This window comes from Erithacus rubecula, assembly GCF_903797595.1.
Source record: "Erithacus rubecula genome assembly, chromosome: 4".
In the NCBI taxonomy this organism is placed as follows: Eukaryota; Metazoa; Chordata; class Aves; order Passeriformes; family Muscicapidae; genus Erithacus; species Erithacus rubecula.
This window is the reverse complement of record NC_136686.1, coordinates 55,351,617-55,928,332: the sequence shown is the minus strand read 5'-3', so window position 1 is coordinate 55,928,332 and position 576,716 is coordinate 55,351,617. Positions and strand designations below refer to the sequence as shown.

General features: G+C 39.5%; 12 protein-coding genes and 1 long non-coding RNA gene across 22 annotated transcripts; 10 read left to right on the top strand and 3 right to left on the bottom strand.

Annotated features, from left to right (window-relative positions):
• Window positions 1–79,986: 79,986 nt before the first annotated feature.
• CCDC71L (coiled-coil domain containing 71 like) lies at window positions 79,987–81,234 on the bottom strand. The gene has a single exon (XM_079304739.1). It carries the CDS (start codon window positions 81,197–81,199, stop codon window positions 80,339–80,341), a length of 861 nt encoding a protein of 286 aa, XP_079160865.1. The 5' UTR covers window positions 81,200–81,234; the 3' UTR covers window positions 79,987–80,338.
• A 23,690-nt stretch (window positions 81,235–104,924) lies between these two features.
• Window positions 104,925–137,991, top strand: PIK3CG (phosphatidylinositol-4,5-bisphosphate 3-kinase catalytic subunit gamma). Of its 2 annotated transcripts, none has more exons than XM_079304192.1 (11): window positions 104,925–105,327; window positions 111,055–113,070; window positions 116,948–117,013; window positions 117,137–117,362; window positions 120,973–121,076; window positions 123,332–123,478; window positions 124,632–124,722; window positions 127,792–127,922; window positions 128,548–128,659; window positions 130,474–130,631; window positions 135,987–137,991. In XM_079304192.1, exons 1-11 carry the CDS (start codon window positions 104,926–104,928, stop codon window positions 136,266–136,268), a joined length of 3,735 nt encoding a protein of 1,244 aa, XP_079160318.1. In that variant the 5' UTR covers window position 104,925; the 3' UTR covers window positions 136,269–137,991. The 2 variants fall into 2 exon arrangements, with proteins under 2 accessions (XP_079160318.1, XP_079160319.1); XM_079304193.1 differs by lacking the exon at window positions 104,925–105,327 and adding an exon at window positions 109,259–109,965.
• A 23,133-nt stretch (window positions 137,992–161,124) lies between these two features.
• PRKAR2B (protein kinase cAMP-dependent type II regulatory subunit beta) lies at window positions 161,125–235,762 on the top strand. The gene is made up of 11 exons (XM_079305142.1): window positions 161,125–161,656; window positions 188,870–188,905; window positions 216,259–216,311; window positions 217,403–217,486; window positions 227,568–227,674; window positions 228,937–229,090; window positions 230,295–230,396; window positions 230,981–231,055; window positions 231,794–231,859; window positions 231,991–232,129; window positions 233,557–235,762. Exons 1-11 carry the CDS (start codon window positions 161,329–161,331, stop codon window positions 233,688–233,690), a joined length of 1,278 nt encoding a protein of 425 aa, XP_079161268.1. The 5' UTR covers window positions 161,125–161,328; the 3' UTR covers window positions 233,691–235,762.
• Window positions 235,763–242,447: 6,685 nt separating this feature from the next.
• Window positions 242,448–260,176, top strand: HBP1 (HMG-box transcription factor 1). 4 transcript variants are annotated; one of them, XM_079304320.1, is made up of 11 exons: window positions 242,448–242,752; window positions 246,651–246,843; window positions 247,931–248,165; window positions 249,034–249,166; window positions 249,930–250,041; window positions 250,153–250,265; window positions 250,646–250,802; window positions 251,373–251,517; window positions 253,803–254,132; window positions 257,385–257,526; window positions 259,085–260,176. In XM_079304320.1, exons 1-11 carry the CDS (start codon window positions 242,738–242,740, stop codon window positions 259,100–259,102), a joined length of 1,593 nt encoding a protein of 530 aa, XP_079160446.1. In that variant the 5' UTR covers window positions 242,448–242,737; the 3' UTR covers window positions 259,103–260,176. The 4 variants fall into 4 exon arrangements, with proteins under 4 accessions (XP_079160446.1, XP_079160447.1, XP_079160449.1 ...); XM_079304321.1 differs by having other exon boundaries at window positions 242,618–242,752; window positions 246,655–246,843; XM_079304323.1 differs by lacking the exon at window positions 242,448–242,752 and adding an exon at window positions 243,354–243,622.
• Window positions 260,177–260,328: 152 nt separating this feature from the next.
• Window positions 260,329–437,466, bottom strand: COG5 (component of oligomeric golgi complex 5). Its single transcript, XM_079304319.1, has 22 exons — window positions 437,323–437,466; window positions 436,365–436,504; window positions 434,689–434,746; window positions 431,804–431,858; window positions 431,637–431,706; window positions 426,488–426,608; window positions 361,180–361,310; window positions 320,524–320,689; window positions 319,350–319,462; window positions 319,178–319,255; window positions 306,721–306,802; window positions 304,261–304,465; window positions 303,402–303,563; window positions 301,216–301,315; window positions 283,566–283,676; window positions 282,183–282,245; window positions 281,297–281,400; window positions 279,695–279,932; window positions 271,476–271,552; window positions 270,863–270,989; window positions 270,254–270,333; window positions 260,329–261,029 (listed from the first exon to the last, which is right to left on the bottom strand). The coding sequence occupies exons 1-22, from the start codon at window positions 437,375–437,377 to the stop codon at window positions 260,915–260,917; spliced, it is 2,451 nt and encodes an 816-aa protein (XP_079160445.1). The 5' UTR covers window positions 437,378–437,466; the 3' UTR covers window positions 260,329–260,914.
• On the top strand, window positions 397,328–405,176 carry GPR22 (G protein-coupled receptor 22). 2 transcript variants are annotated; one of them, XM_079304324.1, is made up of 3 exons: window positions 397,328–398,579; window positions 399,599–400,654; window positions 403,240–404,887. In XM_079304324.1, exon 3 carries the CDS (start codon window positions 403,265–403,267, stop codon window positions 404,564–404,566), a length of 1,302 nt encoding a protein of 433 aa, XP_079160450.1. In that variant the 5' UTR covers window positions 397,328–398,579; window positions 399,599–400,654; window positions 403,240–403,264; the 3' UTR covers window positions 404,567–404,887. The 2 variants fall into 2 exon arrangements, with proteins under 2 accessions (XP_079160450.1, XP_079160451.1); XM_079304325.1 differs by lacking the exon at window positions 399,599–400,654 and having other exon boundaries at window positions 403,240–405,176.
• Window positions 437,401–449,685, top strand: DUS4L (dihydrouridine synthase 4 like). Of its 3 annotated transcripts, none has more exons than XM_079304326.1 (7): window positions 437,401–437,469; window positions 437,883–438,017; window positions 438,848–438,969; window positions 442,378–442,495; window positions 443,914–444,036; window positions 445,339–445,565; window positions 446,969–448,371. In XM_079304326.1, the coding sequence occupies exons 2-7, from the start codon at window positions 437,908–437,910 to the stop codon at window positions 447,217–447,219; spliced, it is 951 nt and encodes a 316-aa protein (XP_079160452.1). In that variant the 5' UTR covers window positions 437,401–437,469; window positions 437,883–437,907; the 3' UTR covers window positions 447,220–448,371. The 3 variants fall into 3 exon arrangements, with proteins under 3 accessions (XP_079160452.1, XP_079160453.1, XP_079160454.1); XM_079304327.1 differs by having other exon boundaries at window positions 437,456–437,559; window positions 446,969–449,562; XM_079304328.1 differs by lacking the exon at window positions 443,914–444,036 and having other exon boundaries at window positions 437,462–437,559; window positions 446,969–449,685.
• A 2,110-nt stretch (window positions 449,686–451,795) lies between these two features.
• Window positions 451,796–475,955, top strand: BCAP29 (B cell receptor associated protein 29). The gene is made up of 8 exons (XM_079304329.1): window positions 451,796–452,079; window positions 452,288–452,391; window positions 455,652–455,752; window positions 457,796–457,946; window positions 460,237–460,372; window positions 462,926–463,037; window positions 470,248–470,348; window positions 475,000–475,955. Exons 2-8 carry the CDS (start codon window positions 452,300–452,302, stop codon window positions 475,036–475,038), a joined length of 732 nt encoding a protein of 243 aa, XP_079160455.1. The 5' UTR covers window positions 451,796–452,079; window positions 452,288–452,299; the 3' UTR covers window positions 475,039–475,955.
• Window positions 475,956–481,716: 5,761 nt separating this feature from the next.
• Window positions 481,717–502,623, top strand: SLC26A4 (solute carrier family 26 member 4). Of its 2 annotated transcripts, XM_079304190.1 has the most exons (20): window positions 481,717–482,180; window positions 482,487–482,626; window positions 484,740–484,850; window positions 486,484–486,674; window positions 487,103–487,267; window positions 489,835–489,987; window positions 490,098–490,180; window positions 491,142–491,289; window positions 493,463–493,576; window positions 494,314–494,391; window positions 494,587–494,682; window positions 496,104–496,210; window positions 497,546–497,615; window positions 497,935–498,027; window positions 498,130–498,225; window positions 499,058–499,288; window positions 500,253–500,307; window positions 500,628–500,773; window positions 501,922–502,005; window positions 502,508–502,623. In XM_079304190.1, the coding sequence occupies exons 1-20, from the start codon at window positions 481,867–481,869 to the stop codon at window positions 502,529–502,531; spliced, it is 2,499 nt and encodes an 832-aa protein (XP_079160316.1). In that variant the 5' UTR covers window positions 481,717–481,866; the 3' UTR covers window positions 502,532–502,623. The 2 variants fall into 2 exon arrangements, with proteins under 2 accessions (XP_079160316.1, XP_079160317.1); XM_079304191.1 differs by lacking the exon at window positions 484,740–484,850.
• A 3,576-nt stretch (window positions 502,624–506,199) lies between these two features.
• Window positions 506,200–514,021, top strand: CBLL1 (Cbl proto-oncogene like 1). Of its 2 annotated transcripts, none has more exons than XM_079303712.1 (6): window positions 506,200–506,329; window positions 508,864–509,031; window positions 509,377–509,474; window positions 509,725–509,808; window positions 510,587–510,660; window positions 511,184–514,021. In XM_079303712.1, exons 1-6 carry the CDS (start codon window positions 506,317–506,319, stop codon window positions 512,220–512,222), a joined length of 1,476 nt encoding a protein of 491 aa, XP_079159838.1. In that variant the 5' UTR covers window positions 506,200–506,316; the 3' UTR covers window positions 512,223–514,021. The 2 variants fall into 2 exon arrangements, with proteins under 2 accessions (XP_079159838.1, XP_079159837.1); XM_079303711.1 differs by having other exon boundaries at window positions 509,374–509,474.
• A 7,651-nt stretch (window positions 514,022–521,672) lies between these two features.
• On the bottom strand, window positions 521,673–537,108 carry SLC26A3 (solute carrier family 26 member 3). Its single transcript, XM_079304334.1, has 19 exons — window positions 537,042–537,108; window positions 533,856–534,054; window positions 532,913–533,052; window positions 532,692–532,802; window positions 532,443–532,600; window positions 531,559–531,723; window positions 530,719–530,871; window positions 529,882–529,964; window positions 528,926–529,073; window positions 528,681–528,794; window positions 528,502–528,579; window positions 527,981–528,076; window positions 526,953–527,059; window positions 526,625–526,694; window positions 526,444–526,536; window positions 524,991–525,086; window positions 524,154–524,387; window positions 522,531–522,585; window positions 521,673–522,029 (listed from the first exon to the last, which is right to left on the bottom strand). Exons 2-19 carry the CDS (start codon window positions 533,984–533,986, stop codon window positions 521,734–521,736), a joined length of 2,328 nt encoding a protein of 775 aa, XP_079160460.1. The 5' UTR covers window positions 533,987–534,054; window positions 537,042–537,108; the 3' UTR covers window positions 521,673–521,733.
• A 7,427-nt stretch (window positions 537,109–544,535) lies between these two features.
• Window positions 544,536–548,979, top strand: LOC306801487. Its single transcript, XR_013774102.1, has 3 exons — window positions 544,536–544,583; window positions 548,375–548,500; window positions 548,589–548,979. It is a non-coding gene; the product is annotated as an uncharacterized lncRNA (long non-coding RNA).
• A 10,382-nt stretch (window positions 548,980–559,361) lies between these two features.
• Window positions 559,362–573,826, top strand: DLD (dihydrolipoamide dehydrogenase). The gene is made up of 14 exons (XM_079304600.1): window positions 559,362–559,477; window positions 560,394–560,469; window positions 561,171–561,250; window positions 564,233–564,301; window positions 566,116–566,185; window positions 566,554–566,654; window positions 566,977–567,120; window positions 567,285–567,386; window positions 568,465–568,655; window positions 570,012–570,182; window positions 570,563–570,752; window positions 571,127–571,264; window positions 572,639–572,728; window positions 572,831–573,826. The coding sequence occupies exons 1-14, from the start codon at window positions 559,439–559,441 to the stop codon at window positions 572,894–572,896; spliced, it is 1,527 nt and encodes a 508-aa protein (XP_079160726.1). The 5' UTR covers window positions 559,362–559,438; the 3' UTR covers window positions 572,897–573,826.
• The last annotated feature ends 2,890 nt before the right edge of the window (window positions 573,827–576,716 follow it).

The window sequence follows — 576,716 nt, the reverse complement described above, 5'->3', positions numbered from 1 at the left end:
AGCTTTATCCTCCCTGCCTTGCAGACCTCCAAACCAAGGATCCCATGGCCTAGGGTTCACAAAATCCCAGGTTGCATCCAGTGACTCTAGGGTTCTCTCACTGGCAGCCATTCTGGCTGGACTACCTGGTGGTGTGGCCAGCCACAGCCACCACAGCCATTCCTTGTTTTCTCCTACATCCCATAGCACAGCAGCTTCCACTAAAGCTGAAGGCAAAAACAGACTCCTAGCATTCCACATGGCCCAGCAAAGAGGCCCCTATCCTCCAGCCACATCCTGGTGGCCTCCCCAGCTTGTAAGACCAGACCCCTGGCATTGGTCTTGCATGTTCAAAGCACGTTCAACTATTCTTTGATAAACTGAGTGGTGTTTGCTTAAAGGTGAATGTCATTGTTTAACCCAAACTGGCAATTGATCCCCACACAGTCACTCGCTCTCTCAGGTAGAATGGGGAGAGAATTGGAAGAGTAAAACTGAAGAAACTCATGGGTTGAGATACAGTTAATAGGTAAAGCAAAGACCCTGTGCTCTCAAACAAAACAAAGCAACAAATTATTTGACCACTTCCCATGGGCAGGCAAATGTTCACCCATCCCCATCATGCATTATAGTAACTGGGGAAGACAAACACCATCACTTAATATGCCCCTTTCCTGCTTCTTCCCTCAGCTTTATGTGCTGAGCATGATGCCATGTAGTCTGGAACATCCCTTGGATCTACTGGGGTCAGCTGTCCTGGCAACATCCCATCACAACCTCTTGTGCACCCCCAGCCTCCTGGCTGGAGTGAGGGGCAGAACAGGCCTTGACTCTGTGTAAGCACTGCTCAGCAATAACAAAAACATCCTTGAATTATCAACACTGCTTCCAGCACAAATCCAAAATGTAATATCATACCAGCTGCTCTGAAGAAAATTAACTCTACCCCAGCCAAAACCAGCACAGTAAGGCTCCAGCTATTTGCCAAAGAACTAGCTGCAAAAGTGTTGTGAGAAGGTGGAGTCAGAGGGGAGAGTAATAGAAAACAACCCTCTACATATTGTTATGATGCCAAGGAGAATGTTTCCTAACCCCCTGCCTTTACTCTGCTTTTAAGAAGTCTTTGGTGCTCAAATAATACTTCTGTGATCTGTACTAGTGTGTGAAAGCACCTTGAAGTTCTCTCTTTGGAGACTTCACGCATTTAACTGGAGTTAAACTGGAGAGTCCAGGGCAGCTTCCAGGCAGAGGGTGTGGATGCTCTTTGAAGGCATCCCTTAGGACTGAGTGTCCCTGGGTCTGCTCTGACTCTGCAAATCCTCCAGGCCCAAAATAGAAATACAGAGCCACAGTCCAGAGCAAAAGCAATCAAATTCTGTATAAGCTGCCAAAAAAAATCATCAGCCTGGGTTGTTCCAATGAGCAGGCTGGTGAGGGAGCCCAGGCAGGCAGTAGTGCTGCAAAAGTCTCAGGAAGAGTCATTCACTTGTGATTTTTCTGATGGGTAATGTCTCTTTGAAATAGAACTCATTTCTTAAACAAACTGTCTTCCCTGGGGCTTGGTAAGGAGGATGAGGTGACCAGCTAAATCCTTCATCTGCACTGCACAGCACTGCACAGACGCCCACAGAAATGGTGGAACAGGGTGCCATGGTGCTTGCCTGAAAGGTCTAATGAGGGCACTGGTGATGGCAGACCAGAGCCTCTGCAGGCTCATGCTAGGAGTCAAGCTAAGGGCTGTCATGAAGAGACTGTCCACAGTGTCCAGGCAAGGTCTTGGCATGGGCATCCCTGGAGCAGGGAAGCTCTGATGTTGTCTGGGCATTTGATGGGGCTGTGCAGCCCCAGGAAAGCCCCTTCTGCCCAATTTTTCCAACAAATTGCAGTGGATAAGACAGGGCTGTCAGCCCACCACTGCCTGCTCAGTGCCACACAGATCAACCCAAGCTGCCAACATTGCAGCCTGGCTGGGAAAGTTTGTCCTTTACTCTGCTGCCCTCAGAAAAATGTGACGGAGGGCATTTGGCCAAGAACTCTTCACCCCAATAATCCTTCTGCTTTTTTGTCTGTTCTAAGAGGTGGCTTTGCTGGACATAATGCTTGGGGTAAAACCCAATTTTACCAGCCCTGCCATGAATGGGAGTGACCTGGGCCACCAGCAGAAGCAGCCCCTTGTGCTTTCCCAGGAGGAGCTCAGCTGCTTCCCTCCTGTGCTGCTGCCCCTGTCACAACCCAGCCCAGCTCCTGCACCCGGTGTTTTGTGGAAGAAACTATCTCCTTTGATCTGCTGATCTTTGATCATCTAATATAACTAAAGATCATGAATTAATGCTGCTGCTGTCTCACAGGGAGCCCAAGTTCCAGATATTCTGTTTGGTGTACTGTCAAATCTCTGACAGCAGCATTTTTGTGACTGGTTAAATAGCAACTGTATGTGGAGAGCAGGGTTGATGGGAAGGTGACTGTAGTCCCTATTGCAAGGATTTGGCTAATTATAGAGCAGCAGCTCCTCTGCTGATGTGAATTTGTCACAGCCCTGCTGGAAAGAACAAGCCATGAAAATTCAGATCAGCTGAAGACACTTCCCATCAGCCAAGAATTTGTTTCAGCTTTGTCTCTCTAACATAAATATTTATGTGCTCCATCTTGCAATTTGACAGTCTATAAAACACCTACAGGTTCAGGCCCCCTCCTCACTTCTCTGCCTCATTATAACTCTTATAGATAGTATTACAAAAAAAACTATTGCCTGACAGTAGGATTTTTTTTTTTTTTTAAATCTTGATTCCTCAACAGGCAGATCATATTACTATTGGGAAGTTAACATGCTTCTGAATTGCCTTTGTCATCCTTGTGGATATAAGATGAACAGATTCATTCTGAAGCATCAAGAGATCCACAAAAGAATGCACATTTCAAGTTGAAAATTCCCTATGTCTTGCTTATTGTCCTTAACAGAGCACACAAATCAAGCTGTTGTTTTCAGGGCACTGGCTGCTAAGCCTAGAGACCATGGTGGATATTTAAAGAAAGAAATGAATCACTATTTTCCCAGACATTTTCTGTGGAAGTGCTTGTGAGCATGGGTGGGACAGTAGAGACATGGTATCACAAACCAAGTCAGCTGGAGGAATACCTCTGCTCAATACCTGGCTGAGGCATACAAATTTTGGGGTTTACATTTTTTGAGGCCTCCAGCTGCACCCCTAAGCAAGGTTAGGGCTGGCCCAGGCTGTCAGAAGGAGCTTCTCAGTGCCCATGTCACAGAAAAGATGCAGACATTGCTCCAGCCTGGGCTGGCTCTATCCAGTACTCCCACAACACATTTAGACTGTACCAAAAGCATCATGTCTCATTAAATGCAGAAATGCTGAACACCAACCTCTTTCACCTAAGGCAAACACAGTAAATTGAATTCCCTTGTGTCCCAAAAGAGGATTTGAAAGTATATCTTCCAGGAGCCATTTGCTGGCAGCTTGTGGAAGGCAGCTTGTTGGCAGCCTTGTGCTGAAGCTGTCTAATAGCATAAAAATGGGTATCAGACATCCCAGGAATGTCAGAGAAACAAGAACACAAGTAGCTAGCACTGGTCTGGTGGTCACTGTGCTCCCCCAGACAGAGATTCCAAATTCCTTTTCCATATTGCCCAGTCTGTCCCTCCATGGTACCCAAGTCTTGGAATAAAGGAGTAAGCATGGGGAGAATGTCTCAATCCCCTTCTCCCTCCTGGGCAGGCATTAGGACTGGGTCTGGCCAGGATGGAGTCAGCTTTTCCCACAGCTGCCTGTACAGTGCTGTGTTTTGATCTGTGGTTAAGCCACAGTGTTGACAGCACACCAGGTTTGCAGCTATTGCTAAACATGCTTGCACAGCACCTAGGCTTTCTCATTTCTTCACTCTGCTTTCCCCCAGTGAGTAGGCTGGCAGTGGGCAAGGAGCTGGGAGGGAACACTGCTGGGACAGCTGGTCTGGACTGGTCAGAGGGATATTCCATGCTGTGTAACATCATGTCAACAATAAAACTGAGGGGAGGAAGAAGGGCGTGTTTCAGGTTTCTAAAGGTGCTGTTGCTCAGGGAGTGGCTTGACATTGGCCTGCTTGTGGAAGATGGTGAGGATTTACTTTGCATTACTGGTGGGGATCTTTATCTTGTTCCTTTATCTTATTAAATTACCTGGGTTTCAATCCACAAGTTTTCTTGCTTTTGTTTTCCATATTGGAAAGGAGCACATTTTTATGCTGGGATCTCCATGGAGTAATGAGAAATATTTTCAGGTGCAGGAAAAAACACTTCAAAAGAACAGAAAAATTAAGAAAATGAAAACCAAGGTCTATGGAAATATGATGTGTTGCATTCAAAGGAGCATCTAAATTTTCTGCAAAGAGAAATGACAATGGTGTGCATTAAATAAAAGTTAGTGTAAAGGATGAGAAAAAACAGTGTACAATAGTTCAATTTACTGAAAAAAAGCATGAAGGCTCAATTTTTGTTCTCTATTTCAATGTAATTGTAGAAAGAGAAAACTTATTTTCCCATGAGAAAGAAAACCACATTAATGATTCTTTTTTCTCAAAAGCAAGCAGGAGAATGCAATGTGACAGGCATAAATGTGTGTAATGTCTAAGAACTCCAGCTTGAAAGATTTCAAAGCAGTGACAACTCAAAACTCACGGTGCAGTAAAATCACATTCCTAAGATGTTGAGAATAATTAGATTAATATTCAGATTTCAATTAAATTATGACACCCGAGAAACCACTCAGTCAAGAAACCATTCAGTCAAGAATATGAGTACTTGCCAAGGACAACAACTTATTTGTCTCATGTGAGCATTATCATTCCACCTTAATGGGGGCAGGGATGATCTGGTGCAAAAGGTGCTAGTGTGAAATCTAGGTTCAATTCTTCATAGCTGTCCTCTGTGCAGAATCCTCCGTGTCCAGACAAGCACTTATGCTGCAGAACCCGAAAAGCATTTTCTTACCTAACTCCCACCAGACCTGCAGTGAGACACAGGCATGAGTTGAGTGCTCCTCACTGGGCACTGCCTGTCCTCACTCCTCAGTGTTTATGCCTTGGCTAAGCTGCTGGGAAGGCCAGTGCCATGAAAACCAAGAGTACTCTGGACAACTGTGAGTTAATTTGAGAGGCTCCTGCTGCTGACAGACGCCCAGCAGCTACAAGAGCCAAACCATCAGCCCTTGGTTAGACAGCAAGGCTGGTATCCCAAGGCACTGGTAGCCTCCAGGGCGTTCCAGCAGTGATGGCTCTGGAAGAGGACTGGAGCAACCACAACATGAGATGACAGGTGACAAACAGCTGAGTCTCCTCAGTACAATCCCAGCCAGAAAACAGGGTGTCAGAATTTTTTTAGTCATTCAGATAAAATCAGGTAAGACTGGAGCAGATGTCAGGAAATCAGCTGATCCAACCTCCTGCCCAGTTGCTCTTATAGCACTTCTGAAGAAAAGCTAGCGAACACTTTCTTAAATAACTTCCAGGGATGACGGTGTTTTTGTAGGAAGCTCAGTGCAGGCAAGATGTTTAAAGTATTGCAGACAGCAAGGGATTAGGGGTGTGGCTAACTCATGCCCAAGGTGAAGGGGACATCAACCATTTCAGCCCCAGGGATGTCCCAGTTGCTGACCCACAGCGACACATGACATGACAGAAATTCAGCAGTGCAGAGGCAAGCTGTGGAGGCATAATACAAAGTCAGGGAACCTGCCACACAAGGGCATTATACAAAAAGGAAAAAAAAAAAAAAAGCAAGACTGGGTCCTAGTTGCAGTCCTGCCAGTTATTTCCTGTAATCCTGAGCAGCTCACCCCTGTGCTTCAGTTTCCACATCTGCAAACCAAGGCAAATAGCATCTGTCTACTTCAACATGAACATTTGCCATCATACTGCAAAGAGCTAAGGGTAATTTTATGTCATTAATGTTGTCAAATTCTGTGTTATCTTCAATAACAATGGATGTGGCAAGATGAGCTCACAGCCAAAAAAACTTTTATATACTAAATGGCCCTATATAATGGGACCAGGTGAAACAGCAGCATCTGCTTAACTCACCCTCAACCTTCAGAGAGTTTAAACTGAGCTTTCCTTGTGCAGCATGAAGTTGTATTGCAGTATTGACCACCAGTCCCTCAGGGAGCAAATACAGTTCCTGCCTCATCTTGTTAATGAATGTTGGAGCATAGAAACAGCTTCACATGGCTTAACCTCCTTCTGTTCCTCAGCCACCAATAAAAATACCTGCCTGACTTTACTGGTAAAACATTTTCTACCATTGCTGGCAGCCACAAAAGGCTTTTCTCACTGAATTATAATTGTGCCATATTATGCAAGCAGTTAAGCAATGGAGAAAGAGCTAGAAACCTGCAAGAAACCAAATAGAGCCCCACAGAGAATACACATGACTTTGCCCATTTTTTTCTTCAAAATTATAAAAGAACTGTCCTAGACAGTTGGGTTAGACAAATTTTAAATCCCTGTGATATTAAATAACACAACCATGACACAATTGTTTCCATAATGTAAGTCATTTTCCAAATGTAAGTCATAGCTATTTTTATTTCATGGCTAAACCCTAACTCCATAGGAAGGCTATTCCACCAAAATACTGGATGTTTCACAGACAAACACATCTGGGAGGCTGTGGACTATTTTATATTTATGGGCCCAGATATTTTCCCCAACAGATGTGGGATTTCCCTGTGACAATTTTAAGCCTTCTGATAATAGGCTTCACATTTTTTTGGCTACTTACCTTGTACCAATGGGATTTAATGGGCTGCAGATTGAAAGCTACTGATTTAAATATCAATCAAATTAATTCTGCAGAAGGATTTGTCATACTGTGAGAGAAAAAGCTCAACCCCTGCAAATGCAGGGAGAAGAGGAGTGGAGGATTAACTTGCATAGTTATGGTGTGGTTATGGGAGGTTTCTTAGCAGGATTTCTTGTTTCAGAGATCTGGGATGCAAGGCTGAGGGAACATAGGACCCCAAGAGTATCAAGTCTGAACTGCCCCAGCCCCACAACAAACACCCTGTGTTAAGCCTTCCTCTGTCCAAGGATTACACCTGAGCTCTGTGGCCACAGGTAAAATTCCCACATCCCCTTTAGACCAGCGTCATTCTGGCCATGACTGGATATCTCTGCACCTCTCTTGTGGTATGTCCTTCTCAATTGCCCTCTTCCCACCTCTGGGGAAGTCCTGAGCACATTTTCCCCTGACAAGGAAAGTGCAAGGGGCTAAGTGCAAGGGGACTAAGCCCCAATCTGCAGTGATAGCTTGTGGGCTTTGACACCAGGGTGAAGCATGTGAGCAAATTCAAGAGAGACCTGCCCTGGGCTGCAGGTCAAAACCACATATTTCGGGTTAACAGCTTGAGGGGAGGCCATAGGATTTGTCTGTTCTTCTCTCTGTGTCTGTTTCTGCAACTTTTTCTTGCATGGTATAGTTCTCAGAGTCCTACATTGCATGCCACAAAAATTTGGGACTGCACACAGTTAACAGTCTGCAAGTGGGAATTGTATCCTAAAAAAATTTGCCTATGGACCCATGTCCTACAGACCATAAGACAGCTTAGGAAGCACCAGCCTGCAATATTCGGTTGTTGCACAAATTCCAGGAAAGCGTTACATGAACTAGATACCTTTGGGATTAGCCTATTACAAGTCCTTTCATTGAGGCATGTGATATAAAGCCTGATTTTAGGGTCAGAAGCTTTCAGTCTAAGCTGTACATGCAGTGTTGTGCAAGAGGATGTACAAGGCAAAGAAGCAAACTTCATTGTCAGACACTGACAAGTCTTTTGCCGTCTCTTAAATCTAAAAGGTTTGACTTCTTGGAGCTGTTGCTCAGATCATCTCACAGACTTTACTAATTTTATTTGAGCTTGGTCAATCTGTTTGATGTGCCTGTTGCTACTCAAGGGTCTGAGTACTTCGAACCTTTACCTAAATAATGCAGTGTGACTTATGTTTGGGAGGAGCCACTGAGAATCTTTCAGCTCCTGCATGATACGAATCACAAGCGAAACCAGAAAATGTGTGGCTGGAATTAGTTGTATAACAGCAGAGCTGCATTACACAAGTGCCCAATCCTCTGCTGAAGTCAAACAGGGACTTGTAAATCAGTAGACACAACTAGCAATGAGGAGATGGTCAGCAGGTTGTTGTCAGACCTTGCTTACTCATTGACTAAAGAGAATTGCCAAACTGGTGCTTTGCCCTTCCCCTCACCTCAGTCCCTGACTCGGTTGTGGTACAAAGACAAGGACAGGGTTCCAGGTTGTTTTGTTCCATCGTTGGCCAAGGGCAGTGGCAGGCTGTAGAACAGGGCAGCACTCAGCCATGGCTCCTCAGGGGAGTGCCATTGAATCACATCCAACATAATCCTTCGCCGCTGCTGCAAACTCTTTTTGGAGGCACTGTCAGGTCAGGCTTTAACGTCCAGGAGAGGCTGCTTCTCCTGAGGCAGCCCAAGGCAGTGCTCCCTGCTGTTGGCTGTGTCAGGCTCTGGGATCCCATCTGGGGGGCAGCCTGTGCACCAAGGCATCCTCACCATCTCACTGCACACCAGGGCTGGGTAGTGGCACTGAGCCCTGCTGAAGGGCGCAGGGACAGGTCAGCCCATACCAGCTGTGCTCTGGGCAAATGTCAGGGCTGGAGGCAGAAGCTCTGAGCACAGTAGCGGAAGCACTTGAGACTCCCTGCTCCCACACGAGAGCCCCACTCAGGCTGCAAGCACCACAGCCAAAGGTTTCACCTGGCAGCTATGAGGGACAGTATTTGCTTTCAGGTCACACCAGCACAGATTTCTATGACTCTTGAGCACCTCCTTCTACCCTGTGCCATGTGCCAGGGCAGGAGCCCACCTAGCAGCATCTGCAAGATATGTGGATACAGCTCCTTGCTGCTGGGGTTGAGCATATCCTCTGCTGTGTTTCCCTTGGAACGAAGTGCTTGGAGGCTTTCGTCTGTCCCTTGTCACCTCCTGCTGCTGTATGATGCTCAGAGTTTCTATTTTAAGCAGAAACAGTCCAAATGAATATGTCAGAGTTAAGGTGACTCACGCCTCAAGAACACATTCCTCCAGATTTATAATCTGATTTTTGAAGCCTGAGCAGCTTCACTTCAGGCATGCCTGAGTAACTTGTAAGAACCCTCTATAGAGGTTAAGGCAACTTTGTTCAAAGGTATTTTTTTCAGAGTGAGAAAAATAAAATCACCTTGGCTATACAGACATAAGAACACTGATCAAGGAGAGACAATGTGGCTTTCTGCAAGTAAAGATATTCAGAGCACTGAGCTGGGGCCGTATTTTGCAAGTGCCAGCCCATCAAGCACAGTGCCCCAGGGTGGTTCTGGCAGCCCCTGCTGCCTACAGCCACCACCCTCCACCCCCACTGGGGGTCCCCATGAAGTTCTCAATGTCTCCTTCCACACTGCCACCTTATACCAAACTTGCACTGAAAGTACAAGAAAAACTCTTCAGCATGCATCAGGTGCTCAGGGAGGTAATTGCCTTAGCCCTGACATGTTTCTACCACAGTCTGTTGTCAGTGCTGAAATATTGGTCATCAGCAGATGGGCTCAGCCTGTGCACACCCTGTGCCTGCTTGCACCAGTTCATCCTGAGCAGGAGGGCTGCTCTTCTAGTTTGGCAGCCTCTTCTACTTCCTTAGCAGAGGCCTGAGCAATGACAGAGTTGGGTGGGGTGACAGGGGGCCCTATTTTCCTACAATAGCTGCAGAATAATAAAAATACCAGCATGAATCAGCTGTCACACAAAAACACCCAGGTCATTTGTGTCAATGAAGTGTAACTCTGTTTAAAGAATATCTGCCTAGTGACAACGTGCAGGAGTTTGACAACATTGCATTGAGGTTCAGTTTTCACCTGCTAAAGGGCTTTTAAAGGTGTCTTAAACCTTCCTAGCAATGTTTGCTGAAAGATGTGCTGAAAAGACAGTGATGTCACAACAAGAGGCAGTGGATTAAACTGTATGCTGGCAGTCTGGCGTGTGCCTGTGGGATAACTGGCACATAATATCAGGGCATGGAGCAGGTCTGCAGCCCTGGGAGCTGCTGAAGGTGCCCCTCAGGAGCCTCCCACATGCAGCACTGCCAGCTGGGACAGCTTGTGTAAGAGATCAGGGTGCAGGGGAGCATCCTTGCAGAAACCCTGACTGGGGAAGCACTGAGCTCAGAAGACCTTGTGACCTGTGGTGCACTTAGCCTGTGTGTGCATGGGGTACCCTGCAGCCTCAGGACACATTTCACATCAGTTGTAATGCAGGAGTCTGCAGGCATCTCCCACTTGGCACCAGCAATTACATCACCAGCACGGCCCTGCCTTTGTCCAAAAGTGCAGCAATAAGTTGTGATGTGAACATCCCCACTGTTAGACACAGTAGAAATGAGGAGCAGAGTTGCTATCTTGTAAGAAAATCCTGTAACAGTTCAAATCACCCAACTGGTGTAATCCTCTGTGTGAAGGGGTCTGCACGTTATGCTGCATGTGGGTGCACAGCTTAGGGCTCCTGCTGTCTGAAGGGATGTAAGATTTTTAGAGTGTTTTCTCCATGTTAGGATTTAACCCCAGATGGAAACTAAGGTACCATGCAGCTGCTTGCTCCATTTCCCCCTTTGTCCCCCCTTCATAGTGGTGGAATGGCAGGAGAATCAGAAAAAAGTAAAGCCAGTGAGATAAGAACAGGTCAATAATTAAAATAAAATATAATTATAATTTATTACCTGGACATGATGTTCTGTTATACAGAATATCCCTTTGGCCAGTTCAGGTCCCCAATCCTGGCCACAATCCCTCCCAGCCTCTGGTGCCCCTGCTCATTGGCAGACCAAGAGATACTAAAAAGTCCTTGCCGTAGCAAGGACACTACTGAGCAACATAAAATATCAGTGTTATTAACAACATTCTCATACTAAATCTGAAACACAACACTGTACCATATACTAGGAGGAAAACCATATTGCAGTTGAAACCAATGCACTCTAATAAACAGGATTTTAAATTATATTCCATGGAGTTTGACTGCCCTTCTTGTGGGGTGTGCCATGGACCAGCCCTTACTGGCGCAGGACGTCAGGAACTGGGTGTCAGATTGCTTCCATTAATGGGGTTTCCTGGAGTGGCCAGGGGAGCAGACAGGCTTTTCCACAGACATTTAGCATAGAATCAGAATCAGTCCTAGAAAGGTCATTTTTTTCAAGCTGGTGTAGCACTTCCGGTAATAACAGTAGTGTCTGGAATGTGCTTGAGCACCAAGTTCTATAGAAATAGGCAATAAAAGTGTCTTTTCTGATTTTCAGCATGGATGATTGTTCCAGGTTTTTAAAAATGGAAAGATGTTATGAGAGGTGATCAGTAAAGAAACTCCACTTGGCAAACTACCTCTCCCATAAAGATTCCAGTGTCCATGCTCTCTACCTGCATGCTGGCCAGTTTATTGCTGGATTGATCCCTGTGATGTTGAATCATTTTCATGCAGAGGTGTTTTATTACTCCACTGCCTACAAAACTCAAAATATGATAAAGCTGATAAATAATTGATGAGATCTTTAGCTGCCACTGGTGATCAGTCTCTCTAGAAGCCAGGAAAGCACTTACCAGAGTGCCTTTGATTTGCAGCACATAAAAGATTTGGCTTCAAGGACCTTAAACCAAAATCAGAACAGCAACTGTAATAAATACACTCTATGGTTGCTACTTTTGCTATCAACTTCAGCTGCTAGAATGAAAGTATTATTATTATTATTATTATTATTATTATTAATAATAATAATAATAATAATAATAAACAAAAAATTAATGAATACCCCTTGAAATTTTTTTGACAAATCTAGTCATTGCACTGAGATGGTATAAATGGATTCAAAAAGACACTTCTCTCTGTGACTTAAGGAGCTTTGTTCCTGACCCTCTAACTAGGCCATACTACTCATTGTGCTGTTCATGTTTATAATAGGCTGTCACCATATCATCACAGTAGGAAAACAAGGCTTTCTAAAGGAATAATATCCCCAAGTGGAAAAATGTTTTTACTCCTGTCACTTCATGCATGTGCAGTTACAGAACAATTGCTCAGAAGTCTTTCCCTCATTCACCTTGAGTATTGGTACAGTGTCAGGACTTAAAGACTGTTTCCATTTTTTGTCTCTCTGTGTAGTCAGGGAGTCTACAAGTTTTTCTGGTATCTGCCCAGTCCTTCTATCTATGATAAAGGAAACTGAAAATACAGGACAGTGCGTGCACCACATTTTGGCAGAGGAACTCAGGACCAGTCAGAGGATCTGGAACTGACTTTCCTCCTTTTTCTCCTTATTGTTGCCCTTTCTTGCATATTGCAAATTGAATCCCCTACATTTTACAGTAAAATTTTGCATCACATGTACTAATAGATGTGTGGGAACTGAGAAAGGGCAAAACCTCATTTGGTTGTCCATAGTCTCCAAGCCAGAAGAGATGTGTAGGTTTCTGTCCAGGTTTCAAACATACATTGGTGCAGCCTTTATTAAAATACTGTTGAGTAATTTCTTAGAACAAATTTATACTAGAGGTAAGTTAACTGGTTCTATGTTAGCCAGTAGTTACAGCTAAAAAGAGCTGAAAATTTTCTAACAGAATGGTGTGCATGGGCACACATAGCTGTGTTGAAACCCAAATACCCTAGGAAATAGGATGATTTCAGTGACATTAAATAGAAAAACAATGCAAACACCATTTTAGGTAAGGTTAAAAGTTCTGTTTGGGCACACCAGAACAGAATATTTTTACTTCATAGTTTAATTAAGATATTTCAATGTTAAAAGCACTCACATTCCAAACATTTTAGCATTCAACATGCAAAATTATAATGTATCAAAGTATTTTTCAATTTTGATCTCATTTTGCTTCTTTAAATTAGGGTCCTTCCTATCCATGAGACCTGAATATTCTTGCTCTGTGTGCTGTGAGTGATTTGTACCACATAGCCCAACACAATGCCTGGAAAGCTAAGCTGACCCTGTAGTGAGGGTAACATGCACTAAAAGCTTTGAGTTGGAAACTAAACACATGATCATGAGCTGCTTTTTAAAAACTTAGCACTGGCTGAGGAACTTCATTCTTTTCCCACAGTCCTAGGCAACAATACTGCAATATCAAAGTGCAAACCCTGGATCAGCCTATACTTTGCAAAGCTTTACCAGGTAGCTGTTATGGCTGAGAGTGCTGGAGTGTAGTTATCTCAGTCAACACTTGAGAATATTTTTAGGAATAAAACGTTGTTTTAGTTGCAGAAAAAATAAGATTCCTGCTGACAGAGTGCTGTAGGTATGTCCTTATTGTTGACCTGGCCTGAGGGCAGACAACAGGGCCCCTCCCTACCTGTGCCTTACATCACTGAGGCTGGATCAGGACACCAGTTTTTGATAAGGAAATAAGCATTTTCCTGAAGTGAGGCCCAAATGATATTTTTCCAAGGAGCCTGAGTGGAACAGTGGTGAGCTCAGCTACAGCTCTTGGAAAAACTGGTATTGCAATAGCAGCATAAAAGCCCTCTGCTCATACCTGCTGGAGTTTTGGAAGCCCAGTTCATATAGCCAAGACCCTGCAGAACAGGTCAGATGGGATATAGCCACAGCCCAGATGGGAGGTTCTGGTCAATCCTTTGTAGTATCTTTCCTTATGATCATCTCTCCTTATGGGACCCCTCTTCTAGCCCACTTTGTGTTTCTCCAACTTCACTGAATAGCAACCAGAGAGTGGCCTCTCTTGCTGTCTAAACTCTGCTGAAATGTGACACTACTGAGAACTGATTAAGCTCACCATGAGATGAAAAATGTCAAAAATTTGAAGGCAGCAGTCCAGGCAACCTAAGGCCACAGTGCTACAGAGCTGTGGACATGAATATTCTCCAAGCAAGAGAGACTGTCCCCAGTTCTGGAAGACCAGCCAGGCTGCAGGAAAACAAAGGCTGAGCTTCTGAGAGGTGGAACTGTTTTCCTCAAGAAGCCCCCTTGGCATGCCTTATCCCATCTTGTTGTGTATGGGCAAGAGAGTGCAGAGCTCCTGCCTGAAACCTGCATGAGCAGGGACAGAGTCAGTCACTGTCAGTGAATATTTCTCTGGTTACTTTGAGGCTGCTACAGAAAGGCAAATGACCTCCATGACCTTTCTGCTGAACAGCAAAGGCCCCAGGAATCTGGGTTCATTCTAAAGTAAATGGTGAACACTTCTGATTTCTCAGGCATCTGTGAAAGTGAAACCATCTCCATTTGGGTGTTCCTTATGGGGATTTCTTCTCCAAAATCTGTTCCTGCTACAAGAGGGTCTATGTCTGTGTGGCTACATCATGCAGCATCAGCATGTCAAAATCAAATGCAGTTAAGACTAAATCCTTGCTTGTGCTTTAATTTACATGAACTTAAATGCTAAGGAAGGCCATGCTCATTATCTGACAGGGTCAGAGCAGTAGCTGGGTCCTGGGGAAGCACTTGTTGTGAAATAAAAGTGAAATAAGCCAAAGCACTCTGCAGAAGGGAGGGAGAGGACAACATGCCTGAACTAAGCAGGAGACAACAATTGTTGGAGACAGGCAGTTTGGTCTCCTTTAGCACCATCTGTCTTCACATTAAATCAAATGCTATCTCAACCTTTTAATGCATCTTACTGCTAATCAAATAGCATAGTATAGGTCCATCACTGCTCCCACACAACAGAGCTATTTAGTTTGAACAGCAGAAAGATATAGATCCCTGATGCCCAATTGTTACAGCTTGAATCCTTAGACAAAAGGAGAAAAAAACAGTCAGAAATTACTAAATAACTTGTTTGTTTGGGGTTTGGTTTAATTTTTTTTAAAGTGGCTGAATTGCCTTCATCCATTTGCTCAGTTCTACAGATTCTTCTGAACTGCAGAGCCAAAAGCCAGCCACACCGGCCCACACATCACAGGAACAAGAGAGCCACCAAGAGGGTTGTTTTGACTGCAAATGCTGAAACTACATAAGCAAACACATTAGTTTGCTTTGAAAAGCCCTTAGTGATGTTTATGCTGAAAAATCAAATGTAGTCAAAACAGCAAGTCTTTCTTAGAACCCCTAAATTGTTCCTTCAGTTATAAATCCACTCAAGACTTGAAGCAGCATAAGCATGGATGTCTTAATGGTCCTTGATAGTTGTGTAGGCTGCAGATGGAGAGCATCCAGGCAATACTACCCAAATATTGGATGGGGCAGACAAATGAATGCAGACCATTTCCAGAGCTCATGACGTGTCCCTGTAATTCATAACCAGACTAGGGACTGGCTTCTCTTTACAAGGGATGGAGTGGGAATGTGTCCCTGCCCTGATGTTTCCAACCTACAGCTTTCATGGGTGATTGGCAGTGGTTGTACAAAGGATGCCAGTGCAGAACTAAGGTGCCTCTTTTTCTTTCAAAACACTTCTCTGCCTCTCTCTTCCTAGAGACCAGGACTATTACTAGGTAGAACATTTATCTTCCCATGTATAGCCATGGCCATTTACGCTTCCATATTTTTTGTAGAAGTACCCTTTATTTTTCATATATTTTAGCATACCATTCAATTGATTCATTCACTAAGTTTTCTGTTCCAAATTGAAACATTCCTGCAAGCAGGATAGCTGGTAGAAAACATCATTCTGTGCCATGATCAATCAATCCAGAGGACTCGGATTCAGAGGGTTATTTCCAACTGGTGTGTGACAACAATGCTCTGGTAGAATTGAAGAGACCTCTGTGGCATTACTTGCAAAAATCACTGGAGGAACATATCAAAAGCTTATTGTAGAAGATGCTATTACCTATTGAAACAAAAATGGTTTTTTGGCCCATCACTACAAATAAGTACCCTCAATTAGTCATCTGGTTTTGCATGGGATCTTTGTTGGAGTTTGTTCAACTTGAACATTAAAAACAAAAACACACCAGAGGAAAAGAACAGAAGAAAATTACCAAATGGTTCACTACAAGGCAGAGACGACAGAGTTGGATAACAGCTCTAATACTGCAATAGTATAGAGTGATGGTGGCTATTCAGTGACCTTTAAAAATGTATCTGGCCATAGAAAAAAGGCCTAGTCGGTGAATGTCTGTGTAAAATAACACTTTGTCTAAAGCTGAAAAGCCAGCAGGAGGTAGCTGGTGACTGCTAAGAAGGCTCAGACATGGCGTGCCAGGGGGTGGGTGGCTACATCCCTCCTGGTTTGTGCTGCAGCAGGTACCTGTGGAGAGCCGCCAGCTAAAATAGTGTGTCCCACAGCCTCCAAGTGTCTTATTTCCTTTTAAAAATAAACAAAACCAAGAAAAAACAAATAAAACCCACCAAAGAAAATATTAAGAAAAAAGTCTCCCCAAGGAACAAACAAATAAAATGTAAAGAAACCACAACTGAACAAAACCCCACAACACACCACACACACAGCTATGTCAGAATGCAGCCACTAGAACAAGCCGGCCCTTGTGCCTCGGCGGTGGAGCCGGCGCGGCCCCTCAGGGCCTCAGAGGAGCCTGTCCCGCCTGTCCTCCCTGTGTTCCCTGTCCTCCCTGTCCTCCCTGTCCTGTCTCCTGTGTCGGTGCTTCGTTTCTGCCGCACCTCACATGCCACCTAGCGGCTTTCCCAAGTGGAAAATTCCTCATTAGACGCGATTTGCGGACCCGCCTGCTCCGCACGCGTCAGGCCGGCTGTGGAGGAGCCGCGGCCGCTCCGCAAAGCGGCCCGGCCTGGGCCCGCCGCTCGCCGCCCCTCAGGCTGCCGAGCCATTCCCCCTCCCTGTTCACGGCTCTCTCCTGCGCTCGCTCCTGTCCAAAGCCTTCATCCGTTTGGCTGCTCACCCCTCTGCCCCAGGACCTAAACCAAATGTCTGGCAGAGAGGAGGTTGTACATTTTACTTCTAAGGACTCAGTGATGGCGGATGCTCACCACAAAGTTCATGTTAAAATCCTAGTTTTCCAAGGAAAAAAAAAAAATTCAGAAATGTTTAAAGTGGTCTTCCTCTTCACCCCTCCCAAATTTCTTACAAGGGTCAGGGAGGATTTTATTATTCAGCTCCAGAGCTGCCATTTGAGTGCCCTACAGCCATTTTCCTTCAGTCAAAAGGTGTTCTACCATAGCCTTTCAGTTAGGCCATTTTTCCCAGAAAAGGGAAGTTTTGGTTAAGAGCAATGTTTTCCCTCCAAAAGAGATAATTTGATCAGTCTTGCCAGTCAGAGGACACAAAACATGTATTTGCTTTGTGAAAGGAAGAATTTTTTTGTCATTAAATCACGGCAATGGCTGTCCAAGTTACTCTGGGCAAAGTAAGGAGCTGAACCTGACCCATGTTATCTCCAGCACTTTCATTAGGTAGAAAGTGTTAATTAAAAAAAAAATAAATAAAAAAGAAGCCACTTTCCCTTGATATTCATCTATTAGTTTTCATTTCAAATGCTTGAAAACAGAATAGTTGATTTTGAAAGTACTTTAAAGTTTTCTCTGCAAGAAATTATTTGATTTTTCTAGGAAAAAAAACAAACCAAAACACTCAAAGCAACTCTTCCAACATTTCTGAAATTATGTACCTTCTTTTCTTTCAGACTACTGGAGAAATTACTTTCTTTTCTGAAAGACCAGTGCTAGGCTTTACCACAGGCAAAAATCTTTGAACTATGCTGACACCCCTAAAATTATTTCTTCTCTCATCAGTGTGGTCCTTATCTTATACATGGCTTAAACTCAGGTGCTAACCTTGGGTGCTACACATCAGCAGACCCTGAGGGGGCTGTGAGACATTGTTCTGCTGCTCAAGGATGGGCTCCTCACCATGGCAAAGGCAATGCAGGTGAAATTGTGCCACAAGGACAAGGCAGGACAAGGATCATCAGAGCTCCAGAAGCAGGATGGGAGGGAGCAAAACTGACTTTCTGTCCTGGCTGCTCTAGGAAAGTCAAGGAAGTGGGAACGAAGGTGTACTCAGCAGCTAGAGGGCAGGCTCATTTTTCCTTTAAAACTTGGAAATCACTTCCTCACAGCTGCAGTGACTGCCAGAGTATCCAAGAGAAGTGGCTAAGACATAAGTCAGTCAGGCTGACTGGAGAAGTTTTCCGTGCATTAACTAGGAGGAGGGAGGACCAAACTAAAAAAAATCAAAAGCACAAATGTACAAACTTGTTAGTTGTTTCAAAATGCTTAGCTTCAGCCAGGCAGGCTGATTTCTGACAGAGCAGGGGGAGAGAAATCATTGACAAGACAGGAATATTCCACAGATGTGGCCATGTCTGATTGCAAATACCCCACAAAAAGGACACACTGGCCTTCTAGGCTTCCATAACAGGAAAAAATAATTGAAGGTGTTTACAAATGGCATTCATCAAAGCATTCCAGACAAATTACTTCCTTTTTTTTTTTTTTTCCTATTCAGAAAAGGAATTCAGAAAAGGAAGCAAGCTAAGAAGTCTCTGCAGAGTATGGTCTCAGGTAAGTTATGTACTCCCTAACACAGAATTTTCCATTGCTTTCTGTGAACTTAAGATTTGGGAGCTCAGCTATTTGCAGGGAATGCAGCTGGACCAGCCGTCCTGGCACACACCCAGGGCTGCTGGTGTGATGCTGCCACTGCTGTGCACCCACTCAGATGGGCAATTTTATATCTTCAGAGGCAAATTCTCCTTCTCTTCGTTGCTTTGTAAAAGAGCCTTTGAAAAACCATCTGTTATGGTATTATTGTTTGCATTGGAAACTTCCTTGCTGAAGCTTAAGGGGAGACTCTTACTTCCTCCTGTTCATACAATTTAGGGCTAGGCTAACCAATACTTCAAGTAATGCCTGAATAGTAACATAATTGTGGGGGTTCTGCCTATGCAGTTCACACTGGTGAGATGCCAGGCAGTGCCAGCCTGATGTGGATGGGGGAGGTAACGCTGTGTTGGACAGGAGGAGGATTTGAAAGCTCCTGGGGTATACCAGCTACTCACCAGTTTAGGAAGCAGAAGCTTAAAAAGCAAATATATCTGGAGGTACTGCAGTTTTACCCTCATCTTGCAGCAGTAGTTGCACCTCCCAGTTGCACCTCATGGGCACCTTGATGGGCAGCAACATGGGAGAAGCCTGCTAAAGAAACAAGGCTTGGTCTGGACCTGAGCATTTCTGTCAGCTGAGCAGCAGCCAGAAATCAGGAAAGTCCACAGAGGTGGAATCCACTAAAAAATACACCACCTTGTGTGTTTTGGTGCCATGGATGGCACACTGCACTGGTCTGAAATGTGAGAGCATGGCTTTACACAAACACAACCCTCAGCAGAGTATGTTACTGAGAAAATGGTTCCTTTCACTGTGCTTCCCCCTGACTATCTGCAAATGCCAAATCCTCATGGCTATAACATGGACATCTGGTGCATCATTTCAATAGAGAAAGGCTTGAAAGATATTTGGACAATGAAGGTCCCATTAAAGGTCTGAAGAGCCTCCATCTTTGTGAACAGAGAAAGCCATGAAAAGTGCTTTGGCTGTTCACCAGTCAAAGGCAGAAGTTTCTCTGAAAAAGCACTATTGGAACACAAGAGGAGAGAGAGATGCTTACACACAGCTGTGAAAATGCAGGAGATTGGGCAGGCAGATGTGGAGCTGTCAGGAGACAGCCTAGTGGGAGGGCTGCCCACTGCCCTCCTCTGCTTCCTTTCTCTTCACATTGCGATCATGGCTGCGTTACAAGTGACACAATAAAAACCGACCCCCAGTGGCAGCAGCCCCAGCAGCACCTGATACCTTGGCAGGGCCACACTGCTGGAAAGCTGCATCAGGAGTTGTCCTGTGGCTCAGTCCTCTCTTAAGATGACACTTTATCTTTCTGGCAGCTTTCACATCTAGGTTGGTATGGCTCAAACTTGCTTTTCCATTTTTTCTTTTTCTTTTTTTTTTTTTTTTAAGAGAGTAGAAAACACTTCACACATGTGTAAGGTCACATCTAATGAAGAGAAAGCAAGCACTATTACCTAGCATAAGTACTTTTCTTCTTTAACCAGGGTGTAAAACTAAGCCATGAAAAGAGCAGAACATTTCATCCTGAACTGAATGTGAGAAAGAGATGCAAAAGCACAAGTAGGATTAGAGGGCAGACCTTTTTCCAGCCATCATAGCCAGCACAATGTCAGATTTAACACTGTCATTATAAATAGCCCTTGTTGTGAGACTGCCATGCAGAAACACAGGAATATTGAGCTAAGCCGGTGCTCAGTAAACAAATTCTCCCTACTCCCAGAATTATTAACCAAATTACAAGCAGTATTTTTTTAAAGGGAAGGGGGTGTAGTGGAGGAAACCAGACAAAGAAGTATGAGGGGGTACCCCGGTGGGAGCACCTGCTTCTGTTCCCACCTGGGCTCTCCCAGTGCCAGCACCTCTGCTCATATTGCCTCTGGGACCCACACAGAGTTAAACTGCCTTGAGAGCTGAGCTGCCTCTTGCTCAAGAGAGGAAATGTTGCATCAACTGCTTCCTTTTCACACATTTACCAAAATCTCCCTTGCCTTGAATACCCTGCTCCTTTATTTGCAGCCTCTCTTACACAAAGAAGCCCTTGCACAACCATTCACATCAGAGACACTGAAACAAAGTTCATGGCTGAACCTTCTGCTATACATTCTCCATTTAATGATGCAACTCCATGCTACCAGAAATACCTCTAGCATAGCAGAACACCAGTGCACCTGCCTGTTGGTTCCTCTCTTCTGCCTCACTAGATCTCCATGAATCACCCTGCTTGATGTGGGTCCCACCCCAGGACAGGTCATGGGGAACAATGGCTGCTGCCCCTTAGGCACAGTGGGGAAGATAGGAAGCAGCACTGGCAGCAGTAGAAATTATTAACCCAAAGGGACTGCAAAACTACAGCAGAAAATTCACTTGCTCTGAATGTACAAGTCCAGGAGCAGAAGCTGTGTGTGATGAAATCTGCTGTTTAAAGGCTGGAGAGATACAAGGGGAAAAGGAATGTGTGTTGTCAAAATGCTTCAAAGGAGCTCCCAAAAAGCCAACTCCTACATGCAAGTTTATTTGTGGCTCTGCAACCCAATCTGTCCTTCACTCTGCCAGAAGCAGCACCAGAAGTACCCAGCTCTTGGGCCCTAGAAATTGCTGCTTGGGACATGCTATTTAAAATGGTCTTCTTTTCTTAACAAAGAGCAAATATGGAATAGGTATTTGGAGTGTAAAGTCCCATGCAAAGACAAGGTCCTGGTTGCAATCTGCTGTAGGTCACATCAGCAAGATAAACACCATCACCTCTCACTACTCCTTCTCACTTTCCTCAGCCTGAGCTGAAGGAAATACCCTTCCTGTACCCTTTGCAACATCAGAAGGCCTGTATACAAAATAACTCCTCTAGACAGCAAAGCCATGCTTGGGACTGATTCTCACAGTCTCCCCCTATGAGCCAAGCTGCTGACAAATATTTGTTAGGATTAACCAATTAACCAGGGCAGATTCAGACCACTATTAAAGGAGACATGAGCCCTCCTTGTGCCTCCTGATTTGATCCCACTGCATGTCATCCCCAACCTCTCAGCATCCCTCAAAAATACATGTAAAATTGCAACAGTAAGACACTCATTTTTAGCAAACTTGTCATTGATTATAACAAAACAATCTTTTAGCCCAAAGCCCTTGGTGGGATTATACATATAGATCCACACAAGAGGCATGAGAAAGGTGACAGAGCAAATGTCTTTATAATTGTCTCCCAGATGACTTAGATGCTGGATGGTTTAGCAACTCACTGCACAGAATTCCTTATAATAAAGAAGAGGGACTGATGTCTCCCACAGAGAGGCAGGGGAGGGCCCAGTGGCAGACACTGGAGTAGACCTGTGCTCTCAGCAGCACATTTGTGACCCAGCCTGGCAGGACACCACATGAAAGGAGCCACATCTTTGTAGTTGGGCTCCTGGTAACAAGAAGCTTCAGAGGCAAAGAGCAAGAAGCTAAGTCCAATTGAAGTACAGTGAGCTGAGGCTGTTTATGGTTTGTTTAAACCACAGATCCTTTTAATAAATCTCAGCTATGTCCTTGCTGGAGGCAGATCTCCCTGTGCACACACACAGGTGCAGCACCCAATGAACCCAGTGCTGTGGAGACTGCTGGGGACATGGCCCGTCTTTGGCTGGGACAGCTGCTCTCACTGCTCATTTCCAGCCATCCTTCACACACACACAGATTTCCTCTGTGGTGGGGAGCACTGCTGGGAAGATAGATCAATCATACCCCTGTCTGCCAGGTTGTTAAAGCAGGAAGGCTTTCATTAAGTCAATAAGGGTGTTAATTTATAGCGCATTTGCTACTTCTCTCCAAATACTCTTCCAGATGAGAGCTTGCTCCCTCATGCTTGCTGCATGCTGAGGGCAAAGATTAACAAGCATTTTGTTTACCTGAGTGCTTGATGCAGTCCTTCACCCCTCTCACCCTCCACTGTGGGCTGCTGGCCTCTGCTTTGGGTTGAGCTGCTGCTCAAGCTGCAGCAGAAAATTTGTCTGGTTGAAATAAAAAATAAATGTGGGGGTTTGACCTAAGAATTTCTGTTTATGGATGTAATGTTGCACGTGACTTCAACCAATACAAATGCAAAGCCAAATTTTTCAAAAACTCCTGTCTGGACAAGGTACAAATTATTGCATACCAATAACTAATCATTAGTGGAGTCTGAATCTACCAAAGCAGAACTACTTCTCCACTTACAAACACTGAATTTGGTCAGCTTTTTGATACCAAAAAAAAATTCTTAGAGTTGAATAACTAAAGGTTTATTATTGGATTAAAGACAAACTAGCCAATGCAATGAAAAATATATGTATAAAGAATTAACACTTGTTTTTTGGAAATTACAACTATTTATATTATGTATTTCATAGAAAATTTCAATTAATTGCATTTGAGACACAAGATCATTAGCTTCTAACAAAGTATACTGTAGTGTAAACTTAACACATTACAAGCCATGCTGCATTTTCATATTTGCAGCAAGGACCGTGAAAAATATCCAATAAAAGGCATCATTTCATCATAACTACTTGGCCTATACTAATTCAAGTTGGTGTACTTTTATACTGTGCTATCTCTTCATTGCTACAGAACCTTAAAGAAAAGATTATACCATTCAGGTCTGAGAGGAATCTGGAGTCTCTTGTACCACAAGAGTCAAAGTGCTGCAAGACAGTGGGGATGGCAGACATAAACTTGCTTCTGCAGAAAGAATGCATTTCTACAGACATCTCCCATTCTCTCCTGTTCCCATCAGCCTGGGCCTAGCAACAGAGGATGTACTGAAGAGCCATTGAGAGAAGCTCATGAACCTTTGGGTATTTATTTAGCAAGGTTGTGTGTGCTCCCCTCCAGCTGCACAGAAGATCCTCTCTGACAGTCTCAAACACTGTCTCAGCCTGTGTTAACTGAGAGCTTACACATCTGACATATGCAGGAAGCTGCCCAGATCTCACTGTTGGGCTCTTACGTGGAAAAGCACCACACTTTCAGAGTATGTCTGTGTTAGGGAGCCTGGGACACTCTCCCTGGACAGACAATTGCTCTTTGAGATGCTGAAGGTAAAGAGAAACCTAAGAAGGAGTAATAACCAAAGTTACAGTCAAGAGTAAGCTCTGAGGTTCCTGTAACAGCTCACCAAGCTGCCCATGGGCGTTTTACCTTGTGCTGACATGCACCAGAGTGAGGAAGCTGCTGTGCTGCCATGGAAGGTAGCATTCTGTAGCATCACTCACACAACTGCAGGGCTTCTTTGGCTTTGCTCTTTGCAAACACCTTGAGATGAAAATATGTCCTCTCATGAAGGGAAGTGTGAGAAGCAGCATCTGTAACAAGAGAAGCAGCACTGTCTCTTGAGAAAAAACATTTATGTCCTCTGCAGTGGAGAATATGCAGCAGAAGGCTGCTCTTAGAAAGCCCTCTCTGCTGTTTCTTTTGAAGAAGAGCAGAGAGCATGTCTTTCTAGCAGATAGCTCAGAAAAAGCCTGGGCATCAAACAAAAAATCCCTGGATTATGGAAGAGATGCTGCCGCTCCTGCTGGGCCATAAATTGGGTGCAGAGATTGGGAAATTCAGAATTGCGGTGCCTGACTGGCCTGTAAGGTCAGTGGCTATGAGCAGTGATATTGGACAACATAATCAAAATGTGAACAGGCTACTGGAGGTTTGCTCAGATAAACATCACCTCAGGTGTTCAGAGAAGTGTTCCAAACTGTAGTAGGACCAGTCTGAATGGAGGGAGGAAAATACAGACCATTCTCATGAGAAAAATCCCTGGAAAGGACCAAGAGATGTTCCAACACGGAGAAGAAACAAAGGTTTGGCGCCTTTGTTTGGAGCAGAAGTCAGATGTTGACACATGCATATTTTGGAATTTCAAAGACCTATTGAAAGTTTTTTATGTAGTGAAAAAAAAAAAAAAAAAAAAAAAGGTAGAAATTTCTGAATATCATTAAAGCCAACTCAGATTTCCAAATTAATTCTTTGTATCCCTAACCTTTTCCTTAGAGACAGTCCTCTTACAAACCCTTTAAAACAAGAAAAGATGCAATGTACTACTTTCAACTTTTCAACAGGGAAGCTTGGCCAGGGACTTAATCTCTGAAAGTCTTGAGCCTGGCTAACATTGCATCCAGTGGTGGAATTCTATGATATTATTACAACAAGGCTTGACTTAGCTAGGACTTTAGAGAGCTGAGATGTCTGTGGTATGAAGACTGCATGCCTGAACTGTGCTTTTCTAGTGAAAGAAAGTAGGGAAAAAAATAAGAGTTTTCAGACAGAGTATTTTCTCTTAAAAAATCAACACAACTGGAAGACCACTGGCTCCTTATGAAGTTCCTTCCATCATAAATCATGCTGGAGCTTGCTGGAAACAGAAGGTATTGCATCCCTATTCATTCTCATTAGGCAACAGGGAACCACTTAATTCCTTTATGGAATTAACTATCTGGAACAATAGGATCCACCATCCAAAAGGCAGGCACATGACACAGAGCTTCTGAGGGAGCCGAGCCGCGCCGGCAAAGCGCTTTGCTGGGTGTAGCCGGGTAGTACAGACTGCAGGCAGCACTCACTGGAAAAGAGCTTGGAGCTGCAAACAAAGTGTTTCCTCATGTTAAGCAAAGACAGCAGTGCCTGTTCTTTGTAAATAAACAGCTAGGTTTTGAAACAATCCAAACTTTGGCTAACTACTAGGGTCAAAAAAGGCTAATAAATCCTCTTTTTCCTGTTAGCAAACCCCATAATTTTATTTTCTATAGCTTTCAAAAAATAAAAATGACATAATGACTAATACTGGAAATTCCTAAATATTACTTCATTTGCCTTGCAGGAGCATCCTGTCCTCTCTCTCTCCCCCTTGCAGCAGGGACAGTCTCCCTGGAGATTTGGTACAACTCTGTTTGACATGATTTCAAACACGTGGCAGAGTAGAAAGTACAAAAAAAAGAGTATGGCTTTTCTGGATGGTGTAGGATGCAGATAGGAAATGTGAAGGATGATGGATCCAAGTGAAGAAATCTGAAGGATACTGTGAGTCTTTGGAGAGGTGAAAGCTAAGAAAAGGTAGAGATGCAAGCAGGAGAGGGAAGCCAGAGCAGAGAAGTGCAAGATGAAGTGAGCAGGGAAATCAAAAATTTACGAAGTACAAAGTTATCAGTAGAGAGTACCAGAAGCATGTGATGAAGTCCTCAGGAAGATCTTAAGAGAGAGAATGACCAGCCCAAATAATGGCAAATACAATTCAGTATAGGCAGGTGTAAAGCCATGAATGAATTTAAGGAGAAGCAGCTTCAGCTTCACATATAAATGTTTTCCATTCTTACTGCTGCTACTCAGGAGGGAAGCCTTGTTTGAACTACTGTAGACACTTTCTTGAAAATATAAAATGACTGCTCTACAACAGTCAAAGAACAAATAAATGTTTGGGATTACTACAAAAGGAAAAGCCAATGAAGTAGAAAGATAACTGTGCTGCTATATGAATCCATCTTGTATCTGCACCTTGAATGCTCAGTGCAGTTCTGGGCCCTTGAAAAGAATAGAGTAGAGAAGGAAAAAATTCAGGAAGAGTAACAGGGTGAGCAAAGGTGTGACACAACTTCTGTACAAGGAACAGTGCAGGAGAATAGGACTTCTAAAGCTGGAAAAGGTATGAGATGTGGGACACAGTACAAGGAAAGCAGAGATATCATTAATGATACAGAGAGAGTGGATAGGGATGGACTGTTGGTTGTGTCTCCAGGACAATGAGGGACCAGCTCACGAAGCTGGTAGGAACCAAATTCCAAGCAAACAGAAGGAAGGGGCTTGTCATGCAGCAGACAGTGGACCTGCTGAGGAGGTCCTTTCCAAAGTACCCTGAGGATGCAAGGAACTTTCATGCTCAGTCAAGTGTTTGGAGGGGTCCATGCCACAGGCAAACCACAGCCCGTTCAGGAAATCCTCTGAGCTGAAAATAGCAGGAAACTGCAGTAGCTGATTTATACAAATCTGCTTATGGGTCCTATTGAAGGCAGAGTAGATTATGGGTTAAATGATCCAAACCAGCACAGCCGCTCCTATCTGGAGTGAAAATAGGTAAGATAGACTCAAGTAAATACGGGAATCCCAAAGGGAGCTAAGGAAGCAGCATACAGCACAGCAGGAGGTGAGGTCAGGGCTTTGGGTGAAACTGGCTGTCTTGGTTTGAAAGACAAGTGTCTGCTAAGAAAAGCATTAGCCTCTCTTGAAATGGAAAATGTAAATCCACTCCCTCCAAAATTACTATAATTTTGAAATTAAGGGACTCTCAGGCAAAGATATGGGAATAGGAATAACAGTTTTTTGCTAGAAAAAATTAAACTAAAAGTACAGTAATACAAAAGGAAAAAAAAATAGAACTGAAACACTGACTGAGTCAGAATACAACCTGACACTTTGTTGGTCGGGATGTTGGTAGCAGTCCAATTATATAGTGGCTGCAGTCCTCCTGGAGTGACAGATGGGATTCAGTTGAAGCAGTGGTCTTGTAGAAGGGTGCAGTTTTCCTCTGAAGGTCCAGCAATGATGTAGAAAGGTCTGATTTTCCTCTGGAATCCAGTAGAAAAAGGCTGCCTTGGTGTTCCAAATCTCAGTTTTTATCTAGGTAGGAAAGGCTTGGCACCTCCCCCTCTTCATGGGGGAAGGATGGGTTGTGGAAAAGATAAAGAACATTGCCACATCTGTTTTTTGACAGCTGGCCCATTAGCAGAGAATATCTCTCACAGAGATAAGGGTCACTGCCCCACCTTGTTTTGACAGATGGTGATAGAATACATACTTTTGGTCACATCCTGTATTGGAACCAAGACATTATCCATCCTTTGTTCTATTATCATCATATCCAAATCAATACTCTCTTTAGACTCTACAGTGAAACTTTACACACAGTTCTTACTTAAGATTAGGTTTTCATGTGGTACACAACAGGTTTCTCCATCTTTCTGCATTGCCCACCAAGAGTAACCAGATCCTTGAGCAAAGACAATCCCAAAGACAATGTCTTTGCCTGAGGTCAGACTAATCCAAACAGTCTCCCAAGACACTAGCACAGGTAAGCTGCAATATAATGGTGTAGATGAGAAGGCAGTAGAAAAGCTGCAGTTTCAACTCCATCAATGCTTGGGCTAAGCCCAGACATGCCCCAGTATAATCAGGAGCAAAGCTTCCACCGACTCCAGCAGACCAAGCCCTCAAGACATAAAGACAAGCAGTTAAGTGAGGAGTTTCAGGTCAAATATCTCCAAGATAACAGGAGACGTGGCATGGGTGAGTCTGTACAGGCAGAATTTGCAATTTATCTGTGTTAGTTATCTATCAGCAAGATCCAAATTATTTCAGTCCTGATTGGATCCAAGAAAATGGTGATTTCAGAGATATTCTTTTGCAGACTCTCCATGATATCCTAAATAACTACAATGTAGGTATTGCCCACAGCACAGTTATTTTTTTCAATCTTTTTAATAAGCACTTTGAAATAAGCAGATTTGCCTCCACTTCAAATGTGATATAATCTAGCAGTGAGGTGTTACAGAGTCATAGCCCCAAGGTGCAAAGCCCCCCAAAAGGCCAAGAGTTTTGATTTTCTTTAAGGGTATGTGGATTTAAGAAATATCCAAGTGGAAAGAACCATTATTCATTGGCTATTCAAAGCACTATTCCATCAGCAATAATCTGCAAAATAAATATGTTTCTTCACAGAACTGAAGAATGCTTCACATTCTAGGGCATATTCCTAAATACAGACAACATTTATTTTTGGTAATGATCTTGAAATAAACCTTTCCTGTTCTGAGGTTGTGTTTTCCTGAAGGACTGCTCTTGATTTGTTTGGTTTACAACTCCTACATGAAGTTTCTCAATAAGTGCACATATTATGGTCAGTATTTTGAGAGAAGAGTCTTTTATTCTTTCAACTGAAGTAACTGCCTTTCCTGGAGTGCAGAAAAAAAAAAATTAAGAAGCTGATCTGATTAACTGAGTTAAACTACAAATGTGCCAAATTGCTCTGCAGACATGGCATAGCTGCTGACCTGCACTGAGACTGGAAATCGTTCCAGGCTGTGATGTGCCATGTCTGCTCATGTCAGCTGTGCACTGGGAAATGCATGAGCAAGCAGCTTCCTGAAAACGTTCTTCAGCTCAGGGCTCAAAAAAGATTCATATAAAACATGTTGCTTGTGAGGAAACCAGCCTCTCAGATCCAGGAACTTTTTGCACAATTTGTTAGTATTTATCAGTTTTCTTCCAGTGTATCTCGAACAGTATGCACAGATGGACACACAGCACAGATGGACACACAGCCCTTCATGAAGAGCTGTTCTTCAGCCTGATGCCTCTAGCCCTCAGCAATTCAAGTTGTTTCTTCATTGTGCTATTGCTATTAAAAAAAACAAAACAAAACAAACAAACTTGCAGCAGTTTGTTTCTGACACTGCAGTTTGACATCTCTGTGTGAACCTTTATATTATATTTGCTCCCCTGCATGCTGCTCAGAGACCCAGTTTGCAAAGCTGGGCCTCTCCACACAGAGCTGTCCTTGATCCCCACTGTTCAAGGATGCATTTTGGCAGCAGGAGGTTACATCTGTGGGTGTCAAACACCTTTTCAAAATCCATCCCCCTGTTTGTCTTCCTTATCACATCTGCTTCTCTTGCTCATATTCAATGGGGAGGGAAAGCTGGCATGTGAAGACAGATGTTGGAAGAAGAGCAGACCTTCCCCAGTGCAAAGCCTCAGGATTGCTGAAGACATTGCCTAACAGAGCTTTTGTTAACTGTTGGGAAGGAGGAGCCTCAGAGGTCATTCATGCTGCATCTGGTGAGCATTGTTGAAAGAGTGTCTCATGTCTGTGCTTTCAGTCTATTCTTGTGCTGTTTTCATATCATGCCATCACAAGTCAACATGCAGCTGTACCATGAACTGGCCCAGGGAACTGATCTGGCTGAAAACTCACACAGCTAAAAGGAGGGGAAAAAATAATATTCTGTAGCCAGCTCAGATCTCTGATCTCATTTACCACACAGCAGCAATAACTGTTGTACCACCACCAGGGAGGTAACCTCTTACCACAGCTGTGGTGGCTGCTGCCAACTCTTCCTCAGGCAGCAACCTAAGCCTTTGCCCTATGGACCTGCTCCTTAGGAATTGAGTTTTCTCATTTTATTCCCACTACTAAGGCAATTCTAGCTTGTGTAGACAGGCAGTAACACATGGGTGCCCAACATGGGATTTGAAGAGGTCTGCTTAGAAAGCCCACATGGGAAAGGATCTGCAAGGGTTCTCTCCTTGTAAATATAAAGGCAGTAAGAGAAAAGTTTATCTGAGTATTTCTTGCTTCACTTTGTGCTCTCCTATCCCCTTGGGGAATTTAGGTAAATAGTTTATATAGGCAAAATCTTTGGTAGCCTCCCCTTCTCCTTCCTGTTCCTGTTAATCAGTGGATGGAACCAGCATTCGCTGTCTTGAGACCTCTGGTCCCAGAGAAATTATTTAACACTACAGTACTTCCTTTCTAGCATGAATTAGAGTGGAAACAAGAAGCTGGTAACATATGACCCATTTGCCACACACTACAGCTCTGTCTGTTAATAGATGTGTCCTTTGTGACTAATACAGCACTGGGAGGGTGCATTAAATCCCTCCCTCCAGCACAGTTGTCATCCTCATCATCTTATCACCCATCCAAGTGAGGAAGATGCAGTTTCAAAGTCTGCCAATTTCTGCAAGACACACAAAATGCTGAACTGAGTCCAGAAATCAGCCACAGGATAGGCAATTAGTGCCAGGAGGTGACAGCAGAGGTCAGGCCAGTGCTGGACTGTCCTCATGCCTGGGACTAGGATCCCACAGGGGTGACAGCCCCCCAGAGCCCTGACTGTGCATTCAACCTCCACGTGTGACAGGCATCCCATGGCTGCATGACACAGGGCTGGCAGCTGTAATTGCACCATCCCAACACTCTGCAGACCCTCTTCCTGCCCTCTGCCCTCTGCTGCAGATAACCAGCCCTGGGCTCCAGCACAGACAGGATGGCTCCCTATCTGCAGTGTGTGTCAGGGTGCCAAGGACCTTGCAACATCTGAAGTGGCAATTCCCAGTGAAAAAAGCTTGTTACAATCCATTGAAACCACTCTGCTGATGGACCTGAGGACAGGAAATGTTCTCCCTCAGGTCTCTGTCCTGGGTGATTCTGATGCAAACCTTCCTGTGGAACACCACAGGCCCTTTACACCTCTTGCCCCCAAAAAACCCACAAGCAACCCACCAAACATTCTCACCCATAACATCCCACACCAACACTCCACTCTCCAGTCTCCCTCCCTGGGTCTCTTGCCTCTTCCCCAAAGGTGTTCTGCCCTTATCATGCTCCAAGTCACACTCTTCCTTGTGCCCAGCCCCAGCCCCCATCCTTGCCCCATGTGCTTTCTCCACTCATTCCCAGAGCTTCTCCCTGTTCATCCTCCCCACCCTTTGTGGAGCCACTGTATCCTTGGGACAGTACATACCTTGACATGGGAAGAGAGGGGCCATCTCCCCAAACTCAGCTCCATTTCCAGCTCTCCACACCCTCGTGATGATGTGCTGAGCTCAGCTGTCTGGTGGTGGCTACCCTTTAGAGCATTTGCTGTGGCCATGGGCCAGCATCAGGCTGAGGATGCACCACAGAGCCCACTGAAAGGAATGGCCCAGTGATCCCTAAAGATGGAAGAAAAATTTGCAATCATACAGGTATGGAAATATCAGCAGACAAGGAAATCTTTTATCTTGGGTATCAAAGTACATGGTCAATTAATGTTTGCATCTCCATCAGGAAAACTTGCAGGAAATTAGCAGGCTGTAAATAGTGAATTTGGAGCATGTTCTGGGAACTGAATGTGCAACTGGCAGAGGATACACAAACCTGCAGAAGGAAATAGGGAGACAGAGCTGTACCCTTAGCCCTGAACTTCCAGATAATGCTAGCAAGACAAACTTGGAGATAGAAGGAAATATCCCTGCAGGAGTGGTGTGCAGTGACTGCTTCCTGCTGCAGCATCTGGGCCACTGGCCACAGCAGCACAGGGGCAACACAGGGCTTAGGGCTACTGCCAACAGCAGTAATGTTGTGGTGGGGATGGACCCCTACGACCCTCACAGTAAAATCTGCCAGTCATCCTGCTTGCCAGTCATCCTCCTGCATTTCACTCACAGTTAATTCACTGCCCTTTTTGACTTATAGCTGTTTTACTGTTGATTTCCTCATTCTTTATTCATCATTGCTGGCATTGTCCTCTTGGGATATCTGTCATGTAATTAGAATGAAAAATCAATGGAAAACTGTAGGTGGAAGGCATAAAAACCATATAGTTGCCAGACTCAAAAAGTTAAAACATATTTATAAAAATTTGAGAAATAAAGATTTTGTCTTAGGATCAGCTTTGTTTTGCTTTCCCTTGTGCATGAGAGGGGCATTAGTTTTCCAGAGTTACTGTCTTTTGTTCTGCAGATGCAGCACCCCAGGGTTACCTCTGTGTGTGTGCTGTGGGCTCAGCTGGGCTCTCTCCATACTCAACCTGTGCCAGTGCTTCTGCTCTGCTAGCACAGCCTTAGAGCAAACCTGTTCAGACAGTTGATCTGGCTGAAAAATACCTACTGGGATTTAAAAAAACCAAAAAAACCAAACACCAAAACCCATCCTTTTGCTGAGTTACATCCTCTCATCTGATTCAGCACATGGAGAGCAGCTGCAGGAGCAGCAAAGAGAGATAGAGAAGTGCTGGCAGTGGCCACACCACTGTTTTCTTCATTGTTGCTGGTGAAGTTCACCTTCACCACAGGATGGCTCTGGCCCTTGCCAATTGCCTGAGAGTGCAATCCAGCCCCTCTCCAAAACATGGTGGCTTTGTCCTTCTCCTTCCATGCAAGCTCTCTTGTCCTACAAGTAATTATGAACCAACATGACCTACATAAATGTTCCTCCCTCATGTGCCTTGCAGCACTGCTGGGATCCTGCTCCCCCCCCTGCCCCCAGCAGCCTGGGACAGAGGGGCTCCCCCACTTTGCCAATCAGACATGGGCTGATGGTTGAGATTGCCCTCTGCTCCCACACCTGGGCTGAAAGAAGTGGTGGGGCAAGCTGACACACCCTGGCTTTGCAGATGGGAAAGGCAGAGGTGTGAGTTGCTCTCTGCCCCTGTCCCTCTCCATCTGCTTCTGGGGTCCCACTTTGGGCAGCACCCCTGAACTCATCCCAAGGGATGGAAAGCTGACAGGCAGGAGCAGGGTTTTTCCCTCAGGCTGCCTTTGCAAGAGATGCGACGCTGTCTTGAGAATTAGCCAGAGGAAGCTGTACTTCACTGGAAACATGACTAAGACCTTCAGTCATCTCTGAACTTTGTTCACCTCTGAACTTCATCCATCTCCATTTCTAAAGAAAATCTCAGGTTCTTGAGTACCACAGGAATTGTGCTGCTGCCTTCAGTGAGGGTTTATTTCAGCCTTGCTTTGGTCTCTCTGCAAAACAAGTTTGTGCCACTGAGGCATCACCACCACTTCAGGAGTATTAATAAACACCACTGCTTTCGGTCACAAATCTACAAACTCCATCTGGAAATGCAATTTTTAGTCTAAAATTAAGACTTCATCTCCTTTTCTCCAAATCATAGCTTTTTGGTTAACAATTAAAAACTCCAGGGGATAGAAAGTCAGGTCCCAAAAGTTTTCTTGAACCACAAACCCACATTTGCCTCATGGAACAAATGTCTTATGCTCTGGCAGTGCAAAGACCTCAGTTCCCTCCTCCTGCCATTGTGCTGTCTGAGCTGTGCAGTGCTGAGAGAGCCACAGTGCCTCTCTCACAGCAGGAGCTGGGCAAGGCTGGGGGCTCAGCCTGACAAATCAGGGGCTCCACGGGTTGGTTGCTACCTGGAAGGCTTAAGGGAAAGATTATATGGCTCAGCCTAGAGCAGGAGTTGAACCAAAGGATGAGTAAAGAGTGCCACTACTGTTAATGTTAGTGTTTCATTCACTACATTGGACTGTAGTCCCATGGAGAAGTATCATGCAGTTCTCTTCATCCCAAAATAAATACAGCCATGGTTCAAAATAAACTTTTGGTGGGGGGGGGGTATGCATTGACTGCCAGGAATAAACTTGATAAATGAGCTATTAAAATATTTATTGTATGCAAAGGTCTTTGCCATCTTTGAGCCTTCAGGATAATTTTTGAGATTATTTTAAATGCTAGACATGAACAAAAATTTCTGGTTAGAGTAGTCTCTTTTTATTATCTTCAGCAGGCTACATGGGAGCATGATAAAACTTCATGCTGTCCTTGATGCTGGGCTCCTCCTTTTAGTGCCAGCAGTAGTTCTCATTATTTGAACACACTGGAATGTTTTTTTGTGGCATACTCAAGGCCAAGGATTAGCTGGGGGAAATGATCTTGAAATGTTGAATTCTTTTACTATCCAAAATCTTAAGAGTGAGGTCATAGAAAGAGATTTTGCTGGCATTTTCATTTTTTTACTGCAAGCCCAAATAGCATTAATTGAGGAATATATCTGTCAGAAATGTAATTTTTATGAAATGCAATTTGTTTCTATAACTCCATATTTAAATACACACATATATTTCAGAGTCTATTTTTTGGCAGTCTTCAAACAGATACATTGGAGGGTCCCATATTGCACATGTGACTAGTGTGAGCTACTTAAAAGCTCCTGAAACAATGTTCCTACATGGGGGATGCTCAGATCCCAGATCTGACCAGGGTCATTCCAGGATCAATGTTAGGACCAAACCATGCTGCATCACTTCTCCATATTTCCCACTGTTGCTGCTGGACCAGCAGCCATATGTTCACCATCTTCTAATTCAGGGTATAAGGGAACTCTGGTGTGACAGGAGTGACACACTTAGCAAGATGTGTCTAGTCAATGGCTCAGCATATCTGGGGGTGTCTGTGGTGTCAGGGGTGTGACATTACACAGATTGGATGAAATTGAGAGACAGGTCTCTTCCAAACACCTATCCTGAAAGAAGAGAAAAACAGGATCTCTGCTGAGGGGCATGGGGGCAGGATACCAGGAGCAGCTGCACCCACCCTTCTCTCAGTCTTCATGGCAGTCAAAAATCCAAGAGCTGGGACAGCATTTTTGCTCTTGATAGTAGTTTAATAGTAGTTTAAAAATGTAAGGAAATTATGTCAAAACTCTGATGACTGTGTAAGCTTTCATTCTTGAGATGGGTGGCTGGGAGTGCTTTGGGTTCACATGGGGCTGGTCCTGCTCTAACCCACATATGGAGGAGCTGGTGCTATGCAGTCTCCTTCCCACCTCCCAGCTGCTCTGCCAGAACTACAAAAAGTGATGCCCACAGCTTATTCAGCATGTTTTGGAGTTCTCAGAGGTAGGAATTGCTGAGAGATGAGCCTGTGGGCACAGCTGGCATTTGAGGCAGCCAACCAGCTTTTGCAGTTTGCCATTCATGTTAAGGAACATCCCACAGGAGTGTACAGGGTGTCTCACACTTGAATCTACACTGTCTGTGCAAGCACGCTTTCACCAGCTATCCAGACTTATCACAGCTTCACAGAATTTGCTGTTTCCCTTAAATCTAGTTCACAGTACCACGTGGTGAATATAAACTTCATATAAACATTCCCTGTTTGACGTAACAAAGCTATAACAACTCACAGCCCCAGCAGTTCTAAAAGATTAACAATATCTTGGAAGATATTTTCAGTGCTCATCAGTTGTGACAGATAATTATGGATTGGAATAGATTTGCAATTTGTTTATAAGTACAACTTCAAAAACTTTCTACTGAGATGTCTTCAGCAAACTGCTCAGCTTCATTGTTGATTAAGAAATCACATTTACACATGCATTGTAAAGTGTCAAGAAACTACAAGAGCACTGCCGCTTCCACTTTAATGTTAAATTTTATAATCTGGCTGGGGAAAAAAGAGGAACCTCAAGGGCTCAGCAAACAGAAACAGCATATATACTATCACACTGAGTGTGTTTCATCTCATTCTTTTGAAATTCCTGCCACAAATTTGTTGTTAGATGTATTTCTGACTGAGTGGGTCCGAGGACTGGTTTGCTAATCCTAACTGTATGTCAACCTTCTACCTTAAAATATATAGCCCAATATTAGTTGATTTAAGTTTTAGATATTGTAGTCTGACCAACATATCATCTGATTAGAGAACCTAACAGAGTATATGTGGAGGACATCCAATTTACACCTTCTCTTTCTTCATTCTTTTTTAAGTAGAACAGGCTTTTCAAGATGTTCATGTGGTGTTTCAGCATACATCTGGTAAGAAAGATCTCCAAACCCAGTCTGCCAGAAGAACATTCCTCACCCAGCACCAACTCTATCCCTGTGTGTTCAGGACAGATATTTAATTTTGAGGGGTCCCCTTCCCAGGCAGAGAGCTGCTCAAGTGGGTCAGTATCCTGGGAAGCTGCAGGGTAAGTCCTTTCAGGGGCTTCCTATAAAAGGGTGCCATTGGTTTGTCACCATTATACCAGAGTCTGCTACATTTATGCTGTATCAGGAATACATTCAGGCTCACTAGGAAATGACTGATGCTGCTTCCCTTATCAAAATCCACATTTTGCACTGCAGGGTGAATTCCTTCCTTCCTTCCTTCCTTCCTTCCTTCCTTCCTTCCTTCCTTCCTTCCTTCCTTCCTTCCTTCCTTCCTTCCTTCCTTCCTTCCTTCCTTCCTTCCTTCCTTCCTTCCTTCCTTCCTTCCTTCCTTCCTTCCTTCCTTCCTTCCTTCCTTCCTTCCTTCCTTCCTTCCTTCCTTCCTTCCTTCCTTCCTTCCTTCCTTCCTTCCTTCCTTCCTTCCTTCCTTCCTTCCTTCCTTCCTTCCTTCCTTCCTTCCTTCCTTCCTTCCTTCCTTCCTTCCTTCCTTCCTTCCTTCCTTCCTTCCTTCCTTCCTTCCTTCCTTCCTTCCTTCCTTCCTTCCTTCCTTCCTTCCTTCCTTCCTTCCTTCCTTCCTTCCTTCCTTCCTTCCTTCCTTCCTTCCTTCCTTCCTTCCTTCCTTCCTTCCTTCCTTCCTTCCTTCCTTCCTTCCTTCCTTCCTTCCTTCCTTCCTTCCTTCCTTCCTTCCTTCCTTCCTTCCTTCCTTCCTTCCTTTCCTTCCTTCCTTCCTTCCTTCCTTCCTTCCTTCCTTCCTTCCTTCCTTCCTTCCTTCCTTCCTTCCTTCCTTCCTTCCTTCCTTCCTTCCTTCCTTCCTTCCTTCCTTCCTTCCTCCTTCCTTCCTTCCTTCCTTCCTTCCTTCCTTCCTTCCTTCCTTCCTTCCTTCCTTCCTTCCTTCCTTCCTTCCTTCCTTCCTTCCTTCCTTCCTTCCTTCCTTCCTTCCTTCCTTCCTTCCTTCCTTCCTTCCTTCCTTCCTTCCTTCCTTCCTTCCTTCCTTCCTTCCTTCCTTCCTTCCTTCCTTCCTTCCTTCCTTCCTTCCTTCCTTCCTTCCTTCCTTCCTTCCTTCCTTCCTTCCTCCTTCCTTCCTTCCTTCCTTCCTTCCTTCCTTCCTTCCTTCCTTCCTTCCTTCCTTCCTTCCTTCTCCTTCCTTCCTTCCGTCATGCCCTTCCTTCCTTACCTTCCTCCTTCCTTCCTTCCTTCCTTCCTTCCTTCCTTCCTTCCTTCCTTCCTTCCTTCCTTCCTTCCTTCCTTCCTTCCTTCCTTCCTCTTTAATGATTCATGTTTATCATAGAATGTTGGAGTTTATATAAACCAGAATACTTAAAATAAGAAAAGAACAGGGACCTAGATAAAGGGAAATATATGATTAAACCTATTCTGTTTAAATACCCTTATTATGAATTTTGTATATTGAATATTGTATACCAGTTTGTAAAAGAAAAAAAAAGAGGTTTTCCACAGCCTGAAAGGGTTTTTTTGCAGAATCAGATTTCCTGCTTTTGTGTAATCAATTACAACCTGAAAGAGTTTGCAGAATCAGATATCCTGTCTTTGTGTAATCAATCACAAACTAAAGATCAGACTTCCTACTTCTCCTGCTTTTTATCTACCAGGACCAGATGGCTGCATGACCAATTGTCCTAAGAGCTGTCCCACAGAAGTTTGGAAGTTTTCATTGAGCACCACTGCTTACCTTGCAGAATTACTACAACAAAACAATAACAATTATTGATTACTACAAGGAAAACCATCCTATAAAAAGGGAGCTGCAAACCGAGTTTGGTGGAAGCATGGAGTGGGCAGTGACCCCTCTCGTTTTCCCCAGCATGCTGCTTGCTCTGTCTATATAAAATAAACCCATCTAAATTTTGCTATTGAGACTTTGTTTCTCATTTATAACACTTCCTTCCTCCCTCCCTTCCTCCCTTCCTTCCTTCCCCTCTTTCTTCCCTTCCTCCCTTCCTTCCCTTCCTCCCTTCCTTCCCTTCCTTCCCTTCCTTCCCTTCCTTCCTCGTTCTCTGACTTTCAAGGTCAGCCTTGTGCAGAGACATGAGCTGCACCTTTCCATATGTGCAAAAATGCAGATCCACAATCACTCCCATAACAGCTCCATTCCAAATCTGTGCAGATGATATTGCACCCAGCAGCCTCACAGTAACATGGCTTATGAGAGATCCCCCTGGGCAGCAGTCCCCTTGTGTGTTGGCAAAAGGAGCCTAACTTTAAGGATGTTCAGCTGGAGTACTCTGAAAAGAGTAACTATTCAAATCCATGAACACACTGTGCCTACCTGTTTTGGAAAGCTGGGAAGACCCTTTCTATGTATGCTGGAGCTGGAAACAGGGATGAACCCAGAGCTGCACACCACAGTTTCCAACTCCAACAATTATTTTTTTCTCTCTTGCGTATACATGCTTTTATCCAAGCCCATCTTTCTTCTTCCTTAATTCAAAGAACTTGTGTATTCAACCCTGTCCATGACCATGATTGAATACTCAGTTCTCGACCATGCAGCCTGATTTGAGTTACTTTTAAGTTCAAGTGTATGTGAATTTGGAAATCTAGTTAAGATCGATATTTGATTAGAAATACTCCTCACATTAATAGATAGTAAAAAATACATCAGTTCCTCTGTGATAAGTAAATAATTATTCTGTGGGCAGATGGTAGTTTCCAGCTATTATGCCCCAATCACCCTGAAGAATCGTCCAGAGACCACCTCAAATAACACACAACTCCCTAACAGGAAGAAAACTCCAGTAAATGAGGTAGAGTGAGCAATCAAAACCCCCACCTGGACCCCACCAACCTGCAGCACCCTTAGGGCAGTGCATGGGCACCCTGAGAGCAGCATGTGCAGCCTTAGCTGTAACACACTGCTCCTTGGCACAGTTCACATCCCACAGACAGAGAACAAAGTTATAAAGCTCGAACAAATGCAAGGGAGAAACTTAGATGTTGTTCTGTAAGGGCAAATTTATGGCTTAACATATAAAATAGGGCACTAAAGAGAGCAGCTCAGACTGCTGGGTGCTGACCTTGCTGACCTTCTCCTTTGCTTCATGGTATTGCTCCACCCAGTTGATAAGAATCATATTACTCTCAATTAAGCAATACGCTTTTTTTTTTTTTTTTTTTTTTTTCAGTTCTAGGGCCAAAGTCCTGGACACCAGCAAAAGAAACTACTTGAGGTTTTAGGAAGAATTTGTGTCTGTATCTAACAGAACAATTTAATGCTCAATGGCTATGAGGCCACCCAGCCCTGAAAGCTCTGTAAATTCAGCAGATAGTTTTCTTACCTGCCCGCCCTGTTAAACTCAGCAGAGTGCCACAGCCCATAATTACAGGGGGCAGGTGTCTGGAGGCCAAACAATGGAGAAAGCCCACACCCAGCACAGCAGATCTTGGGCTACTGGTGGTTAAAGGCCACTCGACAGAGGACATGCACAGAGAGCACAGATGTGCTTTTTTCTGGCACTTCCAGACTCTGAAGAGTTTAACATCTCAACTTTAATAACTTGCTGGCTCCGCAGCTTTTAACCTGTGGGTTTGTTCCTAAGTTTTAAAAGAAAAAAACTCATTCAAAAGTAAATATCATCATGCAGTTGGTATCAGGGTGTCAGGGACAGCATCCATAGGCAATGTTTGCAGTCCACATCAGCCATCTGAATCCTTTAAAGGTTATGTGGCTTTGTTGGGATTGTTTTTCTCATTCAGCATTTCAGGGGTACAAATATTCTGACTTATTTTCAACAAGCTTTCACTTCAGATTTGGCTCTCCTCTCCTCTCCTCTCCTCTCCTCTCCTCTCCTCTCCTCTCCTCTCCTCTCCTCTCCTCTCCTCTCCTCTCCTCTCCTCTCCTCTCCTCTCCTCTCCTCTCCTCTCCTCTCCTCTCCTCTCCTCCTCCTCTCCTCTCCTCTCCTCTCCTCTCCTCTCCTCTCCTCTCCTCTCCTCTCCTCTCCTCTCCTCTCCTCTCCTCTCCTCTCCTCTCCTCTCCTCTCCTCTCCTCTCCTCTCCTCTCCTCTCCTCTCCTCTCCTCTCCTCTCCTCTCCTCTCCTCTCCTCCCTCTCCTCTCCTCTCCTCTCCTCTCCTCTCCTCTCCTCTCCTCTCCTCTCCTCTCCTCTCCTCTCCTCTCCTCTCCTCTCCTCTCCTCTCCTCTCTCCCTTCCACACCCAATTTGCTCCTCATCTAGGCAATTCTATGTGTTTAAAATAAATCTCCAGGACAAACCTAGGGCTTTACCTGGACCAAATGTTTTAAAATAGACATTTGTCTGACTGTTTTGATTAAGTGCTGTGTATTGGTATATGATAAAAAATGATACTTACCCAACTGTAGCTAAGTTATATTGGATTTGCTCCAGTTTAATAATCCATATTATTGTTTGCTCCTTTACTTTTAGTTTTGCAAGGTAATGCTATCTCAGGGAACAAATGAAACCACATGTGGCCTTGGAAGGCTGTTATCTCCCAGCCTTGAACTTGGACATTTTGTATTTGGCATCTGTCCACAATCACAAATTACATCCTAGTCCAATTTTCTCACTCTCCACACCCGTTCAGCTTATAAAATGTTTTAATAACACCCCAGTTATAAACCAAATTCAAAGTGGCTGGTATTGAGTCTGCTTTATATGAGAAGGTACAAACCAAAGTCAATGTGTGTCCTTATGAGAAAATTTTGTTGATGTATGCAATCAATTTATAAACTCAGCTGGTGTAGTGGATTGCATTTCTGTAGAGCTGTCCTCACACTGGAGAGGAAGAAAAGTCAGGTTTTGGGGAAGGATAAGCTGCTGGTCAGACCCATTCTTGCAATTGCAAGCAATCCCCGGCTGTGTCTCCATGCTCCAGCCTGGCTGGCAGCTGCTGAGGGGCTTCACCCTCCAATTTCTTCATGGCAAGGTCACACACGTGTCTGCTGAGCCATGACTCGGCTGAAGCCACCTAAAACCCACATCAGGGAAGCAGCACATCCCTGGCTAAATTGGGCAGGCTGTTCTGGTGTCAGCTTCAGTGGCTGCCAGCCCTTCCATGGGGCTTGCACCTTGCTGTTGTGGCCCATTGGCAAAGAACACAGCAGAGCAAACCACTGTGCTTGAAGAATTCTGGTCCTCCATGGCAGGAAGGGACCATTTCAGAGTCCCAGCTGCACTGCCCTACACCAGGGCTTGTGTCTTGCTCCTGCTAGTCCTGGTGCTTAAGAGCAGGGTGCCATAGGCTTGAAGAAAATCCATGGGCAGCCTGTAGAAGCACATTGCTGCTTCCCATCAGAGCTGCTTCATAGATTCACCACCCATCTGCATGTTAAGATTTTGGCTAGTTTTGCTTGTTTCCCCCTGTGAAATGTCATCACTTTGTTTAATTGCAAAAGTAAACCACTATATTCAAGAGATGAATTATCCTACTGCTGCAAGAAAGTTTGACATTTAATAGCTTGGAAGATATTTATTACCAAAGTAGTTGTTACTCTGAAATAAAACATTATTTGTAGAAATTCCCCACTGGGGAAAGAATAATCAATGACACATAGAAGGTGCTAAAGCCCCAGCAAAAAAACATCTTAACTGTTCCTTAAAATGGTGACTTGTGCACAAATGATGAAAAACAACTCAGAAACTTAACCAGTTTAGTCCTGAAGCAATGTAAGACTTTAAAGATGGATTTACAGTGCACTGAAAATCTGATTATGTAAACTATCATTAATGGATTCAGTGTGTTAGAGGCCAACACTAAATCTTCATCTGTTTACTAGGAAAAAAAGGCAGTAGGGAGCTATACATTAAAATGAAGATTGATTTCAGAAAGCGTAGCACAAATGAAATATGCTGACATAATGAGTAAGCAGAAAGAAAGAAAGCATAAAATTAACAATCATCAGCTCTTGCTCCAGGATTAGAACTATAAACTAGAGAATGACATTTATTGTAATGCTAGTCCTTGAGATGAACTGCAAAAGTTTTGATAGAGCATGTCAAAACTTTCCAGGTACCTGGTTCAAAATCTGTGCTGCAATTATGCCTGGTCATTAAAACTAATGGAGACATTCCTGAAAAATTCTATGCACAAGCTGCTGCCCTTCCTGTCAGGATGCAGCCCTGGAGGGTATAATTTCAGATGTCATAAATAAAGGTCTGGGAGCCTTCTTCACCACTGTGATACCTGACACCTTGGTGTTTTTCACTCACACCTCAGCCAGCCAAAGTACTTTGTCAGCCTTATCACACTGTAAAACATTATTTTGATGCTATTGAACAGTGCATCATTAGCAGGCAGGGCTGCAGCTCTTCCAACGTGCAGTGGAGCAGGAACAGGGAGGGAAACCCTAAGTTTTCATCCCCTCTGGCTCAAAACCAGCATGGCCATAAGTTGGTGGTGTGGCATGTTTCAGAAGTGGAGGCCACTGAGTCTGAGTCTGGCTGTTCCCAGCACAGCAGCATCCACTGGGGTTCACCACACTCAGGTACTTTGTTTCAGAATTCACATCACATGAAGGGTTTTTGGGTGTTCCTCAGTTAATACACCTACTGTTTGGTTTGGTCCAAGGTTTCAGAGCAAAGTTACTGTGCATGCTGTGAGACTTTTAATCTCTTTTTTACCTACTTATCTACCTAAAGGTTGCACTTTTATAATGGTATTTAAATTGCCACAATACTTCTTTAAACTTATTTTCACTGAAATTGATTATAATCCTGAAAGGACTTATGTGTGATTTTATAAATGTTTTTGGTAAAAGTGTTGTGGCTTTTTATTTGTTGCTAGACTCTTCTTTTTCTCTCTCTGCTTCCCAAAAGGGTTGCTCAGCAATAGCACTTTATAATACAATTGTATTTTAAAAGTAGCCAGTGGCATTAGAATTGGGATTAGACACCATCCATTTACTGGATATATACATCAAAATAAAAATGAAAAAAACCCCAGGGAAACCATCCAATGGAGCACTTCAGATCCTGAAAAGAACATCTTCTGGAACTAGGTCTCTAGAGCTTGGCAAAATAACAATTATTTTTTTGAAAGACCAAATGTGCTAAGGGGCACCCAGGTGCACTGCCTGCAGTGCTGGGCTGCTGCACCAGAGTGGAAATCCCAGCAAATCAAAAGGTCAAATCAGTCTCCAGTCGGTTTACAGGACAGTTTCTGAAGGTTTTCTGACACCTGCCTGTGCTACCTCCTGCCACTGCAGGGGCCAGCAGACCCTGCCATCTGCAGAAGGGGGTTCCATTCCCTGGGGGAGCACCAGGCCTTTCTGTCCTTGGCTCTCCTGGGATTTTCCCATTGCACTCTGTAATGGGAACAGGCTCTGCACAGCTGTATCATTCCAGAGAACCTTTCCAAAGTGACTTGAGACTGAAGTGTGTCCAGCTTATTCTGATACATGTACAATTATTTGATTGTATATTACTTCAGACTAGAAGCCTGCTAATTCGAGGGTGGGGCAGAAGGAAAGTCTGCCTAGGGCATTTTATCTCAACAGATGAGGTGTTCTTTTATGTGGGCATAAAAAAACTTCATTTTGTCCTCTATTTGTCATGCCAACTAATCCAGTGGATCTACCCAAATGTTATCCGTGCAACGAAAATATAATAAAAGAAAGAGCTATAAGTCATGTAGAGATGGTGGGAGACCATGTCTGGATAACAGAACAAGTTATCTTATCAGATCTTAAAATGCACATTTCTGACTCACCTGGAGCAGGATGCATCACCCATCACTTTTCTGTTTTCTACCATCAATGCTAGAGCAAGTCTTGCAGGCTGTCTTGGGACTCAGCAAGGGAACCCACACATTTACAGGAGGAGTCACCTCATGCTAATGCTGGTATTTAATCTAGTGAAGGTGAATCAGATGTGAATTCCCTACAGGGACTAAGGGGAAGCCCAGAGCAGCCAGCTCTGACACTGATGGGTGTGCATTGGCATCTGCAGTGAGGTGAGATCCTCAGACTGAGCCACTTCATTTGCCTTAAAATGTAATCATGGTATTGATTGCCCCAGGTTTTCCTGAGCAAAATTCAAAGAGGAAGGAAACAAGGAGAAACTAGTGTGAAGAAGCTGATGTGACCTGGTACCCCAGAGATGAGTCACTCTGATCTCTCTCCAACAGCCAGGAGACAGGCAGATGGATAACTCACATCACTGTCAGCACACAGGCACATCCATTACCTGAAGTGACAAAGTCATGAAACCTCCATTTCTGCTGTAGGTGTGTAATTAAAGTACAAGAAAAATCTGAGTCACGAGTGTAATTCAGCCTCCCTTGAGGTATGGGATGAGTAAGGTGTTTGTTAATCAGTTGAAGGAGTGGAAAACATTGATCACCATTCAGCACTGGTGAATCAGAGAAGGAAGTTTCTTGGACATGGCATATAGAGAATATGTGGTTTGAAAAGTGTGAGGGGCAACATATTAGTGCTGGAAGACAAGTGTGTCTCTTATTACATCCCTACACTTTTGATTCTTCCAGGAAATGTCTGGAGTTGTAGGTTTTCTTCTTTTAAATGTATATTGAAATATCTCAGGCTATGGAAGAACACATATACAATACCTGCACAACCTTTCCCAGTTGTATAATTACTTAGTGAACAAATAGAGTGCAGTTGTAATAGAGGAACTCTATTCACATAAATCCAGTTTAGAATTATACTGCTACTTAAAGATACTTTAGGAAGGGTATTAAATTTTCTTTCTTACTCCATTGTAATTAGTGGAAAGGCACAGGGTTGTTAATGGAAAGAAGAAGGATTGTTTGGACACTTCATTTAAATATTTCTGTCTCCTCATACTGTGTTGTGATTTGGCTGAAACACTTTTGGTGTTTGTTGCAGTTGTGTAACAACTGATACTCTGCCAGTCATGAGCCAGGAGCAGTAAAATGATCCTTCATTTGGGAAAGTCTCATCAGAAAAGGCTGCTGCTGAAGCACAGATTAGTCAGCGCCAGGTAGAATTTGCACCATCAAGCCACCTCATTTCCTAGGGCTGCAGTGAGGAGCACCCAAGCACTGAAGCTGGTGACATCATCTTTGCATCTTTAGCAAATGCTGGAAAACACCCATAGCCCAAAGCAAGAAAAGCCACAGTCACAGGCAGGGCTGGATCAAAACACAGAAAGAAATTAAATTGTTTCAGCGCGCCTTACTCTTGGCCAACCCTTGTGGGCTGCTACTTTGTATCTGAGATTTTTCTCCCCATCACAGTCCAACAGGTAATTTCTAATTCCGTCTCTTAATGACTTTGATCTGACCCATACCAGGTCTTTTTAATGTTTACCTCTTTTCCAATCTTCTGCAGCTTCACAACCCTGCAAGATATCACCAGCTCCAACTGGAGCCTCAGGATGCTGGGATGGTCTGGGTGATGGATACAAGGAGCCATGCAGGTCTGGGAGAACACACAACAGATGGTCCAAGGCTTTTGGCCAACTTAGCTTGGATCCACTTAGACCTAGGAGGAACTCATGTTAGGTATGGCTTGTTAGATGGACCTAACAAGTTTGAAATTACCCAAATTACCTCCTTCAGGCTGTGCCTAAGCCTGTGATGAATTGTGATGATCCTCCAGGAGCTCAGCAGGGAATATTATATAGGTACAGGTACATAGGCAGCTCACATCCAGATGGGTTTTCAGAGAGAAAACTTTAGCTTTGCCCTGAATGGAAGTAGTTGGACTATTTCCAGACCCAACCTGACTCTGGAATATGCAACATTTTATGCATGTGGTGCTAGTGCTAATGAGCCATGTCAGACACTAGCTAGCTCTCTGTGGTACAGATAATCTACAAACTGAGTAATTCAACCACAGATGTCTGAGAGCTGGTTTTAGCTGCAAACACCTTCACAATTGCTTTAGCCATGTCCCTAAATACTGTGGAGTCATTTTCATTAGACTCAGTCAAGCTGAAAAAATCTAATTGTAGGAGCATTTCCTAATCTCTCCCTTCTCTTCTAGTTTCAGTTCTTCCCCTTTCAACAGTGATGTTAATTGTATTAAACATTTGATAGCTGTTAATCTCTTTAGTGAAGGTGGATGCAGAAAAAAAGTGCATTAAGTAACCTGAGAGATCATGGAAGTTCTGATAGAATAGGTTCTTGCTTTCAAAGGAGTGGTTGCATTGGTCAGACCTACAAGTCTTACACAGGCAAAAGAAACTAATGTTTGCCCTGAAAACCTCCTGGCTTCTGAATGATTCCTTCTTGGAAAGAGGGAGCTTAAACACAGCTTTGCCAAAATAGTTCAGGAGCATGGGACTATCTGCACAAACCATCACTGAGCTCTGAGAAGGAAGGAGGGTGCAAAGCAAGCAAGCAATGGAACAGCTGTGAAAGTCTGAGCTCACTATCTCCTCAGATTTTGCTTTCACCCACAGGTGGAGCAGAAAGCAAAAGCAGCAGGCATTAGAAAGAGAGAGCAACTATAAATGCAATACAAGCCCAATATTTGGTACCTTCCCTGCCTCCTATTCTCTGTCTCTTGTGTCCTGCCTGCTGGTCTTCAGCCCGTTCAGCTGACAGCACAACAGTTTACAGGACTCTGTTTTGAACTGGATTAGGAACCCGATACATTTTTTTAAAATCCTGCCCAGAAATGTCAGTTGTGTGATGGAAATGAGTGATTGTGAGAATAGCTGAAATGAGCATTGCCCCTGAACATGTGGTGTTAAGAAATCACAGCCCAGCTCCAAGGCTAGCCTGCTCCACATTGTTCATATTTACAAAAGGAACTGCCATTAGAAGCTGGGAGTCATCTTTCCTGGGATTTGGGTTTTTAACACTTGTTTTGTTTTAAATAACTAAGTACTAATGTCTTCTATCACAACAAATATTGTGGCTATTTATTCAGTGTTTATGTTTGCCATCTATTGTCATGAAAATGAAATTCAAAGATGGAAAAGATCTGAGAGGTGGAAGTACATACATATCAGCAGTTGCAGAGTGTAGAAAACAATAAGGAAGCAAATTACAGCAAAACAAAGCTTTATAAACCAAACAAAGTCATAGGGAAAGCTATACTAAAAATAAAAAAAGGCTGCTAAGCTGGTCTTTGAGAAACACAAAGCTGTACTCCACAGGAGGTGAGTGTCCACCCATGCTTATGGGCTGTGACTCCTGCCAGCAAGGCATTCGGGGCAAAGTACACATCTTACATGTCCTCATGCTCCCAACCAGGAATAGAAAAGGGTGACATTACTCCTACTCTTTGTGAGATTTTTCTTTTTGTCCACAGCACTGGTTGAAATTCTCAGGCTACCTCTATATCAACACATTTAACAGTATCAGGAACATCTTTCAGCACTCCCTATCCTCCACACCACAAATTTTTAGAACAGATCTTGACACATTTTGACCAGTGCCAGGTAGCTCTATGCCAACCAGCCTGGGTAGAGTTCAGTACCATCATGGGCCAGGGGCTGCTCCCAGAACCAGTTTCCATGTGGCCACTCTGTTTTGTTTAATGTTATGGATGCAGGCAGCTCCTTGCCAGCTGGCCTCAGTGCCAGCGAATGGACCCAGGAACATTTAATTTGCCACTATAGGCACAGCTTCAATTTCTTTGTGCTGTGGTTCCTCTCTCATTCACTTGTGTTTTAAAACCTTTTTGGTAACATTTTACTTGTCAGGTATTTTACTTGATAGGTGTTTCAGACAGCAATTTAAGGACTTAGCATAATTCCTTGTTTTATTTTCCTAGAATGAGTCCACAGTAAATCTTCAGGTATCCTGAGGCTTTACAGTCACCTCCTGCAGAGCTGGAATAGCTGCTAGCAACGGGCACTCATGCTGAGTATTTTGGCGATGGAAGAGACAAATCCTCTGTATTTTTTTGGCTTGCAAGTGCTTGCAAATACCCTTTCTTTTCTTGCACTATAAGTCCAGAGATTTACCTGAGCTGGTACTTTGAGGAAGAAACCAAGGATTTCTTGGCAGCCCAAAGCACAGTGGCAAACCATATTTTTAATTTGCTAGTACTGTTCTGCTTTAAGGAGTTGTTATTATGAAATTGTCATCTGGAGAGAAGCAAGAATCAGCCCCTAGTGTCCTGCAATTTCTGTGTTCATGGGCTGTGCCTGCATTTTGCCCTCGATGTGTGTACAGCACAGTCAGACCCGCCGTATGTTGGAGAGCCAGACAAATCCTAGTGCCCAATTTAACATGCAGCTCATGTGCCTTTAAATAGCAGCGAGAGCCGAGCCAAGCCATCCACTGCAGCAATTTCTGGACATATGTGCAGAGCCCCCCTCCTCCCCTGAGCCCTCCCAGCCTGGAGCTGGAGCTGCACAGAGGGGCTGGGGATTGGTGCTGCTGCCTGTCACTTCACAGTCACCCCACTGACGTCTCCTCCACGCTGTTGACTTGATCCCGTTTCTAGCCAATATAATTATAACATGGAGAATCAACAACAGTTAGCAATTTGGGTTAAATGTAATTTAATGCCCCGAGATTGCTGCACTTAGATGAGATTTTGCTTCTCTTGAGCCATGCAGAGAATGTGAAGAGCCTGCATAGTTCTGCTAAAGCAATTCTGGACAAAGGAAAGATTGACACTTCCTTCTTCACACTCTATTAAATGCTTGAGCGACTTTGGCATGAGTTTCTAATCTGTCATTGCTCTTGGAATTCCACACGCAAGAATGGGACCTGTCTGAGAGCAGAGGTTCCAAATCCATCCTTCTTTGGGGGAGGGTGTCCATACATAGGGATATATTCTCATTTAAGGAGTACAGCTCAAAATCTCTAAGGGTTTGCTTCACCCCTTGAAGAGCGTACGCCTAATATTTCACTTGCAGTGCCATTGTATCCATAAACCATGGAAGATAGTGTGAAATATTGCTGTTACAAGGTCTGAAAAATAGTCACACGAGCCTAGAAACTCAAAGAGCCCATCACAGAATGCTCTTGTGCTACTGGGATGGCTGCCAAGCAAGGCATGCAGATTGCTGTCGCTGAGCTTTTGAATGATGAGAAAATGACTGGGACTGCTCAGCACAGCAGACGCTCCCTGGAGCACCCAGAGAGGTCAGTCAGCATGGCTGCTACCTCTGGGAGTTTCTCAGTTTCTAGGTGGATTGTGCTAGATCCTGGTCCCAAAAGTCAGGGCCAGGTCCAAACACACATTTTAATACAGGTTTCCAGCACTGTATATCAATCCAAGAGAAGGCTTTCTGGCCAGGGATTATAGCTCTAGAGCTCATTTGCCTTCTCTGCAGATTTAGAACATCATTCTTCCAACCTTCCAAGCCTCCTCTGCCTGACTAGGAAGGCAAATATTTTTAAGTGAAATTGCCAGCTATCCTCTAATTCCTAAGACACTCAGCAAAAATAGCCTCAGCAACCTTTTGTGATTTGGTGACAATGAGCCTTTTGTTAATCTTTTGTACTGAAAGAAAAAGGTTATCATCTGACACGCTCATGTATTTTGATTAAGTTATTTATGAGCTTGACTTTGTCAGGATCTATTAACTCGTACCTCTGTGCTCCTGAGCAGCTGCTTTGATGGCAGCACTTGTATTTACTGGCAGAAGCTTGTCACCCTGTTGGTTCACAGCACATAACAAGCAGAGAAGCTTTCACATTCTGTGTCTTAGTGTCAAAAAGTCAATGCTTACCATGGTCACAGTGAATTCTATCCAAGGCTCAGGAGTAGTTGCATAATGTTTGTAAAACACTTGTCCCTTGGGTGGCAGGGGACAACTGATTTCCAGGAGCCTGTTGCAAGGGCAGCATCTCCCCACTATGCTCTCCAGGAGGGCATTTTTATTTGCACCATCTGGGATCATTACAGAAATTTTCTTTATGGTCTCCTAACAGGAATCTCAATCCTTGCATGGGGGTTTTAAGCAAAGGACAGATGCCAACCTAAGAATCAGCACCTGCAGCTGACAATCATAAAAAAAGGGTTCTGGGTATAAGTCATGAACTAATCTCACAAAGAAGAAAGACATCATTATTCTGTGACTTGAGATAAAGATCAGTTTACATGGAGTGCTTTATAGCATATGCAAGTTTTTCATTGTTTAGCATTTATAGTTTTCCAAAAGTGCCCACAGAAATTTCTCCAGCACTGTCAGTATTTTTCAAAGCTCATAGAGTTCAATACCTATTTACACTGATCAGCTGGGTTGTAGGGTCGTAATGTTGGTAAAACCAGAAATGAACATTCAACAATTGGTGACTTACAAATGTCTATCACATAGATACCTCCTGTTTTATTCACAAATTTATAAAATTTCATAAACTATTTTTCTTGAATGAAGATCCTGTGTTAATATTTTATGTGTAAAACAGACAGGTACTTCTGATGGTAGTTCACAAGCAAGAAGGAAAGAAAGCAAGAAAAAAAATTACCTTTGAACAAGAGCCTTCTATGTGGCTCTCTGGAAGAATGAGAGTAGAAGCATTTTATACAATTGGAGCATTTCCTATTTATATCCACCAGTCTACTCTTGACTGCAGGATTTGTAGTGTAGTGACAGATTCATTGATGTGGCTGCACAGGCTATGGAAATGAGAGCTTTTCTGGATAGAAGTGGCCACCCAGAGTCGATGGCTCAGCCATGCAATAGGAAGCATCACAACACTGCTCCCAACTCCTTTTCTTCAGATGAATTTTCTGTCTGGAAGGACTTGGAATCCATTTTCAGTCACATGGGCTAGACCTAGAGACCCATGAGAAGCACATTCAGGGATATAGCTGAGGATGTGACGGGACTTTCCAAAGAAAGGAAGCAGTGGTGAATCACTGCAAGCACAAAAACACATAGGCCATATAGGTTATTCCAATATGGATCATGGACTATTTCTATTGTACACCAAATAGACCCCCAGCCAACACAAAACTGAACCTGGCAATAGAGGGAAGAGAAGTAATTATTATCCATAGATAATCACATGGATTACATAGGGTGAACTGGAAGCTTGCAGCAGCCAGCTGCTGTTATAAAGACTGTCAGCAAGGATAGGAAGGGTACATCCACTCAAAGTGATATAAAGAATGAAACTACATTGGGGAACTTGGTCTAAAATTCATCTCAAAGGAAAGGAGGAAATCCACCATGACAGAAATGCATAAGCAAACAACTGGAGATAAATAATGCTCCCACCCATTATGGAGCTTTGTACAATTATTCTGAACACAAGCCACCAAGTAGTGCTGGCTGGTTTCCTTCCCAGTTCTTTGTTCATTGACCATACCTTTACACTATATAAATACTAATGAACAAAAAATTAGTAGCAAGTAGTGCTCTTACATGCAGTGTTTGTAGGAAGGCATTTGACACCAATACTGTTGTAGCAAGACACTGAAAATACACGGATTTCTTTGCAAAATTGTTTATATTTTCCAAAACCTTTCTCAGTACACAGGTAAGTGAATCATTACTTTGATGTTACTGCCAGCATAGGCAAAGGGACATCATCTCCCTGCAATATCTTGTAGTGCTGTGCAACAAATATCTGCACAGAGACTGGAGTCCCAGGGATGTTTGGTTTGCTGAGAATTTCTATTCATCACCAGATGAGATACAACAAAAGACAAACAGCTTAGTCAGAAGAGCAAAACAAAAAGGTCTTATAATCAACAGGTCAGAAAACAAAGGCTATGAAAATAAATATGACCTTACGTGGCAGTGCTGCTACAGAAGGAGTAACTGCAAGCATTGTTGTCCCATTTATTTACCCAGGCAATGTATCTCGGAGCCCCTGTGACTGTCTGTGGTGCAGGGCTCAGATGGGCAAGGGAAGGAGTCCTGGTGAGAATACAGTCTCACATAAATAATGTTTTCACTAAACTGGAGATGAGGGAGAAGGTTCTTCAAGCACTGTTTGAAAAAATTCCGGTTGGAGATGCGTATCAGATGTCCATAATAAAAGCATGAGATAAAGAACAATGACAATCTGAGGTGTTTACAATCACCAGTAGATGATAAAAGTAGAGGCAAAGGTAGAATCTGTTGGCTGTAACCTGACCATATTGAACAACAGACTTAGTGATTTGAGGGCCAGAGGAGATGATGCTGACTTCAGGAATGCTTGCAGGGTGAGAAAGACTGGAGAAGTGACCTTGAAGATTAGCAGATGGATAAAATTAAAAGTATTGGTCTATAATAGGATTACTTAGGGGCAACTGACATCTGTGAGGGTGTGATTGCTTTGGATCATCCTCTGGTACACTGAAGTTTTTTTCATAGAGAGACCAAACATAATGGTCTTCCCAAACTGCCAAGAGAATGGCTATTTTCACAGTGTCTACTGCAAGCAGCCTGGAGTTTGCTGTCATGACCAGTTTTTCCTACTTTACACACTACAAGCCTGTAAACCTGCCAATGGTTGCTTTGGATATCTCATTTCCAGCACAACCATGTGTGCTGGTGGGCTGACCCTGGCTGGATGGCAGGTGCCCACCAAGCCAATCAGTTACTCTCCTCCTCAGTTGGGCAGGGGAGAAAAAACATTATGAAAGGTTTGTGGGTCAAGATAAGGAGAGGGAGAAATCAATCACCAGTTACTGTCATAGTCCAAACAAACTCAATTTGGGAAATTATTACCAGTCAAATCCGAGTAGAGGAGAAATAAAACCAGATCTTAAAACACCTTTCCTCTCAATCCCTTCCTGCTTCCTGGGCTGAACTTCTTTCTCAATTTCTCAACCTCCTCCTCCCCCCAGCAGTTCAGGGTCAGGGAAATGTGGACTGTAGTCAGTACATCACACATTCTCTCTTTTGTGGTCCTCCCCTGCTCCAGGGTGGAGTCTGTCACATGAGACAATGAGACACAGTCCTCCAGCACAGGTCTTTCCATTGGCTGCAGCTCTTCACGTAGTGCTCCAGCACTGCATCCCATATGGGTCCCTGGTATGGGATGCAGTCCTTCAGAAGCAGAACAAACTGCTCCAGCAATTTATGTTCTAGCAACATTAAAAATTTATTCCTCAAACATTTCAAGGAACTCAGGTCTCTTAGTACTGTAACCCAATAGAACCTATTTCCAGCAAACAAGAAAGCTTTTTCTTAAGTCACCAAATGTTTACATTGAACTATGTTAAAAGAGTATTCATCATACAGGAATACAGTCATAGGACAGTAATAATTATACCAAGAAGTATTGCAAGTTCCAGCATGGCTGTTTACATACCTATTTTTAAAAACAAATACCTACTGAAGGTGTGTACATGCTCAGGTATTTATTCCTTCATCTCCTAAGGAATATTAATGTATGCTTTTCTAGACCATAGGCAATTTCTGGGGAACACATCACTCAAATCTCTTCCCCAACTCAAAAGATACATACACAAAGAAAAGTCAAAAGGAAGGAAGAAGGAATAGATGGATTCAGGGAGACAGAGGAGAGAAATTTTCACTTGTTCTATCTTGAATCTAAAAGGTCATCCCCCACTGAAAGTTTTTAAAACCAATGGAGAAAAAGTGTATCTTGGGCAAAGAACAAAGACAACTTAATTGCCTTAGTACTCAAGTTTGGGCCAGCCAATTTTTTAAATCCCTCCCATAAAACTTAGAACAATTAGGAATTCTTTTCTCCTTGTGATCACTTTTGATTCTGAGAAATTAATACTTCTCCCAACAGGAGAGAGAGTGAGAGGGTTTTGTTATCAGTGGCTCACCCCAAAGGCAGTGCTGAGGGGGCCTGGGGGCAATTTCAGAGGAAAGCCAGCTTGTTTGAAGCCAGATGAGTTCCCAGAGGCAATTTATTGCCTGGGCACATAAAGTGTGTGTGTGTGTGGGTTTGCAAATGGGAGGATGGGTGGCACATGTGTAGGGGCCAGGGAAAGCAGGACTTGTCTCCAGCAGGATGTGAAATTTCTCATGGATGCGACCATGAAACAAGAGCCTAAGTTGCTGTTAAGGCAATGGAGTCATTGTAATTAAAGGTTTATTTTAATTGCAGATCTGGTTTGTCACAGGACTTCAGCACACAGAAACAATTATTTAGATGTCCCATACAACTCAGTTCCAGTGGTAAATCATGGATCTGGGCCAAAGGGCAATGTACCAAATTTTGTCAGCCAGAGTTCAGTGTGTGTCTGCACTTCACTTTTCAGATAGCTATTTCTTCCACTTCCCCAAGAGGAAACATTGTCATTTACCTCCCCTTCTACAGCATTTTGGGTCTCTTCTGTTCACTCTGAACTATGAAAGCAGCCAAATTTTATGATAGCAGAACTTGCCCAGAAGGGATACTCTGGTCCTGAAGCTCTGATGGATGTGGCCCCTTAGGTTTAACACCTTCCTTTTTCCTTCATCATGTGTCTGGAAACCTACTGGCATGGGCTGGCCTATAATAGAGTAGCTACTCTGTTTCTTCAACTGGTCTCCTTTTTGCACTCATATAGGAATTCAGCAACAGCTTTGTACACTTCCTTTTGTAGGACTACAGCCCCATCCTCATTTACTTTTAAAGACTTCTGCATTGCAATTTGCATATATAATGCACAGTTAATTACTGTTCAAATTAAGCACACAAAAATCAAGATGTGATGATCTGTATTATCAAATCAGGTATAAGATTAACAGCTATTACAAAATAAATAGAATATGTGGATAACTCTTACCATTTCAGTGGCTTATTTATAGAACTATTGATTCTCTGGGATGCAATGAACATACTAATGGAGAACAAGTTGCTCATACTAAAAATTCAGTCCCATCCTTTGTCTTCTTTTCCATCAGTCTAAATACACCAGAAATTTCCCATGGCTTATGACAATCTGGTATTTCATGCCTTAATTTTTGTCATTTCTTTTGCTTAACTAAATACAATTTTTAGTAACAGTCATTGCTAGAGAAAATAAAAGGACAGATCATACAAAAATTTTAATGTTATTAACAATTTATATATTGCTATAGTGTCTGTATCTCTTTTCTATCCCTGAAGCAAAATAACAGTAGAATTAATAAGGTTGATGTCATATCCCATCCCCAGCAGGGCCACAAAATCTGTGGTCAACCCTTTTACACAAATACTCCTTGGGCTGTCTCTCAGACCCCTCTCTGGGGAAGCAGGGTTTAGGTCCCACTTGAAGAAATGAGGATTACATGTAAGACTTCTACTGCCTAGGTAATACTGACCATAGATAGTTGCTTAAATTGTGGATGTCTTCTCTCCAATAAAGAGCCAAAACTACTTGGTACAACTTTCTCATATATACAAATAGTTTGTGAATAATTAAAACAAGATTTAGACAGAAATTCACTATTTGCAGTGAAAAAAGAAAAATTGCAGTTTATGAGCTGCAGCTGTGTCTTGTGTTTTGTATGCCATGCATAGTGAGGCATCTGAGAGGAAGTGAAAATGTCTTCTAAGAACAAAGTTAATTATTCAGTAGCAGTTCTTAAAGCTATCAAAAAGAAAGGTGTAAGAGACTTTCAGATTTTTTAATACAAAAGAGCTGTTCTTTGAAGTATTGATCAAAGTAAAAAGAAAAACAAATCAATTAGGGATTGGTTTCAGTACTATGCATAGGCTTTTGCTGAGACAGAATGGAATATTTTCCCAAGCAACAGCAGTGCCCACCAAGACAAATTATTTTATGAAAAACAACCACCACATTACTTGTTTTAGTATTCAGTATTTTTAACTTTGGTAAAATCCCTAAGTGAATTACTGATTTTTATCTTTGGAAAGACAAAAACCAAGCAGTATCTGAGGTGCTCTTTTATTTAAATGAAATAAGCATAGCTGTAGGAGCGAAGCAAAAAATAAGCAAAGAAATAAACCAAGAAAAGAAAGACAGAAAGAAAAAAAGTAATGAAAGACTTTTAGTAGTACTAATATTATGTGTTTGCTTTGTGTCCATGTTGAAGAGCACCAGCCATGAAGCAATATCCCATTTTATGAGGCACTGTGCAATCACAAAAGAAAAGGACAGGGTGTGCTCCAAGTTTACTGTTTAAATATAGCAATGCAGATGACAGAAGAGTATTGAGTAATGGAGGAGGACAAGGACAAGCAGCCCTGCACACCTCAGGCCTGAGCTGGCTGTACCAGAGGATGCTCCAGAGAGACTGGTACTAGTGGTTTTGGGGAGCTCCCCGTGGCAGTGCTGGCCATGAGCTCACACTCTAAAGCTTTTGCTGGAAGATGTGACAAAAGGATGGTGGATGGTGAGCATCTTCCAGCCCAGAGGGGAGATGATAAGAAGAGCTGGTTTTGAGGAAGGACTTGTGAGTGAAGATAAGGTTTACAAAACAGAAAAGAAGGAGGCAATGGAGAGGTCCCAGAAACATGGCTGTGAGAGCTGGAAACTATTTCTTTTCTCCTGGATGATAAATGGAGGACTCTCCCAGTTCAGATATAACTTCCTCAGGTGAATGAATATCCATTTTCTTGGGGACATCAAACAACGAGCTTGACATGAAGTTGAAAGTTTATTGAAAGGCAGCAAATGGCACGAGAACAGCCTTGGATTTTGTTTTCTTGACAACATATTTGGCATTTTTCATTCAGGGTAAAGCCTGACATTTCCAATTACCATTCTGTATATGAGCCCATTACACATACAAAGATAAAAATAAAACCAAAATATGGGGCTAATATTGTGCTGCTCCATTTTCCATCCAAACAGAAGGTGTTTCCAGCATGAGCTGGCCTCTGGAGCAGTGTGGGGTGGCCCCCATTTGGGACCCCACTCATACCCCACACTGCTCACAGGTGCAGGAGAGAGCTCACATGCAAGGGCAATAGGTTGTCCTTAGAGGATTGCTAAAATGATCACCTCAGGGCTGAAGCCAGGACCTGAGCTGCAGGCTGATTCAGAAGTCTTATTTGTGGTGTCTTTCCTCATTAGATTCAGAAGCTATTTTGAAAAATTATCTTTACTCTTGTTTACATTTACGGAAATGCAGAGGGCAAAAATTTTGGTAATGTGCCCATGTCTATATGAGAATTGCTGGGAAAGCTGATAAATACTCAGTGCTGCCTTACACCCAGGCTCATCTCTAGAAAATGTCCACAGCTGGACAAGAGCATTCCAAGAGCAGGAATTGGCTGAGCAGCTCTGCCCTGTCTTATCTTCAAGTTAGATTTAGATTAACATGGTCATGCCAAAAGAAATTGGTGTCTTTGAAGGCATTCTTTCAAAGGAATATGAAGGAAATGCCTTGTACATAAAAAAGGCCTAACTAAATAAAATCATTCAACTGTTTATGTCTGCTTATCTCCCTTCAGCTGTGATGGAAAGAAGACCTCAGCTGGTAAGTGTTAAGAGTCCAAGAGAAGATAAAAGGAGTAGAGGAAAAGTTTAACTCCAGGAAGGGTCTTTCTATTACCTGTGCTGATATTCCTCATGGTTATGCTGGGCTTTGTCAGGTGTAGTCTGTCTCCTCTCTCCTCACATCTGAGGTGATCTGCTCCTTTGCAGTTCAGGTGGTGCAGCCACCCCATGTCTCACCTTGTTGGCTCCGCCTGAGACTGCTGAGGTTTGGAAAGGAAGCATTTGCAGGGCATTAGCATCTCACAAGCAAGTCAACACAAGTGATCAATCCCCTACTGGTTTAACAGAAAAGGGGTTGCTTCATCTCTCCAGTGCTGGTGTGCAGGAAAACACCTGTTCTCTGGTTAAACTGAGCCCAGGGAAGCAGGCAGGCAGGAAGGAAGGAAGGAATGAACAGGATACAAATGTGTTTGCAGCCACCAGGTGGGCTGACTTTAGCTTACATTCATTTTGAGTTCTTTTTAGTTGCATATGCATTCCTGGGTCAGGGGTTCCTAAAACAGCTTCACTCAGTAAGAAGAAACCCAAATGGTGAGATGCATCAGAGCCCAGTGTCTTCTGCTATTTTAGTTCCCTCTCAGCCTCTCTCTCTATCCCCAGCCCTCTAAACCCACAACAAAAGACATTTCTGAGGCTCCTCTTCCATACTGCAATTTTTCCATGGACAAGGTGGCCTTGGTTTATGGCTGTGTGTTCATGTTTCTTCACACACTGTTCACATGGCATTAACAACCTGGATTTATCATGCACTGATAAGCAAAGGTTGAGCCAAGAGCTTCCCTTGGCTCTAGCACCCCTCTGGGTTTGATGCCTGCAGTGATTCTGCATTGCTTTTAAGGTTATCAGAAAATCTCTGGGCTTTTTTCTGCTGTGATTCTTTTGAAGGCTGACAATGTTTCCAAGTTTCAGTTGTACAAAAGCCACCTCCCAAGCCAAGGCTGTTGTGAGGAGGTCACATAGCATGTGGAGTGGGCAAAGGAAAGTCTAAAGCAGCATATCCAAGAGCTAATTAAAGGGGATGTTTCCATTAACAAGATTGTTGTCAAAACAGCAGTACATTTATTTGTACTTTTATGAAGAATCACCTGTTTAAATTGTCTCATTATAAGTGATTATGTATTCCTGTTTAGATAGCAATATTTTTTTCTTAAGAAGGCTGTCTGCCTTTGAGCAAACAGATAAAACTCTTCTTTGACTAATCATGAATCACCCTTCCACCATCCTTCTTTCTCCTATTACAGAGATCCTAACCCTGTCCTCTTTGTTATTAATAGATTTTTGCTGAATACTCTCAATGCCACAGAAATCATAAAGATGTAAAATCAACTGTAAATTACAAAGTCTCTCCCTCAGCCATAAATGGACAATAATCTATTCATGGTAACATCTGTGTAAAGTGGCTTTCAGGAGATTTTTTTTTCCTGATTCCTCTTAATATTTACACATTGAGTGCAGACAAGTATTAAACAGACCTTGCCTCAGCAGTGAGAGCATGCTGTGCTCTGAGCCAGTGCCAGCTGAGCTCCACTGTGGGCAGGCTCAGTGTCAGCCAAGGCAGTGGGAGAGGTGACCCTGAGCTCCACTGAACAGGGATGGTGCTGAGAGCCAGGGAGCTAAAACCTCCACACCAATAAATGGAGGAACTGCCCAAGAGCTTCTCCCTCTCCAGCCTCCCTGGGTGTGGAGTTTGCAGCTGGGATAAGGGAAGCCTGCAACAGACTCAGCAAAAGGTGGGAAAGCTTCAGCACTGGCAGCATGCACTTTACCCAGGCCAGAGAGGAGCAGCAAAAACCAAGGTCTCACACATGGTGAGGTGCTTGGCAGGACTACAGAACCCTGCACAAAGCAACCATGGAATGCACCATGTTTGAAGGGCAATAGCTGTGTTGAAGAACAAGGCTGGATCTTAGAGGGATGGTACGAGATCCCTGGTACTGGCCAGAGGGACTCCTCACCAAGCTGGTGTGCTCCTCAGGGACTGGAGCCCAGCACCTCTGTGCTACTGGGAGCCAGCAGCCATGGAGAGGAATGGATCCTGTTTCCCTGCCCACTAACTTTCCCAAAGGCTTTCACAGTCTCAGTGCAGAGAGGGAGGCTTAGCACAGAGCAAGATCTAGGATGTCCCTTAATTTCTTCTTGTCTGAGGATCACATTTATACTCAAGCATGTATGTTTGCTGCCACAAAAGCACCATGAACTCAGCAAATTGTAGATTCAAATAAGTGTTTAGGTTGGAAAAGGTCTCTGGGATCATTCCCAGTCCAACAGTTGACCCAGCACCACTAAGTCCACCTCTAAACCATGTCCCTAAGTGCCATATCCATGTGTTTAATAGCTCCAACAATGGTGAATCAACCACTTTTCTGGGCAGTCAGAGCTTGACAACCCTTTTGGCGAAGAAACTTCTTCCTAATATCCAATCTAAACCTCTTCTGGCACAACTTAAGGTGATGTCCTCTCGTCTTGTCACTTGTTACCTGGGAGAAGAGACCAATACCTACCTTGGTACAACCTCCTTTCTGGTGGTTGTAGAGAGTGATAAGGTCTCCCCAGAGCCTCCTATTCTCCATGCTGAACACCCCCATCTCCCTGAGCTGCTTCTCATCAGACTTGTGCTTTAGAACAAATGAACCAGTCCTTGCTAGTAAGAACATCTCAGAAGGAGACCCCAAGCCCCACCAACCAAGTGCTCCCTTAGGCAGTTTAATCTCCTCCAAACATTGCTAGCTGCATACTCCAGTCACCTTCCAGCATCCACTAGACTCAGTGTGAAAGCTGTGAGAGAGTCCTGTGCCTCTCTCACAGGGGCTACTTATGTTTGATCATCCCAAATAATAATGCTTCCTTAAAAAAGATCAGCCCATCTAAAACAAATGTCATGTGTTTCCCTGGTCTTCAAACTTTACTCCAGTCTCAGACCACAAAGCCATTCACTTTCTCTCTTTATGCCCCAGCAACTCTTCTGTGGGCCACCTTTGGCTACCAGCAGGGAGGGCAGATAACCCCTCAACACCACCCTGCAGCCCAGAACAGCCCAGGCAGGTGACACACACCAGTCCCAGCTGGTGACACTTTGTGCCTTGTACAAAGTGTGATAGGCAAAGGACTCATCAGCCCAGCCCTTAGGGAGTCACCAGAGAGAGGTGGAGTCAAATTCCTGTTGGCAGGAGTGAAATGCAGCTTCTTGGAGTGTGGTCTGTGCTCTCCCAGGGGGAACAGTGAGGCTGCAGCTCCTGCAGTAGCAGCAGCAGAAAATATTTGCTACTGGGTTCCTTGGGCATTCCTTATGAAGACCTGAAATTAGATATTTTTCTTCATGTCGGACGCAGAGATTTTTGTTTCTGCTCTTATTTGTTCACCATCAAAAGGAAAACAAAAATTAAAAAAAGAAAGGAAATAGGAAAATATAATCTTTGTTTGGGATCACATTGCTTGGGTTTTTTAGGGATTTTTTAAAATTTTGGCCACTGACCCATAAATCGATTTTCCCTATAGGCTCTATATGCTCCTGAGGGCTATGCATCAGCACCCACCCATCACCTGAATAATGAGATCAACTGCTTAATTTAATCAAATTGACAGAAACATGTTCAGACATAATGGGAAGAGGCTGTGTATGAGGATGCATCCCCAGCCTCTTTCCTGCTTCGTTCCCGCTGCAATCCACTGCTCTAGTCGTAATTCTGTAGCTCGTCCCCACACCCACCTTGCACTTCCTCTCAGCTTCTCACCAGCCATTTTTTCCTGGGTTTCCTTCCCTCTCCCTGGGAGCCTGCCCAGCTCCACCTCCTTTTCTGCTTGCTGCTTGCTTTCCCTCCTCCCCCTCATCTCCAGGCTTCTCAAAAGCTCAAGGCTTCTGCTTCCAGTATTTTGATTTCCTTTTCTTCCTCTTACCAGCTTCTCTCTCCATTGGACATTAAAGCAGCCCCTCCGCCTCTTTTTTTAAGAGCAAGAGTTGCTTTTTCATTTTTCCCTACTTCTCCCTCACCTTCAACAGCCAATTGTATCCTTTGCTCAATGAGATTTTCTTCCTGTTTTTTTCCTTTGTCTTCTTCTTATCTTTGGTGGAGGTGCTACCCTGCTTCCCTTTTATTTCTGCTTATTTACATTCTTTTCTCCAGTTAAAATTATCACATTTGCACAAAATTTGAAATATGTGATTTTCCTTGCTCTCTTCTTCTGCAAGGTCCACTGATATCTCAAAAATTAATTAATACTTTTTCTCCTTCCCCTTTTCTTCGTGTCTGTTAAAATTACTCTAAAATTTTTGTCATTGCCACTTTTATTTCTGGCTCCTCCACCACCTCGTCTGTGCTCAAACAAAGGCCCTTCCATGATTGCAGTAATACTTCTGTAAATTCCTGGTAATTATCCTGTTTACTCATCCTTGCTGCTCAGGCAGTGTTTCCTTCTTGCTCAGAATAATTGTATATGTACATCTTCCTCCCCAGTTGCTCATCTCCTGTCTCTGACCACAGCTCTCCCCACTCAAAATCCTGCCCTGGATTTGCCTTTCATGCCATGATCTTAGCTGCTGTCCTTGTCTGCAGAGCAGCCTCCACTGCTCTGTGCTGCAGCTCCTGCCAAAGCCTCAGCCCTGGCACAGAGCTGTGCTCAGGGGTCCAAGGATCCCTTTTTGGTATTACAGTGCACTTGCAGACAGCCTAGCATAAACACAGGGAAAACTGTGTTTACATTTTCAGAGAGGGATGTATAGTGAAATCTCTCTTTTATCATACCACCTTCTCTTCCATATGTAAATTCAGATAAAAGCAGTTTACAGGTTCTTAATTAACACTGAGGTTGAATTTTTTGTAGTTTTCTCTTTAGGAATTCAGCTGGAAGATAAATCTTCAGATATCAGAAAGGGAGTGTTAGTTTATATCTCACATCCTTTTATAAACATGGGTTTCACACTGCTTCCTCCAGCTTTCCCAGAGCAGGATACAACACACAGGCTCTGTAACACCAGCAGCCTTAAAGGAGAGCATGGTTGTTTTTAACCTTGTACAGAGTCAGACAGGCTGCACAGGAGGCAGGGATGGGCAGCAGCTCCTCCACTGCTTCAGGGAGGGCTCATTCCCTCCCTGTGGAGGTGCCTTGGCCTTGTCCTGCATCCTTTGGGACCACAGGCTGAGGAGTAAAGGAAGAACTGGTCTTGTACAGCCACAGCATCTGGACCATTCAAGGAGACTGAGTTGGCAAATCCACAGCCCAGGCTCCCCAAGGGCTCTGGGGAAAACTGGGGACAAAACCTCCTTAGCTGCCATACAGTCTTGTGAAGAGAAGGAAAAACTAGGAATTATCTAAATTGGAAATACCAAAGCAGAGAGAATTTTTTTATCTTCCACTAGTGTAGATGCACCCAAAAATAATGCTTCAAGAAGCTAGCTGCCACCTCTGAGAGCCTTGGAAATACTAGTAGTAATTAAAAATGTATTTCAACTGTGTCTGCAATTTATAGCTGAATAGTTTCTGAGATGTGGAATGAACAACAATAAATGCAGGTTTCCCTGCAGGGAAAAGGTCTCTTCATCAAGGGATGATGAGCACATTGGATGTTTCATATTCCTTCGTTTAAAATGCCCAGCTGGGAAATTTGCCCAAATTGCTTTGTAAAACCAAAATAGTTCATCCACTTCAGGTAGAATTAATCTAAAAAAGTACTTGAGTATGAGAATAAAATCTAATTTGGAACAAATATATCTCTCTAACCTTTACAGTAATTATAAAGAATGAAAATAGATGGTAATTAATCTTAGTAGTTCAGCCTGCAAAAACAGAATAATTACATATCAGAATTTTCAAATACGCATTTTGGAAGCTTATGCATGTGCTTACAAAAGTACCACTATCCTTGAGACACTGACTATCCCCTCCTCCCCTAGAGCTGCCCAAATACTCTGTGTGTCTGGCACCCACTTAACCAGGGTGCAGTGCTTTTATCTGGACTGGAACAATGGATCAGTGCTCCTCCAGGGACCTCTTACAAGACTGAGGTCTTGATAACTCCCATAATTCTCAATTTCTCAGCCTCTCTTTATGCTATATTTCTACCACTTCAGCATAGAAAATGAAGCCTGCTGACATCCTGTGTGAAGGAAACACACTGCTGATCAACACATCAAGAAAGACAAGAGCTACACAGGTGCTTGAGGCAGCCTCTTGGGGTTTCAGTTATGTTGTATCACTGGAAATTAAAAAAAAAAATTAAAAAAACAAAAATAATAAAAAATTTTACAAGTTTAATCTCAAGTGAAATGCAAACCAGTTTTAGATTTTTTGCATTTAAATTAGGAGGAGGCATCCCACTCCCCTACAATGAATCTTGCATTTGAAAGAATTGCTGGAGCACCTGCCTTGTGGCACAGGCACCAGAGCCCACAAACACTGCTGACACCCAACAGCAAACACACACTGGAGCTGTAAAACCAAAAGCCACAGCCCTAATGAGCCAGAGGAAGTGAGCACAAAGAAGAAAGGCATCACCAGCATCCCAGGCTCCTGCAATGCTGAACAATGCTGTCTTTGTTAGGAGAGGCTGCTTTATCCCTCCTTCCACTGAATTCAGAGGGATTCTCAGCAGGACTACAGAGTTCTGTGCAGAGCAGAACCAAAATCATCCTCCTCCTTGCCCAGAGACCACTGCTGTGCTGTGGTTAAGATAACAATTAGAACCTGAAGACAATGAAATACCTGCAAAATGTGCTCAAATCTAGCTCTTGTCTCCAGAAGCAGACAATTTGCTTATGCAGGAAAAGTACAGTAGAGAAGGTGAAAAAAAAAATTCAAACAAACCCAGATCCTGAAAATCTTGTGCTTGATTTAAAGCATATTAAAACTGGAATTGTCTTTTATTTTAAGAAGTTGGAAATCGCATGGTTCTAAGGGTTAGGCAAGCACTTATCCCTCTCCCTTTTTCAATGAAAATTGAGTCTATAATGATAGAACTCTTAATGCTAAAGTGTGAAAAAAAAATATTTTGAGGTGCAAGGTGGTATTATCAGAAGTAGCAACACGACAATCATCCACACAGACCTGCTCACTGAAGTTGTTATGTGGATCACCAAAAATGCTGAATATCATCATTTCCTTGGATAACCAGAGTTCCTTGTGAAACTTCAAGGAAAGTATTCCCTTGTTCACCAGTCCCTTGCCACGATGTGGAGTATATCACAATTTCAGTTTTGAGTTTCTGTGCTGAGCCAATATTAAAAAAAAATAGCCCTCTATTTTTAGTGAAATGAGTAAGAATTTTGCCTGGAATGAAATGCAGTCCCTATTTCCAAGAACTGCACTCTTTTCCAGAAAGAGGAAAAGGCTGATAAGGACTTGCTCTGAGGAGTCACCCTTTGCACATCCAATGAAAGGATAAAATACTGAAAATACTTCATATTGGAGCCAAAATTTGTGGGAGGTATTTGTTGCCAAGAATTCTCAGACTGAGTGCATCCCTTTTATTGTTCTTGGCACAAAGGTCACTTCCATTCTATTGCTGTTGTTATTTGAGCAGTCTGAAACAAGACATAAAATAATAGCAGGTCTATCTCTATGTTAATTTCCCAGCAATGCTGTTGCCATAGCAAGGTTATACATGGATTTCAGTGGGCACACACAAATTGAAACCTATTGGCTTTTGAAGTCAGTTCAGCATGTTTACAAGGGCTGTGTCTGCTTTCTGGATTCCTTGCAATTTTCAGGAGTTTCACAATCTCATTTTTCTGTATAATCAATGTTTTTCTGATTGCATAAAAAACCAAGATATTAATTCACTACTTACTTTCTAAGAAAGAAACAAGAATGAAAATGACAATGCCTAACATCTTGTCAAATGTGTAAAAAAATCCCAAACCTGAATTTTTTACCCATTTGTAGCATTGATTTCTTAAAACAGTAAGTTATTTTCAGAGACTAGGTACACCATGACTTGTAATTAAGACATTTGATTAAGGAGGTGCTACAGTCACCACAAATCAAATCTGTCTTAATACACACACACACATACCTCTATTGCTATTCATCACCAACTATTTGAGTCAAAACATTTCACATATTACAAGGATTCTACAACGTGTTTTGTTTGTGTGCTGGTATGTGAAGTATACACTGAAGTTTTTTAGGCTTTCATTATATGAAATGCTATATTTTGAAATTCAAACATTTTTAGAGAGGCCTATTATCCAACTTGTAATGCTTCATAATTAAAAGCTGAAAATATCAAAATAGCAAATGGAAGAATATACATGGTTAGATTTTAGATGATTGTATACTCAAAAAATGAAATCTTGATAAGCTCCTAAAATACTTTTAGGCAATATGGAGTACTGCTGTTTCAACCACAGTAGACTGTAAAAATCTAAATGAAAAAATATTTACTAAAAGGTGTTGGGGTTTGTACTCTCTATTTCATAAAACAAGAAATTCATTCTTGTTCAATGTTGTGTCCATGCCTCCCACTGCATAATGATCCATTTTTTTTGAAGTTAAGAAAACAGAAGAATTCTCTCATGAACAAAACCAAACATAAATTCTGAAGATAAATCCTATTTCTTTGGAACTTAAGTCTGCAGAGAAAGAACACTATCAATTAGAGGTGAGTGGGAGAGCAATGGCTGGTCCCTTCTCCAAGGTTTATGGAGGATATAAACACGGACATGCCATAAATTGAACAAAGTGTGTTTTCACTCCCAGTTTCTGTCATTTTTTCCTTTTAGATTGGGAATCCTTTTTTTGTCTTGCTAAGGGATTCCTGAAATGCAGATCACACCATTGTCTGAGTGCCAAATACAATACTGTCTCATAGGATTATCATCACTGGAGCCTGCCTTTCACCACCCTGAGCACTGGCACATACTGTACAGTTGTGCTTGTTTTCCCCTGGGTTGTTTTACCTTATTCCAAGTTATTGCATCCAAAACTATACTCTTGAAGAGCAGATTTGGCTTTGTCATATCTAGTAATGACTTCCCAGTAAGGCAGTTGCACAGAGGGCCAGTGACCAAGGACACCTTTTCCCCAGTGCTGAGGAATTTGGCCTTGAGGAGAGGGAGATGATGTGCAGCAGCAGTGGGGATCAGACCACAGAGATGGACAAGGACTTGAATCCAAACAGAAGAGAATTGTGTTCTTTGATACCCCCATTGCATAAATCCATCATGTCTCTGTTTTGTTTAATCTGTCTGAGAAGTGTAGTCAAGTGTTTGGGTGACAAATTACGGCGAGCACTTCTGTAGCCATGAACTGTTCCTCACCCCCTCCTCACCACACCCCCAAACCTCAGAGCTTGTGCAGTGACCACAGTGGCTTCCCCATGTTTAGCTCAGAGACATAATGAGCACTCAATCAGGTGAACTTCTCAAGCCTCTTTCCTGAGCCACTGCCACCCCTGGGTGTCACACTGTCACTTGTGTGCAGACAGAAGCCAATGCAACTCTCTGAGAGCCCCTAAACTCATTGCAAGTGTGGGAAGGGAAAAGGCACATACAGCACAGTATAAACAGTAAGAAACTGGGCAACAGACTGACAACCAAGGAGGAGGCAAGAGCAATGAATCATTCAGTGATGCATCCTTTGAAGAACAGTCTTTAGGGGTGTGGCAGCACCCAAAAAACCTCCTGAACAAGTGTTGCCTCGGCTGGAAGGACTCTGGCAACTGAAGAAGAACTCTGGAGACACAGGGACACAAGTGTCAAACCTTGTGGAAACAGACCCACAGGCTACATTTGATTTTCTCTTTCAGAATCTTTGGAAAGACAGCTCACCAAAACTGCAGTTATACAGAATGAAATTGAAAATGCCAAAATGTGTGTATAGTACTGAACAGGATTTTAGGAAAAAAGGAATAGACTGTGGGATGTGCTCTCTGTATTGCATTATGCATCCTACCCCATTGTCCAGATGGGGGGCAGACTAGAGGAAAATATATATTCCAACAGATGTTACTAAAATCCCAGACAATGTAACAGCCTGGAAAAAAGTCTGGGATAGGAAGAAAGCTGTTTTTCTGGGAATGCTTTGTCACCCCAGTATAAACGTTGGTTTGGGAAAATAAGCAAGGGAATAGATTTAAAGTGAAACCAAAACTGGAATTGGCAGTTTAAACCAGGAGGGGCTTTGGAATGGCCATCACCACCCGTGGAGCAGACAGGGATGCTGAGCAACAGCCCAACCTTAATACAAATTCTTTATGCAAATTTGCTCTGTACAAGACAAGCAGAGCAATGACTGAACTGGAGCCTCCAGCTAAGAAGGATCCCAAGAGAGAGACACTAAATCACCAAAAATGTCCCTTGTTGTTAAGGGTTTGGGATTTAGAGTCGCATTTACTGAATAATTTTGCTTCCAGTCTTGAAGCTAAATGCCATGACTTAGCTGATGCTAGAAGTGAGGTCAGCAAAGATTCAAAACATCTAAGCCTGCTCTGGTAAGAAGCAATTTATCCTGTGAAGCTGAGCATCCGTGTCATGAGGTGCATCATGATTGCTTGTCAAGACTGGGGTGGGAGCACATTTGGTCAAGTTCAGAGGGGAAAATCCTTCAGGAATTCTACACCCAGAACACTTCTTGATATGAGCAGACAGCAGAGGCACATGGCAATGGAGAGCTGGGCAAATCTCTGAGCACCTCACCAGGTTGCCTGAGTCCTCACAGGATTTTCATGGCAAGTGCAAGTTTTGAACCTTCTGTGCAAAACTGAAATGAGCAAAAGTTCATATCCAGCGTATGGATATGTATGGATATTTTATGTATGAGTGCAAAATTTTGACAACTAAACTGAATATATCCAGAGCTCCCAGTAGCTAACTTTGTAGGTTGAAATGGAAATTATGTCATTGCTATGTTTCTAAGACCTGCTTTAGCTAAAGTTCTCCAGCAGAGCTCAGAAACCCAACAGTGAATTCCAACAGCTGTCTTTAAAATGTCCAGTTTATTACAAACTATACCTAAGCAACAGGGCTTCAGTTTTCTTGTAGGAGGTATTATGGGAGGCAAGAACTAAAAAGTCTTTGGGAAGCCACACATGAGCATATGATCTGCTCATAACACAGTCTTTCAGCTGTTCTCACATCACATTAGATGGTGGGTTTTGGTCTTTCTGGTCTGTGAACTATAAATGAGTTAAAGCTTTCTCACAAGATGCTCTACACCCAGTGATTTATGGATCCAAGCCCAGAGGGGTATGAGTCCTGACAAAACACTTGCCTACTCTGACAGAGTCAGAAAAACAACAAAAAAAAGATGGACTGGAAAAGCAAAAATTGTTGGTCTTTGTTTCTGATAGTTATATCCACAGACCATCTAGGTATATTCAAAGGTATTTGATTTAACATGGAATTGTACTCCTTTGGTTATTTGTTCTGCTGCTCAGTGCTTTTCTCTCGAGAACATCTCTCTAGAATCTGTCCCTAGAAAACAGAGAGCTATTTTTATCTCTGAGCTAGACAAAATCATTCTGCTGGGGGAAAATGAGGATGGTTGAGAGGCCACTTAACAGAAGGCAGGAGAGATGGGGCTCAAATTGCATATTTGGACAGGCTGTGAGCTCTGCTGTGTTTACAGGTACCAGAATGGGTAAATCTGGGTTATGGCAGGTGTCTTAAAAACCCTCAGCACCAGAGGCTGCCAGGGGGATAATTCACTGGCTGTGCTGTGGTTTGCAAAGGCAGCAAAGGGGAGACTGACCTGTGAAGGAATGTAAAGAACACTGGGGCTTCCCAAGCAAACAAGAAATGCAATTTTTTTCCCTTCCCATTCTTTGAAAGCACAGAAATTAGACTAGCAGAAAATGGTTGCCACTAGTAACAAGGTGTTTTAACATGCTGGTGGTTTCAATAGTAGTGAGAGCTGTTGAGCACAGTTTTATGGAGACATGTATTCAGTCTGGAATAGAGCCAACAGCCCTAGCATCAGCTCTGTGGGATTTGGAAAGACAAAAGGAAAGCCCATGCCTTTAGTCATTCTGTGAGACAATTTACATTTATCACCTCCCCCCTCACCCCATTGTGAGCTCCATCTCACCAGGAAGGGGAAGTTTGAAGGAAGGAAGAGGAGGCTGAAACAGCAAGGGGTGGATGGTGAAGGAATGGTGCTGTAGTCACTCACAGAGGTCCAGCACCAGAGCTGATCACCAGCACACACCTGGGGCTAGAAACTGGTCCACTAATGTTGTTCTCCTGATTCCAGCTGGGCTGGGGAAGAGGACCCAAGACATGTCTCTTGATATGTCCTTGCATGGCTCTTCAGTGAAGATCAGGGGCCCCAAAGGAGTGACAGAAGAAGTGTGCCCATCCAAACTCTCCAGGTGCTAAACAGACAGGAGGCTTTGCTCTCACCAAAGTTTGGTTTGAGCTGTCTGCATGGGAGACACTGGAGCCATGCCAGCCCCAGGAATTTGTCTGGATCTTCAAGAGCAAGGCCATAACCTTCCCAGTTTAATGAGGCACCATTCAGCAGCTGGAAGCCTCCTGGTACTGCCACAAGGTTATGTTGCTTCTGGCTTCTGACAGTCCTCTTGAAGCACAGCTGATGGCTTGCATCAGTTTCTCAGTTGCAAACCCTGGTCCTCTGGGATGCTGATATCCTCAGAAGAGAACAGTAGGAAAGGGAAAAAAATACAGAACAGCAAAGGCTGGGGAAAGCAGAAGTCAGGGTTTTCATGAAAGAAGATTAGGTAGGTGATTGAGAAGGAACAAAATAGTCACAGAGAACTGAGGTCCGGCAGTTGCAAGGAAATCTGAAAATGCAGCAGGTCCCTTGTACAGCAGGAGATACATTTGGGATGTTGCAGTATTAATAACCACATGCTGAAGTAGGTCACTACATCAACAGCAGTTATTGCCTTTGGGCCCAGCTTTGCTATTTGCACCAGTGAGTAAGAGAGTGCAGCACACTGTCAAACCTCTCACACCCTCAGATGCTGTCCTCATCTCCAAGTCCAGCCAGCCCTTTCTCTGGCCATGCCTGCACTGTTCATCAGTTCTGGGTCTGAGTTTGTGCCCAGCATTCTCTACCACCCGTGCTGCTTTGTGAATGCTGAACTCCAGGCCTGCCTGGAGTGGTGAAAGCTTAAATACTTGTCTTATGCTATCACATGCTTCCAAATTTTCCTTTACATAGTCTAGACAGACTGACATCGGCTGGATTAAATTAAAGTGGTCCACCATGAGATGTCCTGAAACTTGGTCTTCCTAAGCACAGCCCAGACAATTTATGTCTAAACTGCAACTACCAAGATGAAAAGAAAATGGATGGGTAATATGATTGAAACTCTTTAACATGTCCTCAAATTCATGTTACAGCTAGCCCCAAAATAATCACTAGTGTGTGTGATGGAATTTCTGTGCACAAGAAGCCTAGAGCCAGAAATGAGATGCAGTCTGGGCTCTGCAAACCCATACACTTCAGAATGAATTTTAATAAGCATTCCCAACTTTCATGGGAGTAGTAGAAGACTGCTTTGTTACCAAAGATCATCTGCACTTCCCCACAGGTTCTAACATCTGAGGAATCCTGATCTGACCTCATTGCAATTGTTCAAAACTATGCATAGAAAAAGGCAAATTGTGTCTCCCTGGATTGTTCCTGTACCCTCTTTCTTTCCTATGGCCTTGCTCCTCATCAAAAAAAAAAACCAAAGCAACCAAACCACACACCCATTCTCAAGCCCTATAACCATGTCAATGAATCCTCTAATATAGATGTTTTTATACATGCAGCAACTCCCTTCTGCTCATATAATTCTATTCTGGGAAGCTGCCTAGCTTTCATCTTCGTGGGCAGGGTTTGCCAGTTGCAGCTCTAACAGGAACCCCCTTTGAGTGGAAACAACTCTGAGGTTCAGCTCCCAGAGCAGCAAAAAGCTGCTTCCCTGCATGACTCTCTCATCTCCTGGGGTGCCTGCTGCCCAGACAGATTCCAGACAGCTGTCTCCAGCCTGCTGCTCCTGTTCACAGGCAAGGTCTGGCTCTCTCCCAAGCCTTGTCTTCTCTGACCCACGACTGCCAACTCTGAGATTTTATTGCCAGGATCATGGTATTTGTTGTTTTTCTTACTGTCCCCATTCCTAGACTGAGAAAACTTATTTGTCATTCAAAATTGAGATTCTGTTCTTCCTGAAGGCTAAGAAAATCTTGAAAAGCATGATATTTTGTGACTTGCAAAAGTTGCAGGTATATATATATTTAATTTTTAAATATTTTGACTTTTTGTAAGCCTACCTTGTGATGCTGAAAAGTGAGCAAAGTAATTTGCACAATAATTAGCAACACTGCTGACATGAAATACTATTTCCTTGTCTGGCACTCCAGATATTCTGTAGCATTTTGGCAAGGCATGAGCTGCAATTCTGATGTGGTGGTATTTTACATTCTGTGCCAAATAAAAAGTTCTACACAATGTAGGAGGGGAACAGCCTTGCAGACCTGGGTTTCAGCCACCTTCTCTCAGGAAAGGAGTGCCTTGAGAGAGGGGAATGCTAAGCATCAGCAGGGAGGACAGCATTCCTAATGTCCTATCCTGTGTGCCAGAGCTGTGCCCAACACAAAGACCCTCCTGCCCAGGCAGTGCCCAGCTGACCTGTTCATGTTTCATGATCTCTTTAGGTAGGTACTTACACAGCCCTGCACTAGACACTGCTAACAAGAAAACCATGCAGATAATAATTAAAAATAAATTATTTCCAGTGGTCATTGATATATTGTTCTGCATTTTAAAAAACCTAGATACTCAAATAATGAAGAAAAAGGTCTAAGTGGCTTTCACCTCCACTATCTTTTCTATACTTGCCAAAAATGGAAGCTTTCAAACATTTAGTTTAATGGAAGACTGTTTACAAAAATAAAAGACACTTTTATAAAAATGTCAGCAAAATAAATCATGGAGAAAACAACAGGCTGCTTTGTGCTTTTCTTTTAAATGGGAAATTTTTCAAAATTCCATGAGGTTTTGTTTCATTCAATTTGTTTTTAGTCCATGATCCTGGCAATTATGATCTTTTTTTTTTTTAATAGGAAAGGGATTTTTACATACAGTGGTAATATGGAAGAGGAAAATGGATGTGAGTAAACAGACTATATAGGTGTTAAACGAAATCAGAAGGATACAAACACCAGGGGATTATTAAGTCACCTGGACAATGAAGTGAAATTTATGTGCAGACAGAGGTAATATATGCACATTTGTTACACAGAGGATCATTATTTATGGCTAATAAATGAGCACATTAGATGTATCTAGTCAGTATTCAAATACTTAATATGTTTTAAGAGCACCTAGGGTATAGTCTTGGTAGCACAACTCACTGCACTCAGGAATTCTGTCAAATTACATGGAGCTGCAGTGAAAGGCTGGATCATAAAACAAAGACAGTAGTAAAGTAGATGGAACAATCTCAAAAAATTAAAATTGACAAAAATTTCTGCCAGTTTCTCCTCTACATCTTATCACTTGTCCAGAAATAAGTATTGGGGTGTTTCTGTTCAGCATCATTAATTTTGTCATACAAGATGAGAGGATAAAAAGCTCCAAATTACATTATGGTCACGATGTACAGATTGTACATTATCAAAGATTAGCACCTTCTTTTTTCATTTTGGATTTCATAGAGGTATTGAATTGTTTGGGTTGGAATGGACCTTAAAAATCATCTAGTTCCAATCCCTTTGCCATGGACAGGAACACCTTTCACTAGACAAGGTAGCTCAGAGCTCCATCCAACCTGTCATTGACCACAGCTCTGGGCTGCATCCATCTGGCCAATTCCTTATTCACCAACAACCCACCCCTTCAAATTCACATCCCTCCGACTGACAGACAAGTCATGTGTTGAAAGCATTACAGAATTCCAGGCAGATGGCATTGGTTGCTCTTCCCTTGACCATTGCAGTCACCAGATTATCAGGTGTGACTTGCCCTCAGTGATCTCTTCAGATCACCTCTCTGTCTTGCATGTGCCTTAAACTGCTTCCACAAGGATCTGCTCTGTGTCCTTTCCAGGCACAGAGAAAAGGCTCACCTGCCCACAGTTCCCTGAGTCTTCCTTTCTTCCCTTTTTAAAAATAGGAGTAATATTTCCTTTTTTCCCAGTCTCCAAGAACTAAGCCTGACTGCCATGACTTTTCAAATATGACAGAGAGTGGCTTGGCAATGGCATCAGCCAGTGACATCCCTCAGGACCCTGGGATACATTTCAAAGCAGGGAAATTTGCCCCAGTATTGTTTCTAATTGATTTTCTCCCTATGCCTTCTCTCTTTATGAGTACTTAGGATGTCTTTAAAGGACCACTTTTCAAAACATCTTTTATCTGCGCTTGCTCATGGAGGATGTTGCTTGACAAGGTTAAACTCTGTAAGTCCCTTGCAACCTGAGTTATTTTGTGTTCCACAGGCACAACTTCCTGAGCAACTGATGATATCTTTGAGAAAAAAAAAAAAAACAGTGTGGGCAGCTCTTAAAAGATTTGAGTTTCTTGAAAGATCTAGGAATGAAAAGCTGACTATTCCTTAGTATATTCTAAGCCACAAAGTACTGAGAATTGCTATGAAAAACCACACCTGACATTTACAACCACATTAAAGCCCACTCATAATCAGCACTGAAGTGTTTCTGTACACTCACAGGATAGGGTACTCTGTGTTTTTTCCTGGGAGAAGTACTTAACTGGAAGGCATTTTGTGACTGAGCTGTGTGACCCTTCCTGCTGAAGGTCACTCAACAGCAGGAGGAACTGCACTTCAGTATTTCTCCTAAAAAAAATATTTAAGATTTTCTGCCTCTGGTTGCTTCCTCTCTCAAACTGTCACTGTAAAAGAATAATCAGATATCCATTTTTCTGGAAGAGCTAAATTCCCCTCATAACATCCCAAGACTGCAAGTACTAAGTGGAGATTATATCATAATTTTTAATATTAGTGGATTTACCATGAGGCAGAAGTCTACAGAAACCTTACTGGAAAGGGGTTTCTGGATGGGATAACCATTAGGAAGTACACAAGGTAGATTCTGGGAGGGATTTTTAGAATGCATGTGGGACATTTTCAGAATGTATGTTCCAATGGCATTGGACAAATAAGAAGCCTCTTTAGGAGAACTGCTCTGGGGTCTAAATGCACATGTGCATGAGTACATACACACACTATTATTAACTGCAAACTTCCATAATTATATATACCACCTGTAAAATTTAGCCTTGGCTATACATATTTTCATACTTAGGAAATCATTGCTATTTGGAACCTTACACAGGTGCTTGGGAAGAACAAAGGGTAAGCACAGGACAGGGGGGGACCATGCCCTAACCCACACTTTCTGCACTATTTCAAGAAAACTTGCATCACTAGTCACAAACTGTGGCACCAATTCCCTTTAGCTGAGTAGACACCCTGAGAGGAGGGAAATGTGTTGTGTCAGCTTCCTATATAATCTGCCATGCACAATTAATTCATAAGTATATGTTCTTTTTTTCACCATTTATCTTACAGAGAAATGGGTAAGTTCAGTTATAAATGCCTTCAACAGCTCTGGGATGTATAAAGTGGATAGTTGTTATTTTGTTATATAAAGTGGATAGTTGTTATTTCAACCGTTGAACTGGAAGGGGAAAAATAACATAATATCTTCATTTTAGAATTTTTAGGAATCCATGAGGAGATGGAAAGAAACTTCTTTTTCAAAAATGCTTTGAAAGGGAATCTTGAATCACACAGACTCAAACACAAAAAACTGACACATTGGGTTCTTTCAGTCTGGTTTCTTACCTCTCCTCCAGGAAATACCACCCATTTGGAAACAGCATCTGATATTTTGAGTACAATCCACTGCTGCCAAAATGTGAGGTCAGGATAACACTTGTTATGTGTACATATGAACATGTCCTCTTCATCTTGAGAGATCATCCCATAGTGAGGTGGTTTGGCATGGGCAACATGAGCTGATGAACAGGCTGCTCAGTTGCACAAGTAACAGGTAAATAGAGATGGCCAATGGCACAGCAAAGGCAAAGAGCCTCTGAGGAGATGGAACACAGCAGCCAGCTACAAACAAGCCACACATACAAAAACAATACGAAAAACCAACCAACCAACCAAAAACCCACCTAAACAACAAAAAACCCACCTGTCTTTCAGAGGAAGAATTTCACCTCCTACCTATTCTAGAGTAATCAATTCTGTCTCCTCAAAATCAGCCTGGGAAGGGAGGATGGGAGCAAGGGCAGGATGTCTGCATACTTGAAGCAGTAATGGGGAGAGAAACCCAGAATAATGAGAACAGTTCAAGAGACTGGGATTTCCTTTGACACTATCATCTCTGAACTTCAACACTATCAATACTAATCTTCTATAGTCTCAAATAAGGAGGCTGAAAGAAAACCAAAATGGAAGCTTTCTTGAAGCTTATCAGAAAGTACAAGGAGCCACAGATTTCTCTGTTTGGCTGCACACTTGTTTGAGCAAAAATGCATAAATGAAGGCCCACTTCTTCCATCTCCTTAGCAGTTTCATGAGGAGTTTTAAAGTAAATAAATGGATAAATAAGACTCTATTATTGAAATAAACAATTTTCAGGTCTCTTTACATTAAAAAAAAAAAAAAAAGGTCAAGATTACCACCAATGTGTGTGTGTACACATATATATATATGCTTTATTTTTACAGTAAGGAAAAATGGCTTTGCCTTAATTAGGGATAAGTTATGTTCCAAAATTCTCCTACATAGTCCTACTACTACATATACTGGATGCCTCATTATAGTTTGGGAATACACCATGTGGAGCACTCCAACATTTGGAGCCACCACTTGAGCAGATTACCTATCACAGAATACTGTGGGATGGGTGTGCCTCAGTCTTTCTGGTTAAGGCAGTCATGCTCATCTAAAAGAAATAGTGGATGAAAAAGCAAGGTGTTCCCTAAAAACTATGATATTCAGGAATCTTTTCTCACTTAGGGAGTATTTATTGTACAAAGTTAAATGGTTCAAACTCTTACAAATGGTCATCCGTAATACAGAACTTCAAAGTTCACCCTTACAAGTGTGACAGAGGGGGCACTGAAATTTGTGTCTTTGGGGGATTTCTAGGATCCACCTTCTTTCTTGATATGAATTGCCTCACTTCCAGGAAGTATTTCCATTCACTCTTGTCAATCTAGCCCTTTGTTTCCAGATTTCCTGTGTTTATGGACACAAGCAAAACCTGAGCATTTCAAGTGAAAAAAAAAAGCTTCTGTTCAACCCTAATCATTGGTTTTGATTCATACATACAAATCAAAATTTTTGTGTTGGACCCTTGGGCCAAAAGGAAATAGAGGTGCTTTAGTGTGTTACTGGCTTCACGTGCATGTAAACTTTGGGCTTGAAGTACTGAGCATCAAGGCAACATACATTACCACAAGTCAACTTTAAACAGCATGAAGAGCCCAGGACTCTGCCTTGCTGAAGAAGCAGTAAGTGAAAAATTATTTGGGATCAATGCTGAAATCTTCAAACCAGATTCACTCTGCCTTTTGCTTCTGATAGGCAAGGAAATAGACATACACAAAACATTCCCCACCCTTTTGATGCAAAATCCAAGTACTAGAATTGCCTTCTGCAAATACAATGATGCTCTGCATGAGGTTTGGGTGTATTAAAACTTTTTGTTGTTTAAAGACCAGCAACAGAGGGTTTCAGGGACCAGTTGTGCACTTTGATCCTTCTGATGCAAAAACTTTTATGTAACAATAGAGTCCAGGAGAACTCTTGCAAGGCACTGCATTCTCCTTTTATTAGCTTAGTCCTGAATAATGTATTTGTGCAATGACTCAGTGGAAGGCACTGCCTCTTGACTGTTAACACTACACCAGGCAACATGTTAGACCAATGGCACCTCAACTGACATCCAGAGCCATTGTCCAACTCTTTTTGGCACAGTGACATTTTGAAGTTCAGTAACCTTTGAGTGACTGGTTGAAAATTCAGATCTGGTAATGGAAATAGCCTATATTCTATTCTATAAAGGGAGCTCAAAAGGGAGAGAACCAGCAAGAGGCTATCACAAAATTCCTGCTCAATATGAGACCATCTGTGCTGACCAAAGCAGACTGGGCATTGTACACTGGATTTATTCTGGGCCTGCATTTTGTCAGTCTCAGAATCAGCCCCATGTGACAGGATGCTGAAACCACTGAGTTAAATCAAGCAAATCACACCTCTCACACTGCTCAGTGTGGGCACAGGAACAGCCACATGGAGTCAGACCAGTGGTTTGTCTAATCCATTACACTATTTCCAACACCACACATACAGGTAGAGTACAAAAAACAGTATTGGCCCTTTTCTTCTAATAAATCTACTGTTATCATGTTGAAAATTATCTAACACAATATTGTGGCAATACTACACACCCCTTTCCAACCTTTCTCAGATCAGGTCTACAGCTAGAAGGCTGAACAAAAGCCAAACCTGAAGTTGGAAGAATTTTCTGCTTGCTTAGTTTCCTCAGATGACCACAGAGAGGTAGGTGGGAATAGCACATCTGAGAAGGAAAAAGATGGGGGAAATTGGACCACAGACAATCCTGTCCTGATTACCACAAACTGCATGAATATGAGCATGATATAAGCTGGTTTCGTTTCCCTGTGATCTGTTGGCTTTCACAGCCCATCCTGTACTCAGAACTTTGGTGAGCTATTTCAGCTCATTACATCGCCAGAAAATCTGACTAAAGATTTCCCATTCTTAATTGACTTCACAAATTGAAATAGCTGAGTTAAGAATCCGTAAATGCAGTTGTCAGAGGAGCTCAGACTGCAGTGAAACTCCAACCCAACCTGCTAACAGGGTATCAGCAAAACACACTATACCCCCAATAAATCTCCCACTTCTAAACTAAGAAGTCAAAGCACAACCAAGAGAAAAAATAAGTAAGTCTTACACATAGAGCCCTCAGAGCAAGAGCCACTCAACAGAGTTACAAGTTACTTCACTATATTTTGTTCTTACACAGAACATTTCAGGACATGCCTCCAAACAAGGCAGCACAAATTTAATACAGTGTCTCCCATATTGTACCCCTGGCAGCCTTAACTCTCACCCTTGAAATCTGACCTAGCCTGTCCTGTGCCTCTTTAGGAGTTAAGAATCCACACAAGCCAAATCCTTATTTCTATCATATCTTTCTACAGAGCTGAAAATAATACTAAAAAGCCCCTCAACCTAACAGTAGGAGCACTGAAATCACCTATACACTTCATGAACTGGTAACAATACTCTTGTGTTTCTGAAGTAGAATTCCAAAATCAAAATACCTGAAGCCTTGGCATCTGGTAACTCTGCAGCTTGCCTTACTGGGTTTTAAATCAACCCAATTTTGCTTTTACAGTCAAGCAGGTATTTTACCCAGAGGAACAGGACAACAATATGCACCCTTGAACCTTCATTTAATTCACTTCTGAAATGCAACGTGGCACTACTGCAGCCATCAGCAGACGGTCTAACGTTATATAAACAATTTCAAAAGCCAAATGGATGTAGAATAGATTAAGCATTAGTTTGGAAGGAGTCTGCAGAGAAAAAAAACTACAAAATATACATGTTTTCAGAAGAAGTTGGCTGCTTTACATTAACACTAGCAAGTTTTTACAAGCAGCCTCTATACCATCAAGATGTCTTACTGCCTTTGTTGAAGGCAGGCAACAAGGAGTCAAGAGACAGAAATTTTAAATCACCAAATGATTCTATAAGCAAGTTGTGAGATTTTTCATTCCAACATGAAAACTGGTTAGTCCCATCTGCCAGGATAGTTGGAACATAAACTGTGTTTTACCCAGCATTTCTTTACCCTCTTGCAATCATAAAAAAATTAATGTGAAAGTAGAATAATCAACCACTTTCTCCCTCACACACATCTGTGTTCCTCACACACTAATTGCAAAGCTAAAAAAAAACCCTTTAATAAATCAATTTGAAGAGAGACTGCCTATCACATAGAAAGACTATGTGTTATTTTTCAGTCAAAATAATCAAGTTACATCATGAATTCTTCACCAGTCAACCATGGAACCCGTGAAAGGTTTATAAAAATAATTATGTGCAAGTAATTATATTAAACATGATTATCCATCATTAACCATCTCACAACCACAGGACAACAAGTACTAGGTTGTTATCGAGATCAAGTGTTGCTCTTTTTGCAGACAGAGGCACTTCAGTGTGCTATGTGTGTCATGCAAGCTACTGACTTGTGGCTGTCAGCACCAGTGCTGGATCATAGCTCATCTCCAGACACCTATACATTGTTTGATAAGCAGGTACATTCTTCTCAAAGCCAGAGCTCAGACAGAGCGCCTCAGGGGTGATGCACTTCACCAGGAACCCATCCCTGTGCAGTGTCATTGAACTGAAACACCATTTGTTCTTTGACTTTTATTAAGTTCACTTAGGTTGACCAAATGAGCTTCCCTAAAGTAAACAGGGTTATAAAATATCAGGATGACTCTATCTTTAGGTGCTCCATAGAAACAAATACTTAGTTCAACTAGAAAACTTTAAAAATGACTTTAGATACAAAAGTGTAACAACTATACTGCGCGATACATCTTTATATATCACTAAGCTCATGAAATCAAAATTTAAAAAGTTTTTGCACCATCAAGAACAGCCACAAGTTCTGAACCTCCATTCTTTACGCATCCTTTATCAGAGTAAACTGAAACTTGGGAATGCTTGGGATTCAAAATACCCTGAGCACATACTAGTGCAACACCACAAAGCATACATAATCCATCGGAAGAGGGGAAGGGGAGAAAAAAAGAAAAAAAAAAAAAAAAAAAGCAAGAATCAGATGGTGCTTTATTATACAAGCATGAAAGTAAGTTCCTTTGGAAAATAACTTCTTGGGTGGACTTCTGGACCAGTGAGGTAGTCCAATGGGAGAGAAAAAAAAGTGGAAGTGGAACTTGGTCCCCACGCGTGATACCTGCCAGGCGGTCCCAGCCCGGGGCGAGGCCGGGGCCCGGCAGGCCGCCCCCCGTGCGGAGGGGGGCCCGGCGCCGCCCGAGCGGGCCATAAAGTGCAGCAGCAGAACACGATCCAGACAAAAGCAATGTAAACAGGTGACTGATACCGGTCTCTTTGTCCGCACCGCGGCCAAGGTGAGGCGCGGGGAGCAGAACCCCGCGGGCTCAGGACGGTGCCACGGGGAAGCGGCGCACCCGCACCACGGGGCACAGGTCCACGCCGAGGATGCGCTGCGCCCGCCGCCGCGCCGCCGCCAGGCTCCGCGGGCTCCACACGCTGCCCCGCACACGGATGGTGGGGAACGTGGTGAGGCGGGGGGTGGCCGCCTTCCAGATCTCCTCCAGCGACTTGCCGCCGAACGGCTCCCAGGCGGCCGCCGCCGCCGGGCTGCCCTGCCCGCTGTCCGCCTGTTCGCCCGACGGCGCCGGCGCCGGCGCCGCCTCCTCCTCCTCCCGGGCGCGGGGGCCACCGGCCGCGGGCCGCTGCCGGCCCCGCTCCCTCCTGCGGCGCCGCCGCCGCCGCCGCCGCTTGGCGCTGCCGCCCGCCGCCCCGGCCCGGCGCTTGGCGTCGGCGGCCGGGAGGCGCCGCTTGCCGGCGCGGCGGCGGGGCCGCTCCGAGGGCGGCGGCGGGTCGGGAACGACGGCGCGGCAGGAGGAGTATCCGTAGACGTCCTTGCTGCGGAGGATGACCGGGGAGAACTCGTGCTTGAGGCTGCAGAGGAAGTTCCACAGCTCTGAGTCGGAGCTCATGAACTCCGTGGACTTAGGCATGAAGAGCTTGAGGGCGTCGCCCAGCGCCTTGGTGCCGGCAAAGGAGACCTGCGAGCGAGAGTACACAACTTTCTCCGCCTCCCCCTCCAGCCCCCAAGCGGCGGCCGCCGGTTCGCCGCCCGCCGCCCCTGCTGCTGCTGCTGCCGCCGCCGTCGCCGCCCGGGCTCCCGCGGCCGCCGCCGCGGCGCTGCCCGCCTCTGTGCTCATCTTCCCGGCTCCTCTCTCCAGCGCCGCCTGCTTCCTACTGCGGGTCATGGAGGCAGCGGGACGGGGTGGCGGGGCAGCCGCCGAGAAGGAGAGCGAAGGCAGCGCCGAAGGCAGAGCGAAGGTAGAGCGGACGCAGCGCCGAAGGCAGGCTCCAGCCGCCGCCGGGCGCCGCCGGGTGTGAGCCGCGATCGACGTCCTGCGCCCAGCACAAAATGGCGCTTTAAAGTGCCGGGCGGGGCCTGCGCGCGCCCGCCCCGCGCGCCGCCCGTTGGCCCGTTCGAAACGCGTCGGGCGGGCCCGGCCCCGCCCCGCCGGGAGCGGCCGCGGGAGGGCGGGGGCGGCAGGCCCTGCCCGCAGCGGGGTCCGGCGGCTCCGGCGGGCTCCGGCCGGGTCCGGCCCCGGCGCGACACCGAGCGCGACCCCCGCGCTCCAGCCGTGCCCCCTTCCCGCAGGGCGGGGTGAGCGCGTGCCCGGCCCGCGCCCCGCTGAGCGGATCCTCGCAGGGCGGCGGACGGAGGGGGTGCTGTGTGAAATGTGTTGGGGTAAGGATTTGGTTGGATGAGCAGACTCCCCGAAGGAGTAGCCGTGAGGGAACTGAGTCAAACAACAAAAATGGGCCGACAGACATGATACGGTGAAGTGCTTTACGTGATGTTAAATGCATCTATCCTGTTTTAGAGGGGTCTTTTAGCATGAGCCTCTAGGTTGATCAGTCAACAACATCGTAAGTTGTCGTAGAATCGCAGAACAGCTGGAGTTGGAAGAAACCTCTGGAGATATCTGGTCCAACCTCAGTGCTCAATCATAGCCACCTAAACCAGGACTGTATCTGCATGGATTTTGAATATCTCCAAGGATGGACACTCCTGGCTCTGCTGACCACTGATAGGACATGACAAATCCGAATGAAACTGCATGAGGGGAAGTTCAGATGCGATTCTAGGAAAAAGTTCTCTGAGAGGGTGGTCAGACACTGAACAGGCTCCCCACTGACATAGTCACAGCACCACCCCTGTCAGAGTTCAATGAGCATCTTGATGACATCCATTGTTATATGGTTTAATTTTAGACATTCCTGTAAGGAGCACAGTTAGAGTTGATGATCTTTATGGGTGCTTCCAACCTCTCTGGGCAGTCTGTGCCAGTTCAGTATGAACTGAAAAAGAATGAAAAAGCATTTCCTTGTGTTTGGAGGAGCTTCCTGTGTTTCAGTTTGTGCCCATTGTCTCTGACTCTGTCAGTGGGCACTACTGAGAAGAGGCTGGCTCCATCCTCTCTGCACCCTCCCTTCAGGTATCTGTATCTTGATGAGAGCCCCCTGAACCTTCACTTCTCCAGGTTAAACAGTCCAAGCTCATACAGCCCTTCCTTACAGCAGAGGAGCTCCAACCTCCTCATCATCTTTGCAGCCCTTTGTTGGACTCTTTCCAGTGTATCCATGTCGAGGAACCCGAAACTGGACAGTGCTCCAAGTGTGTCCTCAAAAGCACTGAATAGAGTGGGAGGGTCTCTCTCAAACTGCAGGCAACACTTTGCCTAGTGCAGCCCAGGATCATATTCACCTTCCTTGTGGCAAGGACACGTTGCTGGCTCAGGTTCAGTCTGGTATCCAACAAGACCAAAAATCCTTTTCTCCCAAGCTGTTTTCTGCCAATACTGAGATACTGCATCATCGAGATTGACTTGACATCCCAACAAAGCATGTCCCAAATGAAACAATAAACACTTGGGTTGGTTGAACCTTTGTGAGAGTCACCACATTGCTGAATCCACAGCAAGGCTTTTCTTGCATGGCACTGCTACACTTGCAGCTTTTGGAGCACAATTTTGTCAGCTGTTGGGAAGTCCCGTGTCCCTCTAGATCATGCTTTCCAATATTTCAGATTGCTGTCACTGGCAGAGTGTCTTGTAAGGTTCCTGGATTACTGCAATTAAACCAGAGCTCTTTCCAGCACCCAGAACAGCAAGGTGCCAGCAAGGGCAGAGGTGGTTTAACCTACTGTACAAATCCTATTTGAAGTTTGATTAGACCCCTATCTAATTACTTTCTCTCAGCATGGGTGAAGGGAGCAGAATAACATTTTTCTTCATAGACAGTCTTTGTTCTGTAATTAATCTTTCAGATTAGAATAGGCAAATCTTCTATTCTCAACTCATCAAGAACCTAAATTGGAATGTCTAGAAATCCAGTCAAGTAAGAAGCAGAAATTCTGCATAAGAAATTATTCCTTGCTGCCAGTGGAATTAATTCATTTTCTTCACAGGATAATTCAACTTGTCTTCATGGGAAACTCAAGAATATTAATCCAAATAGCCATTTAAAGTGGATATTAACAAAACTATTTTAAATCTTCATGGGAACAGTCTTGAGGTACAGCCATATTCTAAACCAACTTTGAAAATTACCCCGTTTCAAAAAGAAGCCTTTCCCAAAATGATGGTGTTAGAGCCATTTTTAATAGGATCCATTTCACAGTGTACTTTAGAATGCACTCATGTAGCCAGATTTAACTGAGGGAGGTGTCCTATAAATCCGAGGACAAGTGCCTGGTGCTGGAAGCACCAGGGATAGGCATCTCCAGATCCAGCTGTGCTGCTGTTCATCACACTCTGGCTGTTGGGTCACCATGACTTAGCAGAGGCTCATCACCTGCTGAAACACACAAGCTGCACTGGGCTCACACTCTTGGTGGAGGCAGCTATAATTCAGAAGCTCAGATGACAAATGGGCCCTCATTAATCTGCAGAAACCCAGTTGCCATTGCCCATAACATTTTCCCAAAATTACAAATGTTTCTGGCATATGACTCAAAAGTTATTGAGGCAGAGTGGGGGAAGCATCTCAAGCAAGAAGTAAATGAATCACTACAACTGCAAGTGAAAAGACAGATCAGCACATTTTATCACGTTGTATTTATTCATTATTTTTGCTTTTTAGATTAATGGGTGGGCAATACCCTTTTAAGGCACAGGATGTTATCTCACTTTTACAACTTCATTATGGGTTTTCTGCAGTGTAACACTCTTTTTTTAATACTCCACAAAGTAATCTCAAAAAAGTCTATGGTAATTCTCTATCTTTTAGTAATTTCCAATAGCTCAGTACAGTAATAACAATGATAATAAAATTAATAATCCTTTGAAAGTGCATAGCTCTTCATTTCAATCATATTAGTTCTTGTAAGCATTAATTATCACTCACAATACTCCTGAGTTATGTAAGTAAATATTGCCTTTCCTTAATAGATGAATAAAATGAAGAAGTGGATCAAAATGGCTTGACTATGATGTATAGACTCAATTTTCCATATATCTTCTAATAATAATTATTCCAAAAATACAGGAAATGTCCACATTGGAACAGAGAAGATTTTTTTTTTTAATTTAATCTTGGTTTCCAATTATTTGTTATATTTTCTTTTCTGTATTTTATTCTTGAGAAGGAAAAGTACCAATTGAGAAAGTGGTATACTAATTGCTGCTCAATAGATATTTTATTTTCTTTAATGTTTCCTGCCTTGTACAATAAAAAACAAAACAAAACAAACAAACAAACAAAAACAAAAACAAAAAAACCACTGGTAACTGCTAATTCTTTTAAATGCTAACAATCTTATCTGTAAAACTGATCACACAGTTTTTGAATCTCGCTGATGAGCCCGTAAATCCTGGATATTAAGTCCCATCACTTCTGCTGACAGGACTTCTCCTTCAACATGCTCTACCCAGGTTAGCAAGAGCAGTCTTACTTCCAATGACTTCAAAGATAAATACTCCTTCCAGACACTTCTTTACTTTTGCTTCTGAGATGTTGCATTAACTGGCAGCCTGCTTCAGTTAATTTGGTTCCCAAATGCCTTTAGAATATTTTCAGGAAAGTTTGTGTGGCAATCCAAGCATGACTCCACATCCATTCACAACTAAACTTCAGATGTTACCCAATAGTCATCAAGTTCCTAGGCCTGAAAAGTGCCCAGACAAGTATTGGCAAAATTCCTTTTTGAAAATACTTTCAAAGAGAGACAAAAGCAAATAATTTACAAGAATTCTTTCTCAATCAGTTACAAGAGAGAAAAAAAAATTGAATCTGTCTGTAGAATTCACAGCTGCAGTAAAAAAGGAAAATAGGGTGTTAAGAGTCATTATAGAAGAGATAGAAAGAAAAACAGAAGACAGCATTCTGCTAAGAGTGAGTCCATTGTGCCTTCACAAATCTTGAATGCTATGCATTTCTAGTCTTACCATCTCTAAAAGAAAATAGCAATGATACAAAGAAGGACAACCAGCAGGAGCAGAAATATGGAACAGCTTCTTTATGAAAAGAAATTAAATAGGCTAAGACTCTTCAGCTTGAAAAAACAGATGGCTGGAGAAGAATATGATAAAGGATTATAAAACTGTGATAGTACAAAGAAAGCAGATAAGAAATTATTATGTCTTTTTATATTCATAATCCAAGAATGACAGGAAAGCACATGAAGCTATAAAGCAGAAAACTTCAAATTACCAAAAAGATATGCGTTACTTTTGTTGTTTTGTTTTTGTTTTTGTTTCCCCCAGATGACTCATAATTAGTTTGTGGATCTCATTTTCAGCAAAGTTGTGGATCCCAAAATGGAAAAATATACTCCAGTACATTTGTAGTCATTACAGAGCACACTTTTAAAAAATATTAGACATGACTGGAAGGAAAAAATCCATCAGTAGCTCTTGTACATAAAAACCGTGGTCTCAGAAAGGCTTTAAGCCAAAGGCTGGGAAAGGAAGAAAGAATATAACTGGGGAAGTGACTATCAGTGTTTGCATCATTCTCACACTCTTTCCCTAACCCTCCTCATCCTCCCTCTAACACACAGGGGCTCTGGACCGGGCGGACCCCGGAGCTGGGTTCTGCCCTACGGACAGAAGGCATTCCGTCCATTCAATGGAGCATTTCTTTCCCAGAGCTTTACTGTTGCAACAACCACAAGAACATATTCTAGCGCTTAATGGCAACAAAGCTAACAGAGAAAGAAACGCAGAGGTTACAGTGTCCATCACAGCTACGAGCCGCGCTCGGGAGAAGCGCAGCGAGGATGGAGCCTGGGGTGACTCATTTTCTCCTTTGTTCATTGGCTCAACACACTCTTTCAAAATGGTGACTGACTGCATGCAGAGGGGAGGAAAGGATTTTTTTAAAAAATCAGCTTTTATTTTAATAGAGTTCATTTACAATGTTTGAGAGAGGAAAACATCTCTAATTTAAGAAGAAGACTGATACATTCACAAAAGCTCTATAGCAATTGTAAAAGTGAAAGAACACAAAGGATCATGCTTTGTGACACAGATAGCACTCCTGGAAGATACCTTAGCAGAGGCTATTTTTTCCACATTCTGGGAAATAATCTGTATGTGAATCACATAACCGTGCAAACTGTACAACACTTATGTAGTCTTTGCCCTGCTATCAATAAATACTGACAATAGCCTAGCTGGTTGTTTACTACAGTCATGATGGTCTCTTGGTCTATAACATTAACAGATCCTTGCCTTTCGTATCAAAAGTTAAAACTCTTCTTGCTGATCCTGTTTTTATATTATTTTATTTTTCTCTTATTCCTTTCAGTCCACCTAAGCCATCTGTTTAACCATTTCTGTTTACTTTGACTATTTAATACTCCCAAATCTTCAGTCTTTGCTATCCCCGAAGTAATTCACCGGAGTTTAACTTTACTGTAGACAAAGTAACAGTACTCGAACCACTGTGTCATCTTCGGAAAGCAGCGGAGAGGGAGAGAACCACACTGTATCGTCTCCACCGATTCATCTGCCAAGGCGAATAGTCAAATGGTGGGACAGAGTGTAGATAGATGATGCAGGGCTAGACCGGAGGGAAAAAATCTCCAACATCCATATTATAGAGTAAATGCTTCCACAAATCAGATTATTTCAGAATACCTACCCCAATTTCTTTTCTGTTCTTGCGTATTTTATTCTAACACAACTTTCAAACGCAGGTTCAGAAGGAGGGTGGAGCTGTGCAGAGCTCAGGCTTAGGGAATGCCTGGAGCCTTTCCAGAGGCGAGGCAGCGGGAGGTGGGAGCCTGCAGGAGATGCGACGTTGTTGAGAAACTGTCACCCTGAGAAGATGTCACCAGGCTGCGCAGCAACGTAAGAAAAAAATGTTTATAAGGACGATTGTACATTCGAGTGGCTTGCACAAAGGTCGTAAAGTCTCCAATCTCAGATATGTTCAGAAACCTACTGTACACAGTCCTGAGCAGCCTTCTGTAGCTGCCCCTGCTTTGAACAGTGTGGTCGGACTGGAGGATTTCAGAGATCCCTGCCAATCTCCACAACTCTGTGAATCTATTATTCCACTGATTGCAAAAAGGCAATTCTTTTTTTTTTTTTTTTTTTTTTTTTTTTTTTTTTTTTTTTTTTTTTTTCTAATTATCTTTCCTGCTGGTATAATTTCTGCTGGAATATTCTCCTTCTATTCCTCCAGTCACATTCAATCTAAATTATGTTTCATACTGTACATCCTTCAAATTATAATCTTCATTTATAAACCAGAAGTAGATTATGTGCTGCTTTCCTATACACGACCAACTGATAGGTTTTCAGTATTATCAAAGGTGTAAAATGAGTCAATAATGATTTTTGAATTTAATTCCAGTATGAGAAATATGTTATTCAAGAACGTGGTTCTCACATATCACAGATCATGTCATCTTGTAGGACTGGTCACATTGTTTCCTGAGACACCCTTTTTAAAGTATCATCACTGTTGAAACAAGCGTGAATTTCACTCACTTGTCTCAAATCACACAATTTTTAAAGCCTACTATCAATTATTTTAAAACCTTATTAATTAAACCTTATTTCTTGATACCATGTGTCTGAGCACGTCGATTCATGAATTCTTTTTGTGATACCCTCCAGCCTGTGCTGCCATTTTCCTTCCTACCAGATTTGTGCATTACCATATCAGCTGACAGGACAAATTCACTCCAGAACAGAGAGAATCACAATTGATTTGGTTTTTTCGTTGTTGTTGTTGAACTTGCCACAGGATACAATGCAATGTTTATATTGGATTTATGTTTCATGCTGGCCTAGGGAGGACACAATATATCCAGCATAAAGTCCATGAAGAAAAGTTACCTTCCAAAATGCTTTGAAATAATTAGAGCAAGGGGGTTGATACTAGTTCAACTTTGTATATCATATGGATGTGGCTTTATTAAACAGATAGTTACACCAGCTTTACTGTGTCATTGGATCACGTTTTAGTCAGGCTCGTTCTTATTTGTTCTCTTTGTCCGAATGAAAATTTCTAAACCTACTGCCGGCTGAGTTTGTTTTAATGGAAAGAACCCGGGTTTGGGGTTTTTTTTCCATGTCGTCTTTGGCACCTTCAGAAGGCAAAGGAGAGAGAGCTTTATGCACTTTAGGTGGAAAAGGTCTTGATCTCTCTGTTTCAGTGAAAGTCGCAAGCAGCCAATTATTATGTAGATTTAGCTGTTAGCACTAGCACCTCCTTTTGAATCTCCCTTTTGTTCTCCGAGTTAGGCACGGGCTTCAGAAGCCTGGCAGGCCTGTCCCCGCCCAGCTCCTCGCCCTGGCCAGGGCTCTGTGTCCCCGCTCAGGGGCTGGGATGCAGCGCTGGGACTCACAGACCTGGCGCGGGGAGCCGGGGCTGGGGCCGCCGCCTTGGCTCACATCACATAGCTGAATATCCTTACTGCACCGAGACCTTACATCTGCTAGCAGTCTGCCATATTACTTCTAGCGCTATCATTTTCTTTTCCTTGAAAGTATTTTTTATGTTATTCAATGTAGATTCGAAACTCCTCAAGTGTGATTTATATCAACTTCTCCAAATATTATAATAATTTATAGTTCCGTAGCACTTGGTTGACAGTATTTCTTACAATAATTTTTAAAATCTTGTGAATTCGTGCCAGCACACAATAAATATCAAAACCGGATAATTTGAACACATTAATTATTTTGACCATTTTCGATAACATTGATACAAAGAAAGAATAAAAATAGCTTGAGAATACCTTGAGAACGGGGCTTTTAGATTGCACGTTTTAAAATCAAAGGTTCTCTGTAGCTATAGATACCCTCCATTTTAATACAGGCACAACGACAGATACTAGCTGAGGTTCTGACCCTGCACATGATCTGCATTATTATAAAGGCTCTCCACAAAAGAGGAGAATCATTCATCCTCGGTGAACCTGCAATGGCTCCAGGTGGATGAGTAGAATTTTAAGATTATATTTCAAAAAATGCAGTGAATTTTTAGCACGTTTGTTGTCGCAGAGACATATGCAAACATTATCAACCAGTAATTGAATTCAATGTTTTCCAAAATATACAAGTGACCCAAATTTTCATTGTAAAGTCAAAAAGTAGTCAAAGTTAACAAATCATCTATATTTGATCCCCAATCCCCTCAGCTATCTTTGGAAGGCTCTTCCAAATAAGAAATGGTAGTGGTTTAATCTTTTACTGACAATTAAACCCACGGTAAGCCGCAGTGTGTCACTTACTCCAGTTTGTTTGGTTTAGTTTTAACAGGCTACTATTCAGTTTAAGCTCAGTGAGCTATTGTTGCTCACATTGAAGAATACCCACATATGGGTTACTATCGGATTAATTAAAGCCATATAATTGAGACAGATTTTTCACTGTCTATTAGTATTCTCTTGCACCTGCATTTTGAGGCCTAAGATTTCAACACTGGGAACTCAAAGTTAAAGTCCCAATGCATTGTCTGGAGGGAGCTGCTTAGTGCTCTGCATTTGCAATTCATGGTCTGAGCCATTCATTTTTCCCTTGCAGGCAGTAAGAACTGCAAATGGCCCATCGCTTTGGAAAAAGTGATCATTATTTAGAAGTGTAAATGAAGATGCCAGAGGCTACCCTCAGGTTTTGTCTGAAACAAAGACTGGTGTCTCTGGTCTGTAGCAATGGATTGGACATGTCATAACAGAGAAATACCACATTTATCCTCAACACTACATGATAAATGCACCAGAATCTTCTTCCTTTTCATATTCTTCATATTCTCCATTCCTTTTCTAGCTTCTTCCTGATCCAGATTCTTCCTGCTTGTCCCTCCCTGACTTGAAAGCTGAATCACTGAGATTCCTGCCCATTTGCTTCCTGCCGAAATAGTATTTCCAAAAGCACCATTTCCTCCCACTGACTAATATAGTACAATATCCTACAATACAGGTTTGCTTTGCTTGCTGTGCGCTCTGGTTTATCCCACAATGTTTGTAGAATCAAACAATTTAGTTACAAAGTGGATAAGATGTAGATCTTGATATGTACAGGCCACATACAATAGCAAAGGAAAAATAAATTAGGAGAAAACGACAGAGAAAACTGGAAAGCTGAGACTCCAGGACGGATGTAACCATAACTGATAAGGAGCCATTGCTGAAAACGGTTTCCAGACATAATCTCTATTTGCATATAATTTGAACCAGCACCAAAACAAAAGCGAAAACAACAATAAAGTCCAGCTCACTAAGGCAAAGATTGTAGAACGACTTTCCTCTGTGGCAGGCATTTCCTAACAGACTGTCCTTGTGCCAGAAGAGGTTTAAACATGTGAAGATTGAGAGTTTTCCAGTTACACAGAAGTGGAACGATTAGAAAAGGATTAAAATATTAACAGAGGAAGACAAGTGGATTGCAAGAAAATGCCTCGCCTGATGGCAAACTGAATCACACACATTTTAAATCACTAATGTAGCCTTACTGTCAGCATAGATATGGGCATTTCTTTCATTTATCTCCACTGATTTCAGAAAATTGTCATGCTTAGTTTAGATAAGAATCCTCTTGGAATCCTGAATACAGTGAAATTAAATCTATCACAGTTGTAGATATATTTTCAGTCAAAAATTATAATTTCCTTACACCAATCTCTTCTTGAAATTAACCTACGGTTATGTGACCTCCAGAGCAGAAGGGGAGAGATGTGACAAAACAAATTGGTCATTGTTAACACAGTTCATAACTGACTATGCAGCCTCCTCTCCCTCCTTATGTGCTATCTTCCAGTACATTAGCTTTCCTATAAGTTACTAAACACTTCATATTTGGGATCAAATCCCTAGTTACTTCCACTTCAAACAGCAGCTCCTGTTCCTGTTCCAGAGATACACCATTTAGTTACTGCTGATAAAAGGTATTCTTTTCAGCAGTACATCTTGTGCTGATATTACAGATGAACAAAGCTAGTGAATCTAGGTTAAAGAGTTTTCACTGGGAAACCATCTGGATACATAGCTACTGGTTATTTGGCTCTTCCGTGTTTGGCTTTAACTCTCTCTCTAGCACTCAACTCATTTGTCTCAAACTATGGCTAACGTAGTGTAGGATTCCCTTAGTATAACTCAATAACACTACTGCTTTTTGTAGAGTTGACTAATCAAGCACTGGTAGAAAAACATGAGCCATAGTCTCCCAAAAGTGTTGTAAGCCCTGAGCTGTTGCTTGCTTTAAATTTTTCACCAAAATAAATATTCTGAAAATTCTGATATCTATGGCAGGACAAAGTGGTTTGGACTTTTGAAAATATCTACAGGACAAGACCCCTCTTTCCTGTCCGAGCTTAGTTGACATGGAGATATATTTTACCAAGCCCAACAACTTCTGCATTTGAAATGCAGAGCTCTGAAAAGTGACAGGAACAATACTGGGGGCAGTAGAGGAAAGGCACAGACAACAGGATGGAGGGTGACAGCAGGCAGGAGCACTGCCTCACTCATGGGTGTCAGGAAGTCGTGTTGGTGAGTCCAGGCTGGAGGTCTGGAGGCAGTGATCAGAGTCACTGATCAGCCAGGAGGTCTGTCATGATGAATCTGAGGCCAAGCCAGGAAGTCAAGTCAAACCAGGGTGGCAAGATCCAGGTCAGAAGAAGGTTTGAGTGGAAGTGCAGACTCAGCTGCAGGCAAAAAAGCTTTAACTTGAAAGCAGCTCTTAAGGGAGGGAGAGGCAGGCCAGCTCTCTTCCTTTTCTTTGCAATAGCAAAGACCAGCAAAGAAGATGAGCTGGACTCAGACAGCCAAACTTTTTTCAGCTGGGAGATCACTGAATAGACTAAATAGACTGAAGGTCCATCTGTGATAGTGGCCAGCTGTAGAATTGGCTTCATGCTCTTGGTTTTGCCCTGTAGGCTGGTATTCTGAGTGAACAAGAAGTTGTGCTCCTAGCTGTCTTCTGTATATTCTTCTCCTCTCCCACTCAGGTAAAGAACGACAGAAAAAAGCACCAGGACCATAATGGCTGCAGCACTCAGATTCCATCCCTCTCCCCATCAGGTGTGAGAATTGAGATCACCAACTTCTGAAGTTTCACCTTATTATTTTTGTTTTGGTGTACCTACTGGTGCACCCAACATCTTAGTACAGCTACCCCCACAAATCATCAGAATATGATGAATAGCTCCCACCATTCCCAAATTTTCCTCTCCATTCCCAAGGGTTGTTGAGGTCACCCTTATTTCATTACATATATCAGTACCCTTTTCGGCTTTGTCTGTCAAGCTAATGCCTTATTTTTAAATGCAAACAACCCCCACTCATCTTTCATTTCCTCTCCCTAAACTGTTCCTCTGGCATGCAGTTCCTTCTGCTCTCAATCCATTTTCATTTTCTTCTTTGTCCACTTTTTCATTTTTCATTCACCTGCCACCAAATCATGTCATTTCTTTCCACCTAGACCTAGAAAAGTTGTGAGTATGAAATTTAACATAGTAAAGAAGCAATTGGATGAGTTCTGTACAAGGATTGAGTGCTTAGACTTCTAGTCTGTGGAAAACAGGCTTACAGGAAAGAAAACTGGGGAATGGTTGTCTTCTGTTTCTTGTAATACAAGATCTAGAAGGCAAAAAATCAAATTCTCAGGTGGCAAACAAGAGACACCCTTCTATGCAGTGCATAATTGAGCTGTGGAAGTAATTACAAGATGCCATGGGTTTCAAAAGCTTACATGGTCCAAAGAATAACTGGACAAATTAATGATTAAAAATAATTTAACAAGTACTATTAAAAGAAATCCTACCACAGGATCAGGCTTTAGCCTGGATGTGCTAGTGAGAAGCTTGGTTGTCTCCCAAGGATTAAACCCAGAGGATAGCCTGGAGATGCCAATCCTTCTGCAGGTACATAAGTGGCAGTTGCTGTACTGGCAATGATGAAAATAATAATTAACATTACAGAGCTAGACAAAATTATAGTTCTGAAGCAGCAAGGTGGCCTAGTTTGAGGATGGGAAGCATGGTGGAAACAGAGTTCCCCTTATAGTTTTGTGTGCGAAAACTAAACCCTATAAAGAAACTTGTGATTTTTGTTTATAAACTTTGCATTTATTAATTTTAAAAAGAATAAACACTAATAAAAGAACACCCGTCATCACTAATGTAACCCATTAGCAGGCCTCAAAGAGTATAATTAGAAAGAGGGGAAAAAAGAAGAAAATTAGATTCTTACCATAACCAGTTTTAACTGGGAATATGTTAATATAAGGTGGTACCTGCTGAACAAAGTAGCTCACCATGAGAAAACAGAAGCCTATAAAGCTGAGAAAAATATCCAACTTGTCCTATCCTCATGCAACAAGTGAACTGCACGTACTTATCTTAGGCATAAGTGCAATGCTGAAATGCCCATAGAAACACATGAATTTTCAGTTAAAGAAAAAAGTGGCAATCTGGTTTCAGATGCTCTGAATTTGTGTTTTAAATACACTCAAGCTGATAGTGTGCATGCTTCAGTATTGTATTCCTGGATCTCTCCAGGCATTGATGTGCTCCTCCGTTTTCTAAGCATCAGGTGTATTGAGGTGACACAAAGAAATTCTTCTCTATCCACTATAAGCAGAAAAAATATTAAATACCACTAATGAGAGTCATCACACTTCACCCAAGACAAATGGAGATCACTATCAATATAAAACAAAGAGAGAACAAGAGACCTACCATTTTGAAGAGATAGATGTCTGTCACTTTCCTAAAGATTTCTTGACAAAATGTGGACCAACCATGGGCTGTACAGATGTTCAGTCTGGCTACCTGTGGGAAACACAGAAATATCCTGGAATCAGGCATCCTGTGTGCCAGGACAGGCAGATGTGCTCCAGACCATCCATCTGTGCACAGTAAACCTCTCCACACTGAGTGTTGCTCACAAAATAAGGCCACCCTTAGGGAAACTGCTTCAGTTAATGCCAAACAGCTGCAATCTAGTTTTGAGTTCAGTGTACATATTTGTAGATAGCTGCTAGCAGCTGGCTAGATGTCTGCCTGCAAAGGCTCCAGTAATGTCAAGGTTATTTTATTAACACTGAATAACTTAATGAATGGATTTGGTTATGTGACATGTGGCTGTATGAGCACATGCAAGACAAGACATTAAATTCAAACTGCAAACAAGTTACCTGTCATAAAACAAACATCAGACAAACAGTAATAACACAACTGACTGAGAAGGGATGGGAACATGCCCTCTTCATTGCACAGATCTATTCTTTCACCATAGTCTAAAATATTCTTACTGTATTCTTACTATTTTTCACCACAGGGCTGTGAGCACAAGACACTCTGTTATATCCCTCCCTAGTTCCTATGAATCAGCTATTTCCTAGATGCCTGTTCAACATCACTGATGCCTTAATCTCAGCTCTGTGTATAAAATTCCTCCTTCTCCTGATAGCTACTTTGGAGGTCACTGCAAGCAACAGCAACAGAGAAGTCATTGGCTTCACTACTGTAGCAGTAGTAGTAGGCAGAACCCTCCAGCCTTTGGGCCAGCTCTGTGGTGTCCCAGCACTGCAGGGTGGCTGAATACATGTCCCCCACATGGGACAGCTCATGTGCCCTTGCTGTCACTGTGCCTAGCAAGAACAGACTGAAGGCAGGAGAATGCCCTTGTGGAAAGTCTTTGGCTGAACATTTCAGCAAGTCACACCCATACCAACCAAATCAAGCCAAATGGCAGACGTTTTCTTTCTCAAGGGAAACAACCAGCTTCTCTAGTTTCCTCTCTCTTTCTTTTCCCTAGGAGAAAACAAACTTTACAGCAGGCTTTTCTTCATCGCAAGTCCACCAAGTGGGTGCTGTAGAAACATTTCTCAACAGTTCTTTGCACTGAGGCTCCCTGTGAGTTCTAGCTCTCCCTGATAGAAATAAGTTATTGTGCCCTCAGTGGTATTTGGGATTTCTTCATAACCAATGAAGGGCCAAGAGTGTCTGCAACTTAGCAAATACAGGCAATCTCCCAAGGCCAGTGACTGAGGAGGAGGCAGGGTGGGCTGTGCCACCCCCAGCTTCAAAGGTGAACAGCTCATCCTTCTACCTACCCATACAGATTTTCTGTAAGTCTTTTAATCAAAGAAGGCTTTTTGGGGGGTTGGTATTATTCTAAATATATTTTAAACCTATTAATAGAGGACAAATATTTTAAAATTTTATCTTTCAACTTAGAGATAAATGTTTCTTTAAAAATTCCATTTGCCCCAGAAAAGCCTAGTATTGAAGGTAATTAGTACTGCTGACTGCATCCATTTAATTTCATACTGTTATTCAGAAACTGTGGGTTCCCCTTTTTAAAATATCATTTCCCATAAGTCAGCATGCAGTTGTACTGGTATGCTTTTAATTCTTTTCTTTGAATACAGTATAACTTGATCATCTTCTCATGTTACTAGAAAAGTATTTATAATGGTTTCATAACCATTTGACTTCTTTTACTGATCTTAATAATATTTGCAGTATACCTTTTGCTAATATCTTGACTAGGAACTTTACATCTGAATTTAATAATTTGTCCTGGACTCTGCTTTCCTCTGACAATAAATCCAAGGATAATTATTATCTTATGAGCTTGAATAGAATCTATCCCACCAGCAATCCACTGGTGCTCTGAGGGTGCTGAATTTACCATGCTACATGGTGATATTTTGGCAGATAATATTCTGTCATAGATATCCCATTGTGTCTAATAACTGAAGTGACAGTATATTCCATTTAAGAGTTTTCAAAGACTTTTACCTGAGAAGCTGTGAAGAGAAGGTGGCTGCACAAAAGCAGATAGTTTGAAGAAAAAGGCTAGGCTTGCATCTGATACCCAGCACCACACGTGGCTGGCTCAGTATTCCTGATATCACTCACGCAGAGCTTTGTGCTGTGATGGCTGTCTGCTGCACACAGCGGGAGAAATAAAGTTGTTACCTTCCTCAAATGTAGCCATTTGAGCTGAGACAGGTATATTGCAAAGCCTGAGCTCAGTACCTGGTGAGCAGCTGAAGCAGCTCTGGCACAGCACCTTGAGCTCTCCCATAGAGCCTGTGCTCAGCAAGAGAAGTCATCCCTTTCCTGTCTTACTCCCCTCTGCCAAGAATTGGATGTTCAGAACTGGATTTAGATGCTTACATGACACAATTTACATGGTGAGTTGGTGGGATGTGTAAGTTCTACTAATGCTTGTTTTGGATGACACACATAGTTGGCACACAGATAAGTCACAATCATTGTCACCAACTCTCTTCTAAAAACACAAAATACTTCATATTTCCATACTCTAAGGATCTTCAGTTACTTAGATATTAATTGCTGAAAACAGAACTAACTATGGGTTAGGTTAACTATGGGTTAACACTGGTGGCTGACATTTGGGTGTCTCTGGCGAGGGACATTATTCTCCACAAGCCTTGGGTGAATCAGGGGCAGGCGGAGGGAATCCAGAGCCCTTCCCCGCCGTCTCACGGGCGGGACAAAGCCCCGGTGATGTTCCTGCCGGCCCAGCAGGTGTCACCACAGCACCAGGGTCCCTCTGTCCCTGCGCATGACGCAATCCCGCCGCTGCTCCGGTGGGCGGTGACGTCACACCCGCGGGCGATGACGCAACCATGGCGAGGGGACGGATGGCACGAGTGGCTCCGGAGAGCGAGAGTTTGTAGGAGCCACTTGGCTTTGTGCCCTTTGTCCCGGCCACTGTCGCCGTAATTTGTGGCACCGCAGCAGGGCAGTGGCGGCTGGGGAGGGTCGGGCACAAGGAAAGGTCACTCGCTTAATTGCCACGAAACTGGCACAAAACTGGGGCAAGGGGCATGTCCTGGGTGGGATGGCAGGTCAGAGAGGTTAGGTGACAAAGCTCGGCCACAGGGATGTCACAGAGGGTTTGTGGCCAGCTGAAAGGTTCATGCCAGCCAGTGTACTCCTCATAGATGTACTCCTCACCCCAAAGGCTGGACTAAATCCTCCTCCATGGGCTGCATCTGGACTTGTGTTCAATTTCCTAGCAAGTTTCACTGCCAAAATTTGCACACATATTTCTTCAAGCACATCAAATGCATGATCTTCCCTTCTCCCTGGCTGCAGGACCTATGATAGATTTGCTTATCTCAAACTCCACAGTGTTTCAACACACATAATTTGTCAAATGAGATTATCAGACTAACTCAAACAGCTGTTTTTTTCCTAATCACTAGCAAAAAGAATCCTTGCTTTTTGTACTCTTCCTTTCATGGAATTAAGGCTTGAAAACAGGGTAATACCAAGTTCCTTTGAAATTACTGCCAATACAAGCACTGCACATGCACCCTCTGTGCACAAAATCAGATCCTTTCTCGACCTTCAGTGTTCTTGGCTCCACACTTTTTATCCCTTAACTACATGGAACCCTAAAATATATTTATTCCTGTGGCACCTCTTGATGGACTATGCATCACCTAAAGGATTCTTTTGTTAAGAATGCCTTGTATTGTCATTGGCCTTCACATATTTCATCTACCATGAGTTTCAGTGAAGTTAATTCATGGTACTCATCTCACTGACCAGAGCATCTCACAAGCTAAATCTGGGATTCCAGATCAATCAGCTTTTGATGTGACTTCACTCTTAGCAGATGGAAAGTGCTCTGAATATCTTGCTGTTTATCCTGGTGAAACTGATTTAACTCGGCCAACACTGCTCTTTCCTGAGATTTTTACATGCCCAAGTCAAGCCATGGTCTCCTGGGTTGCTCCCCCTCATTGGCAATGTCCTGGGTGCAAACACTTAACTCCTAAACTCCCAGCAACACCTTTTCAAATGTCCCTTTCATCTACAGCCATTGTGATGCCAATTACTTGAAACAGAGTAAAAAATAATGAAAAGTAAGAATCCAAGTGTGGTTGCCACCTCCAGTGCTCAACCTTACAAGATGAAGGAGTCACTAAACTCTTCTGGGCTTCACTTTTTCACAGAAGTCTAAGAAGCTCCATTCACAGGGGTAGGAGCCCAAGAGACCATGTAATCCTGTGCCAGCAGGTCACCCTTCCCCAGGGAAGCCCTAAGGACCAGCTTCCCACGACATCTGCAGCCACTCCTCTGAGGCAGGCTCTGCAGTGTCTGATATCCCAATATCAGCAACTTCTGTGCCTAAAACCAGCTCCACTATGTAACATCTTGTAGTCACACTTCTGGAGGGATTTTCAAAATGCAGTCTTCAGAGTCACTCATTCACTTATTTGTATCATTCACCTGTAGTTTGTTACACATCTCTAATATCAATGATTCCTCTATGGTGTGGTCTTGTCCTCTTCCTCTGGATATAGCAGGATCTTCTACACATTTCTTTTATTTCCTTCTCTTTAATGGAATCCAGGAAGGATCTAAAGCAAATCTGGAGTATTCTAAATCATCTGAGATCAGAAAAAAAATACTAAAGTAGGATCTTCCCATGCGTCTCTCATCTCTATACATTTATTCATGACTACCTACCACACACTTTTAGGGTAACGTTGTACTTTGGAAAGATTGCAGCATCTGTTCTATCCAGGTCTAGGTTACTCTCTTCAAGAAAAAAAATCACACCATCTCAACTAAAACATTTTGTTATTGGAGACAAAAGAGAAAAATACTGGGAAAGAACATCAGCTTCCCAGAGAAGAACAATTGCTTCCTGCTGGGATGAAACACAAGGCTCCTGCATGTCTGCCTCATTATGTGAATTTAGCAAGACTTCCCATAGCTTCTGAAATGCAACAAAGAAATTCTGAATGTCCTTCATGAAATTATTATTATGGGCTATGTCTGTTCAGTAGCTGACAGACAGCTAGATGAACAATTATAAAGAGATCCAGCTCAACCCCCTGCCAGTTTTCAGCCACATAGGTGCTGTAGGAAAGCTGGTCTAACTTGACCAACATACTTGGGATTTGTGTTCTACATGCCCTGGAAAACATTATCTGGTCAACTGACATATTTTTAACTGCAGAAATAGGAGACATTAAAGGTTTCTATCACATCTAAGTACTGTAGCAGGTATCCAGATGATACATGAGGTAGTGTGACTCTGAGTCATGGTGCAGAGAACTGACATTGCTGCACTCCCTTTGAGCTTTGGGGGACAGAACTGCAACCCAGAGTGTAGATCAAGGGAGAATAAGGCATATCTTATTCTGTGGAGAGTGTGAAGAGCAGGTTTTGACCAGCACTTTGCAGCAGTTCCTGCTTTCCACATATGACTGGGATATATCCCACCCAAACTGGGCTTAGTTACAATGTCCATTCCTGTTGAATGGCTCAGTCTTCAAGCTGTGAAATCCTAAAGATGCTTTGTAAAACTTTGCTGGAGACAACTGGCTTTCCACTGCTAGCAGGAAAGCATACATTTTATAGATAATGCAATATTTGTGATGGCAACTCAGGGAATACTAAAATACATGGGATGTCTGGCAATACCATCTGTTTTTTCTGGGCTGTGTTTCCATGTCTGTCTTTAACCACCCCTGGCTGACATAGAAAATGGGCAGCCACCTATACAGACCAGACTGACACATGATGAAGCATTATCCACAGCATAATGCTGTCTTCATTGTTTGTGCAAGGGTTGACACCTCCCATGTGGAAGTTTGGTTTACAGCTTTTCTCAGCTTTCATTCCTAGGAAGCAAATATATAAAGTTCCAGGACTGAAAGTGGCTTTTACTCATCATGGTTGTGCTGGCTGGCAAGGTTTTGATTTTTCTGTAAAGACAGAAGCTCTATATTCCAATCTGAGGACAGGTGTTTATTTAGCAGAGCTACTACTATGATGAGGCACCATCTCCAGTGCATGGAGTGTTGTCACAGATGACAACGCAGCATCCCAGCAGGATTCCCAATCTCCTCCTGAAACAGACCTGCCCACAGGCTTCCTGTTCAAGGGGTTCAGCATTTTGGAATGAAATCCTGTTACTCAGTCCCCAAAACTCCCTCAGATGTGGTGATCTGGACACTCTGCTAAAGACACCTGTTAAAGTTTAAAGCTCTTGAAGATTATGTTTTCAGAAAAGACCAGGCTGGGAAGGAGCTTTCTTTGTAGCAAATTTTGTATTCAACTAAACTCTGTGGAACAAATAGATCTCCTTAAATATCTTCTCAGTATTCCTGAGTATTATTACAGCAGATAATCTGTGGAGTGCCTGAAATTCTGGTAAACAGAACACTTTTATATCTAAAGGATATATTGCTTTAATATACAGAGAGAGGCAATGAGGTCATTTAAAGGGAAAGAATTTTACATTACTCATTTACGAGAACAAAAATACAGAAATCCTCTGATAAAAGTCTAGCCTTACATAACTTCTATGTAATGCAAATATATTTACCTCCTCACAGACTGAAGCTTGCCCCAACAAATGAATAAACAGCTAAAGAAATTTACAAAGATTAACAGCAATAAATATCAGGACAGGAAGATAGCATGGCAACACAGTTCAGAGAGCTTGTCTAGAGAAACTTCATAATTAGCAACTTAGACTCATTATTTTCTGTGTCAGAAATTTTCAGACACTGAGGAATGCATGTCTGTACCTTATACTAAAGAACACTCAATATAATGCTATTAGACTAGAGGCCTTGTTGGTATTGGGAACTCCTTTTCTTTATTTTTCTATTTCTGACCTCTTTCATTTCCTCTGTCATGCCCCAACACCACAAGATGATGCAATATTGCATCACCACCTAAAACTGAGACTTCCCTCTGTCAGCAGCCATAAAAACTTGTGAGTTTCTCCACCCCTTAAGAATAACAAGTGATCTTAAAGATCTGTTTACACACACTCTGCTACCACAACGATGACATCTCTCTCTGACACACCCATACATGTGTGAACAGCCAAAAAAAGGCATTCAAGCCAGTAAGAGGTATTATGTGAGTTTTGCATCTCAGCTGATGTGTGTATGAATGTGGTACAGTGGAAACAGCTTGCACTCCCACCCCTGTGCTTTAAATACCTATTCTGAAGTATAAGAGCCCAAATCAGAAAAATGGGAGACAAAGTCTTCAGCAGATGTATCTCAGAAGGCTTCTGAACACCTGCTGTTTCCTGTTTGGAAGCTTAAGGTGTTTGAAACAAGGGATTTTGTGCAAAATCTCAATCACCAGGAGCACCAGTCTATTAGGAGGAAAGAGTGGGTATTTCTTGGAGGAGAAGGGAAAGAGATAGGTAAGACTTGTCTTTTCCTTCTTAGAGATTTCCTGACTCTGCTCTGCCTACAGAGGCTCACTGCAATCATTTCTGGATCAGGCCACAAGGCTTCCTTCATGCCCAGGAGATCTTAAAAGGTTCCCCTGGACCAAGATTCTAGCTGGGAACCAAGCTCACGTAGGAGACATCTCAGAGAGGACTTAACTGCCTACGATGGGATGCACAGAGAGTCCACCCTTGATTTGCTCTTCTGGGTGCCCCTATTTCCCCAAAGCATTCTCCTGCTTCCCCAAGCAACCAGCATCAGTAGAGCTGCCTTTCCCATGACATAAAGCTGTGAATGGAGGACAGATCTGCAGGCAACACTTATCTGTCACTTACATCCCTTTCACAAGCAGCTACCATACCTAGAACATTATGCAAAAGCCAAACTAAAATTTAGCTCACTCCTCCTCTGCTTGTTGGCAAGTTGTAGCGAGAAGAAAAGCGTATATTTGATACCAAAGTTACCATATGATCATACATATGGACAAATCAATGACAATGGTGTTGATGCAACTGATCACATGTTTACATGATCAGTTTTCACAGCAGAGTTTTAAGATAAAGGCAGTCTGTCAATTTATTTTAAATTCTCCTCTGAATGCATCATAAAGAGTTGACAATCCAATTATAAAGTTCCAACTTATAAATTCTCCAAGAAAGGAGAAGGCTACCTATTGTTCCATCAGGATGGACAATGTATTGTACAATGGGGTTTTTCCACTTTCTTTACATAGAGAAGCAATTACAAAACTGAATGTAGCTTTTGCTGGATTTAGGCAAGCAGGCTTTGACTTTGTTACAAGGCCTTCAAAGCTTCTTCATTTAATTTCTTTTTCTCTGCTGGCAATATGGAAAATAAAAACCAATCCAAAGTATTCTATGCTATTTCCAAAATTGCAATGAACCCAGTTTGCCAATGATAACAGAACATTTACATCCAACATATGTTAGTATATAAAGTTGTTGCTGAGCATTTAAGATGGTTGTTATTCTTTATCGCAGTTCCTCCACTAAATGACATAAAAACTGATGTTTAACTGTGCAGAGGATACAAAAGATACCATCTTACAGTTTTTCAACCTTCAAAACTCCCATTTAAGATCATGACAGGAATTTCTTGTCATATTTTTATTACAGCTGGTAGATAAAGGAAATAATTGCATTTTGACTGCACCCTGCAAGATTATATTAGCAAAGTGATTGCTTCTTTGCATGACTAATTTTGATTAAATCAGCTTCATTTAAATATCAAATTGTGTTCTTCACCTTTCTTCATTAAGCTATGGTATTTTTGACTGTTTAAAAGTTCTATTTTTGATATGGTAAACTATGCATTTCAATTTATTGTGCAGGCTGTTCTTGACTGAAAAAAACATACCAACAAACCAAATTATAATTTATGGGAAAGGGTTTAAGTCACATTTGAAAATGAACAGGAATAAAATAATGTTCATATGTGTATTTTTAAAGAATATACAACCTATAAGGAGAGCATCCTTGCCTACAGAAAAGTTTGTATTACTTGATTTTTCAGGAAAAGCAATAAAGAAAATGAGCTGTATATAGATGAGCTGAAGATTAACTGCAAAAATGTAATATTTTATTAACATGCTAAATCCTGAAGAGAGCAAGATTTTCAGTTTACCAACCTTGCTCAAATATAATATGTAGACAATTTATTCTTTCATTGCAAATAGCACTACATTGACTTATAGCTATTTTAAAAATGTTACACAATTCTGGCTGAAATCAACGCAAAATGTGTCATTTGTTCTGGCTGTAAATTATCCCCTCTATAATTGTCTTTTGACAAATGACACTCTTTTTATTCAGCTGCTCAAATCTCCATATGCTTGTGCATCCCCAAATAAAGTCCACGGCTTTTACCAGGATTAGTTGCCAAACTGGCTACACTTGTGTTCCTGGAGTGATCCATCTGGGGATCCAGCCAAAACCAACAAAAATGACTTCCTATTTTGATAAGGCTTTTAGATGTCTTTTAAAGCATCCAGTAATGCTGTGCAAAACTGAACTTCTTTGACAGGTACTACTCATTGTATCAGGCAAAACCAAGCATGAAGTGTCTTCACTGTGTTTCCCCTATGCTGCACACACATCACATGGAAGTTTTTGAAGGTTTTTGCTCTGCTTTCATGTAAAAGGGAACTTGAGGCTAGTAAAGTTATTATAATTCCTTACAGATGCAGCTCATTGTAATGTATATTCATTTTGAAACAGAAGTTTCTCTTTTCTGCTTCAGGCTGGTATGATTCTTAACACCATGCAATTAATTTTTCAGTCAAAAGGATCCGTCCATGCTATAACAACAATTATCCAACCTTTGATAATAGCATCTGTACATGTAACATTCTAGTTATTTCCTTCTGTCCTTTTCTTTCTATGGAAGTTAAGAATGTGTACCTAGAAAAATATTAAGAAATTTTAAAGACTTTGTGGCAACTTATGGTCTTGTAGATTATTCCCTGAAGGTGTAACCTTATGTCAACACAGCTTTCAGAGCAAGTGTGTGTACTCTGTGCCATACAGAGTTCACCTGGGAATCTCATTACAAGATCTGGGTCAAAAAAAATGTCTCAAATAATCATTTATTTATAAAGAGTTCTGCTGTTCACTCTGAACAAGAGCTGTGGAGACAGAAACACTCAGCTCAATTCAGAGCCAAACAGACAGCAGCCTGGATGGGGAAAGAGTGGTGAGGGGGAGTTGTTTGTTTGTTTGAATTGAATGTGAATGGTTATGCCTGAGCTGCATTTGGAGTCTGGCACCGTAAGGCTGATGAATTAATCCTCCTGCTGTGGGCAGCCTTGGCAAGGCCTTAGCTGGAATACTACTATGTCCAGTTTTGAGCAGTGCTTTCCAAAAACAATGTGGCCCAATTGGCAAGATCCCGGAGGCGAGCTACAGGAATCACAGGAGGTCCAAGCAACATGACCTAAAAAGGGAGATCCAGGACTGACCCGTCTGGAGGTGGAAAAATAGTAGAAAAAGTTAACACGGCAAATTCAAGCAAGAAACTACCTGGAGGGAGGAAGAAAACCCCCAAACTGAATAAGAGGAATAAGACAAGCAAGATGGTCAGTTTGTAAGAGAAGATAATTAATCAGACAACATGAAAAATTTTCCTAAGCAGAAGACCACCACGCTGCAGTAGGTTGCCATCTCCAGAGGCTTTTAAGGGCAGTTTAGACAAACTAATTTGCCCCTGCCCTGAGGTGTGGGGCTGAGGGGTCAGGCTGGAGTGCCATGGGTGAGCCGGCTGCGGGGCGCCGGGCGAGGAGCACCGCAGGAAGCTGCGCCCAGGGAGGTTTTGCTGCCTGCGCTGATACCAGGACACGTCCTGCGTGCCTTGTGCTGGCGACTGAGCCTCGCCGCGGCTGTGGCGCTTCCAGCCCAGCCCAGGGTCCGGGCCGATGCGGCCGGGCCGGGGCCGGGGCCGGGTGCCCGGGGCCGCGGCGGGGCCGGGCGGGGCGGGGAGGCCCCGCAGCCGGTTCCCTTTTTGCCCGGCGTGTGATTGGCGGCGGCTTCGGAGCTGCGTCTGCCGCCGGCTATGGAGCCTGCCCGCCGGCCCCCGGCCCGCGCCGCTTCCTGCTGAGGGAAACACCTGTCCGGAGCCAGGGCCGGGGCCGGGGCCGCGCCGCCGCTGCGGTGAGTAGCTCCGTGCCGGGGGCAGCGGGGGTCGCGGCGGATCCCAGCCCGGGCCGGCGCTGCCCGGGGCCCGCGCTCGCAGGTTGTGGCGCGGCTCCGCTCCCCGTGCCGGCCGCGGGCGGACCCGCCCTGGCCCCTCGCTCGCCACAGGACGCCCCCGGCCCCGCAGCCCCGGCCCTGCCGGTGAGGCTCGCCCTCCCGCGGGCGGCGCCGGCCGCCATCTCCGGGCCCGGGCTGTGGGCCGGGGGCGGGAGGGAAGGAGAGAGGGAGGCAGCCCCGGCCGCGGCCCCGACCCCGACCCCGGGCCCGGCCGCTGGTCCCGCCGCCTCCCGGGCGCGGAGCTCCTTCCCTCCGGGCTGTGCGGATGGCCGGGGGCGCCCTGCGGTCCCCGCCGCAGCCGGCACTGCTGAGCCCCCCGGTCTGCCCGGTCCCTCCCGGCCTTGGTCCCGCCTCACGTTGTAGCCCGAACAGGAGTTAACGAGTTTGATGCCAAACCCACTGAGGAAGTTGTTGGAACGTGGAATGAAACAATGCGAAGTGAGGGATTACAGCAGACAGTTCTCCCGAGTTTAAGATCAGTGAGTCAGCTCTGCTACAACACGGCTTTTAAACAATAAGTAACTGTTTCCTCATGCAACAAATTTCTTGTGTCTCTCTGACACGTGTAGACCATGAAACCTTTCCACACCACAATCCCTCTGAAATAGTAGCTGAGGGCACTCGGGAGCTGGTTGCTGGTGTAGAGAAGATCACGCAGTTTTCGATTAGTGTTGGAAAACCGGGCACAAGTTGACAGGACAGGCGGTGTCTATACAGTGAGTGTGTCCCGGCAGCAACAATAGCGGCGATCTCTGGGTTTTAAAACTCTGGAGAGTGTTGGTTCCAAGGTGGATTACTTCGAGATTACCACTAGATCACTTGTGTAACCTCAGTTTACTAGAATTTTGCCGAAATCCTTACCTAAATTTTCAGAACCAGCTAGAAGTTATTGTTTGTTCCAGGAGACCCAAATAGATAACTGATACAGAAACTAAAGGTGGTGAAGGCAGGACATCCTGAAAATGCTACAGCTGTAATAGAAGTCTGACTCTCCAGCCTCCCGACCAAGCTGTACCTGCTCTTCGTATACTTTTGATGAGGAATGTGACTGCATTACCTGTGAAGTTTACTTGCTAATGGGACCATTCACTTTACTTCCCATGAGAGCTGGTAGTTGCTAGAGAATCTGACAAAGAAGCCAAGTGATATTTTGTTGTTGTGTTTGCACTTGAAATGTTAGTGCTGTGTTTTTCCTGTGAAGTTCAGCACGGGATCACTGCAGGTGTAGGGAAGATGTACTCCTGTCCAGCAAGTGCAAAGTTATCTCCTGCTGCACAACAGTGTGGGCAATTAGATGTAGTATGCTGATTGGAAAACTTTGATCTTGTAATTGTAGTTTTGGGGTTTTAAAAATTTATCTTTCAAATGAACTTTGTCCAAAACTGAATGTAAACTTTAGTGTTGTATTTACATAATGCATACCCAAGGTAATTCTTACTCTGGTAGAGAGTGCTTATTTTCTTGAAAGTTTAGTTGGCTGAGAAGGAGTTCACACTAAAGTGAAAAGAATAATTTTAAAATAAGGTTTTCACATGAAGGATTAAAACAGAAGCAGGAGCTAATTTACAATAAGCATGATAGTAACTGGTAAAATTCTAACATAATCTTTACAGAACAGTCAAGATCAACAGCTATCCTAAATTTTTTGTAGCCAGATAAGTAATACATCATAATCATAATAATAATTTTTAAAGCACCTTTCAGCCGGTTTATTCAAATAATTTAATGACTTTATTCCTTAGTGTGTCTCCTACTGTGAATCATGTTTCAGTCTCAGTTATGCTTAACTATGCTAGCTCCATTCCCTTTCCTTCTCTTCCCTCACTGCCCAACCACTCCTGCAAATGTTGAGTTAGATAAAGGAACTGATCCAGCTGAAAATTAACCAAATTTTTTGCTGGTTTTGTTATGATCAGATTGGTGACCTGAGTGATGAGATAGGAACACAACTGGAGACAAAGGCAAGAGTGGTTGCTTGTCTTAGTTACCTTTTACCAACCCATCTTTTCCTTCTCCATTGGACCCCATCAGGATTTTTGGATCAGTGTAAGGTGGTTCTTGTAATACAGGGATATTCAGGGTTGATGAGGCTCATTAAAATTATAAATAAAACAGGGTGATTTTTTTCCCTTTTTTGGTGGTATTGTTGCAGTAGAGTTATTGAAATGTCAATACTGTAAGTAAAGCTTAGGCATGCTAAAGGTTTTAGGAACTTAATGTGGAATGATTTTTCATTATAAACATCAAAGTTTTATGATTCCTGTGCATGAGGAAATACGGTTTTGCCAATACATGGATTAGTAGGAAATGGATACAATTTGGTGTCACCATAAGAATGGGTCATTGCAGAGACAGATGAGAAACAACTGTTGCTCCAAGATCTGCTTTCTGAAGCTGAGGAAAAGGGGCTGGAGCAGAACTGGAGATGGAGATGGAATCAGGCTGGACTAAACATGATAGGTGACAGCCCAAATGAATCCAGGAGAAAAGACAGCCTTGTATGGTCAAGGCAGCTACAGAAGTACCACACATTTTGTGTTGTGTCTGATGCAGTTTGTGGGGGGAATATCTGAACCCATGGAAGTGGTGCTCTACCTGCCTTTGTAAGTGGATGAGAGTGTGAAGCAATTGCATTTGCTGAGAAGTATCCAGCCTAGTTCTCTGCTGCATGAGGGAGACATGCTGCCTTTGCTTGTCTTAATGGTCTTGATCTATGCAGTAGTGGTAGAAGAACTATTTGTATGTACATGTGTTTGAAGAATCAATCCTTAGGTGCATGGCTCATTAGGAGCAGGCTGAGGACATTTTAAATCGGGAAGCTTTCCTAGATCTGCAGAACCCAATGAAACTGAAATGAGTCCAGGTTTACTTAATGGGACAGCACAATGACTTATACAGGAAGGACTCTTTGCAAAAAATCTATATAGCCTGTTGGCATGTAAAAAACCTTAATGCTAGTTGTTTATGTCTAAATGAAGAGAAATACGCGACTGCATTGTATTTTAGAACTGAGATTGGAGAGGAATGCAGTGTGTAGTGCTGAGATGCCACAAAGACTGTGGCTGGTGAATGCTGACAGGCTGCATGTAGAGGATGCAGTTTTGGGAGGTGCAGAGTAGAGGATGAGTTTTGGGGGTGTCTTGGCCAAGATGAGTAGATTTCATGTCAGCAACAAAATGTTCGGAGTAACTTCACTGCTACCTTGAGAAAATTCAAATACTGACTTTAAAACAGAGGGATCTGAGACAGAGTGTGTTTCCCTCAAACTGACTTCCTGTGAAAAATAACCTCTAAAAAGAAAAGATCTTAGCTGACAGGCAGAGTAATGCTCAGAGAGAGGAGAGCTGTGTCAGTGGTGGAGGGTATTTTCTGCTTTTTAACCTTGTCAGAGTGTTAATCAACCTGGGCATGTTAGAGGCAGGTAAGAGACCATCAGATTTTTTTGCCAATACAGAGAGGGGAGTTATTTTTCACATTTTTATTAAAAATGTATCTTACAAATAGGAAATATGCATATGTTTAAAATAAAGGGCACTTCAGTGTTGGTAGACAACCTTTCAGTTGTTTCATACTTTTTTCCTCCTTTTCAAGTGTCATCATTTTTGCATTATATTTAGTACTGCAGGATGTGTACTGCTTGTTGCTTTTCAAAAGATCAATATTTCGCTAAAAAATCATAAGGGAAAAGGATGAAATTGGAGGGTTTTCTGTCTTTTCTTTCTGTTTTGTACATGTTTTCCCTAATGTGGTTTTTTTTTTTTTCTGTGGTAATAATTTTTTTAGTAGAAGTGCAGCACCTCAGATTCTAGTTAACAACAAGAATTAGGGTAAAAAGTCTATGGTTCAATTTCTTCCTGAATCTAAAGTTGCCGTTTCTAGTGGATTTCACAGTGTGTTTTAAATCATAAATGAATGAGTTAAAGATATGTGGGGCAAGGCTACCCAGTTGTTCCACTGCTGAGGTTGCCATGCAAGATCCTCAGCATATACAGTCTCTATGAGATGCCTGTATGGAGACTGGCTTAAAAATCTCTAGTGAATTTAAGCTGGGAGTCCTCAAATGGCTATCACTATGCAAATCAAAATAATTAAACATTGCATATTTAGTTGTCTTTAATCTACTATTTGTATTTAATCCTTTTGTGAGGTAATCTCTCAAAAATATTTTAGGTTTAAATACCTTATTTGAATTCATTAAATTTATTGCCCAGATTATTCTTTGCTATTTTTAAAAAGCTCTGAATGTATCTTCTGTGTGTGTGTTTTAAATTGATGTACTGTTACTGTGTTTTTACTGTTGTAACAGGAAAAGCATTCTGACTTCTTTTAAAATCACATATATAATCAACTTGGTTAAAACTTCCTTCCTGGTAAGTGCAGGACTTCCTTTGCATCTGGATACGAGAGTGAGCAAGAAAAGCAGAACAGCTTAAACAAAGACATTTTTTTGTGTGAAAGATCTTCCTTTAAAAAAATAGGAACTACAAAAATTAAACAAATGAATCATCTTCAGCAATTCAACCTTTGTTTTACAATCAGGTAATATTTCCTTGTGCTTTGCTAGGTATAGTGCTGATATGTCCACAGTTACTGCTTTCTGGAACTCAAAAGAATTTTATTTAGCGTGCTATGTTGTTTGAATTTAATCTTTAATATTTTAATCTGCTTCTTTCGTTATCTGCTAAGGCATCATGACACACACTGGCTTTACTTTTCTCCAGCAGTTAAAGATTTTGTGTGTAGAACTGTTGCTTGGAAAATAAGTTCAGTATGTTGCTGTAACTTGGCATCTGCAAGTGAACTCAGTCAGCACTGAATAATTTCCAGTTTAATACTGGTGAATGGAGATTAACTGAGCAACAATATTTTTTATTTACTGAATGCTGATAGGTAGGCTACTTATCCTTAGTATTGTTTTACTGGTGTTTTAGGTGTGATTTGATGTATGGGGTAATAGATCAGCATCAGCTTGGGAGATTTTTCTTCTGTAACAAATGAGTAATTAATATTAGCTGTGTTTAATTTGAAAATGGATAGATACTATCTGTCTGGTGAATTGATCCTAAGGGCTTTTTTTGGGTTGAAGTCTTGATTCCTCATCCCTAGAAAGAGAGGTAGAGGAAACTGGGAATAGGCTCATGTCTGTCCAGACTGCAAATAAATGTCTTGTTTTGTTACTTTCTGCCATTCCTGGAGCTCAGTGGGACTGCATTCTATTCATATACAGTAGTGTGTCTTTTGATTTCTATGAAAATCCATTTGTGTTAACATCAGCATCATCAAAACAGATGAGGCAGTAGAAGAATCAGTGCTTGATCAAATAGAAGCAAGAACTAATCAGTATGGAGGTTGCACATTTGAACTGCTTATCCTCAGTAAAATCTGGTCAGGATGTTTTAAACCTCTATTTTAATTACTAAATCACTGGAGAGTTGGTTGGAGGTTTTTCCATTTATATTTGGTGTTGAATTGAATAGATTACATCTGACATGGTTTATGTAAATCAAGTATTTAGGACCAGAAATTAAGGGGAAGTGGAAATATAAAAAACGTATATGAAAAGTTAAAAAGTGAGAGTGAAGATAAATGTAAATGAGAAAGTAATCAAGTAATTATATGTTTTGCTAGATTTCTTCTGGCATGGAGTTGAGGGATCATGAACAGCCCGTTGTTATGAGAGAGGAAAATAAACGAAGGAGAAGAAGAATGAAACCTCATTGTACATCAAGTAGTTTTTCTTCAATGGAGCTGATACCCATTGAGTTCATTTTACCTACAAGCAATAAACATACTAAAGCACCAGAAATTCTGTTACTCGAAATAGCTGGCAACTGCACAGTTGAGCAAATGAAGGCACAGATTTGGATGCGTGCAATCGAGATGAGTCAAACCACGGACTTCTACCATGCATTCACCCCAGATCTGTTTATTCTGCAGTATCAGAAGAAAGGGCAATGGTATGAAATTTATGATAAACATCAAGTATTACAGACATTGGACTGCATACTCTACTGGAAGGTGTTACAGAAAAAGGTAGGCAAGATCTATGTTGTCCAGAAACAAAAACCCTCAGAAGAAGTCCAGGAATTTCAGCAGCAGCTTAATGATTTAATTGGTTATGATGTCACTGATGTAAGCAATGTTCATGATGATGAACTAGAATTTACTCGGCGCAGATTAGTCACTCCACGAATGATAGAGGTAGCTTGCAGAGATCCTAAATTATATGCAATGCACCCATGGACTACATCTAAGCCACTCCCAGAATATTTATTTAAAAAGATCACTAATAATAACATTTTCATAATCATACATAGGGGAACGACTAGTCAGAAAATTAAAGTGTCAATAGATGACACTCCAGATATGATTCTCCACAGCTTTTTCACAAAAATGGCAAAGAAAAAGTCCTTGATGGACATTCCTGAAGATCACAGTGAACTGGATTTTGTTCTCAGGATTTGTGGCAGAGATGAGTACATTACTGGAGAGACACCAATCAAAGATTTTCACTGGATAAGACAGTGCCTTAAGAATGGGGAAGAAATCCACCTTGTCCTTGACAATCCCCCAGACCCGAATGAAGATGAGGTTCAGAAGGAAGAATGGCCCTTGGTGGATGACTGTACAGGAGTTACAGGGTATCACGAACAATTGACAATAGATGGAAAAGATCATGAGAGAGTCTTCACTATATCTTTGTGGGATTGTAATAGGAAATTTAGAGTGAAAATAATTGGCATTGATATCCCAGTTTTACCAAGAAATGCTGATCTTACTGTGTTTGTGGAGGCTAACATTCAACATGGGCAGCAGCTCCTTTCACAGAGAAGAACTTCATCAAAGCCTTTTACTGAGGAGGTTCTGTGGAATATTTGGTTGGAGTTTGATATCAAAATCAAGGATTTGCCTAAAGGAGCACTTCTGAATCTTCAGATCTACTGTGGCAAAGCACAGGGACCATCTGCAAAGACAAACCTTCAGTCACATGAATCCTCCAACTCTGATGCAAAATGCAAAACCCAGCTTCTCTATTATGTAAATCTTTTGTTGATAGATCACCGTTTCTTGCTACGAACTGGGGACTATGTGCTCCACATGTGGAAAATTCCAGGGAAGGGGGAAGAACAAGGAAGTATAAATGCAGACAAACTCACATCAGCAACTAACCCTGACAAAGAAAACTCAATGGCTATCTCTATTGTGCTGGACAAATATTGTCACCCAATTGCCTTGCCCAAGCACAGGATATCATCAGACCCCCAGGGCGACCGGACCCGAGCTGAAATGCCCAACCAGCTTCGCAAGCAACTTGAGGAGATCATAGCAACTGACCCACTTAATCCACTTTCTCCTGAGGACAAAGAACTGTTGTGGCACTTTAGATACGAGAGCATAAAGCACCCCAAGGCATATCCTAAGCTGCTTAGCTCTGTGAAATGGGGACAACAAGAAATAGTGGCCAAAACATACCAGTTGCTAGCTAAAAAAGAGGCTTGGGATCAGAGCACTTTAGATGTTGGACTCACAATGCAACTTCTGGACTGTAACTTTTCAGATGAAAATGTCCGAGCAATGGCAGTTCAAAAACTGGAAAGCTTAGAAGATGATGATGTTCTTCATTATCTTTTACAGCTTGTGCAGGTAAGGTGAATTTACATTCCTGAACTCTGCCTTCCAGGAATATATTTGCAAACCCTATCATATTGGGTTTGAATCATACAGCACTGAAGAGTTATTGACTGACTTTATTGATAGGTTAGAAAGACTGTAGATAGAAAGAAGGCAAATACAAGTGTTGACATGGGCAAGCCTGAAGAAAAATTGGAGATTGGGTTTTAGGTCAAGAACACCAGTGTAATTAATTACAGTATGTTGCAGCAACTTCAGTCTTGTGCTGTTAAGAGGAGCAAATTTATCTAGAAACACCCCCCAGCCCCCCATCCAAATTTTGAAAGTAGCTAAAGAGTTCATAAGACTACATACTAAGATTAAGTTTGTCTGGGAACTTGGATGCAAAATTGTGGTTCTAATGGCAAGGGCTCACTGCTGGATCAATAGGAAGCATATCAAAGTATGCAAGTCTGCCAGATCAAGCATTCAGAAGGTTTATATCAGTTATACAAGAAACTTGGTTTGGTTGCTTTTCACTAAACATGATGCCATCTGTTGGCAGTGGCAAAGTCTTCTCTGGTGTCTGTTGTAACCTTGTGTTCTTCCTGGTAAGCACAGGTGGGTCTGCAGGCCTCCTACACCTACCAGGGCTCAGTTTTGTGTGGAAAGGCTGTTGTCCCTCAGAGCAGGCAATAGTTTTTTCAAAGCATCAGAGGACAACATTAAAAATGTTTTTTAAAAAATTAAAAATGAAACTACTGCAGCTGGGGAAGACGTTTTTTATTTTTGCAGGTTCGGAGAGAGCCTAGGAAAATGATGTTAGTAATTCATATTTTGCTGCACATTGCTAGTGCTTTAAACAAAGCCTTTCTAGCCTTGTCTTTGCTTGTCTGAAGATTAGGCAGAATTTATGCACTCCTGTGTTAACCAAAGGAGTCGCTACGGTTACCTCATTGGGCCTCCCACGTAGCTGCTGCTATATATATGCTTGGCTTGGGAGCTTTTGCTGTCTACATGTGGCTCAGCAATTTTATTCACTTTTTTTTTCCATATCTAAATTGGGAGTTTGAAGTGTTGATTGGTTGTTATCAAAATGCCTGAGAAAATAGGGGAAATAGTGGACTTGTTTCCATTTTGTTTGAAATTCTTTGTTTTCAGGAATTACAAATCTGGTGAGTTTTAAAAAGAATAAACCTTTTTAACAGTTAAATAAAATATTGTGCCATAAAATCATACTGTCTTAACTTCACTGTCATTTTTAGTAAGAGATGTAAGAAATAATGAGCTTACCATCCTTAAAAATGGAAAGCATGCTAGATTTCAACCTTTACCACTTTGCTGCTTTTCTTGTCTTTATTTCTTAGCTAACTATGGAACATAGGCGGTCAAAATTCTGCAGCGAAGTTTTGGTATGACAGTGTATTTAAAATCTACATTTTTCAGAGAATGGATGTCAGCCATTCCTCTGCTCCAGTGGACACATCTCTTTTGCAAATGGCTGTCATTTTCAAATGCACACCTTTATGAAAGCTCTATGGCTTATTTCCCCATTTATCCTCTGTAGAGTTAGAAATCAAACGTTTTATTTCCCCACAGGTTTATTTCAAGTAGAAGGAGCCACACCATAAATCAACATATTGAGCTTCCTATGATATCTGTTCTTCTCTGTACAGTTGATAAGGCATGGATATAGGAGAGTTAAAATGCAGCAAAATTCTTTGTAAGAGAAACACCAATGGCTGTGCTGCATGTATGTGGCAGTGAGTAAAGGCCTTCTGCTGAATTGACAAGGAAAATGTACACACAGGGACCTGGTGAGGTGCCAGCAGACATTTTTTAATGGCCAGCTTTTATTGTTGCTGTGCAAAAGCTGATACTTGGCTTTGTGAAGAAAAAAGGGCTGGACTTTTAAAAATAATTATCTAAAACATCAGCTCAATAAAGGTGGTCATAATAAATTTTTTAATATTGTTTTATGTTAAAATATATTTACAAGTTCAATGAGGAGGTTCAGTTTTGAAGTAATGGCCGTTTGTTTGGCTCTATTTCAGTTTTAACTTGTTTTTCAAGGTTATGTGAACATTAAACATAGTATATACCAGAATGAGGTTTATAATAGGCTTTCTTGGAACTGTAAGAAAATCCATTTGAATTTATGTCATGATTATTGCTTTTGGGCACCTTACTACAGTGAAAATGAATTTTTATTAAAAACTATTCATGCCTCATAATCTCATACACAAAGTAAAATGATCTATATATTATTATTTTTGTGAATAGTCATTGTCTTTCGTAAATAAGATGTTGTTTGGGGATATAAAGCAGTACTGCAGAGACAGTCAAAACAGTTCTTGCAGAATTATGATACAGGAGAAGGGCAGGTCTGGTGCTTGGCTTTTTTTGTCTGGTGCTTGGCTTTCTTGTCTGTCTCTTAGCCAGCAGCTAGAAAGAACGTGTCCTTGTGACATTTTTATAAGTTGCTTCTTTCAGGAAGGTTGACTTGATTTTTTTTTCTTTTGATTAAACCCACAGGACCATATACATTTCAGAAATCGCATTGATATTTTAATAATAAAAATGCAACTGTGTGCCACAGTACTTGTAAGAGTTTATAAAAGTATGATTTGTTTAATGAATTTAGCAGACCTTTGCTGATGGCTTGGTTGCTTCTTTGCAAGCTGCAGACTGCAGTGATCTTGAAAGAGCCATTGTATTCTGTTGAATAACTATTGCTAGAGGTTTGCATACTTTGTTGCTTCTGAAAGCTGAGCATACTGCATGCACCCAGCTCTCTGCGCATCCCTTTGTTTTCCCTTAATCTCCCTACAGGCTGCTTCCTGGCACTCTTATTTCCAGAACCTGAAGCCATTCACCAACCCCCTCAGTCCATGACAGGGATTTTGTGATTCTGATTCATAGATTGTATGCTTCTTATTGCTCTTTTGTTGCCATGGGATATAAGTGCATACTTTTTTACACCATTAATCTGAATACAAACCTTCTATAAGCTTGAATTTCTCAAGCAGCATGAAAGAAGCTGCTGGAAAAATGAGTTGAAGTGGAGAAGTTCCCTGGTGCTACCCAGAATCTGGAAGTGTGATGGTTTTCTGGTACACCAATTCACTTGGTTATTGGGATGGAGGAGAGAATTACAGGAAAAAAAATCCAATGCTGGCACTTGAAAATAGTTGTTGCCTTTTCCTCTCCCACCTGCTTTTTTGGCAGTAGCTTGGAAATGTCTGTGGGCTTTGATGGAGGGGAGCAGCTTTTAAAAGAGAAAAAATACATCTGTTTTCACAGTCAGTAAAAAAGAAAAGCTCTGGTGAAGTCTTCCTCTTAATTGTACTTCATTATTGTAGGATGTGTATCAGAGCTTTTATTCTGTCATTCATTTATGGAATAAGGCCAGATAAGTGCTCTGAAATCTGCTCTTGTATCCTGTTTTTTCTGGGGAGCCCAGCACTGAATCCTGGCGCCCTAGTCTGGAAGTAGTGGATGTTCACCCAAACTAATATTTTATTATTGAAATGTTTTATTAGAGAGCTATTACAAATACATTCCATCTGACAATAATGATTTCAAGCATTCTCAGTGTCAGTCATATTGCAGACTGGTTTCTGATCTAGCAAGAATGGGTTTGCCAAGAATGACATTGCTTTGTGCATATGCTCAGGTTGGACTCTGGTTAGGAATTCCATGCCTTGTGTTGTCACATTAATAATAAACCTGAAAAGAACCTGTTGCAAATAAAATGTGCTTCTTGAATCTGACAGAGAAGCCTCAAAAAGACCTGCTTTGCTTCATGTTTTTTGCTCCTGCAGCAGTGTGTTCTCTAAATGTCATTGGTTAAGTGTAAGCAGTGGGATCTTAAATGTGTTAACACATCTTCTATGTTTGTATTACTCAGGCTGTGAAGTTTGAGCCATATCATGACAGCGCATTAGCCAGATTTTTGCTGAAACGTGGTTTGAGAGTAAGTACTTCAAAATACAGTCAACTTATGCAGAAGTTGCTGACATATATATGTCATATGCTGACATATTATTTATTTGTGAGGAAATGAATGCTAATTTGTAGTGTTTTTCTTTACCTGCAGAACAAAAGAATTGGTCACTTCTTGTTTTGGTTCTTAAGAAGCGAAATTGCCCAGTCCATGCACTACCAGCAGAGGTTTGCAGTCATCCTGGAAGCCTACCTTAGGGGCTGTGGAAAAGCAATGCTGCACGATTTCATGAAGCAGGTTCAAGTAATTGAATTGCTGCATAAAGTCACAATGGAGATTAAATCAGTTTCTGCAGAAAAGTATGATGTTACTTCTCAAGGTATTTGCTAACAGGTGTTTCTTTGTTGTTAATATTGTTTTTTTGTCTTTGAGTATGAAAAACTAGGCAGCAAATTGTACTGTCCATTAAGAAAATTTGTGGATAAGTTGCTGTCAAAGGGCATAATTTTTCTTCTGCTAAAATGTGAGCATAATTTCATAATGATTGAACCAGTAATAGGTTTGTTGGCTCATTTCACTCCAAAAGGGGAAGAGTATCAATGTTCTAGACACCCAGTACTTTCCCAATCTTTGGTTTATTTTCTTGAACCTCATGCCGTGAAAGCTCTGGAAACTAGGAAACAAATAAGTTCTTGTACATTAGCTGAATGCCAGTGCTGAAGAAAGACACAAATATCAACTGGAGATCAAAAATGACACTTACCAATAAATACAACCTTCCTCTAAACTCTCACTAGAAGATTTTTGGTGGGAAGATCAGGGAGGAGTCCAGTGCAGCCTCTGCTATCCATGGAAGTAGCTGGTGGATCAGGAGTGAATATACAGGGCATGTCTTTAAGGAGTCCTTTGAGACAGATGTGGTATTGTTATTTCCAGTTCTTGCAAGCACTGCTTTGGAAGTCTCAGTAGGGTTATACAATGCCTCTTTACCTCTAGGTTTTGCCTGGCTTTTTTCCCCTTCCTCCCAACTTTCTTAAAAGCATGTTTATCCTCATTCCTGTTACTTGCTTGGTGTTGGGAGTAAGTGCGAGAAGACATGACAATATTAAAATTCTAAAAGCTATGGAGAGACCATCTCTTCCTGCATATTCAGCCTGGTATGCTCCAGGCCAGGAAGTCCTTGGATTGGAAAGCTTTTCCACTCTGGCTATGCAGAAGTGACTGTGATTATGTTTCAAAAGAGATTTAAAGGAAATATGCATTTATTCTTCAATATATAGTGTAAAATCTGTTATGTTACCACATAGTGTGGTTTAAGGTACTTACTGAAACTCCATATAAAACACTGTTTCTACACAAGTTCCTGAATTTTTCTTAAAATATTCTATAACCTAAATTTATTTAGTCAGAATCTGGTATTTTGGAAAGAACTGTACAACATTGCAGATGTACATGTCTGTAAGAGCAGTGGATCCCATAATACATTATCTTTGAAGGATATGTGGGCAAAGAAGAAAAGCTTCAAGAGAAAGCAATCATATTAACACCCACCAGGTTTTGAAGTTAAAGAATCTTTGGATGTAATGTACAGCAGAACACTGAAAGATGACTTATATAATTGACATTTTCACTGAATAAGGCTTCCTGAAACTGTGGAGTGTCCTAATAATGCTATATCTAATATAATTTATTATCAGATTATTAAGGACATGATTTTTTCTACAGGCACCCTCTACTTCTTATATTTTAAAAAATGCATATCCTAAAATTTATTCCAAAGGTTATTGTTTCTTTTTTTGTCGTGACATTTCTAAGTTCATCATTGTTCATATTTTCAGTCTGAGTGTTTTGTCCTGTTTCATTTAATTCTGTCATCTTATTCTTGTATATATGTTTCTCCAGTGTTTGTGGATTTTCTGTAAAGAATAAATTCCTTCCTGTTAGGTCCATACTATTGCAGTAGCAAAGATGCTGTCAAACTCTTTCTATCACTTTTTGCTCTAATCTCTTTTCTTGTATTTGAAGATAACAAGTAATATTAAATAAATAAATTCCTAAGATCATAATATTACATCTTGCATGGGATTATCTTTCATCACCCTCTGAGTTAGATGCTCTGTCTCCCTAGAATGTGTCTATGCAGCTATTTTGTTGTTAAAGTGCATAGCACCATGTTCTTGAGCCAGATCAACTTGAAAATTGTTTTAGCAATGCCTTTACTTCTGTTTTAAAGTCAGCTATTCCTCATCTTTTGTAGCTTCAGTTGGTTTGCTTACAGTTTTCAAATTACATTACAATGAGGACACTTACTGAACTAACAGTAAACCATAACAGTAAACTGTAAAAAGTAACTTTCCTAGATATTTGTCTAGGAAATCTATAGTTACATAATAGAAAGCTGTTTCATTATCCAAGTTACTACAATTTAGGTGCTTTTCGGAAGCAGGGGGGAGTTGTTAGAGTTTTTTTTTTGTTGTTTATTTGTTTGTTTGCTTGGTTGGTTTGTTTTTGTGTTATTGTTTGTTTGGGTTGGAGATTTTTGAAGTGTTTATTTGAAAAGTGTCTTATTTTAAAGTTCATGTGTTAGCTCCTGTATGTCACTGACAGATTTATTTTTCACCAGAAGAGATACCATGTTAGTTATCAGGCACTGCTACTAGTTATTTTCTAAAACTCTCTAGGGCAGATGTAATATTTGTGTTCTGTGAGTTGTCAGCCATTTCTTTTGGCTTAACTTTCTTAATTCGATAGCAGCAGTTGAACTGTCCTGATTTTTTGTCTAATGTGCACTAAGAGCCCAAAAAGTCCAAGTGTCCTGGGCTGCATAAAAAGTAGCATAGGTAGCAGGTCAAGGGAGATGAGTCTGCCCTTCTGCATGGCCCCTGTGACACTCCATGTGGAATACTGCATCCACAGTATACTGAGCCACTCAGAACAGTAAAGACATGGATCTGCTGGAGTGAGTCCAGAGGAGAGTCACAAAAACAATGGCAGGGCTGGAGCACCTCTCCTGTGTGGCCAGGCTGAGAGTGCTGTTCAGCCTGGAGAGGGCTCAGGAGACCTAACATCAGCCTTCTGGTGCTTACAGGGAGTTTGTAAAAAAGATGGGAGACAAACTTTTTAGTGAGGCTTGTAGTGATAGGACAAGGGTTAATGGTTTTAAACTAAAGGGTGACAGATTCTGACTATGGAAGGCAAGGCATTATTTTATGATGAGGGTGCTGGCACACTGGAAACATGTTTCTTTTAGAACTCTGCTCAGTCTTTGCCCTAATGCAGGGTAATAGCCAGTGTATTGCTTATGCTGCTGACACTCACTAGCTGAGGTGAACAAAATGCATTGTATAATCTGTACTATTCTGAGTAGAAGATTCAGAAGCTTGAGGTTTTCTTAATTAAAAGATTGCATTTAGGTTTGAACATTAAAATTGTTGTTCATATAAATATACAGCAAATTTTCTTCTTACAGGAATGTGGGATTGAGAAGGCTGCACTATGAAACCAGTTTTAGAAGGATAGGAAATTCAGTGTCTCTGTAGTTTGTTTCCTTATAGTTACAGAGTAATTGATTCCAGGAAGGCAAAATCCATGAATCTGTCTGCATTTCTTGTCAGTTATGAGGGAAAATACTTTTTGGTGTGTTTTACTGTGTTTTGTTTTTTAAATGAAAGCTGGCATTTTAATTTAAACTCTTACTGTGCAGTGTTTCTAATATTGCAGAGAAGGCACTTGATTTCTGAGGTGTTTATCCTTAGGTCTCTTTTATCTTCTGAGGACTTTATCTTTAGGTATCTGAAACAGCCTGACCATTAATAGTGTAAGTTAAAGAATTTTCCTTCATTCCTTGAATCAGGAGATCCAGGAGGAAAGCAATTAAAAATGTCAGCAAAATAAAACTTTTTAGTATAATGTTCAGCAAGTTTGATTACCTTAAACCTTTTTGCCTTCCAATGTTTGATTTCATTGTGTTTTCTTTCTTGTAATTGCAGTTATTGCACAGCTGAGACAAAAGCTTGAAAAATTACAGGGCAGCAAACTTCCAGAAAGTTTTAGAGTTCCATATGATCCTGGACTAAGAGCAGGAGCACTAGTGGTAAGCATATTCTGACTTTCTACAAATATTTTTTAAAAAAGAAATTTATTTGCAAGTATGTGCCACTAGGTAAGAAGTTTTGCTAATATGTCAAAAGGTCTTATTACTGTGTGGATATAATGACATTGCATGCACTCTGTAGGTTTTTGTTCCCAGAGCTGTTATTACTTTTCTAAATGTAATGACATGCCACCATGTGCTAAAAAAATTGCAACAACCCATGAAATTCTAATAATTAAATGGCAATTATAGCTTTTCCATTAGTTAAATACAAGATTTAACCAGGTGGCTGATTTTTTAAAATATTTTTTAAAAAAATTAGATAACAGCATAAAACTTTTATCTGATTCAGGGGATTTGGGATATTCAGTTTCCATTCTTCCAGTTACTTTCTCTTACCCTCATTCATATCTGTCACTAAGGTTTGGGTCCAGACCTTCATCATACTGACAAAAATGTCTACCTCAGCTATTTCTGATTTTTCAGTATTTCTATGTTTGTTTTGTTAGAAAATACATTCTGATTTTGTTAGAAATACATTAAGAAACACTTGGGTTTTTCTATATTGCTGCCTTCAGTTTTGTGGTGAGATTGCAATTGTGTATGTTGACTCAGAGTTAAAAAAAGATTCATAGATCAGCAGATGTGTAGTGAGAGGAAATTGGATCATGCATATAAAATGCAATGTGAGGTCTGGGTAAAGAAGCACAGTCAAGATCCTTGGACCCCTTGATGTGCAGCAAGGATCCTACAAGGAAAGAACCCCTTAATTTTCTTCTAGCTAAGGACAGACAAATCATCCAATTTAAGGAATTGCCAAATGTTCAGGCATTGTCTAGATATGGGTATGTTTCTGTTAAATAAACCTGTGCCTTGGGAGACAGGCCATAAGCTAGTCTGTCTTCAGGCTGAGAGAATTAAACACCTCTCAGGTGAGCACTGTCAGCACAGAAGCCAGTTCAGACATTTCTTACTCAGAAGTAATTTATGACTTCTTAAATACTATTTTCTTCTTTGTATTTTGTATCTTCTCTTTAGTCATCTTCTTTTTATTTTTTATTTTTTAATACAGAAATCATCAACAGCTTGACAGAAAGTAGATCTGAAAATAAAATATTTCTCTAGATTTTCTGGTTTTTCTTCACTTAGGAAGTATTCAGTCCTACCAGGACCTTCCTGGTTGAATGAAACAATATACTTACAAAGGAAAGTAGCTACATCCAAAAATTGATGGGTTAGCTTTTCCCAAACTACATGAATAAAAATATGTGGTAAAACAAACTGAGCTTTCATTTCATGTTGGTTCTAACGAGTGCTATTTGTCCATAATCTTCAAAACCTAAAATTTTAGAAGTCTAAATGAAATACTAGAAACAAAATCAGAGTTTCTAATAAGTTCAAAAACTTCTTTACTTTTTGAAAGTAAGGATGGTAAGAACTATTTTGTTTTAGACTACAGGCTCAGAATTTCAGTAGATGAAGCATGAATATACTAAAAATACTCCTATATTGTGAATTCTATCTGCTCTCAAACACTGATGTGCACTTGCTTTTTTTTTTTAATTTTAGATGGCTTTATTATACATAGTAATGTTCAACAATGAATCAGGAATTCCAGAATAGAAAGTAAGACCTATTAAAGTTGTATTAGCCATAATAACTGGAGAAAACATTTGAAATACTGCAGTTTCAGTACTGAATTTATCTGTATTGAAAGTGTAATAAAACTAAATAGGGAATCTATTTTATCTTATGAATTATTATATTAAATTAGTTTCAAAAGTGCCATTTCCCCATGAATTTGAACAATTTACTAGAGGAATTGAATCAAGCAATCTGGAATGTTGCTAGAAGTCAGAAGGGTGGATGATGTGGTAAATTGCATCAGACAATGATTATGTTCTGGTTTTGCAAAGCACCTGTCAAAGTGCTGTTGTGAAGGACTGTATTTTTCAGTTCTGTCAGAATCTCTGTTCCTATTTTAAATATCTCTGAAGCTGATTTGCAAGCTAAATCCAGTTTTGGAGAGTCAAGATACATATTTTCCTTTATCATGAACGATGGTTAAAAGTTGTGCAGGCTCAGGGAGGCTTTGTGTGGCCACTGAACTCCATCCATTACATGTGCTTTCAGTGTGTTGCTTGTGGTATAGCTGAGTGGAAGTTGGTAAACTTTTCTGTAGCTGCTGTTAAAAAGGTTTCTTGGGTTGATGTTGGCATACAATGGCTAGCAAGCATTAAACATGTCTTTTACAGATAGAAAAATGTAAAGTCATGGCATCTAAGAAGAAGCCTCTCTGGCTTGAATTTAAATGTGCAGATCCAACAGCTCTGTCAAATGAAACCATAGGCATCATCTTCAAACATGGAGATGACCTCCGTCAGGACATGCTAATTTTACAGGTATGATAGCTAAAGCTCCTAAAGATTAACATGAATATTTTAAAATAATTATACTTTTCCAAAGTGTGTATACCTTGTCTTTACTGTTCATATGAAATATAAGGTTGTCTTTTGTATTTAAAACTTGGTATGGCAAGGCTGATATCAACACTGGATCATCTTTGTTGTACTGCAGTTTTTCATGTTACTGTGTTATGGATTAACCCTGGTGGGATGGGAAAAGAGGAAAGGAAGACTAAGAGCAAGAAAATTTATGAGTTGAGCTAAAGGTGGTTTAATAAAAAAGGAGAAGTGGAAGAACAAAGGAAGAAAACAAAACAAGTGGTGCTAAGGCAGTCAGTCACCACATCCCATGAGTGGACCAGTTCCCAGCCAGTCCCTGCACAGAAGATGGTTAACCTGCATAACCCCTTCCTCCCTGTTTTATTGCTGAGCATGACATTGTTCAGCATGGAGTATTTCTTTGGTTGGCTTCAATTATCTGCCTGGTTGTGTCCCCTCCCAATCTCTTGTGCACTCCAATCTAGTCACAGTGATGCAGGGTGAGAAACAGGCAGCCTTGGCACTCAGGAGACACTGTTCAGCTGGGACACTGGGACAACAGTGAATGCCATAGCACTGCTTTGGTCACCCCCTAAACCACAGCACAGTACAACCTGCTCTGAAGAAAATGAGCTTCATCACCATCAGACACAGTGCATACCGTTACCCTGGCTTTTCTTGCCATATGCCATACATATTTCACATTTTGGTGTTCTGGAAACAGAATCTTACTGGCAAGATGACCTGTTTCTCTGATGAAGTGCTTTTATAATTTATTTATGCAATGGATAAAGTTAACAAATGAAAAATCAGTAGCTAGCATTACTCTAGTTAGAGCATTCAATCTCACCTTATGTAGAAATCATACAATATATTTATTAATACTTTATAGAAGAGTAGATATTTCCTGGTCACAGAACAGATGAAGAAATATAAACCCTGGTTCTATAACTGATCATCTTGAATGGCTGCACACTTTCTGCATTTATCTCTTAAACAACAAAGTAAGTTTAGCCCCATCTTAGAAGTCTGGGTAATGTTATTTGGATGAGTAATCCGTAATGTTCAAATAATTTGAAATAACTTGCCACATACATTTGTTTTTTACTAGATTCTTCGAATTATGGAATCTATTTGGGAAGCAGAATCCTTGGACCTCTGTTTATTGCCATATGGCTGCATTTCTACAGGGAACAAAATAGGTATGTGGTCACACTTGCTGTGATTAGAAATTCAAAATATCATATTTACAGAGGATGTGTATGGGAGAACTATTCTAACATGTACTGCAGTCCTGAGGTAAATAGCATTTATTACACTTTCTACGAGCAGCCTTCAGTTGAATCTTGGCAGTGGCTTCTGCCCTTCCTTGAGCTGCAGTACCAGCTTTACTGGCTGTGATTCCTGTGCAATGGCTTGGCTTGTGCTGCAAGGTTCTCTTTAATGACAATATTTAGTACAAAACAGCAGGGAAAGTGAGCGACTTATTCAAGATGTATTTTAATGTGTTGATAGGAATAAAATAAAGAGCAAAAGCTTCGTATTTTTTTCCTGACCTAAAGCTTCATACCCTATACCACTTAGAAGCAACAACATTACTTAACAGGATACTCAGGCAATGCTTCTCACAGGGCATTGGTTTCTGCAACAGAGATGATAAATTTTTCAGAACTTGTGGTGAAAGAAATCAGGTAACAAATCCCAATGAAAATAAGACTCTTTATGATTCTTTAATATACTTTTAAAATGTACTTCCTCTCTAAAATCCATTGCTACATAAATTTTTTTTAACATCCTTTTGATTTCAGATATCTCAGTAATGCAGGAAACCCGACTCACTGATAAAATACCTGGTAGCATGACATAAGAGAGATTATTTTCTTCTCATAGAAGTGTTTTAAAATTGAATTATATTTATTGATAGAATTTTAATCATAAAGGAAATAGCATTTGGATGTACAATTTTCTAAGTAACTGTAAATATAAGGAAAGTCATGGTTTTTTCTCTCCTTTAGAGGTGTTAAACCTAAATTTTAGATAGCTATTTAGGATCTGATTTAATTTTGTTTAAAGTTATCTCAAGACAATTGAAAAAATGAAGGAAGGAGGAGGAATTCTGCCAGTGATTCTAGTGTTTTCATACTTGAGCAACAGATTTGTTATTCTTTCATGAATTCTAAATTGATTCCCCATTCTTCCATCTCAAGGAAGTTGCATTTGAATTTCCTATAGGCATGGGAGAGATGCAAGAATTTAGCATCCTTTTAGCACCACAGTAGGGGTATGGTTGATCACATTAACACCCCTGTTTGTCTTGCTGAGAATACCTGCAGCCTAAATTAGTAATGCCAATGTGGCACACTTTGATGTAGAGCTTATGCTTGTTTGGAACAGAACCAAAGAGCAGTGGCATGCAAATGGTCTTTCACAGTTTTCACATGTGGTCTTCGTCCAGGCTGCTTCTTCCCTCCCTCTTCATACTTCCATGGAACTTGGGCAGTTTCTGTTAGTTGACACAAGGACAGTACACTGAGCACAAGGAAATAGGTGTCTTACATCTGGGGCTGACTGCATAGAGCATTCTCATTCTGTTAAAGACATTGCATCCAGTGCAGTTTGTAATTTTGGAAGCATCTGTCCTCTTCATTGCTGCTGCCAAGCAGATCTCTGTAGGATGAGCTTTCTCTTCTCTATCACTGGTAAAAGGTGATACCCTGCTCTCTCTCCCTTTGAAGTGTCCATATGTTCCTGGCTCTGTGAGGCAATTATCACTACTTACTGTGCAGCATGACTGCTGAAATTAAGAAGTTCAAGCTGGCTCTTAGAAGAGTTACCTGCCTTGGTACCACAGAGACACAATGCATGGTGCATTTCCTGCTGCACTCCCTCCCAGCTGAATGCAGCCCAGCTGAGTCCTGCTATCCTCTGCACCTCCTGAGCCAGCTCAGCTCCCCAACCTTTAAGGAGCTGTTGGCCAGTAGAGGGAGATTTGTCAGCTCAGGCAGGGAAAGACTTTTTACTGCTGGAATGGGAGCTGGAGCTCACACCCAGGGGAAAAACAGCAGCATGACATGCACAGACCAAAATGCAAAGCTTTTTAATTTGGTGGTCTTGGTGGTGGGTTTTGGAGGTCATATTTCCACAACAGTGTTATGGCAAACATATCCAGGCCACTGTAAGACAGAAGAACATACCTCCAGGGGATATTCAGCCATGCAGAGAGGGCAGGAAGAGATTGATGTGCTGTTACTCTGTTGCACAAAATTTGCGTGTAATTCAGTAATTGCAAAAGAGTGGGATTAGGAATAGAAAGAAATGTATCTGTTTCAGAGAGAGTTAAATTGAAAACAACTCAGAAAGTGCTTTGAATTGCTTTGGAGGAAAAGGGGTATTTTTATTTGCTTGCTTATCTCTTAACTGGAGCTGAAGCTAGAAGACTCTGTTGAACTTGAACCAGAGAAAGAAAATAAGATATTTTCAATTACCAAATAAATCTAATTAAAATGTGACTTTCTCCCATACAGTCATGCCCAGTCTGGACTGCATTTGCTAATCTTGGCTACAGGGCAGAGTTGTGTTGCAGCCTCTGTTTCTGCATTTCCCTCTATCTTCCCCTCCCCACATGCTGTGCTGGCACGAACAGGACAAGGCTCTGTTTGTGCACCATATTGCTGTGGTGTGCCAGTGTGCCTTGGCAAGGGCCTGTTCAGTTTGGGGACAGGCCCCATGGCCCTGGCAACCAGAGCCTTCCACCTGCAATCCCACTGCTGTGCCTTGCTGTGCACTGGTGTTCTGTGCTTTCTGTGTATATGCACACTTAAGCTTAAATTAGATTTACTGCAGAAGAGCCAACTCTATTCCTCTGCCACAGCCCTGGCAACACTTACATCCCTAGACTGCAGCAAAACAAAAGCTTTTCTTCAGCTATATTTGTGAAGTTGGAGAGAAGCTGGGGAAAATGTGAAGTGGAATCAGGACAGGGATATTTCCTCTCCTTGGGAAAAGCCTTTATGCAGTGGGTCCCCACTCATCATGTGGTACATCCATTTTAAAGGGGAGGAGATTTGATGCCAGGCTCTTTATGAACTCTGGCTGGTTTCAGCTGGGAGTGAACAGGAACCATTGCTCCTTGTCAAATAAATTTCTGCTCACAACCTATGAAGATCTGCAGTTTATTTTTAAACACAGTTTAAAATTTAATTTTGAATATTTTTAAGATGCTTTGATAAAAATTTAATAACTTCTTCTAATCTTTTTGTTATTTTTTTTAGGAATGATTGAAATTGTGAAAGATGCTACGACAATTGCCAAAATTCAACAGAGTACAGTTGGGAACACTGGTGCATTTAAGGATGAAATATTAAACCAGTGGCTGAAGGAAAGATGCATGATTGAAGAGAAGGTGAGTTCTTTGAATTTTTAGGTAGGATTTTTAATTGCACCCTACTAATTTAGGAGCATAGAGCCCATATGGACTGTGCCCACTGGTTTGTATTTGTTACTCACAGGAGTTTGAAAAATCCATTCATTTTCCCTGCACTCAGCTGCAGGTGTCTGTGAATGAGCCTTTAGCTTCCAGCTGGCAGCCAAACTCCTGAGAGACAAGATGCTTCTAAAATCACTCCTTTATCAGTGGAAGTTAGAAGTGATACATCAGGAGCAGGTTGAGAGGACATCTGAGAACACTGAAAATCAATGTGGTTTTAGAGGATTTAGGTGCAGGTTTGGGTGCTCACAACTCCTTTGCTTGTGTACGTCCACTGACCTACTACAGCTTTCTGCCACTTTTTTTTCCTCAGAATGTGTGAGCTGCTCTATGCTGCTTTTCTGTGCTGATGGGTAGAACCAGCACAGGGAGTGCAGTGCAGGGCTGTGATCTTGATCTCTGCTCTGCAGTGGTGCATTTTATAAGACAGTTTGCCTTACTGTTAATAGAAACATTTCAACAGAAAGATATATAACTTTGAGAATTATTGCATTTAGCACCTAGAACTGAAGCATTTAACATCCCTAAGATTTATTTGCAGTTTCAGGAAGCTGTGGAAAGATTTGTTTATTCTTGTGCTGGATACTGTGTGGCAACCTTTGTACTTGGAATAGGAGACAGGCACAATGACAACATCATGATTACAGAAACAGGTGGGTTGTTTTTTGAGAATTTCATAGATGTGCAGACTGTCTGTACTTCACTAGATTTATGGTTCATTTTAATAAATAATGTATTTAACAATGAATGAAGAGACACAAACCAGTTCTGTCAGTGGTGCTTACAAGGTCAAGTCCTCCTGTAACACTGAAATGTATTTTCACCCCTGTTTGTCTTCATACAGGTTGGAGATATGTATCATTAATAATGCCTTTATTTTCCAAGGAGCAGTTTGATAGGAACTAAGTCATTAGAAATGCAAATCAAAATATTTTCACTGTCTACATCTAAGGTCTGAACTAAAAAAAAACTTTATAAAGCAGATAGCTGTTCATTGATCTGATGTGTGGATGTGGTTCTGACAGTGTTCAGTGGAACTGAATTCTGTCAGAATTGAGAATTCAGATATTGCTGGACTGTTTTCACTTCTTAGGCATGTAATTGCTTTGTGTACTGTTGTAAAAAAATTTAGGAAATAAGTGTACATGGAGTGTATTTGTTTTCCAACTAAAATCTGTGAGATGAAGAAACTCACAGTTTTTTTGTACTATAAACTTTGGAAGTTACTTCCATAGCTGCACATTGTTTCATCCTTAATTTTACTTACCTTTGGAAAGAACCCCAGAACAATCAGTTCATACAGAGTAGTTTTATTTAGTCTAAGGAATTCATTTTTTATTTCATGATCCTCTCACTTCATAATTAGTCTCGGATAAGAGATGGAAAAAAGATAGAAGGCTGGATATTTGATATTGATTATATTAAAATTTTATCAGTTGAAGGCTAGAGTTGAAGATAGAAGTTAGCTAATTGAAGACTACAGTAAAAAAAGTTCATCAGAAGCCCTTGAGGAAAAACAATAAATGCTTTGATTTTGACATGATATATAATGTAGTGTGGTGTGAGTTCCCACTGGCAGAACATGAGGCACAGATCGGTAGACAGGGAAACAGAGAAAGAATTGTTGTTCTCTTTGGTCATGAGCAGGTTTGCCTCAGAGTCTTTAACAGGATCTGTCTTGAGCCTCAGGAGCCAGAAGGATCTCAGTCTGAGAGGTCAGATTTGGTAGGCTGGGGGAACTTGAAAGCTGGCTTAAAATATGGAACACCTACAGATCACTGTGAAGTATCATCTTACATATTCGATGTTTTGTCTTTTTTTATGAATATACCACTGCTACAAATCTATGTTTTAAGTAAACATACTCTTGTGTCCTGGCTGCCAGTGAAAGTAATAAAGTGATGAAGAGAGTGGCAGCACACTCCTGTAGGTGTAATCACTCTTAAAAAGAGAGGTTTTAATCACTTTTGTGGGAGCTGATGCCCTACTATTCCAAAGGGTGACAATGCAGACTTCGAACACACAGAGTGGTTTAGAAATCACTAATGGAGGTCTGTGAGGATAAAGCATGTTCTAGGCAATGACATTTGCCAGGGAGATGGGTAGTGCCAGAATCCCATGGCTATTTGAAACATAACCCTCGAGCCTTTTCCGTGTAGTGATGCTCTGATTGTTACGGGTATAAGGCACAAGCTTTCCTTGGTTGATTTTTGAAAAGCTGTGAATATATGTTTAGATAATACAGTAGTTCTGCCAGACTTTTAACAACTGCCAAAGAAGTAATTTTGCTAAGAGGACAGAATTGTGTATTTCCCAAAAAAAAGAAAGAAAATAGTCTTTTCTGCTGACCTTAAGAGAGATTCATATACACAAAAAAAAAAAAGGGGTTGGAAGTACTGTGAAAACATGTAAGTGTTCTTAGCAGTTTATTGTACTTGTCTAAATGTAACTTCTTCTCTTTATGAAGGTAACCTTTTCCATATTGACTTTGGCCATATTCTTGGGAACTATAAAAGCTTTCTTGGAATTAATAAGGAGAGAGTTCCTTTTGTACTGACTCCAGATTTTCTGTATGTCATGGGAACTTCCGGAAAGAAGACAAGTCTCCATTTCCATAAATTTCAGGTATCTAACAATGGGTATCTATCTGCAAATCAATTAAGCAATGTGTTTTTACCCTCTGAAATGAGCATTAAGTGTCTTAGTTTTCAAAGATCTAGGCTCCTGGGTATTATCTTAATAAAATGTACTGAATCATAATATAATTCTGGGATATTTTAGGTCTAACTAAGAGAAAAAATTATCTGTACAATTATGGGAACTAGAATTCAAACATTTGCAAAGGCATATTGAAAAGCTTGTTAGCAGCAGACCAGATAAGCAGTTCTTTCTTCATTCTTGTCTTGACTGAAAGTACTTTGCAGACACCTTCAGTGTTTGTGCAATTAGAAGAAACTCAGGGCTCTAAAGCAGAGCCTCTGTGGAGTATGAGCAGGTGGGAGGCATTTGTCAGCTGGCTTTGCCAGTTATTCCCTCCTGATTCTCCCCTCGAGTTCTGAGGCTTGGACTGCTGCTTCTGAGTAAAAGTCTGTAGTGAACCAAAGCTCTCTTAGATGCTGGTTTGGGAAGTGAATGGATAGATTTAACTCTGAAAGAAACTAATGGTGTTAAAAATCTGTTCTATTACTTCTATTTGAAATTGATCTCCTTCAAACCAGTTATGATTATTTGAGCTAGTGTAGGACCTGGTCAAAGAAGGTGTTCAGTATGCAGTTCCTATGTTTAGTGAAGTGATTGAGAATGTGGTTGATCAGAAGTACATATATGTCTGAGGTGTTATTATTCCAGTGGTCTTCTTTAGAGACTTTGAGTAAAGTGTCTGATTTAGAAAGCAGATTCCTTATAATAGCAACAGAAAATTTCTTCTGCTGAGTGAATCAAAGCTAAAGCCTAACTTTCATGTTCTGGATTCCTTGTGGGTGAACCAGTCCCAGTATGGAGTCTGGTTTTCTAACCTGAGCACTTAATTAAGGTTCTTCCTGGTGGATGGTGACTATGTCCCTTTGAACATACACACTGTTGTATAGCAAATCTGTGTCCAACACATCCACACACCCACACATGTACACCCATCTCCCTTGGAATTGTCTGTGATGAGCAGTGAGAGTTATCCTAAGATGATAACACCAGATGGGTCCCCAGTGCAGTTGCTTCAGCATTTTGTCTCCATTTGTGGCCGCATCTCAGTGCTTTTACTCACTCATCCAAAACTGAATGTTCTTCATCTTCAGGCTGGACACATCCTGCAGGCCTCCCTGCCAGGGATGGAGATCCACTTAGATCCTGTTGCAATTCCCTCCTTTTGGTGTTCTTATGTTAGGACAAACCACACTGTCTACCAGAGACAATCCAAAGGCAGAGGGCATGTGAGGAGAGGACCCACATAAAAAAGAACCAACCATCTTTGGTTAAAGTCAGTGCCCAAACTTCTGAAAATAATTGAAGAACCATGTGCAATCTTTGAATCTTCTTTTTTGTGCTTATCACAGTGGAAAAGCTATGAAGGGGACTTGTAGATCAAAAGATGTTGGGGTGGGGTTTTCCATGGGAAGGGAATGCTGAATCCATGCTCTCAGGGAAGCCTGTGATCTGTGCTGGGTACAGCAGTGATGCTGCTGCTGCAGCTGTAGGTCATGTGGGACTGAAACACCAATCTGGGGTATGTAATTTCAAAAAAGACCTCTGTTCTGGAAGCAGGAAATAGTTAAAAGTCTTAAAGTGTGCTAATGGAGAATTGAAAGATGTCTGCAATGAGGTAAAGTTGTTTCCATATATATGGATCATCCAGCTCTTTAGAGAGTATCTGACCTTTACTTCAGCAGCCCAAATACAAAAATCAATTAGAAATAAGTTTGGTCATAGCTTCTCTTCAATACATCATGCCTCCATCATGGAGTCCTGAGTTTGGCTAAATAAGCTTTTTGTTACTCTGATACTAATTTCTAAGTACTGCTACCATCCCACTAATGCTGATGGTTTAGGAAAGCTGTGATAGCACCAATGTCATTTCCATTAGTGTCCTTAGCCAGATAAAATGTGTTCACTGTTGTGAGCTGTGATGGTCATAAGAGACCTGGGCATTTTAAGTGACATGATTTAGGCACACACAACAATAAACTGACCAAAAAATGTAAGTTCATGTATAGATCTGCTGCATATACTGCTATACAAATAAAAGAGTAACACAGAGCAAGATTTGCATCACATATTTTGCTGTGAAAAATGTATGTTTTACATGGCCAGAGTTTAAAAAAAACCAAAATTATAGTTTAATTTTTCAATTTACTTGTTTCATCGTGTTTCCTAATACTGAGGGATTCATTCAATCTGCCTGCTGACTCATTCATGTATTAATGGAAAAGTCTGAGCATTTATCCTTCATTAACTTTTAAAAGCATCTCTCATTATTTTATACTTGACTACATTAAAACAGTTTGTACTTCAGAAGACTCCTTTGTTTTTTACAGTTTTTGATAACTTAAAAACCTACTTTTATAAAATTGTATTTCTTAGTTATCCACTGGACATAGTCCATAGTCCAGTGCTCATATTGCAAATGCTGGAGAAGGTTAAAATGGCAAATAACTTTGACCAAAGTTCACTGCAGAAGAGTATAGTTCATTATTAGTGGACTTCTGAGGCTGTTGGTGGCCTGAACTTTTCTGAACTAGCAATGAAGTTCCTTTCTATTAGTTCCTAATCTAATTTTGTTTTCCTTTTTGTTTGCATTTTTAATAATGGTTTAATGAAAATTAGAGTCCAGAGGTTATTAATGACGTTACAGAAATGCTTAGAAGGAAGCAATATTTGATGGGCTTTTTCCTCATCACAGACATGTATTTAAGCATAACTTAACCTGAGAAGACAAGTATTTTTTTGTTCCATCTATGATTTTTTCAGCTGCCCTAGTCCTGCTCAGATTTCTCTTACTGTGTTTTTCCTTTCCAGCCTTTGGCTGAAACCCACCAATATTCTTTCTTCTATGTACACACAACTTTGTCACTTCTTACTTGTAGAAACCTTTGAGTAAGCCTCATCTTAGATTTTGATGGTCCTTTTTGAGCTTTGTCCACCTACTTACTACAGATTTGCCTGAAATTGTCAATTTGTCTTTGATAGTTTGTGCATTAAATTAACTCATTTTTATGCATAAGGTTTAATTTAATTAATTAGTTATTTTTTCATTACTCTGCTGACTTGATCATACAGAGATCTTCAGTGCTAATCAATTTTTTCCATACCATTTCTTTACAAAATCTCATGTATTTGATTGTCAAAGGTTACAGAAAATGGAAGATACATAATTCATCACTAAGAAATACTTACTTGCAGTATACTGTACAGGGAAGGGATGGCTTATGTAACAGAATTTGGACACTTTATATTGTAAAAATGCCTGGATTTTAGGATAATAATAATTAGGACAGTTTCAAGCTTTCAAAATTATTATTAATTTTTTTTTCCTATTAGGCAATAGGATTTTGGTTTCTCCTCACTTCTCTCCTTTTGATGGCTTTTGATGAGTTAGGGGCTTTCTTAATCCCCCAGTGAGCATGTACATACCTTCACACATACCTATCATCTGGGTTATTTTTGATTCTCACTGCCTCTTTCAAAAGTGCAAAAATTCCTTTTTTTTTAAAGATACTAATGCAAAACCACATTCAGTTCCTGCCTGAATAAATAACTGTAAGAGGTAGATGCAGATTTTTCAAATGTTTTGAGTTTCTGGAAGGACTGCCTTTGAGATGCAGTGAGACAGGTTTTTCTTGACTGCGTAATTGTTTTTCTGTCTCAGACATCCAAAGGAGTAAGATACATCATCCATACAGAAATGTAAAACCTTCTTTGATATAACTGTAAAGACCTTTCATCTCTTTCAAGGGTAACAAAACACAGACTAACTTTTGTGACAAGATTTCACTGTTTGAAGTTGATAATACAGAAGTAAAATTTCTTTTTTCATTTTTTTATCCTGCTATAATGGAGAGAAACTATTCTCTGTGATAAGGTGATAGTGATTCCTATTGTAAATCATGCTTTGACCATTGCATTTAATCCTTTGCTGTGCTAGAACTAAACTAACACTGGAGTTCATAAGTATGACCTTATTTCAAGGCAGGATTTATTTGGGAACACAGTAAAAGATTTAACTTCCCAGGCAATACTAAAAAAAGAAATTGTACAGACACAACTTCAATACATCATCTTTCTTCCTTAGTTTTTTTTCTAACCTGTCTGACTGGGTGTCCTGGTGTTGCTGATGTAAACAGTGATAGATGTTAAGATTATTTATACACTTCTTCCTATTTCAGAGGAAGAAAAAAAGCATGTGTCTTGTAAAAAATGTCCTGTTGGAAGTTGACCTTAAAATATTTGGATTTCCCAAGTATTATTCAAAAACTTAATATACAGTTGTTGAAAGGTTAAATTGAATATTTAATTGGATAAAAATTAGCATTGCTTCAGCTGTGGTTTGAATAATAACAACCTTCTTGGAAATATTTTTCATATTTTTACATTACTGCATTGCAGACCTAATTGCTAGATGATTGATGATTGATGTCTTCATTGCATTGTTCTTATTTCTGTTAGTAAATGAGTTATACATTTAATATAACTGAAATATAATTGAAAAAAATGAATTATAATGAATAATTTCAGTTTATATATTAGTCGGTTAGGAGGAAATATTTTTAAAGCGTGCATGTTTTTCCAAGCTGCAGAAATGTCATTTTTTTAAAAGTTCTGCTGTTAAGCACAGATTATTTATACATGGAAATGAAAAGGCTATAAAAAACACCTATGGAATCCAGAATGACAGTACATAGTGATAGAAATCCTCCAGCAGGCAGAGTGCCTGAAGACTGGAGCTGTCAGCTAGCAAAATTCCTTAGAACACCGAGCCTGAAAATCTTCTCTGTTAAATAATCCGTCACCACTGTGAAGTTAATAGACATCTATAGAAAATGCAGAACAATCCCCTGGAGGTGCTGCTTTGTTCACTGTCACTTGCCAGCCACAGTCTTTAAATGGGAGCATCCCAACAGGAAAGGAAGACAGTGAATTATTGCTGTCTCTCTTAACAGCCACAGAAGGAGCTTATATGGTAGCCAAATTATTTTGAAATTTTGGTGAGGCTAAGGCTTTATGCTTTAGTAATTAATGCAGTATTAAGAGCTGCTAGTTGTACACCCAAACAGTTCTTGTTGCCCAAGCTGTGGTGAATGAAGTTACACTGAGCAGCAGGTGCAGAAATTTGTGTCACGTTTCGACTCCGTTGAACAGCTCTGTTGGCTCTCCTGTCTCTGACATACTGGTGTGATTGAATGGCATTGCTTAATGAGAGTCCTGTGAAATTCCTACACCATCCCTCTCACTCCATCTCCTCAGCTAACAAAAACCTCTTCTCTCTCACAGGACGTATGTGTGAAGGCTTATTTAGCTCTCCGACACCACACAAACCTGCTGATCATCCTGTTCTCCATGATGCTAATGACTGGAATGCCCCAATTAACCAGCAAAGAAGATATTGAATATATCAGGGATGCACTGACAGTAGGGAAAAGTGAAGAAGATGCCAAAAAGCATTTTCTTGATCAGATAGAGGTTTGCAGAGATAAGGGCTGGACGGTGCAGTTTAACTGGTTTTTGCATCTTGTGCTTGGAATCAAACAAGGAGTAGAAAAGCATTCTGCTTAATTTTTTATGTAAATTAACTGTGGGTGTGAATAGGAGGTTAGTGAACCTACATGTTATTTATGAATTCTGAATCAATGAGCAGTCAAAATTGCCTTTACTCTTCTGGCAGCTTAAATGGATCTTGTAAAAAGGCAGGACATTACTCTGCCCCTCCAGAAGATCTTCCTGCAGATAAGATTTTTTTTTTTTTTTTTTTTTAATTTCTAGTGACACTTCAAGTTGCCGGATTTTTTTAAGTAGTTGCTTTGCTGATGTGGCTTTGATTATTTTTTCTTTCTTTAGCAATAATTTCAGATAAATATAAGGAGGAGGTTGAGTAAGATGGTAACCTACAAACCTCCTATGACCTTACCTTAATTGTTTATGAGGGTCAAGTCCTTCAAAACCAGAAGAATTTATATAAAATCTGTGATTATAGTGAAATCTATGTAGACAATCCATATCTTTCTCAGGATGGTTTACACACAAGTGTTCTTCGTCCACATCCTTCTCTTTTGTCCCTTCCTCAGTGTTTGTCCTTTCTGGATTTTTAACATGTTGTCAGTAGAACAGAGCTTTGGCTCTGCCATTGGAGGAAATTGCCTTACTGTTACTGTAACCTCCTGACAAAGAAACCAATCTTGACCAGGAGAAACTCATAGTTCTGGAAGTTCCTCAGATTTGAACATTAAATTCTGAAGGTTTAATTTTGAAAGACTTTTTACTGTACTTTTCAGTGGGGAACGTCCATATTATATTACAGTTTATATTCTTAGTGTAAAGTTATTAAAATTCCACCTGTATAGAAAAAAGCTTTGCAGAAAAAGCAGTGGTACTTCCTTATCCCTCAGAGAAAACTCCTTGTGTAAGAAGTAATTGACATTTTACCAAATATCTGAGAAACCCAAAGTTATTTATTCCTTGGTGATATATTTTCAGGATATACCTAGAAGGAATTAAATGTAATCTTTGAAGTTCTGTATATTTTGCTATTTATTTTAAAATTCCTGAAGAAGCAATACTACTGAAAAGCTATTTATGGAAGAAAAAACCCCACTTTATCTGTAATTTCAATATTTAAACTTAAAAGAGGAAAAAATGGACAGTGTTAAGTAGAATTTTGACTCTCGACTGTAGATTGCCTGCAAATCAAGTCTGCCTGTGGTAGAAAAGGAAAAAAACATCCAGCCTGAATTAACCTTTGACTTGAATTATTATTGTATACTTCTTGCTAATTGATTTTTACCAAAGAAAGAAGATGGCTTACAATATTGCTTTTTTGCACTTGTGCCCATGTAATTTCTTCCTTCATTATAGTGTTACATGGGTTTTACATTACATATAAATGATTAACTGAATTTTAAAATTCTGTTATCATTTGCTTTGATCATTTCACAGAACTGTTATGATTTTAACTACTGTTACTACTGAGTGCATTCTTGAAGGATTTTTAATAAATGTACTGTAATTGGTGTCTCAGTTATGAGATGTAGCCAATCTATTATTGAAATGTAGATGTTTAATTGGTTACTGTGCACAAGTATTTTTGATGTAAATGGTAGACTTCAGTTAAGGAAATCTTTAAGGTTAAAATGTAGACTATTTTGTTATTCTGTTACATTATTATTCTGTGCAAGATAGGCTTTAGATCCTACTAAAATATAAACTGGATGGTGAATATTGTCTGTAAAATGGTATTTTTAGATTTGTATTTTGTAGATCTGAAATAAATTGTTATGTTCTATTCATTTGATTATTATTCATGAGCAAGCATCTTAGCCCAAAATACATATAAATATTCTTTATCCAGTTTCTTAAAGACTACCTGATCTCAATAAGAAATCATATTCAAAGTCCCACTCAGAGGAATTGTTTTAGTTCCATATTAATAATTCTGTATGATGTCAGATATCTTACATTTTAATAGTCTAAAGTATTGGAATTGCAATTATTGTAATTGTAAAATGTGAATAGAATATTGCCACTTTGAAGAACACTTTATTCATTCCTGGTCTGTTCTATGAAGAAAAATCTGAAAGATTTTAGTAAGTTCCTAGTTTTAAAAAATAGATCTAGTGCTAGATATAAAAATATCTAAAATTCTATATTTTATCTATATAATATCTATAAAAATAATAAGTGCTATAAGAGAAATAAGTGTTAATCACAACTTCAAGGGAAATGGCACTCTTGAAGCAGCCTCCGTTTGCAGGAAAAGGTCTCCAAGAGATCAGTACACAGAGAAAAGTAGTTTAGACATGCACTACACTTAGACTGATGATTTTTATCAGCAGCTTACAATGTGCTATATTGAATTGTATTGCAGACACCTGAAACACCTCAGTGCTGAACAAATTACTTTTCATTGCTTTCCTTGCCCATGCAGCCTGTGGTTGGGCTGCCTGGGCTCTGCTAGGCTGCCTTCTGTCTCCTGAGAGATCAAACATAGCTGCCAAATCTCCTCTTTACCTATGGAGCAATCTGTGAGCACCAACATCTCCTTATGAATGGCTGCACGATCATGGGGTTGAGTATCAGCTGGATTTTGTGTTCCTCTGGAAACCTCCACCCACCACTGACCTTGTTTTGTGGCAAGCCCTGGCACAAGGAGGAGCAATGAGAGCTGTGGTTTGAGGCAGTGCAGCCTCACTGGGGAGAGGAGCTGCTTTCAGGTAAGGAGGTGGCACAAGAACACATCTGCACATTCCAGAGCACAGCTGTCCTGTGCTGCAGTTCTTGGCATTCCCAAGGCCTGGAGACCTGGAGCTTTAGCACAGATACCACTGCTGGAGCAGGAAGCTGAACCACAATTTCCTGAGTCTCCCAGTGCATAAACTCACTGACCTTTCAGAATAACTTAATAGCTGGTTTTTAAGGCTTATAAACCAGGGCATGTAAATTAGTCACTAACCACTAACCTTTTTCAGAAGCTCTAAAAGAGCATGCAGAAAAAGAAAATTACTACATTTTCTGTGTAGGTCTCAATTATCATCATTGTCTTCTATTACCCTTAAGATTACTTTTTGAAAATTATTTTAAGGGCTACTTTGTCTTTGAGATCTGTCATATTTTCTTGGTATTCTCATTCACATTAAGGCTGCACCTAACAATGGAAATTTGAATCTATTTTTAGAGTCAGTGCCTCAGACTCAGTTGTGACTTGACAGCTGCTTTGTCCCCAGCGAGGTCATTGAGATGTTGGTTAGTGAGTGTGTCCCCAATGCTCCATCCTAATTTTATTCCAGGACAGGAAGAGAAGTTCAAATACAGCTCAGGTGTACAATATGATTATATTTAGATCTTCATTGAATGCACTGGTTGCACTTGTTAGAAGTGCTTAATCTATCATTAGCAGAGTATTGAGACTTAACATGTTTAGCAGATTTTTTTTCTAAAATGTGACCAGTGACTTTAGAAAAGTATCAGTGGCAATTATGATTCTTGTATTTTTATTATAAATCTTTTTCCTGACTACCAGCAGCATTCTGCAATTTCATATGAATCCCAAGGATTATATAGATTTCAGACTCTGTGCTAATGGCTTTATAATGTAATTTGTGCAAAATAGTCTTGAAAATAAAAAAGTATTAAAATTAAAGTCTGAGATACCATATACAGGGTCTGATGGGCTCTTTGAGCATCCCAGCAATACTGAAGTTTCTGAAAAACACTCATATGCTTTCATGAATCTTCTCATTGCAACTTACATAATATATGTTAAAGTCAACAGACCAGAAATAATGAATTCCTGTAGAGAGAGGTCAACAGGGGGAGATTCCTGCTGTGCTCACCCCACTCGGCATTTGGAAGCCAGAATTGGGCCAAAAAGGTACTAATAGATTTGAAATGTTGTGACACACTGACAGAAAGTAAGATTCATGCTGGAGAAAACAGAAAGATGAACTGTTTGTCTGCAGTTACACAGTTAATTACAAGGTCTGGCCAAACACCATGGTCACACCCAGGTGAGGTGTGCACATCATTATGTCTGTAGAGAAAAGGGGCACTGGTGACATGTTCTAGTCTGCTGGCACAAGGCCATGGCTTCTGGCTTTTTGTGCATCATTGGGTCTCATACCCAACAAAAGAGAGGTTGATGACCTTTCAGTTTATAATAAACAATTGGACACTGGACAGGATAAATTCCTTCCTACCCCTGGCATGGGGGTTTGTTGTTTCAGAGGGTGCCCAGCAGCCCTTGACATGGCCAGAGCCCTCCACAGGCTGGGGAAGGCAGGGAGGCAGCGTGTGCCTTTACTCAGGTGTTCTCCTGGGAGTGCAAAAGAAGAAGCTGTCACTTTGGAAACAGCAGCAGCACTGCCAGGAACACGTGCCAGTTAATTTTAGCTAACAAAAGATTCCTGTGCATGGCAGAAGTGCTGTATCCTGTAAGTGTGAGCACATCCCACACCTGGATGCAGTCACTCAGTGTTCAGCATTAGGAATCACCATGTGCCTGTGCTGGTCATGCTCTCAAAGCTGTCTTTGGTCTAGTGCCTATGGTCAGCTTACCACTGGTCCAATTATTAAGTGCATGAAGAAAAAAAAGGGAAATAATACACTGTAGATAACAGCATTTCTTTGTAAGATAAACAATGAGTAGATACACAAGAAGAGTAAAATCTAATGTAATGAAGCATACCCAGAAAAGATCCCTGAAAGGAGAAATTGAAAGAAAATAGAAATGTTAATGACCCATAGTACAAAGTAGTATTAAGACTACAGCTCAGAGTTTGTACCAGATGCTTCTTTGCCTTTGAATATATCTTTATCAAAACTAATTTTCCTACAAAAGGCTAAGAGGGCCATGATTGTTTAATAACGTAAGAAATACACTGCCACAATGCAGTTTGTGATAAAGAGTTCATTAGCAATTCAAGATATAGCCAGAACTGAATCTTGCTCAAAGTGTTTACTCTTAAGCAACCTGAGATTAAAAACAAAAATAAAAAAAGAGAAAGAAAAGAAAAAAAAATCAGTCTAGTATCTGGGACTGGCAGTAAACTCATCACACAAGGAAGTTAGTTATTTTTCTCTGAAGTATTTGGAGCTGGTCCCTGTCAGGGACAGGATACTGGCCTGGACAGGCTCTGTCTCTGATGCAGGATGGCAGATCCTCTGCTCAGCTGTCAAATACGTGCATGAAAAATCTTGGTGAAATAAATAGGTCTCCTCAGGAAATGCTTTCTCTCCAGCCAAAGTTATTCTTCATTTTGATGATGTTCATGACAGCATCTCTGTTTTATGAACCTGTTTCCTTTCAACAGAATATGATGTGTTTTCCAAATCTTGTAAAACTAGTTCTGCCTTCCTGGAGAGAAGAATACCCAGAGATCTCAGTAACTTTTAAGTAGTCTGAAACCAAAATACTCCAGGCAGGGACCTTTCAATTCAAGGTTCATGCAAAGGCAGGCAATTACAGGAAGATGCTAGCTACACATTAATAGTTCAGAGCACAGTCTTTGGGATTCTGTCATTGCAGCAGCACACCAAAGTCTGGGTAAAGAGCAGCCTCTAACAAGACCAGAGACTTGAAGATCCTGTGGAGATTGATACCAGTTTTGTAGGGAAGAGGTGGCCACTGCAGCTCCCAGGAGAACAGGGACTCAGCAGTGGCAGCAGCTCAGGGAAAAATGGGTGTAGAGTCAGGGTTTTAGTGCCAGGATGAACTGTGTGCTCTGCAGGGTTTAGGACTCAGCAGACAGAGTGTGTTACTGAAAGGCCCTTCCATGACATTCATGTCACATAAGTAGTGGTGTTATCAGGACTATTCTGTGAGAATAAATAGTTTATTAAACATTAAGTTTACTCTTTTTTTTTAAGTTGGTCGGTAAAGCCATAATATGAATGACTTTTCTGCTGCTGCTTCAGTTGCTGCTCAGAATCTTCACCCTAATTCCTCATTTCTCTTCTCTTGTTGCTGTTCTTTGGACCTCAAAATCTAAAACCAAAATAAACTGTCTGCATCTTAGAGCCAGGAAATGCACAGCTGAATGTCAGCAAAAGAACCACATGTCAAAAGTACTACTAGCTGGAGATGCTGTCAACACCTACACTGGGAGAAAGATGCTAAAAATTCTCTGACAAGGAAACAAACAGCAAAAGAAATGAGGAAAAGCTGTGTGTATATGCTTCAAGGTGCAAAGCACTGGAAGATTAAACTTTCCCCGATTTAATGCTCTGTATTAACCCTCCTAACTACTATCATCAATGAGCTCAAGGTAGAAAAGGAACTTTATAGTGAATACACATTTGACTGGAAAAGTGGATAAACCTTAATTAAGTGTAATAATAAGGGAAATAAAGCCTTTTTTCAGAATGTCCAAGACTCAAAAAAAGCAATAATGTGGAGCCACCACAGTCTAATTGTCCCACCTGCTGTCCAACACTGTGATCAATTTAACTAGTGGCTAAAACAACAACTGCATATCCTGAGAAGCAAGTTACTTGCTTTCAGTACTACCTGTAAAGCACTGCTTCATAGAGCACCCTTTGGAATACCATCTTCACAAGGTATAGGCCCATAAAAATATATATGGAAAAGTCTTTATCATAATTGCAATATCCTGATTTAAAACAGCATCAAATACAAACTACAATAAATATTTATTAGTGTTATTTACAAGGTCAAGAGATTATAACCTGAAACTGTATCACAGAAAAACAATTAAATTACCATTTTGTCAAAAAGGCTTGGAAACCACAGCATAGCTCTTAACAGCTTGTGAGAATTTGTTGAATACAGCAGATGTCACATAGTTCACAGAACCTCTGAAAAAGGACACCACAACTCTTGAAACACAATTTAAACATCATTAGATGTGGACAGCTTGCTGGTACTCTTAGAGGGAGAAGCTCCATGAGTGCAGATGAGGGAACAAGCACCATGTAGCAACATTCCCATTTAAATAGGGAAAATAAATATTTGTAGATGTCAGAAACGTCACAAATCCACAAAGGGAGTGATTTAAAAGACATAAAAGAATGGCATGAGACCACAGAATCCCATAGGAAAAAAATACCATGATAAAGAGCTGAAAAAACACACAACATTTGGAGAAACTGTTAATTCCCCCAAATTGCTCAGTGCTTACTAGAAGATAAAATGAGATCAATGAGATGCTGAATCTGTTAGAACAATTCTGGTTAATTTGTGGAACAACAAAGTATTCCTGGCTACCAGAGAGCTGTGGAAGGCAGAAACAGAGGGAGCTGTGCAGTATGGACTGCAGAAACAGCACCTGGTCATTACAACCAACACCCTCAGTTGTGCAGAGAAAGATACTCAGGAGACCTCTCAGAAGGTGCACACAGGGAGAGTGGGCTGTGCATTTCCCCAGCAAGAATGGTCAAAAATAGCCAGAGTTTGCTTCCTTTGTTCAAAACCACAGAACCAGAACCCAAGCAGCTTGGCAGCAGAGCCCAGCACACCCAGCAGAGCACAGCAGGAGTTGTGCTGCTCTTTCTATACTCAGAGGAAACCATCACCTGTGACAGCTGATTACTATGGTAATTTCTCAAACTCAATCAAACAACCTGGGAGCTGACAATACAGCAAATCAGGCTGTGACAGAGCCCCACAAAGCTTGCAGGCTGGGAGGGGAGAGGTGTACAGTGAAGAAACATCAACCTTCAGTGCATTTTCATCTCTATGTATGCCAGTGAGACTCTACAAATTGCCAGGAGTTATATGTTTCTTGTTAATTTACCATGTAGTTTTTCCTAAAATCTATGGTTTACAAAGCCTCATGCCAAGCTAAAAGGAGGAGTGTGTATTGCCCTCCAACAAATAGTTTGTGTCTTGCACTTGTCTTAATGTTACTTTATTCATGGAGAAAGGGCTCCATTGGAAGATGCAAACAAATACCTTCCTGCTAGATAAATAGACTAGAGAGAGTTTATGACCTGAAGAAGGTTCATAGCTGTGAGTTACCACATGGCAGTGTTTGCTACATAAGGGACCTGCACTGAATTTATTAGAGTAATAGCCAACAACAAACATCTGAGGGATTTAACAGGTCTGTACAGGATGGATGTCCCAGTCATGCACAATCTGCTCTCCAGATTTTTCTTGGCCCAATGGATGGAAAGATGAGAAATATATAAAAATAGTCAATCATCTACTAAATTCAACAAATCAGGGTTGTCAAGACCTTCTCCTAGTTTAGCAAACTACTGAAAATAAGCAAAAGCTGTGATTTGTTTGTAATGCCAAGAATTATTAATCAACATTTGTTCACTGGGAGATAAACTAGAAATGGTACTAGGATAAGAGGTGTCAAATCACTTAAAACTTCTACAAGAATGGTCAGTATAGTGGTAAGACTCCTAAGGAGTTTATCTATCCTCACAGTAATTAAATCAGTAGAACAACCTAATTTTTATGCACACAGAAGGGATACACAGGGAAAGAGGATATCACTGTACTCTTCATTATGCAATATCCTGCCAGCAGTACCAAAACTGCAAATGAAGAGAAAACGTGTACAATATTAGTATTACCTCCTGCTTAGCATATAGAAGAGAAAATATACAGCCAACCTAAGCACAGATGATTTTTCATGTGTTTGCTATAGCTACAACAGCCAAAAGAAACACTTGCTTTAGATGGAAAAGAAGATTTAAATGCCTAAGCAAAGGATTAAGGTACATTTTGAGAATATTTTTAAGACTAACTCCAAAATTCCTTTGCTTATGAGAATGTGTGTCAAGACACAAGTAAATAGTCATATGGATTTCTAAAGGAAGGGATATGAAATTAGAGAATTAGAGTCGCCCTTAATCGTTTTTTCACGTGTCTTGAGCTGTGAGCACAGCATGTATTTTGAACATTTTGTTAATAAAAAGCCTATTTAGTTTAACTTTTCCCCCATGAATTTCCATTCTTTCACACAGCCTAAATAAAAGCAATGAAATCATGTTTAAATTGGGATATTTGCCTTTTTTTTCCTAAAGAGGTAATTTCTTTTACCCTCTTTCTAGCACTGCTATGTACGCAAAGCCCAAGTATAGAGTAAATTACCAGTTGAAAATGTAACTTCAACTTAATATAAACAGTAGATAACTGAGACCTTCTCATAAGCATGGCCTTCCAGGAAAAGGATCTTCAGATGCTCTTGCTGAACAGTGAATGTCCCTGTGGCAAATTTGAGCTGGAAATGAGATAAATAAAATTAATAAGAAATAAGATAACCCCATGATGTTGTTCCACTTCTTTGGGAGGTTCCTGATGTTGCTGTTTCACAAGAGAAAGGAACAGAGGAGATGAAATTCTGGCAGTGAGCATCAGGGCCCATATTGCCTTTGGTGCCATGAGCTTTTTGAATTGTAGATAAGCCACATGCCCAGTGCAGATGAGAGGCAAAGAGGGTTCTGTTGGGAACAGCTGCTGCTGCTCTGGATCTCTGCCCTCAGCACATCTGGACCACGTGTCCTTTAGGCAGCCAGGACAGCATGTGCCACCAGGGCAGCAGGAGCAGTGACAGCTACAGCCAGGGTTCAGCAGAACAAGGACAGCAGGATTTTGGGTACCAGGCTGTATATCAGAAAAACCATCTTTGTAGGAGTTCCACCAATGCCAAGTCAGAGTAAATGAGCTTGGTTCAAGCTGCAACACCACAGGCCTGGGCTTGGGAGCAGGAGGTACAGTACCCAGAGAAAATAGGAGCAGCAAGATTCAAAGCTGGAAATTCAAAACTCACTCCAACCGTGTCTTCTTCAGCTCTTGGAAAACAGCCTCGGTACATCTCTACTCACATCATCATGACAATTTTCCCAGCTTGTTGGCTAAACAGTACCAGTACTAAATATAGGCCTCTTTGGCATGCCAGCAGGAGCTTGCCAAACATGAAGGAGAGTAATTTGTCCTTCCTGAGAAGACACATGCCTCCCTCAGGCATATGGTACTGAGCCAGAAACAATTCCCCCCAGAATGGCAAACAGCCCACTACTGGCTTTGGCCTGATGTGTTCCCACACTGCCAGAGTCATTCTGGGCACTGTGGCATGGAGCAGAGCTGGGACACTCCAGGGCACTATTTTTCCTGTTGTAAGTGAGTTGTAGGACAACTCACTGAAGTACAAAGTTAAAAAGTAATGCCATCATTAAAAAACCCCACAAAAGCAGAGAGTAATCTGATGAATCTTCACACAATGTTTTAAGGTCCTAAACCCACCTGTGAGACTGCTTCACCTTTGGCTACTTTTAATATATAAATTGGTATGTACCAATAGCTCTGTGACAAACAGATTGTCAAACTGTCAGAGTGAGTCAGAGAGAAATCAACTCCATTTGAGAGGAAATTGGCTTATCCTTTAAAGAGCAGGCCTGCAAACCAACAATGGTGGGACATATATTTAATGTAATACTTTGATCAGAAAATTAGCTAAGCCAGACAAAAAAAAAAAAAAAAAAAAAAAAAAAAAAAAGAAAAAGAAAAAGAAAAGCTCTACTTATTTGTGGATCTCTTCTGATGGATTATATTCTCATAAAGTCAGCCAGACCAGTTCAGTTTTTAGTAGCTTAGATACCAACAAGGTCGAAGAACAGCCTTTAAACTGACACAGAAATATGACATTTCCATTTCTTTGTGACCTCTGATCTTTCCCCCAGAAAGAAACTAATCAGTTCCAGATTTACACTGGAAATGGACTATTTATAAAAATACTTCTGAGCAATAAAATGTTAGACTTTCATCCAACAGTGAAAGCTGGCCAAGCACAAAGGTCCATAGGCACACAACTGCTTACAAGATAATGACCAAGAACAGAGAAAACACTGAGACCTGGAGAAAGTGATTGCTCTGTTCTTCCAAATGCAACAACCAAAATAAGGAAGGAAATCAGCATGAATTAAAAGTAGACCTGCCCATACACAGAATGAAAGACTCTCTCCAGAGCTTCCTATGTAAGAGGCTATAGCAGAGCTGTTCAAAGAATCATGTTTTTTTCCAGTTGAAAAGGTGGATAAGAAGAATAAAGTGCACTGAAACAACAGAAAGGCAGATGTATTTCCCATTACCGTCTCCATGGGAGAGCCATCAAGATGTGGAAAGTAAAGAGCTTTGCACTGGAGAAGTTTTTTAATTTCCAACCTACAGCTGGGGAGTGTCTGCCACACCCAGCAGCGAATAAGCAAGTTAGGAAGTTGGTTAATTACTCATCATCTCTCAGAGAGAAAATCAGAAATGTCTTTAAAGGAGCAAAGGGCAATGGGACCAGCAATTGAAAAGCTTAGATTCCTGTTTGCAGGCTGAGAACTACTAGCTTAAATTACATTAGCTGAGGTGTTTTGAAGAAGCAAGAATCATGAACCTTCCACTGTGGGAAATGCCTTTTGCTGCAAATGGCTTTGAAACTGTCCAGGTGTGGCAGAGATCTCCTGCAGGGTCTGGTCTCACCAACTGGACTGTCCCCGAATCCTGGAAGTGGGCTGCTGCCATTTCTGTCAAATTTCAGTTGAAGATCAGCATAGAGGTGATCAGAATCAGAGAAGGTGGTGGTTCAGGTAGAAATGAGCTACAGAATAGAAGATCTATAGATTTGGGGATTTTTTTCCCCTTTACTTGTTCCAGTGAAGGAAGAGATAGAGTTCTGTGGCCTATTTAATGTCCTTTAACTACTCTTGAACTTGAGCAATGTTCCCCTTTAAAACCTTCTTGATGTGTTTGTGTACCCTGGTTGTTAACTGAGAGCTCTTTGTTTGGAAAACAGCCATTAGATACTCACCCTTATCTCAAGAGTCACACCATCAGTATTGTGGTGTCCTGATGTGTTCATTGTCTTTAGGTTTTATCTGAACGAGCTGTATTCCTCAGAATAAAAGTGGCTTTTCTGTCCTGCTGTGTCAGGAAATAAAGACATTTCTGACATATAACACTATTTTTCTAAGTATAAGGTCATCTTACTGTGCCAAGGACACTCTTTTTAAGGCCATAGAATGAAGTAACTCCAAAAATGCACTGGTTTTTATTTATGTAAACAAATAGTTTCAAGCTTTCTGTCTGGCCCAAGGCATTATTAATATTGACATGAATGCATAGTTGGCTTCTCTACGTTCAATACAAAAACCCTAAAAAAATCCCAATTGTTGAAACATCACTGCAGTCTAACAGCTTAGCAGGACATTCTCATGTGTTTTCAAAACAGATTTCCAGTGGGTTTCAGCCCTAATTGGTTCTTTAAAACTCACAGATTTGTACAGTCAGGCTCCTTCTGTTTCATCAGAGAGTGAATAATCTTTTCCATGTTAGAGTTATTACCATTTTAGAGCAGAGCTCAGCCTCATTTTGTAATTTCTGCTGGGTGAGTAATTCCTCCTCACCCAAGTAGTGCCATCGAGTTTCCATGTGAGCAAGAACTTGCAAGATCAGGACCTTTCACCCTCAGCATTGCCCCTTTTTTAGAGAGAAACTATTTTTATTCTCCAGCTTCCAGGCATAAAATGTTGACATCTAAACTGAGGAATGCCAGTGGTTGAGACACAGAAAGAAAATAAAAGCCATCAATTAAATTATTTAGAATGTTTACAAGACATTGCACTATTAAGCAAGGATCTGTTTACACAATGGAGTTATTTTAAAATATCTGCATGCTTTAAAAGTCCAAGTCTTAAAATGCTGCACATATTAAAAATAAAATAATGTTTCATGCTTTACTGAGTAGTAGATATTTTAAAACAATAAACATTTCAAAATAAATTCTAATGCTTATTAGCCTGTCTCCAATGAAGTGCATCCTTCCATAAACCTTTAGAAGAACTTTTCTGACATCTTTGTATATTGATTAGAAGGAATTAAACTCTTCTAGGCAGAAAATTTTTGCATGTTCCCTTAACTTGGCTACTGACACCAGTGACATCCCCAGGGGTCAGCCTGTGTTAGGGTGCAGCTGTGCTGATGGCCTGGGTGGTGGGACAGGAGCCTCAGCAGCTTTGCAGCAGATGCACACCAGGGAGAAGTGTCTGACACAGCAGATGGCTGTGCTGCCATTCAGCAGCACCTTGGCAGGACAAAGGCTCCCAGCTGTGCTGGGCATGCACATAGCACCCTGAGTCCAGTCAAGGGCCAGAGCATTGGCTAAGGGCTTGTAACATCTGGTGCACAAGGACAGGCTCAGGGAGCTGGGACTGCCCACCCTGGAGTCAGAGCCAGACTGCTCAGAGGTGCACAGGGACAGGGCAAGAGGCAACAGGCAACAGGCAGGATCTGAAATACACAATCATCAGAGATCCCTGCCAGTCCCAGCTGCTCCACAATTCTATGGCATTCTCTGTATTTTAAAGACCATGAGACATTGCTCTTTTCTCTTTCTCACCTGTCATTAACTTACCACCTCACAAGAGAAAATTATTCAAATTCAGAAGGACCCAACCACAATATTATCTGTAGTGGTCAGCAGTTCTCTAGCATCCTCAGTGAGCTCTGTACTGGTTCTGTACATGATGCACTGAAACACTGGCAGGACATGAAAGGTTTTCACTGCTTGTAAAATGTAGGCATAATCAAAGCCTACTGTTTTCTGTGAATGCAAATCAGTTTTTGATAAAGTCAAGACTGGTCCACACTGTCCTCTGCCATTTAGAGGTGTTGTGCCACTTCCATGGCACAAAGGAGAGGGCCCATCTCTGTACCAAAGCTTCCCCTCACAGAGGGAGTAATGAGGTGGCTGAAGGCTGGCTTGCCAGCTTTCACTGAGAGCATCTCCATGGCAGAAAGTTCACTGCCCTTTGGCTATTAAACACAAAATATCTCAGTTGCTAAGAAACCCAAATTTGCTTTGCATCTGGGCACATTAGAGCCCAGCACAGGATTCATTGCAGTTCTCCAGGATGGCCCCTATTGGGATATGATGTCTTTTTGTCTCAGGAGAGGCTCTGGCTGTGTCAGAGCAGCCAGAGCTGCTGTCTGCTCGCCCTCCTCTGCCCTCCCTCCCTATTCTATCCTCCTGACCTGCTGTCCTGCTGGGCCAGTGTCAAGCAGGGAACATCTGCTGCTGACACCAGATATGTGACACACAGAGGTGCAGGCAAAGAAAAGGTCTGCAAGGAGTCAGCCCTTCCTCCTGGTATCTTATGGTGCTCCATTCTCTCTGCATCTGTGTCGAAAGAGCAAGAAATTGTGGAGATTCACAAATACCTGCTTCATTTCTGTAAGCACACACCAGATTTGCAGATATGCCTGATCTAGGCATTCCCAGGACAGGTAAAGAGACCAGTGCAACCCCAGATTTGTTCCTTACCTGCCACCCCAGCTGCAGTGATGGCTGGGCTTCTTCATGTATCTTAATCCATGTGGAATTGATTGCATGGAGAGGACCATAAAACTAAGCTTGCACTTTATGGATTTAGTAAAAGATCTCAGCCTGATGATATCACACTAGAAACCAGCCAGGGAAGTGATCTGGCACTGATCACACTCTGAGAATCTCTCTGTGTTACCCATAATCATTATCCTATTTTAAAATAAGGATAAGATCAGCTGGACCTTGCTGCCAGCTCCCACAGGACAATCTGGCTGTGTAATGTGAGTAAGAGAGGCTATCTGCTGTCTGCATCTTCATCTTCTATTTCTGTTCAGGGAGTCTGTGAAGCATCCATATTGCAGTCTTTCCAGACACATTTTGAGAAGGATAAAAAGCTGAGGACTTTGAAAGATGACTGGTCTTGTCAGAAAAAATTATTGGTCAAGGGGAATTTTCTCACTCAAAGATCCCCACACTTCTGTGTCTGTATTCCTGATACATTACTTCATCATTACCCTCAGAAAAAGAATATCAAAGAGTACTACAGATATCCAAAGGGATGCTTTATGAGTGGGTCTTTCTTTCAGAGTGATAGTTATGGGGCAAATTACACTTCCCTTTTTTTTCTGTGGAAAAGGCAGATTTGCTGTTTTGAAGTTCTGCTAGTGTTTCTACCCTAGTGGCCCATTTTAGGAATATTTTGAATGTTTACAGTGAGACTACCAGAGAAATGTGAGTTTTAAACACCCATGCTCATGAGAAGGGAACTCAGGAAAATGAGCAGGTGTGATTTTGAGAAGTATGCAGATCCATATGGACTTTGTAAGCTGTCCTGTCTGCACAGACCCACTTGAGCCCAGGGGTCCTAGGATGCCTTAGCCAGTTGCTCATCACAGTCTACACAAATTGTGAGAAAAAATACTTGTTTTATTCAGAGAATCCAAAACTCAGAAGTATCTGATATGCTATAGGAAGAAGCTTACAGCCCTTGCAGCTCTTGATTGTACTGACTTATTTTCCTTTTGTTTTTGCCTTGGGAGGAAGGAAGCATTCTGTAATTTATGTCTAATGTAGATTTATCTTGTTATCAATTGATTTGGTAGATAATCTTGGAAAACAGTTATTTTGAAGGCTTATTGGAAGGGCAGCAGTGTCCCTGTCTTTAGTGGGAGTCCATGGCCTTTCAGGGAAAAATGCTTTTTTCACCATGAAGTCTGTGGAAGCACCCAGGCTGGGAGGCTTCTTTTGACACTGCCAGTTTGAGAGGCTCTTCCTCTGTGCCATTTCATGGAAATTTGGCTCCCCAAAGGAGCCCAGTTCAAAATATTTGTCTCTCCTTCATGAGTTATAGGGCTGTGGAAGGCTGTGAGGTTGTCAGACCTTGAGAAGTCTACTTTTTGCCTGTTGCCATTGCCAATTAAGAGGCCTAGGCAATGGAAACATTGGAGGAGACTTGCTAAGGAAAATGTGTAACATTTGCAGCCTTTCTCCCTGACTCCTTGTCACAGCAATTGACCACAGTTTCAAGATGTAGCCACGAGCTCAGCCCCTGGAGAACCCTCTCACCTTCCTGCATCTCGATATCCATGTACCAGCTGCTACCAAACCCAACTGCTTCTTGTCCAAGTCCCAGTAGGACAAAACTGTGCCATCATCTAGATGGCAGGAGGATGGTGGAGAAATCCACAGGACAAGGAAAACACCCTGATCCTGGGTCCTTGCTATGTGTATTACAAGGGGTTACCAACCCTCTCTGCAAGCACTCAGGCCAAAGCTCCAGGAACAAACTCACATTTGAGCTACCAGGTATAAATTGAGGCAGATACAGCAGAAGTAGGAAGGATTACTGACCTCAATGTCTGGCCTCAAGGCCACATTTCTTCCTTTTCTGTTTGTTTGAAGTCTATATTGGAGGATGGTGTGAGGTAAGAATATATAATTTATGCAGATGTTATGGTGCAGGTCTGTGATATTGTGTTGCAGATGAGTCAGGGTGGAGTATGTATTAAAATGCCTTTTAAACAGCACTGCAAAGAAGTTTTGGAGAGGTTTTCTTCAGTGGTTCCCTATTTACATGTAGATGTGTCTGTGACACTTTATAGAGGACTGTCCTACAACTGTGTCTGAACATGAGAGTCCTGGACTATGTCTTATAGCAATGATCTAATGGTTTGTAGGGATGTAAGGACATGGTCAAGTGATTTTAACACAAAAATGAGTAAATGATAGAAAAAACTCTATCAAGTGAAAGTGATGCTAGGATAGAAAATTATGCTGACTTGGTAAACACCATGCAAATTTTAGTAGACAAATTGACTAAGGACCATGTCCTTGTGGAGGCAAATTGTCCTTTTGGGACAGGTTCCACAACCAAATCTGTTCTCTTGCACATCATCAACTTGAACTTCTCTGTTGCTCCTTAGGCAATGGTTGTGCTGTAAATCAGTCTGAAGCTGGACGCATTCTGGCTAGCCCCAGCTCCTAGATGCTCCCTCAGGATTAACCTGCTGTGGATTTGGGCAGCTTCCAAATTGTCCTGCCAGTTGGGCCCAAGGAGAGGGATTTCAGCAGCCATCACCATCCCCCTGACAACTGCTGGGCTCTGATACACCAGCAGAATCTGAACAAAGAAAGGATTCTGCCCCCAGCTCCCTGCATGCAGTCCTCAGGTGGAGTGAACATGAAGAATGGAAGACCCCAAATTAGGAAGGAGAACCAACTGTTAAGGCCAGTGGGGGAGGCTCCTGCTGGTTTTTGTGGCTGCCAGCCCCACACAGGTAACCACTGTCCTCTCCAAATGGGCTCAGTATGAGCAGGGAGTACTTACATGACAAAACATGAAAATGCTCTGTTGCAAAAGCTCTTGAATCCAACAAAAGCATACTTTGAAATAATAAGGGGCATTGGGAAATTACATTCTGGCAAATGCACAAAAAGTGTGTACATTTCCCATAGAACCGAATAAAAATAGATTGTGTCGAAAACAACGATAAAAAACTCATGGGAATGCACGTCTGGCACAGCTTATGTTCCACTCCTGGGGCTAAAGTTGGAATATTGAAAGTGTGGTGAAATTATGAATTTTACTTTAAAAATGTAAATATTGCTGTTTCTTATAAAAGTATGAAAAATAATTACATACTTTCTTCAATAATCCATAAGTCTACACTAAATAGCCAGTCTTAATTCACTGCAAATCAACTGAGTTAAGATACTTAGACTGCATTCGTAGACAGATTAGTATTATGGGTCTTTAGATTATTCCAAAACAGAAACAGTAATGTCATATAGAGACAAATGCATGTGTTTATTTACACATGCACACACATACACTTAGAGAGAGATAAAAATACAATCTTTCTCTTCCAGAATCTTTCAAGTTTTGATTACATTTTGATTATTTTTTAATCAAATGCACATCCAGAAGTTTGTATAAACAAACTCTCCTGAGATAAAGTGGAGTTTGACAGTCCAGTGCACAGTTCTGTCACATTCACCTCTGTCCTTTAAGTTCTGCTAGTTTGAATAAAGGTTCTTCTCTCAAGTGTAGCCCTTCCAACTACAGGCACATCTTCCCTTACAGATTAGGCAATACCTGAATCTGCCTTTGGGATACTGAAGTGTCTGTCATTCAGTCCAGCAGTACCTACCCAAGCCCAGCAATGTGTAGGTGTGCAGAGACACCCAAACTGAGAAACACCTTAGGGTCAGAGTGGTGGTTTTACTCATTAATGCTCTTTTCTGTTTACACCAGGACAAAAGTCTGCAGGAACATTATCACTACATTAGGGTTCAAACCAAAGAAAATATTTCAGCTGGTGCCCTCTTTAACCAATACGGCTGATGCTTTATTCTTCTTGCCAAGAATAACTAATAATTTCCTCAAGAATATAATGACTAACAATTAAATCAATCAGGGAAGAAAACAAACCAAAACAAAACAACGAAACAGACAAACCGGAACAACCCCACACAATAAAATCCAAACACACAAAACCACAAAATAACCCAAACCAAAAGCCCAGCAGTTAATGTTCACTGAAAAAGTTGCCTCCTCCTCAGAAGATATCACTTAGAGCTACAGACTTCAGAGCTCTGACTCCCTCTTTCAGGATATTAGCTCCCAAGAAACTGAAGTAATTCTCTTAAGAACTTTTTTTAGGAACACTGACAGCTAATGAGAAATGCAAGTCATGGAATTGTAGCTTTGCTCTCCATCCAGCAGCTATTTCTACTTATTTTCTCCCAGTTTTTGCCACAAGTAGATGATCTGAAGATTTCAGATCTAAGCTCAGGACTAATAGAAGAAGATTTGCAGGGAGAAAGTTAATTTTTCAAAAATTATTGGATTCCCCAGCTCCCTCAAGGAAAATGAAGCAAAACTATCCATTCACTATCACTCCTTTTCATTAAAATAAAACCCAAGCATCCACAGCAGTGTCTGTAGGTTTTTAAAAGTATATATGTATTATGACTTTTTCACTAGTGCTTCATATTTCAGAAGATCTAAGAACTACTGCATCTTTGGGGATATTTGTGTGCTCCTCTAGTGACATGAAAGAATTTGATTTTCCAAGAGAAGATGTTGAGTCTCTCTGATAAGCAAGAATGATTCTATTCTTCGGCATAAGGTGCTACTAGTGTATACAGACTGGTACCCTTCATCACTTCTATCATATAAGCCTTTTCTTTTGAGCATGGTAACAAGTGCTTAGATAAAGGTTGAGAATTCTCCCAGTCTTTTCACCTCAAGACATTTCCTTCAACTTATGAATAATTTCTGTATCTCTTTTCTGCATGTCTCCATTTCTCCATATTCTTTTGAATATATGAACACTAAATCTCTTCCTTTTTGTTACTGATCTCAGGAATGCTTTAAAGAGGGAAGATCTCCCAGTCCTATTTTTCACCTCCCTCTTGAAACAAGCAAAAATCTCATTAGCCCCTTTGTCCACAGAATTACACCAGAAATTGGAGTAAAATTGTTTTTCCATTCTGATCACCAAACTCTTCTAGAGGCACTGCCTTCCAGGATAAAGTCCTTGCATTCTGTAGAAACATTTTGCACTCTTTCTTCTGGAGTCAATGACTCAATAAGGAGCTTGTAAAGTAAGATTTTCTTTAAATTTCTCTTTTCTTCAAATTTTCTTCTTGCCTCCTGAGTTCAGTGACATCACTGTTCAACTGGGTTGTGTGGAAGTTATATATCAACAACATTTATACTTGCTCCCATGTGATTGCAGAAGATGTTGAGCAGAAGTACCTATTGTCAGTTCCTGGGGGGCTTCTCCATCTGATGATGATTTTCTGTTGTTAACTATTTGGAGAGATATCTCTGTTAGCCATTATACAGGTTGTCTTGACAGTGTATAATGCCATTTTTATAAAAAGTGTATGGCATCTAATGAAATAAGATCCTCAAAATAGATGGAGTCTACTATATCTACACTGTCATTTTATTTCATTGCTTTTAAAATGAGAAGGTTTACTTTTAATGACAAATTCAGCACTCACTGTATTGACTTTAGAAACTCTAGTCACATTTTTCTGAAATTACAGGTGATTATGAGAGCCCAAATTGAGGCACATAAAAATGAGCACTTTTCTAAGAGACAGTATCCTGTAGTTTCTGAATATCAAGAATGACAAACAACAGATTTCAATGGAAATCAACAGCTGTTCATTTACTGAATAGTAACACTTGTAAACAGAGTTTGTAATAAGTCACAAAGCTCATACTGAAAAATACAGTTTGGGGTTGAAAAGGACTAGGGTGAGTGAAAAAGCAAGGGACTTGAGGTTAGAATATGATACTCTGCATTTCTTTTTAACATATTATCTCAGTAGGTGAGGTGGATGGAACACTTGGATTCAGGACCAATGTGAGCCAACTAGAATTTGAATTGCTGATAATCTGATACTCCTCCTCCCGAGCCACGACTTCTGCTCTCTTCTCCCTGACAGCAAGATGATTCATCTCAGCTCTAATCAGCCTTTTAATTTCACTGACTACATAGCACTACAAGTGCCTAAAGGGTGGTACAAGGGAGAGGAAATGAACACTTGCACCTGGGTTAGCAGATGCCATATTGTGTGAGGAAACTCCTCAAAGTGTGTATCTGGTTAAACTGATTGTGAATTGCTACTGAAAGTGGCAGGGGCTGTTTCATTTACACTGCTTTTGCTGCTATTCTGGTTCTTCAGGTGGATTCCTTCCATCCAAGTTTTGAACTTGGCCTTTGTGTTTGCTCAGGGAAAACCCTCATTGGCATAAATATCAATTTTATTTGAGTATGTAAATGGCTGCTTGGTTCTTGCCATTCTAGATTTACAGTAGGCAGGGGAGGAATTAAGTAGGTTGAATCTACAGAACAATAAGCACAGGCAGAGTAAAGGGTATGAGATGGAGGAAATTCAATTGAAGGAAGAATCATGAGGAATGTGTTCGAATTTGATTCATGAGTTACAGGCACTAGTTTCTTTTATTGTCTACAGAACTGAACATTTTTCTGATAAATATATCTGGATTTGGTAATGGATTTTGCAATATGATAATGGTGGCATATCATTCTAATGAGAACAGAAAAGTGTGAAATTATGGATCTACACAACTGCAAGTTTTTGTTTTGCTGGAAAATTCTGAGTAATTGCCATTAAAAACAGTTTAAAAATTTCTGTGAGCAAGATTTGCCTAGTAAGCCAGAAGGACCTGAGAAGGAAAATAAGAAAGTCAATATATGTAACATTTAAAAGGTGTTTTAGAAGGTCAGAAATTGCTACATGATTATTCTTATGAACTGTGGTTATCCTAAACTTACAAACCAGCTATTGCTCAGTCCAGAGTCAGCTAGAAAAAACATTATATAGCTGAAGAAATTTTGAAGTAAATATAAAACATGTTGGGATTTGAAGATGCCTTCTGAGCAGGAGCTTTTGAGTTGTGCAGTATGCAAAGTGCATCTTTACTTAAAATTTCAAAAGCCTGGACAAAAGATTTAAGATAACACGAATCAAAGATCTTTTGAACACAGGAAATAGAAGGAGTAACATCTCCCAAACACAAACGTGACTCTTCCTACTATGATGCACTAGGCAGAGAGCCAGGCTTTGCCCTGTTTCTCCAGCACAATATGAACTTTTTCCATGGAGAGTCACTGTGGGAATTACTAGGTTGCCAAATTGAGACAGTCTATTACAGATGATGAAATCAGGATCTCTTCTTTCTGGGCTAGCTGTGCAGCCAGTCCAAGGACACAGCAATAACAGCCCTCTTGCCTGACACGAGGCAACAAAGGGCAGGATTTAAAAACCTGTACTCCACTAGTGTGCTTGCTAAAGTTACTTTCCCCAGGGGAGAAAGGGCTTTACCCTGGCTGACACCCTTGATGTTAAGTGCACATTTCTGCCCCTCTGTACTCCACCTATGGCACTGCAGGCTTAGCTGGGTCCATCAGGAGATGGTGGTTCAAGAGCATGTCTTTGGAAGTACTGGAGAAAAATATTCCTGTCAGGCAAAATATTGAAAGCTAGCAGAAAAAGAAAAAGCTAGCAGCCTTGTAGTTGGATGTTGGATGGACTTTGTTAGGTCAAGTTTACTAAATTTACTAAATTTGCATTGACCTGGTTAAGACAAAGCTTGAAAGTCTGACACTCCTCTGTTCTGCAATCCGTTCATTGTCCTCCACGTGATCAGAAAACATCTCATTCTCTGAGCTCTGACAAAGTATTCCCAACCACTGTCTGAAGCATGCTGTCTGGAATTGTCCTGTGGGAGATACAGTGCTTGCTATTTCTCACCTGCTAGCTCTAATCTAGTTTTTCACTGCTGCAAACCAGATGAAGGGACAAGAACAACATGCATAGCAGGCAAGCAGTGTGTTATGAAAAGTGCATCTGTTGGCTAGGAGGAAAGGAGATAACAAAGTCTTCAGGTTATTTCCTTGGCAATTGTGAGGGAAATATTCTATCTAATCCTTTTTCAGCACAGAAGGATTTCTGTAGGTTGTATATTCTCTTTCTTTTAAAGAAGATATTTACAGAACTAGAATGGCATGCAAAAATTAGTAGCAGCTAATAAAACTCATTGGAGAGGTGTGAATCAATACTCTCACTATCTAACTGTTCACTTTGCTAGACATAACACATATTTTCGACAGCTGTCCTCCTTATGAGGATTTAAAAGCAATTTAAATATCAATACAAGGTCTTTGGAACAGAAAGCATCTAAGGAAGCCAGATGACACAAACTTGAACTACAAAGTTTGCTGCCATCCTTTGAGATACACCAAACTCAAGGTAAGTTTCACTGCACACAAACGTTTTGGGATGTTTTGAAACATTTTTTTTAAGAAAGAAGCATTCTTTGCAGTTCTGCCACTTAGGAATCTCTTATTCAAATTATCCCAGTTTTGCATACAAACATCAAAGGCTGACTCTTGAGGATGTCCTCAGAGAAGTGATCTCATTTTAAGTCTGGGAGGATGGGAGTCTCTGACAAAGTAGGGGAGCCCTTGATTAGATGGCAAAGCACTATGCTGCTGGTAAATTCCTAGAAAAAAAGACTGCCTTGTCTGGCTAAGAGAAAACCTCAGAGATGACACTTCTTCTAATTCTGGAAGACTCCATTAAATTGAATATTATATTCTCACAGAACACCTAGTGCCTGGAAGGCACTAATTACTAAACTTCCCTTCCTGGGGGCTTCCTCAAAGCTTAGGTATGTCTCAATCTGGTCACAAACAGATCAACCCACTCAGTGGTGTGAGAAGGTTTTTAATCTCCCAAACTTGTGGATAAGCCAATCTGGCATTTCTAGCTAACCCACCCTCCAGAGTGACCAGGCTATGCACCTGTCCATGATGTAGAGGTGTCAGCTCTCCTGCTGCGCTTGATTCTCAGCCACTTTAATGTTTGTGGCTACATGCTGCTCCAGCAGTGCTTCCAGCAGGCAGCTGTGGCCAGGGCATGCCAGCACTGGGGCATGGCATGAAGTGGGGTGTGCTGGCAGGGCTGGGAGCCCCCTGGACACTGCAGCAGTTCCTAGAGCCTGATGACAGAGCAATCTTCTGCAGTCCAGAGAGATGTCATGGTCTGCCCCTAGATGATTTTGTTTGACTTTGAAGAGGTTCCTCAAGCAGTGCAAATCAACAGTGAATTTAACTTCAAATAAGTACTTCATAATGGCCTGCAGAGTAAAATGAAGCCACAAGATGTTGCTTGAAGGTATTCCACAGCTCCACGAGCAGAGGTGTCTCCTGCCTGCTGCAGGGCAGCAACATCACCCGTGCAGGCATGGTTTACTCACTTCACTAATTGACCTGGTCTATAACACTTTGAAGATTCAACTTGTGAATCAAGCTGCATTTGAAAATACATACACAATCAGAACTGGATTCCATCTGGAAAGGGATTCAATTTAAAACTGGCTTTGAGATCTGTACCTGTGTGAAAAGTGTCATAGTGATTGCTGTATTTTGCTGTCACATTATTTTTTTTTTTTTGAGGTCAGGTCTTCCAGTATCTTGCTACTACAAACTCACATTTGACTGCTTATCTTACTCTAAGGGCTTATGATGGCCACTGCAAGGCCATTTGAGTAATGCTGAATGTTTAATGAAATCAGTTATCAAACAGCCATGTTGTGGCAGCCTTAGACGTTTTAGCAGTAAATGTTCTTGATGAATAAAAATAAGACTACAACAGATTTTTCTGGAACTCCAAAATATTGGCCAGTGTTCAGAGGTGATAACGAACTGGGGAGATGCCGTTTTCATGCATTCCACGGACCACACTTTCAGGAAGCATTTAGTGAAGCACTGAAAACATGGCACCCATAATTGCTACTTACTCTACTTAAAACATTTGAGCTTCCTGGTGATGACAAGCAGCACCCACTTACCACTGTGCTAAGTAGTCTCTGCAGCATGGTTTGGGAGTGTCTATGCTGAGCGCTGGCATTCAGCAGTGTTTAAATCGAACTTCTTCCCCCATTTTTAAACAATAGTTTCTTTCTCCTGCTAAATTTTTCCTGGACCTTTACAACCAGGTGAAAAACAGGACGTTCTTGCTAGCACATCACCCCTCCCATCCTAAATTATATGGATGAATGTAAATCGACAGCACTTCTATGCGTGCGAATGATGTGGAGAAGAGCTTTAAGGCGGTGCATGACCGTGAAAAAGCACAGCAGCAATCAGCTATGAAATGCTACATGCACTGCGGTGCTTCCCTGAGCGGGGACATGTCCGCTCATCGGGAATCCCCGCCGGTCGCCAGCGCGGACGCCTGGACGCCCCCGCAGGGAGAAGGCGCTCAAGGCTCGGGTCCCCGGGAGCCCGGGGGTGGCGGGGCCCGTGCGGGGGCAGCGATGCGATGCGATGCGGTGCGGTGCGATGCGATGCGATGCGATGCGATGCGATGCGATGCGATGCGATGCGATGCGATGCGATGCGATGCGATGCGATGCGATGCCCTGCCCGCCGTCCCCTCCGCGGGGCGGGCGGGCGCGGCGGCCGCAGTCCCCGGCGGGAGGTTGTCATGGTTTCCCGGGTCACATGTGCGGAGGTTCCCCCGGCGCGGGGGGAGGAGGCGCCGCCGCCGAGGCTGCCAGAGCCGCTGCCCCCCGCGGGCCCGCCCCCCGCCCGCTCCCACCTGCGCCGCGCCCGCCCCTTCCCGCTGCCCACGGGCGATCCGCCGGGCGCGCCTCGTCCCCCGGGCCGCCGACCCCCGGCCCCGGGCTCTCCCCCCCTCTCCTCCTCCTCCTCCTTCTCCTCCTTCTCCTCTCCCCTTCCCCTCTCCCTCCCCCTTCTTGGCCGGGCTGCGCCCCCCCGGCCGGCCCCGGCATGAGCATCTCCATCCCGGCGGGGCTGACGGAGCTGCTGCAGGGCTTCACGGTAGAGGTGCTGCGGAGCCAGCCCGGGGACCTGCTGGAGTTCGCCCTCCAGTACTTCGGGCGCCTCAAGGAGGAGGCGACGACGGCCAAGGCGGCGGCGGAGAAGGAGCCGAGCGGCCGCAAATCGGGCACCGGCCATGACAGGGGCACCCAGCCGCCGCGCCGGGGCACCCCCGACGCCCGCGGGGTCAACTTCGCCGAGGAGCCCATGCAGACCGACTCCGAGAGCGGCGAGGACGAGCAGCCGCCGCCGCCGCCGCCGCCGCAGCAGTTCCCGGGTAAGGCTCCCCCGCCTCGCCGGGCCCGGGCGTGGGGGCGCGGGGGGGCTCCCCGGCCGGTGGGGATGGGGGTCCGGACTGGCGGGGATGGGGATCCTGGCTGGCAGGGATGGAGATCCCGGCTGGAGGAATGGTGGTCCTGGCCGCAGGGATGGAGATCCTGGCTGGCATGGATGGGGATCGCGGCTGGCGGGGATAGGGGTCCTGGCAGCAGGGATGGAGATCCTGGCTGGCAGGGATGGGGGTCCCGACAGGCGGGGATCGGGGTCCTGACTGGCAGGGTTGGATCCCGGCCCGTGGGGATAGGGATCCCGGCTGGAGGGATGGGGCTCCTGGCCGCAGGGATGGGGGCCCGGCCCGGGTTCCCCGCGGGGGTCGCGGGGGCGCGGACACGGCAGCGTTGGCACGGCGGGCACCCACCGCCCGCGCTGACGCCCAACAGCGGAGCCCGCGGGAGGGTTCCCGTATCCCGCGGCAAACTTCAGCCTCCCGGGCTTTCCTGTTCCGCGGTGTTTGGCGTACAGGTATCGCCAGCTACATCGCTTGTAGCGTGTGAGCCTGTAATAGTCCAGCAAAGATCTGTCTTTATGTTTCCCCTTTATAAGAGCAAATCTTCATTCTGTAATTAGTGCAGGGGTATGTCTACCTTGAAAACACCTCTCATGGGCATTGTGCTGTATTCAGGCACTAGGTTAAGCATTTTACGTACTTACATGTGTTTTAAAAAGTAGAGCACAATTTAAAACATGATTTCTTCCTGGAAGCCAGAGTGAATTTTTCTGCATTTAGAAGGGCTTGTGGAACAAGTGTTACTGTGACAGCAAAGAACATTTGCGGTATCCTTGTGTTTGAAGGTAACACCGATCTACACGCAGCTAATGACACCTTATCTTTGTGTGGCTGACAGGCTTTATTTAGAGACTGTGTCAATCCATCTGCTGCTGTGGTTATGGGATGGGTAGGAGCTGTCTCTGACGGGTGCACAGTGCTTTGTGTCATGAGCGGTCTGACCGAAGGGTCAGTCAAATACGGTTAGATGGAGAAGAGGAAAGCATCTGAGTATCTTTATCTTATTTTTTCTGAGGATAGCTTGAAGTGTATCTCATCAGATCATCAAAGCAGCTATCCCTCTGAGTCGTGCTGGAGGTAGATTTAGCAGAGTACAGAAGGCAGTTGTTTGCTGGTTGAATTTCAGTGTGGATTTCGAAATGATGCGTTATGTGCGTTTCATGAGGAAATGTAGATAAACAAGTAGGCGTTTAACAAGTGGGTAAGTTTTCAAAATGCTTCAAGTTACCCCATAAGAAAGTCACTGTTCTTTTCATGTGTTCCTTGCAGCTATACCCACATGTATTTAATGAGAAATTGAATCTGTCAATCAGGTTCTGCAGATTTATGTGACAATTTTAAACTCTAATGCTGGTTATGTGACATTTGTAGAAATTTGAAAATTTGCTGTCTTTGAAAACTGAAATAGTCATAATATGAAAGAAAAAAAAATTATTATCTTAATTTGCTAATGCTAGATGTGGTTTTTCAAACATTAATTATTCTATCACCAATCAACCTCATTGGTAACTGGAGAACTGGAATGTTGTATGGAGGGAAGTGCAGAAAAGTAGTTTTATTTATTAGTATGTATGTGTTACATACCTGTAACTTTACATACCTGTAACTTTAAGCTTTCTAAGTTTTTATAATGAATACCAGTAATCAAGATTCTTTTGACAGTCTTTTTGTTGTGATTGTGAAGAGGAAAAGCCATTATTGTAAATATTCTCATTAAGGGACATGCTAGAATCTCTTTTGATGAATCCATTTACTTGTTTGACAAGAACCCTTTAAAATGCTACATTTTAAAGCCTAATATATTTTGAACACTTAGTTGTATTATGGTTTGTAAATTCTGTTGATTCAAATAATTATTAATTAAAAGAAACAAAAAATGAAAATGTTTGTGATGCCATGTGAAAGTTAATAAGAAGTAACTCATGGTAAATGATTACTAATATTGTGTTTATGTATGTGTGCATTGTGCAGGAGTGTTTATTTTAAATTCAAATTTTATGTCTGCCCTGAATATATTCTTCTAAGGTAACATAACAATGCATTCACTCAGCCTTTTGTTAATAACTGGAGGCATAAAGACTTCTACTCAAATATTTGTTTAATGAGTTTAAATACCAATTTAAAAGCATATTTTTTCTATGCTTTTGCTTTCTGTTTCTGGAAGTAGCAATTCTTAAGAGCTGAAGTTTGGGGGGAATTTTTTTTTTTTCCTTTTGGCTTTATGAATTATTAAACTTCTTCTGTATAGCAGATGTGTCCTGTTGGCATCTTTAGGAGAGGACAATAAATTTGTAAAGTTGATAAGCAAATGTAAAATGAAAACCTCTGTGGAGGAAGTCAGACCTGGTGGGGGTATCTTTCCTGTGGTAAAGCTGTACATTTGAAATGTCAAACTGAAAGTATTCTATAATTCAAACAGGGCATTGTTGAGCTCTCACTGTAAATGCTCCAAAACTGTTTTTTTCCCTACTAAATGTTTCTAAATACCTACAAGCACTGCAGTTGAACTCTTTGTCAGTATTAGTTTTGTCCTTGAAATGTATTTTGGAAGGTATATGAGCATTATCCTGTTTCAGAAATAATGAGCTGAGGCATAAGCTGTGTTAAAAAGAAATAAACCCTGTACTTGGGATTAAGAGTTATATGTGAACCTTGAATTAAACTCTGCTGTGTCCATTACCTCAGCTGCAGAAATCACATAAAGATAAAAGCAGGTACCATGTCTGGAGGGAGAACTTTGTTGTATTGGTGTTACAGTTTTGAATTGGCACCTGGAGTTAAGGTGACCTCAGAAATGACATTCATTTTGTTCAGAGCATTTAGATTATCCCCTTTGGAACACACAGTTTAATTTGGGAGTGTTTTTCTGGTTTTCTAGTTGATTTTTTCTAGTTGGTTTTAAAAAAAAAATTAATTGTCTACATGGGTGTGTTAGCATTAATCAGTTACACTAATTCCTACTAAGGCTAATAGCAGTCACTAAATTGAATAGGAAATAGACATAAAATGAGCCCTATTTTAGAAAATTTGTCTAACTTTTAGCAGGTCTGAAGTGCATATTAATATTTATTATACTGTGTCTACAAAATTTGAATATGCTCAGTAAATTATTTGTTCTTTTTACAGTGACTACTTTTGACATTGCCACTTGCATGTTGATTTGCAACTTATTTTGATGGCCAACAACACATGTAATTTGTAACAGTTATTTTAAAATACTTGCCCTAGGTAAAAATTCGTATTTCATCTAGCTTTAATATGAATCTGTAGAGAAGTTTTTTGAGGTAATGTTGCTGTTCTTTAAACTCAAAAATTGCAGTGCTGTATGTATCATTTGGCACCACATAGCCTCTGTTTACTTGATTTTTCTTTTGTTTTGTTTTACTTCAGTTTGTTTTGGTGTCTTTCTCAGATAGTGGTGTATTTTAACAGGAAAGTACTACAGCTGTCCCTCTCCTCCCCCGTGTGCTTCTGTTGGTGTGTTGGTTGCTTTGAGTTTCTCCTTTGAAAACTTGAGCTAGAAAATGCAAGTCTGTATCTCACTTAACCCACTGATTGTGCCTAAATAATATGAGATCACAGTTTAGGTAAAACATATGTATTCTACCTTACAATGCTAATTTTAAAGGCATGTCTTTATTTTAATGGATTTATTCAGTCTGAAGTGCTTTGCAGATGTACTGTTACTGGAATTTTGAAATAATCGGTAAATTATAGAAACCAGAAAAAACTTTGCACACAACTACATTTGTGTCATGTGTAGATAATGGGTAGATTAGAGCAGTGGAAAGGGTCAGTAAGGACAGGGGAGCAATATAAAAATATACACAAATTGTTGTAGGATATCCTTAAATCAAGGGCTACATAGAAAAGCATTTGAATTTCTTACAAATGTGTATATTCAAACTAAAATCTGCAGTATGATGGATAGTGGCTGAAATCACCATCATGTACTTAGCCAACCTTAGAAATTAAGTTTTAATGATTTCTACCATCATTCCTTTGATATACAGAAAAGAAATTAAGTTTTAATGATTTCTACCATCATTCCTTTGATATACAGAAAGAAATGAAGCATTGTTGATATGGTTAGAAGGACAAACCTGATCAGACCCAGGCTGGAGCAGCCTTGCTGTGGATGCAATTTAGAAGTTTCCAGCCACAGACCCTTGTGAGCAGGGAACACTCCTTGGCAAGGCTTTGGGCCACATCTCCTTGCAGTTTTCTAGACTATGGCTGCTGTCATTCAAAGAATAATGTATGTAAATTAAGTGGATGTTTGGGAGGAAGATTCTGTGAGGAAAAAGAATTCCAGCTGCATCAGTTCAGTGCCTTGCTGGTCCAGTGGGCCTTGGTCAGGGCTTGGCTACTGCCTGCTCTTCTCTGCTTGTGTACACAGTAACAAAACCACAGAGCTTTCTATCCTTCCTGTAAATCTTCAAAATAATGCAGATTTTTGAAATAATGGTTTTCAGTATTTTTTGACAGGAGAAAGCTCAAATATTTTCTTTCTGCTAACAGTTACTCTAGAGAGTAAACCCAAGCAAGTTGGCAGTTGTTTGTGGTTTGCTTGTTTGTTTTTTTATTCCTTAATTTCTTAGGTTGAGAGATTTGTCATCAAAAAAACTTAGTCTGACAAAATTATAAGCAAGTAGAATTGTGAAGCTGTAATATGTACCATTTAGTAACTTTTGTAGTAAGGACTATGGTTCCCTCCCAGACATGTATCTATTTGTGATTGTAGATGAAAGGAATACTTTTGACACAACCATTGTTTTTGGCACAACTTATTAAAAAAAAAAAAAAAGTATGTTTATATTAATAATTTAGTTGAAATGATAGCAGCCTCCACTTAAAAGTGTTTGTGCATCCCTGCTCAAAATTAAGCATGCATGAGTGGAGGTGTCTCTGCTGGCTAACATTTTGTGTATTGAAGAGAAGCAGGAGAAAATGAAAAGACCTATGGACAGAAAAGTAGTAGAACTATGAATAGTAGTAGAACTATACCAAAAATATTAGAATTTGTCTTCAGTTTCTTTTTCAATAAAGAAACAATGTAGAGATGATTTTGGCTGACTGTTCAGCTTGGAAAGAGAGCAGCATTAATTCAGTATGTATAGGAAGACATAAAATTTTGCTGGCATGGGTTGGTAGTGATAGCATTATGAATTATAAGCTATAAGCCAAGTCAGTACTAACATTTGCACAGCAACACTCAGTTTCTTGCTTGTATCATGTCTGTTTCAAAGGAAAACCTGCTTCCTCAGGAACTCTCTAGGAATATTGCTTCACTTGCTGACTTCATTTCAGTTTCCCAAAGAAACCTTATCTGTTTTGTTCCCTGTGTTTACTCCTGTTTATGCATTTAAGTGAATGGGAAAAAAACCTATTTATTTCCCTGCTTGGTGAAGAGAATAAATATTAAACTCTTGATATTGAGAGGGTGTGCTTTTAGAATGTACTCCTACAGTATAGTGACCTAATGCTTGTAACCTGCCCAGAGGTGCTTCCTGCATCTGTCAGGAAGTTAAGCTTGGTTTAATACATGTACATCCCATGGTTTATCCCAAGTCTGTTATGCAAAAGTATTGCATTATATTCTCTAGTCCTGTCCAGCTCCCTCAGTCTGTGTGAAATGTACCTAAACAGTCAAATCTCTGCAGGCTTGTTGGCCTTAGCTGCTCCTGTAAATCTGGAACATATGGTGTGGAAATCACACATTTAGGTCACAAGGTACAGATTAATCAAGGTACAGGCTGCTGCTGCACTTCTGGTTTTCAAATATCAAAGATGACCTCTAGATTGGGAAATTTCATTTGTTGGGACAGTGATGAAAGAAACAAGAAGGCAATGTGGAAGGCAGGACATGGAGGAAGAAAAGGAGTCAGTGTGTGGTAAGGAAAATACAAAGGTGGAAACAAGAGGAAGGAGGAGATAGAGAACTGAACTAGGGGGAGAAAGATAAAAGAATAGACAGCACATGTGAGAGTACAATAAATTCTCCACTCTTATTTTTCTACCTAGCTATAGCCCTACTCTCCCAAATTTATGTCCTGAATTTTCTGTTGAAATTGTCTTTGGCTTATAAATTATTTCAGAAGAGCATAAATGTGAACTTAACTAAAATCAGTGGTCAATGCATTGCATGGATGTGAATTTGGTCATCTTATGCTGAGACATCTGTTAAATGTTTTGCCATGGTCATCTCTCATATTACCATGTCTGTAGCCTTGTAATGCTTGCATTTTAATGAATGTTTCAACTCAAGCTTTTTTATGGAGGATTCAGATTGGTTTTAAACAATAATTGTAGTTGTCATCCTGAGGAAAGTCAACAGGCACATGGGTACAGCTGCCCTCTTCCTGGCTGAGAGAGCCAAGATGGTGCTGATGGAGAAATGAAATATTGGACAGCACATTACAGAGATGGTGAAATGTCCCTACTTTTAATGCTAAATGCAAGTCACAGTGGTTATTTCCCCAACTATTATTTTAATGGAAATGCCTTAAAGTCATGCTGATGACTTTTACCCACCCCAGGTTTGAGCTCCTATTATAGCTTCAAGTGAGTGCAATTATACAGAAATTCTATGCTTTAAAAAGGTGAGCAATTTTTAAAAAGTGAATGAAGGAGGGAGAAGAGTTTGAGAAAAAAGCCATTTAAAATAGCTCAGTGTTCTCTGCTGCTGGAATAGGTCTTGGCATACATAAATTAGAAGAAGAATAGATGATTTTACATAGTCTGTTTGATATTGTTGGTTGTTTTATGTATGTGGATGCATAAAAGATGAACTCCATGTATACATGAATTACTACATGCTAGATAAACATGTCAAAAGAAATAAACTTGTCTATAAGTAGATATTACCATAAACATCCACCAATTATGGTATTGCTTGTAAGTATTCTTATAAAAATTCTAAAGGAGATATTAGCTTTTTTTTTTTCCTTTTTCTTTGGGACATTGCATGATGATACTGGTAAGTCTAAATAGCTTTATATAGGGATTTTGTACTGAAACCTCTTATCCTTTCAAGGAACCCTTTTAGGCTGACCCTTCCACATGCTGAGTAGGAATGATAAACCATTTACTGCATGCAACTGAACAGGATGTTTGATCATGACAAGTAATTACAAACTTGGGGGTTTATTTTATCTTTTTCTTTATTAAATATATTTCTTGGTCTGTAGATCAGATTTCACTCATAGTACTAAAAAAGGCTTTGTTGAAAAAGGTTGAAATTTGGCTTTGAGTGTGCTTTGTTTTCTCTTCATTTTTTACTTTTCTAGCTGACTGGCATTATTACACTTTTCCTTGCAGAAAAGCACCATATTTGTCAATTTGGTTTTTCATTTAAAAATTCGAGGAGCTCTGTTTTAATTTTTTGTGCACTTTGTGATAAAAATAGCAGAAGCACTCACACAGAATTTCTATTTGCAGTTTCTAGGCAGTGTAATACACGAATCCAGATTTAAATTGATACAGCAAGTAATCCAGAAGACACAGTTTTGGGGTTACATCAAAAAGATGATGATAATCAAATGTCCAGTGCCTCATTCAGCATTTCCAATGACATCATGTCATACAAAAATATGGGAGGTCTGAAATGAAGGGGGATGCAGACAGGCAAGGGTGTCTGAAGTGCATAGGAGTAAAATGCAGATTGTAGGTACAGGAGATCTTCAGAATGAAATGTACAACAGCCTTATGGAAGTTTTCCAGCCTTCCCATAAACAGCATCCTTTTAGCTTTGCTGCTCAGAAAAGTAATTTGTGGAGCACAGATAAAATAAGGAAATTATAAAGAATACAACATTTTTTTAAAAATCCAAATTTTAATTTAATCTGCCTTGCCTTATTGTACTATAATGCTGTGGAAAATGGAAGGTAGAGTTGTAAAAAGCATGCTGTAACAGCAGAAAGTGTTTTTCACTTACGTGTTTGATTCTTAAATTGCTTAATGAGATTAAGAAAAAAATCATCAGGGCAAGAGCTTGAAGCTGAGAGCTTGAAGCAGGTAAGGGCTGATAATGAGAATAGCTATTTTACACATACAGTTTCAGTTATATGACCAGAGTGGTTTCTGTAAAGCTGGGCTAAAAGGGACAATTGGTAAATATTATGATGACTTCCTGAATCTCCATTCAGGAAGGTCTAGAAAATTGTTGTATAAAATAGATTTTGAAAGGAAAAGTAACATGATCTTTCCTGCTCAGTCATTCCAGATACCATCCTGCTTGTATAAAGATCTTTACGACAACACCAATCCTTTCTGAATCCCTGTGATGCAGATGTCAAACATGTTTTTATAAATAGTGGTAGTGTTTTCATATTATACCTTTTTAGCAGACATTTCTGTTGTAAAGCATACCAGATAGGAAGAAAAGAAATTCTTGCTTAACACTGAAAAGAAAACATTCCTTGCAAAGCCTCAGTATAGACTATAAATAAAAGATGAACTGAATTCTTGGTGTTGGGATGAATACAAGCTGGAACCAAGCACAAGCATTCAGACTTGCCTGCCTGAGCACACAGCTGAAATTCTTGGTGTTTTATCTCATTCTGATTTTAATGATAGTATGTAATGCTATTGTGAAAAAATTCAATGCTATGAGTTATAAGGCATTTGTAAGTGTTGCAGGATGTGGGTTATCTTGAACTCAAGCTGTCCAGGACAGCTTTGCTGTGGCCTTTTTGGATGACCTTGCATGTGAATATATATTGTCACCGCACTGATCTGGTTCTTCTAATTTGTTTCCCATTATTTTTACCACTGAAATAATTTCCTTTTAGATCCTCTCTCTGAAGCTGTCACACTTTTCATTGATGCTGAAGAACTCCATCTTTGGGCCAGTAATTGCCTTTGCTAAAAAATGCAGACTAATACCCCAAGTCCTTGAAATAAGCGTTGATCAAGAATTTTTGCTATTTAATGTCTTGGAAATGAATTCCTAAAAGCAAGTAAATATGTTTAAATATTCCTCCTGTTTTAATAATGGTTAATATGACAAAAAATTTGTCTAATAGAGGGTTGGAATTGTCCTGAGATTTCTTCTTCTCTTCCTAAACAATGTTTGTGATACTCATCACTTGCAGTCAGAAACAATGACAATATGTGCTATGGACATCTATCAAAATTTTACTAAGACTTCAAACAAATGTTTTCTACCATTGCAAGAAACCTATTTTTTCATCATGAGCGAGTTTTGAAAATTGTATATTCTTAATAATTGATGATATTAAACATTAGAGAGAGAGGTTTAATTTTTGTCCCCAGTTATGCCTAATTTCTACTGAAATTGAGAAGTTAGGATCCGGTAGCTTTATCGATCTGTTTCTTCATGAGTCTCTTTTGTACTAGACCCAGTCGTCATTTTATCTTTGGTTCTATTTTTGGGGTTTTTATTTTTCAGTTCTGAATGCACAGTGCTTTTTCTTCCAGCCATTTTGTTCAACAACTTTGAATAACATTCAGGCATCTTTCTCTAAAACCCATCTTTTAGCTGATAATTTACCTCTCTCTACTGGTTTTTAATAGGTAGTCTAAATGTGAGAAACATTGATCTAGCCTTCACCACTACAACATTTAAGCATCTGTGAGGTAATTTAAATGCAAAGTTAACAGCCTACTTTCCTTCCTGTTGCTTCAGCCTACAGGAAATATTGTTAAATGCCTAATGGACATATAAAAAACTGGTTTGAAAGAAGATAGATGGTTATTTATTCTTAGATACTACTAACTTCAATTCTTGTTAAAAATTTTTCTGCAGTATTTTTCTGCATGTCTCCCTTGCTAATCTGTCAGTTTTCCCCTTCTATTGAAATATAGCTGCTGCTGGCAGTTGAAGTGGGAGTAGATGTAGATTAATTTCCATTATCCACCTTGCAAAAAGAAGTAATTTGTTCTTCTGGTTTGCCTTCTTAGTATCAGGAATAAAGTGGAGTCACAAGCACTCTAGCTTGCTGTCTTTCTGAAATATACTGTCATATGAATATGGCTCATCTGTAATTGCTTCAGTTTATGGCCTCAAAAAAATGCAAGAAGAAGAGGAACAATGTCATACTTTCTTCAAGTCCATCCTTCAAATTATTTCATTAATCACAGACTCAGGGTTTGGGAGGTATAGGGAGCCTGGGGAGACTTGGGATCTTGGGAAATCCAATCAAAGAATAGCTTGAGCTTGTAAGAGAAAGCTGTGCTTTCCATGCAAATGTGTAGGTGTTTGTCCTCTTCTCTGACTCCCTAATAAAGCAGACCATTTATTGCCTCTTCTAGCTTGATGGTGACAGGACCAAGGTCCCTTTTTTTGGACCCATTCCTCAGGAGGGATCTGTCCCAACAAGCACTGCTAGAGACCCTGCTGGCATGGGCCCAAGCAGGGCATCATTCCTCTGCCATGGGGAAATTGAACCATTAAGCAGAGCTACTTTTGTTCTATTATGAGCCTGGAGTTTGCTGTGCTTGCTAAGAAGTGTTTAGCTTCTAAGAAAGCAGTTGTGATTTGTGGTTGTGGTCAGTATGTCTCACCTTTGACATCTATTGCAATGTCCTTTTCAGCGAGATTCTTTCTTTTATTTTTCTTAAAGTTTTGATGTTTAATTTGCTGAAGTTATTATACAGTTGCTTGTGAAAAAGTTGTAAAACTGACTACACAGCTCTGAACATACAAATTGGCACATGCCTTCTTTGTTTCTTTAAATCAGAGTGTGAATTTGTTCCAGCACTGGTTGGTTGGTATGGGTTCAGTTCAGCTGGGGTGAAAATGATCCAGCTTGATGGTCTGAAAGAGGCAGTGGGTTTATGGCACACAGTGTGTATTGTACCCTTGCAATGCTGAGTCTGATTCAGGAAGCAAAGGATTCCTCAAGGTGCACTACAGTGCTCAGGTGGAAGAAGAAGCTGTCTGGTTCAGAACCATTTAGTACTGATATTGAGAATGTCCAGTACTGATCAGCTGACAGGCCAAGACTGAGTTTATGTGACCTGTCCTTCATGGTGGGTACTAGTTTGCTATCAACTTCTATTTTTCACATATTACTAGAAACTTCTTTGCTTTGAGGCTTTTCTCATTGTTAAATTCAATTGAAAATTGTAGAGCAAGTTCACTTTTTTCTTTTGTTAAGGAATTTGTGTGTCACTTGCAAAATGAAACTGCCCTTGCTTGTTTCCAGTGTTTGAATGGCTTCTGCTGAAACCATTTAAAAATTGACAGGTGAGGTTTTCTGGAACCACACTCTTTTTTTCTAAATATCAAGAATAGAAATGTAATTGCTGTGACACTTGGAGCAATTATCTGACTGTGACTGATGCTCAGAAATTAACAGGAGCCTGGTTATTGCTGAAAATACTTAGGTGTATTACTTAGATATTTTATGTTTTGTTTTCATTTGGGAAATGTACAAAGGTTAGAATATAAACACATGTGCTGCTTTAAAAATGTAAAGGCAAGCCAATAAGATGCTCTTTTATTCTGGAATAGATGTCCACTTTTATTCCATAAACACTGCTTTATATTTACTTCTGGCTAGGAACTGACATTGTTTAACTTGTGCTCTGCATTCCAGGACAAAAACAGTTTATAGAGCTATAGAACTACTTTTATTTTCAGATGGAGCGAAGAATTTACCTTTCCTTTTAGCCAGAGCCTTTAATGCAGTATTTTAGGTATAATTTTTTCCCCCCTAAAACTGGCCTCATGCCTTTCTTGCACAAATTGTGTTTTAGAGACTGAACAGTTGCAATGTTTTCTGAGGATAACTTCTCCCAGTGTAGTTATTGTTTAACATGGAGTTCTGTGTTACTAGAATGAGGATCAGATGCATGTAACTGATTGTGCTTAAGGAAGTGGAAAGAAGATTGAAGTTTTTTAGTCTGTAGTTGGAAATTACACGAATTCCAGTGAGAATGTAAAATGAAACTTGGCACTGGGTACAAAACTGTCACCCTTTTCCTGTTTGTATCAAAAGAAATTTTAATCATAGTTCTCAGTTTTAAAAAAGTACTTTTGGTGATCAGTAGTTTTGATATCCAAGATAATATGTATTACTCTTATTTGACTGTTTTCTATTGGTCAGATCCAATATATTTTATGGAAGTGGTTTGATTTCTAAGTAACTTCTTGTTACTTGTCAAAAGCAAAAAGGAGAGCTTTGAACTGGAGGTGTGAAACAAATGAAAGAGGCATGTTTATCAGAATTACTGGCGTGTCTGTAAAACTGGATAGTGGTAATCTATAATACTTACAGAAATTTTCAGGTCATGATACAGGAATACCTACTGTGTCTATGAAACTATATGCTTTAGAAAATACATGCATGTCTTCAGTGGACTGGCATGATGAAAATCCTGTAGTCCATCAAATTAGTGATAAAAACATTTTTAAATTATTATATACTGTGCAGTATGGTAACTGATGATAACTTCCCATATCCTACCAGTCATAAGAGATACTTAAAAATTGTGGGAAAAAATTTATTTTAATACTCTATGGGTCTGGATAAAATCCACAAGACAATGGAATTTGGACTGAAGGTTAAGATTTGGTCTATTCTAATCTCATCCCTTGATAACTATCCTTTAAGGAAAAGAATGATCTACAAATTAAAAATAGGGCTCTGAGAGTTAAGAAAAATTAGGTTAAATCTTCATGTGTGTTACAGTCTTGCTGTGAGCCTTTGAGTAGTTTGCACTAGTGCCTGCAGCTTGGTGAAATGGAAAATTTACAATTCCCAACTTGCTGGGATCCTGTAACTGGATGTATTTGAAGGATTGTGAAGGGCTCATGTGTCATTGTTTGCCTACAATAATTGAAAAAATTTCCATTGTCTTAGAGTCCAGGGCCTAACTGATGCTAGAATTTGAGAAATTTTAATCTGATGCATCTTTTTATTTTGGCCAAATACAGAAAATTACTCAGGAACACCTGAGCAATCAGCAAATCCCTTGTAAGCAGAGGAGACCTCTATGGTTTGTTTAGGATGCAAAGACTGCCCTTAAAAGTGTAATAAACCTGAGATTGCATTACTTGATATTCCTAACTCACACTGTTATTTACCAAATTGTTTATACAAAAGGTGTTTGTGGCTGTTACTATGGGCTCCTGCCATGTAACTCTTACAGAATTCTACATTCAGCCATGTGCTCTTCAGGTCACCTTTAACATAAAGGTCGTGCATCAGCTCAGCCTATAAAACCTGAATAAATTTTTAGTCTCAAGTCACTGTCTTTCCTCAAAAAAAATAGCAGTCCATTTTTGTAACTTTATATTTTGTTTTTTTTTTTTAAGTCCACCATTAGGACAAAAAGTGTTCATCTGTTTTTTTCTTGCCAAAAATAATTTTAGTCTCCTCATCTTCTCTTGTAGTAAATTAATGTAGATGCTGGGAATATGAGTGAAAAGCAATACTTATCCTGGTGTATTAATTGAGTGTCCTTTAATTTCAGAAACTTCCTAAAACAATATGTGTGGGTTTGGGTTTTTTTTTCTTTTTTTGAGAAAGCAAGGAGGAAATGTTAGAAAATTCCAATTTAATTTACAAAAACGGATTGGTTTTTTTTTTTCTGCTAAAAGTTTAATGTAAAGCATGCATCTTCCAGTAAGTTGAAGAGGAAACTCTAGGCTATCTTTGTGGACACTTAAATATCCAGATCACTAGGCCAGTCTGCTTTTTAGCATGCTTGTTTGCACCTTGTCTTGGCTTCAGGAGAAGAATTTTTAGTGCTTGCCCTTGGGATATGGCATAGCCTGGAAAGTAGGACATTTTTTTTTTCAGAGGTGTGGGTTGCTAGTCTGCCATGTACCCAGTCAGGCAGGCTCATCCCTTAGGTTTTTGCTTTCCTTTTTAAATGTAGTCTGGACATTTTCTGTTTATCTGCTCTAAAAGAACTAGAATTTGTTGAAAGGCAGAGTAGGTTGGGGAAGACTGTCAGGACAAGTAGCACTTTGTCAGACATGGATTGAAGCCTTTCTGCCTTTTCCCAAAGCAGAGAGTCTGAGCAAGATTCCAGATGACCTGCATCTGCTCTGTATATTCCTGTTCAGTACCCAAACCTTGAATCATGTTCCCAGGTAGGTAAGTGTAAATAGACAATGTGAAAATGGATGTTGGACTTCTTAAATGGATCTACAGGGAAGGAGTCTTTGGCTCATGACCCATGACATTTGCTATGGCTGGTTTTAGCTGTATTTCAGGTAATGGTGTCATTAGCACATGTGATTTTGCTGTGGAATCTGAAGTGGAAGCATAGTAGGTTTTGTTTGGTTTCGGTTTGTTTTTTATTTGTTTCTTTTTAAAGCTCTCTGTTGGAAGACCATTATTTTATGCCAAGAATTATTTTGTTGCCTGATGACTAATCAGCCTGTTGGAGAGTTTTCCTATCAAGAGTCATGGAAAGTTGGACACTGGTAGGAATCTCACAGATAGTTACTGAAGGAAGTCAGGACAGTGTTCTCAAGCATCCCTAGCCAGGGAAAGAACAAAATGGGTGTGAAACTGACTGTGATGCCAAAGTTTACTTACAACAGATGCAACTTTTCAAGTGCTGCCTAAATTATTGAGCAAAATGGAGAAGTACTGAAAAATGCACTACTTGTCATTACTAGTCGTTTCTGAATGTGATACACAAGTAATGGAGCTGAAAGACATAATGGGATTTAGTTTTACATTGTGGAGTGCTTTTAATGCTACTGCAGTATCTAGAAATTATAGAAGGTAGATCTTTGTATCTGTACTTTGACTATCCCTTTTCTCAGGGAATGTTGTTCAGGTACTGCCAGTAATCTCTGTTTCACACTGGCACAACAGAAGGTACTGAAATAAATTGGTGTTTGCAGCTTCTTTTGCCACTCCTCAGCTCACTTGCATGTGCTGATGTGTTCAGGACAGAAAAGACATGTCCTATTAAGCTGTCCATAAGGTCTGTTCAGCTGTGGGATCTCTTTGACCTCTCCATTCTCTTGAAAAAATGAATTATTTGTCCTCAAAGATTCCATAATGGAAGCACAAGTAGGAAGCACTTTGAGAATGAAGACTAGATAACTAAAAGGGCTCAAATGGCAATATTTAGCATTATTATGCACAATTTACACCTTTGGGACACAGAAATCTCCTCACCAAATTGTGGTATAGTTTTTAGGACTCACTTAGGTATCACTGTCACCAGGGATTTTTTGGTGGATGTCTCTGTGCCCTTCCATGGCTCATACAGACATTCATTAAGGTCAACCTGAATCACACCTGGGCTCTCTATAATTAGGGCATCATCAGTGATCTTGTGGATGAGGATAGTGGTTCTGACTGTTGGAAAGGGTGGTATTGCTTGTATTATTCAAGCTGGATGTGTTTCTCACCTTCTCCCTGGATTCATGTTGTCCCACACGTGTGCAAGAGCAGACAAGAGCAGGCACTGCCGTGGTGTCCAGGGGCTGTGTTGGAGTGAGTGCTGCTGCCAGCACCAGCTGTGCTTCATTCACTCAGCCCTGAGAGCTGGAAAGGCCACATCACAAAAGGTGCTTTGGCCAGCAGCTTCACTGCAGTCCCCAAGAGCTGCTTCCAGTAATTTAGCACTGCACATATATGGGAAGGGAACAGGGAAATATTTTGGATTTTGTCTTTTCTCTCACCTCTCTTCTACCTTTGACTCAAACTCTCAGATCTCTACACTAGTTTTTTGTAGCCCAGGCTTTTATTGCTGGTGTTGCCCAGGTCTGTAGCCTAAGAGTACAGGCATTAACTGGAAACAGAAAACCAAAACCCAGAATTATCCCAAAGCTGTTGTCAGAAGCCAGTCAGACCTGAGCTTGGGGAAGGTGTCAGCCACCAAGTGACTTCAGTAGGTGTGTTCCTGGCTGGTGTGAGGATACTGGGACTTCATTTTGTTGTTATCTCACTAACTGGTTTTATTGGCTCCAGACATGGGACAGTTTGTCTAATGTGGGAGTTGTTTGTAGTTTAACCAGTGGGACATCTGAGTAGGAAATGGGTGGTAGGCTCTGCCTGTGGACTATTAGGTGTTTTGTTAGTCAGCATTCTGGGTTCAAGGAAGCACTATCCTGCCATCAGTATCACCCACAAGCTTCTTTATGTGGTAGGAGTGAGGACAGAATAATTCTTAAGATCTTCTCTTTTTGGCCATGGTTTTTCTAGGTAGATGCTTGTATTTATTTTGTTTGGTTAGGTTTTTAAAAATTCTCTTTTTCTGAAACAGCCATTCTTCCCATTATATTCAAACAATAACACTTGGGGTTTGGGCTTCTAAATTTTTTTTTCTTTACAGTTGCTTTCTGATGAGATACATCTCTCAGCTTGTCTCTAAAACCAACTGTGGAAAATTTGTTTTACCTCATTATCTGAAATCTAACAAAATTGTCTATTTTAGATCTGAGTAGCTGAGAATGAATTGTCCTGTATGCAAGAGAAACTCCCTTTAAATACATAATGTTCTAAAAATATGCAAATTTAAAAATATGCATTAAATCTAAAATCTTAGATTTCACCAGGAAGTGAAAAGGCAGGCAATGCAGATTGCAAATTATACATATTCATGTACTTCTTCATCAAGGTATTTTGTGCCACACATTTCTGCCAAGGCAGTCCTAGGAACCAAGCAGAGTCTTTGTATAAAATCTTTGCTTTGGAAAGTTTTAATGGTGCTTGCTCATGTAGGATTTGTTGTAATAACCTAATAGCAAAGTGACAAAAACATGAAAAATAGAAGGAAAACTTGAGTCTCAAAAGCTTTGAGGCTTTAGATTAAACATGGGTAGTATGAATGTGTATGGGAGAAAGCAGTTATGTTCACCATTGTCAAATGATATAAAATAGATAAGATAATTATAAACTCTGCAGAAAGGTGCACTCCTTCAGAGAAGAGTACTGACATCTTCTTCAGCCCACTTCCATCAGTGAAATTGCAATGTTATTCCTTTGTAATAAATATATCTTGCAGGTAGTGTCAAAAGGCAAAAGACATAGGCCAAAGTTTTGTAAAAAAACAAACCAATTGAACAAACCACCTCCCCTCCCCCCAAAAGGACCTAAAGCACTGTTATGTGATGGCTAAGGGAAGACACCAGGAGAACAAGTCATTCATCTAAAATGTTCAATACTCTAGTTTTCAGTTTGACAGAAATATTGTTTCAAAGACAGGTACAGATTTATTTTATTTTATGAGATGGTGAACCTGAAGCAGTTATGTCAATTTGATCATTTACAGGATCCCAGCTGATTTGGGCATTGCTGGTAGAGCTTTGGCAGAATGACCAGTTTTTCATGTGTTCTGATAGGGAACATGCATACATTAGTATATATGCTCCAGGCAGCAAAATTAGAAAGCAAAAAAGAACATGAGATGGATCTAAATGCCTATGCAGCAGTTTTAGAAAGCAAATAACCACAATATTTTTAAAATAGCTTGTGGAATTTCAAGTGAAAGGAAGCCATTTAGAGTTTTAGAGAGTTTTGTGTCAGATTGTTTGGTAGCAATTGTAAGCTATGCTCTGGCTATAGCAGAATATCCCTTGGAGATGGTAAGAAATTAACAAAGAAGGATGTTACTGCAAATGATACTGAGTGTAGTGATCATGTTAAAAAAAAAACTTAACAAACAAAAAAACCCCAACCCACTCTGCTAGGGCAGAAATGGGCAGCAAATTGTGCAAAACAGAATCTGTAGGTGGTGACCAGCTGAAGCAGGGCTGCAGGTCCTGGGTCTGTGGAAGGATTGGGTCTTTGTAGCCCAGGACATGGCCTAGGAAGGCTGAACTCCCTCATACATTTATTCCATTAGTATTTTTAGGCTCAGTTTTCCTATTAAGGGTGTTGTCTCTGGTGGGTAGAATTCTTCTTTCATACACACCACTTTGCATTATATATCCTGAGTAATCTGGGGTTGAGGACAGCACGTGCTCCAAACCAGGATTTCCAGACATCTTCAGCTTGTACATAGAGAAATTCTAACACAAATTAACCTTTTTACCCTGTGGTATTAAAGAAAATTAGAAATATTGCTCTAAATTATATATTTTTTCCTGTTATCTAGATCACTGATTACTTTTAATCAGATAATGACCAAGTCACAAGCAATAACCAGGATGAATTTCTAAGGGCAAATATGCTAAGTAACAGGATGCATATTTAAGACAAAAAACCTCATAAATATCTTCCCTTTGTTCTTTAATATGGGACATTAATCAGAAAGAACAGATGTAAAAATTAAAAAAAAAACAACAAAAAACCACCTAAAATCGTAATCAAGCTCTTGGATGGGAAAAGATCAGCATTTGATTCCTGATAATGAGCTGTGACAGCCCATTTCACTGTGTTGGTCATTGGTATAACCTATCAGTCAGGCATTTAAGATTTTTATTTTCAGTGTTTGTACAGCATCAATTATTCATAAGAGCTGAAATCTCTTTAACTGATATAAGTAGGAGAGACTTATTTACATCAGTTTCAAGGTTCTGACAGGTTAAATAAACAGCTTGCAGAGTAACTGCAGCCAGAGTTGGTTTCAGTGGGGACCCTTCCCTGTGCATGGGGGATGAACAGGAGCAGGCAGAGACCTGCACACGCTGCAGGACTGTGATCTCTGTCCTGGGATGGCTGCTGTGACAGCAGGGTTGGAATGGAAGGACAGGCAGGAGAGAGGAGGGGAGGTGTCACCCTCTGTGCCAGTGACAGCTGGAGTGCACAGAGCAAAGTCTGGGGGAAGAGGAGCAGCCAGAGCCTGGGTCAGGATTAAAGGGAGGCAGGAGAGGTGACATTGTGGGGGGTCTGCACAGCTGCCAGGCCAGGAGCACAGGGCTCCTCTGTGGGTGTTCTCACATTCAGCAGTCCTGGTGCTCATGGGGGGCTCCAGCCACCCCAGTATCTGTTGGAAGGACAACACAACAGAGCAGAAACAATCCAGGAGATCCCTGGAATGCATTGATTAACCCCTCCAAGAGACAGGGCAGCCTGCAAGGAGAGGTTCTTTGCTGGACCTTGTTCTCACCCACAGTAGGATCTGGTGGGGAATGTGAATCTCCAGGGCAGCCTGGGCTGCAGTGACCATGGAGTGGAGGAGTTTGAGACCCTCAGGGTGGTGATTAGGGTGCACAGCAAGATCAATACCCTGGGCTTCAACAGAGCAGATTTTGGCCTAATCAGGGATCTGCTCTATACAGTGCCATGGGAGAAGGTCCTGGAGGGAAGAGAAGCCTGATTAATATTCAAGAATTATCTCCTCCAAGCTGAGGAGTGATGCATCCTAGCAAAGAGGAAATTGGGTAAAAATGCTAGGAGGTGTCTATGGATGTAGAAAGAGCTTCTGGACAAACTCAGACACAAAAAAAGAAGCCTATAGCAGGTGGAAGCAAGGACAGGTAACCTGAAAAGAATACAGAGAGATTGTGTGAGCAGCCAGGAGTCAAGTTAGGAAAGCTAAAGCTCTGAAAGAATTAATTCTGGTTAGGGATGTCAAGGGCAGCAAGGAAAGCTTCTACAGATATGTTTACAATAAAACAAAGAGCAGGGAAAATGGGAGTCTTCTGCAGAAGGAAATGGGAGGCTTGATTGTCAGTATGTGAAGAAGGACAAGATACATAATATATTTACTTCAATCTTTGCTGGCAAATGCTCCAGCCACAGCACCCAAGCTGCAGAAGACTTCAAGTCCCAGAAGGGACTGGGAGAATGAAGAACCACTTACTGTAGGAGGCCAGGTTCAATACACTCTGAGGAACCTGAATGTGCACAAGTTAGTGGATGAGATGCATCCATGGACTCCAAGGAAGTGGCTGGGCCACTATCCATCACATTTGAGAAGCCAGGGCAGTTAAGTTTCCACTGTCTGGAAAAGGAAGAACATAAGCCCTTTTTCTAAAAATGGAAGATAGAAGGAAGATCTGGGGAGCTACAGGCTAGTCAGCTGCACCTCAGTGCCTGGCAAAATCGTGGAGCAGATCCTCCTGCAACTGTGCAAAGGAACAAGGAAGGTAAGGAGATGATTGGTGACAGCCACATGGCTTCACTAAGGGCAAATCATTCCTGACAAACTTGGTTCCCTTCTACAACTGGGTTATGGCATGGTGGATATGGAAAGAGCAGCTGATGTCATCTGCCTTGGTTTGTACAAAGCATTTGACACTGTCCCATGCAATATCCTGGTCTTTAAACTAGAGGGCCATGAATTTGCCAGCCGTGGCTCAGGAACTGGCTGGCTGGATGCACCCAGAGCTGTGGCAGCAGCTGGGGGTCCCAGAGCAGAGCAGGGGGGCTGGGGCTGCTCCTCCCTGGCTCAGGGACAGCCCCGAGCTGTGTGGGGCTGCACTCTGCAGGGAGGGAGCCACAGCAGCCTGGGCACAGCTGCTCTGGGAGACACAACCTCCTGAAGCTCAGCACAGCTGGGGACAGGGTGCTGCTCTGAGAAACACAGCCTCAAGGCCAGCTGGAGCACAAATATGGCTGGGGGAAGAAAGGATTGAGAGGAGAACTGAGGAGAAAGACTTGGGATTGTTGGTGGATGAGAAACTCAACGTGACCCTACTTTATGTGCTAGCAGCCCAAAAAGCTAACTGGATTTTAGGACTACAACCTCATGTAGATTTTATTTTGCATATTTAAAAAATGGGGATAGCAAGATATTCTGGTTACTGTATATTTTAATCCTTTTATAGATGTATTGATGTCTGCAAAGACAGCAATAATTATGTATGTATTTATTTTGGTACAGATGGTTTTAAAATCTATAGACATTATTTTTAATTAAAAAATAAATAAATTTTAGGGCATACCATTAGATGAAGCAATGTTTTTCATACCAACATCTACTTTTCTTGCAACAGCCAAATTATTCTCCCTCTCTTTTTCTCTCAGTAGCACATAAATTCTACCACTATGGTGTTGTTTCTCCCTCATCTTTGGCTTCTAAGTCAGTCCACAGGATTCACTGTGTTGCCTTCATGCCTCACTGCCTGCACTCTGCTCTGTTGGTGAATGCATGTGCCCATGTGCACTCTGTCTCCTTGGCTATAGAGCAGCCTCAGCTCCTTAGGGAGCCCTTTCTTCCTCCGTGTGCTCACAATACCTTCCAGGATTACACTTTCTGTGGATGGAGCCTGATCCCTCTGTGTGCAGATCCTACCCTTTTAGGAACTGTGGGTATTCTTCACCGAGGTTAATCAGTTTTGGACTGGGCTTCAGATATTCTTGAGATGTTAAGATTTGTTTATTGGGAAACTTGGTGGCAGTGTTGCTGTCTAACCTGTCATGTTCTTTGTCGGGCTGGTACATACAGGAAGCTCCTGTGGCTGTCATTTACCTTTTCTCTTTGTGAAAAGGCCAAGCCTATGTGCTGCTGGTCTTCAATTCTATTTTGAATAAAAAGATTCATCTTCTGAGACTGGTGTATTTGGTAAGGGAAATAATAAAACACACCTCATATTTCATCACTAAAATATTATCATTCCTGTTAATTTTCTAGAAATTGAAATATAAGTATTTTGAAAGTTATGCTCTAACTACTGTATTGCCCAGGCTGTTTGCTTGTCTTCCAAAAAACAGCTGTGTATTTGCTGTGCTCATCCCTTTTTCTCATTCCTCACACTTGTCATAGCCTTTCAAAGAGAAAAGACAAGAACTATTCTCCATAGACCTGACAATTCCCTTCTTTGTCAGAGTCATTCCTTCAAACTGTCAATGAGTTTGTCATACTTTCCTTGAGGTTTTGTGAGGTCTTAACAGTGTGAATATGCATTAACATAACTCTATTATCTTGTGTTGGTCTCAGCCTCTGAAAAAGTCATTCTACCTGGATTAATCCTGAACTAAAGTAAAAGTTTCCTGTGATAGAGGGAAATTAGAGAGGCTCCAAATTACTGTTATTATCTGTGGTGTCCCAGCCTATCATTGTAATGGGTAATTAACTCTATTTCCTCCATTTGGGACATAAAAACATGGATCTCACTAAAGTACATATTTTAGAGAGACATTAATTCAGATTTGATTTTGCTCTTGTTCTGCTTAGGTCATTCTAATTAATAATCTGTTTGTGAAAGAAGAAAAGTGAATATTACTTAGAGTAATACAGGAATATGATTGCAATAAGCATAATTCAAAATTTTTTGAAAGTTGAGATCTTGAGAAATAGGTAAGCTTGGAACTAAAAAGGTGGAACATATACTGCCCATGATCCTCATCAGTGAAAATTTAGCCTGGGATTTTGAGATATATGATGAAAAGACCATAGGTAAATCAGGAATAACTCTACTGAGAGCACTAGAGTTAAATGGAATAAAATGAGACAGTGTGTTGAGAGTAGGTTCTCAGTCTATTGTTCAAATTTGGACTAGGTTTGACCCACTAACCTCAGTGAGGTCATTGAGAGTTTTAACTGAGTTTTGCCCTCAACAGGACAGAAAAAAAAAATGTATGATTTGGATATGATATTTGCTTCCTAAGCTCACCTGGGGCATTTGCACTTTCCACACAAGGAAGACACAGTGTAGTGTGGATGTTTCTCTTTGGCTATCCATTAAGCTACATAAGCAGAATTTCTGCTTGGAAAATAAGGATGGATTTTGGGAGGCTGTGGGCTGCTAAATTGGAAGGTTTTAAACATATATTAGCTTAATTTAAATTTTGAGGGGTTTTTGATTTATTTGTTATTTTTAAAGGAGATTTAGTCCTTTTAGAAGAAATTGCAGTGGCTAATTGAAAGCAAGGCTTGTGAAAAGTGTTTTAATTTTTACTAACACTGAAGATTGATCACTAATCCCCTGCCAGCCCTTGTCACTTGTGTGTTTTTCTCTAAAGGAGCATTGTCTTGAGTTGCTGTAAGTGTGTCAGGAGGGTGAGCAGTCTCCTGTTGGCCTCTGTCCCCCAGAGCAGCAGCAGGGAGTGGGGTGTGCTCACCCTGGGGTTCCATGCACTCTGCAGCACACCTAGGCATGTGTCTGCTGTGCTTTGCAGACCTGCAGGGAGCACCAGTTTACAGAGCTGGTTGTCAGAATGTCCTGAATCCCAGCCTTGCAGTCCCTGAGTTCTTAGGAAGGCTGCATGTCTGATGTCTGTGATGTGCTTAGCTTCTTATTCCAGGTGACATTAATGGCACAGGAAACTCTGGCAGCTTCTGAAGCAAAAACATTTAAATTGTGAGTTTGCAAAAAGAGACAGCTCAGGCTATCAGAACAGGTTAACCATCTACAGGATGCCCAGGCAGGGATCCTTTCTTGGCATTATCATCTTAGTCTTGCTGCTCTACAAACCACCCCACAGACTCCCATTTCCTCCTCTGCTTACAAAGTTATGCTACTCTTGATTATTTTCCAATTATTTATATTTAATATATGCTTGATCTGTATTGCCAAAATATTTTAGAAGCTGTACTTCCATACAGTTCTCTGAGCAAGGATTTTCAAACATGAATTTCAGTTGCTAACAAGTGACAAATTGTGGAATTCTCTCTTATGTAGTGCTAAGAATCAAAGTACTGAAATATGTCATGTCAGTTTTTGCACTTTCAAATGGTAATTTAATCAAAAGTTCATCAGGATACATGCCTCTGTATTGTCTCTATTGCACACCCACCCCACCCCCTGTGACATTTGTAATAGATTTTGGTTGAAACAAAGTAGAACATGAAGTTATATTCAATATTGGAGTGATACAGTGCTTTTAAACAAGACTGCACAGCTGTACATTATTTGTTGTGATGCAATTTGTTGTGATACTAAAAAAATATTAAATGTCACTGGACATGTTCTGAATTTATCTGTATGTTGTTTATGCCTTTAAGTGGGAAAAATCCTTGACTTTTGCAATGGTGAGGTTTTGCAATCCATGAGTTTTGTTCCTTCTGTATTTTACACAGGTTAGTGGGAATGTGTGGCACTCTTATTGTGATTTTTTTTTTCCAGCAAGTTGCTTGAATTGAATCATTTTCAGCAACCAGCCCTCGGCACAATGTCACTATAACCTGTAAGATTAAGTATTTTTTTGCTGTAGAGTTAACTTGAATGGCCACCTGGGTATTGCCTCACGCCCATTCCCTTCCCATGTTTATCCTGCTGGAAAACTGGAGCTGTTGAACTGGTGTGTGTCTGCAGTGCTGCATCTGAATGTTCCTGGGGATGGGCAGCCCTGCCAGAGGCTGCCTGGGTTTCACACTGTGGGAGCAGCCCCTGGCAGCCTGCAGAGCTCAGAGCAGCTGCAGGCAGGCACTGAACCTGCTCCAGGCACGGCTGACAGGAGAGAGGGGAGCAGTGCTGGGAAGCAGCTGAAGCAGCAGCAGGCTGGGAATCACAATAATCACAATGCCTAAGCACCACTCCTACCTGTGTGCAGCTTGGGGCTTGAACCTGTGAGTTCATTGTACAGGTTACAAATTGTGTTAGGTATAGAGTACAAGTACGATATTCCTGTGTCCTGTGAGGGGATTTCAAAGCTGTTCTCATTATTCAATTGTCTCTTGGCATCCCCTGTCTCTCTGGGTACCACTTCCACTGGAGCTGTGTGAATCAGGACAGTTATCTCAGTTCAAACCTAAGAGTCAGCCTAACTCAGATCTCAGGAAGGATGGTGGCTAAAAACAGATATCCAGGGAAGGTGGCAATCACAGAATAAGTAGTTCTTCTTCCCTGGGAATATCTCTGCTGCTCTTGATGCTGTGTGGCTCCAGGAGGAACATTTAATATCCCTCATTGAATATTTCTATTGATTTGTCCATTTGTTTTTGAGCCAAGACTTTCCTCTCCTGGCATGTTTGAAAGATAATTTAGTATTTGTTTTATGCCTCAGGCAAAGTGCATCTTGGACTTTCTTTTGCCCATCTTACTGTATTTATCCTGCCAGACATTGTAATGACCTGGTTGACCACTCATCTACTTTGTAGTGAGAACACCTAAACAGCTAAATTCCTGTAGGGCTGATTATTGTCTGGGACCTTCTTGTATGCTAATGCTTCCACCTTCCTGGACAGCAGAAGTATATTGTGATTTGCTGTCAGAAAAATAGAGAGTATTTCAACTTGCTTCATAACAAAGAACTGTGGGTTCTGCTTTTAAATCTCCCAGTAACACATTTGGATGACCTCCATGAAATCCCAGTCTGGGCAGGAAGGCTTTGTCTGGTTGCTGCTGAAACCCTGATTATTCACATAAGCTCAAAAATAATTACTGATCAAGATTCTGACATTCTTGCTACTTTTTTTTCTAACAGTAAATAATTTGTAAAATCTGCTGCACAATAATCTAAACCTCTTGTAGCCAAATAAAAGAGTGAATTTAGAATTATGTAGCTGAAAAATAACTTTTTTCTTTGACAATCCCAGTAACTTATTTCAAATTATGTTCGTTTTGTGCTACATGTTCCATTTTTTCCTTTTTTAAATGTGCTGAGGTAGCTGTGTATAGAAGTTAAATTTTCATATCTACAGATTATATACAGAATTGACAGCCAACCCCCCCCCCCCCCAAAGGGTTTGGGAAAGCGTCTGAATGGGAGCAAAATATTATTTTATGCTTTCCTGTTAGGAATATGTCAGATTCCATTTTTTTTTTTCTTCATATGAGCACATCTGCTGAGACCTGCTGCAAATTTACTTGCTTGAGGAAACAACTCAGCCATCAGATGGTGACAGTCATGACTGATGTCCTGAAATGTCCTGAAATTTGGCCCATAACAGTAGTGACAAAATAAACAGTTTTGAGGAATGAGACAGCCCCCATGTTACAAAACAGCAGTTGCATAAAATACGCTGTTTTGATAAAAATGTGTCTACATTTTTTGTGTATTTATTTGAAGAAAATTTTTTTGGGGGAATTAGAATTCATATTTCAAAATAACTTTGCTGGTTATTTTACTTTTGTGCTCATCTATATATATGTTGGGGGTTTGTAACAGCTTATTGACCAGAGGTTTCCTTCCTCATGACTAGCAGTCCAAACCTCTGTAGCTGGGTTTCCCAGTGCATTTTTTTGCCACTTGGACCTGTCACTCCTGTATGTGCTTGCACAAACCATCTGTGACTGTGGTTCAGAAATTGTAGCTTTGCTCTGGTTTTTAGTCCCCAAAAGAACAAGAAGTCAGTTTGCATCTCAGGCTGTTGTTACTGTCTATTCTGTTTTCTTGGCAATTCTTTTCTCTTGGCTTAGGTGTTCAAGACATGATGCATAACTCCCATGTAAAATTTAGTGGGATAAAATTAAAAAGGTTAATATTTTTCATTTTTCAGTTCTGTGTAAACATGAAGAGCAGATTTTAAGGTTGAATATTAATAAGCACTGTAAGGGCATACATTTTTAATGTGGCTGCTGCCCACTTTTGAAATTAGGTCATTCAGATTTTCTTCTTGCTGTTTATTCCAGCAGTTAATACATCACATGAAAGTAGAGTTCAAGACCAGTGGTTTTTACTAATTAGAAGGCTGAAGATTGTATTTGGAAGGCAAAACATAAAGCTGTTTATCTATTTTATCTCTAGTAACTCTTGAAGAAGCTGGTAAACCTAGAAATAGAGGCAAAGCCATGTGTTTTAAGTTGTATTTTGCAGTCTCTCCCAGTTGGAAACAAGACAGGAGTCTGATTACAAATGTTTGCAGCATGCAGTTGGAGATGTGCCAGGATGGCACTATAAAACATTTGCACTGGGGTTTTGGTGGGGGCTGGCATTGTTATTGACTTACCCAAGGAGTTTTAAAGGTTAGTCCAAGCAAAAGTTGATCTTTTAATGTGATTACAAATTAGTCTTTTTCTTTATAGGAGTATCTTCAGTGCCAGATTTTCAATAGGTATATTTTGTAAAAATGAAGTAATTTTTTAATATACTTTTTAAATCCCTGATTGCATTATTGTTTGCAAGATGCCAATTTCTGTGCACTCAATAAATAATGGAGATGCAGATCTAAATGTTTCACATACAGTCATGAACAGCAGTAAGCAACTCTTATAAAGCTGAAAATGTTCTGGAAAGCTCTTTAGTTACTATGTACTATCTCCTGCAAAGCTACTTAAAAGTTAAAGTGTATATGAATGGGTTCCTATAAAGATACAAAAATAATGCTTGTCTGGTGTTTGTATTGTCACACTTCAAATGAAGTATAAAACTGTTATGCTTAAAGCAAGTTAAACTGCTACAAAAATAATCAAAATGTTGTCTTTTCTTTCAGCTCCAGCAGTAAACAGATTCACCAGACGAGCATCAGGTAAGCTAAATGAAGTTACATTTGTCTACATAATAGCTGAAATGTTATTGCTGACAGTGACTGTCTTGTAAAATTTAATATGACATTAGTTTGAGTTATTTAAGGATTGGGCTAACCTGTAATTTGTTACCTGCTTTACTGAAAAATGTGGCCAAGGTTTCAGGTCATGGAACTTGCATGCACCCTTCTTGTTGCTGTGGAATTTATTAAAAAACTAAACATCCTCCCTTCCCCCCTTTTAAAAAAATAATTTCAATTCTAGCACACCTGAAGGTTGAAAGCAAGAACTGAATGTTATCTGCATGTAAGCAGGGTTACCTTGCTTACTTCACAGGCAACCTGAAACTGCAATTTTGTGATCAGCTATGCATGAGGAAATGCACAACTGTGTTGGAGCTTTCCAAGCCCAGGCTGGTTTGTGTGCATGGTGTGATGCTGTGCAGTGCAGAGCTGGCAGATGGGGTCTGGAAGCACCATTTCCATGGTGCTGTGTTCTTGTGTTGGGTGTGCACCTGCCTTACCTAGTGCTGGTTTGTGTATTCTTCAACTTGGTTCTTGCTGGCTCAGAGGACTCCTTATTTATATTACATGCAACAGATCCCTCCAAATTATGTATCAAGAGTTAATATTCTTGGCCTTCCCTTGTTATCTGCTGTGTCATGTCCTTTAGGCTTGATTTTTGAAGTTTTTTTTCTTCTGAATTGTGGGGCCCAGAATTTGAATCTTATTTGTTTGAAGTACTAAGAATATGAAAATGTGGCATTAAAATCACCATGCAATGTAATAAGACTCATGGCTGACTGATAAGAGTCAGGAGAGCAGGAAATGTGAGCTCTTCCTGGTCATTTCATTATGCCATGTTTAACATCCAAGTATAAAATGCTCTTTGTTTTCAACTTCAGGTCATTTTCAATAAATCTACTTCATATGCAGTAAGTCTGTCCAGACTTCTAGTTAAAACCTCAGTCAGGCAGTCCCTTGTCAATGTAAAAAGCCTGGTGAAAATCCTCAGGATTACTGAAGAACTGTAGAGAAAAAAGGAGGTTTGCAGGATTGGTGCACAGCTTATATAGAATCACAAATGGTTTGGGTTGGGAAACCTTAAAGACCACCCAGTTCCAGCCCCCTGCCAGGGGCAGGGACACCCCCCAGGGTCCCAGGATGCTCAGAGCCCTGTCCAGCCTGGCCTTGGATACTTCCAGGGATCCAGGGGCATCCACAGCTGGTCTGGGCAACCTGTGACAGTGCCTGACCACCTGCACATATGTAGCTCAAAGTAAGAAAAAGTAATTAATTCCAATTATTCTAATGCTTTAATGATAATACTTCATGATGTACTGTAGCTTGAAAGGAATGATTTGTTACCTAGTGCTCAGAAACAGTGAGCAGGGCTCTGTGCAAATCACATTTCATGTTTTGAGGAGAGTTCTGCTGTGGCTGATTGATAGCTGACATTAATGAATGCCATCCTTCTAGCAGATGTGTGATAAGCTTTTGCATTCAGAGAGTTTGACTGTTTGAAAAGCTAACACTTGCACACAAAAAGCTCCCAACCAGTTATTCTTAATGTTTCTTTAATATTAAATTAATATTTACTTTTAAAAGAAAACTAAAAACATCTTGTAAGTCTGAAATTTTTGTACAATTATTGGGGAAATAATTTTTGTGGGGAATTAATATTTCATGTATTTTGGCCTTGTTGTGGAGAGATAAAATAGTTATCTTATCCAGAATAATGAGTCAGGTGGTGTAGTAAATCAGATGTAAATCATGTGAATACATTTCAAGCTAGAACAAAATAATGCTGCAGCCCACTATGTGTACTATTTTATTAAGTTAGTGATGGCTTTAATAGTTAAAATAACTATTTTTCAAACAAGAAAGCATGTGAAAGGTGTTCTTACTTTTCTTCTTAAATGATAGGTGACTGTTGGAAAAGTACATTTAAGAAATTTGATAAAATATAAAATTGAAGATATAAATCAGACTATACCTATAAGATAAACATGTCACAGGGATGTTTGCAGTCCTAACCATATTTTAAAATTGAACAGTTGTCTGTAATCAAGATGCCTTGCAAGGGGAAAAGCTAGATAGTAGCTGTTGAGTTTGGGTTTTTTTCTTTTGCTTGGTAGCTTTACTGCCTTTTGTAGTCAAAGCTGATTCTCATGTTTAGGAAATGCCACATGTATTATGTAGACAGACCAAACGAAATGTAGGGGTTATTTCCTCCAATAGGAGTTTCTCTTAATTTTAGACTGTTTGGCTAAGAGTTATTTAAAAATTTGAGATGTGCAATGACGTTGATTCATGAGTGCTTTTGAAGATTTTCTTCTGGTGAATATTTCTGCACACTAGTGGTGAATATTCAGAGGGTTGGCTGTTAAATGTGGTTTCATGTTGCATCTGATAACGATAGTGCAGACTGATTCTGGGAGAGGGAGACGTGAGGGTCCCTTTTTGTCATGACTCTGCCCATAGGTTCTCTGTACTTCTCTTGCACAGACCTAGGAGTTCTGCTGCCTGAGGGTGGATTGATTTAAATGAAACAGAAAAACATGAGGTTCTGGTGCATTGATTTGCATTGGGTTTCCAACATTTCCTCACAGAGAACAATAATTCTCTACAATGGTATTTTGATGTTTCTTTGGGCAATGCCTAGTATTTTACTTGGCTGCATGAGGTATAGTTATTTTTCCTAACTGAGCTAGAAATTAGGCACCCAGAGTTTAATTGTTGAAGCACCTACTGATAATAATACAGTACTGCATTTATTATTTAACAGCTGTTCCGTTAACATGCTGGGAATGTATTAATGAACTGTCATTGGTATGTGGAGGAAAAAGGCAGAAGTAAGCTAGGATAAATTAGCTGTTCTGTAATTCCAGTTCTTAAAATTGAGCTACCTAATTATGTATCTCTGATGTGTGTTTATTCCTATGTATGTGTATATATGCAATGTGTCTCTATGCATAAAATACACTTAGAGAGTTGGTGACAGCCACTCATGGGCTAGTTAATAATGCACCCCATTGTTCTAGGCTATGCACAAAGAACAATAGATATCACACTTAAAAAGAGGAGCTTAGTAAAAAGAGGAGATTAAAAATACTTTATAGAGCTAGAATGAACAATGAGACAGCTGCAAGTAGTTAATCCTTAATTTTTGTTTTCAAATCTGGTGGCACTAAGATTCCACAAGAAAGAGGAGAAAGAAAGGAAAGAGAAAGGAAAACAACTGTTGAGGTGATCAAGAGACATGGATGTGGAAAAAAGGGGAGCATGAAGGGCACCCTTTTGGCATTCAGATAGGATGTGTGGGGGGGTTCTGTGCAGCCTCATATAGGGGAAAATCTGGGAGCAAATTAGCCAGAACTATTTATTATTCTTCTTTATGTAAGGTGCCATTAGGAACTACAGACCGAAACTTTTATTTTGTATCCTGAACCATTGTGTGGACTGGATTAGTCATGCCCAGAGTAGCACTTATATATATCTGTATTTCATTGCTACTTTTCAATTTAATAATTCCTACAGGAAGCATGACATGTACTTAAGAAACATGGTGAATTTTACTGCATTTAGACTACAGGAGCCCGTTAGTGAAGGAATGGCTAATTGTTTTCTGAAAATATGGAAGAGCATAGGTGATATCAAATTAATCAGTTTAATATAAACTAGTATTTAGGAAGAGCAAATTGACATTGCTAGCCAAGAATAGAAAATGTCCCTAGGAAGAATATTTCACTTATGATTTTCAATCAACTCAACTATATTGAGTTTTTCTTAGAAAGATTGGCACCCATTTTCCTGTAACATATTAAAAATTGTTGGAGAAAGGCAGCATGCTGAAATGAAGTGCTATTCCCTTTTATAGAGTAAGGCAGAAGCTGGGGTTGTACCAAAAATAATGGCATGGAATTAAGTAACTGTAAAGTCCCCATTGAAATGCTCAGGTAGGATGCAGTGCTGTAGAAGCAAATCAAGTGACAGAAGAAAGAGGAACTTCATTGATGAACCAGTAATTCTGGTTCTTCAAGAAAAATTGCTGGTTCTACTCCTTCTGAATGACGAATAACCCACAAACTGAATTCAGGTGATGTTGAATTCACCTTTGTTACACACATGTAGTTAACCCAAAATTTGAAATGTTCAGTATGTCACATTTCTGAAATAAGCAAGGACATAGCTGACAGTATCTAATTTAGATCCAATACTAAAACTCAGTTAAGCACTAAGGCTGCCATTGTTGTGCTGAGGAAAACCAGAAGAAAAAATGCTGTTGGAATTAGAGAGTGTATCTACATTGTGTGAACAGAGCACAGTAAAGAAGGTGTATTGTGCTTTGTCTGGGTGCTTCTTACACCTACCATCACTGTAACACTCCAATCCTTTGCTGAATAACAATAAGGGTGTGGTGCACTGAGCTGGAGACACCTTAGAGCCACTGATCAGGGAGAATGCTGTGCTTCAGTCTGGTCCTGTTTAAAGCACTTATGCTGCAGAATATCCTGAGTTGACAGGAAAGTACAACTCCTGTCCCAGCACAGGACACCCCAAGAGTCACACCGTGTGCCCAAGAGCATTGTCCAAATGCTTTTTGAATTCCATCACACTTGGTGCTGTGACCATTCCCCTGGGGAACCTGTTCCAACCACCCTCTGAGTGAAGAAAGTTTTCCTAATGTCCAACCTAAACCTCTCTGGCACAGCTTCATTCCATTTCATTCCTGTGTTAGTGGTTACCCAAATGAAGAGATCAGTGACTGTGAAGTCTCCCCTGAGTCTCCTTCAGGCTGAATAAGTCAAATGACCCACTCTTTGGCTTTCTCCTTCAGACCCTTCTCCATCTTCATAGCCTCCTTTGGACATTCTGTAATGGCTTTAGATGTTTATTGTGTTGGGGCAGCCAAAACTGCCCCCAGCACTGGAGGTGAGGCTGCCCCAGTGCAGAGCAGAGCAGGACAATCCCCTCCCTTTCCTGGCTGGCAGTGCTGTGCCTGATGCCCCCAGGACATCCTTGACTCTCCTGTCTCTCTTTGACTTTTGGGAATGAAGAACTGATCCGAGTGATCTGCCCCACAACATTTCTCGATCTGTGGAAAATTAGTGATAAAAGCTGTTTCCTATGAAATCCATAATTAATTGATCCAGCTTCCTTTCTTTAGTTCTTGCACAAACTATTTGCTGTGCACTTCTGCAAATGAGACAAGTCACAGAAACAGGAGTTTAATTTGCTCTTGTTTCCTCTTATATTTTCTGGCAATCTGAGAAAAGCTACTGTAGAAAAATGAAGTATTAACATAGTCCTAGAGATGCTTAAAGAACACTCACATTTCCCTCTGCTCCAAACCTAATGTTTGATAAATAACATCATGATGTTAAACTTGAGAGTATTTGTTCCTGTCCTGTTGTTACCTTGAGATTTGTTGCTTTTTATGTGGATCTGAAGAAGATCTATGCTCAGATGCTCTTCTGCCTCCTTCTGGGTTCAGTTGTTTTGGCTATTCTAGTGACAGATTCTGCCTGTGAAACTTTTTTCTCTCTCAGTTTCATTGCATATATACAAAGACTCTTCCACACTACAGTGTATGGTTGCACAGTAGCATTCTTGTTCAAAAGAAAACAAAATCTGGGCTATCTGCATTACTTCAGGAATTTTTTAAGTGATTCATATTCAGCTTTTATTTATTTCTATTTTAAAACTCCAAAATCTGAAGCGTAGATTCTAGCAGTTTGTATCAAAGTGTTTTCTTGTATATATGATCAGCAGAGGTTGAATTTGAATTTTTCAGAGCCCATTGATGGAACTGAGTTACAGAAATAGGCAAACTCTTGCAAATTAATGCCATGCCAGGTTTTAGATACAGCTATCTTTATGCTGTTTTTGTCATAACACTAAAGGCTTAATTAAAAAAAGAAGAGGTTTTGTAGATCCATATTATAAGGTGAAATTTGAGGTTGGTGAAGGAAAGGAGGAAAAAAGGCAAGAAAATGGAAAGAGGGAGATGGTAGGAATAAGTACATAAGCCTTGTGCACTGTGTTGCTATAGAGAGGGCTCTCAATGTTTGTCCAAGGAGGTGGCAGGGAATGAAGAAAATAAACAAATAGTGATTGGCCTAATTTTTACACACACAAATATTTAGGCTATGCCTTGGGAAAATTCTTGGACTAAATAATTAGTAAAGCAATAGACTAGACTGCACAGGAATGTGGTATTATCTCAGAAATTTTAAAGAAAGGTAACACCTTTTCTTGAAGAAATAGAGGTGTAATTCATACTGCAGCAGTGCATAGATGATTTAGGTTGATGGTTCAGATGATTTATTGAAATTTCATCTGTATTTCCATGTTTGTTTAGATGTCTTTCATGTATTTCTTGACTGCATTTATAAACCGACTAAAATGTGCAGAGTAATAATTTTTAAATTGCACATGTTGGTAAATCTGGATAGCAACTGTTTCTTTAGAAAATAGGAGGGTTGTGTTTTGAGTTCATAAATTACTGTGCATCCCCCTTTATGGGAAATTGTAGTTTTTCCTCCTAAATATTACATTTGGAAAGCAACCTGCATGTGGTATTGTATTGATAAAACTAATCATTGTAGTTTTTTCAGCTATTTGGGCTGGTCTTGTTTCAAACATATGAAACATAAACCAGAGATTGATGTTGAAATATGAATCAAATTTATCTTTATGGACTGTTTCCCAGCCTGTTTGAGGAAGAGCTCAGACATTCTAGCAAGTTATCAAGTCATTAGGCTGATTGACCAGCTCCTTTAAACTCATTTTTGTATAAGATGGGTATGGGAAGGTGTTTGTATATCAAGCCCTACCAACAGCCAGCAGCATGGCCTCATCCCTACCACTGTTTGTGAATGGTCCTGTTTGGGACTGTGCCAAGCACCAGGCTGGAGCTTGTCCAGGAGAGTGAGTGTGGTGGAGGGAGCTGTGTGGTGGAGCCATTCTGAGCTGGAGGCAGTGGTTGGATAATGCTGGTTCTGAGCTGGAGGGAGTTGTTGGATAATGCTGGTTCTGAGCTGGAGGGAGCAGTTGGATAATGCTGGTTCTGAGCTGGAGGGAGTTGTTGGATAATGCTGGTTCTGAGCTGGAGGGAGCAGTTGGATAATGCTGGTTCTGAGCTGGAGGGAGTTGTTGGATAATGCTGGTTCTGAGCTGGAGGCAGTGGTTGGATAACACAGGTTCTGAGCTGGAGGGAGTTGTTGGATAATGCTGGTTCTGAGCTGGAGGCAGTGGTTGGATAATGCTGGTTCTGAGCTGGAGGGAGTTGTTGGATAATGCTGGTTCTGAGCTGGAGGCAGTGGTTGGATAATGCTGGTTCTGAGCTGGAGGCAGTGGTTGGATAATGCTGGTTCTGAGCTGGGGGCAGTGGTTGGATAATGCTGGTTCTGAGCTGGAGGGAGCAGTTGGATAATGCTGGTTCTGAGCTGGAAGGAGTGGTTGGATAATGCTGGTTCTGAGCTGGAAGGAGTGGTTGGATAATGCTGGTTCTGAGCTGGAGGGAGTTGTTGGATAATGCTGGTTCTGAGCTGGAGGGAGCAGTTGGATAATGCTGGTTCTGAGCTGGAGGGAGCAGTTGGATAATGCTGGTTCTGAGCTGGAGGGAGCAGTTGGATAATGCTGGTTTCTGAGCTGGAAGGAGTGGTCAGGGCAACTGTGGTCAAGTTGAGCTCCATGCTGAGCACTTTTGTTATTAATATTGTTGTTGTTACTGTTCTTATCTTTTTCCTGTTTCCACTAAATTGCTCTAATCTCAACCCATGATCTTTACCTTTTGGGCCTCTAGTTCTCCTCTCCTGCCCACTGCAGGGGGAAGAGAAATGAGTGACAATAGCATGGTTTGGAGAGTCTCAGTTGGAGCAATAAATTCTTAAACCTCAACAGTCATACTGTGTTTTCCATTTTAACCTACTTCCAAGTTTGCATTCTTTATTGATAATCTCACAGATCCCAATTACACATGATCAGAGGAGTTAATAATCTTCCAATCCTTTTATCAGGATGCTCATCACTCGTGATTTTGAAACAAATACAGTAATTTTTTTTTGGTTTTTTTTTTTTTTTTTTAATGAAAAGATATCCATGTGGGTGAAAGAAAGAGGAAGAATTTTAAAATAAATTTGGAGCAGGTGTGTATTGATAGTCATTGTTAGTAGTTCTGATCTTTTTTCTCTATAATGTTTCAGTATCTGTGCCTATGGTAAGCTCCTCTTTGGTTACTGTGCTCTGTTGTTCTTCCACACTTGTGTTAGGTTAGGGAGGTGTGCTCTCTCCACTGTAACTGATAGAGCATGAATCTGTGAGCTGTTGTATCTGCTTACCAGTTTTCCAAAACAATTCCATTCCATCTGTGACTTCATGTGGTTTGACCTTCATGCTCTAGATTTCTTCTGAAGGATGAAAGATGAGTAAGACCAGGCATGTTTTACATAGCAAGTTTATCAAAATGGAATAACAGTTCTTTTTGTATTAATGTGAATGCATTCTTAAGAGGTTGAGGTTAATTCCTTTTCTTCTTCTAATAGCAATTTTGTGTGAAAGTGAAAAAGATTGATTTCTGGTGTCTTCACAATTATTGTGAAGAGTTATAATGAACATGCCAGAATGAAATATTGCTACAATTTTTCTTTGCTACAATACCACAATTCATTCATGAGGAAAATTGTATGTATTTATTACATAGAATATGAAACGGAACTCCATGAGAAAATAAAGAAAAATGAACTTGTTGGAGGAAATATTAAATGGAAATGTTAAAGCTTTGTTTAGTTTTCTTGTTAAACCTGAGATTGCATGGAAGCACTAACTCTTTCTCCTCTAGATATGCAAGAAACTAATGAAAATGTGGAGATTCACTTTCAAATAACCAGTCACAGAAGAGGAACCCCCATCAGCTTAAATTCGAAGTTTCAGTCAGTCTTTGAAACCATCTTTCACTCTCAACATCAGCTACACTGAAACAAAATTGGGAATTTATATCCTTGATGTTGTTTTGCATGCAGTCTAGCAAGAGATGAGTGCATCTTTTAAGGCACAAATTCAATGCCTACTTGTCAGCCTTTTTCTCTCCTGCTATTACAGTCTGAGTTTTGGAAATACACTTTCTGATTGGAGCAGTACTGTAACAAAACTGTGTTCTCTGAGCTGGGAACTTGGAACAATGAAAGGGGGAAGTCCTTAATAAAAATTACTTTCTAGTCTCTCATATTCTTGCCAGTGAGCAACAGAAAGAGACAATTTTTTTATGCTGGCATGGATTTGGAGACTACTTTCACACCTATTCTAGTTGGTCCACAGCTGACTCTTCTGTTCAATTTTTTTTTGTCTATCCCACCATAATAATATATTGTGTATAGCCATATATCATCATAGTAATATACTAATATCAAAGATAGTTGTGCAGGGCACAATTTAATTTTTTCAGGCATTTTCCTTACTGAGAAGATAAGCACTAATCTTATTCTTATTCTTTATTTAAAAAAAAAAAAAGCCTCATTTATGTTATCCATTTGGGAATAAGTTCCTGGGGAATGGCAGCCATCACGAATTTGGGGTTTAGGCTAAAATAGATGAAGTCAAAGAATCAGTCAACAGCAGACAAAAATGTGTGTGTGTGTGTATTTATAAAGAACATAGCAGAAATGTCTCCCTATATAACGCTTACCTACTGTTCTGTAGGATTTTTAGACATATCACAGAATCAATCACATTTTTTCATGGTTAGTGTGAAGGAATGCTTCAAATGCAAAATAGCTAAGAGAGAAAAAGAGAAGTACTTACGCCTACTGTGTGGCATAATTACACTGAAAAAGATGAGATCCTAATCTAAAAGATCTTCTTGAGGTGTGCTCCTGGGATCAGTGTGTTTGTGAGTAATTACAGCAGAGAATCTAAATTGTCATTGTGGTTCAGTAGTGCCCAACAACATCAATATGTTACTGCATGTTGGTGAAGACTGTACATTTTGTTAATTGAATTTCTTATCTGTGCAAGTGTAGGAAGAGCAAATATGGAGTGCCCCATAGTTCATCCTAATATGTATGGGGCTTATTAAACCAGCACAGTTGGTTTCATTAATATGCCATCCAGGAAACTGGTCTGTTGCAAGAATGAGGAAGGGAAAGTGGTACAGTTCTTATGGGTCAGTCCAAGAAACACAGTCCACGTGTGAAAAATGCGAAAATGCTCTTGGAGAACTGTGGTCATGCAGCTGTCACAAAGCAGAGGCAGGAGCAGCACAGTGTGACAATAGCTGATCCAGTGGGTTAGCAGGGGCCTGGAAGAGAGGAGTAGGAAGCCTATGCCTGATGCAGTGAAAAAGAACAATGGGTGGGATTTCAAATCCTTTGTGGAACACCTACCACAAGTGCCCAGCAGCAGAGCCTGTTGGGTGTGAGGCTCCCTCACTGCCTGCACTGTGCACATCCCATCTCTGCAGAAACCTGCCCTGAAAGGGGAGCAAGATTAAAGCATGTGATGGTATTAAAGCTGTGCTGCATAAAGGAGACAAAGGCAGCCTGCTATTAGAGGCTGGCTTGCTGCAGTCTGACACTATGTTAGCTATGTACATCACTGAGCTAATGCTCTGAACCTGCTGATGTGATCCTGCAGCTCGTGGCATCCTTACACCCGACTCTGAACCCAGCTGCTTAAAACCTTCTGCACAAACTTGACTGTGGAATGGTCAAGAAAATGTTGATTTAAAGTTTAATGTAACAGGAATGGTTTAATTCCTGTGTGTGTTCTGGGCCCCACAGCAATGGAATATTACTGTCACCAAACATAGAATAAAAAGCTGTCCTGAGGAATTTGCATATAAAGCACTTAATTGAATGGCACACAATCTTATGGTTTATGTTTTCCAGCTTTTTTTATTAGGTAAATCTAGAAAAATTGAATGTGTAGCTGTTGGTGTAGAGATATGCTTTAAGTGGAACATGATGTTAGTGATTTTGTTTAAAAAGGTATTAATTTGGAAAAAATATTTGACGATAGATGCAACCCACTAAGTAATAGTATTTGCTATACTTGCCTAAAAATCATAAGCCATTTTGTCACATACTATCATTCATCTATGTATTCTAACTTTCTAAGTAGAATTTCTTACATGTTTTCTTTCTGAGTAGAACTTATGCAGACAAAGTCTCAGGGGTGCCAGCTGGCTTTCTTTGTCATTTTTTGTGATGATGATTCCCAAAATTATTTTCATAATTTTTTAAAATTTGTCTTGGTGATCAAGTTGGGGTAAAAAACAATCAAAATTGTGATGTAATGAACTGACACTTGTTTGAAATGCTTGGTTCGAATTGCAAATTTTTCAAGATTATGCCAACTTTACCTTTCACAAAAAAAAAAAAAAAAAAAAAAAAAAAAAAAAAAAAAAAAAAAGTAAAGTTTATCAAGTTCCAGAACATTTTTATTCTATTAAAAACTCTTTTATCCTGTAATTGGCTCTGGCAAGGGCACACCAGTGTGCAGTTTTGGACCCCTCACTACAACCAAGACATGGAGGTGCTAGAGTGAGTCCAGAGAAGGGCAACCCAGCTGGGGAAGGGTCTGGAGCACAAATCCTGTGAGGATGGAGCAGCTGAGGGAGCTGGGCATGTTCAGCCTAGAGAAAAGGAGGCTTGGGGGTCCCTTATGGGTTCTACAACTGCCTGAAAGGAGGCTGTGGCCAGGTGGGGGCCAGTGTCTTCTCCCAGGTAACAAGTGACAGGGGGAAATGACCTTCAGTTGCACTGGGGGACTTTTACATTGGATATTGGGAAAAATGTATTCACCTAAAGAGTGGTGCAGCATTGGAACAGGCTGCCCAGGGAAGGGATGGAGTCCCTATCCCCTTAAGTGTTCAAAAAATGACACTGTGATATGTTTAGTGAGTATGATGGTATTAGGTCAGATGTTAGACTTGATCTTAGAGGTCTTTTCCAACCTTAATGATTCCATGATTCTTTAGGTAACTGGACTTATATAATTTTGATTACTGAAAAATGCCAATAATACCCATCATTCTGGCATATCCATTTATTTCTGGCAAATGATTCTTAGGATGTACTATTTTGTGGTTCATCTCTGACCATAATATTATTCTTATTAGGAGCTGGAAGTAGTTTTTTCAATATCTGTGACATTTTCAAAGCTGAAGCAAAATCTGTTTCAATGTTGGATGACTTTTAGTTTAAGAACTGTATATGCAACAAGATAGCTTTAAAATTTATCATTAAAAGCTTTGCATTAAGGTTGAATTAATAAGTAGAAAAAAACCCTGTACACCAAAAGTTATAATTGACCAATCATGAGTTACCTTTTCTATCATGAATTTTTTAGACCTTTGTATTCAGGACTAGGCCTTATTTTTCATGAGCACTAAATATGTCCCATCAATTTGAATGAGAAAGGAGGAGCTCAGCTGGGTGGAGGCTGAGGTACTAGCAAGTGGTTGTACTGTGCAAGAGAGGAAGCAAATTTCAGGGGGATTTCTGCTCATTTCACACTTCTCATGCAGGGCTCTTAAATCAAAACACAACATGAATGATGCAAAGGCATTATTTATATGAGCAACTGGAATTGTCTCTATTTATGGACTGATGGCAATCACATCCAACAACTGGGTTTCTTGGTGCATTTATCATATGAGTGGTGCCAGCAGGAACTCTGTATTTAATTCCCAATGCTGCCATTTTTAATGAATACTTCTTTTTAATGGAACTTCTCTGTTTTTCTTCCTGGTGTTGGTTTCATGACTACAAAGTTAAAACTACCACTGTCCTTCCACCCTGAGGTAAAATCCATGCACTTTAATGACTGGGCTGTGAAATTGCACATTGATACAGGTGGGCAGAGCATACAAAAGTGGCTTAATGGAAAGGAATAATGTAACCCTGGGCTGGCTGGATTAATGGAAGCAATTTGTTACCAGCCATTAGGAATGTGGTGCACACCTTTTCTAACAACCAAATGTTTAGCATCACAACTTTCAGAGGGTTTTAACCTACGTTTTTATTTTTTGTTCTGCACAAAATGAATTGGGAGTGGCATGACTTCATGTTGTCCTCTATTTTGGGGGAGGATTGTGTCCAATAAAACTTACTATTCTGTTTCCAGTTGAGTCATTGATCCTTTAGTTGGTACAGACACAGATATGTATTGGGAACTGTCTGTTCTATCTCTTTGCCTTCCAACAGAGATAATGGGGGGGATAGATGCACCAGCATGAGGGAGCAAAGCCTTTATCTCTGGTATATCTGTCCTTCTCTGTGTCCCACAGGCCACCCATGCTCTCTGTACAGTGCTTTTACGTGGTGTCTTTAATTCTTATAGACTCAGTTATTACCATGCTTCACCTTTATGGGTATATTATGTTAAAAACATTTAACTTCATCAGGGATTAAAAATATGCTGGTGGCCTTCTGCTATGCCCACTGAAACCTGTGGTAATATTTATACTTTTTTAAATGAAGCTTTGACTGATTTTTTAAAAAATTTAATTTTCAAAAGTGAGTATATTTTGCTGAGAAGCTATGAATTGGTTTATATGATGAGAAAGATCTTAAAATTTTCACCAGTGGTTCACTGAAGTTTTTTATCTTCCCTCTTACACTGAGCCTTTTCTTAGTTGACAGCATAATGAGAACTATTTTGAACTATTTTGAAACTATTTTATTTGGAACTATTTATTTTAAACTATTCTTGAAAAAGAATAAAGAAAAATATGAAAAGCCTATTTCATACTAGGTGTGTTACAGTAGAAATTCATGTCTATTTTAGATAGTTTTGCTATCATCAATAAATTACTGTGTTTTTCTGTGGGTGATACTCTACGTGCCTGTTGACAGTGTGTCTATACATCCTCCTTACTGCAGATCACACATTATTTTTCCTTGGCATACCTATAGGGACTCTACCTGACCCTCCCTCATCCTTGGAGGGAGGAGTGGGTGACAGCACAAGCTGCAACAAGCTCAGAGAGGTGCTGGATCCTGCAGCCACTGCAGAGGTGAACCACTTTCTTCTTAGGAAGATTTTCTTCTGCATGGTGGATCCTGTTCTTTTTGTTTAAAGTAGTAATGTCTTCATAATTTATTTCTGTTGCTGTGAGACTTGAGAAGTTTAAATTCCATATTTGATCCATATTAGAACCGGTTTTATTGCTTAAAAAGTGATACATTCCTGATGAATGCTCTGTTTGCTGTTCTCCTGAATTCAGCAAGGGGAGGGATCAGGTGCCCATGTTGCCCAGGAGTGGAGAAAGTCACCAAGGCCTCACCTGGTTCAGGTGTCTGAGGTTTCAGTGACTCCCTTGGTCACTGCCAGGGGCAAGCACCACTCTGTGCACCTCTGGGGCAAAACTGATGGGGTTCCTAAGATGAGTCCTCAAGAAAGTGTCTTTTTCCAGACTTGTAATGATTGAGACAAGACCTGTGGAACCCATGGAGCTCCAAGCCTTGTGTTATGGATGAAGCTTCTGTGCTGACACTTTGTAAGACCAGCTTACCAAATCTACACCAAAATACTAAGCTTATGTCAGCTTTCAGTTTTGGACTCCACTCCAGATGCTGGAGAGTGTCCAGAAAGGACAGCTGGGGAAGGGTCTGGAGCACAAATCCTGTGAGGGAGGAGCAGCTGGGGGTGATCAGCCTGGAGAAAAGGAGGCTCAGGGGTCCCTTATTGGTTCTACAAGTGCCTGACAGGAGGCTGTGGCCAGATGGGATCAGCCTCTTCTCCCAGGCAGCTAGGAAAAAGAAAAGAGGACATAGCCTCAGGCTGTGCCAGTGGGGGATTTGTTTGGAGGAATTTCTTCACAGAATGGGTTATTAAACACTGGAATGGGCTGCCCAGGGAGGTGGTGGAGTCACCATCCCTGGAGGTGTTCAAGAAAAGAGTGAACATGGAACTTTCTGCCATGGTCTAGTTGACTAGGTGGTGGCCAGTCAGAGTTTGGACTTGATGATCTCACAGGTCTTTTCCAACCTAACTGTTCCTGTGAAAATACTTTCAAATGAGCTACACAGAAGAAGTTTTTTACCATAAAACAGTAATGAACTCTAATGAACTCTAATAGTGGGGGCTTTGAGATGTAAACACCAATAGCATGCTCAGAGCTAGAACCAATAGCACTTTTGTCTTTGATGCATCTGGCTCTGTGCAGTTCCTGAAGCTTTTCCATATTTTTATGGTCATTCATCTGTATATCCCATTATTATCCAGACTTTCCAGTTTCTTCATATTATTGATTTCTCTTCGTGCATGTCTAAGATGGAAATTTTTCACCAGTCTTGAATGATCTATACACTGGCTTATGTGTACTGTGTAACTTGGAGAGCTTCAGCTGGTTGTAAATAACTTTCCCTTTGTTTTACAGGCTGACCCACTGAAAGGCCCTGAGAATGTAAAAAGCCCACGCTGATTTATAAGTGTTTACACTAAGTGTAGTACCTTCAAATTCATTTGTCACAGCATTTCAAGCGTGGCACTGTTTATTTTCAACACTGCAGCTTTCAATTTTTATTGCTTTGTATTGTTTTCTATTTCTTTATAATTAGAATAGCTTTATTTAGCACAGCAGCAATGGGTACCTCAGCAGTCTGATTCATTCAACCCAGTGTGGTTCATTGAGCCAGAATATTTTTATTATCTCCTAGCTGTGCTGTTATCTTGGTAACTTTTACACTGAATGATTATTTCATCATTAAACCTGAAATTTCTAGAAGTCTCAAGGGAACTGTACACGAATTAAATCAAGAAGTTCTTTAGCTGCTTACATGGGGGGTGTTTCTAAAAAAATACAATTTCCTTGGGGTTCCTTCATCTTTCTCTGTGGCCTTCATTATTCTCTTTGTTTGATCTCTAAAAGAACACTCTGTTACAAATAATTGTTTTGGCTGAAGAAGCTAGATGACACTCTGTCTTACACTACGGGTTCATTTATTCTTTAATAATTAAACAAGTTGTTGCTGAAAAGCAGCTGTAGGTACTTAATTTCCTGGGAGAAAAGAGCTATAAGCCTGAATTCTAGCATCTGGCAAAATGTGATGTTAACTCTTTAATTTCTGTTGTAATTCTAGGAGCTTTTGTGAAAAGTGCTTACCTGGGATACAGGATTCCTTAGAATATTGGTTTCAGTGCATGTGAAGTGTTTGGTGCAGATTAGGATCTTCAGTATTTTGCCCTCTCAAATTTAAATGAATTGTAGCTTACAGAGGGGAAATATGGTATTATCTCTTCTCTCATGAAGTGAAAATAGAAATAAAGATATTTCCTCCCTTCCATTCAGTATGGATAATTTCATGTGTATATAGTTTTCCTGAAAGTATGGATCTCTTTTGCATACACAGCACAGTTTCAAGAGGAAACAGAGTTAGAAACACATATTTATGTTTAGTTTTCAAAGTGGCAAGTGCACTTTTTTTAGAGGTTTTCTGATATGAATTCAATTGCTGAGAAATTTGCTGTATTTGCACTCATGAGTTTTTTTCTGTTGTTTTACAGTTTAATTTTCCACTGAAATAATGTGAGGTCATGGTTGTGTAGGGGAATTCAAGAGCTGGTCCCAGTGGAGATGCTGTGTATTAAGGCTAGGAGTTGAGGTTTGTGTAAGACAAGGAAGTCTGCAGAAAATGGAGAATACTGGCACAGGCACTGGAAAACAGCAGCAAAGTATTTGTGGAGATGTGCTCAGATTTTTGCAAATAATGTGATATAATTATTAAAAATTTGTTGCAGAAGTCAGGAGACCATTCATGCATTTTTCTTCTTTATGGGAAAGAGCTCAGTCTTTCTTGATCAGCTGCAGGTGGAGAAGGGTGCTTGTGTCATCACAGTCATTTAGGTATGGAATAGATTTGGAAGTCCAGACCAATTGTCTTGTCAGTCTGATGCTGTCTGAGGTCATATTGTCAAGTGTTCAGCAGTGAACTCCTCCTGCTCACATATGTTAGTTTCCTGGGGTTCATATTTTCTTCAAGTGCAGAGTGGTTTTAAGTAAATACTGAGAAAATGGAGTTAAGTGATTGTGACCTGCATGAAAGAGTAATACACCCTGGAGCATCCCATGTGTGCTAATGAGGCCTCATCCAGACATTCTGCATCCTCTTATAACAGTATAAAACAAGAAAGAGGGAAATGGCACTGTGGAATTCTGCAAGATTCATAAATAGAAGAAATAATGCTGGTTTCACATTATGCAGGAAAAAGATAGATGTGTTTGTGTGTTTACCCATTTAGTGTTTTGAATGCAGTAGCATTTAGTTCATAGTGGTACCAAATGTGTATGTATTGGAGGGGTAGAGAGTGTTTAGAAAGCTGAAAATAAAAAAGTGCCCTTTTTTTTTTTTTTTTTTTTTTTTAAAGTCCTCAGAATGCACTGCCTGCATTTACCTTGACTAAGGACTTTGAAAAATATTAGTTTCCATTAGTGACAGGTCATTAGCTGAATGAGTGGAGGCTTGGGGGTTTTTTCCTCTTAGAAAAAGATTAGTTCTGTGACACCTCAATGCCTTTTTTCTTGTTCTGAATGGCCATGCAGTTACAGACAACTTTTATTATTAAAACATAAGTGTGGTAACCTGTGTTTTCAGGGTGATTATTGTCCCTGTTCTTGAAATGACAATATTTGTAGCCCATCTTTTGGCTTGTTATGGCTGTCTGCACCATTACAGGTGCAGGTGAGCAGGTACTGATTGCTATGTGGGATTTGCTTTTTTGCCTTGGTGTATAGCTATCAGAATTATTTCATTATAGAACTTTATATTTTGACTACTAAAAAGTAAAACAGCATATATATTACTTTGTAGTTTTGATTTGTCTTCTAAAATTCCTTTGGCTTTTTGAAAAGAATCCTGTCAGCAAAAAGTCTTGAATTTATTTTTTGGAATTGTTAAGAAAACAGATGTTCAAAATCAACCATTCCAAAACTTGGCAAAAATATTTTCCCTAATGTTTTTTGTCTACTGTCTTCCTGTTATATCTGGAATCTGTTTAGTAAGTTTGGTTTATCATATTTCTTATAGAGGATTATGTGATCATGACTTACCTATTCAACCAAAGCCAACATAACCTAAAATAAGGATGCTAAAATTCCAGAAGACAAGCTCTGTTAGCTTATTCTCCCATTTCATTTCACCTAGCAGCCTGGGCCCAGGGGGAATGAGGAGTATCTCATTACAGAGTACTGTAGAATGTAGGATGGATGTAGGTCACTTCTGGAAAATGAGAAAGGTGGGTTTAAGCTTTCTTCCCTTGGTCCCATAGGGTGGAAACCAAAGGTAACTTTGCTATAGCAACCATTCTTTCAAAAGCATTATCCCACCTCTTTTTTAGGTGCCTATTCTCAGCTTGCTGTTGTGAATCCCATATGGCTGCAGGGTTTTCTGTGAAGCCTGTTTGAGACTGAATTTTGCACTCCCTTAGCTGCCCAGACTGAACCTTCACTGGATGTGGGATCACAGGCTTTGACACGTGCCTCTGAAGAACTCTTGAATTTATGACTTGACATCATTCCAAGGGTTCATAGGCATGTTCTAGATTTGGAATTATGTCTACCTTCTCCATTTTGCTGGGTGATAGATTGTACTATATACCATATTATTATACTGTAATACCTACTGTTGCCAGGTTTTTTACCTTATCTTGGTCAAATCAGTTTAATCCCCTGGCAGGACACTGAGACAAGTTTGTCAGAGTCAATACTTTTGGCTTTGTCCCTACTCTTCCTACAGCCACTCTTTAAATGAATCTTGAAGATCACCTTCTGTTGTCTTCCCTTAATATAAAATTTTTCTGCTTTCTTGAATCTTTTAATATCTTTAAGTGTCCAGTCATCAGTGATCATTTCCTTTGTCACTCCTAACCATTTTCTTCCCTTCACAGAAACTTTCTATAGCTATCAAAATCTTGTTTTAGTCTTTAAACACTAGCACATAAAATAGCCATAAATATGTGGCTTCATAGAACAACCACCACCTTCTTGTGTCTTAGTCTTTGTAACTCTTTGCAGGTCCTTGACACAGATTTTCTCATGTATTTTCACTCTTGTCTTCCAGCTGCTGCCTACATAGCAGTTCTTTTCCCTTCTTAAATACATTATCTGAGAGTCACTACCACTGTCCCAGACAGTTTTTGTTTTTAGCCCTCTTTAAATGGGCAAAGATTAGGTTGCATTGTTCAGAATGTGTTTTTTTAACTGCTGCAATTTATATCTGCTCACATTGTATGTAAGAGATGGCTTTTCTAGTGAGAAAATAATTTAGTCTGATATCATCCTAATGCTGACTCCTCAATAAGAAAAAACATCTGTGACTGAGGTACTATGTGATCACATCACTGTACAGTTTGATATGAAGTACTAAATATGGCAGGAAGAGCTGAGTGCAGTTCTGTTTCTGTTCTGTAGTATTAGCAAAATAAAGTTGAAATGTATGCAAAGAACTCTGTGGCTGCTCAGACTTTGTCAAATATTTATGCATATTTTATATATATCCCAAATAGCACACTGTAGCACTCTGAACTGCTGGACTTGTGTGAGAATGGGAACAGAAGGTTACACAAGTTGAATCAGAGTACAGTATGTTGCTCTATATCTTGCTACTCCTTATGCTATAGTGGGAAAGCTTATGGAGTAAGTACTACAGTGCATAGTATATATTGGCAAACTCTTCTAGTGGAAGTACATCCTACTTCTATGATGATTTTTATTGTTTAATAACTACCTGCAGTGTTCTGGACACTTGAGTGTTTGTGCTGGTTTTAACCAGCCAGGCAAATGAAACCAAGCATTTCCTGAGACACCAAGCAAAACTGTCTCCTACCATGGGCCAGAAGCTTGGCTGGGGTTGTTTGATTTTTTAGCTCCATCATGTTAAATTGCACAATTATTGAAAGAACTGAAATAGGACTAGAAAGAGGACTAAGTACTTGGAAGTCCTCAGGGAAATTCTGTTAAAGCTCCTTTCTGGTGCCCTATTTTAAAATAGGGAATTATTTCAGCTCCTTGTGCTGAGGTTTGAATAGATAGTTTCTGTGAAGGAGCCTGCTTAGAGATCCAAACCCCTCTGACTTAAGGGAGTAGTGTGCATCTTTGACCCAGCAATGGTCAAATGAGCTGTGATCCAGAGTGCTTTGAAGCAGAGGAAGGGACTATGGTCTAACACATCACAATTATCACTTTTCCATACTAGATAATATTTTACCTGTGCAAAGGTGTCCACACATGAATAATTCAACTGGGATAAAGTTATCCAAAAAATGTCTTTTGGGAGGTTATCATGTTTCTTCAAATGGGCATTCATAGTGATCAGTAGAATCTTGGTGAAACTTCTGCTTCATTGCTAGAATTTTTGAAATATGAATAAACTTCATGTGGACTTTTAAAGAGAATCCTTGGGAGGTTTTATGACTCACTATTGGCATGGACCTCACTCAAGATGCTACATGTTATATTAGATACTTCATGTTTTTCAGAAATGCTTGAGGAAATAGCTTGTAGTTCAGCACATTAGAAATAGCACTGGTAGCAGATGGCCAAGAGCAAATGCTGTAGAAAAGTTGATTGTGTGGCTCTGATTTCTTGCAAGCGTGTAGTGTAGGCTGAGCAAGGTCTTCCAGCTCTGGCAAAATGAAAGGTTTGCCACTGAGCTGAGCACAGCCCTGGTATTTGGGGGGTGCCTGTGACTCTGAAGCAGTGTTTGGAGAATTGCTGCACTGACAGCAAGGGGAGGTAACTGTCCTTCATGAGCAGCTGATCCTCAAACAGACTGTCTTGGCAGTGCTCCCAAGACTCTGATTCAGTCAGTTCCTGCCTAATGAACTGAAGACCACCTTCTTGATAATTAAGAAAAAACAAGCTGCCTGGATTTTATCCAGCTTCAGATTTTTATGCTGACATTCTGAGCACTTAGATATTTGTGCTAGGTAGTTGACTGCTTGAAAGTCATCACCCCCTAAGTCACATGGATTGAAGAGGAAATTTCTTTATTTTTGCTTTGTTGCATGTGAGGAAATCTCTACAATATGCATGTTTCTCTGATTGCCAGACTGCTTTTTCTGGGTATGCACACTTTTATTTCAGTTTGGATAGCATCTCTAATGTAAATGTTCTATGTCTAAAAGAGTAATAACACAAAATTGCAAGGTATCAGGCATTCTATGTATTCACCTACTTATGCCTGGATAAATTACTGTTTAGTGACCCCCTTAGGAGTAGCCACTTCACAGACTCCTTTTTGACAGTATCATGGGAAGTGATAGCCTCAGCAATCACACTTTGTTCCAAATTAGTTTATATTCAAAGTAATCTAAACTTCTTGAAATAGTTCCAGGATTTGGCACAAATGGGTCTCAGCAGCAGAGTCAGTATTGCCTTATATCATGCGTGGAAATCAGATAAATTTTATCTGTCTCATTTAATTTTTCACTCAAATAGATAAGAATTGAGCAACCTTTCTCTGGGCTGTTTTTCAATTCTTATGTTTACTTACAGCTCTTCAAGTGTGTCTTCCATGTGGAAGATCTTTCCAGTCAAAACTAGGAATACAGAAATAATATGGTACTTGATAATTTTAAGTGTCTGAGACCATGACTGGTTACTTCTCACTGCCACCACCCCCAAAGAGTTGCTTTTGTTTGAATAAAAACTACTTATGGAATTGGAGTTTTGGGGTGCAGGCTGTCTTTCTAATTCTTCCTGTAGTGGTAGGAACTGGTGAGATGTCAGAAAATAGATTTCCATGTCAGAAACTTTGGAGGTCCAGTAGTATTTGTCTAGTCTAGTTCAGAACTACCACCTGCTCTGCAAGGAGTCTCTGTTCCATATTTCAAAGTACCATATTTCTCATTCAAGAGAAGTAAATCCTGACAAAACAGGTAAAATCTCACATTGACATTAGGTCACCTTAGCAATTGTTATTCAGTTAAACTGGGGAAGTGATGATTTTACTGTGTGAGGGAATGGGCATAGCTGCCACAGGTAGGGATGTTTGTAGGGATCTCTGACATGCTGGTGTAACTGCTGCAGCTGGAGCTGGTCTGTTTTCATGCTGTAGCCTGATAGTCATGCTGGCAAAACTGGAGTCTTTATTTGAGTGGGATGAAAAAATATTTTCACAACTCCTCTTGAAAAATTCTTTCTAATACAATTTATGACACTTGGGTGTTCTGTAATTTGGGAAAAGTACACATATAGTGATTGATTTTCCTGCCATGTTTTGAGTAAAATACATTATTCAGTGATCATATCTGGATTTTCACTGATTTCTTTATTGGTAGTTTTATTTCCTGATGTGTCAAGGGAATGAGAGAGCATGACTACCATGTTTTCTGATCTTACAATTGCCAACTGTATGTTAATTTTTGTTCCAGAATTCATTCATGGCTGAATTAATGTACTGCTGATTTTGAATATAAAGTACATTTACCAGGTGGAAACTAGAAAATTTACTTTACTTGGAGTAATGAGTTAGAAAGTATCAGTTTACATCTGTCTTGCTGACAAAGCAATCCATCTACAGTAGTGCACAGATTTCAGTGCATGTGTATTTTCATAATGCACTGTGTTTTTACAGTTCATTTTTCCTACAAATGCTTTGTGTTGATGTATTTGGGTTTGTTGGTGTTTGTGTCCATCTTGGGGAACTATATGTGAAACATAACTCTCAGCTGGAAAAACTGTAACAAAAAAATAGTTTCACTTAGTTGAGTTTATCAACCAGTGAATAAATAGGTACAGTGTTTGTATCACTATTTTTTAATGCCATTGTCATGTATGGATTGAAATATGTCCCTAAGAATAGTAGTAGGAATTCTTTTTGAGCCATGATGTGAATATTGCATTTAGCAGTGGCACATAGTGAAACAGAGCATCTGAGCATGGCAAAATAGCATAAGTACTGTTGGGATGAGGAATGAGCTAGAGAGGTAAAAAAATAAAATATTGAACACCATGACTATTTCAGATTATTGCACACCAGCAGTGTGCAGTCATTCAGAATAATTAATGTCTGTGGTGCCAGTCATTAGTCATGGTCATGGTGCCTTAGGCAAAAGAGATGGGGACCACAGACTGTCTCCTTGGAGCACACACAACAAATGCAGAAGGTGTATTGCTATTGCATGAGCAGCCTGTCATCATCATGAATTCCTTTGTTTTCCAGGAAATACATACTAAATGGAGAAGTGGGGGAAACCAGTCTTGCAGCTTGGCTCATCTCAAAAGGGATAAGATTTGCCTCAAACAATAAACCACCTTTTAATTAATCTCATTTTAGTCTGAGTATGTAACACAGGTCAGAAGAATCACTTTGTAATCACTGTGTCTCTCCATTGACTGTAACTGGAATCCAGATGACTTGTGTAAGTGATGGATGTCTGTGTAAAAGGCATCTCAGTTTTAGATGGTGGGATTCTCATGTGCCAAATCCCAGTGTTCATGCAATAAAATTCAGTGAACCATAGTAATGTCAGAAATGGTGTTTTCAGAACCAAAATAAAATGTATCAGGTTTTTCCATGAGACATCTAGTGGTATGGACTTAGAAATGAACATGCTACTGAAATAAACAATAAAGGAAAAGAAACTCCATATTTAAAACAGCAGATTCACAGCATTGGTATTTTCTTTGTGACTCAAATGAAAGCAAAATAGGTACAGATTTGTAACCAGAAGAGTAAGTTTCTCAGCAGAGATGATAAGAATAAATCCTTTTAGAATTTGGGCCTGTGGGCACTATTCAGGAGAAATTGCAGTTCTTAAATATATTGTCCATAACCACTGATAAACAAGAAATATGTAATGAAGGAACCTGCTGAAAGCAGCTACTGACTGAAATGTGTTTCTGGCAGAGAAAAGTGATGCTGTGCAGAGACACAAGCTGACCCAGAATAAATAGCTCAGGAGCATACTCTCTGGACTGATCCTGCTACATGAAAAGCACTGATAAGGTGATTCAGGATTGGCATGGATGATAAAAAATCTGTTTCTTTTGTATGTTCTGGAAGACTATTATCAGCTAGGCTCTTTGAGACTAGCCTAGTCAGTGCTGTCATAACAGCATCCAGGCTATTACATTAAATTCCTGATTTAATTCTTTTGACATAGAGGTAAGGACAGGATGTACCTGTACCTCAGGTTGAAACACTCCCCATATGCCCAGGAGCACACTGTACTGTAACACAGATTGTTGGCTCCCACCTACAGATACGTGCAATAGGGCACAGCTGAAACAAAATAGTGATTTACCTTTTGATGGGTTATATGGTGCTTACTTGGCATGTTATTATTGTTGCTCTTTAAATAAATCCCCTGAAGTTTATTTCTGACAAGACTGTAGTAACTGTAGTACCATTAAAGTCATTAGGAACATTTTGTTTATGTAGAGTTAAAATATTATAGTTGTTCAAGAGATTGCAGACTTCCTTTTGTGGACATTTGTAATTATTTGGGACCAAATCCAGTTTCCAGTAAACTGGATAGGAATCTCACTCGGTTCCAGAGGGACTTGTGTCAAATTTCTTTAGGTTTTTGAAGATGCCAAGTTTTTATAAAATTGACATTTTAGCTGAGTGCCTGATACAGTGGGGACCAAGACTTCCGTTGGGACCGTGCTTAATATGTGCAATGATACAGTTTACCATGAAATCTTTTTTAATTGGATGTGGTAATGAAGAGGTTGATGGGTCTTCCTGGTTACTAGTTCATAAGTTGTTTGTATAATAACATTGGAAGTTTGGGGAACAAACAAGAGGACACCAAATCTGAATCCATGAGCAGCACTGTGACTGAACTGGCATAGCAGAGACGTGGTGGGAGGACAGGGAGAAGGAAGAGGCTGTTATTTATTTTGGTTCAGATATTTCTGCTGTGACCCAGCTCTAGAGGGAGTTGGACATATAGATGCTCCATGAGTAATGATAATAACAGGAAAAGCTCATGGGCTCCATTGTAATGCAGGCATTGCACAGACCACCAAACAGTTCAGGGAGGTGAGATTTTTATTGTCAGGGTATAGGCAATGGTGAAAATGAGTTATTTTAATGAAGAGTCACCTGCTGGAGGTCAATGAAGGAGAATACCAATGTGCTTTCCAATGTACTTATGACAAAATTTTGAGACACTGTGGAAAGTAATCTAAAGAGAAGCTATTATATTTCATACCAACTCTAAGGGAGAAAATGTTAAAGATTTGGGAGAGAAAAGGCAAGTTGAGTGAGAATTACCCCACAATGACAGGACTTGCAGATTTCTTTTTACAAAGAGGTAAAAGAATTAGAACAACAGGTTTCAAGGGGATGTGAGAGGACAGGGGGCATAAGCTCTTTGTAAAGGAGTCTGGAGAAAAGAAGTTTAAGAATTGTTTGTTCCCCAAATAAAAATTATAAAGAGAAAAAATGCAAATTGAGACAGCACAGGAGAAGGACAAAAAGCATAGTAAAATAAATCTGACTAAAATATAAGCAGCTCATTTATGTCAAGCACAAGAAAGAATAATGTACAAAATTAAAACTAGTTTGGATTATTTAGAACAAATACAAAAGGACAGCAAAGATGCAGAGAAAAAAAATAAAAAAAAAACACATCAAAGAAACCAAGAACAAAAAGCATGTACAAGAAAAGATTGTGTACAATAAGCACATGAGGAGTAACAGAAATGTTTCTGGAAGTATATTTTTGGTAAGAGTATGTTACAGGAAAGTGTTGCTCTACTGATTAACAGAAGCACATTGGTCTTCACTAGTGTTATTTTGAGTATATGGAAAACAGCCTGGAACAGAGAAAGGACAAATCAGACAGCACTTAATGTGTTAGGTGTTCCCAGGTTAGCTGTGCCTCAGATTTGCTATACTTGGAAACTGGAAGAATTTTCTAAATTAGTCTCAGCCCTGTTAGCAGTTGCCATTGGGAATCTGAAGAAGAAAAATGAGTGTGAAAAAAAATCCAGAAAAATAGAAAAACACATCCTTAAAAGGAGGCAGGAGCTATGGATGGAAGAGCCTTGTCACAGATTTGCAGATCATTTCTGTTCCTAGAACAGAATTTATTGGTAAATACTTAGAGGAAAGTAACAAACAGCAATCAGCATGGATTTATTGGAACTATCTAATACCCTGTAAAAAGAGATTAAAATTTGTGCATAAAAGAAAAGGAGCAGATGCCCTACATTTTCATTTTAAGAAACTTCTGAATGCTGTCTTACAAGAGTCCCCAATAAACAAGCTAGGGAACATCAAGCAGTATTTACATGTAGGTTACATAGGATATAGTTGCACAACTGGTTGGATAAGGTAAACCCCAAGTAGGTATTGCTGTTTCACTCATGTGTGTTCCAGAAGAGTTTATTTTAGACACTAATATGTTTTTTCAGCAATAATCTGGATTATGTTTTAGAGAATAGGCTTATTAAATTTGTAGTTGTCACAAAGTTGAGAATTAATTGGAAGGATGCCAGAGAACAGGATTAGAATTGAAAATGATCTTGAAATGGCTTTGAAAATAAAGTAATATTTAGCAGGTGAAAGGGTATGGTACTAGGGCAGAATAGCCATAGATAGGCACAGGATGGTTAAGCAGTGGGTTTTGAAAATTTTATATGTCATAAATATTACATAAATAGACACAGTCAAGGTGTTGTAAAGAAAGCATGGATGGATGAAAAAGACATACAGCCTGTAAAATGTATGGAGTAATTAATCTGATATACTCTGCTCAGTTCAAATACTGGGACCAGTTTTGGACATCACATTTCAATAAAGATATAGTTAGTTAGAGGGAGTTCAGGGAAAGGCAATAAAGATAGTCAGAGAGCTGAAAAACAGGACTTGTAAGGAAAAAAAATGAAGAACCAGAATTATTTAGCCTTGAAGGTAAAGGGTAGGTAAAGGGTAAGTTTTCAAGTATGTGAAAAATCCCAACAAAGCACCTTGAGCCAAGCAACCAACCATCTGAAGAAACACACCCTAAACCACCTTGAACCTACACAGATGAATGTATGATCTGATCTCTGCATCCTGTTTGGATACCTTAAATTATTAGAGAAAAAATTAATTGAGACATAGAAAAAAATTCCGGACAACAAGATGAGATACTTAAAACAAGTTAGGTGAGAGATTGGTAAGTGTATTAGCAGTCCTTCAAAACAGGGCAAGCATGTCCAAAAATGATGCAAGTGTAGCTTTATTTCATCTGCTGTTTGGAGTTGCTCTGGACCCTCTCAGCAGTATGAATATACAAAATAATACACAGTAATGTGTGTTATTGCTGTGCCACACAATGCATTTTCTGTTCTGTAAATCTTGTGCAACACCACTGTAATTTAAATTAAGATTATAATTTTTCTTTTATTTCAGTGTGTGCAGAAGCTTACAATCCTGATGAGGAAGAGGACGACGCAGAATCCAGGGTACTTCATGCTTGGAGTCAAATATTTTTTCAATTCTCAGGCATTAAATTTAGGAGGAAAAATGTAACAAGCTTTACTATTCTTTTCCAAAAACGTTGTTATTATAATATACTTTAGTAATCTCTTGGGGTTTTGTGCTAAAGGAAGAACATTTAAAAATTCTCTGTAAGAGTCACCCATGTAGGACTTGATGTATTGTTCTTGATTACCAAACCTGTGGTACATGGCTAAGGAAGCATTTTTGTGCAATTGTATTTACCCAGAGAGCATCTGCTTCTTGACACTTTACTTGGTGTCCTTATAATCTTGTGGTAGTTTCCTTTTTCAAAAGGCAGAAAATGTTAAACTGTAAAATTGTTAAGATTTTTCAAGGTACCATGTGAGAAATAATGAACTGTATTTATTTATTTTATTAGTCACTACTTAGATTTTAAGATGAAATAGCATGACATGAATTTCAAGAGAATTTTAATTTTTTTTTATTCTACCTAATATTCTGGCTTGTAACAAAAAGCTTATCTTATAGTATTACAGCTATACATAGGATATCTTTTGAGGCATATGAGTTGAACAACTTGATTGATACTTAGATGAACCAGACACTGGTAAATTAGTAAATCTCCAGCTCACTCAGATAGTGTCAAGTCTGTTGTTTACTCTGTGAAATTTCTCATATAAATTTAACACAGATACTATTTCACAAAATACTCTTCAGGAAGTAGTCAGGGAAAATGGCTGAATGTAACAGTGATCCTTTTATAAAACATGCATGCCCCAAATATGATTAGAGAGTAGTAATGTTTATGTAGCAATAGTGTAGATAAAGGTGTTCAGAATGGCTTGCAGAAATGAACTGGATTCCACAGGTGTAAATATTTTGTGAGCTTAAATACAGCAGTGTTTCATTTGTAATGCTATGGTGATGCCATTTTATCATTGCGTGTTCATTCAAATCCTGAAGGTTTTGAAATGAGAGTGTTATGAACCATGGCCAAAAAATTGTGTAAAATGCTTAGTTGAATTAGCTCAGTCCTTCAGCTAGTGCTACAATATGATAATCACTCTAAGAGCTTTTGTATTATATCCCTCAGATTATTCACCCCAAAACAGATGATCAAAGAAACAGACTGCAGGAGGCGTGCAAGGACATCCTTCTTTTTAAGAACCTAGACCCGGTAAGAAATTCTTGGTGATGAACAGCATTTAGCAGTGTGCTAAGCATTGCTTCTTTGGAACAGAAATCTACAGATTTTACTTTTGTAACTTCTTAGGTATGCTTTCTTGACCATTTAATAAATTCCAAAAATGCCATTTTTATAAAATGCTGGGTCATGTATAAAGTCTTTTGTTTACCACCATATTGAAATACATTAATATCAATCTGTACATTAATGAAAATGGAAACATTAAGTGTATTAATTATGGTATTTTCTAATTTTACATCTTTCTGTACACTGATATCTATAAACACATCGGTTAACTGGAATGTTTAAGTTTTTTCTCTTAGTTACTTTTTAACATCAAAAGGTGCTGAATGCAACATCAAAACAGAATACTACCCCCAAAGCCTTCAGTTTAGCTATGAATGTAATTGAAAAAGTGAATTATGAAACAGAGAGAATGAGATAGGTACCAGTGATGTGTTTACATTATTATTTTCCTTAATGCAGCTACCATAAAAAAGCTTCAGGTTTTCAATTTTCTTCCAGGCAAATAATTTCTTTCTATTTCATATAAAAACAACTACAAGCTTCTAAGAAAGCCTAAGAGCACTGAGTGAATGATCTGGATTAGACAAAGGTGATAATGCTACCAAAAAAGCACAGAGAATTGTTTTAGGGAAAAGGTGAATGTATCACTCAAAACATGCATACTGAGGCTGGGATGACGCACAGCATCCCAAATGCTTCTCAAAAGATTTAATTCAGTGCTGTCAAGGGAGGGAGCATGAGGGAAAGAGAAACAATTAAGTAGATTTTTAAGTATGAGAACAGAAAGTTTAAAATTTGATTCAAGAGGGAGCTAATGGAAGGACCAGCCTGCAGCTCTGTTTGGAAGTCAGGTGCTATTATAGAGAATGCACATTAATTTGTGATGCAGGTTTCCAGCCTGGAGTCATTGTTATGGAAAGGTATCAAGTCTCAACATGGATGCCAGTGCATGAGCATTGGGACAGTAGGGATCCTGACACAGAAGATTTCCTAACTCTCTCATGATGCCTGTTTAATAGGTAGTTAATCAGCTGTTCCACTCTACTTGTTCAAGCTAAAGCCATTTACCCTTCTGCTCCTGAATTATTTTTCCAAATAGCTTCAGGGAATCAAAGTAATTTGTGGGCATCTGCTCTGGATATGAAATTGTTTTATTATATATTTTTGTTATTGTTGGTGTGTCCTGGCTTCCACTTGGCTGGACCATCATTACATTAGCCTGCCAATGGCATTTTGGCAGACCCCTCTTGGTTAAGCTCTGAGCTTTTCTCTCTTATGAGCCCTGCCAGATGATGGATTATTGTGTGCCCCTAGAACCTGCTGTGGTGTTAATAGTGCTCACAGTATCAGCCCTCTGGATGGGATCTGCCTTGCATTACACTGAGAGTTAGATCTTGTGTCTCAACACTCATCAGCCACTTGGTCTGCAGGATAGGGGTCTGCTGGCTATATTGCAATGCTGTGTAGCCATAGAGCATTAAACTGCTCCACTGGGGGCACTTGATGGACTTTTTCCAAGGATGAATTCTTCCAAGGAATACTGAGGGATTATTTCCTCTGTTCATGAAGCTCTTCTCAGGACTGTGCTTGCTGTCTTGATACTAATGTTTTAAACTATTTTTAAAATTTCTTCTTTTGAATTAGTTATTTGTAATTGCTAACAGTTCCCACAGTCTGTTCAAGGTGTTTAGCAGAAGATTTCTTCTCTGAGTTCTCCCTTTGTGGAGGTCTGCAATCCAAAGCCTTGAAATGCACTCTGGGGATCTCCTGAGTCTTGTTCACCCCCCTTTGCTCAGGTTGTCCAGTGGATTAAGAACACTTCCTCCTGCTTGAAATCCTTTACAGGCAGCATTCGGGAAAGTTGAACAAGACAACAAGATAACAAAAGGAGTTTTCTCATTACAATATTTTTATTCATAAAAGACACTGGAAAACTACTGATCTCTGAAGAGAGCAAAGCTATTAAAATGTAGCCTTCTTAATTCTGGCTTGTTCCTTCAGTGGAGCCAGGATCTGTAGTCCCTGGGGAACTTCTCCCACTCCTCCTTCTTGTTCTGATTTTGAGCAGGGACTCAAGGGCTCTGTCACTGTAGTTGCAGTAATTAAATATTCCTGTGCCAGCTCTCTTTCTCACCTCTGCCTCTCCGTGAGAGATGCTGCTGTTTAAAGAGTGTATTAGCAAAAACCTTATTCATCTTGAAGAGAGATGATATCTTCTGCTGCTAAAGCTCAAGTGTCTGGAACTAAAGTCAAGCTTTGTATTGATAGCATCTCCCGATCCCACTGTTGTGTTTTTTGGTTGTTCTTTTCCCTGTATTGAACTTCTGCTTCTTTCTGCTGTAGTTCTTTGTATGAAAGTCACCATTTCAAAGGTCAGTTAGAGGGGAACAGGCAATGTAAAGGGCTTAATGGGGTTCCCCCCCCCCCATGGCCTTTTAGAGGGTGTCAAATACCATTTTCAAATACAAAATAACATGTGTGATCAGAATTGCATTCAGTACATGATGCTCAGTGAAGTCCACCTTTTCTTAGCACTTTATCCCACCCTCACTCACTGTATTTTAATTTGAATGGAAGGATAAGATAAGGCTATCAGTAAAGCTGAAGGAGAAGTTGCAGTAGTTGGAAGTGACTTATAGTTCTCTGCTCAGCATGTTAATTAAAGAGGCCATTTGAAATGACCGGATCATTACAAAAGTTAAAACCCAGCAGAACCACTTGAATGTAAGGCTAAATGAGAGAGGAGAAAAAGATAACCTTCAGACTTTGAGACAACTTAGGACTTGCTATACACACTCAACACTGTCTTGAGCCCTTGTTTAAATAATGTAGGTTTTAACTATCAGGTAAATTTGCACATATATATTTATAAATATCAATATTTCACATATTGTCTGTGATTAAAAATATAATAGAGAAGCAACAGTTCTCATACATTTTCATGAGCAACATTCTTATGTTTTAAAGGCCAACTCTTATAGACTAAAGTCTGTGAAGTTACTTGAATTTTATGGAAACTTTCTTTAACTTTGTAGATTGCTGAGGATGTGACAGGTCAGTGAATGTGAGTTCAGCAGTGTATTCCTTAGTTAACTTCCATAAATAAAAAATACTTTAAAATAATTGACACTTTAGCAATTTTTTCCCTTTCTGGGGGCTTAATCATTTGCCATGTAATTGCTGATTCTCAATATCAGTCTTACCTAGAGTGTTACAGTTTTGGAAAAATTGCTTCAAAAGAAAAATATGAATTGAATCATGCATTTGCAACAAGATGATGAAAAGAGGTTTTGCAGAGGTACTTGGTTACTTTTCAGAGGACCAGATCAGGAAAGAATCAGGAGACAGGCCAATCAGATGTTTGTTTCCTTCTTCCCATGCTATATCAGATGAACTCATTCCTCTTCTAACACATCTCTTCCTGTTCTTCTTCCCAGGAAAACCTCTTCCTCTTACAGCATTGTTTATTGTCCTTCTCAGTTGCCTGCTTCCCCATTGTCAGAAACTGTGATATTACTGTTGTGCTCCCAGGGTTGCCATGCTGTGCCAGGCTGGTTACTCTGCCTGCACACACAAAGCATTACCAAAGTGTTACCAGACACCCTCCTTTGTGCTCCAGGGGCTGGAGGTCACTGCAGTGGCCTCTGAAGCTGCTCTCTTTCCCTTCCACTTTCACTTTGTGTGAGCCAGCAAGGAGAAAACAAAATGATGATCAAATGTCTTCAGCCTTTACAGAGGATAAGCCTGAAGTTACTATCACTGACTATTTCTCTCTGCTCAGCCTAACAACTGTTTCATCACCAGGAAAAATAGCAGCACCAGCTCATCTACTGGCCAAGGAAGCCTTCTGCATTTCCTTTTCACAATACAATTCAGAGTTGTTCTCTTGGTTTTGTCTCTTATGAGGAAAATGTGCTGAGGTGATTAGCAACAGGCTACTTAATTTGGAAATTATGGCCCATAGGACAGCATTTAAAAAACTGATGAACCTTTTATCTGAGCAAGAGGCTGGCTCAAGGGGCTGGTACCATCAAAGCTGAGATGTGCCCTTGCACTTAAGGTCTGAATCCCTTCCTTGGCAAAAATTCACAAGCAGTGTTAGATCATCTATTCTGTTTCAGAAGAGTTTAATTTTGGAGAGCTTTGCCCTGCTGATGCTTGTACAGAATATACAAAATTTGACCCTTTTCTAAAAAGTAATAAATTATACATATTGTTCACAAATACGTAAGAGCAATTTCTGGGCATATTGCCACTTATGTACCTGGAGAATTACTATAAGAGAGCACAAATATTGATTAATCAATTAGAATGGATTAACTTGAAGGAAGATGAAAGAGAACATAATGTAACTGTTTTATGAAGAGTGGAATCTTATACTTAAGGCATAATCATTCCTTGAAACCACTGACAGAAGATTCTCATGATGCTCTTAGGTTCTTAAAAGTTTTGGTGGAGCCTTAGAACTACAGATTTTGGAGCAATTAATGGGAATATACACCCTACTCCCCCATACATATATAAATATACATTTATGCATCTATAAAATGTGTGTATAATATATATAACTGAGCCTAGAATGACTGAACATGTTAATACTCTGCCCTCTCAGATGACACTGAGGTGCCCTTCCAGGGAAGGGCAGCAGAGCTGGAGAAGGGTCTGGAGCACAAGTCCTTTGAGGAGCATCTCAGGGAGCTGGGGTTGTTCAGCCTGGAGAAAAGGAAGCTCAGGGGAGACCTTGTCACTCTCTAAACTGCCTGACAGGAGGCTGTGGCCAGGTCATAGGTTATGGTCAGTCTCTTCTCCCAGGTAACAGGACCAGAGGAAATGGCCTCAAATTGACCCAGGGAGGTTCAGATTGGATATTAGGAATAATTTCTTCACTGAACATGTTGCCAAGCATTGGAAGAGACTGCTCAGGAAAATGTTTGGGTCACCATCTCTGGAGGTATTGAAAAGAAGTGTAGCTGTGGCACCTGGGGTAGTTACAAAATATGAAATGTGTTCCTGAGCCTGACTGATGGGCATGTGCATGATATTTGAGAGGCAGAATACTAATGCAGTATGTGACTGTGTGGAAGAAGGTTAAGGTATATTCTCAAGGAAAATGCTATTGCCTGAAAATATTGATTGTACATTGAAATACAAATTAGAGTCTTTGATGGTGAAGAAATTAATGCCTTTTCATCAGTTCACAAGTGGATATAATATAAGGAAACTAAATATTTTGAATTGGATCAATATTGCTGCTCACATTTTTATCTGAGTTCCCCTAGAGTATATGTGCATGGTTTTGTTTTGAATAACAAATATGGAGAGGTGTAGGCATGAATTCTGTAATTTATCTTCCTCTACAAAGTTCAGAGTTGTTGATTTAAGAAGTCCTTTTCTTCCCATGTTTCCTTGCCTGTGTTTTGCTAACATTTTCTACCTCTCTCCCCACACCCAGCCCTCTTCCTTTTCTGGTATTGTCTGCTTCATTGACTTCTTAGTACCATGTTGAATATTAATTTGTTGATATTTCAACTTGCACAAGGAGAGGAAAAGGTGGCCAGCAGGATGCTCATTTTGTGAATTCAGGGACCATAGAACTGTGGATTCACTTTGTTCACATGATAATCTTTTCATGTTTTTAGAAGTCATATGAGTAGACAAGTCTTGTTGCTACTATTTTGCTGAAGTGCAAGGAAGTCTTCTGTATTGTACAGGAATGTCTTGGATCTATAAAGGAAATTAACTGAGATTTTCTGTCTACTGGGGAGCTCTCCAGCAGCACACTCATCCTTTTATGGGATTCCCAAGCATTTATAATCTCAGCATACCATCCATTACTTTAGAGATCTAATGCACACATCTTGATAGCTGGATTTTACCAGCTCCTGACAAATGCCAGATTAGGATTGCCTCAGTTTGCTGTTAGATGCCACATCATTTTAATTTTTAAAATATAGCTATGCCTTCTATCTCCTGAATACATGTTCTAAAAGTCAGGAAGGAAAATTTTCAGAAGTTACTTTGTACATTTGTCATTGTCATGACTGCCAGTGATGATCACTTCCTACTCTGCATTTTATCTATGTGCCTTCATTGATTCAGCTAGGATTTTATCAAACAACAAACATTTATATCAGCTGTTTAAACATTGATGCTTCTTGGAAACCTCAGTGTTTGAGTTTGGAACGAAGAACTTCATCCTTTTTCCTTTAACAAAATAGCTCACAGTAAATTTATAAACTGATATTAAGGAGAGACATACCTGGCACAGCAGTAGCAAAGCATTTGCTAGTTTGGCAGTTAAAAGATCCCTTTTTGTCTGGGAAGGACATGCCATGGTCCACCAGCTCTCTTGACTAAAAGCTGTCTTGCAAGGACATACAAGTGACTAGATTTTTAATCTGTGTGAGATATATACTAAATAAAATCTCATTTTGATTATACTTAATATCCATTTTCTAATTTTTGTCAAGACATTTTCTTGAGATATGATTGCCACATTTGTTTTGTTAACTTAAGAGAAATAGAGATTAACATACTATTTTCAAACAAAATAACATGCATTTGGAGGACAGTACTTTGGGATACAAAGTCTGCAAGAGGAGAATTTAGTTGTAGTTTTTCTCTTGGCCTGTCAATTAGGATGGAAACAATGTGTCAGGGGGATGTCCTTGGTAAATCAGTTATCATTCCTGTCTGGGGCTTTTTTCTTCTAAATCTCATCATGTCTTTTGTTAGCAATTGTAAACTTGCACAAAATTCTGTGCATTTCCAATATGGAATGTCAATGCAACAGGCTTGGACACACCTTAATAATGCAGGTCTTATTGGCATCACAGGAGCATGGTGGGACAATTCCTATGACCCCACTGAGATGGGAGGATACAGGATCTTTAGGAAGGACAGGAAGAGGAGACAAGTAGGGGGTGTTGTCCTCTGTGTCAATGACCAATGGGATGGATGAGGAGCTGGCAGAGAGCCTATGGGTCAGGGTTAAAGAGAGGGCAGGGACAGTGGGGGCTGCTACAGCTGCCCAGCCAGGAAAACTGAGCATGAGACAGATTGGAGCAGCCTCAAATTCACAGTTCCTCATCCTCATGGGGGATTTCAATCACTCCCAACATCTCTCAGAGGGACAACACAGCATCCAGGGTAACAAAAAAAGCTTCTTCAGGTATGTCAGTGATGAAAAACAGACTAGAAATGTGGATCCTCTCAGGAAAGGTACAGGAGACAAGGCTACTCAGGACATGGAGGAGGCTCAGGTACTCTACCACTTTTTTGCCTCAGTCTTCACTGACAAGTGCTGCAGCCACACTGCCCAGGTTGCAGAAGGGGAAAGCAGGGATGGGGAGAATGAGGAGCCATCCATGGTACAGTGACCCCAGCTGGGGTCAGGAATGTCACATAAATCCACAGGACCTGATGAGTTACATCCCTGGGAACTCTCCGAGGATGTGGCTAAGCCACTACCCATCTTATTTGAGAAATCATGGCTGTCCAGTGATTTGAAAAGGGGAACCATAACCCCCATTTTTAAAAAAGGAAATGAAAAAGACCCAGGGAGCTACAGGCCAGTCAGTCCCAACCCCTGCCCCCCATCCTCTTTTCATTTTACATGTATTTTTGAAGGTAGAACTGATTTAAGGAAGAAAAGCATTTAGACTGCAGCGTTTTACAAAATACTAGAATAAATTCTGTTTATGAAACAGATCTGCTTTTTAATTCTAAAATTACCTATCTTTATCTTTTCAAAATAATGACAGAGTGTGCCAGTAAATTGAGCCTTGTTCTGTCAGAGATTCCAAAGGATTCACTTAGAACAAACTGGGCAAGCAAGTTATGTAATTCTCATTGTAAAAGCAAAAACCATATTCCTGATTTGGTTATTGCAGTCTGCTTTGTCTCAATTTAAAGTGGAATATTTTAGAAAAGGAACCACTTGTCTTTAAATTAGTTGCAGTTTATTTATGAGGTTGAAATAAATGTGCAATGCTTCAGCAATTAATAGACTGCTCTCAGATGTATTAAATATCTTAAAGTATTTTGAACATTTTTAAAAGGGAATTGGGTTTGTGAATTCTACTCTGTTGCATTAAAAAATTGTAGATTTACATACTGGAAAAGTTGTGGTTTGGTAAGCTTGATTCATAGTTATAATTAGAAAATGTTTAACCAGAAATCCAAGATGAAGCACACTGAATAAAGATTTTAATTATATGTATTATTCCTCCATTAGAGGAAATAACCATATTTGTGGTTTAATCTTTTTTTCCCAAGATATCTTGGAAGTATTTGAAGTTCTGGGGTTTGATGGACATATAATACCTTTTTCTTGCATTGCTTGCACTTAGATGATAACATGGCTCTAGCCTCCTCTGAAGTGGGGAGCATTCTGTAGGTTCCCACTTGCTTTCAAAAGGCAGACAAGGGCTGTTGGTTGGGGAGCCACTTTTCCAATTCAGATGTAAAGCCAGAGGAAGGGAAGGTGCTGCTTCATGTGCCATAGACAAGCTGATGTTAGGTCAGTTTTGCAGATTCTGTAGGAATTTCTTTTTGTTTACATAGACAAGACTAAAAAGAATGAAATAATATTACTTATTCATTCAAGTGTGGAAGTTTTTAAAAGGCAACTCCTGTACATAATTTTCAGTCTCTTCCAATGGCACCCACTCACACTTCTCATTCCTGAAATGAGCTATAACACATTCACTGATACCTGAAATGATTAATCTTTTTTTCAAATATTACCTGTCTATACTAACAAAGGTACTAAGTAGAGACACAGTTAAATGATTCTTTTCTGGCCCAGGAGGGCTGCATGATGCCCCCTGTACTTTACCATGATCAGCTGTACTAAGGATGGGTACTGCCATTCTGTTGTTCTTTGTGCCCACACACAGCCAACTCTGTGAAGGAAGATTTGTATTTAGCTTAAATTTTTCAAAAAGGCTTGGATAACATAGTGCTGCTGGTATTTTTAAAAGCTTTCAGTAAGTAAAAGATTCAGCAGCATAAGGATGGAATTCATTACAACTAATTTATCTGTCTAAAAATTGTGTCTAACTGGGAGTTACAGTAGATCTCTCTATCCTCAGAAGAAAGAAAGGGAAATCTCTAGAGAATGATTCTGAGCTCTCTTGTATGGTTATCTCTGTCCCTGGGCTGCAGACTTTGAAGCACTGACGTAGACTGGTGTTCTTTGGAAAGGCAAATACCATCCATCTTTCAGTGGCTGGAAATGCTGTGAATTGAGCCACTGCAAAATGTGTATCTACAGGATTTTTTGGCATATTGCAGGATAAACCAAAAATAAAATTGAAATTTTTAAGTTATCGTTTTAGGATTCTTAATCCACGGTGAGCTGTATTTGGATTTCTTAGATGTGAATAGTCAAATTTACATCAAATAAGACAAATTAACAATTTATTTTTTGTTATTAGATAGTCATAATAATAATTATCACATTTTGTGAGACTGTCAACAAAGTAGTTTTGTAGCCATGTGTAAATTCCTACTTCCCAAAGAACCCAGCATTTACTTACTCAGCCAAAGCACTGCAGACCTTTATGGTTTCATCTGGCCCAACATTCTGAGGCATTGTATAACTCAGACTTTCAAAATACTTCACAATAATTTTGGAGCTAAATTCTGTAAGGAATTTCTAAGGACAGAATCAGGTAAATGCATCATTTAGAATAATGGATACAAGGGTTTTATTTTTCAAGAGTATAATGTCACTCAGTTGTGAAGGGTGAAATTCTGTCTTTGCATGGTCACGAGCAATTTATATTGCAAAGAAGATTTATTTTATCATTTGCAGTGACAAGTGGGAAGCTATGCTCTGAACACTGGAAGAGGAAAAGCTAACACTGAATACTAAACAGAACTGCCTTTCTATTATTGATCCACACATTTCTGTAGCATGAATATTTTCCATGGTTAACATTTTCTATCTGCATATTGGGAAGCTGGCCAGTTAGTTAATTCAAAGAGTAAAATTTTAGAAGCAGATGATAATTTCTTGTCTTTGTGTTCTTTTAAACAGGAACAGATGTCTCAGGTGTTAGATGCAATGTTTGAAAAGATGGTTGAAGGAGGGGAACATGTAATTGATCAAGGGGATGATGGTGACAACTTCTACGTCATTGACAGGTGAATTGCTGTTCTCATGCAGCACAAAGTGCTGTGCCAAATGCATTGAGAAAAGTCTGTGTTCCATGAACTTGTATTCAACACTTACCTTAGAGCTTTGCTCGTGGTATTCGGTGACAGGACTCACGGGAATGCTTCAAAGCTGTGCCAGGAGAGGTTCAGATTTGACATTAGGAAGCATTTCTTTACCAAATGAGTGCTTAAACACTGGAAAGGCTTCCTAGAGGTTGATGCCCCAAGCCTGTCAGTGTTTAAGGGGCATGGGGACAATTCTTTTGATAAAATTCTGTCATTTCTGGGTAGCCCTGAAGTGGTCAGGTAGGTGAACAAAATGATTGTTTTAAGTCCCTTCTAGCTGAAATATTAAATCAGATGATCATGATCATGTGCTGGAAAGAAAACATTTTTCAGCCTTATGAGGTTACATCTCTTTTCCAAAAGGCTGCAAGGACTTTACAATATTCTGTCAGCCTTGTGGTTTTTAGGTGCAGGGTATCACCTCTGTGTCCTTATCAATTAAATAACTGCACAGATTTTTGCATTACATTCACGTAATTTATCAATGCACATGATAAAAACATTCAGTACAGAGGAAAATGATGTCTCAATGGGCTTGGCAACTCTTCAAGTTTTAAAACATGTCAGATTTTACTGCATTCCCAAAGCAAAAAAAAAAAAAAAAAAAAAGTTATTAGATTAATGATGGAGAGAAGAAAAGCACAATACATTAGAAAAATGCATATTTATTTATTTATTTATTTCATGATCTTACGTTGCTTTTCAGATACATTTCTTCTGTTTCCTGCATCTCTGTTGTTTCATTAGAAATTATTACCTTAAAATATATAAAATATTGAATAACTTGTATAATTAATTCAGTGATCCTATCATAGCAATTTTTGCAAAGGCTTGACATTTGTATTTAGTGTGGTTAAAATGAAATTACGAAACAGATTCTAAGTTAGATCTTAATTTTTAATAAGTTCTGGTGATAAATAGATCACTATACATCCATTCTGTCTTTAAACTGAGTTAATGTAAAAACTAATAACCCTATCCTTCCTTTTAAAGAGGGACCACTTTTATTATTTATGGAGGTCATTGAGATGTCTTTACAAGGCATTTAATACCATTTAAGCAACCAAATGTGTATTTCAAATGCTTTATCTTTGGAATTCATGGTATGAAAAATATAGTGAGAGGCTGCTTAGCAGAGGCCAGGGCTGGATTCTACTCACTGTATTTATATATTTTATTAACAGAGGTACATATGATATTTATGTAAAATGTGATGGTGTTGGAAGGTGTGTTGGAACCTATGATAACCGAGGATGTTTTGGTGAGTTGGCCTTAATGTACAATACACCCAGAGCAGCTACAATTATAGCTACCTCTCCTGGTTCCATCTGGGGTTTGGTAAGTACAGTACTTCTGTTCAGCTATTTCTAAAAAATACAAATTTTTATGTAGCTTTCACTGGCATGCAATAACAGCATTAAAAAAATAAAATTATCATTTCAGAAAGTTTAATTCTAGAAATCCTGAGAAATCCCAACACAATGCTATCTTTTTCCAGAATCCTTTTTTTCCAGATGAAAATCTGAGGTTTAATAAAACACTGATTTAAAAAAAAAATAATTTGTTTTATTTTATTTTAATTGTAATTTCCCAAATTGAAAACCACTGATAATTGCATGTTGATTTTTCCCCCATGCCTTGATGGGAAATGCCTTTGTTTCCAGAGTAAAATTCCAATATGAGGTTATTTACTAGTGTTATACTACCTGGATCTTTGACAAGAGTAACTGAGTTTACCCCAAAGTAAGCTGAGATGTCCATCATCTTCAGGACATACATATTGATCTAATGACTGATCCCAGGACTGAAATGAAACATGGTTATTCACCAGATTAATCCATGTGACTTTTGGGATTGTTTAGGACATTAAGAATGTCTAAATTAAATGGGGTTGTGCTGGCCAGTAAATCCCCCTGTGGCACTGAAGGCTTGTAGTGAATTTTCCCTCTGCCTGGCACCAGGGCACAGCCACACACTGTAAAGAGAAGAAAACACCACATGTGTAGCTTTTCATCTGTCTGGTTCACTTTCATGGCCAAATCCTAAGGAATGTCCAGTTGGAGTTTAGGGCAGCAGTTAGCCTTGTTCTGCTGAAACAGCAGAAATGGACAGTGACCTAAGACCCAGACTCATGTATTTTGGTTTTTACAAAACCCTAAAAGCCTCAAGTACACATCAAATTGTATGGGACCTCGGGGTAATGAATAAACTTTTTAAAAGAAATTTTTAAATATTGTGGATTTCTTAAATATCCTGAATTACCCACTCAGTGTTCAGTGCTGTAAACTCCACCCTCTGCAGGTGAAGTCAGGATGTACCTTGCAGGGATTTCCACAGCTATTTTCAGGTTAGCTTTAGGAGCTCCTGGTTGACCTCTAGAGGAATCTTTCTCAACTGACAGTAGGGAGAGACCAGCCAGCTTGGGTGACAGCTACACTGGGTGAATAAAATTGGGTAATTTGATCATACACAGCCAGTTCTAAAGTATTTCCTAGCACATATTTTCAGTTAATAAACTCTTTTTTTCTCTTTGTGTTTACAGGATAGGGTAACATTCCGGAGAATCATTGTAAAAAATAATGCCAAAAAGAGAAGAATGTATGAAAGTTTCATTGAGTCATTGCCATTCCTTAAATCTTTAGAAGTAAGATTTCTATTGCATTATTTTAATGGCTGTATCAGAGGTACCTGATAAGATTCTGCTGTTGAAGACTTTAAATTTGGCATTCAAAGTGTCTCCACAATAGAAGTTTGCATACTTTTGTTTCAGAGAAAAATTACATTTAATTTAAAAAAATTAGACTAAATTATTATTGGCCATATTTTACTTTAAATTAACTTTTAATAATAATTTAACTTTTTGTGGTTTCCCAAAGCTTAGTTTTACTAGGTATTAGCCAACAAAATTAAACAGTGACTTGGGGAATTTAAAAATATTTTCATTTATCAGCTACTTTTTTACATAAATTTTTACTTGCATGCTTTTCTGAACATAATTTTTGAAGGACTCTAACAAAAATGGAAGCTTATCAGAATAGCTGTTAAAACTGTAATGTACCCTCTGGAACACTATTCAGCAGCTCTTTTTTTAATGGTAATCAAAACAGGAAAATAAAGATACACTATTCTGTGAAAAGATTCACAGAAAGAAATATGAAAGAGCTTTCTAAATATATACTATCAAAATATTAACCAAATATTTCTTACATTTTCTTTTTTTAAATGAAGGTATCTGAGCGTTTAAAAGTGGTTGATGTGATTGGTACCAAAGTGTACAAAGATGGAGAACAAATCATTGCTCAGGTACAGTTTCTTCCTAGTTTTAGTTTTTCTTTCATAACAGAGAACACTAAAAATGTTATTGATAGACAATACATACTTTTAAACCCTATTTTTCTTTCTCACATAAAATCAATGAACCCTTAATGTAAGAGGTGGTTATTTTGTTTCAAAAGCTCAATTTTCACTTATGATACTTGCTAGAGCAACCCTCTTTGTTGGCATAAATAAAAGAGTCAACAGTTTTAGTATACTTAGAAATTCCAACTTTGTAAGTGTGCTTCCAAGGAGGAGCACTGAACACTCACCTTGCTCTTGTTAAAATATGGTCAACGTTTCAAGAAGACAGAAATAAACTCCTCAGGAGAGGCAACAGTGATTGTCGTACCCTGGATAATTAGCAGATATCACATAAACCCCTGGAGGCTTTTTATACTGGTAACTTGCTAAGGGAAATAATTTGGGAGGAACACAGAAGGGGATAAATGGTAGTAAAGATCCTAAAAATCTTCCCCAACATTGGTTTTCTCTGCTTTTTGTGTAAGGCACAGTCAGCAGTGTCTTTTCAAGAAGAGGCCTTGCTGTCAGTTCTGTATAGATGTTTTGATTGTTATGTGTCTAGTTTTCAAATTAAAAGTGGTTTCTTTTGCAACAGCTATCAAAAAGCTTGAAGGCACTGGTTGCAAATGTTTTGATATTACCATGAAACTAAAAGGGAAATTTTACACTTTTTTTTACTCACTTTATTTTTCGCTTGTGCAGGGTGACTTGGCTGATTCTTTCTTTATTGTGGAATCTGGAGAAGTAAGGATTATAATGACAAGGAAGGTAAACATCCCTAAAACAACAACCTCTATTTTTATACCATTGTCACTAACTTTGCTTATGAAATCCTGAGTTTGGCAAATCTCTCCTCTAATATTCTTTCTTTCTTTTTTCACTTTTTTATGATATTTCAGGGTAAACAAGATCTAGAAGAGAATGGAGCAGTAGAAATAGCTCGATGCTCAAGAGGACAGTATTTTGGAGAACTTGCTCTTGTAACTAACAAACCCCGAGCTGCTTCTGCATTTGCTCTTGGCACTGTCAAATGTTTAGGTATTAGCAAATACTGTTTTATATCTAATATAAAATGATACATAATCTATTTGGTTGTTTTTATTATGACTATCTTTCTTCAGAATATAAGATTTAAGGCTGTTTCAGTAATCTCCTATTATTGTGCATTACTACTTGTGTTGTTTATCTGCAAAAATTACTTAAATTGATAAATACTATTACACACAATTTCTCCAAAATTTCTCTGATTCTATGGAAGTAAAAACTGTTTTAGGACTGTAAAGAGTATTGCTGCAAACTGCTTATAGCTATCAGATAAATGTCTAATACTCTGCAGAAACACCTCTCTGAGGTGTTTCTTTTCTCAGAAGACTGAATCATCCAGGAAATAATTCTGTTAAAAATCCTGTGCCTTTTTATCCCCATGACTTAAGCTTTTAACAAATTCTTTTGTCTTCACTAGCTGTTAATTTAGTCATCCCATGACACTGTAGTCTCAGGCATGGGAAGAGTGAAGACTGTAGGAGTTGTGCTCATGGACAACCCTTCACATCCATTGCTTTTAATGGTGTTTAGCTCCTAATTATGAGAAAACTGTAAAGTGAAAAAATAGATTTGGCTTTCCTGCATAATGATTTGATGACCAAGCCAGTAACCAAAAAGTTTATCTATTTTTGAAAATTCCTAACTCGAAACACAGAGATGATCAAGCAACAGAGATCCAAGGTATGACAGATGGGAAAGAATAAGAGACAGTGGTGAGGACGAGTCTTATTTTCCATTATGGTTGAATAGCAGAGATCTCTGGCACTTCCCAAACAGCAGAGATCTTGGACATTTCTCAGGAGACAAAAGATAACTTGCCAGCATGTTGGAAGTATATGAAGTTTCCTCCCTGGCCTATTGGCTAGAGCTGTAGAGGTTCACATTATGTGATCAGCTAAAGAAAATATTCTGGTTGGGTGTGCACGAACATTGTGTGTGAATTACTGTCTTCAACTTTTTGCACATTTGCTGGGAAAATTACCATTTTCACTTTGGGTGGAAGCAAGTAAAAAGAGCAAGGAAATAGGCTGTTAGAGCCCAAATACAGCCAAAAGCATCATTTAAGGTTGTGGCTTTTTGAAATCTCGTGGGTCTTAAAGCTTTATTTTGTGGAAGAGTCCAGGCCCCTTCAGACTTCTTTACAAGCTCTTGGGTTACATATATTTTACTATGAAAATATTTTCAAAATAAGGAACAGAGAAAGTTCAAGTTTATTTATGAAGTTTCAAGACAGCAGTGTGTGGGTTGATCTTGGTTTTGCTAAGGTAAGTGGTTCCCTCCTGTGTGAATAATGTATATGCCTCAGTAGTACCTGTTGTCATTTAAAATCTTACACTAGAATATCATAAATACCAGGATTAGTGTCTCTTACTGATGAGCACATCATTTGATCTTTCTCTTTCTCTCACTTTTTATCTTAGTTATGGATGTGCAGGCATTTGAAAGGCTTTTGGGACCTTGTATGGAAATTCTGAAAAGGAACATTGCAAACTATGAAGAACAGCTAGTTGCTCTGTTTGGAACAAACATGGACATTGCTGACACCACTGCATGAACTGAACATCGGAGCAACAAGATCTGTTATGAGAATATAGCACAGTAGTGGTTAGTCCACTGAGAAATTGTCTCTCTTCCTATAGATGCCAAGCATTTTTTGTGATTTTAAGAATGGGATTGGGGTTTTTTGGTTTGGTTTGCTTTTGGTTGGGTGGTTTTTGTTTGTTTTGTTGTTCTTTTTTTTAAAAAAAATTTGACAGTGGAAAGACTAGTAAAGAAAATAGCAATTCAATAAATGGGGGGCTTGATTTTTAAAAGTGCTCAGAACTGATGGTTCCATCTGATATAAGGCCGGCCTGTAGTAGCACAGCACCTTTGAAAATCAAGTCCTTTAACACAGCATTTCCTTAAAGAATGGATTTTTTAAAAAACCCCACGTGATGAACTTGTTAAACCAGCTTCTGTCTTCAAAAAGGTTACATCTTATCTGGAAAGACTGTTAGTTTGAATGTGATATGTTGAAAGTATTAGTGCACACAAAGTGTTTATATGTATTAATACAGAAGATATACAGTAGATATTACTTTTTGACTATTACAGTTGTCATGATTTTATGTTGCATTTATCACAGATGTAGTGAATCACAAGATTAATCATAAAAATAAAGCATGACAATGCGTTTTGTGTAACGCTCATGACCCAAATCTGGTTTTTAATATTTTGTAATTCGTTTTAAAGTCCTCTTTGTTTAATATGTCATGTTTCAGCACGACATTGTAATATCTTATGCAATTTAGAGGACTTGTATATTTTTGCAATAAACTGCATTTTTTATTAATTACATGAATTCTGTACATGAGTGAGGATAGCTGACAAATTAACCTTAATGCTTTCAAAGCAGAGGCATGGGTCATTGTCATGTTCCACCTAATCATAAATAACCTATATTGTTTTCCTTTTCCCTTGTTTTATATTTATGCATTTTGTTTTCTCTATTTATGCTTGTTCTGTAGTTAATTTTTTTTTTTTAGATCTCACCATTTTTATTGTTAAATTTGTTTCAAATGAAATGATCTCTGTATATCTCTCTTCCTGCAGTCTAATCTTACCTATCAAAGATCAGAGTCAATTACTGAAGTGATTGATATCAAAAGCCATGCTAAACTAAGCTTGTCCTTGAAAATCCTTAACAGAAAGTGCAAAAATATTTTTAATTTGAAAGATCAGTACTTCCAAAGCTTTGCACACATCTGTCATTGTTAAAGCTAACATGTCTTGCTTTCAAAAACCTGTAGGTCATCATAAAATAACGTGTTCAGCCATAATAGCATGGGATAACTTCTGAGACTGAGGAGAGAGAATATCATCTTAATTATGAGCACAGGGCTCATTGGATACAGGGGTCTGTGGCTGGAAATTTCAGTCACAGTCCAGTTTCAGTCCTGCTCACTGATCTGCCTGTTGATGCTCATGGACAGCCAGTGCTCATTCTGGCAATGGGCAGCTCTGCCAAAATGACACTGCAAGAGTTGTAGGAAGGCTGCTTGTGCCCTGATTCAAACACCTGAATTATAACATCTTTCCTTCTTAGATAATGACTTTTCTAATGCCATATATTTGTGTATGTTGATGTAATCATTATGCTACAGTAATTACATGTTCTGACAATGAATATAATCATACCTGTATACAAAATTATGATTATATAATATGATAACAAAATATAATTTATATCATATAGTATGGTATAAATTATAAATCAGATTCCTAACAATACAATACAATTGGAACAAAAATTTACAAATGTAATTTTTTTTTTACCTAGAAACCTGGTATGAATAATTGCACATATGATAACTTGCCTTTGTACTTTTAATTTATGGGAAAAAGAGAAGCCTGTTATACTAGAAGGAAATATCAGGTAACCAAAATCTACACTCTTGTCATTCTGTATGCTTAATCTCTAAAAGCTACCTATATTTTGCACTGGCTTGATGTGATTAAGAAAAATGCTAGAAATTACTTGTATGGCAGTAAAGTACAATCAAGGCCATAAATGCCAGTCATGATATTTTCAATATTGTTGGTTATATTTAAAGTTTCCTTACAATAAACAACACTTTTATATATAAAAATCTATGTTTATTGATATTGTTGTTGTCTTTTAATTGTATTACCATAAAGTTACAAGTGACTTATTTATGTTCCTTTATTAAAAAAAAAAATCATAATTGTTAACACTTCATTCTGATTTTCATAAATGGCATTATGTGGATTCTCTGTCTACTCAGAACACACGTGTTGATGCAATAATTGTCACAATTACTTAATTTGATTATTTGCTTGTAGTTTATAGCTGGGAAAAAGCTGTGGGCAAAGTACCAAATTTAGGATAATCAGGGACTCTGGATTTTCTGATTCCCAAAATACAGCTTCATGTCACAGCAGTTTTATTGTATTGCTCTTGGGCACTGGATGATTTCTGGATTTTTATTTGTTGGTAAATTCAAGGCAGCATAACCAACAGTAACATGTTATCACTTTTTAAGTTTCATCCAAATCATTATATCCTTCATCTATCAGCACTTGGGATTTCTCCTGGATCTCTTCATACATACACTTCAAACATCCCAGGCTTCATGTCATAAATGTGGTGAGTGTTAATCCTAAGCATTGAATCATACCAAGTTACTGGTTTTTTTTTTCTAATAGAATTTTCAATAAAAATTGAATACAATCAAAGACAAAGATTTTAAACAACACTGTGTCAGGTTTACCTTATTAGACTGTGTCCATGCTTAAGTTACCTGATGCTTCTCTTATTAAAGACTTTTATTGAGTTGGTTGAAAATCCTGAGAGAAATCCCATATGAGAGGCATTCACGGGTTCATATGTTTTAGTACCCAGAAGAGAATCCACATGACAGCAAATGGTTTTTATAAAAATGCCTTACCCATAGGGAAAACAATCTGCAGCCCTGAAGTTGATCACAAGACACAAATCCTGAGGCAAGCATGATTTCCTTGATCTTACTGCTGATGCCATTGCTTTCTAAATGTCAAATGATACTGTGCTTTATGTGATCCAATTCAAATTAGCCTGAAATAATTCTGAAAATTATTCTGAAATCATTCCCTTCTGGATTTCCTGTTTAAGGTCCAGAAGTGACCAGCTGTGGAAGTCTTGAGGCAAACCTCTGAAGAGTATTGTGAAACCATTTACAGCCTAATCCACTGTCACTCCATCTTCTCTCCTCATGTTGTCTTTTCTATTCAGTGAAGACTATTCTGCTCCTTGCTGGAATGGTGTGTTTAGGAGATTTTTTTGGTTTTGGTGGTTTGCTTTTGTTTTGCTTGAAATGTTTAGTGCCTTAAGCTTTCTGTAAGGTGACTCTGCAACAGTTACGTTATAATTGTGCCATTTTGTAGTCCAGACACTTGTCATGACAAACATTGTTTATTCAATATCAAGAGTTCCCAGATGTGCAAAATCAGTATCTTCTGGTCATCCTCCACAGATGTGGAAATTCTTAGTCTTCTTTTTTGCAGATGCTTACTACATCTGATAGCATTTGCTTAACAAAGTGCTTTGCTGGAAGTCAATTTGCCACAGCATGAACATTCTTACATGTTCTTGATAAAGTTTTTATGTTAGTTCAAAGCTCTTTTTATCCAGTCATGCATGTAATGATTATAGGTGTGGGGTTATTTGGGGGTTTTTTGAGTTTCTAAGATACTTTCCTGTCTCTGTAATTCTCAACTATTACTCCAGGGAGGAATTGCCTCTTTGTATGCCTGTCAGATCTGTGCTGTTGAATGTCTTAAAAAATTTAGGATCATTTTCATATCATTCTGAGAGTTGTATTTCCTTTAGATATATACCAAGACTGTTTGCAAGTTCTTAATCTACTTTTTGGCTCAGGAAGATGCTTATCAGGCTGGACACTCACTTCATGAACTGAAGGGAAGCTAAATAATCTTGGTAGGGCATGAAATGTCCAAAGAAAATTAAATTTTAACATTTTCTCTTCCTTCACACCATTTCTCTCCCTCAAAATGATCTTTCTCCTGGTAGCCAGGTGAAGAGCCAGTGGCAGTAGGGGAATATAAAGCAAATGGAGTGACTGGCTGGAACATAGTGGCCTGGCTGGCTGGGCAACCACTCTCCTTTCCTCATCCCCTTTGCCCCATCTCTGCCTCTTCTCTGATGGCAAATCAGAAAGATCTGGGGTGCAGTTCTGGCATTGCCTTGGCTGTGTGAATACTGGGTAGGGTTGTGTTCTTCCAAAGAACTGGTAAAGGCCTATGTGTGTATGGCAGAACAGGGAAAAGACAAAGACCAAACTGTTACATAAATGAAGCTGCCCAGTCAAGCCCATATAAAAACTCTGGCATTAGGTTCTAGTAGGTCATTGTGATGGAATCTGCTGACTCAACTTTTTCTTACTGAGGTAAATTAAATTAGGATGGCCCCTAAAAATAGCATAATTCATGATATGAATACTTTGTCATGTCTTCTTTGAAGGTATTGGATTATTTCAGCTGAGCAGCTATGAAGTTTTGGGAGAGGATAATGCTTGTGCAGGTCTCTGTGGATGACTGATTTCCTGGCAGCCCAGTGAGCCTTTGGGACCTGCTCCCTCACATCTCTGAAGATGCTGGAAACTAAGTTCTGAGAAATGTCTCATCTAGAAAAATCCATCCAACTTACCAAGAAGCTCTATATTCTTTTTTTCTTGTTGCTTTGTCCTTGTGGGGTCAGGTGTTGTGTCTATCTTAAGCAACCTTAGCTTGACTTCCATTGTGTTTTGGCTCCATCTGTATGGCTGTATCTATCACAGGAAATTTTATGTGCCTCAGACTATTTGCTAGAACTGAGGCACTGAATACCAACATTCATACTGTTTTCCAGTATTTCTCTGGGCTCATTTATAAGCTGTCTAGGAAGGGTTTTTTTCAGCTTTCCATGTGGCGTGGCCATATACATATGGCCAACTGGGAATAGTCCTTGGCCTATGGTGGTTCCCAAACCATATCTGAAAATTATTAACTATTGGCCTGTGCAAAACTGTACAAGGGCTATTCTAAGATTAATCATGTACAGTACAGATGATTGTATTCCAGTGCCCAGAACAGTCACTGGCATTTTAATTTACCAACTAGCATAGCCGAAACCTACAGTTTATCTGTAATCTCTTTTTGACTTCTTTTCCTGCAAGGTTTGAGCTGGGATGGAGGAGTTTTTATTTATCACTCTTCTCTTTTGTTTTGTGATATGTGAAGCCTTTTGTTTTTCCCCTAATACTATTGCAATTTTAGTCTTGCTCTATCTTTATAGGTAAAAAAAGTTTAGCTGAAACTGGAGTCTGTGCCATAGTGACAGGAAATAAATTTCTCATTAATTCCTGTATTGCCTTGGAAGGGGGAAAAAAAAAACTCTGCTCTTCTATTTATTCTGTTTTTCCTGAATTTGAGTCACTGCAGGAGGCAAGTGAAATTTCTCTTCTACCACTCAAGAGAAAACTTCTTTCCTGGGAACAAGAAGTTTTCTTTTCCTTTGCTCTTCATTCCCAAGAGCATCTTCTGTGAGGATGTGAAGTGTGGAGGTGGGATGTTGTTAGGAACAAGGACAGAGCCAGCCACCATTGCATCTAGCCATGAATGGCCACTGGAAGAGGGAAAGAGTACAAATAGCTTTAGGAGATACACAAGTCATTGTGTGAGGAAAAGACTTGAGAGGCAGGATGGCTGCAGAACACAGGCTGCCATGTAGGGTAGGAGTAGAAGCTCTGGTGAGCAGGGTTCTTCTGATGTCTGGGGGATTATTTAGCTAATTACTGAGGGTGGATGTCTACATGCTGGTGTGAAAGCTCCTGTAGCAGGATTAAAGTAATGATATGCTGTATTTCAGAGAGTCAGCAGTAACAGCTGTTTTATAAGGGCAGGATTGACTTCAGACAGGAGGAATTAAAAGTGGAAGTAGGCACAAACCCATTATTTAACATATATTTTACTAATACAACTTTGACTGAAATATTTCTGATTTTAAAAATCTGCTTTGTGGCTTCTTAACTTTGTGCCTGGCCATTTTAAGAGATAAACAGCCAAGATGCAAATTAATCAATATTTTATAATTGTAGTCTCTGCTGTTTGTTCTGTGCTTCTTGGTAGCCACCTGTAATGTGACAGTAACTCAAGACTAACTTCCCAATCCCCCACCTTATTTCTACCTCTTACAACAGCAGAAGCAACTGAATCAGCAAAGCTTCCAAGGTGCCTGTGTTACACAGTATTGATTCATTCTCTGAGCACCCATTCATTTGGGCATGGGGTAAGGTGAGGTAGGGTGTGTGGAGGGGGAGTAATCATTTAATTAGAGACAAGGCATCCAGAGCAAGGAGTGTGGCATTGACATAATCCCAATTCTGAAATTTAGATGATACATACTTGCCTTGAGCCAATGGGGTTAGTGAATAAACTTTGCTAGTTTTGTGTGTCTTGCTGTCATCTTCTGCATAGACTACCTGTCCCTTTACTTATTTTCCCTACATCCTCATTGAGTAAATGCTAACTTAATGTATGCAAAGGAAAGGTAGATTTGAAAACAAGAAAGCTGTTACATCTCTTTTTAGCATTTCAAAACAGTTCAGACATTCATATTTACAAGATTTTAATCTCAGTCCTAGGAAGGATTCATATTTTCGTGCTTTCTGGGTATGTCATGGATTCCAGTCTGATACTGAGGCTCTAATTCAGCAATGGTGTTTACTTGTCTAGACCTGTGTCTGGAATCTGGGCCAGTGGATCTCAGAGGACCAGACCTCATGTTTAACATTCATGCATGAAGTAGAGAACTATGAATCTTCACAGTACATAGCAGTGAAGCTATTTTGTTTTGGGTTCAAAAAGCACATAGCAGGGTGGAACTGTGCTCCATAAGATTATTCATATCCTTTAGGCCAACAGACTTCTTCTGAAAAAAGATGGGACTTGAGACAGGGTTTTGTACCTTCTGTAGCTCCTTGATTCAGCCTCTGCCAATTCTGTCTTCCACACAGAGGGAGCTTTCAGAAGAGCACGTTGTGAGTTTTCCCTTGCAAGGCACAGAAGGCAGTTTGCAGAGTGGAGACATCTGCATGGCCAGGTCTTCTGCCCCACCTCAATCTGCCAGTGCAGGGTCTGCACTGAAACTCATTAAAAGCCCAAGAACCTCAGATGTCTCTCCAAAGAGCCTAAAGGCTGTTTAGATGTGTAAAAGAGATCAAAAGAGAAGGGGAAGAAAAACAGCTTTAAAATTAATTTTACTGTGGAGTGGTGTAAAAAAGATGGTTCCTGGTTTACCAGTTTTCTATTCATTAAAAGAATGCATTTTAGAGAGGAGATGCCATGAAAGCTTTATTATATAAAGATTTATCAGTTATTTAGAAAAAGCCTGAATTGTAAATATAGGGAAAATGTGTGCTTGTGGGATGTGGGGCAGACAGCTGATATAATAAACTGTCTAGTCACTTAATAGTTGAATTTCACTATTACTTTTAAGATTATTTTCCTCAAGGTACTTATTTAAATATTATTTTTGATTTGGGCAATGATATGTAGAAGTCACTAAGCACAGAAGATTTTGAGTTAAATTCCACGGGGTTGGCTTTCCTACTTCCTTTTAAAGCTAAGCTTTAAAAGAAAAAAATAGTCTCCAGTTCACACTGCAGAAGATACTGTGTGTTTTTCAGAGTAACATCTGTCTTCAAACAGTGCCTACAGATGGCAATGACTTTGCTAACAGGCAAACTATTATTTCGTGGAAAAGGCAAATCTCAAACAGATGTGCCAATGACATCTGCAGACTGTGTTGTGATGCCAAGTACAATTATGGTATGATCTTCTTTTTAACTTTTTAATTGTGTTACCTTTGTAGGCCTTGCACGCTTGTGGGAACAACAATCCAGCATTCCCTCTAGTGGCCACTAACCAAACAGGGAACCATCTCTGTTTAATTTGTGTTAACTTTTTTAAATTTTTTTTTCATTGTCATGCACAGCTATGTTAGCATGCCTGAAAAGCAGAAATGTCGCAGATACCGAATTATAGCAAAGGTTCTGAGACAGGACTTGAGACACATTCTCATTTCTGGAATGATGTTGACAGTGGGATAAGTAAGAAGTGCATTTGTTGGGAAAAATCCCAACAGTTGCAAAATACTTTAACTGTCCATCAGTTTCTAAAATGTTGTTTCTTTCTGAATTATGTGTGTACTTACTTTGTATTACAACATGAATGTTAATTAATCTATTTTGTGATGAAGATGTGGTCTCCAGAGCAGTCTTGTCTCTCTGATCTTCTGGAGTTACTGGTAAGTGGGAAAATGTCTTAGCATTAATGTTTAACCAAACCACACTGTTATTTTGGCAATAAATGTATTGTACTGTCTGGGAAACATTACTGGACTGATAAACCTGCATGGATTGAATTTATTTTCTCCTCCCCACCCCGACTTGTATTTCGGGCCTAAGTTCCCAGCAGTGCCTTTCCAATGAAAGAGGCGAGTGACGCGGCCGGAGCGGAGGCCGAGCGCAGCTGCTGACTCACTCCCTGACCTTTGGCAGCCTCTTTGCCCGCCGCCGTTCGGCGGCCGGGGCGGGCCCGCTCGCAGGGCGCTGCTGGGGAGCGGAGCGGGGCCGGGCCGGGCCGGGGGCGCGGGGGGCAGCGCGGGCCGGGTACACGTGTCCCGCGCCGCTTGTTTACTATCGCCGGCCCGCGCGGGGCATCCTGGGGGCTGTCGTCTTATCGCGGAGCCGTGGGCAGGCGATGGCGGCGCTGGCGACTACAGCTCCCAGAATGCTTCTGGGCGAGCTGGCGGAGGCTTCGGCCAATCGGCGCGCTGCATGGGGGTGATTGATGTGCGGCGCGGTGCAATCCGCTGTGCAGGAGAGTCAAAACATGCCCGCCCTCCGGGCGGAGTCCTGACAGGCAGGCCAGTCAGCCAATAGAATGCGGCCGCGAATTGAGCAACGTTGACTCTGGCTACTCAGTGCCCGAGCAGCTCCGGTAGGGGGCGGGACCCGCCAAGAGGACGGGGCGGGGGGGGCAGCCGAGGGGAGCTCGGTAATGGCGACGGGTTCGGTAAGTGCTACAAAGTTTCGAGCTGCCGCTTTTGGGGGCTGCCAGGCTCTGGCGGGGGATGGGACGGGTCCACAAGGTCGGAGAGTTGTGGTAGCGGCCGCAGGCTGAGCTGAGGGGCCGCTGGGTCATGTCTTTTGACGGCGACAGCAACCTCGGACATTGTTTACTGTGCGCCTTCCCTGACCGGCCTCGCGGAACCGCCAGCCTCCCGCACCGCTGGGCTGGAACTCACGGGGTGTGCCGGCCCTCTTCGGGCCCCTTCAAACTACGAAAACAAGCGGAATAGACGGGGTGTCCCTCCCTTGTTTTCCCCGGGGAGCGGCTGTCCGCGGCGGTCTGTCAGGGCCAGGGCGCCGCGCCCGCAGCGGCAGCAGCGGCTGTGCGGCACGGGGAGCGTTCGGGGTGCCCGTGGGTGCGGTGACCCCGCGGGGGGAGCGGGGCCGGGGCGCGGGGGCCCCCCCGGGCCGGTGTTACGCAGTTCGAATGAATGGGGCCGAGCGCGCCTGCGCCGTGCGGCCGTGGGTGTAAACAAGGTCACGTGACGGGCGGGGGAGCCCGGGGGTGTTTGTGAGGGGAGCCCGCGGGGGGCTCAGCCCGGCGCTCCTCCAGAGCTCATCCCGGGCTCACCCGGGGCTCCGCCGGCCCCGAGCCGCCCTCCAGCCCCGTCCCCATGGACCCGCGGCGGGGCTGGGGCGGCGGGACAGCGCGACCCGCCCTGCGCCACCGAACGGGCCGCCCGGGCTTCGAAAACATGGTGAATCACGCTCTGCCTGGGCTGCGCTCTCTGGCACGGCCCGGGATGTGCAGCGAGGATTCCTGATCAAAGCAGCTGCGCCAGGAAAAGTCCCTGGTGGAGATCCAGTCTTGCCAGTATGTTGTGTTTTGCTTGGAGAAGCTGTTCTCCAAATTAAACTCCGTCCAGCTTATTGCTCAGGCGTAGGTCTGGCCTGAAACTTAGTCAGTAGGTTGGGGCAAGAAAGGCAAAGAGCAGAAGGAAAAAAGCCACGGGAAGCACTTCCACCCAGGCATTCCTGCGCAGTGCGGTTTGGGTGGATGCTGCCCAGTTCCTGCTGAACCCTTTCACAGCCACAGTCTTTGTTTACTTTTCTCCCAAATTTTTTTTTTGTCCCTCAGAAATAGACACGATCCAATTAATAAAGTCTTTGTTAGTAGTGCCATTTGTTTCAGCCTGACAAATTAACTTGCTTTAAAGCAGAAAATAATAATGTTATTTAGCCTCCAAAGACAGCTGCAGTAATTACAGTCCTGTGAAGCCTGGTTCTATACAACATCTGACACAACAAATTTTCAACAAAAGTTGAATTTAAAAAGTCTTTACAAGCTAATTAATGACCAGTCCCCTTCATGTTCAAACCATTGAAAGGCTGAGGAGAAGGATGTGATGTCCAAAGCAGGCTTTAATCAAATAGAACATAAAAAATTGAAAAGTAAAGTTGGGCACACTTCGTTTGTTTTTCTTTGTAATTCTCTTTCAATTTTTTTGCAATTCATTTGTTAGAGGATTTTTTGGCTTTTGTACACAGATGGCTTTGGTTTAGAGAAATTCTTGTGACTTGGAGGAATGATTCATTTCTCAAATAAGTATCTTTCTTGTCAGACTAGCATTTTGTATCGGTACCTTATCTCTGACCTTCAGAGTGTTGGGATACCAGGACACTTATTGTTAAGTCTTGGCACCTGGCAGGAAGGAAGGAGAAGGTAACATTCTAGAAATAAGTTTCCTTCTTCACTTTGGCAGGAAAATGGGAAGAGAGGAAAAAATAGAGGAAGAAAACCCAAACAGGGCAGAAAGAAGGAAAGGAAAGACGTAGATAAGCCAGAAAAACAAGGAGTGGCTCTTCAGAGTTGATTAGTTGGAGATAATCTTCAAGGTCCTGACCTGTGTTACTGAAGTCTGGTTTTTCTGTTCAGAACTAATTGAGCTATCTGCTCTTGTGGTGTTCCATAATTTTACTGTCCCTCACGGGTGACAGGGGTATAAATTGTGTTAAAGGTGTTTTTTGGAGGTGAAAATAATGTCACTGATAGTTTGAGTTGTGTATTCCTGTTTCTGTGCCCTTTTTTCCCCACCTTAAAATCAGAATAAGTTGATGTGGCTTTGTAGTAGTGCCATTTGAGTAGAATCAAGCATCTTTTTATGTTTAGTGTGCAAATTTATATAAGTTTTGCATATATTTGAAAGATTTGGAGATCAGAAGGGTAGAAATTTTCCAGTCAAAACCCTCCTGGCCATGGTCCTGTGTAACCTGCTGTAGGTGAATCTGCTTTGGCAGTGGAGGGGCCTGGCCTAGATGACCTCCAGAGGTCCCTTCCAAGCCATTCATTTTATGATACAAAATATTATACTTTTTTCAGCTATTGTTGATATTTTTCTGATGTAGCTTACCCATTTTACCATGCATGTGGTAGATTTTTCAGGTTTTCTTTCTTACTAAGTTGTGTTTTCTGCTCTTTCGTGAGAGACTCATGATTATTTTTCAAGGACACTTCATTAAAGTACAAGGTAATCATGTTATGGTAGCTTTAATTCATCCTTGTCTGAGAAAAAAAAAGTAGATAACCAAATTACTAAATATTGGATAACATTGTTTACAGTTTACAGCTTTTAGAGACAGCAATTTAGTAAAATAAGCACACAGTTCTCTGCTGAAGATGATTTAAAATAGTGGATTTGGTATAAACATTACATTACTAGGATTTGGGGAAATGAAACTGAAGTGAGGTCTTTCAGTAGAGGCTTCTTTATCTTTCCATTTGTGACACAGCTAAGGATGTTAGGAGTCCAGTGTGTTTGAGACTCTTCCTGGAGGCCAGAGATGGGAAGGGCAGTGGAAAAGGGTCCTGCAGAGCCACCAGTGCTGAAAGGGCAACCAGGGAAAATGTGGGTCTGATTCTAAATGGCAGAGGAGACCTGATCTCACAAGGTTGAGGACAGCATTTTTGCTTTGATCTTCATTTTCCAGGCCTGTTCCCAGGTTCCTCAAGTCCCTGGGTGTAGCAACTTGTCTCCAAGAGAGCAAGACACTTCTTTGTGTTAGAAATGGGGCAAGTGAGGGGCAGGCTGGTTCTGTGAGACATCTGTGCACAAGGCAGTGGCACCAGATGAGATCCCTCCAGGCCAGTACCAGTCATGGATGACAGAATATTTTGGGTTTGAAGGGACTTAGTTCCAAGCCCCTTGCAGTAAGTGGGGACATATTGTGAGGATGGTATCCAAAAAGCAGTGGATTTGGAGGCAGGATGGCTCCCGATAATTGGAAGAAAAAAATGTCACACCAGGATTCAAGGAGGATGTGGGGAAGCTACAAGCTGGTCTGCCTTAGCCTTCAGGTATTTTATAGGGCAAATTCTTCTGATAGCTATGTCCATCCTCTTTGTAAGGCAAGAAGTTGTCTGGGAATAGCCAGGACAGATTAGCCAAAATCAAATCTTGTCTGCCCATCTAATTGCCTTTTGTGATGGGCTGAGTGTCTTAGGGTACCAGGTGAATGTTGTTTATCTTTGCTTGAGTGGTGGTTGAGGAGGTAACTCCAGACTCTTGAAGGCAGTGGGCACAGGCTGTGGGATGTTCAAACCTGCATAAGGAACAGCTTCTTCACAGCAAGAATGGTTACTGGAACAGGGACAGTGCCAGGGAGTCTCCATCCTTCAAGATACTAGAAACTCAAATGGCCAGGGCCCCAGGCAGCCTCTTGACTTCAGAGTTAGCTCTGTTTTCTGTAAGGATTGTACAAGATCATGTCTAGACACCCCTAAAATATGCTGTGATAGTCAACAGACTAATGAGGATTTAGGGCCCTGGTAATGCAGTAGTATATCAGATGCAACTTAAAACAGTTCACATGTATACAAATTTCTAACCTCTGTCTTTCTAAAGTCAGATACTTTGGAGCATCCTAACATGGTGTGGGAAGTGAAGACAAATCAAATGCCTAATGCAGTTCAGAAACTCCTTCTGGTAGTGGACAAGAGAACTTCAGGGATGAACGAGTCACTGGAGTTGCTGAAATGTAATGAAAACCTGCCCTCTTCTCCTGGATATGCATCCTGTGATGAGCACATGGAACTTGGTAAATAGCATGATTTTTTCAGAGGAAACTGAATTCTGAAGTTTGTTAGATTTCCTATACTGAAATTAATGGAAGCTGATGCTGATTTTTAACTTGAGGAGGGCAGGGAATTGTGACATCTGAAGGTCTTTGCAGTCAGTTTTCCCTTTAACCCATTTCCAGTTCTGACACACTGGCCTGTTGACTCAAATGTTTTCTTGAACTCAGAGCCACAAATTTCTGCTTCTAATCCCCAGAGGAGCAGGGGTTTTTTTGGCACAAGCAAAATAAACAGAAAGCTCAAGAGCTCCTCCTAAAGGGAAATCATATTGTTTAAGATCTGCTGCAAATAAAGATTCTGGGATACAGGTACATTACTTCAGTTCTTATATGCTGGAGAAAAACAGCATATGCTTTAAGAAGTAGGAGTATAATCTGTGAAATATTAAGGCATTTAATTGAAGTTATGGAGTGATTAAGAATAATGATACTTAGATACATGACAGCACATAGCACAGAGTTCTCTCCACAAGCTGGGGTCTTTTCTGTTACTATGTATAGGATAGGAAACTATTGTATATTGTGTATATTATTGATAGGAATTCACCCTACTAGGCTGTATACCCAGCCCTCATTATTTATTTAATTGGAGTTATTTAACTCTAGTTCCCTGGTGGAAACCTTTTACCTTGAACACAGTCTGATGTTGAATTTTTTAGTGTCATACCTTCAAGGAGAGATTAATTTAGTTGTCTTTTGTGGAATGTTTTAGTATTTTAGTGAAGCAGGTTTGAATAATACTGCAGTATAGTTCTATGTAAACTGGGCAATCTAGTAAAAACTTTAAAATCAGAACTACTTTTTTATCTAGTTGCCTAATTTTTTCTTAAATTTCTTGTGTGAATATATAATTGACTAGAGATGTTACTATTTCTGTGGCCATTTTTTTGAATAGGGTTTGTGAAATGTTGGTAAATGTGAAATGAGAAAATAAAACTACTTTATTGTGGTTCCTTTTTTTCACCAAATTTGCAAGATTTGAGTAGACAAATTAAGTAGACATCAAAGAATTGAGTATAATTGTGGTAATTTGTGTATTTGTTTGTAGATGATCTTCCTGAATTACAGGCTGTGCAGACAGATTCTACCCCACCTGCACTTTTTCAGCTTGGTGCTGATGTTTCACATCAGGAATGTTCAAGGCCTTCATGGAGCCAACATACCTCAAACAGCAATCCAGAAAATGCTTATTCTTGTGAGAATGGAGTGAACTGGTTGACAGAATTGGCAAATATAGCTACAAGTCCTCAGAGTCCTTTGATGCAATGTGCATTTTATAACAGGTACTGACACTCACTTCAGTTTTGAACTGTACTGATTTATAATCCTGTCTCCAAAATATTTTCTTCACTCTTTACACCCTCTGACATTGAATTGGAGCCCTGTCTTTTGGTCTGTTTATTTGTTCTGTGAAAATATGCACAGAACTCATCTCAGAGCCTGGTGCAAAAGCTGCTTAGTTTCCAGCCATGAATGACATAAAGACATTGCCTATCCACAGCAGGCTCAGAAATTATGGACATTTACCTCATGTGAAGCAGCAAATAAAAACTAAGAGGAATTTCCTATATTAAATTCTTAAAGCTTTCTAGTGCACAGATTTCAGATTTTTTTTTTAATAGCTAGTTGGAAATCTAATGCAATGTGTATTTTAGTGATAACTATCTCAGGTTTGTGATCTCTCAGGTTGTGAGCAGCAAGTGTGGAATCTTGGAAATTTCTGGGCTTCACTTTTTATTGTATGGCTTTTCTTGGTTTATAATCAGAAAACTCAATGCAATACTGTTAATAGTAATGCAGTTGAGATTTAATCATTTGGACAGAGCAGATGCCTTTATATTCTCTTAAGAGCAGGGTATTTGCTTCATGATATTTGTAAAAACTTCATCACTGTGCTAAGGAGATGGCACAGTGGAAGTACTGCTGTCATTTGGGTGCTGTATAGAACCTGTGCAGGAGTTATGCTGAGTGTTCTCTGCCTGAGCTTGTGCCCTTTAATCATCCCATTGAAATACTGGTGTGTGGGAGGTTTGTTTGGTGTTCAGGTCATGCAAATGGAAATATTTGCAATAAAAGCATTTTAGAGTAGTGGCAGCAAAGTCTCATGTTGTCTTAATCTGAGATATTTTAAAATATGTGTTTCTGTTGTAGATCATCTCCTGTTCGCATAATAGCAACAAGCAAAAGTTTACATTCCTATGCACGTCCTCCACCAGGATCTTCAAACAATGATCCTAACTTCTCCAAGAATGATGTGGATGAAACACCAGTCAGACATGAAAGGGTGAGTTGTTCTGAAACATTTTAAAATAAACATGTGAGTAATGGGTTAAGTTTTTTGACCAGGAAAACCAGTTAAAAATATCTGTTTAGTGTTAAAACAGTTGCTATTTAAACTAGATTTTCTGCTACTTTTCTTTTTACCACACAGGGTAGGCTTGTAGTGCTACTTCATCATTTTTGTGACTTTTAAGAAAGCTCTGCTTCTATTGTGATTCCCTCTACAGCAAGCTTTAAAAAACTGTTATCTTGTTTGATGCCTCAAAAGGAAATATGGATCCCTCTCCTTTGAGATGCGCAAAAACTGTCAGTCCTGTGTCTCCTTTTCCCATATATTATTTGTATCTGAAATTTGTCTGGTAACAACAGTGAATTTTCTCCAGTGATTTATCTACAACTGCCTTGAGCCTACAGTTTTACAGTAACTGGACCATAGAGTAATGTGCTTTAAATGATTTTGTATATGACCAAGGAATGATGAGGTGTAAAATGCTTACACATGAGCATAAGATAATCTCTAGGGATGAAATGAATCTCAGAGAATGAAACCCAAAAATGTCAGCATGCATCTCAGAAAAGGAGATGAAAGCAATCCATTCACATTTACTGCATTCCTTTAATCTTTGTCTTCATGTCACATTCCTATGAGTATTTAAGGCAAAATAATGCCACAAGTATAAACCAGTGACTGTCTTAAGACATGTAAGACCAGCCCTAAAATACTCTGCAGTAAAAAACCAACACCATTTTGCTTTTTTTTTTAATAGGCAAATAGTGAATCAGAATCTGGCATTTTCTGCATGTCATCACTTTCAGATGATGATGATTTAGGATGGTGCCATTCCTGGCCCTCAACTGTCTGGCATTGTTTTCTAAAAGGTAAAATAAAGTGTGTCATGAAATAAGTATTTGTTTTATCTTGTCTTTTCTCTTGTAACACAGACTTTTTCACCTAACAGTAACGTTCTGTTTTCCTTGAAAATATGTTAGGCTCTCGTTTGTGCTTTCATAAAGGACGCAATAAAGAATGGCAGGACGTTGAAGAGTTTGCAAAATCTGAAAGCTGTGGAAAAGAGGAAAATCTCCCAGTCAGTCCTTACAAGGTAGCTGTTAGTTCTAATAAATTCACTGCAATACCTGTAGCAAATACTTAGTTTCTTATGTTACTCCTGTGCCTGTAATTACTGTCTCAGGAAAACAGGTTAACGTTAATGTTGTTTAGAGCTGATTACTGCTGTTTGTGTATCTCACAGAAAAGCACTTGAATTGAATTAATTTATGTATGTTTTGAATGTTATGCTTTCTTAATTAATTTCTAGCAAGATAGAAACACAAATTAAAATATTATTATTTTTAATACAATGTATGATGATGAGTATACACCTAGAGTATATGCTCTTCTTGGTATATGCTTGGTATGTCTTGCTCTTCAGGTATATGCTTTCCTTGGGGAAAATTTTTTGAACTGTATGTGTGTTAACAGGACTATGGTTCCAATGGTTTGAAGTTGATTTCTCATGAAGAAAGCATTTCCTGTGGTGAGTCAGTGCTGAAGCTGACTTTTGATCCTGGCACAGTGGAGGATGGCTTGCTTACCGTAGAATGCAGACTCGATCATCCATTTTATGTTAAAAATAAAGGTATGAAATACCTCAAGTACACTTGGTTGCATATTCAAATATTCTCAGAAAGTGATTGCAGATTTTGTTGGCATCCCATACTGTTCAAGAAAGTGATAAAAGTCGTGGTGTAGAAACAATTTACTTTCTTTGTAAAGAAATCCAGAGTATGAACCAAAAAAAAACCCCAACCCTGTAAAGCCATGAAGCTCCAGGAAGACTGCCTATCTCTTAAGGAAAGATTTCATTGAATATATCAGTGGAGCTCTGGAAAGCAGAAAAACTGGGGTGGGGGGAGACAGGAAAACTGCAAATAAGGGAGGCTTTTATCTTGCTCAAAATGGAGCTTCTGATGGTAAGTCTCCAGGATTTGATTCCTTTTTTGCTAGAGTGAGATTTTATTTAAGATAAAAATGAACTGCTTGCAGTAAGAATTCCCTAAGTAAGAGTTTCTGATTTTTATTTTGAGTGAAAGAAACTACATCAGAACAATTTAATAAAATTATGTAATTTCAAGATATAGGATTGCTCCAATGAAGAACTGGAGAGATTGTCTGGCCGTTTGTCTAATTTAACTCTTTACCACTTCAGGTTGGTCATCTTTTTATCCAAGCTTGACTGTGGTACAGCATGGCATTCCATGCTGTGAAATGCATCTTGGAGATCTGTGTCTACCTCCTGGACACCCTGATGCCATTAACTTTGATGATTCAGGTGTTTTTGATACATTTAAAAGGTAATTTTTGGATAAAGTGGCCTCAGTGGTTCTTGTATTTAATGAGTAGGCACCTTAAGTCTGGAAGAATTTGAAGCATTATATAGAGGAAAGACAGAATAGTTTTGGTAATACAAGATAAATTATAAGGAAAAATGAATACTCAGTACTAGGAAAGCTGTGTAATTACATGCTCTGCTAAACTGCAAAGTAGTGCCTTGGAGTGAAATAACTTTTTAGCCTCTTTTTATGATACTTTAATGCAGATTAGATAAAGCAGTAAAATTATATATATTGCTTTTATAAATTCTCCAGGTAAAGAGGATTATGTTTGAAAAAGCCAGTGCAATTTTCTGACAATAGTATGTCTGCCAGCTGTTATCTCATGCTTCATATGCAACAGTGTATTTGAATTATCTGAGTAGTTTCTTAGTGGTAAATGCATGTGCAATGGCTTTAGAATACAATATGTTCATAATTAGTTCTTATTATTTTTGTGTATTTTGTTTTTTGGCATTCTTTTATATTAGATCAAAATTACCTAACGTCAGAGTTTGATTGATTCACTGTGGGGTTTGCCTGAGTTAGAACTTCAACCAGATAACCTTCAGAAGTTCCTGTTCAACATAAATTACTCTAAGAGTATAAGAAGATAGTAAAGATTTTTTTATACTATTTTGAGATTTTAAGTTTTAGTAAAATCCATCTTTTCCTATGATGTCAGTGCTTTTTTAGCATCTGTTTTTAATCCAGTTGCACTTTGGTTTTTTACAACAGAAAAAAGGGAATTTAAGATGCTCTTTGCAGTTCAAGCCCTGGGAGCTCTTGTATGACTTCAGTCTGGCATGGAGCAAGTTCAGATTGCTTGGCTGCACTCATTTGCTGTCTGCGTGTTTTTCTTAACTCTATCCTGAACTGCATATATAGAGAGCTGTTAGCATCATGCATCTCACTGAAAAATCTGGATTTCTGGATCCTTACTAATTTCCAGCCCAGCTGAATACTGCCTTGTACTTCAAATTCCTTGTCTTTCTGGGCAGAAGGGAGTGAGTGAGAAAGGAGCATGCAGAAGCTGCAGCTGTGATAACAGGACAGAAGAATTAAAAACAAAATTTTGTTTCTGTGTTATGGGAAGGAGATTAGGAATAGGAAGGGTGCTGGTCTATTGTAGAACAGAGAGATGCTTTCTCCTTATCTTGTGATAGCCTGCAAGATGGTCAGCACTGTCTCTTCTTTGCTGCTCTGTACTTTCCTGAGGAATGGTGGAGGCCACTCGTAGGGCTCACTCTGCATGGTTCTGTCCCATGGGAGGAGCTGCCTTAGCAGAGGGGCTGGACTGCCACATGCAGTATTTCCTTGCTAGTAGTTCTACTTGGTGTTCACAAAAAAGCTCTTCAAAATCCTTATTTTGGCCATAAATCATGCAGCTATAGCCACACTGAGCAGTAGGTAAGAGGAACCTTAGCAAATATATGTTCTGTGTTTCTCTCGTGGTAACAACTTCATGGTTTAGATTCATGATTGAGTAACCCCTTCCCAAGAGTGTTTTTCCCACCTGGAGATGGTAACAGATAGTCTGTGGAGTTGAACGACTTCTTTAGTGATTAGAGGTTAATTGTAGTTGTTGGACAGCTGAAAATTGCAAGAGTTTGTCGTATTTGGAGGTCTGAATTTTATGGAAACAAGTCATCTAAGCTGTTCCAATACCTTGAGGAGGAATGTCGCGGTTTTGTCACTAGAGGGCAGACGTTTGTCAGCGCAGCATCAAACAGCACAACATCAAGGGGCTCTGTGCAGGGTTTTAATCTCACTGGAAGGTCTGTGTGTAAAATAATGTGTATTCAACTGCCTAGAGAAGTTATTTGTATGGCAGTAAATATAATAGAATTTATTTCAATGTAGTGGTTTCATATTTGCTGTTAGTATATATTTGTAAGTGATTGCATTTTTTTTGTACTGATCAGGTTTCATTTATGGTAAGGACAGAAGCACAAAGAAAAAAATGTGTTTAAAAAGATGATGAAGTTTGAAGACATTGTATAGTTAACTGATACATAGCTGAGAAAAGTACACAGCAAGACAAGTAAAGCTGCAGTCTTCATCATATTAAAGAAGATACTAACTTACCTGCCAGAGTCTTGTAGCTTTTTTTTTTTCACACTGACGTCCACATCAAGCATAAATCATTAGGCCACGTTAAAGAAGGCAAAATGCTAGAAATGTAGTAAAATTGAAGAGTGAGCAGATATTTAGGGATTTTACATGAAAATGACTCGATGTCTTGATGATCTGTCTTTTCCTTGTAGTTATGACTTTACCCCGATGGACTCCTCTGCAGTGTATGTGCTCAGCAGCATGGCTCGCCAGCGTCGCGCTTCGCTGTCCTGTGGGGGATCAAACAATCAAGATGCTGAGAGATCAGACTGCAGTAGTAAAAACTGTGCCTCTGCTGCATCGTCACATCTTTCCTCCAATCCTTTGTACAGCAAAGCTGGCAAAAGCCACAGCTCAGGGACTGCAAGTACTGTGAGTGCCACTTCTCCAAACAAGTGCAAAAGACCAATGAATGCCTTCATGCTTTTTGCCAAAAAATACAGAGTTGAATACACTCAGATGTATCCAGGGAAAGACAACAGGTAATGATACAAACTATGGTTTTGCTATTACTGGTGAGTTAGAAGAATATCTGTGTCCCACATTTGAATTTAAATAGCCTAAATATTGCATTTGAAATAAAATGTGTGTACAGATTTAAGAAGAAGTTTTGAAAGATGTTAACATAAAAGGTGCTTTATGAGTGGACTGGGAACATTTACAGTACTCAGTGAACTTGATACAAACCATTTTTGGCAAACTTACCAATGAAAAACATTGGGGTAAAGCAAGTTATACATGTATATGTGTGCACTGGCAGAGGCACAAATACAGAACCATTGTTGTTTACAGTGATGAGGTGCTCTGCTTGTGTGCTGTAATGGAAAAAAGGGAGTTTCTGGTTCTTCTAATTAAGTCTTGACATACTGCAAATTGGTCATGAAGCTACAAACGTTTATTTTTAGTCTGTATATCCTGTTGAAGAGTGGCTAACTGATAAGTTAGGATATCTCAAGGATCATAATCAGACAGCACATTGCCAAATTCTGCTTGCCCTGAAGACGTTCAACAATCTGTTGAAACTTGCAGGCAGAGTTGTATGGGGGACAGATTATGTTAGTTTGTTCTTTTGTTCTTAATCTCTAGCATGTTTGCTTCTGAACATTTTTTATTAAGATTTCCATTACATATCTTTTAAGTAATATTTGGCATTAATTGTGCAGATATAAATAGAAACCAAAACACATGAACATAGACTGATCTTACAATCAGTTTTTTTACTGTATGTAATTTTATAAAAACTGTTACTGTAAAAATTACATTGTGACATAAATATTCTAGAACTAAATCTGGTAAAAATTAAAGTTGGCAGGGCTTTGAAATGGGTGCAACTGTTTTATATTTTTCTAATAAGGAGGTTGTAACTGATGCTGAAATATAAAATCCTGCAAGACAAATCCCAGCCAGTCTTGTGTGTCCTGACGATGTTGTGTAATGTTTATAGTAAGTTCAGTGAAGCAGATCTGCTGCCTTCACACTCATTGCAACTATCAATGAGAAATGGAACAGAATGTCAGCCAGGAAAGTTTATGATGGTTATATATTTAGTTGAAAATGCTGATTTCACATGGATGCAGTGAACTGGAGCTGTGGCTGCATGGATGTGAAAATGAATTGAATATTTCAGTGAGCAAGCAGGACAGTGAGCAGGTTTACTTTGAAGGAAAGAGATGACAAAGTTACAAGTACAGTTCAAAATGCACTGCTCACTGTCCTGCTTGGAAGGCAGTGCATTTGGGTGCAGTTCCATGGCATCCCTAAAACACAGGATGGCAGAAATGCATTAGTGATAACTGATACAGGCATTCAGCTACTGTCACTCAACTGTTGCTGAGGCATTCATTAATTTAGCTGCTGGGAGGAACTCTCATGTTTTTTAAATGTAGGTTTGTGTCATTTTCAGATTACTGTGTGGATCTTACAACATAGTAGCCACTTCTGTACAGTGGAATTCTTACATATGCTGCTGTTATTTCCTTACAGGAGTAAGAAAGTACAGAACTTAAGGTGTTTTGAGTTAAACAGTCTTTTCTGAGACAAAGCAGCTCAAGGCATATCAGCAAGATAGTAAGCTTGTAAACATTCAAAGCACAACATCGAGAGTCACATGATACTTAAATGGACTGCAAGATCATGTTTGAAAAACTGGTTAGGACTGCACTTGTTTGTTTTCTAGATACTCTTCACTGTAACACTGGAACTGGAACTTGGTTGTGTGGTCAGAAGTACTTTGAGTAGTGGACCTTCTAGAGATGAGGGAAATCATATTTTAGTTTAAAAGATTTAATGGTGCATTTTTATTTAGGATGGCAATGGCTTTTACAGCAGACCTGCTCTCTCTGGGTCACTGTGTTCTTTCCTGAGGCTGTGAGTGATCCAGTACAAGCTGGTGACCCAGAGCAGACAGGTTTCTGGTGATATGCCTCTGGATACTGTCAAAAGATGAAAAATTACTACTACTAATTAAACTGGTTATGTTTGCTTCTGATGACAGACCAAAGGTACTGTTTCTCTGTTTGGATAGAAAAACAGAAATTACATTGCCAAAGAGGCTGTGCAAATAAATGGATTTGATGGCAATGGGATGTGGTGTCCCCTGGAGGAGTTTGCTCTAAAAAGTCACCAACAGCATGTGCAGTGCAGGCTCAAGGGCTGTCTGGGCACTTTGGGATGTGTTTCCTGAGTGCTCTGCAGCTCAGGGAAACCTGAATGGCACCACACGGCCTTGCAGGAGACAAATCCATTTTTTTGCTGTGGTGCAGAACAGCCTTCAGAATTGCTGTGGGACATGTTACGGAAATAGTTGATCAGACTCTAATTGTCTTGATTCTGTTTGAATATCTTCAATGCCAGCAAGAAGCTTTATTAACAGGAGAAAGAAAAGGACTTAGTTGTGTCCACCTTTTCCTTAGAGCCAGTCACAGAACTCTCATTGCTGTACTCTGAAGCCAAAGTGTACAAAGCACTTGGTAGGTTTAATAGTCATTGATAAAAGAGCTGTTGTTTAGAGATTTTCATTCAGCTGAAAGATGGAGTTAAAGCTTTAATGGGATATTGATCCAACATTTGGGAGTGCAGTTAAGCAATATGGCAGGATAGAACAGGGAAGTGTTGTCAAAAAACCTAGAGTTTGTAAGGAGAGGAATTAATTCAGCTTCTGGAAATGGTGATAGATGTGTTAGAACAAATGGTTCCATTTGCACAGGAATGGGAACTTATCAGTATGTTCCACCCAGAATGGATTAAAGGTGGAGGAAGCTACACATATTGATTAAATAGACATGGGAACTTGCAGTTAATCAAATATTTGGCTGAGGTCATATTCAGTTCATTGCTCTAATTATTAGAGAACATATTTTCAGCAAATCTGTCATATGATCTTCTAGTATGAAAGTAGAGCAAAACAAATACGAGTTACCATTTGGTGGTGGTTTTTGTAACATCTCTATTTGCTGGTTTATGCCAGTTGCTGTATGTACACTCATTGAAATGTTAAAATGTGCATTGACCCATGCTCAGCTAACACAGATGTCTCAGCTGTTTAACTATTAAAAGAACTATGAGAAGATAATCACAAATATGATCACTAAAAATTTATGATACAGCTGACTTCTTCCTTGTGTGTTAATTCCACATTTAACTCGCATCTTTTTTAAAGTGCTCAGAATAAAACAAAAAACCCCCGGTATTACTTAGCAGTGTCCTGACTGTAACTGTAAACATTTATCTTGCAGAGCCATAAGTGTGATACTTGGCGACAGGTGGAAGAAAATGAAAAATGAGGAAAGAAGGATGTACACACTAGAAGCCAAGGCCTTGGCAGAGGAGCAGAAGCGTTTAAATCCTGACTGTTGGAAAAGAAAACGAACAAATTCTGTATGTTTGTGAAGCAGTCTTTTTCATTGTGTGTTCAGATGTGTGGCTACAGTGTGTTTTGTTCAGAAGATACTTTCTTACTAGCTGAAATCTTCATTTACTCACCTGTGTTCTGTAACCTGTTTTTGGCAGTTTGGCAGGAGACAGATCAGGAGAGAGTCTGTCTGAATATTTTATGAGAGTTCTGTGGATTCTGTTGTACTGTAAGTTAGTGTGCTTGTGAAATGCAAAGGAAAGGCACGTGGTCTTTCTCTTTGAAGTGAGTTCCTAAGATTGCACCTAAACTTTTTTTATCTTCCATGAAAGCTTTTTCTTTACCTTTTTCTAGTTTTCTTACTTATAATTTATATCAGCATATATGAAAATATTGAAGAAGCAAAATGTTTTTCACCATTAATCCCTTTCATTTATTACTCTATTCAGTTGTAAAATAAATGCAGTAGATAATACTACTTCTGTAGGAAAAGAAATTGTTTTCCACTTTGTAGAAAGCCATCAATCTAAGAGTCTGCAGCAATGTATTAGTTAGTGTGGATGTATTAAGAAAGGGCTTTAAGAGAATGTGTGGATGTATTAAGAGAAGGGCTTTAAAGCTGAAACATCATGTAAGGCAGACATCAAAAACAGGAGATTCTGCTTGTTCAACTAGAAGAGTAGATTGGAAGGAAAGATCCACTGAAGTGCACAGAGTGCTTGCCAATTTCTTTCATTTTATGGCTGGGTAGGAGCTTGAAGGGTGATGTGGACTTCATCTAGGTGGTTGGTGAAACCATCCCTCCATGTGGTGTAAGATTTCATCCTCAAGTTACCCCTTTTCCTTTGATGTGTAAATGAGGCTTCTTTCTCAAGAGCATATGCAAGTGTTGCCTTAAGACTGAATAAGAAATGCTCCAACACTGAGTTGTTTCTTTCTGCTGCACATACTTTGTGCAGTTTCCAGTCCCTTATTGCAGAAGGTTCCACCAAATCCCAGCTGCTAGGAACAAGCTGTTTTTCTGTTCACTGCATTCTATTTTAATCAACAGTGACAGCTTCTGTTACATTTCCGTGTGGGTTTAGTTAAAATAATATTTATTTATTCTGCTCTTTCACTACTGCAGTTTTGAGCTTTGGATGGTGAGATCACAGGCTCACCTGTGAGCCTCAGGCAACTCAGAGGCATGTTTGTGTGTAGCTGAGTAGTGATGGGTTTGCCTCAGTAAGGTTTTTTTGCCCTGCCTTGTTAGTAGGATTTTCCTTGTCCCTACAGTCTTCAGACCAAGAGAACAGGATCTGTAGAACCCATTCCCTCAGTGAAATACCCTTTATAATTGTTCTGGTTCAGTGAACTGAACTGTTAGCAGTCTGGTAACCTTGCTCAGTAATGACAGTAGGCTCCAGGCTGTGACACAGAAGTTGTGACGGTCTTTTGATGATCAGGGGACAAAACAGTCTGGCTTGGCCTTTTTGTTTTCTTCTGAATAACAGACCAACAATTAGAAATACTTGTGTCTTTGAAAACAAGTGCTGTTCCTATGCTTGGTGATCACTAACCTGGTTTTCTCTTCTCTTTTCTCAGGGCTCACAGCAGCATTAAGCCAGAATTCTCCTGTTAACTCTGTATTTACAAAATGGCTGTTGCTTGATGGCGAGAAGATGCAAGATCAAGGTCTTACAATTTGTTGTGACTATGTGTGACCATAAAATATTGGCACCATCATGGAAATGATCTGAGTGCAGATTTGCTTTTTACAATAGAACATTAAGTAAGCTAAAAACTATCAGCATTTTAAACCAAATTGCCTTATTTTTCTTCCAAACTTCATTATGTATCAGGTAATATAGGCTTGAAAATGGATATCCTGTGGTGCTAAAGTACTTTAGAAAGAGGCGAAGGAGATATGTATAAATGTTTATTTTTAAAAGAAAATGTACAAAAAGGGGAATTTTAAAATATGTAACAGCTGTTTATATACATTGATTCTTATTGCTGATTAATATGTATTGCACAACTGTATTATTAATTGCAATTCTGGGGCCTGGGATTTTCTGAAATGGCAAAGTGTATTATCAGCTTCCAGCTTCCCCAGCAAGTTACCAGAAGGTGTGGGAATGAAGGGTGTGGTGTGATGTAGCAAGGGAGCTGCTGCTTGGGATGCCACTTGGAAAACTTGTACCCACAAGGGAGATATTTTTGCATCAGCTGGCACTAGTGAGAGCTGTCATTTTGTGGTGGAAGCAATGGCCCAGGACAGGATGAAACAAATAAATAGCATTATCTCAAGAAAAGTGGTGCTGTTGATATCATCACCATCATAGTTATAACTCTGTGTTTTGTCTTTGCCACATATTCTACAATATTTTATTTTGCCATAAGACATCTTTATGGTGGGGGCAAACTTTGCACTTAACTATATGTGCAACACTTGCACTTTACTTCTTTTCCTCTTCCAACTGTCTAAAATTAGAGCAGCTGCGTTAGGATTAAATTGCTTCTGCTGTGAACATTTACAATCATGGCTTTTCCTGTACTAAACAGCGGTGCGTTGGTTTTGTTTTTTAAGAATCACAACTGTAAATTTCAGTTTATGACACGTCTACATGATGTTGCCCCTAAAATTTTTGCACACTATATTCTTGTATATTATTTCAAATAAATTCATTAAAATTTGGTGTTGTGTATTTTATAAAATGAAGAAGATTAATCATGAAGTCAGCCCTGCAGCAGTCAGCATGTTCTGCATGGTAGTCTTTACATGAACCCATCCAAAGTATATTTTAATGCTTTGCCATTAGGAAGCTAGTGAAGAATTTCAAATACGATTTTCAGGATTGGATAGTTAATGTTCTTTATTATAGTTTAGGCAAAAAGACTTGAAATCAATATAAATTATTTCTAAGCAAATAGCAGTGCAATAGAGAAGCATTTAGGTTAGTTATAAATATTTTTCCTTGTGTTAAAATTAGTGATTTTTAGATGGAAAATGATGATTCAAACGTTTCAAAAGTACAATTTTCTGAATACAGCTAAAATGCATTCAACTGTTTAAAACTCTACTTTAGGAAAAGAGCTGCCTCCTTATTTGAGATATTCAGCAATTACACTGTAATATTTGAGTTCTAATTTTATACTTCTCTAAATTCAAAAGGAATGCTTAAGAATGTTTCAATTAAATGCAGACTTACAGCACATAAAAGTTGTACAATTTCCTTATAATATTTCTGTATAAGTAAGTTCCTGTAACAAAGCAAGAAGACAGAAGTTTCCAACATGAAGTAGGTAAACGTTTCATTGTAAAGCTGATGTACCTGGGGATAATTTACATGAACAGTGAATATGTTTGTGGCACCAAAGCCCCCAGCTGTGTTACCATCCATTCCCAGGTGTGAGAACATTGTCCAGGTGTGATCACTGAAGGGTTGACATGGCTTTCTGCAGCAGCTGAATCATTATGGGATAGACTGGTGCAAACTCTTTTCCCTCTCTTGTTCTCACTGATTGAACATAAGCTTCCAGTGCACCACTGAAAAAAAAAAAAAAAAAGTTAAAAAGTAAAGTAGCTAAAGCAATTAAATACTGTCAATTCAGGATCTGCAACAGAAATTAATTGCCTTCTTCCCTCTGCAAAATTTTGCTCAGATGGTCCTACTTGTCTGTGGAAGGAAGTGAGCAAGGAAGGCCTTGTAAAGCTCTTTTTTTTTTGTTCCATGATCTTTATCTTCTTTCTTGCATGCTTGAGGAGCAAACAAGTTAACATTTAAATAAGCAGCAGCATGTTGCAGATGGCTTGGAATGACAGCTCTGACGCACAGACTCGGGCTCAGTGCTGCACTGGTAACCTTTAGAAGGAGAGAGAATGATCTCCAGATGCTGCAGACGCTGAGAGTGCAACTTCCAGCACGCAAGGTGGGGCACTGGTGAACACCCGCATGGCCTGAGGCCATTCCTGGCACAGCCTTTTCAACTCCCACCTCTGTCCTCGGGAAATGCCACAGCCCCAGACACGACCTGGGCAAGGCATGGCCTGGCTCTTAACATTGTCACACACAGAGTCATCATGTGTGAACTGCACAAATAAAACAGTGCAAAGCTAAACGGGGCAACTGTGGCAATACTTTACAACACAGGGTCACCTTTCAGCCAACATTCTAGTACACAGTATTGTAGAGTGACAGCGTATTTGTAAAGCAAACACTCTAAGTGCTTGTCTGTTGAGATTCCAACTTAGTAATTCATTAAGTAGGCCAAGCTAGTGTTGCCACACTTAAATATAGCTTTGAATTTAATTTTCTCTTCCTTTTCTGCTTCTATTTCTTCATGTAACTGATACAATCATCTCGGAGTTTCCTTGTAAAATTCACTTACATTTGTGCTATTTACAGCAAAACTTTGACATTAAGAAAATGCACAAACAACAGACCCTATTTCAAGTGGAGACTAATACAGCTCCTGGTATGTGGCTGTTCCTTTTCTAATACAGACTGTCACCACAGCCCTTCCAGCACGGTGCAGGCACCAGCCCACAGGGCAGTGGAGTCCAGCCATGAATGCAATCCCTGAGCAGGGAGTGGCTCTGAGTTTTGTGTCCTGTGTTCCTTTGTGGGAGGGCAGGATGCACCAGCAGAGCTGCTCTGCCAGTGAGGGAGCCTGCTGACTTTTAGTAACATGGCAGGAACATTCCCAGTCCCACTGGGAGAGGGCAGATGGTGGCTGTGCACATCTGGTGAAGGGGTGGGGGCACAGGGGTCAAGGGAGATGGTAACACAGAGCCACCACAAAGTCGTGCCTATAAATACACACCCACTGCTGTAGGATGGGGGCTGTAGAGGCAGAGCTGTATTTCTGTTTGCTGCTCCTTCCAACAAACAAGCCTTTGGTGGAACCCTGTGTTCCTGCACGAAGAGTTCATGGATTCGAAGGCAGTGCTGCTCCCTGGTATGTGCCTGCTGGCAGCTGGCAGCAGTAGGCAGAGAATCAGGCAAGGCTTAAGGAAAACAAAGGTGCTGAAGAATGATTCTCAGCCCATGTTTCACACACACAGGCTTCTCCTGGCATAAGATGGTAAGAGAGGAACAGCTAAGATCCCTGTGTGATGCTGCAGCTCTGGGAAGCCTCAGGTGAGCCCACCAAACACAAACCAGAGGAGAGATTAGGAACATGCAGGGTCACAATGCACTTGGGAGCCTGTGAGTAAAGCTGCTGCTACATCAGCAAGGGCTTGGCCCTTCCTCAATGACTTGAACCCATCTGTGCCAGAGCGTCGCTGGGAATTTCCAGTGAAGTTCATGTATCAGACAGTGGAAGATGCTCCTGGGGCCAGCTGTGCTCAGTTTGCTGGAGAGACGAGCCTGAGCTTTGGGTTCAGAGCAGGCAGTGGCAGCAATGGCAGCCTGACCCCCCGAGCTGGTCCTGGGGCTGCTCCTGCTCCTGCTCCTGCTCCTGCTCCTGCTCCTGCCAGCTCTTGCCATCCCCAGCCCTGACCCCTCAGCCTGGCTGCCAGGGCGCACCAGGGCAGCTGCCTGTCCCCGTGTGCTGTCCCCACTAATAGAGTTTGACAGGGAGAGAGTGAAGCGTGCAACCAAAGAACCTGAGGCAGCTTCACTTCTGAGCACAGGATGGGAATGAAACAGCACTGCACTAAGTGATTCCCACCACAGCTCCTAATGTCCCTAAGCAGCATCCAGACTTCACAGCCCTCTTTGCTGAAGCCCAGGGCATATTGTCTGGGGGGAGACAAAAGAAGGATGGACTGGATTACCAGAGAGCTGAGGTACTTCAGAAAAATAAAGTTACTGAGCACAGAAACAATTCCTCATGTTGGCCTTGGTGCACTTGAGAGGTCATCAATTCTGGTAACAACTTACTCATGAGCTACTGCTGAGGGGTCCACACCAGGTACAAATACACTGTAAGGAATCACTTTGAATTTTTTGCACAGCAACAAACTGCAATGGAGAAGCAATCCCTTGTTACAGGCAGAAGACAGGGAAAGAATATTTATTTAATCTAGCTAAAGTAAAGGTGATTTTTTGCATCTGGTCAGCTCCTGAAAGCCTTCAGCCTGCTCCTTCCCAATGGTCCCTGGGGAGCAGCACAGAGTCTGCAGGGAAAGAAGCAACTAAAACATTGCTTGCTGCAGCCACAAAGTGCTTTGGGTGCAGCTCACTTCATTCCCAGCAAAAGCCATCAGCATCATGAACTGCAGAGAGATTAGGCACATCCACAGGTTTATTTTAAATCCCAAGATTTAGAGAGAAAATGTGGGACTGGGGGAACAGGGCAGCAGGAAATTGTGCTTTTTAGATAAACTGGCCTCTTGTAGCAATGAGGAGCCAGCATGGGATGAGCAGACTGAGCAGGTGGGAGATGCAGGCAGGGAATGCTCAAGGATGACATCAAGGATGCCATCCTGATGAGTGGACATGCTTCAGAAGAGTCAGAAATGTCTCACATTTCTACCCAGGTCAGCACTCAAGGGCTCTGGTCAGCAGTTAATTGTTAGACATGTTAAATGGTTGTTAGCTGCTACAAAGAATTGTCTCTTGTATTAAAAAGACAGTTGAGAAACTCCCGTGAGTTCTCCTGTGACTGCAACTGTCATTCATCTTGCTAAATATCTCCCCTTCCACTCAGCAGTATCCCTGCCTTTTCCTTTCCATACACTCCTCAAAGTTTGTTGGGCTCAAATAGTTTTTTGAAGTCATCAAATGCTGAAAATAGAAAAAAAACCATATTGACCTGCTTAACTTAGAAAGCTCTAAGGTGAAGTTTTGGGTTGGCATCATTATCCAGATGGTAACACTGCTATCCCTTAACTGACTTATCTCCTTGCTTTGAAAAAGCCCTTGAAAAAGATTACAGAGATAACCAGATAGATGAAAGGGAGAAGCTTTACCCTAAAAGCAGCACCCAAAACCACTCAATGTGAGCCCTTGATATTCCTTTGCCAGACTGCTATTCCCATCAGATCAAACAAGACAGAATGAGATTTAGGCTATGCTAAGTGCCATGCAGCAGTATTACAGTCCTACTGTCACACCTTCTAGCAGCTTTTATCTTTTTTCCTTCTTTCCTTCCCTTCTTCTTGCCCCGAAAGAATCTGATTTAACTCACAAAACCAACTCCATCAGAGGCAGCTAAAAGGAGTTTTGCAGATCCCTTCTGCTTCACTTGCTCTTTCATTGTGGCTTTGATTGCATTGTTTCAAAGAGATGGAGTCAAACTTCACAAACATCACCAATCTGAGAGCATCAGAACTCTTACCCACTCCAAAGACAACCAGCAATATCAATACTGTAAGGTGAATTCTCAGGCATTTTTCTAGAAGAGACTTTGTACAGCTTTACACTAAACAATGAAAACAAAAGCTTTCTGAATACTCCAACTGCATTCACAATTTTCCTGTGTGTTTCCTGCATCTCCAATAGAAGTATTTAAACACTCAGAAGATGAATGTTTTAAAAAGCCATTCGTAATCTTTCCTAACCCTAAAAGAACAGTGTTTCTGGTAAAGGAAACTGGCCTGGAGAGCTCCCTGCTCCCTATGCCCACCAGGGCAAGCTGTGAGCCTGCTCCCACAGGCAGCTGCAGGAAAGCAGCTGAGGGCAGGATGAAAAGCTGCTGCAGCTGCTAAAGGATGGCAGCAAAGAGGCAGCCACAGTCACCTGGAACTCCACACCCTACCAAGGGAATCATGGTCAAGATCCTGAAACTGCTTTGCATTGCTGCCTGTGGGAATGACACCACAGTGGCAGGCCAGGAACTCTGTCCATTCCTGGTAAGGAAAGGTCCAGGTAGTAAAATGGCACAAACCATGAATCCAGGGAGAAAGGTTGCTTGGAGTCCAGAGAATAATGGTGAGGCTGCTCCAGAGTGAGAGGGAGAAATGGGCTGGAAGAGGTAACTAAAAGTACCAATGGTCATACAGTAGATTTGGTCCCAGAAGTTCATTTGGGATGGGAATTTTGTTTTACCAAAGGCAGCCAACAAGTCTTCAGGGTGGGATTTTGGGACTGCAGCACACAGGAATACAGACAGTGCAGGAAGGTGCTTGTGGCAAAGCAAGATGATTCCTGCTGCATGCAGCCAGTGCAGGCTGCCTGGGCCAGGCAATTTGGAACATCACAGCAGCTGCTGAAAAGCCTACCTGACTCTAATTTGGGGAGATAAATAAATTCAGGGGCTTTGTTAACACTTGAAATGCAGAATTTTCCATGACAGTTTGGTAAACTTTAGCAGATCTAGTTCAAATGAGCTTTTGTAAACTATGCTGGCAGTACAGGAATCAATTCATATGCAGGAATTTACCACTAAAATCTTATCTTTAAAAAGGCAGGCTCATTCCTGTTGAGGACACTGCAAAAACACCAGCACCAAAGTAGTTGTGGAAAAATAAACAGCACTATGGGTGAAAGCAGTATCATCAAGCCTCCAACACAGAGGAGATCACAGCTGTTTGTCATACAAAAAGATGTAATACAGTTATATTATTGTTATTTAAGATGGAAGAAACCCTGTTTATATAATATACAAAACATACTCTTGAAGGGATTAGACTAAATAATGCCCTAAATTCAGCATCTTCTAGTCTAATAAAGGACATAAAACCTGTTCAGCAATCTGTTTCTATTTTAAAAGACAAGCTATGGTATACATTACAAATATTGTTTGTAAAAGAGAGCTATGGAAAGAGGGTTGGTGGGATGTTCTGCATATATTAATGCTTCATTAAAAATGCCATAAGAAGGAAAAAAAAAATCCCTAAGTTTAAGAAGCCCTCCCACATAAGGAAAAGGATTTTAAAGCACTTATTAAATTACTTCACTTGCATGAGCAAAACCATGAGCTTTCCTGGAAATCAGGACAAGCTGATTATATAAGACCCTGATAGTTCTTTAAAATGTTATTTCAACCCATGAAGATTTATATCTAGAGTTAAAAGGAAAAAAAAATATTATTTGGGTTGTGGTTCTTAAAGGATCTTAATGTGTACCACTTACAATTACTGTAATTAATTAATTTTATATGGATTTGTGACTCCTAGTGCTACCCTCCTGGGCTCTGCCTTTGGTCAGATGGAGTTGGACTTACACTGTAAGCTTCAGAAGAGGCAGGGAGCATCCTTCTGCTCAGCAGTGGGACTGCACCCTGTGCATTCCTGTCCCAAACAATCAGCAGGGCAGCTGGAGGACAACAGGGTCAGACTTTTCTTTAGTATTTTGGTAAAAGTCTGTTTGCTCTGCAAACTTTAGGACAAAGCAGAAAATGTAAAATCTGCTGTGTAAGAGCACATCTATGTGACACCAAGTCTATTCAATCCAGTGCTTTAAATATTACTGTAAAACTGAACAGCAAAACCTCCAACAGCATCACCTGTAGGACAAGAGAGGAGCAGGGGACATCTCTGGTTATTGCAGACTGCATAATGAAGAGATCAAAGGGCTGACAGAGATGCCTGAGTGCCCACTCTGGGTTTGTGAATGGCCAGCAGGGTTTGTGAGTGCCCACCCTGGGTTTGTGAGTGCCCACCCTGGGTTTGTGAGTGCCCAGCAGGGTTTGTGAGTGCCCACCCTGGGTTTGTGAGTGCCCATCCTGGGTTTGTGAGTGCCCAGCAGGGTTTGTGAGTGCCCATCCTGGGTTTGTGAGTGCCCAGCAGGGTTTGTGAGTGCCCACCCTGGGTTTGTGAGTGCCCAGCAGGGTTTGTGAATGGCCAGCAGGGTTTGTGAGTGCCCAGCAGGGTTTGTGAGTGCCCAGCAGGGTTTGTGAGTGCCCAGCAGGGTTTGTGAGTGCCCACCCTGGGTTTGTGAGTGCCCAGCAGGGTTTGTGAATGGCCAGCAGGGTTTGTGAGTGCCCAGCAGGGTTTGTGAGTGCCCAGCAGGGTTTGTGAGTGCCCAGCAGTGCTGCAGCTCTGACCCAGTGTGGCCCCCTGCTCCCAGCAAAGCTGCTGGTCCGTGCCCAGCCAGGCTGAACCCAAGGCACAGATGGGGCTTTCATGGTGCTCCCCAGCTGCCATTTGTCCCTGCCCCGGGCAGATGAGTGCTCAGAGCAACTCCCCAGCTCAGGACAGCAGCTCGTTATGGAAATTAACCCTTTCCTGGGCCCAGATTTCAACTCTGTTTCAGCAAGGGTGAGTTTGAATAACAGGAATTAACACACTCTCTAATGGAAAAGGTAAGAATTTGGCCCTTGAATGGATGAACTGTCTTTCAGGCTGGCTCAATCCTGACATATCTAATAGGGTTTTTTTTTTACAGAAGAATAGTTGAGTTTTCAAGCCTAATTTAAAAAGAAAAAGGAAATAATTGCCCTGGCCACTTAAAGAACTGCTCCTTTCAACACAATCCCTGCTCAGGGAGGACACCTGCAGCAGGGTCATCTCACCTAACTTTAAATGTCTGCAGGGCAGCTGGCTGCCTAAGAGACCTCCTGTGTCCCAGCCCACACTCCATTCACAGAACAGAGAAAATGGGAGATTTCAGGACACAAAGCAACTGACCTATTTTAGGTACCTGCTCCAGGATGAGATGAATCAGCCCCAGCAGTGCCTGTTTCTCTTGTTGACTATAAAGGGAGTCTGGCAAATATACCCCTGGCCAGGTAAATACCACCCCTCGTGCTGAATACAAGACAAAGAAATGCACAAAAATGCTCAGAATGGGACTAATTCATACCATTCACACCACGTTGCAAGCAAAGCATTTAAGACCTACAGAGCGGAAGAAGCACTCCAATTAGCTTTAATATGAAGCTAGAAGGATGCTGGCAACACAAGGAAATTAATATCTAGGCAGCAGGTCCCCAGAGTAATTGCACAGTTGTTACAAAGGAAGTTGCACAAAATTATCATTTGCAAGGTTGCAGCAAACAAAAAGATAATATCTTGATGTAGGCCAGTGCAGGGATCTGAAGGCTCCAGACATCCAAAGTTCAGCTCACACAGCTGAATGACTACAGGTGGAAAAAGCCTGAAGAGGGTGACTGATAGAACAAGATCCTGCAGTTCAACTTAGGTTCATCTGAGACACACAAAGAGCAGGCTCAGAAATCTTCCAACAGAGCATTAAAGAAAATATGAGTGATTCATGGTCTCACTAGGAACTGATGTCTGCTTGCCTGCCTTCCATATGGATAACTGGCCATGCAAAATGAATAAAGGATTCAGTGGAAGGATTGAAAGGAAAACTTAAGTATTCCAGATTTGTTACTTGGTCTAATGCATGACACTGTCTCAGCCTAAAATCTTCATTCCAAGGGTTGTTCCTTAACACTTCCATGGTTAGAACAATTAATCAGTGTCCAAACATGACCACCAGCAAGCCCATTAACTGAATCAGTCTGGATGAAATTTAATTGCAGACAAAGACAAAACTGTGTTGCAGTTTAGGGATGGCATTTTAAACTTGGGAAAAGTAATTGAAGAGAACAAAATCCCACCAGTTCTCAAATGATTTGCATTCTTGGCTTTCCCTACTATATCTGAGATTCAACACTGCCAGTGTTGCTAGTACTATCAGCACAGAAATTACAATTAAAATATTCATATTACATATGCAGCTCTGTCAGCCCTATACTTATCACCTATGCCCCTGTAATTCAGTGTCATGGATTGAGAGTCAAGAAAAGCTAGTTTTGTAGACAAACTAGACTAATCACAAGTATGATTTTCAAAAACTACACATATGAAGAGACACAGATTGTATTTTAATATTTGAGAAATAAATCCTAGTAACATATAGTGGTGATCAACTAGTATTTCCTCAACTGGCCTGATCACTACACAGGACTGTCTGGTGCTATCAGCTTCAGGAAGTTAAATATTTATAGCAGACTCCTCTTGGCTGCTTTAGAAGTGTGGACAGAAAACAGTTGACTTTCTGAGGCACAATCACTGTTGGCTGGAATGTAAAAGTCAGCTTTTATCACTCCAGCAAAAGCTGGCACCATCCATGCATGTAGTTCAAGGGCAGAGCTGGCTCCCAGGCCAGATGGAGCCCAGGGCAGCCACGTGTGACAGCCTTCCCCAGGTCACTGAGGAGACAGCTAAAAATTTTAGGGCTTTAGGAGCCAAATGATCATCTGAGTCTTGAATCCTGAGGATCCCCAGGCTGGTTTTGTCATGTTCATATAAATGTGCTCTAACATACTTCAAAACTTTGCTTGATTTGAAAAACAAGACTTTTCATAACTTTTCCTAACATCTTAAGATGCAAAATAATATTAGCTATGAGGTCATCTACCCTAGCAAAATCTCAAAAATCTGATGTAATTATTACTTTCTAAAGATCATGGGCTGATTTCCTGAAAAATAACATTCCAAATGCATAACGAGGGTGTTCCAGTTTTAGACTTCTACCTACATTTATATTGGTTAAGCTTTCAGAGCTTTTCTTTCCTGATACAGATGACAGGACAGCTGCAGCCTTGACTTTCCAGCAGTTAAGAGAGAGAGGCAGTTTTGCAAAAACTCATTATTAATTTAAATTATCATTGTACATGGTTTACTTCCTTTACAAGAGGATTATGTGCTCCTCCCAAAGGCACTGGAGAGTTTGAGTAGAGGGGGTGGAGGGGAGAGTTCAGTTTATATTTCTTCCACTTTGCAACTCATCCCATGAGTGGAGAGAGAGCAATGGCATTTATGATACATCTCCTGAGGCGTATTTTTTTTACTTTTCAAGGGTCCTAGTGTGCAGATAAGTTCCTGCTCCATTATCATACATATAGAGAAGAAAGAAGCATGATTTTTACCGTATGAGAGCAAGCCTGTCTTTTTCAGATGGATGATCATCCAGCCACTGGGAGTAGCGGGCAATGGACCACTCAGCTCTCTGGTACAGAGAAACACAAACACCAATTACACAGAATGCAAAAAAGGAAACAGACACACCAATTTCAGAATCAGAGATAACAGAAATGAAGGCCACATGTGATGCACAATGAGTTAAGGCCTCAGACAATTAACAGGAATAGCCCAGTATGTTATTTGGGAACACAGAGGTAATCTCCTATATCAGCTGTTGGCCCATTTCTGACAGGGTTTTTATCTAGATTTCCTGTATCTTACAAGAGAAGGCAATTTGCAGTCTGGGGAAAGATCTGCAACTTCTAGTATGAGCTGACAGAATAGTAAAGAATTGAGAGTCTATTTAATATCAGGTTATCATATCCCTACTATTAATCAATCAATCAATTAATTTTGTAAACCAATTACCAGAATACCTTTGCCACAATAAAAACAAAACCAAAAAATTATCTAAAATATTCACTTGAATCATTTTTAACTAAAACAGCTAGGGTAGACTACAATGCCCATTTCACCTTAGGACATCTGAAAATAAAAGATGTTGATCTTATTACCTGGAAGGGTGATTTTAGCTCTGGTGGTGCTCTTGTAAATAAGAACTGAAGAATAATGCTGAATGGAATAACCTCTCCCAGAGCTGGGCTACTGGCAATATGCTCACTGGTCTGGAACAGCAGTGGTCTGGAAAAATGTAACAATATACTTATGAAATGAAGAAAAAGCTTATTCTGTGCATTAGAAAAGTGTTTCTTTATGGTGGCAATATTGCATTAGGATAGAACCATTGAGTTTTTTTGCCACTACTCTGCATCCTGGGTTTCCAACACAGGTCCAGTTTGCAAAAATTTACAGCAGTTGCCTATTGTAATTAAACAATACATGACTGTAAATTTTGTATTTCAGTGAAAACATTTAAGGTAACTATAGCACTTGCTGTCATACAGAAGATGTACTGAAAGCAACACAAAAAAGTACAATTTGGCCAACATTTGCATGACAAAGGTTGTTAAATCATAGTTACACTCTGCATAAAATTTAAAAGAACTTTAATCTATTTCTAATTTGCTGGTGGGTGTTGCCAAAAAAGCTCTCAGTTCAATCAGAACTAACACGAGGTAATAAATCAGTTTTGAAATACAGTTTAGTCACACTGTGACTGCAGCTCACCTGAATGACCTCAGCTGTCTGTAGGATTTTCCCAAGTCAGAGACTCGCCGGCACAGCGGTGCCACTGCCAACTCCATCTACAAAGGCAAACAGCTCAGTGTGAGTTACATTCTCCCAAAACATACACCTGGTACTGAAGTAGCCTGTCTTTGAGCAATAATCCAAACTTGAACTAAGTCTAAGTGACTTCTCTCTGGTTGCTGAATTAAGACAAGAAGCTGCCTGTTCCTTCCATACTATCTTGCCCAAGCCAAGACTTCTGCCTTATTCTTGGCAACACAGTAAGCACTTCGTGACAAATGATAGAAACAATCTGTACACAACAACAGAAGGGGCCTCATCAGCTTTCTGAGACTAAAGCTTTGTTTCTTGCAGCAGGTTTATTTTGTTGGTGATGATTTTCCAAATAAAGAACATATATCAATACCCCAAAAATCTGACCGCAGCCTGGGAAGAAAGCAAATCTAGGCAGGTCTCCACAAACCACTGCCAAAGCAGTAAAACTGCAGACATATTTCAGCTGGGCACACTTTCCTTTGGTGAAGGACAAGGTTAAAATGATTCCTTCCTGAACAGTGGGCCCCAAATTTTGGGGCACAAAACCTATATTAGATAGAAGGCAGCTGTGATCTATTGCCAAAGGGTCACAGGGAATCAGGGTGAAAAGAGTAAGAGCATTAATTCCATGCTTATTTTCACACTCTTGGGTTTCTGAGTTAGAGTAGCCATCTTTAAAAACAAACAAGTTTAAAATACTTTTTGTTGTTGATGCATGGGAGTTGTGCTTTTTTGAAGAAGAGCCAGGCTCCACCTGGGTTTTTACATCTAAATTCTGTCACAGGCTCTTCATTAACAGTGAGGACAGAGAAGTGAGAAAGAACAATTTCCCTTCTGAATCCCAGACTGAACATGAATATTACACAGCAAAATTTCAGTTAATGTGCACATCAATACAAACACCACCACTTAAAAACCTCACAGGTAATTTTACTCAGACATGGATTAAGTCTTTCATTTTTTGCATTCCTGAAGTGTCAGTCAAATGAGGGATCAAGCTTTAGTCTCCCCTTTTTAAAATCCCCAGCCTGAAAGACTATTCAGACTTTGATTTACACATAATGCACAATTAAACTAAGTTTCAAAGGATGACAGCTAAAATAAGTAACAAGATCAAAACCCACCATACAATGAGTTTCCCTTGTAAGTAATATTGCTGAACAAGTTTCAAAGTGTTTGTGACATGACACTATTTACAGTGAAGTCTTTAATACTACTATATTATTCTTTCCAGCTGCAGCAAGAGCACCTAAGTGTGCTGGGTTTCCAGCATAAACAAGAAACATGGTGCAGTGAACTATGATGCCATAGCTCATCTAAACCACAAGAACTTAATTAGTGAATAATGCAAATCAAGGCCCTGTACTTCAGGAATTCCTCTTTAAAAGCAGGTGGCAGGATAGGAGTTATCTCACCTGCTTCTCAACATCTACAGCTTCTCTTCAAAGGCAGTGGAGAGAAAGAGCCACTCTTGGGGGGTGGGATGCACCTTTCCCCAAGGTGGACACCTAAAATAGGCCAGGTGAATCATGTTTGTAGGAGTAAGCCCCTACATGACACTCAGGCAAAGCTGGGAAGCCATCTGGCTTCCCCTGCAGAGCAGGAGAGGTGGGCAGCTCTGAAAGGCAGTGGGGAATCCCCCACAGAGGTTTCCTATGGGCAGTGCACAGCCACTGCCCGAGCCCAGGGACCTCGAGGACATGCCCACACTGGGCACTTTCATTTTATGCAGATTTCACTCACAGGAGGAGAAAGTGAATAAAAATCTAGGACATGGAAATAAGGAAATAAAGCTCCAGACCTGAGTAAGCCTGGCTTCCCCTTGCCTGCTGCCCTTTCTTGGTCCCCATATCTTTAGTTTATGAAATAGCCCCTCTCTACACCCTGAGCATCAGGTCACCTCTCCTGCGCACAGGTGGGAGGTCACTGTCCCTGTGACTCAGGAGCCAGCAGCTGCTGTGCTGAGCTGAATCTGCTGGCACAAAGGAGTGAGGGCATGCTCCCAGGAAAGGCAGGCTCTGCAGGGAACTGCTGCAGGGAAGTGCTCCAGCTCCAAGCTGCAATGAAGCTTACAGCAAGCTCAGCATGCTGTTCCCCCAGGCTCCCCAGGAGCACAGGTGGGAGCCAAGAGGCTGGTCTGCCACACAGCATCAGGAGCAAGCAGCCAAAAAGAGGAGCTAACTAAGTATGCCTTGCTGCATCATGATACAAGAACCCTACAGATCCTGAAAAACAAATGGGAGCAAGACTGATTTCTCCAGAGCTTTGTTTCAGGCATCAGTATCGGCTGGGGGCAGCTGGAAACAACTGATATCCTGCAGGATCTGGTGTCCCAGCTCTGGAGGGAGCTGTGGGCTTGTAGCTGTGAGGGACCAGGGAAAAGATAATTCCTTTAGGTTCTTTAGAGACTTTGATAACAGGCAACAAACTGCCAGTTTGACTTGTGGAAATAGAGCTGCGTGGATCAAACGGTACTCATGAGGGGGAAGAAATAACAGCATAGCAAAATACAATTTTGCTTAATAAGTTTTAAAAGATTGTTTCGCTCCTGGAACATAACATGAAGTAATGAGATGTTAAGTGAAACTTTCTACAGTTAACCAGTTCCTTATTAAAACAAATTTAAATGAATTCTCTTGAATATACTTTGCAGTTTCCATAAATTAAAATTTTTAGTCTTAAGTACTGAAGAAGAAAAATTACTTTGGAAAATTCTATTACTTCATCTTCAACCTTTATTCACTGTAGGAAATTATTAGTATTGCTAGAACTAGATAGATTTAATGGCAGCAGATGGTGGATTCGTGAAGTAATAGCTGCCAAAGAAAAACATTGTTTTTAAGCTTTGCAGCATACTATACTATCTCTCATTGACTCATGAAGAGTGGGAATGAGCAAAAACTAATGTGGTAAAAATGTACATAAACCACAGAAACTCTTCTTTTGAAAATTTACAATACTAGTCCTTGTGTTATAACCCAATCTCTCTCCAATATAAATTCACACAATAACTAAGATTGTTTTCTTTGCTTGAATTTTCGGTGTTTATCTGAGCCTGGTGACACAGCGGGATGCTACGGCATCCTTCTGCTGTCACAATCATTTCTGAGGCCACTGACAGGGGTTTATTGTCTCTGCTGAGCATTGTGCCAGCCCAGGAGCAAGTGCTGGGGAGGAACCATTGGGCTGGAACAGCTGCTGTTTTTAAGGTGCTGGAATTGGGCAGGGAATTGAGCGTGCATCACTTGTTGGTTGTGTTACCTGTCATCACCTGAAACGGCATCAACTGTTGATTCACACAGCCAGTTTACACTGCAGCAGCCTTTGCTGTGATACACAGCTACAGCTCCAAAGCCTGTCAGTGAGCTCTTACACCAGGGGATGGTTTTGGCTGCTGGCAGCCAGTATTTGTATCATGTGCAAGGCCTTTCACTCAGACATGTCCTGTGGACTTTACATATAAAAGGGTAAGTGGTATCGTTTGGTTTTTTTTCCATATTTCCCTTCTAAACTGCAAATTTGAAAATTCAAATATCCAGGTTAAATTCAGTGATAAATCTGGTGTTCAGACAGTAATTTGCAACCACTGAGGCTTGATGTGATATAATCATTAACACAGAATCCAAGGGGAGCACTGGGAGATGAATGTGCTTGCCAAAAAGCAAGCAGCAGATAGAACAGAAGAAGGCCTAATGACTTGCTTCTTCTAGCTTTGCTCAAAACTCATTGCTTTTCCATGATTTATTCATGTTAGTTTGCTATGCTTCACAGGACACAGTGGCAGGCTCCTGCCCAACATATGCTTCTTCTCAATGGTTCATGCTCTCTTAGCCCAAAAAGGCAATATTATCTTTTCTTCTCATATGACTTTGCCATAGCCCATGGCTAGGTGGTCAATTATCTGTTGAACTATTCACTGGCTGGCCATATTGAAAAAAATACATCATATGCCTGGCTTCTCTAATTGGATTATGTTCAGCAACCCAAGGGTGAAGTTAATATGTAGTCTAGATACAGATAATGCACATTTATTGAAGAGTGCTTTAAAAAAAAAAACAACATAGTGACGTTATTGTTTAGTGCCTATTGTGGTATTTTTGAGATCTCTCATTACTTAAACAGCTGTTTTTTCAGCTGGAAAATCTTAACATTAAATTTTTAGCAATTACATTTCCTCCTGGCCAAGATGAATCCCAAGTTTTTAAATGTTACCTCAGAATGCTTTTTTCTAGCCATTCACCAGGACAGAATGCTTTAACAAGCAAGGGAGCAGAAGAGCTGAATTATTATATGAAAGAACCTGACCTTGAAGGGATGTGCAATTTGATTTGTCTCCAGTGCAGCAATGCCAAAATGGTTGATGTTTAAATCCTTCAGCTGTAACACCTCTAAAATAACACACATCAGCAAATAATTCCCTCTTTCCAGGAAGATAATTAGCACTAAACATTAAATGTATTTTAGCTTTAGTAGTTTCTGTCTTTATGACTGCAACTGTGATTACAGCACCCTGCTGCTCTCATTTCTCTGTAAGAAACGAAGAAGGAAATTTTTTAGGAAAAATAATAAAAATCACTTTTACAGTTGCATCACCATGTTTGATCAAATGAGCAAACCTGTTTACATTCTAAAAAATCCAAATGCCTAATATTTTTACATTTTTCTAAATGCTATGCATTGAATCAAGAAACCAGATTCTAACCATAAGCTAGCCAGGAACAGCTCTTTCTTCTACTCTAGGATTTTGCATTGTAAACTTCTACCATAATAATCTTTTCTAGGCAAATATTTGGCAGTCATTTTTTGAGAAAGACTTGAAGAATTGGTGGCAGTATTAACTGTACCCTATCAAAACTCTGAACACAGTACTGAACAATGCCAAAAATCCCAACCATAAATCACAGATAAGAAATACAGGGAAGCATACAGAGAACAGTATCAACTCAAACAGAACCAATAAAAATAGTTCATTCTTTTCTGCATTGTCCAGCACTTCCATTGGGTTTTAGGAAGGCCTGAACTACAAGCCACAAAGTGTGCCTAAGTGCTGTAACAACTCTGAACACCAAGCAAGTCAAAAAGTCCTCTGGAAAAGAACTTGCACTCCCCAGAAACAGAAGTGCTGAAAACCATCAGGGCTTGCTGCCTTCTTGCCTCCAGGAATACATTTTTTTTTCAGTCTGTCAAGTACTGAATTAAAAAGTGAAATGTGGTATTAAATATGTGAATATTGAATTATGGGCAGCTTGAAAATACAAAACCAAATAAAACAAGCTGCTTCAGGAGTATACAGAGGTGAGCTGAAAAGTAATCTTGTACAACTGCCTGCATAAAAACTGAGAGCATGAAAAGACAGAGCTGAACTCAGCCTCTAGACTGGAAATGTTTCAAATGAAACTCCCAAGGACCTGTGGCCCTGCACTTGATAACAACCTTGCAGTGCTGTGCACATTTCCTAGGGCTTGCAATGTTCCTGTAAGCACTGATTTACATGAAATCACATTAATGATATTCAGGCATGTTTCAAGCCTATCATAGCTGTGTTTCCAGCTGCCACAGTAGCACACACCTAGTCTCAGTGCTGAGAAATCTGTAATGCACAGGACAGCCAAATGTGATACTGACACTGCAAACAGGGTAAGACAGAGAATTTAACACCAGTAATTCTTGATGTATGAGTAGCTGAGCCTCACTCCAGAAAATTGGCTGTTATGAACCTCAGCAAACCCAGTTCTGAATGAAGAGAACCTGAAATGTTTTCTCCCTTCTGTGTGGACACCTGTTGTTTTGAGGCAACTTATCAGTAAAACACGTTTTCAGTGCAAAAATTTTCAAATCAGACTCTCAGCCAAAGCTATTCTTGTGAGTATAAGGCAGCTCTGTGTGAGTGCCCTGAGAGAATGTGAAGAAGCACGATACCCAAAATCTGATGCAATCTGAGGTTATGTGATTCATTGCATGTGTGTTCATAATAAGAACTCAAATTAATCAAAGCTTCTGGACAGATTTCTGCCCAGGTGTTTTGGTTGCAAGCAACCCCAAAATACCAGAAGGGGTTTTAGATCTCAAAAGTCAGCTCTGAGCAGGAAACATGTAACCCTTTTTTGCACAGAGAAAATTCAGAATTACTCTACAAGATAGAGCACAAGTAAAAACAGTTTATAAACAAACCTACTCCTACACACAATATCTTTCCAGGCAGGTTGTTTCCTTTGGGTTTGGCTTTAGTCCAACTATGCAGTGCCTTTCTGGGACTGAAAAAAAACCCTGCACGCAGCACTTATGGCCATTTGGAAAAATTTATCCTTCTCATCAAGCCAGCAGCCCAGCTAAATACCTGCTCCCTGCCCTCCTCAGCCAAAAGCAGCAGCAACCTCTCCTAGTCCTCATTAGGATTAAAGCTGCATTTACACAGGACTCCTGCCTGAGTCAGGCAACAACCCCCTTCCTGCCAGGCTCCCAGGAGCTGGCATCATGGGCATGTCCACAAAACCCACCAGGTTATTGGGAGGAGCACACACATCCCAAAAAACATGGATATAAGGCAGTGTCCACTTACAAATGTTTCAATCCTTTTTCTTCTATGCTTCTGTGCAAAGATGCTCAAAGGCATAGAGTGAGCACTGAATTGGCTCCATGCAGCTGGTTGGACACGGATTTCTTGTCTTAAGCCCAATTTTAAACAAGCCAAGAATACAGTGCAATGTGAAGGAAAGAAAAACACAAGCCCCCAGATGCAGCAATAGTTGAAGGCAGGACACAGGAATGAATTCAACCCCTTTTTTTTTTATTCTGTGGTCCAAAAGAAATCAGAGTATTTATCTCAACACAGTTGTCCATTCAGGAGTTATACTCAGCACAGTGGGGAAGACCATGCAAATTCCTCTACATTTTATGAAAATATACTTTCATTTTTCACTTCAAAGGCAGTCCATGTCAGAATGGGAAAATCAGTGTTTAAAAATTATAAACAAGTTATATTTTTAGATTATAACAGGTGCATAGATCAGATGTTTTTACTGTACAATCAGGTGAAAATATTTTCCAAATTTATATTACTTACTTTAGTTAAAATTAGCATAAATTACAAGAATTTTCTCTATTCCTTCCACAGGAAGAGTCAAGTGTCCTTTTTTTGCTTCCAATTTTATGCCATTGTCTTAAAAATAGAGAAGGGAATGGAACCTCCTCAATGAAAGCAATTGAAAACTTCCCCTTCATTTCTGTGGTTAAGGGCTGATTTGCTATTTTTGAGTAGTGAATAAAAAAATTTACTCAAGAGTATATAACTCACAGGCAAATGAAACAAAGAAGCCACAAGAAGGAATGGAGGTGGCAGCAATTCCTGCCTTCCTCTCCTACCTCAGTTACCCACCAGCTAAAAGCAGCACTCAGTATGCAGGCAGCTGGTGCTAATTCCCTTTTCCACTTGGATAAGAATAAATGGCAGCCTCAGATGGATCTGTGGATGCCTGATTCTTTGGCATGTTAACCATACAGTGGTACTGCTGACAAATTAAATTTTAATATAGTAGATAACACAGACAGGTAGTGGGTATGAATCTGGTGGTTTCTTTTGTGGTTTAGTCCTGCATAGGAGTTAGGTAAAGCTGAGAGGCAGGTCAGTCAACTGGGTCATGAAGAGGATCCCACAAGGCAACTGCCCTCCTGTTTTCAATAGGGCAGCTCTTCCCCAGGATATTGATATTTCTTTAGCTTGTCTCCTTCACTGCAAAGCAGCTGAGTTAGCCATTAGCCACGGTGGGCACTGTGATATATAGAGTGATTAAGGAAGTGACACACCATATTCCATTAGAAGAGAGAGAAAGAATGAAGTGAATGAATGCTGGCAAGTGATGGACATGCCAAAGAGATCAGCCAAGTGGGACAACATGCCAAGCTGCAGCTAAATTTAAATGCAACAATCACCTGGACAGGAAGCTGTCAGACCTCACTGAATGTGCCTTACAGTGAGCAGGGATCTTCAACTGCCTATGGATGCATTTCTCAGGATCCAGTATCTTATCAGAGAGGATGTTTATATCTGGTATGCACCAATCTCTACAACTGCCTGCTTACACTTTGATGGGGACAAAAGCATTGACACTTTTCAGTGACATCAGTGGAATGACACTGAAGGGCAGAAATCAGCGCTGAGGTACCTGAGCAAAATCCGCTGCCAGGCGCATCTTCCCCCCTTCACCCAGGGGCCGTATCAGACTGGCATGGCGAAGGAAAAGTTCAATTGCTCTCTGAGCCATGGCTTCAGTGTTATCAAAGACAAAGTCAAAACACTCAAAATGTCTGAAGTAGTCACTCATGACTCTTGCTATAAATCCCTGAAGCTCTTTCATGTAGAGAGAACAAGGGACATCTGGTTTTCCTGAGCCGGATAATGATCTGAAAAAAAAAAAGAAAAAAAAAAAAAAAAAGAGAAGAAAAAGAAATAGGGGCAGCTAAATTCATCTTTAAAACACAACCAAAGCCTACTGGATTCTTTTAAATTTTTTTCTCACCCCATCAAGTCATGGCATAAATTGTAGAGTTTCATTTCTACTCAGAACACGGAGCATGTAGCTCCCTCTGAAAATATAGCCAAAAATACCTCTTTATCAGCCATACCCATGAAGAATTAAAAGATCAAACAAGAAATAACAAGATGGGGAAAATATCCCACTCCTACCCAACTTCCAGAGCCTCCTTCAATTTGGAGCCCACACCTGAAACCCAGATCCTAAATTTGGATGTCCCAGGTGTTGACTTGAAACTCTAATAGTGGATCATAAAGTACAAATATATGTCACAGGGTTACAAGTTTAGCCTGGTAATCCCAAACCTATTCTTTGTGTAAAATTAGTATCATCGATTCCTCCAAACCCAGGATTACAAAGTCAGTATCACAGAGGCAGCACAGAAGCCTCTGGACACAAACCAATCCTCTTTCTCTTTCTCTAACTGACAGTCAGGTGAAAGAGCTCTTCCAAACTTAGAAGAACACACAAACTATCTAACAAAACTTAGCCTTGGGCTGGAAACTCTTTACCCACCTAGAGAGGTATTGTGTTACTGGTGCCAAAAGAAGGTAAAGGTAAAATAATGTTTAAAAAAAAAAAGTCAAAAGGAAAATTCAAAACATCTCTGAAAATATACTATTTTCAGTGAAATTTCAAGACAGAAAACAGGGCAACTGGTGATGACACAAGCAATGTCAGAACAGACATGACAACCAAAATACAATTTAGGAAGTAAGCCTCAATTATGCATTGGACTCAAGATCTTGGCATGTAAAGAATCCTGGAAATTTTAATGAAAACGCTATGGGAAAATAGCATAACACACTGAACCTGAGATTTAAATTTTTTGAAAGTTAATTTTATCTATTACATCAGAGGCTACACGCTTTGAGAAACAGGAATACTGACAGTTTTGAAGACTGTCCAAAAAAGACCGTATTTTGAAAGCAAAAGGGCTTTTTTAAGCACAAAAATGGCCTCTTGTCAGCTTTCCTTTTCTATTTGCACTGCATTTTACTCAACAGATATGAATAAAAAAGGGGGAGGGGAAGAAGACAGATGCTACCTGATTAATTTGTTTCAACAGATAGGTGCAATTCTGCTTCCTGTGTTCATTAACCATAAAGCATTGCCTTCCCCTCAACAAACAAGCACTCTTGCTTCAAGGACATTGTGGCAATAACTATCTATTACACACATGCAGGACATCTTACTAGAGCAATGGTAAATTTAAATGATATTTCTAGTTACCCAGAAAAATCTTCCTGGTGCATGGTGATGATAATAGCTTCCACTGAATCTCCTACAGAGTTCAGTAGCGGCTGAACAGCACTACCCATTAGATCATGGACTGCCTAAAATAGAATAAGGAAAAGGCAGAAGTAAGGAAACAAAAACTGGAAGCATTTGCATTTTGATACCTCAAAAATACCTTAGGAAACAGTTCATTTTATCAGAGCTTTTTATTATTCTGCATTAGAAAATGCTAAATGAGAGAACCAAACCTAAAATAACATTTCTCTTTAACCGATTTAACCAGTAAAGTACAGAAATAAAGCTGCTTGCTGCTTCCGTGTAAAAGCCTGCTTTCAGAAAGGTGCACAGCAATTTGGCATTCCTGGTTTGTACATGTACATGTTTTGGTGCACACTTGGCTCAGTTGCACATTCTCCAGACACAAGCTGCCCTTCATTCCCCTGCACACAACCCTCCCAGGTCAGTGCCCAGCACGGACGTGGAGAGCTGCACCGCCAGCCACAGCCCCCTCCAGGAAAGTACCAGGTCACATAAAAATTATAATTTGATATATCTGTCTGGGGAGGAAGGGGGTGATGAAGGATCCAGCTATTGCTGTGTGAATGCTGCAGAGAAAGACATTTATTTTCACAGTCAGATGACATCTATGTTCTGACCGTTATGAGACTATTCTGAACACAAGCACGACTCAAGCAGTGATTTGGCACAGGTAACACACATGTAGCTGCAGATACAATAAATTAGAAATGTCAGAATATTTGTATACCTGTTAATAAATATATTGATGTAAAATAATATGTGGGAGATACATGCCCATTTTAAGGGTAACAAACAAATCCAAGCTCAGCTCTATCCCTGAAGCATATGGACATTCAATTACCTTTAAGGCAGTTGTGACTGTTTGCTCAGCAGCTGCTGGAAATGAGCTCTGACTGGTAATAACCTAAAAAGTATAAAAGTAATTGTTAATAATCAGCATTCAACAAATTATTAGAATCCATAATATTCAGCATCATACTGAGTTATCTTTAGTAATGAGTGTTTACATAGCTACAGATAACTATCGAGTGTGCTTTGTACAGACAGAATTTTCAATGCATCAGTATCAGTCCTTCACTCTCAGATTTCGTATGAAATCTGCCTTGGCAAAGAAATTACTCAATGGAGTTAAGCTAAAATTTAGCTGAAGGGCTAACAGAATCAGAATAAAAATAACTGGTGTCTTCTCCCACTGCTAAGTATAGAATTCATGGAGAACTATACAAGCAGTTCTGTGGCAAATATTTGAAGGAATGGTTGTTCTTTCCCAGTATTATGGCTGTTATAGCACTGTATGTTAAATAGTTATTTATGTACAGCTAAAACAGTATTAAAGTTGAGAGTCAAGGAATGATCTGAAGGACTATTCTATCCATTCCCTTAAAGTCCTGAATGTGCTACACAATAGTATTTTTAAGTCAGATTAGTACTGAACTCACAGACTGAATCATATCAGATCTCCCTCCAACACTAAGACACATGAGGTTCATTACTAAGTACATCAGAGAAAGCATACTTAAAAGTTGATCTACCATCTGTTTGCAAAATCCAAGGAAATTTTATAGGCTTTTTAGCATTTTTAAAAATTCTTTTAACATATCCAGAGCTGGAAGTACTCATGGTCTTTTTTTTTTTCTAATCAGGCTAGGATTTAAATACTATTAACTGCAACTACCAATATATCTGTCTGGTTTAGTTTACAAAAACTGTGTTGCAACTGGCATCACTAAATTGGAATTATTCATAACTGTGCTTTGTCCTGAAAAATTTCCAGGCCAGACTTTAGTCACAGTAATAATGTATGGAGATATTTGCGAGGTATTGCTTTTCTTGATTTCACCCTTTCCTTCCCCTTTTCAGTTTGCCACAGTTGTGGGAAAGCACTGAAGGTCCTCTGAAAAATATAAGCCTGGGCTGAAGCAGATGCAGCAAGGGGAAAAAGCAGAGCTCAATTGTTCATGCTCACAAAGTAATGGCTGTCAGATGTGATTATTCTTTATAAACATGTTTTTATTCTTCTAATATTGACATTTTGTCATATAGTGGTTCTTACAAGGGCCAGCCCAGTCCCAAAGAGCTGTACAAATGCACAGCAAGTTGCAGCTCTAAACACAAAATTGGGTTGTATTTGTCAAGAGTACTCATCCATTAAATGGAGCATAAACACAGGATAGAGCAAGAAGGTAACATTATGGCAAGAAGAGAAATGCCAGAATAAGCCTACCTTGAGAACTGCCTGGTGCAGTTTGTACAGAGAATTAACCACAGCCACATTCCTCCTCTGGCCCTCTGTCAGTGGCCCAATCACCTGGCTGGCATCTCCTTGAGTAGACAGCTGCAATGATCACAGAAATTGTTGGTACCAACTCTTTAAATGGTGCATCTCCCCAAACTTCAACTTTGTAATCCGAGTCAGGTGAAATCACCTACCTGAGAAAGCCAAATAAACTTTTTAAAGCAGCTTTTCTCTATGAGCAGTGTATATTTTTCTGTATGTCCTCAGCCTGTCCTTCTGATAACCATTTAAGCCTCTCCTTAGAAGTTCTGCTTTTTCTAATAGATGGCTTAGAGCTTTGTATATATTAGAGGCTTATAAGTCAACAGAAAAATAGAACTGCAAGGACCAAAAGTGCTAGACCTGTCATTAAAGAGTTTTATCTATGATCTTTCAGCAAAAATCAGATAAATATTTCTTCATATTTAAACTGCACAAAGCATACATTTTTTTATATTATGACAGAAATCGAAGTTCCAGAATGATACATAAATAGCCATTAACTATGGAACAGTTTCACAGGGATACCACAACATTTATTTGTAATTTAAAATATAATAAACTGCAATTGGTAAACAAACAAATATTTCTTGTGCACTCAAAGCCACAGAAATACAAAGAATTGACAAATAGCGACGTGAATTCTAGAAGTACAACTAAACATGAAAGCAAAATACCTTTTAATAAAAGGCTTTACTGAAATATAACTACCTAACTAGTTATCTATGTTTCAGGATACAGAATTATCTTCCAGGAAATCCCTGAAGATGCCCTAGTTCCAAAAGTCTCTCCATAAAAATATCTTCAACTCACTGTGCTAATGGGAAAGAGGCTTTCATGGACCTGAACACAGTTGTAGGTCCTACAGAAAGTTCCCAAACTAAAACTGTGTGTACAGTAAAAATTGTTAAGAACAAAAGAAACAAACATAGTATGAACATTTTAACTTATGAGAAGCAGTGAATCATTGCTACTGAAAGACTATTCCTGTACTTCCCATAGCTTCCACACAGCATAAACACAGACAGCATACAAGCACAGTTATCTAACATTTTCCAGCATTGCTAATGATGAAGTTTTAAAAAGGTTTTTGCAAGTACCCAGGAACTCTGATTTATTCACAGCACTATGCTGACAATATCCATTCATTTATCTTCCTTCAAATTTAGGGATTATTTCAGGGTAAATAGGTTTTCAAGGCCTTTGTAGAAGGAAATATCTTTTCCAATGTATCTTCAATTATTTGACATCAAAATGTATCTTTAAGCTGGTTAACAAATATATTGTCATGTCAGCATTTTCCTGCCTCCCTGATGAGAACAGCCATGTAAGCCACAACATCTCTGTTTCCTTCTAGATACTTCTATTTGACAGTCCTGAACTGAATTTTATAATTCTGCTTCTCACATTTACAGCTTCACAGATTAATAACAAAACAGTTGTGCCAAGGAAGACCCTGTCCACTCTGCTGACCACCCTACCAGACTCAAAATAATTGTCTTCTCCATGCTTTTTTAAGTACTGTACAGAGTAATTTAAATTTTTCCACATTTACAACTAATTAACATAAAAGATACTATTAAATCAGTAAAATTTTTCATCCCAGTTACTTAAATTTCAGTTCCTCAGTTGTAAAGGTTTCACAATGTCTTAGACATTGGACTCTATCTCTCCTGCTGGTGAAAAAGCTTAACTGCTAAGTAGGAACATTAACAAGTACAAACATAACCCTTCTGCAATAACAAGGAATCCTTGCAGTTGGCAATAGTGCACAACAGCTTCACAGGCAAAATCTGAAAATACCTTAAAAACAACTAATCTTTGTAAAACTGCTTACCATATTAAATTTCCTTTAACTAATCCACTCGAACTTTGACAGTTAGATGTGCTGATCCCTTTTACATCCTAAAATCACTGGTCTAAAGCAAAGAGCCTGAAAAACTTGACTCTTGTAACTAGCAATTGGAACTGGGCAGGCCAGGTCTCTCTAGGACCCTTTCTCCTGATGGTGTCCCTGGCACCTCCATGGCCAGGTGTGTCCTACTATTTACAGAAGTCTCTCTTGCTGTCACCACAATGATTTCTCTGACTTTGCTCAAGGCAAGAAAGTTCTGCACTCTGTCCAGTTTGGTTCATGTACATATGCTGTGTCACAGGCAAGAGTCCAGATTTCAGACAGTTTATCATTACTCTAGTATTCTAATGCCTCAGACTGAATTCTTGACACCCCTTATATCCATTATACAATCATGCATGCACTTAGGAAAAAATGTCAGTATTGTGTCTCCCTGGTTCTCCTTTTATTATGGACATAAACCACCCCTCAGTTTCTTTTCCAAAATACTGAGTTCTATCAATGATTCGCATGTATCACTCTCTTTTACATAGAAAATACTTTCAAAGCTCTGTGCTAGACACAGGTTATGCATTTAAACCCAGTGGTAATGTAAGTCTTCCTCTGTTATCTGGCCACTGGGGATTGCTTTGTGTAAATAGGTTAAGTCAAATAAGTGTGAAGCCTGTGCACGTCTGCTCAAGCTGTCTGAAAGACACAGTCCATGAGCCTTCTTTTTGATGAGGGCATTGGAGAAAAAATCAGATGCTTTTTTAATCAGATATATCCTGAAAGGCAGAAGGCCAGGAAGGGGGAATTATGCTCATCAGAAACAGGGGGGACAGAAGTGGTGACTTCATCCCAAATCAGAATCTATTTTGGGAAACAAGTAAAAGACCAAGCACAGCTGAAGGCCAGATCCCATCTCCAGGGAGCTGTCAGTCACCCTGGGAGTTAGTCTGGTTAAAGCCTGCTAGCTGAGAACAATGGAAAAGAAAGGATGTTGAAGCTAGACCTGAATGAGCAGCAACAACAAGGACTGTAATTGTTCCACATTTCTGTATCTGCCTTAAGTACAGCAATCGATTTCCTACTCTTCACTTCAGTTGGTTAAATTGTTTCTGCTTTTACCTCAAGCCTGTCTACTATTTACAGTAATTTCATGGGCAGTAGCACAGGCACCCATTCCCCAGGAAGCATCAATTCTACAACAGGTGACACATCAGTGTGAGGCAGAGAGGTGTCTTACCAGGAAATATTAGCCAGGACTGTTGTGTCAAGCACCCAGGCACTGGGACAAAGCCTGTGTCTTGTGGTGCCCTAAAAAATGTGAATGTCAACTTCTGTCCCACGCAGCATTTAAAAGCAGAAAGGGCAGCTGTAAACTGAAATGAGAAGAAACACTGGGAGACAGTGCCTTTCTGACATATATATGTCAGAAATATATAACATATATATATGAGTGTTTTCTCTAAAGTAGGAAGTTGAAATGTGCAGGTTCAATGCAGCAGCTGACTAGCTGTGGGGAAGCTGCACGGAAGAATTTTGGGGGTTTTTAAATCGAATTCAACTGAATCTGAGACCTAAACAGTAGATTGATATTAGGCAGCCTACAGAACCATAAAGGACACTTGTAGAAGCCAATACACAAAAAATATGTCATGAAGAGGAACAAGTTGACTTAAGGTCATCTGACTTTCTTCAGCCTGACATGGTCAAGAAGCTGTAAGCCATGACTGGCACTATGCTAGTCCTTCTGAAAAATAGTTTCTTTTAGTTTGCATCCCTCAGCACACCTGCACAGTTGCACTGCTTCACCTCCAGAGAGTGCAGGTGCCCCATCTTCGGTCAGTAAGTTGCCCAGTGCAGAAAACCTCAGGAATGATTCACCTGACCACATGCAGAGAAATAAAAACTTCAACTGAGTAATTTACCTAGGTTATTTTAAAACCCCTGCTTTGGGAAGAGAGTATATGCACCCTGTATGCACCTATTTCCCTTCACCAGCCATAAAAGGAATTTAAAGCAGTAGCAAAGATCCTTAGTAATCATGTCAGATGCATTCTCACCCTATAAATGTATTTGTACCCCTTTGCATAGACCTACTTTGAAAGTATGTTTTGGAAATAACCAGATTAAGTGTTCTGGATTTGACACATTTCTGTGTTTGATGCCTTAGAACAAACATGAAATTTGACAGCATGGATTTGATCTCACATGTTGAGGCGTGCAGTGATAAGATTGCCTTGGGATTAAATTCTTGTTTTCACCATGAAGCAATGAATGTAGAATTTAGATTAGGCCATGAATCAAATCATCAGTTCTCCCCTGGGTTATAAATAAAATGCTAACTGAGATTGTCTTTTCCTTATAGGAAAGCTCAGACTATTGATACATGTTTTCCTGTAATTGCTTTTAGTGCTTCAAAGTGACTAACACTCCTCTCTTTCAACAGGTGGAAGCTCAGAAGAGACATTGATTTGTGATCTGGTTTACTACTCTTCCCTTCATAGACTATGTATCTTGTGAAAAACTTCTGTTCCACACTTAGCAACTAAGATACCCTGTGCATCATTATTGACAGTTTTGGAAAGCTCCATTTATTTGATTTCTCTGAAACAGCCTCAGCAAACCCATTTTCTTTAAAGCAGGAAACATCATAATTTAGGAGTATGGAGAAGATCCCAAAATAAGACTGAAGTAGGGCTTCTCAACAAATCATTCAGCCTAACTCCAGGATCATGAGACTAAAGAGTGTTTTGACAGCACAAACTGAACTCCAGTTGTCAAACTGAGATTTCCAACAATAAATGCATCCCTAATAGATGCAGCTGATGTTGCCATACCTCTGGCAGAAGGCAATCAATCCATCTGGCACTTGGCCTCCTGCCTGATCATAACAACTTATTATAAAGCACAGAATCCATTTTGAGAATTTCTGAGTCAATAGGGCTTGGCCCTGGGATTTCTCCCATAAACTACAAATAATTGGGATGATTTACTGTTAGGTTTAATGTTTTCCATACTGCAAAATGAACCTTTTATAAGCTCTTTCCACCTGAAAAGCACTAAGGCTTAGTAGTAGCTAGTTTTTGTAAAAAAGCGCCATTTAGGAGAAAAATACAGAAGAATCTTAACTCTGCTAGCTATTACACTTAATATATTAGGTACTTAGAGGATAATTTGCAAAAAGAAGAGATATAATTTAGGGGTTCGAAGTGTAGGATTTGAATGAATGTGTCAGTGGAAATACGATCCTTGACTGATGAGGATCAATTAATATGAATGCTCTGCTTAAAAAAAAAAAAAGAATAATAAGTAAGAATTTATGTTCTTGGAGTGCCTTCTAATTTTGCAAAGAAGAAATATTTCAAGACATGAGGAAAGGAACAAGCTGTGAGCTCAGGCAATAATTTAAAATGTACATAACAACATGCATATTGCACCTTCAGGACATTCTTGGAGCTTCCAGAATATCTTTTTCTAGCTTCCTCAGAAAAATGAAAATTTAATATTCTAGAAATATAGAAAAGGAGGTCTATGGTGAACAAATTAAGAATCTTAGAGAAAATATAATTGTTACTTTGGAAAGAAAAATTTGAAGGGAGTGTTACATCTTTGACCAGGAAAAAAGACTGAACATGATGCTCATACTATTCATGTTAGAAGAAGCAGCAATCATTGAACCATTTCCTCAGGGGTATTTCTGCTTTGTTTTGGTTTTTCTTCCTTAATATTTTCAAAAGCCAGACAAATGGAAGAAAAACAGCAAATGGTTTTTCTGTATCAGAAAAGACAGGATTTATCTCCAAGTCTTTGAATCATCTGAGAAGAAAAGCACTGTACAAGTAATCAAAAGTGAGTAATGTTCATAGTGCTTAAATAATGAGCTGCTTTAAAACAACTGTGATATCAGAAAGCTCTTATAAAACCAGTTCCTTTAAGGAATATCGGAGAATCCTAAACCTGAAACACTTGGAATAATTTCTCAACTATAGAAAATTATGCCCCTTCTATCACCCAGCCAGTTCAAGTCTGAGGAGGATTTCAAGGACAATGTGTGTTGATCCTGATATCTCTGACTGTAGTGGTTTATTGCATTTTTCATGCTTGCCAAATTAATGACTGAATGATTAATCATATCTTATATGTAATCCCATTAGCTCCTGGTTTCAACCAGCTACTGAGAATGCCCCTGCAGAGGTGAAAAGCAGAGACATCCATCCCCAAGACACATGAGAGGTTTAACATGATAGGATGATATTCACCTACAAATAAAAAATACAATCAACTTATTTAATTGCCATCTGCCCTTAGTAGCATCAAGTCCAGCATTAACTGAGATTAGTCTATTACCACCCCACACAAGTTTATAATTGAACTTTTCATGGTCCAACTCTCATAGAGCTGTTCCAAAACTGAAAAATTCCAAATCTTTTACCATGTATATATCAACATTTAACCAAGTATTTTTCTGAATCACAGAATGTAATTTGCTAAGAAATAACTCAGAGCTTACTGTAACAAAATACTGTAAGGATTGTGAAATCACATTTTTTTCTACATGCTAGCAAAATAACATACTAGACCTAAAGAAGTCTTTTAACCAATTTTCTGGCAAAATAAAATGAAGTACACAGTACTTCCAAAATCAGACTTTTATGTTTGGATGATTTTTCTGGAGTTTAGCCAGTATATCTTAAAAAAAAAAAAAAATTAAAAATCACACATTTGTTATGTGAGTCACGATCTAACCAGCAAAAGACAACATGAGAAAAAAGAAAATCCTTCATGAAGTTATTTAATGTAACACTCTCCTCCAGCCTTTTAATTCCATTTTAAAAAGTTTAAATGTTTTTTAAAAGTGATTTATCAGATAGATATTTCTAAATATTCTCTGACCAATATAAGTACTTCCTAATGACTGTTTCAACAAAGCTCTTCTCATCTTTTCATCAAAAAATAAATTACAAAACCTTACTTGAGTTTTGATTATTTTAAAATTAGACCTACTGCCATCTTTAGCTTTTATTACTGTACAGTGAAATAGCAATTATTCTGAAATTATTTTATTACATAATAGCCTCCCACGTATTCTATTTAAATACCTATTAATGAATTCTTTCAATGTGCCAAACATTGAATTCACATTTTTGGGTTCTCTCATTTAAATAGCATGGATACAAGTTTTTCATTGACAGTAATACCATGTCTTCAAGGTGCTGGCATAATACAATTAATTCACGTATCTCAAAAAAGGAGTGGGGAAAATATAATCTTTCACATTACTTACACCATTGTTACTGACCCGTTATTTACATAAACCTTTCCTGAGGTGTCATTTCACTACTGTTCCTGAGGATTTGTGAGCTTATTAGATTTCATACTTCCCTCTGAAGTTCACAATATTCGACATTTAGACAGGAGGACGAGATACATTTCCCTGGAACTGTCAGACAAATCTCATTGTTGGAATATGTCCTGAATAGTGATTCACCCGCAAATGAAAGCTTACAATTCAATATAACACCATCTAATAAGAGACATGGATTAATTCTTATAAGATCACATAATAAAAAAGGCAATCAGAAACTCACTTTATGTCATTACAATAAGGATTCATCATGCTTTTCAATTCAAAACCATCACAGACCTCATAAATTTGCTGGGGTTTAAATCTGATGCCAGAATTCCAGTGCATTTTTATCCCTTCACTGGAAGAATTTGGTTCCAGGAAATCTTTTCTCTCTCCCCCTCCATCCTGCTCTCCACTACTTGATTGAATTATTCAGCTTGATGAATTTAACTATGCCACATAGAGGACGGGTGGGAAAAAACCCAACAGAGCTACCCCAAACCACACAGTTATATCAATAAACATCAGTAAACATCATAACAGAGATGCAGCTCACATCCATTTTCTTGCTACTCCAGCATATTTCATTTGAGGAATTTGTGTAAATTAACTGGGCCAAAAATGTTTTTGGGTAGTGTAAGATACATTTCTCCTTGAATTATACATGACTAATGCTAACTCAATGAATGCTTTCCTTCATAAATGAGATCTTTATTTTTTTCATTTCCCTAAAATAAACCAGAATTACAGCCATCTTGTATGAACATTTTTCTTTCTTGCAACATGTTATGGATATTTGTCTCACCACTACACAGACTGGGGCAAAGTCAATAGAGAACTTGTTTAGTCCAGCCCCTCTCTGCCTTTTCCTAGTCAACCACTAAAGATAGACTGAAAGGTTCAGAAAACAAATCCTACTTCCATGAAAACTCAGAGAAAACTAAGAACCAGTCCTTCTCATCCAAGTGTTTTCTCATTGCAATATGTTATCTTTTAAATCTCACCCTCCTTTGCATGTCTACTTTTCATAATGTCACTGATCAAGCCAAGAGGTTCCAATATAGTCCCTGGATCAGTTATAATGCACTTAGCCTTTTAAATTCTGGACAAAAATATGCCATTTATATTGCTTATCCTCTAAATAACCCCTGACAACAGCTTATTTCAATCTTCATCGCCCTGATCAAGCATGACAGGCACTTTCTCTTCTACAAATGACATTACAAAAATTCATTGTAAAGACTGTCTCTTTCTCAGCTCGCTGTTTTAAGCTGAATGTTGGGTTTTTATTCCACCTGGCATTGTAGCCTTTTCTTTCCTCATTCTCTTTATTGAAACAATGTTTACAAGCCACCAAGGATAAGCGTTAATAAAGTAGGAATTGTTTTTAGCATAGCAATATAAACCAAGATGAGAGCACATTTAATTGCATTCTCAGGAAGAGAGATCCTGGAAGATCTGTGAAGTCATGGCATCACCCCATTACACCTTCAAAACTGCCTCACCACAAACAAACAGCAAACTTTTTTTCTATTGACTACAATATATCAGATGTACCATAAACCCACTATAAAAAGAAATTATGAAAAAAAAAATCAAGATTCATCTGCTACAAATAGTTATGATGATGGGATGGATATGCAGAAAGTTGAGATCTATTTTAAACCTCAATAATTACAAACCAGTTTTTAAAAACACTCAAAGGATCAACTTTTTTCAGAAAACTTGAAACACAAAAATACTTTTTGTAGAGTAGTATTAGAAGAATATAGTCTGTTTTCTTACAGTCTGCCTCTGAAGTAAAAAAAATTCCCAAATAATCTACTCCAATCCATTCTAAATGGTTAGCTAGTAAACCAGATAGATTTCATGGGAAGGTATTAGTTTTGACTATCCACTAAAATTGAAACATTGAAAATACTATGGGTAACTGCTGAAGACGAAGCCACCCATGCACCAATAAAGAACATAACACTAGCTAGGAATGTAAGTAAATCAGAATTTGGAATCTTGCATCTGCAAATTACATGTTCAAATATAAATTGGAATGAAGGGCAATAAGAGACAATTTGTCTCAGTTTCAGTCCTGGTGGGAAGTGGGCATTTATTAAAATCTTCATAATATGCATCACTGACTATCTGACTTGAAGCCTCAGGAAGGAGACCTGTGACTGAAAAGGTCTGAGAAAAGATAAAATTCTCTTTTAAAATGCTTCCTACAGAGACTGAGCACAATGGCAGGGCAATGCACTGAGCTATCCAAGTTTTGTGGGCAATACTAAAAATAATTTAAGAACAACTGCAGCAGAGCTGACTTTCCATTGTATATATTTTGATGCTAATCTTATGTAATACATTTGGTGCTGATCAGCATTACAAAGATCAGTGCTCTAAAAATATCTGAACATGACAGATAGATAGATAGTCTTCAGCCTGTATCTCCATCCATTACATTCACTAAAAATAGAATATTAAATTACAGAAGTGCTTGGTTGCACCGGCATGCAAAAAGGTGTCATCTGAGTTGTCTCCAAGAAATACTTGGCTACTTTGAAGAAGGGCTGAACACTGAAGAGTTAATATCCAAGAGTCTCCTTGCACCCATCCAGCACTATTTTAAGTTGCCAATTAGCCACAATGCCATGGACAACTGTACTCTTTTCAAAGTCTAAAACTCTGGTAGAAACACCAAATGCTATACGAAAATAAGTCAAGTACAGATGACAAGCACTGTAGATAGAAAAACATGTTTTGGAAAGCATGTATTTTGAAGCTCTGGCAATCTAAGAAAATCTTAAGACCAAAAGCAGTATTACTATAGAAGAAATTGCATCTCCTAACTTTTGCCTTAGAGATTTATTTACAGCAGAAGTAAGTATGAATTCCAGATGCAAGAAAAAACATACTCCAATCTGTCAGCACTTTATGCTTCCTCTTGAACGGATTTTGCATCTCCCTCTTGTTCAGTTTCAGTCACATATTGGCTACACCCACAGCTGTAAATTAAAGGGTGCCAGGAAAGGTTCCTGGATCTGACAAGTTATTGTCTGTGCCACTAAGCTGGTAGGACACTCAGCAAGTTCTTGGCCTGGGCCAACAGGTACCTTCCCCGGCCTCCAGCTGCAGCTCAGGAGAGGCAATCCTGCAGATGCTCTTGCCAGGAGGGCTCTGGCAGCCAGGCACAGCTTTGGGGAAGGGGAGCCCTCCCCATGCAGGAGGCACTGCCTGGCCCCATGGCCACAGTGCCCAGTGCTTGCAGGAACCTTCCACTCCCCAGTGCATCACTGGTACCCTCCCAGATCAGGGAGATGTTCCTAGCTGGGATGGCAGATTCAGTCCTGAGCATCAGTCACAAACCCTTACTGACCTTGTGCTCTGAATAGAGAGAGGCAGACACTGACATAAACACCAGGGTGACAGTGTGGAGCAATTCAATACTTCAATACAGCCCTTCTGCAGCAAAAACAAACACGGCATGCTGATCCTTAAGTGAGGCCAACATAAGGGGAACAAGCCTCAATGATACAAACTTGCCTTCACATAGATGAGACCAAGCTCATTTACTTACTCACATTTCCTGTTCTGAGGACAGTTACTTGTTTACAACACCCATACTCTCTTTGAAAAGCAAACCCACACCATCTGAGGACAAGCAGTCAGTGATTGTGATATGCATGTATATAGTGTTTGCCTTTGAAGAAGGGGTTGACACAACAATTAATTGTTATACTTTTCTACTTCTGCTTTTTTTGGTATTTATTTTCTTAAATTATAATGCACTAAAAAAAATCTGTCATCAAGCACATACTTCGAATCATTATGACACATAATAATACTTCACAATAACACTGTCCTACTTACACAATCTAGTACCAATTAATTGGAAAATAGATCTCAGTAAACCCTCAGTTTAGAAATAATGTATACTAATTTTAATCAGATATTTTTTTATGTTAAGAGTCACTTTACATTTAAACATTAAGCCACTTAAGTATTCAGAATTGTTTCACAACATCTGAAATCCAGTTTCACCATTGTACTCAAAAACAAGATGAGGCTAAATCAAAGCTTCCCAGTTACTTCCCAATAAACCTTTCGTGCCAACACATTACTGCTCATATTACTGCTCCAGTGCTCTGCAACTGATGCACATTCTAGAACCATGAATAACATTACATAACTCAAATATTTACTTAAGTAAATATAAATAAATCTCAATATACTACTGAGATCCAGGACAGTGAGAAAGAGGCTGCCTACTCTATATCACAGATCATCAGCTGATGCTGACTTTTCCCTCAAAACAATCCAGAATTTAAAACATCATTCATCCAGAAAAATCCAGGCAAATGTTCTTATGTCTGAAGTGCGCGGCAATCCATAACTTTTGGGATCAGAATAACAAATCATTTCTCATTTTGTCTCGTGGCATGTCCAGTAGTAGAGGTCACCAACAGGTGATTCAATGTCCTGCCTTGAGCATATGTGACAGCTATTTGTACCTTGGTGCAGTGATTCTAATTTTTGAGACACGTATTCTCTTTAATCTCAAAATTTGCTTCTATTACTGGGTTTCTAGCATTTTAACTTTGAAATACATAAAATACACCAAGCATTCTTATGTTTTCTTAAGAATACCAGGGGAAAATTCTTCAGAATGCCAGAAAGGACTGTGCTCTCTGCACAGTGCTTAACAATTTCCAAGTGGCAAACAAACATGATAACCACACACACCACAGCCATTGCCCAGGCTAAAATCCTGATGAGAAGCCAAGCTTCTATAATGAGCTACAAAGGACAGTTTAGTAGCTGAGGGAGAAGGTTAGCAGCTCTCCCAGAGCACTGCCCTCAGCCTGTACTTCAGTCCTCTGCCTCATTCACCAGCTTTTATGAGATATAAGGCATCAGTTCAACCACACTGAGTTAAGGGAATAAAAAAATTATTTAAATTCTCTACTTCCTTCCACCCTCATTACACCCACTCTCCATCTTCACCTTTTGAGGGCTTCCTCTCCATGACTGCTTACAAGTTTGACAGTGGGAAAGATCTCCATTATATCATCTGCCTGCAGCTTCCTGTCAGCTGGAAAGGTCCCTTTTCTTAGATAAACTTATTACTTCATAAAATACACTATTCCGTATTTAGGAAACACTCCAGTAATAGGCAATCACAGCTCCCACTTATTTTAGCCTTTTCTACCCTAACCTTAAAAAAAAATCTGGTTAGTTTAGTATGGCCATGCAGGTTCTTGCTCTGTCTGTACTTCAAGCAGACATGAACTTTCTCTGCCTGTGCTCCAGGCTGAGTGAGTATTGTGTTCAGCAAGGTGTCCCAGCTGAACTGGTCAGCATGGACTGGAGTGGAGCTAAAACGTGCTCTGCCATCTGGCAACAGTAGAGTGAGTTTGTGTCTGCCCAAATCATGTAAGCACACCACATCCTCATACAGAAATGTTTTTAAGACAGAAATTTGCCAGCATAATCGCCTCCACCTGCTCTGAAAAGCAAGTGGGCAACCTCATTTTTACAATCCTGCCTCTGCAAATGACTCTTTGCTTGTTTATTGGCCAAAGGACAACTTTGTCTCTGATGATGTCTCTAGTGATGCCCTGTGGTGGGAGGAGTCAGCAAGACACAGCTTCCATCAGACAAGGCAGGAAGGATTGCTCTGGGACTCTGATCAAAATGAATAAAGACAGTCTGACAGGATGACTGTAACTCTAGAGAGTAAACTGGTAGAGGTCTCCAGGTTCACAATGTAGGAGAATCACACCTTCTCTAAACAACTGCATTTTCATGTTCACAGCACAACACATTTCATCTATGTGCACTTGGTGGGTGTGTTAGTGTATTTCAATCCACCCACATGACAAGCTGAATAGAAACAGCACCAAAGTATGAGAACATGCAGTACTTACATTCAGGTAACTGAAATCATCACTCTGAAACCAGAAAGAATGCAACAAAAGCCCCAACAACAACTATTCTTTCAAATAGTCCCATGCTGGGAAGGGAATAGACTAGAGGACTAAAGATGCTCTTCTATCTTCAGTTTATATGGAACATGGATCTTACAAATTGTTTTTCTGCTTGTTGGCAAAACTACCTATCTTGAAAACTTCCAGAGCTTTTAACCCTCAATGTTTCATGACTTCTCTATCAACAGCAAACAAAAATATAGTGATTGCAAAGTTGCAATATAGAGATTTGTAATTATAAGAGAAACCACAATGTTTCAAGTACATTCAAAATTCAGCTCAGTAAATGACAAAATTACAGGTAATCGACGGGAAACACAGTTTTGTTTCACTTTCAATCATTAGACTACCATCTTTTTAATTTTTCTATAAATAAATGAAAAATATGATATAAAGTAGCATACTAACAAAACCAAACATGAATTCAAAAGCAATCAATGAGGCATCCTTTCCAAAAATTAACAGACCAAGTCTGTTCTGTTATTACAGAAGATTATTGCAGAGCATTACTCTAGAGCAGTGGTCTTTTAAGTGGGGCACATGCACCACAAGGATTAGGCAAGACAAAATGAGGAGCATGACAAAAATATCAGAACTTCAACAGTACATGTATTAAAGTTATAAATAAACAAGTATACATTTAAAGTTATAAATAAACAAGTATACATTTAATGAAGTTGCACACTCAGAAAGTTTATACTGATTTACACTCAAAAATCTTAAGACTGCTGCACTACAGGATCCTGCCACATAATTACAATTGCCATGTCAAAGGCATTTAATAAAGATGTTGGTGAGTTTTAAGTTCTCTTTTACACTACTCAACTATCAGTTAAATAAATGGGCAAAAATATCTCTAGAAAGAAGGTTTATGAGCTCCTATGTTTTGTTAAGAAGCACAGATTCTCATAAACATCCCAAATTACTCAACTTTGGTTTTTTGTTTTCAGGAAATGCAACTTATTGCCTTCTCACAAATCTCTTCCCTTCACAGTACTTATGGTAAGTATTTGATGAAAGAGCTAATTTTCCTGATGTGGCCAGTTAAACAAGAGCACAACACATATATGTCAATCAAGATAGATGATTAAAGGTATTTGCAAATGGGAATGGATTACTCCCCTGGAACTGAATAGAGTAGAAAAGTTAGGGTTCATTTTCATCTTGGCTACCTTTTGCAAGACAAAGAGACCAGTGAAAAAAATCTGGTTCAGTAAACAGACCTTTAGTTAAAATCTATGCACTGGATTACAACGTGCAAATACAGAAGAGGAAAATTTTGTTCTTATCCCAAACATGATGATCAGATTTGTTAATATCTTTTCCAGTCTGGAATGAGAAGAATGTTAAACAGAAGTCTAGTGGTGTCTGCAATCATTATGAAGATGTCTGGCCTGTTTCAAGGAACACATGAAGAAAAAGAAACAAAATTATAACGGCACAGAGAAGATGTACCAAGCACCCTTTCTCAGCATCAAAAACACAGGATGGGTGGTGAAGATGAAAGCTAATACTCTTAAATTAACAGAAATATTTTTTAAATCTAGTGCAATGTCTAATTATCCCGTCAAACTCTGTATAGTAAGAATATCTGCAATTACACTGAGTGAAATTAGGACAATAATTTCTGAACACTGCATGGCATACACCAACTACATCAAGCATCAGCAAGGAATTGACTAAAGATTCACCCAACAGCAAAATGTATCTACATACTGCTGCTTCCAGAGACTACTATATTCTCTGAACCAGTTAACAAAAGAACAGGTCTCAGGTGCAGCAAGTTCTTGATGTGGGGAAAGCTGAAAAGGGTACAAAGCCACAATTAACACAAACAAAAGTTCTGGATTAACAGGAAAATACTTTTTTTTTTTTTTCTTAGTATTTTTTGCTTTAGGACTGTATATACAGACTGATAGATGCTGCTTTCATTCAAAGGCAACATCTTTGAACCTTGAGCATCATTTTTCTTGTTAATTGTCTATTTAAGGATACCTGGAGAAACAGCAATGAAATCTGTTTTGTGAAACTGAATAAATAAAAACCCTGACATCAACAGCAGAATGTCTCAACCTTTTCAGAACTTCACATTTCAGTTTTTCACCTTTCAAATCTACCTGCAATATTGCAACATTAAAAATAAAATTAATTACTTTTGAAAGTCTCCTGCCCTCATCTTCCTTCATTGTGAATTCTGAGATGGTTTTGTTTACTTTTAATTTGGAAGAGAACTCAATTTCAAATTCCTCCAGGAAATTAAATTTCCATCTCTAGCACTGCTCTACTATAGTAATCAGACATGAAGCATCTGAGCGGAAATGTTCCATGGTCCCCTTCTCAGCTTTGGAGAGGACTATTGTTGACTCCAAGCTATTGTTGGAGGCTGGATTGCAAGATTGAATTAAGATTGCATTCTTGGCTAAACCACTAAAACATAATAAAACAGTGCTGTCTGACACAGCTCCTATTTTACACGTGGTGCACATTTCAGGCTCAATCTGTCTGCCCAAAAATAGGCACCAAAAAAAAGGCTAAACTGTTCCAGATTCTATCCAGAGGGCTGGCAAGCATGGTGGAGGACAAGTGGGAGAGCCATGCCCTGCTGGAGAGGCAGCTGGAGGCTAGGAATGATATTTCAGCACTTCAAAGATGACTCTGACACTTACAGCTTGGCAACGGTGCTGAGCACTTCTGGTTTTTAAATTTGAAATGTGTATCAGCAAGGAAAGAAAGAAGTTTAAAAAAAGGGTAGCTGTGCAATACTCCTGATCACTATTTTACAATTTGTAGGTATGTGCTTCAAGGACATAGATGCTGATCCTGCCAGCTTGGCTAATCCCATCACTTAGCTTTTCAGTGTTTCAAGTTTGCAGTTCCAGTTGTCAAATTCAAGAAGTTCAAGGGCTCTCACTCCCTCTTTCCTCCTAAAGTTTTTTACTTTAAGGTTAGCTAACACAAAGCCACAAATCTTATACTTATCAGCTTATTTCTAGGCATCTTGGTTTTTCCAGGGTTTCTTAAGAATTTCCCAGCAGTCTGATCACGAAACGATGTCACTTCCAAAGAATCCACTGGCAGACTCTATCAGAGGTGATGAGCACAACCCTGATATTTTCATAATTACAGCTGAAAGGTCTTTTTTTTCCCATCTGAATGCCACTATTTGACACCACACTCCATCACTCCATGACATATTCACAACAAGATATTTTTTTTTACCTATGATGACTCTACTAAAATTTCTGTCATAAGCAAATTTTATTCTGAAAATATGAAGCCATGATTTGGTATCTTTAAAAACAGACCCAACTTAAGCACCATTCTTTAAATACCTAACAAAATAATACTAACATTTGTTTTTATTTTAAAATGTAAAATATTCTTTATGGCCTTCATGACTGCTTCACCTATGTTCCTTTCCCATATACCAAGTCTGCAAACTTCCAAGACAATTCACCCAACAGACAAGGTAAACAAAAGATCTTACTGAATTTCAATTTTTTCAAAGCTATTCCGAGACAGCATAAATGTAAAAGGTAAACAGAACCACACTAACTAAATTATTGCAATGTTTTGTAGCCAATTGGTACAAAAATATATTAGCAAGCATCTTTCTTTAAATAAAACATATAGTAGCTGAATGTTATTGCAATCTGAGTCTGCTGTCAGAATTAATGTTGTTTATTAAGTGAAAATCTTGTTTACAAATACAAGTAGTTAATCATTTCTAGTGGGTCTGCATATTGCAAAAATTTATTTTCATTTCTACATAAGAAAACTATTATAATTGCAGCAACAGTTCCTCAGAGAAAATTGTTCATCTGAATTTTTTGTGGTATGATGGCAACATTCACTGTACTATCCACAGGCTTTTTGAAGTTTCCTACTGAAAGGATAAGGATTTGGGGATCTTTCTTCTACTGAAGTTAACACAAGTTACCACTGCATGGTAAATGACTGGAAATATAAGACAAATGCAAACAAGTCAAAGGTCAGTTAAATATATGTCAACTAACAAATATATGGGAAAAAATAATCAAAATTTCTTGCAAGTAGTGAAAAATTGTATTTGAATAGTCTAAATTTTAATACCATAAAGATGCAGTATCATGTAACTGATACAGTATCAAATGTGGTTAATAAAGAACTGAATTTAACAGTCCTGATTTTGTTTAATGACAGCTACAATTTTGAGGCTTTAAAAATTAATATGGCAAATTCAATTTGGAGGTATACAGATAAATTTTACTGCTATCTAAGACTATGTTTGTCTGAAGGCAGAATTTAACTGATAATGTTCATAAATACAATGGAAAGCTAATTGGAAAGTTTTGTCTATCTAGTCTGCTTAACTGTTATGCTCTAAATCTACAAAAGCCAGAACACTGTACATGAAAAAATATTAGTTTTTAGAAATTTAAAATTACTTACAAGCTGCTCTGACTTCACACCATAAAGCTGAATGGTCTTTGCCACATTTTTGGCCACAGCTAAACTCAGGTCTGGATCAACAGCAGCCACATTTAACTCACTGCAAACAAACATTACAAATCTTAATTAAAAACTAAACAGTGCTGTATTGAATACTGTATTGAATCGATGAAGGATTAACTATGAATACACAGTTACGTGGCACGTCAATTTAGAGAGTAACACATACAAGCAAGTCTTTCCACGCACAGTAATTCAGTTTACAATTTAACAAGTCATTTGGGAATTTTATGTGCAGTGTTCCTATTCTAGTAAAAATGAGCAAGGTTTAGGAATGACACCTCAGTATGAAATCACTATTAGTAAGCCATTCAAAAATATTGACAGCAATTAACTACATTCAAGCTTTGGCAGCAGCCTTCAAACATTACAGGTGAATACACAGTCATTCAACTCTGGAATTGCATGAGCTGTGCAGAAATACCCAGGGGATGCCTTAGCTTGACACAACTAATAAGCTGTGTTTTAGGCAATCCTTTATAGTAAAAGAGGCCCCCAAGGAATGACAGGGAACAAACGAAGAAGGAAAAGACTTCTAAATCTCTTCCAGTATTTTTTGTTCGTGAACATGCTCAGATCTCCATGGGCTGGGGCTGCATTCAAAACTGCTCTGCTGAAGACAGGCAAGCACAAGAACTGTCATGTTGCTAATGGAGAGTTTAACCTCTCTCAAGAGCTGGAGGGTCACTAGGCACCCCAACTTCGAATAATCTTCTCTGACAACTCTCTAGGACCCCAAACATTATTAGCTGAAGATCACCCTGGAAAGTTCGGATGAATTTTTGTAATTTTTGTAATTTTTGTAATTTTCATGTTGTTTTCCCTTTTCTTTTGTAAGGAGCAAAATAGTATCAGTCATCACACCAACAGGCATGTTCTGAGCATCTGCAATTCCTAGTCACAAGCACTATGTCAATATTTAACATTTTATATACACACATACTGTGAATATTGCCTATCTTTTTTCAGAGTTTATTAAACAGAGCAGCCATTACCAAAACCTTATGAGGGAAAAAGCATCATTGGTAATTTAGGTATTTCAATCTACAGATTCCACCTAGAATAGCCATCTTTACCTATTATCTTGCTGTTTTACTCTAAAAAAGTATTTACACCAGGTATTATCACTTCCAGCCAAGCAACTACCACTTCCCTTTGAAAAACAGGATAATTAACATACCAGATATTTACAGTACATGTAAACTTTATCTTCCTGATCTTTTATAAGCTTAAACATTAAAGCTTTTTTAAAATTTCATTTATTCAAAAATCAATAAAATAAATAATTAAATGCATAATTTATTATAAATAATTAAATAAAGAGGTGCCTAACTTGCTGTATTCAGCACTGGTGCAGCCTCACCTTGAACACCATGCCTAGTTCAAGGTCCCACAATTTAGGAAGAATGTGGTGTTATCTGAATATGGCCAGAGGAGGGCAACAGATCTGGTGAAAGGACTGGAAGGAATGTCCTATGAGGGGTAGCAAAGGATTTGCCTTTGTCTAGTCTGGAGAAAAGGAGGGGCAGCCTCATTGGCCTCTAGAGCTTCCTAAGCAGGGGAGGTGGAGAGGCAGGTGCTGAGCACTCCTCCCAAAAACCCACTGAGAGGAGATGTGGGAATGTTCAAAGCTGCATGAGGCAAGGTTCCATCTCAGCATTAAGGAACCACTTCCTTAACAAGAGGATGGTCAAACCCTGGAACAGGCTTCTTAGAGAGGTGGTTGATGCCCTAAGCATATCAGTATTTTAGATGCATGTGGACTGTGCCCTAAACATGTTTAACTTTTGGCCATTCTGAAGTGTTCACACAGCTGGACTGGATTTATCATTGCAGGTCTCTTCCAACTGAAATATTCTGCTCTACTGTGTGTTACTCTATTTTATCCCATCCCATCCCATCCCATCCCATCCCATCCCATCCCATCCCATCCCATCCCATCCCATCCCATCCCATCCCATCCCATCCCAACCCATCCCAAATTCTGACTTAATTTTTGCACTAATCTACTTTATAATTAAAGAATAACCAACCTTTTACAACTAAGGAAGTCTCCTTTCTAAAACTGTAACTTATGAACGAGTACACATTGAACATTCCATTTAAAACACCTCACATGTGCATACCTGGCTATAGTTTTAATGATGCTGTCCAGCTCATCTGAAGAAGGAGGATTCCGACCTCCAGGAGGAAAGACAAGATTGATGGGGTCAAACAGTCGAGATAAGGATTTTGACAGATAGGCAGCTTCATACTGTTGCAGTGAATCTTTCAAGGCCTTTTCTGGACTTTGTATATAAGAAAAAGTTACTACATTTTAAATTAAAATACACAATAGCATTAAATCTTTCCAGACATACAAACTTTGCAATACTGAAACTGTTTTTCCTTTCTGCTTTTTAAATATATGCATATGTAAAACATTCTTCTGTAAGTCTCCCACTGACTGCTCAAGAACATATTTAAGTCAATACAACTCTCATATAAAATATTCATTTTATCTTACATAAGTCTCTAAGTCCTAATAGGCTTGATAAGCCTGTTCCAGTTTGATCTTTCTGATATCACTCAGATCATGTTTACTCTATGATGTATAAACTAAAAACTGTGAATCATAACAACTGAGCATTTGTCACACTCAAGTGATTGCAGTGTCATTAGGAGACAGCTACTGCTGTAATCACAATGCATACAAAACCGAATTTTTACCATTTTCCTACTTTTTTCACGCAAAGAGAATCAAAGAACTTGTTTAAAAGTCAGAGACTTTGTGAAAGACAATACAACCCAACACTGTTAGATTTATAGTTTAATGGAAAGCCTACAGCTCTAAAATAGTGTTAGAGTAATAATTGGCAGAGGGGAAAAAAGCCTTTAAAATTCTCCTGCATTGACAATTTGAATAACAGTAAGTTTAAAAAAAATCCATTTTCTTTACATGGTGAAAAATTTATATTTTACAATCTTACAGTGCACAATACATACTCATAATCTTCATTTTTTTGCATGAATATGTCCTGAGCATCTTCTTCCATTTGCTGAAGTTCAGCAAAAAGATCAGTAGTTCCACTTGTGTTAAAATTCCTCTGAATATTTTGACTATATTGTTGGAGGCGCTTCCACAAGTCATTATAAAGCCTCAGTAATTTAGGGTATTCTCCTTCAAAGGCTTGTTTCAGAAACGTAGAGGCTGCAAAATAAAGCAGTAAGCAACACACAATGCTAAGTTCAAACTAATTTTTTTATTCCTATAAACAACCTCTATCCTTGAATTGATATCAATGTTACATGCTATCCTAAGTTTAATATTAATAATGTAATATTTGTAATTTATTTCAAAGTGAAATAACTATAATATTAAATGCACTTGACATAGGATGTAAAGCACCAATACAAAAAACTCACAGTTGGAAGACTGGATATGAAAAACTTACTTTATTTTGTAAAATATATGTTTGGTATCAAACTTAATTACTGTTATCATTCATTTAAGGCCAAAGTGTAATTGGAACTCTAAATATAGAGATTTGCAAACAATATCTTGATGGAGGATAAGTGTGGGGCTGTGCAACTTTGAAGATAACAATTTTAAACAGACAAAGATAATTCCTATGAACTAAAGACTTCAGAAATGTGATGAGGGAAGCATATGCTTTTATGCACACTTCTTAAAACAAGGTACTTAATATGCAACTCTAAACTTGTCAAAGAATGACAAAGCCAGCAGAAAATGCAGCATTATTTTCAGCTTTGAAAGGCTTGCCACAAGTAACAGGAAATGAAACAAATGTACAACTGCTTTAGCAACTGCTAATCTTGATCTAACATCACTCATACTCTATAGATTTCCCATAACATGGGGAGATTAACACTGCTCCACTCATTTGTAGGTTTTTCAAGTTTCAGACATCTGCCCCATTTCACCCAGCCTGTGTTTTCCACTCATATTTATAATTTTGAATACTGGAGGATCCACATTTATTACTAAGCAGATCTTTTTAGGTCATGAAGTTATGTTTACAAAGACAGTCCCAACCTCACAAAAGCAAATCATGATCTAATATCAAACCTTTTAAACTGCCAAAAATTCCTATTTTTATACTATTTTTCTGATATCTTGTCTTCTTCTGATCTACATGATACAGAATCTGACTGATGTCAGTGGATTCAGTCACCAGAAATTTATGTTAAAAATGAACATTTTCATGTAGATGCCTTGCTTAAAATGAAAAAATCTGTCTCCCCAAAACTCAGCTGTAGCAACATAAAAATATCATTGACATCGAAACCCCTCTGTGAATGTTTATATAAAACACATTTTTAAAAACTGTAAGTAATAAAATAGTTTTGAATAGCTGTTAGAAAAAGTACAGCTGACAAAGAGTTCCCTCAGTTCTGTAGTGTTGGTTATTCCCATTAATTGATGACAGAATTTTACAATCTTAAACACGAGTGCTGAGAACGGGCAGCACGTGTTCAGTTTGAGCACAGGAGGCTCAGGGTATGTACATACTGCTCTTAAAGCAATGAGTAAGGCAAACAACAGTAAAATTAATACATTTTAACACAAGATGCATACATTTTCTTTTGGGATCATCTAGTTACTTAGCAACCACTGAACATGAATCCACCAGCTAGCTCCTCAAAATTATACTGCTGCCATAAAGCCTGGAAGGACCAAATTTTGAAGGGCCAGTGCAACAGCTGAGATCACAAAGATAAATGCACATCTTATTCACTTCACCTCTATGTGCAAAATATTAACTTTAAACACTCTATGCAAATGTGAAAGATATATTTATGAAAGTACCAAACTCACCTATGATCCAACTGCTGCTGCATTAGCATGTTCTGGTAATAAAACTGTCTTATGCTAACATGATTTATATTTAATACTCCTTGATTGTATTAGCTATTTCCATATTAACATGTAGAGAAAATTGTGTATAGTCAGAACACCAGCTGTTTATCTGTATTTATATAAGACAACTCTGAAGTAATTAAAATTCTGTTTATAAAGGCATCCAAAAAATGGCTGAAATCTGATTTTTTTGACCCATCAGTTTAACAGTTTAACAAGAAAAGACTAAAAATTTATCTTTAAAATCAAATTACTAATTTTGAATTTGGCAAACCCACTTGCTTTAGGAAGTATAATGTACCATTCCAAACATTTTTACCTCCACTCACAGTTAGAAAAATACTTTTTGTTATTAGATAACAACTATTTAATGAAACAGGAAACATTTCTTTCTGAAAATTCAACCACAGTTTAGGAGGATTCTGTCTGTTTACAAACTCGGAAGTTTTAAACACACAGACCTTATGCTAAGTGAACCACTGTTGTAGTTCTGGTAGAAGAGATACCAAGCAAAGGGCTTACTGAAAAGCAAGATTCAGAATAATTACAGAACATGTTACAAATCATTTATACTGAATACTTACAGTCTGTTGCTGACTGAAACTGAGAGGAAAGTGTCTGGGTTACTGCAGTCCAAAATTTGTACAAGATATCAGACTGGCCATCCTGAGAGCAAGGGACAAAAGGAATACAAGTTTCAAAACACACTCTTTTCAAAGTATCTCAAGGAATGTAGATGCTTCTGGTCAAAGCTGCTCTTCATAACTGAGAATAAAAACAAAGTGAAATCTGTGAAGTCTCCCTCAGGTTTAAAGCTAGAAAAAGTATTGGAGAGAACAAAAATAAAAGCTTCAGTCTTGTCTCAAATTAAATATGTTCCTCCAAGTCTGAGAGAAATGCTCCCAGCTCTGTAGGGGTGTGAGTGCAGCCCAAAGCAGCACACCTCAGGAGATGTGTTAGAAAACCTCTCTGCACTGCAGTGACCTTCCCATTCCATGGCAGTTCCTGTGCTGGCTACAGCACACCAATTATTTACTGCCAATACCACACACTGGCAAACTCCAATAGGGACCAAACCCACTGCCTGCTGCACGAAGAACAGCTCTGGTCCCCAAAAACATAAAACACACAAAAGTACAGTGAACCTCACAGCTGGCTCTTCACTGCCTGGTGGCAGCAGGGCTGCAGTCAGAAGTGGAAATGGGAGCACACCAAAGGGAATGTGCAGGGGCAGGCTGCTTCCCTGCTGCCCCCAACACCTGGCACTTAGGGTCAAGCATTAAAGCATGATTTTTGATCCCTGTCTGTTTGACACAGAAAAAATTCCAGGAGATGAGGATGGGTATCCTGTCCTGCCTGCTTGTTAAGTTACTTGGAAGACTGTTCAGTTTTCTCATGGGAAGAGAAAACCTGCTGTGAACAGAACTGTTTTCTTCTTTGCATGATGTACATGCCATCCATAGCACTAATTCTGCATTAACCAGTTTGACCAACCACTATAGGGATGATAAACAGAAAAGAAAATAAATATCAGTTTAACTTCTGCACTGTCCAGCAGCAGCACAAAAAGGTGGAGATAATCTATTATATTTAAAGTCTCACTACTCCAAAGTTAATTACTACTACTTAGACGATAAATGGGAAAAAATGGTCTTTTTTCAATAGCAGTGGCAATAATGGGCAAAGCAAAGAATGTCTTTCCAATGTCATTCATTAACAGGTATCACTGCATCCCTCTTGAAGATCTCTTCATTGAGAGACTGCAAGTTCAAGCTCAAGATTCAGTTTAAAAAAAATCATCTTAAAGAATTAATATAAAACCTGAAAATTAGTCAAAGATACAGTGATGAATCTAAAAGTAATGATAAAAAATAGGATTATCATCACAAACTCTGGAATTAGATGGGAAATTCATCCAGCTCTACTCCTTTTCTCTAAAGATAAAGAAGGATAAAGTTTCTGGGTCATGTTTTAAGAATTGAGAGAGAACATCTTTTATGCTGCTGGACTCATAAAATGTGTGATAAATAACACTGAATGGTAAAATAAACTGGGATTGCAGAATCTCATTTTTGACTGCTTGAGGACAATGATGGATTTAGAAACTAAGAAATTTACTTTATAGCTAGGTTTGTTATTTTCTGTAAAATTGTGCTTGACTTTCATAAATGGGAAAAGTAAAATTAGAATATCAGAACATTATTAAGAAGGTTCACTGCATAAGACTTTCTTTGGCAAATGTATTGCTATAGCATAAATGTGAAAATACTTAATTCTTTATTTCACAGATTCAAATTTAGATTCTGAAAACTACTATAAAACAAATGGCCTTTCACCTCAAGAATAAATCAATTTGTTTTCATATTCTCTATCCCAACCTGGAACAATGGTTGTCTATTGAGCATGGTAACTCAATTCAAATCCTAAATTATCTAATGGAGGTGGAAAAATACTTAGACAGCACTTTCAAACAACTCTTTTTTTCATTAGTGTAATTACCATCTAGATCTCTGTCACTGTCTCAGCAGAAAACACAGTGATTAAAGGGTCCAGAGAAAAAATAAACATGTACCCTTCCACATCAACATTTCTGTCATAATTGTCAGGTTCAACATGGTGACAAGTAATGGCAACATGAGATGACATTTTAGGTTGTTGTGGAAATATGTACCTTTCCTATGTATCTCTATAACACATATACATGCACACATTTGCACAGGTACCCACAGTCATTTCAATTAGCCTCTGCTCATTAGCTTGTGTTTTCTGGCCTGGGGGAATGGTGTACAACAACTGTATCAGAATTTTGTAGTGAAGAAGGCTTTCATGGCTCAGCTAACCAACTGTATTATGTATGAGGAGAGATAGAGGGGAAAAGCTTCATAAAAAAGTCAAGTACATTTCCTACTGACTGACTATTCAGTCAAAAATGTTTAGGGGAAAAAATAAATGCCCTGGTTTTGAACTAACTAAAACCACTATCTACAGAGTGTTGGTTACTTCTATAACATATGATAGGAGATTTCAGTTTGTCCAGTGCTGAGATACAGTCTCTCTGGAGGGGAAATATAGCTGCTGATTAATAGCACCATGTAGACCATGTAAGAGATGTGGCAGGAACTAGATAATACTGTTGCCTACACATACACCAGGGGGTATTTAAGTGGGTGGACTGTAGCTACCAAAACAGGAATACAGCAAGGCATTAGCATTAGATTCTCCTGAGGGAGTAAAAAAGTGCCATATGCAACCATGAGCATCCAGAAACAATTTATTTTGTTTAAATCTGTAATTTCTTTTGCTTACACATTAATTCAATATATTACTTTTTAAAGTACATTTAAGTCTCTCACTGCTTGTTTTTTTTAAATAATGTATTCTAGATTTGTTAGATTTATGTGAATTATAATTTAACTGCTTAAAATGTAGCATTCAATTCCATCTGACAATAATCAATACTAGAAAATTACATGTAAAGGTAGCAAAAGGAGTGTTTTTCTCTGGCAGGAAATTAAAGGAATGTCCCTTGTACTGGACAACTTCTTCAAGGACTTAAAAAGAGAGGCAGGATGAAGTTTGAGGAGGAAAAGGTAGCTTTGCTTGCTTGAAATGTACACAGCAAATCTACTGGCTCATCTTAATGTAATGGAAAGTTTATAAGCTTTTCCCTGTGCTTCACATACAGCACAGTGAGAAGGCAAACCACAGCATCAGACAGGAACTGCTCTTTTGGGCCTTTTGCTTTCAGAAAGCTAAAATCAAGTAGCTAAAATTACCTTCTTGTCATCTTCCCATCTGTAAATAATGAATATAGTCCTCCTCCACACCTACACCCAATCTCCTCAGTGGCAGACAATGTATGGGAGCACTGGGTACATCCACATTAGCAATTTGATGTGTAGATAGGGCTCCTTTTGGTCCAAATTTGTCTTGTGTCTAATACTTGCAAAACATACTGAAATGTGCCAGCAGACTAACCTCTACTATTCAAGGAATACATTACCTCATAATTAGTTTAAAAAGAACAATTTCTGCAATTAGATAGCTTTTTGCAGCACATCATCATGTATTTGTAAAATAACCCACAAGGATGTACTAATATTTCTATCAATTAATATTCTGAGACTTTAAATCAGAAATTTTCCATTTCTCTTGCCTCTGAAAATGAAATAGAATTGAAAGATGTTAAATTATTTACACCCCCTCCAAAATAAAAGTGCTTGCTTTGAAATCTAGTCACAAGCAGATTAACATCTTGTGATACAATCCCTTGTAGCAGGAGCAGCTGACAAGATGAGTAATGAACTGCATCCGATTATCTTTTCAGCTCTGTAGCAATCATTTCAAACAGCTTCCTATGCCATAACCAACCACACTGGAAAAAAGGTCACCATTCTGTCATACTGTCCCCCCACCCAGTGTATGTGTTTAACAACACAGAGAACACATAAACCTCCTGAAGCTAAGAGGTGTTATTATTGGGCACAAAGCTGTTACAGGTGCATACTGTGCACCTAGAAAGCCTACATAATTGAAAGTCTCTCAGAAGTAAATTATTGCACTTCAGCATAAAATAAAACGCTATTTCCTCTTGTCATGTGATATGTTTTTCCTTCAACAAAAGAACCTTAACTGTAATTGATGGTATCTAAAACTCACGACAGGCAAGATTCAGGTTGACATATACATATTTTCCCCATCGTGAAATATAATCAAATTGAATATTATGAACATTAATTGCAAGAAATTGTAAGACTATAATGGCAAAACAGAACTTTTCCCCCAAACCAGATCCATTTAATGCAGCATTTTTTAATTAATGTACTGTCTGTTTGCAGCTTCATTTTGATCTCACAGCACAGAAAATCTGCACATAAATCATATTTTGTACCACTACAAAATGGTGGAAAAGTAAGATCAGCCATGAAACTAGCTATTTTCTAATAAAGATCTGTTGTGAAAATGCTCCAATGTCTAAAGCACAGTTACACAAACTAATACCTATCAACCCAAACTCTAAATTAAAAACACTGTCGCTGCTGTTCCTGTGACCAGCAACTGCTTCATTCCCCAGAACTGAACAGCTGAGAAGGCACTTACATGGTTTAGTAGTATCTATGCAATTCCTTGGGCAGTGCAAGACAGTTTAGATCTGTCCTCTTGTTAATTCTTTATTTTCAGAATGAACTGAACAACTGCCCAATAACATACACTAGGGCAACCCTCTGTTATTCTGACCTGCTGGACACCTGGCCACAACCAGGGGAATGGACAGATACTTTTGAAAGATGTATGGACTATTAGCACTTAGCTACTTTAAAATATGTTATTTCTAGGTAACTCACTTGCATCTGTGCAGAGTAAAACAGAAAACGACAACAATCAGACTGCACTCTGGCCCAGCCACTGTAATTATTCCCTTATTCACACTGTTTAAAAATTTGTTACACAGGCACACATACTATTCACAGAGGAATTACTTGATCATGAAAATTATACCCATAAATCAGACAAAACATGTCCAGCAGGCTAGACCACAAATGGTTATGTATTTTCTCAATAGTGGGGCTCACTTTATTGTGTATGTGAATGGAACAAAGTTTATCCTTATTAAAATAATAGACAGAGGTAGTTTGACTTCCATGGTATATATTATTTATGTGAAATTAAAAATGTGCATTCCTCCACATTCCTCCAGTCTCTTGAGGTCCCTCTTGATTGGCAGCACGACCCTCTGGAGCATCAGCCACTACTCCCAGTTTTGTGTCATCAGCAAACCTGCTGAGGGTACACCCTGTCGTATCATCCAGATCACTAATGAAAGTCTTAAAACAGAACTGCACCTTGTATTGACCCACTGTGGGGCTACCCTACTGATCACCTGCTAGACTTTGCACCACTGATCACCACTTTCTGTGCCTGGTCATTCAGCTGGGCCATTCATGATCAACCCCACATTGATAAAAAGCTGAGTTTCAGAACACTGCAACTGTGAGAGCCTGCAGACTCAGTCACCAATGACTGGTGGTAAGGAAAGGATTTAGATCAGTACTTTTTACTGGTATGGAATGAATGGAGGGAGGGATTTATACTTGTCTATTAATTTGTTTTTTCAGTAGTCCTTTTATCTTTAGTGCATGGTATTACAGCACCGAAGCAGACTTGTTAATAGTGTTAAGCAAGACTATCACTCAGATTGATGCATTAACTGCATAGATTTGAAATTTAGATTCGATGTTCCCTGCTCACAAGATTATAGAAGAAACTACAGACTGACACAATTCATGTGCTAAACCTTTACTCACTTATATAAAAATGACTAGCTTTCCCAGTTCAAAAAATACAGCACATTTTCACTAACAGCTACTAGTAAGTTAATAAACCACTGAACAATAGTGGGCTGACTACCAGTATCATCAAAAGAAATATATTAGAATATCTGCATTCATTGGTACTATACAATAATATTAATGCTAAAGCCTGGAAAACTGATTTCAAGTCTCCTCAAACATAAAAACAGCTTATCTCATTTAAAAAACCTGTATCAAACTACTAATTAACTTTGCTATTATTAAAATGAAATTAAATCTTTTTCACTCTGTTCTTATTATAACAACTATTTAGTATCTGACATTAAATCTAAATTCAAGGAATGAGAATGAATGTACCCCCCCCCCCTTCTTCAGTATTAGACAAGAATGTAAGAAGATGCTGAGAGGACATATATTTATTTTTACAAATGTCTCTATTTCCTCCACACTGTAAATTTAGAACTTAATGAGTATAATTTCCCATCTGTGAATTATCATATTTGTGTGTGTCTAAAATAGCTATTTTAACATTCAAATAATAAATCTGACCCACTGATTCTAAACTGGCTCTTACTTCACAACAACCACTTCCAACTTATTTTTCCCTGCAGAATTTTTGATACTTTTGAGTAGAATGTGAAAAACATCTTTATTGTGAAGCCTCTTTGAAATGTAAAACAATATAGAGAATATTGCCATGCAGCTAGTTGCTGCAGGCTCCTGAAATCAGGCTTTGCATACTAATACATACAGTGTTTTCTATCTGTAATCAAACGCTCCGCCATGGAGAAACACGGGACTTGTGAGTGTTGCTCTAAAAACGGAGATGTTTAAAGGACAGTCTAAATATTTTTTCCACCAACAAAGCCACAATGCAAATGATTTAACAATTTTGTACGGCAAGATCTTATGGGACAGAAATAAGGAAATCTATTTGCACTATTTCTATAGCAACATGATTGCCAAATGTTAACTGTTAGACTTTGAACAAAAAGACATCATCCTCAGTAATGCAATTAATCAGTAAAGAAAATAAAAATTCTGAGTGTGTTTCCAATAACCCTTTTCTATATCTATCCTTAAACTAGTCAGGATTAAATTTCTTAAAATAAGAGTGAATTTAAATTTCTAATGTTGTTTATATTACACATTACAGCTTCAGAGATGCCAATAATGACACTGTGATTTTAAAAATGACCTTGATTTTTTTGTTTTACTGCAGGGCACAGAATTTCATTACACTGGGTTGATCAGTTTATATCCAAGGTGTAATAGTTTCTAGACTTCCAGCAGTAATGCAACATTTTTAAAAGGTCTCTTTATGGAAGTGACAAAAGAAACAAAAGCAGCTTTGCTTTATTTCTCAAAAAACAACTTGACCAGAAAATAAAAACCCTGCATTTCATAGACTATTGGAATGTGTAAGTGATTCCTCAGAAAAACTAATTTGTAAGGAACAAAACCACCTAGATATTAAACAGTGCCCTATATCGCCAAAACTACTTAAAATATTAATTAATCCTTCCATATTCCTGCAAGATAGGCATCAACTGGAAATAAATGAACTTAGTATTCAAAAGCCAGTAACTACTCCAGGGATTTGACAGCTTTCTTCTATCCAGAGAACTGATTTAGTATGTACAGCTTCAATTCAAACTATGCTTTCACCTTGACTACACTATATCCCCTCCAAGGATGGAAGGATGGTAACAGGTTCATTACCATGTCCATGCAGGCCGGACCTGCTCAGGTAAGATTGACAAGACTGATGATAAAAAGCAGCACTTCTGGTAAATGTATTTCTTTCCAATGGCAAGCTGATTGAAAACCAACTGATTTAATAATTTCCATCCCCTTGGAATGCCTTTTGAAACTGCAGAATGCTTGGAGCTCAGGGCTTTGTGGTTTTCTGAACCCTAGCCCTAAGCATAACCCTAATTCTAGGTGCAATGCTAACCCGAGGCAAAGCAGTAAAAACCTCATGGGTGTGAGGCTGGTGCCAAGCAGAAAGATGTGGAGGGAATCATGTAGTGGCAGAACTGTGTTCCTCTTGGCATGCCTTCTGTAGCTGCACAGTCCCTCACTGACCTGCAATTTGCACAAACATCACCAAATGAGAAGTGAAAAAGAACAAAGGTCGTTATTACCTACTAACCCATGCAATCTCCACACCACCCCTTTTCTTCACAGCTGCACATTTCTGTCAGAGAAAGAGAATTAAAGTTCTACAGAAATCATAGTGTCATTAGAAAACCATTACACAGGCTCTCACACTCCCATGTGAATTAGAATCAAATTTCTTTTAGTATGGCTGTCTGGGCACACAGATTCATCCAAAATGAGAACTGGGACTTTTAACTCGTATGATCTTCTTGGCTCTTTAAGAGTCCTCAAAAATCCTGCAAGCAAATTCAGCAAGGCAATTTCTAGATCTGAAACAAAAAGTGTCTTAGATATTTTGGGAACCAAAAACCTGCTCATCCACCTGTGCTTAGATCTTCACAAAGTACCTCATTATTGCCTAAATAACAAACAGAAATCACAGTAGAAATGATGTGCAAGTAATCAAATTCTGTTTCTACAAAAAATAGTGACAAATAAATCATATACTTGTAATAACCGGTGAAAACCATACTATTTTTCTGAATTCATGTAAGACAATAATTAGGTTATTTTTCAAATTTTTCCACTTGGGATTTTTTAAAAATTGCGTCAACTGAATGTGAGTATGTGATGGTAGATGTGAATAATTTCAAAGTGGCAACATTTTTTAACAAGTTTGGACGGGGAGCAGAAATAAGCAGGTGAAATACAAGTACACTCTGTCAATAAACATCTATATTTTCCATTTATTTTCTTTATCTTATGTAATGCTGAGGACATTTCTTTCTATATCGTTAACACCTCATATTGCCAGTGTTGACAACTCAGGAAAAAAAGCCTGCTTACTCACCAAACATTCATCAGCAGAAGCAATGATAAGAGCCCTCCACCAAGTACATAATAACACTCCCTACAACTCTCAGCTCACTTTTTAACCCGGAGGCTTACGTAAACGACAGGGTTTGTGATGTGCCTTGGCTGCAAACAGGACACCCAAAGGTGAGCAAGGGCAGGGCTGCCTGTACCTTTCTGCCCAGTGGAGAGACCCCACTCATCTTTTCTGCTGACCACCCCAACCCTCCCTTAAAAATGATTTGCTGCTTTTCAGGCTGCTTTTCTCTTTGCAGAACCGTTCCTTGATGCCTATGTAGGAGTGAAGGACCCAAAATAGATGAGGATCAAAGATCATTTTCAACTCTTTTACAAGGGGCTAAGAGGGACTCTTATCTTTAATTAGGAAGGTGGCTGTCACTGAAAGATATGTTTGGCTGTGATTTACACTGAAGTCAATTGTAGTTTAGGCATTACAACAGCTGAGGAAGGATTAGTCATTACACACTGAAAGAGAGAAGCAATAAAGCAGAATAAACTGAAGTAACCCATTAGCTCTCCAAAGGTGAATTAAGCAATCGAAAAAGGTGATATAAATAACCAGTCATAAGGTGAACAAAAATATCAAATTTCCATTATTTAAATCTTATTTGTAATTTTAATTTTTACCCTTAACATTATGACAGCATTAACCCTATCTTTTAAAAAACATATACCATGAAAACTCTATTTATTTTCCTCAAATCTAGAAATCAGAACTCTGGGAATTCTGAATTCTTTTAGCCCTCTTCAACTAAAATCCAGTCATTAAAGGTCATTTTTTTCTTACATAAAACCCACAAAATGTGCATTCAATTGTATTTCTCCTTTAAAAAGTTAATAGTTTTGTTAAAAAATGAAGTCTGTAATTTAAATATGTCAACATTAATAATGAATAGATAGTTCATGACTAGTATGAAATGAAGCAGTTTTTAGAAGGTACTATGAGTGCATGATTTCTTTTCAGAATTGCCTCAATTTCATACTGCGACAAGGGAAAAATACCAAAATCTAGATCTGCAAAGGGAAGGAGTGAAAAAACGTGCAGTGCAAATTTAATGTCCAGATTCTTCCATGATCCTCATGTAAGCCTGAGATTGTTACTTAACTCTTGGCCACATCTAAAGCTGGTAAAAATTGGAAGGAAATTCTGTAGGGAGAAACCACAGGGTAGAGGAGATGCAGGTGTTGTCATTGCCCTCTTGCTGAACTGCAGTATTTAAAAATTTCCGAGTTCTGTACATCAGTTTCTTCATCTGTCAGGTTTTGTTTCCTTTTTTTTTTTTTTCAACAGAGACTTTTTGTGCTTCCTTTAATTAATTAACTAGTGCTTTTAAAACTACATTTTTGGACACAACATGATACAACACTACTAAATATTATTATGTTAACAGGTAATTAGAAAGCCGAAAAGCACATGTTTGAGATCATAATACAAAATTAGAAAAACTGCAGGCTGTGCTATCTGTGAAGAGAAGGACGCAAAAAATCCCCAATGGAAAAAGAGAATGATGACTAAAAAAAAAAAAGGCAAGTAGCTTCCTTGCTATTAAAGGACTTGTGCTTTAAAAAGGCTGGATCTCCTCCTCTCTTATGCTTCCTAGGATGATACTTGCACTGCAGTAATCAAAACAAGGAAGCAGATGGACAGGCAAAGTGGTACTGCAGCTGTTGCAGAAGATGACTATAATAATAATGTTGACATCAGTAACAGTAATTAGTGCACAGACTGTAGAGTGGATGATTCGTTTTCTTATCTTCTGGAGTGGGCATGCTGCTCTAGCAAATGGGTACAATATTAGTACCTTTGGTTTGTTTTGTTCATTTGCTCAGTTTATTAATGAAATTGAATACAATAAAGAAAATCCAACTTCTCTCCCTCTCCAGAACACTTGTTGAGGAAAGCACATTTCAGTTCAATACGAAATGGAATCTTCATTAGTAAATGGCAAAAACCCAATTTCTTATTTATATCTAAAACAATTCATACTCTCCCATACAGCCATCTGTACTTACACTCCTGAATTTCAGCAGCATGCAGCACATGTCTGGTTCTGTCTGAACAACAGCTCTACTCTTTGGCATGACCTCACCCATCTGCACACCTTATTCAAGGGACACCAGGACAAATGGTCTAACTGTGACAATGTCCAAGAAAAACATGGTGCTATACTGAGCCATTTCAGGCAAGAAGTAAGTAAAACATCTCTGCCATCAGCAGTACTGTGTCATGCTGAGAGATTTCTGCTAGCAGAACATCAGATAAACATGTACCATTCCTCCTTAGCTGAGAATGACAATGTCCAGCCTGGAACAACACTACAACAAAACACCCATGGAAGAGCAAAGTAATTGGAAAGTGATAACTGCAGAGAGATAAGCAGATGGATTTTATTTGGGAAATAAAACTTTTCACTTAGATGCAATCCTGAAGTATGAACTTTAAGGGAAAGAAGGGTGATTAGAGAAATCAGAGAACATACTTAGCATAAGACAACCCAGTAAGTCTTTTATTTTCTAATGAGTTTTTCCTTATCCTGCTTCCATTGAAATTTATTCTCGCTGTTCATTTAGTCTCCAGGAGGATAAAATATTTCTTTTGGATTCCCTCTATTATCAGCCTCAAAAACTGAAAAAACTTCCTTTTTAGTTGCTGAGAAACTCCTTTTCAAGTGATGCTTTACAAGAGGGAAGACTGAAAGTGAGAAGCATGGGCACAGGGTGGGAGCCACTCATGAATACCAACAGATCATTTATCCAAGCTCCCCTTGCATCCAAACTCTTCTTTCAAGTGTTTCTGGTCTGTCTCCAGGTTTCTATGCTGATCCACTGAAGGGCTGATCCACCCAGACAGCAATAGATATTTTTTGCCAGATTAAACTTTTTTAATAAAGAAAATATGCAAAAAGTTTATAAACTTTTTTTGGGGGGGTGGGGTTTGTGGACTTTTTTTTTTTTGGTTGGGCTGGTTTTTTGCTATTTCAGTTTGCTTTTTAGTGTTAGCACAGAAAGAGAAGCTTGAATCACCTCATAGAAAGTGATGCTCTGTGCAACATCTTCTGGAGAAGGGCTTAAGAAACAGATAAAGGCTGTATTTAACCTTATTTGCTTTCAGTGTTGAGAAGACCATGTTTGCATATGAAGAGCTTCCCCAAATTATTTCAAATATTAAGTCCATGTAAATTAAAAATCCAGTTACACACTTGGAAAGAAATGCCAACAGGAACATATCTTTTGTTTTCACTCTCTTCTACTAAGGTAGATGAGACAGTTTCAGTAATCCTGTTCCTACCACTGAAGGAGACCATTAATCAAATTATTCCAAATATGAATAAAAACAATGCAAATGAGTGGAAAATAATAGGTACTCAAAAGAACAGCCATGATTATTTTTCAAGGGAGAAATTGTCAAGAAGTGAGAAACAGATGGCTGAAAATGATAGATGAAGACATGGTCTCCTATGCAAACTAACAGATTTAATTAATTACTCAAATCACATGGTATTATGGAATGACATTAATGATCCATACAGTGGTGCCTTATCAGCTCCCTTTTAAAGAAAACAAAAGAAATTACAATAAAATGAACATGTTTATATCCTACAGATATAACCCACAGACCACATGAGTTTCAACACTTCCTCATCAATTTAATAAAAAAAATTATGCAACTGTAAAACTGGAAACAAACTCATTCTCTCATTACATTTTTCTTAGGAGATTTACTAAAGTATATTCAGCTAAATTAAAACTTTACCTTAACTATCTCCTCTATGAAGCAGACATGTGACACAGGATCTCTTTTCTTCGCCAATACTTTCTGCAAATGCTGCACCTATCAGAGAGAAGTTATTGAGAGGGTAAGTGACATTCAAATTCTTACATCCAAAATTGCACACTGAGACAAACAGGAATCAGGTGCAGAGTACCTGTCCACAAGCAGCACAGATCTGATCCATGAGTTTCTCCATGTTTGTCCAGAGGGCTGCTCGAAAAGCTGCTGTGTTCCCAGGTGTTGGCATGGCAGCTCTACCAGGGCCACCTAAATGGTTTTTAAACATACACAGCAGCACATTTCAGCTTCCACAAATGAAAATTAAAATATTGGAAACATAGATCTCTATGCATTTTGACTGATACTTTTTTTTTTAAGCCAAAGCAGCCTAAAATATCTTCAGAACAGAGCATTGTGAATGGCCTCAGTCATCTCAACTGAGAAGCTGACTAAATTCTGAAGTTCAGTGGGGATATTTCATTCTCATAACTGTTACATGCTCTACTAATTCAGACCTCCACAGAAACACCACAGTAATGCCAATGAGCAGTTTTGCAGGATGTAAAGAGCAAAGTGAAATGGCAGAGAGAGTGGCTGAGAAAAATACAGCTATTACCAGCTCATATACATAGACAAACTGCTAAAAAAAGTGATATTCCAGCTGAAGGGCAAGCAGGTTCTAAACAATCACTTCACTTGAGAGAGGATGCATTTCTGTATTATGCTGCTGATTATGGTTCTGGACCCCACATTGTTGCACGACTTTAAAAAAAAAAAGTTCATAGCACTAAGTTTAAATTTGCCTGCTGACCCAGTTCCTCAGTATTTTTTGATATATGAGTTATGCTTAATAGTGCAACATTTCTTCATATTGAATAGTTTGCTTTGAAACAATTTTCACTTGAGAAAAGCATAACAATGTAGTTGCAGGCTTATTCCATTGATTGCAAACAATTTCAACCCGCAATTCTCCCACCAATACAAAGAAAGCAGAATTTGGAGTCATCTTTCCATGAGAAACAGATAAGAAAATGCTACAAAGTTGTAACCTAATGAGGACAATTTTCTGGGCAAGTTAGGACGGAGCAGAAGGGAGGAATAATGGAAAACCTCCGAGCCAAATATCAGACAGACCCGATTTTGTCAAATTAAATGTTTTAAAATTACATGTTTTCTGAGATATGCCTACTCCCACCCTCTACTGGCTAAAGCAAGCAGGGAAATATTTCTAGAATGGGCTTGGATGTGAGAGTTTCTTCCATTTCATTACATACTGTACTTCTACAAAAAAGAATCAATTATCATTCTCTGTGAAACAAGTATTGTACCTCTTGTGACTGTTTGGGATGGTTGGGTCAACACTTTGATATCCAAAGCATTTTTTATGTTATCTTCCAGCGCTGTGCAGTATCCATCCACCACATTAGCAATGGTATCCTTCAAAGTCCCAAGATTATAGAAAACCTGAAGAGCAGTTCCCACCTGAGTAGGATTCTGAAGAAAGAAGATATTAAAAAAATAACAATTATCTTTAACTGTACTATTGAGACGTTTCATCCATGAGGAGACATCATTTTAAGTGGGCGAGTTCATCTTTTAAGTTCAGTCTGCTAATTCATTTTGTTTAAGTTACTGGCATCCTTACTGCATAACAGAGAAGAAGGGTAAAGGACAGGACTGATTTCCTCTGATCTCTGAGCAATGCTTTGCTTAGATCCTTTTGGTGCTATCTTCTGAATATAAATGGGAAGAAAGGAACTGGAAGTACTGCTGGCAGTATCTAACCGGGGGTGGGTTACCAGCGACTGATTCAGGAATTCTGGGGTTAATTACAGCACACCTGTATTCAGCTATGGTGTAGTTAGCAATACTGCTTAAACATGCAGTGCTTGTTATACTACTGTCAGCTAAGCCCCAAATAGTTAATTAAATGTGATACAGGCTTTAAAAAAGTACTAACAAAGGATAAGAGGCAAGCAGGTCAAGCCCTTACTACTGACCACTGCAAAATTTCTATTTCTACATTTCTATTTCTAATGCTGACAATAACTTCATTTTCGTCACAGCAGAATTAAGAAATAAAGCAATGCAGTGATTATTTCCCAAGCTTGGGGAAAAAAAAAAAAAAAAAAAAAAAAAAGGAAAGAAAAGCAAGCAGAAAAATGTCCAAAACCTGACCGGGTCCACTATTTAAGAGACCTCTGATAAAGATTGAATCTGATTATAATTCCACTTAGCAACACAAAACACTGGCATGGCTGCTATTTAGCAAGAGAAAAGCCTCAAATTATTGCCTTTGGAAACTAAGCACTGTCATCCATACACTGAATACTGCTTTTTAAATTAGCATTCACAAGCTATTAGTGGAGGGGGCAATCAGTTGATGATACACATATTCAAGATGCAGTCTTTTGTCATTTTTCTTAGTCACTTCTGCCAGCAGTAAAGAACTTGGTCTTGACAGAAATGCTGGGAGTCAGACTGGACAGAAGCATCTGAGACCACCAGCATTTCCCACTGTAAAGCCCACTTGGCTTTGGCCATGGTGCAGCTGCTATGCTGAGGATGCACTTGCTGCACAGTCACCTATGGCAACAGGTTTTCTATCTGCTGACAAACAACGTGCTCTCCCAAACCCAATGTTTCAGAGGTCACACTCCTATAGTTGCACGTTCATGCCACTTTTTCTAGGGCTCCTACAAGATCAAAACCACAGTTAATGCAAAAAAAAGCCAGATCCTGTCTTCTTCCCCAGCTCCAATGAGGAGTTCCCAGGTTTAGTGGAAAGCAAAGGAATATTAGGCATGTATTATGGTTTGCAGACCTTATACTAACTATACCGATTTCTTTTTCCAAACAGTGTGGGAGTTAATGAGCATTCCCAGCATAGTATTACGGGTCTGGGACTTGTAGGTTTCGTTTTTTGACAACTGGGTATGCTGTAAAATTTCTAAGCATCCTGTGGGTGTGCTTGTGGAGGTGGGAAAGTAAGCCATAAAGACTGGAAGATTAATGGAATGTCAAAAAATGAAGAGTACTATAATGCAAGGAGGGAATTTGGGGACAAAATGAGCCAGAGGAAAAAAATATAAATGGGAAGAGGACTGGGAATAGAACAAAAAGACTCTGGCAGAAAGAAAGAGAATGAAAATGAAAGGAAGAAAAGATAGAAAAGACACACCTCATTTACACCTCATTTACCAGCCTTTCCTAAACTGTTCTAATTTTTACAGAATACTTACACAATTATGAAACCAGGTAGAGAGTGAGTAACACAAAATCAATACCTTACTATTACTATAGGAGCGCTCAACTAGATTTCACTCAGGCTCTAATGTTCTTATATTAAACAATAAAAAAATAGAACAGCATTGAAAGGTGAGCTGGGCACTACCCATCCTTTAATAATCTATGGCCAGATACTTATTTTCCTGATAAACAGGCAATACAGGCACAAATAACTGCAGGCAAAAAAATCAATCTTAGAGCTCCCACATCATAGTTTAGCAAACTAACTCTGCAGCTACTGGGCAAGAAAACACTAAAATACACTCCAAGAGAGCCTGAGCTATATTTCAAAAGATCTGGTTTTAGCCTGAAATTTCAAACCAAAATACATAATTACTGAAACCCTCTATTCACTCAAAGTATCTTCCAAATCTAGTACCAAAATTAAAATCATAATAGAAGAAAGATTATGCAGGTGGCCTATTTATTATTTGCTTTAAATTGTGGACATGGCCACAGACAGAGGGTTTCTAGCTCATGCATTTATCTTGTATGGAATTAGAGACATATCAAATCCCTTACAATGTAGAACAAAGTGTATTATTTTATTTGATTCATACACAGTAATTTTCTCACCTCAGGAAACAGTTTTTGTTTCATATGCCCCAGACAGGCTATCTAACAGTCCATTGTTGGTTTATGACTAATCCTAAGAGAAAGGAAATTTTTATGCACAGCTAGTTTCTAGGTTTAGACAATATGTTAAAAAAAATGAAGCCTCACTTGGGACAAAAATTATGTGGAAAGAAAATGTTGAAAAGCAGTATGGAAATGAATCATACTCTAAGGCTTGCATATTCACCTCAAAATTAAACTGTTTATCATTAATACACACTGGACAAAAAGTTGAGAGCCAGTATTTCAGAATTCGCTACTACTAATAGATTTTATTGATAAGAATTTTTCCCTAATATTTTCCTTCTACCTGAGAAAGCATAAAGCTAAACAATTCTGAGATTTGAAAGGTTGCCATAATTTTTATCAAGAGGAAAGCATGTATGTTTGCAGTTAAAAAACAACTCACTACAACAGTGATCTACAAAGGAAAATGGAATCACATCAGAGAATAACATTCAGAATAGCTATCTAACAGGAACAATATGGAAAATAATATAATTACTTTTGAGATGGAATATAATGAGTTCATCAACATTATTTTGTAACCAAGTGTCTGTCACTGCAGGCAACCATACTCAGCAATTTTAAAATGCTCTCCTTAGATTCTTTGTCTGTAAAAATTTGTGCATTTGCCATAAACTTGAAGCTATGGTAAACAAGAGAGTAGAGGGCAAAGAAAAATAGAAGAACAATTATTAATATATTAGCAATACAGTATAATATAACTGCATAAAAACAAGCATACACAAGTGAAGTAAAAATATGACCCCATGAAGTGTAGGGCAACAATACAGATTGCAAAAATTATTATGACTCAGGGAGTTAAGGAGAGATGGCATTAAGTCCACCAGTAATACCCTTCTGCATTCAAAGCATTCCTCCATCTGGCAAGTCACAACAGAGTAAGTTACAGATACATGGAAACTGAATTCCACAAATGTAAGAGCTTAAGAAGACTCATGAGTAATCAGCTCAACATATGAAGAAAATAAAACAAAAATCAACATGCTCAAAATCTCCTTCTACCATGAAACAAGTCTCACAAATATTTTAAAACATCAAAGTTTCTCAGTATCCATCCGACAATAGATTAAATAGCTTGGTCAGAAGGTTGAAACCAGCCACCACTTGAAAAAAAGGCATGGGTATTTCAATTTATGTTTCTGCAAAACAGGTACTCATTCAGCAGAAAATATGAAGAGATGTTCACACCAAATGCATTTGCTCATTTTCTCTATGAATGAGAATCATTAATTTTATTGACATAATTTCTGATTAATTTTATCCCATTCCATTCTATTTGGTTTTGTAGACGATCATAGACAAATAAAAAAAAAAAATGTCATGCAGTCATTAGTATGAATGTGGGGTTTTCCACAATTACATAATGTGGTTGTTTCAAAGAGCAGGTGACTGGACTTAATGACCCAGCAGATGCTGTCCAGGCCAGCAAGGCATTTACAGTCATTCTCAGAGCACAACCCCATTTGGTCACTTCCTTTCCCACAAAGATAATAACCCTGTGAAGACTGAACAGAAATGTCATTGAAGACTTAAATAAATATAACTTATATTTCCAATTTGAAAGTATCGATGGAACCAAACAATTTTGCTTTGTCCACTGCCAATAATGCAACTATTTTATAAGGGTCAAGACTGTAGTGTTCTATTTTGTGAGTGCCACCAGTTCTACCAGAATAATATTGTGAAAACATGGCTAAGGAAAGAGCAGTAATCTTTTCCATCATTACAAATGCAGCTTGGACAAGCAAACCTGCTCCTCACAAGGGAGTGGGGTGATGATGCTGAGCTAATTTGGGGACAGGAAGATTCCTAGCATAAGGCTGAACCAAGAATAAGAAATTTGTATAACAGGCAAAACTAACAGCTCAAGTGCTACAAACCTTCTCAGGGTACAGGATTCACTATGTAGATCATTCTTCTCTACCCAGATCTGTCTTAGGGAACTTTACATCATTGTTTCTTTATCCAGTACAAATCTGTCCCTAAAATTCCATACCACAGGGAACTATCAACTTCCTTCTCAAATGAAAATGTCTTAATTGGCAAAAATATTTATGGTCAATACTATCTGAGACAATGATACTACTTTCATGAAGAAGCAGTGTTACAAATGTAATTAATTGTTAACTTGCAGTTAAATTTCACAAGTACCTGGACCACCAACCATCAGAACAGCTCTCCAAGGAAATATTCTTTTACAGTCCAATTCGGAAAGACTACATACAGAGAAGTCAAACTTGGACCAGTCCCTTACTTAGAAATTTTGTTCTATAGCTACTAATGTTGAAAAGGACATTTCTATTTTACTTATTAAATCAGAAGAGTGGCTCTGACTGAAAATCTTTATCATTCTGCAGAGAACAGACAACCCTGTCCAGGAGAAGCTGTGGCAGAAACCCAATAGAAAATTTTCACTGCTGATAGACAGATAGATAACTCAACAGCTGTGATTTCAGTGTGCTGTCACATCATTACCTCTTATGCAAAACATATACCATGTCCCATACACAAGCTGTAAAAGTGTAGCACAGCTCAATAATAATTATATCCATTGCTTAGTTGAAGGAAGATCCATAATTACTAATTAGTCCAGGAATCACTTAAACAGAGTGGTGTGACAACATGGCGAGCAAGGAATACTACAACATTCCCTAACCATAAATAACAAAGAAATAATCAGCACTAAAACACAACAATCCCAGAACAGGATGTACACTGAAATAACCAAACTCATAAACTACTGAATATTCTCTGACAAGGAATACAAAAGACTATTGCAGTCCTCATAGAGTAAGTGCAAAAACAGTTTCCAGACTACACTTCTGAGTGTCTTTGATGGACATTTAGTATTAACTAATTTAATATGACAAAAAAATTGCTATATTGGGAACTATTTCACTTACATTTTAAAGTTTACTTCATACAGCTCCTTTTGTGTGTAGGAGATAGCAATTTCAACTTCTAGCACAGCACAGCTTTATAAGGTCCAGAAAAGACCCCTTTGAGAAGCTAAAAATCCCCAGATGTTTACAGTATTTGCCCCCTCTCCCCTCTCACTGCCACTGCAACATGCTTCCAATAATTTTCCCATAAAAAACATTACTATCCCTAATGACAAGTACTACTTGAAGACCAAGTGACTGAGAAAGTTTTGCAAGCACTTGCAGCTACCCAGCTCTTAGTCATCTCTTTCAGACACCAGAAGTGAAAAAAAGAAAAGTTACTCCAGGAAAAGCTGCAGTTCAATTTAAAGAGCTCAAGCAGGTAACCAGTGAAGAAAACTTGGCCACCTAAGTCACAGTCAAGGCAAAATGACCTATTGAGCAGAATTAATAATCTAGTAAGAATGGTTGGAATTCTTGCTTTGAGGTATAACTCAACTATTTTAATTGTAGAAAAAGTAATAAAGAACTAAAAGTAGAAATTAAATGCCAATGAAATTCAGTTTCAGTCTAAAAACAGTATTTTATTCCTTTTCCAAATGTCCATGCCTAAAAAAAATTAATTGATATATCACTACTCCTAAAAATGAACCTACTTAGGGAAGCTCATCTCTGTGTTCATTATCACCCCATCTGTCTTTTACTCTGCTCATCTCTAAAACCTGAGCATTAAATGGAAAGGTCAAATTGACAATATAAAACCAGAGAATACAGGTTTCTTTCTAATGATATCCCAGATCTTCCTGTTTTGGCCTTTTCAATGTTGGCAGGAGTGAGAGGTTAAAATGCTATGATTTGCTATAGAAATATCATAGCTAATGAGCATAGGTAATACTGATGCAACACACTGGCTAGATTAGAAAAGAACATTCAAGCCCTAAGAGGCAAGAGTCTTAAGAGTCTTGAAGCCAAACATTTAAATATGGTTAGGTTATAACATCCACCTTCTGTGAGCCCACATTTGAAATACACAGCCTCTTCTGGTAGGACTTTCACATGAAAGGAGAAGAGCCACAAAGCACAGTTATAAACCTCATCATGCCCTCAAACCAGGTCAGACTTTAGTTTCTTAGAATAACAAGAAGGAAATGGCAAGAAGCACTGCACTACAAAGGTTGAGGAGACCAAAAAAAAAAAAAAAAGGAACAGTAGCAATAAAATACTAGAAAGCAAAGAAACAAGATTTTTCAACACAGCTAAATAGCTTGCCAAAACACTTATTCACCATAATAGTGTAATCAAAGCAACAGATGGCTAAGAGCTAATGGGACAGAGAGGCATCAGGAACTGTTGTAAAGAATTATCTCATGAAACATCAAGCAATGTTCCAAAGTTTACCAAGCCCCAGGCTATCAACGTGACAGCAATTTTAAAGAAAGTATCTGGCACTTCTGAGGACAGATCAGCTAGACTGACTAGCCAATAATAATTACAAATCTTATCCTACAATGCTCTGTTTTAGAGTGTAGGAAGAGTATAAAGAGTAGAAATTATACAAAATTTAAAAAACTAGTCAGGCAACATGGAAATGGGGGCTTCTGGGCCAAATCAAGCTTCTTCAAATGCTTCTCTCACCTCTTACACAATTTGACCAGTCTCTAGAGCCTTACAGGTAACAAACCAGATCCCATCTGAAGATGTGGCTTCTCTATTAAAAACACAACTGTCCTTTTCTGATGAAGTTTAGAGAGCAGAAGATGAAACTGCAGCACCTCTCCTGTCCTTGTGCAACCCCGACTTGCACCTACTGATTCAAGTCCCATTACTGAAGAACAGAAGTATAAGGACACAAAATCTCATTATTAATTTTGGTATTTGGACAAAAGCTTGTGACCAGACATTTTCTTCCACCTCACAGTATCATTATGCATTAGATGGTTCCACAAAGCCATTACAGTTTCACTTTTAACTCAGTCTTAACAATTAATATTAGGAATTAGCTGCTGAAGGGTTATAACATGTTTTTCTCTCTTTACAAAAAAAAAAAAAAAAAGAAAAAAAAAAAAAGGAAATCATTCTATCTCAGAAAAAATCCTTTAAATGGTATGCTCTGAATGATTTCAATATCTACCAAAAGCCATCTGGGTTTTCTTGTTCTCCTGCTAGTCTTTGCAACAAGATAATAATTACCTATATAAGTGACAACATCTCATTTCTGGAATCTGTGCATATATTGTCAACAGCCCTGAAGTGCCCTCAAGTATTTAAAAAGGAATGAACTTCAAGAAGCTATTTTATTTTACATATTTTTTAGCTAATATTTTCATACTCAACTACAGATAGACCTCCATCAAGGTCAGATTTGCTGCTGGAGAGAATTTCAAAACATTTTTTTTTCTTCTTAATACGAAGTTCAAATTCATTATATCACACATCTACAGGAATTTCTACAGATAATTCAGGGAAGAATTGTAGGTTGCCAGGATTGCTAGAGATGCCCTATCCACCTGCTTGCTCAAAGGAGGGTTTACCACACCAGGCTGCTCAGAAATGAGCCAGAAGACACTTTCTGCTCCATATTCCCCTCCTAGTTCTTCTTACAGTTCCCAGAGAATGCAGCAATGGATTTGTGCAGTCTTTTTCACCAAGTTTTGCTGAGGCCAGCTTGAAAGAGAGCAAGAGCATGGATACACCCAAACATGTCTTCAGTGCTGGCAGTGTTACCCAACACCCTGACAGCAATCTAGGCCTTTCAAATCCTTTTGTAAATTTTTCCCCTGGAAGAAGCAGGACAAAACTGACAAAAATCTTTTTGTTACAGATTCTACATTTACAGAAATAGATTTTATATTTCTAGGCTTTTTTTTAAAAATCAGTCCCTTTAAAATCAAATGGGCAAAGCTGTATCATACAAAAACTTTACAATGAAGGGAAAAAATCTGAAGACCTCTGCAGAAAAAGGAATACTGTGCCTAGCTTTGCCTGCAATTAGCACAGACATTGGGATCCAGTTCAGCCACTGAAAAAAGGCAATCCCCACCCCTCACTTCAGCTGTCAGCCAGCAATGCATTCTGAAACCTTCACAAATGGGAATTACTGGGGTTGCTGCCTGCAAAAGGACAGAAGGGAGGTGTAAGAGAATAAACAGCTGAGTGCACCTCTCCTTCCACACAGATGACATTATTCATCACCCAAGAACTGCAGTATTTTGATGCAAGATTTCTCCTTTCTAATGCCACATACTGTTCAGTTCCCTATGTCATTTCAAGCTTATCCAAAGCTTTTAATCTTTTTGTTACCATAAATGTACCAACGTACGATAATGCAGAATTTCACGTGGCACTGAGTAGCAGATCAAGAACACGATGAAGCATTGATTTTTTTCTGAGAGGATTAAGACAGAGCAGATTTCTAAGCTGAGAAAGAGGCAAAATGAATTATATTATCTTATTTAGATGAGTATCATGGCTAGTCGATCATATTTTTCACTCTGCTCTATGCAGATGTGACTTATTAATGCTTTGTATGTTCTCCTTGGATCACCTAATTGCATTACTGCAGAACCTGTTAACAATCAACAGTCAACAGTACAAACCACAAATAGAATTACAGTCTGGGAGAGGCGTTTAACAATAACATACTATCTTATCTGGAGAGAAAGAACCTTAGTGTAGCTTCAGTTTTGAAGAGACACAGATACACAAAGCAAAATTTTAAAAGGCTGGGATGGATTATACAGAGATCTAGCCAAACCCCACATCAGTCTCTGCTCAGTTGCATCCCTGGAATTTAGCAGAATTTCATATATGCTGTTCACCTTTGAGTAACTAGAGCAAATTAGAAATGTTTTATATAAAACCCTTAAATGGATTTAGGACTTTGGAAGACAACTTTATTCAGTCTCATTTTATAAAGATTAGACCCATGTCATTAAAACACTGAAATGTCTGATAAAGAAAAATCTTTATGATTCCCATTCAAGTCTTACTTCAACTGTTTTCAACAAGATCGAATCTTAGCTTACCCTTCTGCATCTGTAGCAATGCAAACACCATTTCCTTATTTCACTGCTCTACCTTATCCAACCCCCCAGATCATGCTCCAGCCCTTCTTAAGTCTTGTTCTCAGAACAGCTCTTTCCATTCATATCTTTGTCTTTGGAGTTACCTTCAAGTCCTAAACTTAGTTTCCAGTTTCTGTACTGACACACAGTGTTCCCAGTCTCCTTCATTCTACCCCTACAGAATATTTTATTTACAAATCTTTCACAGTGAGCAGCTCATAGCAGTGACCCAAGCCTCTCTGCATATAAATAGATGAATCAATCATCATATTTGCATTAATTACCTTAAAAGTACTAGGATCAGATACATTCTTGCCCTTGTAGGTATTATCTAATCTTAGAACAGTTTCCATTTCTCATTGTGGTCAGAGCTGTCCAAGACATAACACTTGACAGTTTTCCAATCCAGAGAAAACACCTAAACAGATGGACAACCAGAACATAGAAACAGACTATGCAACAGCCTCTAATTTAAAATAATTTCTGTCTGCACAGAAAGCTGAACTCAATATTATTAAACATTCCTGTGTTTTCATGATGGATATTCTGGGAGGAGCAATATTTTAGTGATCTCAAACGACATTTACTAATTGGTATGAAACCCAACTAAGTGTTTCATTTTTCAAAATAACTAGTCTCAACAGGGAGATCTAAAACACAAGGTCATTTTCAAAAGCTTTCTAAAGTATTCTGACTTCTTTTTCCCCCTCTCACACACACTGCATAGCTACTCATTCCTTGGAATTTATTATTATCTAAAATTTTTGGAACAGTAATGCCATCTGAATTCTTCAAAAAACATTATCTAAATTAATATGTATTTATAACATCAACTACAATGGAAGATTAAGTTTTCATCTTTAGTTGACAAGTGGTCAAATTAGTTGATAGGAATCTCTGAAGAATAGGACCAGAAGTGAATTTTAAAATTATCCAGCTGATCCTCATATAAAATCATCACTAAACATAATACAAAGATTTTGGCAAACAGCTAAGTGGTGATTCATAGCAGAGTGAAGGGATATAAAACATTAATGACTTCTCAATTTTCACCTATTACTTTACCATAAAAGACAGTTATATAAAAATATTGTTCAGATCAGATGCATTTTCAGGAATACCCATTTACAGAAACTATTTATAAACTGCTTTCTTGCACTATCATAAAAACAGGAGCAGAAATTATGAGATTAGCAGGGCCACACAATAATAAATCCTTACAAATAAACACTGGAAAGTGAAGGCTATTTGTTGTGCTGCATTGAAAATTGCAATAAAGTACTTGCAAATACTCCATTATCCAGTCACAGATTTTCAGTTTAATTCTGCATTTATGAGTCACAAACACCTACACAAAAAAAAAAAAAAAAATTAAAAAAAATAAAAGAAAGGAAAAAAAAAACCCAGACACATAATCTGTCAATCCACTTTGATTAACCATTTAGAAAGGCTAAGAAAGAGTTTTAACTTTTACAAAAATACCATGTCAGTTGGACATCAATTGCACTAAGCTTCCTAAATTACCTCTATATAGGGCAAGTGCACAATGGCAAAGTGATATAAAGCTTTCTATATCACAAAGTCTGCACAATCCCATAATCTGTTTCTAATTCAGTATACATCCTTTAATAAATGCACACAGACTCATAAAAATTGGAAAGATCAGGATCTCACAGGACAAAGGAGCCTACCAGCACGTCTATTATTGTCAAGGCTTCATAACCCCGCAGTAGAAAGCTTAAGACAAAATGTGAAAATACAACCTTTGTCAATTTTTGAAAAAAAAACCCCACTGTTTTCCAAATTTTTCAAATTTACACACTATGAAAAATTAATTTACTACTTCAGAGCAATTTCTGTGGCAAAAAAGTATTTTTCTCCCTTTAAAATCCTTTAAGGACAGTAGTATCTTTTATATATATATTTAAAAAAAAAGATGTCTTCCTTATGTTAGTTAAATATTGCTTTCCAATACTTCTAGCAGCAACAAACATCACCACCAAGCATTATAAAATATGCCCAGGAACTTCAGTGACCACAGAAAGATGAAATACTTCAGAATATCCCCAGGAAGTGCCATATTTAAATGATTAATCACTGACATTCCAAATATTTATTTTAACTCAGAAACATTAATGTTCATATAGATATTTAGATGTATGTACATTATTATGCATCAGCATAGCGTCAGACCAAAGTGAATCTATCAGTCATAACATTACAGCAGTACCAGGTTTGTGCCATTTTTTATCTTCTACACACTATACTAATATCAACAGAACTTATTTGATGGTGTGTTCTTTAGCAAGGGCACAGAGAACAAATGTCAAGTGACTTGGGATCTAACACATTCACATCACGTTTTGATTTTCCATCTGAAAAATATGCACCAACATCCACAACTGAAATGTATGCTAAAGATATATTTATTTAGTTATTGCTCTCTGCACCACCTTCTTTTGAGCTTTGTGAATAATTCATCTGCCTATGTCTTCTTAAAACCCCAGAAAAACAAACAACAAAACATCTGGAAACACTTACAAGCTAAATCTTATAACGTACATATCTCACCAACCATAAAGAACAATATTGCTACCACAGCATTATAATACATTACATAACTTAGAAATTAAAGGTCCCAAATAAGAAGTTCATTGCAGGATATCTAATTGCAAGGCTGAGCCCAGAAATGCATTTTCCCCAAGTGAAAAGCAAGAATAGATATTTTCCCCTCAACACTGCTCTATTCAATTCCTTCTTCAAGTCTGACCACAGAGGAGACACTAGAGTCTGGCAAATAACTGGACTTCTTAAGCACTGAAGATTCACTTTCATTTGAAACTGTGTTCGTGACAGGTTTCCATAGTACCTTCATATAGTAGTCACTGCTTCTGCCTTCTATATTTCTATTTTAAAAAATAACTCTGAGTAGCAAAAGGAGATTAAAAAATAATAATAATAAAAAAAAAAAAGAAAGCACAGACGGGGGGAATGGCTAACTAAACTACCTCTGCATCACAGCCAGAGCAACAGCAGAAAGGAAATGATACTAAAAGATGCTGTTCGCTGTCTCTTTTCCCTTTGCAGGTTTAAATCACCAGAGTATGGGAAAGCTTATTTTTAACATCAGTTTCAACCATGTGAATTTCTGGGTAAGAAGTAATGGCAGCACAGTTAAGGAACAGTCTGTGAAACAGCAGTTCTTGCAATGACTTGAGCCTGGTTTTAAGTTATAGAGAGAGAAAAAAAATCTATTTACTAGAGTTCAGACTCAGCCGTGTAAGACATGACTTTCAGCAAGTCACTGAGGCCCCAATTCTCCAAATAAGCCAAGAGCAGAACTTCCCAAATACACTGTCCACACTGGGCTACAATTATTCTTCCCTTTGCCCCACCAATATCACATGCCTTGGCTCTACACCATCTTTATTATGTAGATCCAACCCCAAAGCTCAACAGAAGTGTTTTGTCTGCACGAGTAAATGATGAGCATGTAAAAGACCACCCAGTGCCATGCCAGTCCTGAGCCCTTTGGCAGCAAGACAAAGCCCTTCAGGCTAGGGATGACCCTGGCCTTTGCTCCAACTTCCTGCAGTGTTTTAAAACTTCTTCCTCAGCACTTTCATTGCTTCCATCACTGTGCAGTTGAAAAAGCAGTCATCCATGCCTAGAAGAAAGCCCAGGAAAGGTAGTGGCTGGTGAATCCCAGCAAAACCAGCCCTAGAAGAGCTGTTAATGTGTGCTGAGGTTCAGTTTCGATACACTGACTCCAAATCAGTGTACCAAATCTCTGCTGCAAATCTCAGATCTTCAGTGCTTGATTCACCAAGTGCTTAATTCAGCTGACTTAGTTCACCCAGAAGACTGAAGAGGTTTTGTGAACCCCACTCCTCACACCACACCCCATACTGAGCATGGCAATACTGTGAGCCTGCCACGTTATCAATCTGTGCATCACCTCTCCCTCCCTTGGCTTCTGTTCTTCACCTGCAAAACACTGATGTTGGCACTTCACCTCTGTCACAAAGCTGCTGTAGGGTAACAGCAACAGCAACAGTAAGGAATTCTGATAACACAGATTATGGAGTCAACTAAAGCAGAGAGACAAACCAAATTCAGATAACTTTTACTGAAAATGCTAGTCCCTCAGAGCAAAACATAAAATACAGAATATCAGAGAACAGTAGCTTCAGTTTTGCTATTCACACCTGTAAACAATGTGTAATAAATATGAAACTTGCCACAGAGAATTTCTAGAAGATGCATAAAAGTTTCTCAGTCTTGGAAGCTGCTTTCCTTCTACTGGAAACCTGGGCAACACACATTATCAGAAGAGATGCTTATGATTTATCATTAATACCAATAATTAATCTCATTAAATGTTGCACTTTAGTACTTTCTCTGAATTATCTGGTCCATTAAAAGGCATACAGATATTTGTAACAGCTTACAAAAGACTTAAACAAAAGATGACAGCTGAGCATGTCAGCTAAAAACTGTATTTTCTTAGCTATGTACCAGTAAATAAAGCTCCATGGACTGACAAAAAGTAAACACACTGAATTATACACAGAACTACGCACAAGGTCTCTGCTGACATTAGGTAAGCTTCATGTGACGTTAGATACTCTCCTTTTGAGAAAATTTAATTATTATTTTAGCTTTTACGTTATACATACATAATTTAGTACCTCTAGTTATTAAGCTAAATATAAAAAAAGTTGTCTTCATTCTCTGGTCAGACAGACATCCTGAATAAAGACTAAAATGCCATTTCAATCGTGGACTGTTGCCAAAATGAGTAATGACTGAAATTCACTAATTCAAATTTTTTTAAAATTGACATTCTGAGGAATTCCCAGAAACACATCTTAAGTATGCAACACTGTACTTTATTGTATTTAGACAGGTTCATACTAGGATCACTAGCATGCTGTACACATACTGTCACAGACAAACAAGTTAGGACGAAAACCACATAATTTCAGTTTGAATATAATGACACTATCTCCAGTGGAGAAGAGGTACAGCTAATGGAAGGGAGAGATGTGGGGGGCACATAACTGAAGGAAACTGTCTATTTCAGTTTATTAATATGCCATGTTACTGCAAGTGCTAAGTTCTGCAGTGCACTGAGTTTTTATGTACAAATTGACATTGTGTCTTTACATCGTTCTGCAGCTCCACTTGATCTACACAAGTACTGTGTCCATCTTCACTCACCTCTAGGATAACTAATTTGCAAGGGACAATATTGAAAGAAACTCAAAACCTATTAGAATACATGTGTTAACTACTGTACACCAATATTATCTATCCATAACATGTACTTAAATTCCTAGGATGTGAGCCATACTCTACCATTTCTTTACATGACTATTATCTCTACATCTGCACACAAGCTTTTCAATGCAATCTTATATTAAGCAATTGAGTGGGTGCAGTGAACAGAACAAATATTTTGAGAGAAATTCCTGACTGGATCCCTTCAAATTATTTGCAGTATCTTAGAAGAATATTACCTCTCAAAAGGCCGACAGAGTTCCTTTGATTATTTCTGACATTGTGTATAGAGCATTTCTGAGACACAGAAAGTCCCAGCAAGCCAAAAACATATGCACTCCATTTCAACCTCATGCTCTAATTTAAAAGCTTTAGTAAATACCAACAGATAGTTTAGGCACACACATTTACAAATATTTCTGAAGATCTAGTATTATTGAAACATATACTTTTACTTGGGACAATATACTTTTCAGACATGGATCTCGACAGCACTCATCACTGGAGCATCCTTTTCTCAGACACCATTCCTTGTTTCTGAATGTATAAATTCCTCCCTGCTCTATTTAACAAATGTAATATCAATTTCATCTGTCTAGCAAGCAATTATCTCACAATTTGCTTTCCTAATTTGAAACCTGATACTTTTTTTCCTTCATCAATTTTTTTATAGTTTCTTTGTCTTCCCTTTAACACAAGTGTCATTTGTTTTTCTTGTGGTTTGCTTATCACAACCAGCCATTGATGTCCTTGCAGGTAAGAGGGCTGCAGGTTAAGAGTTACCTAAAAATGTCATCAGTCAGATTCTCAGCATTCTGACAAACCACAGAGATTCCTCTTTTTTTTTTTTTTTTTTTTTTTTGTCACTTGCAAAGCATGCTCTCTATATACATGAGAGAGCAAACTGTTGGTATTGAATGCCTTCAACCCTATCAAGTAGCGTGTCAATGGATTTACAAACTTTTCAGTGTGTGAAATACAGTATCAATTTATCAACAAGGTGATTCACTTTGTTTACAGCAGCAAATATTTTCCATTAGTGGAATTAGAAATCCATTAAAAATGTGAGTGTCTTGTCAATCATAAAGCAAATGCAGGGATGCCCAACCCTTCTGGCTGGGGAAGCCACTTGCCTCTGTGGAGGTGCAAAGGGTCACAGGCCACATTCCCTACCCTATGAAAAGACTACAGCACACACACACAGGTGGTGCTGTGTGTGTCAGAGATGTGACACTTGCTGGGGAATTGGCACCCGGGTATATTGAGGCTCGCCCTCAGCTCAGCTTATTTGAGCACCCCCAGCAATCAGGGTGCTGGATGATCAGTTACAGGACACCATGTCTAAATTTACCATACAGATTGAAAAGATCTTTAGGAGTTCAAGTCTACTTTTCTTCTATAAAACAACCATTATCTACACATAAAAATACAAACCATCTAGCAGAAATTTACTCAAACTGTTATTCATAAACCCAGTTTTCATCACTCCTCACTTGACTACCTCTCAGGTTAGTCCATATCCTTCTTGACATGTTGAATTCACTACTAGAACCCCAGGGCTAGAGTATAAAGGTCACTCTACTGAGTAGAGTTGAGAGATTACTCCAGGTATACTTTTATTTACACCTCCTAGTACAGTATTTTTCTCCTTCATATCTACTTGACATAGCTGACATTCAACTTGCAATCCACTATCACTTCAAAATCCCCTTCTCCACATAGATGTTTCTGCTATATAGCCATGCTTTTCTTCCCTTGCTCCTTTTCTTCATGCAGTACCTTACACCTTATAATATCATCCTATTTTTTCCAAATCTATTTCACAAGATCATTCTAATTCTGTCCTTACAAGACCTCTTAATCCTACTTACATGAGTGTAGCCAGCAAATTTAATAAGTATATTCTGTATTCCATCATCCAGACCATTAATGCAAGCACTGAAAAGTGCTAGCCTTGAGGCAAATCCCTGCAGAACTTCAGTGGATACAATCCTTCCATATTGGAAGAAAGTCAACACCATGTATGGTTCTCCAAACTTCTGCATTGATCTTGTAACAGTTTAAGATTATCGTTACTATTATTATATCTAGGTTATCCTTCCTCAGTTTGAATTTGAAAATACCATAGGTAAATAAGCATTACAAACAAAATATCAGGCCCCACCTTTCACATCTCCATCCACTAAACCAAAAGCCCTTCAAAAGAAGGAAACTAAGCTGGCCATGAGGCTGACTCAGCACACGTGTGGTTATCAGGACTTAGAGCTCTCAGAGCCACACACCAGTTTGGGCCACTGTCCCCAGGAGCTACATGTGGCTCTCAGACTAAACACTGACTGCCACCACAGCACATTATCCTAAGTACAGGCATCAGCTGCTTAAAATGTAACCCAAAGGATTATGTTGAGGTGGAATATTCTGTGGAAAGAGAACATTCTCTTTTGAACACTGCATGAAATTACCAAAAAAGTATTTCCCTTTTCCAGGAGATAATAAGTTACATACTCTCTTTCAGTAGCCAATTCCTTTCTGAAATCCAAACTAGATAGCCTCTAAAATTTGCATTTTAAGGTGGTAGCTGAAGAGTTCTAGAAACAACAGTTAAATCTTTAACTGTCAGTTGGTACAAGTCTTCTTCTAGTATTACATATTCCTGTGACACATTACCATTTTAAAATAGTATCTACTGTATTTCAACAGAAATGTTGGAAAGAAAACTTAAATTCAATCAATACATTTGGAAGGCCAAAAGATTTGTTATTTCAGAAAGACATTTGCTTTCAAAACCATAAAATATTAATACAGCAACATGACTGGGACTGCCAAGAGAAGTACTTGAAAGATTATTTTACCCTTCATGATGTGCTCCAAAATTACAGGTGCTGTACTTACTCCCAATTAGCCTAACTTCTAATTGCTGACACTCCCCAGTAACATGACTGCTTGGTGGTAAAGGAACACTTCAATAGTTGTTCCATTAATATGTTTAGTTTTGGACTTCTGTCACCCATCATCTAATATCCCATATTGCTGCTAATCATTACAATAAGCCTCAGCTTTCAGCTTTTCATCACTGACTGCTTTAATTGATCTTGATTATTCTAAGGAAGATGATTTGCACAGAGAAAATGCAAAAGAATTCAAGAATGCACACAGTAATAAATGAAAATTGGGCAATTAATCTCCTGCAGGAAGCAGCTCAGTGATAGCCTGGTTAGAAAATCAACTGCTGCTACTGTGAAACCAGCACTTCCTCCAGCTGATGATCCTGAAAATCCTGCAATTGCATATCTGTACAGTATCTGTACACAGGTATTGTCTCACATGCATCTACACTTCCTTACATTTACTATAATAAGGAAAAATTGCTTTGCTATCTGTTGAAACATTAGCATTGCATTTTTCAGGAGTACATTTTCTCCCTCAAAAAATCAATCACCTAACAGATACATTCATGGATAAGTTAGCTAATCTTAAATCAAATTCCATCTCCTCTACAAAATGTTCTTCAGCTCTTAAAGATTACACAATCTTACTTACATAAGAGATTAATGTATATACTCATACTGATTCTTGAGTCATATATACTGTGCTCCCTTTTCACCTTAAAATCTATAGTAACTCACAATTCAAAGTCTTCCTTAAGCTCTTTGATGGCCACCTATGTTTCCATTAATAAGAATGGAGACAAACTAAAGGAAGAATGGTGTTAGCCATATGATTTCATTGCATAGTTAGTGCAGGTGAAGATTACAGATCCCTTCACATCAGAAATAAGGTGTGACAGAATTTACTACTTCCACTTAAGCAATGTTAATAATTCCTCACAATGTCTGTATCTGGCCCTGGATATTATATAAAGTTCTGAGGAGGTTTTTGCTTCTTCACTAGTCTTTAAAAAAATTTTTGCCCAAGCATTTTTTAAATAAAGCTACGCAGCATTTTAAAATGCAACAAAACCAAAATACCCTGTCCAATAAGGCATTTAGATGTCCTTAAATTCAACAGAATTTGTCTTTCACACTAGCTCCTATCAAACTCAATTACAGTTGATGTCAAGAAACTTTGTCCTCTGGTAAAATGCAAAAATAAAACCCACACACTTCCAAGACTTTAGGGAGGGTTGTCCCCTCTTCTATACCCAGTAAGAGTATGAAACAGTCTTCCCAAGGTGCTTAAAGCATTGTATCTGTGCCTTTGATATCTTATCTCAGATTCAGATGAATCAGAAATAAGCTAAAAATATTGGTTATCATGGAAAAAAAAACTATAATACAGTCTTTCATGTTTTAGCATTTCAGAGTAAGAGCCTGAAATAGTATTCCACCCACACTCAAAAAATTGAAGATATGCAAAAACTCCAATGTGCAACTTTATTATCTATTATTGAGATGGGAAAATGACAACATTGGCCAAATTTTGCCATTTTTGGTAATAAAGTAGGAAAGCAAATGAATTGGCTTCAGTCCTGAATCTTCTAGAGAACAGCTGGGAAGGAGGAAGCAAACAGCAGCATCCTAAAAGCCAAATTGAAAGAGATGAGCAATGGCTTGAGAAAAGGTAAAAAGAATGCCTTACTCTCTCCTTGGCTTGACAGAAAAAGGGAAAACAACATAATTGTAATTTATGTAGTAATTCTGATGACACGTTGATACTTTTTACAGGGCTGGATTAACACAATATAAATACTTACCACAAAATTAAATACAAGCTATGTGCTTTATTCCTTAGAAATAAAAAATTGGCCTTTTTTCCACTGAAAAGCCTTCTAGAGCTATTCCCTATAACCACAGATTATATTCAACTCTACCTTCAGCTATTTTTACCTTCCTTGACATCGCTCTCCTCTAGTTTATTTTTACTAATACTCAACTAACAGCTACAAAACAACTCCTAATTATTCAAGTGAAAATTACAGGTAAGTGAAAATTCAAGATTACTTTTTTAATTATAGAGTGTTCATTACTTACCAACATTTCTTCAAAAGGCAATGAATTCCTAAGAGAGTGTACTATGAAATATTTCTGAAGGCCATGTAAAAAAAGATGCCTCCTTGAGAAAGTCTAAAGCAATAGTGAATAACAGGTGGAAAGGTCCAAAATATGAAAATGAGAGTACTACAGTTGTAGAGGATCTTTTTAGCCTTCATATGTGTATATATGTGAAACCATGCATTTCACAAATTTTCTATTGCAGATTTTGAGAAAATAGGCATCTCTGCTTTGCTTTCCCCATACTCATACCATGTGCAGGTCTGTGGTAGAGCAGTAGTTAAATCAGTTCTCAGACTCAGGATACTCTTCCTGCAGCAGATTGTGAGTAATATTCTTCTCCAATACACAACTTGGGGTTTTTTTTGGCCAAGAAGAAACAATCTCAAAGGTGGCCTAAGTGAATTTCTCTGAAGTTAGATCTAGCCAAATAATAAGCAAACAGCAGCCAGAGTATTCTCAAGTTGTGCTGAAGTATTATGTTTTGGCAGAATTCTAGAGGGAAAGGTCTACACAAAAATCATCAGCAGCTGAATCACTTAAACAGCTGTTAACACAGCATGGTTAAGCACAGCCCACTAAAAGGTTTGCTAGTGAGTATTCCTTTTGCACAGTTAGTTCTTTAGGGGTGGTAATACATGGTATAGTCATAAACTTTGAACAATTACAAGAAATAATAAACATTCCATTAGGAGTTCTGACTCCAGCATCAGTTGCTCTACTATGAGAACAACTGAGACAAATTAAGAATATTTATAACACAAAAGGTTTACTAAAAAGCAACTACTTAACACCAAAACACAACCAAAACATTCAGACAACAAGCTGTGAAAGGGTCAAGATAGGAAGACTGCTCTGTGAGCTATACAGAACAGACAGAATAAATGAACTGAAGAAACATGTCAGCTTTTTGCCACTCCTCAGCCTTGTAACATCTCATTCTATGAGAAACATAGAGGTAGCTTTAAGCCAAATAAACAATTACATACAATTTAGCTGTTCAATTTGAAAAATTAATGGGCAGATAAAGGTTTCATTGTCACACAAACACTACATCCCTCTAACCTCTACCTTACAAAGGGCAGTAACACACTGTAACCATGCTATCTATCATCAGCAATCTCCCCCAGCTTCCCAAACACCCCAGCTACACTTTCTGGCCCTTTTGATAGATTCGAGATCCAGATTTTGATTTAAAAATGGATATTTCTCCTACAGGTCTTCTATCTACAGACTAAGCCTGGAGAAAAACATTACCACATCATTCACATGCTCAGAAGGAGTGGTTTGTCAGTTGGAATAAAATTATGTATATTTGTTACTAATGGGCAGTTGTCATCAAGAAGGCTTTATAGATATTTTGTTTAGTCTATATCCATCAGACCCTTAATATCCTTACTGACACTGACACAAATATTAAAGCTCTAGAGGATCAGCTCTTTATCATCGATCTGACCAAAAATTCACTGATTATAGTAATTTAGACTTATTTTCTTTTCTGAATTAAATCCTGGTTCACGAGCCTCTTCCCTGGAGAGAGTTCTTTTGGCAAAATATACTAAATTGCTGGCATTTCTGTTCCCTCTTGTGATTTTAAATGGAGTGCCAGAGAAAAAGGAAAAAAAAATTAAAGAGTTTATTTTGAAGAAGTAAAGTATACAATCTGTAAAGCATTGAAAAATATACCATTCTAGAATGATACAGTACAATTTTTTTTTTTTTTTTCCAAACTTAAGCTATGGCAAGCTTAATCCTTCACTTGCCTTATTGACTTGTGCTGTGTCTCTAGAGAGATGATGAATCCTTGTTCACCCTCCTTGTTTGCTGACAAAGAACACAGCAGCATCACAGAAATTATGGTTTCTTATTGATCATTTGAACTTTGCTTGTTGAATCATTACATCAGTGAAAATGCTTGTGTCTGTCTGCATACAAAATTTCAAGGGCAATTAAATATTCTTTAAACTTCTATGGCATCAAAGGATGATTTTATAATGTAAGAAAAAACCCTAAAATACATCAGTTTCTTCCCCAAGCCTAAGTGCTACACAGTCCTATGCATCCACTTCAAACTGGCAATGAGTATTGAAGGCCTAACTCTAATCCTGACCTAGTATGGTAAAGTGTACTATATAAAGTATCATTTTTCACCCAGCATGGATGATGATGATTGAACAAGTCTTGTAAAAAAGGCTCTTGATTGGCTCCAGCATCACTAAAGTATTGAATTTAATCAGTAGGCATTAAGATGACTCCCAAGGAGATGTAATTTAAACATGGATTTACACCCTAAAACATAGGATGCTTCTCATTAAAGAAAACTAAACCCAGCATTTTCAGTGCTAAGCTTTGTTTCTAATATATGTTTTAAGTCTTAACACTGCATTTAAAAGGGTTCAAGAAGGTACAATAAACATCTATACCTCATGTAAAAAAAATTGCATCTGTTCAGTCAGATTCATTATATGATTACAGACAAAAGAATACCTATATCCCTATATTCTGTCAGATAACCTATCCCAACAAAAACAACCACCACACTCTAGGTTTACCATACAGATTTTTGACTCTTGCAGGAATTTCTGACTTGAGAGATCCAAATCGCTGGAGTCAAGCTAAATGAACTCTAGCTTAACCCTACACAAATGTTCTTACAATTCCTCAGAACACCTCTGAACTTTGTAGAATTGTTCTGACACCTAATATGATATCACTTTTACAAAAACTCTAGATCAGGAACTTTCTTGGGTGATAAATAATTGTCTGGGTCATTTGCAAGACAGAGGATCTAATTATGTTCAAGTGTAGTTAGCTTGCTTTTTCAAGAAAGGGAGGCAAAAGATTTTGTCACAAAAGGGCATGACCTTTTCAGGGATTTGTATCAAAATAAACTCAAAGAGGCAGATCAAGTTTGAAAGGATTCCTAAAAGGGAAACATTTTGGCTAATAATAGCTATTTCCTGTGACAATGTCATTTGGATAAACATCGTGACATCACTTATGTCATACATAAGCACACTGCTGAGTTTAACTTGCAGCAGTCAGCAAACAAGGATGAATTTTACATATATGCACACATTTAACTGTCTTTTAATGCTTATTTTTCATGTGAGCAAATTTGGCAAGAAGATAGAAATTTCAGAACTCAAATTTGAAAACTTAAGAGCTTCTCTAATTATCTGAGTCCACAAAGAGATTTACTTAAGACAGGGGGTGTACTTAAAGAACCTAACAGAATTACCACATTACTAAATTAAACTGTAATCTCTGCACACTTAGCTATACCAAAAAGTAATTTTTTACTGACCTCTTTGACAACATGTATGTAATCTAGTCTTGACATTATGGATATATTAAAGTATAACAGAGTTGTAATTTTAATGTAATGCCATTGTTAAAACATAATAAAATGTGTCAGAAGTTAGTAAAGCAGACCTTTATAAACTTCTGATAAAAATCCACTCCTCTGCTCCAGCCTAACTAGCTGTCATATACAAACATGCCTTCACACTGTTGTAAAGGCCATCAATACCTGTGAAACAGGTAATAAGCACTGAAACGTTGTTGAAGATCTCCTTGGAAAAAAAAAATTGCAGCATATACAAGAATGCTTCCATGCAAATCTCTTACTCAATAACACCACTTGGACTTTCAGTACTTTGCTATTTTCAAGAAATTAAACACATTCTAGCACATCCTCTTTCCTAAATGCAGGCACATGCAGTCTAATATTCTCATAAGAAAAGAAGTTGCTAGCAGTTAACAATTTTTCTACTAACATTTATTACAAAAATGCAATTTTTGTTACTCTTTTTTTGCATTCTCTGGCATTACTGGGAAAGCAGAACAAATTAGTATCCTGAGTGTAATTTATTTTTAAAATTAACTGTAAAATTATCAATCAAAGCTCCTCATGACAAGGAGTCTTGACTGTATTGTCAAGACTCTACAACACACCAGTGATATTATGTTAAATTGAGTGTGAAATAATGCTGAAAACTAAAAGGAACAAAGTTCCATCTTTCTTTAGAGAGACAAATGCCTGCACCTTTTGTGAGACATAGAGACCTCTTCAGAGATTTCTCAGATTTTAAATGTAAATACTGTCCATAAATGGCATACATTGCATTCTCAAAATTTGCATTTTAAATGCGACTTTTCTGAGATGTTCTGTATTAGCATCTTCATCAGTCTAAAGTTAATACTCAGCAAATACTTTTTTTAACTGTTGTGACTCTTGTATGAAACATGTTGTAGAAATTGTTTACAACTCTGAAACCCTCTGTTGGTAAACAAGTGTGTGACCTGGTTAGAGAACTGCAAAGGACTCAGTTTTCTCTTCTCTGTATCAGTCACTGTCTTATATGCTTACATATTTGCACAACTTGTTTACTTTATGTACTAAATAACCTCAGTATTTAAATATTTATTCTTGTGACAGTGGGTTTATATTTCTAAAATTTCTTGTTATCTTTTCTTAAATTCTTCCATATCTTATTACTTAGAGAGAATGAGAACAGTTTAGAGTATTGTGAATCTGGCCCTATTCCAAATTTACATAATTACATTAATATTTTCTACATTCTTCTATTGTGGTTTTTTTTTAAAGCAGATGTATTTTCTCCAGCATCTGGGGAAGAGAGCAGAGGGGATGAGAGGTAACATGAAACTTTCAGATGCACACACTTTAACATCTAATTTAACAGCTGGTCAGAAACTGCCTTCAACTATGTGAATTTTTAAAAAATGTTGCAGAGTAGATGATGTTAGTCCAATTTAATCATCTCATTTGGCTGTCAAGAGAATCAACTTTAGTAGCCCACAAAAATGTCTGTTCCTACTTCTTAAATGGATGTGTGCAGCTACGTACAGAAGTAAAAATCTGAAATTATTAGAATAATAAGCTTTCATAATCATGTCTTTTCATAAATACTTTATTACAGTAGAATTCTGCCAGATATTTACAGTTGATGTATGACCCATCATACCTAGAACAGGTATTTTAGCTTCAGCATTGTCAAAAATGTACTTTTAAAAATCTATCTGATTTACAGCAGCTGTACATATGTAAGTGTTAATTCTGATCTCAAAATAACTATCAGCAGCGGGGGCTGAAGAAGGAGAAAAGGAGTTCACTGATTCACTGCAAATTATATTAAGGAGTACTATTGTTTTCCATGAATGATACAGGTTGTAAATGTTTTCATTATCCATGTTGTAGTACTTTAACAATACATGTACATTTTGCAATTGCAAGTTTATTAATTACAGTATGCTGCACTAATTACATCCAGAAAGTACTTTAAGTACCAATCTATGTGAGAAAATTCCCAGAAATTTGAGTTGAAATGTAAACAATACATGAAGGAGTTTAAAGCTCTCCTATTAAAAAGTCAGTAACACTGGAGGTTTGTTGCACAGTCTGAAATTCTGAAATTAGCATCTCATACATTTCCATTCTTCAAAACTGGACCATCAAATAGCACAGTAATATTTAAAGTCTTACTGCCACAAAGTAATAACTTACTTACATTTGACTTCACAGATAAATTACCTTTTGATATGCACAAGGAATTTTTAATATGGTGCTAAATAATGGCCAAGATGGCTTTGTCAGAAACAACTCATGCCAAACCAAAGCAATTTATTTCTGTGACAGAGAAAATGTACCTTTGAATAGGAGATGTAACATGTTTTGAGTTGAAGCAAGGCTGACACTATTTTAAGTGACTTTCCTAAGTAAGCCAAGCAAACATGGTCTAAAAAGAGCATAAAGAATAGGGTGGGATAACCCAAGCACATGACACTCCAATACCTGTGTCTCATTGACTGCCCTAATTCTGGCTCTATTCAACATTCTCACGGACCCAAAAAAAGCAGAAGAGAGGATAGCAAACCATCATGGTACACAATTTATACAGGTGGACAGGTTTAGAATTCACAAAGCAAAGACACTGCAGCCTGGACAAACTGAAATATCACATTAAGGCATATGGAACATGAATGCCACTCACAATAATCATGAGGTGTCTCTGGCTCCTATATATTAAAAAAAAACCAAAAAACCCAGAACTCTGTCTTTAATTGAAAACATTAATGAAGTTCCTGTATCCCAGGTGTGTAATCTTATCCCAGCACAGGGGAAAACAAAAAGCTGCCTCTCAACAGTACTGCTCCAGTCTAAGCTTCACGTGTACGTTGCTGCACAACTGGATTCTCTGTAACATGCAGCACAGAACAGCTTGGGTTGGAAGAGTTATTCAATGACACTAGCTAGTGTGAGAACTCTCTGTGACTTCAGAACAATAGCAATAATCCTCAGAGACAAAATTCAATAAATTCTCAGTTATAATAATATTCTTAGCACACATGTACAATTCCACACCATTACGTGTTTTCATGAATTCTATGTCAAAGTCTCTACTTGTATGAACAGCAGGTTTTGTCTACAGAAGAGATGAACCATTTGACATCAAAGAACAACTTAGGTCTAATGAACAAGGTAAGGATAATAATTAGAATCTTAACTTTAATTTAGCCCAGCCACTCCCAGATGCCAAGAAAACCACAAACATACAGGTAGAAATGAGCACTTAAACTTTGAGTAGTATTATCAGCTTTGCCAGACCTCCTCTAAATACTCACAGCCAAGGTAAAAACCTTCAGTATATATAAAGATTCAAAGGGATTGTTGACAGAGATCCTTAACTAAAAGGGCCTTAGGAAAACTACTGCAACTAAGTAATTCCTCATCCATTATTAAAATTCAGCTGTTATCCCCCTAGTATTTTCTCTTGTATGAATGACACATAAAGTGTGAACTTAACTACCATGAAATATAACAAAGTGTGGTATGGAAAAATCTCTAATAGAAACTGGAATACATAATAGTATAATGTGTAAAAAAAAAAAGTGTTTCAGAACATTCAGCACTTTTACCTGAGGCACGTTTTATTTACTAGTATAGGTTTCAAGAAAAAAGGAGTGAATCACTTGTTCATAGAAATTCTATACAGATGGAATGGAAAAAGTCTTTACAGGAGAAGTTTAATGTGCAAGAGAAATTATATGTAGGTGCAGTTACTTATCAAGATGTTGGATTAAGTTTGCTCTTCCACATACCACCACATCAAGGCACAAAGTATGAGGCACTCTCAGTGTAGGGAAAAAGATTTCAGTTGTGGATTAAAAAACTAATGTGAGATCTAGTTGAAGCCTAACTTTTTTTTTTTAAAGCTCTTATCACTTGTCCTATAATTAATAATGAAAGCCTCTGAACAGAACTAAAAGCTATGTTAAATTTTGTCTTTTCTGAGTACAAAATCACAAAGATATTCTATAAAATCGTAGGATTTCTAAACTGAATAGAGATTATAAAATATAAATGTAGACCTCATTATTAACAAGTCTAAAATAATATGAATGAGAACAATTTTCAGATGTTTACAGTTCAGGCCATTACTTTGATGATCCTCTTTATTTTTGTCAGCAGTTTTGCCATGTCAAATCTCAAAGCAATGATTATTTTATTTACATGGCTATACAATTTAATATTCAATACTGTTCAGTTCAATGAAAGTTAACTAATTATCAGATCCCCTGCTTTAGAATATAATCTCCAGCTCATAATACTTGTTATTCTTTACACCCTACAGCTCATTGTCTGATGAATTTAAGTCTGTGTCCAGCACTATACAAGTCAGACTACACCAGCATAGGGTTTCTTAGCTCACTGTAGAACTCTGTCAACTTATTAATTTTATTATTTTATTTTTCTAAGCTGCACTAAAGCAACATATACTTGGTACAGTGATGCTTTCCCACTGCGCTGTGCATGAAAACACTGTCAGAGGGGCTCTATGAAGAATGAGGTTTTCTATTTAGGAAAAAAATATCCTTGATCATGAGGAAGATTAAATTTAATTCCAACATGTGGCAGAATGCTGATCCTAAATCAAGTGGAGTGAATTCCAAAAGGGTGGAAGAATAGGCTGTGGCTGCACAGCAAATGAAAAAGTCTTAAGTCTGTGGAAAGGTTGCTTGTATTTATTCACAGACAGTTTTGAAATTCAGATTCCTAGTGAGCATTTTAAAGGGGGATAAAGCAAGAGTGAAGTAGAAAGACAATGAAAAAGCCTCACACATTAACAGCTCCTCTGGCAGAAAAAACCACAAACCTGCAGCAAAAAGCAACCAACATTGTCATACCACAAGTTTCTACTGGGTGAAAGGTGTGCTTGAGGACTGTGGTTTTCAATATGCAGTACACAAAAACCCCAACAGTAATAATAAATACTGACCTAGACCTGAATTCAGGAAAATCCTTCATCTAACATTAAAAGCAAGGAACAAGGTGTCTCAGGCATTTCTCAAGTCAATACTTACATCCCAATAAACAAAAGGATAGCAACACTAAGCAGGAAAAGCCAGATCTTCTATAATACTGATCAAGTACAAAACACAAGTAAATTTTTGGACAAGAAATCAACAGGATTTTAGAACAAATCTCCAGGAAAGAGTAAAACCTGCAGTACAGGAGAACATATGGCATCCTCCCATCCTCCTTGCTGGTAACTCCTACTACAGCATACAATCCTTCCCAAATGCATATGGATTTTAGCTTTGCTCATATACAGTGCTGGAGGAGGGAAGGGAAAAGACTGAAAGGAATTAATCTTTGACCCTCCCTTCCTCCCCACTCTTGGAGGGGAAGACTTGCACAAAGCTGCATCTGAGCCCTGGAGAGGCACTGTGTATCAGCACCCAGCACCCTGTTTCATGTGTGCTCTGTGACCAAGAGCAGTAGGATGAATCATGGACATGCTCCTGTTCCATCAGAGCAGCAGAGGCAGAACAGCAGGGCAGCCTCAGCATGGCTCAGCCAACAGTATGAGGCACAGATTTTGGCATGAACTAATTCTGCCCAGATTAGACAACACACTCTCATGACTATTTCTGCTACTATGTTATCTTTATTAATCCTAAAATGTGGGCTTCAAAAACGTATGCCAGGTGCTTCCTGAGTAGTCCCATTGTCCCAACAGTATTCACTGAGGAATTCATCACTCCCTTCTCTTTTACAAGCCTTTCATTCTGGAAAGCCCATCGTGTATGAGGAAAAACTACAGCTCTGAAAAATGAATGAGGTGGAACAGCACATCTGGATTTTTTGCATGAGATGTCTCCAAAGATGACTATGTTTTCCTTTCTTCTGCAGTTCCAACGTGTTTACACAGCAGAAATGCTAGGCCTGCTTCAAGATGTAAATTACTGATTATTCAAGTAATTGCTCAAACAATCTTTATTGTACACAAAGAAATACCAAGTTTGGTTAAAAAGCTTGCAAAAGAGTTGCTATCAAAATTTGACAAAGTCCCTTAAATGGAAACTTGATGAATTGCATTACGAAACAAGGTCAAGTTAGAAAGATACAGACTTAACTTCATAATTTTAATAAAGTATCACTATAATATAAACTGTTATGAAACAGTTAGAAAACTATGCAGCAACACCAATGTGTCTCCCTTTTTTTATTTCTTTTTGCTGTTTTTATAACATTAATCCGTATTTTATGCTATTTGTTGCAGCTGTCTTTTTTAAAAAAAATCTGACTACCAAACATAAAGCAGTCATAAGAAAACCAGTAAAGGAAAAAATTACAGTTTAGATAGTCTAGTTTAGATTCTCTGGGAAAGGCACTGAAAGAGATCATGGCACAAAATTAGTGAGCAAAATCAGACACAGTTTTTAGTTAAAGAAGCTTAGTGACTTTAAGGACTAAACTATTTTAAGTTAAATATGTGTAGCACACATAGTTGTAGTAATATTAAATAATTTACTTAAGCTAATTCTACCTTTTCCCAAGAATTTTAAGATATAAAATAAAAGTCAACAACTCCCAATTACATATTAAAATTTCAGCCAAAACCATTTTACTAAACACTTGTATTACCATATGCTTCACATTAATATTACATGAATTATTGAAGACTGATTAAATATACATGTGTCTGTCCAAGCAGGTTTCTCCTCAAAATGCAGCCTCTTGCTTTCTTCTGTTTTTAATATTTGCTTAAAGGCAGTACATTTGAGTCTGTGCCTAATACCAACTAATTATGAATTCCTTACACCACAGTGTACTACCTGCCACTGAGGGAAGGGAAAAGCAAATGTTTCATGCTCCGTTTGCTGCTGACAACATCTCACAGGGGCTGTCTGCTTTGCAGACTTCTCTGTGGAACATGTGTCCAGCAAACGTACAATTAACAGGCAGGAGTGCTAACAGATCAACAACAAGTATCACACCCTTGGCCAAACCACCCAAAGCCCTGAGCCAACACCTCCCCAGCAGCTGCAGGGGACACTGACAGCAAAGGAGGTGGCAGCTCCCAGCTCTGCTGGGCTCACCTGGGCCATGGGCTGATCTGCAGCAGCATTCCAGATACAAACACAGGGCTCAGATACAAACACAGGGCTCTCACATACAAACACAGGGCTCTCAGATACAAATACAGGGCTCAGATACAAACACAGGGCTCTCAGATACAAATACAGGGCTCTCACATACAAATACAGGGCTCTCAGATACAAATGCAGGGCTCTCATACAAACACAGGGCTCTCAGGTACAAATACAGGGCTCAGATACAAACACAGGGCTCTCAGGTACAAATGCAGGGCTCTCACATACAAATACAGGGCTCTCAGATACAAATGCAGGGCTCTCACATACAAATACAGGGCTCAGATACAAACACAGGGCTCAGATACAAACACAGGGCTCTCACATACAAATACAGGGCTCAGATACAAACACAGGGCTCTCAGGTACAAATACAGGGCTCAGATACAAACACAGGGCTCTCAGATACAAATGCAGGGCTCTCACATACAAACACAGGGCTCTCAGATACAAACACAGGGCTCTCAGATAGAAATACAGGGCTCAGATACAAACACAGGGCTCACAGATACAAATGCAGGGCTCTCACATACAAATACAGGGCTCTCAGATACAGATGCAGGGCTCTCAGATACAAACACAGGGCTCTCAGATACAAATACAGGGCTCTCACATACAAATACAGGGCTCTCAGATAAAATATAGGGCTCTCAGATACAAATACAGGGCTCTCAGAAGGCAGCTGATGGGCTGGGCTGGGGTCACAGACTGGAAATCAACAGAGGTAATACAGCAAGATGCCCAGGGGGAGAGGACTTATTAATTTGGATGTTTTTGACATCATTTTGAAACCCAAGGAAAGGCAGTGTAATGGCATCCAGTGAAGGATGGGGGAAAGCAGGACAGCTGTATGCCCTAACCATGGACACGGGGTGCTGCAGGGGAAGCTGTGCCATTGCCACCACCCCACTGGAGACAGTCTGATGATCCAAATCTGGGAAACAAGGACCACTTCATATCTCAGTTCTCTGCTTTAGTAAGATTTGAAGAAAACAAAAATCCAAAGGTCAGGAAAAAAACGTTCTCTAACTTCAAACTAACTGAAGGTTTTACAAAACAATAGTCACTAATATATCATAACACAGCACCTCCCCATACTGCCTCACCACAAAACAGAAAACCTGTGGATTTTGTTTGTTCTGCTACAAGACACTTCATAACTTCAATAACTAGTACATAAAAATCTTTAAGTTTTTAAGGCCTGAACCTGATCCTGAATGTTGCAGGAGTTCATCAGAACTGGTTGTGGAGTGAAGTGCAGGTCAGACTGCTGCATAGCTGCATGGCCATGGGACAGCCAGAGCTGGGGAGGCAGACTCCCAGCAAGAGCTGCTAACTGGGAAAGGTGGTGGATGGAAGGCAAGGGGCCCTTCCATGCCCAATTATTGAGTCCCCTGTGCTCAACCCCACACCTGAAAACTTTCTGCCGAACATAAATTAAAGAACTAAAACTTACATTTATTTTACAATGTTTTTTCTACTTGACTTGGAAATATTTCAACAAATAAATAATTACAGTTGAAGACATTACTGGGTGAGAAAATAGAAGCTTCCAAGATTTAAGAAAAAAAAAGTTATTTTCATATAGGCAAAAAAAGCATTTTCATGAAACAAGGCCAGTGTTGTAAAAAAGGGGCAGTGTAGTCTAATCATTAATGCATAGAAACTTGCAAACTCAAATAGTTTTTAAGAACCTACCTGCTTACTTCTTGTCACTCAGAACTTCCTTGTATCTGCCCACTTGTGGAATGAGGTTTGTTAATACTTGCCTAAAACACTTACTACATACTTCGTGAGTAATTTTCTAAAGGATGTTGCAAAATTGCAAATTAAATAATTCATGAAAAAGAATTAATATTCAGAAAGTAACATGTGACAGAGGGTCTTCCACACATTTACAACAGCAAATAATATTCTAATACTGAGCAGGAAAGCCTTGGATATTACTTTTATTTTTAAATCCTTGTATTTTCAAAATGATGTTATTAAACTTGCCCATATGTTCCAATAACTACAGCTCTCACAAATCTTCTATATTAATGATAGTTAAAATAGTCTTGGAATACAGATACTTGAAAAAAGTTAATATTTGAACTATATTAGCAAAGTGCAGCTCCATTCTTTCAAAAACGTGTTTCACCGAAAAGAGAAACTATCATAACATGTTACCTCTTTGCCATTTTGCTTCTTTCTTCTTTTTTTAAATTTTATTTTCAGCGCCATCCTGATTTCCTCATACAAAATGTTTAAGCATCAAGTATTTTAAATAGACAACATGTACCTTAAATGAGGTACAAAAAACTAAAAGAGCCCCAATACTGAACAATCAGTCACATACTATCATTTCTACCTGTATGCACAATGCTCCAGGTTATGGGCACTCAGATTCCTAATGGTTTCTTAACAAGATCTCCATATTTTCTCCCTACATCAATACTGGAGTTACATATCCAAGTATCAAAAAGAGATAAATAAATATTGCTAATATTTTTACACTCAAAGCACATGTCCTCTGATGTAGTAATGTGACCTGTTAAAACGATGTCAAACATCTAATAAAACAGGTACTCCAGCTGGCATGTTTCCTTGCCTGTTCTTCAATAACAATTTTTTGCTATAGTCACCTAAATATCACACTACATATTCCATTTAAACTTTTTTTGACCTTTTCCTTCTGGCTACATGAAGTTTTCTTGTGTTCTACAAATTATTTCAATCAGAAAATACAACTAAGACAATGTAATACAGTGAGATTAAACAATGACTGGATGTGAAATTTAGAGATGACCAACAAGACAGATTTTCTTGTTGTTGTAAAACATTTAATAAATGAGCCATTAACCCAAAGAAATAATTAATGGTTCTCTTTCCCGATGGAACTGAAAACACCTTCTGCACCTCTATAACAAAATACAGAGCTAACACCTAAAGAATTATACATAGAAACACCTTGGTTTTATTTTCAATACTATTTTTGTTATTGTTGTTACTACTGGTCCTAAAACCAGTTTAATATGTGTTATGTCAATATTCCACCATCCTCTCTTAAAGCACATTTTTAGCCCTTACATGCAGAGGTTGCAAGCTGCAAAGTAAAAGTGAACTATATTCATGTCAGACATTCATTTTAGCTATTCCAAGATTCAAAACATTCTATCATCTGTTCCTATGGAAACTGAAAGGATATTCTAGGTTATATCAGTATCAGCCGATTATGTTGCTGAGAAATCTGTGGTTTATTTTAATCCATAGTTCAGAGGTATAAATTCATGCTTAGTGTTTAGCTTGGTGATTTTGAATTACTGAGGCGTGGTTAGCACTTCAGTTCCATTAGATCATACTTTAAGATAAAACAAACTCCTTTTAGACCAGAATAGTAAAGGGAAAATGTTATAAGGTTTGGTTAATCCCCATGAAGTTTACCATTTCAGATGCAGGATATAACTAATATATACTTGGAAGATATTTTTTGGTTGTTAGATGAGCCACACATTGCTGCATCACATCTTAATAGAATAGTTCAAGGAGAAAACAATTTAGGTTTATAGAAAACTCTTCAGTAGTGCCATGCACCAGATGGCCAGATGAAAGAATCTGATTTAGCAAGTTAACAAGATCATGAAAACCATAACCATAAGACTGAAGATGAAAAATAAAATTGAATAATGCAACATGAGCATATTTCTATGAAAAACGAAACTTAAAGGTTAGGATAGAACAAAACTTGTCAAGACTTTTAAACGTATTAAAGTGAAAATTCCCCACATGCATACAGAGCTACTCTAAAAGAAAGGATAGAAACAATATAAGTTAGTAGGATTTTAATTAAACAGACTCAAATGCCATTGTGATCTTTAACAACAAAAGCCAATATGACAGCTATAACGTCTTCTCTGTCTACATTAGAGTTAGAAGAAGCACTAAAATAAGTGGTTAACATGAATTTAAATAAAAAGCTTTGGATTCCATACTCCATTTTCACTAAACAAAACTAGATGATTTAAAGCCAGCTATAGCTACCACCCTCATCTTATGCCGAAAGTAGCAAGCAGGTTCAAATTCTCATCTTCACAGATAGCACTTCAGTCTTCTTACTCTGGATTCAAATAATTGACTTCAAACTAAATAATCAGAAATGCCTTCTATTTCTATATCATACTGTAGTCAATCACTTTATTACAAAATAACTGTCTCAGTCTAGTTTCCATTAGGATCTCCTGCAGGGAATCAAGATAGTGGTATAACAAGGAAATATAATAACTACTGCCTAAAGTGTTCTCTATCGGTTAAATTTCTGACAGTAACGAGGTTAGATTCCTAGCTTTCAAGATAGAAATAAATAATATAATAAAAAGAAAAGGGGGGGGGGGAAAAAGAAGCAATGATTACTTTTTTTACTTTAAAAAAGCATACTCTAGTAGCATTTAAACTCCAGTTATTCCAGGGCTTTTATGAGGCTAACCAACAGTATATGGATAAAAGATGAATGGCTATGAGCCAGATTGGAGGGGCTCTTTTCTCTTTTTTTTTTCTACTTGACTTGCTATTCTAATGATAATTTTGTAATTATGCACACCTATGCAGTTATGTACAACTACATAACAGCAATCAATCCCACTGACATGCTGAAGTGTATAAGAGCTTGTGTTATTTAAAAGGTATGAAAAAATATGATAACTAATATGAAAAAGCAGCAAAGAGTGGGCAAAAACATCTGGAGACTAAAACTGTGCTTTTGACTAGCACAGTACATCAGTGTGGGTAATCTAACAGATTCTAAGCTAAATGAACTAAAGCTGAACATTATAAAGGCCCTACACAACCACAGGGCATATGAAATGACATCCTGCTACAACATTAGACTTTGTTCTACAGTCAAGCACATCTCCACAGAGCTGACAACTTTAGAAAAGCACATTCATGCACTTGCCAGTCCATTTCACAATGAAGCATTCATCTGAAGATGACACTAAACCAGCAAAAAACAGCAGGCATACTTTGATTTAAATTGAAGTGTTTAAATATAATGAACTAATCTAGAAAAAGGATTTTTCAATGCAAAACATACTCTTGATTGCTTTCAGTCTCTTGCAAGATGGAAAGAAACTGAAAAAGTCAAGGTCACATCACCCTGTCCAGACAGTCATGCCCCAAGAGCCATCCACACTTTTGGCAGTAATAGTTAGAAGGCAATTAGAAAATGCAACATTATGATATTTTTCCATGTTTCATCAAAAAAGTGATAAGTGGAGCCCAATGCCAAGCATTCTTAATATCTGAGCATCTCAAACACCTTGAAGTGTATTTGCCTGACTGGAAAATGCTGCCACAGAGCAGAAACTGCATATATTACTTAAGATCCTTGACATTAGATTGAACACTGACCTATGACTGATTTAAGAATAATTTCACCAATCTTGCCATAACCCTGTAAGCTGTGGTAGATAAGCACTCAGCTCAGAGGGCCCTGACATGCAATAAATTATGCAACTTCTTGATGATTGTGTCAGAAAAACTGGTCAATTATGTACATACTTTCCCCTTCAATCCCTTGGGGGATAAGATGACCTATCAGAGATCCTTGACAAGAGATTAAATGCTGGTCTGTGAGAGATCTCAGATTAATTTCACCAATTTTGCCATAACACTGCAAGATGTACTACACAAGCAGCTAGCTTAGGGAACCTCAAACTGAGATAAATTGAGGAACTCCTGGATAATCCCCTCCAGACAACTGGTTAATTATGTAGACACTTCATCCTCCCATCACTTCTCTCAGGCACTAAATAGCATTAGTCAAGAACACTTATGCATATAAATCCAGTTAGTAATTTTTTAATGGAAAAAAAGCTGCACTTGTTCCAGGAACAACAACTGAGAGGAAAGGTTCAGTATGAAAAAGAATGCTAAACAGAATAATTCACAAAACAAATTCTTCTCAATTAATTAGTATACAAAACACTCAAAATGCCCCCAACTATGCCCAAAATAACAACAGTACAAAGATGTGAATAACTAAGAAATTTTTGTTCAGATCCTACTGTTTACCTATTTATCCTGTGTATACAAATTCAGCATTTGAGTAAATGCCAGAAGTAGAGTTTAGGATTTATTTATCTGTTATTTCCCCCTCTTCTTTATTCTGCAAGGTTTAAATTAGCAAAGCTCTTCATTTTGGAAAAAAAATAGATCTATGTATTCTAAAAAAACCAGCACACCAAATTTAACATAGGATACTTATTAGGCTTACACCTATGTTTTTCTTTCTCTAACATGATTACAACATTTCATTACATGATCACCAGAACAACTTCAATGACTTATCAGTGAATTTGACTTTTTCCAGATCCATGCTAGGCAGGTAAGTAGATTTGTCCACTGGACAATAAAAACTGGACAATAAAACACTGCATAGTTTCTCTAAAACCTAAAAAAAAAAAAACCCAAAAAACAATAACAACAAAAAACTCACAAAAAACCAAACAAAAATCAAAAACAAACAAACAAAAAAACCACAACTAGTCAGACATCTACAAATTCCTCCAGGAGACAAGGAAAATTTTTATTCTGTGGTCAAAGATACAGCATGTTTTTGTAACACACAGAAGGATAAACTGTTTAAAGTGCAAACCCAGGGGAATCTGAATTCTGCTCTCATTTCAACACCACATCCTGCTAGACCTCGGTAGATATTTATATTTCAATCAATCTTTAATGATACCACTGATACCCCACAACCTATATCCTAATTAATACAATTTGTATCAGTAAAGTCACAAGCAAGAACATTCCTAATATATCTCACAAATACAAAAATCCATCCTTCTTACACAGAGACCCATAGCTGCTGCTTAAAGCACTGAATCTAGCTCAGATCTAAGGTTATCTTTTAAGGGATGGAGGAGATGGAAATGCAGCTCTTTTCTGCACACTCTTTTATGCCCACCTCCTAAAGCTACCAATGTTACTATTACCAGGTGGAGCTAAGTTTGGTTATCCCTGCCTGTAAATCCCACACCAAGCATGGTGAAATGCACTAGGAAGAGTTTGAAGCACGAGCTAAGAAGCAGAGAAATTTTTCTCATTTTTAACTTAGCAGACACAAACTGTGTCTGGAAAAACTGTTCTACCTGCAACTGAGCTATGAAAATCTCAACAAATTTCTCTTCTTTTTTCTTTAGTAATTTCTTATTACTCAGACCTGCTTTACATAATACTGCTTTTGAAAACAGGGTGAAGTGGTACAAAAAGCTAATCTAGATTCTTCATCCTAGGGTTCATCGGGGAGCAAAAGAAATGATGGGGATGTTTCAGATGGTTGCAAAATGCATAACTATCTCTTTTTTAAAATTAAAGCAGAAAACATTGCTGGCCCTGCTGTTAGAAGGGTGGCTTTAAATCAAGTTCTTGATGCATCTCTGCTAAAGCAAACTTTCCTGTTTCCTATGCTGCCATTAAATTGCTTACAGTATGAAGGAAAGTTAGCAAGGCATTTAGGACTACAAATAAAGATGGGATTAGAATCCACCTCCTTTAAATCGTTCACTGGGTCATGAAAGGCTATCTATCTGTGCTATGTACACTAGGAGTGTATTATTCTGTAGCACACAGAACAATACAAATCCTGCCTGTAGCCACTGCTACCTGTGTGGTCAGGTTTGCAATTATTTGTATTACTTTTGTTAACAATAGCAAAGAGAGCTTATTCCTCCTAAAAGGATTAGGAAGGCAAGTGTGGTTTGAAGCTCTATGAGAGCCTGTTTAGTCTGGACATGCTGACAGATACTTCTAGTTTATACCCAGATGGCAGCTTTAAGATTCCACCAGGAACAGGAGTTGAAGGCTTCACTTCTAAAGCAGTCAATGGCTAATGCCACATTTCCAAAGGGGGAAGAGATCTCATTTATTCTGAGAAACACACAAGCACCACAGTGGTGGACATGCCATAAAAACATTAATTACATTGAACAGAAAAAGACAATGTATTACTTAGGTATAAGTATCTGTTTTCATGCACTACTGCTGGATATTATTTGGAGGAATCTGTGCACAGCTCATTAGTATGTGACTTAAGCATCATTAAATAAACAACAAAAATAACAAAAATAGTCTCTATCCAAAACAAACAGTATATATAAAAATGATAAAAGGATCAGTTTAGACTTCTTAGCTCTGTTCCTTTTTGTCTAGCAGCATCTTGGAAAAAAAAGCTGAATTTTAGAGAGGACAGTCACCAAATTCTAATGGCTTTTGTTTAAAAATAAATACTTCCAGTCTTAATTTTTAAAATGCATTTCCACTTTCTGCTTCTCCTCTAGGTGGACAATTAAATACTCTAAAAGAGACATAAGGGTAATTTTTCTCTTAAGGCGTTGTTGAAAGTGCTACATGAAATACAGAAATACAGGTCACTCTTACACAGGCAATTGATCTCATGTATTATTTACAGAGCAGATGAAAACAAGGGAACTAAAACTGCATTTGCAAATATGAATATCAAATAACTGAAGAACCACCAGGATAAATACAGATGCACTATTCTCAAAGGTACAGACAGCTATCACAATACACACTGGCAAGAAGATAGTCATCTGAGAAATTCTGTAGCATCTAATGCAGGAGAAAGGATGAAGGTCCCATGTCCTCTTAAAGGAAATTTCAGGGGTTGGAAGGTATAGATGTAAATCAGCTTGTCAACAAAACACAATAACAGGAATCAAAGACATGCTATTCACTAGTCACATTTCAAATTCTAGATTTCTTGGGCAATGCCTGCATGTGTATTTTCCAAAGCAGACTATTGTTCTCAACATTAAATTCACAAATCATATCCAACAACAAACCTGTGATGCATAACCCAACACCTCCTCATGAAAACATCCCCATTTCTGATATGACTAAGCACTAATAATTTTCTCCCAAACACTCTTCCATTTGTTGGAAACAGGCCCCTGGCTAAAGCACAACAGGCATATACTTTAATAATCTCTTGATTACCTGGAGACAGCCTGGAACACCTAATAAATCTGTCTATTTTTCAGGTGGAGTGGGATTGATTTCCCCAGGGTTTCTTTGTCAGTTCCATTTTAGCACTTAATATGAAGAGAAAATTATCAGAGAAGGTCAAATCTGACATGAAAAACTAGAAAGAGTTCACACTGATGAAGACTTTTGCTACATTTAAAATAAATGTCCACTTGCTTTTTCTTAGGCCCTATCTCCTGTCAATCTTTATTTAATAACCTATATGCTTCATAGCTTGCAAAAAGTGCAATCACAGCTTGGCAACATGCTCAAATAGCCAGAAGTTTCAACACTAGAATAGTAATCAAGTGAAAAATGGGGTGGTTTTTTCCTACTACTTTGTTATCAGTAAATAGTCAAAGGTATTTACCACAACCATGACTTCTTACTGCAGAAAATTAGTTGAAATTACAGATCTAAGTAAAAGTTTGAGACATAGCAATAATTTTAATATAATAATCCACAACTGTTCAATCAAGACAATTTAGTCAATCGGTTTTCTACTCTGTATATGTTCTATTTTCATGTCAATCTTCAACACTATCAACAAATGCTGTATTGACTTACAGAGAAGTTTAGCACTTAGTAAGAAATAGCATAAAAATATCTTGTTCTAAGTCACTTTGTTCTCCAATTTAAGATCCAAATTTGATAGAAACTTGTACCAGATTTCTCCTCTTACTCTGGCAATGAGGATTTAAAATACATTGCGTTTTGAAGAATATTAAAAAGCATAGACAAAAGAACAACAAATTTTACAAAGGCAAGAAAATAGCACTAAAGTTACTGAAAACAGAATAATTAACAGATTATTAAGATGTCGATAATTACATTTAGTATGAATGAATGCAATTAGACATTATACACATAGTTTATAGATATATTAATTTATTATTTCTCTACAGTGATCAGTTACCTCAAAGTTTAAACTGGTCTTTAAAGTTTTAATGCAAATCTTTCAAATCTTTTCAATCTATTTCTGCACATCTAAAATGCAGAAATCTTCTAACAGTTTTAAGAAACTGCATTTTTCATATTTCTCTATAAAGCTTGGCAATATTGGCAGTGCTGTATATGGTGGTGCATCAAATTTTTATGACAGTATTTACCATCCACCTACTTTCTTCCAAATTACAAGGTCAAATCCTGCAAAAATTTATTATTGCAAATAGTGTGCAAGACCAGTTTTGTCAATTTATTTGAATACAGTCATGTGTGAGAACTTCTCACATAAGACTTTTTTCTTGATTAATTTACAGGGGACAGTGCTACACAAAGCAAAAGAAATCAAGTTGAAGTTCTTCTACACTTTACTTTTGAAAGGAAGTAAAGAACAAAGTGTATTTTACCTGAGTCTCCACACCTTGCTCAAGCAACCTTTTAGCCTGGTTTTCCACCTCAAGACGAGCTCTTGCAATAAAAAGCAGGTCATTTTCAATTACTTCTATTCCAGACAGATCTATCCCTTGAGAAAGATAATCTATAAAAGCAACAAAACATGGGTAAGCATGACACAGGATAATGGAATATTTTAAGCATGTTAAAACATTTAAAAGTTACAGTCAGTTCCAAGGGACGTTTTTGCATAAACACTTGACAATACAGTACATCAAAGGAGTGTCTTACACCAGAAAAATTGAAAAGCAGAGGATTATTACTTAAGAAAACCTGGGTATTGAATACTCTGAATTTACTTCAACACACTTCTCTATACCCAGGGACTGCTGAAGAGGTGCAAAACATGAGTTTTAAGAATTAGAGAATCAAAATCACAGGCCAAAAAGCAGCAAGAAGTCGTATCCTTCTCCCAATGTAATTAGATCATTAAACTTGTCTAACCAGATGTTCGAATAAGCATAATTTGCTCAAAGATCTGAAATTAAAGATGCATTAAAAGGCTCAAATTACACTTCATATATTTAAATTGCACTACTAAACATTTGGGATCAAACACAAAAGAAAGGTATGAAGAAAAAGGGAAATGGAAATGAAAAAAATTTTGTTTCGTTTTTAATCATAAAATTATCATAAAATATATTACCCATCTTGGAAATCACCATCAGCCAGGTAGCTAGAGATTACTGGGCTGGACTGGCAACTACAACCGTAACATCTATTTAAATTCAACTTTTCTTAATGATTTTTTTTCTCTTTTTTTTTTCCTTTCTGGATTTAAATTAATCCAATTCTCCATAACCAGGTAGCCTAGATATTTACACTACTATTTATCGCCAAGATAATGCAGGATTACTCTAATTTACAGAGTTTTCAACATTTTGCTTAATGAAACAGGTTTTCCACTGCTTTTTTGGAAAGATCAAATATAACTAACAAAATAATGGCCAAGGCATTCACACAGTATCAGATTCTTCTTTCATAAGATGATGTTCCACTGTTTCCACTTATAACCAGTCCTCTATGACTTCCTAATAAACTTATCTTCCTTTCAGTCCTCACAGTAAGTTTATTAAGGCACAGACTTAAACATTTTAACATTTTAACTAAGCTAACTGAACTTCTAAATCTTTGCCAAATGACCTTTCAAATAACCTTTAGTAGCCATTTATTTTTGTTTACTCACAATAAACTAATCTAATTCTCAGATCAATTTTAGTAATCATATGTTCACAACTGAATACAAAATTCCAAGTGAATCATTTCACAGCTATGCAGAGAACATCCCTGTATCTGCACATGAAAAATACCATATAAGAAATCTAAACAAAAAGCTTACTGAAATACTGCATAAAGCTTAGTAAAGGCATAAAGAAATCATCTCTCTTAACAGTACAGAATGTCAAATAGATTTTAGTCTACTAAGAATAGACCTGCAAATGCTTTTCCCTGCATGCATTTGTTTAGAAATGGATCAGAGGGATCAAAGGTCAGCTGAGCAGCAGGACAGCACAGGCAATTCCTGAAGCTCTGTGTGCTGGTGTGTTTACAGAGTTTTTGTGGCTTTTGCCACATGCCACAGCAGCCACACTTACCCCTTAGTTCCCTTTAGTTTCTTTTTGCTGCAACTGAGCTACATCTCTACAGGTGGTCTGCATACAAACCCATTAAAACTAATATTGAACTCTCACAAGTTCCAGTGAACAAGTGTCTTGAATGTGAGACTAATTTTCTGACCCCTTTCTTTTAGCTGCACACAAAAAAAAAGAAGAACTATCATAGATTCACTCTACTGCCATAATAGTAAACTCTAAAGAAGTTTCTTGACAACATAGATTTAAAAAGGTGCAAATATTACCAAATATTTACGTATACCACAAATACAAGAACTGCTGTGCAGTTCACTTATGGCATAAAGTCATAATCTGGAAGCCCAGGCTGCCTTAACAAAAGAAAATTAAAATATGGTTATGACCTCCTAAATCCACAGAAAATCTGAGGAAGTTGACTAAAAAAGATACCATTTCTTCCTGCTGTGTTTTATCTCGAAATCTAAATTAAGTCACTTCAAGTGCTAAAAATCTAATCCTTCTGATGGTTTTAAGAAAAGAACAGAAAGACCATGCTGCTTTGGCTTCTCCAAAACCCTCCATCTGTGTCTCCGACTGGCAGCCACCTCCTGCCAATCTGTTAAAATCTGCAGCTTTGCTCCAAATTTTCTGAAATCCTAACAAAATGTCTTGGGACAATGCCTTTCAGCAGGACTTCAGAACAGTGGGCCTTTCTGTAGGTTCAGTGGCTAGCTGTACTACTATAGATGCTCCTAGTTGATATCCTAACACTAAGAAAGCTCTAGCAATTACACAGTTTTCTAAAGAAAAGTAGTTTTCATAAAGACAGCAGGTCTATGTCAGAAACATCTGCAAGTGCTTTCCTGCCATTCCTATGTGAGAGCAGAAGCTGTAACACAGACAAGGTATATTCCTTTTGATAGTTTTTGTCACCTGCACAGACAACACAATATTAGAAATCTCTACATTGTGCACTCTCAAATTGATGTTGCTGCCCTGGATAGCACGATGAAACCAAGCAGAAGGACAGCTGGCATAAAAGCAGTAAGATCATACACCCAAAATAAGTGTGCATTTAAGATCTGATTTAAAACACTGCAGAGGAACTCACACATTCCAGCCAGTCAATTTTAATTAGTAAAGAAACCCTGACAAGTGAAACACAACAAAAATGCTATCAGTTATTAACTCAGGGAGTAGCAAATGTAGGATTTTGCTTCAGGCACTTACTCGTGTGATCATTTTTATTATTTCTTGCCCTGCACAGTCAGTCAATAACACTGGGGTCATGATCAGAGGTGAGTGTGACATGGGCTGTAAGGTACTTGTGCTTTCTTGTCAGGAATTAACCAAAAACAGTGGCTCAGCTAGCACAGACCCTGGGGACTGGTGTTTAGCTTAAAGCATGTCAGTTTTCCATCTGCTTTAACCTTAAAGCTCTGAAGTAAATCTTTCACTGTATTAACTCTGAAAGATACAGCGAATATACATTTATAACTGACATCTCTCCCTTAAGAGATTTGAAAAGCACGTATACAACATCTTGTTATCTTTGGGAAGATTTGTTCTTTTAACAAATTAGAATGTAAGTATCTTGTACCACCAAGTGCCAGGGCTGGAGCAGCCACCAAGGCATCACCCTCTCAGCAGCACCACAGGCTGCTCCAGCCACTTTCAGCACAGCCAGGGAACAAATTAGAGGAGGCAGCTATAGTCCTATAACCATTCCTGTACCTCTCATCCCTCTGATAACTCTACCTCTTTATATAGGTCTGTGAACATAAAGGCAAATCCTTAACTCTCTCATAGGGTGTTGGTATTGCTTCCCTTCTATCACACCCTATTAAGCTTGGAAAGCACAGCTGGAAATCACTTTCTAAAAACTTTAAATATAGACTGCCTGCTGAATCATTTTCTTGAACAAAAATATTGTATGTCAAGGCAGAATGCACTAAGACCTAGGAATAAGTGACACACATAATCTACTTCAGCCTACCAAAAGGTTGGAACCTTTTTTAAAAAAATAAATATTTTTGTCACTACAATTCTAAATTTTCTTGATTTACTAAACCTGAACAACTTTTCTAATGTACTCTTTGAATGCTGCTTGAAATACTCTTTGTGTTGCTTGAAAATGCATTTTTTAAAAAGCAGTATTTCCCAAATAGTTATGTAAGAGGAGTTTCAAAAACAGACAAACCCAATATGCAGATAGTACACTAGGCAGAAAAACAGTACTTTGAGCAACATGGTTAGTTTTCCTTAATCTGACTCACCAACACAGATTCTTTCTATTATGTGATCTCATTTTTTAACCTGAAATATTCTTTGTCATAATACAGAATCAAGATTAGAAATCGAAACTTGCTGTAAGCATTAAAATATACTTTGGAACAGAGACAACTATGAAGCTAGCACTCTTATGAGCTCCACAAAAACTGTATTACATTCTTTATATAGACTGAATTGATTCTGAGCTTTTGCTAGAAATTAGAGAATCAACAGGAGACTACTGAGAACAATCAGGTGCACTAACAAAGAGGAAAACAGAAGACAGTAATAAACCAATGTGATTAAGCTGCATGACTCAAGAGGCTACTTGAGTCAAAAGAGAAACCCTTCTGTTCTCTAAAAACCAACCTCAGTGACACTAATAAAAAGGGGTAAAAAGGAAATTAGAACATCTGAAGTGGATTCCCCAGGAGCAAACACCTAAAATCTGCAGACACGCAACTCCACTCAAATGCAAGAATCCAGTGACAAATTAAGAGGTGTGTTCTTTGGAGACTGGGAAGGGGAGGAGAGGGTATTAGTGGAAAATAACCCATTCCTGAAACTTTAAATAAAATCATAGAATGATAAATCACAGATATTTGTTTTCCTGTTTGAGGAAGGTTTGAGGCTTACAGTTTCTCTTACATTGGTCATTTGTTTTACTTGGTTCTGCAGTCTTAGCTGCAGATAATGTTGGTGATATCTGTATCCTAAGAAGACACTGCCATTTTTCCACAGTGAAGAAAAATTACAACTTTTCAAGAAGCTACTAATTTAAATTCCAAAAAGTCAACAGGTCTAAATGTTACCCAAGAGTTCTGTTGGGATTTAAGTATGCAGAAAATGAGATGCTTTATCAAGAATATGAGAGATTCTCCAAAACTATCAAAGAAGACTCATGTGTACATTGGTAAAAGATGTTCATGAAATTGAACCTAAACTGCTATGGGCAGTATTTGTTTCTGTTATCTTCCATGGTCTTAATGGAAATGTTAGTTACAGCAGTAGCTGCTGAGCAGAGAGGAGATCCTGTTTGCCTTACCTGTATCTGAACCAACAACCCAGGATGCTGCTGGGCCCAAATATGTCAACTGGTTTGTTTTTGTCAATGCAGCTAATTTAAAACCAAAGCTCTGAGAAGAGAGCCTGAGATCCCAATACCTCAGCAAAAGATCAATGCTCACCCTTTGCTGAAAGCAACCTAGGGTTTTACACTATATGTCTAGTCTCCAGGTAGAATAAGCAAACACCCTACCTTAAAGCACACCCTACCTTAGTGTCTGCTGCTTGGAGACACACTTGCCACGCAATTGATGCAAACAGAGGAAGAGGGGAATAGCAAGAGAGACAAATTTCTAAGTGTTGAAACTGGAAGTTGATGCCTCCAAAAAGAACCTTTGATTATGTTCTAACAAGACTAATTCTCCACTCAAACAGAAATAACTGCCCCACACTCTGTACCAGGCACTAAAGTACTTGCTGAAGCAAGCTTCATATTAAGCCTTTAAATCAAGTGAAAGGGATTCCACTACCAGTACTATTAAACAATATCTTACAGTTCTCACCTTATACAACTTGAGCTCTTCAGAAAATGATGTTAATTTCTATCAAGACTGCATAGATTACAATGCCTTGTAAAGTGTTCAAAATAAGAATGTAATTGCTCTATAGTAAGTGCCATCCACAGTGTCATATAATTTGAATATACCTTTCAAAATTATTGAATTTGAATATTAAATTATTGATGTTGAAAATTTTTTTCAGGTATTAGTAATTCCTTATTAAAGAAGAAGAAAAAAATTATTTTACTAAAATGCCAGTTAGTTACATAACTCTTAGTATCTTTCTTTCCTCTTCTTATATGGTAAAATTCCTGCAAAAGTTTCTTCAGCGAAACAACAGAGAATAAAATCTGTCTGTGACACCAGAATGCCATTAAGTTCCTATAAAATTCTGGTCCTCATTTAAGCAATTTCTACCATCTTAAAAATTAAATACATGTATGCATAATACATAAGATTTCAGTTTTAGCTGTTTGAGCAACATTAAGTGAGTGAAAACCGTCCTGCTGGAGACAGAAACTGAGTGGGGCCCCTTGGCTCTGTATCTGTTTGTTTTCTCAGACAACACATTAACTCACTGCTTCTGTTTAAGGAAATAGTAGATAACCAGGTATAGTTTCTGATAGATGTTCTTAGAGATGGGGAACATGAAAAATAAGAACAGAGCAAAGCACTTCTCAACACCTCATCTCAATCCAAGACTGGTTTAATTTTAAAGAAATCAGGTCAACAGTACCAAGACCAAACTGGTAGAAAGCATAGAAGTCAAAGAAAGCAAAATTTGAACTGCTCATTTAAGCACAGATAATTACTTTGTACTGTAAAACAGACCTGTCATGTATGCTATGTTTTTATAGAATGGTCAGAAGGAGCCTTTAGAGAAAACGTAGTCCAACACCTCTGGGTTGGAGAGGGGCACCTTCCATGATACCACGTTGCTCAAAGCCCTGTTCAGCCTGACCTTGAACACTCACAATGACAGAGCATCATCTTACCTGATCAAAGCTCTGCTTCAGAAGAAAACTGAAAAGTCAACACTCTAATTCAGAGACCATGTAGGTATGAAAAAATGGAACATTTTCTAGCGTGTTAAAACAAAGGGGATAGTTTTAAGTGGAAAGGCAGGTTGGAATATGAAAGAGTGGGTTATCAACCTGCACTTGGGATCAGCTTTGTTTCCTCCAAAAGATTGTTCCTGTTTTTTCTAACAGAATATGGTTTATGGTTAAAATTTTTAGTAGTGCTTTAATAATCATCTATGTCCAATCCTATCTACAGAGGAAGCCTGCTGCTTCTTTCCAGACTGCATGCAAAAACATAGAAAAAACACACCCTGAATTGAGAACAATTCTGGGGGAGCACTAAGGATGACTGACTAGCTATTTTTAAATTAAATTAAAGCTGCATTTAAGTTGTCTTGATGGAAGAGTTAATTCCTACTGCTCTCTGGGCTGGAAATCAGATGCCACGCAGGATCTGGAACTGATGGAAATGAGTTTGATATCTATTTTTATCATCATCACTGACTTAACAATGAGCACCAAATTCTGGAGACATTCCTGTGAAAATGCCATGATTCAGAAAATAGCTTAACACACCAAGACAAACACTACTTAGGTCTAATCACAAGTTATACCACACGACTCCCACACTCACTTAGGCCTAAAGCAAGAGCTGCTGAACTCCTTTTAAGGTTCCCCCTCCCACACACCATTAGATCTCCCCCATCCCTCCCACTCACCCTTGAGCACAGACTCACAACCTTACTTCACCACGACCTACTAAACCTGCTGCTTTCTGCTGTGCCTGGACTGCCAAGGGGAGCAGGCAGCAGCCCCACATCCAGCTTAATGCCACTGTGAGTATCCTGGGTGACAGGACAGAATTAACCCTCTGTAAGCTTACAGGTGACAGCAATCTGAGGAAGGGCTCAGCACTCTGCAGAGCAGGACTGCCATTCTGGAGAACCTTAGCAACCCTGAGATAAGGACAGAAAAAAAAAAATTATGAAGTACAACAAAAGTGAGTTAAGCCCTGTTCCCCTGGGATGGCACAGCCCTGTTCACACAAGCAGGTTGGGTGCTTGCTGGCTTGGAAAGAAGCTTTCAGAACAGACCCAGTGGACAGAAAATTTAACTTAAACCAGCAGTACATCCTTGTGGCAGAGGCTGCCAGCTGTGTACCAGACTGGGTGTACCCAGCAGGTTGAGGGAAGTCATTATTCTTATTATTTGGCACTTGTAAGGCCAATGTACTCCATGCCTCCAGTAAAACAGAGACAAAGACAAATGAGTCCAATAGGGAATCACCACGACAGGGAACTGAAGCATGTGAGTGTGAGGAGAGGCTGAGAGAACTGAGTCTGTTAACCTTGAGAAGAAATGGTTAAGAAGAGATCTAACTGCATCTTCTGCTACCTGACAGACAGACCTTCCTCAGAGGTGCTCAAGATGCAACAGATACAGTCTACAGCATGAGAAATTCTAGTCAGACAGGGGGGCAGAATAGTGTACTTATTGTTCCCTACACCTTACCCATGGAGGAATGCACAACTATATTTTAATATAATTAAAATTAATAAACTGCAAAACATTATCAAAAAATCACCATAAGCTCCTTAAGATTTCCCTCAAAACAGGCTGATTTGACAAAATTCCCTCAAGAGCTCCCAAAACATTTTTAGTAACTGAAACTGCATTGTTTTCTGAATTCTCTGTGATAAAATACTCACAAAGAACTATAACATTTGTGGCATTCAGTAGTTGGGTGGAGCTGAAGTCAACTTCACCTCAAGTATTCCACCTAACCTATGGCCTAGATATCAGAAAATATTAGAAAGAAAATTTCCTGCACCAATGGCCATAAATTACAAACATAATCTAAGTCTGTAACATGAAACAAAAGTTATAATCATGGAAAAAAAACCCCAGTACCTACATAACTTACACAGTCCACATTTTATTCTGACAATTAAGACTGTTCATTAAATATAAATTAAAAAAAAAAAAACAACAAACCAGTTCACCACGATAAAATCACTGAAGTTTAATTTATACACTGCACAGAAAAGGAACAGCTCTTCAGTCTCCAGTATGTGGACTTACAAAATTAAATTTATTCTGGCAACAATGCAATAATACCTCTACAAGTCAATACTCCTCTTGGGCTTTTTTTGGAGCAAAGTAAAAATAAAATATGTTGCCAGTAAAAATCTAGTTGTCCTATTTCGGTTTTGAACAGACTTCATAGCATCACAGATGCAAAGCAAATGTACAGCATGTGTGAAAGAGATGAAAATAGAAAGGGGGACAGAAAGGTATAATATGGAGCAGGAGAAAGATGTAGCCCAAGTGGGGCATTATAGAAGAAATGAAAATCAGCTTTGAAAGAGTTGAGAATAACAGACAGAAAATTGTGAGGGAATGTAGTGAAAGGATACAAATAAAGATCAGTTCCTACAGTTTGGTTTTATTATCTGTAAGAATAATTTAGTGCCATCATATGTTTCCACCTTGACAAGTTCCTCCCCACCCCCAACTAAGCCCACAGCTTGGTACTGCTTGTTCTTTACTAAGGTCAATGGTAATGCTCATTTCTGCTCATATTTCAGGAGAGCATCCACTACTGGAAAACAAAGAGGTGAATAAACCTTGCTTTTAATAAATCCCATGCAGACAGTAATCAGGATTTTTACTGTAATTGCATTGAAAATATATTGCAACTGCATGTTAAACCCATGTAAAAGAATTATGCCCTTCCTAATGGAGTGGATGAAGGAAACCACCTCTTTCCTGAGCTAGGAAAGTAAGATAAGGACTCACCTAAAGGAAGGTATGTGACTTTGACTGTCTTTTGTTTGCCTAAGTTAGCACTGCAACCAAAGCCATGAAAGCTAGCAAAATAAGTTATGAGCAGAGAGATGCAAAATATAACCTAAATTTACATGCTGGCCTGAACACACCATTCTTTTTGGCAGCTTTTACATATTATTAATATTTTATCATTCAACAGTTAAGTAGAATTCCTCAATATAGAGCATTATGTAAACGTGCAATGATTCAGTTTCCATCAGTACCATCCCATGTTGCAATAGACCATGCAATGATTAAAGAAAATGAAGGAAAATGATGATGTGTCTCAAGAATCTTACTCAAAAATAACTTCTTTCAAACATCCCACCAGTTGCAGAGAAGGCAAAGATGGCTGACTCTTCACTGAATCACTGCCTTCAAAGGAGTCCAGGAGAGATTTTGGTTCTTTTGTGAATTTTAAGTAATGTCAATATCAACTGACTTAATTTTTGAAAACGTTTTTATACCTGGATAAAGGTATATATGGACAGCTACAGACTTGGAGGTCTACAAGCTGACAATTACTATCCTGAGCTAGGCAGTTTGTATTTAATTTTTTTCTTTTTGGTGATATTTTTTATGTCATTATTTTTGCACTAATATGCACATCCATAAATGTAGATTGTCCATGAGAAAACATAGGTAGTTTCTAACATACAATTGTAAATGCCAGGAAATACTTTAGAGTCAGTAGTGCTACAGTGATATATAATCAAAGTAATAGAAAAAAAAAAATCATGCTATCTTGGCCCCTGCATAAGGGTGAATACTACTTTATTTTTTTTAACTACATATATATAAGCTGCAAATATTTCTTTCATATTCCTCTCTCCTTATGGGTCTCTACTGCCTCTTTTCAACACCCACCATTCACCCTTTCATACTTACACCTTCAGAAAAACATTTCTGCAAAAGCAGAATTGCATTTTCTTTAGTAACAACTATGTTAACTCCCTCAGTGCTCTAGAATATATGTAATTTTTGTCTTCAATAAATGCATATTTAATTCCTCCCACCCCTCATTTGTCACATCACCAGTAACTTCCTGCAACTGGCTGCAGATTTACCTGTTTTTATCATCTTTAGAGTCAACAGATGTTGCACAGGTTATAAATCAAACAGGTTTTATGTACCTCAGGTACTCTGTAGGAGAACAAAGTGAGCCTTGTGTTACACAGATTGTTTCTGTAGACTACTTGAACCTAACTGCAAAATTTTAAAACCTTCAAATATATCCTACAGCACAGTCTTTTTGAAATTTAGAGATCAGCCTATGGAAGAAATCTGCCCAGTCTGCCAGAATTCTTGTCAATTCTTCTAGCGACAATAAAACTTAGCAACGGTACTAAAAAAAATAGGCAGGAAAATAATGTTGTTTGAAAGGCATACTGAACCTAACAGTGTTCATATTCCAAACACTTGCATTTGAAGTCAGCCTGCATGAATGCCTGTCTTTTGACCTTTCAACTGGAATAGTATTTAACCACTACACAGACTGACAGCAGTTACCTCTGACGATTATTTAGTATCTTCTATTTTGTACAATTTGGATAGCGAAATCAGGGAAAAAAAAAAAAAAAATTTAGAACCTTTCTTGTCCCCTCTACAACATTCATTGCAATTTGATAAAAAAGTTATCTAGATATAAATTGACAAACTATTACTCTCTCCCTTAGCACTTACTGTCATGTTTTGCTGTACCTGCACTAACAAGAACACTGGGAAGCTGAAGGAAACATCACATCCCTCCCAACCTACCCCACAGAAGCTGCTCCAGTGTTCACCAAGCCTCCAAGCCTGACACATCATGCACTCAAACCAGTGCCCAGCTGTGAACACCAGTGGAAGGGAATTAGAGCAGCCTACCTGCAGAGCTGCTCCTGAAACACGGAACAAAAGGGAACAATCACCTACAGCATGCTCCAGGACTGCCATTACACAGCTGTGGCACACACCTTTCCTGCCACCTGTAAAAGCTCTTTGACAACTGCTGGTTCTGGGATATTTTTTCTCTTATCTTATATTTACATACACATATACATATACATATACATATACATATACATATACATATACATATACATACACAACCAATGGTATGGGACTGCTGGAGCAGCTGACTTGAATGAGATCTTTCATATACACTGACTATGATTTTCTACAAAAAACAGATACTGTTAAAATTAGGAAGCACATGCATATATGAAAGTTGAAAATTACCATGGGTTAAGATTTCACAAAAATGTACTTGCCTTCTCAAAATGACTAAATATCTGCATAAAGAAAAGCCATTGTTTTTATTCTATTATTTTGAAATGGATAAAAACGAAAAGCTAAGTCTTCTCTAATACAGTACCGATGACACATTTGAGTTCTACTATCATTAATGTCACAGAGACATAAAATTAAAAATCAGTATCTATTGTAGCCGAGTTCAAAGTAATGAGCTAAATGCTAAAAATATAAATACCTTTTTTTAAAAGTTTGAATATCCAAGGAAGCAAACAATAAGTTCAGGCAAGTCTTTCAGTCTTTAAAGGCACAAATTGTTAACAGATGGGTGAAAACATTTAATTTAGCAAGTAACTGTTATTAAATAAAAAATGCGGGTATTTTCTTTGTAGAATTTCATAATTATCTATGAACCAATTATTATTACCTACATCTGTCAGCCAATTGTGTCTAATAATTAACACAAAAGACTTGAATGGACAAAAACTGTGCTGCTTGAAGAATAAAATATGCTTAGCAATTTAATACTTAAAAATCAAATCGAGAAAACATATAGATGCATTGTGTACTCATATAATTTCATCATAATTTTTATTACAGTTCTAATTCTAAATAATATTTAATCTGATAACATATTTTTCTCAAGCCTTACAAAGCATAATTTGTGACATTTACTGCTATAGTTATGAATAATTTCAAGATCAGGAAAGAAATATAATCTTCTCTAAAAGAAACATTAATATTGTTTAAATTAAACATCTTTTCCTTCAGAAGAAAAAAAAAACAGGTAAACCCCAATTTTTCAGGAGCATATATTGAACTTTCTAATAGGAACCCAATCCTGAAGAAATTATTACACTGCACCACAATTAGATATAAATTTTTCTAACATCCAGAAAGTGCATTTTGCCAAGCCAAAATAAAAAAAAAAACCAAAATAAAACAAAACCTGAAAGTAGCTTCAGCAGAAAATTAAATGAAGACTATCAGGGGTCATCAAAATTAATGATATTGATATACTCACAACTGTTTATACTGAAATACTGAAAAAAAAAAAAGAAGCAGCAGAGTTTTGACTGGAAACATGACAACACATACAACTCTAGTATGTAAAATCTATTGCTGTCAAATACGTATCTCTGGGATATCTCAGCTAGCAGTGTATAATCTCTACTAGAGATGCTGAGAGAAGCTGCCTGATGAGCTGTGGTCCTGGCTACTAGGTTCCACAACTTGACTGGTCCCTCAGGTTAGCCAAGCTCCTGCCAAGCTCCTTCCAACACGGAGTGCTGAGCCCAGTGCATGCACAACCTGGAAAGCAGAAACCCCACAGAGCAACAGTTTATAGTTTACCACTACTATGATCAACAAGTATTGTGAGTACTGTTATGTTCAATAATCCTCACTGTCTCTTTGTTTCCCATTAACTATAAAATAACTCCTGGAACTCGTAGAAACATTTAGCAATGACTGCTTCCCGTGGCAAGTGCATGGGGCAACAACTTTGGGCTGTGAACCAGCCACCTGACAGTTTAACTGAGCACTTTTTTGGGCTTGCAATGGAAGGGGGTGACTGCTCACCTTTGCTCCTCCTGCAGCATTCATGCATCATTTACAAGGGGTGGCCACTGACAGCTGACTGACATCCCCACCCTCACCCTACCACAGGAGCGTTTGCCATGTATTCCTTCATTGGATAATCTTGAGGTTAACAAGTATTGGATTTACCTGACACTACAGAACTGTGTCTCTGGCACAGCAGACAGACAGCAGGCACACTCTCTAACCACTGCAGAGCCAGCACAGTGCTGAGCCAGAGCCTGACCCCTCTGGGTACTTAATGACTCTAAACATCACACAATGAAAAGTTTTAAGTTCTACCAAGAAAAACAAGTCCCTGACCATTCTATCAAGTAAAACTTTTGATTTGCTTAATTGACTTTATGACCTTCTTTGCCATTTTATTTGCAAACTACGTACACTAAATTCATAAGTCCATCACACAGAGACACATGTAAGGTGCCTTGCTTTTGTGGCTGGAAATGGTCAGAAGTAAAGAGCAGTAATAGCTGCTCCAGGATATTGGCTCCCCAAAACCAACTTTCACTAAAGCAGCCACAGGCCCCAGTAAATAGTCTCAGTATGAAGTCTGGCTTGACTGCAGTGCCCTTTAGAAGAGGAAGCAGTTTGGTTTTGGATGCTTGTGTACCTATTGGACTGCTGAAATGGTGAGAAAGTGGCAAACAGAAAGCATCAGAAGGGCCCTAAGGTCTAACTCCTCCAAGAGCATCAGCAAGGCACAGCAGCACACTGGGGATCAACACCACTCAGTCATTCTTAGTAGAAAAAGCTTTTTTCAAGGCTTGAGAGCCTGAAATACCAAAATTCCAGCTACTGAGCATCTTAAATGAACAATGGCTGTCTTGGCACTTGCATCACAGAAGACCTGCAGCATGGACAGAGCTCAGTGAGCCACCACAAATTGCTGCTTACAGCAGGACTCCTCCCACCATGTGAACCCTATTACATCACTACTTTATAGTGTTCTGTTTTCTGATCCAATTAAAGTCATTGCAAGTAATTAAAAAGGCAGGATTAGCTGGCTGCATTTCAGGAGACATTGCACAGATCATATTTGTAAATAAAATGGATTTTAGGATTGGTTGAAGTAGAGGATGATCCTGGCAGAGGCTCGTGCTAGCAGTGACCTTTGAGAGGCAGTCACCCACCAGACCAGCAGCCCTGGGTGCTCCTGTGATGGCAAGCACAGCCAGCAGCAGGCTCCTGGACAGCTCCCATGGATCTCAGCTCCTTCACTCTCCAACAGCAAGCACTGAAGAGGGAAGAAAGCTCTAGGATTACAGGAGTACAAGTGCTCCAGATGTAACAGAACTTCAATTTGATTTATACAAATTATCTAACAATGAAAAATGTAGTCTCTGCAAGGCACTGCCTTTAAAAATCCATGTATTTCTGCTATCATAAATGAGAATTCAAAATTAAGTGCATTTTGTAAGACATTTCAGTAACTGCTTGGAAGCTGCTACTGCTTCCTGTTTAAAGAAAAATATATTTTGATTATGTCATATTATGTTTTGAATAATTTCAGAGGGAAAAGCAAGACAGACCTATTTGTCATAAATTGGATGAAAACTGGACTTCAAAATGTCAAAACCTCCCAGAAAGCAACAATTCCAAGTTTCATCTTCTAACTCTCCTGAAGATTCATTTTCAACCACAAAGTTAATTATGTTTGATCTGAAAGCAGTGAGCAGCGTTAGGGATCAAGGCAAATTGCTGGAGTAAGGGGAAATCAGACAGGTCTTCAAAGTCATTCTAGGTAAGACAGAGCACTCCTTAGGAGATTAAGGCTTCAATAATAAAATTTTGTATTTGATAACAGGAAATAGGAATATAATTTCATTGGCTCATTTAGAGAATATCAGTTTTCCATCATCTCATATACAAGTAGCGACTTGTAAGAAGAAAGGAAAATAGAAGAGGGGTTGATGGGTGGGTATTTAAAAATAATCACTCAAACTTCATACGCTACAAGAAATGACGGAAAAATTCTGTATGAAGTCTGTTGCAAGGGTAAAAATAAGTAGAACACAATTCTCCTTTTAGAAATAGAATGAGGCGAAAAAACTGCAATTGAGTATCAAAGGCCCTGCAGCAACTAAGAGGAGGGATGTCTGTGTGGGCTGACAGAGGGAATCATTTAAAGTTAAAAAATACACAAGCCACTAAAAGTACATTTCTGAGAAAAGAAAAAAGAGGAAAAGGAAAAAAAGGACTGGGTTCTTGATAAAGCTGAACATTTCAGAATAATTCTCCATGTTTCATGTCTTTGAGGAGTCTAAGTACTGTTTGCACATACGTTCTTCATTCTGCCTTCACTCTCCAAGTACCCACTCATGCTGCTGCAAGTCCCAGTCTCCCTCACCCTCTACTCCAAGTAAAACTGGAAAATATGCACTCGGGAAAGAGGAAGCAGAACATGGAGAGGGGGAGAGAGGGATCTAACCACTCTTTCCTTCTCTGAAAAACAACAAAGGGAAGTAACATCACCAATAGAGTTAAGAGATAAAAATTGAGTCAGTCCTCAAGAAACCATGGCATAGTTCTGTTTCCAAATAACATTGGTATGAATGTTTTACTGTGTTTCTCTGAACTTAGCCCTGAACTTGTACATAACTCTTGCTCTGAACTCCCCAGGTTTTCAGAGTCCTGAAAACTAAACAGGATCTATAAAGTTCAGGTTCTCAAACTTTATCATGATAATAACATCTAAAAATGTGGAAATACAAAAAAGTAGGATGAGATTTTTCAATCCTACATTGCCACAAGCTAGCAATACATTCATGGAGGCATAGCACTGACTTTCCAGAGAACATGTAGCAGCTGAGACAGATCTTCAAAGGCATTTTTTGAAAAAACAGGGACATGGTATGAGGAGTCTGGGCTTGGTAACAAAGGATGCTATAGTATCCCCACTTTCAAGTGACATGCTTTATGGAGAAAGGTTAAGGAGCTGTTTTTCAGCTACACTTTTCTCACTGCCTCCTCCTGAAAGTGATTGCTGCTGGCTCCCCTCCAGCGAGGGCTTGAGAGGAATCAAACGACTCACTAGTGAGAACTGCACAGAGAGCCTGCAGGCAGAGGTAAGACAGAGAGCATCTTAATGGGGAAAAAACTGCAGATCAGAGACTTCTCTCATGTAAGAGAAAACATACTGGAGACACTGAAGGGACTTGAGAATTACTGGACACTAGAGGATTAAATTACAGGATTCTCCAACCCCTTTTCACACAATGAGGACAGGAGAAAAAATAACCCCAAATCTACATACACCTTTTATCAGCATTCCACCAAACTGTAGATCAAAAAAACTTCCAAACATCTCTTGTCAAAAGGATTTTGCTTTGCAAATGTGTTTAGAAATTGATAACTACCTGACTCATCTCCACCACAGAAGAGCTATTTAATGGTGTATTACTTGTCACCTATTATCAACACTGTCCTTTGAACCCAGTTTGAGGCTACAGAGCACAACATAAATCTGCCACAGCTTTTTGGCACTTCCTGCCAAGTACTTGCTCATATTCTGCAAAATTATGCAGACTATTAACCTTACATAAATTTTAAAAGTCTGGTCCAAAAGAACATGCAGAGGGCAGACTCATAAAAGTTCTTCAGAGCAGTGACCAGGACCAAAACAGACAAGAACCATTAAAACCTCTACCTGAATTCAAGTACAGCAATGCTGTGCAGTTCCTCTACAAGAAAATGCACTGAAAAGAAGCCCATGAAAAGCAAAGGGTGCTGCAACACCTTAATAACTCTACAAAAGCTCTCCTGGAAAGAGAGACATAAACCTTAAATCTCTCTGCTTCATCATCATAACTAAGCATTTACAACAAAAGAACACATAGGTCTTCATCAATTCAGAAGTAAATTTACCAGATAATCCTAAATATTTCAGTATGAAACAGCACATCAACCCTAATGAACTTTTTTTATCTACAGCACAAGGTTCCTAGAAGATTCCAAAGTAATTTTTTTTATATTTATTCTAAGTCAAATATTAATGTAAATATTTCTAAGAACTCTTAGCTTCTAGTTCCAATTTAATTATTTTATAGACTTACTTAATATGTTATTGCTTATATGTGCTTAAAATGTTTTGACTAGTTCAGTCAATGTTGAACAAAGAAAAAAGAGTGCAAATGACTTAAGAAAACTGTTCTTCATCTGGAAACAGTTTTCCAACACACAGTGATAGGTTTTCTGCCCATCTGTTAAACCAGCTCCATCAAATTGTTTTGAGGACAAAAAAGGGGGATAGAAAAAAGAGACTCACAGTATTCATCATGACTCACCCAGTATTTTTCACTAGCTTTGCTTACTAAAGTGTAAAAATGTTGATTCTATATTCTATTCTTAATACATATTAAGTCCAGCTCTAGATTAAAAACTTTTCTTAGTGCACCATCCTGGGATGAAGTGAAAGGCCTACAGCACTTTTATGCCAAAGAAAGCCTAAGTGCAGGAAAGGGCTTCTGCTGGTGCAATGCACCCCATTTCACCCCAGAGCCAACACGGCCTGACTCGGCTAAAGTGCATTTACACCATTATGTGTGCCGCAGCGCCGGCACAGCCAGCGAGCACCAACAGCCTGCCGGCACTGCACGGGCTGCTCTGCAAAACTCTGCATCAGCAAGATGATCTCCAGCACAGCTCACAGAGACACAAACTGCTCTGCTGTGAATTACTACTTCCTCAGTTTTCAGAGTAAACAAGCAAATAAAACAAACAGGGAAAAACCAACAAAACCCCCAAATAAACTACTGAACCATACCTAACATTTTGACATAGAGATACTGAGTGTGTGCAACTTTCTCAAGAAGGTAAAATCATTTAAGATGGGACACTTGGCTATAGACAGTTGCCTGGTTCTGTAGATGAGCTATTCTTCTCTTAATGGCAGTAACAATACAGATATCCAGTAAGTGAACCCAGTATATAAAAAACAATGTCGCAGCAAGTGAAAATAATTCAAACCAAATTCAAATTACTCCATTAAATGATTGCATAGGTCTCATAAAATGGAAGTACATTAAATAAGCAGAAAAGATCAATAAGAAAACTGCATATTGATCAAGGAACAAAACTGCAGATAACTGTCTGATGCTTCACTCCAATTCACTGCTTCTGCTCACACAGGAGGGCTCCACTCTATGAATCTCTCAGACCCTGTCCCAGCACCCATACCAACTGCCACTCACTTTGGCTCTTCTCCCATCCTGCAAGTTTTAAAAATAGAACTAATACTTATATTACATGTACTATATTTCTACTGGTTTATGACATTAAACCCTAATTTTAAATTCAAAAAGTAACACCAGGTGCTTGGTGGATGGATGAAGGATGGAATTTTAAGTCAGCTTCTGACAAAAAGGGAATATTTTGTGCTCTAAAACAGCTAATTAAATATAAAAGAGTTTTAAAAATACAGAATAAGGAAATCACAATAAAAAATAGAAGTGTTTGTGGAAAAATTTTATCAAAATTTCTTCAATATATTATGTTCACAGAAGACTTCCAGCTCAAATCTTAAAATGGTTGGAAGGCTTAAGGATTCTGCAGATTTTGGGATGGAATAAACTCTATAAAGAGAGAAAACAAAGATGAAACCATTCTTTTACCAGCATAGGAAAGCTGGTCTGCCATTGATTCTTATCATTACAGTTGCTCAGTGTTTGTCTTTTGCATTTTACCTTTTACTTATTTTCTTAAATTAAAATGTGTTAAAAGACCTGTGGAATTCAATGATGTGAACACATTTATGCTTTTTCAGATATGTAACCTTATTTAAAAAATCCTCTGAGTTTATCACCTTTTATTAAACTCTTGCCATTAGTAGTTACAGAAAATCAGTCATAAAGTTGTGACATAAAGAATGTGCAAACTTTGCTAGCAAAATGGTTGTGGTCAATTCTTGTCTCAGAGTCCATGCAAAATTAATTGCTTTAATTTTCTCATCCACATTTAGAAAAATATATTTAAAACCCTAACAGATACCATGGCAATCTCAATCCACCGCATGCAGCTCACATCAATAGCTGTGTGCAATGCCAAAGGAATGCTATTACAATAGAGGTAAAGCAAAAATTAATAGGCAAAACTCGTTTCCAGGAGTACTGCTCAGATTTCTGATTGTCCTTTTTACTTGCTATGTCCCATACTCAAAATTATTCTGTCATAAGCAAATATTCAACTGGTCCAGGTTATGAGTCATTCCATTTATTTATTTTGAGCTCTGCCATAATGTCAGCTTTCTCCTACCCCTCTTCTGCTGAGTCTTCAGGGACCTCCACAGAAAGATAATAATTTGAACACCTACTTGTACATAACACATACTACAGACTTTAAGAAAGGGGATATACTAATCTGGTACCAGACCCCAACTCTCTTATGCCTCAGATCCACATCAGTTCATGCTATCAGTTTTTATTCCAGCTGCCATTATTCCCTCCCTTCTACATCTCCCAGCCATGTCATCTCCTTCCACCCCACACAATCATTCTGCTGAAAATGACCCCAGCAGCTTTCAGCCACTGCTCAGCATCAGCTCCTCACTCCTCTGGATACACCTATGCAAGGAACAAGCATCTGTGCATGGCAGAGATGCAAGGAGAAAATAATCACAGGAGAGCAATTTGCAGCAGTTAACTAGAGATGGAAGTCAGTCTTTAATCCACTGTGTGTAGGGAGCTTCACATTAAAGCAATAAAAAACAGAACTCTAAATTCTGTATCTGACTCTGTAAAGTTTTGGTTTGTTCAAACATCAAGTTTTCATTATCTTACTCAGCAATTAGTATCTATTCTGATTTCCATTTACTCAGTAACTCATTAGCACTAATTAGTACATGCCTTCAACATATAAAGAAGTTAATGCACAAATTAGTTGTGGCAAAAGAACTCTTAAAATTTCAAAGCAGAAATACTGATTCTTTAGAGAACAGAGTGAAGCAGAGCAACAAACTTGGAAAGAAAAAGTGTCAGATTATCTGGTATTGAAACAAGTACCTTCAGTAAGGATAAACTGCTTGTGGGAAAAGTTTTCAAGTGGCAATTAGACAAGTTCAGATTATTCAGATAATACTTGTTTTCAGCTATTTTCAAATGTTCAACCACTGCCCTCCCTGAAAGAACTTAGGTGGATCCTATGTATATTCACAGTAATTCACTTGCTTAATTCAGCTATTTGCTCGTGTTTTAGAGGAAAAGGGATTGATTACTTGGCAAAGGAGAGGGATAACGACAGTGTCTTACAAGCCAGTGAAGAGCAGTGTCACTGACCCCTGGAGCACTCCCAGTCTGGAGCAGTGATCAGCACACGCTGGGCATCAGGCAAGCCAAGCTCTCCCCAGCCTGTGCCCAGTCCTGCACTCAGGCTTTACCTGCCCCGGTGGCTGTGCAGGTTATCAAATGATCTGAGTGCACAGATCTCATCAGGATTAGGCCTCCTGTGCTCCTAACTGCTCCTAAGAAACTATCCAGCATTGATCCCAAGTATTGATCCAGTACATTTTAGCATGCTGGTTGCAGAGCAGAAACAAAGCCCAGCACTATCCCCTTCCCTGGGGAGCTTTTTTTTTTTTTTTTTTCACATGTATAGCTCTAGTTTCTCCAAGCAGATAAAAGCCCTTACTAATCAGTAAGGGCTACATTTGGTAAATGTAAACATTACAGATAAGTATTCCAGTGAAATAATCTTCTTAAATTCTATAAAAATATATTATTCAACCAAAGAGGATTCCCTTCTCCACTCAAACTACATATAACTAAGAGGTGACTTTTTTTTTTCACTCTAGTATTTTACTCTGAGGGTGGAGGGGGACAGGGCTAAAGACTTCTATGGATAACAGGCCAGGAATAACACTACTGGCCATGAAGGTGAGTGCAGAGGCAAGAGAGCACGACAAACATCGGAATGTGGCAGAAAAGATGACAAGAACATCAGGTAAATAGCAAGCACACCACCAAGAAACTGAATATAACACTTCAAAAATTACAGTAGACACCCATTATAGAATAATTTTAATGAACTTGCAAAGACAGTATTTCAGACTAATGTAACCAAGGAAAACTAAATGAAATCTCCCTGAAATAAAATAGGCTATACAGATGGAAGTCTAGTACTGTGGGTTTTACCTTTGGGAGTTGCAGCCTGCACAAGATTCTATTCTTTCATTACAAATCTGTTGTGTGGGGGGCGGAGGAGGAGTAACTGTGTTACAGGGATAAAAAGAATAGCACAATTGTTGTAAGAACATCTAGTTTTCTCTATGTATTTCTATCCATCACTATCCACCCTGAACTTCACATCTATTTTTTCTCGTTACCTTACCCTATACTATGTCAGTAAATGATATTTTAATGCTGGGGGGAAGCACTCCATAAATAAAAGTCCCTGAACAGGACATCACAAATTCATTAGTGAAGATCATTAAACAGCGTTCATTTTAAGCAAACAGAGAAAACAAAGAGAGCTGATCAAGCTCCATCAGGAGAGTGAGGAGGACTGGCAGGAATAGCAGCTGTGCTCGAGCTCAGATTGGATTCATGTTGGCAGAACTGTGAAATAAAGCCTGCAACACACTGTGCTTTTATGAATCCTGCTTTCCCAATAAAAGGCATCCAAGGAATTTAATGCTCATGTTTTGCCTTTCATAGGCTGTTTTACTAAGGATGGTTTCTATACAACTAAATTTATAAAAGTCCAAGATGCAATTACTTAGACATGCTGCTCCTTCTAACGGTGCCCTCTAACACATACACTAACACAGCCTCATTCATCTGAGTATCTCCAAGTGCTTCATAAATGCCAATTGAACAGATGCCATGAATCTGAAAAACATTACTGCTGGAAAATTTTCTGCTATCTGACTTGGTTACAATACTATGTTTTATTATGCGATAGAAAAGGTCAGTGCAAGGAGAAGAGCCTAGTTTAAGCTATCCATTTAACAGCATTTTCCCTGTATCAATTTTAATAATACATTTTTCACAGTCAATCATGCATGAGTTGAGTTCCCCCCTTACCAAGAAAAAACCCCACTAAAAACTAAATAAAAAGACCAAAGAGTTTCTTAAGAACAAATTTTAAAATAAAATATTATGTGAAACATACACAAAAAGCTAAACTTCAGACAAATACAGAGGTATTTGAAAGATGCATAAGCAAAAAAAAACAACTTCATATTTTCAAAGAAATGTGAAAATGTACATTTAAGATTACATTTAATAGAAATTTATGCATATTTTGTACTCTGGTCAAATGAAAAAACTGAAGCCATTTTATTTAATTGAATCTCTAATTTCTAGGCATAGAATACAAAAAAAGGATGAAAAACCTAAAGAAAGAAAGAATGGAGAAATGTGTAGGAAGATCTCAAAGTACATAAATATAACGTTGTTCTTTGTGTTCCCATGAAGAAAGTACAAAAGTAGGTCACCTATTATATACTACAACAGAGTGATATAAACCAGCTTCTTATGGCTACCTTGGTAGAGGAAAAGTTTTTTAGTATAACATTACATAATATATTGCTGCAACTACCTCAACCTGATTTAAATAAGTAACACTTCTGAATTTGTGAAACTGATGAACCAAAACTTTCACAGCTCAGACTTTCAAACCTGAAACTGGGGCTAGAAACAGAAGCTCAAGTCTATAAACTTCAAGATTTCAATTACTTCCTATTTTCTGAGCAAGAATTCAGAGAACTTCTCTAAGAATGGGATTGCTGCACTCATGCCTTCTCCAGTGGGATCACTTATGCAGGGAAACCCAGCAGCATAACTATTTTCCTTCTACAGGTATGTATACCAGTCCTTTTCCTCATTTACCCTCTTTCTGAACCAACCTCTTAACCCTGATTTCTGTGCTACTGCAGAACAGTAAACTATTATTTTATAAATCAAGCTTCAGATCAAAAGGAAGAAGAAAGTGTCACTCACTGTAATTCAGAGGCAGGTGAAAGGGCTGCAGTGTAATGTTCCAAGACAGAATTGCCTTTTCTTTGTGCTTTTCCTAGGTTCTGTCTAAGCAAGCTGCCAATTTATTTAATCCATCCACGAATGAAGGTAAAAAGGATTTGTCCAAGATGACACATAGTTATAAAGTAGAAACTGTAAGACATCTTTGCCTGTTGAACTCCCTTCAAGACTAAAAATAAACCCCTCCAGACTTAAAAATGCTCTAATTGATTCAAAATCTAGCCTGGTTTGTTCAGTCTGAGATCCAGATTACTCTACTCAGAATTCAATGTATAAGTATGCTAACTGCAAGTGTGGCATAAAACAGCACGATAGAAACTTTCAATAAACATACAGAAAACCCTACCATCCATACATCTGTTTTATTCACATGTTTAGCAACCACCTATTAGAAAATACTTACTTCTAATATTTAGTATTTTATTAGAAAGCCAACATGGTGCTTTCTATTTCACCAGAGATAGATGTGTGTGCCTCGGTAATACAGACAGGAACACTATTTGTTATATTCACAATGGCAGAATTATAATTTTATCTCTTATATTACCATGATCAACTACAAAAGTAGGTTTCCTTATAATAAGCATCAGCTTAAGGCAGACATCAGTGAATTCATTCCAGTAATTATGGGAATGAGTGCGTTAATTAATATTTTTTAACGTATCAAAGATCACATCTAGATTACAAACAGAAAGGAGAACGTTACTTCAACACCATTTCTTCAGTCATGCTTACTTTAATGTAAGTTCAAGCAAGGAAATCCTAAAAAGAGCCTGAGAAGATATAATTTTTCTGATCATTTAAAAATGCACAACTACACACAGTGGTTTACACTCAGACGTTTCCTTCTTCAAGTATGAGTAAGTATCACTCTGTAGGCACTGAAGAAGGACCACAGTCTATGTTTCAAACAAGTTAATATTTAATAAATAATGAAAGAAATGTTATGTGTTTCATGTATTGCTAATTTTTTCAATCAATTGTAATTGTAAACATCCTTTGAGCAGTGGCAGTTTTTCCTTGCTGCCATTTTCTGCACAAAGGTGATAGGGCACCATGGAGACTTGTATAATTTATTATTATTAAGGGAGAATTACTTAAAATTAGTTTAAGTATTTCTGTTTAAAATCTTGTCTTGAAATTGCAGAGTTGAGTCTATCCAGATTATGTTTTTCACAGTAATTCCTCCTTCGGTCTTGAAAGCTATTGATATTTACACAGACAATGATGCTCAGCTTTAAACAGTTAAGGAAAGGAAAACACCATATTCAGATATATTCAGTTGCTAAAGCACTTTCTCATGATATTTAAAAAGCATTTGATGCATGAAACTTGGAAGTGAAATCAGTTTCCCTACTGGTTTTCAATCACCATGCAAGGTTGCAGTTTATAAAATTACTCACAAACCACAGAGACCATATTTTTAAAATAACCTTTAGAAGGTGGCACTTGTCTACAGTCCCCATCTTAAGATCTCACAGCATTTTTGGCTACCATTTAAAGCATTTTTATAAACGGAAGAAGTTGAATACAAAGCAACTTGTTTGAAACAAATTTACACTTAAACCCAGCTACCAGACAGCGTTACAACAGAAATGTCGTTCTTTGGCTCCTACCTAATACCACCTTAGGATTTTGCCCAATGTTTCATCCATTCCCAGCTGATTAATTATTTTTGCCCCTCTTTTTTTTTTTTTTTTTTTACCTTTGACCTATTTCTACCCATGAGTAGAACTGGAGAGTTAGGAAATCTACCAAAGTGGGAGAAGTGAAGAACTTTCCTTACACCTTCAACTATAAATCTATAATTTCTTTAAACTTTAAGAAATGGTTTGGTTACACAAAGGAAAATCCCAAATAATGAAGAATTTCTTCACTGAAAAGGTGATTAGGCATTGGAATAGGCTGCCCAAGGAGATGGTAAAATCACAAACCCTAGAAGTGCTCAAGGAACAACTGGAGATGGCACTTAGTGCCATGGTTTAGTTGACATGGTGGTGTTTGATCAAAGGTTGAACTTGATGATCTTGGAGGTCTTTCCCAACCTTAATGATTCTATGATTCTATTAAAAATATAAAAGATTATAGGAATGCTATTATTACTTCCTGGGTACAAAAATTTTACCAGAGATTGAGATTTTAAGTAGATCTGTGTCCATATTTTCTCCTTCCCAATGCCCACACAGATAGTAATACTACGTCTGATACTCTTAAGCAGAATAAATGTTGGAAGAACAACTTCTGTTAAATGGAAGAAAGGGGGATAATTATCTCCATTGTCAAAATTAATATAAGCAGGGTCAAAATGCCCATTTAAACTAAATGTCCATTCAAATTACATGCTTGAACTGCATGATGCCTGAAGCTTGGAAGAAAGCAGCATGCCCACCCTGGGAAAAAAGGTTATTTTGGAAAGCCTATGGGCTAAGGACACATTTCCTTGAATTCACTATTCTTTCTTGGTACCTTTTCAGAAGAAAGATTCCACTTTGGAGAACACACTATGCATTGGAGAATCTCCATTTGAAGAACTGAACAATTACATTGTTTCTGTTGCCAGAAAGAGTGTAATTCGTAGCACTTCGATGAATCAAGTAATTTTTATAACCACTTTATACTTTTTATATACATACACACACTCATACAAATATAACTAGGGTACATCTACCACAGGAGTTATAGATAACTACTCTGTACACAGTGTTCAGCAGAACACGTCAGGCTCACATAGAGCACTGCTTGGCAGTGGCAGTGGTGACAGCAGTTCTAATCAAGTTGAGCAATCACAGATTTCCTCAAGAGCACCAAGAGCTGAATTGTGCCAGCTGAGTCAGCACCCCAAAATCCCAGGTTTGGTAGAGGACCTGGAACAGTGCTGAGAATGCCTTGGGTGGTGGACACAGCAAGCATTTTGAGTAGCCCTGCATGTATCAGCTAAACTGAACAGCAAGGAGTTGGGTACAGTAATTTGGATATAATTTTCTTCTCCCAGAAGCAGCATAACGGAATTTTCTCATTTAAAGTTCAAATATCATTCAAATATAAAAGCAAATAAATAAGTTACTAACTCAGCAAGAATTCAAAAACCAAAACATAGTCAAAGGAATAAATTTTTCTGTTCAGAGGGTAAAATAACAGCTGCCTGCCTGATTTCTTGAGTCTCTGACAAAGAATAGGCTGACCCAACCTGCGACCTGCTCACACTGTTCACTGCTTTGATATCTAACAAGCACTTACTAGATAATAGTAATCAATGGAAATTGGAAGCTATACAGTAATCTATTTGTTAAAAGAGAAACCAGCATCTTGTATTATTTTGCAGGTGCTAAAATTACTTTAAAATAATAAAAGCTTAAGCTCTAAAACTCAGCAGCATTCACATTTATTTCTAACTGCTAGTATTATTCCACTATGTCAGTAACCAATAATGCTGTCCTAGAGGAGAATATTGCTGCCAATTTTACAAGAAAAAAAATAAAAATAGGTTTTACCAGAATTAAAACTGCATTTCTTTCCATTTATTTATTCATTCGTTCATTCATTCAACACATGCATTAGCCAAGACTCTGCACAAAACCAGAATATTAAATTATATCAGCTGGATGTATTTCTAAAAAATCTAAAAAATTAAAAAGATTAGTGATTTGGTGAATTCATTTCTTCAGTATCTACATCTAGCAGCTCTCAGCGATCTTCAAACATACTTTGAAAATACAGATGTTTTCAGGCAAGCACAGAAAGAGAAAAATAAACTTTGCATCGTAATCACAGATTTAAACAAAGATTTAAAATTACAGATTAGCAATTTTATGCGGACTCTCTACAATCCACAGTTCCCTCTGCAGCTGCTGGTTCATGGAATTTTTGGGATCAATCCCATTTCCATTCTCATTTCCTTGTGTTGTGGATCAAATCTACTCATGGCAATTTAGTGCCCAGCTGATCACAGGATGCTATTCAGCCAACTGCCATACATGGCAATTGTACCCAATGGAATTATACTGTGGTACCAAAGTGAACAAATACTGATATTGCTGAAGAATTTTTTCGAAACACCCAAAACCTAAAGCAAGGTTACAAGTCAAGCTCTTAGCAGTTTCCTACAAAAGCGACCATGAAATTCAACGCTCAACATTCTCTGTCTATTTATAGCAAAAGATCATTAAGAAAACTAAGAAAGGCGATATAAATAAATCTGAAGAGCAGCTCAATCACCCTTGCAGAAATTCTCACAATTTCCCTGTCCTTGCGTGTGACTCCTTTAGTCCTCATCAAATATTCATGCAACTAACTCCATGCCTGCCTCATCCTCAATAGGTGCCTTTTCTTCTTCCTTCTGCCACACCACACACACGTAAAGGCACTGGGAAGGATAAGAGAAGGGGAAATGCACCAATACAAGACCCCTAATGTATTAATGACAAATTCTTCTCAGTATGGCACAACCCAAACAAAGTACAACACATAAAAACATTATGTTCAGTTTGTTCTACTCACAATATTGATTTGGTTAACTGCTGTTAAACTGCGTGGTACTGCTTGTTATGGGTTTTATTTATGAAACATCTTTACACTTAATTTAGCTTCCAAGTTGATGTTGGAAGCAACAACTTCTCAATGTCAAATTACAGGTGACATATTCTCCAAACACAGTTTTCCATTTTTGCCCTGTGTTTATAATCTTCTATGCATGCTGCAAGACCTATTTTAAAGAGATGGGGGAGTGCTTAATTTTGAAAAGATGGATGATGAAGTGGAGTTCTATAGTGTTTCATCAATACATTTTTTTAAAATCTCATTAATTATTTGCATCTTCTGAAGGCTTGTTTTGCTCGTCTACCCCTCTCCCAATGCAGTTAAGGGCTTAAAGCAATTTAGATAGAAGTGAAGTTAGTGAAAGAAATAATTTATATTCTAACTTTGCCAATACATTACTTTACTTCAGAAAAAAGTAAATTTATGTCTTGAGAGATAGATACATGGACTATTTTTTCCACTCAAACCTCAATTCCATCTTTATTATTTCAAAGCATTTCCTTGGTTTAACTCTGTCAAGTCTAGTTAGTCATTAAAAACCTGTTTTTAAAGATCTGCAAAGAGAATAAATGTGGAATATTTCTACAGTCCACACATTCTTCAAAAAGAAATTGATCTTGTATTATAGAGACTTGACAGATTAATGAAATACATACAGCCTTTCCAGATCTGTGCTAGGCATCCAGCACATAACCAAACTGTTTTTCTACAAAACACAATAATGCGAACAGAAACTATGAAACAGATACAGGATGCTTAAGGCATTGTGGTCATGGACATTGCACAAGAAGCAGCTAAAATCCTTAGTCTAAGTGTTAATCCACACTATCTCTAACTGTCCATATAAATTTGCTCTAGATTAAGGGCATTGAATACAAACTGAAACTGTCTAGTATCAATCTTGATTGCCCCAAAGTACACTGTAATAGCTGCTTTGCCTACAGGCTTCAAGATTACTGACAGTGGCTCTTATACTCTCACAAATGCCATCATCACAGCCTGTAACATTTATCAAGGTATGCACTCAACCAACAATCCAAGAGCCACTGAGTCCTTACATGGAGATGCACTCAAACACCATTGGAAAATCTCTGTTGAAGTATTTTACCCTAGACCTGCATTGCTTATTGAGATAATGCCAGCTTAAGATTTCAGAGTGGGAGTATTAAAAAGGGTATTAGCAAGAGTCCAATAAACAGGTAAATGCCTAGAATTTCTGATGGTGGCAAACAAAATTGGTTTCTGAAGAATATATTTTAAAAATTGCAGGGAAAAAAACCAACTGCCCTGGGGGGAACAGAAAGCGCTGAGTTTTCCTTTTACTTCAACAGCAAGGCAGCAGAAAAGGTATTACAACATAAAGCAACATCAAAGAAAAACATATCAAGCCTAACAACCAGCAAGTTTAAAATAGTAGCCACTTTCAAAGGGCAGGCTCTCCTTTCCTTTCATTCTTTCCTTGCATTAAAACCAATTTGCTTGATTAATAGGATAAAATAATGTTCTCCATATCCAGCTGTCTCTCAGGGGGAATGAATTCTCACTGGGCACCATATCTACTGTGGAAAGAATGAGAACTAGAAAAGACCTCTCTACTTGTGTCAGAACAGCAGTTTCTCTTTTAGAAAGACAGCACGGTAACAGGCAGTCAGTATGTAATAACTCACATGGTTTTCCTGTTGATGGGTTGTTGCTGTTGCTATTCACTGTCTTCCACATTTCCTCCAGGAGCTCCTAACCCAAGGTATCATTTTGCAGAGCTGTTAGCCTACCTAGTAATAGTGAAGTTTCTCACTTTGAAAGTACCAGAAATAATGCACATAACGTTTTTCCTTTTTCCTATTCCAACTACACTTCATAGCTCCTATCACTGCAATTCATGCTACCTGTATGTTTAAATTGATTACACAGATCATCAGTGAAGGCTGCCAAAGAATTTGACATGCTTTTTCTCTATAAACCCATATTTGCTCATCATCCATCAGTGCAATAAAAATGTCTTGAACAACCATTTTAAATTTCTCCAGATTTTATTAGTAAAATAAAAGTTAGGCTTCAAGCCTAATGACTGCAAAGCTAGCTCCAGACATCAACTATATACAGTGCAAAACAGTATTCCCTTCCTCAGACATACCACTGACACCACTGATCACAGCCTTCTCCCAAAAAACAGCAAATGAAAGCATTTTTCATACAAGCTGTGGTTTGCTTCAGTATTACAGTAAGTGATTTCAAAGACAACAATTATGCAATGAGGTTAAAAATACTTTAGAAGATGGAAAAAAACTGAAACTATGGTTTAGGCACAAAAAAATCCTTAATATTTGAAAGCTTCACAGACAAAATGAGTTCTTCATATGCATGTGTATGCATGCATTTTAACACAGTTTAGGTATTTATTTTAGATTCTACAGCTACAATGTATATAGTTTTTTTAAAAACCCTGAAAATATGAAGGGGTTTATATTACTCTTTCATTTATCCACTTAAGAAAATAAGATATGTTTTTCAATAATCAATAAAAAATTAAACTATATTACGGATACAAATTATGAAAATTAATTAACCCAAACAACAGAGGAAGAACAAAAATAAACTGAATATGATACCAACACAAATCTAAATGTAGATCAACATGCACATCAATCAAATGAATATTTTTTTAGTAGAGGAAATATGAAGCCAACACACTGCACTAAATTAGTTCAATTTCCATATTATTATGCATCTATCATTATAGCTTATTACTTTTAAACTTCTCTCACATGTCTTTTTATGGCACTATATAAACAGTTTTTCTCTGTTTCCCTGAACAACCTTGTAAAAATAACTGAAGAACCAAGGTGGCAAAGAGGGGACAACTAAGTCATTTATAATTTTAAAAAATCAGACAAGAAAACATATCGCATATAATTTTTCAGATTTTGAGAATTTAATTTTTGGAATACCACCACTGTCAGACTGATGTGAAGATCTTCCTACATTTGAACTGAACACAGGGGCTGACATTATTTTAACTGCTTATATCAGGCATTCACAAGGGAACCTAACTACTGTCCTGAGGTTTTATTTTGTTGTCTGAAGAAGGCAAAGTATGTTCCTGTCAAATGCAGAGTTACTGTGTGTGATCCCTGCAGTTTGATTTTAAGGGTAGTAAGCCTACTGGATCCTTTTCACACACTTTTTGTAGTGATTTCAAACTGCATCAGCCAAGTGGCTTCCTGAGTGAGACTGACACATGTGAAGTCATCCTGGTGGTAACCCTTACACTATTGTGATAGCCTTAAAAAAATTAAAGGGACATGACAGGTGATAGCTATTCATACTGTGTTCACTCTTTACTTACAGGGCAATTAAGATCCTAAGATCTGTCTCTTAATTTCAGCTAGAACAATGCTTGCTACTAGGCACACCATGTGGACACTTTGTCTTAATTAAGAGACAATGGTACTGCCTTTCTAGTTTACAAAATTACTAGAAACAAAGTCTATCCAAGATCTCTGATGAATAAACAACTGCAGAAAAAAATCTTTCTGTTTTCTCATTTTGTTTTAAATTAGCAATTACACTTACAGGATATTACAGCAGGAATGGTGTAACCAAACTGCATGAGGGGATTGTAACAGGGCAGGTGGTGCTGCTCCTGCTCTGCCCATCCCACACACCTGGCTACACATGACTCTCACAACAAGGATATCTGATGGAGAATCCTGAACCTAAATTTCAACCCTGCACATTAACTTTAGCTGCCTCCCAATCCAAAGCAACACCATCAGCCAGGCAGAACACTTCCTGATACGTGTACACCGAGGCTGCTGGGCAATGCACAAACACAGAGCTACCAGGAGGTGCTGGGCAACACAGCCAGGGAACAGCACTGAAAACCTCCTCCAACTTACAACATACCTTCATGAAAGAAAGGTGGGCAATCCCATGGCACCTCAATCCACAAGGCAGTATTTCCTCATTCCACAGCCACACAGTGTCAGGACATTTCAGCTACTCTGCTAAACCACTTTGCAACTTGGGGAACCAATGATCTTTCAGGCACGCTTTCACAAGGTTCACACAATGCCAGCAGGTGCCTTTTTTATTTGTATGTTCAAAGCAATACAAAAGACATGATGTCAGAATTCCAAAAGCCTTTCCGTAATAATGAAAATCCTCACTAAAATTCAGCAACAATTACCAACTTAGAACTAAGAATATTTTACAAAAGCAGAAATCTCTCAAGTTCTCAGAATAGTCAAAGCACAATTTTAATGAAGGAAAAACCAAATTCATAGTAATATTAAAATTTTTAAAGAAAAATGAAAAAATACATTGAAATTTATAGTCACTAATCAAACTTCTGCAAAAAACTACAACAACATGCAGCACCACTCATTATGAATATTTATACCAGAGGATAAACCACTTCCATGGAGAAAAGCTGGAGTGAGACTGATGTTATTTAAATTACTATTAAATTTACCAGACATACTTCCCTCCTGAACATAACTGATACTCCTTTTTTTTTTTCCTTCCATTAAAATGCTTAAATAATTGTGCAGTAATGCATTAGGACCAAGATTTAGCTGTACCACTTCACCAGATTCATTGTTATAACACAAAAATTATGCCTTCCCTACATATGAGTGATAGCCAGCAATGGTTTTGCAATTCCTCTTTGGTGTCACCTCATTGTACAAAACTAAAACAAGATACATTTTTGGTATTAATAGCTAAAGGGCATTCTCTAACTTACACATTTTCTCATGAGTACAGAACCTTCCAGTGCTGAAAAGGTCAACAGTTGTTCTAACATGGGATAATACTGAACAAATAACCTATGCCTAATAGTTATACAAATGCAAAAGAATCTTATAAGACATTCTTATTCCATGGCAAAAGTAGTTAATTTTTCCACAGTTAAGCTGCTATGCTATTGTTAACTCTCAATCTAGAATTAATAGTAATTAATAAAATTAATATGTACACATTATATATAAAAATACATAAATATGTAATATATATACACATGCTATTATAATTTTTATATATCATTCATATATAATCTATGACATGTCTATTTAAAAACACTTGTCTTTGTACTGCTTCCAAAGGTCTTCATCTTTGCAAATACAAGAGGAAGCACAGTAAAACAACATACAATTAATCTGGAAAATCCAGATTTTTTTCAGGGAAGTAATTCTACAGTTCTGGAACTGAGATCAATGCCCCATGTGCACAACTGTTTTCTGTCAAGGGAAACATGAATGTTAGACAAGTGGAAAAAAGCCCCTTGCAAAACCCAACCTAAATAAATCATTATAAAAATAACAAAACAAAGCAAGATGGCAATCAACAACAAGGGAGAAGAGAAAATAAACTTTAAAGGTAACACACTGAATGGAAAATTAATTTTCTGGATGTCGGTCCTTGTGGCAGAAAAGGAGTAATAGCCTTAGAAGAGTTTTCTACAGATTAAAGAAATGAGAATAAAGTACTTGAGCCAAAAGAAAGAAAAGACCATATAACCATCTGAGTCAGAATGGTACTGTCAGAATTTTTGTCATCTATTCAGCATATCACTCTTAAATAATAATAAAAACCTTTATGACTAGATCCTGTGTATGGGTCAGGAGTCAAGATTTGCATAAAAGCATGCTACAGCATCATCCAGAACTAGCAAGCTGTAATTTCAATATCAGGTAGAAAGCAGAACACATTTACAAATTCAGCATTAACAAGGGCACATCAGTACTCCCAAACCCAAACAGCTATTATCCATAGCTTATTTTTCCTTGATACCATAGAAGTTATTGGATTTTCAACAATATTCTAAACATGCTCTTTGCAACTGACTACTGAGGAAACTGAGATATAACAAGTAAGAAACAAGTTTAGATATAGATCACAAACTGCTAGAACTGATACAAATCACAAAACATTCAGAAGAGCTAGGTTAGAACTGGGCATGACACTCCTCAGAGTAGGTAAATGAAAGGTACAGAGGAGCTATCTAGCTGGAATTGTACAAATGCACCATGTAAATAATGCTGAACAACAGTCCCAGGGCAAATCACCCAACATTCATTTTCTAAAGCAACTTGAGCTCTAAAGACACTATCTGGCACTAAAAAAATTGTATGAGTTAGGATCTCAAGTCTCTTGCTAATATGAAAACAGATGAGATTTTTAGACCCAGAAGCAGTAAAATTCTAAACAGTCATTAAATGAGCAGCAAGATTCAGACTAGAAAACAAGATGTGCCGTACAAAGAAAGTGTTGTTGAAGCACTCAGGATGAAAAAAGAATAATGCAGAGAACAAGGGAAGTGAGGAGACACAGTCTCACAACTGTGCCAATAAAGATCTTCATGAAGATCCATGACATCTGGATGTCAAAATAGTCTGCAGTAATTTTATGTAAAGTTAAATTCTAAAACACATTAAAAGAATTCTAAAGGCCCAAAATCAAGGACTGTCATAGAAAAACATTAGAACTGGGTACCTACTTGGCCCTGCTAAACCTTTAGAGCCTAATAAGTATTTTTAAACAAACTAAGCTTATTTAAAACACTGCAGTTCAAGAAGCTGATTCAGGGTGATCTTACAAATTCAAAAGCAGAGCTCTGACCTTCACATCTAGAGATGACCTCTCACTGTTTGGGAATGCAGTAACAGACAACATTGGGACATTACTTCCTCTGTGTAGAAAGCAAGACAGACAAAAGATGGAAGAGGACCAAGAAATACACTACAATTTCCAAATTTCTGGACTTCCTGCTCTCAGCAAAACACAAAAATATGTTCTCACATACAACCATGACTCCTGAATTGAATGTAGAAGTACTACTGGGGTGTGTTATGGCAACTGCCATTATCTCTATCCCTGTGCATGTCTCTTTACATGCACATGCCTCTACATCCTTGTGCTCCACTCTGATTCAATCTCCTGCCTCTCTGCATTTCTTTTCCCCCCACATCAGACCCAGCAGCCTCAATCCTTCACAATCTATTCTCTGCTACCATATGGATCTCCCTCTCCCCTCGTGCTGCCATTCTCAGTCTTAAGACCCTTCATCATCAGTCTCCTGGTTTAGGACTCCTGCTGTTCCCTGATACTTCTACCTTCTCATTACCTTTTCACCCCACTTTTCACTACCCTAAAAGACAAAATACCAGTCAAATTCTTTTTCCCATCTGTACTGATATAGAAACAGGTATAAGAACAGCACATTTTCTGTTTATGCTGGGTGCCTGCACATGGCTCTTTTTGCCCACTCTTCCCTATCTACCCTTTGAGGATGAAGTCATCTGTTCACACCATCTTAACTAGCATCTGCACAGCAATGGCTTATAAGCATGTCTATCCATCCACCTACTCCTGATTGCCTCCATATGGTACAGCTTCTTTTCCTGATTTTGTCTCCAGAAAACTTTAGCTTAATATATGCTCACAACTCAGCTCCTTATCACTCCTTTCAAACACTTTCTGCAGATAAAACTTCTGCCAATATCACCTCCTGTCATATAGGTAGTCTTTTGTGACCCCTTTGCCTGCATTTGAACCATATATTCATGGTATACCCAAAATCCTGCTACAATCTTCCTCTGTGTGTACATCTTTTTTCTAACAGTACAGCTCGTCCAATAGCTCCATCTTTGTTCAGGCACACACTGAAGAATTAGAAAGGGAGATGGAAATTCATCTGTTTAAATTTAGACAGGCTTCCTTACTTATCCTTAGTCATACTGAAAGTGAAGCAAGTAAATCTCTTTAATATATTAGTATTTATGCTTTCATTTCAGGAATCCTCTTTATCACATCACCCTTAAGAGCTATGCTGGTATCACTGGTTTCAAGCTCTTGGGAGGCAGACGATACAGAGACAGCTCAAAGGGCTCAATCAGCTGCTACTCAGCATAGCCAGCTGGTACCTACTGATCTCTGTTCAAAGTTCCTGCAATCTCTATTTACATGGTTTCTGAATGCAAAGGAGTATGGAACAGGAAGCATCCTAGATGGATATGAAGCCATTTTTAAAAATACATAAAGCACGCTGTTACCTAAAAATAAATAATATATTGGATGTCTGGCTGAAAGAGAAAGTAAGGAGATAAAGACATCTGAGTTATACAACTGCATTCTGTATTTGCATTAACAACTTAAAAACAGAGCACCCCATCAAAATTTGACCCATACTAACACCTTAACACAGTTACTTATGTAAGAACTCTACTTTAATGTTCAGTACTTTATAACACCTTACAAAAAAATCTTAAAAATCTTTTAAATCAAGGTGAAAAAAAAGCCCCACACTCGAGATTATAAGCTATTTATAAGACATTTTATACTCAGATATTCTTTAACTATTTGTATCAGCAAACCAACTTCAAAAAATATTATTTTGGGGTTTATACAGAAATTATTTCTAAGGTTTATTTAGCACCTGTACTAATTAAAACAGGTACACTGCTCATTATGCAGTTGTGAGCATTGCTTATACTGATAGAACAGATTCAGAAATAAGTTACAAAACAAAAAGTGAAAACAAAGACATCCCTTGCAAAGTGAAGGTCAAGAACATCATGTAAGGAAAGACATCCTTACAGAAACCTGTCAAGTCTCTAAAAAAAATTCATATGGAACATACAAGTTTTTTTACAAGTTTACATTTCAAAAAAATTAATAATTTCTACAACTAGACATACATTGTACATGGTGATGGATTCTAAAAATAATTTTTTTCTGATCATGAATCAACTGAATTATCACGTCTGAATAATTATCAGAGTCTGAATAATCTCAGTGCATCCTAGCAAAAACATTTCTAATATCCATGTGGGTACCAAGTTGTCCTGAATATAACTTATTGCTAAAAAAAACCTAGATGACCACTTGCATGTAAACTGGTGAAATCCAGTATGGCTTAAAGAGGCAGTATTATTTCAGAATGTTCTTAAGACAAGAAAAATCAACCAACCGAAACAAACAAACTAAAAAAAACAAACAAAAAACTCAAATACCTAAAAGGCTCAGAAATGGAAAGTAGGCAAATTCAAATATAGAATTGTTGGAAGCTTTTAAAGTAATAACCGTTTAATCCCTTTCTTTTTCTCAGTGCCATGTGGTTTCCAGTGTACACAAAGTAAAGAGTAAAAAGGTAAAAATAAAACAGGCATACCCTTAATATATTCCAGAATTCATAAATCATTTGTAAATTTAGTCCTTTTATAAAAGAATCCTTATATAAATTGGGGGGAGGGAGGGCATCAATCCCATATATGAAGCACAATTTAAGCCCAACATCACTGACCAATCAAAATTAGTGAATGCACTGCATCTCTCTGCAGTGAGGAGCAGAGACAAGGTAGGCTGTCATTCTGCACAAGCTGCCCATCGCAAGCTTTCCTCTCAGAAGCACGGCTCCTCTTTTTTAGAAAGCGTGAATCTCAGTGGTGTCTCTGGAGACAAGAAGCCTTCAGTATGTTAAATTACTTTCATTATGTATTTTCAGATGCTTATTGATTCTACCGTAGGAAGAGTGGGAGACTGCAGCAGCCTGTAAACCAGAACTAAAGCAATTGTATACATTAGCAGTATGCTGAAACAATGGCACAGTACAGGCACAAATTTTCATTAAGGTCATTTTTTGAAGATATGTTTATTACCCTCTTTCCCTTCTACTCTGCTAACAAGTGAACAAAATGAATCCCTCCAACCTGGAACTGCTTCACCTGCATCGAGAATTTACCAAATCTTTAGTGGAGGTAAGACCTGTTCCTTATTATGATATGCAGAATAAGCAACATTAAACCAAATTAAAAATTGGAGGAAAAAAGGCAAGAGATCAGATTCAGCTTCTGTTAAGCAGCAATACATTGTTATACTTAAGACCAGGGAATATTTAAATGCTATTTCCCCTTCCCCATTAAAAATAGAACGATAGAAAAATGTAATTCTGTATGAAAGTCTTATAGAATATTAAGAACCTGTTTTGTTTGTACAACATGAAGACAGTACAGTTTAAGCTCATACAGTATTGGGGAAAACAAGCCCATATAAATAAAGCAACTGGGAATATGCTTTTCCTCCCTCAGCAGTATTTCCAAATACTGGCAGTTAAATATGTTTCAGATTTATTCAGTTACTCTTCGTAGGATCAGATAGTCTGTAATTAGTGTATACTTATTGCTTTATGAAGGTTGGCTAATATGACTAATCTCTGATTGCTCAGGAAATCCCCCCTTTTTGTTGTTTTTTAAAAAACTTATTTCTTTCGTTATCCTGTACATTTGAGCCATTTATTAAAAGCATGGATTTGCTAAACATTTATTTCAAGAAAGGGAAGTATAACAGTGTGCAAATTAAACAAAAGCATATTTTCTAAAAGGCTCGTTAACTCTGTTCAGTTTCTCATTAAAAGACAAGAGAGTTGCATGCATAAACTACCTGCTCACCAGAGCTATAAAACTACATTTTCTAGCTTTAGTCACAGACACTCTGCATCCAACAGTTATTGCTTCTAGCCAGGATTTTTTGTAACGTGCACTATCTGGAGAACAGGAAACTTGTCCAAAAAACCTAAATGCATGTAAGCTGACAGAAGAATATGATGTTACTTGCAAACAGAAAGCAGGCTAACTGATTTTCTATGTAATCTATAAGGTCCAATTTTAGAGATCTTTTATTCATTAAATAAGTGATATTAGAAAATACATTCTTGCATTACTTTATTTTTGAAAACATAAGCCCTACTTTTAACCTTTTTTTTCCTCCCCTTCACAAGGGCATGCAGCAACTAATTCAGTTTTACAACTGACAATATGAAGAATGCAGTTGACCGGGTATCTTTGTAGCTGTATGACCTACGAGCAGCAGGATGCATCCCTAAAATGTATTCTTAAGACATAAAGGAATTAAAAACAAAACATGGAACACACTTGCATTACCATTTACGTGCATGACACTTCAGCAATATACATGGAAGACTAATACATCTGCTCAGATTTTTATTAAAAGAAGAGTGCAATGATTGATTCTTAAAATGGTGAGCATTTCTTAAAGAGGGAATTATAATTTAAAACCAGAATTGTGGAAACAACTGATGCATGAAGAGACAATGAAACATGAAATCCCAAAAGGAGAATATGCATACTTCACCAGCAAGCTGAATAAAGGTTTAACCAAGCTTTTTCTATACTACTCATTAAATAACTTACTTGTCGTAATGACTAATGGATATTTTTCTCTCAATTTTACGATGTTATGTATTCTCCTTAAATCAAAATAAACCAAATTAGGTAACCCATGGTTACTCGCAAAGCACACGAACTGGATTTTATGATGTATAGCAACTTCTTTCACTAAGCCATGACTCAAAAGTAATGAGCAGGAATATTACAGAAAGAAATACGCAACCATAAACTAAGGATGTCTACACACACTCTGAAAATAGAGATCAGAAATTATTTTTCTTTAAACCTGGAAAATAAAAACAGGCTTCTACAAAATGCACCAGGGGAAGGAAATTAACATCACTTAAAAGAAGGTTTATTTGTTATTGCTGCCTTGACACTCAGAACAGACATACAGAATATGTCCTGGTCTGTAGAAGTATCTGAGGCAATTAAGAAGTCCCCATGTTTAATCAGAACTTTTTGCTGCTGAACTGCAGGAACAAAAAAAAGGAAAACAAAAAAACCTGGAAGAAATGAAGTAAGAGCTCAGCTACCACTTGATTTCCAGGTTACAGTGCGAGTCAAAAAGCTCTCAGTGGCAGCATGTGTCAGTGTGTGCCGAGCGGCCGCCGCGCTGTGCCAGGCCCCTGAGGCACACAGAACAGGTAGGTGCCCCAGCAGTGCCCTGGCTCTGCCCCAGCAGTGCTCCAGCTGTGCCCTGGCACTGCCCCAGAGGTGCCCCAGCAGTGCCCCAGAGGTGTCCTGGCTCTGCCCCAGCAGTGCCCCAGAGGTGCCCCAGCAGTGCCCCAGAGATGCCCTGGCTCTGCCCCAGCAGTGCCCCAGCTGTGCCCTGGCTCTGCCCCAGCACTGCCCCAGAGGTGCCCCAGTGGTGCCCTGGCTCTGCCCCAGAGATGCCCTGGCTCTGCCCCAGAGATGCCCTGGCTCTGCCCCAGCAGTGCCCCAGAGGTGTCCTGGCTCTGCCCCAGCACTGCCCCAGAGGTGCCCTGGCTCTGCCCCAGCACTGCCCCAGAGATGCCCTGGCTCTGCCCCAGCAGTGCCCCAGAGGTGTCCTGGCTCTGCCCCAGCACTGCCCCAGAGGTGTCCTGGCTCTGCCCCAGCACTGCCCCAGAGGTGCCCTGGCTCTGCCCCAGCAGTGCTCCAGAGATGCCCCAGAGATGCCCTGGCTCTGCCCCAGCTGTGCCCTGGCTCTGCCCCAGCACTGCCCCAGAGGTGCCCCAGCAGTGCCCTGGCTCTGCCCCAGCAGTGCCCCAGCTGTGCCCTGGCTCTGCCCCAGCACTGCCCCAGAGGTGCCCCAGTGGTGCCTTGGCTCTACCCCAGCAGTGCTCCAGAGATGCCCCAGAGATGCCCTGGCTCTGCCCCAGCTGTGCCCTGCCTCTGCCCAAGAAGTGCAGGGAGAACGAGCCCCTGTCCCCACAGCTCAGCTCCCCTGCACCCAAAACTGAGGCAATGCTGCAGGGAGGTGATGCTTAAGCTATTCATGACGACCTAACACATCTGAGGTTTTCTGTTCGCACAAAATCTCCATTGCTGTAACGTTAGGGTGAGACTGTCATTTGTTTTAGCAGATCTCCTTTTGATTTCTTCCTGGCTTTTGTTAATACAAAAGAACTTAATTTATCCAGCAATGCATTTGGAATGATTTCTTGAAATCCATTCACAGCCAGGACAGCATGCAAAAGGAGATCTTATTCCTGAGGGTTAATGTAAGACAGATAGAGGTCGCCTGAATTAGAAATTAAACAAAGCTTTTGAAATATTTCTTGTTTCATTTCACACCTGAGAGTAATACGTTCTAATTTACATCTTTTTTATTTAAGAGGCACATGTGAAGTAACTGTTGAAGAATACCAAGAATTTTCATCATACAATTTGCAATTAATAGTATTGTTCAATTGAGGCTTTTCAGAACTGCAGATGAAATCCATTTGCATACTGTATCCCAAGTGTGCTTAATTCATACTTTCATTTTAAAAGAGCTCAGTTTTGTTAACCTTAGTGCTATCCATTTTAATGTATTCAGAATAGAACAAAGCTTGACATTAAAATTTATTTTCATGCCAAATATGTCCCCTCTTAAATTTAAAGCTACCTAGAAAAAACCCCCTCCAGTATCATAACAAGAAATTGAATAGCCTCTCTTTTATTTATTCAATTACAAACTCAAGAGCTGGCTGACAATATAAATAATACAAACATCAGGTATTATATGTAGATGCTATATTTAAAACTTACCCATATGTGTAAAACTAAGCAGATGACACACAAAACAATCTGCTAGATAAAATAAATACTTTTTTGATCCTTACTTATTCCTAAGAGAAATATGCTATGTATGTAAATCTGATTCGTTTAATTGCAGTTTGTAAAAAAACCCAAATAAACCAGCCGAACTCAAAAGCTGAAAAGACAATTTTCTTTTTACGTATTATTTGCTAGAATTATTCCCTTAAATACGTTCTGGAATAAAATTAAATACTCTTCCATTCCATGTAGGCACAGATTTCTTAAGAAACTGAATATTCAAATCAGAAAAAGGAAATGCAGTATTGTATAATAAACTTAATTTCCCAAACCCACATAAGTTATGCATTTGAAATTATATTAATTCATACAAAGTTGTAGTGGCAAGCATCATATACACAGATGCACACAAGATTAAAATAAACAGAAGGTTGAAACTCTGTAAAAATCTGGTGAATTACAGAATGTCACATTTCAGCCCACAACACTACTGTAAACCTCATAAATTGGCATAAATAATTCAAATATTCTTTTTATGATATATAAGCATCAGTGCTCCATGTTCATCACTTCTTTTTCCACAAGAGCTTTTTAAAATGATCTTGATCACTAATTTGTTAATACTTAACAACACTCTTCTAAAATGACCCTCAAAGCAATACAAAGGCTATGCACAAAGTATGGTTTATTCAACAAATGAGCCCTTTGTGAAAAACCACATCACTATAAACAAAAGCTTGCCTCCCTAAGTGGAAGCTTTTCACTATTTTTTCTTTTTTCAAACAAATCCTGCCTTCTTTTAAAAAGCAAAGACCTTATTCCAGATCTTCAGGCTTTTGAGTCCATGCCAATTACAGCTCTAAACATACCGTAAATGAAGAGTTTGGTAAAAATATTGCTTTTCCTCCCTCCTCCTTCCCTAGCATTTATCTACAATAAGTGTTAAAAAAAGAAATCACATAGTTCCATATTTTATTTCACCTTTCAGGAGAAAAGCCAGCCGCAACAAAAGAATGTGTTTGTCTCCCATTCTGGAAGTCAACATGCAGTCCGAATCTAACATTACAGTTCGAGATGCCATTGATGACATCGACACCAACATGTACCAACCACTGTCATATCCATTAAGCTTTCAAGTTTCTCTCACCGGATTTTTGATGTTAGAAATTGTTTTGGGACTTGGCAGCAACCTCACCGTGCTGGTACTTTACTGTATGAAATCCAACTTAATCAATTCTGTCAGTAACATAATTACAATGAACCTTCATGTACTTGATGTAATAATTTGTGTGGGATGTATTCCTCTAACTATAGTTATACTTCTGCTTTCACTGGAGAGTAACACTGCTCTCATCTGCTGCTTCCATGAGGCTTGTGTCTCTTTTGCAAGCGTTTCAACTGCAATCAACGTCTTCGCCATCACCCTGGACCGATACGACATCTCTGTAAAACCTGCTAATCGGATCCTGACCATGGGAAGGGCTGTGATATTAATGACATCAATATGGATCATTTCACTTTTTTCCTTCCTGATTCCTTTCATTGAAGTCAACTTTTTCAGTCTTCAAAGTGCAAGTACTTGGGAAAATAAGACACTTCTGTGTGTGAGTACAAACGAATACCACACCGAACTAGGAATGTACTACCACATTCTCGTTCAGATTCCAATATTTTTCTTCACTGTTATAGTAATGCTAATTACATACACCAAAATACTCCAGGCCCTAAATATTCGGATTGGTACAAGATTTACAACAGGACAAAAGAAGAAAAACAGAAAGAAAAAAACCATTTCTTTGACCACTCAGCATGAGACTACGGATGTGTCCCACAGCAGTGGAGGAAAAAACGTCGTGTTTGGTGTAAGGACTTCTGTGTCTGTCATAATTGCCCTTCGTCGAGCTGTCAAACGGCACCGGGAGCGACGAGAACGGCAAAAGAGAGTCTTCAGAATGTCCCTTCTGATTATCTCAACATTCCTGCTCTGCTGGACACCCATCTCAGTTTTAAACACCACTATCTTGTGTTTGGGCCCAAGTGACCTTTTGGTAAAGTTAAGATTATGTTTTCTAGTGATGGCATATGGAACAACTATATTTCACCCTCTACTTTACGCATTCACGAGGCAAAAGTTTCAGAAAGTTCTGAAAAGTAAGATGAAAAAGCGAGTTGTTTCAATAGTGGAAGCAGATCCCATGCCAAATAACGCTGTAATACACAACTCATGGATAGAGCCTAAAAGGAACAAAAAGATTACCTTTGAAGACAGCGAAGTAAGGCAGAAATGTTTAGTACCTCAGGTTGTCACTGACTAGATTTCAGTATTCACCAAAACACATCAAACGGAATATATGAACAAATTGTAAAAAAATACTGCCAAATAAGAAAAACTTTTTTAACTATTGGCGAGACTGTATATTTTCAATATATATGTTAAATAGAGTAGGTCTTGTATATTCAATTTCTTCATTATGTAAGATACATGTTGCATGGCTGTTTGTTAGCGTAACACCATGTGTATATTTGTCAAAAATATTCAAGTCCTCTTTTTTTAGAAAATAAATAGCCTTAAAGAAGTGCAAACTTTTAAAAGTATTTGTATGGCTCAGTTTCTCTGTAAATATAAAAGAATTTTTAAGCAAAAATTGCACTTGGGAATATTTTCTGTAGCACAAATTCACCATTTTGTATGATATGGTGTTTTTAAATTTAACTCATAAACACTATTGATCAGAGGTATTCTGAATATTATGCAGCTACAACCTGTATGCATTTTGACCTCATATTTATATATTCCACTTATTTCAGTCTTCTCCAGCATGCAAATACCATGCACAGAAAAAGCCATTTACGTTATGTCCTTCAGTGAGTGGTTCAGAAACTTTTTGTATGGGAAAAAGAATTCATGCTGGTCCAAAAGTTGACAGTATCCTTAAGAAAAGTAAAAAGTTTTGCATATACAATCTCAGATCCACAATTTCTGCATAGAAAATACACTACTTTGAATAATTGAAAAGGACAGGGTAGGAGCAAAAGGCTAAATGAAGGAAAAAAGCATGGACAAAAAAATTATTTGGCTGATGCTAGAAGACAACCAATCAAAAGAGTGAATCCTGTGCAAAAGCTTTGATTTTTCACACTGACCTCTAGTGTGACAGAAGGACCTTTCATACAGAAATTTTGCATTCATACCATCTGTCTACATAGATATGATTATTAAATGCCACAGCTAAAGTAGAAGATAACTTTTCTTGCCCTTGATAACTTTATTATTTTCCAATGTGCTCAATACTAGCCATGCAATTACCTTGTCACAAACCAATCAAAATCACCAATGCTGCTAGCTACCGTGTTCCTGCATTTCCTGGGCAGCCATGGCATACCTTTGTTCTACACTGTCTGCTTCAATTTCATCTTAAACCTGCATTGAAGAATCAAGAAGCCTTAGGAAGTTATTATCATGCATAGCATTGTAAGCAAGAATTAAGATATTCATCCAAACATAAGTTTGTCAAGTTGTTTGCACGATGTCATGCTTAAAAATCTCTTAATATCAATGAAACAGTGGTGAGGAGAGGGAAACAAAACAAAAAGCTGCAAAATCAATGAGCATGATTTCACTCTCCTTGTTACATAAACTGATCAGTGTGTCACCAGCTACCAGTATATTTAAAATTCTAATTCGCAATAACTATGATCTTATATAAAAAAGCAGATCATACCCTTTAATATGAGAGCTAGATTGACTAAAGTATTACATAAAAAACTAAGATTTCTAAAGCACTTTTCTGAAGTTGTGTATTAAAAAAAGGGCAGTTGTAAGGGAACAAAAGCTCTTTTCCACTACATCGCTGAATTATTAATCATATGTGTATTGCCAAAACTGGTTTTGTGCTTAAAAAAAATACTTGTAATGTACCTTAGTTTACTTGGGCTCATGCCTTAAGCTTACGAGAACAGAAGACTCAAAATATAATACTATAGCTCCATACTCTAAAAAGCATAGCCACTTAAAATCATCCAAATTCTACCTAGAAATGTTATTATCTGATTGACAATAATTAATTATGTGAAATCACTGTGTAACATATATTCAAATATATTTTCATATTTTCACTGACTTTTTTTGTGGAAACTAGCCCAAAAATACCTGCATTCAATTGTACCCATTTAGAGTACATTTTTTATCCAAGTTATCTCTGATTTCCTATAAGAATTAAAATCCTACATCTTATTTGAGAGGTTGCAGAGAGGAAGTAAATGAAGTAAGCTTATTTTTTTTTTAATCCCATATCCTCCCCATTTATCACTTTAAAAATATTCTTTTGGAAATAACTTCTGAAAAGAAATGCACCCAAAATATTTAGGCAGAAACTATTATTTTTTCTTTTTTTGTGCCCCTTCTTGATTTCCCTTTCAAGCTACCCTCTGTATTTTGAATGCTAGAAGGAGAAGGCAGGATGTGTAGGGTTAATACCATAACATTATTTCAGTGATTACTAACCTTCCAATAAAGCATTCTTAAATGAAAGATACTACTCATTCATTTAAAAATAAGGAAAAGATAAATGATAATGAACAGATTAATAAGTCTACATCATGTCCTTATCTGAAAAAAGCATTTAGAAAAGCTTTCAGACTTGAAAGGTTTCTTGACAACATAACCTTACTTTTTAAAATTAAATAAAACCTCAAGAATTACACATTTAGTGTTAAAAGCTCATTCATTAGAAAATCAGATGCAATGAAGCAGCACTTCATAGCAGAGAAAGAGCAGCCTAGGAATTACCCAAAGAGATTCAGCCCAGTTTTAAGGGCTATGTCGATCACACTCATCGATTGCCTTTGTGAATACAAGCAGGCTCATTTTTACTATTCTTCATCTTCATTAAATTTTTAAAAAGGGGACTTATGTTGGAGTACACTTCGAGGGCTGCAGAAGAAAATTCTGCACACAGCAGGAAGGAATACAAATAAGAATATGTGCCATACACACCCAGAAGCCATCATAAAACAGAGCCACATGTAACACATGACAGATTTAACACAAGACAAAATAAAGAGTAAATTGTGAAGACACACTAATATCCTACAGACACAAGAGGGTTCCAGGAGCAATATGAAGGTGTGGGTGCTTGACAGATAGATTGAAGCAGAGAGCAAAGAGGCAGCATTGCTGAAGAAAAAAGGGCAAATTTATGCCATAGATGGTACAATATGAAGCCCACTGCATTCTTAAAAATGATCTCACCACAGTGAATCATTAGTTCAATTACATTTCACACCACTCAGCCTAAGGCAAGCAGAATTGTACAGGACTTCAAAAATATTAATTCCAGCAAACACATCTTAGAAACACAAGCAAGCACTGAAGATTTCCACACATTTTCAGTCTCTGAAGTATCAGCTGGTATCTGACTATGTTGTTTTTTAACTGCAAATGCATTTCAATTTGATTTTACATTGTAAAATTAGGTTATTCCACACTAAAAATACCAAAATAAGCAAAGTGCAGTGCCAGCATCTATTAGAATATTCAAGAAGCATACCTTCACATGCTAATACATCACAAACCTGTGATGAAACAGAAATGCAAACACATCACAAAGATCTGGTTTCTAGAATGCAACAATTTTTACGGATTACAAGGCAAGTAATCCACACATGATTGGAGGTTCTGTTTACTTTATTAGTGCCAGAGGAAGCCACTTTTGTACTTTATTAATATATTGGATTAAAAATGTATGCAGTTGGATACACATCAGATCCTTTCACCTCCCTTCATTGTTACATAAATATACACATGTATGTCATACATAATTATTACTTATCCATACACACCAGAAGTTGGGTTTAACATAAGCATCTATTTTATAGTTATATGAAAGAGGTTTTGGTAAGAGTATCACTGAACTGGACTGACAGACGTTATGTCCCACCACACATAAATTTAAACATATTATCTTCCCCACCCTTGTTGGATGTTTTTTTCATTTTAAATTAAATAATACATTGAAAGGCTACAGAATTTACCCAGACATAAGAAAAAGATTTCTGTTGTGTTAACTATTAAATATACTATATTGCAGTGCACATAGCACTTCTTTTTAAATCATTGTATATGCTAATCATCAAACTTCTTGAATAGCTGAATATTCTAGACTTACATTTGTTTCCTATGAAAAAAGTTTTAGTTGCCAATTTTTGTTAAACTCTTTTGAAAGGAGAGAATACAGCTTTCTTTAGCAAAGTTTCAGTGCAGTATTAAAAAAGGTAGAATATGCTAAATTACTCTTCTGTTACCCATTATTCAGACAAAATACCTCCAACATATAGCTAATAACAATCAGTTTATGTCTTAAAATTTTTAAGGATTCCACATCTATTTCACACATTCTGCCAGAATATCACTGAATGTAATTGTCTTACACCAAGAGGAAAGAAGAATCTGATTCTATAATTACCATCTCCTTTTTCTACTTCATAGAACACTTGTGCAATTCAAGAAGCAAAATTAAACCCAGTGTTTCAGTGGGGGAAGTTAAAAAAAACAAAGTAAAAAAATCCACATACTCACTAACTAACAGGAAAATTAAAATCACTCAGAGTCAATAAGTATTAAATAAGGATGTGAAGAAGGTGAAGAAGACCTTTACACAGGTCCAGAGGAAAAGGGCAGAAGGAAGTGCTCCAAGGGAGATACAGCTATCAGGACTACAGGAAGGTAGAGGACAACTTGGACTTGATGGGGAAAAAATGCTAACCTCATTTTTTTACATTGTAAGACCAAAAAAATAAGAATTTATCTTTGATTCGTTGAGTGTGATATGTGGTTGTGCCAAAATTACTGGGAGGAGAGAGGAGAGCAAGATGAATAGCAACTCAGAAAAAGCTTTTGATTTAACAAAATATACACAGCATAAGTGACAAACCAAAAGTGTGCACTATTCTACTACCTCTTTTCCTACAGATAAAGTACAAAGTACACACAGAGTACAAGCATTACAATAAAAGACCTAAAAGGTCAAGCATCTGCTCCCAGTGATGCATTTTAAAATATGCTATTGAATTTTCCTTTAGTCAGATAACTTCAGTTCATTTGGATGCTTTAAGTGTGTTTCACTACCCATAGTATGTTTTTAACTACTGCTTCCTTATCACAATTTAATTATTTTTGTAGAAGTAATATTTTTGTAAACTGAAGGAGATATATCATTAGACATTTGCTAAAATTGCACTTCAGTGCAATTATAAAGTGAAACAGAATGGGAGAAATACCTTCCTGTGAATTTACTTTATAGATTTATATAGATTTATAGATTTATTTCTTTATAAAGAAATTATCACATAATGAAATTTACTTGAAATTAAAAAACAGAGGATTTACAGGGAAAGTTGTGTGATAAGTACACAATCTGAAATTATTAAACTGATTCTTTTTATAGTTTGAATGAATTGTACCCTTGGCATATACGCATTTCTATATTCCCATTCTGGTTCCAGCCAGGCAAGCAGGCAGGCAGGCTGAGAGCACAAAGCTGTTGGCAAAGAGCACACTCTCATTTCCTTTCCAAGATGGGTTTTTGGAAATATATTTTTGGTTTCTCTTACCCTGATACGATCTCTATCTTCGTACCATATATTGTAACAGTTTAACCTGATACCATATCTAATAAACAAATCAATCTCACTGCTGAAACAACAGTGCTGTAAAATCTGTCACTCTGGCTATGTCAGACTGCTATTAACATAGCTGTATTAGCACAGTTTTACTTTTAACTGTACCAGGAACTCTCACAATCTGTTGTGAGATTTTACTTCAAATCCAACTCAATTAGTACGGGTAGGGAAAAGCACAGTAACTTATTGCCACTCTGCACCATAGCTTTCTTTCAAATTTTATTTCAAGATACTTTACATAAATCCCTGTCACAAATAGAGAGACAAAGGGGTAAGTAAGAGAAAAGCACAGCTTCCCACAATAGAAAGTTGTAACAAATATCAGTGATAATTTGTGTACTCAGCTGCATTTACAGTGGACCAAAAATATGTTTAAGGCAAAAGAAAATGAGAAAGGAACACTATTTGCCATGTATGTATCATCACAGAACAAAAGGTCAGCGTGATCACTGCTGTTGTAAAACACCTTAATAATAATAAGGAAGATTATTACTCCTTCTAAGAGCTCTAATTGCTAGTAAGTGAGACATATCAATGAAAGAGAACAGAACAAAAGATGTGAACACTGGTTGATGAGAAGTTCAATATGACCCAGAAATGTGCACTTGAAGTCCAGAAAGTCAACTGTACCCCTGGCCTCAGCAGCACCAAAGGCATCTGGCCAGCAGGAAGAGGCAGGTGATGCTCCCTCTACTCTTCCCCCATGAGACCCCACCTGGACTGCTGGGTGCAGCTCTGGGGCCCCACCCCATGAAACATGCTGACCTGCTGGAGAGATCCAGAGCACCATGGAGACATCAGAGGGCTGCAGCAAGTCTCCAGTGAAGACAGATGAGAGTTGGGGTTGTTCAGCCTGGAGAAGAGAAGGCTGAAGAGTCCTCAGAGCACCTTCCAGTACCAATGGGACCTACAAGAAGGCTTTTTTACAAGTGCAAGTCATGACACGACAAGGGGAAATGGCTTCAAACTGGAAGAGGGCAAGTCTAGATTAGATATTGGGAATTAATTATTTCCTGTGAGGGTGATGAGCCACAGGAACAGGCTGCTCAGAGAAGCTGTGGACCTTTCATCCCTGGAAGTTTTCAAGGCCAGGCTGGATGGGGCTTTGAGCAGCCTGGTCTAGTGAAAGATGTCTAAGCTCATGGCAGGGGGTGGAAGTAGATGGTCTTTAAGATCCCCTTCCAAACTAAACCTTTCTGTGATTCTATGTGAAGAGAATCTGTGGGTAAAGATTATATTATGGAGATACAACCTTATACAGGCAAAATTATAGAAATGGAGATATACAGCTCATCTGCACTTGCATCAAAGAGGAATGAAGTACAAAAAAGTGTACATGAAGACAAGCTAAAGATATCTTTAAAATTATTAATATACTCAGAAGTTTCTAATAAATCTTGCCTCAGTTTTACCAGCATACAGGAAGATTCCAGAGAAGTTTAAGTAAGCTAGAATAAAAGTGGGAAATTTTTGATTCAATACTTCAGATTTTTTCTTGTGTCCCAAATTTTTTTTCAAACAAAAGTTTCTACAACTCTAGTTTCTGAATCACATCCGCTAAAACTGGGCAAGGGGGGAATCTTTGAAATTGTAGACAGCCTGTCAGAGAAACAGTATGTTCTCAAAATAATAGGATGTTCCTTCTTTTAATGAGGTTAGGTTTCCACATTTTTCCCTGAGATTATATGAAAAAAGGTATGAGACCCTGCTGGTTTTCAGCTGAAGAAGGTCTTCCTTTAAGATAACTAAGCCAGTAATCAGATTTAATGCTTGTGAATAACTGAAGGTTGGACCTGAAAGGTAAACACATAAGACAACTGGACTGCTTCATGCTTCAAACAATAACTGAAAAGAGTTCATAAAATGCTTAAAAATATTTTAGAATTATTTGCATGAGTTGGGCGACAAAGAGAAAAACTACTCCTGTGAAAACAGTCTATTTTTAAAACTGCTTTCTATGCAGAATGAAATCTCACTCTACACTTCTCATCACTACGTGTTACATACAGTAATACCTTCACCGATCTTTTAGGTAAGACAATAGTAACAACAGTTAGAGGGATAACTAGTAACAATAGTTACTGGAATATTGGCTCCTATCCAGGGCCTGAACAAAGATTAGTCTTCAATCCTCTTTTCATAGCTATTTGGTTAGACTTTTCTAACCAGAACTGGCTATACTTTAATTAGAAATGAACAGAATAAAATTGGCTATTACACTTAAGATTTGAACAACCAGTATTTACTTGAGGAATTACAATAAAATTGTGTATATAATCCAATTTTTCAATGATTTTATCCTTCTGAATTTGCCAGGCCTCATTTTCCAGTCCTTAGCTCTTGCCATTTCTTTCTCTGCTAATCCAAGAGCCCTTCTCCAGTCCTTCATTTTCTCCCCATGAATGCACCTCTACAGTCTTAATCTTCAAGAAAAAGAGCCCACTTAATCACCCACTGTGACATGTATAATTGCATTTATTCACAGGTAACCACAAAACTGTTTTTATCTGTAGAGCACAATTCCCTACACCATTTGCACAAGTGCAGATTGTTTGACATAGCTGACTGAATGCAAGAACAGAAACAACATTGGTAAAGCCATCTCAGCAAGGACACGGTCCAATTCCAAAGCTTTACAGTTTGCTTACCCCTGTTCCTCTTTTCCAGCACCTCTAGTAACAAAATCATCTACTAAGAATGTAGAGCAACTGTGAGGTGAGGAGAATATGGCTTATTTAAATACCTGCTTTGGGAAAACATAAGGGAGGTTTAAGTCATCTAAATGTATGAACACAAATTTATAATGCATCTACACCATTTCTTTAATCAATTTAGTAAGCAAAACACACAAATTTGTTTAACAACACATATTCTCCATAAAAAGGTAGCTGACTATCATTAACTCAACTTTACAGCCCTGAATTCTTCTTTCAAGTGAATTCAACTTGGCTACTATTTTTTTAGAGTAGCTTTGTATCTGTATTTGTATTTGACATTGGTATCAATAGAAATACCATCTCCCTTAGAATGCTGGAACAACACAAGCTGGACTTTCTCCTTCCCTATTCAATAAGAAATTACAAACTAATGCCTTAGCACTTTTGTGTAACATCCTCATTAGTTGTTGGTACCTGTGGAAGAACAAATTACCCTGCCTTCAAAGAGAAAACAAGAGAACTTACTGAAAAATCCTCCTATTCTCCATCTCTATGAACAATCTGAAAACAAGTATGTTAATATGTTTATTCCATGATGTTAATATGTTTATTCCATGATAGATGTCTTTCTAGTTCCAGTCAGTCATGGATTATTTTTTTTAGGTATTTTCAATTTTTCACATCTATACTCTGAATTTGCAATGCATTCAGTGGTATTCATACATTGTTTTCTGATTATAGTTGCTGTCGTTGCTTTGTCACTACATTAGAAAAGGCCTTCAGCCAGGAGCACCCTCCTTCTTGACTGCCAAAAAGCCATTATTTCCCAATCCAATATTGTCTTCTCAGCAAGCTTTCAGCTTTCAAGTTTGGCTAAATAAATTTGCCCCACCTACTGAACTGGAGATCCTTCGCAATGAAAAATTAACTCTTTCAAAAATGAAACACTGAACACTGCATCCATTCTCAGTTTGCCCTGTCCATCACAACCTGCCACTCTGACAACAAGTGGCTTCCAAATCCAATAAGTCTGTTGATTATAAGAGAACACAAAAAAACCCATTTCCTGTGTTAGAAATGGGTGACTTTGAAGCATTGGCTGCAGAGGACGAGTAGTCTAAGCTCCCACCTAAGGTCCCAACACTGTTCTTTCCACACATGCAATGATTCAGTTTTTCTACTTTAATTCAGTGGGTTGTGAAAGTATCTCTTGGGTTTTGTTAGCTGACTTTCAGATCTATATGCATTTACATGTACTTCTACTGAAACTTCTCATATTATTATCCTCAATGAAATGTTCTGAAAAGTATTTGTTACCACTATTATTTGATCTTCAATTAATCATTCTAATCCAATGCTTGCTTCTTTCCTTGGTCACCACAAGTCACCTGTCCATTTCATCCATTTCTATTCTCTCTATTGCTGAATCTGTTTGTTCAAAAAGAAATAAAAACCACTCTGTTTTCTCAGGCATAGAATATTGAAGTGCTATTTCTGAATGAACCATGTTCTTCCTCTACTGAACCACAGGGTTACACACTAATAAATACTTCAGTCCCAGCAGAAAGACAAAGATCAATATTAGAAACTGCTTCTCAGTGTTATTTCTTTGACCACTAAACAACTGATTTCACCATTGGCCATAGTAAACAAAACTCAGCTACCCTCAGCCAACACACCTAGAAAAGATGCTTGACATTTCTCCACACATTCCCATGGACAAGCCATCATCTACTGAACTCAAACCATCAAGTCTGATTGCTGATCACCTTAGAGATGACTAGTTCTTGGAGAACTAACCTGCAGTTTATCATTGAATCTCCAAGTATATAAATGCTCACAAAGAGGGTATAGAGAAGGTTACAAATGCCAATTTCTACCAGAGCTTCAGACAGTGTCTATGCATACTTAGCCAGGAACACAAAACTGCCATTTCCTTGCAGAACTTCTACACAGAGTAGAACAGACAACTGGATCCATATTGTTTCAGATGTATCATTCCAGTTGTAAATGGAACTAGGGAACTAAATTTTTCCAAGCTAGACATTTGTCACCAACTTAAGAGCCCTGACTCTTCATTGTTCACTTAAACTTTTATGCCTATAGAAATAGAGTAAGAACATACCACAAATGTAGAGATTACATCTCTACACAGCTTTTGCCTTGTTTATGCAATATATAAGAGATACTGCAAATTATTTTCAAAGTCTTGCCATCTACTCATACTCACTACAAGGTATTTATAATTTACAAGTTGCAAAAAGATAATCTCTCAGACTCACCACTAACCTCTGTGTCCCTTCCTTTCCCTCAGTCAAAAGTACTTCTTTTGATTTTTTTTTTTCATCTTTGGTCTGGCAATTTTTTTTTTTAACTAATACGGAGCTTTTAAAGTCAGAGGACAAAAATTACAAGATTAAAAGGCAGACAGAGCTTGCAGACATCTTTCAGTCTTGCTAGGTTTTGTGTGCTACCTGGAAACAGAAACTTTTCTTTCCACTTTTAATTATGTAGTTCTATTGAAAAAGTATGACTATCCAGTCAGACAATACTTTGTCTCGTAACTCAGATGCCCAAGGATCTATACTAGTTACACAATCATAATTGCTTCAAACCAATTAAAAACAAAAAAATTCCTCAGAGTTTGTATTTACCCTGTGTTTGGCTGAACACAAGCATTCATAAATACAAGCCTATCTCCACTCTTATGACTCACCTTAGTTAACAAAAGCAAAAATACTTACTGTACAAACACCTGAAAAGATCAAAGGGTAAAGCAAAAACAAGGTTCAAAACTTGCTGGAGTGCCATCCTTCTAGTGGAAAACAAATGTGCCTTAACAGCAAAACAGAAACAAGCTTAGCATAATTCCTTTCTGCTCTATAGGGATACTTTGAGAAGAGAGTAGAAGGAGAATTTTGTAATTAGAGAAACAGAATATAAGTACAGTTTTCCGATTTTAGAATTACACTTTTAAATTCACTAACTGCAAAATAAACAAACAAAGATTGGAAAAAAAATAACTATGAGACATGTCCTTTACATTTAAACCTATTAATGAGAAAAAATAGAATGGTGTAATTGCCAAGATCTTCTTCCACAATTTCCCTTTTCATCACTCCTTAATTTCCAAGCATTTCTTCTTTCAAAATTCCCAAGTTCCTTTATTTCAGCATCAGGTGACACCACAAACCCCAGATATATCCTCTAGCTCGCAAAAGCCCAGACCATCTGATGTATTACCAAAACAAATGGAAAACACTGCAATCACAGTAATATTAAGAAATAAGAAGTACTGGCTTAATCTCAAACACTGAACTGAGTGTGCTACCAATGCAGACACTATTTATGCCTCATGTGTCTGTCCAGACACAGTTTAAATGCATAATAATTTATCAAATACATGACGGCTGCAGTTATTCTGCTGTCCTGAAAATAATTCCTCTCCAAGCAGAAAACACTTTGTGGCAGCCCATCATGTTCCCCCTCCCCTTCCTTAGTTATTGCCCACTATCACTTCTTTCCCACTGGAGTCCTCTGAACCGTTAGAAGCAAATAAATCAAGAGCTGTCAGACCCTAGATCCTGTACCTGCTGCAGCCTAGCTTAATGTAATACTGGCCTACAAAACATCTATACATTAGATCATACAATAACAGTCATAACTGATCCTTATAATGAAATAGCAGCAATCAGATTTAGGAAACAGATGACAGGGAGTTTGAAAGAGTAAAGCTTTCCAGGAATATAAGCAACAAAAGGTGTGGACATCTGTAACTGAAAAAGAAAAAAGCAAAAGACAGATAATAGTCTTTGATGGGCCTGGAATCCAGATAAAAACTTTTGGATATATACCACATGCTACAGCAAAAGCAACTTGAACACACCATAATTAACTTCTGACACAGCTTTACTACTGGGCCATCAGTAACATATCCCTTAGGAACAGGCTAACACCATGATAGAAAGTGGAATACTAAACCCATTTGAAAACATCTGACACACAGTGCTCCAACAAGATCTATGCTTGAGACTAAAATTACCAAATCCTTAAAACCGAATTTTTTTAGTAGTTACAGCTGAAAGATTAATCTCATCAATACCAGAAAACAATTTAATGCTTACATGAAAAAGTAGTTTCACTTAATACAGCAAACTTGAAATTTGTTTACGGTTGTTTAAAGGAAACTAGGCATGAAGAAATCCCAGAATTACAACTATATTTGGATTCTTTTTCTTGAACTGCATGCATAAAGAAAATTGAATTCCAAACCATGGTAATTTAAAGGCTATGTCAAAAAACAAAATTGTAACAGGATTTTTTTCTTGCATCAATTAAGATTCAAGTCTTTTCTGTCATGTGCCTGTAATTATTTAGTGTCTACTGAAATGGTTAGAAAAAGAAGAGATTCGTTAAAACATGCAAAATATTTATGTAAAATGCTTTGTCTAACATCAGGTTTCCAAGCTAAGAATCCTAGCTGCAGCAAAACACAATTTAATGGTAAAATCTGTATGCTCTGTCTGCCTTGCTCAGAGGATAAAGAGGTCTCACACTATTGGCCTCTTAATAATGAAAAACTGTATTAAGTTTCAAAACTCATTCTATTACTTGCACATTAATTTGGTATCTTACAGTCAACAGTTCTAATTAATGAACTTGTTACACACTACCAAGACTCTTCTTTATTTCAAAAGCCAACAAGAAAAAAACCTGACCTTCTCACCAGAAAGGATTTTTTTTGCCTGAATACTACACATAACATTTGCACATCAAGGTTTTGCAAAATCTTCCATCTTATGGCAACAGGATCTCATGAAAAACATAGCAAAGCAAAACAAAAACCAACTCAACTGAAAGGAACATGAAATTGAAGTACAGGGAGATTACATTTAGCTACAGAAAGGCACAGTATTTTTTAGTCCAGACTATTTCAGTGAAGGTCTGTCAGTGTTACTGCTAACACCACAGGGGACAGAAGAAAAATGTTTTAGCAGGATATTTGCACTTGCTACGGATGCAGATGCACCACCTGAAGCAGTGGCACTAATGCAGATGGCTCTGAGCCAGTAATACAGCTCAGACATTCTCAGCAAGACTAACTACCCCAGGCAAAGAGTCATGCAATCAAAGCCATGTGATTTCTATTAATCAAATCAGTTCACTTACCCCTACAGAACAATGCACTGTGCTTATATGCTATATTATTTTGGAGGACACTAGGTATTGCACAAGGCAGCAAATGTAAGCCACCCTAAGTCCCATGAAAGCAAGATTTCCCTCAAGTTTGATGTCTGTTGATTCTAATGAGCATGGCAGTACTAGTATCAAAAGTATCAAACTAGTACTAGTATCACTAGTACCAAATCTGTCTGCTCTGTGTACCAGCAGTCAAAGACTTTACTGACATGACAGTAACCAAGTCCATCCTCACTTTAACAGCAGTCAACACAAGATCTGGCTTGGCAATCATACACTGTAAATTATTGCCTGGAATAAAAAAAAAAAATTAATTCATCACTGAACAGGATACAGGAAGAAGGCAGCAGTGAAAGAGAGCTGCCACAGTATATATGGCAGGTGTTCAGACAGTTTGCCATTGCAAGTTATGTAATACTTGTGTACAGATACATAACACATATTGAATGTTACTGCAAAAACTGTAGCAGCTAAAATGAAACAGCTTTTACACAACAATATTTAACCTGAGGAACAAACATTGCAGTCAGCCAATCTGCAATCACTTCAGAATAAGTCACTGTGCATTAGCTAGACTACTTATGCTATTTTAATACTCAATTATTAAGGTACACCGTGGTAAACACAGTTTACACAGGTAAAGGGCTAACCAGTATAAAATAAACTAATTTAATACTTACTTCTAAAAAAACAAATAAAAACTGCTGTTTCCTGAATACTAAGTAGTAGTGCTTAGTATTTTGATGAACACAAAACAATATTCATCACTCATCCCAAATACTAAAAAACTAGAAGATAAATAAAGTGACATCTTCATAGGACAGCTTGCCTTCTTTCCCAGCAAAGTTGAAAAAAATTAGATACAAGACATTTACAATCACACAGTCAGTATTACCTTCCTTTTCCTGCTCACTTCATTCCCCTAGACCAGACTGACATAACAGCTTTTGAGGGTCAGTTTTTGTAGCACTCAAGTAACACAATGAACTGTGTGAAGTTTATGTGAATGTCAGCCACAACCAGAAGAGAAGTAATTGTGTCAGAGGGCTGAGCTGAAGGTCTTTGAGGAGATTTATCTATCTCATCTAAAAGAATGATAAGAGACCGAACTGAAGTGATGGCATGAAATTTCCACCATACTGTCCTAATAATATTCCAGGTGGTATTTGGGAACAATGCCCAACAAACCAACTTGGAAAGAACATTTTACATCAAGCAGTCAAATTTTAAAAAAAACAAAATCAAACAAACAAAAACAAAACAACAACAACAACAAAAAAATCCCACACAACTAAAAATTAGAGAAGGAGAGGAATATCTCCAAGAGACACAAAGGACTGGGAGGAAATCACTTCACAGAGTCCTTCTATTTCAAGGCAAATCATCCCTATGTAATTATCCCTGCTTATTGCAGAGTAGTTTAACTCAATCAGTTTTAAAGGTAACTTCCAACCAAGCTATTCTATGACTGTATGATTTCATTCCTGGTACATGCTTTGTCTAAAACACGTTTTAAAAGGCTTCAAATACTACTTCACAGCTCCCATGAAATGATAATTTCTGGCAGAACTCTTTCCTAACATTTTAGAAAAAAAATTCCTTTGCTTCATTTCAGGCCCATTACTTACTTTTTCAATCACAGTGCATAGGGAGAGCCATTTAGTCCCTTCTCATCTGAAAAACCTTTGTTTATCTGAAGAACATTACTCTCCCTCTCACACTCCTCCAAACCACAGCCACACACTTCCAGCTTCTCCACCCACTGACCATCCTCAAGATCTTCAGTCACCATTGCTGCAGTGCTTAGGACTTCTCCAATTAACCTACACATTCCTTTAATGAAGTGCCTCAAAAGGGACTTGATGAACAAAAGAAGCAGCATGAACAAAAGATTGTTTTCAAGTGCCTTGCACATAACACCCTTCCTTACAAAGATCAGTACAAACTTCATTGCCAACAATGTCACACTGCTACAAAATAAATGAACATGTGCTTGCACTCAATTTGTGAGGAACAATCAACCCTCTCTGCAGAACTGTAATCCACACAGTCATTTTTCCTGTTCCTCCTTTTAACTGCAACTATTTATCGTGAGGACTTACTACTTGTCTGAAAGAGAAATAAAATCAGTTCAGGTAAGACGTATCTCCAATTTGCCAAGAATATTCTTCATTCTAATCCAGTTTCCCAACATATTTTCCATTCTTCCTGCTTGATTATTGGTAGTAAATTTAATAAGGATATATGCCATATTACATCACACAAATCATTAATGAAAACACAAGCCAGCTACAGAACACGTTTTAACAACACTCTGCTTGATATACTGCTGGGTAGGTGAACAACAGATGAAGGTTTTCGGGGTACAGCTTTCTCTGAACTTTAGCATTCACTGCATGACATTTTCATCTGGATTCTACTGCCTACCCTGCTGGTGTGACAGTGTCAAGAGCCCTCTTTAAATCAATGGTGTCAAGAGCCCTATTTAAATCAAACTACAAGACAGTCATTGATCTCTCTAGTCCCAAGGCCTGTTATGCTGCCAACAAAGAAAATACGGTTGGTTAAACAGGATTCATTCTTGATAAATCTGTGTGTCCTACTATTTAAAAGCACTTTTATACAGACTCCAACAAATAATTTATTTTTTCTAGAGTTCCTTTGCTTAAGGAAGTCAGGTTAGTTTGAAGTGTCTAAAATAGGTGGCAGTAAAGTCTATTTTCAATAAATCAAGCTCTCCATTCGATTCTGGAATATAATCTCTCCCCCCAAGAATTCACAAAGATAACCATTAAGAACAAGAAAATTACTCTGAAAAGCACCTGAAATATATTAGGATGAATATACATATTTTTTATTTTTGTATTTATGAATATTATAAATCTCTATATACATACACACGCTATCATATACATGTGTCTATACATATACATGCTTTATATATGTACACAAAGAAACACACTCTTTTTCCCATGAAATAGGTTCATCAGCAACAGAGAACAAGAAGGAAAATGTATTTTTTAGGCTTACAATATTTGGGAAGATATTGCTCTAATTAATGATATTTTCAAAGATGGGACACAGACCATATTGTCTCCCTCTATCACACACTATTTTGTATTAGGGTATGAAACAAACTGGTGATGAAATGCAGTACCACAGATAACTTCACAGTCTTTACAACAGTGGAAACTTCACAGGCTTTCAGTGGAAATGTAAGGGTACTACATGTAGCAGCAATACCAGAAAAGTGCACTGAAACAGAGAAACCTGAATACTGGAAAAGAAAAGGTTCCACAATGCAAACCACATTAAGACAGGCATTTTCCTCCTTCCATTGCCTCTAATTCTACTCTAAGAGACGTATCAGCTTTATCCAGGCTCTTTTCTTTTTTAAATTGTGTATGATCCATATTGTTTACCCTAGAAAAGAGCTAAGTCAAATTTATTTCTCCACAAGCCACCACAAGAATTTTTCATGTCCAAGATTACTGTTACTATTGTGCAGATGTCACTAGTTCTGGGGTACATTTCAGAAGAACACCTATATTATAGCAGCTACAAAGAGGCCTTCCAGGCATAGCCAAATAATTTTTTAAATTGTATTTCACCCAGTATCATGCATTCCCTAACTAATTTCAGTTTTCTCCAGCCCAGAAACACTTCTTCATGAGCTGTGTTTCTTTTAATTTACCTTAAATCTTTTATTGTGATCTTAAACCTAAAAAACTGGCCCAAGTAAGCTTTGCTCCCTCCTTATACAGGATTTTGCTGGTTTAGCAAGAATAATTTTCTTCATAGTAACTGATAGGGGCTGTGTTTTGGAATTGTGCTGGAAATGGTATTGATAGCACAGAGATGTTTTCATTATTGCTAAGCACAACAGAGTCAAGCCCTTTTGTGCCTCTCACCTCCCTCCACCAGTGAGGAGGCTGGGAGTTCACAAGGAGCTGGGAGGGGACAGACACAGGCCAGCTGAGCCCAACTGACCCAAAGGATACTCCATCCCATACAGTGCCATGTTCAGCTTATAAAGCTAGGGGAGGAAGGAGGAAGAGGGGGATATTTGGAGTGATGGTGTTTGTGTCTCCATCTGATGGAGCCCTACTTTTGGGTATCACTGCCAGCCCATGACAAGGTGTGAATGAATCCCTTGTTTTGCTTTTCTTGCATGCCTGGCTTTTGCTTTACCCATTAACCTGTCTTTATATCAGCCCATGGGTTTTCTCGCTGTACCCACCCAATTCTCTGCCCCACCCCATCTCCACTCAGGGATGAGCAATCAAGAGGCTGCATGGGCTGGGCTGCTGGCTGGGGTTAAACCACAACAGGCACACAATACGTACCTAGCATTCTCTCCATTTTAGCTACACTTCAATAACTGACAATATTTTGTTATTTCTTTAGAAGTACTTAGCTTGAAAGTAAGATCACAGTTCTATCTTTGCCCATCCTGTTTTAAGTCACATGGTGTGGAGACCCAGAAAGGTATTTCCAATTAGAGAAGCCAAAGCAAGCCCTGTGCCCTCCTCTCCCTGTCCTCAGCCTTTCAGTCACTCCCACTCTGTTCCCCTGTTGGCCTTTTCACCCTAACCCCACTCTTGGACACCCCATCCCCTGGCAATTGGTCCCTAGGGATTTCCCCACTGCTTACCCCACGACAAACCCTGAACACCCCCAGAAGCCCCTTCACCTTTGTTCCCTGAACTCTGGACGATGCTGACCTGTGGCTGAAATAAACATCTCTGCAAAACCCTTACAAAGGCCTTTCCTGCTCCTTTACTCCCCTTCACCCCAAGCAACAACTAGATGCAATAACATGGAAGGCAATGTTTTCCTGGAATAACTACTGTATTGAAGATACTTGAAACTGTATTTCAATAGACCCCTTCTCTTTCATTTTATGACTGCACAGCTTAGTCACATTTTATGCCTGAGTTTACAAAAGAGCAAAATTGTGGCTGGTGCAAAAGCCTGCGCTGAAATATTATATACTCAGAAGAACATTTAAGCAAACAGATTTACTTGCTGAGACAAATTATAACACAAGCATATATATAGATGAGGATCTTTATATCTATATATATATATATATATATATATATATATATATATATATATATATAAAGATGAGGAATTTATTATCATTAAAAGAAGTCTAGGCATTTATATGAATAATGATATCATTTTAAAGTATTTAACCAGGAAAAGAAAGAAATCCTTTGTTGTCCAGATCTAGCTCCATAACTGACAGATGGAATTAGCCTGTCCATGCTTAAACTGGCAGGCTAATTAAAAAGCAGCCTTTTGCTGCACAACTCAGAATATTTTCATCTCCATCTGATAAGTTACTGGCCACTGTTAAAGACAGTAATTTCTGTATACCCACATGAAAGACAGCTAATATTTTAATGCCTGCAGAACTTCTTCTGTGAATGGGAACTATATACAGTATACCATTTTCTTGTCACATTCTATTGTTTAATCTTGCTTAGGAATGTTTCTTTTTCACTTTATAAAATATTTGTATCTAAATACCACTGAGAAGCATAGTAAGGGCTTATAATTCACAAAAACTAGGCACTGTGTGACATCTGAATATTGGCACTTGTTTCACCTATGCAAACACTGAATTGGATTGTATAATACAAATAATCTGCACTAGAGAAGCAGCTGATTGCTTATTCTACTTTGCTAGAGAACCCATAGTATATTGGAAGGTAGAAGAGCCTGGCAGAAGTCTGAGGTTCAATTTTATATAAATACATACACACACTAATCACTTCTAATCTCTAAAACTACATAGAAAATTACATTTTCTTTTTACTGTGCCCAAGTGTGCAGTTAATTTCAAAGAATGTGAAACTCCAACACAGAGGAATTCAGATGTACTTCAGCTCTAAGTAGAGATATCAGTCAAAATATTACCAAATGCGTTCAGAGAAAGCATCTTCCTAACATCATACACTGAAGCTGGAGATCTGCAGACTACTAGCAACTTTAGGCATCCAGAAAAAACCTGCTTCTCAATAAAAGCTACTGTTTCTTGTAGCTCCTCTAATTGACCCATATTTCTACTTAATTCAAATATTTTATATATTTACCATAGCCTTTCCCATCACTGCAAAATAAACTTCAGTACACAACTAAGTAAAAGTTGTGATTGAACTAACCTAGATTAGCTACAGGAATATACCTTAAATACATACCTAAATGTGCACATTTGTATCCCCCAAACATACACACAGAGTGTAGAAGTATATTAAAAAAAATTCACAGTTATCTCAAAATTCTACCCAGAATACCTTAGAAGCAATGGAAGATATCTTTTACCACAGCAAGTGCAAAGCTTTCACAGTAATATCACAGGGCTGAGTTTGACAAAGCAGAAATTACTCTGCACCACATGTACAACAGAAAGGTAATAAACAATGGAATTACTTTTTCCTTGAACAAGAGATGAAAGGGATGTTCAGGAATATCTGGCTAAAATGACAGATCATCTTGGACATGAAAGCAAGCCCCTGGAATACAGAGGTACCTATCCAACACCCGGCTTCCACATCACTCATGTCTACCATCTATTTACTGCCATCAGATGTTGCAGTATTTCCCCATGACTCCCAGAGCTTTCATATCTCACCGACTGCACTGCCAGCACCCAGGGGAGCTCCCCACACTTCCCACCCTACTGACACCACAGAGCATCACATTTTACCTCTTCTGAAGCACAGCACTTCCACAGCCTCACCCCAATCCACCACATCCCATGGGCTCTCCTGCCACACACCACCATCACCTCTCTGCCAGAGACCTCCCACCCTTCCCAAATTTCCAAGCTCAGAAGCACAGCACAGCACTTCCCCAATCGGATCCCACCCCAGGCTCCCTGTGGATGCCACCTTCCTGCTGACTCCCACAGCAGTACCCTGACCCTTGCTGATTCCAGTCCTCCCCTGGGAACAGGGCTACCCCACAACCAGCACTCACTGCCTCTCCACATGGGACAGACACCTCCAGCTCCCTGCACCAGCATCTCCACAGGGGGGTGTTCCCATCCACGCAGGTGCTGGCAGGCATGGCCAGCTGGGAAGCAGGAAGAATTCAAACCAGCCAAGGTGGGCAGCAGACTGTGACAAAGGACAGACAGCCAAAAATGAAGGGGGGATGCAGATGGAGAGGTAAGAGAGAAGAAAGGAAGAGATACCAAGGAATAAGATGGAGAGAGAAATGACAGTAGACAAGCTATTTTACCTGGCTATAAACCATCCAGAACTAAGGATTAAATTAAGGACCAAAAGCCTTGGCTACCCCCATGGACTGTAGGATCAAATTTAAAAGGGTTGCCTAAGGGTACACATGTCCCTTCATCGTTAACAATAATTACTCAGACTTTGCTAAGTTTCAGGAAAAGACCAAGTATTTGAAAACAAGAAGCTCAAAAGACTGAGGTACCTTGACAAATGAAAGTGCAAGCTCTTTTTTTTTTTTTTTTTTTTAATGGTGAAGCAAAAAAAAGTAGAGAGGAAGAAGAGAGAGGTATTTTCTATCAAAGAAAGAAATCTTAAAAACTACACTAAATACCTCAGATTTTACCACTAAACTGTACTAATTTGTTTAATTATAGCTAGCACTCGAAGTAATCCCATAATACCTGCAATCCAGGTAGTTAACAGACAGTATTATTTAATATATTCTGAAGATGTAATGGTAGATCAAAATGGAAAGAAAAGTGAAAAAAATCAGAAAAAATATTCTACCTTACAATGATACAATTGGTGCTTAAGTGCTTCGATCAGACTGATACACTAAATAAATAGATAAACTTTCTGTTTGCAACACAGCATCTGCCAGTTATAAGACTAAGTCATGGAGTAATAATTTTTTGATCACACAGTATAAAAAGAGCAGTAGTGACAAATATGCAAAATAAACTTCAGGATGATTCTGAATGTTTGATGGTTCAGCCCTCCCACAACCTATTTTTGGAAGATGGAATTTGAATACTATTAAATCAGAGGAGAAACAACTGGCAAGATACCATACACCACACCACCAAATGGTCTCCAAGACTAATGGGATGCTCCTCACTGCATCCTGCAGCACAGTGTGGAATTTCCCAAGCTAGCTCATGCACAGAAAACATTCTATCAATGTAACATGTGCCTTCCTGAGAACTACCTCATTATTTTTCCTAGAGCCAATAAAATAAGGGGTAAATAAAGGGTAAATTCTGCAGCAGAACACTTCCATTGAACTAGGTTAGATATCTGTGTATCATATCACCTATGGGTTTCATAAAGGTCACAGGGTCAATACCTTTCTTTTAGGACATAAACTGCAATTTCAACTATGCCTTATCATAGTGCAACATCTCCCAATAGAGAGAGGGTGCCTCTGAGGGTGATTTATAGAAACATAAACCAGTAAGAAATTGCTTCACAAAAAAATTGTTGCCCAAAAGAACACAAGTTACTATGGTAGAATTTTCACATTATTAAATACCTGTATCTAGAGAAATCATACGCAAAAATGTAAAGGATTAATAAGTTCTGCCCATGCCATTTCTCAATTTAAATCAGGAAGCAGAAAGCAAGAACCACAGTAAAAAGTTTTGGGTGTTCCTTCAAGTCCAACATTACTGTGAGTCACGTGAGCACAAGCTAAAAATGTATCTAATAGTAATTAAGAAGGACTCACCAAGTTCATTGAGACTCTGGGCAGCTTTTGTTATCTCTCTGCTTCCTCCTTGCAGCTGTCCTTGAAGTCTCTTACTGAGATAGAGGATGCGTATTATCCTCCGCAGCAAGTCACAGGCAGCCTGCAGGGAAATTGTGGCATTAGGGGATATTATCAGGACATTACAATCACATAATACCAGTACTCAAATGTGGAAACATCTTAACCAAAAAAGGAAATGTGAATGTGAATAAAAGCAAGGAACTTTCTTATGAAAAGTTTTTTTATTTTTTTCCAAAAATCTTTCATATGATTCTATGTTATATAGACCAAGACTTTCAAAGCTGATAATTACATTCATGAGGCTACTGAGATTATTCTGTACTACCCACACAAAAAACAAAGGAAACTCAGAATCCCATGACAGAGTCATGTTCTAATTGGAAGTGAGCTTTATTTTACCCTGTATACCCCAATACTCCTCCCCTCTTTAAGCTTTAGCAAAGTTAAGAAGTTGGCTTTGCCAATCAAATACTCAAACAAAAGAAGCAAAATGGAAGCACTTACTTCAGAAGACAATAAAACTAAAAGACTAAATTGTTATTACAGATATTGACTCTTATGGTAGGCATATATGTAAAAACTAATTCTCAGCAAAACTTTCAGAAGACCAGTTACCTTCATTGAGCCACATGTTATTAAAATACACATTCTTGGTTAAAAATTAGAATATGGACATATACATAAATTTTTAGGAACCATATTCATGTGTGTTTTTGTTAGTGCCAAATTAGAATAACAGGCATTACTGACATCTGAATCAAAAATAATAGTTGCGTAACTTTTCACTCAACTAATATCTTGAAATACATGCTAAGGGAAAAACAACATTCTGGAGAGGGTAACAACTAAAACAGAATTCAGAAATGCAAATCAAATTTCAGTACACTCATAGGTATAATATATATGTACAATCCATAGGTACAATAGGTACAATCCAACATCTGCAATTGATTAAAAGGGTGGCAAGTGAGAAATTTGGAGCAAGTATGAGATAGTTATTTGGAGTTATTTTCCTTGGTACTGAAGGCAAAGTCTCCTGAAGTGTTAACCTCATGGATATCAAAATTAATTTAAAATTACTTTAAAAAAATATTTAGTATCCATCAAGACTCAGAACCTGTTTTTCAGCTCAAGTTCATTTATTGGAAACTAATGTTAAAGGGCACATATGAAAATATACAAGTGAATCATTTAAACCAATATCCACAGCAGACTGTATAACCTGGCAGTCTCTTCCCTATGCCAGCACAAACTAACAAATCCACAATATTTGTATTTTAATTTTATTAAACATCTAGACAGAATAAAAAGGAAAAATTAGGAAAAAAACCCCACTGAGGCAAATCAAGGAAAGCCCAATTACTCTCGCTGCTTTGGGCTCTCTATCACAGCTGAAGTGCAAGTTTTCAAAGCATTCTGTGACAGCTTAACCACATGACTTCTGTAACACTTAGTGAGAATTAAGTGGGGCTTATCCAGCTTTGAGAGATTAATGTATTAATTTTTATTAATTCATTTATTTAATTAGAAAAGTCTTGATCCGCATATCACTTTCATATCTGTGAACTAAATTTCTGGAAGATTAATCAAAAATAGCTTTTAATATAGTGCACTATGCTTCACCAAATAAGAAGACATAGTATTACTACTTTGCTTTCAAAATTAATTACTATCTAATCCAATTGTGTAACTCTAGCTAATGTTTTCCCTGGGGAATTCAGCTTCTCTTACTTTTGAACCACCTTTTACTTTACACACCAAAAGATTATTTCATTTTTGTTGAAATGTTGCTTGCTTATTATTTCCTGTCCCAAGAAACAATCTTTTAGGAGAGTCAAATATGGGAAAATTACATCTAGATACAAGAGCAAAAAAAAGTTTTAATTTCTGGCTCTGGGAATTAGCAGGGGGAAAAAAAATCAAAAGACACTGAAGATGCACTCTAAATTTTGTAGTAATTTCTACTGCATTGTACCCTTCACAAAGATTCTGTTTCACTCAAGTATTTTCATTTGAGCTGTCCAACTTAATAAAACTCCCAATCACAGCAAAAGAATGCTATATGTAAAGACATGTAAGAGAAATAAAGAACTGTATCTAATGGTGGAGCTGTTCACAGATGCCAGATCCTCTAACCTGACTACCCTCATAACAGAAGTCTGAATTAATTCTGGAAACATTCCCTCCCTAAATTGATCAAGTATGCTTTTCTAAAGGAGATGCTTTCATCCAAGAAGGAACAAATTCTACTGTTCAAGCAATAATTAATTTGGCAAAGGCCAGTGGCCCCAGTTACTCCAAGTCATTTTAAGTAAAATCAAAAATAAGACCAATTTTTTTTGAGATTACATAGCTATCTCCTGATAGCTATCTCCTGAAATTTAAAACCGCTTATCAACTATAACAGAAATTATTGCTAGAATTTGAGCCATTGAAAGCCTCTTACTTTTAATTTCAAATTAATTATAGGAAATTACTGAAAAAAAGATGTAATTATTGAGTCCCTTGAAAATGTGCCAGTGTGTAGATCATATATGCAAGGTAATTGAATGTATACGTTTTGTTGTTCATAAAGCCTGAAGAGAGACAGTCCACTATCTTCAGACATTTACTATGTATTTATAGCAGCATCATGAAGACATCTGCTACTGGTAAAAATTTTGAATTAAGAATAACTTTAAAACATAGAATTATTGGGGGTTTTAATAGTGTTTTGCTAGCATAAAGTTTTTCATACACCAAGACACTGACCAAGAGACCATGCAAAAACACTTAGTTAAACAGCTGCACAGAAAAGATCCCTGTGAAGGACAAACTCCCTGTCTACACATTTCAATTGTTAACCACTCCCACTCAGCCTGTGAAGGACTATGGAAAGAGTCAGAAGAGGACAGTATGATTCAAAGCAGGAAGTGAGCTTTCCAAGTCTGCTGCTGCCTTGGGATGCCATGAAGCTCTAAGACCAGAGCAAGACAAAACACATACAAGCACACAGCAGAGATTTAAAATTCAGGATTAGATTTGAAGTTTAACAACAAACTTGCAGTGAAAATGTTTATGAAAAAGCCTACATTAAAAAGACTATATTAAAAACAATTAAGGATGGCAAAATCTAGCTTTATGCAAGTCAAATATTCCTTCAGTTAGTGAGCAGTCCCACAGCAATCAATGGAGAGGTATTAAAACAACACCATCACAAAAACAAGAGGCACTGAAACATCTTGCATTCCAGCAAAACATACCTGCCAACCCTACAGATTTTGACAGAAGGCAACCTCTTTTAGCAGCCATCTTTTTCTACCAGTTGTAGAACAGCTGATAAAATTAGTAAGTTTGACAGTGTTCCAAACCATAAGTCTTGCATGAGCAATTTCATGTCATAAGCCCTGCCATCACCAGGAAATGAATTGTTTGTTGTGTCCATCCTTCCTCAACAAACCCAGTCCCCCAGGTAAAGGACACCCCAGAAGTGCATTTTTATGAGGCTGGAGAGCTGAGATTTGACTCAACTTTCCACAAATTCAGCTTAATTTATTAATTCAGGACTCCTGATCTTCAATTCCTCCCAGCAGTGTAGTGAAACATTAAGCACTCACATAAGATCTGCCAATACAAGAAGGGACAGCAGCTCTTGAGTCTCACTGGCAGAGAATCTGGAATCATCATTCCTCTTTCTACACTGATGCTAACAGAGCAGCCTACTATGTTCCCACTTACTTTGCACATCTTTCTTCTGACTTACAGCAAAAAAATCACATATTACAAACCACTGAGCAGAACCTGAATAATGCTGACCTTGGACATATGCTACTTTCACATCACAGGAAAAACCATGTAACTATGCAACAGCCAAGAAGAAGCATCCAAGGAACATTTCCTAAGTTCAGGAACTCATTATTCTCAGGCATCCTCCTGCAGTCGGTCTTTGTGTAAGGGCAGGGTAGAAACTATCTTCATCTTTAGCCCCACATTCCCACAATTTTTTCTACATGCACAACACACATCAGAAAACAACAAAAAAATCTGCATCTAAACTGCCACAAGGAAGTCATGGTACTTTTTTTCCAGCAGCAAAAACAGTAACAGCTGGAGCTGAAAACAACAGGAGAAGCACCTGGCCAAACTGGCTGCACAAAGCATTAAGAGCTCCCTGCTGAACATCACTGCTATTGAAAGTAGCATAGAAAACAGAAGTTCAGCCAAAAGACAGGTGCAGCTGCTGCACCAATCCCCCAACTAAAAACTGCCTGAGTCTGCAGTTCTATCTACTCTACAACAGCAATCACTTGCAGATGGCAATCTACTTGAGTATATACACAGCTCAAAATTCAGGTAAACTTGCAAAGACAAATAGTTCAAACAACAAAACATTAACAGTTCATTATACCTTTATGGGGCTGGAGCTGTGCTGCATTTCAAACCATAAACTTAATAGAATGCAGACACATGACTCCTGAAGATCTATGAAAAAGCTTTCAACTACTATAAAATTATCAATGGAAGCATTTGACACTTAGCTCACCATCATTGTGATAAGATCTCTCCTACTGCTATCCTCTAACAGGTGTCTACATTCTTCTGTACACTCCACTTATATTTATAAGGCAGGGACAACTATGCACCTGGGCTTACAAAACTCCACAACCACAAACAGCTCCTTAAGTTGCACCTTGACTTTTGAAGAAATCCAAAAGAATTTTGGAAGAATTAATTCCCAAACTCTTTACTAAACTGCAGCAAAGCCTGCATTAACTTAGGCGCAAAAAGCATCTTCTACACAGCAGTACCATAACATTAAATACCAAAATAACACAAGTAGTTATGAGAACTTAATTAATCAGTACTCAGTAACCCTCCCCTCTTCCTCCATCTCTACAAAAACTGAATTAGCTAGTGCAAAGGTGAATTTTCTACTTTGCAATTTCCAACTTTCCTATTAAGCACTTCTCAGTAGCTCTTGAAGAGACACAAATACTGATTTTCTGAAGAATACTGACTATGAACTACAGGCTACTGGAGTAGAAAACTGTACTTGTGTCTGACAATTGTGAAAGAACATGTTCTCCAAAAAGGTTTTTTTTTAAATATGTTTTATAATGCAACTTACTTGAAGTTTTGCTAGCTGAGCTGTGCGAGACACTATTTTGTTGTAGGGGTCAACAATTTTGGCTCTAATTCTAAAAATAAGAAGAAAAATTATTTATAGAAGTGTTAATAAATAGCATTATAGAACATAAGAATTTATGCTTTCTAATTGCATAATGAATGTCATACCTATCAACAGTGCTTTGTAGAGCACCAATTCTAGTTTGCATCATTTGGAGGACACCTGCAAAATAAAGCAGATTTTTTACATGGAATACTCATCAATTATAGAAAGAGTTTTTTTTCAAATCATAGTAACTACTGCAGACTACTTTAGCATAAACCAAAAACAGTTTCCCTCTTTGTAACAGAGAATCAGGGAGACCAAAATTAATAAGCATATTGGGAAATAAACTGAGTAGGTCATTTACTGAATATTATGGAAAATGTATTGGAAAAGAACATAAACCCACAGAATAAATATCACTCCAAAATACACCATTTATGAAGTTTCAAATAATATTTAGAGGATGCTACTTTCTAAGAGAATGCTGATCAGGACTGCAGTTCAAATTATATAACCTGGTATAAACACTTGAACATGATATATAAAAGTGGCACAAACTATTTTACATTATTTATTTAACACAGTGACTAGGATAAAGTGGACTGAGAAGATAAACAATTCTATTTCAAGGTTTTCTTCCTGGGCATAAAAAATCTTTAGCAAAAAAATAAGGTATCAATGTCATTGTAAGGTCATCAAATTTAGATTACAAGCAGAGCAAACTATCCTAATCATGTTTGTTCCACATTAACTTGGCAAAGCAGCACAAGGAAAGCCAACAAGCATGTCTGTTCTTTTCTTGGTAAATTGCAAACCAAGTAGTAAGGGACAGGAGTCATTTTTGCAATACAGAATCAGCCTGCTGAGAATTTAATTAAGTTAGACAAACCCAGGCCTATGAAATTATTTTTGTTCCATTTACTGTTAGCATTCTAAAACATACTACATTCTTGTAAAGCATGCCATCATTAAATTAGATAAAACTGCAGCATGATACAGTAAGATGGAAGACAAACACTACTGCTAATTGTTATATTCAGGTTGTCCTGTACTGTGACTGTATCTAACTCATTTTGTATAGATATGTAAATTCTCATCTTCTCCATGTTTCAGAAATATTAACTTAGCTTAGTAACAGGCCCATGTGTTCACTGTTATTTATACATGGTACAGCATGCAATAGATCATGAGGATGAAGATATGAGATACAGTGAAAAGCTGGCAAAATGGGCTGCATTGTCTACCCTGCATGGCAATAATGGGGGAGGACCAGCAGTTCAGCATTGCTGTAATTTGCTATTAAGCATACAACAGCTTTCTTTCCAGATGACAGAATCAGGATGGGTGAAAAGGCACTCACTCTCCCCTCTCCACCTGCTGTGGAAGATACATGATGACTCAATTTCTCAATATATCTTCAAATAACAGGTAGCTCAAGATACCTACTGAACTACCTATAGAAAGAAAAGAGTATGTAGACTAGAGCTGTGTACCATTAAAAAAAGTGCACAGGCCTAAAAAAGAAAGGACTCTACAAGCTGGGTGTACCAATTTGAAATGTTTAATAACATTCACTTTTACACATCCAAATGACTATGCATGCTGTGAATTATCTCTATAACCTTCACTTGCTAACCTACTTGATAAATATACCAAGAATTATACATTTCTAACTTCACAATTAAAAAATCTGTTGGCATTTATCTTTTCTGAATCCTGACTCGGTGTTCCCTTTAAGAGCATAACCCTAAGTAAATAGAAAAAAATTCAACGAATTTGAGGTGAATTTTATTTCATTTTTACTTTGCTGTATTAGTTGCAAAATATGCATTATTTACCACACCTGTCTTACAGAAATGTTTCCTAACTTATTGCTTTGAAGTACATCATTCTTTCCTCAAAGCAATTTTAGGAAGAAATGCCTTCAGAAACAACCATCATTTCAGAAACCAGAATTCCACTGAGCACAAATTGCTGAAGATTGTTACTGGGATGTATTTATCAGTCACAAGATTGACTATACATTCCTGTCTACTATTTGGAGATTGAACACATATTTCAGTCTTTTATACTTGATTCTCCAACTCTTTTAAAAGTTATTCAGGAGCTACCATTACTAGATTAAATAGCCCTTTTTTTAATTTTACAGCTCTATGCAATTACTGATACAAAGCAGTGTACCCAAGCAGCTCCAAAGACTAAGGATATAACTATCATTAACCAGAAATTCTGGTTATGCTAAACCTGAAAGCAGAGAAAGGAATAAAGATAAATTACTAACCAAGCTACAAAGGGAAAAAGGAGACATGCTATAGAGATTCTAGCATGTTACAGAGCTAAATATCTGTCTCCATCAAAAAAAGCCACAATACCAAACCATATGACACTCTCAGCAAAGTGACAAAAAACAGAATGGCAGGTTTAATGAGCCCCTGGCACAAGAACAATATACTGCAACCATTTTCTATACAGAGTCAATGACTCCTAAGCAAGGCCTTTGAAAATCAACAATTTATGTTAAAATCCACATCTCAAACAATAGAATAAAACAAAAGTATTTTTTAACTTATTAGCCTTTTACTATTAAAAAAAATCTCAACATAGTTTAGATTATGTGTTACATCCTGTGGTTAAGATGTGAAAGCTATGCCACACATGCATATATGCTATGCACCAGAAAATTGATGCTTATGGCAACAGATACCCACCAATACTGCAACAAATTTAGGCTAATTTAGAAAAATATATTCAAAGGCTAAAAAAGGCTTAATTGCTAAAGTTGCTCAGAACATTATCAGAACACATTTGTGTATGAAGCAGCTATTCCAGAGAAGCATCAGCCAAATCATCTCCTTGGAGCTCCATCTACTGACTCAAAAATAAAAAAAACTGATCTGGAACTTTAACGTTGGGGCCAAAGTTGGCAGTGAATGATGTAATGATATTCCCTGCACAGATCCTAAAAGTGCTTATTCCACTGTAAGGAGCACAATGTAACAATATTTACCTTCCAGGGATTCAATTCCAGTTGCTTGGGCTAACAGATCCTCATGTCTTGCAACAACCTTAGAAAAACAATAGAGAAATCAAAAGACAAAAACAGGGACATGAGCCCATCATTCCTACATTAGGCATATAAGTATCAGCATCCCTACATTAGCCAGATACAGGAAAAAACAGGTACATTTTACAGGAGAAAGGGTTTTAAGAACATGAGGTGTTTTAATTCACAGAAGCAGCAAGCTCAGAATGAGAAGAGGGTCAGTAATTAATTAAGATGTGCAGCAGAGATGACATCTTAATTAAAGTCAGCAGAGCACACATTTCAACACATCTTCATATTTAATAATTGTAAATGCGAACATACCATAATAACATATATTCATTTTCTTTTCTATGGGTGACATTTATAAACTAGTTCCTAAAGAACTTACCAAGTGGGGCAGGGGGAAGGACGAAGCAGGTTTTCAAACTACACACAAACTTAGCAAGTAAGCATTGTAATGTCCACTGCAGATTTACAATTTCTGTATAGAAATAAATAGTCTTAGATAGCTTAGATAGTCTTCTATCTAAACTCTATACTTTTCTGAAGGTGTAGAGGCATGTTAACACAGGTTACATCTGCCTAGCTAAAGGTAAGTCTTAGAGCTTGTTCTACTCTTCAGCACACAATGTAAGGGTGCAAGTTTTCCCTATCTTCTCACAGTGCCATGCTGAAACACGGCCTTAAGTGCTTATGATAGTTGACACAGTCATTTGGTGTCACAACCCGAGGTGTCTCCTTAGACCTGAGTTCACCTCTGGGGGACATGCAGGTGTTCTGGAGCCCAGCTCTTTCCAATGCCTGCCAATAAGAGACTGCAGGAGGCTGTTCTTAGAGGTTTTCATGGCTGTTTATTGTTCCTTATCTCAGGAATGCTTTGTCCAGGAACAGCAGTCTGCTCGCCAGACGTCCAAGGCAGAATCTGCCTGAGAAAGGCAGGGCTTATATTTTATAGTCTAAATTATGTACTAGGTATTTACAAATGACTCCCAATACAATACAATCTTGTAATGTGGTCCAGATCTGTCCCCATCCAATCTAAAAGTGCCAGCATGTCATCCAGCATGGATGACACAGAGAAGAAGGAGGAAGAGGTATCCACACCCCAAATTCTCCATCTTGGCCACATGTCCCTTATCACAGACATTCTAGAAATCTGCTAAATCTACATTCTAACAGTCTAATTTACACTCTATTTATTTTTGCAGCTTGCATTTCTTCTCTCAGTGTTGGTAAATTATTCCAAGGAGGTAAATCCAGCCCCGAGACACCTGGGTCTCATTCGAGGGTCTTTGGGGATCCCACCAGGGGGGTCTTAAACCTCCCAGGGAAGCCAGAGGAATACTCTGGACTCCCACAATTTGGAAAGAGTCTTCCTTCTCATAAGAAGAGTAAAAAACAGCCTACAGTGCTAAGACTACAAAAACTGAAACAGTACATGGCTGCCTGGAAGGAGCAATGAGTGTGGGCTTAACTCAGTTGTCAAATTCACTTCTACTTTAGCTGCAAGATGTACCTTTAGTAACTGCATGCAGAGGACACTGGGCAATTTCACCAGCTACAAGTTTGTAAGATTACTAAATTTTGGACTAGTTTATATCAACGACCCCGGAATAACAGGTATGCTTCAAACTTACTTGTACATGCAGCTCTTTATCCAACTGACTAATACCTTGAGCAAGTTTAGCCAGCTGCTCTGCTATCACAGCCTGATGGATGGACTGGGAAGTGTAAGCTTTCACATCAAAGTCTTCTCTGAAGAAGTCAGCATAACATTCTGAAAAAGGATTTAGATTTTATATTCATGGTTCAGAAGAATTAAATAGAATTTATAGCCCTACAGTGCACAGTTCTCTGATCTTCATTTTCTTCAACATAACAGTCAATGTTCTCTACATCACATAGTACAAATGTCAGCAGAGACCACAATAATGAAAAAACAAGTTTGGAACTGGTAACTGGGGTTCGAGTTGGTTTTGGGTTGTTTGGGGGTTTTTTTGTTTATGTTTTTTGCAAATGGTGATAAAGACACGTTTCTCTTGAGCAGAATACACTAAAAAGTGTCAATACCGTATTTTCTCAAACTTTACATGTAACCAGGGTGAAGCTGTTGAGCCTGTACCTATAACCAAACATACCAGTGAGCTGCAGATCATTGACAAGCAGCATTGAGACAAAACTTCATGAAATCATACCGGATTTCGACAACGGTGTGAGTTTATAAAACAATTACGAAATGATACTGCAATTATGACTCTGGATCAAGCAACACCAGAGTTCCCAGACAGGTACTCTGAAATCAACAAAGCATCTCCGCCTCTCTTTCCAGTGCAGTATTTTTCTCTTTGGGAGCAGGCGAGCCCAGCGCACATTCCGCACAGCGCAGCGCCGCGCTCCCTCGCTCCTCCGCCCCAACTTCCCGGGACTCGCCGCCGCCGCCGCCGCGGGGCTCCCCGCCCGCCCAGCCCAACGCCGCCCTCGCAGGGGCCCCTCCGGGCCGCCGCCGACGGGCCCCGGCGCGGTCGTGCCAGTGGGGGCTGTGCCCGGCGGGGGCTGTGCCCGGCGCTGCCCCCCGAGCCCGCGGCCGCTCCTCACCGTCCGCCCGCAGCTCGGCGAGCGCCGGGGCGGGGGCGGCCCCCGCCTCCTCCATGCTGGCGGTACCGGGGCCGCGCGTCACTCCCGGACGCGGCGCGCGAAGATGATGGCGAAGGCGCGCGACCGAGCGGGCGGCGGTGGCACGTGGTGAGCGGAGCCGCCGGGAACGAGCGCGGGATGGGCCGGGCCGGGATGGGCCGGGGAGAGCTGAGCCGGGATGGGCTGTGCCGTGAGGGGGTAACCGTGCCGGGATGGGCTGTGCCGTGAGGGGATAACCGTGCCGGGAGGGGTCGTGCGGGGATAACCGTGCCGGGATAACCGTGCCGGGATGGGCCGTGCCGGGATGGGCCGTGCCGTGAGGGGCCGTGCGGGGATAACCGTGCCAGGATAACCGTGCCGGGATGGGCCGTGCCGGGATGGGCTGTCCCCGGCACCCTGCGGGGAGCGGCTCCCGCACGCTTCACCAGAACGCAAGTGCTGCGTAAAGTGTGGTGCTCTACAGCTTGGCCTGTGTGAAGTAGCTGAAAGACGAATGTTTCGCACGCTGTTTGTTTTTCCAGATGCTTAAAAGACTGTTAATTATACATGAGTGGTGACATCAGAGAAATTGAAGAATGCCAACTAAAAGATCCCATGGATTTGTTTCATTCTGGGCAAGTTGTAAAAATATGTGCCCCTATGGTCCGCTATTCAAAGTAAGTAACTGTGAAGTCAGCTGTTTCCAGTGTATTCACTCGGTTTAGAAACTTGTTTCTCAAATTTATCTTGACTAAAAATGGGCGATTACCTTATCCTCTTTTATTTAAGACAGAGGTGAATGTGGGACATGTTTTATTTTACGTATTTTCATCACAGATCTACACAAAAAATACTCAAACATTCCCACAATACTGCATAAAGAACAGCATTGTAGGATGGCTAATCAGAAAAATGTCTTAAATGTTCTTATAAGTACATATTATAATATTGGCTTTTCACAAATATTAAAATGAATACTATATGTATAATGTTAAAAAACTTTGCTGTATCAATATAGTTTCTTTTAGTTCTGCTATTAACAAAACTCAGAAATAGTAGTGTGACAAATATATATTTTTTCTTGGACTATAACATGGTAATGTAAAAAGCTTTTGTTCGTGTAACTAGCTCAGAGAATGGTAAAAAAAAAAAAAAAATCAGGAAATTCCTCTTTTTCTTGGATTATCAGTGACACACCAGAACCCGGGAAAGAATTTGTTGATCTTCCCTTATCAGGGAATACAGACATGTGGATTTACAGGTTGGGGGGAGGGGGATGATTCTGAATAATACATGAAAATCTATGAATATGCAACATGTTGATGCATTTAAGGAAGTGTTTTCTGAATGAGTGTATGCTCGTGGCTAAAGGCTAAGCACCTGGCCATATAACCTTTTGCTTTATTGTTTGTCTCTTACGGTCTTTTATTAAAGCTTTTTAAATTTACCAGGAAAGTGTACCTTGTTTTCATAACTATTTACCTCTTAAATCTTCATGTGTCTGCAGGCTGGCTTTCAGAACCTTGGTCAGGAAGTACAGTTGTGATTTGTGTTACACACCAATGATAGTGGCAGCTGATTTTGTGAGATCTGCAAAAGCCAGAGACAGCGAATTCACAACAAACAAAGGTATTATTTTTAATAAATCATTGCCTTGTCAGAATGTTTTATGTGGTCATAAGCCAAACTGCATGAAGTCAGTGACATGACTTGGCATCTGTTAACAAGTTTGGTACCCTGTATGATTGCAAAACCACATAGATATTCTAAGTGAGAGTAAGCACAGTCCAGTGATAGTGGATCAAAAGACATAGTGGAAAACATTGTCTCCATCTGAAATCAAGGCCTCCAAAGTGATTTAATCTGGAGGTTTACCACATAGCTGCTCACTCATTCTCCCAGCAACAGAGGGAGAGAATAGGAAGAGCAAGTGCAAGAAAAATTCATTTGTCAAAATAAAGGCAGCTTAATATGTAAAGGAGATGAAAAGAAAGAAACAAGTTATGCAAAGGCAATCACTTCCTACTAGCAGACTAATGCCCAGCCACTCTCCAAGCAGTAAACCACTCTGGAACAAAATTCCATGTCCCAACCCACTTTTTTACTTTCTCTATGATTCCAGTTTCCTTGCTGAGCTTGATGTTAGACAGTATGGAATACTCCTTGTTCCTATTTGGGTCAGCTGTCATAGCTTTGTTCACTACAAACTTCTTGCCCACCCCAGTCGGTTTGTTGTGGGCAGGGGGAAGCAAAGTGGAAAAAACAGATGGTTTTGACACTGTGCATGTACTTTGCAGCAACAGCCAAAACAACTGTGAATTATCAACACTAGTTTTATCACAAAATCCAAATGCAGCACCACACAGGCTACTACAAATTAATTTCAAATAAATTTGCCAAGTAACTCAATCACAGCTAGACCAGGTAGAAGACGACACTGAGATTCTGTTTCTAGCAGTTGTTTCATGTGATTTCAGAGACAAACATTTAACTCATTACCAGGAAAAGTTTTCTAGTCTCTAGCAAAAATAAGAGTGTTACTAAATGTGAAAAAAGTAATAGACCAGCTATTGATAGAGTGAAGTTAAGGACTGACAAAGAAGGGTTTCATATTAGCCAGACTGAAAAGTGGAAGGGGCTGTTGGTAGATGACTTGAGATATGAGTGCAAGAAACCACAAAAGAGATTGGGAAGTTTAAGCATGGCTGGGGTTGAGGTGGAGAAGCAAGGCTTCAGGCATGGTACAGAAACATAACCAGAACACCTATAAAAAGAAGGACTTGTACAGTGTCATGGCTGTAAAGAGATCTGAAGTATGTGGGAAAAGGTGACAAGAACATTACAGATCTGTTGGCATGAAGTGACTGCAGCAGAACTGTGTGACAAGGGACAAACCAGCATAGGCTGCAACTGGAGGAATGAAAAGCACCACTAATGTGTAAGTAAGATCAGCATGTAGGGTCTATAAAGTGGGATGATTTAGTCTATTCAGGCCACAGAATCTATGGTTTCATAAGTGTATATGTAATAGGGAAAGTGTATTTTACTGTTTTAGCAGTGACTGTGTACTGTGGTACATTATTCAAATAGTACAGAGCAATTACAGAAAAAATTCCCATTGGAAGGCACAGGTAGACTCTCTTATGAGTGGAATGCAACTTCAAAAAACCTATGAATAACTCATTGTATGTAAAAATAAATTAACAAGAACATAACTGACTCAAATATATATGGCTCAGATCTCCACAGTTACTATTTACAGTTACTAGAAGTGGGAATTCAGACAAATATAGGTGTCCTGCACAGTTTCTGGTTTAACATACACTTTCTGACTGAAACTGGTCAGTTGCTAATTTATTTTGCCCCCCTTGAATTTACTTACACTTCTGATCTACGAAAAGTGTGTTGACATTGGAGTTCTGCAGGTCAGATATGCAGTATATTCTGGAGGGTGCTGGTACAGGGAAAGAGGAGATGAAATGTTTTAGTGTTGTAAACACCATCTTTTCCCTACTCAGTTCTTTTATGCTGTCCTTAATTTTTTTACAGGCCTGTAAAACATTCTGTCTCATGCTTTGACCAGATTATAGTATTTACATTATTAGCATTTATACTTTATGATTGGTTTTATGTTTAATTTGCTGGCTGTTTGGGGATTTTGTCTTCTAATTAGTGGAATAGGTTTGCAATTTATGTTTTACATTTTCTTCTGCATTAATGTTTCTTTGTTGTATTTCTCAGAGGTAGGTGTTCTTTGTGGCTGCTCCTAAAAACATTTATGTGGCTAGACTCAGTACTTTTGTTAATGCTCAACAAAGAGAAACTAGACATGTGGGCTTATTCTAAAATATTATCTGTAGCAATGTAAATCTCTTCACTGTGTTAAAGGGACACTTTTGAAAATACACATGCAATATTTTATCTTTTTTTTGGTTGCTGGAATTTTAGGTAACTCCTAGAAGTGTCTCAGCTGGTTTGAGAGGGAACTGGTGGCCTTTCTTACTTAATCTCCTCTGTTTCAGTAACTACTTATTTTCCTCTAAAATAGAAAAATGTTCAGAAAGCACTTGTGGTCTCTTCAGTACCAGCAGTGCTCTTGTTTTGTGCATTGGTTGGATCATCTCTTTCCATCAGTGCTCAGATATCACGCTGCTTCTTAACTACAGCAATTGTTTATATGGAAAGTGAGTGCTAAGACTGCTTGAGATATTTGAGATGCCTTTAATGTAATGCAGTAGCTGTAAAAGAGGAGAGCATGTTCCAAATGACCATCTGGCTCTCTGCAGGGGCTGAGTAAATCACAAGTAGTTCAGTGGACCCAAGCTGAGGAGCACTGGCACTTCAGTTTTTCACTTGAGACAAAGCTGCTAGACCTGCTTCTGCATGTGTGTGCTCATTCCAACTCTGTATGTCACGTTGTGGATAAAAAATAGCCATGTTGGCACAGAGAAAGGAAATGATGGGCTGGGATGAGGAAGGGCAAAGCTTGTGGGTGTTCTAGTTCCTTCCTGAAGAGTTGGTTCTGTAAGCAAGTTTCCCACCTGGCAAGACAGATAGCTGTGTCAGCACAGCAAAGGGGAAGCTTGCAGATGAGAAGGGGAAGGCTAGGAGAGGAAGCATGAAGACTGCTGAAAATTAGAGAATGCCTAGTTTCATAGATGGTCTTTGTGGAAGATTAGCAACTGACCAGTTTCCATCAGAAAGTGTATGTTAAGCCAGAAACTGTGTAGGACAAATAACATTTGTCTGAATTCCCACTTCTAGTAGACATAGACATCACTTGTAAGCAATCCCTGCCAGTTACCTGGATTTATGTGCAATTGAGGGTTTACAGAATCACAAAATAGATGAGCTTGGAAGGACCTCTGTAGGTCATGTTATCCAGCCACCCTGCTCATGCAGGGTCACCTATACCTGGTTGCCAGGACCGTGGTCAGACAGGTGTATAATATACAAAAAAAAAATTCAGAATTTAGAACTCATTCTTTTTATTTTCTGGGGATTTTTAAATCTCTTACTATCTTTTCATTGGCATAGGTGATCACCCACTGATTGTTCAGTTTGCTGCTAAAGAAGCACAGGTTTTGTGTGATGCTGCCCGTATCGTCTGTCCTTTTGCAGATGGAATAGACCTAAACTGTGGCTGTCCTCAGAGGTAAAGTTCTGAAAAAGCTGGGTAAATATGATGAAATAATTAAGAGACTAAAGAATGCTGGTCTTGCTTTTAATCATAATTTCTATCTTAACCTAAAAGTAGATTTCAGGAGAGTAAGAGCTTTTTAAGCTGTAATAAACCTGTCTATGTGGTAAGGCACTGGTCTGAGTGCACACAGGTGCCTGTCACCATGGTGGAACTGGAAAAACTATATGTATTTCCCAACTTGCCTTTTTTCATTTCTGAGATACTGAATGTTGGCTCAGAAGTGTCCATTCCTTTTCAACAACTGTTAAATGTGCACTACCAAAAAGGGTTTGCTGCAAATAATTTGCAGTGTTTTGAATCATGATGTAGCAATTTCCAGAATATTGAGGCAAGTCTATGTCTCAAACTTCTGCAAATGAAGGATAGTCTTTAAAATAAAATTACACAGATAAAGTACTGAAAATAATTTTTCCATCTTTTATTAAATTTGTAAGTATAGTGCATTAGTGATGTACTTCTCACCTAACTTGATAAAGATTTTGTTTTGTCAGTGAAACAGAGTAGTCAGATTCTCCCTAACTGGTTCAATTGAGAACCATTTATTTCTTACATGTTTGTCAGGCAGTCTTTTTCTAAATGAAGACCTGGAAAATGTAGGAAAGTAAAAGATATTATTACAGTACAAATATTTAATTTCTCTATTCTAATTAGGTTTTCTTGACTTAAAACTATAGTATTTGAGAAAACTCTCTTCTGGAGACATCCAAGGCTTCTGCATGCAAGCAATGGGGTTTTTTTAACTACAGTTAACTGTGTCAAATTGTCTGTTCCTTTTAGGCTTGTAAAAATGTAAAAATACATGCTTACATTTGAATCCCTTGTTTCTTGTGCATATTAGTTTCAAAATAACAAAATTTTCTGCACTTTATGTGCCTTTGAAAGAAAAATTATTTTCAAAACTTCTGCTGTTAAGTGGAAGCAAAGGTTATTTTTTGCCAGTCAGAATAGTGAGACCAGATTATCACTAAAATAATATCCTCACTTGCATTTCAGAAAATCCTCCCTTTCAATCCGAAGTTGTCATCTGTTTAAAAGAAATCCATGACAAGAGGAAATATCAAATCATTTATTTTATGCATGCACTATAGATTAAATTTTAATTTATCTTCCTTAAGAGTCCATTCTGTGGGCAGAAAATTGAACTTAAAGAGGTTAGTAACTTGTCCAAAGTTCTAGTAGCACCATGGAGACTGAACCAGGATCTTAAAGCTGCACCAAACTGCAAACAAATAATTGATCTACAGCCAGTAATATCTCTGTTTACTTAACCACACATTCTGAAGGTCATAAGGAAAGAAACTGATGTATGTGACTGATACTGATCTGCATTTCTTCAAATGTAGAATATGAATATTCTTTTTCTTTTAAAGATGGGCGATTTCAGAAGGTTATGGTGCTTGCTTAATAAATAAACCTGAGCTTGTTAAAGATATGGTGAGACATGTACGGAGTCAGATTGACAATCCAAAATTTTCAGTATCCATTAAAATAAGGTAAGTCAAACTTAAGTGCTGTTTGTGGTGCATGGAAGAATCCTTTTTTTTTCCTTCAAGAATTTAGTGTAATAGTAATAATATTTGTGATTACACATTATAGTAATTTCCTTACATGGGAAGACTGCTGAGATATTTTGACTCGGATATCTGAGGCAAGTAATACAAAACTTAGAACCAGCAAAACCTTTGACTACTTGCCCAGATAACATATTGTAAGCTAGAGTTCTCTTGCAATCCAAACATGAAAGTACAGTTTAAAAGATTAGGGCTTGTATAAGAGAAAAGCAATGCATAGTCTGTATCATCACAAGGATTTGCTTTGTGAGCTATTAGAGAGCAGAGTCACAATTGTGGTTGGGTGTAAAGGGATGGGTAACAAAACTGGGAACTGGTCCCACAGCTGCTGTAAGGAATACATTCTGCTCCCCTACATCAGCTTCTAAACTTCTGTAGACTTGTTTTGCATTGCTTTGTGTGCAGTCCAGAGAAGAGAATGCTCCAGGGAGACCTTACAGCAGCCTTCCAGTACCTAAAGGGTGTCCACAAGAAAGGTGGAGACAGACTTTGTACAAGGGCATGAGTGACAGGACAAGGGGGAATGGCTGCAAACTGAAAGAGGTTTAGATTAGATGTGAGGAAGAAATTGTTTACTGTGGAGGTGGTAAAGCTCTGGAGCAGGTTGCCCAAAGTTGTGGATGCCCATCCCTGGAAGGTTGTAAGGCCCAGTTAGATAAGCTCTGAGCAGCCTGGTCTAGTGGAAGGTCCCCATAGCAGGGGAAATGGAGCTGGATGGTCTTTAAGGTTGCTTCCACCCCAAACCATTCTATGATTCTATGACCATTCTTGATCCATTATTTAACCATATATCCTGTGTGACTTTTGCTATTTATCATTTAAGTTTCAACTCATTTTCCAGTCCTTCTGGGAAAGGGAACTACTATAAATTGGATTTTTTTTTCCCACAAAATATGCAAAATCATCGCGTTGATTTTAGATTTCTTGGGTACCCTTGCTCAATCTCTGTAAGGTATATTACATGAGATATTACATGTATAGATGCATTCATGTATATTACAGAGATGTGATATAATTGGGAAATGTTAAAATACCGGTTTCCATATACTAAACTCATATATGTTGAAAAAAACAAAACCAAAAATCAAACACTGTTTTCTAACAGTAATATTGTCTTTATACTGTTATTTGTGGAAATCTGTGATAATTCCTCCTTATAGAGGAGTGCTTTTTATATAGGCCAGGAAACTTACTACCTACTGCTTTCATTCCTTGCCATTTTAGGATCCATGAGGACTTAAAAAGAACAGTTGATCTTTGTCAGAAAGCTGAAGCAGCTGGAGTTTCATGGATTACAGTACATGGGAGAAGTATAGAAGAAAGGCATCAACCTGTGCATTATGATGCAATTAAAATAATTAAACAAAGCATGTCTATACCTGTTGTGGCTAATGGAGACATTAAAACTCTAAAAGATGCTGAAAATGTTCATCACTTGACAGAAGCAGATGGTAAGATTAAACATACTGTATTTTCTAAGTAAACTGAACCAGATTTCAAGGTATTTATTTTGGATGTAAGTAGGACATGATTTGAGTGCTTTCTCTCCTTGAGGAGACAAATGAAAGAGGATATTTTAGATGCCTTAAAAAACCCATAAGCAGAATCACTGGTAATCATCAGAACACTGGAGCACTGCTATTCAAAGCCACAAATAATTATTTCCGAGGCAAATTACAAAAGCTCTGTGATTCATTATGCTATCTCATCACTCATTAGTAGAGTTCAGGGGGACCTTCAGACATTCTGTCTCTTTATGGAGCTGATCATCTTTTAAAGAACTGTAAACTTCCACTTGGAAATCTCAACTTCCTGCACATGGGAGCAGATTTCTTACAGTAAGAATACAGTGGAAAGGGGATATGTTGTTAAGCCAGATGGTTAACTTCAAGGACACAGTGTGGCACTGCACTTTCATTTCAGACATAAAATATGACTTTTTTGCAGTTATTTAGTCACAATAGATTCCTGCAACTGTCTGTGGTTTCAAGACAGTATGGAAATTTGGAAACTATGATCTGAAAAGGTAATATACAGATTTTGTGTCTTTCAGCTAGAGGAAAACAGGAAGGAGAACAACTGAACTGCCATGCTGCTTACAGTGACTTTCCCCTCAAATACAGAGCTGGAAGGAAATGGATAATTCAAAAATATATTCTTATAGTCCAGCTCACCTTCCTCAGTAGTAAAAATATTAAGCATTTGGGTTTTTTTCTGTCATTGACAATGACGAAATAAATTTTTCATTTTTGATCACCCTGTTTTTTAAGAGAAGACTGAATGATGGATTGTATGTTCATAGTGCAGGAAAACAGAATCCCTTAATTACAGAAAAATTACAGTAGAACTTGTATGGATATATATGATAGAATGGGATTAGAGTTGCAAATACACTATACACTTGTTCAGAAAGATTTGCTGCAGATCAAAAGTCCTAAAATTTACTTAATTGAGCTGTGGAGCTCTTAGTGGAAGAAGGACAGTGAATAGACTGAGTTGCACAGAAAATTATTGGTCCTGTTGTGTCTTTCCTTTGTAATTTTATGTTATAAGGGCAATAAATGTGTGTAGCAAATAAAAACAAAGTCCTGATTAGTTGCAGTTTCAAAAGAAGATCAGAAATGCATCTGTGACCTATGTTTAGTTTGAAAATTATTGGAATGTGTTGATAAGTCTGAGGTTTGCCTTTTTCAATGGATTTCTCTGATACAGCTGCAATATTCATCTCCACTGTTCTCCCATTACTATCTATAGGCTTTGGGTCATTGTCCCAAAGGCTGCTGTACATAATCAGGAAGATTAAGATAAAATTCAAACTGGAATGTAACTTACTGCTTTAATTTCCAATTTGAAGGTATAATGGTGGCTAGAGGACTCTTGGCAAATCCAGCTATGTTTGCAGGATATGAAGAGACACCTTTTCAGTGCATCCAGGACTGGGTTGACATTGCTCTTGAGCATGGAACTCCTTTTACATGTTTTCACCACCACTTAATGTACATGATGGAGCGCATAACTTCAAAACAAGAAAAAAAGGTTTTTAATGTTTTATCAAGTACCTCAGCAGTACTGGATTATCTGAATGACCGTTATGGTGTGTGGTAAATGAAAGTATGTTAGTCCTTTGTAAACTTGTCTTTTGCAATTGTTGATAAACTGTAAAAGTTGTGATTGGGTTTTTACTTTTTAGTCACATTTTGTGGCAATATTGTGTAAGTATTTTCAGCGCAGCAAAACATTATCATTTGGATGATACTTTATATTTTTATGTCCCCATTTTTTACTCTAGAGAATATTCAAGATTCTACAAATGTGGAATTTGATTTACAATGCACTACTGCAGAGAGTATTGATTATTGTAAAGCCCCGCTAATTCAGTATTTTACCAGATAATTGCTTACAGCAATATGATTGCAAAACTAGGGCTTTTCTTTCATTAAACTTCCTAAAATCAAGACTACTTATTATGACAGTCATTTCAGACCAAAAGAATACAAAGGGAGCAACTAGAGAAGTTTCTGCTTTAGATAATATTCGATAACAAAACCTTAAAGCCCATAATACTATCGTTTTTAAAATTTTTGATGTTTCTTGTGCAGCCTAAAACTTTGTAATTTGCTTATAACTTAGAAAAATTCTATACTTCTTACAGCAAAAGAAACACAGAATAGATAAACAATTATGGAAAGAAAAGAGAAGGAAAATGAACAGGGAAAGAAGAAAAAAGGAAAATTAAGAGATAGTTTAAGTACAAACTTAGCTGAATCTAAAAAACAAGACTTTTAAGTTCAATCTAACTAAATTTGTTTATCTACTGTAGAATAATTGTATACAAGATTAAACTCCTATCATCTACCAAGCCATAACTTTTTAGGTCATAAAAAAGCTGACAGATTCTCTCAGTGGGGCTCCCTGAGTCCTTTCTGCCTGCTGGCATGTTGCTTATCAAAGCATGACAGCCACTTGGCTTTGAATCATTATATAGAAGTGAAATAGTGAAAATTAGAACAAGATAATAACATTACACACCAGCTGCAAGGGAAATTTCACGAAACTTTACAGTACAATTATTTGTAATCAAATATTTTTTTTTCTTCATTTTTGCACAGAAAATCATACCAAAAATTGCTGAGTTTTCTGACTGTGATTGTTCTATGAATATACACGTGAATAATTCCAAATTTTCTAAATAAATTACTTGGTTTTGTATGCAGTTGTAATACTTTTTATTCTACAGCAGTCTGGAGGAGGAAAGGTTGCTTTTGATGCTACTCTCCAAATCTTTTCATAGTTCAGTTATCTTAAATTATCATAGATTTTTAATGCAATACAATAAAATACTTGATCATTTTTCATAATGAATGTGCATGATTTAGGCATGTAAACAGAAGTTTGAAAGGCATTACCCAATTCATCAAGTCCAGTTCACTATTTAAGGCAGTGAAGTTACATAACTCTTCTGATATGATCACCTTCCCAATGTGCTAACAAATGGAAAACTACAGACATGCTTTGCTCTCCTAGCCTAATTGAGACAACCTCTGCAACCATTTTTGGTGTGTCTCCATTCCTTCAGACCACTATTTTTTCACTCTTCTGGATTGTAATGTTTTCTTGACATTAGTTGGGCATAATTCTGTATAGCATTCCAGGTAAATTCTTAGCAGTGTCTTCAGTAATTAATACTGCTTCTAATACTTCACCTTTCTCAAATAATTTTTATCATGTAAATTATGAGCTCCAAGTTTTAGAGCAAGAATTCTTTCTTCCCACTGCATGACTAGGTGTTTTGTACTGCCAAATTTTCAGTATCAAGTTCATCCAATTATGTTGCAACACAGTTCTCAGTTCTGAAATGCCTCCAGTCTTCTCTGAAGTAAAACTATGTAACTGAATTGTAGAAGAAAAGGATTTGTGAAAGTATTAACTAAGCCCTTCATTGCCATTTTTTAAAGAGTTTTATGATTGGCTAGCAATTACTATATGTAGCAAACTATCCCATTAGCCTCAAAGAGCAGAGAGGAAAAAATTATTACATATAATCAACACAAATTAAAAGCATTCTTTATTTTTTTCTGTAGTAGTGGGAAAATTGAATTTTAGAGGACTGGAAATACCTTGACCTATTTAGGAACTGAGTACTTGATGATTTTGAAGGCAGCAGTTGTTGTGCCTGTGTGAGATTAATCACAGAGATTTCTGCCTGAAGTACAAGATCTAGGTTGCTGTTAATATTGGTAGTAATTATGGAGAGCTTGATCTGGCCTTTTATGTATCATAAAAGTCAGTGGAAGTTCATCATCCCTTTTCAACAGTGAAATGAATTGTACACCTTCCATTCTGAATTTTGTATGCATCTGAACATGCTTCACTCTGTTTCCATAAAATAAACTGCAAAGTTGGAGTCTTTAAGCCATACTTTGAACACCCTACTGTTCCAATATACATAAATTGCTAAGGATGAGAGTTATTCAGCAATCAGTGTTGTTTTTAGAATATAGTCATATTTTTCATTATAAGACATTTGAATATGGAAAAATACTAATTTCCAGTTTAAAATCACTGGACATAGTCCTTCTGACTCCTAATGTCACCAGGTGGTCAGTCTTTCTGTTTTCTAGTTTTTAAAAGTTGTAGCATAAGGACAGAGAAAGTAACATAAGATACAAAGCTTTGTTTTGTATTTTATGTTCTTTGCCTCCTGTAACTGATTTTGTCCTTTATGTTCATCCCTCCCTGCACAACAGTATCATATTTTCATAATACCTCTATTTTTTTGCAACTTTTATCCTCTGCAATAACCCCAGGACCCTCACACAGCCTATACAGTTCAGTTTTCTCTATTGCCTATTAAATTACTTAGGTTTCTTGGGTTGATGGTTGGGCAAAAGCAGTAAATAAGGCTGTCACAGAAGCCAAAATAGAACAGAGCAAGTTTAAACTTTCCTTTTGTTTCAGAAGAGTATGAGTTGATTTCACTCCTCTAACCTGCTGTTTCTGCTTCTGAATACTTTGTCACCTCCCTGATGGAAGAGGAAAGAATTCCTTTTAACTGTAATGTTTGAAGGCTTGTGAAGTTTTTCCCCTAAAGCAGCCAGCCATTATATATATATACATATTGTATGGCATCATATTCATCATACAGTCATTCAGTATGAGAGAGACAGCCTTGGATCAACAACCCAGACTTCTACAGCTTTAGTTAGAATCCCTTCCAGGAGCAGCAGACTGCACTCAACAGGAGAAGAGAGATCTGACAGATATTTGCAGGAGACATCTCTTTTCTTCAGATTTCATTTTAGGTTGGTGGAGAACATGCATCAGCTGCAAAGAAAGGGCACAGCAGTCACACTCATTGTGAGTCTGTCTGAGATTTTCTGAAGCCTCTGAAGTGAAAAAGCAACTCCAAGTCTCTGGCATCAGGGACAAGTGAATACAGTCCTATCAGTGTGAGGCTATGCTAGTGGGAGAGCAGCTTACAGTGCTAGAAGGAGGTGAGTATGCAGCTCAGAAATGGAAACCTCTCTAATTAAATTCAAGTCTTTATTCACATTTTAACAGCTTCAGTGTAGTGGCTGTAGGCCAATAGCTATATTGTAATAACCAGAACATTCTAAGAGGCTGTTTTGTCTATAGTGCTGATTGAGTATCTTTATGAAAATGTGTTAGAAATACTACTTAAAACTGGGGCTATTTCTACTGTGTATATTGGATTGAAATGACTCCTTGAATCTCTCTCCAATATTTGTTGTGCATAAACAATTATTTGGGATGTAACCTTTCATCCAGACATTGCTTGGCAGCAACTAGGAAATTGTTGACACGCTGGCTCCATCCCCAGGCTGCAGACCTGGGAAATTGTAAGTAAACAATTTCAGATTGTGAGGAGCTGCAGACAGCTCTGCTGAAAACTGCTTGTGCAAGAACTTTGCACCCCATGTCAGTTCCAATAGATTAGAGTAACAAAACTACTGTTTACAGCATTTTATCTGTTTCATGTTGATGGAACTTCATTGGGAAAGAATTCCTCAAAGCAAGTAGTTGTGTCAAAGAGTGCTGGTGATGCCCAGGTAGACAAAGTAACTTCTTTCACTGACAGGACCTCAGGATCTGTTAGGATCAAAAGGAAAAAGTAATCAGAGGATGTCCTTATGCAGGGGCAGAAAAGGAGAGCTGCATGGAAATAATGTGCTTGGAGCCTTGGTATGCTGATAAACAGCATTGCGCAGGACAGTAGGATAGAACAGGGCTTTCTTGAAGAAATACTGGTTTATTTTATTCATTAGGCCCTAACAGGCTGGTTTGACAGTTTGAGACTTGTTCGGTTGTTATTTGTGCTGTCTTTATGAATACTTGATCTGTTTTCCTTGAGGAAATTATTTACTGGCTTTTAAGACAGTAATGTAGTGTAACACATGGAGGAGGGAATGGACGGGCACACGCGGTATTTTAACTGAACTTCAGAAACTGATAACGATGGAGAGCAGAGTTGAAGTCCCCAGTCGATTAAGCTCGAGTCATGGAGCGGTGGGATGATCACAGCAGGATTCCGCAGCAAACTGCTTAGAACCATTACCTAGAAAGGAAAGAGATAATGTTCATTTGAACCCTTCTCAGCGTGTTTCCCATCAGAGGTGCAGCCCCTCGGTAACTCCGTGCCCGTCGTTCTCGGGCCCGCTCCGCCGGCGGCGCCTCACGCGTGCCCGGGCGGCCGAGCGGCCTCTGCGGCGGGGCAGGGTCGGCTGCCCTCCGCCTCCGCCCCCGCCGTGTCACTCAGCCCCGTCCCGGCCCACATCCCCCGGGCAGGGCGGAGGCGGCACCGTGTCCGCACAGACACCTCGTTTCCCCGGCCGCCCCGCCCTGTGCCGGCGGAGAGACCGGCCCGCGCTTCCGCAGCCCCGGCCGTGAGGCCCCGCTCCCGCCCGTCGGCCGCCATCAGCTGCGCCGCGTGCCGGCGCTGACGAGGTTGGAAGGCCGGGCGGGCGGGAGGAAGGGAGGATGAGGCGCGGGGCGCCGGCAGCGCTGTGGGGCGGGAGGCGGCGGGAGGAGCCCGCGGGGCCGCTGGCGGGGGCTCTGCCCGCCGGGCCGGCGCGGCCCCGGGCTGTCCCGGTCCCCATCTCCCTGTCCCGGTGCCGTTCGGGAGGGGAAGTCAGAGCCGCCCGTTCCTCCGCAGGCCGCCGGGACGATGACTTTCCAGTGGACGGCAGTGGCTGCTTTTCTGTACGGCGAAATCGGAGTAATTCTCGTGCTCTGCCTGCCGTTCATTTCTCCGCTGAGGTAGGAGGACTTAGGTCTGCTGAGCAGTACAACTCTTCTTACCAGTTTGTTTTTTTTACGCCTCTGTTTTCATAAAAACGGAGCTTTACTGCATCGTAAACTAGTTAGTTGTGAAGAAAGCCGAAGGAATGTTGTTTGGGACAGGAGCTGCAAGAATCGCAAGCCTCTTTAGGTTTTGTGCGCAGTGCTGATTCATGCAGGAGCAGCGGTGTCCAGAGGAGCCCCCGCTGTGCTGCGGCAGGTGGGATGGCTTCTCCCAGAGCTGTGGAGCAGGAGCACAGAGGAAGGCATCTGGCTAAGAAATGAGAGCAGAGTGCGGGTTTTTCAGCAGTCGTTTGTCAGATTTGTGAGGTGCAACGTTATGTTTTGGTGTACAGTAGGCATTGTGGGTGCTGAACAGATAAGACGTCAGCTGTTCAAGCGGCAAACTGTGTGTAACGGCTGCAAGGAATTTGTGATAACTTGTTTAAAAAAAGCCTGGAGTTTGAAGCAGAAGGTTCAGGACTATTGGAATCAAGGCCTCTGTAAAAGTCTATAAAAACTCATACAGAGATTAAGAAAATAGTACTACTTCTGGAACACAACACAAACATTAAGAAAATAATAAATTCTTGTAAAATAAATGCACGCAGTAAGGGAGAGAAACAAAATTAATATATTACCCTTACTATGCAGAGGTCTGACTTACAGCATTATCTTGTTTCATGTAAGTAGCTCTTCAGATTTTGTAATATTATTTCCCTCCAAGAGAAGCAGACTTTTGATATCTTTTCAGAATATCAGGAAGTCTTAAAAGAAGAACCGAACCTACAGAAAACCCACAATTCCCCAAAACAACAAGCAGAATGAAACTTGAAAGCTTTTTTTTTTTTTTTTTTAATGTGCTGTCTCAGCAGTGCTCTGTGAAAAGTGTTGAGTGTTCATTTCCTGCATCTTTAGGTATATTTAGAATGATGTAGCTTTTACTCGTCCTCTTAAGGAACGAGAATTGTTGTGGAAAGTGTGGATTTAACTACTTAAACCTGTGGAGGAGTCTTGAAAATTGTACCAATGGTTAGGCGTGTTTCCTGGGCTTGAGAAACTGAAACTGTTCTAAAATCTAATTCAACTTCTGGTCTTTTACAAGTTGGCTTGCAAAGAGTTGAGCATTTCAACACACGCTATTGAGTTGCATTTCTTATTGTTTTCTAAGCAAAAGTGCAACTATGTAAGAGGAGAAAAGTATTATGGGAGTCATAATGATCAGGTTATTAATGGCTTATGTGAGGAAACTAGTTGCAAGAATTTTTGCAGGCTGATGTCACAAGCAGAATACTTTGAGAGTATTGAAATATGTTTCACTTATGATGCAAACAGAGTCTGGTGTTTGTGACTGAAAACCAAATTTGTAATGTGCAGCTTTACCAAAATTTATTCAGGCATTAAACACAGTGCTTTTAATTATATGGAAAGAATAGATTTGTGTGCTTGCTTTGAAGCATTCAGCTACTCCTCTGAAGACTGGTTTCCTAAAGAGTGAAATCACTTTATCCCTTATGTGGTATATGCAATTAACTTTTTAACAAAGCTTGCAGGAATCTCATGGGGTTAAAAATCAGGTGTAGCTGCTGTGACAGTAGCAGAGGGCAGCAGCCCTGCCTGACACATCTTGGTGGCCTGGGAGCTGGTTCTGTCAGCACTAAGGCACGCATGGTTACTGACAGGTGGGAAACTGCTGGTCTTGGAAGTTTTGATTTACTCAGTTGTCAGTCTTCAAATGGATCTGTCATCTCTCTTGTGTGTGCACATTTTTTAATTTTTTTTTTTCAAATTTGCTAACAACTTTATAAGTTTCTGGGGAACAAGTAAATTGACAATATAAAAATGCAAATACACAGAGACAGATCTGTTCTACTAGGTGTAGTACATCTAAAATGGTGGGTAGTATAATAGTTTGGAAGTTTTATATTTATATGACTTTTGTCACCGAAAGGAAGAGGAGTTTTAGTAAATGTTAGTGTCAATACTTGTTGAGGAAAAATAAAACATAGGAAGATTTTTCCAGTAAAGAGATCCATATTTTTAGCCTTATCATTTTATAACTTGGCTAGTTTAGTTGGCTTAGTATAGTTTATCTAAGGTCATACTTCAAAGAATCACTTCTTAAGTGGAGGTCAGTATGGAGCTTAAAATTTGCATATTTAAATAGTTAGTGAATTGGCTTCATTTAGTTGTAGCTTGAAGTAAGCTTTTTGTTTTGCATAGACTGTGGTGTCTGCTGTAGAGAGTTCAGATTGTACTAGAAGACTTAAATGAGGCTTTTGTATTCACAATGCTAAAACATTTTCTTTCTGGTGGAGAACTGGGAAGAACTATAGAAGATGACTATGCTGCAGTCTTATTTAAATTAAATTTGTAATAGGTTGGAAACTGCTGTTAGAGGGCAAATTTTAAGTCCCCGAGAAGTATAAATAGTCTTAACAAAGGTAGGAAATTTTACCTCATATAATCAGATGGTGAGTGGTATGTTTATGTTACACCCCTGTGGCACGACTAGGTATTATTTCATTTGTGCAGTAGCACAGATTCTAACCTGCAGTAAAAGAAAGGTCAGTAGATGCTCTCCTATCACTCGTTTCAATTCATTTGAGCACATTGGATGTTCTTTCTTTGTGCTGCAGGTGTGACTTGTGCCATAGCCCTACATGCAGCAATATCAAATAGGCAACTAATTGTTTAAAAAAAATGTCTATGCCAGCATTGGCCTCACCAGAAGTTGCTTCTTTAGCCACCAAATTCATGCTTGGAAAGGAGGCTTTAACCCTTAACAAAACAGGAACACAAGACTTGTCTTTTTTGTTGTCACTACAAGTTAGAATGTAATAACATTCCTTGTACTTCAGAATTATTAGAGATATTAGTGGATAAAAATAATAAAATGGGTTTCACAGTCTTTACCCTATCCCTTGTTATAGTCAGCACTGAATACAGCATAATGCTAGCTAAAGTATAGGCTAAAATAAAACACATTTGCAGAGTACCTGCTATCATTCAAAAAATTTGCAAGTTGAACCAACTGTTTTTGCCTGTATTAACAAAAAAAAAAAAAAAGAGAAGTTGGATTACTGGAGAAGTTAACATATAAATGATATTGCAATTAAAGCAGCTATTCAGAGACCTTATGCAAGTCTCTTATCAATAACAAGGCTCTCTTCTGTGGGGTTATAATGCTCTTCTTTTAGTGCTTAATTATTTTTGAATAACACAATTCTATCTTACAGATGGCAGAAGATTTTTACGTTTCCTCTGTGGAGCAAAGTGGCAGTATTTTGGAACAAGATGTTCCTTACAATAATAGTTCTGTTGATCATCTTGTTTCTTGGTAAGTGTTAGATAATTTCTTAACAAATGGGTAAAAGAAACCTGGTACATTGAGTTTATATCACTAAACTAATGGAAAGGCTTCAAGCCTAGTGTGAGTCAGCTAATTTATTGAAAAGTTATACAATGGAATGAAGGAGGAGAGGGCTAATACTACATCCAGTTTAGGAATCCAAATGCAATTGTCATATACTGAGTGGATGAGAAGGAAAATTGGAGCTTAGTCTAGGCTGCTGCTTCATTTTCCTTTCTCACACAGGTAAATGAACTTGTTTAACACCAGAATTTGGCTGAGCTGCACATCATGCAGCAGATGGCACTCTTCCTTGCTGTTGAAATAGAAGACCAGAATATATCAAAGCACTGGGCTGTTTGAATACTTTTGCTCCGCACAAATACAAAACAGCTGCTGGCTACATTTGTTCTGGGTAGATCCTACAGTCTGTGAAGTAAGAGTGAAGCTTTAATGGTTACCATATGCCTGACTGATTTCATTTAATGTCTCTCCTGACTGTTGTGTGGTAGGCATCTCCTGTATTTCAGTGATGAAGGCAGTTCTGTGTTTCAGGGAGATAAGTATTTCCAGTGCCTTAGAATATACATGCTACTTAATTCCAGGCTACTTGAAATAGGAAGAAAAAATTATGTTTTTTGTGGGAAATAGGAAAGGTATAAAACTCAGAAAGCTGTGTGAAAGCAAATCTTGGGATGGAGAAGTGCAAGAATGCTCCAGCAGGCCCGTCCTGTTGTTTGTGTACATGGCTAAAGATTGAGAATTAATGTATTTAATTTACTCTGTTGAACTGCTGTTGAAAACTTCAGTCAGAGTTACCTTTTGAGTTAGTCATGGTCATTGATTTTGTGGAAAGATAAAATTGGGCTAAAGGGAGGTAATGATGAGATACCTGCCCATAGCATGAAGTGATAGGTTACTGCAGGCCTAGACTCTTCCTATAGCATGGGAACAGGTATTTGTTTGCTCCTGGTCTTCAGTGCATTGTTTGAAGCTTTGCTTGAGAGTTTTTTTTTAACCATCTAAATAACTTAGACATATGAGACAGTCATAAGTGGTGGTATTCACACGTGCTTTTCTTTGGAGTTCATTTTGCCTGCTTAGACAAATGCAGCAGCATTTTAAAAACATCTGGCTAAAATATTCTGCAAGAACATGTCATGAAATATATATATTTACTGATGTGCAGGAAGAGATTTAAGGTGCTGTACTGGTTGTCGGAGTGGCTTATATTTAAAGATTGAAATACGAACTCTTAACTGAGTTCAGTTTGGGGTTTATGTGGATGTAAGTCCTAATTAATTATTTTGTCCTTTGAAAGGTGTTTGCAGTGCACTGGCCCTTTTGCAGAACTATCAGGAGTATGTAATGGATGAAAGGAAACTGAAAGATGTATGAAAAGGCAGATGAAAGAAAGCTGAGTTGTAGCTTTCCCCCTCCATTCTTTTTATGATCTTGTTACAGTTAGTAGTTACTACTGTTAGTACTTCCCTGTTACTGCAATCTTCCTATTTTGATGGATGTTAAAGAAATAATTTTTCCATCTGTGATTGAAGCTTGACCCTTCTGTCATTGCTAAAACACATGCATACCTTAAAAAAACTGTGTGAAGCAAATACTTGAGCAAATACTACTTTTTGCTTGTCTTTCTCTTTTCTCACTGTTTGTCCACTGGGGAATTTTAACTCAGTTGTCAGCAGTGACATTTTGACACCATAGGGTCTTTGGTAACATCTGGAGAGTGAATTGCTTTGCCCTCATCCCTGGTGGCTGCTACAAGTGTTTGAAAGACCTGTTCAGGCATGCTTTGGGCAATGGTTTGTCATATTTCTGGGAATGTGCTGGAATACTTCATGATTTATCAAGACCAATCTTTAAAATATATGGATAACATAACTGATGTCACTATTTGTCCTATTACTGTTTGCTGAGCAAAAAGTAGTCAAAGTATGTATTTCTAGAACTAAAGTCTCGTTTAGCATGCATGCACACCCACATATGTGAATAAGAACAGACTGTTTTTGTTTGCAGATGCTGTTAGAGAAGTCAGGAAATACTCATCTGTTCATGTGAATGAAAAGGCTACAAATGTCAACAGCAGTGCCTTTGATCATATTCAGATGAAACTCTTTCGGTCACAAAGAAACCTGTATCTCTCAGGTTTTTCCTTATTTCTTTGGCTGTAAGTATAACGTTTTTCTAATGTTTACATAGTATGTTTATTACAGGAATTATTGCACAAAGTAATTGTAAAACAAAGATCAGAAGGACAGTTTCAGGAGATTAAAGAATTAATCGTGACCAGGTTGGCTACAAGGCAAGTAAGATCAGGGAAAATAATACCTTACAATTGTTGGAAGATTGGAAGGATATGTGAGCAACACATGGAAATAAACATTTTGAATGCTGGAGAAAACAAGTATTTTGCAGAAGTTTCTTGGGGAATACTCACTCATTTCCTTCCTTAAACTTGCACCCTTTGTTTTGCACATGGAAAACTGGAATAAAAACCCCTCAAAAACACGTACTGTTCAATAATTTTATTATCTGGCAAGCTGATGTCATTGCACCCTGCTGTGTTTAGAAGCAAAGCTTGAACCTGACCTGAGCCACTTCAGCTCAAGCTTGAACTTAAGAATTGTAGGATAATATTCCAGCTTTCAAGGAGAATTTCAGTTGTATTTCAGATCAAACACTTTGTGACAAGTTGCCTGCAATGGTGTTGTGATCTTAAGTCTGGTAGTATCTCTTTCAGGATGTTTAAGTACAGCTACTAAAATAGGGTAAAGGAAATTGTGAATCAGTAGCCCCAGCAACCTGCAGATCTTATCAGGTGGGCCAGGAGGCATGAAGTCACTGGACACAGACAATATGAACAAACAGAAACAGACATGTTGGTCTGATGATTTCCTACTTGTACATTTTTGTGGTGGCTGGACAAGGAGTGTCCTTCACTGGGCTGCTTGACATTGCCTCAATGCTCACAAGGAACACAGAGCAAGTAAATCACAGACTTTGTCCCCTTAGAGTGATATGTGGCCCTTCTTGCACACCATTGAGCATAAAGAAGTGTCAAGGAAAAATAAATGTGAAACTTGAGCAGAAAAGCTTTGGAAAAAAACAATGTGGCTGTAGCTTTGCTCAGTAGTGATGGGAATGTATCAAGTTATTTGTATTCCTACTGAAAGGTTAAGAAAATATGCACAAATGTGTTTTTAATCTCTGCTCCAAGAGGGTAGCTGGATTGTGTCCTACACAAGAATTGGAAGCTGGTGTCTCAGGATCCTATTTACATTCAACTTTCAAGGAAGAAAACTTGTCAGGTGACCCCATTAGATTATGTTGTATAAAAGCTCTGCTCTTGAAGTTTTTCTGAGCTGCTGACCTTTCACCAACGTTTAGGAGAAATAAATACTCCTCCAGTAGTCACTAGAAAAAAAAGAAATTTTCTTAGTAGAGCTGTTTTGCTTATCCATGAAACAGACATTATGTCTGTCAGAGAGGCGACAGGAAAGTGTTCCTTGGGTTGCCTTATACTGTACTACTGTACCATCACCCAACCAACTTGAGACCCTGTCTAGTGTGAAAGGGTAATTAGTTCATTCTTTGTGTCAGTTTTGGCTCATTTTAGCCCATTAGCCAATAGGAGAATTCCACAAGGTGCTATATGGAGATTCATTAAGTGGAGGAGTCTGGGATTTTGTCACTTCTGTCAAGACAACAGCAGTTGTGGGATTTGGTGATTGCAGAGTATTGGGTACAGGTGAGGAAAATTACCTGATAGTGAGGATATTGGGGCCAGCTGAGCCCCTCATCTGCCAACTGCAGAAAAAAGGAGGGCCATAGACCCTGGAGACTGTCCTCTGGATAGGACAGAGACACCCGTCTGCTGGTCTGACCTTGTCCTCTGAGGTGCCATATCAGTGCTGACATCCATGTGTGTTCTGATTTAGCTGTGTTGATAGTACTTTGAAGAGTATTATGCTCATACTGCTAATTTTATTCTTGCAAGGCTGTTTATGAAGTTGTGTGATTGTTTTTGTGTTTTTCTTCACTGTACTCACTTTGTTGTTTGGCTCTTGCATTTGGAGATCAATCCTGTTAAAAATACTGGGTCATAGAACAATAATTAAACAGCCTTTAAACAGTCAGGTCTCTGACCCTTTAATGGCTGTGGGTATTTAGAAGGAGGGTGGTTCTGTATCTAGTAAAAAACAGAATGTTAATGGGTGAAAATATTTTTAGTCTCTCTTACTATTTGTCATCAATGAGCCTGAATGTTTCCCTTAAGGTGCTCAAACAGCCCTCTTCTGGTTTTAGTTTTACATCTGCTGCTAAGAGAGAAAAGGGCTTGTTTTGGTTTGTTGGATGTTTTGTTTGATTTTTGTTGTTTTGGTTTTCACTTGTGGTTTGGGTTTTTTTTATTATTTGTGCTGTAAATTACAGTTCTGTTCATTATTTTTCTTCACCAGTGTATTGAGACGTACTGTTACCCTTCTTACTCAGTTGGCAAAAGAGATGACATCTCATGCAGCTCTGGAAACACAAGTCAATGATGCTACTGAAGCAGCCAAAATATACATGGCCGAGAATGAAAGGCTGCAGGAGGTATCTTTGAGCTTCTTCAGTAACTTCCTTATACAGCCAGTAGTTAGGACAACATATTCTGGGGATGGTTTGCTGTGGAATGCTTTATCATTTTATTCCTTCTGGTTGAAAATATTTTTACAAATTTTTACAATATGTAATTCAGAATACTGAAAGCAAATTACAGTAGCATCTTATTAACAAGGGAAACTGAAGAAAACCACATAAATAAAGTTTTGTCTTTCCAGTACAAATTTCATCCAGTAGTAATAGATTCTTAATATATCTCTCTGAATTTAGTCGTAACAAAGTAGAGCGAGACACTAATTTTATTCCTTTTATTGCAAACAGTTGCCTGTTTAGATTGAGGCTGTAGCAGGATGAAAAAGCCTACTATATAACCATTTTCATTCTGACTGTTTCTTCTTAATAGGATTTTCTCAAGTCCTGAATGCATTTTCTAACTTGTAAAATTAATCTTTTGTATTTAATGTATTTTGTATTCTTCTGTCTTTTGATTCAATCTCAGAATATTTCCCTTTCTTAGTAGGACACGGTTGTAGTATTAATGAGAATACTAACAAAAATTTCTTTTAAAAAAAAAAAAACCACCAACAGACTGAAGAGATGTTATTTTTATGCAAAGAATGATTAGGGTGTGGTTCAATACTTAACTATTCAGGAAGGAAAGGCATCAAAGATAATCAAGATAACTGTATGAAATTTTTTCTTGTAACTTTTAGTTTAACTTCTGTTTGAAGAGTCTGGACCCCAAGCTGAGTTCAGACATCTAGACATAGGAAGAAGGCTTTTAGAGTCCAGCAAATTGTCAAAACTAAATTCCCTGTGGATGTGTACAGGTTTCTTTCCAGTTTGTCTAAAGCAGTGTCTATGGTTACTGGCACTGTCATTTTTTTGTAATAAACCTTCCTAGGAGGACTCTGGACAAAAAATACTAGAAGGGATACAAAAAATCCAGTTGTTTGAGAGCTGTTGTAAAACAAGGATCACTAGACTGTGTTAAGTGTTTCCTGTTTCCCAAGTATAAAATTATTCCAAAATTTTGGGATTTGGTATTTTGTCAAAGTGATCCAAATTCTTCCCTCAGCCATGGCATTTGTCTCTTTACTGCCTACGGGTATGGTTTTTTTTTCTTCTCTGTCTTGTTGGGGTTTTGCCAAAAGTCCTGTTTTTTGTTCTGCTTTCACATTCTCTTAGCAACACATTCTCCTAGCTGCTTGTAAGTGATAGCCAGAAATTGGAAACTGTAGTCCTATCTGGTTTTATTTGTGTGTTTAATTGCATGGTTTGCAAAAACACAGGTAGCCACAAGTACAGGCAGCAGGCTGTGGCTGGATCTCCATTGTGAAAGACCTGGGAAGTGTTCAGGATCAGAGTATTTTAACTTTATAGACATCCTATGGTTTAGGCTTCTCTGTGGCTTGGCCCCCACATTTGTGTTTGTTTACAAGTGTGCTTCATTCCACCATTGGAGAGAAGTGAGAGCAATTGTATGTGAGGCACTGGCTGCAAGTATAAATACTGTGGGTTTACTCTGGTGTACAAGGTCTGCACTGTCACCTGTTCAGAGGTTCCATGGAGCACAGGACTTAAGATAAAAGTTTACTGAAATAGTTATTTGCATACTCATAGAAAGAGGTGAGCACAAAGCTAAGACGACAATTGGCTATGGTTTTGTTACCAGCAGTTAAATGTCATCTCTGCTCTTTGATTAAATAGCTTCTGGAAATTTTTTTTCAGCTTTTTGCCTTAGATTGTTTACCAGTCTTTATAAACAGTCCTTTTTCTTCTTCCTAAAATACTCTTTCCCCTTTTCTCCTGATTGTGCCTGGTAAGCTCTGATATTGTTAGTTCACCTAACAGCTGTTTGTCTCAGTTGTTTTACTTTTCTTTTTCCGGTTAAGCATTTACTACTTTTTTTGCTATTACAGAGATTATTTGTGGTTATACAGTTTTATGAGAAAAGGATCTTGTTGTGGGATCTATTCTTACACTTTAAGAGGGTGCATAAGTATAGTAGTGCCAACATTTTTGGAGTACAGGGAATATACTGTTCTTGTGTGAAGTGTTTACAGGACTCTTCCTGGATCCTTTCCTGGTTTTCGTCTTGAATTTCACTGGAAATAGAATCTGGATATGGAACTATTCTGAAGATTAAAGTAGCTGCAAACCTACAAGGAGAGAATTAGAACCAGTTGCATGTAAACATGGCAGTGTTCTGTCACTGAGAGTCCCAGTGTGTATCTTCTGAAAAATCCATTTTGTAACCTAAATTAAAGTTGCATACTTGATGCAGACATGAAAAGTACTCTTACACAGGAGATAACACCATTCTAATTACAAGTATACCATTACCTAAAGCACTGAGCTTGTTTATTTCCTCTTTTTTAATTTGGGAGGATTTTTTTCTATCATAACTATTTGCATGTATCAGGTTGACATTTGATAAAACCTAAGACTTTGCAAGATCAAGCCTGACATTCTCCAGATATTTTGCATTACTATCAGACTAATGAAAATAAAATTAATTGTAGCAACTGTGGTTTTTAATAGGCCTTGAGTGGAAAAGGAAATGGTAAAAAGAAAGAGTCAACAGATGCAACTGAGGAAAAGTTGAAGGAGGAAGTTGAACATTTGAAGGCAGAGCTGCAGAAGACATCAAATGGTGAGTATTAATTAGTTTCGACTTCTTTGCAGATGAGAAAAAGATTATTTCAACACTGAATGTCAAAAAATATTCTAGGTATAGCATGAACTAATTTCATCTGTTTCCAGAACACTTAGCATGGAGTTTCTTTACATTTGACTAGGAACTGCCAAAACATGCCATTGCCATTCCAATATTTTAGTAAATGTGTTCATTATGAAAAACATAAGGTTTAATTGGAACACCTTAGTGAAGTTGTGATTATTAACAAGTTGTACTGATACATTTAGATGGTGTTGACTTGTCTTCATCAATGACATTACCAGGATATGGAATCACTTGCAGGTTGCTTGTAGGCATCAGTTTGATCTTCTGTGTCATACATAACAGCCACTCTCCCTGTATAAAATGGGGAAGTATTGTGATTGAGGTTTTTTACTACCATAGGGTTTCTATCAGACAGCAGAAAAGTCCTTGACTAGTATCTAAATTTATCTGTATTCTGCAGCTGAGTTGTTAAGATGTTAGCTTTTTTAGTATTTTTTTTGTTTACAAGGAAACATACCTTGCAATTTGTAACATAATACTTTTTTAGCAGCTTCCGTGTTTAAGGTTTAGGTTGTCAAAACTGCTTTACAGGCAGCCCAAATTGAGATAGAAGCAGATTTTACCTGTTTGGTTCTGTCTTACTGGATCTCTCAGGTATGTGATGCCTGTGAACACCTCATCTGAAATCAGTGTTTTTAAGATAACACTGCCTGCAATCTTGTAAACATTAATCAGATGTTCAGCCTGTAACAAAAATACAAATTTTCTTGGTACAAGATAGTGGGGTTATGTTTTGATGATAACATGCTTTCATATTGCCTGGCACTGCTACAATGCTGTAAGAATAAAATTTTCAGAAATATTTAGTGAATCCTTTTTCACTGTCCACGGGGAAGTTAAAGAAAAAATGTAAACCAGCTGTTTTCAGCTGGGCTTGAAGCAACAAGAATCTTTAAATAGAGAGTCTCATTAATTCACATTCTCAGGCATGTTTGATGGTGGGTTTTCCCTCTCCTGCTGTTTTCTTGAAGGAAGGGGGGAAAAGTGCCTTTGAAGTGACAGGATCAATGGAAAATGTAAATGCTTATGTTTTATTTTAACTAACTGGTGGTATATAACACTAATATAATATAAGCTTTTCAGTCAGGAATGCTAGAGAAAACTAAGGAATAAATAGATTTACCTCATGCTGCTTGAGCTTCATTCTCCCTGTGGGATGTCATCCATCCATGAGGTGTATAAATTAAGGCATGTTTGGGTCTTTTGTTAGGGCAAAAGTGGGAGAGAGGGTCTTTCTAAGGAGTGAATAGGAAAATATTTACAGCCCTTCTTCTGATGCCACCCCCCTCGCTGCCAAAAACCCCATGGGTGGTATGGGAATTACCATGGGCAGCTAGGTGGTATTATGTGTGTCTTATGTTTTTGTAAGTTTTGTTACATGTTATTTCCAGCAAATTGATAGCCAGAAAGCTTAAAGTATTTGATAAGAACAACCACATCTGTAGATGCAGCTTTCTATAGAGTGTTAGAGAACACAAATGAAATTAACTGTTTTGGTTTGAAATTCCTGCATCTGAGTAGGTGAATGTTGACTGTCATGTTCACTAAGTGTGAGCAATGAAAGTGAAAGCTGAGATTGGAAAGTTTGTTTTGCCTCTTCTAAGCAATTTGGTTCATGCTACTGAGCTTAGATTACTAAAGTAACTTTTTCTTTGTGTCTGTAAAGTCCAATCTGTGAAATTGCAGGGGGAGAGTGAAGAGTATAAAGGGCATCACCTAATAATGAAACAAGACAAAACTAGTATAAAAATGAAAACTGGTTTTTATTTTTGAGGTTTTCTTAATTTTTGTTTTTCAGCTGTAGTATTAGTAAGACTCGTGAATTTGGATTTTTGTGTTGGTTGGTTTGGGGCTTGTGTTTGGGCATTTTTTTGCTGCTTGAAAGGAAAAGCTTGTTTTCTATTTTCAAAAGCAGTTTCAAATATCCATTGCTCTGGTCTGGGACACTTCCTAAGCTGCTGCATGGTAATATGTTATTTTAGAATAGGCCATGAGTTGAAAGGTGGGTTATGTCAGTATAGTGGCAGCCAGGAGGAGCCCTAAATGTACACCTGCTTCACATTTAAAGATAACAGTTTAGTATCAGATTAGTGCTGTGACTTCAAAGGTCATGCAAATTTCCTGTAAAGTTTTGAATCGGTATTTACAGCTGGCAGAGGAAATACTGTATGCCTCCTCTTTCTGAAATTCTGACTAAAATTATAGTGTAGACAGGTTATTGCAGACTTTCAGGAGACCAATCTTTAGTTCTTCAGCTTTCTACCTTTTACAGAAAACACAGACTATTTTTTTTGTTCCTTGCTTCACAGTGAAATCCTAAGTTAAGAAGACTTTTTTCTTGTGGTCTGAACAGGTGGGGAGGAAAAATAAAAATACAAGACTGAGCAGTGAAATTAGTAAAATCTGAGGAAAGGTTGGGAATTAATTGACTTTTCTATTACACTTAATGCCTTTTTTTGTTTTATTTTGGAAATGAAGCAAAGGTGGCCAGTTTCTCAGTACTCCATTGCAGACCCAGAGATTGTTGTCAGGGCTTTATAGACACCCAGCAGTGGGGCAAGCACTTTGAGTGCCTGAATCCATTTTTAGCATACCTAGACATGTAATAACATGACTAGTTAGAAACCTTCTGCGATGTTTTTTTTTTTTTTATATATATGCTTATATATTACATAAATGTCTCATCATATCTAGAGATAAATGTACATAGTTGTAGCAATACCAGTACAAATGTGAGAATGTTTCTCCTGCTACACATTAGACATATTTCTAACAAAATATTGACTCAGATAACTAAAGGTTCTCAATATGGCTACTGGCCTAGGACCAATAGGAATTTTCTAGGGAAAGAAGACATGCCATGATATTGTTTCATTTTGATGGTTTGGAAAACTATTCAAAAAACCACAACAAAACAAATTGCCTGCAACTGGGCATGAGATTAGACCTGAGAGAAGCTTCATAAGCCTTTTGTCCTTACAATGGTCCTTGTGTTGGGGCAGGAACAGGGCTTCATGAAATATATAGTGGCTCATCAAAGTCATTAAGGTGATTTTTGAACTTCAACTTTTTCTGAAAATACTCTGTTTATATATTGTTGTCCTAGGCATATAGTGGGGCAGGAGGAAATTCTAATGGAACTTCCATGCATCCTTTAAAGAGGTTTGTTTTGTGTACAGACTGACAGGAGTGTTCTTTGTTTCATGGTTGCATAGTGCCGTAAGAGACGGGAAGAGAGCAACAATTCATATGGAGGGCTGGTTTTGAAGTAACTTCTAACTGTTGGCTATTGTAGAAAGTATGCATGTACAGATACACAGTTCTCACTTAAATGTGAAGATTACTACATGTTCAAAATGTGTTAAAAAACAGAGACATTGGGGATAGATTCCATAAAACTGCTGCAAGGGACAGTTCAGTTTGGTTTTGGTGTTGCTGTGTAGGCTAGTGCCATGTATGAAAACTACACTGAGCTTCACTGATGTTTTCACTCCAGTTTTTAAAAACAAGCAAGTTTAAAGAATTAGCCACAGTCTTGTTATTATCCAATGGCAGAGGGAAGTTGAGAAACAAGGTCTGTCTTACAAACCTTACTTGGTACAAAACTGTGAGATGATAACCAAGGGTGGGAGCCATGCAGTGTCACATGCAGCAAGACTTGATACTCACATTTGTGGACTGGAAGAGATGGCTGCATACAACAAGCATGGGTTTATTATACAAGGCTGTTTATGCCATCCTATGATGCTGTAACATCCCTTTTGTAACAAAATTTTGTTTGAGGTTACAAAAGGTACTTGAAGCAAATTTGTAAATTTTTGGCCCTCTCATTTTGGCCCCTTCTCATTTTAAATTCTGACCATTATATCTTAAGAAGAGAATTCAGAATTAGTATGGAGTTACTTGACTGGAGTTGTGTTCCCAGCCTTACAGTGTATTTGTTGGCAAATCTCTTGTGCCGTCAGTGCCTAAATTCTTAAATGTGAATAGCTCTTTTTTTTAACTTGAAAACTCTTTTAAGAGAGGGCTCTTTTTAATTCTTCAGCTAGTCCAAATCATTTGGGTTGTAGGGATGTATTGTGAGCAATGCTAATGTAAGTTCCAGATGGTTTCCTTAGTAGCAAGCACTGTAAGTCAAGTGATTTAGTCAGACCAGGACTAGTAGTTGTGCAAGGAAATGCTCAAAGAATTATTAATTGTTTTTGTTGCTGTTTGGTTTTGGTTTTAATGTTAGGTTCTCTTTTGTTGTTGAAATGAGAAGATCATAGAAATGCTACAGCTACTGGGCTATAGTAATGTAGCTCCTCAGAGCATTTTTATTCCTTACACTTAGAATTCATAGCAATCTGAAGTAAGTTCTGCCTCCTGGAATAGGATTCAGCGAATGAGGTGAAAGAACATGTTGTCTACTTTTCCCAGATCTTACATGTTACATTAGTTTATGGACTTCCAGTCACACATAAGTTTAAAAGGATAAAGTTTCCCCAAATGTCTTCCACTGAAACACTGCCTTAGGAATAAGTTGTTGATTTTTCTTGGAAGGAGGAGGAGAGAAAAGGATAGCCTACCTCTGGTAATACTGAGGCTGGATTCTGTGTTTGGAACTTACTGATTATTCCTCTCAATGGGTCATTAATGCAGAAGCAGCATCCTCACCTCCTGCTTGCTCATGCATTGACTTGGTGGGAGGTGTCAGCTGTGGGGGCTTGCTTGCTGCCAGTCCAGCTGTTGTGCTCCTGTGAGGCAGAGTAACAGGCCAGATGGAAGCCAGAAATAATAACTGAGTGTATTGTGCACACAAAGGATCTCCTGTTTCCTGCTGGATCTGTGTTCTGTGATAGGATCCATATGACAGTGTACTTGATGAACTCTGCTGCTCTGCAGAGGAGCTGGGCACTGCTGTGTGGACACTGCTGCTTCACAAGGCATCCAGGGAAACGCTGCACTGAGGAATTCACCTTGTCAAAGACATGATGCTCCTCTTAATTGTGTGGCCCCAACAGGAATGAGTCTAAATTTGGTGGTTTGTTGATGTTTTGGGATTTTTGTCCATAGCCAACACAGGTGGAAAGGACAATCTGTTCTTTGCTTTTCTTCTTCTAGGGTTAAGTGAGGTATTTTTGCAATACATCTGTTTTGGTCAAAACATTAAAACAATGCAGTGTCTTGTTTTCTTTCTTGACTTGTAGATACTTCTGGATATTTTGTTCATGTTTTAAAGATAAAGTAGTTTTTAGTTGCAACTGAAGTACTGTGCTGCTACTTATAAATAACTAAATATTAGTGGTTTAATAATGTTGAATTACAACTTCTTCAGAAGTGAGATGTTATTGTTTATTATGCTATGTACAAGAATGTTCAAACAAGCAATATTTATCTTTCTAATTAGCAGATTCTTGGAGAAATGAAGTAGCATATGTATTTTTTTTGTCTACAACTTAAAATTCAGAAGTTTATCAAATTGTCGCAAGTTTATTTTATTGATATCCAAATTTTACTGTTGAATATTGTAAACAGTACTGAGATCAGAGAGAGAGTAAATGCAGTGGGGTTTTACTTCTCACATGTGTGGAAATGAAAGTTACTCCAAATACCAAGACCTTCAGAGAGTCTTTATTGATACTGTGAAGAATGACTTAAACAACAAAGGAAAACTGTGTAAGAATATGGAAATGAAAAAAGGATTCAAAAGAGAAATTATGAGTTTTTAATCATGTTGGAATCAACAGACAGAAGTGTTACTGACTCCAGTGAATCAGTATTTCAGGATAGGTAAAAGTCCTATTACAGGAAAACCACTTGCAGAGTTCTGAAATGGGAATTATTTTTCATCTATACATTCAAATGAATTATATAAAAATAACAGAGATTCTGCGTGAGGGAGTTCTTCTTGCATGTAAGAGAGTGGTCAAATCTCATTTCCTGATCTTTCAGGAACTAGCACCCAAAGAGAAATCTGGTTTATACCAGACTGCTTGTAACTCAACACTTAGCAAAAACCACATCTAGCTCCTCATCTTTTCAGAACACACTTTTAGATGTGCTGCAATTCTAGAGTGCAATGGAGGTCTCTGGAAAAGAAGAATTTCTCTCTGAGTTCATAATCAAAGGATAGATTCACACTTTTGGAACAAGGAGATTTTCAAATATTCTTATTTTACTTGTACCATTAGATTTGCTTGTTTGGGTTTTTAAGTGGCCTTGTGAGACAGCCTTACTAGGTCATTAACAACATTTCTTTGTTTTCACATGAAAAGATCAAGATCTAGACTATGCCTGTGGTGCTGCATCAGAGAAATCTAATGATCCCTGAGACACCTATAGCAGAGGAATATGAAAATGTCTAAATGACCTTACACAACAGCTTAGGACTAATGGCTTTATGACACTTTGTGCTGTTTTATCCTGCATTGTAAAATAGCCCCTATGGAGTCTTAGGCTGTTTGGTACTGCAGCATAAATGTGCTTTCAGTTTGTGTTGAGATGGAATAGAGTAATAATTACTTTTTTCTCATGTTAAAAACTTGTTCAGAGTTGTTTATCCATCCACCACCATTTCTGCCTTTTCATCCATAAACTGGTGCTGCTAATCAGTGAAGTCATGCATGGTAAAATTCAGAACAGGGTGAAAATATGAGATCTGTCCTCCTGTAATGATGTATTATCTCCCTCCTTACCATGTTTTGTAAATGATCCCAGTTACTGTGAGATTATCTTGTCCAGTGTTTGAGTTGCCTCCTCTTTTTAAGAGGTCTGACAGTTTTGGTTTTGGAGTTGCACAGTTTTGTTTTTCTAGAACTGTCTTCTGCAATGTGACAGAGCAGTGTAGTTATCATTAACAAGTCACCTGTTTCAGTTTATAGGTCTCATCCCTGCCTTTCTTAACAGGCCCTTCCTATTCCTCATGCTGATATTTCTGAACATTGACCATTCTTTTTCCACTCCCTATCCTCAATTTCTCTTCCTTTGTCCATCTGTGATGCTGTGTTTTAAGTTCTAAGCTATTTCAGAGGAAGCTATTTCACTGTTGACTGCAGTGGAGCCCTAATGGACATCTAGGGCTCTGAGGTACTGCAAGAATACAAGTAATAACTAATACACTATTTCTGGTATTTTACAGCTTTCCATAAGGCAAAAACTGAAGTGGCTGCAGTTAAAAAGCAGTCTGAAGGCCTTAAAAGAGAATATGATCATCTGATGAAAGAATTTGAACAGCTTCAGGTAGGTGGCTCTGGACTGCTATACAACCACTGTTTCAAAATTGTACCAGCAAAATTCTGTTTGCTGGTATTTATTGTGCAAGAGAATTTACCAGCATCTTTAGGATAGCATAAAGTTACAGTTGGCAGCATTGCTTAGACTTCTTCAGTATAGTGGAATTTTATTCAAAGTTATTAGCCTCAGCTTTTTCAACCAAAGTGCAAGAAACAAAATGCGATCGTTATGTTTTACTGTTACTTGGAAAATAAGATTGAAATGGCTTTGCCTGTGAGGATCAAACTGAAATGCTGTAAGAAAATTATAGGGGTATGTGTATGTGGCAGGAGGAGTATATACATAATTTATAAAAGTAATTTTATTTTGTTTGCTCTTAAAACATGTTTTTGCAATTCTGGATTATATATGTTGCAATACTGTTGATACACAAGGATAAAAAACTGAACAAACAGTCTAGGCTAAAAGGCTACTGTAAAATTCAAACTGAAGTACAAATAATTTTTAAAAAAACAAACCATATTAAGCAAAAGTTCAATTAGCTGTTTGATTCAATTTCATATGTGCGTGGTTTTAATACCCATAAGATATGCAGTAAGTATTTCTGGTAGAATTGAGAGTCTCTGCCTGTCTGACAGACATTCATATGCTCCATACCTAACATCTGTCTTGAGCAAAATTCAGTAAAAATGAAAGTTAGCCTATTTACAAGTAGTGGTCTTGGGTAAAAACAAACTATGATTAAAATTATGGTCATCTGCTTTTCAAAAAGAGTTACACAGAATTCACAGAATCACTAGGTTGGAAGAGACCTTCAAGATCACGGAGTCCAGCCCATGCCCTAACACCTCACCTAAACCATGGCACTGAGTATCCACCACCTTCCTGGGCAGACCATTCCAGTACTTTATCACTCATTCTGTGAAAAACTTTTTCCTAATTTTTCCTTGATACAGCTTGAGACTGTGTCCTCTCATTCTGTCAGTGCTGCCTGGAGAAAGAGACCAACCCCACCTGACTACAACCACTTTTCAGGGAGCTGTAGAGAGTGATAAGGTCACCCCTGCCTCTCCTTTTCTCCAGGCTGAACACCCCCAGCTCCCTCAGCTGTTCCTCACAGGGTTTGTGTTCCAAGCCCCTCACCAGCCTTGTTCCCTGCTCTGGATGCACTCAAGCATCTCAAGGTCCTTCCTAAACTGAGGGGACAGAACTGGACACAGCACTCAAGGTTTGGCCTCACCAGTGCTGAGTAGAGGGGAAGAATGAGCTCCCTGCTCCTGCTGGCCACACTGTTCCTGACCCAGGCCAGGGGCACATGGGCACACTGCTGGCTCATGTTCAGTCACTGTCACCCAGCACCCCCAGGTCCCTTTCTGCCTGGGCAATGTCCAGCCACACATCCCCAGCCTGTAACACTGCAGGGGGCTATTGTGGCCAAAATGCAGGACTTGGCACTTGGACTTATTAAACTTCATCCCACTGGACTCTGTCCATCCATCCAACTGTTACAGGTCTCTCTGCAGAGCTCTCCTCCCTTCCAACAGATCAACACATGCTCCCAGCTTAGTGTCATCTGCAAATTTACTAATGAAAGACACTCAACACCCTCATCCATGTCATCAATAAAAGATTGAACAAGCCCCAGCACAGACCTCTGAGGAACACCACTGATGACTGATCCCCAGCTGGATGCAGCACCACTCTTTGGGCCTGGCCATCCAGTCAGTTCTTAATCCAGCAAAGAGTTCCTGTCCAAGCTGTGGGAGACAGAGTCAAAGGCCTTGCTGAAATCCAGGTGCACAACATCCACAGCCTTTCCTGCATCCACCAGCTGGGTCACTTGGTCATAAAAGGAGATCAGGTTTGTCAAACATGACCACCCCTCCTAAACCCACACTGGCTGGGTCTAATACCCTGGCCATCCTCTAAGTGCTGTGTGATGGCACTCAGTGTAAACTGTTCCATTACCTTACCAGGTACTGAGGTTAGGCTGGCAGCTCTATAATTACTGGGATCTTCCTTCCCACCCTTTTTGTGAATGGGTGTCACAGTGGCCAGCTTCCAGTTATCTGTAACTTCACCAGTGACCCAGGACTGCTGGGAAATGATGAAGAGTGGCTTTGCAAGCTCATATGTCAGCTCCCTCACCACTCTAGGATGGATCCTATCTGGTCCCATAGATTGATGAACATCCAGGCTCCTCAGCAGTTCTCCGACTGCCTCCTCCTGGATAACAGGGGGGCCATTCTGCTCCCTGACACCACCTACCAACCCAGGAGAAAGGCTGTCCTGAGGACAAGCTGTCTTCCCACTAAAGACTGTGGCAAAGAAGGTGTTAAGTACTTCTGCTTTCTCCTCATCCAATAAAGAAAGGCTGGACTTACCCTTCCTTTTACCATTATTATATTTGTAAAAACATTTATTATTATCATCTTTTCCAGAAGTCACCGTTTTTAGTTCAAACGGAGCTGTGGCCTCCCTTATTTTTTTCCTATGTGCTCTAGCAGCGCCCTTAAATATTTCTTGAGAGAGCTGACCCTCCTTCCAAAGATGATACATCCTCTATATAGTCCTAACTTCCTCCAAAACCTTGCCCATCCAGGCTGGACGTTTGCCTTGTTAGCTCAACTTTTGGCACATAGGGCCAGTCTGCTCCTGTGCCCTCAAGATCTCTGTTTTGAAGCACTCCCACCTTTCCTGAACTTCTTTGTTTTTAAGGGTTTCTTCTCAAGGAGCTCTCTGAAAAGTCTCCTAAACAGGTCAAAGTCCACCCTCTGGAAGTGGGTTTAAAAGTCTTATTGATATTCCTCCTGATTTAACCAAATATTGAGAACCCTATAATTTCATGATTACTATGCCCCAAGCAACCACATCTCCCACCAGCCCAGCTCTATTTGTGAATAACTGATCTAACCTTGTCCTTCCCCTAGTGGGCTCACCTACCAGATGTGTCAAAAAGTTGTGCTTCATACACTCTAAAAATTTCCTGGACTGCCTTATTTTGGCTGTAATTGGTTCCCAGCAGATGTCTGGCAAGTTGAAGTCACCTACAAGAACAAGGCCTGGTGATCCTGAAACACTGTCTAGCTGCTTACAGAAGAAGTTATCTGCCTCTTCTTCCTGGTTGGGTGGACAGTAACAGACACCCAGTAGGATGTCAGCCTTGTTGGCCTTGCCTTTAATTCTTACCCATAGGCATTCAACTTCATTGTCATTACTTTCAATATCTATGGCATCAAAAGCCTCCCCTCCAACTCTTCTCCCTTTCTTGTCTCTTCTGAAGAGCATGTAGCCCTCCAGTGGGAGACATAGGAGTCCTCTGACTCTTGTTGGACCTCCCTCAAAGATGAAAGGGCTGAACTCCACTGGTCTATTTCCCTTTCACTTCCCCTGATACTCCTTAGTCTTTCAACTTCCTCCCTAAGCTCAGCCACCAGCGAAAGTAGATTGTTCACCACAGGCAGGCTTCCTCTGCAATGGCCCCTGAAACGATTACTAACAGAGTTTTTACTAACAGAAACCCCAAAACCAACCAGCCAACAGAAAGACTGCAAACTACACACAGCAAATCTTACTAGCAAGAAAACCTGCAACCCTGCCTGCACAAACTGCTGTGCTATGCTCCTGTTCATGGGCTCCTGTTTGTCCTGCTCCTGTTTGCCCATTCCTGTTCACAGGCTCCTGTTTGCCCCGCTCCTGTTTGCCCCCCTCCTGTTCACAGGCTCCTGTTTGCCACACTCCTGTTTGCCTGCTTCTGTTCACAGGCTCCTGTTTGCCACACTCCTGTTTGCCCATTCCTGTTCACAGGCTCCTGTTTGCCTGCTTCTGTTCACAGGCTCCTGTTTGCCACACTCCTGTTTGCCCATTTCTGTTCACGGGCTCCTGTTTGCCCCGCTCCTGTTCACAGGCTCCTGTTTGCCAGCTCCTGTTTGCCCCACTCCTGTTTGCCCCCTCCTGTTTGCCAGCTCCTGTTTGCCCCCTTCTGTTTGCCCCACTCCTGTTTGCCCTGCTCCAGGTCACTGCGCTCCCCAGAGGCCTCTTATAAGCAGCCACTCAGTGAGGAAGGAAGCCAAACCCAGTCCTGCCTGACTCACAAGTTGTTCGGTATTAATAAAAAAAAGGCAGTTATGACCTGGTTATAATCTTTTTTTCCTGTACTCTGTGAAACCATTTACTCATTCTTGGCCTCACCCTGTACTTCTGCAAAGATTGCTCAGCTGATCTCTGTGTTCAATTCAAGACCACCATGCATGGCCTGTCCTTGTTGTGCTTCCCTGTGTAATGAGCCATAGTAGTCCTGCTGCATTTCTAACAGACTTGTGGTCTAAAACACACATCCTTACCATCTTCTGTTTATTTCTGAGTGGAAAGAACAGAAGGTACTGAGCTCATAGTAGATGCAGCTCCCAAGGATAAATGAGTTGATAGCAGAAAATGTTTTCTGCTGAGTTTGCTGCACAGCTCACCTGTAACACCAAAGGGAGTAGAACTAGGCTGCACAGCCGAGGTGTTCTGTGTGGTAGTGTTGATGGGGCTACAGCTTAGAAGGGTGTATGGTGAACAAATCAGATGTGACTGCAAAGGGACAAAATGTGGCATCTGGAGTCAGTGGTTTCTTGTCTTGCCAAACTTAAATTATTTATCTGTCTCTTTTCAGCAAAGTTTAAATAAAGCAGAAGATAAGAAAGACCTATAAGTGCATCTAAGATGGATTGCATCTCTACAGTTGGTTGAATGAGAAAAGTCTTGTGCTATTGACGTTCCTGATGCATACCTGAAACAAAACTTGATTTTTCTGAAAAGCACATGTGTTGCAAGTCACTGTTCAGATTCCTCTGATATATCGGTTGCCAAATGTTCTGTGTTGCAAATAAAATGTTAAGTGTCTTACCAGATTTACCATGGAGTTTGTCACTGCTCTCGTGAGGAGAAACTCAGAAATCTTTCAACTCTACCTGGAGCAACCTGTTTTCCAAGGTTTTTCCTCCCATAATGGCAACAGATCACCATTGCTTGTAGCATTTAAGTGAGGTTGTATATCACACTAGGTCATAAAAACAATTACTTAAACCTCCTTTGCAGCACCTGTTTGGAAGGTTACAAATTTGGTTCCCATTGGGTTGAAGAAAGCTGAAAACTTTCTATCAGTGGAAAACTGAATGACAATCAGTCTAAGGAAAATAAAGAAGCATTGCATTTCTAAATCCACCTCACTAGCTTGTGACTTTCACTTTAGCCACATGGATTTGAGTGTGTATTTTAACAAACAATATTTTGCATGCCTCTGGTTTATTTTTCTTTAATATATTGGGATATTTCAGTTTTGGGTTGGCTGGTATTAGCAGTCTTTATTTTTACACTGTTTACATTGGTTTTCTCCTTATGTACCACCTAACTTCTTTTGCCTCGCTAAGTAAAAAATCTTTTAAAATGTAGATAGTTTGGTTTGTTTTGTTTAGTTTCATGGATACGATACCTCAGATAAATGTGCACTGTTTTGCATAAGACCTTTTTGGTATTCAGAAAGTTATTTTGAGTTTATTTGTTAGTTGGTTCCAGTTTATATTTGAAAGTTTGATATGTTTGTTATATTAAAGGGATTGTTCAAGTTCATGGTTTCTGGATTTATTCTTGTAAATCTCTCTCAGTATACTGTCTCATCATAATAGTTATATACACTAGGAACAAAATAGACTTCTAACTTAGTGATGTTTAACTTTTTTTGAAAATACAGTCTTCGTAGTGGTAGTTTTTCTTGCTCTGGAAAATAGGGTATGTTTAGCTTAGAATTTAAACAGCTTATCAAGCAGTATGAGGCATTATAACATACTATATTAAGTAAGAAGGTGTATGTTTTTAAAAAATACTTTATCCTTGCTGAAGTAGTACAGAATGTGTTTTCGGAGATTCTGTGACACTCAAGGGTTTTTTTTATTCATATAAAAACTTCCAGGAAAAGTTTCAGACTTTTTCATACCTGCATACACCTGTTTTGAAGATGTAGTTGAATGCATCTTAAGTCTTTTTTTTTTCCCCACCCCTTTCTGAAATATTTAAAATTGTGGTGGAATGTTATCTCCAGTCAGATCCAAAGGCCGTGGTTGAAAGCCTTGGAAGTATAACAAGTGCTGGTTTTAATAACAGAACAAAAAAACTCTCATGTTTCTTACTTCAAGACACCAAACAAAAGCAAGTAACTCTTGCTTATCATTTACTGTTATGTACTCAGATTTCAAACACTTCTGCTCATACAAGTAGATAATGGGGTAGAAATGTGTAATGAATGATGTTGTGCACTGTGCTTTTCATCCTTAAAAATTTATCTTAAAAAATAACATAGAATAAAAAATGGATGGCTGTGAATGCAGTGCTAGTACTGGTATTCTCCTTGAGAAGGAACTGAATGCTTTACACAGTTCTTTGCTGTAGAGCATGACTGAACTGTGAAAGAGTACAGGGTGCTATGCACTGTTCCCTTGGGGCTGGAATGAGGCTGGGTATTTTCAGACATGCAACATGGATTCAACACTTGATAGATACATGCTGTAATACATTACACAAAAAACCTTGACATTTCCACAGGGGAATGTTCCCTGCCCTGGAGATTCCTGAAACACGCAGATTTTGTAGTTTGCCTCTATTCACTTCTGTCATGTCTGTTACATGGATCCTTTGTCAGGTTTCCCTGTCACAGAGTATGATCATTATCATACTTGTCTGTTGTGGACAGTCACACACATTTGACTGAGTTGCATTATCACACTTCCAGCTCTTTGGAGTCCTAGACTTGTTCACAGAAAAATAGTCTTCTGTTATTCAGATTGAAATTATTTTGTAGATTTTGCTATATAGAACTCTACTCTTGGAAAGAACACTGGCTTTGTAAAATTTTAAGTCTAAATAGTGTATCTGGAAATTCTAGTAGATGGCAAATCCTTGTGAATCTTTGCATTTGTTTGTCATATGCTTTCAGGGCTTGTGGGAATCTGGGTTGATCAACTTTAACTACAGTTCTCTCATTGGTAATGTTTTCAGTTATGGTTGATATACAGGGAAAGAATGAATCAAAATTTCATACTTTTTTCTCATGATCTTTCAGGCTGTTGGGTCACATTTTGGTCACATGTGCCTCTGTTGTGAGAAAGAAGTTGAAAAAAGTTAAATCTCCACTAATACTGGTGGAATCAAAATAACTTCTGTACTTCTGTTGGACAGTTAATTTATTCTGAGTATGTCTCCAGAAGTAAGAATTTGGAGCTCTTTATACTCTAAATAATGTCAAAGTAATTGCTTGGTTGTTTTGGAGCCCTTTTTCCCTCTTTACAAAAGCAGAAAATGTGCATTTTCCATACTTCAGTGTGGAAGCTTGGGAGGGATTATTCTAAAAATATTTGCACAAGTTTAATTGACAGTAGCTTTAGAAAAAAAAATTGAGGGATATTTCCATATTTTTTTTCATAAACCCCTTTTTCTGCTGAGTCAAGAAAGCAGTGAGGTCATGGTGGGTGTATGAGAGCTGACCTGAATATTAATAGACCTGGCTGCATGCTTTGGTGTTATCTTAAATGAAAGCACCTGTAGCTAGGCAGGATGTTTTCCTCTGCTTTTATTTTTACAACAAACATGTGACAATACACCCTCCTTAATAACATAATTTGTACAGAATCTTTATTGAAAATGTACTCTTGCATTAGCACTCTCTGTGTGTTTGCTGCCACAGTAGTCCCTGGCTACATAACCTCATTGAAAAGACACTGTGCTTTCCTAGCTTCTTGTAAAGGGGGAAAGCTCAGCTTTTCTCTCAGCATTGAAATGACATTTGTTTTTTCCAAATGTGAAGTTACTGTAAAAGTATGACATGACTGCCTCGGTTCTCGAGCGTTCCTTGAAATTCTGAATTTACTCTTTGGAACAGAAGCCTTCATTTTGCCTTGCCTTTGGACAGTGCTTATCACCCTGTCAGCTGTAAAGTGGGTCCTGTTACAGTCTAATACAAGGCATTTTACAGATAAATTGGAAAATCGGCTCTTTCTTATGTCATTCCTGTCCTTCAGGACTCTCTGCTGCCTATTGATGTGGGCATTAATTGTGGAATGTCTGAAAACATCATTCTAGAACTGAACATCCTCAGTTCAGGAATTATGTGGAATGTTTTATTTTCTATTATAAAATGTAATACTTGTGTTTTGTTTATGAGGTAATGTACAAATAGGGACAAGCATTGCAAGGTTTTTGTGAGGAAAACAAGAGCCTCTCTAGTTTTGTGTCCACTCAGAAATGCAGCTGTGGTCCAAAGGAAGTTTTTCTACCACCTGCAAGGGCAAGTACCCTGAAAAGATTTTGCTATTCCATCTCCAGCTTTGTGAGAGCTCAGCAGAGAGGGAAGCAGACTGATACAGCCCAGGAATATAAGATTCCCTGCAGGACTAAGTGAAGGTGGTCTTGGTCTGCATGAAGCACATCTGGGATGTTTGGATTCTCAAACATACTTGGATGCACCAGGGCCTAGTGAGTGGGAACCTCCCCACCATGTTTAGTGAGTAGTAGGAATTAGATATTAGGTCTAGTCTGTCTGTTGGGAAGGGGGCAATACCAAATCAGCTACCAGGGAACATGGTATGTGGAAAGGATCTCTCAAACTAGTCTGGAAATTGGACACCAATTACTGGTGTCATAAAAACATGTCTGCAAAACTCTCTACATAAATAGCTGTTGCTTTAACCCTCTATCCTGCTGCTTGAGGTCAGATTGTCTGTGTAGCCTGATTTGATTTGTTCTTGTCATTGAAAACACAGCCAGAAGAGGCTGTAGCTTTGGTGATAACTGTGTTTTGCAAAATCGTGTAGTAATTTCTCACCCAGGTAGTGAGACCATATGCTGCATCTTACTGTGTGTGAGGGTTAAATCCCTGTTCGTGTGACTGTGGAAGAAGAAGGTGCTAAACTACTCCCTTCTTTGTGAATTTAACAGGCTATGGAATGGACAATGTGAGAGAAAGGAAGAGAGGATCTGTTATTCTTGGCCAGTAAGGACAAAATCGCAGGCTTTGATTCTTCTCCAGACATGAGTTGGACATTAGAGGTCTAAGAAAACAGAGCATACAGTGAAATAGGGGTCTTGAAAATAGGCTGTATCTGTCCTAGGTTGTGTGTTTCATACCAAGTCCAAAGTAAGCGTGAACTAATTAGAAAATAATAATAAGATAAACAAAAGGATTCAGAAGACTGATGCAGATTTCAAGCTAAAAAACCCTAAACACTCCTCCCCCCCAAAAAACAACAAAAGACCCTCCACAAAAAACCAAACCAAACCAACAAAATAAAAAAACTACAGTTGAAAAACTGAGAGCCTGCCTTCTAGCTTGAAAGGTAGGAGGAAGGGAGATGCATCCTGAGCAGGGTCAGCAACATCACAATTCAGAAATCTGATTTGACACAGATGTGTCTCTGTGTATGGGATCCATTCTGAGCTGAGGTTTACAGTCTTTAGCCTCTTCCTCAAATAATTATTTTTCAAATTCTGGTAAATGCATTGTGTTACACAGATGGATGGGTTTTTTTCCTTGAAACCTCTTGTCCTTGAACTTTCTTCTGTCCTGCCAATATTCATGGTCCTAGAGAGTTCTCATTTGTATAACATCTGCAGGTGCTCCTACTGCATCTCATCACCTGAGGTGCTGGAGCTTGGGGTACTGCTCAGGCAGACGTGCTGCAGGAAACAAATTTGCAAGGAATGTGAGTTCCAGTCAATTCAGATTCTTCTGATATACCCTTCCTGTGTTAATTACTTGTTCAGTACTATGTCTTTTCCTCTTGATACCAAGAAGTTCTCCTGTAAAATCCTAGTTATATAAGTAATAAGATAATTGTCGTTTTGTGGATATTCTAGGAGAAAATAATAGGTAATACACATACCACAGTTTATGTGGTAAGTGTAGGGCATCTACATTGGGCTCCTGCAACTGATTCTGCTGTTGTTCTTTGCTTTTATGATTAGCCTAGAAGCCATTTTACCTGATGGAGTAATTTCATTATCTTTGTATCAATTTTAGAACTAAGATGATGTTGCCACAACAGCTTTTTGAAGTTAGTTTTCAAAGCTACTTTTCATGGTGCTCCATTTTTATCTGAATACACTACTCAGTTTTGATGCCAGCTCAGTTTTCAGTATGTGCTTTAGAATATATCTAATATGTCTTTTCCAATATTATTTCCATTTCCCCATACTGTTATCTGCTAATGAGAAAATCTGAAAATCTGAAAATCCCATCCTGGATTAAGTAACACATCAGACCACTTTCCTTGTTCCTCTGGAACAAGGCAGCTTTTACTGACTCAAATGCCATGCTAACAGGTTTCTACAAAATGCTGGGACTTATTTTGGGAGGCTGGCTGCTTCACAGCAGGATACAACATTGCTCAGATCAAAACAGTTCAACGGTTTACCCAGATTTCCCTACAGTGCAGCAGAGAAGCAGCCAGCTGCAGAATTAGGAAACCTGAATTGTGGTAACCCTTACTAAAAATCTTCAGCAAATAGCTTCTTTCCATTTTAGTAATGCTTGCTTTAATATGTCTGAAGTTAGGACTAAACTTCATTGCTTTGAAACCAACTCCATGCCTGAGTAGTTCATTGAACAAATACTTTGCTTGACGCTGCACCTTCAGCGGGTGCCCTCAGCACCTCTTTGCTTTTGGCTGAGACACTGGCACTGATTCTTATTTCAAGAAGTCTCCTAGGTGAGGAGGACACGTGTTTTGCTTCACTCCTGCGATATGTGTGCTAGGTTGTCTTCTGCACATAACGTAGGAGAGCTGAAATGTAGCCAGCAGCATTCAGCATGCAGGACTGACTTTTTCAGCCCCAGTCCCATCCGTAATCCTAAATGACAGTAAGGCTGCCAGAGAGCTCATTCCCAACGAGCCTCCCTCAGCAGTCCAGAAGCTGCAGCCCTGGGCCACCGTGTCCTTCCAGGTGAGACACAAAGAGCCTGTGGGGCCTGAGCCACTTCTCCCCACCGAGGCTCCTGCGTGAGCTCGGGGTGGTTTGGAGAGCAGGTGTTGCGCGTTAGGCATTCATATCTATGCATGGTGACAACTCCCACAACTTGGGGCATGGGAAGCAGCAGGGATTTGGGAACTCCAGGGAGGTTTCCGTGCGGGCCAGGCAGTGTGCGAGAGCGGCTGGTGCTATCTCGCTCCCTCAGGCTGAGCGAGCGCTCTGGGCCGCCGGCGGCAGCGGCTCAGGGGGCAGCACCTGCCGCGGGTCGGTGTGCGTGCAGCCGGCCCCGCTCCGCTCGCCCCTCAGCCATTCCCCGCCGCCTGCCCGCGGGCCGCCGCCTTTGAAGTGCGGCCCCCGCCCGAGGGACGGGCGCTGTCGGGGCGGGTCGGGGAGCGCCGGCCGGAGCGGGGCTGACGAGGGGGCACCGGGGGGAGGGCGGACGGAGGCGTCGCCCGGGCCGGCCCGGAGCCGGGTCTCTGTGTTTCCCCGTAAATAAAGCGCCGGGCCGTGGGCGGCCGTATAAATGCGGGTGCGGCGGGGCCGGCTCGCCCTGCCCCAGGCCGGGGAGCGGGCAGAGCCGTCGGAGCCGCGGTTCAGGACGCGGACAGCGCTGCGGGGCCGCGGGCGCGGCGGCGGGGCCGGCAGGGGGGGCCGCGCTGCCGCCCGCCGCTCAGGCGGGGCCATGGCCGCGGGCGGGCGGGCGGCCGAGCCGCCGGCCGAGCTCAGCCACTACGTGGTGGCGCGGCCCATCTACAGCGAGCCCGGCTTCCAGGAGGAGAACGAGCGGCGGCCGCCGCTGCCGCCCACGCTCCGCGAGCGGGCGCAGGCGGCCTGCAGGTGGGTGCGGGCGGCGGGGGGAGCCGGGGGCGCGCCGTCCCGGCGCCCACAAACTCCACCCGCCCGGGGATGAGGAGCCGCGCTCGCCACACCGCGAGCAGAACATCGCTGCTGCCCACGGGGCGCTTCTGCAGGGAACGCGCTTTTGGCACCAGTACCTGCCCCGTCCCTCTCTGGAGACAGGGCTGTGACACTCACTGCCCCTTAAATTCAATGTGCATCAGCTCAGCTCTCTGGCACTTCGGGGCTCTTGGGAGGCTCCAACTGCAGCTCCGTGGGGTGCGCTCATCACTTGTTTTCTCGCAGATGTTCAAGGAAAAGGGCGTTTCAGATTGCCAAGTCCTTTCTGCCCATCCTGGAGTGGCTGCCCAACTACCGGGTGAAAGAGTGGCTGATCAGCGACATCATCTCGGGGCTCAGCACCGGCCTCGTCGCCACCCTGCAAGGTAAAGCCGGCGCTCCGCTCCCAGCGCGTCCCTACAAGGGAGCCGGCTGCACGCAGGGATGTTATGCAGATGGAATTACAAATCTGAGGCTTGTTATTTAATACTAGATATTAGGTATTATTTGGCAATAAATAATTTATGGTTTTAATTTATTCCTTTTTCTTTGCTTGGCTAGAAGATCTAAATTTCCTGTGATGTGCTATAAAAATGTATTTAACTTTTTCCAGGCGTTTTACTCAAAGAGTATTTATTTTGATATTTTAAATTTTAATTACATTGCAATAAATCAGAGAAATATACACACAACCTTTTTCGGTTGTCCAAGCCTATAGTTCTTCTGCAACTGCCAACAAAAATCTAGTTATTCCCCTAAAATAATGCAACCTTTTTATTTACTCCTCTTTAAAATTCATTTCATAAGGTTGTTCAGGTCGCTGCAGAAGACTGCCTTCAAGGAGGTGGTGATGTATTCACATTTTTTTAAAAATAAAACTTGATGGATATTTAGAGTACATGGCTTGCAATATTAAGTTTTTCTTACTTCCTTATTCTATTTATTAGTAAAGCTTTCAGTAGATGGACAAATAGGAAAGTGGTGGAAATAAGCAGAAATTTGTTCAAATAAGCTACTTAAGGAAGACTCAGAGGGCAGAACCATCCTGCCTGAGGCAGCATCTGTCTAAGACTGGTTATAACCCTGACACACCCATTTCTTTAATCTCAGTAGAGTTTTTATACTATTTTCACAAATTTTTCGGGACTGCAGCAGGCAAAATTAGCTGTGTCAATTCCACACTTTCCCTCAATGGAAATTAAGTGTTGAAGAAGGGGACAAAGATTTACACTGGGAACAAAGAAAGCAGTTTACGCATTCCTGATTAGACACAAGTATTTCCTCCTGTCTGTTCCCTTGGAGCATGCTAGGAAGGCAGAGACTGGCAGGAAAAAAGCATTACAAACTTCTGCCCCAGGCAGGGGGAGACCTGAGAAATAAAGAAAGTGATTCTTTCTCAAAGAAGAGTATCAGCTGGAAGGTCTTTGCTGAAGGTAGTGGCTCAGTTACAGGATCCCTGTGCCTTTTTTAAATGAACTGGGCTAGATGGACCTTTCATATTACTTGTAACAGCTATTGTGCTCATACTGTAACCTCCTTATTTATTTCATTTCAGTGGTCTGATTTCCCTTAATTAGAATCTATTTGTAAAACTAATTCTTTAAATATACTGTCTGGTCTGCCACATGCATTAAAAAGAAAAAGTAGAAAAAAGGAAAAAACACAAATTAATGCAAATGTACACCTAGCTATATTAAAAAAAAAAAAAAAAAACCTGAAATTTTGGAACATGCATTACTGAAAAAATTGGCCAAAATATATTTAAAAAAAGAGGCTTTTGGAATCTTCAGGTCTTTGAAGTCCCTAATTCCCAGTTTGCAGTTGTCCCATCATACAGTAGTATGACCCTGACTTCAGTTGTTTGAACTCTGACAGGTTTTGGAGAATCTTTGAAGGAGAATACTGTACTTTGGCAAACTGGGATATGATTTTGAAGGCAATTTTTTTTTAAATTGCTTGCTGGATTTGGCAGCTTGCAAGGGAAGTTTGACAGTATGCAAGGGAAGAACTGAGACTCTCAAATTTATGTGACTTACTATTGGAAGATTAGTTTTTAAGCTGCTACTGGGTAAAGAAATGGTCATATTTCCACAAGAGCTGAAGATACTGAAGCATATTTATCATGCAGTAATTCAGTGTTGCTCTTGAAATTTGTCTGTAACTAGAACCTTCACATATCCTCCTTTTCTCTCAAGAGGCACACACTCTTGCAATAATATTCTCCACTTAGGTTTCCTATCTCAGCCTGTGTATTGGGCTACCTATGCAAGTACAGGAACATCTTTCAGTACTTATCATTCAGCTACCAGCATGAGATGTACAGTCATTTACAGTCATGGATACTCACTCACATGTGTGCCTGAAACTGACTTACAAGCAAAACATATTCTAAATTGCATCTGGACCAAAGGAGTAAATCTTTCTGAAAATCTATTCTAGACAAGATAGTAAGTTGGTAAGAGATTTTAAATGTGATATTTTGATGATCTATCATTTCAGGTTTGGCATATGCTTTGCTGGTTGCAGTCCCTGTTGGATATGGTCTCTATTCTGCTTTTTTCCCCATCCTGACATACTTTTTCCTGGGAACATCAAGGCACATCTCAGTTGGTAACTGCACATGTTCAAGTTACAGTGAATTATCTATTACAAAGTCCTTACTGCAGACATTCATATTTCATACAATAGAATTACATCCTGAAACAAATTGGCTGTGGTGAATATTAATATTGGTGGATCTTGGGAAATTAAGGCTTTTTTCTTCTTCATACAGGTGATTGTGCATAATAGCTAACTTCAGGTATGCCCCTGCTTTTTGCTTGATTTTGTTCTGAAGTTTAAAGCTTGTCTTTGGCTACATTCTGTGCAAGAAATGACAAGATCAAGGCCTCATTAGGCAGTGTGAATGACAGACATTTTGTCTCTCAGCTAAAGCTCAAGATGGCTAAAACAGAGCTCTTTTAGTCTTCTCTACAAGCCTTTCTTGCTGCCTCCTCATTTCATTACTATGGACAGTATCTTCTTGCCTGTCTTGGAGACCCAGAACTTGTGTATCCACTCCAGCCTTACTCTTGGTCCTCACATCAGGGCTATGGGTAAACCTTGTTGATTCTTTCTGAATACTTTCTTTAGAATATGAGGTTTGTTTCCTGTCAGTTCTTACATTTAAAATTCTTGTTACACCTTAATCACTGAGGTTCCTTTTTCTTCATTGTAACAAAATCTAGTCTTTCCTTGTTCATCTCTACCAAGAGCACATTGTTTTCACCTCCCAGAACTTTAGCATGATACTACACTTCTTCATCACCTTTCTTCTCTGCTGCATCATGTCTCTGTATGTTTTCTCAACTTTGTTAGCCCCTTCCTACCCTAAGCAGCAGCAGCTCACATTTGCTATCCAAATCTGACTTGTTATATCTACTTATGGTGGCATTCCTACTTTCTAGGTTATCAAACACTCCTTTTTAATGCTTTTCCCAATGCTCTTATTCATGAAGTGTCCTCTAAGGTACCTGTAAAATTAATTCAAGACATTCCATGATATTTTCCTTTTCTGTATTATTTTAGTAAATAACTGCAATAAGTATTATGACTTTTAGATTGTGTTTTGCTGATACAATGATCACTTTCTCTGTATCTTTCCCAAAGTATAGTTTCAGTCATCTTTGGCCAATGTAATAGCACAATACTGCCAAAAGACATGGTCCTACCCCTTGGATCATATTCCTGCCACAACTGTGGTGTTGGGATCCCCAATCACGTGGCATACTGGATCAGCTGAAAATTGACCATGACAAAAAAAAAACCAAAAACCAACCAACCAAAAAAACACAAGCAAACAAAGAAACCCAAAACTTAAAGAAATAAACATTACTTTAACCTGGATTGTTGATCTGTGTTGTCTGGTTGTGATGCTGATACAAGGGAGATGGTTGGAATGTGTTAAACATGTTGTTCCTTTTGGCCTTGGTAGAGCCCTAAATTGGCTCAGACAAAGCATGAAACTGCACTTGTATCTGTATATACAACATAAGTTATTTAAAGAAGGAGCAGTATTTAAAGAAGGTTTCGAATTTTTGTGTAATATAATGCAGTGCCTGAAGCTCTTGGCCCCCTGATGCTGCCAATGTACCCCAATTACAATATTCCATGTTTTTTCTGACCTAGAGTTTCTAGTCTAGTCTGATAAATGCTTTTTTCCCAATGTGTATTAAACTTTAGTATGTTCTGTTTGTCATTACAGGTCCATTCCCAGTAGTCAGTTTGATGGTGGGATCTGTTGTGCTGAGCATGGCCCCTGATGAGAATTTTCTCATAGAAGGCACTAATGCTACAGGAATTAATGGCACTGGGGCACTGATAGACACTGAATCCAGAGATGCAGAGAGAGTGCTGATTGCTAGTACTCTCACATTCCTGGTTGGAATTTTACAGGTAAAATAGTTTACTTGAAGATACAAGGGTGACATTGCTTTAATGTCAATGGCAGGAAAATACCTACTATGGCAGTCAGACATTTTCCTGTGAAGGGAAGTTATCACAAGCTTTTAAGAACTTCTTATTCTGCTTAGAGTCTCTGACAGCATGACTGTGAGCACAGAGAACAGAATAGCCCTGTGACTGCAGACCAGAAGACCTGCATGAGTACTAATATTGCATATCCTGGAGCTTCCTTTCATATATTTCTTCAGGACTCCTTTATTTTCTTGGATGGATGTTATGAAGCTACACTAGGCTGAAATGGGGGAAATATGTTCTTAAGACTCTGCATCAACAAAGAAAAAGCAAAGCATAAGAAATCTCCAAATAAAAGTGTACCTTGTTGTTATTTAACAAGCTGTTATTCTTCCTGATTTTCCCAGGTTATATTTGGAGTTCTCCAGATTGGTTTCATTGTGAGGTACCTTGCAGATCCACTAGTTGGGGGATTCACAACTGCAGCTGCTTTTCAAGTGCTTGTGTCACAACTGAAAATAGTTCTGAATGTTTCAACTAAAAATTATAATGGTGTCCTTTCCATAATATATGTAAGTATGCTCTTCTAATCTGCTTTTGTTTTATGACAGGTGTTTGTATATAATTGCTTATCTTCTGCTTCCATTTCACACAGGGACAGTTCATATATGTGCTGATAAGTGTAGGTCGTTCCTTTAGTTCTCACTTTCATGAAGATCTGCAGCTGTTCAGTTATAGCTGTGGGGCTCTAAGTAGCTGCCTTTGGGGTTCCTCAGACAGAAAGTCTAATTGCCATCTTGAAGTCTTTTTTAGACAGACCACTTTTGCACATGGAGTTTAAATGTGATTATTCAGCAAAACAGTTTTTCACTTCTGGAGACTACAATTTGTCCCATCCCTTGCTTTCTCACTTACTGTGAAGGACAGTTGATCATTTATTAACCCTGTCAGATCATCTCTCAAAACTGGCCAGTCCCAAGGCTCTTTACATAAACCAGCAAGTCATTCTGGTAAAGGACATAATTCTCCATTTTACATTGTAGCCATGCATGTGAATACCTGAAGGATACAGATTCCCACCCTTTGGCCAGGTGCCTGTTGGTTAGCAAATGTGAGGCTGACTGTTACTATCACAACTCCATATGTTGATTTTATAGAAAATGCTCAAATGGAGAAATGTTTTGGCTGCATTACAGGATACTGAATTCCTAGAGTTCTTGTGCTACAGAATAGTATCCTTTCCCAGGAAAAATTTTCAGAATTGTGTCACTGATTTCAACATGAAACTATCCAGGTTCACAGTATTTTAGATCTTCCATAGCACTTTGTATTAGAATAGCAGATATAAAAAGGGGCTGTTCTAGGAAAAAAAAAAATAATAATTTGGAGATTTTACATGCCAATTCTGCCAACCAGACTAGCAAAAATACAACAGACATCTAGATTAACAATAATAGGATGAATGTAACTATAAACAGCAAGGTAAAAATTAAAAAGTACATCTGGAGGACTATTTGTGGAGGTAAAAAATTATTATCTTATAGGCCTTTTCAGAACTAATGAAACTCTTCCCCTCAGAACAAGGAAAGTTAGATGAGACAAAGTACTGTGTAATAGACCTTACAGCAGACGTGGCAGAATGATGGACTTGTTAATCCAGCAATTTTTTCCATCTCTTTGTTTATTGACTGGATGGTATTTAGTATAATACGCTTTTTAAAAGGACTACATGGTTCTTCCAGCTCCAGCAAGCCTGAGGGGGATGCTGACTTTTTAGGTTAAAGTTCAAAGCCTCTGTGTTCTTGCAATTGAGCCAGGTCAATGTGTTTGCAGGTACCTGTAGAGCAAAGAAATTGTTATTTCTGGTCTGCTCAACCAGTGATTTGCTGTGTATGCTTCAGCAAGTTTTTGACTTGCTGCAATAGTGTTGTTTAACAAACTGCAACACCAAGCATCCAACATGAGCAGAATCCAGAACCGAAGTTAGGAAGTTACTGTTTCCCTGTGAAGTGAAGCAGTGCAAGAGGTGGGCAGCCATTCTTATGGGATCTGTGGTAAACAGGATGGGCAAGAAATGGCTTCAGTCAGCCAAGGGAGGGCGTCTGATTCAGTGGTTCAGGAAGGCTTCTTCTGCAGCTTAGAAAACATAGCACTTAGATTAAGCACTTAGATGTTGTATTTCCAAATCAAAGTCTGTTCAGAAGGGTGAGAGTGGTGCTGCTGTTGCAAACCTCCTCTTATGTTTAAACCAAAAGCTCATTACTGGGGGAGCTAACTGGGATGCAAGAAGTCTGTTTCTAACCCTTTTTTCACCAGATCCTTCTGCTACAGCTGCTTCACTATGCATGGGATAATTACATTTTTCTTGGAGACAGGAGACAAGTGAGAACTACTCTGATGCTTAGGAGGAGGACAGAGGACATGTGTGTGTGACGTTTCTGTAATCATCCCTTCATGTTTTCTCTATACAGTAACTTGTAATAAACAGTAGGATCAAGCAAGGGCACAGGAAGGGTTAGAGAAGGGAGCTGCCTCTTGCAGCCCATTTGTGAGTGTTCCAGTCTGGGGCTGAATTCTGCTGGGAGGGTTAGTTTACAGTAGAGTGAGGTTTAGTGGCTGCTATTCTGAAGTGCAGGATTCTCCACAGCCTGGTAGGACCTGTATGTTCACACTCATTCTCTGTTTGTCAGCTGTGGAAACAGGAACCATGTAAGGCACAGACCATGCATACTGGGCATGTAGTGATCCAGATCTTTGTCCATGAGTCTGCTAGCTCCCTTTAGAAAAATATATGTCAAAGTGAAGGAGCTAAAGATCTTCTGTTCCTTGCTCTGATACAGGTAGAGGTAAAACACAGGTAGAGACTTAGCTCTTTTTACTTAGTATTAATTGTATAAAAATTGGGAAGCCGAAGCGCCCTATGTGGACAATTCTTGCAGTTAGGTTTTTTCCATTAAATTTGCTATTAAATACATTTACTGATTCTGTAGCACCTTGACAAAACATTTTCCTCAGGCTTCTATAGGCCTGAAAGAAGAAGTTACTTAGCCTTCTCCAAAACCCCATTTGTCTGGATCATCTCATGAGTTTTTGCACATACTTCAAGTGGACATTTTATGTTGTCATTTTTATTTTTCAGACTCTTGTTGAAACATTTGAAAAAATTGGTACCACCAACATTGCAGATCTTATTGCTGGACTCCTCACCATTTTTGTCTGCATGGTAGTTAAAGAAATAAATGATCGGTTCAAACACAAGATACCTATACCTATACCTATAGAAGTTATTGTGGTAAGCAAAGGGCACAACAAAAGCTGAAAACAGATAAAATGGATGGGTCTAACTACACGAAGACAGGAAGTCTTTTTAAGTCTTAAAACTGTTGTTTTATTTTATTACAGACAATAGTAGCCACTGGCATTTCATATGCTGCCGACTTGGAAAAAAAATACAATGCAGGCATTGTTAAGAGCATTCCAAGAGGGTGAGTGTCTTTGTTTTGGGGGAAAAAGGTATTATTTTAATTGGCTAAAAAAGACTGTAGTAAGAGAAAATGCATAAAAGAAACATTGAGAGCTGTAACCTGAGTTTAGAACTCAGATCTGGAGATTTTCTGAGTTTTACTTCTGGCTTGATCAAATTATGCCACCTAAATATGTTACCTAGTTTTCCTTCTTCTATAAAATGGTCTTAGGAATGTCTGTCTAATTCATGAAGTTCAGAATATCTGAATATTAATTGCTTCCTGCTCATGAAGTGATTTAGGACTATGGAAATCGGCTTAAAAAAATTAAGGATTTTTAATAAAGAAATTCTGCATAGACCTGATTTCTGTAATCCTGAGTTATTTCACTGCAGTTCATATTCATGTTGCTGCTGTTATCCCAATCAACTTTGTCACTTTCATACTCATAGGAGCAAGGATGTTGAGGATTATACTGGTAGGGACTTCCACTTGAAAGATTCAGAGCACTTCACAGTAGTAACCTTCACATTCCATTTGGTATTCAGGGCTTAATTAATTAAAATTTGTGGAAACACAGTAGGGGATAAAATGCTTCTGAGATCTTACTGAAGAAGTATGTTAACAATAGTATGAAGTGTCATTAACATATTTATGTAATTCATCATACTATTCAATACATCCTTTATTAGATGCTTCAAAAAATGTAGTTTTTCACTTTGCTATCATAAGGCCAAATCTCAGTCATGCTGAGAACAATGGGAGCTTTGTTGCTGACTAATAGCATCAGGATTTGGGCTGGGGTGAGCTAGATAAGCGTGTTCTGTATGTCAATGGGCTGTTTCCACCTTTTTATTAACTTGAAACATTACACTTCATATTGTAAGCAACCTGTAGGCCTCCACCTCAAACTCCTTGACAGTTCTGCTAAGAACAGAATTCAATCAAAGTTGGTAACACTAATATATTTTCTAAATGCTAGATTTTTGCCTCCCGCGCCTCCAAATGTCAGCCTGTTTTCCCAGATGATTGCAGCCTCCTTTTCCATTGCTATTGTTGCTTATGCTATTGCCGTGTCTGTGGGGAAGGTATATGCAACCAAGTATGACTATGCTATTGATGGAAACCAGGTATGTATAACCCAAATAGTTATAAACATAGTGAATATAAAACATGCTGACTTATGTAGCCAAATGAAAGAAACGCCATTCACACACATTTTTCAGACAAGCACTGAAGTCTGACAGGAGAAATTCTTTCAACTCTTGAAAAAAATTAGCGGAAATGGCCACATAGAGATGAGCCAGATCCATCTTCAGCGTGGGTTTTTCATACTATTTCATTCCTTCTGTATTGGTTTAGTGACTGCAGTAGTTCTGAAAGGGCTGAACACTGTATAGGGGAATTTTCTGATGATGTCAAGTTAAGATGGCTTAGAAACCTACTTTCCATTTCTGCTTGTAAGGCATATTTTGAGGTGGGTTGCTTGGGCAGATGAAGGCAATGTCAAGCTAAAATGTTGCTGTGGATAGCTTTATTTAGGCTTAGTCTTCAAGCAGGATTTGAATCAGCTGAACTTTACGGTTAATAAATTATTGTACTTCTCAGCATGACATTAGTTACGTCAATATAACTATACTTGTAACCTAATAGATCAGTCCTGCAGCTTCACAAAGTTAATGCCTACCAGCACGTGAACATGCTGGAGTAGCTGTGTGCACTAAATGGCTGAACTGCTTTAAGTATTGGTTTCTAGGGGCACATAGCTAGAATGTGACATGAGCTGTGCACCACAAACTCTTACAGGATTCCTGCATTTGTTCAGTGTCTTCACCGGGGGTTATGTTGATTGCCTATGGTGTGGAATTAAAATGTCAGAAAGCTTCCTTATCCTGCATCTATGCTGATTTTTAATTTTATCCTTTGAGCATATAAGAAAATGCCCTCACTACAACAAATAGATAAAATGAGTATTTTGTTTAATGAGTACTTAGTTTTGGTACAAATTACATAAAGTTTGACTTTGGAAACACCATTTTGCAGTGTGTAAGAAAACTATGCTTCTGTTTGTCAGTTTACAATCCTCAAAGGTCGTATCTGTAACACTTGATCTTAAAGTTGACCAAAATGCACTAGCTTTCAGTTTAATAAGTACCAAAGAATAATACATTATCCTGGAAGTGTGTTTATGCTGTTCTGTTGTTGAATGCCAGCAGTGATACTGAAGTGGTGCTTCAAAGGTACTGATTAAATATTGTAGTAGAATAATTCATTTATAAAAGCAAAATGCCTTTCTTTCAATACTATGTTACGAATTTTATATGTAGTAAAGGTTAAATGCAGCTCAGGATGATGGGCAAATAGTTTATTTGATCTGGAAAAGTTAAAGTAATATCATAAAAGCAGGTAGTAAAATAATTTTGAAGGATGGGTTGATACTATTACCTACCAGTGTCAGTATTGTCTTCATAGATCCAGATTATTAACGCCTAAGAACACTGGGAACTATACCTCCAATATTTTCTCAGAGATCACAGTGGTTACATGGGAATAGGCATGAATAATTTAGGTCTGTTCCTGCTCTTGTAGTTGGAGCTAAATGAAAATTTACAGGAAATTTAATTTTGTAGAAAAGAAGGGAGACAGCCAAAATTGAATCTTAAATTATATTTTAAAAAAGTTTGCATTGAGTGAAAAGCTCCTGTGCCTATGTCAGCTTGGTGAAAACAATATTTCTGTGAATTATATGGGGTTGGTTCCAGACAGCTCCCAAATTCTTTATTTCCCAGCAGAGGAATGGCCCAGATCCCAGCACACAAAGCTCCCAGGGTCTTTGTCACTTGAGCAGGAAAAACAGCCTCCACAGGTGCTGGCATCTTGATGCTGGGGCAGATCTATGAGAATGCTGCCTGAGACCCAGCATGAGTTCATTGGGATGCTTAGAGTGAAAACCTTCTGACTCAGCAAACTAGAAGTTTACAGTGAAACTGTGTCTTATTGCAAAATTCCTTAATAGTTCTACTAATAGTACAATGCTTTGCATTAGTTAAAGGCTTGTACTCCAAGGAGTATGTCTGCTTCAAGGGGAGAATACCAGCTTCTTTGTGTTAGTTTCCAAACAGAGATAGCTGCACTGGCACAAGAGACATTTGTGTAAACCTTTAACAGCTATTACTAATTCATACTCTTCTTAATATTATTGGGCTACCTACTATATCAACTACTGCAGAAGCTATAGTTTTTCTACATTGAAAAACTGTCTACAGGCATTTTTATTTACAGTATTATGCAATTATCTTTCAGGAATTTATTGCCTTTGGGCTCAGCAACATTTTTTCAGGTGCCTTTTCTTGTTTTGTTGCAACTACTGCTCTTTCACGAACTGCAGTCCAAGAAAGTACTGGTGGAAAGACTCAGGTAATGATCTCTTCTTAGTACTGTGCACAGGGAAATTTAATTCTGTGTAGTGCAGATTTCACTGTGAGATGAAAACAGTCCTAAAACGATTGTGTTGCTGGCACATGGAAGGCCACGGGTGTCTTAGCAGCTCGGCTCTAGTGGTGAATCATTTTTGTAGCTCTGCCAGAAGAGGGCAATCGAGTTTTACATAGTATGAGTTACCTTAGGGAGCAGAAATCTTTAAACTTTAGTTCCCCCAGAATTTAATTTCCAATTAGAAGACTGAGTTTGTCAAAGTGGGACGTGGGAGGAAATCTCTCCCAGCTGGCCATGATATCTTTAAACTCCCATGTGTTGGCCTGAGCAGCTCTGCCATTCACCATGTGCTATGGAACATCTTTGTCATGTTGAGTAAACTACTTTGTTTTATCCAACTACAGTTGTGTGGTTCTTAACAGTGAAAAAATACAGGTCCTTTTCCAGTTTACACACAGACTGCTCCATTCATCTGTCTTTGTAACATAACCCCTCAAGAGCTATTGCCTTGTGTTTGTTTCGATTTCCTGCTTAATTGAATTCCCTCTGTGTTAGGTGAAGTGCATAATGGTTGCCCACATATGCCTAAACACAATGGCAGGTCTCCCTATTCCAAAAGAAATGTAACGTGCAAGTGTTTGTACCTTTTTCTTTGTAATCCTCAAAACAGATGATAGAATTGTAGTAAGTTTATTTCCTATAAACACTGTTCTTTGCAGGTTGCTGGTATAATCTCAGCTGGGATCGTTTTGATTTCTATTGTTGCCCTGGGGAAATTGCTAGAGCCCTTACAAAAGGTACTGTACTCTTCTTCTGCAGCACAGCCACATCAGATCCAAATGCTCAACTGTGATGGGCAAGATTAAAATACCTCTTTAAACTGTGGTGGCTGATTCCAGACAGGGCTGTGGTTTATAGTGTGTCATGTTGAGCACTATCTTAATATGCATCTTTGCTTCTGAATACCACTTTTTAATTATTTTTCTTCACAGTCTGTGTTGGCAGCTGTAGTCATAGCTAACTTGAAAGGGATGTTCATGCAAGTGTTTGATGTTCCCCGTTTATGGAGACAGAATAAAGTGGATGCTGTAAGTAACCTAATTTTTTTTTCTCCTGAATGTTTTTGTCCAGTTTTGGGGTTTTTTTACCTTTCAATGTCATCCAAGTTTCTCTTAATTACCACATAAACAGGATTTTGAGGAATTAACATCAAAAACTTTTATGTGCATCCTCAAAATGCAAATTCTATGAGGTCAGTAAAAAATTCCCCATTTTTAGTTCGGTATTCTGCTAATCTTCTTTATTCCCTAAACCCTAAAGTAAGGGTGCCAGTCAGGGTATTTGTGTGCAGTGATAACTCCATATCCATTTCCAGAGTTTACAGCAATCTTGTGTTGATACAGCTTGAAAAGCAGAATATAGATGGCCTGTTGGCCACCTTTACCATTCTGATTTTATCTTTTGCACTGTTTAAATGAGAAAAGATGACCTTTCCTTAATTCATGCATATATATTTATTTTGTTAGAATATGAACCTTCCATTTGCCTGAATAATCTCAGCTAGTTCTCAGAAAACGTTTTCTTCTTGTGTCAAGACTAATCCAAGCTAGAATGTGGATTCATTTGCTAAGGGATGAGACTTTACTTATTAACCACTATAACCATATCTCAGGGTACTTTCTCACATCTCCCACTGTGCATTCTGTGGAACAGACCTTCACTGTGGCTCTTGGGGTAGGAAAATACTGCATTATTTTCCATGCAGTCCTTACTGTGCTTAAATTTTACAGTGTCATTGGGCAGTACCTGTCTTAGACAGATCTCAGATGTTTTAGTCAATAATTTAATGATTTATAGACAAAAGATTTCACTGACTTCAGTGAGAAGCACAAGCACTCAGCTTTTTAAGAATTTGAGTCTACTGCATGGGCAGTGATGTAGGCAAGAACTGAGGAGTGCACTTCAACTGTTCTGCCTGAATATTCAGTGGAGGTCTTAGAGAAGTGCCATCAAGCTGTTTATATGAAACACCACTCTTTGCAACAGTTCTTTCTGATTCTTAGATGTCACTGAGGAATCTCCTTCCTACCCTATATGTCTTCATGGGGGGCATCTTACAGTATTTTACATCTTGGTAAAATAAAACTCTTCCCAGTTTTTAAGAAAGATTAACAAAGATTGTCATCATCAGGAATAAGTAAATGCAACATTTGACTGTATCTCCTATAATTTCACCAAAGGAATCAGGTCCTTAAAAAGTGTTGTTAGGTTGTTATGTTAGCTTATTTCTTAAAGCTAACTATGCTTAGTAAGATAATGATGGATGACAGCATCTTGGAGGAAGAAGACTTTTGTATGGAAGTCAGCTAATTGTTAGTGTGCTAAAATCAGTTCCAAAGTTAAAATATGCTTCTCATATTATCTGGTCTAGTGTTTCTTCAGCATGACCAACAGTCATATTAAATTAATTAAAAACTAAAATACTTTACATTTGTTATTTCTTCTCCAGATGATCTGGGTTTTTACATGTATAGCATCCATCATTCTGGGACTTGATCTGGGATTACTTGCTGGCCTTTTGTTTGGATTGCTGACAGTTGTGCTGAGAGTTCAGTTGTAAGTAACACAGTGTCAGAAATAATTCTTATTTTTATATTATGAAAAAGGAAGCTAATATGCTGAAAAGCAAGATGATTTGTGGCAGAATATCTGTTTGGGTTTGCAAAAATACTGAAATGAAAAAAAGTGGGTTTTTTTACAGCAAGACCCTTTCTGTGTGCTAATATGTAAGTACAATGATAAAAGAGAAGCTGAGTTATTTTATCAGTATTTCATATCATGTTGGCCACACTGGTGGTACTTAGCCTTATGTTTTATATGCACCCACATAGCTGAGTTCTGAAAAGGGACAGGAACAATCTAGATCAAATATAACCAGATGTATGGCTTTTGTAATCAATCAATCATTATAGAAACTCTCAGCAGGTAATACTACTACAGTAGGTTGCACATGCCAATAACCTTTTCACTTATTGCTTAGACAAGACTGATAGTACAGCTGTAAAAGAAGAGCAAGAGAAAGCATGAGAATAAGAAAAAGATTTGTGCTTCTGGCTGATTTGTTTCTGCTTAAAGAATATGTAGTAGTGGAATGGTGAGAAAAGGTGGATTTGAAGAATCTTATTTGGTCATCTTGTTATTTTTCATTGATCTTTTATCTGAAAATACAGATAAATACAGATAATACTTCAGCTTGGAGTCCAGAGAGTATGGCAGGTTGCATTACCAAAGGATAGTTGCACTGTCAGCAAATGACTAAAAATAAAGCCTTGTAAAAGTTGTTTCACAATTGTAAATTATAAAAATGAAATTTGAAGAGCCTCAGAAAAATTTCCTAAATTCAACTCAGATAATGTTACCAAAATATAAAGGGCAGATGAGGCCTTACAAACTTGAAAACTATTTGCTTCAGCTGTTAAATATATATCTGGAGACTGCAAAATATTTTGGTTTTGTTATTAACTGAAATAAAAATTAAAAAGGTTGGACTAAAAAGGTTTACATAATCTGAAAATAATGTAAATGTATTTCAGTTGATTTGAATTGGAAAAAAAGCCATCAAATTTTTTTCAGTGTAGAAAAATCAGTTTTTTAAATTTCAAGCAAACTAATCTGCTTTTAAAATACTCTTCTGGTTTAGCAAACCAATTGAACAAGTTGTTCACTCAGCTGTTAAATCAAAATGGTGCATTAAGTAGGCTGAGACCAAAGTACCTTGTTTTTATAAAGGCCCTTTCACTACAGTGACGCAAAATAGCTGCAAGACCTCTGTTGGTTTGGTATGAGAAGGCAAACTTCAGGAGTCAAAGACACTTTGTATACAGCAATCCCTTCAATTCTGTGAGTGCCCAAGCATAACATTTACCTTCATTGTATTTTTATTTCTGTTAGTCCTTCATGGGGAGGCTTTGGAAATATTCCTGGCACAGACATCTACAAGAAGGTCAAGGACTATAAAAATGTAAGTCCATTGCAGAGTTGTTTTCCTTCAGTCTACACATCAGTGTAAGAAAAGGTTGTGCCTTGCATATTGTACACAACTTGAGTTTGGAAGTGGGGTCCTCAAAGATAACAAATTTCAGCATCATCTTCATCCAGATGGTTGATCCATCTTGCATGCTGGGGCTGCAAGCTTCTGAAAACAGAAACCCCTCAATCATCAACAAATCCATGTGGTTTTTTTTAATTACATATGTAGTTGAACTGTTGAAACAGTGGAACTGCTTCTTATTAGTCAAAATATAGCTGTTGCTGTTAAACCTTATTTTCCTTGGCAACAGGTTATAGAACCAGAAGGTGTGAAGATCCTCAAGTTTTCAAGTCCAATTTTTTATGCTAACATCGATGGACTGAAAAGCAGCCTCAAATCCACAGTAAGGGATAAGTTATGGGTTTGGAAGCTTCTTAACTACACTTGAGATTTCCTCAGAATTATATCTGAGTTAAGTTAAATAATTTTGGTCCTTTTTTTGTAGGTGGGATTTGATGCAGTCAAGGTATATAATAAAAGACTCAAAGCACTGAGGAAAATACAAAAGCTAATTAAGAAGGGAAAATTAAAAGCTACTAAGGTAGGCCTTTTAAAAATTATTCTCTTCTTTTCTCAAAGGATTACTGTTTGAGCTTTTTAGTTAAGGCTTAATTAGGAATTACTCTGTACTGATCTTTAAAATAGAGATGAAAAGTGTGACTTACTACATGGTAGTACAGTTTATAAGTAGCATACAGAATTTATAATACAGCTTAACTTACAGTTTTAATCACATAGACCCTAACTTAACTTAGAGTTTCTAATGTTTCTAACTACCTGGACCCCCTGCAGATAAGGTGAATCCTTAATACATGGTTTAATATATCAATATAACAATCATTACCTAGACTTAAAAATTACATTAAAGAAGATGAGTCACCAAAGGGAAAACAAAATACAATGCAGGCATCCCTGGCCCCTAAGGTGTCTCACTGTCAGCAGCAGTTTTGGTCCAAATTTTCCACACAGGACTTGCAATAGACAGTGCTCTGTGCACTGTTGCACTTACCTTTTCTCTGATGGAGTCACCAGCTACACCTGGTTGTTCATGTGCCTATTACCTTCAAGGCCAGCAAGGAAGGGAGAGATCAGCCTGGTGCCCAGGAACCTTGAGGCTGGTAGGGAGAGGAAGAAGAAATCAGTTTGATCTGTCTAATTGGTTCACATGATCTTCAGATATAAATATATAAGAAGATATAAAATGGCATTAGTTATGCTAACCACAGTACCAGGATTAGGGGCAGGAGATACTGGTCACAAGCGTCTGTTTTGTCAGTTCCTTCAACAGAAGGTACCACAGGGTGGTGTTTTCTGTAACTCCCAAACTTTCCCCATGATTAAGTTCTATATTCTGTATATTGTTTGCTCATTAGAATGGCATCATCAGTGAGCCTGGTATTAATAATGAAGCTTTTGAGACTGATGAGGAACCTGAAGACAACCAGGATCTTCAAGTTCCCACCAAAGAAGTAGAGATCCAGGTGGACTGGAATTCAGAACTCCCAGTCAAAGTAAACATCCCCAAGGTGCCCATTCACAGCCTCATTCTTGATTTTGGAGCAGTAACCTTCTTGGATATTGTTGCTGTGAGATCAATAAAAACGGTAAGGGCATTTTTTCCTGATGTTCTATGAAAATGAAACTAGTCAGAAGTATGTAAATCAAGATCTGTTAGATGAAGTTAATTTCTGAGTTTTTAAAAGTATTAAAAATACCAGCAAAAGGTAGAATACTGATGGTATGTGCATTTTAAGAGGGAAAAATGCATTAAAATAACAGTATGAATGTTGCATAGTAAAGCATTCAAAAATTTTAACTGCAAAATGTGGCCCCCTTATATGCATATGTTATGAAATATTTTAGTTATATATTTTCTTTCCACATGCCTCCTGCTTTAATCTGGGCACAGGATGATGCTCACTCAACACAGAGGTAGTAAAAATTTCATCTTGGCATCCCAGTTCAGTCTTTAGTCACAAGATTTATTTACTCATTCCTTAATTTATTCATTCATTTTAATTGTGAAGGAAGAATAATTCATTTCTTTATAGTTTTTTTTATGGCTAGTATCAAGTGCTTCATCAACATTCATTAATTAATCTTCAAACTCACAGTACATAATAAGGAGATAATTTTCCTTCCTAGAAAGAAGGAAATGAGGTGTAAGATTAAGGCCAAGTATTTCCATTATTTTTTGATGCCTGGGGGAAATAAAGCTTGCATAGGCCCATGTGGTCTCACTTGGAGAGATGATTATTCTAATTTTGAGAACAGAATGACAGCCTTAATTGGCAGCATTGCTTGTGTGTGTAAGATGGGTAGTTCCACTTACACAGTTGAAGATAGGTCACCTCAGCAACCAGATACTCAGCTACTGGATCTTTAAGTATAGCAAAGTGTAGCAGTACCTTAGTTATGATGAATAAACAAAATGTACTATATGGAATGAAGACTATCAGAAAACAATGAAGTGTATGTGCCTATATATTACAGATGTCCAGACATATATGTATTTTCTCCTCTACAGATTTTATTTATTGATGTCCTTGTTGTAAACTTTTTTTTTAGATAATTAAAGAGTTTGAGAGAATTGATGTGAGAGTATATTTTGCTTCATATCAAGGTAAGTATCCAAGTATTTCTACTTTCACTCATGCAAAGAATAAAATGAAAGTGATACAGGATCTCTAGATGTGTCTGTGGTAGCATCTGCACTAATAAATATATGAACTGTAACATTGATAAGTATTTTTGACTCCATTGAGACACAGAAAATGATGGGGTCTAAAGGAAATATGGAAAGTAGGAGTCAAGACTAAACTATAGTTGATGAATTCATCTGGCTGTACATTTGATTTCTGACAGTTGCAACCATGTATTTTAATATTTATTTCTTAAATTACTCCATATTGTATAAACCTGTTCTGACTTACTTTTATTCAGACAACCTTATATCTCAGCTGGAACGGGGTGCTTTCTTTGATGACACTGTCAGAAAAGACATATTTTTCTTGACTGTCCACGATGCTGTGCTCTACATAAGGAATCAAATGACATACAGTGACAACCAGGATCCCATATTTGAGAAGGTAAGGATATCTAATAGTACCTTTCCCTTCCTTCCATCATCTAGCACTCACACTTGAAGTTTCTGTGGCACATTTGAAAACTAGACATAGAACTGTAGTACAAGAAAATTGAGAGTGTAGTAAATTCACTGTAGTACATGAATATTTTTCTAGAACAAAGGAAGGGTCTGTCAACTCCAGGAGCTTGTTAGTGAAAAGAACCTGAAAAGCTACACATATGAAAAATACCTCATCCTAAGATACATTTTCTAATTTCTGATTATTGGCATCTTTAGAACCTCACCAGCTGGAGGCTGCATTTGAACAGTATGCATTTAATTGTTACAGAAGGAGTTTTCTTCGATGTGTCTGTAATACTCCTTTTGGAACCTGTGACATTATCCTGTGGAGATGAGTTCTCTAATTCTAGATTATATGACAAATATTTCCTGCTTAGTTTAAGCCTGCCGGACTTTTGGATTGTTAGCTGCAATCATTCCCTGCTCCCTAGAGCAACACTCCATAGACTTCTGATCAAAGCTGTAATCTCACTCTACTTGGCATGGATGTGTACAGAAGCTGTTCCACACTAGTGTTCATTTCTGCTGCCCTTCTCTGTGCATTTTCTTATTGTATTCTGTGGGCTTTTTTAGATAGTCAGAACACTCTGGTGTGTAGTATGCAAAGATTTGCTACACTCTGTAGCATTTAAAGCATTTAAAGGGCCCTCACTAGAAAAATGGTCATATAATGTCCTCCTTTCTTTTCACCTCCTTTCTTTCCCAGCAATCACTATTACAGTATCATGAATAAAGAGCAATTAAAATTAACATTATTTTTAATTAACTAGGATAGGATCCTTATTTTTTATAACTTTTTCATACTGATTTTTATAGTAGAGATTAACATTTTTATAATGCTATACAGTAGTTTAAAGATAGATTATTTTTAGCAAGTCATAACTAGTCATGTGAGCAAAGACAAGCCCAAAGGCTCTGCAATTTATAAGTTCCTCTCAGCTGAACTAAAACATCATCTTTGTCAAGGAAAGTTAACAATAGACTTGTAAGTGGCAAAAGTTATTTTAAGGAACTTCAGAGTAAAAAAATAAATTTCAATGATATGGACAACATGTTACTCATCATGTTTCTTAATTTCTTTCTACCCAGATTTCGCTCATGCAGGAGTCTAAAGAGCCCATAGAGTTCACAGAAGCCAACCAGCCTGATGATGAGCTTGATGTGCAGGAAGAGGTATGCACTTTAGAAATGAATGTGTCTATCTCTCTGCCTGTAGCCTTGAGTTGTGCTGTGAGAGTATGGCCCTCAACCTTCTCCATAGATAAATACCCTCTCTGGTTACTGAATGTCAGTGCGAAGTGGAGGAAATCCCATTTTTCCTCAGATAGGTGGTAGATTATATCTGCTTAAGTATCTCATCTCTTTTGCTTTAGGACTGCTTTTGCCTTATAGAGGCTTATAAATAGATCTAAACACAAGCTGGGTGCCTAGAAGAAGACTTTGTAAGGCTTGAGGCGCCAGAGTCCAAAATTACGATCAACCTTCCCCTTTCATTCCTCCTTTTAACAGAACAGACAGCTTCTTGCACAATCTGCACCATCTACAGAGGTTACTTTCTTTGTACTTTCACTGAGGTTTTAGTTTAGTTAAACAGGCATGTAATTTTCCCAATTGGTGTATACTGAGAACTAACCATGGCCCGTTTCTCTCCACCTTTCAAAACCCATTTCTCTAGGCTATGCGCCGACTTGCTTCCTGAAGGACTGCTGGTACTGTTCTGCCTGTGAGCACACAGCAATGTTCATGCACCAGTGCTATCTATACCAGCATTTTCTGCTATGAAACCAATCTATACCAGCATTTTCTGCTATGAAACCAATCTTTGCACTTTGCAAAACCCTGATTTGTCTGAATGACACACATCTCTGTAACTCTCAAGATTTTAGCTAACCTTATCCCAGAAATATTCTGGACCTTGATTCTGCAAGCACTTTCTGCTATGATATATATTAATAAAAAAGAAAATCAGAAGATTATTGTGAAAGATGTACTCAGTTTTGGGACTAATCAGGCAGAAGTTGCACTACACTTCTATCAGCGTGTACAGGATGAAAAGCTGCTCTGTGGTCTGCCCAGGAGAGTGGAAGAGACAAAAAACTTTGGATGGCAAGCCTTTTGTTCAGTATTTATATAAAGACTAGTGAAAGGGCAGGAATTCTAGCTGGCCAAGGGTTTGAATTCTAAAACATTAGTGAGAGAGTACATGTTGACAAGCTTTGAAAAGTGTACCATGATTATTTTTTTTCAAGCAATTCCTTAAATTGCTGCAGGTAGCTAGAATACTGAAAGAGGTGACAGGTGAAACTGTCACATGAACAGGAAATAGCACTGAACTATGGCAATACTTCAAATAGGAAAAGTTTCTAAGGACCCTTGGATATGGGTTCATAAATTCTGTAATAATCCCATTGTAGCAAGTCTTGCACTAATATTAATGATTGTCCCTTAAATGAAAGGCAGACAGAAGATTATTTTGGCTAGGTTACATAATCTTCATCAAGAGGCAGATCATGACATAAATTAAGGAAAACCTGGGTACTTAATGAAATCTGTAAAACAGGCTGATTCTTGCTTGCACTCGGTAAGTCAGAATGTATTGAGGTTTGGGGTTTTTTTAAATTGAATATAGGTGTATTTTTTGTTTAATGAATAGTTATATTTTTATAGTCTTTTTCTTTTAATATTCTACATCAAACTGCTGCTGTTCTTTTACATATGAAAGTTCATAATGCACAAGTGCAATAATTTACAAAATATCTTAGCAGCAAAATTTTAATCCTTGACTAACTTCTTAATTTTCATGAAGAAGAAATGTATTTTGATGAAAAACAGACTGCTACCTTAAATTTTTTGGCATTACATTATTTTTAAATGGGTAAAAACCCCTACATTGTGAGGCAACAGATAAAAACTGAAGTGTAAGGAATGTCCAGGTATAAAATGCCTTGAAGTAAATGTGGAAAATTAGCTTCAGTATATTCAATTCTCCTTACTTGATTATATCAGAGAAATTCTCTCACACTACACTGCACACAGATTTCTGCTGCAGGTAACAGTGGAAAAGCTAAGCACAAAATAAATTATTCTGGCTTCAGGATCTGAGTGAACTCTGTCAATATCTGTAGAAAAAAAAATCCTATAAACCTCAGGCAGCTGGACAATATCTTACACAACAGGTAACAGCACCAAACTGAGATCTGTATTCTCTAGTTAAGGCATAGACTTCAGCCTTCACTGCAGTGAAGTTTCTCAGTACAGACACTTGAACGTAGGTGATGCTGGTGCTCCAGTCCAAGCCAGCAATCAGCAGGATTGTATTCACAATGGACAGGGGCCTTTTGTCCGTGGGATGGGCACCTCCACCCTCTGAGTGTTCAAGAGGCAAATCAGATCACTCTGCACCTCTTCAGATGGAACCATTCATTTCTATTGACACTAATGTTCCAGCCCAGCCTGTGATTTGACTGTTCATGCTTTTAACACCTGTCCTCCTGTCCCCTTGCAGCCTCTCACAGGAGGCTGGCACTTCAGCCCACCTTACTGGCCTGAAGTCCCCATCAGGCCATGACCCCAGCTCCTGTTAACATGACTACTGGAACAGTTGCCAGTGACATGGTTTTTTGGAAGCTGTATTGCTTTTCTAAAACAGATGTACATTTTAAGTGTAGAAAGTAAAGCATTCTACCTTATAAGTGACCTTTCAGCTAATTGTTACACAGCACACATTCTATGGAAAATATGGTAAAAAAGTGGTAGCAGTGGTTTTTTTCTCAAACATCTCCACTTTGAAGTTTGAGTACTAATTCTTACTTGACAGAGATATCATTACATTAATTTTTTTGAACTTTATCTAGTTCTTATCTGTATAAGTATTTAAAAAGCAATTAAATACTCATCAGTCTTCCAGTTCCTTTCCAAATATGACATCTGATCTGGGATTGTGGTAAAATATGATGAAATGCACTTTTTATTGGCCTTCTACTTCTTCCAGGCATGGTTGTTCTTAATTTAACAGGCACAAAATATTAAACTTTTTCTGAAAAACAGCTTTTCTCTCAAAGCCTACAGTGGTATAGAAATATAAGAGGTAATATGCAGAATGCATTCAAATGCCTTTCTAAGTGGTTATGTACTTAATTTTCTATGTATCCATCAAAATAAAGGGTACCAAAATAATGGATTTTGCAATGAAGCTAAAATTCTCTAGTTTTATACTAATTAAAATATCTTTAAGCAGTGTAACTAGATGTGCTTATCTTTTTCCAGTAGGATGAAGAAGTGGTATTTTTGTATGCATTTTGAGTATTACTGTTCTATCTTTGCATGTCAGGTATTAAATTTGGAAATGTATTTTAAGGTTTTTTTACACTTTTAAAAAGCTTCATTTGAAAAGTAACTGTACCCATTAACTAGAAAATAAAATTGTGCGTACTGAAAATGTGGTCCTTGAGTCTGTATATTTGGGGGCTTCTTGTTTAGTTTTGGTTTAAGTCTTCTCTTTGTGAATTCCTATTACGGGGAGATACAGCATATTATGAAGGGATCAATGTCATGCTTCCCTTGGGTCTGAGGATCAACAAAGTCAAAAGGGAAAACCTGCTCCCTTTGCCTGGTACAGGTAAGACAAGAAATGTGATACTTTAGTGGCAGTTTTTAAATGTTAAGGCTATAAAGATAATGAGAGACATTGTCTGAAGGGGCACAAGACCCCAGCCGGGGAGGCTTTTAGTGAGACAATCACCAATGTGAAGTGCATGGAGTACAGTTACCTGTACCCTAGGGCTGTGGAAGGACTGCTCTAGGCCATTTTCTACTTAAGACTTCGTTGTATTATTTGTTTCCTTTCTTCAGTGCTATAGAAACACTCAGCATCACACTGAATTAGAGGAATTACAAAATGCTAAATGTAACATTAAGTTCCGCCCGAGCTAGTGAGTTCTCTTGCTGTGAAGCTTCTGCGTGCTCTGGAGATTCACTGTTCCTGTTCACTGTGACTCCTACAGCGTGTCAGGAATCTTCCATTTCAATGATAAAACTTAGGGCTGACCACCAGCAGCCGAGAGTCCATTTTTCCAGCCCATCTTTCCATCCTTTCCAGCGTTTGAAGGCTGCACTGCACAGGAGGCCACTCGGGGCCTCCGCGGCTCCTAAACTGAGAGACCCGCCTGTTTGCACTCCATCCTTCCCCTCAAAACCGGGGGAATGCCTCCCAATCTCAGCTAGTCGCGGCTCTGCTCTGCACCCCGCATTCCCCTCCCGCCGCGGTGTGAGGCGGCGCCGCTTCCCCCGTTCCGCTCCCGCCGCGGTGTGAGGCGGCGCCGCTTCCCCCGTTCCGCTCCCGCCGCGGGGAGGGCGCGCCCGGCTCCGCCATGGCCGGAGCGCTCGGCCGGAGCTCAGCGAACGCGGCCCCGCCGCTGCGCCCCGCCCGCGGCCCCGCCGCTTCCGGCCGCGCCCTTCCGCTCCCACAGCGCCCCGCGCCGCATCATGGACCACAATGGTGAGCAGGGGGAGGCCGGGGGCTCGTCCGTGCCCGGCTCGGCGGGCCCGCGCCCGCCGCCGGACGGGGAGCGGCCGAGCGCGGCCAGCGGGCGCGGGGCGGCGCAGGGGAGGCGGCGGCGGGCTCGGCCCGGCCCCCGGGGCTTCCGGCGGGGCTCGGGTGCGCCGCGGGGCCTGCTCCGTGCCCGGGCAGGCGCGGCGGCCCCGGTGCCACCTTGGGTTCGGCGGCGCCGGGCGCTGCCCCCGCCCCGCGGCCGCTCGGCCGGGCTGAGGGGCCGCTGCCGGCGGGACGCCCCGTCCGGGCGGAGCGGGGCGGGAGCGGAGCGCTGCCGCGGAGGGCGCCGGCCGGGCCGGGAGGCCGGGCCCCGCAGCGCCGGATGCCGCCCGTGGCGTCCCGGAGGTGCGGGAGAGACGCTCGTCTGCCCGCGGCGTTATCGGCAGCCGTGGTGTAATGTGCCGCCTGATTCCGTTGTACAGGCCCGAGAGGAAACTTCCTCGTGTGCTTACATTTGGTTTTATGGTTTGAATGTCGTTCGCCGGTGAGCGCGCTGGCGTAGCTGTGATTCTTTGCTAGTTAATGCGCTGGCGTAGTGCAGTGAATAAATGAATGGACGTGGGCTTTTTGCTGGGCTGGTTTTGGAGATTTTTTTACTTTCCCTTACAAAGCATTGCGTTATGACTCTATCTGTATAAAGTACTTAAGCTGTATTTGAGAATTTTGATAAAGCTTGAAGTGCAAAAATAAAACTTAAGGTGATGAAGGTGACATTTCAGTAGGTTGCATCACCTCTAATTAGAACTTCTTTAAGTAGTCTTAGCAAGTTTGGTATGTTTGTCGTAGGTTTTTCTGGACAAAATCCTGCAAGTTATGCCCATGCAGACTGCAATTTATTGTGCTTCCATGAAGCATGAGTGACTAATAAACTTGCTGGTTTGGGTTAGTTGAGCAGATAACTCATGTAAATATTCCTGGCTTGGAAGGGTACAAGGAGAAAAAGTGACATAACCTGTTGGCTGTTCAGTGGACTAACTAATACACAAGTTTTTGATTTTTAAATTTTGTTTTAGTTATCCCTGTTTGCAATTAGACTGAGTTGCTGCAGAGACTGTTGGTGGTTTATAGTGTTGTGGTTTTGTGTATTCTGGTAAAAAACAGAATTTCCCAACACGTGGAAAACAAGCAGCTTTAGCTGTGATGTCTTGGCCCAGCACTCCTTGGGGAAGCCTGATGACGTAGTTGTGTGTTTGCAGGTTCATCTGGAAAGCTGAAAGAAAGAACAAATGGCCAGAAGTAAAAACAAGCTTCTATTGCTTTTGCTTTTTTGCATATTGCCTTTTAAATGAAATTGTCAGCCACAGTGCTAAGAGGAGTTTGTTCTGTCTGAGGAAATGGAGGGCTTTTGATTTGGAGGTACAGGACTGTCAGGGCACAGTCCCATTTTGAAACTGACACATTTCCTAGCTTTGGTGATAGCTACAGGAAAGCTGAGAGCAATCCCATTTGTTCTTGTTTTTCTTTCTACTTGTTGCATTGTGTGTGGTGGTTATAGGCTTTGAGAGACAGCAGTTGGTGAAGCATTGTGCAGAATTTCACTAATGGGCCCTAATTTCAGCATCTGTGCTCTGCAATCCTCTGGGGCCTCGCAGTCATTCCAGGTCTGGAGAATTGCAGGGCTGTAACTGCTCGGGGCTCGCCCCTTCCAGGCTGAGCGTGCTCTGTTTGAAACACCTGTGGTATTTTCAGGTAAAATCCCAGCGAGCTGGGAAGGTTGTGAAGGACATTTTTGTGTGAAAGAGGTGCTGTGTGGTGGTTTCAGATAAACTCGCTGGAGTTTGAGGGAGTTATGCCTCCTCATTGGTGTTGCTGGTTGCATTACCTGGTCTTTGTTATCTCTGGCACCCTGTACCTGTTGATGCCTGCATCAGGCTATTTCTTGCTTTGTTCACCCTGGTACTTAGATTTAAATCTGGTTAAAGAGAATTTTTTATGTAGCCTGGAACAATAATTTTCAGTTTAAGAAAACTGGCTACGTATTCCTAAGTATCAATATTTTTGTGATACTTTGTAATAAACTTCTAAGTGATATGTCAAGGTGTTGAGTTAAATATATAAGCTAGTTTCCTTTCTACTTTAATAATTGTAAAAATTATCTTTTCACATAAGACATTCTGTGTAGTCAAGGTTGTATGAAGAATTGACTCTCCAGTTTTCTTCATGCTGTGAGAAGAGCTATAAGGTTAATGTTTCTGTTGTGGAAAAATGTGTGACTAGCTAGGCTATTTAAATAGCTTTCTTTTTAAACTAGATTTCCCGAAACCGTTGTGGTTCCCAATACAGTTTTGTGACATGACTTCTGGAATAAATTGTATGTGAAGGTACCTATTTTCTAGTGATTAAATTTTGGTATATTGTATGAGTCTTAAACAAGCTTTAAAAATTATTTTTCTTTAAAGCTTTTCCGTAAATATTAAGCCTGTTTAGAGACTATTAGATAAATGAAAAGTTAGATAATTTCTTGTTCTTTTCTTTCCTAGACAATGATTTGCAAGGAACAAATAGTTCAGGATCATTGGGTGGTCTTGATGTCCGTAGAAGAATCCCTATAAAGCTTATTTCAAAACAGACCAATAAAACGAAACCTGCACCTCGAACTCCAAGAAATATGAACAGGATGCCTTCAAAGACACCAGCTGGTGATGAAGGTAAATTCATATAAATTCCCTGTAACAGGGAAGTGTATTAATCTACAGCATTGTTCTAGACTTTACTCAGATACTTAAGAGTCCAGGGTTCTGTCTAAATGCTAAACGAGTTTCACATCTCCAAGTCCTGCTGCATTGTAGGGCTTCAGTAGTGCCCACTTCAAAACAGGCTGTCTTACTGTTTTGGCTCTACCTTTTTTAGAATGGGCTCAGCAGATTGGAAGTGTTTGGCATTATTTGATGATTTCAGTATAAATGACCCATGCTCTTAATAGCAGCTGGTGTCAATGACAAAAGTGTTGTGGTTGGCTCGTGTCTTTCTTCTCTTTCTTCTTTCTACAGAAGAATTTGATTATAACAAAGAGGAGCGATACGAATGTAAAGGAGGTGAAATGTTTGGCAATCAAAGGAGATTCCCTGGACCCATTTTTTGGGATTATAAGGTAAAGTCATAAATCTTTGCCTGTGATTCATATCAAGCTGTAGGTAGTCATGGTAGATACTTTAGTTAATTAAAAGTTTTTCAGTTATTTTTTATCTGACTAAAAATGCATCCTCTGCTTTCTCCTGTTTGTGGTGTTCTTGCTTCCTTTTCAGCTAATTCAGAAATAATGGGTATGTTGATGATAATTGAAATGAGAAGCTTTAGTGATGTTGGAGTTTGTTTTCTCACCCTCTTCTCTGTCCTACCAGATAAACTTACTGGGGGAAAAGGATGATACACCAGTCCATTTCTGTGATAAGTGTGGATTGCCCATCAAGATGTATGGACGCATGGTGAGTGAAACTGCCAGTGGAAGATGCAGCCGTGTTTCCCTTTATATAAAATTAGGTTTTACTGTGTCTGTATGAGACTTCTGGAGATTACTGATTTCAACAGGCATCTGAATCAACAGCAGAATAGTACCAGAATGGAACTGGAGGCCTTCACTGCTCAGGTGGTTTTGTTGCATCTATTTGCTTTACCCCCTGATTCAGTAAAGTAAAATGTTAAACAAAAACCAGAACACCGTCATGAAGAAAAAGCTTTCAAGTTCTTGGATTTTGACCTTACACTGCTTAGTTTTGAAAATAAGCATTTTATCTCAATTGAAGACTTGCAGTGAAGTTAGAAAACACTGTTCACTTTTATGTACCTTTAAAAATCCCTGAGATTAATTTAGATTTCTAAGTGTGATGTAACAGGCTTCAGCATCTGACTTAATGACAGTTAAGGCTTTTAAAACTTTCCTTCCTTGCCAGCAAGACAAGTGCAATCAGATTGCATATGCAGCTTCTGTGCAAGTTCAGTGTTGGTAATGGTGCAAGACTCAAACTTCTGCCAGTATTTTTTACCAACATTTAAGCCCAAAAAACCGTAAACTCAGCCTAAACAGTTCTAGAAGGTTTCTGTGCAAAGATGCTGTAAATTGTTAATCACTGCTATGCTTGTTCATCTCATAGGTAACTTAGTTACTTTAATTATTATAAACTGTGCAATGAAGGGAGGAACTGTATTCTGCAGAATGATATAGATATTTATACACGATGTCTTAATAGCATTTTTTTTTTCTAGATACCTTGCAAGCATGTTTTCTGCTATGATTGTGCTATACTACATGAGAAAAAGGGAGACAAAATGTGTCCAGGGTAAGTTATCTCATGATTTGTTATTAAAGAAAATGTAAGAAAATAACTTAAATATCTTATTTCAGATACTCTATTAACATGACTCTTGGTTATGCACATTTAGTAGAGGCATTAGAGTACTCTGAACTTTCTAGTTCCTATTCCATATTTTGGGGTTGTAAGAGATCAGTCTTTACTTTGTTGTTTTTGGGTAGGTAACCTGTTATTGCTCTAATTTGGAAAGGAATTACTAGCAGTTTGATTTACTTAGTGAAAATGACCCCTGTTGTGCCTTGATGCACAGAATAAATTTGTGTGAGACATTCTACTTAAAAAATTCTACCTCATGAAATTTTTATGTTCTTTCATTGTTACATTTCGAGATTTAAAAACTAGGTAAACTTCAACATCATTGAGAAGTTTCTTTCATAGTGCTACAGTGGGGCAAAATTGTCAGCTCTAATTTGTCTAATTATGTTAACAAGGAAAAATGCGTGTTGAGCTCTCTGTGGTGACAGTAAATCAATATTCTCTTTTTATTTAGCTGTAACGAACCTGTGCAGCGAATCGAGCAGTGTGTGCGAGGGTCTCTGTTCATGTGTAGCATTGTTCAAGGATGCAAGAGAACTTACCTGTCCCAGAGGGACTTACAAGCTCACATCAACCACCGTCACATGAGAGCTGGGAAGCCTGTTACTCGTCCTCCCATCGAACCCGTGCATCCTCCTATTGCCCCGCCGCCGGCCGAAATTCCCGAGCGTTTCATAATGCCCCCTGAGAAACATCACATGAGCCACATTCCGCCAAAGCAGCACATCATGATGCCACCGCCGCCTCTGCAGCACGTGCCACACGAGCACTATAACCAGCCCCACGAAGACATCCGCGCTCCTCCAGCAGAGATGGCCATGGCGCCGCCGCCGCCCCGCCCCGTCGCTCAGGACACCTTCCGCATCTCCACCAGGAAACACAGCAACTTAATAACCGTCCCCATTCAGGATGATTCCAACTCCGCCGCTCGAGAGCCGCCTCCGCCGGCGCCCGCGCCTGCTCACCATCACCCCGAGTACCAGGGGCAGCCGGTGGTGTCGCACCCCCATCACATCCTGCCTCCCCAGCAGCACTACGCGCCGCCCCCGCCGCCGCCGCCGCCCATCAGCCACCCGCTGCAGCACCCTCCGCAGGCGGCAGGCACCCCCCACATGGTGTACAGCCAGGCTCCCCCGCCCCCCATGACCTCTGCCCCGCCGCCCATCACCCCTCCTCCCGGACACATCATTGCCCAGATGCCGCCCTACATGAACCATCCTCCTCCGGGACCTCCTCCTCAGCACGGGGGCCCACCTGTAAATGTCAGCGCGCCCCCTCCCCACCACTATAATCCCAACTCTTTGCCACAGTTCAGTGAAGATCAAGGAACTCTTAGTCCCCCTTTCACACAGCCTGGGGGAATGAGTCCGGGGATATGGCCAGCTCCAAGGGGGCCGCCTCCACCTCCAAGGATGCAAGGGCCTCCTGCTCAGGCCCCCCTTCCTGGACCACATCACCCTGATCAAGCCAGATACAGACCCTATTACCAATGATACGAGCAACTATATGAATAGAGAATGCCATGAAGACGATAGAACTAAATACAGAAGCCTTTTAATTAATTGTTTTGGGGTTATTTTGTTGTGGTTTTTTAAGAATACTGTCATTTTGACTGTAAGACATTTTGAGGTTTGAATCTTACATGATTTTTAAGCCTTGGCCGTAGGACTCTTAACTTCAAATACTCTGTAGTGCTAAAATAAGTGGCTTAGTAGACCACAGTTGCATTTTAACAGAACTTCTGTCGCTAGTGTGGCTAAATTGTCCTAAGATGATCACTTGTAATATTATTTCCTGGAGAAGATGAACACGTGTTGTACCATTCTGAATATTGTTTTTGTTAAATCCAGTGTTTTTGTTAACCTGTGTACAATAATTAAATTGAAATATGGTTGTAAATGTGGTGAGTTTTTATATGAAGTTGACATCCACATAGTTCTGGGACACCCTTTCAACACATACACATACCTTCCAAACACTAGTGTAGTGAAATATTAGAGGAACTTTAATATTTCTCCTACTGTGATTTATCATTACTTACAAGGATTTCAGTCTGTAATGAATTCTTGGCACTAGAAATCCGACTTGCAGAATTCTGTGTTTACCACATTCCAGCTTTTCTGGTGTTTTCTTTATGCATCAAAATGAATCTATCAAAGATACTGCTTTGGGTGTGACATGAAACCATGTATTATGGTTTGGGTTTTTTTTTTTTTGTTTGTTTGTTTGTTTGGGTTTTTGGAGTTTGTTTTAAAGCTGGTTTTTATTCAGAAGGTTCTGTTGACACGTAAGCTACTCAATGAAGTTGAATTCAAACTACTGTGTTTAGCTATGGCTGTGTTTGTGTGGAAGTGGCTGTGAACTGGCTTGCCATATCCATGAAAAAACCAGCTTCTTTTAGGTAGGGAAGTCATGTTTGCCTCTCTCACTTTATATAATGTGTACAGCAGGAAAACTTTGATTTGGATATGAGAGAAGTGGTCTGAAATCCCATGTGTTCAAATAAAAAGGTACACATCATCTGTTTTGATTTTGTGATAGAGGTTTAATTGAACAGAATCATTATGTGTTTTGCTTTTCTCAAAAACTAGCAATATAAGCAGGCTTTTAGGTCTGTTTTTGCTCAAAATTTATGTTTTATAAGAATACTTTTAAAGAGAAACATAATATAGAATGAGAGGGTTCCTTTTTAATGCAGCTGGTAGCAGAAGCAAGACAGTGCTGTCTGTTGGTTGGAGTGCTTATCTTTGCATTTCTCATCAGTATTTGCACTGAACCATTGTTTTTCCAAATGCCACATTTCTGGCAGTGGTGCTTTTAGATGAAGTCCTTTGGGATTTTTCTAAAGTTTGTAGTATTCTACTGTTCTCAAACAATCTGAGCCATCTTAAAGCCTCAGTGTTATTTTTTATTTTGTAAACATTATTTTCTGGAATCATAAGTGCTAAATTTATGACAGAGCTGTGACAGTGCAACATTCCAAATTTTGTATTTATATGTCTAAACTTTATATTTTTAATTGGTAGAGCAAGGGCTCTTTAGATTTCTTCTGTTCTTGACTGCCATTGATTTCCTTGTGACCACGGCCAAATCTTTTAGACTGCCTTTCAAGTAAATACTTCTTCAGAGATGGGATATAAATAAATTCTGGGGTATGCAAATGGCCAGTAAGTGTCAACTGCTTAAAAATCTGCTTAGCTGTAAGATATTTCTTTCTAAGAGAGAGTTACTTGGTTTGGTTGCTCTGAAAACTAAGAAATTTTAAATAAAATAAAGTGGTGAAGAAAAAGAGGCTGATTGTGATAGTGTGCTATGAAATGGGCTGCTTGAAAAATTCCTGTTTCTATACATGTGAAGAAATGGCTCTGCCAGATTCTTTTCTTTCAGTAACTAACAACCACATGAGGAACTTTTGAGGACCTCTTCTGTCACGGTGAAGTTGTCTGGGAGGAGGCACATGGCTGAGATCTGCGTGCGGTGCCGCTCCCCGTGCTGGACACGGGGCCCGCGCCGCGCCCTGCGTGTGACAGCTGGCACCTGAACCAGCTCCTGCCTGCCTGCCCTGCTGGGAGCAAACAGCTCTTCCATCCTGCTGGCTTCCTGAAGTAAGCCACCTTGCAATTTCTGTTATGTGTTCTCCCGTCTCTTGATCCAGATGAAGAGTTCCAAATATTTCTGGGTCCAAAGCTGTTCTTGAAGTTACCTGTTAAAGTGCTTTCCTGCAAATGCTGAGGCAGATGAACTGATAAGGGAAAACAGCAGCTTTTGCTCTATCAAAAGCACAAAAGATGAATGTATTTCTATCATTGTCACTGTAGACGGTGTATGAGAATTTTTTTCTCCGTATTTGAAACAAAGGTGACGTATGGCATACAAACAATGAGGTATTCCCCAAAAAGCAGTGGGATCTCTTGAGCTGGTTAGTGACCATGGACCAAACTGCAAAATCATCCTGTGTAGGCAGGTCTTGAACTTGAGTCAAATTTTTACATTGTCTTGTAAGAGGAAGACTTAAATTTTATTTTTTTTTTATTATTTACTCTGGATTAGATTATATATGTAAATCTATTATCTAAGTAACTAAGGGCACTGTTGTCATATTTACAAAGTTTAAACATGCTTCCTCTGGTTAAAACCCTGTCTTAACTGTCTTTTTAATTTGTTTATGGGTTTGGTGTATGTTTTAGGGTGTTTTTTTCTTTGATTTGTTGGTTGGATTTTTTTTTTAAATACCTAGTCATTTTACTGAGAGGTTACAAAATTCACATGTTGTATTTAACTGTGTAGTTGACAGTTTTAGAAATGGTGAGATGTGATTTTGTTGGATTTCTTCTTACTCTAAAGACAAACATTTGAATTTAATTAATTATGTTTATTTTGAATAAATATCCTTGTCTGTGGCAGTGATCTTCTGAAGCATTGCCAAGAAGATCTCAGTTTTAAAGAGGACTCTGACATTTAAATTTGTCAGCCATTGCAGATTCATCTAACAAGAAATGAAAACATTTGGTGATGGTTTGTGTTGACCATGGAAAGAATGAGAGGACACCAGCAGTGGCCTGAAAACATCTGTGATTTAGATGCTTGTCTCCTTACACTATCCTTGATTCCATCTCTAACTTTGCTTAAGGAGTTGCCTGCAGCCATGCATACTTCATAACCAGGGGACCAATTGTGTGAACTATACTTTCTGTTTGTGGTGGGTTTTTAAAATACTGTTAACATAATGACTGGTTACTTATATGTGATAAGTCATAGCTTTCATGCCTTTAAAAAAAAATTAAAACTGTGATTTTTTAAAAAAAAGTCTTATCCAAGAGAATTATAAAACCTTACTGGATTAATTTTCCACTTCTATTCACTTCCTGCTCTCAAAGACTGTCCAAAACTGCTTGTTAAAAACTGAAGTGGAGGTAACTCCACTATTACCCAACTCCACTTTTGAATTTGCACACATAGCGGGGAGAAAAGCTGTCTTCCCCTTAGTCGAAGTCAGGTGTTCTCAAAAACACATTTGTGGATATGCTTTCCCTTTGGATTGACTCTGAACACACCTCTCTCTTGTTAAACTGTTTTCTGCCCCATAAAACTTGTGTCTGATTTTGAGTTGTTTCTCTCTGGGCTGCTGACAAAAGCAGGCACAGGTTCACAGCAGAAGGTCCTGACAAGCCTGGGAAACTGGAGAAGCACATTGGATTGGAGCTGCAATGGAATGTGGAATGTATGGGAAATAAGTTTGAACTTCATGTTTGACACAGAGTCCAGTGAAGCAGAGAAATGTGCAAGGTTTGGATTCATTTTCATTCTGATTACATTTCTAAAGTGAATATCACTATTTCCCTTCATATTTATTTTGTGGTGTTAAAAACAATTCTTAGCAATTCATAAATTATCTTGATACAGTAATTGTCCCTTCACAATTGTGAATTTTTGTACTGTGTTCAGATATATTATACTCACATTAGTGATTCACACTGATGAGTTTCCAAACTGAACTGGCTGCTTTTGTTTGGGCAATGTGAGTGAAAATAATGATGTTTAAATCCCCTTTTAGTCTTGACTTAGCCATGACACACCAACTTTATAAACTTTCCCTATTCTAAATGGGATCCCTATTCTCTTGAGTAAGAGGCATTAATTTGTTGGTGATTTTTCTTCCTTTTTAAAATTTATTTTCAGTGTAAACTCAGTTCATGAGTGCAAGAGATTAAAATACTTAAAAATGCAGCATGCATCCTGAAATGTGTGGGTGGAATAGCAGCAGGAAGCTGGTAAATCAGCTCAGTCATTATGAAACCTCTGTGAATAATTTTGATAATACAGTTCAAGTGATTCTTGAGTGCCAGTAGGACTCATTGTAATGCACTTCTGGTAATGGGAAGAGTGGTAATGTCTGCAGGCAGGCAGGAATGTTTCCATTTTTATGTAGAAATGTTTCACAAAAGAACTTCAGCATAACTGCTTAGGAAAAAACTGAATGAGTAACTAAATAGAAGTAAGTGTGTGTCAGTCATCAAGAGTTCAGTTTTATTTGTGAAAACCAATGCTTGAACATACCTCCAAGATAATTTATGGTGAATTATTTTCTCCACTAAATAAAATCATGTAAGTTCTGATGATTGTTCCTCAACTTGTTCTTAGCCATTTGTGGGTCAGGTAAACTTTCATCTTAGGAAGCAGAAGGGAGCAATGCATAAAGACAGAAAACAAATTCTCCACATTCAGCACGGGGATGAGGATTAGAGAACCGAGTAGCAATTCAGTAAAGAAGTGCTTAAGGGTACTTCTTCCTTAATAGGAACTGAGTTTGAAATTGAAAAAATACAGGTTTGCACTTTATAATCCTCTCTCCATTGTGCTTAAGACCTTGAATAAACATATTTAATTTTTTGTTCCTGTATTTCACACTGCACACAAAGTGAAAATCAGGCTTGAGAATAGACTTGAGCATTGATGGCTCTTGTGGCTTCTCCATTTTCCATCCTTCTTGCTCTCTGTAAAATTGTTATTTAGTTACAAAGTGTCAGCACTTGTGCTGAAGAGAGATAGTCTTAGGATATGTGATCAGGAATTAACATGATACCTGTCAGCTCTCCAAAAAAGCAGGTATGGAATTTGCCTTTTTGCTTAATTCCTGAGTAAAATACTGAAACACAGTATATGGTAGTGCACTAACTGAGCAGCAACAGCACCCAATACAGGAAGTTTAGAAACATAAATAGCCAGGTTTCTGAACGTCCCTGTCTCAAAAATAAAGTAGTAAATCTGTATCACTATAGTATCCCACAAAAAGATGTTATAATCTGCATGAGGGTAAACTGCCGAGAAAAATGCTGGTATTGGAGTAACACAGAGTTGCAGAAATAACCAGTACCTGGAGGGAATATCTCATAAAGCATCAGAAGTACAATTGCTGCTGGTGTCAACATTGAAAAATAAGGAGTAGGGTGATTTCAGAATATGGCAAGTAGCTGATAGGGATGTGTGACGTGGGAGTGCCAAGATCTCTGGCCAAGGCTCTCTACATACCATGTGCATTTAAGAAATGGTGAATAATTTTGGAAGGGGGATTTATCCTCTCTGGCACTGTGCTCTGTCAGAAGAGTTATTAGTGTAGAAATGAATTATTCTGAGATGTGCATTTAAAAAAGAATATTTTTTATTAACCTGAAGCCTGTCAAAAAACCCCATCTGGTTTTAAAATGCAGTATGTGGTATTCAACCAGATACTGCACTTCATATATTGATTTTGATAGGGGTGTTTTCCTGGCTCTGTATAGCAGCATATGAGTATGGGACTGAAAAAAACAGCTTGATTCTTACAATTCAGATTAGACTGGTATGGTGTGGTATCACGGTTTTCATGAACATGTTTGAGTCTTAGCTTAAAAGCAGTTTAGATTTTTGCTCTTTTTCTAGCTGGAAAGGATCTCACCATTGTGAAAAATGAGGAAGCATCTTCTAATATCTTGTTCACATTTAAGTTTAGCCAGTTCATTTGTTCCCCTTACAGAAAATATTATTCTTTTGTCTTGCATGACTTTTTCTCTCTCCTAGGTTAAATCCCTGTATCTTTCTTTTTGTCAGTCCTTAGATACAGGTTCTTCATTTTACAAAGATCCTTGTAACTATTTTTGTCATTAACATTGATTTTGAATTGGAGAGCTCAGTCCTGAAGTTCAGAGTATTTAGAGTGAAATTTCCCTTGTGCATTGCACAATATCACAGAATCACAGAATGTGCTGAGTTGGAAGAGATCCATAAGGATCATCAACTCTTGGCTCTGCACAGCATCATCCCTGCAAGTGACCCCATGTGCATTGTCAGAGAATTGTCCAAACACTTCTTGAACTCTGGTTGGTGCTGTGACCACCATAATATCCAACATCAACCTCCCCTGACACAACTTCAGGCCAGTCCCTCAGGTCCTGTCACTGTCACCACAGAGCAGAGATCAGTGCCTGCCCCTCCTCTTCTCCCCATGAGGAAGCTCTAACAGTGAGGTCTCTCCTCGGTCTCCTCCAGGCTGAACAGATCAAATGGCCTCAGCCACTCCTCACATGGCTTCTTCTCCATCTTCTTTGCCTTCTTTGGACACTCTAATAGTTTAATACCTTTTTTATACTTGTTCTGGAAAGATCTATTGTGTTATACTCTTGTTTTTTGGAAGACTGCATTAGAAGGGCAATTTGGCAGTGTGCTGATTGTAGCTGTCACCAGATACTGTGCTGATTATCTGGCACACGATGTGTGTGACAGTGAATCTGCTGAGGCATGCTTAGAAGAGCAGGTTGGTACAGCTGCTCACCATCCTTGTGTCTGCAGGAAGCAGCATCTCTGTGATGCCACCAAGGGCCACATCTCCCACACCAGGCATGTGATCACCCACCACAGAACCACAGCTTGTTATTCATCTGTAAATGCATGAGGGTTTCCTGAAAGCTGAATTTGTCCACTTCTGTCTTCAAGCTCATCTAATTCTTTCTGTATTTATGATCTCCTCAATTTTAATACTGACTTACATCTTGATTCATTAGCAGAGTTCATCAGATTACTCTAGATTTAAAAAAAATTAGAAAAAGATGAAAAAAGATGAGTCTGAAGATAAAATCTGTAGTTCTGGTTTACAAAGAACACTTCATCCTTCCTTTCAGCTCTTCTTTAAGTCCAAATGCACGTTTCTGGCCACCCCAGCTTGACTGTAAGGCAAAACTCAACTTTGAAAACTAAAAAGTCTTGTGATTTCAGAGTGCTGTGTCTTTCAGACTCCAGGAATGGTTCCATTTTCCTCTAGGCTTGAGACTTTTATACCTCTAGGACTTGTTATGTGAAATTAAAAATCCTGTCACTTTGGACATTAGGTGTTCTTCTCTGAAAGATGTGATGTAGGTCATCTTCAAGTCTTAGATTTCCAGCAGGGGTTAATTGATGGCAGTTGTGCAGACTGGGTTGTGCAGAAGAGTATCAGACTCTTCAAGCTGAAGCCCTCAGCCCATCTGTGCATAGATCCAGGCAGTTCAGCCTGCCCACCTGGCAGCCCCACACCCACACACCCACCTGGCTCCTCCAGCCAAGTTCTGGGGCCAGTGTCTGTCACAGGCTGGGTCTCACTGCCCTGGTGGTGCATGGGCAAATGCAGCCATACAGCCACTGAAACCATGGTGGTTCACTGTGTGTACACAATGGCTCACTATAAATGTATCCTCCCTTCTACACTTTTCACAAGCCCAATACAAATCAATGAATAATGTTTTGATCCAGAAATCCTGTGTCTTTCCTGAACAGTCTTCATAATTAGATACCTTAGTCACTATGTACACTATGCTTATGCTTGTGGTAGTAAGCTGAGAGCAAATTTAACTCAGTCTATTAAATATCTTACAAACCATCAATAAAACTTTATACAAGTTATATACATGCTGAAGATAAAATATCAGTCCTAAGTATAATTCTATGGTATCCAATACAAGATTTCAAATATTTATAGATTCTCAAATAACTGTACATGTTGTCTACAAACTGTGGTATGAAATAAGAAAATCTGTGTGATTTTAGCCTCCATATATATACATAAATACATTTATATATACAGAGACACATAAAGACTAACAAGCCCTTTCCAAAACCTGGAAGATAACCATATGTAGTAAATCCTTCTTAAGTATCCTTCTGTCTTCATTCTCATCACGGCATCCACATCCATCTTCTGTGACATTGTGTTGCTGGAGGATATTATCCTTAGGAAGTTAAGTCTAAAATTTTGTTTCTATTGGAATCTGTAGGAAATAAAAAAAAATAAATTCCACATTCTGTAAGGAATAGCCAGGGTAGATGTCATCTGATAAGCATTTGGGTTTGACATTTCCTCCTTACAGGGTTGCCCTGTGCTGGATACCACCCTTCTCTCTAAGTCTGTGATGAAAGGCTCCATGTGTCCCTTCCTCATCTCTGCCTCCAGACTCTCCTTCTGCCTGAGACATTTAGAAAACTGGACTAATGTTGACTTCTCTGCCACAGGGACATTCTACCAGTGACTTTATCACAGAGGAGCTGTGGTGGACAGGCAAGGAGGGCAGGTGAGGCAGCTGGAGAGGCAGCCCTTGCCTGCCTTCCCTCTGCTCCATGCTCACCACGAGGATCATGAGCCGAGCCCCGTCCCTCTCACTCCAGTAAGGCTTTGCTGTAAGTCAAATCCCATCAATAAACTGGTGGCTTTCTGCCTGGGCTAGCAGGTATGAAAAGGCTTTTGTTATCTGAATTAGCCATTCCCATGAGCAGCTTTTTGGGCTGCATTTTCCGGAGGGCAGAGCCAGAGCCTTACTGTGCACTCCCGGCTGCGCAGTCCATTCCTGGGGATGTCAACACAGTCACTGCTCCTACCCTTCCCCTGCAATGAGCACAAGAAGTTGTGGGTTAGAAATGGAGTGCTTTTCTTCTTCTGTTTCCCCTTTTTCACATTAAAAAAGGTTTTGATTTTTAAATCTCTGGAATGTGCCCAGGAAGTTGACATAGAAGAAAGGAGGCTCCAACCTGTCAGGCTTTTATGACCTCCACCACATCTCTGGGTCAGTGCAGAAGGTCTGGACCAGTTCAGCTAAGTGGGATTAGATAGTTTCCACATGAGCAGCATTCTGGGTCTGGTACATTTAAATAAATTTATTGTATGCAGGATCCTTTCTTGCTCTTGGTTTAAGAACACTCCCAGAAAGGCCATCACCAAATCTGGCAGTACTAATGTATCCACAATTTATAACTCCTTTTGAAGACAGACAGGGCTGGAGAGCCTAAATGCAAGCAGCATAAAGTCTGCCTTTCAAGAGCCACTGCAGCAAATTGAGCAGTCTCTGCTGGATGGGTAACCACACAGGACTGCTGTGGATGGGCACTGTGTTCTTCCCCAAGAGGGGACTTGAAGTCCACAGCCAGGCCAGCCACCAGTGGGAGTTATTCACTCCTTTCACAAATGGTTTTCCACACACCTGAACCATGAGCCACTCTTGCTCTTCAATTTGATCGGAGCAGAGTTTTAATGACTATCTTTTTGAAAATAGAGACAGTGTAGCACACACAGCTATAGCTGTACAGGACACTGTCTGGAGCCTGGCAATAGTGGAAAGGCACTAAAGTAATGAAAGATGAAGACTGTAGTGTTACCTCAGCAAGCTTTAATTTGGGGGAGCTGGCTATGTCCTTCTTCAGCAAAATGTGTAAAACCGCATCATGAATGGTGAGGAAAAACATGGATGGCTTAATCTCTTCATCAAAGAATGCACTTCTCTCCAGTTTGTCCAGAAGACCCTCTGTGAGAGAACAAAATCATAGCACAAAGTGACCTGCAGGCCTCAAAAAGGAAGAAATTGTGTATCCTGAGCATGCCTACTGTGTGAACATGGGAGTTGCTGGTATAATGAACTGTTTTATTTATTAGAGCTGATGACCTTATGGATATCAAGAGGATGGAACATAAATGCCCATCAGTAGTTTCCTGCTCTATGCCAGGCAGGAAGGAATTTGAGCCCCTTTTCTTATTTAATGTCTAGCCCAGGGTGTATGACAGTGGTTCCTGCAGCCCAGAGCTGTACAGAACAGCAGTGGCCGTAGGGAAAAGGAGCCATCACATATGGTCCCAGCCTTTTGGGGACAGCATGGGAAGGACAAAGCCTCCACTTAGTGGGACCTGTTTGCTATCCAAGGCTGGAAGGCAAAACTGGGTGGTCCTCCACAGCCATAGTCAGTGGTCAGCAGGGGAGGCAGTGGGATGAGGCATCTGTGGTGATGCCAATGCAAAGAAAAGTACTCACCATATGCCCCAGCAATGTAAATGTCAATGTCGAGCCGGACAAATTCTTTCAAAATCTGTTAAACCAGAAGGAGGCACCATTTAGATTCTGCTGGGCTTGCTGATTACCACTGTAGTGATTAGCTACAGCAAATATACCAAACAGTCTATGATATTTAAGATCTATGATGGTAAGTGGCTCTAGACTCAAATTCTGTTGCACATAGAGGCAGGACAATCTCTTCACATGGCTGCAGACAGGGGTGGCCAAGCCTTTTGAAAAGAGCAGTATTGAAAATCTTTATCTCACCTAGAACTAGGTGATCTTTCATAAGTTGTATGGCTTTGTTGTATCTCCATGATACATTATGAAACTAAAGAATTACTTCACAATTTTCTGGGGGAGATTTTTATAACTGAGAACTCAAGCAGAACCAGTTTCCTCTGTCATGGGGAGATTTTAGTTGCTATGAAAATAGATTTACACACCCTTGTGTCTCTAGACAGTTAACTGTAGCTGCTACTGTTGAAAATGTGCCTTTTGCTTTGTTCAAGGTCATCTGGGGAAGCAAAAGCAGGAGCAGAAATGGAACTCCAATGTTTCAACTCCAGCTAGGTGTTTAAAGCCATATTTCATATCTACATTTCTGTAAAGCTTCCCAAAATCTTACCAGGTGAAGAAATGGTAACACAGTCAACACTTGAACTCCAAGACAATTTATATGGATTATTTAAACCATTTCCTAAACATTTTATAGAAAATGTACATTCAAATTCACATAAACTCAAAGTTTTCTACTGGCTTTCCAGTCCACATGCACTGGACAAGGACACTAGAGCAAGTTGCTCAGAGCATCATCCAATTTGCCATTGAAGAGTTTCGGGGATGGTTCATCCACAGTTTCTCTGGGCAATCTGTTCCAGTATTTCACCACGCTCATAGCAAAAGATTTCTTCAAATATGGACCTGCCTTCTTTCACTTTAAAGCCATTGCCTCTTGTCTGTCACTGTATATGCCTGTAAGAAGTTCCTCTCCATGCTTTTATATGGGTTCCCTTTAGGTGTTGAAAGGTCATATGGAGAAGATCTCACAGCCTTCTTTTCTCTAGGTTGAACAACTCCAACTCTCTCAGCCTTTCCTCATAGGAGAGATGCTCCAGCCCTCTCATCCTTTCCATGGCTCTCATCTGGACCTGTTCTATGTTTTCCATGTTTTTCCTGTGTTGGGGACCCCACAGGTGGCCACAATACCTTGGGTGAGGTCTCATGAGAGTGGAGTAGAATCTCTTATGAGAATGGGGAAGAATTGCCACTTCTTTTTATGCAGCCCAGGATATGATTTGCTTTCTGGCCTGTGAATGCACATTGCTGGGTCATGTCCAACTTTTCATCCACCATCTCCTTCTCTGCAGGACTGTTCTCAATCCATTTATTCCCCAGTCTGTATTGATAGTGGGGATTGCTCTGATCCATGTGCAGCACCTTGCACTTGGCCTTGTTGAACTTCATGAGGTTCAGATGTCCCCACTCCTGTCCAGGTCCCTCTGGGCACCATCCCTTCCCTCATGTGTATCCCCTAAGTGTAACTGCATTTGTAAGTTTTTCTTTCATATGATCACTGTTTGTCCTGTGAACTGTGATTACCTTTCGGAGGACTGTCATGGCAGAAAAATCGAGGAAGGACACTGATGAGAAATCCAGAATGATGCTGTGGATGTTGACCTGGGGCACAGTGATGCCTGGGGGGAGGTCAGTGGCCCAGTTGATCCGAATGGGCAAGTCTGTCATGATGGTGGGCTGGTCCAGCTCCTCTATCCTGTTGTTGTCTAACTCTTCATCTGACTCATATGTAGGGCTCACTGTGCAAATCAAGCCTTTCTGTGTTGACATAGAAAAATATCATAATTAGTTCTCTTTAATAGCCAGCCAGGGTTGTGGTACTTCTTACACAAGGGAAGAGTAATGGCAATGCACATCTGATCTTCCCATGAGACAGAGCTGGACCACCTGAAAAGTTCTGTTTCTCCCTTGTCTGGAGAAGTATGGGAATTATTTAATCATCATTATCATCACTTAATGATGGCTTTTTATTGTTTCCTGAAGCCAGTTTTCAGATACATTTAATTCAGTAATTGTAGAACAAGTCAACAAAAGGCATGCAGGATTTGACCTGGGAGAAAACCAGCTTTATCATACCATTAATGCAGAAACATATTCACCTTTGTGGGATCTGATCCTGTTATTTGTTGCCAAACAAAGCTCCAGTGGACATGTACAACCTCTGCCCATGATAAATCTGTAGGTCTCTAACTGTGACAGCCATTTAAAATCTTGGGTTTTAAATGTGTTTATATCATGAAGTGGCAGTTTGGGGAATAGTTATCTAATTAAGAAAGGAGGCTATGAGGCCCTTCTCTGCCATGTAAACCCGGGAGTTGGGTGGCTCAACTCCCCCTCACCCCCAGGGGTTGCCTTACAAACCGGTGTCACTTGCAGCTCTCCCTTCTTCAGCATCTTCCTAATCTTCCTCAGAGCTTTATTGCGTTTCCTCAGGACTCTCATAGGGTTGAAGCCAACCTGCAAAAACAGCACTTTGAATAATTAAACAAAGAAACACCTCTGTGACAACAGGGGATGGGCAAAGAATGTCATGGTTCATTACACTCATGATGACCTTAGTTCAAACTTGATATTGCCTACCACTTTTCACAAATTCAAACAAGGGCTCACTCTAGGTTGGAAGGATGTCTGTGGGAATGGCTACAAATGAGGCAGGGCTACCTGTACTGCTTCAGGACACCAGCATGGACAGCATCATAGCAGTGACAATGCTTAGCACAGCCCAGTATCTCCAGTAGGCTGGCACTGTGCTGGCATGTCCTGGCCAAGATCAGAGAGCTCATGGTTTGTATCTGCACTGTGCTGCCTGACTGCAGCCTGGGTCATTCACCCACTCTTCTTCCTGAAGAAGAAAGTCAGATTTCCTCATGTTGGCTGCATATGTCTCTTGAATCTCTGAGCTAGTCTTAACAAAATTAGATGACAGGTAAATTAAGCTAATAACAAAACTTGGCTAAAATACTAAATTCATGTAAGTCTTCTGCCTCATCCATCTAGTGCATAGAGGAGGAAGGTGTTAGAAGTATCTGTATTTGTACAGAAAGAGTGGTGTGAACATCTGCACTCACAGAAAAAGACTTCAGGCTCTTCTGAGGTGAAAGCCAAGCACATGGAGAATTAAATGTGTCAGATTCCCTCATTCCTCTGCCAGTTTCAGTCCCTTATGTGAAGTATGAACTGCTCATTCCCAGTGCTCAGGGGAGTCACTGCTTATCAGCTCCCTGCTAAGAGCAGCAGGAATGGGAGGTTTTGGTGCAAGCTGTGCTTGGGCTGGGGATGGTGGGCTTCATTCACATGGGGGGGCTCAGGGCTCCTGAGTCTCTGTGCTGGTATGGAAAGACTGGCTGCACTCATCAGTTTGTTACAAAAGATGTTAAGACCTCTTTGATAGAATGACTCCATTTGGCATTCTTCTGACTGTTGTGGTGATGCTCTTAGGGCAAGATGAGCAAACTAGAATTTATTGTGTGTAAATAATACAAGAGCAAATAAAATAAAATATATCTCCCTTTATATTATCTGTTTTTGCAGTCCTTCTTCAAATATGCATTATTATGGTATAAGTACAAATATGGTATAAACATTGCTATGGTGTAAGTTCATCATGAGTCAGGCTGTTCTCTTTCTCAGAGGTATGTGCATACATGTTATATTACAGTAGTGGCAACAGTATAGTGAAAATTCACCCTTGAACTGTGGAATGGCTGCATATACATACATATATATATATATATATATATAAAATTATTTGGAAACTGTATCCACCTTAATGTGTCATGCAATTCACATGCTCAGAACAGCCCCAGATACTTACAGCAGTGATGAGTTTCTCTCTGAAGAATTCAACATTAGCAAAGAAGATTGGAGAGGAGCATTTGAAAATCTTCACTCCCTCTGGCTCATAGATCTGTAAAATGAAGCAAAAGTGCCAGTAGCCATGTTTGCTGTAGAAGCACAAGTGCAGCACGTGGTAAAAGAAATGAGACACTTCTTACATCAGTGTAATCCTTCCTGTTTCTGTAGATGTTGCTTCTACCAACATTGGCCAAAACAGTGCAGCTTGGACTGTGAACAGACACACACACAGTTATTGCTGTCCCACATTGAAGCTTGGGGATGGGAAGGATCAAATGAAACCATCTCAGCTGGGGTGGCAAACTGAAGCAAGCTCAGCATCCAAAGGTTTATGCCTATAAATTATTTTTCCATGCAAGGCTGCTGGACAGACCAAGGCACAGACTGGGCTTTTGCCCTTCTCTGTACAGAGGGAGATAATTTACAACAGGAGGCCCAGGGAAATCACTGCATTCAACAAGAACTCACAACTGGGAGCGGATCACCACTGTCAGCAGCTGGAATGCCAGAGCTGTTGCTAGTCCAATGTCCAGGCCAAGGAAGACAGCAGCTATGAAAGTCACCACCCATATAACCTGTAAAGAGACAGCAGATGGACACAGAGGCATGTCAAGAACCTGGGTCACCAGCTCAGAGTGAGAGCAGGAATAGATCTTAGATCTGGTCCAGGATGTCCATCTGCTTTTGCTGAGGGTTTTTTTTTTCTTGTAAAACAGGGCCAGAGTTACCAATCAGCTCCAGGGAGTGTTTCTAGGGACAATTTCTAGACAATAAAGGCTTAAAATAGGATAGGTGGTTCACTAAATGCACAATGAAAATCCAGCAGAAAGGCAAGATTAGAAGTAAATCAGAAATTTGATAAAGCTGAGAGTTGTAGATGTGCAAATATAGGTGCTGTGAGTGTACATGACTGATAATTGACTAGATAATACTGAATAACTTTTAGCCACAGAGCTCAAAGCATTTTCATGGGGCAAATAACTGTTTGACAGCTGGGAAAAATGAGGCCTGGAACCATTTGTGAGCCTAAATTTTCTGAGAGGTAACGAGTCCTGCCCTCTAGCCACCAGCTTTACCATTTAGATTGAAGCCTTCAAGTCCCAGTTTTCATTTGTTTCTTGTTGTGTATCTTCCATATAACACATTGTGTGATTGTGAGAGTATCCCCAAATGCTTAGTAAATGTAGTAGATATTTGGGTATTTTCTGTTAATTACGAATTTTCTGTAATTGTCTTCTCTATTGAACTTTATATAATGCACTATTTTAATAGGTTTAGGTGAAATGGATGAAAATGAAGTTAAGAGTGAGAATTGACTCAAAATAAATGGGACAAAATGGAAAACTTAAGCAAGGAGTTTACCAGTAAAAAAAGCATGCAACTATTGTACTTTCTGTTTAGTGAAGTAAAACAGGGATAAAAAAAAAAAGAAAATTTGTATGATAGATTACTTTTTTAGAGCACTTAACTTCTGATGCTTGTGAAACTCAACTTACACAGTCACACTTGTCCTTTCTCCAGAGGACACGTACTTCCTTGAACTGCATGAGCATTCCTTTCAAATTGCCAAGGGCCAAAGATGCAAGCACTGACTGTTAAAAAGACCAAAACACATGTTCCATGTTTAAGCAAGCAAAGAAAATGAAGAATATTAGGAATTAAAAGATCATACAAATAAGGCCAAGGTGCAGCTGAAATGCCAGGGAGCTGCTCCCAGTGCACACTGCTGCTGGAACATCCTCAGCTATGGTGCAGTGCAGGTGTCTCACTTGAGGCTGTAAATCCCACTTATTTTTGGCACCTGAAAGTTAGTGCTGTGGTTTTTGGTGTTTGGGTACTTGTGTTCCCTTTGAGGGACCAGATGTACTGGTCCTCTCTGGCATAACGTGGGAAGAAGAACCAAGCTTTTCAAAACCTATTTGGCTCCCACTGAAGTCTGTGAACACTCACAGTGTGTTCATAGAGCAGCCCTGTCTTTGGAAAGCAGGAGGAAGCATTAGATGAAACCAGAGAATACCTTCTGTAATGGTGCCAGGAGAAACCCAATGGCCAAGATCACAATCAAAACAATGACAGATGAGATAATGCCAGCAATCTGCACGAGAGAACAGTTCCACAATGAATAAGTGTCCACAGGCATTATGGTCAGCTAGGGACAAAAGAGCTGTCCATTAAATGCCATCATGTCTTCTGTACCTGTGTTTTTCCTCCTGTGCTCTCCTGTACACCTGATCTTGACAAAGCAGTGCTGGAGGCAAATCCCTTAAATGATCCACCAACTATATTACCCAGCCCAAAAGCAATTAGATCCTGAAATAAAAATAAAAGAGATTGTTCTTAAGAGCTGGTTCGTGACAGTTATTCACAATGCAAAGCTTTCCTAAAATGACTTATTTCCCAATGGTAAATGCAGTATATGGATCTCTGTGTTATTTGCCTACCTGGTTACCATCTATTGGGTAGTCATGCTTGAGGGAATACACTTTAGCCACAGAGAAGGCTACTGCAAACCCAACGATTGCAATGGAAAAGCCATCACCAATACACTTCTGGAGGATGCCTACATCAGGTGCAACAGGTACTTGAAACCTGAAAGACAAAAAACGCCACTCATTAAGGAGATGCCAGAGGGTCTTTTGCAGATCCTAGGGAGAATTCCTCCCTGGACCTTTTTTCCCCCTTCTTTTTTTTCACAGTGAACTGAAAATCTGAAGAAAGGAGACTCTTGAGTAGAAATCACTGTTCTTCTGCAAACTTCACCTCCTAACACCCTTGGGACTACAGAGACCACCTCAGACTCACTCAGCTGTCCTAGTAAATGTCTTCATCCCTCTTTTTAACTCAACATGTTCCTCCTGATTCTTCATGGCAAAATTCTGGCATAGCCAGATGAAGTCTATACAGAGATTATGTGGTGAAATTATCTTTATGTGGATATAGTCCTGGAAGGGCAGATGTTGAGTCCTCTAGAGGATAATAGTGCTGAGGAGATGCTGGTGGCTGGTCATGAGACGAGGCAGGGGAATTGTGCAGGGTCCTGGTGGCTTCCCAGGGCTGATGGTGGCTGCTTCACCGTGCATGTACCATGAGGAAAATAGAGCAGTTCAGGAGTGAGTAGTTCAATAAAAAAGACAAACATCAACCTCCTGCTCACCAGCCATCTCAGAAAGTGAAGGACAAAATTATTTCATGTCTCAGTGTACTCCTTGATGAGTAGAAGATGTGCTCTAGTGTGCAACCTTTGTGTACTGAAAGTATGTCATATCATTGAGAGAAAAATGTTTGTTTACATACTAAAAAGAGATGAAACAGATAATTTTAATCAGAAACATAGCTGAACTCGTTTAACACTGCCCAACTAAAGAGAACGTCAGTGAATTGTCAGTAAGTCACTTACCCTTCCTCTAATTTTCCAACAACAGCTACGTTAAATTTTTTTTCAAAGTCGACAAAATAGGAAATCAGTGCTGCCAAGACTGTCTGAAAAACAATAAGCCACACCTCCATTAGGCACATTAAAACAAGAGTGTGAAGAATCTATTAAACACCATTACCTTCCTTCTGCTACACACTGTCCAGCCTCATCACTAGTGGCAGAATTATGCCCTGAGTTTGCACAGCCCTTTGTTTGTCAGACATTATTCCTGAATGACCTTACAGGTATGAGTTTACATTCATAAATCACACAGGTTGTAACAGAATATCTTACTAACAACAGACATCATCCCACTCAGTAAACCAGGTGTATTCTAACCAGGTGCTGTAATGACTCTGGGGGAAAACAAGTGCTGCTTGAGTCTATACAACATCCTCCAGGATTTTAGGGGTTTGCTGCCCCTGTGAGGCTTCCTCCACCTCTCTGCTGCTCAGAGTGGGCAAAAGTTTCTGCTGCTGGAGGGCAAAATAATTTTGTCCGTGGCCACAGATGTCCAGGATTTCAGTGGCTGTTTGCAGGTGTGGTGCAGAGCGGCCTCAGCTGTGAGACTGCAGCTGACTGGTGTCAGAGCCAATTCTGTCCAAGGAAATAAATTCACAGTTTATAACACCATAGATATGTTCAGTTAAGAGCACCTATGTGGAAGTAAACCATCTCACAATAGCTCCTGAATGCTGTAAATTTTTCTTTATAGGTAGAATGATAACGCATTGTTTAATGGATAACAGGAGAAGAAATTAAGCTCTGCTTCCCATGTTGTAACATGGGGCAATTGCAAAATGGAAGGAAGTGACTCACCACAAGGAGTTCAATTGGGATAGGAGTTGGTAACTTTTCCTTGTATCGATCGTTCATTTCTTTTACCACGAACACGATAAGCAAGACAATCAGTGATGTGACCAGGTCAGCTATGTTTGTTTCTGTGATCTGGCTGAAAACACTCTCCAGAGTCTGCAGAATCAGGAAGAAACGTGGTGCTTTAGAAACAGTCATGCCCTGGCACAGTAACACTATCCCTTCCAGAAGAGCTTTTATCTGAACAGCTCTAAGGATTGTGCTGTTTGGGATTTATTCCCTGTGGCATGATGGGGACTGCAAGCCCCCATGAATGTATGTGCATCTGCCAAATGATGGAAGCATCTGCAAAAGACCCTTTCCACTAACTTGTGACCCTCTCCTCCAGATTTGCCCCTGAAGGAGGGTTGGAACAACAGGCGTGTCCATGATAGGAAATGTGACAATGGCATTGCTGGGCACACGCCTTTCTTCACTCCTTCCTTCCTGTCCTTCTTTTCCCTCCTTTCCAACAGCCCTCACATAGTCATATACAGATTAAATATGTATCAGTCCAGTAAAAATGAATAATTAAATCTTTAAGGCAAATTGAATGCTTAATTAAATATGCCAACATAAAATACTAAACGTCATCTAATTATCCCAATGGGGTGTAACTTGGCACTTGGTAATAAATTTAAAGATTGGTCAAATACTCTTAACATATCTCTTATTTTTCTCTCTTTTTTCCTCCTGCTTTGCAGTTTTTAAGATGAGCTGTTATTTCTTCCTTGTGATACACAGTAAGAAATACATCACAGGTACATCAACAGCATCAGCAAATAATGAACACCTAGAACTTACATAGATGATGCCAAAGGGTTTATTAAATCCAGGGACAGGTAGTTGAAACATGAATTTCAGCTGAGATACCAAAACGTGGATAGCAGCAGCAGTCGTGAAACCACTGATTAATGATTGTGATAGATAAATAACAATGAATCCAAACTGGAAAATTCCCAGAAGCAACTGAAACACAAAATGAGCATAGGTCAGTGGGATTAATTTGTGGTTTCAAGCAATCTGTGAAAGAAATACACCCATATTTAATGAAAGCAAAGATTTTCACTTAATCCCATCCATCCAGAGATTAAGGGATGTATTGTCACCAGACTAGTAACAAAAATTGACATTTAGCAACAGAAGGCATAATGCTAGCAAAAGTAATTGCTATAGCAGTTAAAACCCATCCTTTTTATTTCATAGCTAAAATATACATCCTTATTTCCAGGGTTATACTTTCCTATATTTTCACATGGTACAAGTGCTTCATGAAACAACAAATATATTAGTATGTTAGGAAGGGAGGAACTATAGGAATTCTTTATTAGGGAGTAAGGAAAAATGTTTTACTATTATAAGGCAGAGCTTTTACTCCCCTTGGTGCAGCTGTATCATTCACATTACTTTCACAGCTACATTTTTCCTATTCAGCAGACTGTTTTTTACTGTAGGTGCAGCTTGCACCTGTGTGGGCTGTGGACTCAGGCCTGAGCAAAACCAAGGATTTCACTTGTGAGTGCCTGCTCACTGGAGGGAATAGATGTCTCCTAATCAGTGAGCCAGGGTTGGTTACATGGAAAGTGGAAGAGGGTTACTTTGGTGACTACAACAGCAGAAACCAGAGAGGAAGGTCAGGTCAGCCTCCATCTGTTCACATAGGTGCACACACACATTCAATTACCAACCTGAAAAACCCCAGAAAGGAAGGTCACAGATGCAGCCACCATCACCCTCTCATTATCTATTGCTGAGCTATTTGAAGAATTGCCACTTCCAGTGCTGTCATCAGGGACCAGCCTGGTGACAACTCCTCCCACCATGAGGCTCAGGACAGGGAAGGGACCTGAGGAGCACAAGGCACTTGTTAAAGGATCTGAAGAGGCAGCTTGTACTTCTTCATCAGTGAGGAGGGCAGGTGGCATGCCTGAACTTACCCACTGAGATATGTCTCGATGTGCCAAAGATAAAATAGACCAGGACAGGGAAGAATGCTGCATAGAGTCCATAACTGGGGGGCACATTCACCAGCAAAGCAAAGGCCAGACCTGTAAAGGCAGAGGCACAGGGAAGGTGACGTGTGCGTTGCAGGCTGAAGGCAGCAGAGCCTTGGCACTGGCTTAGCAGGCTGTGCAGGACACACATGTCCCTAAGGTACCTTGCAGCACAGCCACCAGCCCCGTGTTGATGCCAGAGACGATGTCGCTCAGGATCCACTCCCTGAAGCGGTATGCTGGCAGCCAGGAAACAACTGGAAACAAACCCAAAGCAATTTTTTTGACCCTTTGTGAGGAGCAGCTGCAAAGGCACAAGGGGACAAAATTTTGTCAGTGAACAGTTCAGCTGAATCTCAGCCTGTTTCAGAGACATGAGGAAAGGGGAAGGATTCAGGTTCTGGCTGCCAGAAGTCAAAATCTCACCCAGACACAGCCCTGATCAACCCTCACCTCCATCTGTGCTTCAAGGTATATCCAGTGGCCTTCAGAGGTGCTTTCCAACCCAAATTCTCATAGAAAATGGCTTGGATTGAAAAGAACCTCTGTGGCCAGCTAATCCAAGGCCATATCCCAGTAACCAGGCACGCCACCCACTGGGTCAGGGTTCCCAGAGCCCTGCCCAACCCAGCCTTGAACATTTCCAGGAACGGGGCATCCACTGCTCTCTGGGCAGTCTGTGCCAGTACCTCATCACCCTCTTCATAAAAAAATTCTTCCTGACATCCAGTCCAAATCTACCCTCTTTTAGTTTAAAACCATCATCCTTTGTCCTGCTTCAACAGGCCATGGTAAAAAGCCTGAGTATGTCTTTCTTATAAAACCACTTTAAGTACTGAAAGGGTGTAGTAAAGTCTTCCTAGAGTCTGTGCTGCCAAGGGCCCAGAAAAAGAGAAGATACTTCAGATACAGCTGTAGGAAGACTTCTAAGGGTAACAGCAGTCAAAATGCATTAGAAAAATCTGACATTGAATTTAGCTGATGAATTTTCACTTGCTATGTTGGAATGGGAGATGGACACTGTCAAGATGGAGGTCATGCAGTCCAAGAGCAGTCAAGACTGTTTTCTAGATCTATTAAAAAAAAAACAACCAAAAATCTCCTTACCTAAAATAGAGTTTCAGGTGATCCCAAAAGGTTTTATGGTATCTGTGCAATTTCTCATGCTCTTCATTGAATGAATTCTCCGAGTATACAGGTCTGGCTATAACATAATGGTTACCCACAGGTTCAACCATTTCTCCTGAAATGCCAGGATAGGGTGGTTACTTGTGTGTGCTCCTCTGTGCCCCAGGCACTTAAAAACCTGAAATGAAGAACAGGGTTAGTTGGCCCTTCATGTACTGTGGGAAGGGTAGCCATAGCATAGCTGAGTGAGCTCCAAACTGAGCGTTACCACCTTTGAAGATCAAAAGAGGGATGGTTGAGATACCTGCTTTACTTTGCCAAGGTGATCTCCTGCCCTGCTCCTCCTCCCACTGCAGAGCAGTGTTTCACTGGAGCATGAAGTATTTCTTTCTAAAGATGCAGCCAAAAAGTGGACAAGATGGATTTTGAGTTAATTTATCTCTCACTCAGCCATGTACAATCAAAAACTTCCTCCCTCAAAGGAGATTAATTTCCTGAAGAACAAACAAAGAGATCCCAAGCAGTTTCTCTTTGTGGCACTGCTGGGAGGGCTGGGAGCTCACTGTAACCCACACAGGGCTCAGCCATTCTTTCTGGGATTCACAGGCAAGGCTGAATGTATTGGGCTGGATTTGTGTGACAAGGAGATTAGGCTCAGTAGTAAAAAAGCATGATATTGCTGCTTGATATTTGTAGGATTCATTTCCACAGATTGTCTGGACTGCTTCTCCTCTGCTTCATGTTCATAACCAGTTGTTGCTATGTCTTACCTGAACTCTATTTTATACCTTGTCCCAACCCACATTTACATGTTTGTCCTGAAGAGAAACTGTCCTTGGTCACTCCAGGAATGACCCCTGGAGCCCACATTACACATGAGGATGAATCTGCTCATCCCTCACTTCAGTCAATACCACTGAGCATTTTGCAGCAATTAATTGATGCCATCACTGTGTTGCTCACTGTTTCTCATTACGCCACACATTCTTCCCACATTAAATTCACCTAAAACCTGTACTATCTAAAAATATTTCTCTCATGAAGCCACCATTAAATATTTAATATAGCACTAGTCCCAGACAGAAGCTGTGGAACTTGCTCTTTGTAGCAGCAACAGTTGGACTAGAGAATCATTTTAAGATCCTTCCAACTGGAACTAATGTGTTTGATCCTGCTCTAGTTTGTTTTGACTCAGAGATGAAGACGTACTGTAGGAAGCAAGTAGTCTTTTGGGACACTGATAATAAAGTTTTTTATTTATTTTCTCTCCCTTAATGAAAATGCTCCATGATGCCTTGGTGGTGGTCTCTTGGCAGATGCCTGATCAGCACCAGTTCCTTGCCCATGTCTATCATCTGACTCTTGCTGAAATACCCCAATACATTTCTAACTCAGACCTGTGAGTACTCAACATTTGGAGATATCAAAGCACAGATTTTAATGTGGCACAAAGGTGTGTGTATTGTTATGAACAGATAAAAAGCTTTTAATCTATGATAATTTTAGCTTTAAAATGTGAATCCCATCTTGAAACTTTGCAACAGCTCAGAGCCAATTATTGACCTATTTTAAGTGATTTCATTTTAGTTTCCTTGTTGTTCACACTGTGGAAATTCATAGACATATGTAGACATCCAAGCAATGTCAACAAACCTCTTAGATATTTTGTTGACATACTATTCTTGCACAAAGGATTCACTGCTATTACAATGGGCTAAATGATTTTACTCTCTGTTTAACATAAAAAATTAGATATGTCAGATTTTCCAGAAACTGGCAGGCAATTATTATAAAGCAGACAAATGCTGAAAGTCTAAGCACATTCAAAACTCTGATCCAAAGGCAGTTAAAATCATACTCTGATCTGTAATTTTACACTACTGTTCCTCCCTCTGTTGGGATCAGAGCTCCAAAACTGTGGCTGATAAAATTTCAATGAAAACATTAGTTGGTTCAGTTTATTCCCTGATAAATTGTGATTACTTAGATTTGAAGAAGCTGTTTTATCTATTAAAGGTTTCTAAATTGCTGTTTCCTAGCCTGTGTGTCTCTGACTTTTAGACTTCTTGTTACAAAGAGGAATATTGCTGAAAGTCCTGTGGAATAGTTTTGTCCATTACATTATAGGGCACAAGATGTACTATTTGTACCCTTTGAAAAGTTCATAAGCCATAAAAATAAAAGAAGTGTGTGGGTGACTCTTTCATTTCAGATTTTCCTCAGTGCTGCAGCTGCTGTACCTTTTGAGAGCACTTCAGTTGTCTCTCCTGCCCCTTGCCCAGCCTTTCTTCTTTCTTCAGGCCAGATTTACTGCCCCAATCTCAGGGAGCATACAATAGCTTCTTTACAACTCTCTAAACATCCTTTGGTTTATTAGTGCTGGTCTTACTAAAGGTGTAAGTGTTTTGCATGTGATTTTTACCTCCTGAATAGACCCCCAGTTTGCAGACTCTTTGTGGGCTTAGAGCTGCAGGAGGAGACCAGGAGCCTTGTACTGCAGTAACCCTCACTGCCTCTCCAGAGTGCCTTGGGCTCCATGGGGGACAAAACCAATTCTTCTGATGACTTCTGTGCTGTGTCCACTCACACACAAGGAGCACCAGCACAGCCAAGCTGACACTGCATAGCTATCGAGTTGTTACAACTTCCAGTCACTGTTGACCAAGACTAGATCAGAAATGAAATTACAGAGGCAAAATTCTGATTTGGTTTTAATCCATACAGCCTCTGATCCTGTTCTCATGGTCAGCAATTAACAGCACTGTCATTTCTCATATGTAAAAATCTTCAACTCCACTGCTAATCCCTCGGCTCTGTGAAATCTTGGAAATGCATATTTTCATTGTGCCATTTTGTTGGGAGGATTAACAAAGGGATATTTTCTCCCTTTATTGATTTATCCTAAATATTGACTAAGCACACAAAATTTTAATTGAATAATTAATATTAACATGGTCCATCCCATTTTTAAATCTATGTATACCCACTCACAAATTTAACTTCTCTGCAATATAAACAATTGAAAAATACAAAGAAATTCCACAAAGAAATTCCACAAAGAAAACTTTTGCATTTTACAAAAAACAAAATACATGACTATAAGCATTTAATTTATAAGCATTACTTCACATATCCCATACCTAAAATGATAATTTAAAGTTGTACCTGGTTTATCTTCCAGGAAGCTCTTCAGAAGGAACTATACCAGGATTTTTTTGATAATCCTGAAATTTTTACAGGCAGTGCAGGTATGTTGTACTCTTCTTCACTTCAGAACCTCCCTAAATACTGCCAGTACTTTAATAACTAACTTCAGTTAACTTTTACAAGAAAAGGAAGATTTAACTGTGGCCTTGACCATTGAGCCTATCCTCAGGAAGGGTGATAAGGAGTAATTTCTTAAAGTTCTCTGTGATATTGCTTAACTTTGGTGAACTGTTTCTGATTGGTCTGCAGAGATCATATGGGAAAATAGAGATGAATAAGAAGGACTGCCTGTTGCAATCCTGTGTTGCTGCTGAGCTGAAGTGGGAAGTGTTGGACAGAGCTCAGCTATGACACCCTTCATTTCTGAAGAAGCCCAAGTCATTGATGGGGAAGATGGGCTTCTGGGAATGCCAGCTCTGAGCAAAGCTTGCTTCCCTGGACCTTCCTCCAAAGCATCCTTAATAGTCCCTACCTTGTCTTTCCAGAAGCAAGTTTTGGATTCTCAGATTTTTGTCAAAAATAATCTTTGCAGGGATTTCCAGGGAGCAGCTGTGACTTGGTGGTGCTGACAGCTGTGCCAGCCCATGGCAGACAGAGGAAAGGCACAGACCATGACTCTGCCACATGCTGTGACATGGGTGGGTTGGACTGAACTGCAGCATCCTGCTGCCCTCCACTGCCCATAGAGCAGCCAGGGGGGATCACCCTCCCTAGGCCAAGGTGAACCTTTGATAAACACCTCCCTGAGATGCCTCAAACCACCTAAGGAGATACATGAAATAGCATTTTGAGGCGTCAGGTTGCAGCTTCAGTTCCAGGTGCCTCTGTTCATGACAGCAGTGAACCTTCTGAGCTGAGGTGCTGAGGACACCCCAGCATTGATGAGATCCATCCTTACAGCCCTTTGCTTGGGTCACACTGACATGGACACCTCCCAGTGCTTCAGCAGTTGATTCTCATGTTATCAGGAAGACCATGGTTTGCCAGCTCCTTAGGGAGCTCCTCTGCCTTGGATGTCAGAGCTTGACTTAGCCTCTGGGGATTTGAAGCTGAAGACTCTGCCCCTGAAGAAAGTTCTCCTCATCTGGTGAAAGGTCACAACATGAGGATGGGCACCCTTTGTGCTTGGCAGGATCAGTCACACACATGGGTCTAGGAGAGGCAGGAGGAGCCTGGGATCCTCTCCTCAGGTGGCTTGCCCACATCTCAGTCAATTATTACTCCAAGAAATGATGAAGCGAACAGGACCCCAATATCCAATCTCACAAGGTGAGACCTCTATTACACCATTCAGCAGGATTTATTTCTTGCACTTTAGCCCCTTGAGAGTTGTTAGAGACCTCAGGCTCTTCTGAAAGTTACAGCTACACTTCTAACCAAGACCATAAGCTCATCTTGTCAGTATTGATCCCAAGTCACTTCCTGAACTGTTGTACTTTCTCTGCATCAGCAAGACCCTGTTTTGGTACCTGCTGCTGGCTTAAGGGATTAACTGCAGTTTGTGAAACTGACACCAGTTTTTTTTTATTACTTATCACCATTAAAATAACAAATATTTAAAAAGCTGTAGAACCATAAACGATAAAAAACCCCATAAAAACCATAAAACAGTTTAACAGCTTTTGGTTTCCCTCCTCACGTGGTGTGATCATAGAAGTGCTTTAAAATTTTTAATTCTTTATTTTCAGGATACATCACAAGAATCCTCAACATAAACCAGAGAACAGCTTTTTAAAGACTAGGTTTAAATGCAAGAGGGTCCCTTGGCTCTAAAGAAGTCAGGAGGGTCTTGTCCTTGGATTCATCACATCCACCTGTAAGTGCTTTACTCTTGGGCTATTTTCACTAGTTCACTGAAGCAATAAGGTGCTATGTGGAGTGACAAAAGGTATAAACACTTTGGCTTTTCTGTTAGCAGCAGTACTGTTAAAAGCATGACTTTCCTCTGATGGTGCAGAAGAGGTTTCATGCACAAGGGCCGCACAGGAGGCTGTTTGCATGTGTCCAACATTGCAGAGGTTCACCTCTGCAAACCCTTTATGTCTTTATATCAGATACTCAAAAAACAGGTAAACTAACTAATTAGGAAAGCATGGCTTTTTCTACCTTGGCAGAGCAGAGCAGGAGGAAATTAAAATTCCTGATCGTTCTCTCTCTCAGGCAGCCCCATAAACACAGAGAGTTCAGAGATGTAAATCAGTCACAGCCTGATCCTTTGCCAACCCTCAAGCACTCTCAGCTTCCCTTTGTTTTCATGGGAGCTGAAAACCACCCACAGCTCTTGAAAACCCCTTGGTGAGCTGAGCTCTGAAGGGCTTTACCTGTGCTGCCTCTCACCCTGGCCAGAATGGAGAGGGAAGAGCAAGTGACTGGAGGGAGATAAGGCAGCAACAAATTCAGTGACTTACTGCATAAAGAAGCTATTTTTCACAGAGAAAGAAGAAAACAGTTCTGCTGGAGATGCAGAATTTGTCTTGTGGAGAGCTTCACGTATTTCTTCAGTGTTAAATAAACACCAGTATCGCTACTGGGAGATTATGGGAGATACTGGGAGATACTGGGCTGAGAACATGGATGACAGCATCAGCCCATACAGATTTCTAGTGTTTCCCAATGTTTTCCTTCACCTACATGCTGTATAAAACTTCTGTTCTCCTGTGTAGCTTTCTGGCAACATCCTGTCTTCTGGCTAGGTTTTGCCCAAAACCTTGAATCAAAGTTTGCTTATAATACCATCTGCTGTGCTGCTAGAGGTGCAAAACACCCTAAACTCAAGGTCTTCCACCTGTTAATAAAAATGATGCTCTGTTCTACTTGGGCAGTTTAGCACGTAAATGTATTTTGCTCAGTGCTAAGTTCAGCAGGCAGTTTGGGCATGCCCCTCTTGTCAGTGCCAGTTCTTCTCTCCTCTTTTGGAGGAAAGACAGGGACCCAGCCTCTGAATGGCATCCTTAGGAAGATTTGAAGCCCTCACTGGGGACATCCAAGAAAGGAATGGAAAAATGCTTGGCCCTGAGAGGCCTTAATGGAAAGGAGAAGCATCCCTTGTACTCACAGATTCAGGATACTGATGCCAGAAGGAAGCATAATGTGATTTTACTTTCCACTTCTTACAGTCTCTAGTACCTTAGGTTTTTTACAGAAAGTTTCTTTTACTCGGACCCTGAAGCCCAACTCAAATCAGTCACATTACTGTGTCTAATTCAGTGGTGACACTTAAAACTAGGATGGGGATGAGTAAATTTAGTCAAGATGCAAATATCAGGCAAACAGCATAAGAAAGGAAAAGGCAGTGAGGTGGGGTGGGAACAGATCAGTTCCATTAACAATGACATTTTTTGCTCAGGTTTATTGAGACCTGTAGAAAAAAAGGTTGGAATTTTGCTTAATGCCTCAGGAAGAGTTGACACTGCTAGGATGTGAGTCATTGAAAGTTATCACTCCTTTGTATGGAGTACACTATAATCAGGAGCACCCAGTGCTGTTATTGCAGTGTATGGCGAAGTGGAACTGAACATTTCCAATTGGTGCCATATTCACATACCTCTCACTTTTATTCACACTTCTTTTATTACACTTCTGTAATTTTATTCTCTTTTTTATGGACTTTACAGTTATTGTTCCCTAAAAGCCAGCAATCATGGCCTCAGTATTGGATGTTTATAGGATTCCATTATACCATAATGAAGAGCACAAACACAAAATCCTGCACATTGCTTTTCAGAGCAAGGAAAGTTTTGACATCCTTCTCTGCCAACATTAAAAGTACTGCTTGATTGTTCAATACAAAAGTATCATATTTCAATCCAATGTTATTTTTTCTCTTACGAACTTTCTGTATTTTGCTTCAGATGTAATTAATTTCTTTTCATTTAAAGTAGTCTCTTTTAATATAATGAAGAAAATTAATTAAGCGACCTCTCACATCAGAGACAACCAACCAATTAGACCAGTCAATTCAGCATTTGACTCTGCTTTCACAGTTACTGAATCTAGCAATACAATGAGACTTGGCCAGGCTGGGAACCACAGGAATGGGAATAAGCATAATCACAGAGCTGGTGATGGGTGAGCCAGGGAATCTGCAGTGCCACAGCCAGATACTGATACAGGCACTGCTACACGAGCATGGAGTTACGTTTAACACAGACTGTAATGAGTGTTCAGATATCTGAAATAAAACAGAGATGTATATTGCCTCATTTTGTGCTGTGCTGGAATGGGAGGATCAGCCTTGCCACTCCACCCTGATGTCCTGTCTGCTGGCTACAGGGACACCTGCCCCAGGGCTGCTTGTTTGCAAGCAAGGAGTTTTCAGCCGTGTGAGGATGTATAAATATCCTATGTTCCACAAGGCCAAAGGAGAAGCATTGCAGGGTGTCCTGTCCACCTCAGGCTTGCATACAGTTTCTATGTATATTCCTCCTCTAGGCACATCCCATGTCTGGGAAGACAGAGTCAAGATAATGATCCTTGAAGATCACAACAGCGGTTACCTGAATTTCAATTAATCCCAAAATATTTTGGTTAAATAGGAGCAAAGTCAAACTGTCATGAAACAAAAGTAAAACCAAAGTAATTACAAATGGTCAAAATGCTACCTGGCAGAATATGACAAGAAACTTCCACGAATGGGTGTTAGCACTGTATTTCACAGGTGAGCCTGTTCCCAGTTTCTTTCCTGAAGTCCAGCTAAGCACACTTTTACTTGCTTATCCATTTTGAAATAACCTTAAAATAAACTGTTAAAAATAACCTAAGCAAACAATATATTTCTAGGTAGCTGGTGGAACATTAGAATATATTCAAACACTGTCAGAGACATCTCCTTGTAATCATTTATATTTGTGCTCTAGGTCTCCCTGTGTGATGTACCCTTGCAGATACTACTGCAATAAAATACTCCACTATCTCCAGATACTTTAGACTGTGCCATTCCTTAAATGGTCTGAATTATGCCTGGAGTTTCCCTCAGGTAACAGCAACATGGAAAAATGTCTTTCCCAATATTTCACCAGGTCTCTTATCAGTTGCTGCATTCCTATCAGTGTCAGCTTGTTTTGCAAGAATGTGCAAAATGAAATTATCTGGGGTTTTGCTCATGGAGCAACATTGCTGTGTTCATCAAGCAGAGGGATTCACCTGCCTGCAGGCTCCAAGGCTCCACTGGTCTGGGGTCTACAATCCTCCACCTCATCACCAAGTGTTGGTTCCAGAGATATACGGGTGTGCATAGCCCCTTTGAAATCACAACTGGCTTTGGGAATTTAAAACTGAACTTACTTCTATTAACAGCCTGCTCTTCTCCTGGAATTGTACAAAACAAGTTGGCACAGGATACAGAGTATTTTGTCTTTTGATCTTACATCAGGATGGTTTCAGATTATTTAAGGAGCTTCACTTCACTGAATAGTTCAATAATTGTTAAGAGAGGGAATCCCAGTTCCTACATTGCAATGATTTGCCACTGACATTCTTCAAAATTCTTGTTATTTTTCAATTTACTGTTGATATACTTAACTTCTTCCATTTGTGGAGTCATAAACATTTCCATACAGATCTTTCAAGCATACATTGAAATCTATCATAGAGAAGTCTGTTTTTCTTATTCATGTCACAAAGATCCTTAGAAGTAAAACACTGGGTTCAAAGACCACATGCTGAAGATCAGTAGTTTAGATTAATTTCCAGATTAGTGCTAGTAAACTTTCACTTCTTTGAAGTTTGCTTCCCTACATCCTACAGGTACCACATTATTCAAAACCATATTAAAATACATTAAGCAATAAATAAAATCTTAAATATATATTTAAAAATACTGTTATAGTAAACACAAGTAGGACAAATTAAGAGTAAAATTCAACAACTGAGTTCGGTTGTAAGAAGTTAAACATATTTGTTTGCCTCTCTTATTCTTAATGTACAAATGAGAACCTCTCATGCTATTGAAAAATCCCTCAGAACCTCTGTTGCAGTCACACCCCTGAATATTCTTCCTATCTGCTCGTTTCAGATTGACACGGGAAGCTGGTGAAATCTTTATGCAGATCAGCAGGTGGCCTGACCTGGCATGCTGTCTGCTTAGGAGAAGGCAGAAGTAGGAAAGTGGTTAAATATAATATAATCCCAGCTGTAATACTCCTTATTAACAGTGTTAATTTGAGGAGGTTTACAAGTACGACAACTGAGAGAACCAGGGGACAAAAAACAACACAGACAACGAAACAAGCAACCAAAAGGCAGCATTTGAATGAATTTCCATGTATCACTTGTTGAAGCAATGTCTGTATTTGTGTGCTCACTGTCCTAAACTCACCAGCTCTGGGGATCCTGGGCTCATCCACAACACGTCTCATTCAGCCCAGCCCTGACCCCCAGCTTTTTTCTTGCCCCACACAATGCTTGTAGCTCATACTTTGGCCTCTGCTTGTATTAGGGGAAGCCTCAGTGCCCGTGGGGCTTAGCTGTGACTTGCATACAGCCAATGGTTTCAGTCTAATTCTTATTTTTTTAACTGGTTTTCTGCAGTAAACAAAGAGGTTTATTTGCTCCCTGTGCCAAATCTGAAGGAAATGTGGCCACCTAGAACTGTAATCAGGGCCACAGTTGTCTCTGGTGCCCAGAGAGGCCACAACTATAGTTTTTACCTACAACATTATTAATGAAAAAAGCTGCATTTCCTCCAGCTGGGATAAAAATATGCAAAGCAAAAAATCCCAAAGCCAGGTGTGCAAAGTCATTTTGCAAACAGTGAGCAGTAACAGCAACGGGAAAATACTCCAGTGCTTGAGTGGTGGCACCTTTTGCAACAGCCTCTGGGGAATAGATCCTGGCCACAACACCTGCTGCCAGGGCTGGTGCTCCCCTTGGCTCCTCAAAAGGCTGCTTCAGGCTGTAATAATGCCAGATCAAATGAGCCAAAAATACTGTGACTAATCAGTTTAGGATAAAGGCCATCTCAGAAAAGATAGCTGCTCCAGGAAATGAGCTTCTTTCTCAATAGCTGGCATCATTCCCAGTGAACCACCAACAGGGCTCTGAAGTGAAAATAAGAGTCCTGTGGGTGAAAATAAAGAGGGAATCTCACCCATGCTAAGCTTCATGCAAAAACCATTTAAAAATGAGGCAATAAGAAACTGATCAGTCTGAAGGGCAGCGCTGGGACTGGGAAAAACAACCATAATCCTGAACACAAGTCCCTTGAAAACAAGGATTTGGGGGATTGGAGGAGGGGAAAGGGAAGCTGCCATTTCTTACCAGCCAGTTATCAAAGTCTATGAGGAAGGTAACTGAGAGCAAGCAAAATGAGGATAAAATAAGAGCAGGAGTTCCAACAGAGTTCTTCCTTGAAGGGCAAAAGGGCAAAGGCTCCTTGAGATGGGAACCAGCAGCACCTGGAAGTCCCCATAGCACAACTTGGCTGGGACAAACAGAGTTTGCTGGGTGGAAACCTGCAGATGGAGCTCTGGGGAGGTGCTTTTGCAAAGAAACGACAGACAGGTAAACAATCCTTATCAAACTCTCCTTCACATCTTGAAAATGTCTTGGCTAGCTGATTTCTCAAGATGTTTGTATGAAAAAAAGTCTTGCAGTCCAGTTGTTTGGAGTGAGTGTATTTGGATGGCCCAGTCTAGTTGCCAATGAAGTTTAATACTTGCTCATCATAAGGACATAAATTTTTGTGCTTCTGGGGCTTAGAGCTCAGTCCTGAAACACTATTACAAACTACCAGCAAGTCTGAGGATATTGCTGTCATATGCCCTTAAAGGCATTGAAAGTTTGTGGTAATAATTACAACTATCTTTTAAAGCTCTATCATAGGTACTGTAGTAGGCTTTCATGGAAAATGCTTTCAAATTCAGTATTCTTTTTATTATCTGCCTTTATGATCAAAAGTTAATTATCTTTTACCTATTGACTGTACTTGCATAATGTAATATTTTCCAAGGTCTTCTGTGGAAGGGCTTTTTAATTTATAACCTGGGATGGGCCTAAAATAAAACCCATGTATCTAAGTACGTCTGATAAAGACAAGCTGGTTGCAGTCTAAGTCATAATCAGGGCAACCCCAATTAAATATTCTCTGTCCTAGAAAACAACCACACAAATGTGTGTATTCCCTCCTTTAGTTGAATCATTCTGCTTCATTAGCCAATCCAATCCTTTATTTACTCAGCTGTGTTGTCAGAGCCTGATTGAAACAGTTCTGGGGAATGAGATTAGAGCTTGATTTGGACCAGCAGGATTCACCATCAGGACAAAGTGAGCAGAGTTATCTGTTATCTGAGTTATGGATGCAAGATATGGTGCAGCACTACATTGGCACAAGCTTCTAATTAACAAGCACAATCAATAACTGACACACACAAAATTTTGCAGACACTCATGATATTCTAAAGTGCTGCATTGCTGCAGTTTGGGTTGCAGAGGCTGCATCACCCAGATCACCCTGGGTCCTGAAGGGCTCTAAGCAGCCCACGGTGGGAAGAGACCTCCTGCTGTTAGTGCTGGCATCCTGAAAAGCATCCTGCCTCATCTCTTGGGTGTGCAGTGAGGCTCTGCCAAAAGGATTCCTTCCACAAGAACCACTCTGCCTTCCTTATGTACTTTAAGATGTTCTTTAAGTTTATACAATTTTCTTCCACCTGAAGGTAAGTATTAGTTAATTCTAAGTAAATGGGTTTTGTTCCAATGACTAAACTCCAACTCTCTATAGTAAGACATACCAACAATTGATGGAAATTATCAGAGTGAAGCAAAGGAGACAGTTTGGGCATGTTTAGGAGAGTGCAGGTGAAAATGCCCAACTGCAGATGGGTGAGATAGCTGAAGTAACCAGGAGAGCCAGCTTGCTGGGGAGACTGATAGGATGCAAGAAAATATAAATTAACCTGTGGAGGTTTCACCCTGGCACAGAGGGCTGCCTGTGTGCTCTTGTGGAAGGGTGACCATACTGAAAGCCTCCTTTGGAGGGCTCTGCAATCAGCCTTGCAGAGGACAAAGAGCAGGGAGATGTCCCCATCACTCTGCTCCCAGCTTTTCTCCCCTCCTCCTATCAACTCACAGGAGAGCAGAAACAGCTGAGCACTTGTTCTGGGCTGGAAAGAGATGATTCTGAGCTTCATTTAGCCTTATGAGCTTAAAAAAAAGATTCTTCAGGACAACAGATATCTTCTCTTGCTAACTGCTTACACATTGGAAAATGAAATTTTTGTGTATACATGAGGCCATTGAAAGGCAAGATTTTTCCAAACTGGTGTAACCCAATTGCAGAACATTGTGCTCAGCCTTGATTGCCTGGTGCACTGCAGAGCATTTTGTTAATATTTAAACTCAGTCTTTTGAGTGTTATCCCAGGAGCTGTGGTAAGGATTTAGGCAGGGATGTGTAAGCAGGTGGGTCTGAGCTGCTGAATGGCAGCACTGGCACAGGCTCCTGCCAGCCAGGAGCTCGCATGGTCCACGGGGTGGAGTCACAGCAGGTGAAGGGAGCATGTCCCAGGGAGCTGCAGCCAGCACAGCAGCACAGTGAACCTATCACATGAGAACTGACCTTTACAACCTCCCCAGGAGAGTGAGGAGAGTCTTGCCAGGAAGGAGCACTGGGGTGCAAACAGGAGCCCAGCACAGGCTGTACCATGGCTGCAACCTGCTTGTCTTTGTCCCCACAATGAGGGAGCAGTGGGAGTAGCATGGGGGGCCAGAGACCCAGCTGGGGGTGCAGAGGGGAGCAGCTTTGATGGAGTGCTAAGGGAGGAGGAAAAAGGTCACACACGTGTGACATCCTATGCCCTTCTGTACCTTGTGCTCAAAAAGAAACCCAAGCAACTTGTATAATTTTAGTATGCTAAAGGTAGGTTGGAGAGGATAAGAGTATGATGTCTGTGGCACAGGAATGCGGTGCCAGCAAAATGTGTAGAAAGGTAAACAACGTGTGCAGAGTTGGGGCTATCTGCTCAAGGCATCAACAAATTAATGTCTAAATTTTCAGCAGAAGAGATTGAGGATGAGTACCCCGGGCACTCTGCTCTGGTTGATGCAGCCACAAAACCCTGTTTTTCTTAAGAATGAATATATAAAGCCCTCCCCTCACCCTCAGTTCCTGACACACATGTATCTGTGTCTGCCTATGGCAGAGTATTTATGTATACGTGTATGCAAATAAATATTAAAAATAATTCAAATTTAATCACTAAACAAAATTAGCAACAATGCAAACACAATTATTAGACTGGCCTGGTCATACAGCCCCCCTGGCCTGGGGCTCTTATGATCACTATAAACCATTCTTTTTATATAAATTGACATTTTATTATAGTGCTATATATAGAGAGAGAGAGAGACACTATTTTCCCCTGGCAATCTAAGAGTACAGCACATGAAATACCATTAAACTCATTTATTCCTGGTTAGCATTTGGAAACTGATCCAAAATACAATTTTTACTCAAGCATTATTTGTTAAGGTGTATCTATGCTGATAACCCTTAGACTCTATTTGAAGACGAAGTGTTTACAAATACGCTCCTTATTTATTCACTCCAATTTTTGAAGATAATACTTCAATTAAAGGAACAGTTTCTTGACTAGAAGACTAGAAGAATAATTAATGTTTGCTTAAGTGCCATTTTTATTACTAAAGCCTCATTCTACAGTTAAACGTTGCCTGCAGTACCTCACTATTAATGTATTAATGATGTAAGAACACTTGTCACTTTATAGGACCTTCCACTCAAGATTCTTGAATTGCTTTATGCCTGTAAATGTGACCTTTTCCTTAGCAGACAAACATCTGATATTTGCTTTACTTAAAATAAACTGACACATGTACAATTTACTCAGTGCCATATCAAAGGATGTCGTATTGATAGATATTTTTGAAACTCCCTTTGCAAGGATATCTTGTCCTCTGACAGTCCAATGCAGCTCTTGTTAAAGGCAGACACCAGCTCATAGTAATTGACATTCTTCATTGTTCTGGAATTAAAATGTCCTGGACTGGGAGAAGCCATCTGAAAGCTCAACCAAGCTTTGAATTGAGGGGGAAAATAGTGCCCTTGTATTTTCTCTTACTTCTGCTTTGATCTGCGGCAGATCCTTGAGACTATTCTAGGTCTTAAAATCTGTGGATTGAAAAGCCCTAAAAATCTGCTCTGCCTTCAGGCAGGGAAGCAAGCTGTGAAAAGAAGAATGGGGATGTTGCTGGTTCTTGCTGGCCTTAAGAGCTACTGTTCTGGTGTCACAGTCATGGGGCTGGATTACTGACAGGATTTTCCATCTTCCTCGCTACCAGCTCAAAATCACCACCGTGTCCCTCAGGAGTCTGCACTGATTTGCTCCATGACTGATGAGCTGGCACAGGGCAAACAGCCATGTCCTTGTGTGGGCTGTGCCTCACCTGGGTGACCTGGGAGTTCAGGTCCTATTGTTTGTGTGCTGCTGTTCACAAAGATATCTCATCACATGTCTTAATTGTTTCCCAACAATGTCTCTTTAATCTATTTTAGTTATTGACTAGGCCACCAGCAAGAATACCAGAACTTCAAGAACTATGGTTGACATTGTTTGGAAGGCCTATAAGAAGCGTTGCAGGTATTGGTTATTATCTTGTTAGACATTAATATGACTGTGCTCCACAAATATGTTAAGAATGCAGCCAAACAAAAGGCTCATGTATCTCTGTGCAAAGGACACTGTGGGGAGCAGCTCCTGGTCTCCCAGGATCTTAATATTAGAAACAAAAAGAAAAAAGTAAACTAAACTACTAGAGAGAACAAAATTCAAAATCAAAAAGGGAGTCCTTTTTCTCTGAGTGCCCGACACAAGGTGATGCTCCTGCCCTACAATGTCATTGAAGCCAGTAGTCCAACAGGAATTTAACTAGCACATAATGACTGCTGCTCTTCACAGCTGCACTGCTCCATACTGTGCTGCAGGTCTTTGCATCAAAATCCAATGCATAAAATCTGCTTCAGGATGATAACTCTGGGATAGTTTCAAAATAAATGGCTCAGGTATTTCTAGAGTATGCAAAGGAAAAGTGCCTTCCTTTTTTGCCAGACTTTTTGTGCAAAATGTCCATAATTCAACTTACCCCACTTGCTCCATGCTGTGAGACTCAAGGCTGCAGACCTGCTGAGCAGAAACCAAAAAGAAGTCAGGTATTTGATCTCCTGATTTCTTATCATTGCTTTGGGAAAGCATCCAGAAACAAACACTAGTTAAAGCAAACTGTTAAGATTGCAAAGTAAAGCATTCCAAATTAGGACACGACAGAATTTGGATGTTTTATGTGCATATGTACTGGATATAGACAATAATGGCAGGATCTTATGTCTGTGCCCCATGGGAGTCTTGCCTCTTGCAGATCAAAAGAAGAGAGGTGATTGGGTGGGTCATGGAAGAAAGCTGATGGGGATGCCCATAGCTGATCTGGTCACAGTCAGCTGTCTTTACAAAAGAGATCTTTATGAAAAAGTTCCAGGCTGTGAAGAGACCATCTTCCCATGGTGCTGTTTACTGGAGGTGCCTTGTGAGTATCTGTCACTCCAAAGGTCTACAAAGCCACTCCATAGGAGTCTCACAGATGCAGGTGTTGCCATTCAAAGCCCAGTGATTTGACTCCTATCATCAGTGTGTAACGGTAGGTGCCTCTACTGGGAAGTTTGAAAAATTCTGACACAGTTTTTGCTGAGCTGAAAGTGGACTCCTAGATCAGCTCAGGGAAGCTGGGGTGATCTAAGGGGCCGTGGGTGTCCACAGGGAGGCTCTGCTCCCCTCCTCCAGCACCCTGATATCTCTGCTGTGCATTGCATGTCTGCTCTGTACCTTGCAACAGAGGTGCTAATGTGTAGCTTGACTGAGGAACAGCTGGAAAAGGAACAGTAGAAGATGGGAAATAGTGGAAATTTGGCAATTACCAAATCACACACTGTGAGTATGCTCTGTAATTTTCCATGCAAACCCACTAGCTTTCCCCTTAGCGTAGTCAGATCACAGTTTACAGCGTAAATCAGGTCAGAGGAGCAATAGCAAAGCAAAAGTTTGAAATGGATCTCTGCTACAAGGTTGCCTCCAAAAGCACTGTCTATGGTGTTTGTGCACAGCTCATAACCCCAAACCTTTCCCTGCCTTGGGCTCTTTCAGGGATTTCAAGTTCTCCCAGCTACCATTGGAGGGAGAGAAGCAATTTTAGAGTAAAGCAGGGTAATTGTTTCAACCATGGACATTGGCAATCTGGTACTGAATAGTTATTCCAAATTTAGTTTTAAATGCAAAAAGAGACAAGTCACCTTAGAGACTGCTGCAATGACAGAAATGATTGTAGTAATACCTCCAACAAGCCATGAAAACATGAAAACATGAAAACATCCCTCTAGAACAAATAGGTAGAGAAGGTGGATTGATTTTAATCCATGTTTCAACCCATGCTGAATTAATGTCTGAATACTGCCATGTTTATAAGGGAATTGGAGGGAGAAAAAAAATCTGGGAAATAGATTCCTTAAGCCTGCAGAAGCAGTGGATCTGGAGCCCTTACATGGTCTTACAATGTACTTTAGGCTACTGCTTGGTGACATTGGGATATTGAAGTATCTGATATCCCAGCAAGGCAGTGAGGACAAATCTTCCCAGCAGCTGGCACAGGAGCATTACCTTCCTGGGTACTGCTTCTTGGATTCTACTTGAAATCAGCCTCGAAGATCCTCAAACACCCACAGACATTCTCTTCCTAAAGAAGCTGAGCCTTGCTGAGCTTATCCAGACATTTCTATTACCCTGATGCCATGTTTAGGAGTGTGGCAGCACTTCACTCTCACTCACATAGGCATACCTTAACTGGATGAAGAAAACATCCTTGTGTAATCTGCTACAAACTGTAACTTCTTCCTATGTATCCATAAGAAGGAGCTAGGCTTAGCACAGAGATAAGCACGAGGTTCAAGAGAGTGGCTCTTTGCCTTTCTTTAATTCATAGTGGTGGCAGGGCAAAAGAGACAGAGGATCTCAGGTCTTGGCTTTTTCTAGGAAAGGGTCAGGGAGGGGATTTTTGGCTCTCTGCCAATAGGATGGGGACAGTAGGGGAAGAGGTAAGACCTTCCTTATACCTCTGGTATCGGATTACAACAGTAATCAGCACTGTTTTTAGCACAAATCCAAAACATAGCCCCATACAAGCAACTAGGAAGAAACTCTTTCCCAGCCAAAACCACTACTGCATGTTAGATTAGACGTATGAAGCAAGTCATGCTGGTTTGATTTGGTTTAACCTTCATTTTTTCCCCTGTATCTTTATTTTTCTATCCTTCCTTTTCTTATACTTATGCACAAGTAGTTTCAGGCAACATTTGGCTTGATGTTCTTTTACTACCTGAAACTTACACTTCTTCATTGCTGAAACAGCAACTCTTAGGGCAGAGAATGGTCATAAATCATTCTAGATTGTCTGAATATTTTTTAACTTCTTCTTTCTCTATCCTATATATCCTCACAAAAATGTGTATATAAAGTTTCTGCTTATAAACCACAGGTAAATGCTGCTAGGTTGCCAGGACTTGATGAAATACATCTTTGATTCAGAGAAGCAACCTCTGACTCTTCAGAGATCTGGACTCAGTCATGCTGAGTGTGAAAGGATTTACTTTATTTCTAACTGAAAGAGAAAGAGAACCAAGGGAATATGGGAATAATTTAACACTTCAATGTAAATTTTAACACCTTTGAGGCAATATAGAGATAAGCAAGGTTGAACAGACATTTTATAGGAACAAATTGTACCCAGCTGATAAAAAGTTTTCTTTGACATAGTAACCAGCCCAGGGCAGATCCAAAATAGATATGAGATTTTCTAATTATGATGTTACTAGATTGGAGGAATAGGTAGCCAAGAGCATTCTAAAATCTCCTTGGGACTCCTAAAGAGCAGGTTATATAGTCTTGTGGATGGCTGGACAGGTGCCTAGAAAAAGGGCACAGCATCTATGTGCCAACTTGTGCCTGCTCCCTTTATCCCTGTGTTCTCTTGCTTTGGGGAGCCAGTACTGGATACAGGCCTTTAGATGCAGGCCTACATGCACAGAAGCCATCCCCTCCTGTCCTGCTGGTTCTTGCAGCTGTTGGCCTTCATTGCAGCCAGGGCACACTGCTGGCTCATGGTCAGCTTGGTGTCCACCAGCCCCATTTCTCCAGAGCAAGATGATTTTCTCCCTAGCTGAAACCTAGCCCACACTGTGGCATGGGGTTGGTGCCTCCCAGGAACACAGCTGAGTTCTAATGTCCTGCATTAACATTTTGACACACAGGACCACAGACAAACAGTAATGTTAATATAACTAATCTTTATCAATTACAGTTCTGAAAGGGCAAACTGCAGATCAGCATGGGGCGTGCACTTTGGTTTTCACAGTGTCAGTTGATTTGCTGTGCTAGTGCTGTACAGTGCCTACAACCTCATCACTGCAGTGAACGAGGGTGCAGGAATTACACTGTGTTTATCACCCTTTTATCACTGAGAAACTTCCAAACTGCACAATGTCGTTATGCTTCAGGGAGAACTTTGACTTTCATAAAGCTAAGATGACATAACAATGGAGATTACTTCAAAGATTTTCTGTAGGAGCCAAGAAGATGTCACAGATTTCTGGTGCAAAATTTCCTGCTAGCCTCACTTTCCCCTGCTTGCTCACAGGGTCTAAAGTTTAGGTCCTGAATTAGGAGAGCAGAGAACGAGAAAATCTATCCCCAGAGGAGAAGTGTACAATTTCTTTGATGAAATACATATCTTGAGGGGTGTCTGTGGGTAAATTGCATGTCTGACAGAGCTCTTGAAATTTAAGAAAATTAAATACTGCACAATTGCTTCATTTTTAATGGCCTTATTTGAGGACAAGTTGAGATTTTAGTTAACATAAAAACTTGTGTAGAAACTCCATCTTAGTTTACATTTACAGGTTTTCCAACAATGGAACAAATTAATTTTACACTTGTATAAGAAAAGCAAATATTTGTAGTTTTTGGTTTGATTTTTATTGCAAAGCTGAAAATGTAACTGGGAGCTTAAGACGAATGAAAGTGGGGTGTTTTTGCTTTACATTGAAAATTAACTGGCACTTTACGATCAGCTCTGATATGAATGCTTATAAAGAACTTTTAATTGGCATGACATTGAGCACAGAAAAAGGGAACATCAATCATACATCTTTCTCATTGCAAAGACCTTGAATTATAGGCACTGGGCAATTTTATCCTGCAGTGAATAATTTTTCCATAACCCTCTAGAAAGAACACTGACTTTTTCCCATGAATAAATCAGGCTCTCATATACTGCATTGGCCTCATCCATAATCTCCTTTCTAATTAAGTCAGATTTTCACAAGTGTAATGGGCAGGGAACAGAATTTTACAAGGTACAAGAAGTTACTGATATGCAAACCCACCCACTGCTATTGCAAAATAATTGTGACCCAGAAGAAAGTCACGTGGAAGGAAATTGGAGGGAAGGACATCAGACATGGACCTCCCACAGTCTTTCTGAAATACAAACTTGATATATCAAGTTAAGCAGACTGATAACTAAAGGGAGGTTCATCTCTGCCTCCTTTGAGGGGCAGCAATACAGCTGTATCTCAGAGATGCCAAGGGTAGGACCCAATCAAACAGCCTGAGATGCCCAAATTCTCCAGGCCCCTGGATACCTTCCTTCATTAATGGGGTGAGCTTTTTTCTCATCAGCTTTGACTGTATCAAAATTAGATGTTTAGTGCAGGACACCTGTGTCCCCTCTCTGCTCAGCATATAGCAGTGCTAGAGCTGGCCACTGAAGGGCAATCCTTGATACTCACCTTGGGGTAGGGTGAGTGACCCTCTCAATTTGGCAACCTTTCTGCATGTCCCATAGGAGCCCAGAAGATAAGTTTTCTATGAGACTTGCTAAACCAGATGTCCAACCCTGACAGATGCAGTAAGTCCCACAATGATTGCTTGCTTTCTCTGTGTAGTAAAAGCAGAGACAGGAATTCTTGAAGGCCCCAAGGAAGATTGTCTTGGCCTTGGAGAATGCATGTAAGTCAGGCAGATAGAATCTCCTGGGTGCTTCTTTTCAAAGACACCTGCTGACCACGCAGACAATTTGGATACTTGCTTTAGGAGGATGGCTTCTCCAGGTGCCTAACATTTAAATGCAAAGAAGTATCACTCCCTCAGGTGAGGCAGCTGGATTCCACCTCACGCACAAGCCACTGCCAGGAGCAGGGTGCTGGGTGTTTAACCATGGTATGTGGCAAGGTCTTCAGTACATACTGGTTCAGCTTGGACAGTGCCCTTTTCTGGGCTCACCAGGTGGTGTGAGAGAACCCAAATGTGTCCTGTCACTAGCACCAGCTGTAGTTCCCTTTGTAGGATCTTCTCTTTGACTTGAAAATGCTTCAAGCTCCCTCACCCCTTCATGCCTATGTGTGCTCCTTTAGAGCTCCAGCTGGAATGTCCTGACTGCTTAACTCTCCTGCTAGCATCTGAGAGCCACAGATCTTTGTAAAATACCTGCACAACAGAGCACATACCAGGCCTCCTGATATGCTTTGTCCTGCCTTTTCAATGAATCTGATGTATGCTGCTATTTTGCATCTGGCCCAGTTTCACTCACCTTCTTTCCTATTGATCCTACATATTTATGCAGAACCTCAAGCAGAGATCATTGACTTGCTGTAGGTTTCTCTGCACTTCTCATCTTGCTTTACTACTTGTGTGATAGGAAGCTTTTCTATGCAGAGCAGTAAGCTGAGCAGTCTGGAAAGCAGTACAGTGGCTGCTTTGAACAAGGATCCAAAACAAAATGCCACCCCTGTCTCTGGACACACTTTGCCCCGCCTCTCACAAAGAGAGGAGTTTACCAAAAGGATTTACCAAAGAGAGGAAGAATAATCTGAAAATGTGTCTTTCTAATTACAGCTTTGCAAGGTACAAGACACTGATGGTCACCATCCTTGAACTGAATGTGGTAGGTATTTTAGTTCTGTTTCCTCAAGTCAGATCCAGTGTTACAGCTTGTCTAGATTGATAATCTAGATGTGTACAAATAAACATGTGTGCTTATGGTAGGTATGTATGTAAAATTTCAGTATTTAATGGAAGAAAATATTCCATATTTCAAAGAAATGGAATGCTCTACTTCCCTCTAACACATCCTTGCAGCTCTGCTAGTTATGCAGCCATATTGCCCTCTGCTGACTTCAGCCTGTGCTGGCAGCTTTCCTCTGGCTCCGAGTCAGAGCTGACTCTTATTCTCAGAGCAAATAACCATGATGCAGGTTTTTTCCTGACACAGAATTGCAGGATGGTTGAGGTTGGAAGGGACCTCTGGAGGTATCTGATCCAACCCTCTTCTAAAGTAGGGCTGCCTAGAGCTGGTGTCCCAGCATCATGCCTGGATGACTTTTAAGGAGCTCCAAGGAGAGAGACTCCACAAGCTCTCTGGGCAGCCTGCACCAGTGCTCAGTCACCCTCACAGCAAAATAAGCTGCTTTGCTGCGAGGGGACATTTCATGAGTACTCATGGATGCAATAAAAAGTGGGAGTGTAAACAGGTACTGTAACCTCAGTGTTCATGAAAGGAGTGCCACAGCCAAAGCAAGGTGAGGTAGAGTCATGCCAGGAGGAAGGGAACAAAAAGCACTCAGGTGTCCATGGTTTACAATACCACAGTCCTACAGGCAATACACTGTCTTTATGGTCTTTATTACTTAGAGATGTAAAACCTCAAAAGAGAATTTTAACAATCTCCTAACTTCAGCAGAGTACCCAGGAAGGTTCAGAACATTTGTCCCAGCCACCATGACCCCAAGGAACATGCAGTTAATGGGCAGGGCAGTTCAGAGGTGACTACCAGGGCTGAGGTGCATTTCCTGTATGTTCCTTTGCCCTCCCACTGTCCCCATCCACTAAAGCACACTTTAATGCTTTCTGTATTCCCCCAGGCCCCCTACATCCTCTTGTCTGGGTGATGAAGCAATAACCACACGAGCTGCCTTCCCTTCGGTGGCCACAGTAACCAACTGTACTGACCACAGTTACTGAGGGCACCATTCAGAGCCTCCAGCCATTTCTTGTTGCAGGAGATGGTCTTGTTTATTGCTTGCAGTAACATCATTCTCATGGCATTCAGATTTCTGTCTGAAAAAAACCTGTGCTTTCTCTAGAAATACTCATGTACTGCCTGTGCAGAGGGGAGAGTTCCAGTACCCCAATGTGTACCAGGGCTGAGAGGCCATGGAGAATTAAAACATTAGCTGAGTACATTCAATTAGCTACAGCTGGAGCAGTTTTGGGTTTTATTCTCTTTGGTTGGCTCATTAGTGAGGGTGGGAGGAAATGACAGGGACATGATACTATCCCTGCAACCATCAGGATAATTCCAGGATGCTTTCTCATTAGAATCACAGAATAAGCTGGAAGGCACCCACAAGGATCAAGTCCACCTCAAGTGAATGGCCCATATGGGGATGAAACCCACAACCCTGGCACTATTAGCACCATGCTCTAACCAACAGGGGTTTAAATATAAAAATATTGGGCACACACAGTCTCCAGCATTGCTGAAGGGCTGATCAGAGAAATCCTTATGGAAAAAGGTAAAAGACGAATTCTGCCTGCTGACTATGGCTTTTCCTTTTTCCCTGGCTGTGTGGGAAATAGCAGAACGCTGCCCCCTGATGGAAATAATGACATATGCAAGAAATTAGTACATCTAGAAAACTTGAGAACTCTTTCTCACGGAAAATATTTTCAATTTCAGGCAAGATGGGAAAGCAATAGTATGATCTATGCTGCCTATTACTTACTAAAGCCACATTTAGGTGTTTTTAGCATAAATTGAACAGAATATTATGTATATCCTAAATTAGGCAGAATTCAGTGTAGAAGGAAAATTATCTTGGCCCATTGTTTTCTCCCACAGGCAATGAAGGATTTAGGTTTTAAAATACTGATGTGCTGAAGTGCAAATAACAGAAGAATTCAAGGTGTGCAAGCTATTATTCTAGAAGAAAATACAATCTATTTTCCAGAAGAAAATGCAAATTCTGGAAAAATATACAGAGCATTAAATTAAACCATGCTAATTATAAAAATCTGTCAATATTCTAGTTCAATTATTTTCTGGATTAAATAAATTTGGAAAAAATATTCCAAGACACTTGAAAATCTTTCCAAAATTAAGTATTTTTGGTTTTATATTTTTTAATGTTTTAAAAATTGAATTTATGTGCATTTCATTGCCACAGAGTCATAGAATCAGTCAGATTGGAAGGGATCACAGTGGGTCATCTAGACCAACCTCCCAGTTCAAGCAGGGTTATACTAGAGCACATTGCACAGGATTGCATCCAGAAGGTTCTCAAATATCTCCAGTGAGGGAAACCCCAAAACCTCTCTGGCACTGGCCCTCTCTCACAATACACAGTCACCTGCACAGTAAAGAAATTCTTCCTCATATTCAAGTGGAACTGTGCATCACTTTCTGCCCATTGCCTCTTGTCTGTTGTTTGGCACCACTAAGGACAGGTTAGCTCCAATTTCTTGCACCTCCCTTTAGATACTTGTATACATTGATGAGATCCTCTCTTAGTCATCTCTTCTCAAGAGGAATTTTCTTCTGGAGAATCTTCTAGCTCGACAATACTCTAGTTCAATTTTTTCCTGATTAAATAAATTGAAAACAATTATTCCAAGTCTTTCCAAAATTATCTTAGATTTTACATTTTTTAATATTTTAAAAATGTATGGGCATTTCACTGCCAATTAGATGGAAGAGGTTTCAATCTGAAGCATGTAATTTCCCTTTCTCTGCTTGTGCCCATGTGTTGCTCTCATGCAGCCAGTCTGGGACTGGGGGCTGCTTTGCTCACCCCAGGGGTCACTTTGCTGCCATGTGGGTCCATGATCTCCCAGGTACCAGCACAGATTGGGGTCTGACCTACTTGAGAGCAGCTCTGCTGAGAAGGATCTGTGAGTTTTGGTGGGTGACAAGTTGATTATGAACTGGCAGTGTGCCCTTGTGGCCAGGATGACTGACCAATGGTGTTCTGCATCAGAACAGTGTAGCCAGCAGGTCCAGGCAGCTGGCCCTCCTTCTCCTCTATTTGGCCCATCTGGAGTGCTGTGTCCAGTTCCAGGCTCCTTAGTACAAGAGAAACAAGGAGCTGCTGGAGAGGAAGTCACAGAGGTGATTATGGGACTGCAATATCTGTCTTAAGAGGAGAGGCTCAGGGAGCTGGGCCTGCTTAGTCAAGAGAAGACTGAGAAGGGATATCATCAGTAGATACAAATGGAAAGCTGAGTATGAACCAGCAGTGCCCTGGCAGCCAGGAGGGCCAGCCACGTCCTCGGGGGCATCAGCAGCAGGACAAGGGAGGAGATCGTCCCACCTTGCTTGGCACTGGGCCAGCCTCACTTCAAATCCTGGGAGCTGTTTTGGGCATCATAATATTAAAAAAGGCATTAAGTTATTAGAGAGCATCCAAAGGAGGCCTTGAAGAGGGTGAGGAGTCTGAAGGATAACCCTTATGAAGAGAAGATTTATGAGGCCTTATGATGTCACTTGGTGTGTTCAGCCTGGAGGAGACAGAGGAAAGAGGGAAGAACTTGTGGCCTTGAACATCCTCAAGAGGGGAAGCAGAGGGCAGGTGCCAATGTCTTTATTCTCACAATCAGTGACAGAACTAAAGGAAAGTTGAGTCGGGAGAGGTTGAGATTGGATATTAGAAAAAGTTTTTTCACCCAAAGGGCGGTGGGGCACTGGAACAGGCTCCCCAGGGAAGTGGTCACAGCACCAGCCTGGTAAGAGCTCAAGTGTTTGAAAAATTCTCAGGCACAGGGTGTGACTCTCGGGGTGTCCTGTGCAGGGACAGGAGTTGGATCCTGACAGGCCCTTTCTAACTCAGCATATTCTATGATTCTCTGATTCTATAAATACCTCAAAGACTGGTGCCAAGAGGACGTGCCAGACTCTTTTCAATGGTGCCAGGGACAGGAAGGGGAGCACTGGACATAAATTGAAACACAAGAAGTTCCACCTCAGCATGAGGAAGAGCTCCTTTAGTGAGGGTGGCGGAGCACTGGAACAGCTGCCCAGGGTGGCGGAGTCTCCCTGTCTGGGGCCATTCCGAGCCCGCCTGGCCGCGCTCCCGTGTCCCTGTGCAGGTGTCCCAGCGCAGGCGGCGCTGCCGGTTCCGCGCCCGGCGCTCGCTCCAGCGCTGAGGGCCCCTGGCCCCGCCCCGCCGCGCGCCGCCCCGCCCGCACTGCGCCTGCGCCTGCGCGCGTCCGCGGAGTCCTTGAGCGGCCGGGGCGCGGCGGTACCGCCGACATGCAGCGCTGGGGCCGCGTCTCCTGCGCGCTCGCTCGGGTACGGCACCGCCGGGGCGAGAGCAAGGGAGGGGACAAGGGACGGAAACCGCCCCGGGCAGATCGGGCCTGGGCTGTCTTCAGGCTCCTCAGCCCTCCGGGGGCGTGCGTGAGGGCGGGCGGGGCCGGAGCGGCGCCTTGAGGCGGGCGCGGGCCTTGGCCGCGCTCCCTGGCTGCTCCGCTGACCCCTTCCCTCGGCTGGGAGCAGGGGACGCGGCGGCGGCCTCAGGGTCCGTGAGGGGCGGGGAGCAGCCTGCCTGCTGCCGTGTGCCTTGCCGCTGCTGCTGCCCCGGTGTCCCGGCCCGCGGGAGGCCGCGGTGGCTGCGAAAAGCGCCGCCGTCAGCCGGCCCCGGCTTTTGGGCTGCGCTGCTGGGGACTTCGCAAATGCTTGCAGGGACATCCTCTAATCCAGTTACAGAGTGATCGGCCCTTGATGTGTTCGTAGCAGCTGTTCTGTGCTGTCCCGTTACTTTTACGTAAAGGTTAAAAAAACTTCCCTCCCTAACCTCCGATGAGATACAGCTGCCTGTTCCTAGGAAGTGGCTGAAGGGGTTAGTTACAGAACAAGACACTTCATAAACTCTTGTGGATGTTTAATTTATGTCATTATGTGGTTTGAGAGCCCCATATAAAGAGCTGGAAGCTTTGTAGTTAGGGGCAGCCTGAGGTGAGACTGGCCTGAGGACAGGTGTGATGGCAGACTGAGGTGACAGAGCAGGTAAGTGGCAGAGCTGCTTCTGCCTCGTTCCAGTCACTGCCCCCTGCTTCGGTCGTGCTGTTCCTGTTTTGGTTAACTTGTGACATAGATGTGTGTTCATCTGTGTATGACGAATGCTTATTTTCCCTCAAGGATAGACATAAACTTGTAAAACGAAGGGTTTTGTTTTTTGTTTGTTTTTTTTTTTTTTAATTTCTAGAGAAGCCATTTCGATCGGATTCATCATGGTCTTCAGGGAGTTTGTGCTGTGCCACAAAGGTCCTATGCTGATCAAGGTAATTTCTTGTGAGAAACCTATTTTGAACAAAGGAAACCCATCAGCCCAAACTCCCAGAAAAAACAAAACAATACTTCAAGTTCAAGAAATCGGTCTTCCAAATGAAAGCCATGTCAGGGTGGAGATTTACATGAAAATTCTGGTTTATTTGCGTAATTTGATTTCAAGATAAAGCTGTAAATAAAAGTTGAACTTCACCATCATTATTTTTATATTAATTAGTATTCTAAAAGACAGTGGTTTTAAGATAGGAACTGGGTACAAAGTTCATAGCTTCCACTGCTTTATAATCAATAGAGGTTGCACAGATACCTGTTACAGCCATGTTATCCCCTTTATAAATTTGTGGCATTCAGTAAGCATTTATGTTTTGTGTTAATCATCACTAGAAGCTCTGTTGGAAAAAATGTTACAGTAAACTGTCAAGGCATCTTGGGTTAAGTTCTTAAGGGGATGTTCTTTAGAACAAGAGGGATGAGAAATTTGGTTTCTTGATGTCATTTTACATTATTTTCCTTGTGAAATTTAACACTTGTTATTTTTTCTTGTGGAATGAATACCTTTACACAACCATTCCCTGTGTTACTTTTAGGTATGAGGTGTAGCTTCCGTATCTAATCATATATCATTAATTTACATAATTCATAATGTGTAATTATTTTGCTAAAAAAACAGTAACTCAGTTGTTCTGTGTTTCAGTTGATGCTGATGTCACAGTTATTGGCTCTGGGCCTGGAGGATATGTTGCTGCTATCAAAGCAGCTCAGCTTGGATTTAAGGTGAGACCTCACTCAGGTAGCAGAAGACTTATCCAGGTGAACTTGAAAGGTGTCTGTGTGATGCTGTAATTCTTCTGTCACATCTTGGGCCAGTAGATGCTGTTGACATCTTTTGTTAATCTTTTTTTACCTTGCTTACTGAGATTAGGCAGAATTTGAAATGGAGGTACCTGCTATACTGCTTAGAATAGCTTACTTTTGGTTGGAACTGGTAATTGAGGTAGCCTTATACCCTTGTGAAAGGGAAGGTGGGAAAACAGTGCTAGGAAGGATTTTTTCTCTCAACAAAGGGAAAAATAGAGAGATAATGACTGACAAAAAGACCACTGGAAAACTGTTCTGAAGAATAGTGTGCTGGAGCTCAGAAGAGGAAAAAGCCATATTCATATATGCTTTCTGAATGTGATGAGCAGAATTTTACTGCCACGTGAGACTTCTAGAGGCAAAAGTGTGTGTATAAATACTGTGTGTGTAGTATCTTAGTTACATTTATTTACGTTCATCTCTGTTGTTCTGCCTGTTGCCTTTGAATGCCTTTCAGAAGAGGCAGTTTGTGCCTGATGTGTATTATTAAGTATTGTGTGTCAATTAAGTATTGTGAGAGTTATATATGTATCATATATTTCAGATATTTTTAAACTTGCAAAAGTTTGTGACTTCAGGGTATTTTTTTGCCTTCACTTCTTAATATGAGACCAACTGACATTCTTAGCACTGCATTATTGTTCTTTTAATTATGTGGAACTCTTGATTAGGTGGTGCTAACAGTCTTGAGCATGTTTCTGCTGTTTGATATGTCACAATGTTTCTGAATTACCTAAAATAGACTTCATGTCCAAAATGAGCTGGATTGACCATCTGATAAGGACAAGAACTCCTGGTAATGAGTTCCAGTGAAGTACAGGAGTGGAGGCCCATGCAGTGTATAGTCTTCATCTTTCAGTATTTTCAGAACTTGGCTGTACAAGGCCCTGAGCCAGCTGATACATCGTAGAATCACGTAATGGTTTAGGTTGGAAGGGATGTTAAAGCTGGCCTTGTTCCAACTCCCCTGCCATGGGCAGGGACACATTCCACTAGACCATGTTACTCAGAGACCCATCCAGTCTTGAACATCAGGGGTGGGGCATCTGCAGCTTCTCTGGGCAACCTGTTTGGGTATTTTAGCCTTCTAATATGCAACTGTACCAAAATGTAAATGTTTGAGATTCCATTAAGTTGTACATCTGACCTAGTGCAAAATAGGTTGTCTTTACCCATCTTTGTGAATTACTGTTTTGTCAATTAATACTCTTGTTTCTGGATGTTAGCTAATAGCCTGAGAAAAAAGGGTGCTTGGTGCTGCAGGTTTTAATTAAGGTTGTGGCCTTCTGCCATATGAGTTCATGTTTGATTATACTAAAGCTTTGGGCTGGCTATAAAGGAACAGTAATGTCCTTGAGTCCTTCATATCTGTGATTAACAGTAGGATCTTATACACAAGAGGGTTAAAAAAATTCCCTGGATTCTGTTTTTCATCACAGTAAATAGTAATTCTGTTACACTGTTTCATAGCTAATCAGAGAGGGGAAAATGCTTGGACATATGTATGTCACCATTATTGCTGAATAAATATGTGTAATGTTTCTGGTGTCCTTGAGAAATGTAAGGAGATGTTTTTAGCAGACTAGCAAAGAGTTACACCATCCATGGAACAACCTGATTCTGCTCTACTCAATTACTTAAATATCAATTTTAGTGCAATTTCTGCTAGCACAAGCATTGAGTCCTTGTATCATCACCACAGCATCCCATGCTATTGCTAGTAGTGTTCTCTGGGTATTGGCTTTCCAAAATCTTTGCTTGGCCTTGTCAGTGAAGTTTGTGTAAAATGAGTGAGACAGAACATCCTTATTGGGTAAAGGTAGGAGCAGTCTGCTTTGGTCTGTGGTGCAACTTTTAAAGCCCTCGTGTTGTGTTTCATATATTCATGTGCTTAAAACAAGAGGAAGGGGGGAGGTAGGGGACTAAGCATGTCTCAGAATGTTCCTGTGATTTGATTTGGTGAATTCTGCTCTTCATTTTAGTATCACCCCTACCTTAGCACAAAAGCAGCAGTTTAGAGAAATTGCAAAAGGCTTTCACCTAGGTAGTTACCTGTCAGTAGACTGGAACTCTCAAGAGTGTGAACCAAGAAACAATTATTTTGAGTATGTGTGTGCCTTCAAAAGAAAGAGATGTGAATTCCTTTGCTTCTACAAAAATGGTTTATGATACTCTTTTCCCCACTCTATCTCCCAGTGGTCTGTTTTTATATGAAGTTTTGGCAGTTGTTTTTGTCCTTTGCACACTTTGATGTTGTCAGTTTAATGAGAAGGAGATGAAATATTTTCCGTCCCTGTTGGGATTGACCTTATTTTTGTTTGGTTTTGCTTCACTTGTTTTTTGTTTTTTTCTTTCTTTATAGGTGTTGGTACAACTTTATAGCAGTGGGAGGAAATATTGTCTGTCGCTTGGGAATTCTGTTGTTTTGTTTTCTTTGGAGAAAAGATTGCTTCATGAGATTTTAATCTATGCCAGTTCACTTCCCAGTTATTTTCATGAATCTTCCCATGATTTATGTGTTTTGCTTTTTGCATTTTTTTTTTCTGTAATTCTTAAGGGAACATGCTTTACTGAGTATTGTATTTATTATTTATTTTGTAGATTTTTGTAGGAGGACAGCACTTGTGTGAAAGTATGAATGGTGCAGTGGCTGGTAGAGAATTTGGTTGCAAAGAGCTATTTTGTGTGTTTTAAATTAACCAGAAAATGAGGGAAGGGAAATATGAGCCATAAAATAAATCTAGGAATGAAATTAATGGGACATTTGTAGAGATAGGACTACTAGACAAGTAGACAAATATCTTTGTCATCAATTCTAAATTGTGCGATAGCCTGTAAGGAAATGGTGACATAGTATTACTAAAAAATTTTTCTTTTTCTTCTGTTCTTTTTCCTCAGACTGTCTGTGTAGAAAAAAATGCAACATTAGGGGGAACCTGTTTGAATGTTGGATGTATTCCATCCAAGGTGAGTGTGCATAGTTTGTGACAGCTTCATTAAAAACAGCTGACATGACATGCCTCACTTGGAAGATGAGGAAGGAGTTTCTCAGGATGGATGTGCGTGTACAGAATGGCCTGGAGGATGAGGCTGCTGGTGCTTGTGTGGAGTAATGTGGAGAGAAAGTCCAACATGTGCAAAGGAGAAGCAAGAAGAAATTAATAAGAACTTAATATTTGATGTTGCCAATCTAGTTTAAAGTATTTTCGACCTTGGTCTTTGTAAGAACATACTGTTGCTGGGGAACCTGCCTCAGTAGCACCCAGCAGGTGAAGGCAGACCTGGTAATGGCAGGTTTGTGATGGCTGTAGTAACAAACATTCTAAGAAGATCCTTTCTAACTGTATTGCTGTTTCTAATCCTTTTGCTCACAAGGTTCCATTAGCATGGGAGGAGAAAATACAGTAAAAGGCTAGGTTTTAAAAAAAATTAGTATTTTTTTAAACATTTTAGTAATCATTTTAATGAAGTTCAGAGTATCTTAGTATATTGAAGCACCACTCAAAAATGTTTATCCACACAGTGTTCCCTTGTAAGTTGGAAACTCTGCTAGATCTATTTAACTTCTTGAGTTCCTTTTTATTTTTTTATCTTTTAGAGTTCCTATAAAAGTACTATCAAACCCATAGCTAAACTTGAATGCCATCTAGAATTAATTTGAATGGCAGTAAACTAAAGAAGTGGATATGTAGGCTGTGTACACCAAGGCAGTAACAAATGATTCAAATATTCCTTTCCAGAAAACCACCCAAAATAATACATTTGGCATGGATTTTTAAATTTTTTTTTCCTTGTAGTTGCTGAAGTCTTAAGTCTTAAAACTTAAGTCTTAAGTTTGCATCTTTTAAGTAATGTGGATGTTACAGATTCGGGGCTGTGACAGTGAAGTGAAGAAATTACTTTTAAAGTAATTGATAAAAGTTATAAAAATGGAGTTACCTTATATTGATAGTATTAGTTTTACTCAAGCCTATGTAGATAAGGCAAGTATCTCAAAATACCCTTTGAATCTTTTACTGTGCTTGCTTTAGATTTAAGTCTGTGCAAACTCACGCTGTCATCCCTGCAAAGATGCAGGCAATTTCATACTTGGGGTGGTAACAAAATAATCTTTTTTTTTTGTAAGATCTTGTCTTAACTGTATTGTTATTTCTAATCAAAATGCAAATATTGAGGTTCTGAACTGGAAGCTACTTATCTGTAGCCATCTGTATAAAAACTACTCAAATTTTGTCTATGAATTTGGAAGATCCATGTACCTGAGGTAGCTCCAAGCCATCCAACTTCAGCTCAGCTGGCTATGCAGTTACATAAACATCATCGTGAAGCATCAAAATTTAACTCATACATGTCTGCACAGGCTAAAATCTTGACAGGCATTTTAGTGTAGATTTTCCTTACCCTGTTTTTCTGGATCCGTGCGTCTTGTCTTTGGTCATCAGTCAAAGTTATCTTTCTTTTCCTCTATTTGGTCTGTTCCTCCTTTTTTTCTTTTTTTTTTTCCTTAAATCTCTGGAGTAGTTATCAATTTATATGGTGAAATGGGCAAAAAGGATAGGTGTGGATTTAACTATTTTCTATTTTATGTAGAATATGTAACTTTTTGAATGTTTCAGTAGGAGCTACTGTGTACAATTTCTGTGGTTGAAATACACCTTTTCAAATATGTCAAACTTAATAGTGAGAACATTTTGCAAATAGTATAATTATTTTTCCTTGTAATGCATAACTTATTCTTGTGAATGTATGTCCCTATTCACATTTTTGTGTGTCTGTTTTAGGCCTTGCTGAACAACTCACATCTCTATCACTTGGCCCATGGAAAGGATTTTGCTAATAGAGGAATTGAAAGTGAGTGAAGAGCTCTCAGTGCCTGTTACATAAGTGGTTTCTACCAATAAGTAAATTTAATCTTTCAAGTCTGATTAGTATGGTTTTCTGGTCAGAAAATTTTCAGTTATAAACAATATCCTTTTTTTGTCATTTGGAGGCTTAAGGATGTGTCTTCTACTCTTTGAACTCTGAATAAGGGATTGGTAAATTATAGTTGAAAAATGCAATACTGATTTTCAGCATAGCACTTGTTGAATGTAACCTTTAGCATTTAGTAGGGCCATTCAACACATCTTTCTGTGCCAGCTGTTTAATTGTGTTGAGGTTAGCTCCTTAACATAAACACACTGCAATGCTTGGTGTAAGCTGTTTTGTTTTATCCTTAGTTACAGGAATCCGTTTGAATCTAGAGAAGATGATGGAACAGAAGAGTAGTGCAGTGAAAGCCTTAACAGGTGGAATTGCTCATTTATTTAAACAAAACAAGGTCAGTTTGGATTCTCTACTGAGGTATATTCATTTTTTCTGATCTGAATTCTTTCTTTTTGCATTTTCATATTGCCATATAAATTAGAGTAACTGATACGTCAAGGGCAGAATTTGAATGCTTCTTTTCCAGAAAACTTTTAAATGCCCATGCCTTCATTCTTAATCTGCTTAAAGAAATAGTATATAGTTACTTTGTGATTTTTACCAAGTAGTGATGCAGAAAGATGTTTTAGCAGCATCTCTGAGCATTAGTGAGATTCAGGTGAAATGTAGCCTAACTTACATATTAACCTGATTTCACTGTGTTCTGATTACTCAAGGTTGTACATGTATCTGGATTTGGAAAAATAACTGGCAAAAACCAAGTCACTGCAACTAAAGAAGATGGCAGCACACAAGTTATCAATACAAAGAACATACTCATAGCCACAGGCTCAGAAGTTGCTCCCTTCCCTGGAATTACTGTAAGTATTTGAACTTAATTGTGCTTCCTTTTCCATGTTTCATAGCCACACAATTTAATGTGTAATAATGGTTTGCACCTGATTGCACTTCATGTTCTGTGTCTTCTGTATATGATATGTAAAAGAGATTGTAAACTTCCCTTTGTGCATTTCTTTGTCATTAGATCGATGAAGATAACATTGTGTCATCCACTGGTGCATTATCCCTGAAAAAAGTTCCTGAAAAGATGGTTGTCATTGGTGCAGGAGTCATTGGTGTGGAACTGGTGAGACGATATTTAAACCACCTGATCTTTAATTTGTAAAGGAAAAAGGTGTTATTTTTTTCTTGTATTTGATGGTTTTGCTGTGATTTAACAGTTTGAGTTGTAGTAAATCTGTTTAGACTTCATAGCCTCTTAGCTCCAGTTTTTTACCAGAAAAGCTGGCATGTTTGTTGAGTCAGTACTTCTGCAGCTGGTAAGATAAGCAGAGAAGTGAGAGGAACATACAGGGCCTTGCTTATTTATTTTCCTCTTTTGGAGGAGTATGGATGTGAGGCAATGCCAGGATAGTCAGAATAAATTCTTGTTTAGTAGTTAATCTTAAGGGATGTTTAATGTTGATAGTACATATTCTATCAACCATAAGTGTGGAGACTTTGTAGTTCATCAAGGTCTGAGTCATTTTCCCTCACACCTGCACTTTACAAAACGAATTTATATTTCCTGGTCCTGCAGCTGCTTAAAGCTATGCCCATCTGCCAAGTGGCTGCTTAGCCTGCTGACCATTAAGCTGGGAAAGAGTAAGCAAAGTGAAATTCTGTATTGAGTCAATGTGGGTACTGCAGGTAAATAGGGTATACATGGGTTTTGTTGGTGAGGCTCATGGTCATGATTAAGGGTATAAATACAGACAGGACCAGCAGTGGCTCCATTTTGTTGCATAAAATTCCTTTAATGTGGTATTGTTTTGATTAATTAGCAGTGGTACTAGAGCACTACAAGCATTTCCCTTTGGGTTTTCCTTTCAGATTCTTTGACTTTGAATTCCTTCTATACCTATAGTATAAAACATACATGAACTGTATTTAGTTGTTTCATTAGCTATTTCTTTAAAATATGACCTGAATTTAGTCATGGAAGTTTTGAGTCTGCAAATAAACAATGATAAATCCTTTCCTGGAAAGGCTGGGGAAAGTTGAACTTGTTTTATTTTATGCTGTCATGTCTGTAGAAATGCATTAGTGTGCTTTACGTGTTATCCTGCTTTGGAAGAGTTGACAGTCTGTTGTAAATATTCGAGTAAAAGCATCTGAAGTTTGCTTTTCAAGAACTCTTTTTACCTGTTTTGTTGTGACTGCAGGGTTCAGTTTGGCAGCGCCTTGGTGCAGATGTGACAGCTGTTGAGTTCATGGGCCATGTTGGTGGAATGGGAATTGACATGGAGATCTCTAAAAACTTCCAACGTATTCTTCAGAAGCAGGGGTTCAAGTTTAAACTGAGCACCAAAGTTACTGGTGCTACCAAGAGACCAGATGGAAAAATAGATGTAGCGTAAGTGTTTAACATAACACTCAAGGAATGTAAATTATATTCTTCCTCCCAATTCATCAAACCTATTTAAAAATACAGTCTAATACTATTCTTTGAACAAGAATGAAAATCAATTCATTAGTGTAATTAAATGTTTATCCTTCTTTGTAACATACAGAGCTTATAATTTTGGGTTTATTAAGTCCTCAGTTGCTTATACAGGAGAGGTTCCATTGACTTGAGGGCTTGCTGGCATAAAACCACTGTAATAATGAGATCAGTAGTAAAACCAGAACTCTATATCATTCTTTTCATGGAAGAGATTTGCTTCTGGTATAATTGGCATAAATACCATGATTGTTCATACAGTCATTTCCAAGCTATTAATTCTTGACTACATACTGGAAGGTCATCTTGTCTTAGGGTAAGCTTTGTTTTTTAACAGAAATGGATGAAACCTACCTGAAGAGTCAATTTTAATGGTCATAGTCAAGACCTTTGAAGTTTTATACATGAACAGTTAATACAAAAACACATGAAGCAAATTCACTTTATAAAAGTACATAAATATGCACTAGTTCTGTTTGTGTTAATGGATTCTCTAGGCAAAAACTGTAGTTTAAAAAATTTTACTTCACAAAAGTATGCTTAAATGTTTTCTCACTGGAGACTTAATATGGTGACTTTTGCTTGCTGTATCACTATAGTTTGGTATAGTCTGTCATCCATCTGTAAAGGTGTAATTGAGGTTTACAGCCCACCTGGACTGTAAAGGTGCAGGATTTGGGCTTCTTTACATGTCATGCTGAGGCTGGTTGGATCTCTCATGTAGTCTGTTCCTACTTTCAAATTATCATTTTATTTTAGGGTATGCTTTTGAAACACACTTATAATTATCCTCATTTCCCATGCTTTGGTTCTTGTGCTCTCAGAGTACATGAACTGAACTTGTTCTGGGTGCAATTAAACACAAAATGCACTTGAGGGATGCATGGCAGCTGCTATATATATATATATATATATATATATTTATATTACTATATATGTAAAAAAAAAAATATATATATATATTACTTTGGGTCGCAGGTATTCAGCAGCAATTACTTTGCTGTACAGATTTGATCTTAGCAGGTCATGCTATTTGCTATTGAAAATACACCCTGAATTTTTCTCTAACAATTGTTAGGTTGTTGCCCCTTCCTCCCTCTTCTACTGCTGAACTCTTGCAAGGGGGAAGCATGGGGCAGGCTGAATGAAGTGCTTTGGGTGCCAGACCCAGCCAGGGGGTTACCATCTTGGGTCATACTGATTACTAGCCAGAGAGAGAGAAGGCTGCAAGTTTACAGCTTAGCATTTTTGCTTCTTATTTTGCTGTAGTGTTGAAGCTGCTGCTGGTGGCAAGGCAGAAGTAATAACTTGTGATGTGCTCCTGGTCTGCATCGGTAGGCGTCCTTTTACAAAAAATCTAGGTCTTGAGGAAATTGGAATTGAACTTGATAAGAGGGGAAGAATTCCAGTCAACAACAGATTCCAAACCAAGATTCCAAAGTAAGAAAGACTAATTTTTTTTTTTGCTTTTTTTGCAGAACACTTACTTTTAAAGTTTAACTTTCTAAAGCACCTCTGTTTTTTAATAACAGAACATATATTCATTTGTGAAAAGAAAACTCAAGATATCTGTATCATTTCAGTAGCTAAAAATTTTTAGTCAGCCTTTGAAATTCTGTAACTTAAAAGTCACTGTCTATTTCATGTCACTAAGTACCTCTTGAAGTGTGGTCATTCTGTGGTAACTGCTAAAATGAAGTATTTTACTCTATTTTGATTAGTTTTCAATAACATGTTTCAAACAGGCTGTTATGTAAGGTAGCCCAGGTGTGCTAGGATGTTTTTAAACAGTGTCTTATTCTGTTTCATTGGTCTGATAGCATCTATGCTATTGGTGATGTAGTTGCTGGACCTATGCTGGCCCACAAAGCTGAGGATGAAGGCATTCTTTGTGTAGAAGGCATGGCTGGGGGAGCAGTTCACATTGACTATAACTGTGTTCCCTCTGTGATCTACACTCACCCTGAAGTGGCCTGGGTTGGCAAGTCAGAAGAACAGCTGAAAGAAGAGGTACTGGTTTTCTTTTCCCACAAAAAACTTTTTTTCATCTTGGGCCTGGTTTCACTCTCTAATTATTTATCTTGCTACTTTGTCCAAATTTCTGCATTTGAAGTAATTGCTTAAGAGGGTGTGAGTGAATGATGCTCTTGTGCCTGACACTCTTGCAAGAACCACAGTTCACTTTAATGACTTCCATTCTGTGACATTAATATGATTTATTTGCAAATTAATCTTTTTTAGTACACTCTTACACCACTTTTGGTGATTTTTCACATATGTTCCTCTGTGTCTCCTGTCTCTCTTTATGGCTTCTCCTCATGTATGTAACAGTTGGTTATGTTGTTCTTGTTGGTTATTAACTCAGTAACACATCTGTTTTGCAGGGTGTAGAATACAAAATTGGGAAATTTCCATTTGCTGCGAACAGTAGAGCAAAGACAAATGCTGACACGGATGGCTTGGTGAAGATACTTAGTCACAAGTCAACAGACAGGATGTTGGGTGCTCACATTTTAGGCTCAGTAAGTATCATCAACTGTGTTTTCTTGGCCTTGTAACATTTTTTTTTTTAATTTAGTGTTGCATAGTTGTTGAGTTAGAAGTTTAAAAACAGGAAAGTTTGAGTTTGCCATACTTTTATTTTTTCACAGTTCTGTTCTACACTCCTGCCCTCCTTCCCACTTTTTAGTTACTTTGGTGTAACTAAAAAAAGCCCAGCTTGTTTTTTATCTCTTGAATTGCTATGGTTATTTGGTTTCTTTGACCAGTTTTATGTGGTGAAATTTTTTGGTGGTGGTATTTGTTGTGGTTTTTTTTTTTTTTTCTCATTTTGTTTTTATGAATACTGCCAAATCCTTGAGAGAACAACAGAAATTGTTGTTTCAACTTTTGGAAGTTGAGGGAGCTGAAAAGACTGGCTTTTTCATTAGTGTTTCCTTTTTTCCCTTCTCTTCAATTAAAGACTTCAGCAGAGGTGATAATCTTACACTGCAGTCACCAAATCTGGAGTCAGGAATTTATGGAATTTAGAGTAAAAAAAAAAATCCTTCAGGATTTCCCCTTTTAGTTTTTTTGTGTTTTGTTTTTGTTTTTTTTTGGGGGGGGGGGGTTAGGGTTGTTTTTTTTGTTGGTTGGTTTTTTGTTTGTTTGTTTGCTTGTTTTCTTTCTTTTCTTTTTTTTCTTCTTTTTTTTTTTGTCAAAGTTAGACCCTAATCTTTCCCTGTTCTGTTTCTTTGCTGTAAATACTTTTCTTTTTCAAAATATGTTTGCAGAAATACTTCAGGCATTTTTGTGTATGTCTTTAAGAGAAACAGCAAACTGCCCTCAGTAAAATTCTATGCTAGTTACTTTCTCTTGCAATTGCATAATTTAGAAACCAGCATGCTTTAAAGGAAGCACAACTTTGTCTCATACCAACAAATCTCATTTCTTCATTGGGAAAGGACTTGGGGGAAATCTTACGGTTGTGAATCTGGGTGCTAAAAATGTGGGAGGAGATTGAACTATTTTTGACTGCTCAAAGATACATTCTCTTAGTAAATATGCATAAATACAGCAAATAAAAACAAGGGTGTAGGTGTAGTAATATGATTTTCTTTATCTAGTTATCTATTTAACTTTTCAGGGAAGCATTGAAGTTTTGGGTAGGTTTCCTTTCATGGAAAAATGCCCAGCTTTTGTACAACTCTCAGGAATGAGAGAACAAATACTCTCATTAATGTTTACAGTCACCAAATAAGTTGCATGACTTGCATTGGAACACAAGTGAAGTACTGGTTAAAACATAACTTTTCTTTTTTAGCAGAAAATGCTTATTTATAAGCTGTTACTGATCCAGCAGAACCTGGATAGCTGCATAAGAACTTGTGCTAATTGCAAGTACCATTAAATTGCAGGGTGCTGGTGAAATGGTGAATGAAGCTGCACTTGCAATGGAATATGGAGCATCATGTGAAGATGTAGCCAGAGTTTGCCATGCCCATCCAGTAAGTGTTTCCTGCAGGGACTGTTGAACACCATTACACAGACATGCTGTTACTCCATGTAGCTATTAATGACTTGTAACTTTTTGTGTTTGCACTCTACAGACCGTGTCAGAAGCCTTCAGGGAAGCAAACCTAGCAGCATCCTTTGGCAAAGCTATCAACTTCTAAAATGAAAGAGCAGCTCTTTGTACATATATAGTACATCTCTGAAAATGGACTGTGGGCCCTTGTGGAAGGCTGTCTGAGGATTTTAGGACTGACTTAAATGAGCATCTTGATTTTAAACATCAGCTATTTAAACAAGTAGAGTTTGGAACAAGTGGAATTATCCAGTCTCTGTAAATTACTTAAAATTACATGTTTATTTACACAATGAATGTTGTAGAAAAGCAGCCTGACAGAACTCTTTTCTTTTTCAAAACCAAACATTTTGCTGCTGCATGGGATTATCAGATGTGCTGGTCAGAACTCTGGATAATTGTCCAGCATACCTTGTGTTTTCTTATCTGAAGTAGTGATTCAATAAACCAGTTGAATGCTGGCACTTAAAATGCCACAGGCACTTAAAATGCCACTGTCACTTCCGCACAAAAATGTCTTTCTTTCTGAAGGGATTAACTTAAGTACTTCAACTACTTCTTACATATGAGTACCAAAACTTGCTCTGACCTAATAATGTTGGGATGTTGGGAGAAGAGGGGCTTGTGTTGATCAGTTACAATTATATTCACTTTTTAAAGAGAAAATTACTTGGTGTGATTCTCCACGTCATGTTTTCATATTGAAAACTTGTAAGGGGAAAAATTGGATGCTGATTGAGAAATGAAAGATTGAAGACAAATTCATTGTACTGCTACCTAATCTTTTTTTTGTTTCCATTGTCCAGCTCTCTTAAACTTGAAATGCTAAAACTGGGTAGTGAAGCAGTATTTGCTGCCAAATGCTATGACATGAGGGTTATTCTGCACCTTCCACACATAAGGGCTGCAGTGTCAGCTCTCCACACCATTAAGACATACTTTCTTCTCTTCTGTTTTCTATTTTCTCTCTTTCTGTCTCTTCTGTAGCAAGAGAGCTTAATAAATATTTGACATGGTTGGAGGGTCTTCTTGGATTTTGTTTGCTGATTGGATCCTTGTACTGTTTAGGTTGTTGATTATGTGAGGAAATTCACAAACAGATGGCATCTTTGGAAGATCTTTAACATGTATATTGAGCATGCCCAAATCCAGTAGTTTATTTTAACTGCTTTTCCAGAAGGTGCCATTTTTTCTTTTTTTGCTGGGCTCTTCTGCCTTGAAGAAAACAGTAATACCTGCTGGTATTGTGCATATCCTTTTTCATTATCCCAATGGAATGAGAAGTGCATGTTCAGAAAGTGGTACTACAGCTACTTGGTTTTGTGTATAGACAAGATAGTTGTATGCTTCTAGCTTGCTTTATAGCTTCTTATTCATGTATTGATCCATTATCCATAGTGAGAGATGGAGATGGATGCCAGCATTACCATACCAGTTAATCAGCAAAACCAACAATACTCTTCTTCATTGAGATTTTCTTAACTCTTCCTTTAGATGTAGATGGGGTTAAACCATGACACCTCATTAAGCTTATCATCATCTGATTCATGGGTATGCTGGGTTAGTGCATTAATATGGATCTGCTTTCTGGTCTCAGTAGGAAGCTGCTGAATGGGAGGCAAAGAAAGACAACAGGGCAGAAAGGCATGAGTCTTTCAATAGATCTTGGCATTTCAGAATCTCTTCTAGCCTAACACAGGTAAATGTTAAGTGTTAATCGTGATTTGCAAGAAGCCTTGCTCTTTCAAAAAGTTTTGTGTCCACTCCTTCCACCTCCTGAATACTTGTAGCAGTCTTACAGCAGCAATTCATTCTTGAGGTTCATCAGTTACAAAAGCTTGTGTCTCATTTTATGTAAAAGGAAGTTTGAAAAGCCAGGGAAACTTATAATCAATAATGCTACTAAATGTACTGGAGACTAGTTTTCCAGACACTTAAAAATCAAGGCCTTAAAATTATTTTTGTTACTTTTCATTGTCCTTCTCATTCTAGTTAAGTGTACAAAAGAGTGTTTGTAAAAGTAAAATGAGCTGCTGAGCCACCTGTCAATGATCTCATGGCACTTAGGCCCAAGTGCTGCCAAATTGGCACTTTCTAGCAGCTGCTGAGTGTACTGGCAGTGAGCAGTGCATGATGCTGCTGTGATGATTAATTCCTTCAAAAGATTAATGTTTTTTGTTTGTTTGTTTTGGTGTTTGCAACCTCTGGAGCTTTAGGATAATTATTTATTTAACCATAATGTCCTTCATTTTGCTTATGTATACTGTATCCTGCCATAGTTGTCCTGATTTTGATGTTAGTCAAATTTAGGTAAGGTGTCGGTCAAAGAATCCTGGGGTCAGAGTTAGCAGTCAGGATGTGCAAACACATTGCAGTTTTGGGTGCTGACTTGTGTAGCTGAATGTTTGTAGCTGTAAATCAGTTTGTGCCATATTGTACAGCTCTCTGAAAGTGCACTGTAATACAGGTAACTTTCAGCTAAAGTTATGGTGAACTGGATGCTACTCTTGCACATCATTGAAGTACAGGCTGTTCTTAGAGCTGTCTGTGTACAGCTCCTTAACTGACTCATTAGGTGCCCTGGGAATTTTTGTAGTTCTTTCCCCTAATCTTCGTGAAATGTTTCTACTCTAATGCATGCCATGTGAGGAACCACCAAGAGAGGAGTTTGAGGCTTTTTCCCAGTCCAGTATATTTGACATCACTGGTATAAATCCTGTGAGTGGCATGCCTGCTAGATGGTCAGGAGGTATAGGTGAGACAGAGGGGTGGTCCTGTGTGTAATAGAAGGATGAGAATGTTGGCAATGGCACCTTTAAGAGCCTCTGGGTAAAGAATCAAGGGGCAAACAAATAATGCAGATGTAATTGTGGAAGCCTACTATAAACTTCCCAGCCAGGATGATGATGCAGATGAATTATCCTTTGAGGATCAAAGGGCTGCTTCCAAATCAACTCTCCTTGACTTTAAGGGGAACTCCAACTTGGCAGAAATTAACTGGAAGCATTATACCCGGGCCAGAAGATTCCTAAAAACCTGGATGACAACAGGTTCTAAGGGAGATGATTCAGAAAAGGCCCTCCTTGATCTACTGCATGGCAATAGACTGGCGGCTGTCTTGCCCACAGCAGCTACAGAGGGATCAAGTTTCAAATCCCTGGTGGCAGGAGGAAAAGTGCCGGCAAAACCTCAGCTCTGGACAGGAGAAAAGAACTTAAGGCTGCTCAGGGAAATTAGTTAAGTTCCCTGGGAAAATGCCTTCTTACATGCTGAAGTCTACCAGTGCTGGTCACTCTTTAAACATCACCTCCTAAGGGCACAGGAAAAGGCAGTTCCCAAGTGCTGGAAGTCAAGCAGCTGAGGCAGAAGGCTGGCATGGCCAAACAGCAATTTTCTCTTGGAAACAAAATAAAAAAAGAAGGTATATGCCCAGTGGAAGTATGGTCAGGTGCCTGGGGAAGAATACAGAGATGAAAAAGAGCAAATTCATATGGCCAAAGCTCAGCTGGAATTGAAGTTGCCAGAACTGTGGGGGACAATAAAATGTTTTTCCAAATATATTAATAGCAAAACACACAACATTGTCTCATTGCAGGATGAAGATGGTCATGTCAGAAACAGGATCAGGGACTAGGCAGAGGTGTTTAACATGATCTTTGCCTTTGTCTTCAACACAGATGATAGACCAAGGGGGTCTCAGTGCCCTGAGCTGAAGGACTATGAATTGTGCAGGATGTCTGCCAGCTGGATCCCTACAAAATCTCTGGGGCCTAATGGGATTCATCCAAGAATCCTCAGGGAGCTGCTGCTGTCATCACTAAATGCTTGTTGATTTTTTTTTTTTTTTTTTTTTTTTAGCAGTCTTAGTGATCTGGAGAGGTCCCAGGTAACTGGAAACTGATGAAATT

Coding starts and splice junctions, on each gene's coding strand:
- COG5 (XM_079304319.1), bottom strand. CDS start 437,377: ATGGAGGAGGCGGGGGCCGCCCCCGCCCCGGCGCTCGCCGAGCTGCGG. Junction 426,609..431,636: donor CTCAGCTAGCAAAACTTCAA/GTAAGTTGCATT, acceptor ATTTCCCTGCAG/GCTGCCTGTGACTTGCTGCG. Junction 301,316..303,401: donor ATCATTAAAACTATAGCCAG/GTATGCACATGT, acceptor GTTTGTTTGCAG/TGAGTTAAATGTGGCTGCTG.
- SLC26A3 (XM_079304334.1), bottom strand. CDS start 533,986: ATGGTTGAACCTGTGGGTAACCATTATGTTATAGCCAGACCTGTATAC. Junction 531,724..532,442: donor TCCTTTCTGGGGTTTTTCAG/GTTGGTAATTGA, acceptor TTTGTGTTTCAG/TTGCTTCTGGGAATTTTCCA. Junction 522,030..522,530: donor TTACATTGCTGGGGCATATG/GTGAGTACTTTT, acceptor GTTCTCTCACAG/AGGGTCTTCTGGACAAACTG.
- HBP1 (XM_079304320.1), top strand. Junction 250,042..250,152: donor CTGGCATTGTTTTCTAAAAG/GTAAAATAAAGT, acceptor AAAATATGTTAG/GCTCTCGTTTGTGCTTTCAT. Junction 250,266..250,645: donor TCCCAGTCAGTCCTTACAAG/GTAGCTGTTAGT, acceptor GTGTGTTAACAG/GACTATGGTTCCAATGGTTT.
- DUS4L (XM_079304327.1), top strand. CDS start 437,908: ATGAGTGGTGACATCAGAGAAATTGAAGAATGCCAACTAAAAGATCCC. Junction 438,018..438,847: donor CCTATGGTCCGCTATTCAAA/GTAAGTAACTGT, acceptor ATGTGTCTGCAG/GCTGGCTTTCAGAACCTTGG. Junction 438,970..442,377: donor CGAATTCACAACAAACAAAG/GTATTATTTTTA, acceptor TCATTGGCATAG/GTGATCACCCACTGATTGTT.
- BCAP29 (XM_079304329.1), top strand. CDS start 452,300: ATGACTTTCCAGTGGACGGCAGTGGCTGCTTTTCTGTACGGCGAAATC. Junction 460,373..462,925: donor AGAATGAAAGGCTGCAGGAG/GTATCTTTGAGC, acceptor GGTTTTTAATAG/GCCTTGAGTGGAAAAGGAAA. Junction 463,038..470,247: donor GCTGCAGAAGACATCAAATG/GTGAGTATTAAT, acceptor GGTATTTTACAG/CTTTCCATAAGGCAAAAACT.
- GPR22 (XM_079304325.1), top strand. CDS start 403,265: ATGTGTTTGTCTCCCATTCTGGAAGTCAACATGCAGTCCGAATCTAAC.
- CBLL1 (XM_079303711.1), top strand. Junction 509,809..510,586: donor TCAAGATGTATGGACGCATG/GTGAGTGAAACT, acceptor TTTTTTTTCTAG/ATACCTTGCAAGCATGTTTT. Junction 510,661..511,183: donor GGAGACAAAATGTGTCCAGG/GTAAGTTATCTC, acceptor CTTTTTATTTAG/CTGTAACGAACCTGTGCAGC.
- SLC26A4 (XM_079304190.1), top strand. CDS start 481,867: ATGCGGGTGCGGCGGGGCCGGCTCGCCCTGCCCCAGGCCGGGGAGCGG. Junction 484,851..486,483: donor ATCAAGGCACATCTCAGTTG/GTAACTGCACAT, acceptor TTGTCATTACAG/GTCCATTCCCAGTAGTCAGT. Junction 487,268..489,834: donor GTGTCCTTTCCATAATATAT/GTAAGTATGCTC, acceptor TTTATTTTTCAG/ACTCTTGTTGAAACATTTGA.
- PIK3CG (XM_079304192.1), top strand. CDS start 104,926: ATGGGTGAGCCGGCTGCGGGGCGCCGGGCGAGGAGCACCGCAGGAAGC. Junction 117,014..117,136: donor TGCTGAAACGTGGTTTGAGA/GTAAGTACTTCA, acceptor CTTTACCTGCAG/AACAAAAGAATTGGTCACTT. Junction 128,660..130,473: donor CATCATGATTACAGAAACAG/GTGGGTTGTTTT, acceptor CTCTTTATGAAG/GTAACCTTTTCCATATTGAC.
- PRKAR2B (XM_079305142.1), top strand. CDS start 161,329: ATGAGCATCTCCATCCCGGCGGGGCTGACGGAGCTGCTGCAGGGCTTC. Junction 227,675..228,936: donor AACTTCTACGTCATTGACAG/GTGAATTGCTGT, acceptor TTTTATTAACAG/AGGTACATATGATATTTATG. Junction 231,056..231,793: donor GAGAACAAATCATTGCTCAG/GTACAGTTTCTT, acceptor TCGCTTGTGCAG/GGTGACTTGGCTGATTCTTT.
- CCDC71L (XM_079304739.1), bottom strand. CDS start 81,199: ATGACCCGCAGTAGGAAGCAGGCGGCGCTGGAGAGAGGAGCCGGGAAG.
- DLD (XM_079304600.1), top strand. CDS start 559,439: ATGCAGCGCTGGGGCCGCGTCTCCTGCGCGCTCGCTCGG. Junction 560,470..561,170: donor AAGGTCCTATGCTGATCAAG/GTAATTTCTTGT, acceptor TCTGTGTTTCAG/TTGATGCTGATGTCACAGTT. Junction 567,387..568,464: donor GAGTCATTGGTGTGGAACTG/GTGAGACGATAT, acceptor TTGTGACTGCAG/GGTTCAGTTTGGCAGCGCCT.